Source organism: Podarcis raffonei, chromosome 2 (assembly GCF_027172205.1).
Source record: "Podarcis raffonei isolate rPodRaf1 chromosome 2, rPodRaf1.pri, whole genome shotgun sequence".
Lineage (NCBI taxonomy): Eukaryota > Metazoa > Chordata > Lepidosauria > Squamata > Lacertidae > Podarcis > Podarcis raffonei.
In genome coordinates, this window is record NC_070603.1 from 57,732,776 (window position 1) to 58,309,491 (window position 576,716).

Sequence of the window (576,716 nt, forward strand, 5' to 3'; positions counted from 1 at the left end):
CGCAACCTTAAAAGACGTAACCTGAACCAAACGTAACAAGAAGTATGACTGTATTTAGCAGTCTCAGAGGGTGACTGTCAACCACAACAGAACATTACAGCTCTCTTTTGTCACATGAAATGCCCTGTGCTTGCAGCAGCACCCTGGTGTAAATGCAGCTCCAGTGCAGGAGTGTTAAAGCCTGCCAAAACATTGAGTTCATTGTTTATAAATCTGGCACATGGACCCATCAAAGCCAAGTAGCTTTTTAGTGGGTACTACACTGCTAATAGAGGTAATCAACCCTAGTTTAGCATCAGAGTGGCACGTTGCTGAGAATAGAGCCCAATAAAGCTCTTGTAGTCAAGCAACATAATATTGCTTAGTCCCCTATTTATCTATCACATTGTTGTCTCACCGTTCCTCCAGGGAGGTCAAGGTAGTTTTGTTCTCCCCCAATACATCCTCACAACAATCCTGGAAGGTAGGTCAGGCTGAGAAATGGACCCAATTTCCCCCAGTGGCCATCACAGTACAAGAAGGCAGCGCTCATGTGCCCGTGGCCATTTTTAAACAGCTAAATCACGCCCCCCGCCAGCCGGATTGGCTGGCTAGGGTGCATGATGCGGGCACAGGACTCCAGTGATGCAGGGGCCTGGCCACACCCCCCTGTGAGCGCGGGAAGCAATTCCTGCTCACAGCACCTCCCCTTGGGGAAGAGGAGAGGCTCTAGATGATGATTTGAGACTTTGCCTCCTCAGTCCTATCCTAGCTCTCTACAAACTGCTGCACTGCATTTAAAATACATTCTGAGAGGAGTATTTTGCTCAACAACTCCAGCTAATCTTTAATGATAATAGTTCTTGTAATTTCCCATGGCACTTTTTTATTGGGTTCAGAAACGCTAAATTCATGTCTCCTTTTATCCTGGCAACCTTGTGAAGCAGATAAACATTTGCCCAGGGTGACTTGTCTTGCACATCCAAACCAAACACTGTTGCTTTTGCCACTAGCTTTGTTAACCACTAAAGCTTCCTTAACAGGAAACAAAACAAAACCATCTAGACATTTGAAAACAAAAACAAAAGCAGAACTTTCTGTTAGTTGCCAGAATTTTGTGTTAAAAAGCCAGCCTTTTTGACCATAGGCAATAATTTTATTTAATACCCTTTACAATTAAGATTTAAAATGGATAACAACATTATAAATCATAATACAATATAACACTAAGAAGGATAAAGAAAAACAAAATGGCAACAGACACTGGAATGGTCACATAGAAAACCAAGTACAAAGCAGAGAGGGAGGCATAAGGCAATACATGAAAAGGAGAAATATTGTTGTGCTAACCAGGGTTGAGTGAAACAGGGCATGATTCAGACCAATTAGTCAAACAAAATAATATCATAGGTATTGCCAAATGAAGTCATCCTTCATTGGGATAAGTGGCTTCACATGTTTGTTCATGTGCTTCACAAAAGTCCTCCAAGTGGCAGCAAAGTCCATTGTTTTGGCAGTCCCCTTCAAAAGCTTAAGATGATGGGTTAATTTTTCTGAGACGGCTAAGAACAAAGATTTCTTCTCCCAGCAGTTCACATGAACAACAGAAGCCGACTTCCATCCTTGTGTCACAACAAGTCTAGCTGCAACTAAAAGGAAAATTACCAAAGGTTTTAAAGGGAGGTGAACATTGATTCTGATAAAATAGAAAGATGACACCATTTGGGGTCTAGGACTGGTCTAGGACTGGTAAACAACTCATGATGATTCTGATTTCCTTAAGAATTCGTGCCCATTCGTGGATTTCATTTAGTGCACTTGTTTCTGTTATTTTCCCTCATCAACCTGCGGCAGTGACCAGGCCAGTGGGCCTGTTTATCCTATTCCCACCAGCACTTCTCGCCCAGTCTTTACCAGAGGTAAAGAGTGTAGAACAGGTGAAAGAAACCCATTCCTGTGCAAATCTGGTTGACAGAAACCAGATGAAACCGGTGCTGAGATGGCAGAGAAAGAGATGTGTCTAGAGGCAGAAGAGACTTATATAATCCTACTGACTCCACACACCCCGGCCAGCACTGCTTGGTATTGTATGTAGATGCACATCTACTTGTCCCACCACCACCAAGGGCCAGATGCTATGCAGTCCCACCCCCAAAAATGTTTTTGGTAAAAACACTACAAAATTGTTGTTTAGAAAGAACTAAGTTGTTATTGCGTTGCTTTATATAAAAAACCCCCCTCATCAGCTATTACTTAACTTTGCATTGGAAAACAATATATAAATTAAGCAGCAAATGCAATTTAACTGCCATCAGCATTCATGCAGATAATGATTTTTATGAGTATCATACAGCGTTGAGGCAGGGTAGAACTCTTGCTATTTCCCCCTTGTTTTTGCTTGTTACTTTTATTATTGCTTAGAAAATTTAACCTCTGTGGGCTAATGCAGAGACTTCATGTAGATTTTGAGATGAAAGGAGAAGTTGGGGTGCATTTTCTGAACCCCGACCCCACCTTTGCCTCTTTTTTCCTGCTCTCTGTAACAATCCATAGCATTTGTTTCTGCTGCTACTTTGCATTCACTCCCCCCCCCCACTGGCCCTGGGTGATCCTAGTTAATCAGGCAGCTCTCATAGGCTGTACAATGGTGCAAAAATGGAGACTAACCCAGGCCTATTTTTTAGCACAAAGAGGATTTTCCAAAGGGCCTGCATTTCTGCCTGCCCCCCCATTCCTTGTCAATCTTTTCTTGTTGATATGTCCTCCATAGTAAGGTAAAGTAAAAGGACCCCTGACCATTAGGTCCAGTCGTGGCCGACTCTGGGGTTGCGGCGCTCATCTCGCTTTATTGGCCGAAGGAACCGGCATACAGCTTCCAGGTCATGTGGCCAGCATGACTAAGCCGCTTCTGGCGAACCAGAGCAGCGCATGGAAACGCCGTTTACCTTCCCGCCAGAGTGGTACCTATTTATCTACTTGCACTTTGACGTGCTTTCGAACTGCTAGGTGGGCAGGAGCTGGGACCGAGCAATGGGCGTTCACCCCGTCACGGAGATTCGAACTGCTGGCCTTCTGATCAGCAAGTCCTAGGCTCTGTGGTTTAACCCACAGCACCACCCACGTCCCATGCACCACCCGCGTCCCACATGTCCTCCATACCAAGTACAATACATGTAAGAGCTGCTGGTATCCTAAAGCCATGTGCAGAAGCCTTTTGCAAACACTAACTGTACTGAAATGGGTAGTCTATGATGAGCCACCATTTCTCTCAGTTTTTCATTTTTCCAATTTTAAGTTCAGTTCTCATGTTTCCACATCAGTTTAGGGATTTCTTTTTTTAAAAAAGGTCTCATGAAACTTCACCAGAATTTTAGTGTGAAGTTTTGTCTAACATGCACAGGTTCACAAAACAGTTTCTCTGTATATAATGCATTTTTGCATTATTTTCACCTATATATGTATTTCAGGGCACATTTTATCCTTGTGCATGCCTTTTTGTTCCCATTACTTGACTGGGGATCTGCATTGCAAAATTCAGAGAAGTTGAATCTTGAATGCTAATAACTATTTGCTTATGCTAGTGCTTATTATTTCCCACGTAGACCTTTGAGTTCCCAAGTCAGCATGTAGCAGGTTGCAAATGGCATTTGGAAAGGGAATTTGCAGCATTTTATAGGTAGAATCTTGAAAAAGGAGTGTGGGTCACAGGCAGAAATCAAATTGCAGCACAAATTTCCTGCTGAATGTTTCTTACCCAGCCAACAGATGGAAAAAATGGCACCAAAGCTGAGGTTTCCTCAAGGGGCAATCAAGGCCACTAACATAAAAGGATTCTATCGAAAGAGGGGTCTTAAATTAAAAATAAAAATAGTAATAATTGTTTTGGTAGTGATTCATTGCTGCCATATAAGTAGGCCTGAGAAAGGGAACCTGCAGTGCTGATCTCCTTTACAGTTGATTATTTTGTGTGAATACACGTTTGGACCAAGGTGCCCAAAGATTTATTTATTCTTTTCATAAAATGTATACACCGTTTTATTGTAAAAACTAAACAGAACCTCAAAGCGGTTTACAAGAAGATAAAACAATAAAATCTATTTTAAAATTACAATCGTAGTCTAAAGCAAGCAAAAGTTAAAATGCTAAAACAAATTAAGATTTCCTCAACTTCCTAAGGATCTGGTGAGACTTGTTGGAACAGAAATGTTTTTAGCAGGCACTGAAAAAGAGTACAGTGAAGGTGCCTGGTTAATATCCAAAGGCTGGGAGTTCCAAAGTGTAAGGGCTGCCCCACTAAACAACCGAGTCCTTACAAATGCAGAACGGGTATTTTGTGGCACCTGCAGTAGTGTCAATTCCGCCAATCGAAGTGGTTCAGTGCGAACATGTGGGGTAAGGAGATACCATAGGTAAACTGGTCCCAAGCTGTTAAGGGATTTACATACTAATTAGACCATATTCTGTTACTCTGAATGGTTATATTTTCCTCTGAAGAATTAATTTATAGTCAGTGATCTATAGTGATATGCATGTGCTAGATGCAAAAATGCTGTTTAATAATCCATTTTGGTTTTTAATGCTGCTACAAATAGTGCGTTGTGTGCATCTATTAAAAGATACTGCTTGAATTTGGCTTCTAAAGTACAGCTGCGGAGGCTCCTTCCCCCCCGTATGTTCTTCACAGTGGAAACTGCTTAATGGTTTAATCCATAGATTCCAATGACTTCATTTAAAAGGCTCCTTTTCCGAGGAGGAGTAGAGAGCATGATGATAAATTAAGCAAGGTAAAAGAAAAGAACATTTTTGGATTAATCTAAACACCTTATTTATCTGGATTACCAATGAGCTAAAGAAATCCAGGTTGCTAAAGATGAGAGTGTTGTAAATCCTATTTATATCTACTAAAATTTCCTTATTTTTCCTAACTCCTTCATCTGTGCTCATACATCAAGTCAATGTAGTGTGACTTGCTCTACTAAAGTGGAACCAAAGGTCAAGGTTTTCAATCTCATTGTACTCATGGGGACACCTTTTTTGTGTAACACCTGACTGATTCAAAAATGGAATTCTGGTTACTGAATCCATCAAGACATGGACCAGCCTAATGCTTAGCCTTGGGGGCGGGAAAGGGGGTGAAGCAGTATTGTAGAAGTGAAAAATAAACACATATAGAGTTATATCACAGGTGAATTTGCAGCAGTGTGGTTGTTTTCATTTGTATTTATCACCTTCTGACACTTAATAACGAATGAATACTGAAAGCACTTGCAGTAGAATGGTAGTTATTTATAGTGTAATGCTATACATGTCTACTCAGATATAAACTCCATTGAGTTCCATGGGATTTACTTCTAGGTAAATAGGAGTGCTTCCAGATCAGAACTGTATATCACAAGTAGGCCATTCAGATTTTTTCAGTGTACACGTTTGGTACATTAGCTTCCACACATCTCCCTTTTTTTACTTATAGTATTCATTGCTGTTCTGTTGCTTGTGGCCCATACCAGTGGGCAGACCATGCTGGAATGTATCTGAGCTGTATTTCTATGACCACATTCACACCATAGATACCAGTTTAAACAGTCATGGCTTCCCCTAAAGAATTCCAGGAGCTATAATTTGTTAAGGGCACTGAGAGTTGTTAGGAGATCCCTACCCCCCCCCCAATAGAGCTACAATTTCCAGAGTGGATTAACAATCAATTCCTCTTCACAAGGAGTGCTGAGTCAATCATCTGGACAACATAATTATAAAAATGCATCCTTGGTGTATATATAGTTACAGTACATCTTGTCACAGTCATCTGTTAGATGGGCTAATATATATGAGAGATATGACCTGATACGATTCATTTTGGAAGATATGATCTGACATAATCTATGTATTAAGCAGATTTGAATAAGTTGTGCCTTCTCTTAGTTTACCCACTCATTCATTCAAAACAAAGCTTGAGATGATGTGCTTTATGAAGATGTCCTTCATTCTTCCTTGATTTTTTTATTTTTTAAGGTATTTATGTATCGCTTAATTACCTTTTGGCATCCATCTGTCTTGGGAGGAGTGAGTCTTTGGGGATGAAGTCAAACTGTTGGAAGGTTGAAATGACATGCTATGCTACAAAAAGTGACAGCAACAACATAGAGCAGAAGGGATCGATAAACCAATATGCTTTCATAAAATCCAGCAGCCATTAAAAACAGGGGATGGGAAACCTGTGGCTCTCCAGATGTTGTAGTGTACAGACTTCTATCAGCCCCAGCTAGTATGGTCAAGCATGTTGAGAGTTGTAGTCCAGCAACAGCTGGAGGGGCACAGTTTTAAAACAGTGTATCCCTGGCTCCGTAGATCAGACTTCCTCAACCACAACTCACTACAACCACAGCAAGCATGGCCAAAGGCAAGGGATGACTGGAGTTGTAGCCCAAAACATCAGGAAGGCACCAGGTTGAGGAAGGATGCTTTATACACAAGTATACAAAGTCCTACCCAGGAACAATAGTCTTGACAAAGTATCAACTGACAAAGTATTAACTAGAATTGCCCACACTCGAAATAGTGGAAATTGCCTAGTATGCAGCTCACCATTACCAGCACTGAGTGGCTCTCTAGCCTGCTCTCCTGCTGCCCTCAGACTGCTGTTTTACTGAAGGTATATTCTGCAACATGTACTTGACACAATAATAGTTCATTAGTGGTAGATTTATTCTGTTTTATTGTAGTTATGTGATGTTTCCCCAGTGCTGCCACATTATTGCTGCCCAGGAGAGACAAAAACCATAGCCATAACCATCCCAAAACATTTGCAAATAGTAATGAAAGCAGGACTGTGTATAATTGCCCCGATGGCATCATGAGCACAAATCACCATAAATGTGCAATAAAAAAGGATGTCTGGAGAGGCCAGAGAGATTCAGACAGCGATATTACCCAGCCCTACCTGGAGATTCTGGGCACTGAACCTGAGTCCTTTGCATGCAAACAAAACTCTGGAGTGACGATTTGTATTTACTCCTTAGTAGGTTTCCATGATCCAACACAGTGAAATGCGCTCAAGTCCACTGAAATCAATAGGTTTAACTGTGTGTAACAGCCCTATGAATTAAATAGACAGAGGCAGCTTCTATTGACTGTTTGACCACTATTCATAAGTTTTGGGCAACCATTTTGACAATACATTTTCTTTTACAGTTGCTAGCTGTCACTCGGTCACCTTTCAAATGAACCAAGTTCAGGCACCCAAATGTCAGATGACAAAACCAATTCTGCTCACAGCCCCTGATATCAAAGGGTCAGCAGTTCAGTCATCCTATTTTCCCACGGCAAACAAAAGAACAAATGATCCCCTTTTCCTGCAAAGCAATCACTTTTCTTCCTTCTGAGCTCCACAGGCAGGGAGTTTGGGTATACCTATGATTGGTCCAGACCCACCAGAAAGGATCTGAAAGGTAAAGAAGCTGGAGGGGGATCACACTTGACAAATCAAGTAAAATAATGTATTTCTCCCTTCCTGTTTTTTCTTCACAGTAGCTGAGGATAAATGGTGCATGCATTCATGCTCCTGGTGTGCTGCCTCCCACAGATGTAGTTGTGTTTGAGCTGATGTATTACATTTGCCTGAGTGCCTGGCAATGAAGATTCCTGAAGAACAGTGTCGAGAGAAGCTTGTCTTGGCAGACATGTAGAAAAGCAGAGAAAAATAAGCTTCCATTGGATGTAGCTGAAGGTAAACATATCGGACACAATGTGTGTTGTTGAACAAAAGCTTCCCCTCCCCATCTTTGGATGTGATTTTTAAAGTAAAATATTCTATTTATACTGTGTCATTATAATTCAATAGGTTTCACACCATGAGAGAAAATGCCAGCCAGATATGATTGGGCTACAAAGATAAGAGGTATGGAGAAGGGGGAAACCTCTCTGCTGTACAATAGCAAGCTTTAAAATTTGCAAAACCTGAGTTCCATATCCAAATCTCAGCCATCAATCATTTATAATTATCCGAATTCATACCCAGTACAACACCCAAGGTGTTTTCAGGCAAACTGACTAACACATAAATGTTGCATTGCTGGATGAGAGACAGGGGTGTCCATGCAAGACTCACCCCAATATCCCCATGCACATCACCCCACACACCCAGTCCCTGACCTATTTCACATGTGTTTCTATGTACTATTGTTATAATAATATATTGTGTTCTTATTTCAATCTATTATATTCCTTACCTCTTATGCTGTTTATGGGCCCTATTAAATTTGTCTGTGGATTACTGGTATCCTTATCCTTTATGGATCCTCCTTTAAAGTCATTCAAGTTGCTGGTCATCACTATATCTTGTAAGAGTGAGTTCCATAGTTTAAACACACAGTTTAAGCATGCACATTAATGTCGCTAACTCTCTCTGCATTACCAACATGCACATGTGCACAGATAAAGCACCAGAAAAGGGAATCTTGATGCATCTATTATAGTTGGATCAAGACTATTTAGGGGGTTGTGTTTTACAACAAACAGGAGTACATTTACATATTGATAAAACACAGTGACACAGAGTATGCACACCCCATTCCAGAATTAATTTAAGAAATAAATTTAATTTGTTAAAACCAAAATTCAAGAGGGATGGTACACAGGGTGGGAGCAAACCTTCAGAGAGTTGTGGGAAAATCCACTCACTGTCACATGGCTCATATCTTCTACCTGTTTTGGTGCATTGCCATAGCATGTACAGTTGGTTTTCTAAATGCCAATTAAGTATTCGTTCTTTCTGCCCTCCTAGGGCAATTGGTAGACTGCAAAATAACCAGGGTTTTAATTTAATCAATTACGGTATGACATTTTTTTTTGTCTTCCTAAACATGAGAGTTGCAGAGCACTTTGGGTTTCTTAACAGTACAGTGGTACCTTGGGTTGCATACGCTTCAGGTTACAGACACTTCAGGTTACAGACTCCGCTAACCCAGAAATATTACCTCGGGTTAAGAACTTTGCTTCAGGATGAGAACAGAAATAGTGTGGCGGCAGCAGGAGGCCCTATTAGCTAAAGTGGTGCTTCAGGTTAAGAACAGTTTCAGGTTAAGAACAGACCTCCAGAATGAATTAAGTTCTTAATCCGAGGTACCACTGTATGTTTGTTCAAAATAGTCTGATAGTGTGATTGTGCTATAGTTCATAGTCAGGGATGATCCAGGGATTTGTTCAGTTGATGGAAAGTGATGTCATCAGGAGATTTGCTATTGCTTCTGCTATCCAATGGTTAGGAGGCTACCAACCCATCCTTACATTCATAAGTTCACTGTTGGCAATTCATTAATATCATCTGCTGTTGTATCATCTATACAAGCTCTTGGCCATAATGAAGGTGCAAAAACAAACAAACAAACAAACAAACAAATAAGCCTTTTAGTGTATTTTATTGGATGACTGGATGCAATGTGTTGTCATGCAGACAAAATATACTTTTCGTATATGTTCTGGGTCCCCGTTTATTGAGTCGCCCTTTTTGTGCCTGTTGTGGTGGTGGCTTGCTGAGCTGTGTGCCACCCAGTTGTGCTCATGCCTTACCCAGGGAGCCAATCAACTGTGCCAGCTAGCGTCTTGGGGCGGGGCTTTGCGGGAGGGAGAAACTTCTTTTTTTTATATAAAATTTTTTATTGGTTTTTCAACATATAGTATAAGACAATACAAACAACAAACACTAACAAACAAACATATAAACATGTATAATTTCATAAATTTTTTCATATACCCAATTTCAGCGACTTCCCCATGCCTCCCTTTTCTGCATCCCTGTTTTAAACTTTTTTCAGCAACCCCTGGTCTAAATTACTTATAAATTCCTTTCTATAACCCTTTTCTTTCCTCTTTTCCAATCATATCGCTGCAAATCTGCTATTCTTTACCCATGACATTTTAACACTCAATAATTTTACAAGAATTTTTAAGATAAAGTTTAAATTTCTTCCAATCTTCCTCCACCGTCTCTTTCCCTTGGTCACGGATTCTGCTCGTCATCTCTGCTAGTCCCATATATTCAATCACCTTTGTCTGCCACTCTTCCAACGTGGGTAGTTCTTGTGTCTTCCAATACTTTGCTAGTAAAACTCTTGCTGCTGTTGTAGCATACATAAAGAATGTCCTATCTTTCTTTGACACCAATTGGCCTACTATGCCCAGGAGGAAAGCCTCTGGTTTTTTGTGAAAGGTACACTTAAGCACCTTCTTAATTTCATTATATATCGTTTCCCAGAAGGCCTTAATCCTTGGGCACGTCCACCAAAGGTGATAGAAAGTACCTTCAGTTTCTTTACATTTCCAGCATTTGTTATTGGGCAAATGATAAATTTTTGCAAGCTTGACTGGGGTCATGTACCACCTATAAATCATTTTCATAATATTCTCTCTTAAGGCATTACATGCCGTAAATTTTATACCAGTGGTCCATAACTGTTCCCAGTCAGCAAACATAATGTCATGACCAATGTCCTGTGCCCATTTAATCATAGCTGATTTGACCATTTCATCCTGTGTATTCCATTTCAGCAGCAACTTGTACATTCTAGAAAGATTCTTAATATTGGGTTCTAACAACTCTGTTTCTAGCTTCGACTTCTCCACTTGGAAGCCGATTTAAAAACTTCATTTATCTGGTAATAATGAAGCCAATCTCTTACTTTAAACTTCAATTTCTCATAGCTCTGTAATTTCACATTTCCACCTTCTTGTTCTACAATTTCCCAATATTTTGGCCATTTAGATTCCATATTAAGTTTTTTAACTTCCTTGGCCTCCATTGGTGACAACCACCTAGGGGTTTTATTTTCCAACAGATCTTTATAACGAATCCAAACATTGTATAATGCTTTCCTAACAATATGGTTTTTGAAACTTTTATGAATTTTTACCTTGTCATACCATATATATGCATGCCAACCAAACCTATTATTGAACCCTTCTAAGTCCAAAATGTCTGTGTTCTCTCAAGAAGTAGCCAATCTTTCAGCCAGCAGAAAGCTGCTGCTTCATAATACAGTTTTAAGTCCGGCAGGGCAAACCCCCCTCTTTCTTTTGCATCAGTTAGTATCTTAAATTTTATTCTGGGCTTTTTGCCCTGCCAGACAAATCTCGATATGTCTTTCTGCCACTTCTTAAAACAGTCCATTCTATCCACAATCTGCAATGTTTGAAACAAAAACAGCATTCTTGGCAAAACATTCATCTTAATAACAGCAATTCGGCCTAACAAGGAAAGTCTCAAATTCGACCATATTTCCAAATCTTTCTTAATTTCTGTCCAACATTTCTCATAGTTGTCTTTAAATAAGTTCACATTCTTGGTTGTTAAGTTAACCCCCAGATATTTCACTTTATTTGCTACCATTAATCCAGTTTCACTCTGAAACTTCTCTCTCTCCTCCGCTGATAAATTTTTCCCCAGTACCTTTGTTTTTTGTTTATTTAACTTAAAACCTGCTATTCGACCAAAGTCTTGTATTATCTCCAAAACTCTTTTAGTGCTAGTGTCTGGCTCTTGCAAAGTTAAGACTAAATCATCTGCAAACGCTCTCAGCTTATATTGTTTGGCTCCGACCTGAATCCCTTTTACCAGCTGGTCCCCTCTAATCATATTTAATAACACCTCCAGAACAGATATGAAAAGTAATGGGGATATTGGGCACCCCTGTCGTGTCCCTTTTTCAATAGCAATTTCTTCAGTAACCACATTATTTACAATTAGTTTTGCTTTTTGTTCAGAATAAATTGCACTTATACCATTCTCAAAGCCCTGGCCTACCCCCATTCCTTTGAGATTCTTTTTCATAAAACTCCAAGAGATATTGTCAAAGGCTTTCTCAGCGTCCACAAATATTAATGCTGCCTTCGTATTAATATTATTTTCAAGCAACTCCATAATGTCTATTATATTTCTCACATTATCAGATAAGTGTCTTCCCGGGAGAAAGCCAGCTTGGTCTTTATGAATCTCACCCACCAAAACCCTCTTCAATCTTTTTGCCAAAATGTCTGCAAAAATTTTGTAATCCACATTAAGCAATGATATAGGGCGGTAGTTCTTAATCTGGTTCTTTTCAGTCTCAGATTTTGGTATAAGTGTAATATATGCTTCTTTCCACGATTCAGGTGCCTTTTCCCCCTCTAAAATTTCATTGCAGACTTCCTTAAACGGTTGAATCAACCAGTCTTTCAAGGCTTTATAGTATCTGGAAGTCAAGCCATCTGGTCCTGGAGATTTTCCCAATTTCATGTTTTGAATGGCTCCCTCTATTTCTTGCTCAGTTATTTTCTGGTTCAAGGTCACTTTACTTTGTTCAGATATTTTTTGTAATCCATATTTTTTAAGAAATTCTTCTATCTCTTTTTCGTCCACCGGCCCTTGGGCATAAAGTTTTCTGAAATAACTCCGAAAACAGTTTCTAATCTCATTTGGCCTAAAAATGTTCTTTCCTTCAACCTCTAAGCTTGTAACCATATTCAACTTTTGCCTTTTCTTCAATTGCCATGCCAGAAGTTTCCCACATTTGTCTGCCGATTCAAATGTCTTTTGTTTCATTTGTTTTATTTTCCATTCTATCTCCTGGTTCATCAATTCCATATATTGTCTCTGATAAAACTTTATTTCTCTTAAAATTTCATGAGACTTTGGCTTTGATCTCAATTTCTTTTCCCCTTCTTTTATTCTTTCCAAAATCTTATCTTTCTTTTCATTCTGTCTCTTCTTTTTTAAAGTATTCTGCTGTATCAAGAATCCTCTCATAACGGCTTTACTTGCGCCCCAAATTGTTCTTTTCTCCACCTCTGTTTTCAGATTTATCTCAAAATAGTCCTTGATAGTTTTCTGGGCCTTTCTGTACACCTCTTCATCTCTAAATAGGGAGTCATTCATCCTCCATCTGAAGGAACCAGCTGTTGTTATGTTCATTTCCATCTTTACAGCGTTATGGTCGGAGCAAGTCTTTGGGCAGATTTCCACTTTTTTTATCTTAGGTGCCATCCCACTAGTCACCCAAATTTGGTCGATTCTGGTCCAAGTCACTTTTGCTTCAGAGAAAAAAGTTCCCTCTCTCTCCAGAGGGTTTCTTGTTCTCCAAATGTCGATCAAGTCCATATTATCTGTCATTTCAAAAAAAGTCTCAGGTAGTCTCCCATCCTTAGAAACCACCTGTCTTAGTGCTTTGTCCATATTTGTAGAGACCACTCCATTCATGTCTCCCATCATAATTACATTGTAATCCAAATAGTCCATTAATGTCCCATGTAGTTTCTTGAAAAACTCTGACTTCCCTTCATTTGGAGCGTAAATCCCAATTATCAATAATTTTTCTCCTTGGACTTGTATTTCAATTGCCAGGTATCTTCCTTGTTCATCTTTAAACATCAACTTAGGGGCCAATTTTTCCTTGGCATAAATCACCACTCCTCTTTTTTTCACTTTATCTGATGAAATAAATTCCTGTCCCAATCTTTTATTGACAAGTAATTTTCTATGTATTCTAGTCACGTGGGTTTCTTGCAAACAAATCAAGTCCAATTGTTCTTTTTTTAAAATATGGAAAACCTCACGTCTTTTTCTGGGAAGGTTCAAACCGTTGCAATTCCAACTTAAAAATTGTAGGGCCATATTGTTGTTTACTTGGTTACTCCTCCTCCTCCAACCGCCCCCAGCAGTTGTTCTTCCTTTGTTGGAGTTTGAAGTCCAAATGTCAGGTTCGAAATATCCGCTAAGTCCTTTGCCTCAGTAGTCAGGTCCACCACTCCCTTCACGAGGTCCTCTTGGTTTCTTTCCAAAAACTGTTCTTTATCTTGCACTGTTTTTATTTTAGTTTTTTTCCCTTTGTAGTTAAAAGACAAGCCTTGTGGGTACTCCCATCTGTATATTATGTTATTCTTCATCAACAAGGCGGTCAAGTCCTTATAGTAAGTTCTCGCTTCCAAGATATATTTAGGAATATCCTTATAGATCTGCACAAAGGAATTTTCAATCTCCAGAGATCTTTGATATTGTAAATTTAATATTTTATCTCTCTCCTCCTTAGATCTCAAAGTTATCAGGCAATCCCTTGGATTCTTTTTATTTTGTCTTCTGCCCAGTCTGAAGGCCGTAACTATCTTGAATTCCTCCTCTTTCAAGCTCACTTGCCAAAAATCCGAGAATTCTTTTGTGAGGAACTCTGCCAAATTGTCCTGCTCACTTTCTGGGACAGCTCTCAATCTCAAGTTCCTCTCCTTTCTCTGAAGTTCTATTAAGGACAGGGCCGCCTCATGCTCCTCCAGTTTTTTACAAACAGGTTCTAACTTTACTTGCGTGGATTCTGCTATGATTTTTGCCTCTTCAGCAGTCTTACGGATTACAACATTTTCTTCAATTAATTTATTTATAGTCTCTGTATTAGATGCAACACTTTTAGTATTCAAATCTAGCTTCTCTGATAGCTCTGTTAATTGTTTGGAATTTTCTGTACCTTGCTTGGTCAAAGCTTCTAATGACTCGTTAATTTTTAATAATGCTTGTGTCACTGTTTCCATCCCTTTTTCCTGCCCTTCTACACCTGCAAGGGCTAAGCCTGATATAGAACCTCTTTTCCTTTGTGCAATTTTTGTTTTTGCTCTTGTTTTTATCTCATCTTCTTGGCCACTCATGTCCCAAGGTCGTTCCCACAGGAATTGTTTCCAAATGGAAAACTCCACTGACTTGCTCTTTACACAGTTAAATTTTTCCTCAACCCTCTAGAGGGAGCAGCTCACAGTTCAAGGTACAGGGAAACAAAGAAAAGAAGAAAAAAATGGCTACAGCTCTTCCAGTAACTTTCCACTAAAAGAGCTGTCAATTTGTATCCTCAGCCAAACTCCCAACAATAGCAAATAAAGTCTCAACTTTATATCAAACTTGCAATGCACCAACTTTGTATCTAATCTCAGATGACAGTTTCCAGTCCCGGTGACTTACTCCTTTTTTGAAGCAGTCCTTTCCCAAGGGTTTAAAACAGCGGAGAAATTTTTCCTTTCACCTCTTTCCTGCAGGTAATACTAGTTCAAATTCATCCCCCCCGCTCCTGCTGCTAAGGGGGGAGGTTCAGGTTCAATGTCTGGGTTAAGTGGTAATAGAGTTATCTTCAGTCAAATTGCAGCTTGTATGTCGTTACTTTAGCTGTCATGCAGTCCGGGAAAGGCAGACTTCCTTATTTTAGCTCTTTCCCGTTTTCGGCCGAATTTTTAGCTTTCTTGCTTTAAATCCCGAAAGTTTCCCAATCCTACTCACGGGTAATTTGTAAATCCAAATGCCAGGAAGGAATCGGCGCTCTCCGTTATGGCGACACGGCTTCACTCCACGGGCTGGGTAGCGACTCTCAGCACCACGCTCTCACCCGATGCCGCTCCGGAGCCTTTAAAAAGGCTCCTTCACAGTAACGGGGGGCGCTTCAGGTGCCCACCGAGTCTCCTTGTTCACAGGCTTCCGCGCCTGTGATTTTAGGGGTCCCCGCTTCGCCGTAGCGGTCGGACCCGAACTCGTGGAGACGTCTCCCTGAGCGGAGCTCAGCAGGAGACCGCCATTAAACGCTGGCGCCGACCGGAAGTCCGCTGGCGCTGACCGGAAGTCCGCTGGCGCCGACCGGAAGCCTTTTAGTGTATTTTATTGGATGACTGGATGCAATGTGTTGTCATGCAGACAAAATATACTTTTCGTATATGTTCTGGGTCCCCGTTTATTGAGTCGCCCTTTTTGTGCCTGTTGTGGTGGTGGCTTGCTGAGCTGTGTGCCACCCAGCTGTGCTCATGCCTTACCCAGGGAGCCAATCAACTGTGCCAGCTAGCGTCTTGGGGCGGGGCTTTGCGGGAGGGAGAAACTTCTTCCTCTGGTCCACTTCTGGGCATAAACTGGAGGATGCTTCAGTGGCTTCAATGTTGTCATCAAAAGGATAACTGCACTGTTGGAATGTGACTGCAAGAGCAGATTGAGTCAAAGCACGTGACCATCAGAAATGTTTGCTCCAGAACTGGTATATACGAACTGACATTCCATTTTCCTCCAGGAAGTTAGTTCTATATGCTGTCCAGGGCCCCATTAGATCATGAGTAGTTTCCCTTTTAATGCAGTTACTCATGAGAGTTACTGCTAATTGCAATAAATTGCTTAAATTAATAATGAATGAGAAAGTATCTCATCTTAGTAGTTGAGTTGTGACTAATGCTGGAAAAAGGCTGAATCAATTTTGAAATGGCTGATACGTCTTCTGCGTGTTCACCAGTGTCACTGTCAAAAATGGCACAGACAATACAAGAATGAATGTCTGACTTCTTGGAGTGGTAGAAAAGGAAAAGGTTGAATGTATCACCTTTTCAAAATTTATCTTGACCCAGGTCCCACTCATTTAAAATATATGTGAAATGTAGGAACGTGTATGGCTTAGGCTACTAAACATAAGGAAATCTGACTTCTTACAGAATCGAATAGATCCTGCTGGCAATTCTGATTCCTGAGTAAGACCTACTTCTCAAGTGGTTGGCAGTGACTCACTACAGAATCTGGTAAATGTTTCCTCTAACCCTTCTACTTTCAACTGGGAACATGGAGTATTGATCCCTGAGCTTCTTATGGTCCTATTTCAACTTTTCTTTTTTTAAGGATAATGTCAGGGAACTGCCATCAGGGCCGGAGGGAGAGAGCGGGCTCCATAGGGACTCCAGAGAGCGCCCCGGGATGGAGAGAGGCAGCCCATCTTCTGGGGAAGAGAATCAGCGTAGCACCAGTGGAGAAGGGGGGCAGATGGGGGAAGCGGCGAGGCGGTCCCATGACTCCTTGCCTGGGACCAGAGGGGAGAGTAGGGGTCCTCCGTTGCCCATGCCCTCCTTGCGCAGAAGGCTTTCGCGCAGAGAGAGTAGGAGGAGACTAGGCGTCAAAGAGCTTCTTTGCTGGAAGAAGGTCAAGAAATGCCCACTGACGGATTCTGCCAGCGATTGAGGCAGCCACGGGCGAGTGGCTGTCCGGACAGAAAAGGTTCACTCAGGCAACCTAGCCAGGTGTGGCGCCGGTTTACGCACGAGCAACCCCTAGAACCATTACAGATAAGTATGCAATAGCTAATATCTCCCAGTCATTATCTTCAACCTGCCTTCCAGGAGTATCATGATACTTATTCCAGGAGCCATCTGATCCTTTAATTATGCAATGAGAGCAATGTATGTACACAAGTCCATAGCTGAATGCACTTAGAAGCCTTCCCACAACCTCCATTTTATATATCAGGATTCCTTATAACATGGAAGGTAGAATCCACCTTTGGACCTTCCTCCTCAAAGTGGGCCAAGGACATTTGGGGCAGGGGCAGTGTGCAAAGTCTGCACACATGTATGTTTGTGTGTGTGTGTGTGTATGTGTGTGTGTAAAACCAAACTCTGATCTCTACGGCCGGAATGAAAATTAACTATGCTTTACACCAATATTTTTTGACATCATTCATTTCAGCCTGAACACGTTGACTCAATGCATTATTTCCTCTTGAATGGCTTTACCACCATATGGGAGACAGTGAATACTGAACCATCTGCTTCTACCAGCCTGTCCTTTGACTGTTTCCCTCAAGCTTGCTTGTATGCATTAGAGAAAGCAGCACAGAGGAAGAGGAACTCTAAATGACCAGAACTGGGGTTTACTATTGAGGCTACTATTGGCATGATTTACATGGTCCAAAAAATGCTGTAATTAAGACATTAGGCACATACATTTTTTAAATACTGACAATAGATGCATAAGAACAGCCATTGCAAGACAGCATAACTAGAGGCAAAAAGCCCAATTGAGCACCTAATTCTGTGTTGTGTTGTGGCTAGGAATTTTGGAATCCATCCAGTTTAACTGATTCAAGTGGCCCAAATCCAGACACATAGTGCTTTCTACTTTGGCAGTCTAAGCAAAGAGACTTATTTAGGCATCTCTCAAAGAAAGCAGACCAAACAAAATCAGAGGAAATGCTAAGATGAAACGTACTATTATTCTTGAGAATAAGGCATTAGGTAGCAGGAGCGAAATAAAACCTTTTGTCTGCAGTCCAGCACACTAATTTCTGTGGGCTCAAGGATGCCTAACTCTGTACTGAGTTGTGACACTTGACTATAGTGAAACCAAAGTCACCCGCATTCAAGTACCTGGTGTAGGGATAAGGAACCTTTCACTCTCCCAATGTTTTGGAGCTACAGCTTCCACCATCTTGTTTTATGTACGATTTTAATGCCTTTTACACTGTAAAATGCTTTCTCTCAGTGTGAAAAGGAACAAATAAATAAAAATTAGGAAAAAATATTTTTAGATCATCCCTGACCTTTGGCCATTTTCGCTGGTGCTGATGACAGTTGGACTTCAAGAGCACTTGGAGGGCATCAAGTCCCTCATTTTGTGGTCAAATAATTTGTAGGTTGGGCTGTGCACCTCAGAAACTGAGGAGCAAACAATCTGAGGAGCAAAACAATATTAGCTAAAACCAGTACTATTTTTCTAGAAAAAGAGGTGCTGGAATTTACCATGAACACCTCTTAGAATGGCAGTGGCACCCACCTGAGAGACGCTGGAACTCTTGGAGTTCTGGCTGGAAAAAAGCCCTGGCTAAAACCAAAGGTGTTCACCAGCCTACTTAACCTGTTACGTTGTGTTGAAAGAAAAAGAATGTGGATATAGCTGCTTTGGATCTCTGCTGCCTATTCTGATTACAAGTGGACCCTCCAGATGTCTGCTGCAACAATAGCAATATTGACTTCCATCTACAAACTTGGATATACATAATGAAAGTCAACAAAGTTAGGAAGGATACACTGGGTACTTAAGAAATTCCTCAAAGGCTTCCTGTCCTTTACCATTAAGAGCTGTTGCAAAGCACAACCCTCAGCAACATTTGAAACAGTTAATTCGGTAGACAAGCCAGGATGTCTTTCGCTGCAGCCTTCGTGTCTTAATTAAGTGGAATTTGTTTCAGCAACTAATGCTTGTCACAAGTGCTTTTTTGCCTTAGGATGACTTCAAAGATGTTATTACACATTTAGATCATCAGCCATCTGTGTCTTAGAATTATACCAGCTTCCTGAAGAAGAAAACCCCCGGCCAGACTAATTTCCCCCAGACTGAAGGAATGAAGTTAAAGAACTTATGGAAATGACTCTGTTATTTCCTAAAAAGATCTCTTCTCCCATTGCCTAACTCCCAATATTTGCGGTATTTTCTTTCTGCTTTGGAACCATTAGGATGTCAAATAAACCTCCCAGTAGTGAGTAGGGATTAATGTACAAACAAAGGCTCATGGCAACAGAAGGCATTCATTCTTCTGTTTTTGTAGCTAACATTTTATGCGATAATCCAGCTCCCCTTATCACCCTTTATTGTGGTGTAGAAGGAGATAAGGACACAAACAGTGGCTGACTGACTGATTGAATGAATGGATATTTCACCCCTCAGGTATGTCAGTAACAACAATCTTCAACCTAGATTTGCAGCAGTATTTCTTGAATGCATGATCCTTGGTCTGTTGTGCTTTGACTACCTTTCTTCTTTGTACATGCTACCTTTGAGATCCATTTCCTGACTATTTGTATTGCCCCCTGAAGTTCTTGTTGTTTAGACTTCAAGTTCAGGGCATCCCCCCAAATCTGCTCAGAAGGGTCAGGAGAACACCCATGAACAGGGGGTGGGGGTGGGGAGAGGGGTGAATGACAGAATTATCACCTTGGCATGCTGTTGAATTCCACTGTTAGGGTTGTTGCTGCTTTTTTCTTAAAGAAAGAACTCACCCTTCAGTCAAATGCTTTCAGGGCAGTTTTGGATATTTAAGTCCTCTGATAAAGAAGGACTAACTGAAATGATGGTCATGTTTGGGGGTTTGGGGTCCTCCTCAGTTTGGATTATGTCTGCAGTAGTGGTCTTCCCCAAGGGGGATTGGCTTCTGTTAACTTAGCAGAGTGTTATGACCTAGCAGGACTACGGGGAGGAGGAAGAGGATTCTGGTGAGGGGTGTAGCTGGGACTGGGAAACACCGGGGCAAGCTGCGGAGTGGGGAAAGAGAGGTTGGTGCAGGAAGTACTCACAGGGTGACAGAGGATGATGAGGAGATAGGGCTCAGTGCCTAAGAACCAGAGCAGCAGGACTCATCACCAGAGCCAGAGAGGGACATGTCTCCACAAACTAGGCATAGGGAGTAGCTGGAGGGGCACTCTAGGAGGCTGAGGCAGTCAAGGCCCACAGCCCAGCTCTCTAGCTGGCCAGGTGAGGTTCACTAGCTCTGGGAGGAGGTGTGTGATTCCTTAGCTGGAGTAGGCTCAGAACAGGTGAGGCTCATTTGCCTCATCAAGCCCAGATGCTTCAATCAGCATGCAGAGTACACAAGGGCAGCGGAGCTGAGGTGCTGTGTCTGCTCCAATGCCCATGTTGAGGGACCTCAGTTTGGATTCTCCAGGATCTCTGTGGGACTGTGCTTTGGACTTTGGACATGTGGATTGACCCTGGACTGGGACCTTGACATACTGACTTGCTACCAGGTAGGCCAAGGGTTCAAGCTACAGAATTCCTGCTATAAGCATGTGCTGCCTCTCTTTTTGGGCTGCTTGCTACACTGGGTCACTGCTATGCCGTCATGCAGCTTACCTTCACCCTCTTTTCCAATACAGTTCTGCTCCTCCTTTCCCAGTTTTCTGCCTTGTTATTGATAACTGCTTATACCTGAGAATAATTGGCTGGCAACAGAGCAGCTGGGTGGCACTCAATTTAGAGCAGCCTGTAAGAAGTGGAAGGCTACTTTTGAGCAGGTTGCTGAGTTCTGCCAGAAATTCCTAGGTTAAGTGTCTGTGAAGCTTCCCTTCATTGTGTCATCCCTGACCACTGGTCCTGCTAGCTAGGGATCATGGGAGTTGTAGGCCATAAACATCTGGAGGGCCAAGGTTGAGGAAGCCTGGTATATAGCCTTCCTGATCCCCTCCCCTTGCCTCCACCCCCCCTTTGCTGGGCTGAGAGCAACTGACAGTTTGCCACATCCGTATTATGAGCTTTCAGGTTGTGGAACGGCATCTTTCATTCATATTACATGATCCCGATACCTTATGTAGGCTGGACCATAAGAGTAAATTAATAAATATTCATGGCAGTATATAATTTAACAGTCAAACAAGCAAAAGATCCAACCATTTGGTAAGCTGCACACACACACACACACACACACACACACGACTGTGGGAGCTGGAGAGTAAAATAAGTATTTTCCAGCTGAGTTGGTGAGTAAAATTAGAAGACATACAATTTCATTTTAGGGTTTTTTTTTAATGCAGAGGAGCACATTACAGGTCACACACTCACCACCAGCAAAATAAGGGCAAATCCACTGTACCTTCACCAAGGACTCTGTCCTCATTTCAACTCACAGATTGTGAAGGAATTATAAACAGCTCCCTTTCCAGCCAAGCAGAAGTTATGTTTTGTGTCCAGTGCCACTTCTCACATTTTCTCATTACATGGTGTGCTATTTACTGACTCTAAGATGATTTCATTGTGGGGAGTCTCCTTGATTTGAAAACCCGGGGGGCTCTGAAAGCCTGAGTGCAGATATCTTGTGAGCATAAGGCAGTTTTGTCTAGAAATGTTGATGCCATGAAATATCTGGGGCAGGGAATAAGTTTTATATGCTAAGCTTCTCAGAGTTGGATAATATAAGTGAATGAAAGACCTCTGCCTTAGCAATTAAGGCCGGTGATTATATGGGATAGGGATTAGGGGAGATGCCAAAAGGACTATGGATTGCAGTGAGAAGTCTGGAAAAATGGTAAGGTGAAACTTATAGAATAAAATTTAGTGAAAGATGATGCTTATACAGTAACCTGTTGTTCCTGTTGAGGGAATGCCTCAATGGAAGCCATCCTTTGTAGTCCATTATGCACTGAAAACCTCTTTACTTACTTCCTATGAGGCACATTTCAAGTGCATTTCCTGCTTGGTAAACAAACTGCCCCCTGTTCTTGCCAATATTCCTTTAGCCAAGCAGATATGCAAGCTTTAGCTTCAACTGGAATTGCAAAAAAATCCTGCAAATATTGTTTTATGTTTTACTATTTAAACTGCTAGTGCCAAATAGCTACCCCATCAAAGGAAAGGAAAGATGTGTTTAGCCTGTGCTTCATTGTTTTCCTCATTCTTTGACTTCCATTATGCTAATGCGTCACAAATAAACTTGAAAGCCTTACTCGACTTTCCAGAGCAAGGAAGATCTGTCAGTTATCCTGGCACTCTGGCTCTCGCACTGAAAGAAGTTCCAAATCTGCACTCTCTTGTGCTCCACCTCCACTCTATACCACCATCTATTAGAGCAATGCAAAGTCTGTTTGGCTGGAGAAACCCCCTGAGAAATTTTTAAGGGGAAGAGGTGCTGCAGAATGCAAGCTGACCACTGTGACTTCTGAGAAAGACGCAGATGCCAGTGTGGTATAAGGGAGCTAGCCTGGCGTAGTGGTTAAGATTGTTGGACTAGGACCTGTTAGATCAGGGTTCAAGGCCCCACTTACTGGGTAGTTTTGGTTCGGTGACTGCTTCACAGCCTAATTTACCTCACAGGAGAACCATGGACACCACTTTGAGTTCCTTGGAGCAAAAAGTGGGATGGAAAAGCAAGAAATATAAATGAATGAATGAATGTAATTTGTTTCCTCAACTGTATCTGTCTGATGTATCTGTCTGTATCCTGTCTGATGTCTACTATTAAAAGAGTGAAACTATGAGGGATGTTGTGACGGTTGAAAGAAGCTGCAGTTTGCTTTCTTTGCAGAGGTGGAAGGCTAGTGTTTGGCAGTAGAATTCTGAAATTCTACTGAAGTATGGATGGAAAAGCAAAATGCCCCAATCACTTTCTTGTCATTTATGAAATACCCCTGAAAAACACAATTGCTAGGGGTTGTTTCTGTATTCTTTTACTGTATGCAATGTACAGTTTTAATTCTAACTGAGCAGTACATAAATGTTTTGATATTATTATTATTTTTAATGTATTTAAACCCAGGCTGTCTGAGCTTTTCGAACCACATCAGAGGACCCAGAGAAAGCTTCTAGAATGGCTTAAAGAAACAGCCATCAATGCCCTTAAAAAGAAAGATGCATAAGAAACAACTGTACTCCTGAAGGGCAGGTTGAGTCACATACATCAATGACAAAGGAAAATTGTGGAGGCTGATTTATATTCCATACAGCCCTACCAACCGCAATATAGGTTTGGTTTCAGTGGCTTCAGTGACCAAGGGGCTAATAACAAATGTCTCAAGGATCTTCAAGTTTTGATCTTCAGAAGAAATTCACATCTAGAGCCTCTCTCACAGTTCTGTGTTGGAATGCCTTCCATAGCATACTTATTTGCACAACTTATCACTGAAAGAGAATAGAACAGGCACACACTTTTCCATATCTTTTGGTTACTGAAATTGAACTTGGGTTTCAGCAATAGCTCTTTGAGTTCACACTGAAGATTAAACCCCATGGCGTACTGAGAAGCAAAGGATGCTCGGTGGATGCTGGGGTTGCGAACATGATCCGTGTAGGAAGCATGTCCACAACCCGCAGCGTCCGCAACCCACAGCGCTGTGTCTGCGCACACACGGGTTGTGATCCGGTGCTTCTGTGCATGTGCGACCGCCGAAACCCGGAAGTAACCTGTTCCAATACTTCCGGGTTTCGGTGCATCCGTAACCTGAAAAAATGCAACCTGAAGCGTCTGTAACCTGAGGTATGACTGTAACTCCCTGAGGGCAGGAAGCAGATTTTGTTCACCTATGATCCCATCTATAGTTAAAAGCTGTCAGCAAGATTGACCCTGATGGGTATCACTACTGTTTCCCACAAATAATAGAGAACATGTTAGTTAAGAATACATGTGGCATGTTTGAATATGGATTTATCCTTCTTTCATAATATTAGAATCCGGGGCAAACAAAGAAGCTGAGCGATAGGAGATTCGGGGCAGACAAGAGAAAGTACTTCACACAGTGGATAGTTAAAACTAGGGAATTCACTACCAGAAGATGTGGAGGTGGCCAGCATCCCAGATGACTTTAAAAGGGGATTAGACAAATGAATGCAAGATAAAGCTGAATACAGTTTTAGGATTGTGAGACTGGTGTGGCAGCACTGCAGGGACACCACAAAGATGTTGTAGAATGGAGCATGAGAGATGGGGGTCACCAAATTTCAGCATTGCACAGGGTGCCACCCAAATTTAAGAGCTCAGAGTCTGCTTCTGATAAAGCTATCAGCGGCTAGTAGTCACGATGGCTATGAAGTGCTTCCAGGAGTGGAGGCAGCTTGCCTCTGAATGCCCGTTGCTGGGAAACAACTGCAGGAGAGAGCAAGTATTGTAGGCTTCATATGGGCATTTATCTGGCCACTGTGGGTGGTAGTATGTTGGGTGAAGTAGGCCTCTGGTCTAATTCACCTGGACTCTTTCTGTTGCTGCTGCTGCTGCTGCTGCTGCTGCTGCTCCTCCTCCTCCTCCTCCTGGATTTCTGACCTTAAAGGGTGTTTTGAAATCTCTGGCTGGTTTGAAATCACAGTAGCATGTTGGTTTTATTAGAACTTCACAGAAGAGGCATTTCCCAGGGGAGTCATTTCCAGACCAACAACCTAGGCTATCCATATCCATCTGTTTATGGATAGCTTCCTTAAAATGGATACTTCAAAAGTGGGTGCAGAATATTGACACTGAAACATTGTTCTAGGTACAGTAGTCATGTGTGTCTGTGTGGTGGGGTGTAGTTGCTGTGATTTGGATGGGTTGTGTAGTTGCACCAGTGGAGGCACAACTGCTAATCCACTAGTCCTGCCCATGCACTGACATGGCCCTGACTTTTCTCATATGGCTGAGGTAGCATTTAAATGATCCAACCAAGTCAGTGGGAGATAATGACATGGGTCTACCTGAGCATGGAATCAATCCCTTGCTGGTTTCCTTAGGAGACCCACACAGCTGGCCTCCACAGAAGCAGCTGGGCATTTTAATGTTTTCCTAGCCATGCAAGAACTACTCACAGAAACACACTTCAGGTTCATGCACAGCTTGGGCAATGCTTCAAGGACCCCACTCAGTGCATTTTGTTCCATAGTAGGACGGGCAATGATATTGGATGCAACATTTTAGTGTGTTCATTTTTAAATGTGCATTTAAATGTGCATGAGGGAAATTCTAGGCAAGCACTAAAAATATCACAATGTTATCCTTGGGGGATTTTTTCCCTTTCTTCCTTCACTCTGATTTACAAATGTCCTTTTGTATTCCGTTTGTGACCCTGTCTTCTATTTTTATGTAGTGGAAATGGGGGGGGGGACACAAACATTAATTCTGCCTCTCATCAAATATGGCTTTTGGGGAGCGATTTCTGGTTGTTAGAGGAGAGCCAACCAACTCCTCTGCTTAGATAAGTAATCTATCACTAGCCTTCCTATTCCTCCCTCCCCTGTCGCCTGCTCTTCTGATTCAGGCTCAAGGGCATAATATTTAAAAACAAAGAAATCTGATCTATTGCATCTTCTGAGCCTTTCCCATCTACATTGCATTGCCAGAATTGCTAATAACAATGCATTCAGTGACAAATTGGGCCATTTGAATTATAATGGCTAATAAATATTATTCCTTTGGCTCTTTCATCCAATTTGCTGTGGCAAATTCACAGCAGCAGTTTCACTAGCTCTGAAGTGGGACCTCCCGAGGGAGAAAGAATAATAGACAGGTTGTGTTGCCTAGTGGATAGGGTGCCATGGTTAGCCTCTATCACAAAGCCTGGTATACGGCCTCAGAACATCATTATCTGCCAGTCTAGAACATCTGACAGGATTGTTGTAAGAATAAAATGAGTTACTTTAGTTTATGTCATTGTTAACTCTTTGAAGAAAAGGTGGGATGTGAGCCTGATTATTATTAATAATTTGGGGGTTTGCATTTAGAATCCAATTACGGTACATAAACATAAGACTGTATAGGTCTTATGTAAAAGTCCAGTGCACATGCTGAACACACTTTAGATCAATAGTTATATGTGGATGAAGCAAAAGGGACGTGATAAAGAGTGGATCCTATCAATGCAGGTGAATGAGACATTTATCTCATTTAAACTGGACGCTGGTACTCACATTAACATTTTATCTGAGAAGTATAAGATTCTGTTAATAAGGTCAAAACTGGGACCCACAAAAATAAAAATTACTGATTATTCTGGAACAAATATCCTGGTATTGTGGAGATCTGTTGTTAGTGTCAGGTGCAAAATGTCACATATAAACTTTTGTTCCTTGCTGTAGTCAAATGGAAACTAAGCAACAGGCATCTAAGGATGCTTGGCCTGCAGGGGATGTTTTGTTAGCCTGCTTGAAAAATCTCTAAAGTCTGTTCCCCAGTCTTCCGAGGGGTATATTCTCTTTCTCTTTCTCCCCCCCCCAAATCCCTCTCTGCCTCCTTCTTTGCTTTGCTGCTCCCTTGTCAGGAGGTGCTTCAGAACTGCAGAAATTCATCTGAGAGTAGAAAAGAATTTTTAGCAAACCCTCTGGTTTGACCAGGCAAGAACTTGATCTGTGCTTTCCTATTATCTCTTTCTAAATGCTTGGAGCATAGACAACTGGTTAGGCAAGTGGATGAAATAGAAACCAGAACTAGCAAAATAGTCAACTCCAGAGTTCTGATTCAAGGTTTGCTGGAGGCAGTATGCAGCTCTGAATGCCAGGACTGGGAATCTCAAGTGGGGAGAGTGCTGTTGTGCTCATGTGCTGCTTGCAAGCTTCCCTTAGGCATTTGGTTGGCCAATGAGAACAACTAGATGGGCCTTTAGCATGATCTTTCAGGGCTCTTCTGGGTTTTCTTTATTAAAGGACGCAATAAGATAAAACAGGTAATTCAAATAGGTAAAGGTAAAGGGACCCCTGGTCTAGTCATGGACGACTCTGGGGTTGCGGTGCTCATCTTGCTTTACTGGCCGAGGGAGCTGGCATACAGCTTCCAGCTCATGTGGCCAGCATGACTAAGCTGCTTCTGGTGAACCAGAGCAGCACACCGAAATGCAGGTGGTGCTGTGGGTTAAACCACAGAGCCTAGGGCTTGCTGATCAGAAGGTCAGCGGTTCAAATCCCCGCGACGGGGTGAGCTCCCATTGCTCTGTCCCAGCTCCTGCCAACCTAGCAGTCTGAAAGCACATCAAAGTGCAAGTAGATAAATAGGTACTGCTCCGGCGGGAAGGTAAAATTCAATTACGTTGCATCAAAATAAAAAATAAGAACCAGTTATTTCCTTACACTTGGCATGGCGTCTAAATTTAGTTCCAGTTACTTACATGCTATAATGTAGCATCCATCCACATGTTGACAGCATGCATTTTCTCCTGGGAAGGAACAAGCAGAGCTATTCTAGGCAAAATGAAGTCATGTTCAAAGCCTTCATGTTTACGTTTTGTTCTAAGAGGGGCCAAAACAGATAAAAGGGAAGTAAGGGATGGCTCAGAGAAGATCCTGGCCAATCCAGGTTCCAAATTTACGGCTGGGTGGCAATATGTAGCACATGGTTTAGCTCATGGAAGTAACTTAAAGAGGTATCCTTGAATGACTCCTTTGCCTGCCTGCTAGATGGATTAACCCATGGAAACCCCTAATTTGTGAATTTAGGCAAGGCTTAGGCTGAGAACATACAAATTATTTATGTAGCCACCCCATAATGTGATTCAGTCACATTTCTGTTATGGAAAGATGGAGTCCCTGGTAGATGTAGTGCTTCTTACCAAATAAAAAGAGGGTGTTAGCTTTGGATTCTGTTCAAAACTCTTCTAAATCGTGTCTATCTTTTAATGGCTGGTAAATCTTAGCAGTCATCCGTGAGGCTAATAATTGGTGAAGAGGGAAATTATCCTGAAAGCAAGTAATCAGAATGTACCATACTTTGGGGGATTATAGACTAATTTGTGGCAATTTTCCCATACTGTCTTTGTATGGAGGTCATACTTTTAACGGAATGCACAGTACCCTGGGGCTTTGAAACTATGACCTATTTGTCACATGTAATTGCAGTAGTGGAAATATTACTTGTTTGAAGTGTTTGTGTTAGCATAAGAAGAAATGGGACACTTGCCATCGTCTCACTGCCCAATATTTTAGAATCGCAGGCTTCCTAGTTCCTTAAAGTATGCTCAGGCTAACTCGCAAGGACAACTGGCAAGTCTGTCCTTGAGTTCACCTCACGCACTCTAAATTAAAGTCATGGTCAGGAGGAATCCTTGTCGTTACTTTTCATTTTCATAACTCTGTCGACCGCCGTGACTGCAGCCACTTGAATTTCCCATGGGCTTTCCCCCGATGCTATTTCTAGACTTGTGTTTCATGGCTAACTAATGGACACATTCATGCCCAGGATGAAGAGTGAGTCCTCCTGGGCCAGTGGCAATAAACCTTCAGGATGTTGCTTTGGCAAGCAGTCAAGTGCAGCCCCATTAAAGTGCAAACGAGAGCTCTCAAATTAACCTGGCATCTGCTATCACAGAGACTGAGCCTCAAGCACCGGATCTTGCAGAAAGGCCTACGTGGCTACAGCACAGACCTGGGGCTATAGAATTATGGGGACTCCTGTCTTTAGGTAACACAGCACACATACACTCCCGGGCAAGTACTATACTGTAAACCTGAGCTACTGCCCCAGCTCTTCAGGGTACTTTACAGCATAAGCAAAAAAAGTAATAGTACCTGCCACAGCCTGCCCCTAAGCAGGTTTCAATTTGCAGTTTAACAGTGAGAGAAGTGCTGATCCAAACTGGGAGGTTTCTGAAATGTCTGTGTATCTAGAAAATTGCTTCATCACCCATGTTTGGTGCTAGGGAGGCACTTGAAAGTCTCGAACGTGTCATTTGGGAGTTGGAAGTCTAGTCATTTGTGCCCAGCAACAGGACTTTAAAAGGCTCTTTTAATGGACTTTCTTACATGTGCATTAAAGGGACCCCTGACCGTTAAGTCCAGTTGCGAATGACTCTGGGGTTGCGGTGCTCATCTCGCTTTACTTGCCGAGGGAGCCAACGTTTGTCCGCAGACAGCTTCCGGGTCATGTGGCCAGCACGACTAAGCCACTTTTGGTAAACCAGAGCAGCACACGGAAACGCCGTTTACCTTCCTGCCGGAGTGATACCTATTTATCTACTTGCACTTTGACGTGCTTTTGAACTGCTAGGTTGGCAGGAGCTGGGACTGAGCAATGGGAGCTCACCCCATCACAGGGATTCAAACCGCTGACCTTCCGATCGGCAAGCTCAGTGGTTTAGACCACCTACATGTGCATTACTGTCTTTTAATTCTTCAGCTGTTATTAAAGCTAGCCATTTATGCACATTAGTGCATGGGTGTTGTTTTTTTAAAAGAACCTTTTAGTATTCATCAGCACAAGGACTCATTTCACAGCTTGGTGCTGAAAAGAAGAATGTGGACAATGTAAAAAAATGACACCAATGCAGTAATATATCAAGGGAATAATGGTAGCATACAGGTGCAAGAATGGCAGACTAGCTGAAGGCAGATGTACTGTGGTGGTGGGTCGCTTTGCACCGTTCATAACAGCAATTTTTTGCACTGAGAATAGAACATTACAAAATTCAGTCGAGCACTACAAGAACAGAGGGAAGCAATAGATGAATCCAAGCAGTTTTATGTATTTAGACATCATTGAAGAGGAGTCGGCATCTTCAGGAGTTAAGGTATTCACTGTTGAACACATTTTCTTTTGTGGCTAAAACTGGAATGTGCTAGTACAGCTACAATATAGTGATTTATTGAATTAATGTGCACCACAGATTATTCTGTGCTATGTATGCTGCTGAGGGTCAGAAAGCAATGCAATGGTTGGTAGTCATCATACATAAATTCAGAAGCTGCATTTGAACTGAGCTTAAGCAGGTTTGAAATTGGAAAAGTTGCTCAAGCTTCCTTCCCTGAGTGAAATAATCAAGCATTATCCACACATTGCTATATTTCAGACATTAAGGGCTAGCTACTTGGATTTATAAAAATAAAACTGAGATTCTTGGGATGCTGAATCATTTATCCAGTATTAATTGCTATACTTGCAGAGTGTAGTTGAGGACTATGTGTGTGTCAAATAATGCCAGTTAAGCCTTTGGGGATGGAAAAAGGTGCATCTATAGAGGGCAGCACCACTCCTTGCAGTCTATATCCACCTACATTTCCAGCTGGTTCCATTTGTACAGGTATAGTTACCAATTATGTTTGCAGCTTATGCCTGCAGTTATGTACTGATGCCTTGAATAGCACTGAACCAAAGGACCAGAAATCCAGCTGTTATGCAGATCTTTCACATGACATATTGGAGCACCACAGAATTTCTAAGGATGGGGCATCTCAACAGACAATAGACACAAAACAGGAGATTACTCAGCAATATTATGCCCACATGACAGGCAAATGCCTGATTGCAAGTGCTTTATACTGGGATGACAATCTCACTGCTGCTCCACTGTTGCAATTCAGTTATGCTAATATACCAAGGCACTCGAGAGAATGGTTGGATTTTCATCCCCCAGTGGATGCTTATCCTTTAATACAAGCTAGGGGCCTCGTGCCATAATTTGACTTCGAGTTCCTGGGAAAGAGCTTGGAACGCAGGTGCCTTTCGAACAGATCAGGAAGCATGCCTGTAACAATTCCGGAGAAATTCATTTGACTTGCATTTCTTGAAATGCCAGAGCTCTAAGGGGAAAGGGCATTTAAACTTGCGCTAACCTTTCAAAGCTCTGGAAGGGCTTGTTTGGCTAAGCCTAAGTGCACTTTGTTTTGCTCGCCAAGCACAGGCCAGTTTCCTGTCTGTCATTTTGTATTGACTGACTTTATCTGACTGTCTGACAAGTGTCGAAGACACCATGCAATGCAGAGGGCTCTGCGCTGAAGGACTTAATTAAACAAGCCTTGAAGAAAATGCAAGGCTGTTTGAAGGTGATTCTCCACCCCCCTTAGGCTATGTTGGTACCAGCTGTTTTCCCCAAGATATCGCCCAGGGTGTATGGGAAGCAGATGGTTCAGTCAGCACCTTATTCTGTATCATGTCCCTGCTTTTTAAGAAGCCACTTCGGGGTGGGCCAGTATCTCAGTAAAGAGATACAGTACTTCTTCCATAAAGCACTGTTCCTTCCTACCCCACCCTTGCCTGGCAGATGTGTAAAAGCAATTCACAGTGTGCAAACAGTGCAACAGGACATTCCTTAAAAAGTGGCATCTGTCTAGGACTTCCTTATCCCTAACCAACATGACATCTCTTGTGTAGTTACTCATGTTTTGGAGCATAACTTTAATCACTCAGAAAGGATGGCCTGAATCTGAGATGCAGGCCTCCCATTCTCTGTAATGGCTCATTGCACTGTCTGAATGCATACCAGAGGTGATGGTGGAACAAAACTCTATAGAGTTCTGTGGGATCTGTGCAAGGGTGTTGGCCCCCCCATACACTTTATCTCTAAATTGCACCACAGCAGCTCCATCTTGACTGCTGCAAAGCATGCAACATGATAAATGTTTAAATTGAATTCTGGCCTTGCCTTTTCAGTCAATTTATTATTTTAAAAATCACCCATTGTAATATGGATAATTAGTTTGCATTGTCCTTTATTTCATCTAAGCAGTGCGTAAGCATTGCATTGGATCTCAGGGACTTGATCCTTATCTTAAATGGGTTACTTTGTTCATTGATTTCAGTGTCCATCAAATGGAACTCTCAAGTGATACACGAGCATGTTAGGGTAAGTAATTACATGCTAGTTCAATTTAAATTACTTTCACTTAAGCACTGTGACTATTAATTTCTGGGCAAAGAAATAAATATGAAGTGGTACTTTGCATGTTGTGTGGCAGACCAAATGAATTACATCAGAAAATGCAACCAAATGAGATTTAATATGTTTGAGGGGGAAAAAAGTTTAAAGGAGACAAACATGTTTTACACCTTTTGTGGTACAGATAAATTTGTGATCTTAGTGTGTATAAGGAAAAATGATGCTCAAATGTGCAGCACTTTTTCATATTGGATCAAACATCATTGGAACTGTTCACATGTGATGCATCTATATTAAATATCATCTTCTAAGTAGGACCAAGCCAGTAGGATATTTAGAAAACACATCAACAGACCTTGGGGGCAGAAGAGGAAAGTCATAGGAGCATCTTTGGAAGGTCAAAGTTTGGAGTTAACTCTAGTCCAATGTGTTAAGATAAACAAAAAACAGTGAAGTCTATTACACATCCTTCACATCTTAATTTCAAGAATATTTACCTGAACAGATATTTACAAGCATTTTTTTAAAATATTTTTTTATATAAAAGTAACATTTTTGCTATATCTATTCCACAAAGGTCTTCATTTATGGGAAACTTACCATATCCAGAGTAAAATATTCAAGAAATCATACAAAAGGGACAGTAGAGCAGGGCCCCAATCTGGCAAAACACCTTCCAGAAGAGATGCAATGTATGGATACAATTTTGTTTTACCATTAATGACCACTGCATATTTCTAAATGGAGGCTACATCCAATATTAGGTATCTGGGTTCTAACCTCCTATGGCTCATAGGAAAAATTATGTAGGCTTTAGCAAAAAAATATGTATAGCTTAGCACTGATCAAACTGGGAGGAGAAGGGATAGAGGAGACACAGCCCGCACCTACTCCTGTTAAGAGCTCTCACACCTTTCTGTTGTCTATATGTGCCGGAACACCCTACTTTCTCTGCTATAAGGTTAAGCAGTGGGTTTCTGGCTAACGTCAAGAATTCTGTTCTTTTTTACTTCATTTACTTCTCGTTCTTCAGCATTCAAAGCAACCAGAATGATTTCACTTAACCTACAGACCGTGGTTGATTGTTAAGCTGTACTAGCTTAAAGCTAAGAGCCAAAGATTCATGAGGCCACTGAGAATTCTTGGTTAGCAATCCCTAGCATTCCCACATACACCTACAGTATCCAAGGTACTTGAGGGAAATTCATGAGCACTAAATGGTCCTCACGTGTAGGGCAGACGCAGTCTTGATTAAAATGTCTGGTAGTAGGCATAGACGTGGAAATCACTTGGGAAAAGAATAACCAAGTAGAAGTGTTTATAGTTCAAAAGCCTAATGTCAGATGAATCCTAATTCATCTTAATTGTAGCCACAGTGGGGTTCAGATGATGCCCCAAATGAGGAATGTGTGATCCTGCCCTTCACTTCCCTTGCTCCTAGTATCCATGCTGTTCTGCCATCCACCTATTCAGCATGTGTGAGAAGGGGCTCTATGTGTATATCAACATATGCACAAAGGTCCCCATTAGAAAGATGAACCTGATTGATCCAGGATCTCCATTTGCATGGGGGACCTCTGTGATTGTATGTAATTGGGTGCATAGGGTCCTGCCTAGTCCTTAGGTACACCAAATGTGTTGCTGGTTGGGCGTGTGGCCACTAGGAATGCTGTAGTGGAGGGGAGGAGGCTAACCCAGGCATGAGCAAACTCTGGCCCTCCAGCTGTTTGGGACTACAATTCCCATCATCCCTGACCACTGGTCCTGTTAGCTAGGGATGATGGGAATTGTAGTCCCAAACATCTGGGGGGCCAGAGTTTGCCTTATTATCTTGTGCATTATTTGAATCCCAGCCTCCATATTAAAATGGCTAACTAGTACTCTAAAGATCACCATATGTATTCAGTAATGCCTTTATAATCCCAGCCAACAAACTCATGCCAAACTCTGATCTCTTTTCTTTTTTCTGTGACACCCCCCTCCCCAACTATGATGATGCAACAAACATTGCTGTTGCAAAAAGTTATTTTTTAAATCAACTTGAAAATACCTTTTAAAAATCATTGGATAAGGTTTCATATTTTCACTTCTGATTGCTTGGACTACACTGGGATTGGGTATTATATATCCAATTGCATTTATAACCATCTTGTGTGTTTTCCAACTATGATTAGTTGCAGTGTCCAATGTTAGCAAGATACATATATTTTACATCTCTTTATGGCAAATCTGCTTACAGTTCTCAGTGTCTGCTATTGCATTGTTGGATATATTTTAATTGGTTTTAGATTGGGGGGGGGGGGGAAAGCAGCATAAGTGAATGATAATTGACTATAAATGAGAACACCATGAATGGGAGAAGAAAATGAACAGCAGTAGCATTTTTTTAAAAAAATCCTTTTTTGCAGGCATTTGGATGACAGATGTAAATTAAGTGCCTGATTTATATAAAAGCTAAGTTTTCTGCACAAAAATAGGCTACTGGAAAGGGTACGTTTCAAGACATAGCTATTGTTTTCATGAAGAACCCAATTACTTTGAGTAATGGTAAATTTTTAATGAAGGGGAAGAAATTATTTCTGGAAATGTTTCTCTCTGCACTGGGAACAACACTGCTTATTTTCTTGCCTGCTGAAATAGCAGTTCATCTTGCACACTTAATGATAGCTGCTGCTTAAAAATAAAAACAGATAAAGCTTTCTTTCCTGATTACATAGAAGATATTTGCATATTTGCCCATGTGTTTTCTAGCTTTCAAATCTGCCCCACCTCTTTTATTTAATGTCCTCCTTAGGACTGAAGAGGAGAAACGTTCCTCGCCCATATCAATTTCAGGTGCTTGCTGTGAGACAGAGAAATATACCTGACAGTACAGAATTCCATCATGTTTGGACTCAGAAAGGTGTTGGGTTAGCCTTCCTGAGTTATATTTCCCCGTAAAGAAACAATGTATGTTTCTCTCCTATCTCTTTGCATTCTAAATACTACTTTCAGAGACAATATGCTCTCACACCCTCCCCTCAATCCTTAATTCTAACCTCTTACCTCTTTCCTTTGATGTTAAGGGTGATGTCTTCCATGGAGGCCTGCAGCTATTGGAGGGCATGTAGGGGTATTGCCACCCCATTTGCATTTCGAAGCAACATAAATGAAAATATTGACCAGATATTTCAACTTACCTTCTTAGTCCGATTATTTTTAAAGGTGAGTGGATTTTTCTTTACCTGTCTGAATATTTAAATTTCCTGACTTGATAATATGTGTCATACTGAACAATTATATAAATAACATTTTCATTTTTAAAAAAAGCTTAAAAAAGGACTTTTTGACTGAGATTGCATTTTCAACAAAGTACATAAACGCCTAAAGTTCTCCAGTGTGCCCATCCATGTGAAAATGTCTAAGCTACAGGCCTGACTTCATGCCACACGGCACACACTACAGGCAATGTTATGTTGGACCAATAGAATGAATACTGATGGAACTTAAGAAGTCATCAGCCTTTCAACGCAAAAGTGTTGTTGTACAGAATCACCAAGGAATGTGGCTTATACAATCTCAGTTTTGAGAAATCATTCCTTTTCCTAGTATATGTTCCATAACTCAAGCTGTCACGTCCGACTTCCACACAAATTCCCAGCGTAACCAATTCCTATTAGCAGAGCATACCTTATATTATAAACCTTGCAAGTAGGCCAGTGTTGCACCATGAAGCTTATACAGTTTTTCCCTCAGTGTAAAAATATACAATGCTACTGCATATATATATTTTTTGCAGTTAAAGGTCCAATCAGTCCATTGTTTTATGGCAGTTCTGTTCCTTTTGACTTTTCATACGTCTCCAACCCAAACCACTGTGTTGCCTCTCTTGATACCCGATACCTCGCAGCGTAATGTGTTTTGTCTCCCATTAATTATAAATAGTGACTCCTTTGCTGGTGTTATAAGGTATTGTCCAAATAATCCACTGTCTTGGATAATTCTGTTGTAGTTACTCCAGGGCCAGTCTTTGGATTTGATAGGGTCCTTTAAATTCTTCAATACGTCCATTTTCCCTGTTGACAACTCTACAAAAAGCACATCTGTTTGCAAATGTGAAGTAGCGTATATATAATACTGATTGCCTTCGGTGAAAGAGGGCTGAAATGTCAGATCGGATATGTGCATGGTGGTTTGTAAGTCATAAATCAACTTGATTTCCCCTTGGATTGTTATTGCCTGGACTCTGATCCTCCCGCTCTGTTCATCTGCGCTGACCAAATAGCGTCCATCAGGGGAGATGTAGGGAGTACCTGATATGTCGCTGTTGGGGCCAATAACAGAATCTGTAACACTGTCAATTATAAGCTGTGGAGTTATTGGTACTGACATGTTTGTTTTGCACTGGACGAAGAAGTAGCCACCCAGATGTGTATAGGCCATGGCTAGGGGCAAACAGCTGTAGTTCTTGAAGCTGATCGTCTTGATGTGAGCCACAGTTTCCAGATCAATTTTGTGAACGACAGACTTAGACTTGTTAAAGATGAAACCAAATCTGAAATGGGGAAATAAAAGACAAACAATATATAACTAAACAGATGCCACAAGATGTTATGAGAATAGCAATTCTTTGTGTCACTTGGCCCAAGAGCAGAAATGTTTAGTCTTACGCAACCCTAGGAGGTAGGCCACTATTACGCTGTCATCAATATGTATGTATTTATTTGAAATGTTTATTATTTAATAAACAATAACAGAACAAAATGGAGAATGGACACACCTAATAAATAAAGGAGTTGAGTATTAGAAGTGACCTTATGAAATTAATGTTCTGGAAATGAAAAGGTTTTCAGAGCTCACCAAAATTTCCGAGGCTAGCTGTAACACTTACTGTTTGGGTAAGTTGTTTCAGTATCTGTGGAATGCTTTGTGCACTTAGGCCAAATAAAATTAAATATTGAGTAAGTCCGTTAGACAGAGACACATTTTGTTGCTTAAGGTCACAAAGCAAGTTCATGGCTAAGCTGAGATTTTAACCAGGGGTTTCCCAGCTTATCATATGACTCATGTTAAGTACTATACTATAGCACATAGGCAGACAATATCAAAGACAAGGAGACATATTAAAACTAAAATCCAATGCTAACAGGTGCTATACCCTAGAAAGAGAGGGTTGGATCCAATTCTGACACATTGGGGTTTTCTGGATTTCTCTCCCCTGCAGATACCTGCTTCTCCCAAAAGCTGATCCTGGTTGAAGAAAAATCATACGATAGAGCAGAATGAAATGAACAGGGTGGAGCAAAATGAGACAAGATGAAAGAGTCTTAGGCTGCTGTAGAAGGAAGTGGGAGAGGAGGCTTGGAGAGCAGTGGGAAGACAGGGACCTTCAACTGCTTCATTGGGGCAAGACTTACTGGTAAGAGTTGTGATCACTAGGCCTGTGTTGTTTTGGTTTCTTTGAATAAATAGTTAACTTCACTGACACTGGCTGTTTTATTGCTGGCCTGCCCCTGACAAGGGGGCTGCAATCTACATACATTAAATTAACACCAACCTAAGTCCTCAAGAATATGTAGCATAGAATAGTGATATTTCAAGCCATGAAGGAGATGAGGAAGTCATGGAAACAAAATGTTAATGTCCTATAGACATAAAGTGGTACCTTGTTTTGAGTCCAGGATCCATTCCGGAGCCCCGGATGCTCGATGAAAGGGACGCTCGACAAAGCGCCGCTCTGCGCATGCACAGTTTTGCACTTCTATGCATGCGTGAACCGCGATTTAGCTCTTCTGCACAAGCACAAGCAGCAAACCTGGAAGTAACCCGTTCTGGTACTTCTGGGTTTGCTGTAGACATTCCACGAAATGGATGCTAAATGGGGCGGACTCACAACGAGGTACTACTGTACTTGAAATGATGTAGCAGGTTTTTCTTTGCATAGGTTACAGAATTCTCTTGCACCCATTGAAAGTAGTGTGTTAAGACTTCCCTATCATGCCTTATAGGAAAGTAGTTAAAAAGGGAGTAAGGAAGAAAATATTAAGTGATGTTTGCCCTTGAGTAATTCTCAAAGGGAAAACAATAGAAAATCTGCTCCATTTCACCCGTGTTCCACACACATGTGGCTTATCTGCCTAAAAGACTAGCACATAATGTTTCTTGAGGTCATGCTTTGGAACAATTGTTACACAACCGAATTGTCAGCATTCCATTGTGTGAAAATCATACTTCAGACCTGTGTTTTCACCTATAAAACACAGCTGTCTCCATATAATAGGCTTATATCCCCCTACCTTATTTTTTTTAGCTGAAAGCATCACTGAAGTGTCCAGCCATGGCAATTTACTCCTGAAGAGTAAGCCTGCATAGTGTATGATCACACATGAACACTCCTGGGATTTAGTGTTTCATTCAGTTGCTATACTTACATCCATCAGAAGATGCTGTGTGGGGTGGATGAAATACTGGCAGAGAAAATGAAATGGACAGGCGATTGGAGAGTAATAAGGTGATACCTGCAGCTTTTTTGAATTAAGCCACTTGAAGACTTTAAACAAAACCTTTCAAAAACATTAGATTCTGTACACATTTAACTTGGGAACAGTCCTATTGAACTGAATGGAACTTACTTCTGAGTAGACATATACAGGATTGCACAGCAAATATAGTAAAGCAAACCAGTAGCATGGTATACTTAAAGGGAAAGGACCCTTGACAGCTAAGTCCAGTTGCGAATGACTCTGGGGTTGTGGCGCTCAACTCGCTTTACAGGCCAAGGGAGCCGGCATTTGTCCACAGACAGTTTTTCTGGGTCATGTGGCCAGCATGACTAAGCCACCTCTGGCGCAATGGTACACTGAAACCAGAGCATGGAAACGCCGTTTACCTTCCTGCCAGAGCAGTACCTATTTATCTATTTGCACTTTGACTTACTTTTGAACTGCTAGGTTGGCAGGAGCAGGGACCGAGCAACAGAAGCTCACCCTGTCGCAGGGATTCAAACCGCCGACCTTCCAATCAGCAAGCCCAAAATGCTCAGTGGTTTAGACCACAGCGCCACCCGCGTCCCTATAGCATGGTATACTTACTAATACCCATTTGTGTGTATGAGGACCACTGGTATAATAGAAAGGTGCTATTTAATTAAATAACAGTTAAATGTTTCAAATAAATCATCAAATAAAGAAAGAAATGCTTTTCTGCACCGAAACACATAACAATGAATTGCACTGGGCTAACATGATGATGCTCGACAAACCACAGGCATTCCTGGCATCTGGACACTGCACAACCAACAGGTTGCATAAAAGCTGCAGAGTCACAAAGCTACGTCAGCAGAACATTTGCAAAGGCTCTCAGCTAGGCAGAGAAAAGAGTTGCCGCTGAAATTTTGCATAACCCAGAACTTTGTTTATTGAAAAGTTTTCCATACTGCTATTCAATTCAAAATTTGTGGTTTACAGGAAGTAATGCAAATCTAGCAAAGACACATAAGGGCTTTGCTAAATACAGTTACAGCAGGGAGAAGGGAATATATCCAAAGTTAAAAGCACAGGGGGAAATAAAAAGGGCATTTTTGCTTGGCACCTAATAATCATGCTGCCCATTATTACCCCCATTGATTCTTTGTGTACTTCCCATCTTTCTTATTTCATGTGCTGTTTCTTGTCTCTTAGCTAACATGGAGGCATTTGGAGCAGGTCTTCATGGTTTATATCTTCTAGTGTGGTGGAGCTTTCAGCGATTGCCATGAAAGCAAAGCAAGTAATTATCATGATTATTAATAATTTCATCAGATTAAAAGTACAAACTACTGGGGCCCAGAGGACTCTTACCTGATGTGATTGATAATGAGGTTTGTATGTGGAATAAAATAATCATCCATCCCGTTCAAATGGGTGCGAATGATATGCTGGTTGTCTCCTGTACTTGCTTCTGGTATTACCTACAAGGAATAACCAAAATGCTGAGCAGAAATAGAACAATAGATGAGGCACTGAAATATAAACTCTAGACTACCTAAATCAGGGGTGGGTAACATGTGGCCCTCCAGAAGCTGTTGAACTACAATGCCCATCATCACAGACCATTGGGCTATGCTGGCTGGGGCTGGTGGGAGTTGGAGTCCAAAGCATCTGGAGGGTCATAGCTTATTAACCTCTGACCTATATTCATATGACCCCACCCCCATGTATCCAGCAGCATTCCATAGGGCAAAATGCTGGGTTTCCTGGTTCCTGGAAATAAAGGATGAAATGGCATTTGCGTGTATTATGTGACATTTGCAAGGTAAGAGAACAGTTCTCCATCTGCTTTCAAGCTGTTTATAGCGGAAGACAATGCAATCATGCAGGCATGGGAAGAATGTCCCAGCTCTAACGCTTCCATAATTTTTCTGCACAGCCTGCTATAAACATTGTTTTCAGGTTCACATATATTAATCTCACTTAAATGCACCATGCTAATTCACTGGCTTGAATGACCGACAGCAAAGTCACAGCAGTTAATTATCTCTTTGAAAAGATATCTACAGTGCCAGGGAGTGGGGGAATATATGGAAAGGGGTAGAGTGAGTATTTCTTTTTTTTGAAAAGGTTATTTCTGAGAAGAATGTAAGCTCTTTGCTATAATGAAAAGCTCACTTTGTTATTTCTCCTGTGACTCCAGCAAAATATGGAGATGAGACTTAAAAAAAATAAAAATCAAACCTTAGAATGCTTATATGATGCCTAAGTTCAGTTCATTAGGCGTGTTGACTGTTTCTCTGTGTTAACAGGACATCTTCAGAATTTACAGCTAAGTAGTTCATTACAGAAAGTGCCAGAGCCTTAAAAGATCTGCTGCAATATTTTTGTCAGGCTCTTTTGAGAACCCTGTCATTTCTTGATGAAAGTGCTCTGATGTAATCATGTAGAGTATGGTACATTAGGTTTCCACCATGCCTCTAGTGTTTTTGCGATAGTGAGGCTTCTTCATTAATATTTGTTTGAAATAACTCGTCAGGTGTTAGGGGTTTCCAATTGAGGACTTTCCCAATGGGACTCTAGTGACCTGTTCATTGTGTCATCATGGCAGCTTGCAGATGAGCAATCTGCTGACCTTTGGCACCATCACTGAAGCTAATGCTTCTGCAGGGATCAAAAATGACAAAAGTGGCCAATAGGACTCCACCTGATCCTATGAAGCTTCTGACTTTGGTCTGGTCCTCAGACTGAGCAACTTGTCAGTTACAAACTGAACCACTCTCTAAAGTCCCCATTTGTACAGCGACCATTTTAAAGGTCTGCCTGTTTTCATGCTGGGGTGTGGTAGCTGTTTGCCACCAGTCCTAACATTGCTAGCTAGCTATCTATATGCCCAACTGTTTTGTACAATACTGCACATCTTCTGTCTGTTGCCTATTGGCAGCAACCACTTTATGCAGAAACAGTGTTTCCGTGCGCTGCTCTGGTTCGCCAAAAGCAGCTTAGTCATGCTGGCCACATGACCCGGAAGCTCTACGCCGGCTCCCTCGGCCAGTAAAGTGAGATGAGCACCGCATCTCTGGACGACCCCAGAGTCGTCCACGACTGGACCTAATGGTCAGTGGTCCCATTACCTTTACTCTATGCAGATGTTTAGCAGAGAAACCCTTGGCCTAGCATGATGTCCATTAATAGGTGCACGGGTGTTTTGGATATAAGTTCCTAGTCTCACATTCCCCCAAAATAATTGGTGCTGAATCTATGGCAGAATGCATCATCAAAGACCCAAACTTCATTGTGGGTGTTCATTGTGGATCATTAACAGCTATGCCACCATCTTTTATCTAGTCTGTTGCATCAGTTACCATAACTCTGCCATCTATCAAATAATTTCCCCCTACAAATGTTTTCTCTGTTTATGGCCTACATTGCACTAATGATCTTTGGAATTCTAATTAAACGTGTAATTTAATTATCATAGCCCTACTGAAGCATAAATAACAGTGCTGGAAGGTAAGCTAGTTCAATCCTTTATACTAAGGCAGGATCTTCTGTTCCCGAAACCATTGTCATTTTTGTATACGTTGTTCTATCTTATTCAAATTACTATGACCATGGAGGAGAGACCTAGAATGAGAAAAGTCTTCATACCAGAAGACCCCATGAGGCAAGGAATAAGCATAGCAAAATAGCAATGCATTCAAGTTCATGAAGCTTGCTCCATTTCTACCATAAGACACATTTATTATTCTTAAACCAATTTACCGTATTTTTCGTCCTATAGGGCGCACCGGCCCATAGGACGCACCTCGTTTTTTGGGGGGGAAATGAATAAAAAAAAAATTATTCCCCCCCCCAGCCACGGCTGCAGCCCCAAGCCTTGCGCACACCTGCCCGAAGCACGGGGCGCCCTCCGGAGGCAGATGAAGAATTATTTAGTTTACACTGGGGAGAGGAAACCTGTGGCTGACCAGATAGGAGCAGCTGGTGAGAAGGGGTGGCATTGCTCCTGTGCACCAGGATGGTGAGGGGGTGGGGCAGGATAGCAGAGACCTTGGGGCAATGTGGTCATACCAGCAAAAGTACCTGATTGGCTCTGCTGGAACACCCAAACCTCATTGCTACCCCACCCCTGCCCTCTCAGCCTGTTGGCTGAAATGTTGTTTCACCAACATTTCAGCCAACAGGCCAGTTATGCAGTGCTACTCCTTTCCACTGGGCCATGCTGGCTGGGGTTAATGGGGCTTGGAGTTCAACAATATCTAGAAAGCCACATGTCCCCCATTTTTGGTTTATAAATTTTCCCATCAGCTCTGTTCTTAACCTATAAAAAAGTCTACACAGTTGATTCAAAAGTTGTCTTTGTGCAGGTCTTTGCATTTGCAGCATGTTTGAAACAGTGTTTGAAACAAAAGAAACAGTGATAAGGATGAGGGAGGGAGACAGAGTTGAGGCTCACATTTAAATAAGATTTCTGGTAGGAAATGTTACTCCTAAATTTCCGCTGATAAGAATAATGGCTCTAAAGGAAGATTGTGATTAACTATTGCATTTGTAAGAGGCTTACCTGCAAAACCGGATGAGACTTCTTCATATCGCCCCAGCTAAGTACCCAAATTTGGTCATGTGACTTATCATAATGTAATTTTACAGGTAGAGGGTCAGTGTCCAAAGTCTTCAAAGAAACAAAGAAACAAAAAAAAGTTGCATTAGCTCTTCCTTATGAAAAAGAATGTAAGTTATGCATTTGATTAGGGTCTGTAAGCTATTAAGAAAGCCTTTGTGCACATTTTGCATTTCATGTCCAAGTCAGACACCAAACCACTACATGTCATCGTATGCACCCAGTTTAATACGCTGGCATACTGAGACCTGCTTTGTAAGTTGTTGCCAGCAAAGCAGCTGATGCCATACCATAGCTGCTTCCACACCAGTCCTGTCATCTATACACAATTTACACCCAGATGTATAGCACAGATGGTATGGCACACCAGTATGGTACCTGTGTCTTTTGTTTCTCTGCAGTTTGAACCACATAGCTCTTAGGAGCAGTACTGGCAGTGGCGACACTGTTGCTTACTGAAATGAAGAGGGGTGAGATGGTAGGGAGTTTGGCACTGAGCAGGGACACTGGCGGGGAACTAAATGATCTTCACCCACAAAGGGCCAACTTCCCCAGCGCTTCACCCAGCGGCATAGCTAGCTGCTCGGGTGCCTGGTGCGGCACACGAGTCCTGCACCCGGGGGCAGGGCGAGCTGCCCATGGGGGGTAGGGCGTGCTGTGTGGAGCCTTTCTGCAGCCTCTCCCTCCACTGTAGGGCAGCTGAAGGAGCAGAGGTGGGCAGACGCAAGCTTCACGCTGCTGTTTCAGGCAGCGCCAAGCCTGCAGGTGCTCAAGCCAGCACACCACTCCCAGGAGAGAAGCGTGACTTGGGCATGTTGCAGGCCCCGTGGTAAGTGCTGGCCCCTGCAGTGTGGCGCCCAGTGCCAGCTGCGTTCCGTTGCGTTTGTTGACTGAACTATAAAGTTTCGTCAGCCCAATTATTATTTTTAACTTAGATTTTTGTCATTTTGTCACCCGCCTTCAGTGATGACACCCGAGGTAGCCTGCACCCACCGCACCCCCTTCCTCCACCATTGGCCTCACCCTCTGTCTCCCAGTAAGCAGCAGCAACATCGCTGCCAGGAGATGAGCTGCATTGTGCCACCCCTCCCCTGCCAACCACTCTTTGATTGATTGATTGATTGATTGATTGATTGGCTTTGCTTAAATGCCGCTTTTCCACAATGAGCTGCGCCCAAAGTGGCTTACAGCAAATGTTCAAAACGGAGAACACAGGAAATACAAAATACAGTGTCAGTGTTTGTAAAAAGCAAAAAAAAAAAAAAAAAAAAAGGAAAGGGTTCTGACCTCCCTTTGTCTCCTCAGCCTGGTCCTCAGACCCTTGTCGGCATAAAAGAGTCCACAAGAATATCCTTGCAGAGTTTTATTCTTAAAAGTCTTTGTGCAAAAGCAACTGACCAACTGTACAAACCTACACTACCAGCTTTCACCAACCAACAAACCAACCCCAACCCAGCAACAAACTAACATTTCTCGCTCTATATATACAACCTGCTGCAAACCGCTGACTCATGCTGACCCATTAAAGAAACAGCGGTCATTTTAGCCGTGACATACAGAACATGTTAGTAAATTCAAAGTAGCAAAAACCAACAATTTGGCAAACCAATTTAATATTACAAAAACCACCAATGATCTAGATTTAAGAACAAGAAAAACAAGCAAAAATGAAAGTTAACTGACAATGCATTTTGTGGTACTGGTCTTGCTATACTCCAAGGAGCTTGGCATAAATGCAGTTTTTTGGGGGGGTAGATGACAAACAGCTGGCCCTCACATCTGACTTCCAGAGGAGGCTGACAACACCAAAAGACAAATGTCAGCAATGATACTGAGTCTCTTCCTCAGCCTCCTGGAAGTACCAAGAAGAAGAAGAAGAGTTTGGATTTGATATACTGCTTTATCACTACCCAAAGGAGTGTCAAAGCGGCTAACACTCTCCTTTCCCTTCCTCCTCCACAACAAACACTCTGTGAGGTGAGTGGGGCTGAGAGACTTCAAAGAAGTGTGACTAGCCCAAGGTCACCCAGCAGCTGCATGTGGAGGAGTGGAGACCCGAACCCGGTTCACCAGATTACGAGTCTATCGCTCTTAACCACTACACCACACTGGCTCTCTACCACTACACCCACCAAGGGCTTATGCAGGTCTTCTGAACAGCACTCAGTGAATCCCTTCATCTACATATGCTTCCATTCCATGTGGCCATGTTGTGGCAGCCTTTTGAATAAGAAAGAGGTGTTGTGGACATGACAAGGGCCTAAAATGCCAGCCATAAACTGACTTTAGTATCTGGGTTGCATATTTATTTGAAAGTGTCACAGAGTTCAGTGAATAGAATTACAACCTTACAGAAACTGCAATCCTGTGTTTGCTTTCTCATAAGTAAGTTTCCACTGTGTTCAGTGGGACCTTACTTTCAGGTACATGTGTAGAGGATTGCGGCCTCAGAATATGACAAAGTCTACATATATAGTTATCAGCATTACATATTACAACCTATGTTGTTAACAGAGGATTTCAATTGACAGGCATTATAGTGTCAAAATGTTGTTGTCAAACTATTAGCGACATGATTAGTAACGATCCTCTTTCTAGTAGCCACCTCAGGATGTCGAGCATGGGGTATTACCATACTCCTAACGTGCTGCTAACCCAGCTGCAGATTTGTATTTTTACAAATCTACTAACAAAGTCAATAGCTAGAACCTCCTTTGGGAAGAGGCCAAATTTTTGGCAGTATGAAACCTTTTTGTCCCCCATCCAAAAGCATTCAGTTGCCCCTGGGAAGTTACCTGAATGACTTTCTGAGTCTGGATATCAAGGATCATTATTCTATTCCACTTTGGCTGTGTTACATAAATATATTTGTCTCTGACATTGACAGCGGAAGCCCAGAGGCAGGACTGAATGGCTTCACCTTCAACTCTAGGACAGATTTCTGCCTGAAATAAAATAATGAAAGCAGGTTTAATAAGTTTAGGTTCAGTGCTGTGATCCAGGCAGTCTGCTATATAAGGCCACAGAGGAAAACGATAGAAGGTAAAACAATGAGACCTTGAAGGTAATAGATCTAACCTGTGGTATTGAGCTAGTTCTCTGGCAAACCTTTTGGGGGACCTGTCTTTTGGTCATTTGATGGGCCTGAGGCCAAGTTGAAGAGACTTCCAAAGAGGGAGGTGGAGGTGGTAGTGCTTCAGAGGAATTTTCATTGGCTGGGATTTCTACCTTATTAAATGTGAGGGGGTCTCTCTTGCATTTCAACATTTATAAAGGCCATATGTGTGCTTGCAGTGGCACCAGATTCTCTCTACACAGGATCCCGTATTGCAGGACTCTTTGGAATGCCCACACAATGTCATATAGTCACACACATGTTCTAGGAAACACAGTTGCAATGGAAGCCTGTGCACAGAGAGCCTCACATCACTGCAAGAGCACATGGAGCATTTTTTTAAAAAAGATTTTAAGTGCAGGATGCCCTCATTCTTCAGCTATTAAATTAGTAAAGTAAGAACAACTCCCTGCCCCACAAAACATCTTCAAATTTTTCAAAGTTGTAGAAATTTGTTCCCCAGTTTGCTGTGGGAAGAATGGACGTGCTAAACTGAGGTGCAAAGCCAGCTTTATTTTAAGCCAGGCATAGGCAAACTCAGTTCTCCAGATGTTTTGAGACCACAATTCCCACCATCCCTGACCACTGGTCCTGCTACCTAGGGATGATGGGAGTTCCAAAACATCTGGAGGGCCGAGTTTGCCTACGCCTGTTTTAAGCCATCACAGACTGAAATCTATATTCAAACAATAATATAGCCATTGAATATTTGGGAGAGCCATATTTGAGTTATGGAACTTGTGGTTCACAATACAGGGCCTCAAGTTAGCTAAGGTAGACTCTACCCTGAGGTAAACCATATGTTTTGGCAACAGGAGTTTCTTGATAAATTTCTCAACCTTCAGTTCAATAGAACTTGGGTGGCTAGGAAAATATGCTCCTCACATTGTGGTTTATTTAGATGAATGTATGGAACTGAAGGCCTGTGAAACTCCAGTTCTAAACTTTATAAATTTGGCATAATTACAAGAATTATGGTAGGGATTCACCTCACAAGTCCCACCAGTGGAAGCCCTGTGCAATGATTTCCAATTCTGCGATGGGGCTTCCCTCCCATTCCCTCTGCAGTCCTAAAATTGCCTCAGGAGGTTGAGAGAGCCCCCAGCACATAGGGGAGATGAAGGGGTTGTTCCACCCAGCACGCTGAAAGGCTTGTGCCGATGGTGCGGTCAACATAGCACAACATTGAATTCCTCTTTACATGTACAATATATAAATTTCACAATTTTGCCACAGCAGGCAGTGAGATAAATAATGTAGTTTTTAACAGAATCTGAACTGCGGCAGAAAAGCAGCACTGCCTGCGATAAATACAGGGTGGAAAGGAAAACAAGGACTTCTTACATCCCTGATGCAGGACCAAGATTAATTACCCCAAACTTACATAACTTGAGAAAACTTTCTCATTTGGTTTGATGTGTCTCTGGATCTCACAGTCAGTTGGCTGAATTATTGTGATTCCATCATCAGAAAAGACATAGAACATGTTTCCCACACTGAGCCCTTGAAGAGAAAACAAAAAAGCAAGGGGAAAAACATGTCATAATTTCCTGTCTAAAAACAAAAAAAGTAGGCTAAACCTCAAAAATAAAAATTACTATACAAAACGAAACCAAAAAACCCCTAGAGATTTGGATGCTTTTGGTGCATTCACAAAATTAAAGTTCATGTCACAAGTAGGGCTTCAAGGTGTGAGGAAAGAGGTACAGATAAGCTCAAAAATGTATTGCCTTGGTGGTAACAGTTACAAATGTAAGACAGTATCTTGGGATCATGTGTTTTGCAATCAAATTAATATGCAGGTTTCTTTCCTTTGCATTAGAAGCAGTTTGCTAATACTTTTGCTTTTTCTAGGTAAATGTTTCAAATGCTGGAATGCAACCATGCATTTCACACAATTTGGAATAAGGGGTGTTGCTGACTTGTTGAGGGTAATACTTTTCCCCCAGTGGCCTAGAGAACATTTGGGGGCGGGGGCAAATCCTTATAGCCACCAAAGCAAAAACATTTTTGAAATTTTGCAAACTGTAATTCACAAATGTGGAATCTTTTAGCATTGCAATAGCACTCATCTATCAAAACTGGGGCATTCCAGAAGCTTTAAGGGGAAAAAATAGCCTGTCAGTGAGTTTCTAGTAAAAGAATTGTATTCTACATTTCTGCTTAATCAGAAATGTCCTGAAACATTGCTAGTATACTTCATTTTCCATTACATGCAAATGCAGTAATGAATACCTTGTATGCTTTTCAATCACTCTCATCAGAAATCCTTTCACTACACATGTATATATATATTCTACAGATACGGTATTGTAATGGCTTCTGTCATCCCAAATAAAGTTGATAGTGTACTTATCTGCCAAACTTCCATAGTTTTACTTCTGTAAACTGTTTTGTACAGAAAATGAAAGCTCAGTTTGTCAAAAAAGTTACCTTTGGTGGATGATAGTTGTTTTTAAGCTAATAAACTGTGTATCCTGTTCAGACTTGAAAAGTTACTGGATGACATTAAACACTTCCAAGATTGGAAATCAAGGAATCACAAAGTGCACAATTCAGCCAAAGTGTAACCATTTTCCATTTCCATTTATTTAAAGGGAAATAATTAAGCATTATGTGAGTACTCTCACTGAAATTGGCTCGATTTAGAAGTGCCTAACTTTGGCTAGATTGTGCACTGACAATTTAATCATGAAAATATTGCTTATTTAAAAAATAAGTAACAACCATGCAATATTTGCTTTTTGTTGCTGTTAAATTGATGCAATTCATCATGCTTTTCAGTACAACTGCTCCTGAAGTCACAGATCTTGCAAACAAGTATGCAATAGAAAATGAGTATTTGCAAGATTGAGTCCTCTGGTGTATATTCCATAGCGTCAAAGCACAATGACACTTGCACATTATATAGCTTTTATTATATCCGTTTGGTGTGCTGAGAATTTGATATATGAAGTTTAGCCTTTGAATTATACCACAGAAATACCCCAGTTAAGGCATCAAAGTGGATCTAGGATCAGTGATCCTTAAATGTGATGCTGCAGTGAGGGATCATGCATTTTCTGAACACACGGCTAGCAAATTCCTACGTTATCATCACTGCTGAAGAACTAAAATACCTCAGGCATATCTTAGGCTGACATTTTCAACAAATGTGGACCAAAATCCTTTCTTGCCGCATGCACACAGTTCCTCTTCATTTCAATGAGGACTGAATACACACATTAGAAAGCAGGATTTGGCCCTTGATGCAATGAGTGCACATTTCTGCAGATGTTTAAAGTTGGGACAGTTTAAAACAAATGATAACAATCATGCATTAACTTATGGTAAGTGTGAACTGTGCCTATATTCAGATTCATGCACATTAACCAGCCTGTTCTTCATGATCGTTTGATAAAATGCATGTTCACATTTCAGCTTTCATTTGCCCTGCCGTTAAAGCAGATATTTATGGTAATGCTATGACTCAATTTCATGTTGCTTAAGCATTAGTGGTTTATTATCATAGCCTTGGTGAATTTTCCATGAGGAAAATGCAGTAGTCCATGTTCTAGCCTTCATTAGAACCAGCATTGCATGACTCAGGTTTTCTAAGCCTATGTACACCCTGCCCCAAGTAACCACATTTTAAAGAAGAGAGCCCTTAAAGATAAGAAGTTTCCCTTCAGGACCAAGGAAAGAATCCAAGCAGGAAAGGTCCCTATTCCTTGCATGGAAATGCCATAAGTTTCTGGAGCAGGGACAGAACTCCCTGTCCCTCCTATATGCCAGTTCCAAACATGCTACTTAAAAATAACTTTAAAAATATCAGGCTACTAACTTTTTAGAGTTTATTTAATTTACGTAATCTATATAAGTCCACAAAAGTTCGTAGCCTGAAATTTTCTATATCAGATCTTAAAGATAAACTACCTTTCCCCCATTTATGGCACACTTCTCCTGAATGGGCACACAAGCCTAGAACATCAGAAACAACCACTCTAGTATTCTGTGAAAAAACTGTATTTTGATGGTAGAGCTAAATCCTGCTTCTCTGACTCCAAGGAAAGATTTGATTGATGCAGGATATCATGTTCATGTAAGTGTTCCAGTGCCCTTTCAGCATTGCAGAGGCTTTTTCTAGGAAGAAGAAATAACCCGGTGATCCTATGATACTAAAGGTACTTAATTGGATGGAGTCAACACAGGCCAATTATTTCATCCATTTGTGGAACGTTGAGTTCATCTCAGCTGCCATAGATGCCCAATGAGTGAACCACTAGGACATGCCATCTCATGATCAACATGGCAAAATAAGTTAAACAACCAATTGTTCAACTGTCCCTGACCAGCTTTTGCACATATGGTAGGTATTCATTTGATGTGAAACTCTGGAAAATTTATATTATTTCCTACTGCCCAGCAAATATTTACACTGGCAATTCATTGTACAATTTCCTGTAGACATATCTCAATACTTAGGGCTCCTGCGAGAACTTAAGAGAGTCTTTTTGCAGAATCGTCCCACAGTGCTGCAGTAATGCTCGGAAGGCTAGAATCATGGGGATCTGGCAACTATCACCTTTCCTTCCTGGTTGGGTAGGAAGAACACTTGGCAATTGGCTCCATCATGTGGTCCAGCTTTTTAATATATCGTCATGGTGACATGAGATAAGGCCAAGGAAAACACATCTTGCTCTGCTGTGGTGATATATGAATCAGACCTCAATAAGTAAATCCATTAAGGTTTTAAGGATTATTTTAACCTGCACAGAGACTAGAAGTGTAGGATTCACTATAAATCTGATCAAGCTGAATAAACAATTGTCACTGGAGTAAGCAGTGTTCTACATGGTTGAAGGGAAGGAGAGCAACAGCTTTCCTGATATTTATTTAGCAAAAAATATGGAGCTGAAATATGTGGCCTAGAAAATAAACATCTGTTCAAGTGATGTAAATGAACAAAGAACAGCAGGATTTGTTGGTGTAAATTAGAGTACTTACATTCCACTTAAAGTATAGTAAATTGTGACTTTCATTCTGGTGTTTCTGCTGATGATTACATACTTAAGAATCTGTTTTCAAATGTTGTTAACTTTCTGAATGCCTGTTTAGAAAATCTTTATCATAGAAACTTAAGAGTCTTTTAGAAAAGTTGCATCACTAATATCCTACCAGTTATTTGTTGGGTTTGCCTGCGTGCTAAGCTGAGACCTGCTGACATTGCTAAAGTTAGTGGCAAATCAGTGGAGAATGGTCCATTATGGAATTATTAAAGCAGACAAGCACATTATCACTACAACAAGACAATTTTACTGCAGTACCTTCCTCTCGCCACAGTATGTTTGCAACTGCAGCATCAGAGAAATGGGAGAGCCAGAAAATGATCAAGAAAAGGAAAAAAAAAACATTGTCAAAATTTCATTGCAGCAATTAAAGGAATTTAACATTCTGGTTTTTTAAAATTGTTTTTCCTCTGATAGCTTTACAGTATTAATTCAGACACATGATGTCACTTGAGTAAAGATATGACAAAATAAACTTCACCAAATTCAGTTTTTCTGTTGAAGCATCTATTGCCCCTCCCCCACAGCAAACATCAAAGTTTTTATAGAGAGAAAATTCTCATTAAATTAAGTATTTTTGATTTTTGCCTAAGTAAAGATTACAAAACATGTCTCTTCATGAGCAGACAGTTCTCCTCTTTCCACAATAATGGCCTTTTATCTTGTAGAATCACACAGAAGCTGTAATCACATGAAAGCTTGCTGTAAATGCAATGCATTTTCTAACAGATAATTACAGAAATCATAATGCTAAGCAGACTTTCTTTTCATTAATATTCATTAATGAGCATTTTGATGTTCAAAGTTTTATTTTTTAATTAATTTATTTTTACAGCCTTCTCTTGGCAAAAACAGCCTTGCCATGGAGATTACTATTATTCTTTTCCCTAATATTTATTTACATTTCTTACTTGTGGAACAAATGCCTGGGGCTGATCTTCCATTGTGCGTTGGTGACTGAAGGCACATTTGTTAGGGAGCTGTAGTCAATCCCAGTTGCCTAGGGGTTGTTGTTTTGTGATTATATGCCCATTTGAAAATACATGTTTGTCAAATTCATGCACTAAATTTTTAAATGCAATATCTTGTTGGCGTATCTTAGAAAAGTAATGTGTAAAGCTGGCTGTACACAGTCCTATGCAATGGTTGCCATGATGCTACAAAGGATTGTGAGACCAATCTTGTGTTACGTTTTGAAAACAATAGACAGATAGCTTCAAATATTTTTCTTTTGCAGCAGTGCCTTGTTAGCTTTAAGCATCAAGAAAATGAGAGATACAAATTGACTGCAATTTTAATTAGCATGGCAAGGAATGTAATTCTATGACTGTCAATGAAAAATCTTGCATTCTTCCCTGCTATGCAATCTGAATCTTGTATCATGTTGCACATATTTCTTCAAATCAGCAGACATCCTGCAGATATTTTATAAGCAAGACTTCCATGAGGTTTCATTAGTGGTATGGGTCTGATTTGTGAGCACTTTAAACTCCAAAAGAGGAGCAAAACAGTACCCCTAAACTCTACGCCATAACATAGCCCAGCATAAGGCTAGAGCATGGTGGCCTTGGATAATACTGTGACCCCACAGGTATGGATTTTGCAGCCCCAGCATCAATGATCTCATGGAGGACATCATGGGGATATAAAGATAATCGCAGCAAGCCTGAAGGTTTCTAATCCCTGGTGTGTTCTAGATTATGTCATAACAGGGTCTAGAGATTTATCCATAGCCTATAATGCTCCTGACCTGGATGGAACCATCTGCATAATCCCCAGCCTTGAATGATTTACTAGAAGAGGGAATATGGCAGCAAGTGTTCCAGACAAGCTAAAAGAGGCAGAGTTTGCAGGAAAACCTCTAGGTGCCAATGCATTCTTGCTGCTGTTACACTGTGCTGGATGTTTGCTGAACTAATTGGGGGTGGGGGTTAGGCTTAATTCCAAACCACAGAGAAAGTCTACCCATCACTAAATTTCTCATGTTCCATGCAGAATTTCAGGAGTGAAGATCAAATACGTCTTTGCTTCAGACTCATTATATATTAGAGCAGACTACTAAGGAACAATGTGGAAGTTCTTAACCAGAGTTTGTTAGTTTTAAATAACAACAGTGAATGGAACCACAAAGTCCCTTAGAATTGTGTAATTAATTAGCTACTGTTGGTGATAAATGGGAAGCAGGCAGCTACTTTGAAATTAAGCTTGATCATGTGAATCTTTACTCAGGCAAAACCCAGTTTGGTACCATTCAATTAAATCCACAGTTTTAAAACTCAAACCATAACCTTAGATATAGTAAAGAGCTTAGAAAGTGTGTGTAAAAGTTAAACCTACGAGTCTTTCTAGCTGAATCTTCAATGAAGAGAGAAGAAATATCTTCATCTACTCCCACTTCATTTTTAGCAATGCAAGTATAGGCACCTGTGTCTTCATATCGGACACTACTGATGTGAAGTTCGCTTCCATTTGCTGCAACAAAAAAGATCCACAAAAGCTATAAATTGTAACAAGCTCTGGAAAGTGAGGTTTTTAGGCTGCAGTCTTAAACGCAGTTACTTGACAGAGAGTTCCAGTGAAATCAAATAGGCTCAGAGGGTTTTATCCAACAAAGTAATTCTGTTAGCATAAGGACTTTTTCCTTTCCTTGCACACCTGCCCATCTGTTCTGGAGGACTGGGAAGAGAGAGAGAGAAGAGGAAAGGAAGTTCTATGGTGCAGGAGGAAGTCCTTGTGTTAACAGTAACAGGGCAACTATGTGGGATACAACACAGGGTTTCAGCCTTACTTTTTTATATATATAATAATTTGTATTAACAGGCCAATCACATCACATTATTCAAATCACATTGGTTCCGAATTATACAGCCAAATTTTAAATTTTTTTGAGGGTACCCATATATCAAGCTCCGCACGAGTCCAAAATTCCGGATAAATCCAGACATCACTCATTTTAGTGCATTAATTCAGGGTTTCAGCCTTACAATTATGTTTTTGAACTCATTGTTCCAGAATTGAGATTGCTTATAGTTGAAGAAGTCCAGAAATACTGAGGATGAATGATTGGTTACCATGACATTGGAAAGTCACAAAAGTTTACTTATCTTTCTAAGAATAAGAGAATGTCAGTAGACAATACATTATCAGATGGATAAATCTTTGAACTTCTGATAATATTTTCATTTCTTGTATTTATTCACATATTTCTAGGGCATATTTTAAAGAAAAGCCTTCACAAAGCAGCAAAACCGTCCATAAAATACAATGGCACATTTCGGTAACGCCAACCACTTTAAACAACAGTCTAAAACAGTTCACCGGCCAGTAACTTACCATTAAAAATGAAGTAAAACCACATAAAATCATTTCCATTCAGCGGCATTGTAAAATTATTTGAAAAACATGTGGCCTTCCAGAGTCTGTTTAAAAGCCTGTACATGAATTTTGGGATATTAATTTTGATTATAGCTTTTTTTTACAGGCAGTTTGACACTATGAATATAAGATACTAAAAGTGGCAATTATACAGGAATTGAGAAATTTACTGTAAACTGATGAAAAGAATTGAGAGCTGCTTTAGGGCACAGTCCCTCAGCCAGCATTTGGCTCATGGAGGGGCTTTCTGAGCCGTGTACATACTGCATAAAGGTGAGAGGCCCACTAGTAGGATGGTACTTGTGCTGCCAGAGCACACACACACCCAATATGCCTGCAGAGAACTCCCCAGAAGTAGCTGTTCTGCTAGAGGTGAAGGTTGAAACAGGGTGTTCCAGGAGCACATCCTGGGGTTGTTGCGGCAGAGCCTCTCCTCCTCCAAGAGGGGAGGTGTTGTGGGTGGGACGCGATTTCTGCGACATGCAGGGGGCTTTATGCCCCCTGCCCCACTCACCTGGCTGGTGCACCACGCCCACAGGTAAGCGCCCAACCGGGCGGCTTGGAGGGGGCGTGGTTTGCAGTTTAAGTTACTGCTGCGCCAGTCATTCCGCCTCATTTTCCGCCTTCTCGTCATGAGTTGTGGTCCAATGCCTAGGCCAATGCCTTCTCACTTGCTGTAATCAATAAAGTTGTGGCCTTTTCTTGCCCATTAACCTTATACTCTGTGTCTGTGTGTCTTCATTCCACAAAGCGGGGATCGGGTCCTTGAACCACAATCAAGGATCTACAGGATTCTAGAGCCCCTCATTTCCCCAACACACCCTTGATGGAGCAAAAAACCCTGCTATCCAACAGGGCTTTGGATGTGGTGGTTTCTGTTCCATGGAGTCTCCACACCCACCCATGTGCAACAGGCCTGCTCTGTTAATTCCAGAAAATAATGTTCTGTTCATTCCAATAATACGTATATGAAAAGAGATAGCGTACTGGAGGAATCCAGCGTTGTGCTTTGTTTGTCAGCACAGGCGTTTCAGCTTGTCAGACAAAACGATTCCCCCTCTCCTTACCCCTCACACAGGAGGTATGTGGGATGCATGGGGTGGGGAAAGGGGAGAAAGTCCCATAGTGCCAGCAAAATCTCTTGCATAGGGCATCCACCATTGAGGCTCATTTGGTGAATCATGGAACCAATTATTTTTCATCCCATTTGGTGCATCACAGGGCCAATTATTTTTCATCTCAACCAATACAGCAGCACTTGATCCAGATTTTACCTAAGAAGCCGTAGAAAGTATTGACTGATGTTGAATTTTGCAAAGAGAAAAAGCATAAATTCGGTTCCTTTTGACGTCAGATAAAGCAAACTTTTCTTACCCTTACCTAATAGCATCAGTTGCTTAGACAATTTGGGCATGATACCAATGCCGTTCTTTAGCCAGGAGATTTTGGGATTTGGGATCCCCTCAGCATGACACTTGAGGCTGGCTGATACCCCGGGTTCTTGTGCCTGGGTTTCAGGATACACACGAATCACTGGTGGCACTGTGGAGAGAGAAAAAACAAAACAATGGGTGGCTTTAAACTAAGCTGTTAGGTGTCAGCTCTTACTCATAAACAACATACAACACGGTATTGTTGTGGCAGCTAGGGATATAGAGGACCCAAACATTATGGATCCAAACCATACATTATGTGCTATTTCATGTTTCTTTCTCGTGTGTGTGTGTGTGTTTTAAGGGGCTGTAAACTTTTCCTTTCCTATCATTTATCTGCTCAAGACTGCACTCCAAGTACCTTTCTGCAATGCTGGGAAATTATGTGGTAAGCCTGTATCTTTTCCCTGCAGAAAGAAAAGCACCTTTTGGGTGCATGATTTTGAGTTGACAGCTGGCAGGATGAGAAAGAGTTGGCAACCTTCCACTGGCACTCTTCCGCTTTGGATTGTGTACTCTAAAGTTCACACACACACACACACACACACACACACACACACACACCACATTACACTGCTGCTGAAAGAGTTGCACTGACTACCAATAAGCTACTGTGCTAGGTTTGAAATGCTGGTACTGGTGTGATGGACTATGCGGAGTTAGCCAAACTGACTGTTAAGATCCGGAACCAGGGCGACCAGAAATTCCAAAGAGAATGGAGTAAATATATTGAGTACTTGAAAGATAATTGCAAAAATGTGAAGACACTAGCAGGACTGAAATAAATCTTGTAACATAATGTAAAAATAGTATCTGACCATGGGCAAAAATGGACTTGATATATATATTGAAGGACAGAAACTGGCAGTTAAAATGCGCATACAATTTATTAGAAATTGGAAAACCAATTGAAGGGAAGGAGGGAAGTCACAAGCTCGACGGAGCAAATGTATTTGATATGTATCTGAAAGGCTGTTATATTTTGTGTTTTTTTAAAAAAGAAAAACAACAAAAATTATTTATAAAATAATAATAATGGAATGCTGGTACCAGTGTGTAAACCCTAGACGGGTTGGGACCAAGATACCCAAAGGACTGTGTCATACCCAACCAATCACTGCATTCTGTGGGAGAAAGTATCCTGGAGATGTCATCCTACCAAGAGGCCCATTCTGAATGCTGTCAAGATCTTTAGTGTGGCAGCCCCTATCTTTTAGAACTCCCTCTTATTATACATCAGATCTCTATTCTCTTTGCCTCTTGCTGTGTCTTCTATGGAGATCTTCATCCCAGTTCATATCTGTATTGGATTTGAATGATTTTATGTACATCCTGTTGCGGTTTAAATTGTTTATATGTATTTCAAGAAATGTTTATATATATATGCATTTGTTTTAAGTGTGTAAGTGTGTGTGTGTGTGTGTGTGTGTGTGTGTTTGTATAAAACACTTTGAGGTTTGTAATGGGAAGCAGTTCGCTAATGAAATAATAAATAAATAAACAACACATAATTTATTAAAAGAAACACTGGTCTTTACTGAATTCTAACGTGAGAGATTAATAAGTAATTCTTGGGGGGCAGGTTGTGCTGCAAATTTGACTCTAATCTAATTGTTTATTTACTCCAAGGGCTTTTAAAAATAACCAACGCACGTATTAGAAACTGCTTAATTTTGCCATCAACAGCTCAATCCTACATAGGTGTCAACAACTCAACATTTTAGTAGTCCAGCCTGTAAAACTATGTTTGGTTTAGTGCTGAGATGAAATGGGCAAAATTAGAATTTCAGATTTACACCATCCCAGATGGGATGTACCGTGCTGGTGGTATTTGAAGAGGTGAATTCTGTGCTTGTGGTGTGTACTAACGCTGAACTTAAATATACCCTCTGTCTTTCCCCACTGTTTTTTTCAGGCTGCAAAATTGCTGGTGGAGGGGGGAATTTTATGATTTTATATTTTTATTTATACCTTATCTTTCCCCCTGACAGGACTCAAGGCAAGATATTTCAGAGGTTTGGGCAGGCAAAATATGAGAAGCTCTCATGAAAACTTAGGATCGGTGGTGAATGCAATCCCAGCACTGATGTGAACCTTTTAAAAAAATGCACAAGTTTCTTGAGAGAGCAAGGAGCAACACCCTCATTCTTCATGTTAAAGGCAGGTGATGAAGTGGAATTGGCATGAAAACACGTTAGAATGAGGGCAGTACTCTGTGTCCTCTCCCTGGTGTCTTGTGAGTAAAAATAAATAAAACTGTAAACACCAGCAACAGGGAGCAATTTGGGCTGAATCTTCTCTGTCATAAAATACAAATTAACACCATTAACATCAGTGAGAGTTATATCTATCCTGAAGGAGCATGTTGAAGACATTGCTTTCCTGTCTGAAGGGCATTTCTGAGATGATCACAGTTTGAACATTTCTGCTACCGGAATAGATGCAATAAAAAGTGTTGTTTGAATTCACTTGTCTCTAAAGGATAGATAGAATAAGGCCCCATTTGAGGAAAACACACATTTATCAAATAGCTAGTTTGATATGCAACTGTGTATAGCAGCATTTTGTATTGAAAAAGTAAACTTCACCACTATTGAAAGCTACCTTGATTTTTCTTCTTCTCAGCACCATGACGTGTTTCAGTGAATTTAGGGTAATTTCCTTACGCTGCCTCCCTTCCCCTCAGCCAAGCTAGTTTAGTCACATTGTTATGATGTCACTCACATTTGTGTTTGCCATATGTTTTGTATAGTGAAGGTTTTTCCCCTATAGCATTGTAAAATGGAGGGATGGGTTCTTATGTGTGGATTTTTGAAAATTGCATTTTTTGATTTTGTATGCTGCAAAAAAATGGTGGTGGTGATATGCTCTCTGATCTATGGGCCCCAACCAGCCTCATATATCCAATTTAAAATGGTATTCTGAAATAGTTTTGGTTGGTGTTTAAACAAGAACTGAAGAAAGAAGGGGTTGAATCCTACATTCACTCAGTAGAGTGTGACCCAAATAAGCAAAATAAGCAAAATCTGTTAGAGTGGTGTGAAAGTGTATCTTGGCAGCTCTAGTGGAAAAATAATACACAGACACTAAAATTAGACTGCACATTGGAACCAAATCTTATACAATTTCAAAGATTCAAAAATACTTATTTTTTGTTTACAATCAGCATGCATCAAATCTTTGTGAAATTCATCTTTCGACATGAATTTGTCATTTGCGAGTGGAGGAATCCATGAAAAACTCTTATCATTCATTCCCCCCATTATTTCATCTTGGCACTAATCTGCACACATAGTGAGAGCCCTCCAATCTTCCCAGGTTGCATTTTTTGCAAGAACTTGGCTAGATATTTTTAAAGTGTATCACAGAGGAGCCATATTCACCAAACTGAGCTAGCTCAGTTCATAATATTACCACAATGAAGGTACTTTCAAGAGGATGATGTCGGCTGACAAACTTTAGATGCAAGCACAACGTGCGATTTGTTGTTGTTGTTGTTGTTGTTGTTGTTGTTGTTGTTGTTGTTTATTTGCGTGGTAACTCAGTTTGGAACACCAAAACCCAGAATGAAAACTTGCTAGGAACCCTTCTAATTAATATGTCCCCAGTGCTATTTTCAGAAAGGAAGAACATCTAGCAATTATATTCATCCACAATATCCCTTGAGCTATTTCCTTCCGGTGACTATCCGCAAAAAGATTCCATTATCTTGTACCTACCTACTGATCACTAAAATAGTTCTTAAGTCTATTCACCAGAACTAAAAATAGTTCTGGTGAATACTGTAAACGATATCAGAAAGGGAAGCATGGTTTCAAGTCCTTTTGTTTACAAAGATGTAAAAAAAGACAGCTCAGGTGTAACTGGAACTGAAGTGATTGGAGGCAATTGTGGAGAGAGAAGATAGGAACTGAACCTTGCTTCCATTTTAAATCAGGCATTTGGTTTTACCTTATTTTATCCATAAAACCATCAAGGCACACTGTGCTTTTAGGATATTTTCTGCCATTCATTACAATAAGCTTCACATACCATAAGAGTCTCTAACCAGGCTGACAGTATGCTTTCTGACTTTGCCAAGCCTACTAATCATGAACTGTCTGGAAGAATGCATGCCAGATTTGTTAGAGTCTCTCTCTGAAGGAAAGAGATTTGTGTACTGAGGCTGCTACAAAAGCCAACTTTCTCTTAGTAAATTAACAAGAATGAAAAGTCCAACATATTAATAGCACTATGCTCCTGAGCAATTCTCATTACAGCCATGGGCAAACTAATTTTAGCACGCATTACATCATATCTTTAAATAGGCATGAGAGTAGCATCCTCATTTAATATAACCTGTTTTCAAAGGATATCTATAAAAGGAAATAGGCAAACTCACTGAGGGTTTTGTTAACATGGGCAGATTGATGATATTTAAACAAATCTGTTAATTACCTAATTTCTTTGTCCCTTGAATCTAGGGTAGAACAATGCAAAATTATGTGCAGATGGTAACATACTGAAGTCATATTGCATCTGAGGAAAAAAGCAGGTTGGCTCATTAGGAAAAAATAACAATCAAATTCATAGGAGGTTATGATTCATAGGCAGTTTTGTCTGTATGAAAAGCAAGTAGATGAATGCTGGGCTGTTTTTCTTAAACACTTCTGGTACGAATGCCCATCAATTGTGCTAACCTGACTTTCTTGACTGACTTTCTTTATAGCCTGATTCATCACCAGCCATTTAAGCAAAGAATGTGGCTTGATCCTTGCAAGTGCTTGATAGCATAACGGCAAGAGTATTTCTTTCATTAGTGAATAATGCTAATTAAAGCTAATCAACACAAGCAGAACAAAGATGAAGCTCTATAACTTTACTTAAACAAGCAGTGCTCGAAATGAGCAAAGCAAAAGACCCATTTTTTTTAAAAAAAGTGAGAGTTTAAAACACCCAGCACTTTGATCCTGCTTCAGGTGTTGTTTTTGGAACGAAACTATTGTTCTCCTATGCTGAGAATTGGGCAAGGTAAATATGCCCCTGTTGGACTTCTCAGCAGAATCTTAGCGACTATATGCCTCAGATGGGATTGGGAGGCATCATTTTGAAATGGTTCCAGTTGTTTTTTGGAGTGGGGTAAGGCCCTACTCCAGAAGACTCCATTTCTGGTGGAAATGGCATGTGACACTTCAATGGCATATGGTGACCCATAAGGATCAGCTTTGTTTCCTCATTATATTTATCATCTACTTGAAATCACTGGGACAATTTTTGTGGGGGAGGGGGGAGTTTTGCATCCCAGAAGCAAGACAGCAAGCTGGAAAGCCAGAGAGGCAGTGAAATGGTTGATCTCTGCTGGAATCCAAGGCTGTGGCTATGGGAGAAGCAAGGCCCTTTGGGGGTGTTAATGCTGTGGACCCCTCTACTGCAAGCTCAGGTTGTATATACGTGTAAATAAACCATATATCATAAAGACACCACCATCTCTGCTGTGCCTCATTCCCAAAAGGAAACAAGAGCCCTGGGTAAGCACTTGGAACCCCTGGAATCTGGCACCATTTGGAGTGGCGTGCAACAATATTATATATCACATATTATTATGATTTCTTACCCCCCCTTCATCCTAAGCTCCCGGGGCAGTTTACAACAATTAAAACACAGTATCAGAAATGCTTTAATCGACTTCTCCCTGCCTAAGTCTCAAAGCAGCTTACAGTGATAAGAAATATACAATATATAAAATTTAAATATATAAATTCAGCCTCAGAAATTTAAAGCCTCAGAAATTTGAGATCTCAGGAATTTGAACGAATAACATCAGAATATTTTAAAACGTCAGGAAAGCATTCATGACGCAAGGGCCTTTTGAAAAAAAGTGCTTTAACCAAGTATCTGAAACTCAGCAGGGATGGTGCCTGTCTGACTTCCAGGAGAAGAAGAGGAAGAGGAAGAGGAAGAGGAAGAGGAAGAGGAAGAAGAAGAAGAAGAAGAAGAAGAAGAAGAAGAAGAAGAGTTTGTATTTGATATCCTGCTTTATCACTACCCGAAGGAGTCTCAAAGCGGCTAACAATCTCCTTTCCCTTCCTCCCCCACAACAAACACTCTGTGAGGTGAGTGAGGCTGAGAGACTTCAGAGAAGTGTGACTGGCCCAAGGTCACCCAGAAGCTGCATGTGGAGGAGCCAGGACCCGAACCCGGTTCACCAGATTACGAGACCACCGCTCTTAACCACTACACCACACTGGCTCCCTGCACACAGTAGGAGGGAGTTCCACAGAGATGGCTCCACAACACAGAAGGCATGACTTCTAATACTAATAGTGCTCCCCAGGGCTTTTTTCCAGAGGGAACTCACTGGAACTCAGTTCCAGCATCTCTCGGGTAGGTGCCATTGTCATTCTAAGAGAAAGAGAGAGGTGTTCATGGTGAGTTCCAGCACCTCTTTTTCTAGAAAAATAGCACTGGTGCTTCCCCAGGTGATCTCAGTGATCCACTTGGAATGTACAGGGTAAGATGGTCCTTAGGCTGGTGCTCCTGCTTCACCTGTTCCTCAAAACGTAAGACCTGGCCACAGTAATTCATACAGCTTAGTTACATGCAGGTTGGATTATTGTAGTATGTTCAACATGGAGTTGCCTTGAAGGTGACATTGGTAGGGTTGCCATATTTCAAACAGTGAAAATCTGGACAGAAAAGTTGTTGAGCTAGACATTGGGAAACTTTAAAATGTAGCTGCAAGGCTCATGCTCGTGGGTGCTTGGCCACGGGGTCGTATGTCACCCATTCTACTACAACTGCACTAGTTGCCAATGTGTTTCCAAGCACAAGCCATAGTGTTGGTGGTTATCTTTAAAACCTTAAATGGCTTGGCTCTAAAATACTCAAGGAACCACTTCCTCCTGCAACAGCCTGCCTAATCTCTACGTTCTGGTTTTTGTGTTCTCCTTTCTGCAACCAGCATTATGTAAGACCTTATCCTGGGAGGTTTATTTGGCCTCCTCCCTCACTGCTTTCCATCGATTGGTGAAAACATTTCTGTTCCAGCAAGTTTCTGCCTGGCAGGTGGTGTATTATACCGTGCACTCTGTTCAGGGGGTTTGTATGCTGTGCCTGTTTTAATTTTTTATATTGGCTTGTTTTATATTGTTCTTTTATTATGGGAATCAATAGTTAGCATCTGGACAGCATACTGTATTTTAACCGTCAGCTGCTCTTAGCAGTGCAAAAGCATTCGAAGGGTGAGGTACACATTTCTAAATAAATAATCCATATTTCCTTTATCAACATCCATGCTCCAGTCTAGAGTCAGAAAACTCTCTCTCCTCTCTCTCTCTCTCTCTCTCTCTCTCTCTCTCTCTCTCACACACACACACACACACACACACAGCTTCTTTTATGCTGAAGGGATTATTCATTCACTTCACTAGAGCAGAAAATGTCCCTCTTGGTCATCTTACTTTCTCTTCAGTTGAAACGAATGAAGATGTCTCTTCATGCAATAACTTCTTCACTATCATCATCATTAATGTGCTCATAGAAGTGGTTAGGCTGTGAACAGGGGCTAAGGCTGCAATTCAGGTAAATTCATTTACCTGAGAGCAAGCCCTATGGAACTCAATGAGACTTCCTTCTGAGTAGGCGTGTCAAATTTAAACAACAATAATAATTCCCTCTTCATCTTCCCACACAGTGATTTACCAAGTGAACCTTAAAAGCTTTGCAAAGTAGTCATTGTTGTTAGACCTTTATTATTTATTAATTTAACATCCTTTTTTAAAAGAAAGAATGAACGAAACACTTTCCTAAGGCAACTCACAGCATTAAAATAGCGTAACAGCAACACACCAATTAAATATGTTTGTGGCTGCAACCGCATAACTATATACAAAAGCACTATAAAACACACTTGTAAAAAGCCTTATGGGTTGTTTTGAAATTAAGTTCTCAATGGGCATCTAAAGACAGGAAAAGGGCAGGCTTGATGAGTTTCCCTGGGTAGAAAGTTCTATAGCTGTGCAGATACCATTGAAGGTTGTCTTCTTGGGATCCGCCTGTTCAGTTCTAGCTAGTGTTGGGCCGGAGAATAGGGCTGCAGAAGGCTTGGATAGGATTCTATAGGTGCATGCTTTCAAGGTGGTTGTTCCAATGGCAAAAGTAACAAAGACTTCAGTGCCATATGATCAAGACTTGTCAACTGGAATTAATAAAGGCTGAGGTATCGCCTTATTTCTCTGAGGATCCCAAAGAAGTATGGAACAAAGCTTTCCCATATGTTTCAGCAGCAGCCCTGAATGCACACATTTATCATGTGAAAGGACTGTCACTGGTCACCTACAGTACTGAATCAAAGTTCTCCATTAAAATTGTCTCAAAGTGAAATTACTATGTCACCATTTCAGAAGGATTAGTGGGCACTGCACGTTAGTCTTTCACTTTTCAAAGGAGCATTGGACTTCCAATACACTCCTGATTTCACCCAACCTCTTTTAAATATTTTATTTTTATTCCCTTAAATGGAGGATTCAGAGATGAAATGAGGGTGATGGCAACTGCCAGTTGTGCACTGGTAGCAAGGAATGAATGTATCAATCTATCTGTGACTGAAACCAAGAATAAATGGGTGAGACATAAGTGAGGAGTTGAACTAGGGCCAAATTTTATTTAAGCTAAATCTACAGAGTGGGAACCTAACTTAAGCTCAACCTTGGGTGAGTCAAGCTGCCCATTTCAAAGCTCATGACAAGGCACAGCTCCAAAGCCAGGGCCCCTTCCTGCCCCACCCCATCCAAGGCGCCATAACTCAGGGAAGATGTGGCAGGTGGGTCTCCAGAAAAGGCTAAGGGCTTGTCCACACCAGGCCTAGGAAGCATGGGCCAGAGTGGTTTTCAGCTTGTCCTGTGCTATCTAGACACGGGTCCAAGTGGTTTTGCCTTTGCAAGCAGGCAAAATATTCTACTCAGATTCATATGTAAAGCTCTCAGCTGAAAGAACATTGTGATGTTGCATCAATGATTTACATGGACAGATCGCTCATATGCCGTTTAATTATGATCTAAAACTGGAGGAATTTTTCTACCTTTCTGTTTTTCTTCTAAATGCCAGATTGCCACACATTACATTGTTCCAAATGGCTGTCTATTACTAGGGAGCTCTCTTGGATGATCTCTGAAATTGGATTGAGGAGCCAACCACCTTTGGTAGCCATTTTCATGGAAGACGTTACGATGATTTATGTCAACTTATTCTACGGAGCAGCAACCAAGGAAAATGATTCCTGGCACTCAGGGGTCTTTTGGTTTGCAAACTATCCATTTTCATAGCAGATTACTGTTTTATGAGGCTCTTTATCCCCCAAAAAAGCTTTCTGTTAGAAATGATAAATGGCTTTTCTTTCGCTAAACTTGATGTATAAAATACAAAACTCTAATGTGATATGAGCACATATAAGGGGAGAAAGCATATTACCAGCATACCTACGTTTCTTTATGACCCCTATTAACTATTCACAGGCACAGAGTGCATTGAACCAGATTCATTCCATCTTCTTGAAAGAAATGTTGTGAAAGAGAGCAGAACTTAGAGAAACATCGGTAGTTTTACTTTTCACAAAATGGTGCTGTTTCAAACTATCCTATTCAAAATGTCCCATATTTTACTTCATGCTCCTCTTTTACACTCTTTCAATGGATTGGGAAGCTCTGTGTCATGTGTCTTTCCCACACAACTTTGGTAATGTCCGAATTCCCTGCTGGCATACAAGGTCCCCACACAATGCAGCTTTTTCCCACATGAGAATTTATCAGTGGTGGCTGGTGCCTATTGGTTGAATGGAAGGGTGGGAGACCAACAATAGGTGGAGCCAGAACCAAAGAGAGGCAGATCCAACTAATACTAGTTATTTCCCATCCTTCCCGCTGAGTTCTTTAAGGGGCAACATTGAGACTAAGGAGTACAAATCTGACAGACAGTGTCACCCCTTGGACTGATTGTAAGAAAGAAGACAGACAGGTGGGGACTGGCTGAGGGCAGACAGAGGTTGATGGGGCAGTGCCCCATTTGCCTTAATGGATCAGCCTCCACAGGGACTGATCCAGTTCCTGTTAGATATAAGGCTGACAAGGGAAGGAGTCCCTTCTCTGATTCCTCCCACATGACTTGGCCTTTTTGACTGCTGGAGCAGTCTTGGAAAGACACCTGCATCATCTCCCATGCTGCTCAGATAATGCTAGGTCCACACACTTGTTCTTACAGATTATGCACAGGTTCTAAGGGCAGACATATGAAACTTCTGTGCCATATGCATATTCCTTAGGATAGTGTCTGTGCTATCCTAGTGTTACAGCTGCTGGATAATCTTCCTTTTGTATAGCAGATGAGTAGCTAATGGGCAAGGATAGCTGTCTGATGCTTTCTCGATGAAAATAATTCTTAAGAAATAGTTAGTGATGTCTCTAGAGAGATTTGAATGGGAGAATGATTGGAACTAAGAAGGTGAGTGACATCGCCATCTTCTTCAGTTGATATGGGAAGCTGATGTAAGGAGAGAGTGCACAAAAGAACAAAATATGCTTTACAGGATGAGAGAGAAAGGGAGGGAGGTTGAGCCTCCCCCACCTGCAAAGTGTCAGTCCCCAAACTGGAAGATACATAATGAAAAAGAACACACTTCTCTTCAACAACAGAAGGAATGCGAACTGGGCACCATGTTCATGGAATTGGTCACAGATGTGCTAAATGGGTGCAATATTCAGTGCAAAGTGAAAGTGCACAAACAAACTATTGGTGTTCATCAACATAATCCTTAAGTATTTGTGGGTCACATTTTGTGGTAGGGAAAAAAGAGGTTTGCACCAGCATTTACTAAGATCTACAGACTTGCCCCACGGGGTGCCTTTGCTTTGAGATAAGGAAAAGGAATAGGCCTAAATATTTAGTTACTGTTAGCGTATTTGTGTGAACATTGGGAGCATGTATGGCAGAGCTTCTGCTTTGTATGCAGAATGTCCTAGGTCCTGTTGCTGGCATCTTAAAGTAGGGCTGGAAATGTCTGAAACCCTGGAAAGCTGCTGTGGGCAGTACTGAGCGAGATGAACCAATGGCCCAATTTGTTATAATAAGGCAGCTTCTTACAATCTGAATTACTGGTCCAGGTTCTTTTGTGAAATAGGTATTATGGTATGGCTCATAATGGCAGCACCAAACTAGAGCATTATTTTCCCGAATGCTGATTCTCTATGCATTTAAAATATATTATCATATGCTATTATATTATCTGTCATTTTCTGCTAAGTTCACTTTGTTTATATATTAGTCTAATTGCATGTTCCTTGCCTTTGTTAGTATTCTGCCTTTCAGTCCAAGGAAAAGGCTCAAACCTTGTCCCTGGACTGCAAAACCATGAAATGCAAGCAATCCCTGAAGAAGAACCCATCTTGAAATGCTAGCACTGCCTTCTGTAGGTCAAACGGCATTGTTTTGCTATCCCTTTTTGATCCACTGCCCCAACATCAGTTGCCAGAACATGTAATCACTGGAGTGAAAAAGAAGAGTTGTGCAATGGGGGTGAAGTACATTAAGAGCTGCAACAAGGCACTTTAGGGAGAAATCTCAAGAGGTAGCACAAGAGCCTTCTACACTGCATCAGACAAATCTTTCTCACAGGCTCTGGCATCACTCTGCAGTGTTGCATAAGACTCCAACACCACTCTGTCGAAACTGATGTCCGCACACTTGACATGTTTGCTAGCACTTGGCTGTTTGGGTGTATTGCAAGGCAAACAAGGAAGAACATTTGTAATGAGAAGGATGCCCTTTGAGGAGAGGATGCCTCACAGGGTTTTACAGATATATATAAAAGCAAACATGAAACTCACTTCCCTGTGCTTTCATCTACAAAGAACACATACCCCCCTCTCAACTTGTTGTATCTGAAAAGACAGGTTGGAGGAAGCCTTGGATTTGATCTACTGTCTACAATGTCCCACTCTGTGCAATCATCTTTTGAAGTTTCAAAGCCTTCTGGGGCTTGGATTCTCAGGGATGGCAACAAATCTACATTGCTGCCTGACACCAGTAACATTCCAGAATATCTGAAAAGATACAGAGGAGCAAGCTGTTTGGCTTACGTATCTATTAACATTTTAACCCTGCCCTTCCTCCCAGAGTTGCCTAAGGTGGAAAACAAGGAAGAAAATACAAAAAATAAAATATACATTTAAAATGTTTTCCCCCCACCCCCACCCCATCCAGCATTTATCAGAAATTATCAGCAGCAGGCCACTTGGTATCATGGAGCTGCAGCAACAGACACTCCTGGAAGAGGTATTACTGCTGCATACCAGGAGGGGTGTGTGTGTGTTTGTAGTGCAGGAAGGTTGGGTCCACAGGGGCACACCAGCAGGAGTGCTGGATTGGCTCTATCTGTCTGCCTGCACAGCCCTGATTTTGCTGCCTCAGACTTCCTGGTAAAAGCAACAATGGTGTTCCTGCCAGGAGGTATTGAATCATAGAATCATAGAGTTGGAAGAGACCACAAGGGCCATCGAGTTCAACCCCCTGCCAAGCAGGAAACACCATCAGAGCACTCCTGACATATGGTTGTCAAGCCTCTGCTTAAAGACCTCCAAAGAAGGAGACTCCACCACACTGCTGCTACTCTGCCCTGCTGGGTAAACCACTCCTCATTATCACACAAAGAACATTTTGAGAAGGGATTTCTTTTCCTCCCTGAAACATGCACAGGCCACCTAGCTGCATATATATGAACGCACATACAAAATGTAAGTATTCCCATAAGTCAAACCAAATTGTTGCACCCAGCCACAATGGATTAACCACACACTGTTCCTTAAGCAGAGCCCATCCTGCAAGCTCATCTCTCCTTTTCGTCAGCTGGCCTAAAAACAACAACCCTGCTTCAGGCTTGTGTTTGGAGCCCTGTCTGGAAGCTGCATATAGCCCTATTCATAAAATTGCAGCTAAAAATTGCCAGTGACCAAGGAAAGAAAACTTTACCCCAAGGAAACAGTTGTCGGCCCACGAGATTGATGATAACCGACAAAGGCCTGGGAAACATTCATAACCGCTATACTGATAAATTGTATTAACTGTAGATCAAGGGTAGGCAGACTTCAGGACTGATGGATCTGCTTTGTTTTTGAGAACGCTATGAACCAAGCCAGGAGTGAGACACAGGGCCTTATCCAGTACTGTTTATGCAGGAGTGAAATACTCATGCAATTGATTTCACTTTCCTTTCCTGCACACCCTCAAAATCTGCTTCAGGTGATATGGGGACCTTTCCAGAGCAGATTTCTGGGTATACATGGGGCTCTATGAAGTGGAGGAGATAAAAGTGAAGGCCTGTTGCACAATCAGAAGGAAAGGTGCCTTTTTGCTGTTGCCATTTGGAGTCAGAAAGCCTTACGACTGCAAATCAGCCAGAGATCTCCCAGTAGCTCCCAATCCACTTTTCACCCATCACTGCTATAGATTAAAAAAAATTAACAAATATTTTGTATATCTCTTCGGTTGATCTCTCTATCGCTGCTTTCTTTTCCCTTGCCGTTTCTCAATGTGTAAATTAAGAATATAACAGGTTTCTTTCCCCTTCTGTGGGTAGCAGTGAAAAGATGTGGTATGCTTTTGTTTTGTTGCTTTTGTGAGAACAATATTAACATTCAGCATTGCTCACAGGAACATTTCAGCGAATTGTCACATGTGCCATTTACTAACCATTCACCTGAAGAATGTGGGTCTGATACAGTTCTTCATAGCCATAGGCATGACACGTGTAATTGCCCATGTGAATAGTTGTTACCTTGGTGATGTAGAGAGAATCATCTTCTCCAAAATCCTGTAAGTAACAAAAGACAAGGGAGGGGAAAAGACCTATCATTTAGCAATTTTGTTTTAAATGCTGCAAGTGGCTACGCTAACACTTTGCGTGTTTTGACAGTTGCTTAGCTTTCAACAGGGCTTACATTTTCAACATGGTATTTTTACATACACAGATTTGTAAGATGGAACGAATAAGAGATAACCTGCCAATACATAAATGGGAGAAACTAAAACTAACTCATCTGAAAAGCTTTTGGTTTCTAAAAAAAATAAATGGGACTCTTATATAAAATGATGATAATCCAGCCTGACAATTGAATACTTGACAAATTACAAGGCAAACTGTTTTTGGGATGTGGTTTTAGTTTATGGATATGGTTAATGAAAGCACTGCCTATTAAATGAAGCACTGAAACAGGCTTTCAATTATTTGCAAGAGCATTGTGTGTCAATGATTTCTGCTATTGTTTAATAAACCTAGTTACGAGTTAAGAAGAAGAAAGGGCATTTCCTTTTTAAAAATCCTTTTGATTTTTAATTGGCTAAAATGTGCTTTATTTTTTGCTTGAAAAAAGGAGAAGAACTCTGCTCTGTACTTCTAGTTCTTACGGTGTAATTTAGAATTATAATTATGTTAGAAAAGCTGAAATATCTGCTAGGTTTCAAAATGTGGCTCTGTTGGCCTTGCGTTCTGCTTATCGGTTTACTGCAAATGATGCTTCATAAGCCTATATATCGAGGAATAAACACAGGCTGCAGCTTTTCTTCTGCTTTCATTAGCATGCAGGATTTTGCTGAAGTGCTGATACTTTTATACAAAACCCAAAAATACACATTTAAAAACCATACTTAATTAAGTTAAAGAATGATTTCCCCCTCCCTTAATTAGTTTAATGTATGACACGTGCTAAATAAAATCCTTTACGTGCAGAGCCTTAGTGCCTTATATACCTCCAATTATGCAATAAGGCTAATAAAACATCAGGCAGAAAATAATCATGAATGCAAGGGCAAAGAGTTTAACTCTTCAGACCCAATAAAAGACTTCAGAACTCTGAGAACTGAGACATAACAGGTGGGGAACCTGCAGCCCTCCACATGCTGTTAGGCTACACCTCCCGTCTTCCCTTACCATTGGGCATGCTAGCTGGTGCTGATGGAAGATGGAGTCCAAAAACATCTGGAGGGCCAAGTAGGAAAGTGCTAAATAGGAAAGAAATCAATATGCAGGTCCAGCAGTGGCGAATGAGGAGGAGGAGGAAGGCAGTGCTGTGTTTACTGGGATGGGGCAGGGTGACATGGCAGTGAGCTTGAGGAAGCTCTGGATTTGTAACATGTAGCTTCCTTGACCTCACACTGCCTTGCCCTGCACCATCCATGTCTGGCAAGAGGCAATGGAACCAGTGTCAGAAGGTGGTTGTTCTGCCCCTTCGTGTACCACTGCTGCTAAGTATGTAGTCTGCATTTTCAAACATGCGTGGTGTGTTTCCATGGCCCAAGCCACAAGGGCACTCAGTTAGTTCTAGGTTTTAAAAAGCAAACACTGTGTGAAGATTGTGAGTTGTTAACTGTTCTCACACATGTGGTACCTCATATTCGAACCAAAGTTCAAGAGCATATGAGAGCAAGCTTCTGAGCTGCACCAGTTCCGAAAGCAGACTTTGATGGAAGTACTAGTGTTATCAGGCATTGTTATGCTTGAAATATTATAGTCTAGATTGAATTTAAATCAATAAAAACTAGATGGCTACTTTTATGAGATGATTTATAAAAGAGCTGAAGAAAAACAAAGCAATAAAAATCCTCTGTCATTCATGTGTTGCTTCCTAATAGACATCTCTGATTAATGTTATGAACACTTGGTTGGTGCTCTAAAATTGTCTTTTTATGGATGATCTATTTTACTCTGATGCATAGTATGAGCAAATACATTTTTCAAAGTTGTAAAGTCCTATTTTATTATTTCATTCCCATATACCAAAGAGAAGCTTTTGCCTAAAGACATAATTTATGATGCTTAAACTCTATTTTTGATTCTTTGCAATTAATGCAGGCTATATATTTGCAGTGCTTATAGTAAATTATGCCTGCAGAATAAATATCCTCTCTTTTATATGTGAGTATTACTGGGAACTTCCAGTGTGGTACCAAAAGAGAAAGGCTCATATCCAGGAGATCCCAGAAGATTAGGTGCCCACTGAAGAAATGTGTGAAGTCCTACAGAGGAAATTTGGAAGGAGACCCTCTTATCTTTTAGACAGCTGTGGCTCTCCTCCAAAATTCCAAAGACTGACATTTCTCCAGATGTTATTAAAATACTTTTAAAAGGATGGTTGACCCTCCCTCGCACCCTTATCAAATGGACACAAATTCGTTAACCAAAGGGCAGTGAAGGGATCACTCAGAATCCTTGCCTTATTGCTAATAAATTATATCACACTTGTTATTGGCTTCTCAAGTATCATATTCAAAATGGCCCCGCTGTCCAGTGTTCACCAAGGTGTGCATGCCAGGTCTACAAGGCAACTCCAGGATCCGCCACCCAAGCCAAAGGCTGCAGAAGGTGAATCGAGACTGCTGCCAACCCCCATAATGCCTCAGACTGCCTGTCTACTAAATTCTTAAATTCCCTTACCGTCCTGCTCTGAGTCCAAAGCAGACCAAGTAAGTACACATATCAAGAGCAAATCAAAGGATCCTGCATTGGGTGAAGAAGGAATTCCATGGGTCAATCAGGCACTCCCCTAAAAATTATTACTCAGGCCTAGCAAAAAAACTAGAAAGAGTGGGTGCTGCAAAATAGAAGGTTAAGGGCTGGGTGGCAGGCTTAAATAGCAGCCTGATCGCTCTCCTCCTGCCCAGGTAATTCCCAAGGAAGAGACCAATTTCCCTCATCTCCCAAGAAGGCATGTGTGGCAAATTCATCCTTGCTAAAAAGCAGGAGTGGCATTGTGAAATTGCTCGTGGCTTTAACCGAAAGTTTCCTTTCCATAAGCTCACGCTCCTATATTCTTTTCAGTGACATATTCACATAGTAGCAAACTGCTTCCTTCTTGGTTTGCCTCACTTTCCCCCCTTTGAAATAAAAGTCTGTATCCTCTAGTGGGTTTCTTTTACATTTTACAAATACCCTTGGAAAAGAATATTGCTTAAATGATCCCAGTACACTTTCAAGCTTTGTTAGTTTAAAAACCAGCATTCTGGATTGATCTCGGCTTGCTTTTATATTCAATAATCCTTTAAAAGCTACTACGGTGCACAGACAATTTAAAAAACAAAACAATGTCTGGCCAACTGTCAGGTACCTTTCTTTAAACTCCTTTCTAGTACTGCTCCAATGTTGTAGTTTCTTATCAGAACTATTTTCTATTCCTTCACCAACCTTTCTTTCTTTTCCATTTCATTTCATTATTTATTTTTGCAGAGCTGAACTTGCAGAAATTTGGCAGGTGAAATATCTCCCCATTGCACAATTGTTAATGACATACAGCTCTGGAATGATGGAAACCCAACAGAATGATGTGGAACCAACTACACGAGTTACTCTTACACAGTAGGTTTTTCTGCCTCTGCTGATGTCCCCATTGGAAGTGGACTGCAGTTGCAGGAACCCCTTCTCAGAGGGTTTGTTGTGCTTCATGATAGGGCTGGCAGGTCCTGCTATGGTGTGGTGGTAGCTGTCTGTGAGGCATATACCCACTGACTCATTTTCCTTTGGCCTCCTCCTAACATCAGCACCAGCACTTTATAAATACCTGCTTAAAGGGTGACATGTGAGGCCTTGTCATATTAGTTTGATGATCAAGTGCTTCTATTGCCAGTAATTACCAACAGCTGTCAAAAGGTGGATGTCAATCTCCGTTTAATGATATCGGCTTAGCTTTTTAACCCGTCAAAATTAATGTGATATGAAGTATCTCACACAAACGAAGAAGAACAAGGTAATCGGTTTTGTTGGGTGGCAAGATCTGTGTCACAGATAAGGTGTGATCATTTTCTCGTATTGTCATAGACAATCTTACAGATCATACACTCAGAAAACTGTTCTTTTTTTCTTAAAACGGGGAGAAGGAAAATGATGCAGAAGGAATAATATTTTAAAGAACACTTCCACAAAGGTTAAAATATCACAAAGAAACCCATTGAACCCTCCCAATCTTATTTCATGAACTCAATATACAGACAATTATACTTAAGGCAGAACTGTTGCCAACCTTTCAAATTGGGAAAGAAAGGGAGAAACCTTGTTTTTCAGGTATCACAATTTAATTATGAACAAAGAAAATACTAGCTGTTCCAACTTTTGATAATAGGTCGAAGACAATTGCTAATAAGCTGTACGCTGGGTGTGAACAGTAATAGAAACAGATTATCCATCAGGAGTCATTCCCCCTGGATGCTAATCTTAAAATAAGAGGTATTGATGGGTGAAATGGAAGCACCAAAGAGAATGGGAGATTCTCCTTCCTCCATCCCAGTTCCCTTAAGGGGTTTGCTTCATTCATGAAAAGGTTGGTCTTGCAGGAGAGTACTCTTATATAGGACATGTAGTTGTATAAAGAACAGATTGAAGCACTTTAAGGTATCAGTAGTTCCACCTGAGGAGCCCAGCATGTCTTTTCCATGCAGATATGGAATCCAAGGCAATTCTTTGCCTAAATAGGGACTTATTTAACAGGGAAATCAGAGAGATGGAAAAGATCCAATAGGTAATGCAGTCCTCTTGTCAGCTTACCTTGCTGGATATGGAGTGATAGGATGTCAGGTCAATGTTTTAATTACCCAAACTATGTTCTGCTTTTCGTCACAAATGCTGCCACCCCCAAAACCCTTATTTTGACTTTAGATGGGCAATAAAAGGGCAGGATGATTCCCCCCCAGAAGCTGCTTCTGGCCCCTAACATTACAACCACTGGCTATAACACTGGACATTCCATACTTCAAAGCATCCCCAAAATACAGCTGACAAAAGAGTTATGCATAGCCTCATATGATTCTCTTCAGTGCTATAACTCTGGCTCATATTTATTATTGTTGTTGTTGGTGGTGGTGTTAATTGCACTCAACAGAGCACCTGTTTTATTTAATGGAGAAGGACTTATAAATGATAGCTTTTACCAGTTTTGTTCTGAAAATATTGCTTATTCTTCACAATATCAGAAACATTATTGTAATGATGCTCACAGGATTGTAAAACACAAACCACCCTAGCATCTAATGAGATCTGTCTCTTGCAAAATCTCCAGCGTCTATCACTTTGAAAATTACTTTCTCCATACTAATCAAATTGTCCCTAATCTTAATTCTTACAATAGACTCAAGAGTGATTAATGTAAACACAACCAATAAACATCTAAATTAGTTATGGACACCTAAATCATTTTCTTTGGCCCTCTTAATAATTCATTTCCAGAGACAAGCTGGGAATGTACGTTTCATTAGCATTGTTTGCTCTTGGTCTTACTCCGTGCTGATCAATTCTGTAATTTAAGGAAAGCAAATATGTAGATTTCTTCCCCTCAGGTGAAACTTCCAAATAGTTTCTAGGAAAAACATAAGAGGCATGGAACTTCTCAGGGAGATATCTATTCTGGGAGGGTTTGCACTCCCTCTGAAGGAATGAGCTATAAAGCTAAATCATATGTGGGGTGGCCTAGCCATCACTCAGCAGATTGTTTTATTCCCGAGTCCTTTGGGTTCAAGGTGACATCCCCACACTGTATCTAGTCTGCATCGTGAGGTCTCTGCACCATATCCAGTTTGTTGTTTTGGGCCTATCCTATTTAATTTCATGAAACAATATGGATGCTCCTTTGCTTTTGGTATGTGAGGTACAATTTTGGGTAAACTGGAGTTGAGGAAGCTACTGAGCTTCTTTGGTTTTCAAACTTTAAACTTTCAGGGAAGTTTTTCCACATTGACTCTTCTGCCAGCAAGAAGCAGAGGGCTTTGAAGTTCTTGAAGATGGGTGCCAAGCACATTTGAATGCCCTTGCCAGGCCTCTTCAACCTCATAGCTGCCCTGAAGGAATGAATAGTGTGCCCTACAACAAACCCCAGTAGGTGATCGCAGCAGTAGTGAGCAAGGTGCCTTTTAGGGAAGCTTGTCTGCTATTACTATTAATTCTACTGAGAAATTCCAGATAAGTTTCAAAGGAATCCCAGGATTCTGAAGAGTACAAATTGTAAATCATTTTCTACTTCTTTATTTTAACATTTATTAAGCATTTGACTTTAAAAGGTTGCATATTTGACATCAGGTTCTTGGCCTAGGCAGTAAAGCCCTGCAGTGTTAACGTCCACTGTTAGCATCTTGGATCTGGCAGAGAGAACACCCTTTGCACGCTTGACATATAAAGCTGCTTAACACTCTATGAAGCAATGGCGGTTGCTACGGTGTTCCCCACAGTGAAAATCTTGAAGGTGAAGGGTAGACGCACATTCCTAAAAGGTCAGGGAAGCCCAGCAGATGTCCACTCTATGCTTCTGCAAGTGCCCTTCACAATTCACATGAGAAAACACCAGGATAACTGTGGCAAATGAATTTATGTGTGAAGTATCTTCTATGTTTGACATTTATTAGGTTTTTTTAAAAAAAAATATTCTCTTTGATCCTTATCAGAACTCCATGAAGTAGGTTAGATTCAGACAGAGAATTGCCCAAAGCCAGTCAGCTTCATGGCTGGGCGTGCCTCCTTTATGTCCCCTCAGGTTGGGTGTCCTGTCCCAAGTCCAACACTATTCTGGCACCCTGAGCCACTGATTTTTCTCCTTTAACTTTGAACATGTATTCCTTACAAGTACCTCCAGCCATACTGTATCTGTCACAGGTAGTGGTACACACAAGCAACGGTAATAAACAAATTGCATGCTGCAGTTTGTTAACTCCTGGGAGCATGGCATTGAAGGGGAACTATTGATTTTTCATCAAAGGTGTGGGAAGATAAGCTATAAACTAGTTTCTAAGAACATTTGCCTCCCTGCATTAAATTCCCTGATGTGTCCTATGCAAACCCCCCCCAAAGGCAATTGCTTCCTTGCAGATGACTTTAAATCAAATCTCGAGACAGGAAATAACTTTCAGTATCTGTGAGAACAGTGGGGGAGAATGATAGGTGATGAAAACTATATTTTGGGAGTAATGACTAAATGTGGATTTGTGGTAAGTTGTCCTGTGCAATGAATAGCAAAGGGTAATCTTACTGATATAATGATCAGCCAGCTAGGCTGCATAGGGCAAATTTACAGGCATAGTTATTCCGAGTTCTCAAGTGTACTTGCCGTGGACAAATCCATCCACCTGAGTTTCTAAAATCTGTATATGAAGAAGGGCATTCACAGCAGTTTCAACCATGGGTGTAAGAATTAACATCAGAAAGATGGTAACCACAACCTGTGGTTTCTTTGTGGCAGTACTCATGAATATAGAGCACAGTCATCTCTTCTCTTGTTGCCTATGACTGCCATTTTGTTCAGACACTCATTATTTCTTTTTAAAAAACAAGAAGATACAACTATTGGCACTTTACTTCCTCCACAAAAAGAGTGCAGGCAATTTTAAATGTGCCTCTGTAGTAGGCTGTAGATGTGTTGCCCAATTCCGTGTTGTACAAACGCTGCCCCTAGTATACTGCATAGTATAATAATTAAGCTACTGGAAGCCTTTTAGGGAAGTGAAAACTGTTGTAAATCAACATCTCTACAAGGCAGGACATTACCAGGATATTGATCACTTAATGCAATATGAACCATGTCATCTATTCCCCTCACCGCACCCCATATGTAGTATTGACAATTGAAGGATAAATGATAGTTAGCAATCATTATTCTCATATTTGAAGTTCCTAACTTTTGTGAGTAAATGGAACTAGCTTCTTTGAAATGCATCCCAAGCAGCAGGAGTATTCATTACTATCAAACATTATTATTTTTTCAATCTAGGCAATCTGGAGTGTTTTCCTGACAATCTGGCATAAATAGACTTAATTACATGTGCCACCAGGACAACATTTTTGTAAGAAAGTTGTGCGATGAAACTGTTAAGGTCTTGGCTGATAAGGGAAATTATTGTGCTGGTTATGAAAACTTCTCATTAAATGAACAGGAAAAAATAATTAATTTTAGTGTCAATCAAAACATCACATAAAGGAAACAGAAAAACAGAGCAAGGATGTTTTAGTCTCCTGTTTTTAATTTATGTGGACATTCAGGATGAGCTACTCCTTTGTTGTCATATGCTATCAGTTTCTGTTTTGAAACCTTATGGGGTCTTGTTGATATCAGATTCTGTGCTGCAATCCGGGTTCTTATTTTGATATCATTTTCTGGATCGCTGTTAGCTTTTAGAAGAACAATAGCTTAATTGAAATACAATATGTGGATTTCTACACACACCCAAGTGCCTGAAAATTCTCCAAGCCTGTAAGTTATTTTGACTGTGCCAGAAGCAGGCAGGGTTTCCTTGAAGTTAAAAGGTACAATTAATCTCCTGTTGCACTTCCAATTAACTAAATTGCTAACCTTATTGTGAAAAGTAGAAATGCAATTGAGTTGCTGCTTGAGGCATGCTAAAAGGGTGGGGAATGAAGTAATTTAATTAACTGACTTCAAGTACATTAAGAAGTATAGTGCCTTTCCCTCCCTCCCTTTCCCCCTCAGTACCTTTAAATAGATCATTGAATAATGCAGATTTTTTTTTACCACAAGAGAGATAATGCACTGTGTTCAATTTTCAAATTGTCTAACGAAACCTTGGTCCTACCAGAGCATAATGATTTGGAAGAGTTAATGCCAAGAAAACTACCCCTTTCTGACTGGCAAATATCCCAAATGTGCCATAAATGCTCACAGACGTCATTCCAAAATGTTCTGGACTGGAATGCCAAACAGAAGCACTCCACACTGCAACACTTTGTTGCAGACCCCCATTTGTTATATCTGTCGGCGAATACTTACATTAATATCTTCCAGATCTAAAAAGTTCAACACAACCCCGTTGCGTTTCCAGATGATTGGAGGCCGCAGAGGTCCATGGATAGCACAGTTCAATACAGTGCTCAGCCCAACAGTTACTGTGGTAACGCTGACCTTCTGCTCTTCAGAAAGTGTGAGTTGGACCACCTCTGTGAAAGTAATGGAACAAAAATAATAATTATTATTATTATCCATGAAATAAATCTGGCCTTTTCACTGATTGATTGGGGTGGTTTCAGCAATAGCAAAGGTATGAACTGCTAAAAAGGTCAACGTTAGAACAACAACATGAAATGGGATATACCTCAATAAACCTAGATTACAATGTAATCCTTTATTTCATGCTTCCTTGGTTGTCAGATAGCCTTCCAGCTATGTAGGGAAAAAAGACAGTATTGTCTTCCATTCTCATTTGTACCCTGCAGAAATCGAATTTAGATTAAATAGACTGTAGAGCAAACTATAATAATATTTACATCTCCTTCCTCAAACTGACAAGCATGAATATAAGCAGAGTTCTGAAGTTTCTAATATGTACTCCTAAAACCACCTGTGGAATGTCCATGCTAGTACCTTTTCTAGGATCAGAGAGATACGTAATGTACACATGACCTTACACATCTGAAATCACCTTGTGTATGTACATCATGGGACGCAGGTGGCGCTGGGGGTTAAACCACAGAGCCCAGGGCTTGCCGATCAGAAGGTCGGCGGTTCGAATCCCTGCAATGGAGTGAGCTCCCGTTGCTCGGTCCCTGCTCCTGCCAACCGAGCAGTTCGAAAGCACGTCAAAGTGCAAGTAGATAAATAGGTACCGCTCTGGCGGGAAGGTAAACAGCGTTTCCGTGTGCTGCTCTGGTTCGCCAGAAGCAGCTTAGTCATGCTGGCCATATGACCTGGAAGCTGTACGCCGGCTCCCTCGGCCAATAAAGCGAGATGAGTGCCGCAACCCCAGAGTCAGCCACGACTGGACCTAATGGTCAGGGGTCCCTTTAGGTACCGGTACATCATAGTATGGTGTTTTCCCTCCTCCTGTAGGAAAGGGGATACTTTTGCAGGAGAATCAGCAATATATATTCTGCCCTGGTTGATACTGACTGGCAGTGGATGTTCAAGGTTTCAGATGGAGTCTTTCCCAGCCACAACTGGAGATGCTGAGAGCTGATCCTGGTTCTTATTGGCATGCAAAGCATGTGCTCTGCTACTCAGCCATGGTCCTTCAGTGAGGCTTAGATTCTGTACAATTATCTTTGTACAGATTATGATACCATACAGGAAAACTAAGATTGCCAACATTCTAACAGAAGGTTTCCTAATGCCTTTAACAGTTGCATGGCATGCAGAAAATTAAACTGGAGAAGTTCCCTCCACCAAGCACGGAGATGCAACGATAGAAGGAGGTTACATTTTAACCTGAAAACGAGCTGCTATAAAGGCAGAGGAGACCTGCCAGGAAAAGGGGGCAACTTTGTGTGGGATACTTAGTGGAATGTCATCCAAATTCCCTGTTACAGTGGTACCTCGGGTTACAGACGCTTCAGGTTACAGACTCCGCTAACCAAGAAATAGTACCTCAGGTTAAGAACTTTGCTTCAGGATGAGAACAGAAATTGTGCCGCCGCCCCGCGGTGACAGCGGGAGGCCCCATTAGGTAAAGTGGTACCTCAGGTTAAGAACAGTTTCAGGTTAAGAATGGTCCTCCAGAACGAATTAAGTTCTTAACCCGAGGTACCACTGTACTTAGAGGAAACGAATTTGCTCTTCTTTCTTCAGCAGGGGGCAGGGAACCATGTTAAATCGCTTTGTGTGAATTGATTCTTAGCGTTCCAATTTTTTCTCCTTCCCTTAACATTACATTTTGATTAACACCTGCCCAGTGATAATAACACCAATCAGGATCCCGACATCTGTTCATTTGCCTGCTCAAAAAACAATGGCAGCATTGTGATTTGCACAGCCAGCTGTTATAAAATATGACAACAAGCACTTTGTTGGGTGTGCCCAGCTTTGCAGACAGGTAAGACACTTGATGGTGGAATTACTGTCAGTAGCAGAGAGCTGTTATTAAGCATTTCAACTAGAGACAGGGAGGCAGGGCTGAGCAATCAAAGTGCTTTGTCAAAACTGTAACGTTTACAGTTTTACCATTCCCTGGTGCATCTTCTTGGCTCAGCATCTGAGGCACTGGCAAAAAAAAGGAAGGCCTTGGAGCTGCACCACACATTTATAAAATGCTCCAAACTGAGCTTTCAAGTTAATAGTCCATTGAGATTGTTGCGTCGTTGTTGTTTTTCAATGGAGCAGTGGATTCAACACCTCTTTTGGTGCTATGCTGGTCCAATCTATATCTGCCCGAGAAACATGACAGTAAGAGCATTGATTCCAGGAGGCATGACATCGCTGGAATTCATGTTAACGTTGTGCCTGTAGATTTCTGTTGTTTTGCTGACTGCTGGATAGATTTTGCAACAGCCACAAGGAAAGCAGTAAAACAAGGTGCCCCCCCTTTTGTTAAAAGAAAAAAGAGAAATAATAAAGCTTGACATCACTGAAATAAAAGCTTGATGGGAACTTCCAGGACCCTCGTTGTGATGAAGTAACAAGAGTAATCAAACCTGGGATTGAGCAGTTTCCCAACAAAGCTCACATTTTTCTAGAGGCAATATTTTTGCCACATGGAAAGATTTAAGTACTTTTTCTCACTTTAACAGCTTTAAGAAAAGCTGCTAAAGTGGCTAAACCAAACAGGAAACACAGGCTTTAAGTAAGCAGTGGGCTAAAGAATCATTAAATGCGTACACATGCGGCAGGGCTACACACACAGAGTTGTGCAACAACACAATCCTTAGGTTCAGACAGCCTTGGATTTGTAGGGAAGGCAACGGCAAGGCAACCTAGTTCCTCTTTATAAGTGTCAAGGCTGATTTGCCTTTAAAAGAAACTTTGATTAGGAATTGAATCACTGGGCAATCTGATCACATACCCTTTGGTGCCTCACAGTTACTTCTCTTTATTTATGTCCAGATAAATTAAGTAGCCACAATGAAGTACAGATAAGGGCATCTGACATATCCTAGGGGTCCTTTAGGGGCAAAGTACCTTGAGCAGCGCTCCAGATGATACAAGAAAAGATAGGCCAAATTATTGACCCTCTCTGTTGCAAATGGTAGTGGCATGTTGTTAGCTTCTCAATGCATTCGCCTTTTCACATCATGGAAAGGGCTTCTTATTGCTAAGGTTTTATAGGTTGGGTGCATTTAACAGAACACACTCAAATAGAAATTACAGTGAGCTGATGGTATCAACAAATTTAGCCAAGTTGGAAAAGCATTCCTGGACACATAAAAGGTTCTCAGACGTCATTAGGGGGTGATGGTGTCACCATGTAATTAACCAAAATGGATAAATAAATACATCACCTGAAATTGATTTTTTTTAAAAAAATACAATTTCTTCAGTGAGAAGTGTCAGGATGTTTTCTTTCAGTTATTATGTCTTATGCTTTAGAGCTATTACTTCTAATGATCACAGATGACTAAGAGATCATTTTGCTTGGTGAAGGAAAAGTACTCTGCACACACCGAAACCCTCCTCTGTTTTCATTAAGTCTCGTTATGGAGAGGCACTGAAATGCTACCACTTGGGGTTTGTGAGGGGAGGGAGCCCTGATTCAGAGTAAGTTCTGAAATTCAAAAATGTAAATTCCACTTAATAGGAAGATCAGAAGCTGGGAGCCTCAGGCCTGGGGGCCTTGGAACCCCAGCCTGCACCCTGTTTTCCTAGGCCACACCTCTCACCAGCCCTCTCTGCACCCTCTTCAAATGCTTTTGCCTAGTTTGAATGTGCCCTGGAAATGTTTGACTGGGGGGAAAAAAGATCTGGGGTGTGTCTATGCAAAAACATTCAATACAGTGGTACTTCAGGTTACATATGCTTCAGGTTACATACGCTTCAGGTTACAGACTCCGCTAACCCAGAAATAGTGCTTCAGGTTAAGAACTTTGCTTCAGGATGAGAACAGAAATCGTGCTCTGGGGGCACAGTGGCAGCAGGAGGCCCCATTAGCTAAAGTGGTGCTTCAGGTTAAGAATAGTTTCAGGTTAAGTACGGACCTCTGGAAAGAATTAAGTACTTAACCTGAGGTACCACTGTATTTCTCTAGTCTACTGTACAAAAGTAGAAATGGCATCCATTGCTCTATCCACTTTTTCGCTTTCTTTATTTTTCTCAAAGACATGCAGAAGTTTGCCTGTGGGAATGTGGCCCTTGGGCTGAACAATTGCCCCGTACTAGATGATACTCAAATATCTTGATACTCAAATATCTTGTTTTCCATGGCACCTGAGCATGTCACAGGATAGAGGTTATCAAGTAACGCTTTGTCTGGGTCCTATTACATGACAGAGTACGACCTCAGTTGCCAGGCCACATGCACATTTGACTCTGAAGAGGGCACTCTGTGAAGAGGTCCATGTCAATATATTTGTTGTGCTTTCTGCAGACATTACTGAGCAAGTAAAACAAGAATTGTGCATGCCCTTGGAGCAAGCCATTCAGAAACAAGGTCACATTTACTGAAAACAAGTACCTTTCATTAATGGACTCTAAAGTGGAGGGCACCGGAGGGCAGATTTTCATAGTGCACTAATAGATATATGACTCTATGCAAAATGTTGCCCTGGAAGCCAGTGTTCCCTCTGTAAATTGAGATAAATTCTGTATCATTTGGATTGCTGGTCAAAATTGCCTCTCTGCACCTTCTATCTTTAGTCAACGATATTATGGCTTGATAATTGCAGCTTCTGACATCCCGTTGTGATCATTTCTTCAGTTTGTGCTGTCATATGCATCACTGGTTATATGTGCAACAAAAGTAGGCATTTGGTGCCCAAACACACTTTTTAATGAAAACACTGCTATATTTGGAATGTACTGGATAGGAAAAAGAACTAGTAATTAGCATAACACGTAACATTTAGTGGCTTTAATGAGGGTTGCTTGCTTTTGAAGAGGTATAATAAAGTAAGGGTACACTCATTGGATTTTATGTCTTTTAATAAGGTTTCCTTAATCCTGTTTCTCACAAATGACTTGGACTCCATGAAAGACTTCTAAAATCTATCAGCAGGCTCTTTATGAACACACTTTTGAGCGCTCCGTTCTCGTGAAATTGGGGGTGGAAGGATCTGTCACTACCACTTTTCTCTGTTTCTCATTTTTCCAATCTTAAATTCAGTTCTCAACATTTCTGCAGCAATTTGGGGTTGTGGGTTTTTTTTTGGGAGGGGAGGGGGAAGGGTTTAAGATCTTCATGTGACTTGCACATTTTGAGATTGAAGTCAACTCACTTCAGAGAGACCTTGACTCCACAGTTGTAGCAACTCCAGTCTAAGTGTCCAAAGTCACAGTCTGTGATGTGTTGTAGAATTATTATTATTATTATTAATAATAATAATAATTTTATTATTCATACCCCGTGCATCTGGCTGGGTTTCCCCAGCCACTCTGGATGGCTCCTAACAGAAATAAATAATAAAATAATAATAATAATAATAATAATAATGTGATAAAACATCAGACCTAAAAAACTTCCCTAAACAGGGCTGAGTGGTTGTGTCCAGACCATTGCTAGTTATGCAGCATTTAAGAAATTAAAGATTGTGTCCAGTGCGGTTGGTCTGCTAGCACAATAGCCCTTTTGCTAGTGGAGGTGCCTTTCATAATGTTGTACAATGGAGGAAACCAATGCAACAGGTCCACTGGTGGGATCATTGTGCAAGAACGTAACCAGCAGCAAAGGCAAAAACTGGATACAAACAGCCCCATGTGATTCTAAAATCCAATGCCTTGTTTAAGTTTTCAGTATACTGTATATTAAACTCCAGAAACCCTTGCATATTCCCCCTATATTTTCTTCCTTTTTTGAAATTAGAGCATCTTTAACAGAAAGGAACTGCACTGACTTCAGTAGCAACCTCTGCATGCTAATTGAGTCAGGTATTACTAGTTGTGCTATTTTATCACAGAAATCTTTTCTCTGCTGTCATCTGCAGCCCACCAACGGCAATCATAATTTCACAATGAAGACATGTATAATTGAGGTCATTACTGAGAGCAACCTGGAATTGAGCATCTACAGAACAAAACTCATTGATTTAGCATGGCTTAGAGATAATTTACATAGCAAATGTTGGTCATAGGCTTTACTTTTCTTATGCTATCGTAGTACACCAAGAACTCAATTTTCGTTTTGAAAATGCTTTTTGTATCTTTAATTAGATCTTTTCTGCTTAAACTCCGGACATATCATTTTGCAGTGGATTGTTACTAATTTTTAATTATTCTTGCATTTGCTCATAGATGCCTTTCAGTGCTTGAAATAGTGAAAATAGTTTATTGTGTGTATCGGGCATGAATCTTCTTAAAGGATTATTTACTAAGATTATTGTCTGAGCTCAGAATAAATACTGCCCGGAGTTAGTGGAGGTAGAATTTGTTCATTAAAAAGCCAGAATATTTTGTCTCAAAAAATTAGCTACTGCACTTTGTTGTGGGTTAGGAAGGAAATATTGTAGCCCCTTCTAAAAATCAGCCTTTGACTTTAGAATCTTAAAATAAAATTGCCTCTAATGAGGGGGCCAGTTTTTAAGTTATTTATCAGATTTATGGTGCAAAACAATCAATGGGTGTTACATCCCATTGATTTTAAAAGGAGATTTAATTATGTGCCAACTTTTCTGCAACAATTTGCAATTTTCAAAAATACAATAACTCATATGAAATTTCATCAATATTTTAGCACAAATTTCTCCTAATATGTACATTTTTGTATGCATTTTTGACTAACAGAAATCTTTTTGCAAGCAATTTTCCCTAATAGAATGCACGTTTGCATGTTATTTTCAACTAATTTATGCATTTACATGCACACATTTTCCCCTAGTATATGCATTTTTGTACACACTGCTTTGCAGGAGACCCTCAGTACAAAGTTTGGAGCGGTGCAAATGCTTAAAGATGACTGTGTTTTGGTTTGATAAGTGTGAATTAGATAGTGTCTCATTAATATGCAAAGTAAATCAAATTCTCCCTGCCCCTAGTGGCAGGATAGAAAGTTGCTCCAATTAACAATGTTCTAAAAGTAAAAGATAGTCCGTTTGGACCACCTTGTACAATGTAAATATGGAAGGGATATCAGGTTTGGGTGCATACTTTGTTTTTCAAAATCTCAATTTACAGATGGGTTTTACTGTCTTGTTATTTGAGCAGAGCTTCTCCAGTGCTTGGACTTATGTGAGAGAAAAAGAACCGGATGAGTGAACATGTATAATAAAATTATTTCTAAAATCCTAGTACAAATGTGCTAATCTCAGCTATATTTTGTAATTGCCATAATTCAAAGTATTAATGTAATGTATATATACTGCCTATCATAGGTATGCTGCTTCAAAGTGTTTTACAGTAAATTCTCCACTAAATTAGTAATGGTGTTTTCTGAGGCATTAAAAAATGCATAACAGTGAGATGGTACTTAGCAGCTTAAACCTTGCCTGCCTATCCTTTACTTGTGAAGTCCACAGGCTATGACTCTTTGAGCTGTGCTTCATCTTATGCTAAAAGTGTAAAATTTATTCTGTCAATCTTTTCCTCAGAAAAAAACAACCTCCAATTCAGTCTTTCCTTCCTCCCCACATCTATCCAGAAGCCGAATCCTTCAAAAAATAAGGACAGATTTGTAGTTATGGCAGGTGGAATTTACCCCATCTTTTGTGCTGAGGCTCACATGCCCACAGTTGTAATCTCTTAACTGGAAGTGGTAGAGGCCAGAGTTGGGAGCGAATGGGTCTGACACCAAAATTGGGTATTCCAGAAGTGTTGGACCCACTTCTTTTCTATCTTTCACTCATGCCCTTCTCCCTCTAACACTCCCTTCTCTCCCCGCTTGCTTAACCATTTTTTCTTTCATTCGTTCTTGCTTTTCTTCCTCCAGAAAAATTGCCTGCACAACAATTTAGGTTTAGTAAAGATAAATCTCAGTGGTGCCCATAAGATCCCTTCAGGGCCAGATTTAGGTTTGAGGAGGCCCTAAGCTACTGAAGGTAATGGGGCCCATTATACGTCCAGCTGTCCTTTGTCAACTACAAATTGTTGCTGTTTTTTTGTTTTGAATATATGCTATATGGTAATTTATGGACCTAATATCTAACCAGTGATATTTTAGAGAGCAGGCTAGCAGGTGGGGCCCATTACTTGCATCACAGGAGCCTACATAACACAAAACACTGTTGCTGTATGTAGGTTTTATTTTATTTGTTTTTTATCTTATATTTTGGAAATGTACTTCCAGTTTTTTTCCTTTAATTTTTTGGGGGGCCCCCAAGCGAGTGGGACCCTAAGCTATAGCTTGTTTAGCTGATACATAAATCCAGCACTGGATCCCTCCCTTCCCCAAACCCAATGAGGGTTAGGGGAGAGAGATGGGTTCTTATCCGCAGTCCAGTGCAAGAAGGAGGGAGGGTTAACCCTTCATTGCCCAGCTGCCACTCCAAGGAAAATCACCTGATATGTGGCAATAAGGTTTCCCATCCTTTTCTTTCTATCAGCATTGCATATTGTGGGGACAGGATAGTTAATTTCTGCAGGTACTGCAGTGATGAAAACTGCCCCAATGCAGTGCCACAACGGGGGGCGGGGGGGGAAGGCTCTCATTGTTCAGCTGAAAGAACTACCAATTCCATTCTGAGCAAGTCTGAAAGAACATAGAAAATAATTCATGCTGGGTGGAGCGCATTCAAAACAGAATCAGGATAAATAATTCATCCAAAGACTTAACTTTAACGGGCAAGTGGACATGTGTTAAAACTGATAGTAAAGAGGTCAATTGAATCCTACAAGATAAGAAAAGGGAAAAAGGTTTGACTAGAACTAAGGCAAATCAGCTGCACCTTTTCAACATATAGATGCACTTTTCAGGCGATGTTTGCACATTCAGTGAACACTGGTAGCAGGGAGCAGAATTGCGGTGAAAAGTCCTGACCTCCCAAAGGTGTTTACTAACAGCTTCCATATTTTGAGAAGCACATTGATTTATTATTTTATTTATTCATATTCTGCCATTATCCCTGTGCAGGACCCAAGGCAGCTCACAACGTAAATTAAAACAAATACAACACACAATGATACAAATATTTATAAGTAACCATATTGAAAACAGCACTGAAAACCCTGAAAACAATTTAAAAGTACCCATATACACGTATCCTACCACCACTACCAACAGAAGCCATCCTCAACAGACCCTGTCACAGCAGTTATAAGTGGCCTAAGGCGTATCTGAACAAAAAAAAGTGTTTACCCATGAAAGGAAAGCTGAGTGTGTGCCAGCCTAGCCTCCCAGTTTCAGAATCTAGGAGCAGCCACCAAGAAGGCCCTGTCCAAGAAGCCATCCACTTAAAAAAACAAAACCAGCCTAGTTGCCCTTCTACCTTTGATTCCATTTCTTTCTCGGAGCCTTGGGGAACCATAAGCCCAAGGTGTAGTAACTGGATACCAGCATGAAGGAAATTTAAAGTGTTTTTGCATGTTACGTTAAACCAGGGCTATTTGTGATGGAAGCAAACTAAGAAGCTGTGATCAAATTTGGCTTCCTGTGACATCTGTCCTTGAGATTGTGCTTCATAAGCCAACAACAAACTGTTTTAAGCCTGGCTAGCTGCTTGCTCACACTGTGCTAAGCAATTCAAGACTTTTTCAAGTATTTGGGATTGATACTTTGTTCATTTCCCTTTGACTATATATGTGGAGGTGTGGGGGATGCTCTCAGCTAAAGCAGGATCTGGTCCCAGGCCTCCTTTCACTCATTACTAGTTTGGATCTCTGAAAAGCCCTCTTGACAGAAGCATTTCTTTGGGTCAGGTAGACAGCACCCTTGGGAATATAACTATTAACTTTACCATAGGTGCTTAGTGATTGCTGGGAGCCAGTCAGGATCCTACAGTTGGAATACATGTTTTTTGTTTTTTATTGCAGAGTGAGTGCTTTCAGGTGGTAAAAAGACAGTGGCATGCTGGACAGATTTGGCTGTTGGAATAGGGATGCATTTAGCAAGTGTTGCTACACAATGCTGCATAATTTCTTGATCTTCAGCTCTGGCCCTTTATGCTGAGCCCACAACTCCCCTCCCATTCTGCCTTCCATCTTTATCCAATATCACAGCCTAGGGCTCAACGGCTATGTTTTGGCTGTTGTTATGGCAACACAACTGTCTCTCTTGAATATGAAACCTCCATAAACCTCCTCAGTTTGATCATATCCACACATTATCAATTTTTACTAACACTGTAAAATTGCTAATGGCCAAACAGAACAGCCACTGTAGATTAAATATGCCTTCTTGTTCTTCTGTGCTCAGTAAGTGGATATAAAGCTATTTGCTGTCGGCAGGAGAACAACACATAGGAAAGAGCAGCAAGGAATAATGCTGTATGCAAACAGCAACATGAGGCTCAAAGGCTATAATATCAAAAAAGCAGGGATGGAAATCTAGGTCACATTTGGTTATTTCAGTTATCACTGATATATGTATCAAACATGCAGCTGCTTTCACAGTGACTGGTCTTAGGGCCAGAGGAATATGCATAGAGAAATATTGTCTCTGCTGAACAGAGCCTCCTGACCTCACCTACCCAAAAAGATTCCCACAAAGCTTTTTCATTTGGGTTACTGCAGTGGACTGTGGCTTTGTTCTAAATATGATATAATAACTCACTTGATCAAAGTGGGAATGGAAGGAAGGAAGAGGCAGGAGAAAGCCACAGCATATCCTGTAGTACACCAAGCCCTAAATGGCCTCGGCCCAGTATACCTGATGGAGTGTCTCCACCCCCATCGTTCTGCCTGGATGCTGAGGTCCAGCGCCGAGGGCCTTCTGGCGGTTCCCTCATTGCAAGGAGCCAAGTTACAGGGAACCAGGCAGAGGGCCTTTTCGGTAGTGGCACCAGCCCTGTGGAATGCCCTCCCATCAAATGTCAAAGAGATAAACAACTATCTGACATTTAGAAGACATCTGAAGGCAGCCCTGTTCAGGAAAGTTATTAATGTGTGACATTTTAATGTATTTTTCATCTTTGTTGGAAGCCATCCAGAGTGGCTGGGGAAACCCAGCCAGTTGGGCGGGGTAGAAATAAACAATTATTTTATTATTATTATTATTATTAATCAAGCAAACAATTTTAGAAGTCCTTGTCCAATGTCTTTTGAGATACTCCTAATTTTAAATTAGGTGATGTTGTGTTTTATTTTATTAAAACATGCATGTCCTACCCCCCTTTCTGGTACATATAGTGGCTTACAACATTTAAAATTATAATTTCATAAAAAAGCAAAATGTAACAACCAAGCAGTTAAAATCAAATATAGAAATATCGCCTGCCACATACAACTAAAGCCTATGGAACAAAAATAGTTCTCAATAACCAACAAATAACAACTGTGGAGGGTTCAACCATACATCATGGGACAAGGTGTTCCATACTTATGATACAGCCAGTGAGAAGGTCCTTTCTGTTTTCCCATTCAGACGTGCTTCCACTCCAGGTGGGACACAGAAAAGGGCTTTTCCTTCTGATCTTGGGGAGTGAGCAAAATGGTAAGAAAGGAGGTGTTTCCTGAGCTATGACCCCATTACTGGCACTCTGTATTATTAAAGAGAACTCAAGAGTCCTGTGGCAACTTAAAAACTAACGGATTTAATGTGGATTAAGTTTGTGTGGACTACAGTCTAGAAAGACTGAGACATTCATGAAGTCTTTCTGAAACAACTATAATAACATTTTGTATTCCTATATGTTATAACCAACCAATTCGATTAATTTATATTTTGTCTAAGATGATGGTGTTGGTCTTCAAGTGTCAATTGGTGTTAATGTTTATAACTATTCCATAAGCTCCTAGAGTTTATAATGAAAATACTAAACTATACTATCGAAACATCTGCTTTGGAAGTAGAGAAATAAACCATCCATAGAGAGTTTGAGGAGAGAAGCAGAGAGGAAATATTAGAGTAGTGTAAAGCTACTTAGATCCAACAAACACTTCAATCAAATACTACCCTTTGAGAGCTATGCTTCGTTCTTTGAAGGGTATCATTTGATAATGTGAAAATTGATAATGAAATCTAGTAATCAACTCAGTTTGAGAGGCATAATACAAGTATTAAGAATAAAGGTTACTAATAAGCAACAAATGCTTCTAAACCATCATTCTTTACCTCTTTTTTCTAGAAATATTGTTAAAAGCATTCACCACGTTAATCAAGAATGTGATGGACCCTACTCTCAGCAGCCAGAAACATCATAGCCAGACACTGGAGAGACCTGTCAGGAGTAAGCATGGACTAATGGTACCAAATAGTATGGGAAACAGCCTTATTAGAAAAACTAACCAATAAACTGAAACTGACACGAGGACAAATGGAAGAAGACGCCTTCACCCCGGTATGGCTCCCTTTTATCACATACACAGTCTAACAACAACAAGAATCCGCCAACAGCATACAAATCAATATGGCTAATCTGATTCAAAAACACCTACCCACCTCACTCACACCTGAAAACAAAGTTGACCACAGCCAATCACCAACAAACAACCACACCCTAGGCCAGGCATGGCCAAACTTGGCCCTCCAGCTGTTTTGGGACTATAATTCCCATTATCCCTAGCTAACAAGACCAGTGGTCAGGGATGATGGGAATTGTAGTCCCAAAACAGCTGGAGGGCCAAGTTTGGCCATGTTTGCCCTAGGCCAACCCCAACCTCTCTCACTACCAAAGGAACACAAATGAATAGTAAAGAGAACCTGCACAAGAGACGCTGACACAAAACCCTACACATACATTAAGTAAAATAGAAACATCGCCACCCGACCCCACCCCTACTCACCATGGCCCCCTATACTTCTTCCCCCCCTTTTCCCTAATGTAACACTAATGTCTCAACAAATGAAACTGATCTGTAGAAAATGTAACTTGAAAACAGACATTGCACATATTTTTGTAAACCAAGAAATCTTTAATAAAAAAGTTTTTTTTAAAAAAAAGAATGTGATGCACATCTTTAATTGCCATTCTATGATAAGATAAGTTGCCACATGACAAAAGCACAGTTTCCTTTATTTTTTCATGAAACATTTATTTATACTTCATAGTAGAGCAATTTTTGTGTGGCATAAATGCAGCCCATTTAGGTTAAGTTTAGTTATCTAAGCCTGCAAGATTTTATCATCTTCCCACCCTCCTTTTCACACATTATGAATATTTCACCAAGATTTTCCTCAGGCTCACAATATTTTCTTGAAGACACTCAGTGACACCTGCCCGTTGCCCCCTCAGAAATCTGTAGAATATTTTAATCTTCAATGTAATAACCAGGCAATGCTATCATTGCTATTCTAATAAGTATGTAGCATACTTTATAAACATATTGATGAAAATTACAGAGTTCATGCAATGGTAGATATCTACCACACAGTGCTCTACACACACACACACACACACACACACACACACACTCACACACACAGACACACACACACACACACACACACACAGAGCGCTTATTAACAGTGGCAATGGAAAAATGGCAGAAGTACAACAGGAACATTTTATTACAGTTGTAGACCAGCATAAATGGGAAAAGTAAGTAAACACAGCAGTACAAAGAAATGTGTTAGTATTAAAGAGGAAACCCTAAAGCACAGAGGGCAAGAGAAACAAGAGATGAAAGCACAGGAATTCCCAAAGAAATCCATAGGATTCATTTTATCAGGACATCTATTGTTGCAACTAGGTTTTGCTGCTATTAAGTCTTTTAAAGTTGGAACCCCTGAAGTTAAGAGCCTTTGACATTACTGCATAAAGTGAGGAGGTAATTCATCAGACTTCATATTTGATTCTTGGCAGGCTCCCAGGGCTTTTAACAAAATTTTGAATCAGCATTTCAAAGACATCATAGTTTGGTGTTTCAGTGGATTTAGTCTCCACAGGGAATTATGGATTTCAAAACAAACCACTCAGAGAAGACTAGCAAATTAGGGAAAGGTTTAAGAAGACAGTCTGCCCTAGTGGAAAGGAAACATCTGTAGAAATTCTAAGGGGGTACTGAGAATTTGGCAGTGGGAAGGAAAGAATATTTCAATGGTTTGGCAGTGTATATTGAGGACCAGCCCTACAGTTAGTTGCCTCATTCTGTGAGATGGGGAGGAGAAGCATCATTAAGGTGTTGGAGGCCAGAGCTGTGTGTACCATGTTAGGATAGGAGAATCTCCTCCTACTACTACAGTCCCATAAAAATTAATCAGCATTTTACTGTGAATTTATCCTGATATACACATTTGTATAGATTTTGGCTAATATACACATTTTTTGCAAAAAAAATTTCCCCTAATTAATGCATTTTTGTGTTACCTTCATTACTGTATTTTCATGGGACACTGGTGGTGCTGTGGTCTAAACCACTGTGTCACAGTCAGGGTCGTAGGCAGCAACAGTCCAGACCTTACATGCCGGAACCAGGGTATGGATGGTAACAATGGAGGACAGAAACTTGATAAGGCTGGAATGGAGGAACAGAAACTGGAACAAGGACAAGCATGCTGGATCAGGAACTGGCAACAGCAGGATATAAACCACGTTGCTGTGGTAAAGAACCATGGTGAAAAGCTGGCCTTATATACTCCTCCTGGGCTTCCCTCCAGGTGCTGCACATCTCCTGATCTGGCCACACCTGCCAGGCCACTCCCCCAATACAAACACAGCAAGGGCCTGGTTCTGCAACTCCTCACTGTGCTCAGGGCCTGCCCCCTGCAAATATCATGGTACTCCTTACACACTGAGCCTCTTGGGCTTGCTGATCGTAAGGTCAGCAGTTCAAATCCGCCCGGCAGGGTGAACTCCCGTTGCTTTGTCCCAGCTCCTGCCAACCTAGCAGTTCAAAAGCATATCATTGCAAATAGATAAATAGGTACCACTGGGGTGGGAAGATAAATGGTGTTTCTGTGCGTTCTGGCACTCATCACGATGCTCTGTGCACCAGAAGTGATTTAGCCATGCCGGAAAAACTGTCTGCAGACAAACAGTGGCCCCCTTGTCCTGAAAGTGGAGATGAGCTCCGTACCCCATGGTCAAATTTGACTGGACTTAACCATCCAGGGGTCCTTTACCTTACCTTTTACCTTACTATATTATGTACACTTTATCCCAGTATATGCATTTTTGTAGACATTACTTGGCTGGAGAACTACACCCCAAAATTCAGAAAAGTTCAAAAGGGTGCTTATGTTTCAGTTCGTGAATTGTTTTGGAATAGGTTTGCCTTTAAATGCATATATTGGAACAAGTGCAGTGGAAGATGTTGTCCATTTGCAAGTGTTTGAAAAAGATTCAGTTGCTTATTCGGCCTTGCCATCTTGTCCTTTGCCACAGGCAGCTAAACGTATTAGGCCAACTCTGTGCATGATATGTCAATTGTCTTCTCTAATTAAATTGTAAATGTGTATTGTTGTGCTGTGGTATACTAAACAGGTCAGTTGGTGATCAAGTAGCCTGTAACTTAGAGAATGCAGCATGTTATATATGACCTGCAGAAGAGTTATATGCAAAGAAGAGCTTGGGATCTGAATCCAGCAAAAGGTTATGTACAAATACGAATAAGCATTACATATGATATAGCCACTGAAGGGTGGACCCTTCAGGGGTAATTCAGTCTTCATTCCCGCAGCCAAACAAAAAAGGCTCTAATATGATGAAGTACGAAGGCAGCATAACTCACTGAGAACTATAATTGCTCCTGCCTTCCAGTATTCTGCTAATTAGAGCAATAGCATATTTTGATAACCAAGAAAAACTGGACCCTTATTTGTAACTTGGATTTTCTTTTCTTTTCTTTTTTGAAAAAGATTAAGTCCGTGGGATTCATTTATCAGTACATCTAATTGTTGCAACTAGCTTCTGCTGCTATTATGTGTTTTGAAGTTGGAGTCTGCAATATTTGGAAACTTCAGCAATAATTAATACAATGAAACCACATCAAATGTGTTAAGCTGCTTGTGGGTAGGCTCTGTCTGTTCTGCATTGATTTCTCCAACACCATGTATCCTTCCATTTAGCTGCAGGTAGGGATGGAACGATCTGTCAGTCTTGGTTTTCTCGATTTCTCATTTATCCAGTCCTAAATTAAGTTCTCCACATTCTACAGGGTATTGAGACATGTAGCTGGGGACGAGGGAGAAATTTGATTTTAGCATCCATTTAAAGCCCAATCTGTAAAAAGTTTTTACCTTCAGAAACAATATATGCATGGTTACGATTTCAGTAGCTATGCCTCTATGGCTGCTATATGAAAAGGGCCAGAAAAGCTGCAAGAGACCCGACATCTCATAGAGAGAACAGACTGCCAAGACATTACGCTCACAATAGAAGCAGAACCCATCATATGAGAGCTCTGCTTCCACATCCTCATGTGAGGATGTCTTTTCCTGAGACAGACAGGAAAAGATGGATGGAATCATTGGCAAACACCCAGCGAATTAGGGGCCACTCGCTACTTTCTCCCTTCATTAAGTGCTTCTGTTTATTTCTCTGCCTAGCCTTTTCTTTCTTTCTAGGAGTTGGGAAGGGAGGAGCAGGAAAGAGCCAGTGTGGTGAAGCGGTTAGAGTGCCGGACTATGACCTGGGAGATGAGGGTTCAAATCCCAACTCCACAAAGCACACTGGGAAATTTGGGCCAGTCACTGCCTCTCAAGTGACAAGGAAACACATGGAAAAGTGTGGGATGAAAGGTCAATGAGAATATGTGTAAACATCCTGAAAGCCAATCAGGATGAATGCTCATTATTATATAAAAACCCTGCAAACAAATCAGAATAAGTAATAAATGCTGGACATAGTCTAACCTTCAAATGAGGTTGAATGCTCAATAAATATGTCCTCTGGTGGAGTCTTCAGTAAGAAGAAAGATAAGGGAAGAAATTCTCCAATTCTCCTGCGTGTAAACCGCAGTGAGGCAACAAGCCTTAGACTATCTCGAGGGTTCAATGAGCAGAAGTACTTCTGAAGGGACTCGCTGCTATAATGAAATATTTGAACAATTTGGAAAATAGAAAAGGAACCTAACTTTTAGTCACTCCCCTGGAGAACCCCAGGAATGAAAATGGGAAAGAATGTGTTTTCATGAAGGTGTACAGGAATGAAGAGCACCCAAGGGAAGTGTTCACTTCAGATTCTAAAGCTGCAATCAACTCCATGCACACTTACCAAAAAGTAAGCCCTATTGAACCTAGTGGGGCTTACATCTGCGTAAGCATGCATACTATTCCACTGGCTTGGTTTCACAAGTGCTTTACTGCTCACTGATAACTTAGGCCAAATCATATGCTGCGATAACAGTGTTTAAGGAAGAGAACATCCACTGACTTATGATTCATTTTCCTACATGAAGACTACTCCTGTTCAGTTGAAAATGACATCTGTTGATGATGTCAAAGGGGGAGGAGGATGGAAGGGAAAGGATTGCACACGCTGGCTCTCTGCCTGACCTCTGTGTATTCATCTAACCTTAGCAACATAAGGAGAGTCTTCTGGATCAGGCCAGTGGCCAGATACTTGTGGGAGACTCACAAGCAGGGAAGAGTACTCTTCCCTCCTACATGCAAGCCTATGTGTGCATAACTTGTATGTAAGGCAGCAGAAGGTCAGCTGAACTTGAGGAGGTTGTCAGAACAGGGCACATATATTCCCCAGTTACTGGAAATACTGAACTTTTACAATTTACCCTGTATTTATTGTCAGCATCAAACACAGAACTAAATGCCCAAAGTTTCAAAGACGTGCTTAATATAACAAGATGTTCATTACCATGGAAAGTGTTCTTTCAAGCCTGAGTAGAACAAAAAGGCTGAAGAGATTATATGCCTACTATTTATGAAGTGTTCAAGTCCTAAGGTCACAATTTTATTAGTTCTAGCTATATTTTACTCCCCAACAGCAGCCGGTGAAATGTTGCAATATATTTCTGGTCTAGTTGGTTTTTGCTCTGGAAATTGAAGGCAATAGCCAACAAGCTGTTCTGAGGGAGTAACCCACTTCTTATGGAGTTATACACAGCTGTCAAGGTTACAGTTTGTAGTGGCTACACATTATAGGCCATCTATTGTCAACAAGGCAAGGTGAAGGAAGGATGAAAAAGAGGACAAAAGACGATAAGGCAAGGAACCAAAACACTCAGGTGAGTTCTTCTATGAATTCCAACCCCACAAGACAAAAACCAAAACCATTTTGTTTTCATAATTTGAGTATGGGCACTTGCAGAATTTATTAATTATGAATTCCAAGGGAAGTAAGCCCAGGGAGAGCTCACAAATGAGAAGAATCCAAACCCTCCTATACTAGGAGCCAGAAGCTCATCAAGGCCTAGAGTAATTGTGATGTTTTGGGGCTCTGAAAGCACTCAGAATTTGGTTGCTGTCATCTGGTGGAGATTGCAAAACAAGAAGCATGCTATAGTATATTAATCACTCCATTAAAAAAAATGGAACTTGGAAGAAAATAGTGTTCAATATCCACCAAGCATTACATAATTCATATTATGAATTGGGTAAAAATTATTTTTGGCATTGTGTAAAGTGTCACAAATGTACCTCCAGTCTAAACAAATCTGCAAGTTTACATAACAATTAAAGCCTTACAGGAAACGGCAATTTTGAACAATATATAATGACCCAATTGCAATGATTATAGTGGCAAAATAATCTCTGTGAGCAGGGAAAACCAACAGTGATAATTTTAGAACAATCTTTAATGCATTTGAAAGCTTTAGGCTATTAATGGGAGCATTGGTTGGTTTGTTATTCCTAAACTATATGATGTGTTACTTAAACCATAACTTTCCTAATGAAGTGTTATTCACAAACATAACATGGTTTTCAATGAGACATAATACAGTACCTACCCAAAGGGCATTTAATGAAATGCTTTCTGAAGCATTTTAATTTATGTAGTTCCTAATAATATCAAATCATTCGACATATAATTGAATCTATCTCATAATAATAAAAAATCAGAGAATGCTACCTTAGTTATTATACGGTCTGCTAAAGTAGTGGAGTAAAAATAAAAGTGCCCCAAAGTAAGGCAATTTTGTCATAACAAGCACCTGCTAAACCTTGGGAAATCAAAAGGCTGTAAGTACAAAAGCCTCACCTCCACCTTTTTGGCTTCAAAACCTGTCGTTCCCTGGGTCTCATTTTTCAAATTCTGCATTAATCAGATGGGCGAGAAAGGTTTTTCCACTAGCCAGACAGCTGCTAATTGCCCCACATACGACTACCCTCAAAAAACTTCATTTTATTGTATCAGTCCTGGACCACCACCCTGCCATGCAATGCACACATGTCTAAATGAGGCCCTAAGTTCTGCTGCATCCCTGCTTCTGGGGAGAACTTCATGTTCCCTACATCCCTGTAGATTTTATGAATTCTGAGCATATCTCAATATAGTTCCATGATCACCTAATATGATGCAAAATTTCCATTCCTTTATACCAATAAATTGTCTGTAAATATTTTTAAAATGCTTGCTTTTTGCATTAGCTTTTATTGCAAATGATCAGATATGAGCACATTTTCTGATTTGAAAACATACAGTTTTAATACTCTGTGATCTTAATTAATCTTGATCATCTGAGCCCATGCTTTCATCAGAAGATAGGCCTGTTCTCCATATTTATTGCATAAAAGGAAACAATAACCTTGCAAACTGCACTTGAACTGACCTTGGTAGAACAAGTTCTTCAACTCATGAGGCAACAGGTATCTGTCTTCTGTAATGTAATTTAAGGACGAGCTAGCAGGCTTATGGCAGTTTGGATTTTATTGCTATTAGTTTAGTGTGTACTCTATATTGTAAAACTGATCGAGTGGAGAAATGTCTCCACTAGATATCAAATATGATGGACCTGGTAGCTAACCAGAAGCAACGCTTAGTATTTTATTGTTGTTGTTTTTAATGCTTCATATTCAGGATAACCTAAAACAATGGACTGTGGAACCAATAAAACATGCTTGGTATAATTCTATCATTTATGTGTGGATACAGTTCATTACACCTATAATTTGACATGGGTGTTTGAAAAGGAGAACCTGGGCATATTCCAAATGATTTAACTGGGTGCTTTAATGGTATGTTGAAAATTACCACCAGCCCTGTCCCTATAATTGGTGCTAAACTGGCACTTTTTAAAGGGTTCCAGCCTTTTCATTATGAATTATGATCCCTCATAAATCTCCAATGTGTCATTTTATGAGACAAATACACTAAAGGAACAGAGCTTTGAAATGTTGCCCAGGGAATAAAATAAGATTGAAAGTGGTGCATGTGTATTTTGAAATATTTTGTGTTGCACTATTATTTCTCAAATTATGAGATGGACCTTATCGTACAATGGTATGAACTTGGTGTGTACTTTGGCTGAAGATGCAGTGTTCTGGCATAGCCCCTTTAAAGCAATAGGTGGAAAGAAACATGGACAACTGTGTGTTTTCCTCTGAACACAACATCCATGCTATATCCTGTATCTTGAGATGAATGGAGAAGTCCATTTTTTTCCTACAGACTTTTGGGTCAGGTCAAAGCCTGCCTCTAAGATCTCAAAATTGCAGCAAGCCGTTGAATTTTCTTGCTTTGCAGGGGGTTGGACTAGATGACCCTCAGAATCCCTTCCAACTCTGTAGTTCTTTGATTCTATGAAAGTGTGAGAAACTGCACTGAAGATACTTTAGGTGACCTCTTAATGGAAGAAGACTACGCTATGGTTAGGTTGGTAGACCTTCAAACATAGACAGACATTCTTATCTAGATCTTGATCTGTTATTTGCTTAGTTCTGCATTCCATACTTGATAGGACATTGATTTCCCTCAATCCAACATGATTACTTGGTTAGTGAAAGCAGTAAAGATTCTCATTGAATTGTGCTTACCTGGGCTTCATGAAATTCAGGTTTATTTTTATCTCCTTTCTACCTCAGACCATTTCACACAGTGATTATGTTGGATAACACTAAACAAGAAGTTCCAACCACTTATATCCAGCATAATAACCATTAAACTGAGCAGAAGTTGTTTTTTAAGGGCATTAAGTCTTTTGAAACCATAACATGGCAATATATGGGGGGGGGGAGCCCTGAAGGCCCCAACCTGCCAAAATTTTGAAACAGTCTTTAGGGCTTATGTGAGAAATGTAACAACATTATATTTAAAGTTTAATTACTTTTAATGATTTCCAGGAGAGGCATAGTTTGGTACCAATAAACGAGAAATCTTTCTGATGTTGCCATTTGCTAAATTTAACAAAATTATTTTGTTGTTGTTGTCACAGTGAAACCTTCGGGCATAACATTTTTACCTACTGAAGATACCAACATGACTAATTGAAATAAATAATAATTAAAGTATTTAATAAAGCCAGAACATTAATGAATGAAACTGTTCTTTTAACAATTTTCAGATGGAATAGTATACGCCTGACATTTTGAAAGGCACCTAAAGGAAAGTGGGTGCCTAATCCTATTCTGTTTTAATGGTGAAAATAATTGGTTTCAAATCCCTTGGGTAGCTTTCCAAATTCTGGAGATGCTTCCCATTTATGGTGAGGATAAAAATGCTGGCAATAAAGGGTTGGGGCTTTTGTCTTAGTAAAAGTTTAATACTGCTCAGCACCATTACTGCTCAGCACACAGCTGAGAAAAGAATTACCTCCGGAGAAATATTTTAGAGAGTATTAAAATCTGTTTGTTGCTACTGTATTTTGCTGCTTCTGCCAATTAGCCAGAATCTTGTAGTATCACAAGTTCATCTCTTTTGGTTTCAGAAGGAAGCATATGTTAGGTATTTGTTTAGGTTCCTCTAAAATTGGCTCTGTGTAAAAGCATCCTTCAAATATTACACATGGACACACCAGAACTCAGACTGTTTTCTTCTGAGATTTATTTGTTTGTTTGTTTGCATATGTACAGTTACTGCTATCTAAATTATAAGCTATTTTGCTGTATATCTGTGTATACCTGGATAGAAAGTCATATATCCTGAACTTCAGTTGTAACACTGAGTGGGCAAAATCCACCTTAAAGATAGAAATATTTTAGTTGGCTGTTTTGTTTTTAACAATAGTAGAGGGGAGAATAGGTAAGGAAATGTAATAGTGAGAAACTGGTAAATCTAAATCAGTAGTTTCACCTAAATCTGTAGTTACTAAATTTGTCACATTACTCTGTGCTGATATCTAAGCATACTCAGCCTGCTTCTATGTAGAGTTTGACAGAGTTTGACAATGAAATCAATGGACTTAGGTCTGCCTATGATCAGGCTTCATATATATACAGTTAGATATTTCATTCCTGTCTCTATAGAACTATAGGGTTTTTTCCCCTTCTCACAATACTATTTACCTCACTGAAATGTAGAGAGCATTTGTTTCCATTCTTTTTTCAGGCTAAGTCCCTACAAAGGTAGAAAGTAAGCCCCACACCCCAATGTGGAAGGCCAACTCTCCCTCCCTCCCTCCCTCCCTCTCTCTCTCTCTCTCTCTCCTGTGATAGTCCAGTTTCTTTTCCATTCTTCTTTCTTTGACCATCATTCAGTTCTTGTGATGGCAATGGAATCTGCTACTTTTTCTGGATTCTTTCCAACCCTTTCCTATCTTTCCAACCCTTTCCTATCACAGTCCTTCAAAAACAACATTTTGGTTGGAATTGAGAATTACTGCTACAAATGGGCTCAAAGCAGGCAGTATTCTGGCCAATTAATCAACAACATGCTGCTTCAATTTCTTATATTGCCCAATACACATGAAGTACAAGACAGCTGAGATTTGATCCTTACAATTATCTTTGGCTGCACTATCAAGTTAGCACAACGCTTTCACTGATTTCAATAAAAAGAGATGATGCCTTTCCATGGCCTTTTTTACCCTAACTTTCATGCTGGGTGTCACAATAATGTTTCCTTTAGTGCAACGATTGAAAACCTGGCACCCTCTAGATGTTGTCAGATTCCAACTCCCATCAGCTTTAGCCAGCATAGCTGATGGATGGGGCTGATGGCAGTTGTAGCTCAACAACATCTGGAGGACACCAGGTTCCTGGCCCTTGCTTTAGTCCCCTAGACATTGCTGAAAGCATGAAAAATGCATTTCTAGATCAAAGCTGGAGAAATGAATTCTAGATCAAATTCTAACTGAATTATGGGGTGAGGGGGATGGATGTCAGAAATTCAGGATACAATTCTCTCTATTTAGGATTCTGCCCCAACACCAAGCAAGATCAACATCCAGGATAGTTACAGTAAGTATCTAATGATTGTTCATCCCTCTATTTGGCCCACCAACTGAACTCTGAATGTGGGCCAAAACTGGCCTATTTCACGGGTAGAAGAGATCTGGTATCTGGGAAAGTGCATAAGACAAGAGCCTTCTATCTCCTTCCTTAACTTCACACAGAGGTTACCCTTTCAATGCCCCCCCCCCTTCTCCTTGTGACATTGCACATCAGCTAGCCCCTTTGTGAGTTGCAGCTATACAAAATCTATTTTGCATACAACAATGCCTACCAATTTTATTTCCGTTATTGTTCCCAGAAGGCTACCAACAAAGAAAAGAAAAGATTACTGCATGAGTTCATAGCCACTGACCGGAAGAGGGAGCAAAGCTCTCTGAAATTTTTGGATAGATCTGTGGTTCTATTTTCCCATAATTCCTTCTAAGAACATACATTCCTCCCAGGCATTTGGGGATTCTGTAGGATGGGTGCTGTGAAGGGAGGGAAGTATTGCAGCAACTAAAGGTAAATACTCTATAGGTGAATGAGTGTGAGAATCCAGAGTAGATTTCTTGTGACTACAGATATTGTAATATAAGATGTCAGATCTGATTTGATGTTAATACATACTGGATGTGTTAGCAATATTAATTTTCACTGCAGCTGTCCGTTCTGAGGAGGTAGCAAAGAAAACATGTGTTTTGTTTAACTGTATTGGCCACCCACATTTTATGTGAGCAATCCTATAATTTATTATTATTTATGTCATCAGAAGTTAGTTACCAGAAGAGAACACAAAGAATTATATGTTGGGTGGGTGATTGAAGGAATGCATTGTCAGAATGCAGCTAGTAACCCACATCTGCTGAAATCTATACCAGATTGGCAGTCTTCATACCTGTACCCGTTATATGGTTAATTGTTTAATTTCCCTAGGGTTTTAAATATATTTTCATCATTCTTACGTGCCTACTAGTATTACAATATATTATTGGATACTGCAGCTCAGTGTGATTAAGAATTGCCATACAGAAGACAATTTATGACATGCTCATCCTTCCACAAATATTGCAGAGCTGATGGCATTTCCATGTTATAATATCACTGGTTTTATTACTGGAGGAGTGACAAAGTTATATTTTTAATACTGCTCCAGGCCTCAGTGCAGGAGAAGGATGCAACATACAAGAATTTATATGTTAATGGCATAAACATCAAAGCCAAAACAGAGGAACTGGAGTGCCTGATACTAAAAGAGAATATAAATACTATGAGCACGTTAGAAGCTGGTGCCCAGAATCTCATTACTTATGTGTTGTTGATCCACTCAGCAACAGTGACCATGCTGCTATCATATTTAGAATTTGAGAGCAGGAGGGAGTGGTGAGGCTGGCAGGGATAAGTGGGTGAAACCAAACATTCTTTTCCAGCTTGGATTTTGACCCCAAATGGGGATGAATTTAGGGGCTCCCGTGGCTCGAATTCAAGCCTGGCTCAGGAGTACTTCTGTTGCCTCTCTAGTATGATAACAGATCTGCAGATAGAAGAAAATGGACAGATTGAAGGTCATGCCAGGGTATGCAAACTCATGCAATTTGGAGAAATATTTTTGATCTCCTGAGTCCCCACAATGTACTTTAGATTTCACCACTCAAAGTAATTTGGTGTCATCAACAAATAAGGCTACATCACTACTCACTCCAACTCCAGGCAGCACTGAAAAGAAATCCTTGCAAAACCAATTGCATACTTTCTTTCATCATGAAAACTACCATTTTTTCCTATCCTCCGCTTCTTGTTCTTTAAGGAGTAACTGATCCATAAGAAGACCTGCTCTTTGTTCTGCCTGCTAAATTTATTCAAGAGCCTTAGAGATGCCAATTTCTTTCTTTCTTTCTTTGGATTTGAAAGTCTATAGTGTCTGTTGACTATACAAGTCCAGACGCAGTATTATCTCTGTATCCCAGATTCTGTAGACAAAGAACTTGAGGGTTGTGGACTTTGGGCTCTGTTTGTAGGTTTCCCAGAAATTTCTGGCTGGCCAGTGTTAGAAGAGGATACAGCTCCAAGCCGGACTTTGGTAGAGATGAGCAAGACTGTCCCACTTGCCTATGAATACATTTGGCAAGTCACTCTTCACATCTCTATAGATTATAAATTAGGTTATTACAATTCCCAAAGTAGCTCTGAGGATGAGCAAGAGAAGCGCCAGTGAAACATGAATAAAGATTCCCACATGCTCCTGTATGCATGTATGGCTTTATAAAACCGCTAGGATCTCTAACAACATTGCTGCTATCTGCTAATGCCAAAGCCTTTGTCCTTCCTTCTGTGCATGGATATTATTACTGCTGAGGCATCTCCTGAAGAAACAAAGTGCTTTGACATCAAGCCAAACTGCTCTTAAAATACATCTCTCTGTGCATGCATGCTACTACAATGAGTTTACCACAAGACACTCTTGCAGTGAGAACTGCACACAACCCCAGGATGTCCTGGTAATATTAATATTCTCACAACAAACACACCAACATTTCGCTCCCATCTGCATAATAAATAGGCTTGTTGACATGCATTAGCAAAAGGGAACAACACATATTAGGGGGTTGGGAGGTAGAAGCTGTGCTGAAAGATGCTTTTACATGAGCACAACAGTGCTCAAATGACTGCTGCAGGCCAATTCAGATGTTTTGCAATCCCCAGTCAAAGCATAATTTCTGCAAGTGATTCCTGTGTTCTCATTCCAGTGAAAAGTAATGTGTGATATTGTAAGGCATGCAACTTCATACCTTACTAACCACATATCAGATTTTCCAAGTTCAACCTTTTTTGATGAGATCATTAATGTATATATGTGAATGGTGAGGCCCATGGGAAGGTAGCCCATCTAGGAGAAGGAAAACGCTGATCCTAAACCTCCATTGCCTTACTATTCATGAGAAAGGCTTTGGGAGTAAACCCAGGTGGGAAATCCGTACTCACTGCCTTATGGGACATCTTCAGGAGAAGAAAAGGCTAAGGAGTATACTCTACACAAATCCAGAATGGAGTCCCTAAGACAGTTACATGGCATCTCGCAGGGTCACCAGCTGGGGATCAGAGGGAAATTGCCCCCCCCCAAAAAAAAATTCAAGGAGGCAGCCTGGGCCCCCCAATATCCTGTGGTGATGTGCACAGGCCATGCACACAGGCCATGAGACATGCTCACGACAATAATAATAATGTGTTGCTGGTGGCAACACATTATTATATGGAAGCTTGTTGGAGTGTGGTTGGCTACATCCTAGTTTTCTATCTTCAGGGATTTTCATTTTTTTGTATGGATGTTCTGCCATTACAGTTGGAAGTTGTATTGCCCAGAGGCAAGTTCTTTGCTTCGGAAAGAACTACATCAGTTGTGCATTGATGATGCCTATCTGCCCTGCATCCTGACTTTGATCTACACAGAGGGAGTTCTAAGCGGCATTCCTGAGTGATGAGTCACATGGACTGCTACTGTCATATGCCACCTGTACATGGGTCAAATTTTCACCCCCTATCTTCATTTTAAATAAGAGCTTTCTTGCAGCCTTTCTGTCCTTTTGAAGCATAAGCAGCTGGAGACACAGATGTACCTAGATGACATTTCAGAAACATCAGAGCAGGCCACACCAATTAGCATGCTCAGTGGCAAATACTCAGCCGACCATGTGTCATGACCACAATCCATAAATCTCTCTGGACCTGGCCAGACTGAAACCTCCTCCTTAGGCTGCACATGCTCATCAACTCATAAAAGTTTACCAAAACAGAATGTGTGGAATGCACAGATCCTTAGCTTTATTTTGCAATGTGAAGTTGTCTCCACGGTTTCAGTCACAAGACGTGCCTGCTTAAATATTTTAATCAATAAACCTGTTTATGATGACATTTGGTCCAAGGATAATCCCCCCGATCCTGTTTTAATCACTTTTCTTTATCTGGCACCTTGCAGCTGTCAGGAGAATAGCAGACGGTTTTATTACAAAAGCATTTTTTTTGCTGTTGGTGTTTTGGACAAAAGGTTAACTAGCTACTTTCAATGTTCTTCCATCTTACGGCTGATAGATTTCCTGCCTCTTTTCTAATTTGAGGGAGATAATCACTGTGGCAGTGATAAATGTTATTGCACATAATAAATTTAATATTCCAAATATTATAGCCTTATTTTACAGCAATGTCAAAGCTCCTTGCAATGAGCCTAGTGCTCTGATTAGAAAGACAGGCCTTTTAAGAGTGTCCCTGCAAAAGCCCTTTCAAAACCCAGACAAGGTTATTTCAAGGCTCACAGATCTAATTAGCAAACTCCTGCAAAGAAACAGCCCAAAGTCCAAATGCTTCTCATTATTCTGGAAGTCTGCTCCACAGCACTGCATCAGCACAAACCCAACTGAAATGAAGGAGAAGCAGTTCAAGGACTGCAACTATCCATGGTATCCTTGTTTGGAGGCTCAGTAAGGGCAATTTGACACATGGCTGAAATAGTAGAATGGCTGAAGTAGTAGTAGAAGTGAAGTAGACTCCACTTCAAACTTCAGAGAGGGCTATATTATGGCTTTGAGCTGAAGCTGTAGGAAGTGGGGAGGTTCTGTGTGAAGGACTTTTTGTGTGAGAGAGCATTGCAAACAAATATCCCACTTCCAGTTTAAAATTATACAATCTAGAATTCTTCTACCCTTAGGCTGGTATAGGCTTATTAGGCACATAGCTTTGCTTGAAAAACAGACATGCCATCTGGCTTGCTATGGACTATGTCAAACCTGGTGCCTTTGCTACAACTTGGTTCCCCTTTCTCTTCTTCATCAGTAACTTTGAAGAGGGGCTGCTTCCACCATCATCTCAAATGAACTTCTGGAAAGACTTATGCAGCAAGGAACTATTGTACTATCCTCCTCCTGTTCACCCTCTCCTTTCTTCCCCTCAAACAACTTTCAACTGTGAAATTGACCTATGGTTTTTATTTTCTTCCTCTCTCTATTCTTTGTGGATTTTTAAATTTTTTCTCAAGGTTTCCCTATCCTGTCATATTATGACTGCATTGCACTCAAAATGTTTTAATAATTTAGTTTTTTTATTAATTCTTTTTTAAAAAGAAGTTCAAAGAACAAGTGTGCCCAAGTGCTGCGAATTAGATCGTGATGATAGCAAACGGCACATGGTTAAATTTGCACCTCTCTGGGGTAATAATATTGAAAAGCAGGGTTTACAACTGCTGCCTTAATGAAGGGACATACAGAGTTTGTTTTTTCCTCCTTGTTGATCCATTTAGTTTGCATGAATTCAGAGAGCAACACTGGGCATTTTAATGCAAAGTAAATACATGGGTCTTCTTTTGTTGTCACCATGCAATAATAAACAAGAGAGGGCTTTATAGTAGAAATGAATGCATAATTTCATAACATTACAGAATAAGAAAGATAGCATTGATAGAAAGGATAGGCATTTCACTCACAATGGGGAAGTGGATTAGCACAGCAATATAACCACTGGCATCTAATTATGTTAAGATGATTACTTGTGTATGCTGTTATTATTGCTTATTTCGCTATTATTAAATTTATACAAAAATATAAAAAGACAGATTACCATAACAAATTATGCTGTTCACCAAGCTTCCAATTCTTCTGCTTTCCCAAGAATCTAATTGGGAAAGCAGAAGAACTGGAAGCTTGGTGAACAGCATAATTTGTTATGGTAATCTGTCTATTATGGCTAAAACCATAATAAGAAAATCTTGGTACTACATGTGTTTGGATGTTGGCAGCTCTCTCCTTCCACCCAGGCAAAAGTTTGCCACCATCTTTGTCAGAGACTGCTTGCTCATGACTGGCTGTGGTTGACTTGATACCCAATGTGTTTCTGTACATAGCACTTTGGACTTGGACTCGTTGTTCTTCTCAGCCACAGAACTTATTACTTCTCCATTTCAATTCCCCATATATATATATTGTTATTTGTAGACTGCCATGTATTCAGTGGGATTGCAGGGCAGAAAACTAGGAAGGAATAAAAGAATAAAACAGTAACGTTAAAACAGTCAAGCCATGCCATTAAACCTACAGAGCAATTCAGCAGCAAATGACAAAATAGCTGTCCCATGGATTCGTAGAATTGTATAATTGGAAGGGATCCAAAGGGTCAGCTGGCCCAACCCCCTGAAATGCAGGGATCACAGCTAAATAATCCCTGATGGGTGGCCATCCGCCTCTGTTTAAAAACCTCCAAGGAAGCCAGGTCCCCCACCTTCTGACACGTTCCACCGTCGAACAGAAAGTTCCTCCTGGCGTTTAGTTGGAATTTCCTTTCTTGTGATTTAATTCCATTGGTTCAGGGCAGCAGTGGCACATGAGCAGAGCAGAGCCAAACACAGTGCAACATTGCAGCCTGAAGGCAACCTTGTGAGGCAGATTAGGATGAGAGATGATGAATCGCCAAAGCAGAGTCAGGCAGCCAACTCAAGTGGCAGACTCTGGGGCAGTACAGTGTTGGAGGACAGACCTATGTGTGTTGTGCCCCGCTTCCCCTTAAGTAGCCAGTTGCCCTAGGTGGAGTGGAGCATGCTATTCCATCACTGGTTTAATGACTTAGTCAGCTTCTCCATGTGGGATGCCAGACATGAAGTGGAGGTGGTGGAGATGGAGATGGGAGAAGCATCATGTCCTTCGCTTCAGGCAGGCAAATGCCATGGATTTGGCCCAGATTTTCATGTATGACACTACAAAGAAGCCAATTTGATTTGAGTCTCTCTAATATTTCAAATTAGGGATACGGGTGGCACTGTGGTTTAAAACACTGAGCCTCTTGGGCTTGCCGATCAGAAGGTCAGTGGTTTGAATCCCCAGGACAGGGTGAGCTCCTGTTGCTTGGTCCCAGCTCCTGCCAACCTAGCAGTTTGAAAGCACGCCAAAAAAAGTGCAAGTAGATAAATAGGTACTGCTCTGTCGTGTGCTGCTCTAGTTTCGGTGTTCCGTTGTGCCAGAAGAGGCTTAGTCATGCTGGCCACATGACCCAGAAGCTGTGGACAAACGCTGGCTCCCTCGGCCTGTAAAGCGAGATGAGCGCTGCAACCCCAGAGTTGTCAGTGACTGGACTTAACTGTCAGGGGTCCTTTACCTTTACCTTTTTTTTAATCTTTCAAATCAGAACCACCAGCAGTATTTTTCTAAGTAAATATACACCATTTGAGATGGCAGCATAGTTCTCTCTACAGGTCCTCATTCAAATGTAAAGAGCTTAATTGTTATTTGGATAAAAAGCCTAATTTAGTGTTTCTGGGCTAAAGCTTGCACTTTACAGGCACTTCATTAGGAAAATGGTGAAATTATACCAGAGTGATGATCAGAGGACTAATTTCTCGTTTTACGCAGGACAAAGGTCGTGTATTAGTCCCCTGAGAAGACAGAGGAAAGTTTGTTCAGTTTCCCTTTCGATGTTACAGCCGCTAAATGCAATTTCGATTTCATAGAACTTTGAGCAGTTAATTTCCTGTATCCATGGCTCCCATCTGTGTTAGCAGCAGCCTCTTGAAAATGTCTAATGAAGGATTAATAGAAAAACCACATAAAACCTTAATGCTAATTTCCTTTCTCACTGGAGTTATATTATGAATGTCACACTTATTGGGGAGGAGAGGGGGGGAAACCTTTGCGTCTTTAGTGGACAAGTAATAAAATAATGAAATTGAATTTGCAAAGAAGTATTAGGCTCTGAAATATTAAAATATCATGTTTTAGATAATCTTCTCATTTAAGGCACATCGTTTTATCAAACATTTAAGACTAAAACAGCACCCCATGTCACATTTAAGAAATAAACAAGATTTCAAAAGCTATCGCTTAATATCAAATTAATTCATAATTACAAAACATGTGTAATGCATGTAGCATACAGTTGTGGAAGCAAAAATTACAATTGCAAAAGCAAGTACAACTGCGACAGAAAATGGAAAGGGCATTGTGCAAATACTGTGCCTCTGGAGATTAGATTGCTTCAGCTTGTGTAAATACACATTCTGCTTCTAATCAGAGTTTTTCTAATACACCCCAGTGGCAGAATAAATACAATTACTTTTAAAACGTATGTTGTACAGTTTTTATTAAGCACTACACAGATAGAAGTGCATGTAATTAGAAATGTGCTCCTTGTATTTCCTTTGATCTTATTTTAGAGTCTGCGTGATGGCCAAGACTGCAGCCCTAAACATACGAGATGGTAAGCCCTTTTGGAGAAAGTGGGATTTTCCTTTGAATAATCATGTGCAAGATAGCACTATAAAAAGGTCCAAAATTACAGTAGCTGAAATATACTCGGAGTCCAGAGTGGATTTCATGCTCTTTATTCAGCTTCTCATCCTTCAGGCCACCGACGAGGAGGCCACGAAGCATGTTCTCCAGCTCTGAGAAGTTGCAGAACCGGGCGGCTTGGCGGAGAGAGGTCACAAACTCAGTTATGGTTTCCCCAGAGGCTTGCTGCTTTGCGTAGAAGGCATTCCGACGAGCCACCACTGAGGGCTGCGGCGAAAAGTGCCCCTTCAGCTGTTCCATTATTGTTTTGTATGGAACGGTAGCGAAGTCTTCAGGCGCAAGGAGAGCCCGGGTGATTTCAAACGTCTCCTCTCCGCAGACGCTGAAGACTATCGCCCTCCTCTTGGCGTCTTCTTCATCGGTGACCCCTTTGGCTTCTAGGAGGAAGGTGAAACGGGAGGCATACGCTTCCCAGTCTCCGGATGCTGGGTTGAACAGCGAGAAGCTGCTGTTGGTTGCCATTCTGAGTTCCTTGGGTCCCGGAGCTGAAGCCTGCGGTGCTGTGTGTGGCGGTCAGCTCATCGGGATCCCATCCTCGTCGCCAGTGAAATATACTCGGAGTCCAGAGTGGATTTCATGCTCTTTATTCAGCTCATAGTGGTGAGGAGGGAATGAAAGTTTCCCCACAGTATCTGCTTTATATACATTATTTACACAATGGGCTGCACGTGATTGGCTAATTCAGGAATTCTCCTGTAGGCCAAAGAGGTTGCGGATTCACTTCCACCTGGAGCTGGATTGGGTGGTTCCTGCAGACAAATCATACTGCTGCATTGTTCTAGGACCAATCAGACTGCTGCATTCCGAATCCTATTGTTCTAGGACCAATCAGACTGCTGCATTTTGGATCCTATTCAACTCAGTACATTACAGTAGCCAGAATGCCTAGATGCCTCAGATGTACTAAAGTTTCCTTATAGCTGATGCTCAGAAAGGAAATTGTTCTTATTGCAACCACAGCAATGTGTGTATGTGTGTACTTAGGCAGGAAGGTAGGTAGGTAGATAGACAGACAGACAGACAGACAGACAGACACAAAAACACACGTCAAAAAAGCCTCTCCTCTTGCAAAGAGGGGAGGGGTTGTGGGCGGGACGCGATGTCTGCCTCATGCAGGGGGCGTTATGCCCCCTGCCTCCCACTCACCTGGCTGGCGCACCACGCCCACAGGTAAGCGCCCAACCAGGCAGCTTGGAGGGGGTGTGGTTCGCAGTTTAACTTACTGCTGTGCCAGCCATGCGGCCTCATTTTCCGCCTTCCCGAGTCAAGAGGTCGTTGTCGCTACGCTCACAGAAGACAGGGAAGTACTTTGCCGCGAGACTTGGAGGGGGGGGTATTGCGTTCTCTTGCTACTGGCCGGCTTAATCTGAGCTCATTCAGTGTTAAATCCACCTGTTTTTCCCCTCTCCTGGTGCCTGAGTGATCGCCAGCCCCCTTTAAAGCCACCTGTTTTAAAAACCACCCTTTAAATCCACCAATTTTTTCTCTCTCCTGGTGCCTGAGCGATCGCTAGCCCTTTAGTGATCGCGGGGTTCCCTGCTAGCTGAGCGGTGCGACTTTGAGACTGCTATTGTGTGTGCTGTGTGTGTGTGTTTGCCTGTTCCTTTGTTCTGCTTCTCAGCTCCGTGGGCTTTTGGAAGCCAGCCCCCCCCCCCCCCGTTTGTGAGCTCCTTTCAGCTCCTTTCAGCTCCCTTCCCTCCTCCTTTCTTTGATTGCTTCAACCCATGTGGCCGCTTTGGGCTCGGGTGGCGGTTAGGCATTGGAATATGTTGGTGGTGCGTGGAAGGGCTAGGTGTGGCCATCGCCTACCCCTTCATTTTTGGGTATTCCGTTAAAGGAATCCAGCGGTCGTGGATCCTGTCCGATGCCTGTGTGGTGGGGGGCCATGGCACAACCCTCGGGGACATCAGGGGAGAGCTTATAGTTGTATTAGCATCAACAGGCTCTACCTACTGGTGAATAAACCCCCCTTTTTAGGCTCACTCCTCTCCGAGTGGGTGGAGTCAATCTATCGTGGTCCAATGCCTAAGCCAATACCTTCTCACTTGCTGTAATCAATAAAGTTGTGGCCTTTTCTTGCCCATTAACCTTATATTCCGTGTGTCTTCATTCCACAAAGCGGGGATTGGGTCCTTGAACCACAACAAAGAATCATAGAATAATAGAACTGCAGAGGATTAGGTAGGATGGTCCAATCTGTGTGCCTTGCATTTGAGCACCTTTCCTTTTGATCCAGATCCCTTACCCCACTAAAACAAGTTCAGATCATTCTGGTACAACTTCCTTGTGCTAATGACTGACACTCCAACATTCTTCAGAAAATGAAATTACTTCATTGGGTACCACTCCTGGGTCAGTTGATAACTTAAAACTTCATTATTTGCCAAGAACAAATTCCTCCAAAATCTCATGCTACCATTGCTCTTCCAAAACTGCAGGAAACAGATGGACAAGAGTATAAAGTTGTTTACTTGCTTCATTTTTAAGTAGGGTTAGTGACACAGATTGCTTGCATGTCACTGTAGTCGCTGGTCAGCTCACCTTATCTAACTTTTATTATGGACAGGCACAAATTTCCTCAATTAGTAGTTTCTTTCCAGATTTTCCCTCTGGTCATTCTGTCTATTGTGACAGGCATAGCTGCAAAAGTACATGTTTGCTTCTTTTCACCGGATCATTTTGAAGAGGCAACCAACGAGTGCTAGCAGGCACAGGTGGAGTCTTCTTTCAGGTGTCATAAAACCAAAGGTATGTCTGAATAAGGGAGGCTATTATAAAAGTTGTAGAGCTGTTATGTGTGTGAGTGTCTCCTAAGCATATATGTGTATGAAATACATGGATATAAGGCTGGAGGAGATCTGATGACATGTGTTGGACACTTCCACCAATGCATTTGCTGGGCCTTAAACTCAGCTGAATTCTCCAGAATGAGACGTATTTGGCCTATAATTTCCAAAAATTATATCAAGACGTGTTCAAGGACCTCATAAACCTTATGAGATCCATGTCAGATCAAAAACTGTTTTTGAAAACTCTTCTCATATTTATCTCTATGCTAAATGGAGAGGGGGGGCAGTGTTGTTCAGGGAGCACATGGGTAGGTATCCTGGGGCACAGGGACCCAGTAAAATGGCTCTTTGTATTCTGGCCAAAGTATTTTCTGGCTGCCTTTTCATTTTCCACAGCAGCATCTTTACATTTTCCTCTGCTGAATTCCCTTTCATGCCATTAATGGAGGTGACCTTTCCACTGCGTTCATTTTAGTCTTATTTACTTATTCTCCCTAGAACAATAAAAACACTATTTCATGGTTATCTGTACAGCCACCCTTATGAAATCAATAGCACTTAGAAATGAATTAAGTGATGCAACCTGTAACAATGAGCACAATCTAAACTTGCCAGAGACCACTCATAACTATTAGAATTACAATTTGCATTTAAAGAGGTAGCAAATTTCCCTATTAAATTATGCACATATAAAACACACTATGGTTACACCTCAGGTGCTGAACACAGTCAGTGCAAACACAGCCACATAGCTTTCACTTCACATCTGCAAATAAATTATGTGCCAAGAAACCTAATATAATTAAAATAATATAAAATGCTGCACAGAATTAATATTTTATGCATGCGCTGCTCTGTGCTCTGGTGGAAATGATATTTTTGTCAAGGTCCAAGTGGCAGGAATATTGCAAATATGCCAGAATACATAGGCATGGTGTTTCATTAATGGTATAATGCAGAAATATTGTTCCTGGACTGTTAATAGTGTTGAAACAATCTAAACACATTATTAACATTTGTATTCCATTAAAAACTTTCAGAGTGGATTAATTATTTTCAGCCCTCCACAACTTTTTTTTGCTTTTTTTTAGCCACTGACCTGGTGACAGCAAAAGAGGGGGCGGGGGGGAGCGAACAACAATTAACAACAACAGATTCAAGTACAGAGATGACCTAAGGGAGAGTTCATTTGAGATTACATTTTTCAAGTGCCAAGGCAAAATGCAGGAAACTGAATTGAAGGTTGCAAATCCACCCAGCTTCTCCTTGACCTCCCTACCAGGCCCTTTCACCTTTCCCAAGGGGGAAAAGGGGCTTATTTTGAAGAAGGGGTCAATGTAGTAGCTAGTGAAGAATTTCTTTCAACACAGGAGATGCCAAACCCACAAGGCTTCTCTCTTGACTGTACATGATGTGTGAAGAGTAATTTCGTAATGGGGTTTATGGGGCTTACTGTCAAGGCTCATGAACTCCAGTGGGAAAAGGCACTCTCTTGTGTTGATGGCAGCTTTCTGCTTCCTGCTCTCCTTGTCCAATGTTTTTAATTCTTATTCTTATTGTTATCACTAGCTTAGTGAAGTTGGGGTTTGCAAGTGCCTGGTGGAAAATCTGAGAAGCCTCTCAGGAAGGTCCCCTAGTATAGTATCAGGAAGAGACAGAACAGGGAGGAGGAGGAGGAGGAGGAGGAGGAGGAGGAGGAGGAGAAGAAGAAGAAGAAGAAGAAGAAGAAGAAGAAGAAGAAGAAGAAGAGGAAGAGTAGTTTGGATTTGATATCCCACTTTATCACTACCCTAAGGAGTCTCAAAGCGGCTCACAATCTCCTTTCCCTTTCTCTCCTGCAACAAACACTCTGTGAGGTGAATGGGGCTGAGAGACTTCAGAGAAGTGTGACTAGCCCAAGGAGCCCAGCAGCTGCATGTGGAGGAGCGGAGACGCGAACCCAGTTCCCCAGATTATGAGTCTACCGCTCTTAACCACTACACCACACTGGCTCTGTTTGAAAAATTAACATGACATTTTGACATTAACATGTTGAGATTTCAGAAATATTAAGGCCATTCATGCAAGCTCCCTTTGTTGATGTTCACTATTAAGACCAGTTCTGTACCTCCTGTGCCAAAGAATCCCACACCTTAAACAACAAGTGGCACCTGAAACCCAAAGCTGCAGTGTATTTCTAGTCCCTAAAATGAGCATCCCTTTTCAGAGACCCAGGAGGCATTAAATGGGAGCCTTGCCAGGGGTGGGCAGTTTCAAGAGAGTGGAATTTCAGGAGGAGGAACAACTTTCTCTCTTCTCTGCCCTGAAATGGTTCCTGAATATGGTATATAATGCTGAAGGGCTTCCACATGAAAACTGAACATTGCATAATTATACGGCAGAGGATTATTCCTGAAACATCCTTGTAAATTACAACTGATCAGCTCTTTTCACCTCATGGCATTTGTCCCTCCAACCCTAGTTCCTCCTCCTCCTGCAGGATACTTACTATAAAGTTTTATAAGTTTGAGCAGGTTAACCCCCCCCCACTTCCATTTCTACCCCAGTCCCTCAAATGACACCCTAGCACTGCATGTTTCAGTTGTACTCAACCATAGACTTAACCATAGCCCATGTTTGTATTAGAGAGAATAATATCCAATCAGATCTTAAACAATGCTGAGACAGACCCAACTGTAACAACAGAACGTGAAGATTGGTGTAATCACTTTGAGGGGTCTATTACTCAGTTCAGCTATTGCTTTTATGAAGCATAAACATACACATTCTTTTCTGGTTGCCATATAATTTTAAGTTGATGTACAGCAATGAATATAGAGATGAAGTGAAAATGATTTCAAGTTGTACAGTGAGCTTTAAGAAGATGCTAAACATCTGAAGATTAGGGTTTTTTTCCAGAAGGAAGCAAAAAAACAAAAAAAACCCACCACTGATGCTCATACTCAGGGTTCAGCTTAGCAAAAAGAATTGCTTCCAAGTTCCAGAATGTTCTACAAGCTGAAGAGAACAAATGGTTCCTTTTTAATCTTTAGAAACCTGATCATTAGAACTGACAGACTATTTTGATATCTTTGAGTGTTTAAGTCAAGATGAATAGAAGTCCAATGAAGCATAAAAGGGAGTAGTCAGCCACATGGAAGAGAAATCATTACTAATCCTATTGTTTGGAATAAAGTCTTATATGTGCTTACAGTGACAACTCTACAATGACTGGTCTGGGTGAGCGTGATGTCTAACAACCATAATTGGTGTTAGCAGTAGATTCATAGCACTATGTGCCCACTGTGCCCTCTAGGTGCAGTCCTCTAGACATTGCTTGATGACTACTTCTATCATCCTAATCTATTTGCTATAGTGGCTGGAGGTGTTGGGACCTGGAGCCCAACCTGTGAACTGTGGGATGCTGAGACTAAGGCTGTAATGTTAAATCCACTTACTTGGGATAAATCCAATAGAACATGGCTACTTTTCAGTAGGCAGACATAAGACTGTTCTGCAAGAGACAGTGATTTCCTTAAATTCATCCAGTGAACTCATGGCATTTAGAAGGGGAATGAGGCAATTTATCCCCTGTGTAACAGACCAAATACAATTAATCCTCAAGCCTTAGTCAGGCATTCACTTACACATAATTAACATCACATGAGCCAGGCATCACTTAACATCACTGCTCACCCCGCTTCCTCCCATCACATTGACTGACTGTCCCCGTCACTGTAGCTCATTCATGCTTGGCTGCTAATATGGACACACCCTCACAAACAAGTGAGCAACACTGGGGAAAAGCCAGTGCAAGTTGTGAAAGTGGGGCCAGGAAGAACATGTGCAAATACCCCACTCTCCTGGCTCACACAATATTAGCTGTGGGAAACTGAACAGCCAAATAGAATGTCATATACACCTTCTTCTTTAGATAACTCACTGTTTTCCCAAACTAAGCATCTACTATGTTCGGTTCAGTAGGCCTACATAGTACATACTATGCCAAGAGCACAATTGCCGTTGCTTCAGGCATATCTTCTTGCCTCAAAAAACCAAACAAAAACCCCAAAACTGAGATTATTGTTTCACCTGTGATGAAATAACTGCTTTAATAGTTATAAAGCATTAAAGAAAGTATAGGGGCATCAACCATTGGGAACTCTCTACATATCAGATGAGTACCATCCCTATTGGCTTATCAGCAGCTACTGAAGACCTTCATTTTCAATAAGTATTCTAAGTGGAAGTAACCATCCCTGTTAGTCTCTGTATTATTATTATTAAAATTTGTATAGAACCACAAGGTGGTTCACAACATTAAAACCCAAAACGGGAACACAAAATACATAATAAAACAAAAACATCTGGGTGACTGTTTCCACCACCAAGAAGATGTGAATTGGAGTGCCATCACTACTGGAGAAGTCCATCAAGGACCCCCTCAAGCCTGGAGCTAGTCCTGGCCATACTAGTTGCAAATTGAGTCCTAGCACTATGCATGTAGGAGATGGAAATAAAGTCTGTGCACCATTGGTATGCTGTGGAAAGGGCAGCTGTAGTTCTGTGAAGCAGAGACCATGTCATGGGCCCCTCAGATGCCTCAGGATCAGGCCTGGTTGGCAGCCCCAGATGCAAGAGGAGGAGGAAGAAGGAGAAGGATCAAATGAGGGCTGGAAGGCAGGTACCCAGAGATACAGGAAGGAGGTTATTCCCTTGTGACAGTAGATCAGGCATAGGCAAACTTGGCCTTCCAGATGTTTTGGGACTACAACTCCCATCATCCCTGACCACTGGTCCTGTTAGCTACGGATGATGGTGTTGGGTTTTCTTAATATTGATGTGGTCAATGGTTCTACTCAGAGGTGTGTGTAATTATAACCTGCATGGCAGCACATCTGTGAGCTCCTGACAATTCAGAACACCTGTGGTATCTTAACAATTTAACTAATTAGAGGGGGAGTTTACCTGCTGCACTGAATGCAGCTATGTGATAGAGTAATTGAATATTTGAAAACTGTATTTAAGTTAACCAAATGTTTTGTATGGTGGTGTAGTGTGAACTGTTGAGGAATGGTGGTGAGAAGGGGTGTTTTGCAGCTGTTGATTTATTATATATTTGGAAATAAAAAGTAAGCAAAGATATTGCGGGCAAGTTTTTATTCCATTGCCCCAGTCGCTGCGCACACTCGGTTGGCGCAGATGGTCAACAGATGGGAGTTGTAGTCCCAAACATCTGGAGGGCCGAGTTTGCCTATGCCTGCTCTAGATGTCAGAGAAGAGAAGCAGATCTGCCTGCACTGTCTCCTGTTCCTCCTTTGGAGTGCAGAGCCTCATCAGGTAGAGGGCAGACTCTGACCAGCCAGATGGAAGGGTTGAACAGGAGAAGGTTGTAGTGGAACTGGAGGCAGTCCTTTCACCAAGAACCAGTTGCTGCTTTCATATGTGGGATCAGATGCAACCACACTAGTTAACCAAGCACATTCATAGGCAGAGAGTGTCTTGTGAATGAACTTGCCTTGCCTCATCTTTAAAAGCTTGGTGAGAGGGGCATCAACTATTGGGCTATCTTCTGTAGCTTCTGTTCAGTTGTGAAACTCTTGCCTTGCTCATGAACCTTGGAATCTTGACTACTGTACCTTGTGCTTTTGCTGCTGCTAGCCTGAATAAAGATCTTTTCCTTGTTTTCAATTAAGCTTTGCTGTCATTGTGTTTTGGGATGGGAGCTTGACAGTCAAGAATGAGGTAGAAGTGACCTTGACGCTTCGCCGTCTGTCTCTCTCCTCTGCTAGCCACGTCTGGCTTTCAAACTAGCATTTAAATAATTATATTTGATTGGTTAGACTGATGTCACTTTTGGAACAAAACAGGCATCCATTTTTTGTCTGCTCTTAGCTTCAAAGTAAAAAGAATCCCAAAGAAGCCAAGTCAGCCCCTTTTTTCATTTTTATTGTTGCAGATTGAAAGCTCTGCCAATGACTTACTCTGGCAGCTCAATTATTGGCATTATAAATCTCCTATAAATTTTACCCAAACATTTACACATGATGCCCATGGATCTCTTGACTGGCTATTCTCTTTTAAAGGACTTAATGGAGAAATGGACTAAATCAACATGCCTACATATTTAAGGTATAACTGCCAGTTATCCTGTTCAATGAAAAAACAACAAACTTTATAAATTAAAAAATATTTTGTTATAAATGAATTTATTAAAAATACTTATTGCAAAACAGTTGAGAGCAGTTAAAGTGCAAGAACAGAAACCAGGTGAGATAAATTATGTGGAACTATGTTGCTTTGGTTTTCCTCCTTCTTTATGTTTGCAAGAGTATTTGGAATAAACTATGTGCCCACTAGTTTCTGTTTGATCTCCTTAGTGCCTAAATCAATAAATAAAAAGATAGGAGGACTTAACTTTCATGAGTTGAGCAGGATTTTCTGATTGTACAATAGAGACACTTCAAAGTCTCTTTTGTTTGCAGAATAAAACCTTTGAACATAGAGATTTGCATTCAAAGGCAAAATGACACATTATTGCACATACTTGACAACAGTATCAGTGTTGCATCTGAAAATTCCAAGGTTTGTATTTTTCAGAACAGCTTTTGTTTTCTAATTTGGACAAATAAACAACTGTTTTAATTGACTCATAAATGCCCCCTCCCCAAGTTGCCCATACCAATATTAATATTCCTGTGCACAAAATGGTCTGGTGCCTATCTAAGATGTACTGGGAGTTCAATGAGGTGGTTCAAAAATATATGAATATATGGGTGCATTTGTGTGCAATAAGTAAGAGTACTAGGAAAGAGGTGCTTAGGTCAGCTAATTTTTTTTATTTGCTCAAAGTATCACGGGGGTGTTTTTGTTGTAATCCCAAAATCTCATGTTGCCCTCCTCTGCACCTCTCATGAATGGGGCACACAAAGAAGGATCTCAGGTTATTATTGCACATTCTGGGTCAGTTCATATGGGGAGAGGTGGTCTTTGAGGTATTGTGGTCCTGAGCTGTTTAAGGTTTATAGCTCAAAACCAGCACTTTGAATTGGGCCCAGAAACTAACTGTTTTCCGAACCATCTTCAGAGGCAGCCCCATGTACAATGCATAGCTGTAATCTAACCTAGAGGTTACCAGAGCATAGACACCAGAAGTTAGGCATGTCCTGTCCACATAGCATAGCTGGGTCACAAGATGAAGCTCATGGAACGCACTCTGCTCCACTGAGGCCACCTGAGCTTCTAGTGACAGTAATAGATCCAGAAAACCCCCAAGCTACAAACTCGCTCCTTCAGAGGGAATGTAACTCCATCAAGAGTAGGCAATCTTAAAAGCTGGCACTACAGAATTGCTTGTTCGATCATCTCTCCTTGCACTTCCCTCAACCTGATATTGACAATGGTTAAGTCTTCAAGGAGATAGGGTGGGGTATGTGTGCACGGAACGAAGTCCACTTGCAGAATGAGACCCCCCCTCTAAGGGCTGCACACTCTCTAAACCTGCTCTGGGGTTTCTCCCAACTCTCTGTAGCAGATTTAGGGGGGAGAACATGTGGAGGGAGAAGAGGAGGGGAAGTCCTGTTGGGCAAGCAGAGCTCATTTAGTGTATGCAACAAGCAACTATTTACCAAGTGGTAAATTAGGATTACATAATAAATATTAAGATGAAGGCTGAAAAAGAAATCTCATGCATTAAAAAATAATATTTTCTTCTTGAATTTAACATTATTTTTTGAGGGGAATCAATTAAAACATAATAAACTACATTAAAACTGTCTCCCCATGTTCTTTAAACTTTGATATGTAGAACCAATGCAGAAAAAATGCCTAATTGGATTAGGCTAAATTAACAATGTGGGGAAAGTAGCAAAAGAACGGTTTTTTGCAATGTTGTGCATATGGACAGTAATGAAAGCGACGGGATATTATAAATTGCCCAGAGCTTTGCTAAGTTCCATATGCTCCATCAGTAATTATACCAACCCTAACAAAATTTATTGTGCTAGCAGATTATCAGAGTTCGCATGGTATCTGTTAGCATGCAGCTGCAAGAAAGCACACTTCTCTTCATTCTGTTCATCAGAAGGCTGGTAATGATCTAGGCCACCACTCAAAACTAGTGATGGGTAGAGTAATTTTTCTAAACCAGTTTTTTAATGGGTCAGAGCTTTCCTGAGCTATTTTTCGAGAATTGCCCTCCTTTGCCTCGAGGGGCTTGGTGCAATATTTCATCAGCAGAAGAACTTTGTGATGTGTGTTAGGCTGAGCGGTAATAGTCACAAGCCTTTCCTTCTCCTACACCTTTCTATTGTAGGAGGGAAAAATGACAACTGAGAGGATTTCCAAAAAGCCAAGAACTCTCTGTTTCCTTAGCCTTTACTGTCATTTTCCTACCTTGGTAAATTTATGAAAGGGGGTGGAAAGACTAGAAGACCGGGGGGGGGGGGCTGGTGTGTGCCAGTGTGCATTACACAGGTCAATTCTGTGGACAAATTTGAGTACATGGTAAAGCTGATCACCCCAGAAACTGTGGAGTGAAAAGGAAGCAAATTTTGGTCAAGAAGACTCTAAGCAAACCTGAATGCCTCCCTCAAGGGCAGAAGTGTCTGTCTGCCTGGACCCTGCTTCTGGAACACTGGCAAGCCTTTGGAGAAGCTCAGACCATGTACCAGGATGAAGGAGGCATATTAGCAGCTCTGACTGAAATTCATGGAACTCCTTGTAATCTGAAAAGGCTTGAAAGTATGTCACTCCCCAAAATAATGATTTTAAATTAAAATAAAGTACCTGTTTTGCAGGAGTCTTCTCCTGGCATCATTTACTAACACCAAACTGGATTTTAGTGAGAAAAGGTGAGGCGAGATAAAAGGATGAATCAGAAGACAGGAATATTTGGAGGTGTAAAGGAATGAAAAAGAGAGCGCACCTCAACGTTGAGCTCACTTCTTTACTTTCTTTTGTGTTTGCTTAGCTCCAAGTTTTTATAATACGATTTTTGTTTGTTCTGAGGCCTTTGGAGCCAAGTTTGCCTTTTTGCCTTCTGTTTCAGAGAAGAGATGTCTTGCTTTGAGCATGTCCCTCCTTCAGTTCTGAAGCTGCTCTTGGCTATTTTCTCCGAGCCAGCTTTTTCAGGTCTGCATATTTGCCTCATAAACAGTTTTGAATACATGCAGTTTTAATAGTTTTCTTTTACGTTCTGTTTATTCCCTGGTGAGGTTCAGACTTTGCTCTTTCAATTTTAGATATTTTCCTCTACTTTTTCACCTGAACTTACTTTCTATTCTGAACATTCTGTAACTAGTACACTAAATGTTCCCTGTGAGTTGACAGAAGCTAGCTTCTTGGATCCCTGCTTGGATTGGTAGCTATAATCACCCCCCACTTTAGTTCAAATGAGTGAGATTTAAGAACCTAATTTTGATATGTACTGTGAATAGAGCCACAATGGCTTCTCTCTGCCAGGCGTACTAGTAGAGAACCATATTCTGTAAAGATCCATGAGGAAAGCTGTTTTGTGAAAGTATCTAAGATGATGATTTTAATGGCTGTACATCCAACAAGAAATTAAAATGTGACAGAATCTAGTGACTATTTTTTTTATATTTCCACCCACCTATCTGGATCTTCTTACCAGGAGATCCAGTCTCCTTTCTGATTGCAAAAACAGTCTTTCAATAGGGTGATTTCATGTAAAAATCCACGCTGTATCTGAGTTAGAAAAGTAATATATGGTATGAAAGAAACCATAAGATGTTGGACCTTCTCTTAATTATGCCAAAACTAATATATTGCCATTAGTACATGTAGTATGAGAATGATAAATTGTGTTAGGCAATGATTTTGAAACATAGGGTTGTATTCAATGTTAGTCATAATCAGAGTAGATTCATGGAAATTAATAGACGTGACTAACTTAGGTTCATTAATTTAATTGTGTGTTCTTTAATTTGGGCTTAGCTGGATACAGTCCAAAAGCAGAAACAACCACTGCCACTCAAATACCCATACTTTGGTAAATATCGACCTGCCTATAGGTTTTAATGATGGAAGAAAAATGGTTCCGTTCTTAATATTTTGGGGTCAGGTTTGGAGTCTCATAAGTCAAATGAGTTCTTTGGGTGCCATAAGTGGGTGCTAAGGACAATGACAAAGTGAAACTATGGAAGATGCACATTTGTTCCTGTGATCTAGGACGACCACTATAGGTATCAAACAAAAACATCACATCGTTGAAAGCCTGCTTAGTAATAGCATTGAAACCACTAGTGAAAGTGTCCAATCTAAGAAATTGTTGCCTAGGTTAAGGAACAGCCTACTACAGAAAATACATAGCAAAACAAAGTAAACTGCAACATAGAAATTAAAGCTGTTTAAAAAGTTTGGACGACACTGCGAGAGGAAAGTCCACTGAGACATTTCTGAACAAATTAAAATGGCTTACATTGTAATAATTCAAAATAATTCATTTCACATGTTTGAATAAAGAAATCAAGAAGTGGATCCTGTTTTTCTGGGTGAGTGCCAGCTAGCATTTTAGCTCTCTGCAATTTCATTTAACATTCATGGAATACCTAATTGGAAAACAAGTTGAAATACGTAATTGGAAAACAACTTGAAATGAGTTTTAAGCCCATAGCAGTAGAACACTTTCCCCAAATTGTTGCATTGCATCTCCTAAGAGATAACAGAAATACACAGGATTCCGTACCATATGCGCTATCCCAGGATGAATATTCAGTAACAAAGAAATGTTTTATACTTCCAAATGAGGAAACTTGCAGGGCAAGGAAAAATATATTTGGACCGGCAGTTTATATGTGATCAATACATGGAAACATTGTGGCATTTTATATTTCTTAACTACACAGAATTATTTCAAGATGCAATAAAATCTGGATTTAATCCTGCTTCAAAATTTGTTTTGAGTTGTTAATCTAGTTACTCTGTGTCCCCTGTGTACTTGCCCAAGAAAACTCTGTTAACATCCCTCTTAAAAAGGACCACATTATATTACTTTGGCAACTGCAACACACTCACTGTGAAGCTACTTTTTAAAGACTGCTTGAAAAATTCAGTTGGTTCAGAATGCTGCTTTCAGACTGTTCAATGGGGGGCCATTATTCAAAGCATGCAACTCTATTGCTATTGAATTTGCATTAGTTTCCAGTATGTTTCCAAGGACAATTCAAAGTGCTAGTTGTTGCCTTAAAAGGAGGTCTAATTGCAAGAAAAGGGTTACTACAAAGGAAGGTGGAAGCCAGAGACAGCAATATAGTCTACTGAAGAAAGGCAAGAGTTGCATTCATTGCTCCAACCACTTTTGGATTTGATCTCACTCACCACTGGAATCCATCCCATAACATCTTTGCACCAAGCTAGTACACCTATCGGGCTATAATCTTGCCCTCTGTGGCTTGGATCTGGGATATATATGAAGGACACACCCAGATCTACCAAGCAGTGGCAGATCAGACCAGAGTCATATTCTAGAAAAGCAGGCCAGAAAACAGAAGCCAGGACAGGTTCCAATATGTGTGACAAGATGCAACAAAGCAAGGGTAGGAAGTGTGGTCAGCAATCAGGCATGATGGGAGTTGTAGTAACTTAGTTATTTTTCCCTTAACAATTTATTTCATTGTTAGAGTTTTATTACGTTTGTGAGATGATTGCTTGGTGGGCCCAAAAGTGTGTGTCAATATTACTCTATATAAATTCAATAAATAAATAAGATGAATGAATGAATGAATAAATAAATAAATATGTAAATAGTGTCATTTTACAAATGGGTGAGGGACACAAGAAAACGTGTGGCTAAGTGCCTGAGGTTTCTGCACTTTCAGTTTTAAGCACCTTGGTTTTAGTGCCTAGGTTGTTGACAAGTTACACCAGGCTTAATATTCTGTGAAGGGATACAAAAGCGTCCATCTTGGCTACTGGTACCCTCCTTTTCAACGCCAGCATCTTTTGCATATGTGAGTCTTTCTCTAGCTACTGGGGAGTGTGGTAACTGGTGGACCAGCAACACATATATCAGTGCTTTTTTTTCTAGAAAAATAGGTGCCAGTACTCACCATGAAGTTGTTACCTGAAGTGCCACACTTTTTAACAACAACAAAAAGAGGTGTCAGTACCCTTGAGTTCCCCCTGAAAAAAAGCACTGACATGTATGTGTTACAGTAATGGAAAGTGTTATATATATATCAGTGATACAAGGTCATGGGAGCACACAGCAAATTCACCTGAATATACCACACACCATCTTCATATGCATCATGTTCATCACCACATGTCACAAGGTCACCCACCTTTCTTGTGAGCGTCCGATTCCAGGAACCTCATTAAAACTGTCAGGTTTTACATTTGAGTATTTACTATTAAACAAATGCAGGTCTGTTACAGAAAAGGTAGCACCACTTTGCCAGCAGAGAAATCAAGATAACAGTACATGAATATTCATGCTGTAAATTATTTAAGGATGACTGATTGTTTTAATTATTTGTTTTTTCTTGTTTTGCACACAGTTCTATAATTACGCTTGGAGCATTTGTCCTGCTGACCTGTATATTTGCTTCTGTTATGACTTACGGCCAAGGAAATGCATGATTTGAGATTCCAAATCAACACATTTCTATGCATATGGTACAGTAAATGATGACATAAAATAAAAAAACCTTTGGGGATTATTTGGGGTATCCGGTAGCTTAAACAGACACAAATTGCTTAATAAGACTCATGTTTTTGTTTACAACAAACCCTCACAGTTTTACCTTCTTGATGAGGTATGTGTTTTCTATCCATTGCAACAAAGGCCTCTCTGTAGCAATTAGTGAGGGACCCCAACATCATCCAAGCATAGCTCAGAATATCTAATCAAGGCAGCCTCAATATGAAACAAATGCTATGATCTCTAAAGTTCTTTTCCAGCTCACATTTAAAGCTGAATCAGAGAGGAACTGAAGCTTTCTCACCCTCCCTTCCTCACACTCATCCGTGGACAATTTGCTCCTAAGCCCTGTCCCATCATGTTTTAGAGGGGTAAGCGAGGATGCTATCTCTCTGCTCTCTTTTCATCGCAAACATCTGAGATAGTTCTATTGTTATTTGCCAGTCAAGCTCGGAACTACGCCAGTGCTGGATATGGAGTGGTGCGGGTGGTTGCCCCACACAGGGTGCTGAACCGAGAGGGTGCAAAGTTGAGAAGATCCATAATTGAGAAGCTCCATTGGGGGGGGTGTGTGTGCAAATTTTGCAATCTCACAAGGCGCCATATAGTGGTACCTCGGGTTAAGTACTTAATTCGTTCCGGAGGTCCGTTCTTAAACTGAAACTGTTCTTAACCTGAAGCACCACTTTAGCTAATGGGGCCGCCAGCTGCTGCCGCGCCGCCGGAGCACGATTTCAGTTCTCATCCTGAAGCAAAGTTCTTAAACCGAGGTACTATTTCTGGGTTAGCAGAGTCTGTAACCTGAAGCGAATGTAACCCGAGGCACCACTGTATAATGAAAGATTACCAAAGTCCACCCCTGACTACATTTTCCAGTGTTCCCTGTGCACGCAGCTGTACCAGTGTACTAGACATCAGGATGGGTGGGGGAGAAAGATACAATGCCCCCCCCCCACAATGCAGACAGAGAGATAAGTAAGAAAGGGGACCTTGGATTCCCACTGAGGGTAGACGAGGAAGGCCATGTACATAAAAAACCCCAAACCAAACTGGTCTGTGTGTTTGGGGGAGATAATTTTTGTTTGTTTTTTGAAAAAGCTATTTTTGCCAAATTGGGGAAATCATCCATTACTAGCTGCAATCAGAAAAATATGTACCTTATCAAATAGGTAAAACTGTCTGGCATTGTTAGAGATATTTCAGACTTTTAATCCACGGGGTGTGTGTGGGGGTGCTGTGTTCTCTTGTCCATCGATAACCTCAATCCCTCAGTCCAAACTTTCTGTGTTGAACATCTTGCCTGCTCTTCAGACTTCTCATGATTTCTCATGCACTACAGTCCTGCCAGAGACATCCCATGGCAGTGGCTGGGAAATGCATTGGTGACCATTAGACTAAGTGTGGTCTGCACATAAGTGTCAGCTGCTCCTCTTGGCAAATTCCTTCCAGAGTATTGCCAGTATGCTGATAGCCAGCTGTATCTAAAAGCCCAAGTTAAGCATGCAGCCGGCTGTAGAACTGGGTGGTGATGGAAAAGTGCTGCATTATGTGGATTCAATGTATTTTCAATCCTCCCTTTCTCTTGAAATTCTTATTTTGTATCCTGGTTTTCAGGTTAATGATGAAATGAGTGCTTCAGGTGTAGTTGTCTAGGGAGGAAATGAATCCTTAGCATACCCCAAATGTTTCTTATACTTTCCATTACCTTTAAAAAGAGAGTCCTTTCAGTCCAAGAGACACATTCTCTCATGAACAACCTTCTGAGGAAGGCTGGGTCAGAGAGGAAAAGTTTGCAAGGCAACAGATGTGTTCTTACAGTAGGCTGCATTCCAGGCACACAAATGCCAAGAGCTTTCCAAACCCAGACATCTCTCCAACCTCCCTCCAGGCAAACAAGAGGCATTACCATCATTGAAAGACATGTTCTATGTCAGCCCAAAGCACTCAAGAATATGAGGACCAAGCAGGGCCACCAAGGACCATGACTTAGGTACAAAGGGTGTGGCCTGGGATGGAGCAGGACCTGTGAAGAGTCCTGAGGGCCAGACAGAGAAACCTGAAGGTCAAATACACCCCCTGCTCTAAAAGATGAGGGACCTTCCAAGATAGGCTAGCAATGTGCTTCTCCAGGAATGTATTAGCAGTCTTTCAGTAGTTCAACCACAAGCAGCATGCTAGACTAAGCAAAACTGACAGTGGCTACTACTGAATATAATGGTGGAACGCCAACAGTAGAAAGAGCCAGAACCAACGGCAGGCAGAGACATCTAGTTTGGTCTCAATCCTTTTCCTTGTTGAGTTCTACAAAGGCAAGACTGACAGAGAGGAAGGTAGCAGGCAGAGCCACTACCTTACCTGGTTGTAAGTCGGAAGGCAGGCAGGTGGGGGCTGAAGACAGGCTGAGGTTCATAGAGCAGTGCCCCATTTGTCCTAATTGACCAGCCTCCAATGTTTAAATGGCAGTAAAGGGGAGGGAGACAAGTTGCTACTCTTGCTTTTCGGTGCAAAATATTATGGTGGAGGTGGGAGATGATGGAGATGCAGGTTGCCATTGCTGGCATGGGGGCAAGTAGATTGTTTTCTGAGTGGATATGTCTTCCAGTACAGGCACCGGCTGCTGAAGTCAGCAGGAACAGCACTATCCACACAGCAATTGAGCACTTGCAAAGGTGCTGCTGCTGCAGCATCGCTCCCACTTCACCCTCCTGGGAATGAAAGGTATTGGAGAGAACACAGCAGCACTTGAGGTTTCTGTCTAGTAAGCTACCCCACTGGCAACAAATGAGTAAAGGGGACGGAAAATGCATGTGGCAACTTTAGAAGCAGGTGGTGATTCCCAAAGAGAGTAAGAGAGACTGGGTAATCTTCCAAACCTGGGGACTGGGAGAAGACAGGAATGGAAACAGTTTGGCCCGAGATCCCTGTTGTCTTTGCAATTTCAAAAGAGCTGACCTCTTCACTGTAGAATTATTTCCCCACAGGGTTTAGCCCCTTGTAATAGTGTTCATCAGTTAAGAGAAGGCTGCTGGAATTCAACTGCCTATACAGATTTGAAGGTCATTTCCATCATATGTTTAAGATTTTCAGTAGATTGAAGTTGCCTGGAAATACAGTGGTACCTCGGTTTACGAACTTATCCGGAAGTCCGTTCTTAAACTAAAACCGTACTTAAACCGAGGCACGCTTTCCTTAATGAGGCCTCCCACCACCGGTGTCCTTCCACCATTTGGATTCCGTCCTTAGACCAAGTTAAAGTTCTCAAACCAAGACACTATTTCCGGTTTTGCAGAGTTTGTAAACCAAATTGTTCTTAAACCAGACTGTTCTTAAACAGTAATAAGTAATAATAAATAATAAAGAGCGTAACTATTGCCTTGAAACTGTAATAAAGAGCGTAACTGTAATAATAGCTCAACTCGAGGTATAAGTCTTTCAGATTAGCGGAGTTTGTAACCTGAAGTGTTTGTAACCTTAGGCGTTTGTAACTCGAGGTACCACTGTACTTCTCATTGGTATTCGGTTGGCCCACTGTAAGACCAAGAAGCTGAACCAGATGCGACATAAGATATGTTCCCATGCTGAGCCATATGGTGAACATTTGTAAACATTATGGGGGGGGGGAGTGAGAGACCAACAAAGAAAATTCATTTCTTGATCACGCCCACATGGCAATGCAATGCATTCTCCTGCTACTGGAGACTTCCATGCCTTGGAATCTGCTTTTATCCAGCCAGTCAACAAAATACATTAATAGTTCCCACTGAAAGGTGGATCATTTCCTTTGAAACAAACAACAAGGCTACATGTGGTGTTCATTTAACAGCCAGGGTGTAATTTTTCTCTCTCATTACATTGAAAGAAATCTATTGCACTTGGGGCATTTGCAAAAGTTGTGGTTTTTCTGCTTTTCAAAGGGAGGACAGTTGACACCCATCAAACAGTGTGAAATAATTAAGTAACCATTGTGTTTGGATTACTTGCTACAGGGCTGGTGGAGACATATCACCTTTGAAGTTCACAGGTTCAAAAAAAAAGAAAGAGGGACAGGAATTGTCCCCTGTCATGTGAACATGAATCACTGTTTTCTCAACAGATGGAGTGAGAAAATCACCTATTTACTTATTATCTCTCAGGCAATTTCTCATCAATTACATGAGCTCCGAATTCCAGCTAACACATTTCCCCCTTAGCTGCTGCTTCCTACAAAACAATATTACAGAAGCACTGACATCATTTGGACAGCTAAGAAGCCCCTATGATATTTTATTTTTGTGCTTGCTTTAATTCAATGAGCACTTTTCTCTGGATTATAAATGCAAAATTAAATCAGCACTTGTGGGCATAGTAGTGGTTTTTCTTTTTCTTTCCTTCTTAAATATTTGACTGCGAAAGTCAAAAGATTGCAACAATCTCAGTGTAAAGCAAAATGGTATACTTAGACAAAAATCTCCCTAACATTTCCCCACATTTCTCTCCATCTTTTTTTTTTAATGAAGCTTAATAGATTCCACTGCAAATCAAGCTACCTTTTTGGCAATGAACCCTGATGGAAGCACTTGAGGACACAGGGGCTTGCCTTTCTGCTGCTTTCCCCCTGAAACTATTGCCATTTCAAAGCTTAAACCTATCTCATCAATGAATGTTAAAGAAAGATTAGCTGACACTTTCAACTGAACATTAAGACTTTGCCAGCTTAACTTCTTTCTGTGCCAGCAGCTGGGCTTGTGCCCAGTCTCCAGTCATCAAGAAGGATTACCACAATCAATAGAGGATATTGTGGCTGGAAGAAGGAAGATATCAGTTTGGTAATGAACCAGCAACAACCTCCTACAGGGCTAAGCTGCTTCCATGAAAGTACTCCCCCTATTCTCCAAAATGTAGGGAGAATTATACACGTCTACTAATTCAAGATGCGGGTGGTGCTGTGGGTTAAACCACAGAGCCTGGGGCTTGCCGATCAGGTCGGCAGTTCGTATCCCCGCGACGAGGTGAGCTCTCGTTGCTTGGTCCCTGCTCCTGCCAACCTAACAGTTTGAAAGCATGTCAAAGTGCAAGTAGATAAATAGGTACCGCTCTGGCGGGAAGGTAAATGGAGTTTCCGTGCGCTGCTCTGGTTCGCAAGAAGTGGCTTAGTCATGCTGGCCACATGACCCGGAAGCTGTACGCCGGCTCCATTGGCCAGTAAAGCGAGATGAGCACTGCAACCCCAAAATCGTCTGCAACTGGAACTACCGGTATTTGTCAGGGGTCCCTTTACCTTTTACTAATTCAAGAACAAGCAAATATATGAATCTTTTTTCACAATATCACCTTTGCCACCAGAATGCATAGCAGCAATGTTCTCATGAATGAAAGCATTTACCCAGGCAGTGGCCCTCAATGAATGGAGTTTGGGTTGTTCTCCTTGTCTGACAGCTCGTCCACGTGGGAGTTAAATGTATACTTGAAGCTGCATGCATCTAAGTTTGGGGGATGCTGTCCACATGTCTTGCAGACCACAATTTCTCCATAGCAAACTTGGATTTTTTTCCAATTCAGAGTAAATCTGATAAGGAAAGTAAATCCAATGTAAAATTGCTTAACTGACTGTGGATGCCCTGCATTGTGTGGGAGCATTCTAGGGAGTTTGTTTTCAATTGCATAGTGCTTTATTAAACTTAAAACATCTCAGTTACTATATATACTGGTAATCTTAATACATTCTTTCTCCTTTATATTTTCTTTACAGGTTTTTTTTTTAAATGACTATGTTGTTGTTGTTTAGTCATTTAGTCGTGTCCGACTCTTCGTGACCCCATGGACCAGAGCACGCCAGGCACTTCTGTCTTCCACTGCCTCCCGCAGTTTGGTCAAACTCATGTTGGTAGCTTCAAGAACAATGTCCAACCATCTCATCCTCTGTCATCCCCTTCTCCTTGTGCCCTCCATCTTTCCCAACATCAGGGTCTTTTCCAGGGAGTCTTCTCTTCTCATGAGGTGGCCAAAGTATTGGAGCCTCAGCTTCACGATCTGTCCTTCCAGTGAGCACTCAGGGCTGATTTCCTTAAGAATGGATAGGTTTGATCTTCTTGCAGTCCATGGGACTCTCTCTCTCTTTTTTAAAATAATATTTATTAAAAGTTTAAAGATTACAGAAAGAAGGAAAAAAAGAGAAAGATTAAACAAAACAAAACAAATCAATACATTACAATACATAAAAAAACACAAAAAACAATACATCAAAAGCAAAAACAATTAAAAAACACATCCAATATTTCCATACCTTTGTCTTTCATTTACTTGTTTCATCGACCTCCTCACACCTCCCTTTTTTGTATTCTAGTTATTAATTATTTCAGCAAATCCTTTCCATCTTTCTCTGTTTTCTGTCATATAATTATCTTAATTTATTTTAACCTTATCTTACCTTTAATACCATAAAACTTATTTGTACTTAACTCCTTATAACATTTCTACTAAAGCCATGTAATTTCATTCCAACATTTTTCTAACACTCATTAATTTTACAATATTTCTATAAATAAATTTTAAATTTTTTTCCAATCTTCTTCCACCGTCTCTTCTCCCTAGTCTCGGATTCTGCCAGTCCTTTCTATCAATTCCATATGGTCCATCAACCTGGTGATCTTCTGTCTGAGGCTCTTAACTCTTTTCCATGTCCCTTCTGCAGATCTTCTTCATATTTATAAATACATTTTACTTTCTCTTCTGCTGATCTTGTTCTTAATTTCCTTCCTTTGGCGCTGAGGAGTAGATCTCGGGGAAGCTCCAACCTAACAATGTCTTTATTCCTTCTCGACAGGTCAGCCCATTCTCCGTAGTCAAAACTAAAGTCCAAAAGATATTTCAGGACGTGTTTCAAAATCCCTCCAAAACTGAAGGCCCCCACAACTCCAATCTCCTCCTGACCTAAATCCAGGTCCCAAAAGCCAGAACATCCCTGCATAAGGGGATCTGTCCAACTTTCCTTCTCCAATCCAAAGGGGGCTCCAGTCCTCAAAATCTGACTTTCTCTAAATCCCCGTGAGTAGGGGAGGCGCAAAAGGTGCCAGCCGAATCCCACGTTCACAGGCTTCTCCCACCTGTGATTTTTATGGGTCCCCACCTTCGCCGTGGCGGCCAGACCCTAATTTCCAAGCAACGAATTCCTCCCGATCAGAGGAATTCCGCCATTGTCCGGAGGTGCCAACCCGGAAGTCCGCAGTCCATGGGACTCTCGAGTCTCCTCCAGCACCAGAATTCAAAAGCATCAATTCTTCAGCGATCAGCCTTCTTTATGGTCAAGCTCTCACTTCCATACATCACTACTGGGAAAACCATAGCTTTAACTATATGGACCTTTGTTGGCAAGGTGATGTCTCTGCTTTTGAAGATGCTGTCTAGGCGTTTACCTTCTAAATATGGGTTGCATTGAATATTTTGCATTTTCAGTTTGGGGACCAAAACAGATGTTTCTTGTTGAGGTAGAAGCAGCCACAGGAACAGTAGCACCCAAACTTCCTTGTGTGAACATTTTCCTTTTTGTAGTGCTCTAATGTCCTGTGACATTTCATGATTTGGTGGCATGAAGATGTCATTGAGGACTATTGTGAGGGAGAGAATGGGATAGCATCTATATAACTAGTTGCATTTTGCTGAATTATGAAATTCTTTAAGGAAGACATGAACAACTGAGAAGTGAAGTAATTTCCCCCTGGCAGTGTCAAAAATAAGGTAAGGTATTTGACCTCTGCCATTCAATGGATATGGCTTTCATTGCTTTCTTCTCTGGAATCCCAGAGGTACCTGGGCAAGGATACTTAAGAACTCAACTCAGAACAAAGGCACTTTTGTTTGTGACACGCTGATGAGTTGGTTACTTTTCCTTTGTGTCTTACTATGTCACTGAATTGCCTTCAGTTGGAGAAAGGGCTATACACCAGTTGTGGAGCACCTTTTGAATGCAGAAGGTCTCTGTTCAATCCCTAACTTCTCCAGGTACAGCCAGGAGAGATCCCTGTGTGAAATCCTGGAGAGCTGTTGCCAGTCAGTGTAGACAGTGTAGCCAATGCTGAGCTAGATGGACCATTGTTCTGACTTGATGTAAGGCTTCTTCCTATGTTCTAGACATGTTGAATTGGAGAGGATATATATCTGATACATAAGCAAGTACAAAACACGATACTCTTGCTACAGTGACAGTTTAAGAGTCTTCTGATAATTAATTGTTTCTATGGGATTGAGATTAATGCCAGTGCAAATTCTTTGTGATTGTATTTACTGTCCTGTTTCATTTGTTTTAATCATGTCCCATTTTCAGCTCTAGCCTTCTGGTTCTAATTCAAAATACACATTTGACTTATACTGGTCAAAACTTTGTCTTTAATTGTGGCATTTTACAAGTCATGTCTTTTCTTTGGTCCCATTCTGACTTCCTTATAAGAGTGAAATCTTCGCTCAAGCTATTCAAGTTAAAAGTGGTGTAAAACATTTGAGCACAAGGGAAGAATTTGGCTCCCACTTTGGTAGAAAAGCACTGACCTTTGATACCATGGGGAGATTCAGCCAAGTGTAGGGCAAAGCGTACAGCAGAGAAGCAACGAACAGATTGGCCTTTTAGATCTTGTAAGACAATGCGGCTGACTCAAGAGGGCAAATAGCAAAGGTTAATACAAGACAGCAAAAGGAGAAGGCTCTGTTCTTTCTTGTAAATGAAATGTAGGCTCTGTGGGCAGCATGAAACTCAAGAAGTGCTTGGATCCATTGTTTTCCTTAATATACTCCATTAAAAGAGGGGCGGGGGGGGGGTCTATCTGCCAGAAGCTATCTGGACTTTAAGACTAAATCATTTACATGAATAAAGCAACAACATACTTTCTATGGTGAAAAGAGATCTCATGGGGTTTTATTGTATTTATACCCTGCACCTTCCTCCAGAAGAGCCCTGGGCCTACATTTAAATTTCTCTTCAGTTAAGGCAAGGATCATTGCAGCTGGCAGCTGCCAGTCATGTGAGTCTTGGAAGACTTGCAGGCCTTTTCCCACCTGGTTTGGGAGGGTGAAGCCCTAATTGACTTCAGCTACAAAAGCTGAGGCTACTGAAGAGGCCAAAGACCATCTTGGTTGTCTCTTAATGCAGACCTAGGTCATAGAGCTTCCACGGCCACATGAACCATCACTGGCAGGGTTGATAGCAACAGCAGCAGACACGTTCTGTGCTTACGATAATATTTTATTCTCTTGCTAATTATGCTGTTTTAAATATGCATTTTATGTTTGACTTCCTTTAGCAATGTTTTATTTTGAAATCTTTAAGATAACATTTTAGTTTCCTGTTATAGTTAAATAATTGACCCCACACATTCACGCAAGGAGGAGATGCAGAAACAAGTCATGACCACCTGTGACATTTATGCCTTCCTGCCTCTGAAGCACACAAAGGGCAAGGTAAAAGGCATGAAGCAATGATATGTGCTATTGGATAACCTAATCTTACAGTTTATGTTCAATGCCAGGCTTAGTTCCCACTTGCAACATTCTTGTATGAAAGGAGAAAGATTTTTAAAAGCCCAGAGAGTTGTCTAACTCTGAAGAATTATACTGATATCACCCGCAATACCAAGGGAGAGGAGAGTGCTCTTGTGTTCAGGTTTCCCATGGGCATCTAGATGGCCACTGTTAGAAAAGGATGCTGGACTATTAATCATAGAATCATAGAACTGTAGAAGAAGAAGAAGAGTTTGGATTTGATATCCTGCTTTATCACTACCCGAAGGAGTCTCAAAGCGGCTAACATTCTCCTTTCCCTTCCTCCCCCACAACAAACACTCTGTGAGGTGAGTGGGGCTGAGAGACTTCAGAGAAGTGTGACTGGCCCATGGTTACCCAGCAGCTGCATGTGGAGGAGCGAGGAATCGAACCCGGTTCCCCAGATTATGAGTCCACCACTCTTAACCACTAAACCACACTGGGACCCTGTGGGTCCTACAATGCTAGAATGTCAACTAAAGCATCCATGTCCTCAGGGCTTTTTTCCAGCTGGAACTCTGGAACTCCGTTCCGGAACCTCTCAGGTGGATGCCACTGCCATTATAAGAGAACAAGGGAGGCATTCATGGTGAGTTCAAGCACCTCTTTTTCTGGAAAAATAGCACTGCATGACAGATGGCCACCCAAGCTCTGCTTAAAAACCACCAACGAAGAGAGTCCACCACCTTCCATGGGAGTCTAGTCCACTGTTGAACACCACAATTAATACCACAGATGAGTAGGGTGATTTCCACATGACCCATTTAGTAAGCATTTGTCCTGTTTTATTTGCACTAAGTTTGTGGGGATGTTAAATCAAGTTGTCCGTTTCTTGAACGCTCATTCTAATTAGTTTACAGGGCAATTATACAATTTCATGCCAAGTGATTTTTTTGCCCACACCATTTCTGCATTTTCTTGTCACTTTCCTTTCCAAGAAAGAAAGGACCATTTTTAAAAAAACAGTGTAAGAGCACCAAACCTACTTTAATTACACTACTGAATTTGCTGTTATGTGAGCCCCACCTGCAGGAGAGCAACCGTCTCAAAGTTGCCTGGGTTTCAAGTCTGGTTCATGGGCATTGGTGGCTCCCACACAAGCACCATAGAATCATGTGTGGCAGCCATGCTCACCCCTTGGTAAAGGTGCTGTGTGCCAAAGCTGGTGCCTCCGTGTTGACACCATGATTTACACAACTGCAGCAAGCCCCTCTGTAAAAAATCACAATGCAGTCTAGTGAAAAGTCTCCACCACAAGGCACTGGTTCTCACCAATTGCACCCTGGATGCTCTCATTATGAGGACTTCTACTAAGTCCATAAATAAAGGCCCAGTCCAAACTGTCTCTAGAAGCACTAATCATAAATGCTATGTGAATGAACTACTTTCAAACAAGTATTGTTTTGTTTTTTAATGTGGGTTCACTTCCCTGATAAATCCAGCTTTATATTACAAAAGAATCTGTGTTTGAGAGGAGGAAGAGATTTTTTTCTTCTGACGAGATGTATGGTGATGGCCTTAGCCACATGTACCAGTAGTTATTAGAAATCTGTTAGCTTAGCCCTTATCGGGGGAAGAAAATAAATCATGATATGGCATAATTCCAGTCCCTGCAATTATGTTTTGTACACCTAAATGGGCTGGCTTCCAGTGCTTTATACATCTACATAGGCAAACATATCATCTTTAATTTTAACAGAAATACAATGAAAACAAAGTCTGCCATCTCAAGTATGTATGTGAACAAAGCCACTTTAAAATATTATTTCGCAAATGTATTACCATTTTTTTACTTCTTAAAGTTATATGACCACATCCATTATTGCAACGTCCCATTTTTTATTTTTGCAAATGAAGAGCTGAAAGCCTAATAAATTCTTATTACAGCACAGGCACCAAACCAAATAGGGAAAGAAGGTATGGCATATAAATGAATATGTATGGACAACATGTTGCTGGAAATGGGTTTAAACATTCATTTGTTCATTTATTCCATTTATATCCTGCCCTTCCTTCCAAGGGAGACCAGGGCATCAAACACAAAAGAGATAAAACAATACAATTAAATATGAAATTAAAAACATATTTAAAACAGCTGGAAACATTTAAAGACATCTAAAACCACGGAGGAGTGGGGCATCATGCAGAATAACAGTGGATTTACAAAACCAAAATGAAAACTGTAGCTAAAGCTAAAGAGAAATGCTCCCATTTTTATTATCATTTATCCTGATCATCCAAGAGAGCTGTTTCAGTGCTTTCACTAGCAATACTAATGCCAATGCCATCAGGTGCACAAACAGAATGGAGATCAGCAACTCTGTAGATGAAGAGCACAATTGATTTGTCCATAACCATATCACAGGATTCATCTAAGGAATCCCATAAGCTGAAGGCCGTGCAAGGAATGGTGTTCTCCGCTTCTTTCCCCATGTGCCGCACACCCTCCAAACTTGGTTAAAGGGGCAGGCAAACCACCAGATCAATGCATGGGGTGAGGAGAGGGAGGATCGTTCTATTTGACAAACAGAAAAGCTTACACTAAGATTTTGTCCCACGTAGCGTGACATTGAATTTCCCCCCTCATGTATTAGCAGCAAATAAAATAAAATTGTAGGCCACTTCCCAAATTAACTGACAATGGGTGACAATCTGACATGAACCTGCCTATCCATTACAGTCATCATCAGAGGCCCTCCTCTCTCAAAAGACATGTAGCTAATGAAACTGGGCATTTTCATTGGTAGCTCCCCAAGAGTGGTTTGAGTGGCCCCGTCAGTGATGGTTTCAAGCTGAGCAATCAAAAACATTTTTATTTCACCAGTTTTCTAATGGGTTCTAGTGGTATGTCAACTTTGCTGGCTATTGTTTTGATGGCGCTTGCTTTTATAGTGATTTTACTGCTTTCCATGTTTATTGCATCAGCATTGTGTTTTCATTGTTGTCAGCTTCCTTGAGGGCCCTTATGGGAGTTGACAGGTCATAGATAAATGTTTCCATAAAAATAAACAGAGAACATAACAAAGGCCCACAGAAATATGCTCATGGGATACAATCAGGCAAACTCTTAAAGAAGGCTACAAACCTATATCCATATACCTGGGAATAGGCCTCTTTGAATTAAATTGCAATTACTTCTGAGCAGATATGGAAGGGCTGTGTTGTTAGACAACCAGATAAGCAAGACAAAGCTCTCGTGTATCTATAATTTTGGAAGGCTACTGTGTGTTTTGGAGAGTTGAAATCTACCCTGCCTTCTGCTGTATTCTTTCTAAAGCCTAGCTGATTTTCAAAGCAAACACCTACAAACTCCCGAGAAGGCTTTATTGGCAGGGAAAGCTCTTAGGAAAAAGATACTGAATTATGTTTCTTTTAAAATGACTACTAAACCAAGATTTGTATGACAGATAAATATATACAGAGTGCCAGAAGTGATACCGATTAAAGTAAAATTCAGAGGGCTACTTAGTTGCAGCAAAGTATCTTATGGCATCTTAAATACTTAGTCTGATGAAGAAGCCTCAAGCTATGCCACAACAAATAAGTTCATCTTCCCTTTAATATGCCAGAAGAGGGGATTTGGGTGGGGGTGGGGTGGGAGTGCATTCTTTCAAGTTACCTTGAATAGATTAAAAATGAAATAGCACTGACAGAAATTGAGTGTTAGTTATACTTGGTACAATTATCTCAACACTCTAAACTAAATTCTTGCATCTCCTTTTCTCTCGATATTATAAATGGAGATTAAAAACAGATAGCAAGTCAATGAATAAGCCTGTAACTAAGCCTAGATTTCTTAGCTCAGAAACTTGCTCCTTGGTCCATGCTAGAAGCATTTCAGCTTATGTAAGAAGGTAGCACATCCCTAAGACCAATAGTCGTTGGCAGGGTGAGGAAGGGGCCATGCTGCTTACCTGACTTCACAAAGCTGAGGTTGCTGCCTGTTACTGAGAGAGGAAGGGGTGAGGTGGCGGCCAGTTTGGTACAGGGTGGGAACAGTAGTGAAGTCAATGTGCCGCTTGGCCCGTACCACACCGACCTGCTCTCTCCCTTCCCCTTCCCCTTCTCAGAAACATGCAGCAACCCTGGCACTGGGAAGTGAGGCAAACAGCCTAGCCCAACTCTGCCCTCCTGACTGCCACTGCCTAACACATACACTCTGCTCTCATTGAAGAACAGAAAAAAAATTATTGTAGCCAAGAAGCCTATTGATTGAAAAGACTGCCAACTTCAAAAAAAATACTGTATCCCATCTTCTTCCAGACAGGGAAATAACATTCTCTGTAAACCACAGAGCCTAGGGCTTGCCGATCAGAAGGTCAGCGGTTCGAATCCCCGCGATGGGGTGAGCTCCCGTTGCTCAGTCCCTGCTCCTGCCAACCTAGCAGTTCGAAAGCATGTCAAAGTGCAAGTAGATAAATAGGTACCGCTCCAGCAGGAAGGTAAATGGCGTTTCCGTGCGCTGCTCTGGTTCGCCAGAAGTGGCTTAGTCATGCTGGCCACATGACCTGGAAGCTGTACGCCAGCTCCCTCGACCAGTAAAGCGAGATGAGCGCCACAACCCCAGAGTCCGTCACGACTGGACCTAATAATCAGGGGTCCCTTTACCTTTTTACAGGTACTGTAGTACAGTGGTACCTTGGGTTACATACGCTTCAGGTTACATACACTTCAGGTTACAGACTCCGCTAACCCAGAAATGTTACCTGGGGTTAATAACTTTGCTTCAGGATGAGAACAGAAATCATGCAGTGGTGGTGCAGTGGCAGCAGGAAGCCCCATTAGCTAAAGTGGTGCTTCAGGTTAAGAACAGTTTCAGGTTAAGAACAGCCCTCCAGAATGAATTAAGTTCTTAACTGAAGGTACCACTGTATTGATAAAGAAACTACTGAATAAGGAAATCCCAACAAAAGAACAGTGGCAAGAGAAATTGATGGATTACGCAGAATTGGCGAAATTGACATACAAACTGCGAGACAAGGACAACTGTGACTTTAAAGAAGAATGGGAACTTTTTACAAATTACTTTAAAAAACAACAAAATGAATTGTACTCCTTGGCAGGCTTTGAATAAATATACACAAATTTATTGATTGTTAACATAATAGATAATTTAAGAATCTTTACAATTTTACAATATGCAGAGAAAAGCATGTGTTGAAAAATCAGAGAGAGGAGCTGAGGGGAGTCCCAGGGGGTTATGGGGAGGGGGGAAATTGGGGGGGGATTGAGGATGATATGTTTTGATAATATGTTATGTTGAAATTCTTAATAAAAATATTTTTTTAAAAAGAAACTACCATGAATGTTTTAATTATAAGGTGGGCTTAAAAAACCCAAACCCACGCAGGTAACAAAACTTGTGGTTCTAATGAAATCCACCCACCCCACATTGTTAATCACAAGTATTCATTGCTTCACAAAGAAAGGCATTGTATAGTATGTTCCTGAAAGCTGATGCTAAATCTGGAGGGCCAAAGGCTCCTCACTCCCAGCTTAAGACCTTGGGAGAGAAAGGTCTTAGGATTCTATTCTGACGGGCTTTGGAAATTTGCTTGGAACTATGAAAGAGGAAGAGTTGTTGCTCAGCTCTCTCTTCTCTCATTACTAGCAAAGGGAACATGTTGCAGACTTTGTTAAAAAGTGGGTGGGCAATGGTGTACTTGAGCTTTTGTGGGTTGAAAGGAAGCACACACAAAAGACTTTGTCTGGTTCCTACCAGATTCACAATGATACCCTTTTTCTTAAACCGATTCTGCTGCTTCTTTCCAGCCTTGCACAAACCTTAATACATCCAGCAACTTCTAACAATGCCTTACATTTCCACTGGCCATTTGTGGGCACATGCATGTGCCTTCAGTAGAGGCTTGGCTTCAGCACTATGCGTCGACAGCACCATCAACGTGTTTTGTAGAAGTACTTTCCATCATGCAACTAACAATGAAAAGCTTTCAATGGAAAGCAAACCTACTGCATGAATGACAGCAGATTTGAAAAGACTAGCTGAAAACTAACAAAGAATTCAGTGCTGTTCAGGTTAAGTTCAGGTAGCACGTGGAGACGTACTGCAAAAGCACATGGGATTCTTTTCCTAGCCAATACATTTTTGAGGAACAAAAATAGAGTTGCCGGGTTGAAACATGAAATTTTCTTTGTCATTCATCTTACCATTGGATCAGGAAATGAATCAGTTGCAGTGTCTCTTTTTGGCGTCCCATTTTATCTGCCCTTTTCTGCCATCTCCTCTAGCGTGTATGTTAGGGCCAGGCAGTGGACAGCAGTCTCAGGCGGAGCCATGAGACAAGTCAGTGGCCAGAGCCAACAAGCAATTAGGATCAGAGGAAATAAAAGAAGGCAGGACTAATAGAACAAACCAAGAACAAAAGCAATGCTAGAAACAACAACACACACTAGAGCTCAGGTAGACTGTGTTGCTTTAGGAAGACCACTGGAAAAGCAGGATAGGAAGAATATATTGGTAGGTATCACAGGTTAGGCTCACTTTGACCCAGAGTCTTGCCCATCCCAACAACTTGCAGTTGAGTTTTCACTACCATCTCCACACGCTCTCTTTTCTTAGGCAAAATGCAAGGTGTGTTTGTTTTTGAAGCGATAGAATTTACTTTTTACATAGGTATGTGTAGGTTAGAAACAAACCGATCACAAATATGGATTCTGCTATGGGAGTTGGGAGTGGGAGAGCTTGATTTGATGCAGCAGCAAGTATAATTCTGCAAACAAACACAGGAAGGACTAATTTTCACAATTGCATTTGTATTCAAGAGTAGCAAAAATAACTTTCACCATCCTTTCCTAATGCACTGTCACTTGCCTGAATATGCACAAACACAAAAAGCTTTTCATTCTTCAAAGAAGAAAAGGGGAGGGGGAAATGAAAAAGTCAAAATGAAAAATGAGTGCTCTGAACAAATCTTCAGCAGTCAATTTGTTAAGCAACCATGCAACTTTCTTGTGCTTGAAGCAACGAGATTTGTATATACCACAAAAGCCGTCTGTGGATTAATTATTTGATATTACTCTGTGTGAATGTGAATGTGGTAAATGAATGAAACACAGTTTTATCTAGGCAGTTGGCCAGAGAAGAAGCTTGTTGAGCCTATTTACTGCTGCAAATGAACACTGAGTTATAGACTAATCTATCAAACTGCTTCTGGCCTTTCCCATACAGCAATTTAACCTCTTCCAAGCTGAAGCCTGGATGATAAGCCAAACAAGAATAAATGGTTTAGAGTGGAATCACGAAGCAATCCACATAGTTCTTTCTTAGGGCGAGTGAACTGTATGCATTACAAATGTTTCCTAAATGGAATACAAACAAAAGTTTCAACCAAACTAAATAAATCGATTCCGCACACATCCGGCACCTCATTTTTAAAGTATTGTTCACAGACAATGTACCATATCAAAGACCAAAATACAATAGATTCTCACATTGATTTCAAAAAGGAATGAGTCTCTTCAAGTTTTGCAATTGTCTCAAAAGTGTAAGACTGTGTACACATTATGGGTGGAATTCAAACGAGGTCTAAGGAGATTGCTTCATCAGGGAAACAGATATGCTTGCACTGATGGAGCAATTTCCCTTCTCCTTCTCTTTGCACGTTGTTCTGGGGTTCTGCTGACCCCCAGAGCCATTTGGAGGAAGAAGAGGGAAAGTCCCATTGCACTAGCAGGACACATTGTGCTGGGGACAAAGCAAGGTCATCAGATCTCCCTCCTTCACTCGCACATCACATAGTGGCAGGGCAGATTGTCACCCAAAGATCCACTTGGCTCCTCATCAACTGTCTCAGTAGCCTCATCCCAATCCTCCTCCTATTCTGACCAGTCCTGTGACCTTTCATAGGCTGCCTCCTTTTGTCAGTGGGACATGGCAGGCTAAATTGGTGACAGTGGTAGGCAGCAGCAGGCAGTAACAGTCCTCCAAGCAGTGTTCTGTAGCTGAGTCCAGCTGTCATTATAATTTCCCAATATGCCTCAGAGTAACACAACACTGGGGGCACTGCAGGGGCTGAGCAAGGCAGCTGTCAGTGGTAGGCCTCACACTTTCCCAAGGATGCTGAATCTGACTGGTTTGACAAAGGTGGGTCTTCCTTTTTATGGTTTCATGGATAGCATGATTGAACTAAGTTGTTGCATGAGGTCCACTCACACAATGGGACTTGTCCCTCATCTGCTCAATCTGCTTTTGAGGGTTGGGAGAAGTCCCAGAACAGGTTGAGGTGGACCGTCCTTGGTGCCACACTTAATTCAACCCAGTATCATTATTATTTTGCAAGACTCTGCAGCAGTATTATCATTTCTTTTTTTTAGCTCAATATCCTATCAGAGAGAATAAAAGAAGGGTAGAAAGCATAATAGTGACAGGCCATCTCTGAAATGAACATTTGTGCTACTCAGCCCACACTTCTGCTATCGGCGTAACCTTAAGTCTAGACAAGAAGATAAGATGGCCAAGTGGCGTGACCTTTATAGATATATGTATGTGTTTGGCTGCTCATTGAAGAACACCACAAAGGCCAGCAGGATAATGCAGGGAGCCGAGTAATGGAGCAAAGGATACAGGAAAGGCCAAGCTGTGAAAAGCAGTCAAATATTAGCATGTTTCCCAGAAGGTCTTCCCCTCGCTCTGAAATGTACTAACAAGCAATTAAAAGAATCCATTTTCCAAACCATAACCATGATCAAATGGTTGCAACTAGCACATGATTGTTTACAGGGGTTGACTCATGGTGGCTTGCATGTTCCATGTGCAAGTAGCAGCCATCACAGAGGACATCAAAAATCTGCCCTCTTGTTTTGTAATACATTCCATCACCATTAGCTGCTAATCAATCTGCACCTTTACTGCCAGTAACAGAATGAGAACCTCCCACTGCAATTGCTAAATTTCACAGAAAGAAAAAGTGTGGAAGCCAGTTATTGGTTTTGGGGAAGATAAAATGGGGGAGTAACCACTTATTGAGCCCCATCCTAGAAGGCACTTGTGATGCTCTTGCAGATACACCAGCAAAGGCAGACATCTGATTTCTTCAGCATAATGTTAGAATAACAGAATCGTAGAATTGTAGAATTGGAAGGGATACTGATGGCCATCTAGTCCAACCCCCTGCAAACTCAACTAAAACAACCAAGACAGATGGCTATCCAACCTCTCCTTAGAAACCTCCAAGGAAGGAGAGTCCACCACCTTCTGAGGAAGTCTATTCCACTGTCAAACAGCTCTTACTGTCAAAAAGTTCTTCCTGATGTTTAATCAAAATCTCCTTTCTCATAACTTGAAGCCATGGGTTTGGGTTCTACCCTCCAGAGCAGGAGAAAACAAGCTTGTTCCCTCTTCCACGTGACAGCCTTAGATATATTTGAAGATGGCTATCATATTTCCTCTCAGTCTCCTCTTTACGAAGCTAAACATACCTAGCTCCCTCAACCATTCCTCATAAGGCTTGGTTTTCAGACCCTTCACCATCTTGGTCACCCTCCCCTGTTGCTTCATTTATTTTATAATCATAAGGAAGGTTTTGTATTTACCTTTTGATGACCCTACACTGTGCTAGCTGACACTCAAACAACTCCCACCTGCAGTCTCAATCTCAGTCTTTCTTTCTTTCTTTCTTTCTTTCTTTCTTTCTTTCTTTCTTTCCTTCCCTCTGGCTGAGGCGCCACATAAACCTCCCAGAGGATTTCACTCCAAAACATAACAAGCCTCTTAAAGAGGTATCCCCACAGCATTGCCATCATCACAATGAACAACCAAACATGACCATCTTGATGAAAATATTAACTGACTTGGCTAATTACCACTAAGCAATGTGTCGCTACTGTTGTGAATAAAAGAGCTCTGCTATCTTAGCTGGGCACTTCTTTTATGAGCCCTTGAGCCATCTGAAACTACAAAAGAGAAGTGTTGTTTGTCAGTAAATTCTAAAAGCAAGGGCTAAATGCTCTCAATTCATTCAGATATAGGGAAGAGAGGGAAACCTATGAATACAAAGTGACCAGTATTTTTATTGGCAGTAGAACAGAATATTGCAAAGCATAATTTAAAGCAAGTTGAACAATAAATCATAAATGATAGAAGAAGGAGGGGGGAACCCTGGGGGGAAAAATGGCCTTGGGAGCATCTGCTACTCTGAATCTTCCCAGAAAAGCTGATTTAGCCATACGCTTCATTCATAAGTGAATCCTAGCAGTCATATCCAGAGAATTTTCATGTCACTCAAATTTAACTAGAAAATAAATGCATAGGTGTTGCAAATGTATGGCAGTCTGGTCAAGGGCCTATTATTTAATTCATACAAACTCTTTATTTTATAAAATGTGGAGCATTTTCTTATCCTACTTCAGTATTATTTCAGACCCTTTGTTGGCTTCCATTAGGAGTGATGTTTGGTTGGCGTATATATGAAAATCATAGAAAAGAGAACTGAAGCTTGTCTTTACTAATAGGGTGGCACAACTCGCACCTCTGTATTTCCATTTTTCAATACTACCCGGCTAATTACTTACACCCTCTTCACTGTTGAGGAAGGAAAGCTAATCATGCATCTCTACATGATTGCAGAAGCTGCCACTGTTAGCTTGTGGGAAAGTCCTGAACTGAGTTGCTGCAAAGTGGAGGCTGGGGAGTCCGGCATGCCAGTTCCCTGAGGGGCCCAATCCTCAGCCCCACCTTATTTGAACACCCAAGAAATCCTTCCCCCTCCAAAGACACACTTTCAACCCTGATCAGAGTTTGGGATGTGGCAGGAGATCCACCACTCTACTCCACAACTGCCCCAGCAGGTTGTGGTTGCCCTAAAATATTGGCCACTGTGGGATTAAGCATCACATTTTGCGTTGTTGGTAAATATCATTTGGGGGTGGGGTGGGAGAGCCACTGCTGTTGCCAAATATTCTTGCTTCATCAACAACTTTTATCTTCAGTTTCACTTACTCTGGCACTGCCATTAGAAATGGAATCTGGTCTTCTACACCCAATAAAAAATGGGACAAGACACAATAGCAACAAAGCTCTCCTGCATTCATTAACCATAAGAAGCTCCTTGAGTTTGGCGGGTTAGTTTACTCTTTCCTTCTACAATCATGAGAGTTAGAAATCAACATTTTACACCACGAAGCAAAGATTGCTATCCTTAACAGAAACTAGCAGGCAATAACCAGCCTGTTGTTCTATTTCTGGGTAAAATGTTCAAACAAATTCTTTTGAGAAATATATTGACCCCTCTTTCCTTTATGAAATATGCATCTGCTAAATCATTTTGATCAATGGCTGATTGCTGTGGAGACTTACGAGGACTCCGGCCTCAGGGAAAGTCGTAAAAGCTTCAGCCACTGAGCCACTTTTAGTATTCCACAGTTTCAAAAAATATGATGTTTATAGCAGAGGCAATCTGTTCCCTCAAGGTTTCTTTCAAATTGTTCTGATAAGGGAAGAATCCAGTAGTTCATTATTTCTAAATGTTGAGCATCCTCCAGACATAATTGTATTAGCACTTAGTTACAAGGCTTGAAATGCAGCACTCATGCACTGCTTTATTATTTCCTGAGATCATGTTTATTATGCTAGATACAAACCTTGTTACTCATTCCCATCATTTCATGCATTAGACTCAACAGCCAATTATTACCAATGCATCAGGGAAGCAACTCTATGCATGTTTACTTGGAAGAAAGCCTCGGGTGTGTTTTCATGCAGATGTTTTAAAGATTTGTATACTACTCCTCAGTGTAAATATTGCCAGGAAGGCTAACTAAATAATGGGGGTGGGGGAGTAATGAAAACAAAGCATCAAAACAGTAACATCAATTAAAAATACAAATGGCAAACAGCAGGTATGAACAGGTAAGGATGTTAGTGGTCCCATCAGTAGGAGAAGCATAGAGAACAGACAACCAATACAGGGCCCTTTCAGTGGCAGCCCCCATTATGGAACCTCCTCTTAAGGGAAATCAGGCATTTAAGAAACATGTCCGGATTCCTCACCCCCCAATTTGCCCAGGCTTTGGGACAGTGGTTTTATGAACTTTTTACACTGTCACTTTTAACAGCTCTCTCTGCAATATTTATCATTATCATTATTGTTATTTCCTTGCAGTAGCACATGAAAGCTCTTACCAATAATGAACGTGGTCTCTAAGGTGCTACTGGAAGGGGGGGAATTGTTTCAACTACGGCAGACCAACATGGCTACTTACCTGTAACTAGAATTCTTGTTATTGTTATTATTCTCTTTCCGTCACCATGTGGTTCCAGGTCAGGTTTCATCTAAAAATGATAATACGATACACAACAACCCCACCTTACGTAGCGTATTTTCAATTATTTTGATGTAATTTTACTACAGTGAGCCACCTTGGGTTTCTTTTGGCGAGAAAGGGCGGTTTATAAATTTAAAGTAGTACAGCAATAATAACAATTCTGATGCACATTGCACCCAATGCTTTATAATCAGACTTTTGCTTGCACAATGGGACATCACCTTCCTCTCCTGCCTCCTGCAGCTCCCTATGGACCCCAAAACTTAGCTTCAAAGGGTCCCTAATCAGCTGCACCAGCAAGATCCAGTTCCCCAGCCCTGCTATAATAACACTACTGCATCAGGATGAGTAATCGCAAAACAAGACATTGGATCATTTATTTCTTATTCTTGCCTGAGAATAAGTATGTGTCACCATCAAAAGACTCAAAATTAGCTGATGACCGCGGATTTCTTCCTTTTGAAAGGGCGGCTTAAGCACAACTTCCTTTTGTATCAATCCTATCTTTGTTTCTGAAGCATATTGACTGTTCTGATTATTGAGAAAGATGGCATTTCCTTAGATGATTTGAACTAATTAGTTGTCTTTTTAGTGGTCTTTTTTAAATATAAAAAACAAAGTTTCCTGTTGCAGCTTCAAAGCCTTTCTACTGAAGCTCAACCAGACCTGCCACCATGAAATTCTTGGCAATGGAAAAAGGACCTCTGTTTACGTTTTATTTCTAAGGCCATTTTTCTTTAGAAATCCTCACATCAGTAAAAGCACGAATGCATGCTGAGCCCAGGGTAACTTGCTAGCATTTCTCAGTTCTGTGTGAAATCAGCTTGATATCTCAATGTGTTCATTAGAGTCCAGTGTATCTGTCTATCATAAAAGAGCAAAGCATTCAATAAACATCAATTAATGGCTGGAATCTTTCCATACATCTAACTTGGTGAATTGAAAGATGGGTAAATGGACCCAAACACACACAGAGAGAGTGTGTGTTTAAGAAAGACCTATTTATTTTTTTTAAAAAAATGTGTTTGAGAGATAACACCACTCTTCCATGATAAATTTATAGGGAGGTACCTTTTGTAATTTAAGAAGTACATAGTTGGTAGACTCTATACAGAACATAACTTTGGTACAAAAAAACCCTTATCATATAGTTGGGACTGACTCCAGGAAGCATGAAGCCAACAGCCATGACATACTAATGAAGTATGGAGATGTCTGATGTGATCAGTCCCAAATGCATGGTAAATTGTTTACAAACTTCATGACTTCTGCATGAGGCATTTCAATGTGCAAGTAGGAATGCCTGAACAACAAATTTACTGGTGCTCAGCCACAGATCCAACCCATTTTGTGTCGAGTTTTAAAAAGGAGGCACAGTAAGCCCTCGTATAAATTCTACACATTTTACATGCACTTTTTACATATAATGCACACTTTCCCACGTACTCATGCATATACTGTACATTTTCCACGCATCTTTCATGTAAAACACAAGCTTTTGTGCACATGTTTTGCACACTGAAAATGTGTTGCAAAATCTGGAGAAATCTGACCAGATATCTGCAAGAAAGTTCAGATCAGATCTGAAAGTTCAGATCAGAGCATCAGAAAGTTCAGATTGAAAAGTGGACTGAACTAATCCTCGCCCCACCCCCATCCATATATAGATGCCGTTTTCAGTAGCTGTGTCATCTGTTTGAATGGAGCCTTTGATTCAGTCAGACAGCAGCCCCCCCCCCACAGTGCCAATTGCAAGATTTAGCTGCGACTGAAGATTTATAATTTGTAATTCCCTGTGAGGATGATATTCTTACTAATTCTTTTCTCATCATGGAAAAATTATACCGAGCACAACTTTAACCACCACACTCTATTCTCTTAGGCATGATTCTATCTTTTACAGTTTATTTGGGGAGCACAGAGATTAACAGGTATATTCTGAGCCTGTAGCAAGAACTGAGCAGGCAGTGTGGGCTTGGTTCATTGTTAACAAGAGCTACAATCCCCAAATACCACACTGAACATGAACTGTAAAGGACGATAATTGAAGAAGTGATTTTATCTTCTTTTCATCATTAGCACAAAGGAAACTTTGGCAGCTCAGATGAGTAAAACAATTGTTCTGGCACACTCAACATTGCCTTATGCCCAGGATCACGATGCCTACAGTTTCTGTACTCTATTACACTCTACAGTGGTACCTCGGGTTAAGTACTTAATTCGTTTCAGAGGTCCGTACTTAACCTGAAACTGTTCTTAACCTGAAGCACCATTTTAGCTAATGGGGCCTCCCGTTGCTGCCGCGCAGCCGGAGCACGATTTCTATTCTCATCCTGAAGCAAAGTTCTTAACCTGAAGCACTATTTCTGGGTTAGCGGAGTCTGTAACCTGAAGCGTATGTAACCTGAAGCGTATGTAACCTGAGGTACCACTGTATTCAGGCTTTCCAAAGTGCATGGGAGCCTCCACAAATCACCCTTGAACACACAAAGTGCAATGCAGATGGGTTGGAGCTACGATGCTCAAGCACGCGCCCCTTTTCCTCATGGCTCTGAATCATTTTTGTACATATTCATTTCACAGCACCTTTGTTTTCCTTTGGATGCTTAAAACACTTACCAAGATCGTTTTTCATTAAGACCCTACAATTCTTTCAGAAAGGGATGGCTCTACAAAATAAGTAGGTTGAGGCTACAGTTTACCTCTGGTGTGCTCACAGCACTGCTGAAAGGTCTCTGCTTTGTCACTGCACTATTGTCTTCAAATAATAAAGTGTCTGTCAGTAGCTGCAACCGTCCTTTTCTTAAGTGTCAATACAGAAGTCACTTTAAACACACACACACACACACACACACACAACCTATTTAAATCCAGTCTTTTCAAGACCTAAGTGACAGAACAAAGTAAATACCTGCAGGACCACATCCAAGGGTTCATGTTCCGGCATAATGCCATCTACTTACCCATCTTCCAGTGGTGGTGAAAGAACAAATATACACATGCTTGCTAGGGATGTTTTTCGTAAAAGGTGTCTAGAATGATTGAATCGCCTTGAGCTCATGCACTTTGAAAAAAAGGAAAGTTGCCTACCTTGCCAATTTATGAGGTTTCCAGACACAAAGGCCTGAATTCAACTAACCTGCCACACCGGTAGAAGCCAGCGCAAGAGCTCCAGCTAGCACAATGGGGCGTCTCCCCAAATCCACTCTGGAAGGTCAGGAGAATTTCCAGAACACAGCACAGAGGGAGGACAGGAGGGATTGTTCCATCTGGCACTGATGGAATGATTGGAAGATCACAGCCTTAAACTCCTTTCTACTTTGTTAAATTTTTCCTTGGAATTATTTTGGATGCAGCATGGGCTATGCTGAAGTCACTGGCCAAATCAGGATGAGGAGTATCTGTCAAAATAGCTGGTAGTCATAATAAATTTTGTTCATCTTTCAGGTGCTATAAGATTCTTTGTCGTTTTTATCTGAAAAGGAGCTGGAATGCCTATAGGCTTAACGAAGTTTTTCCCCTTTGTGGGCCATTTATAGTCCATAACCGAACATCCGGGAACTGAGGCAAAGGAGAACCATGAAGGCTCTTTGTATCATCCTTGAATAAAAGGAACTATTAGTCCTTCTTTCTGTCTCACTCTGACAGGGCAATCTCATACATGTTTACTCAGCAGAGAATTCAATTACTCCCAGTTTAGTGTGTGCAGCAAGGGTGGGGGTTGATGGGGGGGTTGTGGTCTAGCAACAGTTGGAGAGCCACAAGTTACACTTACACACACACACACACACACACACACACACACACACGCTGTGCAGTGTTATGCTCTGAGGCAATGTGTACCATTCCTGTAAGTTCACACCACAGTCTTGCATACCATTTTTATATCTCTGTTTAAAAAATAATAACTGATTGGATCTTCCTTTTTGAAAACACTCCCGTATAGCTTTGAAAAAACAACACTATATGCATCCTCATTCTTTCAATCAGTCAGTAGAGTATCATTTACAAAAGGGGGGGGAAATGTGCATTTTGGCTTGTGTGTATGTTTGCCTGTGTCTGTGAAGGGGATAGTGCCAGCACTGGGAAAATATGCAGCAAGCAGATCATTATTTGTAGATCAGGGTAAGTAGAAGTAAGGACACGCCATCAACCAGAGAGAGAACAAGAACTGCAGGTGTTCCCATAGGCAAAGACCATTATCATTGTGCCACTGCCCAGCTAAACAACCAGCTGCTCAGATGGATGCTCAATTACCAGAACTCAATGTGCAATTACATTGTACTTGCATCCAGAACAATGCTCACAAATGAGTGTATAAATTTCTCAGGAGCTGACCTTGGTTTCCCCCCCAGAATGTTAGCCTTATTAGACACCATTGGGCTCCAAGAACAGCAACACAAATGCTCTCCTTTATATCACATAAACACTTTTCTTTCAGCCAATCTCAATTTTTGCAGTAATAGAGATAAAATAGGCAACCAGAGTTATAAGAGCAGTTGAGAAGATGGGTTTTCTACATATCAAGTTGCTAAAGGCATTAGTGCACCAAATCTAGATTGTCGCAGGAAGGGAACAATGGTGCCGCCACCCACACTCCTGCCCCCCAATAAGGCAAATAGGCTTTTTGATCAATAGATTCAAAAAACTAAGTAAAACACTTAAACCTTACCGTACTAGCAAATAATGTTACAAAGCTACAATTCAGTTTATAGGACAGAAACCTGGTGAATGTTGACATTTACCAGTACACTTAACATTTTAAGAGACCAGTGGGAAATGCCAGAAAACTCTGACATTTACTATTAAATATGAAGGATCATTATGCATCTTTGCCTAATGACCAATTTCCTTCCTAATTTTTATTGCTCACCTGTAAGTGTCAACATTTTCCCACACGAATATCTAAAAATGAGCATCTGGAGGAAATACTTCATTGTATCTCCTTGATGATATTTAGGCCCACCTGTTTCAATGCTCTGGGTGTTTTAATTTATGAGATGGTTGGTTTGGGGTTGTTTAACTATATTGTTTATGCTTGCTATCTTTGTTGACTGTGTAAGCTGCCTTGAGTGGGTGGGAGAAAGGCAGACAGGTGGGCTAGGGTAACATTAATGATAGGTAAAGGTAAAGGTACCCCTGCCTGTACGGGCCAGTCTTGCCAGACTCTAGGGTTGTGCGCTCATCTCACTCTAGAGGCCGGGAGCCAGCGCTGTCCGCAGACACTTCCGGGTCACGTGGCCAGCATGACAAGCTGCATCTGGTGAGCCAGCGCAGCACACGGAACGCCGTTTACCTTCCCACTGGTAAGCGGTCCCTATTTATCTACTTGCACCCGGAGGTGCTTTCGAACTGCTAGGTTGGCAGGCGCTGGGACCGAACGACGGGAGCTCACCCCGCCGCGGGGATTCGAACCGCCGACCATGTGATCGGCAAGTCCTAGGCGCTGAGGTTTTACCCACAGCGCCACCCGCGTCCCAACATTAATGATATTTACTAGTAAACTTCAATAATCTCAAATATTGCAGTCCTAGGCTGTCAGAAATCTGTGGGTCATATCCACGTTAGAAGTAAAGATATGTCCATATCCTCATTTTCAGAGATATGCCCATGGAATACAATGAGAATGCCTCCTCAGTAAACTTAAAATTCTATACTTTACCTGGGAGGTGGAACCATTCAACCCTGTAGGACTTACTTCTGAATAGAAATGTAGAGGACTGCATTGTGGCAGAGAAATCCTATTGTGATCATGGGGAGAATCCATGGTGTGGCTCTCACTGTTTCCTATGCCCTCTTGACTGGAGGTGGAAGCAGGTGGCATGAGGAGAAATAAGTATATGCCAGTTCTAGGAATAAGAGAATCATAGAACTGTAGAGTTGGAAGGGACCACGAGGGTCATCCAGTCCAACCCACTGAAATGCAGGAATCTTTTTGCCCAACGTGGCACTTGAACCCACAACCTTGCCAACAAAAAGTGGACAAAAATGCCATAAAGACAGCACCAGGCAAGGTATCACTGGAGAGGCTATTTCATAGCTGGGGTGCCATAGCTGAGAAGGCCCTATCCCATTCCCCAAACACCCCTCCCAACAAGGTGACTGCCTACAGTGGGGAGCATCTTGTATCCAACCCTGGAAAATTAGGGATCTAAAATGTGTGTGGAGCCTCTGAAGATATAGGAGGCTTCCTGCTCTAGTTGCCTTCTAACTCATGGAAGGCAACAAAAAAAGGGGGCAGCCAGAACTTGTGCGTTCATCCAAACTCCCCTCCAGTGTGGTAACTTACCCATTTAAAGAACATTGGAACAGAAATCCTATAATAATGCAGTAATGTACAGAGAAAGAAGAAGAAAATGTTTAAGCTTCTGTGATCTTATTTTATCTCTTCCTAGTGTGTTGTCATAGCTGTTATACATTTCTATGCACTTAGTACAATTTCCCCAATTGTTAGGATTTATTTTTTTATCTTGGGAGTTCCCTTCTCTGCTCCTTTTTACACCAAGCTGCTTCTTTCTTCCATTTAGATTCTTTAATGCTTCTTGATGAAAGTACTTCATACTCATGCAATACTTGTGACTAATTAGGACACTGATCTCATGCTTGTCATCATTTATGAAAGTGAATAAGCCCCTTTCTAACAAATTATTATTTGAGCTGGCATGGCAAAGTGAATGACAACCAGAGAGAGAGAGAGAGAGAGAGAGAGAGAGAGAGATGGGTGGGTGGTTTTTTGTTTTGTTTTTTGTCATCTGTGAACAACTCATTTCAAGCCTGCAAGTTGCTGTACCATTTCCCCCCGCCAAAGAGGGAGAAAAATAACAATTCTTCAAATAGCAAGCTTATACTAATGTTGCATGGATATGTCAGTCTCTTTCAGTGCAGCAAAAGACACAAAATCAGACTTTGGCTTAAAATATCAGTCTCTTTATGACTGCATTTGTCAGGCTGCCTGAACATAAGAGATACACAATTCATGCATTCAGATGGAAAATATGCTGGCTAAAATTGAAGAATTGGCTTTGGAAATATGGCATCATATGCTAGAAGCAGATTGGCAGATGGTCATTTTTTCCAGTTGCTTCTCGTTTCCCATTTCATGTCATGTCTAGTCAATAACATCCCCCTCCCACTCTAAAAAAAGACATAGCATTAGAGACATTTTAGAATGTCTCCATTTTTAGTTTGTAAGTTAGCACAAGACATACAAAGTAGCAAAAACTATATAAAATTAGGCCATCATTTACTGATGTAGGACTTTCAAGACTTCTTTCAAGGGATTCTTTCCACAATGAACTTTCCCATGCTAACATCTAATGCACAATGTGCAGTGGTGTGGTTTTTTTGTTTTGGTAGGCAGGAATAGTCACGCATGTGACCTGTAGTACAGGAAGGGGAAACAATAGGCCAAGGGGCTGAATACAACCCTCTGGGTGACTTTACTTAGCCCTTGGGAGTCTCCTGAGACACATTTATTTTTCCAGGCTGAATCCCTCAGTAATCCTGCTCTGTGGCCTTCTCAAGTGTTTTTGTCTGGTTAGAATACATCATTGAACTCTGATAACACCCCTTGCAGGCTCGGCCGTCGTGAGCTCCGCCACCCATTGAATGCCATGTATGCAGGAACAGAAAAGACCTCAGTACCACTTGTTTTTGGTTCAATCAGGCCACAACTTTATTGACTACAGGTGTAAGTGAGTCTGACTAATGCATTGGTTATCTCCTGCATCAACCAGCCTTCTGGAAGGTTTTCCTGGGGTCGAGGACATGATGTCTCCCACCAGCCATTGGGCATCCTCTGAGGGCTACGGCAATGGCAGCAGGGGCGTGCCTCAACTGCCATGCCATGGACAAGGTGAGCAGACTTGCTGGGTGGGGGGGGGAGTGTGTGGAGAGTATGTAGCCTACCACTGCTTTTTCCTCTGGTATGTGGCCCTGGAATGTTGCTGAGAAGGGAAGGTTGCCTTTGACCTGAAAGAGGTTCTTCCCTCCAGTTGTAGTGGTACAGTCCAGGCACAGCTGGTAGAGCCTCACAAGAACTAGACCTTTATAAGTTTACCTTGCAATGTGTTCATCGCAACTGGTAACTTCTGAAAGCAAAAGTATTTTTGTCCACGTATAAACGATACACAGATAACAGCATTGGGTTTTAAGGGAAATAATACTCCTCTTCCATATAATTAAACTGTCAGGGGAATTTGATATTTTGATCTATTTCTGTCTATAAAACTCAATGAATAATAAAAAAACCAACTCTTGCAAATGTAAACACTGAAGAGAATTCTGTTATAACAATTATTTGATGAAACTCTTTTGGTCTCCCAAATACCACACGTTGAAGCTAATCCCAGTAAGCTGCAATAATCTTTCAGTGTTTGCTCTGAGCCCATCAGCTCAGAATTTTGACGATCAGTCCAACTTCATTTCTCAATTTAATGGCTTAGAAGGTTATTTGGGTTATTCAGGCAGTGATATGCTGGAAGTTTTCGCATATATTCATAATGTACCCACATAATGTACCCATAATGTACCCACATGGATTACCAGTACTGGGTAATACAGAACTCATTGAGTTTAGGGCACTTTTCGCTGGGAAACAATGGAAATGAGCCACCAGAAGAGCTGTAACTTAGTGGTAGAGCATCACCTTTGCAGGCAAAAGTTCTCATGGCATCTTCCCTGGCATCTCCAAGTAGGACTGGGAATGTCCCCAGCATGAAACTCCAGAGAGCAGCTGCCAGTCAGTGTTGACGATACTGACCTACCGGTATATGTATTCATGGTCTGCATCAGAATATAACAGGTTTCTATGTTCTCGTTTACAGAGCTGCAATCCTGGATGACGCAACCATAGTGATTTGAATCGAATTTCTATCTGCTATAGATAATCGGTCTTGTACTCAGCTCAGATGTCTCTCTAATAGCTACAACCCTAACTCTGTGCATCACCCAGAAAGAGGACAAAAATAGCACATATTTGCATGGCGTTTGCACAAAATGTGAACATGCTGATTTATATGTGTAGTTGCTAATTTATAAGTAATTGCTGCAAAAGAAATAAAAGTACAATGTGGAAGACTGTGACTAGGTGACCTGTGTGCCTATTCTGCCTGAGGTCCAGACACTAGCTGCTGGTGAGCAGCAACAAGGCTCCAGTTTGCCTTTCTTATGGTTCTTTATCTTTAAACTGGACTTGAACCAGACAGCGGCCTTTCAAACTGAGAACAGCCACCCTAAATTCAATGCACCACTAACTGTGTTAAGCCCATCATTTGCAATGCAAACTAACTGTGCACAACATTCATTAGTTTACACTCATTGTCTGTCTCAGACAGGAAGGCCTCTTCATTCCTTCTCAATAGCCAAACTAAGTGTGTGGGGGGGGTAGCATTTGGGGCTGCAGTCTTCACCATACTTATACTAGGAAAGAAGTTTCATTGACACAGTTGGATTTGTTTCTGAGTAAACATCCACAGGATTGTGCTGCTATATAGGCAAGATCTGGAAAGAGCTGTTATGCTATCCCAGATGACTTGTTACTTTTTTTCTCATGCAAAAAGAGCTCTCATAAAGCACTTCTGAGCTGCTTTAGCTGCAAGATGTAGACTAATGTTACATTGCAACATTATTTCCCCCCATCCAGTGTAAAATGTTTCCCATTGTCAGACGCAGGAAAACACCCCCCCACCCCCGGTCTTCTTTAAAATGCAACAAAATAACCAATAATGACAAATGTGTTTCACAAAAATTCCACAATCCCATAGGTACAGCAGATTTCCTGGGCGTTGATTAATATTGGGTCTAGATGATAAATGAGATCTCCTGCTACTTCACAATTGCTAGTGGAAAGGAAGAAATTTCTATTCATGGATCAAAGCTGCAAAATTATAGAGCATGAAAGGACCTGGGTTAACTAATCCAGTCCCTTGTGCCGTGCAGATTCACTGGAACTAAATCATCCCAGACAGAAGTTCACCTGGGCTCTGCTACAAAACCTCCAGAGAAGGATATTCTTCACAATATTAGTGTGTGCGGCACAAATGTTTTTGTTTTAAAAAATAAACATTCTGCCAGAATGCATATTTGACTGCTTCCTTAGTCCACACCATAATGGGAAACAAAAAGCCTCTTCTGCAGGGCAATCACAGGGGTATTGACCTGTGATATTGGGGCCCATGCACAGAGATAAGATGAAACTGCATCGACAATACTGGGGAATGCAGCTCCAGTAATTGTTTTGCTTCCTTCTTCCTCTTATTTTTGAAAAATCTTAAACATGCATGCATGTGCTCAGTCATCATGCAAAGTTTGCTCTTAGGCCTCCATGCTCTGTCGGGGATTATACGTGGAGAATGCACCAAATTAGCAAAATATCAAAGTATGGTTTCCAAAGGCACTGGACCCAATCATATTTGAAGCAATTTGCGAGGCTCCTGTACATTGAAGTTTGTTGGATTGTTCCCCCCCCATATCCCCCGCTTGGCCACAACAAGGCTATCACACTGAATTGCTTATAATTCATTCTTGTGGGAGGCATCAAATAAATAGGCTGTTTAATAATATTGTTGCAGAGTATATTTTTGAGGCACGCATGGCTCAAAGGCAATCGTTTCAGTCACTTTGAAGGAAACTTCATTTCTTCCCTGAGGAGGCTTAAGTATCATCTTTCAACATTGCCTCCGTCTGATGTGGGACGAGAGAAAGTCCCTTGCTTCCTATGGCATCTTTGAAGTGTGGCTACGGCATAGCTTACAGGAGAAACAAATCAATGTTGGTAAACTAATGAATTATTTCCTACTTTGGCACCAAAAACCTGCAGGGACACGAAAGGAGACCACAGACTGAAGTAACTAAGACTGGTGGGTAAAGTATAGCATCCAACTGGCTGATATTTTTGGACCATGGTAGTTTTGTCCTGTGGATTTCAGAGCTAGGCTGCAATCCTAGACACACGTACCGGGGAGTAAAGCTTATTGAATTCAGTGGGATTTACTTCTGAGAAGACGCACATGAGACTGTGTTGTGAGAACATCAGTGAACATCAGTGCATTGCTTGCTGCTGTCTTGGACTGCACAATAAAGCATTCAGCAGATGGGCTGCACATTCACAGTTGTGTGTTGGACCAGTCTCCTCCTCCTTGTCCCTCTTCATTGTCTCCCATCACCAAGGCTCTGAGCCTTCTTCCCTTAGGATCCCCAGCAGGGCTTCCCTCTGTGACATATTCTGTGGGCCCGTGACTACTGAAATGATTTCAAGGGAACACAAGGCAGCAACAGGGGAATGAAGGCTGAGAAAGGCCCTTTCTGATTGCAATAATTTAGTCGCAGTTCTTAGGATCCAAACCTACATACAGTGGTACCTTGGTTCTCAAACTTAATGCATTCGGTCCCTCTGTTCCAAAACCAAAGCGTTCCAAAACCAAGGCATGCTTTCCCATAGAAAGTAATGCAAAATGGATTAATCCGTTCCAGACTTTTACAAACAACCCCTAAAATAGCAATTTAACATGAATTTTACTATCTAACGAGACCACTGATCCATAAAATGAAAGCAATAATCAATGTACTGTACTATAAAATAAATAAGACAGTATTGTAGATTATAAAAATTAAAATTTATTTTTTCTTCTTCCCTGCACTGATGATAGTCATTGTTTGGATGGGGGGGCTTTTACTTTTATCTATTTTTACAGTCACACAATCAGTCAGTCAGTCAGTCAATCAATCAGTAGCTGAACTGGGTTCCACACAGTCACAAAAACAAATTAATCAAAAAAGCCTCAAAAACAAAAATGGAAATTAAATAGCAAAAACAAAAGCGCCAAGCTTAATCCGTTCTGGAAGTCCAAAATGTTCAAAAACCAAGCCGCATCAGATGTTTGGCTTCCAGAACACTTACTTCCGGGTTTTCGGAGTTTGAGAACCAAAGCATTTGAGAACCAAGGTACCACTTTATATGGAGAAGCAACCAAAGGCTTATGACTCTTACACAACAACTGCTCTTTCTTAACACCTCTGCAGGACTGATTCTGCAGCAAGGCAACAAACAAATGCTGGCCTGCCCAGGAGCTGTAATTTATTTCTTAAAATAGCAGTACATGCACATTGCCTTGCCTGTAATTGAAAACCCCAGTGACAAAAGACACACACAGACTGCTATGCAACAACAAGTATTACTGGAAAGCGCAACATGTGAGCATCCAGAGATGCAATTTGAGAACACCCAAAAGGAAAGAATAGGGAAGGCTTTGTGAGCTTTGTGAGAGCTAGACGAGATTCGGAAAGTACCCGATGCCATTATTTGTGGATTGGCCTGCCAACAGGGCCATGCTGTTGTTAGCAGCCCCAATAAAACGATTTCCCCCCATAACTGGGCTGTAGTGTAGCAGACAACACAAGATGGCTTTGCTTCTGAAACCACAGTGTACTTCTGTCTTATTATATAATGTTTGGAAGCTGAGCCAAGCCACCATGAATTAATGTCATTCTGGAGAACTCTAGTGAGCATTAAGTTTATAATATACAGAGACTTTAACTTCAGTGTTAATTGCATGTTATTAATTCACACTGTGTTGACAAGACAGAATCATTGCGATTGAATACATGTTGTCCTTCCCTTTGACACACTTGTATTGCTAATTGACCTGCCCACATTGATTATATTACGCAGCGCTAGGAGATGGCATTATTCCACCCCCAACCAGAACATCACACCTGCCAACTTTGCTCCCCTCTTTGTCTCTTTAGGGAATGACATAAAGGTGAAGCTAGAAGGGACTTGCCTAATTTTAATGACCTCCAGTCAAATTTCATTCCAAAAGATCTATCCACAAGCAGTCATCTGAGCATATTGAAAGTCCTACTCAGCTGGGCTCTAAGCTTTCCAAATTGCCAGATTGTTTCCATGCCAATTAATTGGGATCATGCTATGCTGCAGCTCATAGCTGCTCTTATTCCTGTTTATTTATTTTTGGTAGGTCATTGTATGTTGAAAATAGGCAGGTTAGGAACTTACTAGCGCATCTCCAATGGCTGGTTCACACATGCATGTTCATCAGTTGATGAACACATGACCAAGTGATAACTTACATGTAGGATACAGTCGCCACAGAGCAAACAGCATGGATCAAAATCCCACAGACATTGCTTTCATATGACTGCACATCACTAAAAACTTATTTTTGTTTAGGCACACCTATCCATGGATTTCCTTTTATTCTGTATGTTTGCTTTTAAAACTGTTGAATGTTTTACCATTTCTATTGTTTTTAAAAGCCATTTTATTGCCACTATTGATAAATATTTCTTTCATTCCATTTTATGAAAGCTGTTTAGAGATTTTTTTTGATGCAGTGGAATATAAATCTTGCTTGGCAAATAATATAAATAATTATTTCAATCTAAATAGTTACCTGAGGGAGCAGCTTACATATTTGATGGTAAGTAATCTTTTTTTAAAAAAACAAGCAAACAAAACAGGATTTATATATCATTTAATTATCAAAACCTCCCCATGGCTTACCTAAAATATAAATTAAAATAAGCAATAAAATCCTATGTTAAAAATAAGCTGAGAGATATATTAAAAATATGTTATATTTACATGTCTGGGCAGGTTTGCCTAAACTAGAAAGTTTTCAGTAGATGCCAAAAAGAGTACAGCGAAGGCACATGCCTAATCTATTCCCCTGGAGGGAATTCTTATTTGCTACAGGTGAATTTGCAAATGGCTGTTTTGCTAGCCTGATTAAAATAAACTTCTGGTCAGCTGAACACTGAAGGCACTAGAAATACTACATATAGGTTCACAAAGCTTGTCTAGCATTCATAATCACAACTTTGTGGTAGTTTGTACCCAAATGGCAAAATGGATTCATTTATGGGAAGATCAGAAAGTCTGGGGCACAGTCTGGCAATCCTGCAGTCCCAGTTGCACACAGGAAAGCCATAAAGTTTTAAAAACCTAAGGGTAGCCATAAAACTAGACAGCATAGCTCATCAAATCCGCAAGGTTACACTTCCTTTAAACTGCTGCCAGACACAACAACAACAATAATAATTTTTTATTTACATCCTGCCCATCAGGCTGAGTTTCTCCAGCCATTCTGGGTGGCTCCCAATAGAATATTAAAAACACAATAAATACACCAAACTTTAAAAACTTCCCTAAAGAGGGCTGCCTTCAGATGTTTTCTAAAAGTCAGGTAGTTGTTTATTTCCTTGACATCTGATAGGAGGGCATTCCACAGGGCAGGTGTCACTACCAAGAAGGCCCTTTGGAACAAGTCTGATACAACTTTGGGGAGAGTACATTAGATTTGGATTTAGTGATGTCACTGAGCTAAGATATTTATTAGGTTGCAAAGCATGCTCAACAATTTTAATTTCAAAAGCCTGCCAACATCCCCAAAGGAAGGCCAGCTTAATCTTGTACAGATCAGAAGACTGATGGTGCTATATTGGTATAAGCCTGCCATAGACATGTTGTGTACATTGCTACCCCGTAGCAGAACTGGCAGTGGATAAAGTCCCATTCATAAGATGAACAAGTGCAGAGCAAATCTAGCTGAATACTGCATTTTGGGGTTCAACCAAATGAAGTAGATTAAAAAAGAAGTAGCTGCTTAATAAGGAGTTCTTTGACTATGTTAATTGAAGTTACAAAGTACGTAAAAGAAGAAGAAACCAAATTCCTAATGCACTCTGTTAAATCATGTTGCATAAAAGCATAGTTCCTTGAAAGGCATCCATCAAATAACAAATCTGGAATTTTGCTGTAAATCATTACTCAGGAAAAAACTGGTTCCTTGAAAAGTCATTCATTAAATCAAGCCACAAGCACACATTTTTGAGTACAACAAACTGAATTAGCAGATAACTTTATTAAATAAATATGAGTTTAAATATGAGTTTCTGTGTTGCTAAATAAAAATAACATTAATAATATTAATCATTATGATTAATAGTAATAACCTTCTTGTCACTCTAGGAAATAATTAGAGTGGTGAACTCTTATGTGTTATGTTATGTGTGGTAAGCATTTTTTCAGATCTTGCTTTCTTTTCACATTTCATGTATTGGTGGAACTTGCAAATATGTGACTTGGGAGCTGATACTTGTTGCCATAAACACAGAATTATGATCCCTGAATTCTTCTCCAACTTGGATTTTACTCCAAGCTGGAGAATTGCTCTTTTATCTACGTCCATCAAATATGCCCCCACTCAACTCCCTAAAAAAAACAAACTCACAAAAAGCCCTTGGGAAACCACAATTCCAGTCTGTGGCATTTACTATTGACACTTTGCTACACTGTGCAGCATCACATCAGGTTGTCAGGGATTAGTTGTGATTCCTGCATTGTAGGAAGTTGGACTAGATGACACTTTGGGTCCCTTCCAACTGTACAATTTGATGGTTCTAGGTGGCAGAGAGGTCTTCCTGCCCTCCTACCTATTGCTCAGAACTGTTGAAGTGCCAGCCCATGAAGTCAAGTGAGAGCTTGTGGGGAGATTATGTGGGAGAGGAAAGGAATAAATTTGTTGAAGGGAGAGATGAGGACTCATAAGGTTGGAGTTAACTGAATTTACATTGATTCTGAAATAACCCATTTCCTTGATTACTTTGGGCTGAGGAAAGATTCCCCGCCGGTTCTTACTTATAACCTTAACAGAAAGACAGACCTTTGTTCTATGATAGCTGATGCAATTCTATTGTTTCTGGACACACTCTGGTCATCTGCTTGACATTAGGAATAGCCACTCAAACGGCCAAGAAACTGTTCAGATGCAGCTCTCCAGTGGTTATGCTAGAATATAGCTCATTTTGCCTTGACAGTTGGCTACAATTTGGTGTACGTTTAACTGCCCTATAATTTCGAACACATCTTACTAATTTTGGTCTTTCGGTAATGGTTTGCACCTGTCTTGGGTTTCATTGCCTATTTAAAAATCAATGAACCACAAATACTTGAGGCCTGCTGAAACTAACCATATTTCCTGTGACTTTGAAAAACTATTGATCCAAATATGCTCCCCAGTAACTGCATGTCAAGTCTTTATAGCAAGGTTAATTCACTTTATAGTCTTCTTAACACAGGAGGGTTTATGCTTTATTACATATCCAGTACTCCAGATAGGATGCAATGAATTTTAAAGTATCCACAGTGCAAGGCAGATCCAGTGTGTTAACCAAGCTCAGCATTTCCCCTCCAACCTTCTTGAAAAGATTTTTTTATTTATTTCAAATGGGAACACAAAAACAGAAGCTTGCACTTATTTTTGTTTGCATTTAAGAAGGGCAGAGAGTCACCAGAAAAGGTCAAATGCTATTTCTGTAGTTTTTTTTTAGTTTTTTTGCAGGGTCCGTCTGACAAACATGGGACAGAAAAGCATTCATGAAGCAAAATGCCATTGCTTCTGTAAGCCTTGGTGTAAAAATAAAATTCTGAAGTTCTGAATATTAGAGAAAGAATAATGTCCCAAGTCTTACGACTTCTGAACTCCTAAAAGGCAGATTATTGTTATGCAAAGTAGTCTTCCTTCAAAACTTAAGTTTAAAAGTTACATTGGATATGCTTCTGGTCCCATTGTCAACTTCCTCTAGGGTCTAATTCCTGGCAAAAGGCACATAGGAGTTAGCAAAGAGTGAGCTTCCCCTGGCTCACCTCATAGTTTCACCCTGTGAATTTTCTCAAAGAACTATCAGAAGAAAGTGAGGTCTTTCCAAGGATTCAACCAAGCTTCGGAAGGAAGCCCCTTCCATGCTAGATCTTCCCTTTCCCTTTCCCTTAACAACAGTCGAGAGAGTGAGTAAAGTCGATAGGTTTGAAACAGCTGGCATCGTATAGGCCTCTGGCTTCTGATCTCAGGTGCATCCTTAGACACTTGTGTGCATGAAATCCACTTTAATTGACTTGGGATGCACTAGGTCCTAAAATCCCCTTCAACCGCAACTGTGCGCATGCTTGGAAGCATCAAAATCTTAACCACGAGGCTTCTCAGGCCTCTAATGTCCCCTGTTATACCTGTAGATTTCCTGTCCTTTTCAAGGATGGTTAGTTTGCTTGGGAAAGGAGGGGTCTGATGGGAAGGGCTGTCAAGTGGGGGGCCTAATATAACCTGGCTAATCCTACTCAGAGACATTGAAGTTAGTAGATATGACTGACTAAGGTTCATTAACCCTGCCCTGGGGTCCCTTTTTTCTTAAAGCATTAGTACCGTATTTTTCACTCTATAGGACGCACTTTTCCCCCTTCAAAAATGAAGGGGAAATGGGTGTGCGTCCTATGGAGCGAAGACGCCATAGCCCTGTGACCCTCTCCCGGCTGGAGAGGTAACGCGGGGCTATGGCAGGAGCCTCTATAGCCGCGTGTCACCTCTCCAGCCGGGAGAGCGCGCGCAGGGCTAAAGCAGCCCCCCGCGACCCTCTCCCAGCTGGAGAGGTGACGCGCACCTATGGCAGGAGCCTCCATAGGCGCGCGTCACCTCTCCAGCCAGGAGAGAGCGCGCGGGGCTAAAGAAGCCCCCCGCGACCCTCTCCCGGCTGCAGAGGTGACGTGCGCCTATGGCAGGAGCCTCTCTGCTGCGCCTTTCCGCTGCTCCCTGACCTGCTCTTTGGGGCTGGTGGTGGGCTTCCCCCCCCCCGCCAGCCCCAAAGAGCAGGTCGAAAGGAACCTGAAGCCTGGAGAGCGAGAGGGGTCGGTGCGCACCGACCCCTCTCGCTCTCCAGGCTTCCAAGGTAGCCGCCTGAACGCACCTTAAACGGCACCTTGTTTTAGAGCGGGAAAACAAGAGGGGGAAAATTCTCCCACTCTCTGCGCAGCGCCTCCTGCCGCTTCACTGAAGGGGCGCTGGGCAGAGAGCGGAAGAATTTTTTTCCCTTGTTCTCCCCCCTCTAAAACAAGGTGCGTCCTATTGTCCGGTGCGTCCTATGGTGCGAAAAATACGGTAATTGCTGAAGGGGGCATTGGGGAGTGGGTTTGTTGCAGAGAATGACTTGCTCAATCATTTCTACCTCTTTCATTTTTCTGCCCCAAATGAGCCCCACAAGCCTGGTGACACCTCATGGTATCCTGGGATGGTGTCAGGGCTCCAGCATCCTAGCAGGGTTCCCTTCTGACATTTCTTGTGGGCTACCCTTTAAATCATGCATCCCCTCCCGCCATTTCTTAGTACCGGTGACTGAGCGAATGCCATTTTTATTCAAACCGTTTATATACTGCCTACATTGAAACAAAACTCTTAAGTGGTAATTTTGCCCAATGCCCATAATACAGCATCCCTCTGGGGCACTGAACTGCTCACCACAATCACAGGTTAATCCCACTGAAGAGCACTAGAATAGGAGGGCGCCCAGTGCTAAGGGTCCCTTTCAAGCTTGAAGTTGGTCCTCTGTTGACTCTGCTTGCTCCCTCATGGAGTTCTAAATGCATGTTTACAAAGGTGTTGAACATGTATCTATTGCACGTCTGCTCCAAATTATCCATCCCCATCCCAGAAAAAACTGTCGTTCTTTTCAAAAAGTTGCTGGGAGAATCATACATGATTACTTTTGTATACACTCTCTAGTGTGGACCTTTGCTACGAAAGGTAAATAAGAGAAAGATGGGTGCTTTATTTGTACAGTGGTACCTTGGGTTAATAACTTAATTCATTCTGGAGGTCCGTTCTTAACCTGAAACTGATCTTAACCTGAGGTACTACTTTAACTAATGGGGCCTCCCGCTGCCACCGCACAATTTCTGTTCTCATCCTGAAGCAAAGTTCTTAACCTGAGGTACTATTTCTGGGTTAGCGGAGTCTGTAACCTGAAGTGTCTGTAACCCGAAGCATCTGTAACCCAAGGTACCACTGTATTCAGTCAGCGGCTTCAAATATTGATAAGCCTATTATTTACACTGATTAGTCTACTGTGGATCAGAAATAGATAACCAGTATATTGTATCTTAAAGACACATAATGTAGCAGTTGTCATGCTTTATTCTGCTGAAGGATGAACCCCAGCTTGATACAAAATGAGACCATCTCAAAAGAATTCAGAGTTAATACATACAATCTAGACTCTATTCTGAGCTCATCGCCCCAGACACTTTCTCATACCTGGTGCAGGGAAAGTTTATGGATGGGCCTCTATCAGGATCGCATTAAGCCTAGACAAGGAACTATGGAAATTTAAGAAAGGAAGGAGCTAGGGGAAAGGAAGGAACAGTGATAATGGCAAGAGGAAGGGCTTACAGTCCTGCTTTCTTAAAGAGTTCGGAGGATTTGAATTACAATGGGCTTGGGGATGAAGTGAGATTGTCATCAGAAGCTGCTGTCCAACAACAGGCATTATCATTAATCTCAGCCACACATTGCCATTACTGGAGAATCAAATGTTTAGATATGGCCCTAGAGAGGGACAATCCTTTCAAAGTTGTTGCTTATTCTCAGGTGACAGCAAGAAAACAGAGAAGAAAAATAACTTCACATAGCAATATTTGAACTCCACACTTTTATGAAAAGAATTTGTTTTGTTGCTAAACACAAACTGGAGTTCCATTACCTGCTGACAACACACAGAGGGAAAAAGTCAAGTCCATGTAGAAATCACCTTGTATACATTAAAACAAAATGCATAAGCTACAATGGCAAATTCTCAGTCCTCTCAGTGCTAAAACAAACCAACTATGATCAAGATTACACACATCAACTCCCCATTGATATATAAAGGGGAATTACAAATGATCGCTGATAAACTGTTTCTTGTGGGCTGCAAGAAATATCATGCATAATCCTCCCACTAAGAATGAAACACCACAACAATGCAGCCATCAAAGTCATCACTAAAGCAATCTTCTTCTGACATCTGTTCCATAAATTACTATTAACAACCGATGGAAGGGAGGAACCCCTATATGCTTTCAACATTTTCATGAGCATCACTCCCACATCTCCACACTAGGCACAAGAAGATAGATATTTGCCTACTAGCAAACAAAACCCTATCACAGCACTGAAATCTAATGGAAATGAAAACGTGTTTTCACCTCTAATTCTTGAAGAATTATATCTAACAAGGTATGTTTTAAAAACAACAGCACAGATCATAGAATCACAGAGCTGGACAGCACCCCCTGCAACACTACACAGTCCCCCATCAGATTTGAAACCATACCGGACCCTGCTTAGTTTTTGCAAATGTGCTAGCAGTTTTATTACTCCATTTTGACAATGCAAAGGTAAGAGTAAAAGAAGTGTGGGGACCACATGTAGTTTGTGTAAGAAATACCTGCCCATAATTTCTTGCAGGAGAGGGTGCACCTTCCTTCATACCTAGTTTCCTTTCCCTTGCAGAATCACTTAACAATGAGATGAGCTTGAGAGTGCTCACCTTCCACAGAATTATTACCCCCCCAAAAAAAACCTAATTTCATTCAGGCTTTGTGCCACTTTTGTCATCTGCTGCTTGGTAACAGAATGAAGAACAAATGCATTAAACTTTGCCTGGAGAAGATCCAGCTGGTTCAAGGGGCAAAAAGGTCCTTTAGGCACCCGGCAAGATGAGAGGACCATTTCTTGTCCTACGTTTGTTCTGCACATCCATATGCAGAGGATTCACTTTAGAAGTATAGATAGCAATAAAGTCACTTACGGAATGCAGTATACAGTTCTTGCAGAGTTAAGGAACCATCGTTGTTGTAATCATCAAATCGGAGAAGATCCTCTGGTGTACAATCTGAGAAAACTTCTTCCAGGTCGTCCCTTTTCATCAACTGTTGAGATCAGGAAAAGAGGTGGAATCATTAGAATTACTTAACCAAATTTAATTGAATATACTTTTAATTGCATGGAAAAACTGAACACTGGGATATTGTGGGGTGGGGAAATAGGCCATAGAAAGTACATAAGCTTGGTATGTTTAGACAAAAATTGCATTTTCTTAGGAATGTTGAGCTCTTCCTGATGTTTTCCATTGTTGCTTGAAGGTTTCTACAGCTACCTTGTATGAGATCAAGTGGTTGGAAGGCAGGAGTCGCCAATAAATCACCAGGAGTCATCAATCACCAATGTGATTGTTTTATGTTGCAAAATTTGTTGCAATATATAGAAATATTATACATCAAAACTCAGCTATACATGGCCATACTACATGCATGTTGTAATAGAAAAGCCAAGTTAACCTCAACAGCAGCAGCAGCAGCAGCAACAACAACTTTGTATGAAGTAGGCAAAAATGTCTCAAAAGCCTATCAGGAATCATTCAGAAAGTTCCTATTTAACACCTAAACTGGCTAATCCCCTACTTCCAAAAACATTGGGAAGGCAGAATGCAGCATCAGCCTACATTCAGACCCGCATAAATGTGTGACAATGCAATACAAGGAATCTCATGATACCATTTCAAAGATGGGGTGGGGGCAAACATGAGAATGCAGAAGGCCAAGATTCAAGTCACCAAGGATATGGTCAAAGAGTGCCTCATGTTCTTCATGATATCAGATGTGGCTCATTTCACTGGTGACAATGTCAAGTAATAATGCTACAAACATGACCCTTCATCCACCATGTAAAATAGTCAATAAAAGTGAAATCAACCACAACTTCCAGGGTCTACCTTTTAAAGATAGAAATTTCCCTTTGTCTGCTTTTGTATTGAAAATTGATTAAGTTTTCACAATACTGACAAGCTCCTTTGATTTAATGCCAGGAAAGAAATCACTTTAGCAGTTATGAATTTAGCAGATTTATGAATGTGACCCTACAGACACAGCTTTAAATGAAAATAATATTTCAATTACCATAGCTGTTAATGGGCTTGTATACTCAGAAGTTTATCTGATATTTCACAAGAATAAGGCTGATGTGTGTGTGGTGGATTTCAATCAAATGTTTTTAGTGGCTAAGACTGAATTTGTATCATGAATTAAAAGAACAAAAAATGACCTTCTACTTATTTATTGCTAGGGGCACTTTTCTCTCTGAAAAGAATTATTTGACATTAATTGAAGCAAATAAGTTGGCAATTCTCCAAAGGCTAAATTCCACTTTCCCTTAACTTTCCCTCTTTTTTTTAACCAGTTCAATACTGGGTAGGGAGAAAGATTTGGCAGATGTGTTGCAACAAAAATATGGTCTACATTAAAAACAACAACAACCTATCCTTCCTTTCAACCAAGTTAACTAAACTAACAGAAGCAATTATCATGTTCCTACATTAATTTTTGATGAATCCTGTATAATTGTTATGGCTTCTCATTTAATATCATTGTTATAGCTTCTCATTTATTTATCAGTATACAATATACAAGAACACTGACAGTGTATACTGACAGTATATCCTCTGCCCAGACTGTCATCTTATACAAAGCCCTTCTACATGCAACAGTTACATGCCAAATTTGACATATGTAAGAGAGCCTAGGAAGTGATACATCATATATAACTACATGCCATATGAGAATAACTATGATGTGGAAGTCAGTATGGGCTATGAAAACAAAGCAGAGGCCTCCTGCCAAATCCTCTGCAAACTTGGAACATAAGAATATAGGAATCTGTCTTGCGCTGAGTCAGAGCATTGCTCCATCTAGCTTGGTATTGTCTATAGTTACTGGAAGCACCTCTCCAGGATTTCAGGCAGGGACTTCTCCCAGTCCTACCTGGGGATGCCAGGGATGCCACAATGCAAGGCAGATGCTCTACCACTGAGCTATGCCCTTTCCCTAACTGGACACAGCAGAAAGAAGGCTGCATTTGTTCCCCTGATCCAAAGGTTGAATAAACATGGGTAAACATCCCATGGGTAAATAGCCTATGAAGATAGTGTCCCTTCCATCTCTTTACTTTCTCTTGTGTGACTTACTGGCTGCCATTTGCTCCTGTAAAATTTTGCACTTTGCAACATCACTGCAGCATATGGGGAAATGGCCAGCCATACCTTCCTCTGGCTTGTCTGGATTCCACTGCCAGGGAACGCATACAAGGGTGCAATGCTTCAGGGACTGAAATATAATAGGTTCCTGAAACAAAGGAGTCCTCCCTCCACTTCCCTTCATAAAAACAATAGGTCTCTCTCTCTCTCTTCCTCCTTAAGCCAGATCATGTTACACTTTTGAATGACCAAAGAGAGAGCCCTAGATTTACGTAGTTGTGCAGATATGAGCATATTTTACTCTAAGTGAAAGGCACTGCAAGTATCACAGAACAGGTATGCCCCATGCCTCAGAGGTGTTCCTGAGTGAATGTCCTTATTTTTCTCCTTACAAACAAATGGTTTTTGTTTAGCCCTAAGGGAGAGAAGTAAAGTGCTCACTACTCGGCCCAGCTGAAATTCAAGGCATATGAGAACACAGCTCATGTCTCTGTGCTCAGGAGCCTTGGCAATATCCAAGCCCTCCCTCCAAACAAATAAATCTGCTAAAATGATGGGAATTCTGCTCGCAAGATAATGAAAACCACTTCTTTCATTCCATTGTAACATGCATCATATATAGTAGCTACTCCTAATGCCTGATTACATTTGCATTTCGCTTTGTCAGTGCATCACACACACACACAAAATGACATTTTTCAGTTTTTTCAAGCCTGAAAAATATCACATTTCTGCTCAACCAATTAGTGCTCATTCATGAATTTAGCAGACATTGGATGTTATATGGTCTTTCCTTCTTTGATCTATCATAACAACTCAGCCAAAGAGGTGATTTCACAAAACTTCTCATTCAAACCATCTCAACATGCCATGTTATTGTGACAATTAAGTTGTGCAGCTATTTAATCCTTTCAAGGTGGGACTTACTAGGAGTACATTCCAGCACATAAACAAACAAAACAGATGGAGAAAGAAATATTGTGTAAGGGCTAATCAACATTTCAGTTAGGATGCTTATTAGCCAAATCCATTATGTGGTTCCCACCCTCCCCTCTCCTTCCTTAGTTCAGGGAACTTAGGGATGGGGCAATATTTGCCTTTTTCTGGTCTTTTGCAGAAGGTAAAGCAGCATCTTGCTGACTCCTGAAAACTCTCAAAAAAATATAGCCCAGCAGAGCTCATTCCATTGAAAATTCACTCCTGAAAATTTGCAGAGGAAAAGGAGAGAAACTACCCAGCAAATCTCCTAAGAACATTAGAAGAGCTTGTTGGATCAGGCCAATAGCTCATCTTGCCCAGTCAGATGCCTGTAGGAAACCAACGATCAGAACATGAGAACAAGAGCCTCTCCCCTCTTGTGGTTTTGAGCAACTGTGTCATCTTACAAGAACAAATGGAATCCTCCTTAATGAGGGTCCTGGTTGCACGCGGGCCCCTAAGGCACGGCCGCTAGGAGAGTTGTTTCCGGGCGTGGCCCAAGCCTTAACCGTTGGGCCCCAGGATCACACCAGGCTGTTTGGGCCAATTGGGCCAGTTGGTGTGAAGTTTTTTTCAGGGGAAGGGCTCGGGGGCCTTGAAGCACGAATGAACATGCTGGATCAGATCAAGGGTCCATCCTTCTTCCTGGTTAGCTGGATCTTTCTCAAAAATGCATAATCAGGGCATGATGGGAATAACCTTCCACAACATGATGATAAAGACAATTTCACTTTGTATGTGTGTGTGTGTATGTGTGTGTGTGTGTCTCACCACCATATATCTAAACTGATCTATTGTCAATCAACACTTCTGCCGCTACAAAAGGATATTGTACATGTGGGACAGAAACTGTTGTTAATGAAATTTTTAGTATTAGAGCATCTCAGAGGAAGAAGGGAGAATCTATGCTGATTTTCATATTTAAATATTTTTCAATGCAAATAAAATCTGATATCTGTCAGTGAGCAGGGCATGTTTAAAAAAGATGATTGCAGACGCAAACCTATATTTGCCAGAGAGCTAAGGAGGAAAAAAAAACGTGGCATAGAAAATTCTTATTTTGCAAAATATCCTTAACAATATAAAATAATGCCACCGCTTCCTGAGGCAGATGGGAGAAAAGTCAGCTATGGCAAGATATTTCATAGTCTAATTTTCAGCAGAGTTTTACAAACAGCTAGTCTCTTGAGGATTCCACTGTGGTTACACTCAATTTACACTTTGAATGGGAAATGCAGTCCACTTCATAATTTGATTTTCATTGAACAACAAACCCACCTGAGCCAATTCAGAGCTGCTGAGGTGCCCATCACCATTTATATCCAAGTGGTTAAACATATCTTCAACTAAGAAGCGCTTCTGGATTCTCTCATCTCCTGGGTGATTTTGCTGCCTCTGCTGGTGAGATTGAAGGTCCAGCAGGATACCCTTCAGTTGACGGTAGTCTGCCATTGTACACGTGTCACCTGAAAGATAAAATAAGATTATGTGACTGCATGCCTCTCCCTGCTTGATCTGCTAAAAGACTGCACTTCTACGGAGCCAGAAAAGGTGCTGCCCAAAGGGAGATGCCCTGCACCTACTGAGGTTTTCAAAAGCAATGCTTTAAGATGATCCTAATGAGATGCCCTTTCATAAAGACAAGGTTTTTCCCCTCCCTAAATCCTACCTCCAAGAAACTTCATCAGTATCTCACTTTACAGATTATACGGCTTCACTCAGCAGACAACCGTGTAAAATGTAATATCTGCTGAATGCATTAAATGTCCTCTAGATGCTTTTTTTAAAGTATCCTTATTTGCCCCCACATAGTCGCAGTTTATGCACCACTGCGTTTCCACAGTGCAGTCCGGTTTTTCTAATATATAAGGAGAAGATTAGAGTGGCTTTGAAGTGGTGATCATAACTAACTGAGTCTCAAGGCGTGAACTGCTGATTATCAGACGGAAGTGCTGCGGTATCATTTGCACACTGTAAATATGCCATTTACAAGCTGAAACTCAAATTACCAAACTCGAAAACCATTAGTTCTGCGGCTGTGTTATATTACAAAAGTTTCAAAAGGTGTTTTTTTAAAAAAATAAACAAATAAATAAAAATAAAAGCAGCAATGTACTTGGTAACATCTGCAAAAAGAACTCCCTACTGTAGAAGGGAGCACAACTAGCCTAATCAAAGACTTGAAGTCAGCTGGCCAGGTACATAGCACTGTAAAGCACAGAGGATGGAGGGCAACTCCAAATCTTCCCAGACGTTTGCCTCGGATATAAGATATCCTGATTTCCATTGGACTGACTCCTGATAATGAGTTCAAGATTAGGATGATAGGATATGAAACCAAAATGGGGCTTCTGCTGGTTTGCCGCTGCTCTTTTCCCCTTTCTGTCAGTGGAGGTTGGGACAGGGACCAGTGTAGTGTGTAGGGGACCACTAATGTTCAGAATAAAAAGATCCCATAAGTAAGTCTGACTGGGGAAACAGTGGACAGATATGGAGTAACACTGAAGCAGAGTATGTATTAGTGGAGGAGCCAACATTTTGTTACAACCAGAGGCGTAGGAAGGGGGTGCGGGGGGTGCGGGGAGTGCAGACCAGACCAGGTGTCATCGCTGAGGGGGGTGACGACTCCTAAGCCTACCCCGAACCGTTGATGTGGGGGGGGGGTGACAAAAAAATTTCCACACTGGGTACCACCTGACCTTGCTACGTCTCTGGGTACAATTGTATCCTTTCAAGAACAACTATGTTCTAAAGAGTGTTTTTATGTGCATTTTGTTGAACACGTTTAGAAACCTCCCTGGTAAAACAGAGTTTCTGGTTGTGGTAAGGTTTCTAAGACTGTTAAACAGAACATGCTCCTAAACTCTCTATACTTTTCACATGAAATGCATGAAGGTCCCAAAAAAGATTCTGCATGCCTGTGGGAATGCTGGGAGGCAGATCGTTTTAGCTCTTGGGTCTTTGGGTGAATCGTGCTTTAATGGAAACTCAAATCATGGAAGAAGAAGAACACCAAGAGAACAGAAACTCTTCCTTTTAAAACCCCACTCCCACAATAAGTAGAGCTGCACACTGTAATTGGTATATTAATCAACTAAAGCTTTAGGCAATTAATCAAAGGATGCCACTTTTAATCAGTAAGTGCAGATTTTCATCAGTGGGGCTGTGAGTTAATAGCACAGTTGTTATGTAACCATTTTAGCTCTGGTTTATCTATTTGAGAGGAATGGGGGGGGGAATGCTAAAAGTGGCCTTTCCCTTTGCCCATCAGCACTGGATTTTGTTTATGGGGTTGTAAATTATTATACACTTCCTTCACTGTCTCAGTATACATTGTGGTGATGGGCAATTCAGCAAATGTAATTTAATCAATGTAAATTTAATTGACTAATGAACACAGTAATTGGTGACATGCCATTTAATTAATCAAAAAAACATTATTTAGGCTGCAGTCCTAAGCACCCTTACTAGGCAGCAAGGCCTACAGATTTCAAAGAATGGCAATGTTTTGGTTTGTACAGGCAGTGCTTCTGATATGTGTTCGTTTGAGCACATATGTCATAGACCGAATGGAGCAAACAGCACGCAGACCTAGTGGTGGGAGGAAAAAATCCTTAAATAAGAGACACGGGGGAATGATTAATGGACTTCAATGTCTGTACACTAATGCGCAAAGTATGGGAAATAAACAAGATGAGCTTGAGCTCTTGGTACAGCAAACTAAATATGACATAATAGGCATCACTGAAACCTGGTGGGATAAGTCCCACGATTGGAATGTAATAATGGAGGGATACAATCTATTTCAGAGAAACAGACCAGACAAGAAAGGAGGAGGAGTGGCGTTATATGTCAGGGATGTGTATACCTGTGAAGAGATCCAAGATTTAGAACCTCAAAGCCAAAGTGAGAGCATTTGGGTCAAAATTAAGGGAGAGAAGAATAACAGTGACCTCATTGTGGGAGTTTACTATAGATCCCCAAGCCAAACGGAGGACATAGATGATGCCTTCCTGGAACAGATGGCCAAGCATGCAAAAGGAAGGGAGATAGTAGTAATGGGGGACTTCAATTACCCGGATATTTGTTGGATGTCAAACTCAGCCAAGAGCATAAGGTCAAACAGATTCCTCACTGGCCTTGCAGACAACTTCATTGTCCAGAAAGTGGGAGAAGCTACAAGAGGAACAGCCATTTTAGATCTGGTCCTAACCAATGTTGATGACCTGGTTAGTGGGGTAGAAGTGGAAGGATCATTAGGCGCGAGTGATCATGCTCTTCTGAAGTTTACTATACAGCGGAAAGGAGCAGCCAAGCATACTAGGACTCAATTTCTCGACTTTAAGAAAGCCGACTTCATAAAACTTAGGGAAGTGCTGGGTGAGATCCCATGGACAGTAATACTAAAAGGAAAGGGAGTTCATGATGGCTGGGAGTTTGTTAAGAGGGAGATAGTAAAAGCACAACTTCAGGCAATACCAATGAGACGGAAACATGGAAGGTGCCTAAAGAAGCCAGGGTGGCTATCTAAAGAACTTTTAACTGAGTTAAGATTAAAAAAGGATGTGTACAAAAAATGGAAAAGGGGGGAAACCACCAAAGAGGAATTCAAACAAATAGCCAGCACGTGTAGACACAAAGTCAGAAAAGCTAAAGCACAGAATGAACTCAGGCTTGCTAGAGAGGTTAAAAGCAACAAAAAAGGCTTTTATGGGTATGTTCGTAGCAAAAGGAAGAACAAAGAAACAGTGGGGTCACTCAGAGGAGAAGATGGTGAAATGCAAACAGGGGACACAGAAAGGGCTGAACTCCTCAATGCCTTCTTTGCCTCAGTCTTCTCCGATAAAGAAAACAATGCCCGACCTGAAGAATTTGGAGCAAATGATTCAGCAGAGGAAACACAGCCCAGAATAACTAAGGAGATAGTACAAGAATACTTGGCTAGTCTAGATGTATTCAAGTCTACAGGGCCAGATGAACTGCATCCAAGAGTATTAAAAGAACTGGCAGATGTGATTTCAGAACCACTGGCAGTCATCTTTGAGAATTCCTGGAGAACAGGCGAAGTCCCGGCAGACTGGAGGAGGGCAAATGTTGTCCCTATTTTCAAAAAGGGGAAAAGAGAGGACCCAAATAATTACCGCCCAGTCAGTCTGACATCAATACCAGGGAAGATTCTGGAGCAGATCATTAAGCAAACAGTCTGTGAGCACCTGGAAAGGAATGCTGTGATCACCAATAGTCAGCATGGATTTCTGAAAAATAAGTCATGTCAGACTAACCTGATCTCGTTTTTTGACAGAATTACAAGCCTGGTAGATGAAGGGAACGCAGTGGATGTAGCCTACCTTGATTTCAGCAAGGCATTTGACAAGGTGCCCCATGATATTCTTGTAAAGAAGCTGGTAAAATGCGGTCTTGACTATGCTACCACTCAGTGGATTTGTAACTGGTTGACTGACCGAACCCAAAGGGTGCTCATCAATGGTTCCTCTTCATCCTGGAGAAGAGTGACTAGTGGGGTGCCACAGGGTTCTGTCTTGGGCCCGGTCTTATTCAACATCTTTATCAATGACTTGGATGATGGACTCAAGGGCATCCTGATCAAATTTGCAGATGACACCAAACTGGGAGGGGTGGCTAACACCCCAGAGGACAGGAACACACTTCAAAACGACCTTGACAGATTAGAGAACTGGGCCAAAACAAACAAGATGAATTTTAACAGGGAGAAATGTAAAGTATTGCACTTGGGCAAAAAAAATGAGAGGCACAAATACAAGATGGGTGACACCTGGCTTGAGAGCAGTACATGTGAAAAGGATCTAGGAGTCTTGGTTGACCACAAACTTGACATGAGCCAACAGTGTGACGCGGCAGCTAAAAAAGCCAATGCAATTCTGGGCTGCATCAATAGGAGTATAGCATCTAGATCAAGGGAAGTAATAGTGCCACTGTATTCTGCTCTGGTCAGACCTCACCTGGAGTACTGTGTCCAGTTCTGGGCACCACAGTTCAAGAAGGACATTGACAAACTGGAACGTGTCCAGAGGAGGGCAACCAAAATGGTCAAAGGCCTGGAAACGATGCCTTATGAGGAACGGCTAAGGGAGCTGGGCATGTTTAGCCTGGAGAAGAGGAGGTTAAGGGGTGATATGATAGCCATGTTCAAATATATAAAAGGATGTCACATAGAGGAGGGAGAAAGGTTGTTTTCTGCTGCTCCAGAGAAGCGGACACGGAGCAATGGATACAAACTACAAGAAAGAAGATTCCACCTAAACATTAGGAAGAACTTCCTGACAGTAAGAGCTGTTCGACAGTGGAATTTGCTGCCAAGGAGTGTGGTGGAGTCTCCTTCTTTGGAGGTCTTTAAGCAGAGGCTTGACAACCATATGTCAGGAGTGCTCTGATGGTGTTTCCTGCTTGGCAGGGGGTTGGACTCGATGGCCCTTGTGGTCTCTTCCAACTCTATGATTCTATGATTCTATGATTCTATGATCTCACCAAACCTGGAAGTGACCTGAAAACATCACAAAAAAGGGGTGGAATGGGCCAGGGTGGGGGGGTGGAACGGGGTGTTTACAGAATTTTTTAAGGGTGTTTCAAATATATATGATTTCAGAAAAATGTGTGGTAGCATGGAATGTAACCCCCACGTAAATTGGGAGTTGCCTGTATATTGTTTTGGGAAGTGTGAATTGAGTAGCTTCACTTTTAACTGTGAACTGAACCAAACTCATCTCCCACCCCCAGTAGGCATAGCATGATCCCACCCAAGCATAGCATAAGACCTGTCTACCTTCTATCATATGAATCTGTCCAATAACGCCTCCAGAGAGAAGCTCATCTGGATCCATTTTCGATCTCTTCCCAGTGCAAAAGTGACTGGAAATTTTATTTGCCCAGTTTTTCCAGTATCTTGTATATCTGGTTTTAGCAGTTGTTTTATACATAGTCTGGCTTTCATTGATTTCCATGCTTTGTACTATTTTTATTGCTGTATTTTCTTGTGCTTTTTTACTCTGTGTGTAAGTTGTATTGAAAGTTTACGCTGCAGCATAGCTGGCAATTTAGTCAATACATAGTGTGGGATTCAACTAAGTTGTTGCATGCATGGAACAAGGTCCATTTGCACAACATGACCATCTCCTTGCCCTATGCATCTTTGGTGTCCCTTAAATCTGCTTTGGGGAGTTGGACGAACCCTCTGAACAAAATTAGGTGGTCACATGGAGAGGACCTCGTTCCCCATATGCATACCATACTCAGCACTACATTCAATTTTACCCATGCGGTTGTATTCCATTGAGACCTACTCAAGGTAAACCCACTAGAATTAAAGTACCTAAGTTAGTCATGTGCATTAATATCAATGGGTCTATTCTATGTATCCAGTGGCCAGGAGTGCCTTCCATCAGCTTCGGCTGGTGGCCCAGCTACACCCCCATCTGGACAGGGATTGCCTAACTACTGTTGTCTATGCTCTGGTAACCTCAAGGTTAGATTACTGCAATGCATTATACGTAGGGCTGCCTCTGAAGACGGTTCGGAAACTTCAGCTAGTGTAGAATTCAGTGGCCAGGCAGTACGGTTTGAGCATATTACGCTGATCTTGGTCCGACTGCACTGGCTACCAATTAGTTTCTGGGCCCAATTCAAAGTGCTGGTTTTGATCTATAAAGCATTAAACAGCTCAGGACCACAATACCACAAGGACTGCCTCTTTCCATGTGAACCTACCCGGACCCTGAGATCATCTTCTGAGGCCCTTCTTTGTGTGCTTCCTTCTCGAGAGGTCCAGAGGGTGGCAACATGAGAATGGGCCTTCTCTGCAGTGGCTCTCCATCCATGGAATGCTCTCTCCATGGAAGTTCACCTGATGCCTTCATTATACACCTTTAGGCACCAGGCAAACACGTTCCTTTTTAACCAGGCCTTTGGTTGATCTGATTTACATCCTATGCCCTTTTAAAATGTGTTTTTTGTGGGGGAGGGGGGCTATTGGGTTGTTGTTTTTATTTTTATTATGTATCTTGTGGTTTTATATCTTGATTTTATTCTGTGAACTGCCCTGAGGCCCCCAGGTATAGGGCGGTATGTTAACAACAAAAACAACAAGAAGTAGTAGGAATAATATTGGCTATAACCCTTAATGTACATATAAATATCTCAAACATAAGACGGTGGTGTCTTCCTCACCTAAAGAGAGCGAAGTCCCCATATTTAAAACGACATTGAAAAAGGATTCAAATGACCGGTTCAAGACAGAGCTAGCACTTGATAAGCTACTCATGTTTCAGTTTGTCTTTTATGAATAGGTGTCTCTTTTTATATGAATGGCTAATCACAGGGAGCATTTCTACTCAGCCAATTTATCCTTTAATATCATCCTGTGAGACGCATGGCTACCCCTCCGCCTGCATAGATAAAAATCACTGCTTGACACCTCTAGCACATCAGAGCATCACTTAAGTCCTATTCAGGCACCCCCCCCAGCCACAATTAAAAGCACACAAGGAAAGGGGAGGGGGTAGGCTGGCAATCTCTGCCCCTTCAGCGTTGAAGGGTAGCTTGAGCTCAGGTTCTTTAGGGCTTTAGAACTAAAACTTTAAATCTGACCCAGCCCCATATTGGCAGCCATTGCAACTCCTTTAATGGTGCTATAATGTGTACATACTGTAGCAAGATGTCCTACTCAGCAACCTAGCTGCCACATCCTGTACTGGCTGCAGCAACTTCTGTACTCATGGAGGCTCCTTGCGCAACTCAGAACTCACAGTTTAGAAGCTGCCTTGGTTGGTACACCAGCTATGACCATTCCTGGTCCAGGTCAGCTTCAGCTCTGGGGTTCATGCATTGGTAACTTGAAGACTAGACTGCTGTAATGCTCTCTATGTGGGGCTGCCCTTAAGGTTGGTCCAGAAGCTGCACAGGTTTCTGGTAGAAGGGCTCAGTAAGAATACCAACCATCTAGCTTTTATCCCTGTCCCTACTTTTGCCTCAGGTTTGCTATCAGATATTGTGTTTAATAAGTATCATTGCATTTAATACATCAAGCAGAGAGAGAGAGAGGAGTGAGTTAAAAGCTTTCTTTTCCCCAAGGGACACTTAATGGAACAGTTAACACAGAGACCATTTCTATTCAATATTATCGTTCTTTTTACCACACACATTAAATGAAAATTAAAAATTACATATGCAAAAGAGAAAAAGAAATGGATTGGATCCAGAGTGGCCTTTGAGGGAAGGGGAGGGCTATGATCCAGTGGATGTGCCTTCTGGAAGAGGAAGAAGGGTGATTTTCACCAAAGCCCACTTTCGCCTGCCATGCCACCACCCGCTCTGTTTCAAATAGGGGTGGGAGTTGGTGGGATTTGATTGAGTTCACATTGAAAGGCAAACCTACCTAATTCACACACTTTCCAAAACAATGCATGAACTGAATATCCTTTAAAATCTGCACTTCTTTGAATTTTGCAGCGCAGTTCTCCAGACACGAAAGTGCATAAAATGCATGCATTTGTGAAAATAACGAACAAAAACATTATATATGGGGAACTGGTTTTGCAAAGGAGGATTTTGTACTAAAATGCAGATGAATTTCCCTGAGGACTTTTTTAAACCAACCAACCAACCAACCAACCAACCCACAAATAGTTATAGAATGCAGAAAACTGCAGATTGGAAAAATGAAAAACAGAGAGAAAGCAAAACTGAGAGATTCGGCCACCCCTGATGCCTCTGTGTTCTCTTCCAATGCTGCAAGGGAGTTTCTGCATCTTCAGCAAGCAACCTTCTAGGAGAGGAAAGGAGCATTTGTGATGGAAGAGTTCCTCCTGTGTGGCTGATGCGAATTCTAAGAAGTAGAATTCCTGGCGCCACTTTCTTCAAAAGCTTTACCCAAACTCCTGAAAGTGGCTTCCCTCCCTGCACTGTTCAACTGGATGGCTTTATTTTTTTAAAAAAAATCCTGTAACTCCCTTACCTTCTCCACAAAAGGGTTCTTAAAATCCTATTTGAGATGTTTGTATAGGGCTTAGCAAGGGCAGTGGCTACTCTCTGCTTATCATTTCCCTTTACCCTCTCGCTGCTGTCAATGACACTTGTAATCTTCTTACGCTGTGCTTGGAATCCACTAGCTTTATCTACTAAATACTCTCACTTCTTAGGTTTCATTTGGCAGCACCAGTGGCTCATACAAATGTGTCCCCTTTCCGGCACTATAACTGTTGCTGCTAAGACAGATAGAATAATGAAACGCCATTTTTTTTTATTAAAAAAATGTGCTCTCACAAATGTGTTCTTTCCTCTGCTTTGTTAAGTGCCCTCCAGCAGTTTCCTTTCCTTCACAACACGAATTCATTATTAGCAATTTATCTCATTTCAGAATATCCTCATTGGTGAGTCTTTTTAATAGGTAGCTCACAGCTGGGTTGCCTTGTTAGCAACTCCCAAGGACTCCTGATTCTTTCATAAATTGAACCTATATTCTATGTGCTACATTAGCTGGTTTTATGTCTTTTGAGGTACACCTTTGAGTCTGACCACCTGGTGTCCAAACCAGAAACATGGGTGTCAGTTTTCATCCATTTCCCCATCCCAAGGCAGGTTTTGAGAGACACAGCCACTTTGAAGACATTAAAGCTTTAGAAACATTTCACTGGAGCGTTCACAGAATGCAAGTAGTGAGGCAATCAGGCGGTGTTAAAATGACTGGATACAAGTTTCTTGCCCTCTGGGTTGAAAATATCTCTGATAACTTCTGCTCTCAAAGGCTCAGGGTGGAATTCAACTTTGCACTAAGGAAATTCTTCCATCAGCATAAGTATTTCTGATTGCTAGATGGAACAATCTCCCCTCCCCCTGCAACGTGTTCTGGGAGCTCTTCCAACCCCCCAGACCAGATTTTAGGGGGGTCATGGATGGGGAAGGGGGAAATCCTGTTTGCTTTTATTTGCCCCTTTCATGAGCTCCTTCATGGGTAGCTTAGATGCATGGGTGGATGGGGGAGAAGGACTGCCCCTCTCCTGACACCCACAGGTTTTGCAGGTTTTTGCAAAGGGGTGTCTGTGCACGTACAGCTGTACTCATGCTGGTGTTGCTTGAGATCAGAAACTCTGGACCATCAGAGGCCAGGGCCAGCAGGGTGTGGCAATGCCAAGCGAAGGGCCAGTGTGTGCATTCAACCTTTGGCAGGAAGGCTGGTGACTAAGCATTTCAGCGCTGTTTATAATAGCTATAAATAATATCTAATCAGTGTGGCTACACCAACTGAAGAAACACTGCAGTGTGACACACTACTCATTTGCAGAGTCTGTTGGGGATAGTGGCTCTCACTGTTTTTAATGTTTCCCTGCCCAACATTTTGCTTTTCATTACAACCTGGGGCAGAAAAGCCCTGAATTTCATGGTCTTTCCAAATCTCATTTCATGACCTATAATTCAGGGGCTGCTTAAAGTTTCATTGGATCTGTATGGAAATTATGTTGAAAAATCCATCCCTTGTTTTCCAGGTCTCTTTATAATTGGATTTATTTATTTATTTTAAGTCTTTAACACAACCTAATTACATGTGTTTGTACTTTCAAAGTTATCTGTCTCACCTCTAATCATCAGGACTCACCAAATATATATCATGTAGCCACTCAATTAACAATCAATTGTAACAGCACTCTGGAGCCTTTTTTTAGCAAAATTCCTGTCCCTTTCCCCTTCTAGAATATGATTGATGCTAGTGGGGGTCAACACATCTCCCACTCTGAAGTGCCACTTCTGTTTCTTCAGATCTTTTTGATGATATACAAATATTACACATAAGATACATCCACTGCAATGATTTCAATACATTTCCCTAGCAGAGGTCTTCACTGTGAGCATAATAGCATGTACTGAAACTACATTCAAAAATCATGCTTCCACTCCAATGGGCAGATTTTCCCCATTTTTCTTATTTCATTCCTTGATTTCAAAATTAGGCATGCATGCACGCTGTATAAAATTAAGGAGGAGTGGAAGCTTCCTGTTTTCCTATATTCCAGTTTTCATAGGCATGCGTATTTGTGTTTTGTGTGTGTTTCATGGAACAATTCAGGATTCCTGTTGGATTGGTTCCACTTCAGAAATAAGATGGGGTAATTTAGATCTCCAAAATCCAGAGGGAAATTCAGAAAAGGAAAACTTCAGAAGCATTGCTTCCAATGGAGCCAAGAACCCAAGCCTTATTCATGGTATATATATATATATATGGCTCCTCCCAGAGGAACTGGGGTCCTCATATGTAGGCCTACATCAGATTGATGCTCTTCACACATCAGTCAGGGACGGTAGCCAGCACACATGTTGGCATCGGGGGAACATTCTGAATAGCCCTTTCACGTGTTCAGTCTCCATGTGTCTTAAGAACTTCAATAGGGTTCTTAGTGAGCACAAAGCAACAGTACCTTCATATACTGCCAGAGGTGCTCTCTGAAGACACTTAAAAAAAGAAAAAGAATCTGTTTACATGTTTTATAATCTCCCAATATTCATGCGGTTTCAAAAAATGAAAAACACAGACTTTCAGGCTCTTGATTGCAAAAAGGCTCCGTAAATATTAATGTCCATCAAATTTACATGCTCTGTTCACAGAGGCCTATTCCCCCCTCTTTTTTTGTCTTCTCTTACACAGCAGCCACACAAATCATTCTGTTTAGCACTTCTGCATGCTTTGGCAGATAAAATATTGATCAGCCTGCCAAGAATCATAGAGCGTGGTCCTGTTTTTATGTCAGGACTTGGCAATGAACTACATTTATCAAGCCCATCCTCCCAGAGAATGGTAAGTGGTAAGTGATGACATCTCATTAATCCAGCTCCCTCAGTAATTGGCCCACTTTTGAAAATCCTACCCGGGGTTTCTGTGAAATGAAACAGATTATTACTGTGGGAGCTAAACACCAACCCACAGTTCACTGACTTTTGTGAAGTCAAATCTGCAAAACAACAAGAGTGTCAATCGGGTGTCAGGAAGGGGGTTAACTGAATGTTCTTCAAGCAGATGCAATTAACAAGAACTGGATGAACATGGCAGCAGCTCTGAGCAGTGAAAACTTGGGTATTCTTGAACATGCTACTGTGAAAGACAGCCTGACATACAACAGGGGCTAGGAACTCTGGCGGCTGCCTTGCTGTTGTGTTGGGATAGCAGGAAAAACAAATCAGGAAGGTGCAGGCCTTTCAAACACAACTGTCCTTTATTACAGCATATCATTAAAGGAATAAGAACTAGTGTATTCCTTCTAGCACTGAGTATTTCCTCCTCCATTTCCTAGAAGGCACACTTTTTAGCTATTCCAAATTCATTGTTTCATCATGCCACACAAGCGTCATACTATAATACCAGCATTTTCAAATGTTAACCAAGCAGCATGGGGCTGCCACAGCTCTACATTCACAGAAGGCATCTGCTACTTTTATGTGTTGCACATAGAAACAGGAATTTAATTGGAGGCAGTTTTTTCCTTGTCACAGCACTGCAGAGATGAGAGAAGCCACAGCTTGTGGCATTTTCATTTTCATTACTACTCTTAAAGGGGCAGGGGCCTCTCAGATAAAGGATACGGCAGCACCATACATTAATGATGTTAGCCACACAACCTTACACAAGTCTGCGCAGAATTAAGTTGCACTGCATTCAGTGGAGCTTACACCCAGGTACGTGGGTATAGGATTGAAGCCTAAGAGACCAGCTATCACAATAAGATGAATGATGAGCAAACTAAACAATATTAGAAACAATAAATGGTAGTTTCCCTCATGCAAGGAATAGATTGGGGGCGTATCATTAGGGCTATAATGTCTCTTTCCTTTATTACCTTGATCACACCCACCATACTCACTATTTTTTTTCAACCAGAAGAAGAACAACGGAATGGGGGAAGCACACAATTCTCATATTATCTAGTTTGGCACTTGGAATTTTTGTGCTGAATTCTCCATAACTGTATTATATAGTAATCTACATAATGTGGCTTCCTCCAAAAAAATCAATGGTGCATGAATCTAGATTTCCTTGTTGAGATGTGTTCCAGGGATTTCTGACATTTCCAATTTTTTAAGCTCACAGTGTCACTCAATGTAGTCAGCTGCCAAAAATATGGTGTCAATAAGTTTTCATCTCTGTAAATGAAGAGAATCACTTACTGAAAGTGAAAACCATTTGTTCAGCAAAAGAAATGCATTGAGTTTTCACTAAATCTTTGTCTGGGCTGCATTTCAGGCTGCAAGGTGAGGCTCACATGATGGAATGCACAAAAATGAAACAAAATACATACCCTCAAAAGTAGAAAGCTGGATGTCAAGGACAAGGGTTCACACTTCAAACCAACCAAGCCTTGTCTGGAATATTCTAGTTTTCTGTGTGGTGGAGCATACAGTCGCATGAGCTCCTATCTGCAGTCTAAAGTGCTACAGGCCAGACATAGGTTTGCCACTTCAGTGAGAACAAGGCCAGTTAATTCATCTAGAATATTAATTCTGTCTGGATAAGTTTCTAATACTTATGCCCATCAGTTTTGGGTTGCATTTGAATATAGTACTCAGGAGTGGTTTGCACAGTGGGGCAGAGCCACATTAATAGCCTCTCAGCAGTGGAGCCATTGCCACTTACTGGGAGAAGTGATGCATCACTGAGGTTGGGGCTGTGTGGGCACACCAGTGAGTGTTGGATTGGCTCCACCTCATTCTAAGCACCAGTGATTGCACTGCTGGGAGGCTACCAATGTACTCTGCTCCACCAGGTGAGCCACTCTTGACAGAACATTGGATACTGCCTTATCCCAAGTGAGACCCCTGGTCCATCAACTCAGTATTGTCTACCCTGCCTAGGACTGGCCTGCTTCTTTGGATGTTAGACAGGAGTCATTCCCAGCCCTACATGATGATGCCAGGGACTAAACTTGGGATATTTTGCATGCAGATAAAGTGTTTTATTATCAGCTGCAGCCTCAACTACTTGATGATTAACAACTAACCACTGTCTTTGGGTAGAATTTTGGATTGCAACAGAAGTTGTGTGATTTGTGTTTGGTTTCCACGCAATCCTCTCCCTGTTGACAGGATTGCATGGAGAAATATTTTTTTGCGCGTGTGCAAGAAATGCATTCATGCTGCCACAATTCCCATGCTCACACAGCGGCTCCCCAAAGTGTCCCAGGAATTTCAGAAATCAAAACACACAATGAGCACTCATACAACTGATGCAATCTCTCAGTGTGAACCTGCATCCCAGAACTGCATGACAAAACTGTCTTTAAAAAAACACACCAAGACCCATAGAAATTGATTCAAAGCTAAAATAGTCAACACTGCAACACGATTTCCATTTTGAAATTTATTTCCCTACCATCACAGGTTTTTAAAAGACATAAATATGCACCACCTGCTTCAGTGGAATATGAGCAGCGCACACTTCAAAACAGCATTGCCTAAACACCCATCCTCCTCTCCTTGAACAATATAGCAATCTCCCTTTACATATCTGCAGTTTGGTAACTCAGCAAATTTTCTTATTCTTCATCGCTGCCTGAAATTGGTGAGTTAGGATGTCATGATTGGGAATTACATTGGGAGCTGTCAACCTCCAGCCTGCATGCTGAATTACACATGATTATCTATCCGCATGCTCAGCTGTAAAGCAACTGAGAGTGCTGTACCCGACACTATCACAGAGAGAAATTGGTCCTTAGCTGTGGGATTGTCACAGGAAGAGAGAACTCTCCAGCCTCAGCTATTCCAGTGGGTGAAGCATCACACTGCAAGACAGGGACACATCACCAAAGGTAAAACTCAAGTGGGACTAATTCTCAGAGTGACTCTTTACCACACCAGATGTGGCATTAAAGAGGTTATTTGCAACAGCGTGAAGCTTGTCATTTTTTAAATGTCATTCCTTGTCAGCATGCAGTAACTACTTTAGTTTCTATACCACACCTGCTGATCTAGTGTTTTTGACAGCATTGCCTAGTTCAGGAAACAAAGCTGGCCAAACCAGTGATGGAAATAGCTTTCTGTTGTTTTTAAAACATTTATTTATTTATTAATAAGTTAGTTATTATATTTATATCCTGCCCTTCTTCCCAAAGAAGCCCAGCATGGCAAATAACAAGCAATAAAATAACAACAATAAAAAAATCTTAGAAACTTGGAGAACATCTTTCAAACAATTCAAATACATACACACACACAGAGAGCGAGCAAGGATGAGTTTGCTAGCTTTGCCCACTCCTTTGTCACCATCCCCACTGGATCTCCCAATGACTTGGATCAAGAGGGAGCTGGCCACATTTCTTAATAGAGAAATTATAGCCTATTCTGGATTATGATGGCATTGCTCCTACACTTAAATATTGTGCATCAACAGGGTCTGCAGTTTCATTTCAGTTCAAAGCTGAATATTTGAATCAAGTTTGCTCTTCTTCTTTGCACTGTCTCCATACAAAATCTTTTTGGCAAGAGTAAAACACTTCATTTGGGCATCTGAAATCTGCAAGTGAGGCATTCTGCATAAACAAGGAGAGCTGGAATTCTATCTCCTTGCTTCAGCAAATCACATGTAATTAGTTTAAGGAAGCCCTACTGTGTAAAACTGACATCTCTATTAAGCATGATGCTCTCTATCTTTGGCTTAATCTTCCGTCCCAGACATCTTGTGCTCTTGTGGATTGTACCTTGTATTTATGTTTAAAACATTATCGTGTTGTTTGCACAGGAACATCTCTGCCCACTTTGTACTCAGAAACAGATTGCTTCAAATTCACTGAGATTGAATTAACCCAAACCTTGGTTATCTTGGTTTGCTGCATGCTGCTCACATTTGACAGACAGGGCAGCACCAAAATGTAGACTGTTTGTCTGTATTTATTAAGCTGCCTGTGTTAGCGACACTTTCTTCCCTGGGAGCCCCTCAGGTGAGTGGTTCTCAGCCATGGTTTAAATTGATCAAAGAAAGAGCAAATCCCAAGGTCTTTGTTGCTCCGTTGTTGCTGATGAATACACAGAAATTAGAGGTGTCAAATATATTAGCCTTTTGGCTTTGGGTTTACATCCAATTACGTAACTGAAGCAAGAGCTCTATTTGTCTCAAATACTGCCTAGATGCTGCCTTCAGAGCTTGTATCTCAGAATGGACTGCATGTGCTAGGCACATGCAGAGATGTTGGGGTAGGTTTATGAAGTAACTACAAATATATGTTCCATTCTGGTCCTGGCAATTTAGTGCTTGTTTAGGGATATCAGAAAGCTCTGGAAAGACCTGTTTCTGTACAGATAATAATTCTGCTCTTTTTCTTCCTCCAAACCTTTATTAGGCATTACAGATATAGACCATCTTAAAACATCCATATACAAAAAAATTAAAACACAGTGGTACCTCGGGTTAAGAACTTAATTCGTTCTGGAGGTCTGTTCTTAACCTGAAACTGTTCTTAACCTGAGGTACCACTTTAGCTAATGGGGCCTCCCGCTGCTGCTGTGCCGCCGTCACACGATTTCTGTTCTCATGCTGAAGCAAAGTTTTTAACCCAAGGTACTATTTCTGGGTTAGTGGAGTCTGTAACCTGAAGCATCTGTAACCTGAAGCACCTGTAACCCGAGGTACCACTGTATATACAAATAAATATCCTAAGACATATAGTAACAGAAATTTTCTTTGGAGTGTCTTCCTGTGAAACGGTGCCATTCACCACTCTAACAGATACTAGGGCAAAAACTCAGCCACCTTTGCCGTTACTTCCAGGTTAATATCAGACAGGTAGAATCTGATGTTTTCATTGTGCTGTGATGGAAAACTACCCAAAAAGGGGGGATAGCACACGTTTATGTATCTGGTTGTACAGTGGACAGCAGAAAAGAATATGTTCTACAGTGTCAGGCACATTCAAATAACATCTGCAGTGTCTATCATTTCTAGGGATGTTTAAATATTTGCCCTTAACAAAAGCTGAGGGGGAGACGTTCAGACGGGCAAACATAAATGCCCTGTGTTGTGCTGGAATTATTAACTTTGAGATATAAGTGATCCTGTTATCGGCTGTAAACCATAGTACTTGGGGGAGCAGGTTTAATTTCCAGCTGACTCAATGTTTTGTTTTTCAATATCCCTTAATCTATATTGGATATTGTGATAAATATATTGCTCACTAGAATTTTACAATAATTCCAAGTCAATACAAATAGATCTAATTTTGCTGTGTGTGAGTTGGAGCCATTTGGATTTACAGGAGCCCTTAAGTAAATCGGAAAGCAGACTGAAAGGTTGGAAACGAAAATGGCAACACAACCAGTATTTATAGTGCTGGTCCACGCCCAATATTCCATAATGTGTATACCTAATCTGCACACATCGTTTCATACTTGATTGAATTTGGGAGCCTGAGGATCCCAAAAAGTAGCTGGGACAACAATTTAGCTTGAAAAATCTGAATGGAGTTGATATAAATTGGTTACCTTTCTGAAAAGAAAGTGAGCTACTGCTGAGGAAGTACACTTTGCCTGTTTTACAGCATTCTTTTACCATGTTGCAGTCATGGCATTGTTCATATCACATGACGGTGTATGTTTTCATTCCACATTATGGGAAGTGACAGAGAAAGGATGTTTGGATTACTGTGTTTCCGTGATGTAGGACATTTGTCCTTTTGTCCTTTCTCTTTGCTGTCTGATGCTGAAGAGGAAGGAGCTAAGTTATGATCTCCAAGTGTGTATATGTAAATAAATGTAGTTTAGCCAAAAAGCTGCGCTACTGAGTCTGAACACTGACTACCTATATACTCTGCTGATCCTGAACTGTGCAGATGCCTGAAGAAGAAGAAGAAGAAGAAGAAGAAGAAGAAGAAGAAGAAGAAGAAGAAGAGGAGGAGGAGGAGGAGGAGTTTGGATTTGATATCCCGCTTTATCACTACCCTAAGGAGTCTCAAAGCAGCTAACATTCTCCTTTCCCTTCCTCCCCCACAACAAACACTCTGTGAGGTGAGTGGGGCTGAGAGACTTCAGAGAAGTGTGACTAGCCCAAGGTCACCCAGTAGCTGCATGTGGAGGAGTGGAGACGTGAACCCGGTTCACCAGATTATGAGTCCACCGCTCTTAACCACTACACTACACTGGCTCTTGGTATCAGTTGCTGTGATGTTTGGGCTGGAGAAAGCTTTTGAATCTCCCGAACGACCAGGAAGAAGAGAACATGCCAGTTGGGCATGTGTCTCTGCTGGACTCCTACTTGTGTGTAGGACCTCCTGACAGTGCAATGGTTTCACCAGCCTGAGTTACTCTGGAATAAAATTCCGAGATATCTATGCATCTTTACTTGCTGGATTTCTTGTCCTCTTATTTTCCATTTCTCTAGTTTCCATGAATTAGAGAAGACCAGAATTTTTGTCCTCTCATAATTTATAGAGAGTTTGTTAATTTTGCAGTAAGAAACCAAGGAGAGTAAAAGATGATTCAAACCTGTCCTCGTCAGTGATAATAAGGTCGCATCATCTGCATACAGTAAAAGTGGGACCTTGTTTTGGTTGATTTTGGGGGCATGTGATTTTATTTTTTGGATGTGCTCCAGAAGATCTGATAAAAATAAATTAAAGAGAAAAGGAGCAAGAATACACTCTTGTTTTACACCTTTCGTGTTAAGGATATCAGGGGAGAGGTGACCTTTGATATTGAGTTTGATTTGGGAGACCTTAAAAGAATATAAATTCTGTATTAAGATCAACAATCAATTCCTAACTCTGAAAGCTTCTTCCACAATATCACACAATCAACTGAATCAAAGGCACCATGGAAATCTATGAATGCTGCATAAGTCTTGGATTGATTTTGAAATCTGCATTTTTCAACCAAATGCGTATGTATGAGACAATGGTCTAAAATGGAGCAGCCTTTGGAAAAACCTATTTGTTCTTTCCCTGGTACGTTTAGATTTTTCATCCAGGTAAGCAATTTAAGTAAAAGGTGCGTAGCATAGATTTCCCCTATAAGTTACAGTGCACTTATCAGTCTGCAGTTCTTTGGTCCACCTGGATCACCTTTTTTTAAAGACTGGAATAATTATTGATCTGAGCCATATTTCGGAGATGATTCCATATTTATCAATAGGAGTAAATAATTTACTCCTAGTGGTTCTGCCCACCAATCTATGAAAGTCTTAAATAATTCTATTGGTAGACCATCTGGCCCTGGCGACTTGCACAGTTTAAAACTATTAACTATCTTTCTAATCTCCTCCTCTTTCACCCTTGGCCACTACTCTATTTTTTTTTTTTAATAAAATTTTTATTAGTTTTTCAACATATAATATAAGACAATACAAACAACAAACACTAACAAACAAACATATAAACATGTATAATTTCATAAATTTTTTCGTATACCCAATTTCAACGACTTCCCCATGCCTCCCTTTTCTGCATCCCTGTTTTAAACTTTTTTCAGCAACCCCTGGTCTGAATTACTTATAAATTCCTTTCTATAACCCTTTTCTTTCCTCTTATCCAATCATATCTCTGCAAATCTGCTATACTTTACCCATGACATTTTAACACTCAGTAATTTTGCAAGAATTTTTAAGATATAATTTAAATTTCTTCCAATCTTCCTCCACCGTCTCTTTCCCTTGGTCACGGATTCTGCTCGTCATCTCTGCTAGTCCCATATATTCAATCACCTTCGTCTGCCACTCTTCCAGCGTGGGTAGTTCTTGTATCTTCCAATACTTTGCTAGTAGAACTCTTGCTGCTGTTGTAGCATACATAAAGAACGTCCTGTCTTTCTTTGACACCAATTGGCCTACTATGCCCAGGAGGAAAGCCTCTGATTTTTTGTGAAAGGTACACCTAAGCACCTTCTTAATTTCATTATATATCGTTTCCCAGAAGACCTTAATCCTTGGGCACGTCCACCAAAGGTGGTAGAAAGTACCTTCAGTTTCATTACATTTCCAACATTTGTTATTGGGCAAATGGTAAATTTTTGCAAGCTTGACTGGGGTCATGTACCACCTATAAATCATTTTCATAATATTCTCTCTTAAGGCATTGCATCACCCTTGGCCACTACTCTAGTCTGTCCAGTTTGTTATCACTGGTCTCTTTTCCATTCAATTCACTGTGCATGTCATTAAATATGGATATGATATACTGGGTCCATTTGGATTCTGCAGTTGGTGGAACAACTAAATGGTCACCAGCTTTCAGGGCTCCATACACTAACAGCCAAAACACTTTGTTGTTTTCGTTTTGGATGGAGTCAAGTAATTGGGACCATTTTGGGGAGGCATATTCTACTCTCAAAACATTTGGGGAAAAAGAAGTTACAGAATCACAAATAGCTGGTCACCGTGTGGCTATTTAAAAAAGCCTTTCTGCTACTTGCAATAATAGCGCACAAGGAGGCTCAGGAGAGCATTATTAGTCCCTCTACGTTACCACTAGTTAACTGACTACCCTTGATTGCAGTACAATGGACAGCAAATTGAAGCCTCCAGGTAGATGGGCAATTAGCAGATGGACTGAAAAGTCAAAAAACAAAACCTGCTGGGTTTAGTGAAATTATGTTTGATACTCAAGGACAAAAGGAGAACAAAAACCAAATGGAAGGGAAACGTAAATCAGCAAAACAGTTTCTAATTGGAATGTTTCTCAGAGCTGTCCTCCAGGCATCTGCTGTACTTCAACATCTGTTGTCCAAGCACCTGTTCTCCTTGCTCTTTAATTTTAAGAGAAGGGTTGCTTTTTTTTGTGGGGGAAGTTATGTTTCCTAGCACTCTTAACAAATGTGATTTAAAACTTTGTGAGTTCCTGCTCACACAACCTACTGCCGCAGAGCTGCAAAATGGCAGACACATTCTTGGAGCCAAAGCAAATCATAATCATTGGGGCTCAGCTATCATAGGTTACTGGGCTGACAGTGGGAAAACATTTCACAGAATCACAGAATTGCAGAATTGGAAGGGACCATGAGGGCCATGTAGTCCAACCCCTGGCAATGCTGCAATCTTTTGCCCAATGTCTAATAACAATTACCATTTTTATTGGTGTTTATAAGAACCTACTGAAAGCAACTAAAATTCCAAGAAAGTATGGGATAATCATGTTATGGGTCAATTTTGATTTCCCCCAGGAAATCTGTAAGCTCCTTATGCAGCCACACCAGTTTCTTTAGATGCCTACCACTTTTCTTTATTGTTGAAATCATCTGCATTTGGGCCTTCAATATTTTACATTTAAGAAATTCCCAGGCCTCTATACATTTTTTTTTGCAAAGCAACCTTCTGTCATATAATACATTTTAAATGCTATTTTCACTAATATGCATACAAATGCATATGCTTATCTTAGTATATCTTAGTATAAGCATCCTTAGAGAACTGCACTGCAAAATTTGGATAAGTGCAAATTTTGAAGGATGTCTGTATTTCAGTTTGTGTATTTAGGTGATTTTGCCTCTAAATATGAACTGAATCAAATTTCTTCCCAATCCACAGTTCCAAAACATCCATTTGATCACTGTTTTAAGCCTATTATCACAGCTCAGATTTGCAAACCAGGAAAGGCCATTTAAACAGATAAATGGAATATTTGCTTGGTACATTAGCCTATATTTATGCTGTTACACTGTATGCTATTTGACATTTGCAATGCTCTACTTTATTCCTGCCACAGAAAGCAAAATTGGCTGGATTCCTCAGAGAGCTATCCATGGTGGGTTTTTAATTATTATAGAGGACCCTTTAATAAATGTTAAAACCCCTCTACCATTAAGATACACTTTTAACCAATATTATTTCACTTTCAGTAGGAAATATATAAACTTTTCAATTTTTCATCAAGCTGCTTTTCTTATTATACAGATACATGATTGGACAGAGGGATGATTCAATTTGCATCCAATAGCCATCAATTTGAATGTTTCTTTTCAGAGCTCGCTGAAATCAATATTGGACATGACCCAAGGGAAGTTTGTTGTTGTTGTTGTTTAGTCGTTTAGTCGTGTCCGACTCTTCGTGACCCCATGGACCAGAGCACGCCAGGCACTTCTGTCTTCCACTGCCTACCGCACTTTGGTCAAACCCATGCTGGTAGCTTTGAGAACACTATCCAACCATCTCATCCTCTGTCGTCCCCTTCTCCTTGTGCCCTCCATCTTTCCCAACATCAGGGTCTTTTCCAGGGAGTCTTCTCTTCTCATGAGGTGGCCAAAGTATTGGAGCCTCAGCTTCACGATCTGTCCTTCCAGTTAGCACTCAGGGCTGATTTCCTTAAGAATGGATGCGTTTGATCTTCTTGCAGTCCATGGGACTCTCAAGAGTCTCCTCCAGCACCATAATTCAAAAGCATCAATTCTTCGGCGATCAGCCTTCTTTATGATCCAGCTCTCACTTCCATACATCACTACTGGGGAAACCATAGCTTTTACTATACAGACCTTTGTTGGCAAGGTAATGTCTCTACTAAACAGAAGTTTAGCATCCCTATATTCCAGGACATTCCTCCAATCTAGGTTCTCACCATTCAGCTCCCCACCTCCCATTTCTTCCTCCTTCATCAGAACCTGCCATCCCAAGCTGAACAACACTTCAGGCCTTAGGAAAGTGTGGCTTTCTGGACTGAGGCTAGCCATTTTAGTCATTTTGTATGGAGGGACTGCTATATATTTTTAAATAAAAATCACCCCTAAAACAACAACAACAACAACAAAAACTCCTCACACTGTCAGATGAAACATCAATCCAGACAATAGAGCAAACCAGAAAAGATAACCTTTGTACTGGTTTCAGTGAAACAGTCAATCATGCAATTGAAAAACCATTCATTATATCAGTCTGTCGGTCAATCAACATACAATTCTTGGACTCCATCCTTTCTAATCCAGATTCTAGAATTCTAATAAATGCTTTAAGTACCAAGAGTGACATTTGGGGTTGATGCTGAAGGGATGCTATGTACGAATAAGGTGGTACGCATCAAAACATAGCATAATTACAGATGAATGTAATCCTATTGATTTGAATGGGAATTTAAAATGTGCTTCAATCTCCTCCTTAGAAACCAGTAGGAATCAAAAGTTTGTGACTGGATGTGGTAACTGAATAGATGAATGCTAACAAATTAAAGCTTAATCGGGATAGACAGATGTGATCTTGGTGACAAAGGAGACAGACTCTGGAATAGAGGAGCAAGGAGATTAGTCAGCATGCATCTATGGAAACATGTTACACCTATGCCGCTATGTCTGCACTCAGTGCCAGTTTGTTTCCATGTACAATTCAAAGTGTTGCTGACCACTTAAAAGCCCTAGAGTTCAGGATGCCTGAGGAATCACCAGGTCAAGTACTATCCTTCCCTCCCCATAAGATCAGAGGGAGAGGCCCTTCTCTGTGTCTCACCTGGGGTGGAGCCAAGGCTGAAGGGAACAGGAGATGGGGCCGTCTCGGTGGTTGCACCAATATTATGGAACACTTCACCCCATTAAGGGTGCATGCCTCCCTCTCTCATTGTTGAATGCTGGTTGGCAAATGCATTTTTTATAATGACAGGCTTTTGCCTGCTGATTAACTGCTGTAGTGGCTATTTATCCCAATCTATGATTCTTTGCCCTTGTATTTTTAATAATGTATTTTATTGTTGTATGTTTATTGCATTTTTAATGTATTTTATGGTATTTGATGACACTGTTATATTAAACTGTACTAAGCTGCCCTGGGTAGTGTGTAGACACCAAAAGAGTGGGATAGATCACTCTGCGTAAAAATTGACTACAGTGATAAAATGGCACAATCAAAATTTTATCTCTCCAGTAAGTAATGCACAAACCTATGAGTTGCTGCACCGATATATAACTGTGTAGGATTAAGTCCAAGGAGCACTGCATACCACAGTAGCGTCATTTCTCCATGCAGGTGGCTGAATCAGGAACATGCACCTGTGACACAGAATTAGAAGGTATAGAGAGAAAGCACGTACAGAGAGGTATAGACAGGAGACAGGGAGAGACTCACAGGCTCATGAATACCATGTAGCTATTACTGACTTGATTATTCCTTTTCGTTCTCACATTCAGGCCATTGAATCTGTCACTTCACCCTTTTCCACATTCATAGAATAGAATCATAGAATCATAGAGTTGGAAGAGACCACAAGGGCCATCGAGTCCAACCCCCTGCCAAGCAGGAAACACCATCAGAGCACTCCTGACATATGGTTGTCAAGCCTCTGCTTAAGACCTCCAAAGAAGGAGACTCCACCACACTCCTTGGCAGCAAATTCCACTGTCAAACAGCTCTTACTGTCAGGATGTTCTCCCTAATGTTTAGGTGGAATCTTCTTTCTTGTAGTTTGGATCCATTGCTCCGTGTCCGCTTCTCTGGAGCAGCAGAAAACAACCTTTCTCCCTCCTCTATGTGACATCCTTTTATATATTTGAACATGGCTATCATATCACCCCTTAGCCTCCTCTTCTCCAGGCTAAACATGCCCAGCTCCCTTAGCCGTTCCTCATAAGGCATCGTTTCCAGGCCTTTGACCATTTTGGTTGCCCTCCTCTGGACACGTTCCAGTTTGTCAGTGTCCTTCTTGAACTGTGGTGCCCAGAACTGGACACAGTACTCCAGGTGAGGTCTGACCAGAGCAGAATACAGTGGCACTATTACTTCCCTTGATCTAGATGCTATACTCCTATTGATGCAGCCCAGAATTGCATTGGCTTTTTTAGCTGCCGCGTCACACTGTTGGCTCATGTCAAGTTTGTGGTCAACCAAGACTCCTAGATCCTTTTCACATGTACTGCTCTCAAGCCAGGTGTCACCCATCTTACAAAAATATGGCCCTTCTTCTGTGCATCCTTGACAACAAACTCTGGTTCACATCTCTCATTGTGACTATTGCAGCCCGCGCCTCTCCAGTCTCCGGCTGCCTCTTCTTGGTTCTCTCACCCACCTGCAGCACATAATGCTGACATAGTGTTGCTCTGACCACATGACACTACACCTGAAATCCTTACACTGCCTTCCTGAACAGTCCCATAGTCGGCACAAGCTACATACTAATCAATGGCCGTGGCTTCCTTTATTTATCAAACCCATGAGTTTTGCTCCTCCAGTTCTACCACCCTCAGACATCTCATGTTTTCCCGCTACCTCAGAGAATACCTACCTTTCTCCCCTGCCATTTCCTAGGCGTCGAACTGAATCAGAGAACACCTGTGACCTTGCACCCTGGTACCTTCTTCCAAGTCCATCCTCAAAAGCTACCTTGTCCATGAAGCTTTTGCCTTCCTATATCCTACTGCAACTAAACCTGTCAAGATGGAGGTTGTGAACTTACATTAGTTTCCTATGTGTCAGTGGGGGCTGGTCCATTAGGGCAACTGGAGTGCTGCCCGACCAATCTCAGTGTGCCCCCAACACGCACCCACCTGCCAGTCACCTTACAACCAATCAGGAGGTGAATCTGCCTCTCCTTAGCTCTGGATTCACCTGCTGTTGGTCTCCCTGCCTTCCAACCTACCAGTCCCAATGGGCACCACTGCTAGGAGCAAGCCTCATTTGGCTTATTTTCATTATTTATCCAATTACTTTATATAAAATCGTTTTTATTCTACTTTTTGGCCCCTAACAAAAGGCACCAAACTGTTTACATAAAAGACTATAACAAAGCAAATTAGACAAAAACCTTTAAAGCACAAGGAACAGAGTTAAAACCTTCAACCAGATGTTAAAAAATCACTGAAAGGCACCTCCCAACACTACAATTTTATGATCTGTGTTTTCATTGGCCACTAAATCAGGTTTGCTGTCTATACTTTAAAAAAAAAAAGTTCTAGTTTTCAGTTTCAGGAAATAGTTATAACAAATAATCCCCCATAACCTGATTTCCCCAAGAAATCTATATAGAAAAAGCTCTGCATAGTTGCTCATGTGTCAGTCCTGTTCAGCCTGCACAGATTCTATAGCAGAATGAGCCCCTGAAGGATTCTGACATTTCCATTCTTGCGTGGGAGCCAACCACACAGAAAGGATTCACAGGCTGCAAGGCTACGGTAAGACTCGTTGAAAAATAAAGGCAAACAAAAATTATTTTTGCCAGTCAAGAATGGACTCCGTTGATTCCACTGTTCAAGGGAAAAAAAATTTCCTTTATCACTAATACCAGCAACAAAAAGAATGAATTTGGAGATGCAAAGAAAATGGTAAGTTTATAAATTCAATCCATGTCTGAGAATAATTCTCAGAGGAAATATTCTTTTCCATTTTTGGTGTTTGTTTCTCGTATGTTGTGCAATGATAGATGATGAATGGTATAGTCAGCTGAACACTAGCTGCTCTTTTTTCTTTTTTTGGCTGCTGACAAGGCAAATAACCTTTTTATGACTCAGGGTACCAATTCTGAGGTAGATCGGCTTGAGGACTGTCAAGATAGCAATATCCCTAACCTGAGAAGTTGGCTGTGGGGTTTTCATTATATGCCATTAAAGTACAAAGTAAAGCTTCTTACCAAAGTAATAAGAGGATGGGAACAGATGCTTTTTTCTTAAGCCTTTCAGTGCCAAGACTGGCAGTTAAATGGGAGCAAAGCGTAAATGAAAATCTGATGCTGCAAACCTGATTCACAGGCCTGCCAAACTGATGGCATGGAGGAGGGGAGAGCATCACTTGTGCAGCTTGCAAAAAGATATAAGCCCCAGGCAGGTAATCCTCTCCCCACAGGATAAGGGAGAGTGGGAAACATACTAGCCATCTCTGCTCCACTCATAAAGTGGGGTGAAGCAGCCTCTCAGGCAGCCGAAAATCAAGATGTGGCAGCCCCATGGGTGGCCCACCCACCTGCCCCACTGCTGCTGAAGTGAAAAAAGAGGCCTGTAATTGAAAATTTCATATGTGCAAAACATGTGTGTGGTGTAGTGGACAGTGTTTGACCAGAATCTGGGAGGTCATGGTTCAATTTTGCACTCGGCAATGAAGCTCACTGGGTGAACTTGGCCCAGTCACTACCTCTCAGCCTAACCTACCTCACGGGGTTGTTGTGGGGATTAAAGGTGGAATGAGGAGAATCAGGTATGCCATAGTGAGCACCTGGAGAAAAAGGTGGGATATAAATGCAAGAATGAATAATTAAAATAAATCAATATGAAAGGAAAAACCCACAACAAAGCTTATTAACAGAAGTTTTAGTTTGGGATAGGCCACAACTATTGCAAGAATTCAATAAATTCTTCCTGACAATGATACCACTCCAGCTTATCTGGATGGGCATGTAGTGTGGCCAGGGCTATGTGGAAGCAATGCTGGAACTAATCTGGTACTCCTGGTGGCGCCTCCCCAGAATCCCATCCTCACTGCTGCCTTATCCCCAGGCTTACTGATGTAAACTGCAATGAGGGCGACTCCACCCTACCATGAGCCACTACTGACACCAGACCACAATTTCTGCCACCAACGGCTTGTTACTGAAACGTGCTGAAAGCTCTTTATGCAATGTAGATTTCCATGTGGTTTTCCCAGAGCTAAGAGCCACACACCTAAGATGCTCCTAGAGTTTTAAAAAAATCACTACAGACTTAAAGAAACTAGTTACACTGAAGTTAACCTTTCATGTGAACATCATCATACTTTTTCACTTACTCCATTTTTTCTTGAAATGGTACTGAAAGCAACACACACAAAAACCCTGTTTATTGAAAAGAGTATGCTTTGACTCATTTCATAAATACTTTTAAAGGCTGCAATCCTATCCCTATTAATTTGGGAGTAAATTCCATTGAACTCAATGGGACTTACTTCTGAGTATCAAATTGTGCTCTTGCATTATCTGGAAACACGTGAAATATAACCAAACTGTGTGGATATAATGTGTTGCACACCATCTTTTTTCGGTAGAAACAGTATTAGGACCTTCTAGATATGTTTGTGGAGATTTTTTTACTCTGATTATAAGCATTTCTACTGAGGATGCCATCTTAATTAACTACACTACCATCTAAATGGCGCATATTATTATTTTTGTCATGCTGGCATAAGTGATGATATGGTAAACTCCTTTCTAGATTGCTTTGTAATGGCACAACAGATTCCAGGACAGTGCTCTTGAGCTCATTTATAATCTAGGTGGTCGTGCATCATAATGAACCACTGAAAGTAGAAAACTCTGCATTTCATAATACTTAGAATTCAATCTTGCACAAAGGGATGATGCTAAACTCCGTACTGATTTCATTGGGGTTCGCTCAAGTAGAAGCATTTGTGCTGGCAATCAGGTGTAAAAGGTTTTATGTAAGTACATTGTATTTTTTTATTAACTTCGAAGCAATAAATATATGGATTCCACTCTACATCTAAATGTCTCACAGTGACAGAAAAGCATCCTTCCTATGTGCTTTACAGTCCTGCTTGAGCCACTGAAAAAGAGGAGGCGTACATTCACTGAGTGGAAATGTTCTGTTGATTAAGTTCCAGCCTCGTATTTTAATAAATTGTAAACTAGACACCTCTGGTCAAATCTGAACTTATGAATGTGCTTAAAGGAATCTTGATTTCATCGTCAGACAACATCAAGATTCCCTTTTGTGCTGTGATAGAATCAAAAGATGTGATCTGTGGCAAATTGCAACTGCACCAATCCCAGAACTAATTGGAATTTTTTTCCCCAAGTTAAACTAGGAGTGAGAGAGAGAGAGATCATATGCAGAATGGGGGCAAAATGAACAATAACAGAATGATTTGGAGTGAGGGGGGGTCCATTCTCAGGAACAGATGGACCCCCCAAACCAGACACTTGTACTTATTTTTAAAAACTTTTCTTAGCTGTTTTTATATGTTTGTAAATCACCTTGACACACATGTCAATTTTAATTTTATTAATTAATTTAACAAAAACTGTACACCAAAAGGTAAAGCATTATGGGATGAATTCAAAGTTGTGATATTACCATTATTCCATCAGTGTTTCAGCTTCTTCTCTCTCACACAGTTCTGAGGTTTTTCCTGCCATCACCACCAGATCTAATTCGGAGTACAGGGGCATGAGTTTGCGGGTGGGGTGGGGTGCAAACCTCATTACACTTGCTTCTGCTATCACAACTGCATAGTTGAATCCATGTGCTCTACCACTAAGCCTTGGGACACTCTACCTTACCTCACAGTTTAGAAAGTGATATCTAGAAAGTGATATCCAGAAAGGGGTGGTGTATCTATATCTCCCGCAATTTAAAACTATTCCTCTCTTTGTTGGCAAAAAACAGTGTGGACAAACCTTTTGCCATATCTTGATTAAATTTCAGAAGGGCACCTGAGAGCCAGGTAAAATTATTTGGTGGGTGGGGGCATTGACAGCCAACCAGAGACTCATATCTTTGCACAATCCAAATATATATTAACTTTTTCAGCCCCCAAAGATGATGATTTAAAATACTGTTATTTCACTGCCGTCAGCAAAGAATTTATAGCATATTTTAAGGCATCAGTATGAAAGGGGAAAGGGGGGGGGATCAATTAACTGCAATTTTTTAGGTGATAGCTATTCTGTGAAAGAGAATGGCAAGTCATGTTTCTATAGCCCATTTCCTAAGATAAATTTATTTATTTATTTATTTAGCATATAAATATCCTGCACTCCTTCCTTCAAAGGCATCCAAAACAGCTAAAGATAAACCTTAGTCAAGCAAGGAAAATATCCTCTAGATGTCTTTTTAATAGTATTATACTCTTCAAACATCTGAGAAGTTTAAAAAGTGCTAATATATATGTTATGCTTCATGTGATAGATTTTGTAATATCATACAATGTTTTGAGCTACAGTCAGTCAAGTAGAAAATGCATCTATGGCTGTCAGATGCATTTATTTCATGCCATGGAAAAGAAATCATATCACTACCTAATGGAATAAAATGCCTGTCATCTCCAAACTACACCAACCATCTCCTATTAGTTTAATTCAGATCTGAGACTTTGAAAGTGACCCATAAGCAAACAATGGGAATTTGAATAGCAGTTGCATGCATGACTTAGATTTATGACAAGTGTCAAAACACTGCATTCTTTTTCTTTTTAAAAAAGATAAGTTAAGATGATACAGTCAGATAACTTCTCTAGGCATAGAATCCTGGGAGTAGTCAAACCATAAAGTGTAGAAATTTGTGTACGGGAAAATACAGTACATATTCTGCTACATAAGTAAACGGTGAGTCACTAAAACAGATATATGGCACTGATATAATCCTTACTTGTTATTAATTTTTATTTCGTTTGTTCAACTGTGATTTAAAACATACAGAAGGTTGCAACTGCAAGAAAACAGATGGAAGCAAACTAAAACTTCTGCCATTTATAACATCGTCCATCCAATTCTATATGAGTAGGCAGAATTGAGAAAATGCATGCAGTTCAGCTGTTGACTGCCACATGTAAAGCTCTAGAGAAGATATAGGTTTTCCCAATATAAGGTTTCTTAACCGTGGTAAAGTGATCAGAAATATCTTGCAGACTTTCTCACTTCTCTTTTCAGCCCTAAACATAGTATAGCACAACCAAGGTTTTTGCTCAGTTAACCAGGGTAAACTGCTTTCAAAGTCTGGTTAATGTTGATTGTACTGTAGATGTAATGTTACACATGGTTAAAGCTGGAATAAGAAGGGAAAGAAGAAATTTACCATGGAGAGAGAAAGGTGGACAGTAGAACAGGATGGGGATATGAAAGCCAGTGAGGTACTCCTGATGTCTTAACCAGGGTCAAGAGATTGGGAAACATATAATATGCCATATATATTGCGTCACCTCTCACTAACCTTTTCTCTAAACTAAAAACTCCCAAAGGCTGAAACTTTTCCTCATAGAGGAGTTGCACCATCCCCTTGCTCTTTGCTGAACCCTTTTCCAACCCTACAGTATCCTTTTTGAGATGAGGTGACCAGAACAGTACTCCAAATGTGGTTGCACCACAGATTTGTATAACAGCATTATGATATCAGCAGTTTTATTTTTCACTTCCTTTTCTAATGATCCCTAGCGTGGAATTTGCAGTTTTCACAGCTGCTGCAACCAGGGTGGACATGTGCTCTACACTAACATCTTCATTACGGTAAGTTGACATCTTCATTAAGTTATCCACTACAACCCCATGGTCTCATTCCTGGTCACTCACCACTAGTGACCCCCTGAGTGCATACATGGGGGAAAATTGTTTTTGCCCTGATGTGAATCACATTACACTTGTTTACATTGAACTGCAATTGCCATTTTATTGCCAGTTCACTCGGTTTGGAGAAGGCCATTTTCAACTCTTCACAATCCTTTGTTTGTTTTACAGTGATACCTCGGGTTAAGAACTTGATTCGTTCTGAAGGTCCATTCTTAACCTGAAACTGTTCTTAACCTGAGGTACCATTGTAGCTAATGGGGCCTCCCGCTGCCACCGCACCGCCACCGCGTGATTTCTGTTCTCATCCTGAAGTAAAGTTCTTAACCCGAGGTACCACTGTATTTCTGGGTTAGTGGAGTCTGTAACCCGAAGCATCTGTAACCCGAGGTACACTAACTTAGTGTCACTGGCAAACATGGCCACCTCACTGCTCACCCCTAACTCTGCCTCATTTATGAACAAGTTAAGAGGCACATCCCAATTCTGATCTTTGGGGACTCCACTCTCTGCATCCCTCTATTGGAAGAACTGTCCATTTCCTCTTTAGGTAGCTTGCTGCTACCTAAACCACTTCCCAAGCCACAGAAGGACCTCACCTCTTTTAACAATCCTACTAGGATGTTTGTTGTGAGGGAGGGAAGAGAACTGCACCTGAAAAGTGCCAGGTTTTAAAAAACCTATAACTCAAAAAATGAAGACAGATTAAGGACTCCTGTCCTTGTGAATGTTTAATGGCTAAGGTTTTCCCACAGAAGCAGAGCTGACTCAGCAGCTTAAAGTGGTGAGGGAAAGGGTGATAAAATTCATGCCCATCAAGGACAAATAGCAGCAATCCTTTCAAACCTAGCCCAGTAATACAAGGAGATGTTTATTCAAGCAGAATGGTGCTCTATTGAAACAGCCAGGCAATGGTGCAGGTCAGAAAGGTGTATAAATAAATGCAGATGTGGGGATGTGGAATCTGAGGAAACTAAAAACCATTGGTGGAGATCCCTTGGCAACTCTTCTAGAAAGTTCCTTCTTTGTGAATACCACTGAGTCAGAAATGCTTCAAGCTTTGACAGCTGGTTACGATCTGCTTTCAGCTAGCCTGAGACATGGGAAAAGGTGCAATTTCTGCTAGAAATGTAAAAGGCTGTCTTAAAGTGAGGCCAGACCTTGCTTCAGTCAAAGGTAACTTTCTAGAGTTTAGCTCTGCGGTATAGTTCAACAATGTTGAAACATCCGACCTTATCCTGAACCCTTTTTTAATGACTTTTCCTATCTAGTCCACTTTGCATCAGAATGAATAAATAAATTGGCAGCTGGATATACAAGCTTGGAAGTCAGGCGAGAAATAGAGGTTGAGAACTTACATATAAATGTCTAATTCCATATTATCATCAGTATAGCTGAAGGAGCGTCTCCACCCCATCGTTCTGCCCGGGTGCTGAGGTCCAGCGCCGAGGGCCTCATTGCAAGAAGCAAAGCTACAGGGAACCAGGCAGAGGGCCTTCACAGTAGTGGCATCCCTGTGGAATGCCCTCCCATTAGATGTCAAAGAGATAAACAACTACCTGACATTTAGAAGACATCTGAAGGCAGCCCTGTTCAGGGAAGTTTTTAATGTGTGACATTTTAATGTATTTTTAATCTTTGTTGAAAGCTGCCCAGAGTGGCTGGGGAAACCCAGCCAGATGGGCGGGGTACAAATAATAAATTATTATTATTATTATTACTACTACTACTACTACAATAATCCTTCGGATTGCTGACTGGCCCCAGAACCCCTGGGCAAGCATGATGGCCAAGTAAGGAGTTTAAGCCTAGTCTCACAGGTCCTAGTCAAACACTGTAACCACTCTGCCTCTCATGTGCAACTATGTGCAAAACTAAAATTGGATGGGGGCATATGTAGGCATACCATCAAGCAAAGACTCTGCTCAGTTCTCAAACTGTGTATGTGCTCACACATCAAGACAACGGGATGGAATGGAAATTGCAACACAAGAAAAACATTGTACATGTATACCTGCAAATAAAATGTTGACAAACATGCATTGGTCCACTGCTATGAGGTACATCAATTTGCCCAACTGCTTTTTAAATGGAAAAAATAACCCCCCGTGTGCCAGAAGTCATTCAAAAACCCCCAAGGATATTTGACAGAGACATTTGTGGACTTTTTGTGGATATCTGAAAGTGAGAAGAAGCAAATTGGGAAGCTGTAGAAATTAGAACTGGGGCAATAATTATTTGGGATGGGGGCAGGCTGGAGAGACAGAAAATTAATTTTGGATCCTGAACAGCTGGGAGAGGGAAATCTGGAGTAACTGATCAGGTTTAGAAGGAGTGACAGGGTCTTTAAGAGCAAAAAGCAGAAGAACTTTCCACTCTCCTTAACAGAATTTAACTTTTTTTAAAAAAACTTTTTTAAAAAAAGTTAAGGTAAAATTCTTGTGTGAGCTATATACACATAAAAACAAAATGAAAATATCTCATAAGACAATATGTACACTGCAGAAAGATACATCCCTAACTCCCAGCCAATTGAGGTGGCTGCCTTACCATGCTGGATGGTCAGCCCTCACCATCAAAGAATCATATTCCATCCTAATTCTGCAGGTAGTCTAAAACAATTCATTTTACATTAACTCCTTTCCGGAAATGGCATTGGGGCAGGAGTGCCACCTAATTTCCATGCAATCAGTTTTCATTAATTATTATTAATTAAAATTCAATACTGCCTCCCAAACTGCTAGTTAAATTAGACAGAAATTAATGGCAAATATGTGTTTTTGTTGTAGTTTGGTTGTATTTATGTCACACTTATGGAAATTCATGCCTGCCTACTCAAATGACTGTGACTGTGACTCTTAAATGACTTAATAATGCTAATGGATAACAAGGGCTGCAATAAAGTGAAAATTAAATATACATTTTAGCGTTTTATTGGCTAGACAAGCAGACTGCCAGATGGTGTGTGTGTGTGTGTGTGTGTGTGTGTATATGCCATCCACTTTCAGGTCTCAGCATTCAGCAACAACCTATGTCATATACCATTCCGTAAAATGCTCTGAGACCTGTGGGTATAGGGCAGTATATAAATTCAATTAATAATAATAAGAAGAAAAATAATATATCAACTGATGAAACTGAAAACTATTGATATTAATCCTAAGTGTAGATGAAGTGTAGGTCTGGTTGTTTAGACATTTTGCTGTAATCAGCTCACTAACATTAAACCCAGTTCTTAATAGCTTTTTACAAGCATTTTATTCTTAAATATCAACATTTATTTACACAGCCCATAACATTAAAATCCTGTTCTTGAGACCTTTTACTAGTGTTTCCTTATCAGGTACTGAAATATATTTACACAGCCTTCAACACCCACGAGAAAAGAGATCCTATTAAAACTATTACAGACAATGGAGTTAAGGTTTTTGCTTTTTAATTATATTCAGTGAGGCAGAGTGTGTGTGTGTGTGTGCGCACACACGCTAAAGTATAAACCTTTGTGTTTTACTTAAGGAAACCCTGAAATGCATTCCCCAAAAAATCTCAATTATGAGGAAAGGCTTAGGGTCTGAAAGAATCTACAAAGCCAGTCGCCAAGCTACAGAGATCTCTGATTAAGGTTTCCTCGCCATGTTCCACAGTAGATTGGAGGTGGTTATAATCTGCAGATACATTAATAACACAGCTTTGCTATCAAAAGACAATGCAGATAATAATTCAATTTTACAGTTAAATGGGAGGCACAGCATCTACCCCAAGGGTGACTTACATGACAGAAATGAATGCAACTTAATGCTTTTAGAGCTGCAGTTTCAAACTCTGAAGAACAAAGCTATAGCCCATAAGCTTTCTGCTATCCAGGACAAGCCTGTTAGCAACCTCTAGCTGATAAGAAGGCTTAGCAAGGAGATCTTCACTTCATTTCTGATTTGTGCCTCTGCTTTAACAGTGGGGTAAAGCAGCCTCCCTGTGATAGGCTCTTTTAATTGGAGATTGGAAAGTGAACTTTAAAAAAAACACACGAATGAACAAAACAATAATGAATGGATGCCTAAGCTGATATGCCAAAGTCAGGCATTTTGCTAAAGAGGTGTCAGGAGTTCCCATGGACATGATTTACTGTCTAATGGGAGCCCTCCTCTACAGACACACAGAAGACAGCAAATGTGGCACGGGCGCAAGAACAGAATCCAAAATGGGTTGTCAGAGGAGATGGCCTCTCCAATTTCTCCTCACTAATGACTGCACAAAACCACCACCTCCTTCTTATTTCAATATATGTTTAGTTTATTGGTTGCTTTCTACACACCCAGAGTCTCAAAACACCCCGCATAGCAGAATGATTCATCTAGGACAATTCAAACAAACCTAACATTGGAATAAAATCTGACAGTAGAATCAGTTATGGACCTTCCTGAAAGACTATGTTAGGCACACTGGCCTGCTCGGTTCCCAGAAGAAAAAGGCTGTGCCTAAGGGCACACATTCTTAATTTCAAACTTGGATATAACATTTTCATGTGATAATTCATGTGTGAGTGCCAGGCTGTTTTTCCCCAGCAGGAACTCACTGGAACTCCGTTCTGGCACCTCTCTGGTGGGTGCCATTGCCATTATAAGAGAACAAGGGAGGTGTTCATGGTGACTCCCAGCACCTCCTTTTCTAGAAAAACAGCACTGGTGTATGCCATCATGTGTGATGAATTTAAACTAAGTCTATTTTGCTTCATATACAAGCTACAACTGGTGGCAGGTTCCCATTGTGTCTTCATCTGGCAAAACTGGGGTGGGGGGGAATGAATCAATCTATTTCTGGGGTCCCACTAAATTACACCCCCCCAAAAAAGGAAAGTGTAGCATATTTGCACCATGGTATTTATGGATTTGTAAATAGCAGTTAACATGAACACAGTTGTCTTGCTGGCAGTGATTGCTGTCAACTTGGTTACTACTCACTGCATAGGCTTAGATTTGACACTTGTAGCTGTAGATAGCAAGAAGATAAAAGAGGCAGTATGCTGTTTCTGAAATGTTGAAATATAGTGTCAAATAGTCATTAGCATATGCGTAGCAGGAAACTGGAAAGTAAAAGGATGCACCATCACTGTAACAGCACCACCTACACACACAAATACACAGTTCACCAATATTCTGCAAAAAAAGTTAAGCACCACTTAGGTAATGCAGTTTGTTTGAGTACAATGTCCCCATAGCACTGGAGTCCCCAGCATGGTGTGGGCACCAAGGCACCCTTGGATACTCTCTTCATTTTTAATGATCTTTTCAGATGAATAGTGGGGTAAGAATGCTTTAAATAATCAATTCTTTATATGCTTGTTAAAGAGGTGCTATCAAGTTAAGTAGGATGGGGGATGCTTTCTTTTAATTTCTTTCCTGGAAATAAATGGGTCTTCACAGCCACCCTAGGAGGAGGCTCCTGTCTATCAGCAACAACAATTGCCAATAACCTACACTGGGAAAGGTGCTACAGACAAGGGAGGGCTGGATAGGAGCTAAGTTCTTAACATTTCCACCACCACCACCACTTCCATTCCTCGGTAGCGTGTGTGTGTGTGTTACTCATGATGCGTTACAGGGCTGATTTTTACCTGTGACTTGAATTCATGCCAACTTCTATACCGTATAAGCCACAGACCGCCAGCAAAGGCATATTATAACATATGTCATTTGTCATCCATCTGCTGTGCTACAAAGTAAATGCAAGCTGCTGGCATGAGTATTTGATCTATTTTTACCTCCTCATTGCTCAGTTTGGAATATATTCAGTGCACACATCATCACATAATGCTTCTTGCGTATCTTTCAGGAAAAACATGCATTTTACAGAAATTCAAGGTGTGAAGCCAAATAATTTGCTAGATTTCAATGAAAGCTATCTCCAAGTGTAAGGCGTTGTTTGCTTAGCTCACACATAAAGCCATTAATATCTGAGGTGGTTTCTAGTGCATGGCAAGAGGGGGAAAACAAAGCCAAACCCTTAGAAACCCAACTACCTTTTAGATCCTTTCCTTTTCACTGCTTATCCAAGCTGTGTGGTGGAAGAACAGTTTCACTCATCATAATCAGGGGTGAAGTTCAAAGGTGTAAATTCCGAATACCAGGTTCGAAACACTTTGCCCCCGATATGGGATTATCCCAGACTGTTCAAAATGAAGTTCTGGGCTTGATTTGTCTTTTATTGAGATTCAGCCCCTCCTTCCCAGTCACATGCACAGAGCTGAAAACTAACTCTGGGGACCAATATCATTCCTTTATACTCTTAATATTGTTCCTTTATATTTTAAAAGTCCTGCTAGCTCTTACCTGATATTTGGTGTGGTGTCGTGTCACCACATTATATGCTGAGGAAAAAGCACTGTTCTGATGTGAAATGACTCAAGAGCCAAGCAAATTAATAAATGACAACTTCACTTTATTTGAGGACAGAACTTCAGCTTAAAGTTACTGGTCTGTGGAAACAAGGAAGAGCTGATGACAGCAGAGAAGCAATTTCACAGTCATTAGTTTGTTCTCCTGTTTGAGCTAAGGAAGCTTCCAAAATGTGAAAATAGCTTCTCAATTTTCAACTTCATGAACATGATGTTATAAATTGTTTACCTGCCTCTGGCAGCGGCAAAAAGAGTTCTAATGACAACTGGTTTTCAAAGAGGGGAAATACCTAGTACTAGGGTAGGGTTACTCTGTGATTAATTGTCATGGTTTCCTCCAGGGACTCTTAGCCACTGTGGGGTTGGAAAAGGACTGAGCAGCCTTTGTGGCAGAAAGTGAGGATTCCATGACAGTAAATGCTGTGGTGGTAGGGGCAGAGGTGCCCTCCCCATGGTAGCACTGCACTTATCAGGCAGCAAAGTTGGGGAGCCCCAGGTTTGTGGTGGTGGCCCCACAGGTACACACATATTTGCAGGACTACTGCCCCAGAGCTCCCCTGCCCTTGGTGACTCACCCAGTTCCATCGCTGTCCTGACTAGCACAATACTGCAACTGCTAGTAGGAGACCACTGCCTCTGCTCTCCTCAAGAGCCACCGCTGAGTAAAACTAAAAGGAGGACATCAGAGGCAGGCGAGTTGAGGGGTAAATTGTGCTGCTTTAGTGAACAGAGGCAGATGTAACATGTGGTTTGGTAGTGATGGTGGGGAATGAAAAATACAGTGGTACCTCGGGTTACATACTCTTCAGGTTACATACGCTTCAGGTTACAGACTCCGCTAAGCCAGAAATAGTACCTCGGGTTAAGAACTTTGCTTCAGGATGAGAACAGAAATTGTGCTCTGGCGGCACGGTGGCAGCAGCAGGAGGCCCTATTAGCTAAAGTGGTGCTTCAGGTTAAGAATAGTTTCAGGTTAAGAACGGACCTCCGGAATGAATTAAGTACTTAACCCAAGGTACTACTGTATTTCAAGAGGATCTGATCACTGCATTTCCCTTTCCTCAGTCACCCAAAGTGCTCCCTTTCCCCTCTGGCCCTTTTTCTGTGCAGCTGCTGAGCTGCTTATATGAGCCTTGGAAAGCACAGAGAGATAAGAGATGACATGGGAAAGGGTACAACTCTTTAAAGCTTCATGCTTCAACTCTATGCACCTCCCTTGCAACTTCATGATGAAGAAGCTTCATGAACTCCAGAGGAAGTCCTCAAGGAGACCATTGCACCCATGACAGCCACACTGGTGACCCCAGACAAAGATTAATTAGAATGCTCTTCTGCAAATCTTTATAATTATTTCCTCTCAGAAGGAGTTGCCTTTATAGAATGCATGAGACACCTAACTGGTTTTTGATTTGCACCCACTCCTTCACACAGCTCTACAATCTCTCTGTGTTCTTTGAGCATTCTAGGCCACAGTGTCTGCTGTTTGCAGCACTGAACAGAAATGTAAGCTAGGAATAAAGGTGCTAGTGCAGCACAATGACTAATAAGGCAGATGTCTTGCCATATTTGAGTCCTTTCAAAATCTCATTTTAGATAAGGAGCAGATGTTTCCCCATGGAATCGCAGACATTTATTTTCAGGGGGGGAAAGCTTAACTCATTGGTTTGTAAACAGAAGTAGCTATACAGGAAGGTCTTCAGAAGACAAACCAATAGTCTATCCTGCTCTGTACTACTTTCCCTGCCGGGCAGAAGCCCTTTGTGACCTCTTGGAAAGAGTATTTATGATACTTTAGCTAGAGATAAAGCCTACATCAAACCATTAGGCTATGCAAAGTGGTTTTTGTTTGTGTCCCCAAATGTTAAATGACTGGCCTGATCCATTTGCTTTCACCATTTGGACCCAGCACCCATATGCATGGGATTGTTCTGTGGAAAGCTAAAGCAACACCTGATGGTCACCTACACCTGATGTGGTGATTGAGGGCTTGTCTGCACTACCGCTTGTCCTGTGCTTAGAAAGCACTGGTCTGAGTAGTTTTCTGCTTCTCTCTCACTTTTTAGGCATGGGCCTGAGTTGTTTTTCCTCTGCCACACCACTTACCCCACTCTTTAGTGCTAAACCATGGATTTCCCTGGGGGAAAGCAGTGGGGCAAGCTAGGACACAGCAGCCTCTTGCTCTCAACCAAGTATGATATGTTAAAATGCTTTGTCTTGAATGCTATGCTGCTGTGGCTTGTTTCACTGCATTATGGATTCCTTCTCATTATACAGGTTCATGAACTTCTTAAGGACATGAAATTGGCTACTTTTCCAAAGACTGCAAGGAGGAGATTGGCAAGTGGAAATGAGAGCCAGCCATGGATTTTATGAATGGCTTTCTGGGAACATCATATTCCAGCTCTCAAATTAGCTCTGTATTTTAAAGTCTCCACAGCTGAGCAACTCACTGAAGTCATAATTTGCAGCTACAACTTCATGTGGCATAATTTTCTTGAAGTTAAAGCTGATTTAAACATAATGGCACTCCCATGCAGAGGCTGTCAGTGTTTTAGTCCTCTAACATGTTTTGTACACTGTGGTCGCATGCTTAAGTGCTTTTTAATAAAAGGCTTTGCATTTCAGTAGCTCTAGATTATCACTGATAAAAAAGACATACCGAATGAAATGATTGGGGGTTCTGCATAAGTTTAAGAATATTACCTCCATTCAGCTCTGTCTTCTGATTTAATATGGAAGTTTCCAAAAACATATTTTCTTTTTGGCTCTGATCTCCAGACATGCACACATGAACCTCTGCACCCTAATGAAAAATAGCGCAAAAAGGAATCTTTGTATGCTCACGCCAGTAAATCTTTTTGCACTCTATTGCACCAATATGCACAAGTCCTTGTAACCTGGATCAAAGATCAAAACAACTGCAAAAAGGAGGATGTGGACAAACACAAAAAAACCTGAAAAAGCCTGGACATCAAAATGGAAGGATAACAGATTGCTAGTATATTGATGCCATTGGCGAGTTTGGAACCCCAATACCCAGGGAGAAAATTAGGAAGGATGTTATAATTAAGCATCCCTGGTTCTGTACATTATTTCTTGCACCAAATCTAGTTTTCCATAGAGTACTGCTCTAACAACAGCACTCCAGGCAGAAGTTGTAGTGTTTATAAACTTGCCACCATGTGGTTCAGTTAGGTAAGGCAACAAAATGTGCAATGGAAAGATTCAGAACCTAGAAACATGAGAAATTATAGAAAGGTAGCTGTGTTGGTCTGCCATAGTCAAAACAAAACAAATTTTTTCCTTCCAGTAGCACCTTAAAGACCAACTAAGTTAGTTCTTGGTATACCAAGAACTAACTTAGTTGGTCTTTAAGGTGCTACTGGAAGGAAATTTTTTTTTTTTTGTTATGAGAAATTATGTTAGTTTTGGGAAAGAAGGAATGACTATCAAGGATTTTTTGCAATCCTCACAGCAATCCTGTGTGGTGGGTTAGGCTGAGAAGTAGTGACTAGTTTAGGGACAATGTAGACTAGATGAAATATATAACACTAGATCTCTGCCTTCATTTATTGTCAGTGCTAACCAATGCATGTTTATTCAGAGGTAAGCCCCATTGTGTGTTTAGGATTTCATACTACATTAATCATCATTCATTTATTTGTTCTAGTTCTTGGTTTTCGTTGCAATAAGTTAATGTATGAGGGCACCATGGGTGATACAAGATGGGTGCTTATTATGGTATCAATGCTCCTCACACATGCAATTTTTTTTTTTTTGCAGCTTCTGACCCACATGACTGCCACCAAAATGCCAGTTTGTCTTTCCTGCCTCGTTTAATTCAGATTTACCCTTTCCAGGAAAGTAAAAAAACAAAAAACAAAAACAATACCCTGTTGCCAATGATCCATTTGAGATATCTCAGTGACTCATTTGCAAGTTAAGCCCACATACGGGAGTACCCTGTCTTTGGGGTATGATAGCATATTGCTGTCCGCACTATCACTAACCTGCACTTTGAATGGAAAGTGTACAAGGGAAGAATGAGTAATTAGGTTAATTAACTGAGGCTTATTAGGCATATTATGCAGTTAAAATGCTCTGCTCATTATGACCTCTTCAGAACCATTGGTTGAATAAAGTGTGCATGTACACAGAGAGGAAGATGAGAATGGTGTTACTGCCCTTCAAGAAGCCCAGAATAAAATTTAAAATATTAACCGATGCAAAGGAAAGAGGTGGATTTGCCCTGCCAGACCTTAAACTTTATTATGAATCAGCAGCATTTTGCTTGTTGAAAGAATGGCTGCTTCTTGAGAACACAGACATTTTGGACTTAGAAGGTTTAATAACGTTTTTGGGTGGCATGCATATTTGTGGTACGACAAGGTTAAAGCACATAAAGCATTTAAAAACCATATTGTCAGGAAAGCATTGTTTAATGTCTGGATAAGATATAAAGACTTACTTGAAAATAAAACCCCAAGGTGGTTATCACCGATGGAAGCAAAGGCTCAGAAAAAGCTCAATATGGAGGCCAAGTGGCCGAAATATTGGGAAATTTTGGAGCAAGAAGGAGACAAATTGAAATTGCAGAGTTTTGAGAAATTAAAAGACAAAGTGCGAGACTGGCTTCACTATTATCAAATAAGAGAGGCTTATAATTCGGACAAAAAGATTGGCTTCCAGGTGGAAAAATCAAAATTGGAATCAGAACTGTTAGATCCCAAAACTAAGATACTTTCAAGAATGTATAACTTGCTGTTAAAATGGAATACGCAGGATGAAACGGTTAAATCTGCTATGATTAAATGGGCACAAGATGTTGGACACAACATTATGTTTGCTGACTGGGAACAGTTGTGGACCACTGGTATGAAATTTACGGCATGTAATGCCTTAAGAGAGAATATTATGAAAATGATATACAGGTGGTACATGACACCAGTCAAGCTTGCAAAAATATACCATCTGCCCGATAATAAATGTTGGAAATGTAAAGAAAATGAAGGTACATTCTTTCACCTTTGGTGGACGTGCCCAAAGATTAAGGCTTTCTGGGAGATGATCTATAATGAAATGAAAAAGGTATTTAAATATACCTTCCTGAAGAAACCAGAGGCCTTTCTCCTGGGCATAGTCGGCCAAGTGGTGCTAAAGAAGGATAGAACTTTCTTTATGTATGCAACAACAGCAGCAAGAATACTTATTGCAAAGTATTGGAAGACACAAGATTTACCCACCCTGGAAGAGTGGCAGATGAAGGTGATGGACTATACGGAACTGGCGGAAATGACTGGCAGAATCCGAGACCAGGGAGAAGAGTTGGTGGAAGAAGACTGGAAGAAATTTAAAGACTATCTGCAGAAACACTGTAAAATTAACGAATGTTAAAATGATGTTGGATTGAAATTAAGAGGCATTAGCAACAAGGTCAATAAGAATATGTAAAAATGGACTGATAATGGATGAAAATATTCAGTTATAATATGTTAAGATATAGAGTGAGGATAAATGAAAGAGGGTAAGGATTTGCTGAACTGACTATGTGAACGGGAATACATAAAAGGGAGGTGTGAGGAGGTCAAGGAAACAAGCAAATGAGCTTAAGATATCAAAAAATGGATCTGTTTTTTAAGTTTTTCCTAGCTATTTGTTTTTTGTATTTTGTATTTTCTTTTTTTTATGTACTTTTGTATTTTTTGTATTCTTCCTTATTTCTTCTTTTTTTCGTTTTCCTTTTATTCTGTAAATCTCTGTTTTTTGTAAAACCTTAATACATATTTTATATATATAAAAAAGAGAATGGTGTTACTGCCCTTATTGTCCGATCTCATGGGGTGAGTGATGATGCCCGTGCAGCCAAAACAGTACCTTTCACATATGAGGGGGGGTATTATCTAGGGATGGGGAAATGTGTTCAAGTTCTCTGTTTCTCATATTTCCACTCTTCACTTCCTACATATCTACATCAGATTGTTATTTTTTCTAAAAAGAAGTCCTCATGAAAACTCACCAGCAAATTTCTGAGTATATTTTTGCATGCAATTCTACCTAAGATACACATTTTTAAAAAACAATTTCCCCTAATACAATGCATTTTATATGCTATTTTCATGAATAAATGCATTGATATGCAGATTGCTAGTGCATTATCCCAGTATATGTAGTTTTGTGCATGTTACTTGGTTGAAAAAAAATCATAGAAAGGCTGACTGTTTTGATACATATTTTGTTTCAGAAACTGTGACTTAGGTAGCTTTGCCTTTAAATGAAAACTGAATCAAAATTTCCACCAATCCACATCCCTAGTATCTGTGGACTCAGTGGAACCCTGTGAATTTGCAAAAGAGTTGGTCTTGTTGGTGGGTGCCCTCAGATGGTGGAACTCCTAAATTAGCCACCTCACTGCTTTCCTTTCAACATCCAGCAAAGACTTTTGGCTCAGACAGGCCTTTGACCACTCACTGGCTGTTGTGAGTGGGTTCTGTACTTTCTCTTTTGTGTGTGTGCTTTGAAATGAGTTAAAGTGTTTTCAGTGCTGCTTTTGATTGGGTTACTTAACTCTCTCTCTCTCTCGCTCTCTCTCTCTCTCTCTGTGTGTGTGTGTGTTTGTATGTGTGTGTGTATAGTGTTTGCGTTTGTTTTAGCTGTATTTTAATTCATGTTGTGAGCTGCCTTGAGGTGCGATATGAAATAAATAAAATACAAAAATTTGGAAAATAATCAAAAGGTGGGACACAAGACTGGACAGGGGAGGGGGTGCTACAGCAACAGGGATGGGAACAAGATTTTCTGGGGACCAAACACCCCATTCACTAAAGAGTGCATAGATTTTTGGGATAAAATGTCTATGCCTATACACACACACACACACACTGGTACCTGAGGTACCACTTTAGCTAATGGGGCCTCCTGCTGCCGCCGGTGCGCGATTTCTGTTCTCATCCTGAAGCAAAATTCTTAACCCGAGGTACTATTTTTGGGTTAGTGGAGTCTGTAACCTGAAGCGTCTGTAACCCGAGGTACCACTGTTAATGCAAATTATTATATTTATCAAATTATTGCCCACTGAAATGTATCAAGATCCCCAAAGTGGGGTGCAATATTCAAGTGGCCAATCAAAAGCACATTAAAATAGCACATCTCCCAAAGAGCTGCTCCTAGGGAAGAAAATGAAACGAGCCCATGGTGCTGCCTTCTGAAGAGGGGTGTGCGCTTTGATTTCATGTGCTTCCCATTGCCACAGCCTGTCACAGAGAGTAATGAAATTTTTTTGGCAGGGCAAAGCAAAACAGATGTAATAACAAATGTAGCCGTTATTAAACCCTTACTCCCTAATGATGCCGGAGGAGAGCTGACAGCATGTAATACTGCCAACTATGACCCTATTTTCGGTGAAGCACTCTCAGAGCAACTTTCAAGTGTGTGTCAGAGCTCACAAGCGGGGAATATATATACGGAGACTTATGACCCTCATATTATAAAGGAGAAAAAGAGAGAGGGTTTCCTCGTTGCCAGGACAAAGGTTATACACATAGCAAGAGTCATTATCATTAGAGGGTGCAGGACAGTCAACCTCAGGGCTGAAGGTGTCACAACTAATAGCTGCCTCATTGATGCTGTATCTCACCCCATGTATTAGCATTGCTCCCTGGCTAACCTATTCATGCTGAGGCTTGCCCTGGCACCTGTGTTGATGTGCCAAAATTACAAACGATAGCCCATGAGTGACTGCAGAAAGAGCAGTGCTTTTAACTGCAAGGTGCAGAGGGCTCGAGTCTTCCCTCACAGTAGTGGGTGCGCGTGTTAATGACTTCCGTAATTCCACGAGCAGAAGTGGATTGTTATTCTCTTTTTGCAGCAATGTAGAAATGAGAGAGGACCAGAAAACCTGAATTAGAGCCAAGCCTACTATTTCTAGGCAAATTAAACTGCCCATTTGGATTCTGCAAAGTCAGAGGGCTCAGCGACAAAGCCAGATGCAATTGTAGCAAGCATGACAAGCACATTTGTGTGGGTGATTATCGGATAAAATGGCCAGAGCTGCCCAACTTTTGTTTAGCTCACGAAACAGCTAAACAAAGCAACCAAAACCGTAACACTGAAATCTATAGTAAACCATCTGATTACAAAGTTATTTGTTATGCAGGATCAGTGCCTCTTAGTCAAAGCTATGTGGAGAGTGTGTTCTCCATTGTGGGTATTATCTGACAAATGGCCAAAATCAACTTCACATAGTAAAGCTAGCGAGTTGCATTGTTACAATTTAAATTTGGACACAAACCAAAGCTAATAAGGCAGATTATTGAAACAGAATATGTATATAAATGCATTTTTTAAGAAAGCATTTGTCATCTGTGGCGCTCCCAGCCCTGACACTACTTATAAACCTCAGGCTCCGGGCAGCCAGATCGCAGCATGAAGGAGAAGTGGCAGAAGCAGCTTCCTTCTCTTCCTTTCCAATATGTACAGCTTCATTTTCAACTTCCCCTCTATGTAAGATGGGGATAGAACCTATATCATGCCTAGTTGGGTTTTTTTTAAAGTGGATGTCCATGAAAGCTTGAAACCAAAAGCAGCCACCCTAAAAACAGGGAAGGACAAGCCATGCAGAACCAACCAAAGACATACAATATACATCCTTTAGATTTAAAAACTGCTGCTATTAGATGTAAACTAAATTGGCTCTGCTTACTTCAGCTGTCTAGGATATACAGTCAAGAGGACTCATAAGCTTTCTCATTTGATATTTGAAATGTGACATCCATTTCTGCTTGTGCTCCGCAGTTCACCTGAGAATCAGTTTCTGAATATAATCAACCAACATGGAATCCATCAATTTGATGGGCTTATTTTTCCTCACCGCCGTCAATCAAGCAGTGGTGGAAGATTGACAATGTCATTAGGTTGAACATGAGAAGGTGGACAAGGTGGACCTTGCCCTGAAGATGCTGTGCTCCCCACTCCCACCCCTTTCCCGGTTCTGAAGTGGCTCAGACTCATCACGGCTCTGAGCCAGCCACAGCTGTACTGCATATGGGGGAGAATCATGCCTTTATTTGCCTCTCTGATTCCAGGACAGACTACTTAGCCATCCCATGCCAAAGAGAATCCCTCTTTTCCCTTATGAACACTGTCCTGAGCTTGGCTGTGCAACTTGGACTACACGGGAGAAAGAAGCCACTGTCTAATACCACACACAACGTGGCTGTCCTCACACAAACAGGAAAAAACCTTCTGGGCTCCTTCCAGAGATGACACACTATTTGTTTTTAAATTATAAATGTAACAAACAAATGCTCTAAAGTGTGCATTGGTGTAGACTTGAGCTATTATCCTAGAGAATGGAGATAGTGAACATGTCAGTTTTGGTTTCTCTCAGTCTCTAATTTTTCAGTTCGTAAGTAAGGTCTCATCAGCCTGCAGAGTTTCTCATGAAAAATCATCAGCATTTTAGTGTGAATTTTCTTCAACACACACTTTTTTGCAAAGCACATTCCCCTAATATAATGAATTTTCATATATGCATATTTGGTTGGAGAAGTGCAATTTTTGAAGGAAAGCTATGTTTCAGGTCATGTATTGTTTTGGAAAGTGCAAAATAGTCAGAATGGCATTTAAATGTGAAATTATAATTTTTAAAAAACCCAACCCCTTAGGTTAACTCACTTGTACAGATGATGAATAAATGCTACTCACTTATAACTCACTCCAAGGGCACCACTTTAAACCAACACAGCCATATCAATTAGATGAACACAATCTGCTAATTTAGTCAATTGGGGCCATACTGGGTGCATGAAGCAAGAAACTGATAATGGTAACATTTCAAAAACTGGATTACTGTTCCTTTGGGGTGTTGTACTGCTAAGGGAACAGCATAGGCAATGAGATGCTTCCACACGTTTGGTGCCTTTGTTTAAGGTTGCTGTCTCAATCATCTCCATTTCTTTGTGTAAATACTAAAATTGCAAAGAAAGTAGTCTGCATTCAGTTGGGTGGGAGGAGCGTGCTACTGTACTTGGAGAAGTTCAATATACCTTAGAGAAGCCAACTATGACAATGCTGGAGAACAAAATTCCTGCAGTCTTTGTTGTTGGTTGAGTATCTAGATCAGGCTTTCTTAACCTGTGGGTCCCCAGATGTTGTTGAACTACAACTCCCATCACCCCTAGCTAGCAAGGCCAGAGCTCAGGGATGATGGGAGTTGTAGTCCAACAACATCTGGGGACCCACAGGTTGAGAACCACTGATCTAGATTCTCTAAGCCAGGCATGGCCAAACTTGGCCCTCCAGATGTTTTGGGACCACAACTCCCATCATCCCTAGCTAACAGGACCAGTGGTCAGGGATGATGGAAATTGTAGTCCCAAAACATCTGAAGGGCCACGTTTTGCCATGCCTGAGTCTAAGCAAAACATTCAACCAGGAGTGTAGATCCAGCCATAGACAAGTCATCATGAGAATTCCTAAGAAATGATGCCTGTAGGACAAGGCAGCATAAGGACAAAGCCAAAACGTCTAGCATATGAGTGTGATTTATGAGTGTTCTTTGTGTCTGTGTTGCCCACAGTGCATTATACTTTCACCTATGCCCTTTGAAAAAGACATGGCATATTAGCTGTGACCCCAGGGTCAACGTGCATGATTCACGCAGGCAGTGCCGTGGAATGAACGCTCTTGAGCCAAACTCAATTGGGCTTCTTTTGTGCTGAGTCACTGCACTCTGCAGAACGTCTGAGATCAGCATTTCCGAGGCTGGAATTTAAAGTAGTTCCATGCTGAGTTCACAAGCTGTCATGCTGAGCAAGGCTTAATCACTGGAAGTCTCAAACCTGCACAGTCAAAGACGGACAGCGGTGCCAACATCCAGGAGAGTATCTGTGGAAAATTAAACTTTTGTAAAGGAAATGTACTTGCTTGGAGGGGCGGGAAACAGAAAATCCCCTGGGCTAGAGAAACACAAAATTTAACAGCTTGGTAGTATGACTGTACAGCATACTCCTCCAAGTTCTAAAATGCAAGGTCTCATGCTTTTAAGCTAATAACAGACATCTTTTTAAGAAAGTATATTCTATGAAAAGATTTGGCAAAAACATCAGTTCCATACTGATTGAAAGTACATTAGTCTGGATCTGGAAATGGTAGCCAAGACCATGTTTTCTGCTGAAAGCCATGCATATTATGGAAGGATATACACTTTATAAAACCAATATATCAAGCAGCTAACTTTCATTGACTTGTGCTATACATTTTCAGTAATCTGCCCCTCTCGTCTCATCAGTCTAGACATGGTAATAAAAAATAAATAAATTACACGGTGGCAAATGTATAATACATCAGCTTCAATGTAGGTAAAAGACAACAATCCTGTGCCTGACCCATCTTGATGTCACGGTGCTTTAGTTATTACATCATATTATGTATTTATTTTATTTATTTTTACCTAACAGAGTTTGGGTTCTACCAAACCGCGAAGCAGACTAAGTAGCTAACACATAGACAAAAACACAATGTTAAAGTTATTGCTAAAAGTCAGCTGTAAACATTTTCAAAATATAAATAAAATCAGCAGTTAACAACATACATTATAAGACAAAATTGTATATGAAAATACATGTCAGATTTACATATCTGGAAAGGCTTGACCAAACTAAATTAATAAATGACAAAAAATCCTCTGTGTTACACTTCCTACAATGCAATGCCGAATGGGGCAATCAGTAGGGGAGATTCCTGTATTGGGATCTCTTCCAACTCTACAATTCTATTATTCTAAGGCTCAGCCAGTGGGCCCTGCTGGGACCCATAGGCTCGCGTACGCCTGGTGACCACCATAATTCAGACATATACATGGACGTTCTATTTTTTTAAAAAAACCATGCTTATATTAATTAGCAGGAATGCTCATACTGGAAAACAGATCTAGAGAACATAATGTAGAATCAAAATAGGAGAGGAGATCTGCATCTTTCCGGCTATTGTTGAAATGCAACTCCCATCATCACTGACCAATGGCCATGCTGGCTGGGCTGATGGAAGTTGGACTCCAGGTTCCCCATTGCTGCTACTGCTGTGGAAGTTTGCATGCACGTTATACAGTTGTTGAAACATTCTAAGAATATTTGTGCCGTATGACTTAGGGCCATATCCAGTGCCGCAGAAAAAGGAGAAGCCTCTGAAGAGGAGGTGTTGCTAATAGGTCTGGGAATTATCAGAAGGGCTTAAGCTTCATGAACTGCTCTTTCATGCTTCCTTAGCAGCTTCCTTTACGTTCTCAGATGAGTGACAATGCACACAATCATGCTGTGTTTCTGTGACTATGAGATGCAGCAGTCATGGACAGGATCACCAGCAAGCCTGTGAGGAGCTTGATTTCAAATCACCAAGGACCAATTCACATGCTAAACTTCCCAGGCCCATTTGGCATGATTATACATCAGCCTCCTCTTGCACCAACAAGCAGTTGGTGACGCACATCACGAGAGGAGGCTCAGAAGCCACATGCTTGAAAATGTCCACTGCCCCTTTGTGAAGCACTGACTAACTTTATATGGAGTCATACTTCCACATGGCTCAGTATATCCATTTGTATTGCAGGGATGGTGAAGGTTTGGCCCTCCAGGTGTTGCTGGGCTGTGTCTGCCATCATCCCTGACTGTTGGCCATGCTGGTTAGGGTGATGGGAATTGGAATCCAACAACTTTTGGAGGGCCACAGATTCCCCATGTCTGCCACACTGGAAGAGATTTTGATCACAGTTCTTCTGGAGCTTCTGCTACCTAAAACATACAAATTTATAAACTCAAGGTCAGAGATGGGGAAACTAGTGACCCTCCAAAACTACAATGCCCATCATCTCTGACCATTGGCCATGCTGGTGGGGGCTGATAAGATTTGGAGTCCAACAATATCTGAAGGGAAACATGCTCCCTATTCCTCATCTAAGCTAAAGCTGGTGCTCTACCACTAAACTGTTGCCTCTGCATCCTTGCGTAACCATTGTCTAGTCCACTGTCTATTCCATTAGAATCTGCGTGGAAATAGCTACGGGAGATCTGCAGGAATAAAACGTAACAGCTGGTTGGAAATAGGTGCTCACACCACCCACCCAGCTGATAGATCTCTATGGCCGAGAACATGACTTGGATTTGAATTCCACATTGGCTTCATTGGTTATGCTGGTTTTTTCCAAGAGGCTAGATGAGGTGACAGATTGAGACAGCAGAATCTGACATAACTAAAAAGGAGAGATTAGGAGCAATTGAGTGGAACAGGGAGAAAGGGCATTAAGAGAAAATATAATGCCAGGCCCTCAGCTGCATTAAATTGTCAGAGTTGCATTGATTTCAACATCCAATGTTCTTTGTCTTCAATGGCAATATGCCACTTATTCTAACTCGGCATCTGCTTTGATTATATGAAGAAAAATGGCAGATGAAAATGAGAGATGAAAGGGGGGAAAGAGAGGAAAAGGAGGAGAGGATTGGACCAGGCAGAAAATCAGCCACACATCCCCCCTCCCCTCATTTCTGCTTCCTTTTAGAACAAGCAGATTCTACTTTATGACCCTTCTTATTGCCTGTAATTAGTTCATCCTCAAATATATGAAATCCATAGACCGCTGTCCTGAAGTGAGTTTGTGCAATTCATTTATACAGGGTTTAATTATAAATGCACCCCTTGCCCAAGGTAGAGAATCCCAAGCAGCTAATCAAATTCAACCAAACTCATTCACTTTCCTGTTGGGTATCAAAACTCTTCAAATGATCAGGTGTTTCAGCAGCCAACCAGCCTGTTATCTTGTTACCACATTCTTCACACTTCAGCATTCTCAGTAAAGAAATTGGAGGGGGTTGGATGGAAAGAGAAACACCACTGCTTGTTGATCTGCCATTCCAGAGACAAGCATTCAGCTAAAATATGCAGGAGTAAAGAAAACAAGCACAGCTTGTCTAAACTGACTGAGATCCTAACATACATTGACGTGCTTCATTGAAAAGGTTTATAATCACCGAGTGCTTTAACCACAGCACAAAAATGGTAGATAAAAGTCTTAGATCATTTACAGAGGTAGCTTTATGTATCAAGGTAAGTCGGTTAGTCTACTTAGCCCAAGGCACATTTCTAGTCACTCAGTGAAGCAAGTTTGAATTTATTCATCCTACATCTTGAAAACACTGCTAGAATGGAACCATCTAAGGCAGAGCTTTCCAAACTGTGTGTTCCAATACGTTAGTGTGTCGGCTGCAGTGTGTAAGTGTGTCACATGAAAGCTATTATAAGGGGTTAGTTTAACCTCTGGTTTTCTAGTAAAACTGAATTACTGTGTTGCAAAACGATGCATGTCTAAAAAGTGTGCCGCCTACATGAAAAGTTTGGAAAGTTCTGATCAAAGGAGCTTGGATGGACACGGAGGCCAGAACAAGGGCATGGGGATTTGTTGCACCTGCCTTCCAATTTCCTATCAAAGATGGAAGGGGAGCAGAAGTAAAAATGGAAACATCCTTCCTAGACAAGCCAATTTAAACTGGGAGAGAGGCAAGGGTGAGGGGGCAAGAAATATGCCCCCAACCCAGCTAGAGAATCCCACTAAGACGACTCAGGCATCTTTTCTTTGGACTTGCTCTTACAGTTTTGTGCTGACTTCCTTCCACCCCATCTTGTTTGTTAGACACAGAGTCTGGCAAGTGTCTTTGCGACCTCCAATACATGGTGGGACCCAAAAGGATCAGCTTTCACCATCAAAACCCAAGAATCCCTCTGTGGGCTCCTTCCGTCTCTCTGTGGACTGAGGCCAAGACTCTTGGTACTACTATACTGCAATATAAGAAATTCAGTTGTTTTGAAAGGCCCTTTCTGATTTGGCATGTTTTCAGACGTCTCATTTACATTTATTGAATAGCATTGCTGAGCATTCACAGAGTGATTATTTACCAACAAAATGAGTGGGTGATTCAATGAAATTAATGAGAGGATGTGCATCAAACGACTCTGAAGTATGGATTTTAAGTCCTTGGAACCATCACATGATAAGGCCGAGAAAGGTCACATCAGACTTGCCAAGAAAACCCTGAACATTCCAGCTGAGACAAACAAATCAAGGAGGCATTCAAGAATTCTGCCTCTACAAAAGTGATCATTGTTTAAAAAGTGGGAAAATATTTGCATAAAAGCCCTGCTCATTGCAATCGTGACAGAAATATCCCTTCATTTTTCAATAATGAATTAATGCAGCAGTTTGAAGTATACTTTTATCAGCCATTCTCATTCGTTAAGGGCATTGACAGAGAAATTAACTCTAGTGGCACAATTACTTGTGATAGGCCTGTAGCTGTCAGAACATCTATTCATTTTATGTGTACCAAAATATCTGCAGAATTATCATTGCCACATTTTGCTTCTCCCCATCCCCAAAAGGCGAAATAATTCATTGGTGACAATTAGCCACTTGAGTTCAACAGCTGCATGCCAGCATTTGTAAGTGGGCAAGGTTGCCACTCTTGCACTAATGAATGTCCATGCTTATTTCATAAGCTCTAAAAAGAGAGTGACATCTGCCCTTAGGCAAGGGATGTACAAAAGGGCAGCCAAGCTGCTTTTGCATGCCTTGCTAGACTACTGCTTGCATTCAGCCAGTCTGAACCAGTTAGCCAAAATTTGAGTGTTTAAACTATTGACATACACAGACATGTTTCTTCATCCATATTACCTTGGAACATGTCTGTGCTAAAACACTAAGAAAGCATGCCAGGTATTTGTATATTTTGTTTAGTAGTGTGTGTGTTTGTGTGTGTGTGTGTGTGTGTGTGTTAAAGAATTATAAACAAGGAGTGTCTATCCCCACCCCTTCGCCAACCAAAATACAGTGGTACCTCTGGTTACAAACTTAATTCATTCCAGAGGACCGTTCTTAACCTGAGGTACCACTTTGGCTAATGGGGCCTCCTGCTGCCGCTGCGTGATTTCTGTTTTCATCCTGAGGTAAAGTTCTTAACCCGAGGTACTACTTATGGGTTAGCGGAGTCTGTAACCCGAAGTGTTTGTAACCTGAGGTACCACTGTATATCTATCACAGGGATGAAACATTGTTGCACTTTCATAGCAGCACCCCACAATACTTGAGAAGGCAATGGAAGTTTGAGGATAACAAAGAGAGTTCCAGAGTCACACGCATATATCCATAACTAAGTGGGGGAGCAAGTACTTGTTGTTTTTTCAAAAAAGACAGATGGATTCACTAAACAGGTCAAACATAAAAAGGTGGTCACACTGGCGGAGGAAGAGGAGTGTGGGGGGAGAGCACCGCCCCCAGCAGCGCGATCCTGGTGGGGTGCCATTGCAGCTGTCCCCAGGATGCATGCCAGCCACGCCCCCACCTGCTCTCCGTCCCCCTGTGCCGGAGCATGAAGCTCTGCCACTGGGTCGTCAACATGTAGGAAACTGTACATCCATTTATTTGTTTTTGGCAACCCACTCCATGCTCATATCATCTAATTGCATTTTAGCATGTGTAACTGAAGATTATATATGCAGGCAATTGACCTCAAATGAACTATATACAGTACAGGAATGTCACTGGGATGAAATTTGCTCTTTTTTCTGCACAAGATTAGAGCATGAGAGAATTCCTCATGACTAGAGACAAATTCTCTTTCCCTTAAGCAATTAACTTGCTTTGTGGAAAAGGAACAAACCCTTGTTGAAAGGGGCATTATTCTCCAGCTGTTGGGAGCCATGCTGCTTATCTGTATACGTGCATAAATCTGCAAAGCACTTATTTCAACAAAGACACATTTATTTATTTAAAATTGTGTGTGTGTTATTTTAACCACCTTTCACCCCGTTTGCTCCCTGGGTGGTTTACAAAATAAATTTGGGGAAAGTGCAAAATGCAACAAGCCATAATAAGAGTAAGTTAACTGTAAAATAAACAGCTGTGCACAAGAATGCTCAGAGGGCAATCCTGACTGACTTCTCTGTGTAGGGATTTCCATAATTAGGGCACCAAAGTAGGGAAAAGGCCTTTCCCCTAGTTATCATCCATTTTACCCCCAGCAAGAGAAGCATACAGAGGTCACTGGAAGATGTGCTAAGTTTGCAGGCAGGGTGGTTCGTTATTGTTTTCCCTTTTACACTTTTAGTTTCATTTCTTATAATGTCCAGTACCATATAGGCTAGGGTGGTGCTGTGGTCTCTAAACCACTGAGCCTAGGGCTTGCCGATCAGAAGGTCAGTGGTTCGAATCCCAGCGGTGGGGTGAGCTCCCGTTGTTGAGTCCCAGCTCCTGCCCACCTAGCAGTTACCTTTACCATATAGGCTAGCACTGTCCTATCTAAAGGCCAGTAGTAACTTCATTAGAGCTGGCCCATAAAAGTATGAAGATAAACTCTGGGAACTGAGCTGAGAGATAATGAGCTGAGAAATAATGACTTGCCTAGGGCTACTTTGTGTGTCTATGGCTGAGCAGAGGAAGTCAAAGATCCCAAGCCAGAAGCAAATATAACTGTCTGGAATTTGAAACCTGCAGGGCCCTTTGTCGTTTCCCTGGCCTAATGGATGTTTTATTAGTCACAACATTTAAACTTTACCTACCTGGAATCTACCTGGAAATCTGTTTAGCTCCTTAAAGAAATTGCTGACTAACTAGCCGCCATTAGCTAGTCAATACTGGTGGTTGTGGTTTATAGACCATATTGCTTTCTCCCAATCTTAATTGTAAGCTAGTTAAAAAGAGAACAAAATGATTTTACTGACACTCAAAAGTGAGTAGTACTAAAGGACCATCCTAAGAAATGAAAATTGATAGAATAAAACCACTGCTTCATTTTTGCTTCTGCTGTTTATTTTTCTTTTCAAATCCATTAAAAAAAAGATCTGTTAACGGCACATGCCGGTGCTGATTACCTAAATTATTTGGATGGTAGAGGAAAATGTTGACAGCTAGTGCAAATAAGAAAATAAATAAATTTCAAGTCACAAAGGGGAAAGGAGATGCAATAAATAAATTTCAAGTCACAAAGGGGAAAGGAGATGCAGTTATTTTAGGGTGGAAATGGGAAGGCACCCAATAGTTTAATCTTAACTTAACCTACCAGGCTATTTCAGTAAGGAAAACAACAACAATCAATTCAAGAAATGTTATTGTTTATATGCAGCATTAACTTTAGATGTAGCCTGATCACACCCTAACACTTCTAGAGTAATTGCCTTTAAAAATAGCTGTAATCTAGCAGTTTGTCATTTTATATTACTAGTGCATTGTTATAAGAAAAAAACTTGCTCCCATTCCCTTATGGGTTACCCAAGAGCCCATATAGAGTCCTTATGTAGGTTCTCTATCGGTAGGAGAAAATAACAGAAGCCAACCAGAGAATATTGAGAAGCAAAGCAGCTAGTAAGCCTGATCTTTATTAAACTGTTGCAACAGGGTCTCCCCCCTCACCAGGAGAGAGGAGGACCCCGAATATTGGTGTGCAAGCCCTTATATAGACTTTTGAAATTGCCCACTCTGGAGCCCAAGACCACCCCCTAAAACATCATACATACATCACAGAAGGAGGTGGTCAACAGCAGAGGAGGCGGTCTACAGCAGAAATCCTGTTTGCCAGGGTACCTGATAATGGTCACTGATTGCATTATCTGAGCAGTCTGGCCATTCTTTTGTGATGGTAAATACACAGTTCCTGAATCCAGGTCACAGGCTCACCCTATTCATACACAGATGTGCCCTTAAGACAGGATTTGTGAGCAAAGAGACAATGGGGAGGGTTCCCCATTTCCTTCCTCCTTGCAGAGACATATTTGAGGTCAATTAGGGAGAGTCAAAATGGCTTCAGGATTATTTTCCTGTACTGTTTCAGACATGTGGTTTATATATTTATGTATATGTTTGCTTGGTACATTTATGAACATCTATTCTATATCTTATACCTCATAATTCTCATAACATGCATCTTTTCTGTGGAATTGCAGTGGGGATGTGTTCCAGTATTGCATTTTCCTTATTTTATTACAATATTTTGCTTTCAGCAAGTATTTAAAATTCATAGATTTTGGTGTGGTGGTCATATTTGCACATTTGCCAACTTTTCTACTAAGATGGACAACCTGGTTAATATTAGGGCTGTGCATGGACTCTAAGATGTGGCTCCCAGGTTGGGCAGATTTCTCCTGTACTACCCTGGGAGTCACTCACCCCATGTGGATCACCACCTGAACTTGAAGAAGTTGTGGGGCAGGTAGGGAGCTAGGAGTTTTTAGAGGGGCTTTTAAATATAAAGTTAAAATGGTGCTTAAAAGGGAAAAAAAAACCAGGGGTGTGCGCTGGCACTGCAGGGGGACCTGATCCTACGTGGTGCTGCTTCACAAGCAGCTTTCCTGCAGGAAAGCTGGTTGCAAAGCTGCACCTTCAACCCCAGAGGGCCAAAGCATCAGGCATAGAATCATAGAATTGCAGAGCTGGAAGGGAGCCTGAGGATCATCTAGTCCAACCCCCTGCAATGCAGCAATATGCAGCTGTCCCATACGGGGCTCAAACCTGCAACCTTGGTGTTATGAAGATGGGACTAGCTTGGGAAGAAGTTCAGGACTAGCCAGAAGCAATTAAGGTGTCCCAACAGTTTCCATACCCCACCCACCAATATTTTAAAGGAGGTGTGATGTGCTCACTTGTGAGACTTACTTTGAAATCATGTCTGGTTTGCAAATCCTGCCAACCTAGCAGTTCTAAAGCACGTCAAAGTGCAAGTAGGTAAATAGGTACCGCTCCGGCGGGAAGGTAAATGGCGTTTCCGTGCGCTGTTCTGGTTCGCCAGAAGCGGCTTAGTCATGCTGGCCACATGACCCGGAAGCTGTATGCCGGCTCCCTCGGCCAATAAAGCAAGATGAGTGCCATAACCCCAGATGGTCAGGGGTCCCTTTACCTTTACCTGGTTTGCACATGAATGCTCCTCAGTTGCTCTACGCCACGGTTGGCAAGGTTTACCTCACCTAGGCTGGTTCACTCCAGCAGAGATCCCTCTGTGGGCCAGATTTTGAGCGCCCGCATCCACGATTTCCAGCGTCTGCACAGATGCAATTCCCAGTGTCTGCATCTACACACACACGATTTTCACCCCCATGGAAGCGAGTCCCCGCACCGCACTGTGCCGGTTTGGCACAGCATGCAGGGACTCACCAAGTGGGCAGCTCAGTTCGGGGGCGGCTTGTGGACCAGTTAAATGACCCCCGTGAGCCGCTTGTGGCCCATGGGCCTTAGGTTGCCTACCCCTGCTCTATGCCTATCCGCAAAGACAGTACAGTGGTACCTCGGGTTACAGATGCTTCAGGTTACAGACACTTCAGGTTACAGACTCCGCTAACCCAGAAATAGTGCTTTAGGTTAAGAACTTTGCTTCAGGATGAGAAAAGAAATCGTGCAGCGGCGGCGCAGTGGCAGCAGGAGGACCCATTAGCTAAAATGGTACCTCAGGTTAGGAATAGTTTCAGGTTAAGAACGGACCTCCAGAACAAATTAAGTTCTTAACCTGAGCTACCATTGTACCTAGTTCTAGGCAACAATAATGCACCTTCCTGTTCAGGCTCCTGATCTCCCGCCTCCTGAGTTGCCTCCCCCCTGAGCTGCCCATAGCCTTCCCCAACCTCCACTGATACTTTCTGCTCTGCCAGGAAGTTGGGAGGAGCAGCTGGCAACCTTGCTCTCCCTCCTGAAGAGACACACCAGGAAAAGCCCATCTCCTCCAGCCTCTGTTCCCACCAATCAGGTCCCCCTCATTTTTCTCCCCTCCTCTTATTCCTCCTGCGTTGGGATCTGCCACTCTAAGTCTGATCATGATAGAACTGTGGGGCTGGTGCTACATTATAAATTAGGATCTTGCTTTTTCTCCCTGGTGCTCAAGTCTGCGTACACATTGCCCTCCTCTTTTTAACTTTGCAACAACCCTGTGAGGCTGAGTTAGCATAAGCAGCAGTTATTTCAAATACACCACAGGGAGGACAATGCAGGGGGTCCAATCCTGGGTCCAGTAAATATTCCTGACTCCCCTGTGTTCATTCATGGGGGAGTGGGGGACACTGATCAATGATCACCCTAATTTTATTGCTTATTAAGTGAACCTCAGAAGTAAGGAAGAGAAGAATGCAGCGGTTCAAATGCAGCATTACATAAGTATAGTTATGTAAAAGAAAAAAGTATAGTTAGACATTAGGATAAGTAATCATTTTGAAGGCTCACTGGGAAGCTGTCATCTTTGTCTTGAAATGCTGATTGATTCTCCTGGAATTAGTGTTAATGGAATTTGTGTGTATGCTTTCACAGGAGAACTGAGCAGAGACAGAAAGGTGTTAACAACCCTTCTTCAAGGAAGATGTGCTGATTTGCAGCAAGTAAACCAGCCAAACAACCTTCCCTTCTTAAAGGCACACTATCTGGGGCTGTATTCCCAACAACCTGAATCCTTTCCAGTTCATTCATTCTTTAATCCCAGCATGGGCTCTGCATGGTGATTGAACACTTGCTTCACTCAGGGATCCTCCATAACCAACTGAGCTATTAGTATGCACAGGCCATAACAGCTATTCTTTACCAAAGCATGCACTTTTAGATTGAAATTCTACACATTTAACTTTCCGGTTCCAAAGGTATCAGTTAAAAGGTAGGCTTCTAATAGCTGAAACTCAAAGCGCTCATTAGTTCCATATGTCAAGCTTTAATGTGCCAGGTGAAGTTTCAACACAGAAAAGAGGAAGTACTCTGACAGATAACCTTAAACATGAGTGGTTAATGTACCTCCAAGTAAAATGCAGGTTCAATACAATATGCAAAATAGCAACCTCAGAATTGCATTGGATTCTTATCAGCTTATCAAGCTGCAGGTATGGCTCTCAGACAGCTCCTATAGGAACTTTCCCTCTGAATGTGCATTAGCCAAAAAACAAAAGGAAAAAAAGTTTGTTAAATCACACATCTATGAAGCTGGGGATTAAATGAACTCAAACAGGAGATGTACAGTCTGTTTCTAAGCCACTTAATTGAATCTGCAGCACTGAGGCTTTTAGTATTCCCCAGCATTTAGAATTTCAATTTGCTCCACAGATTCTTACACTGCACGCCCAGTGAAAATTAGCATTTGTGCTGAATAGCTTTTAATCAGCTCTTCTTTTATCTTTAAAGTATTTTTTTTAAAAAAAGAAAAATCCTGCCCACTACATGCCCACTTAATTCTGAGATTCAATCCACACTTTCAGTTTTCCTTCATTCAGCTTCCATTGTCCTCAATCATGCACTAATCACATTAATCTATTCATCTTATCCCTGTCATTAGTTTCAGGTTTCTTTTTTTAAAGCAAACTCCCCCGTGTTCCTTGGGGTTCATTAATCTATTAAGATTTCCTGCTGCATCCATTCCATAGTTCAAAACAGTGTTGTATAGAGCTACCATTCAATGAGTGTTAGCTTAGAACATGGAAGGATAATTGCTTGGTCGATTATTACATTAATTATTTCACCTTTCAGCTATTTGCAATTCCTACAATTGCCAAATCATTGAACTGTTTTCAGTTTCAGAAGTAGTTTCAAACACTAATTAGTACTTCTCACTCACTTCTAGGAACAACAAATGCAACAGTGGAGGGACACAAATTACCACTTTTACTCTGCATCAGGGAGGGAGGGGGATTTAATATTTAATATTATTCATTAATAGTCGATAAAGACAAGTTCTTAGGAGAACACGAAGAAGATCTACAGAAAGAGACGTTTCCAGGGCAAGGGCATCCTTCACTAGACACGAATACGGAACCACCGACAAACGAGGAACAAAAATTGGGAGCTGTAGGAGGAAAGAGTAAATAACCCCATCATGGCTCTGCAACTTCTAACTTGGAATTGTAACGGTTTGAACATCCCCAGAAAAAGGAAAAATATATTTCATGCTTTAAAGAAAGACCAATTGGACTTGATTTGTTTACAAGAGACCCATGTAACAAGAGCACATAGAAAGTTATTAATAAATAAAAGACTGGGCCAAGAATTTATATCTTCAGACAGAGTAAAAAAGAGAGGAGTAGTGATTTATGCAAAGGAAAAGCTGCAACCGAAACAAATTTTTAAAGACGACCAAGGAAGATATTTGGCAATTGAAATTCAATTTCAAGGAGAAAAGTATTTGATAGTGGGAATCTATGCACCAAATGAAGGGAAAGCTGAATTTTTTAAGAAGTTGCATGAGACTTTGATGGACTATATGGACTATAATCTAATCATGATGGGAGACATGAATGGAGTAGTTTCAACAAATATGGATAAAGCACAAAGACAGGTAGTAACAAAAGATGGAAGACTACCAAAGACTTTTTTTGAAATGACTGACAATATGGACTTGATTGACATCTGGAGAACGAAACACCCATTAGAAAGAGAGGGAACCTTCTTTTCTGAGGCCAAAATGACATGGACACGGATTGACCAAATTTGGGTGACTAGCAGTATGGCGCAGAATATAAAGAGAGTGGAAATCTGCCCAAAAACTTTCTCCGACCACAATGCAGTAAAGATGGTGATGAAGCAAACAACAACTGGCTCCTTTAGATGGAGAATGAATGACATCTTACTTAGAGATGAGGAGATTTGCAAGAAGGCCCAAAAAACTTTGAAAGACTACTTTGAAATTAACCTAAGGACTAAAGTAGAAAAAAGAATAGTATGGGACGCAAGTAAAGCCGTGATGAGAGGGTTTCTGATACAACAAAATACATTAAAGAAAAGAAAACAAAATGAGAGGAAGGAAAAAATTCTGGAAAAGATAAAAGAAGGGGAAAAGAAACTAAGATTGAAGCCAAAATCACAAGAGATCTTAAGAGAAATTAAACTTTATCAAACACAATATATGGAACTGACGAATCAAGAATTAGAGTGGAAAATTAAGCAAATGAGACAAAAGACTTTTGAATCCGCTGACAAATGTGGTAAGTTATTGGCTTGGCAAATAAAGAAGAGACAAAAACTCAACACGGTAACAAATATAGAAGTGGAAGGAAAGAATATAAGTAACCCAGCGGAAATTAGGAACTGCTTCCAGAACTACTTTAGACAACTCTACACACAAGGGCCGCAGAAGGAAATGGATATACAACAATTCCTCGAGGAAAATGGGCTGAAAAAGGTCTCGCAGGAAAGTAAGATGATTTTGAACCAGGAGATATCAGCACAAGAAATAGAAGATGCCATTCAAGGTATGGAGTTGGGCAAATCCCCAGGACCGGATGGACTGACTTCCAAATACTACAAGGTTCTGAAGGAAGGGTTGATACAACCTTTGAAGGAAGTCTGTAACGAGATTATGGAGGGGAAAAGGGCACCTGACACGTGGAGAGAGGCTTATATTACGCTTATACCAAAGACAGAGACTGAAAAGACCCAACTTAAAAACTACCGACCCATCTCGCTATTGAATGTGGACTATAAAATCTTTGCTGACATTTTAGCAAAGAGACTGAAAAGAGTTTTGATGGAGGAGATTCATGGGGACCAAGCAGGCTTTCTCCCGAAAAGGCATTTGTCGGACAATGTAAGGAATATAATTGACATTTTGGAAAAGTTGGAAGTGAATATAAACACTAAGGCTGTTTTGATATTTGTGGACGCCGAGAAAGCCTTTGACAACATTTCTTGGAGTTTTATGTTGAAGAACCTCCGGGGGATGGGGGTAGGCCAAGGGTTTGAAAATGGTATAGGTGCAATATATTCTGAACAGAAAGCAAAATTAATTGTAAATAATGTAGTTACAGAAGAGTTCAAGATCGAAAAAGGGACACGACAGGGGTGCCCTATCTCCCCATTACTTTTTATATCGGTCCTGGAGGTTTTGCTTAATATGATTAGGAGGGACCAGTTGGTTAAAGGGGTTCAGGTCGGAGTTAAACAATACAAACTGAGAGCATTTGCAGATGACCTAGTACTTACATTGCAAGAGCCAGAAGCTAGTACGAAAAGAGTTTTGGAAATAATCCAAGAGTTTGGTCAACTGGCAGGATTCAAATTGAATAAGTTAAAGACAAAGGTATTGGAGAAAAACTTAACACAGGTTGAAAAAGAAAGGTTTCAGAATGAGACAGGGTTGACTGTGGTTAAAAAAGTGAAATACTTGGGTATAAATATGACAGCTAAGAATGTGAACTTATTTAAAGATAATTATGAAAAAACTTGGACAGAAGTGAAAAAAGATTTAGAGATTTGGTCAAATTTGAAGCTTTCCTTGTTAGGCCGAATTGCAGTTATAAAGATGAATGTATTGCCAAGAATGTTGTTTTTGTTTCAAGCGTTACAAATAATGGATAAAATGGACTGTTTCAAGAAGTGGCAGAAAGACATATCTAAATTTGTCTGGCAGGGCAAAAAGCCCAGAATTAAATTTAAGATTTTAACGGATTCAAAGGAAAGAGGGGGGTTTGCCCTGCCAGACTTTAAACTGTACTATGAAGCGGCAGCGTTCTGCTGGCTAAAAGATTGGCTGCTTCTTGAAAACACAGACATTTTGGATTTGGAAGGTTTTAACAATATCTTTGGGTGGCATGCATATTTGTGGTATGACAAGGTTAAAGCACATAAAAGTTTTAAAAACCATATTGTCAGAAAAGCACTATTAAATGTCTGGGTCAGATATAAAGATTTGCTGGAAAACAAAACCCCAAGGTGGTTGTCGCCAATGGAAGCTAAGGCAGTTAAAAAGTTAAATATGGAGCCGAAGTGGCCAAGATATTGGGAAATTTTGGAAAAGGAAGGGGATAAACTGAGACTGCAGAGTTTTGAGAAACTAAAAGACAAGGTGAGAGATTGGTTGCACTATCATCAAATAAATGAAGTGTTTAAATTGGACAGTAAAATTGGCTTCCAGGTGGAAAAATCAAAATTGGAGACTGAATTGTTAGAACCCAGTACTAAGAATTTGTCAAAAATGTATAATCTTCTGCTGAAATGGAATACACAGGATGAAACGGTTAAATCAGCTATGATTAAATGGGCTCAGGACATTGGTCATAATATTTTGTTTGCTGATTGGGAAAAGTTGTGGACCACCGGGATGAAGTTTACGGCATGTAATGCCTTAAGAGAGAATATTATGAAAATGATCTATAGGTGGTACATAACCCCAGTCAAGCTTGCAAAGATTTACCATTTGCCTGACAACAAATGTTGGAAATGTAAGGAAAAGGAAGGTACATTTTTTCACCTCTGGTGGACGTGCCCGAAGATTAAGGCATTCTGGGAAATGATCTACAATGAACTGAAAAAGGTATTTAAATATACTTTTCCCAAGAAACCAGAGGCCTTTCTCTTGGGTATTGTCGGCCAGGGGGTGTCAAAGATAGATATAACTTTCTTTATGTACGCCACAACAGCAGCTAGAATACTCATTGCGAAGTACTGGAAGACACAAGATTTACCCACACTGGAAGAATGGCAGATGAAGGTGATAGACTACATGGGCTTGGCAGAAATGATGAGCAGAATCCGAAACCAGGGAAGAGAAGCAGCGCAAGAAGAATGGAAAAAGTTCAAGGACTATTTAAAGAAATATTATAAAATTAATGAAAGTTAGAATGATGTTGGACTGGAAAGCAAATGGTTACTATTAGCAATGGTTAAGACAAGGAGAATAAGGAAAATTAATTCAAATTTTAATTAAAATAAGGGAAGATTTGCTGAGTAATTGATAAGAACTTGGAATACAGAAAAGGGAGGCATGAGGAAGTCGGGGAAGTAAGGTATAAGAAACTAAGATACGAAATGGTACATGTTTTTTGTTCTGTTTTTGTTTTTGTTTTTTTGTTTGGTTATGTATTTGTTATATGTTTGTGCTGTTATAAAAATCTGTAATAAAAATTATTTTAAAAAAAAAATTAATAGTCAAACACCTGATTGAGGTCAAAAAGTATTAGATTTCCTCGATGCTGTCATAGAAATGCCAAAATATGTATCACATATTTCCCTCTATTTGCATCTCTGTTCTTAAAGTCCCACTGTGTTCAACAGTGTTTATTATCAGGAAACAGGTATAGGAATTTTGCTATTGAGCTCACAGGGACCTATGAGTCAACATGTTTATGACTGCTTTGTTCCCTGTGCACAAGCTCACAAAGATGGCAAACCTCATTATGAGGTTCTAGGACATTTTCAAGTAAGAATCTGCATTCTCCAGTCTTGCTTAACTTCTTGAAAGCAGGGAACTTCCTTCTTTCTGTATCTTTCATTTGATGTATTATTTCTGGGTGCGGGCTGATCATCCTTTGTTAAGCTAATTGCTGGGGAGTCCAGAATTTTATAAAAAGTATAATGAATGTATTTTAATGGCTAAAGACACCTTTTCTGGTTTTGGAAGGTGACACCCTTCAGCTAGTGCAAGGGGGTGCAGGAAACATTTGGAGCCAAGAGACACAGGAATAAGGACCCAAGGATCCATCTAGTTCAGCATCCTGTTCTCATAGTAGCCAGCCTGATGCCTATAGGAAACCTGCAAGCAGGACATTATTGCAGCAGCCATCATTCTTCCCTCTTGTGATCCTGAACAACTGGTTGCGTGCTGAGGTCCCCCAAAACACCCCTACCCCAATAACTCACACATCACTCATAATTTTTGTTTAAGGTTTTTGGCATAATTTTGGCCACAACTTTATTGAACATACAAATTGTGAGTGGTTGCTTAGGCATTGGTTATGACTATCTGTCCCGCCCACACACCCCCACCCCCCGCCTTGGGGACAGCACTGACTCCCAGACTCCAGCGAAAGCCAGTGTGGAGGAACAAGATCAGGGATAACTGGAGCTGCGGCACAGACCCTCAGCTTCTCCCCGCATGCTCCCAGGGGCTTACGCAGCCCAAACCCGATTCCAGGGGTTTGGACGAAAGAATGGTAAGCCCCTGAATTCCTTTAACGGAATTCCCGTGCAGCAGCAGCAGCATTGGAGGGGCAGGCACAGCCAATCCATACCCCTCCACCAACCAATTTAAACCAATGCCAAACCGCCAACCTTACAAGTTGTGACGATTTGCTACGCAGTAGGCAAAAACCAAATGGCACACACTAATCAGCCAAATGGAAAAAGTCCTACCAGGCCCCTGCACCAAGGCAGACGACCCCATGACAGGCATAGCAAGGTCAAAGCACAAGCCCAAAACAAGGGAGGGCGGGCGGATGATCCGGTGCCCACAGCAAAAGAGAAAGCAGATTGCTGTGAGCATTGCTTAAATGACCTCTGTTCGCACCTCCAAATTGGCAACATCAATTTCACCCCAGCAACACCATCCACCAATCCAAGCCGGGCCCCTTCAACCTATCCTGCCTGGCAACTACGGGGTGTCTTGCCTGGCCCCATCCTCAACACGCGCTCTCCTTTAATTGAGAACACGCTTATTCAGATGAACTGCAGAGTTCACTCAACCTCCTTCGAGCTGAGTCACTGCCAAATACTAGGATGGAGAGAGGGAGTGGTGTGTGAGGTTGGTGTGGTGCAGTCGTGCTGGCAGAATCAATCTGGTGCTCCTGCTAGTGCATTTGCACTTAACTGACCTCACTGTTGCCTCACTTCTACAGCAGTGATTCAGCTGGAAGGAAGTCAAGTGAGCAATGCAGCTACATCACACCATCAGCTACTGTTAAGAGGCAGAATATAGCCATCATGACTAGCAGCCATTGATAGGCTTATCTTCCATTATGTAATCCTCTTTGAAAGCCATCCAAGGTAGCAGTTGTGGTTGTGGGGATGGAGGACAAAATTTGATTCAGTTTGTATTTAAAGGCAAATTTACGTAATTCACACTTTCCAATACAAGATGCAAACGGAAGCACTTTGAAATTTACATTTCTCTGAATTCAGCAATGCAGATCTCAGGCCAAGTTTTGTGTGTGTGTGTGTGTGTGTGTGTGTGTGTGTGTGTCTACCTAAGTAGAAAATTTGAATATTTTGACAATGTCAGCACTTTAATCTGGGCAAGACTGAAGAGCCATACTAGATGTGATTCGGGACTCTGATGCACCAGTAGAAAACTAGATCAATTTTTTAAAAAGTCCCTTCTTAAAGAGCACAATCAATATCACAAGAAAGTGATGCTATTTTAAAGAAAACTGCTTAGTGGAGGCAGTAATATGCTTGGTACTTTCGAAAGAAGGAAATAAATTCATAGCCTTGATAGCAACCAGCCTGAGGACCCCCAAATGTATTGGCTCTTCTTGTGATGAATCTTGTCACTTGTACAGAACACGATAAGAGCATCTCTATTTTTGGTGCTTGGACTACTCTTTGTGACAAGATGTGGATATCAGAACTTCCATGCTGGATAATTTGAGGTAATTGAAGTCTGATATGCTCCCTTGACCTTTTCAGTAGATTGCAGTTACACTAGTGGGATCATTTTTCATTTTTCACCCCAAATTGTTTTCCACCGCATGGAGAATGCCAAGTAATCAGAACACATAGAAATTGTTTCATTCATTGTATATACAAATAACACAGCTTATGCATTTGCCAGAATGGTTTTTCAGGCAATCCTGCTAAAGAAAGGCTCCCCCAGACTTCCAAATATATTGTCTTGATTGATGCTGAACCCCAAATATGTTAAGGGAATGAGTGTAGACAGAATATGAATAGTGGTGCACATATAAATATTATACTGTGCGCTCTAGCTTCAAGCCACTTGCTAAAAGTAGTCACATTTGTGGGGGGACAAAAAGGCAAGTACAGTGGTACCTCTGGTTATGAACTTAATTTGTTCTGGAGGTCCATTCTTAACCTGAAACCATTATTAACCTGATGTACCACTTTAGCTAATGGGGCCTCCCACTGCCGCCGCACTATTTCTGTTCTCATCCTGGGGCAAAGTTCTTAACCTGAGGTACTACTTCTGGGTTAGCGGAGTCTGTAACCTGAAGTGTTTGTAACCCGAGGTACCACTGTATTACAGACCCTATAGCTTATACATTATTTGGAACATCATCCAAGCCAACCCCCCAAGAGGAAGAGAGAATGTTTCAAAGTCAGGGTGCCATTGCTGAGAAGGCCCTCCTATGTGTAACAGAGCTATGAACCTTCAGTTAGATGAGTCCTAAGCCATTATAAGGACTTTATACATCAAGACTAATTGGGCCCAGTGGCTGACCTGTGTAAACAGTTAAATGTATTTTAAATGCTGCAACATGGCCTTGTGCAGTCAGCCCCATTGAGGCACTGCTTCAGCATATTGTGCTAGTTGCAGTCCCTGGGCGGGGAGGGGGAGCTGTCACTTCCTATCAAGTACATAAATAAAAATACTTAACTGATCAATCAAGTAGCTTAGTTCTGCCCCCCAAACATAAAGCCTGTCACCCAATACCTGTAAATGAAGAATTGGAACTCAGGGTCATCTTGCTCTCTTTGCTCACCTGGTTCAAGCTAAAGACAACATCCACTAACAAGCTTTAGGCTGAAGTAGTGTAGTTTCAGGTATGAAGGGAGAAACTATCTAAAATATATTCTAGAAGAAATCAGATTGAAAAGATACCTTAGGCACATTCAACCATATAGCTGATAATGCCGATTGCAATCAGAATCCAAGGGATTTCACTTTCAGGCACTGAATAAATATTAAATTTAGTGTAGATAATCCATCCCTCAGGCAGCTGTTGCAAGCATCCTCCTAAAAATTAACTTTCACTTTCTGATGCAATCTCATATCATTTGGAAATGTACCTGCTTGGCATTTTCCAAACAACATGTCCACAACATACAGAAGCAATCCTTCTCAATGCCAAAGTCATCAAGTGATTAGAGCTACCTTGGGGGAATTATCCATCAACTATTCCTCTGAGTAACAGGCCTTACGGATGCTTCTAACCTGATCAGTTAATTCTGTCACCAGCTGACATTTTACAGACAGACCATTTCTTTCCACTGACTTGGAGATACTAGCATTTACTACATATATGTGGGTTCCATACTGTTTGCTGAAGAGAGCTGCTTGTTCAGTTGAGACCTTTCCAAAGTCAATTTCGCACCAGGTTAAAGGAGATCTATTAAAGTGATAGTGAAATAATAAGCACTGTGCCACATCAATGCCTATTTATAGCTCCTGTTTGACAGACCCAACAGCACACCCATAATAATCATGGTGGGTTGTTTTCCAAATAACCTACACGTTTCAGTTAGTAGGATCTGACTTGATGTCTTAGGTAAAATATTAAAATTGAGAGGCCCTTTCCACATTGCTTCTGTGAACTGTACAGCTATGAGCCTTTCTGCCACGTATACAACTTGGAGTTCTCTTCACTTATCTTACCAGAAGGAATTTGAACTTGCATCTTTCCTGATGTGTCTTTTAAGTCCCCTTGGACTTGATTTGCTGCTTCTACTTAGCCACTCATTTTCTCCCTACCCAATAGCCAAATGAAGTCCAGCGTCATAGGAATACCATGCTTCTTGCCTTTCTCTTTCGTTTCATCATGTAGCATCACTTTCCTCAGCCGTGGAGATCTGAACAGTAACCTTCATCAGAGCAACAATTGGAAAATGCATTTCCCTTGACCAACTGCTGCAGAAAAAAATGCTCCCTTGATAGATTTTGAAACACAAGAGGGCATCCCAATATTGGAAGACATTCAAAAGGATAAGATTTCAAAACAATCGGCACAAAGCCAGGATGCTGCAGCAACAGTATTATAGATAAGAAATATCAAGAAATAAGGGCTGCCTGTGCCTCTCTGCAACACACACAGGGAGGATATTTTTTGTAAACAGCTTAAAGGTTTTCTTCTTTCCATCAAGTGGTATATAATTTTTGTTAACTAGATGTATAAAATATATACTTCCTTCTATAGAGATCTTGATAAGAGCCTCCTGAAAACCCTGGGAACACATGGAACAAAGCCTGGAAGTAGTCAGTCTAGGTTTATGCCTGCTTTTATGCAGAACTTGCTGTGTCAGAAACTATTAGAGGTACTTGGAATGCATCCAGATGCAGTAGAGCAAGATTGCAGAATGACTCTTAACATTGAAGAGCACACAGGCAAAGTTTGGAATCCTCTTTTCAGGACATTTTCACTCACCCTGTAAGGCCAATCCTTTCTTCTCTAAAAGCAGGGTGTGTGTGTTAGGGATCCACATAGAAGGTGTTTCTCAGCGGCCAGATGTAACGTGCAGCCCTGGTTTACCATATGAAAACTCCCCAAAGTATTCAGAGTTTCAGGATTCATGATGGACACCTCTAAGAACATTTGGTGCTGGCATGAAAACTCCCTGCATTTCAGGAATAAAGAAATGGCTTGCCCACATTCTGGGTTTGCTCCAAAGTAGAAAAGCACTTTCATTTTTTATATTACACCAAAATATGCATCCGACATTTGGTAGGACTTCAACAGCTGCATGTATTTTTTTTCTATGGGGTGTAGTAATTTATAAAAGAATCTGAGCAGTTGTCCCTCTTCCTTTGTGTGTACACAAAGAGACCAAGCACTATATTAAAAATCACGAAAGGGTTTTTTCTTCAAACACTAATAAAATTAAATGGTGCCTTGTGTGTTCTTCTTGTCTCAAGTTCACATATTTTGAACCCTATTTTTGTTGGATTGTTCCACAGTGAGTACTAATAATGTGCTGCATAAAGAACTATATAATCAGCAGAGCTTTGTAAAATCACAACTATAGCAGATCTAAACACCTGGGAGTTTTTAGAAGAGATGTTATAAGTGGGCTGACCACACAAGCATTCTGTCACAGCCCTGACCTATATACATCAACTTCTCCATATGGAGCATTTGAAGGCTGGGGGCTAAACAATTTCTGTGGTGAGTCTCCTAAGCAAGTTTCCTTGATTCAATCTTGATTCCAGGTCAAAGTCAGTAGACCCCCAAACAAAGATTGAATCTTAGCGATTGGATCTTTAGTTTCTCATGAGTCAGCGTGTGACATATAAGGCAAGTGCTACAGTCTGTGAGGGATGCTCAAGTCTTGATGCAATAAGAATTGTGCCTTTTCTGGTCATTGCTTTCTGTGTATCTGCAGCATCCCATTTTCTGCTTGGAAACACATGATTTGCATACTGATGCTCTTTGCTATCTATCATTCTATCACTTCCTGCTTTTTGACTGTAAATCCACGTGAGTCCATTCACAGAAGCAAATCAACAAGATAGTAGTTGCAAGAAAAGTGATTGAAAAGACTTTGAAAACTGACACCAGTGAGAAAGGTTGAAATATACCTGAGAAGCCCACAATAATTTTATGAGGACAGCATATTTATTGAGGGGAAAATGCCTGTTTGAGAGGATACCTATTGCAGCTAAACGATGAACACAACAAACGTTCAGCTCACCTATCAAAAACACCTATAATTGCTGATTGGTTTAAAATACTGGACAGAAAAGTAATTATTATGATTCTGCAAATGTTTTTTTTTTTCATTCCAGTGTCTTTTACTCAGCTTTACAATCAAGCAATTATACTCATTGATTTGTCACTGTGGAAAATTTGTATTCCTTGAAGGCTTGCCATACGACATTATGGCTGGCTTAATGCAGCTCTTGTAATATAATTTGATGGCAAATATTGAAATGTATGCAAAAGAATAAAATAATGAAAAATTGTATAGGCTTTGGGTGTTGTAAAAATGCTCAGTGAGCAATTGCCATGGGAATAACAAAATGAAGGAAGATGAGGGCAATCCATTTTTCAGCTAAGGACAAAACAAGTCTAGGACAGAGGCATGTTTTTAGTGATCCCTCTGTTTCCACATGTGGATGGTCCTTCTGCTATCTCAGAAACTTAATTCAAAATACAGGCTTTTACAGTGGTACCTCAGGTTACATATGCTTCAGGTTACATACGCTTCAGGTTACAGACTCCGCTAACCCAGAAATAATACCTCGGGTTGAGAACTTTGCTTCAGAATGAGAACAGAAATTGTGTTCCGGTGGTGCGGCGGCAGCAGGAAGCCCCATTAGCTAAAGTGATGCTTCAGGTTAAGAACAGTTTCAGGTTAAGCACGGACCTCTGGAACGAATTAAGTACTTAACCCGAGGTACCACTGTAGATTATAGAATGAGACCAAACAATACAATGTTAATTTCATATATAATGTGTTGCTTCCCACAGCATAGTAAGTGAATGAAAGGGCTCCTATGATGGGAATGGCTGTATTGTTGTGACTAATATGCAACTTGATAAAACATCAGGTTATGTACACCATGCTCATAATTATTAACAGGAATGTCATTCTGAAAAGTCGTTGAACACAAAAGCTAGCCGCAATTGCATTGCTCCTAATCTAATGAAGAGAGACAAAAACCTCCTGTTTTTGAAAGCCTGCTTCACTAGATATTGCACTTTTGTCACTACCAATATATTCCACATGAAAGGCTCAGGCTTCTGGTTATTGGTCACAAATAATTTGAAACTCACTGGATTGCAGCAGTTTATAATTTCTTTTCAAAATAGCAGTCATTAAAAGGAAACATGACTTTGTTCATTTTTTTTTAAAGAGGATTAGGTGATGTTAACCTCAAGAGTTTCAGGAAGGTTTCTTCATGCAAACAGATTAACGGGATATTAGTGCTTGAAAACATGGATCTTTTAAAAACTCACTTTCAAAATCACAAGGGAAAGTCCTGTGCAAATTGTCACCTACAAAACTGAAATTAGCTCAGCAGCTCAGTTGCTGGAAAACTCTATGGTTTTTGCAGTGGCAGGCAACAAAAAAAGAAAGCATATAAAGCTCTGGTGGGCTACCATGTACTGCTACTTTTGGCTTCATGGGTCATCAAAGTTATGTTGTGGAGTGCCTGTCCCCATGCTGTTTAACACCTATATGAAATTCATTAGGGGATCTGGAGTTCATTAGTATGTCAATGACACCCAGATCCACCTCTTCATGTCATCAGATCCAGGTGCTAGACTGCTTTCTTAACACCATGATGTGTTGGATGAGAGCAAGTACACTGAGACTAAATCCAATTAAGGTAGAGGATCTCTGGATTGCTGATTTCCAGTTTTGAGAATTAGGTAAGCCAACGTTTTAGATGAGGTTGCAATTTCCCTGAAGGAACAGGTTGCAGACTGGGAGTACTCTGAGACAGGGGTGTAGGAAGGGGGGGTGCAGGGGCTGCGGTCCGCCCCGGGTGTCATCCTTGAGGGGGTGACCAAATGGCACACCGTGGGGGCAGCACTTACCGAGGGGCCTGGCCTGCATCGTGCCCGGGCCCCACGTCTTTCCTGGGAGTGACGTGGTGGCTCGGGGCCCCGTGCTGCCTGAAATGGCAGCATGGGACTTGTGTCTGCCAGGCGCACTCTGTGGGCAGCTCACCATGGCACCCCCTGGGTGGATCGCCGTGGCGCCCCCATGGACAGCTCACCCCGCCCCCGCTGCTCCAGGTGCCGGAGCAGCTAGCTACGCCCCTGCTCTGAAATCCAACTTTGCTGGAGACTTAGTTGTACAGAATGTTTTCAACTATCTTTGGCTGGCCCACCAGCTATGACCATTTCTGGACATGGATGATGAGCCCACACTATTACACGATCCTCTAATCTCTCAACTGGAATTCTGCAATGTACTCTACATTGCATAAAGTGCGCTGTTAGAATGTTGCCCATCTCTAAAAACTACAGTCTATGTACCTCATGAGAGTGTTATATAGTAAAACAAGTATTTTCAAAGAAACCGTGATTGGTAAGAGTGGTAAGGTAAGGTTAAAAAAAACAACCTAGATGCTGAAGTATAGTCAAAGGCGACTATGGGGTGTGATGCTCATCTCGCTTCAGGCTGAGGGAGCCGGCTTTTGTGAGCTTCCACCTCGCCATGCATCTTTCATTTTCATTTTCCCACTTCCTACATTGCAAGTTGCACTTCCAATTCAAGTGTTAATGCACTGTATGAATAAATTATTCATTATCACTTTGACATTTTCCCTTAAATAAAATTAATAGTGAGTTCGAGACTTTCAAAAAACAAATTTCTGAGTTGAGTGAGTTTGTGCTACCATAAAGATAAAGAATTAACTCCATTCATTCTGAGCAACAATTTAGCAAGCACATTAGAATGTTAAAATGTGAATAATCTCATTCTTTTGGTACTCCATTTATAGGTTTGCCTGTTCCTTTCATATTGAAATGGGCTCTTCAAAATGGATCTCTGTTGTTTAAGGGATAATATAAATGAATACAACACATGAGTCAACTGCTAATTGCTTCCTGCTTGGTTTACTGAGAAGCAATCTGACAAGCTGCAGGTATAAATGTTAACTAGTAGTGATCAACAATGACAAAAGTTATAAAGAGACAAGAGCTACTCTGGGGCCAAAGCAGAAGTGGCACCAAATGTGCATTTGCAGTTAATATGAAGGTGTTGTTGTTTTTAAATGCAAATTGCTTCAGTGGAGTCAGGGTGATAATTAGAGCATAAATGGTGGGGAATTTAATTATTTCCATTCACTCCTCTTTTTTTTAAAAAAATCCCTCCTCTGAATTTAGTTTGGGCTAAGAACAAGTAGATAAATCACAAGTAGATAGGCACCGCTCTGGTGGGAAGGTAAACGGTGTTTCCGTGCGCTGCTCTGGTTCGCCAGAAGTGGCTTAGTCATGCTGGCTACATGACCTGGAAGCTGTACGCCGGCTCCCTCGGCCAATAAAGCGAGATGAGCGCCGCAACCCCAGAGTTGGCCACGACTGGACCTAATGGTCAGGGGTCCCTTTACCTCTAAGAACATTGGAAGCAATGGAGAATTTCCTCCCAATGCAAATAGTAGTTTCAGAAGGGGAATTTTCCTCAGGACCAAAGCAATCAAGGAAAAGCTTAAAGACATCCATGTAGTTGGCCTTCAGCAAACCTGAGGAGTTTACGTTGACAGGGACCATTGGCCAGCAATTCATTTTCAACAATAAATCTGTATCTTCCTGGGGAAAAGGGCTGAAGGGGCACCAAAATAATCTCTGTTCACTGGCTCACAGATAGCCTCTCTCTCTCTCTCTCTCTCTCTCTCTCTCTCTCTCTCTCTGTGTGTGTGTGTGTGAGAGAGAGAGAGAGAGAGAGAGAGAGAGAGAGAGAAGAATGAACAAACAGGGTTTCAAAGAGCCCCTGAAATGCAAGATTCCTTCAAGTGAAGGCCTGATCTTTGAAAGCCCTTCAAAAAGAGGAGTGTTCTACTTTATAGAGGACACATGGTCACTCCAATCTCATATTTGTGCCTTGGCTCATGTAGAAGATACTGGTAGCCAGACCGAGTCCCAGCATAGCAATTCCCTACCTTCCCACAGGCCTTGCTTTGGTGACAAGTCTTAATTGGCTCAGTCAGGATATATTAGCAACCATGTATTCCAAGGCTTAGTGTTCATTCCAAGAATTCATTCAGTCTTTTCCATTTCCAGTGCCCCTCTTAGAAATACTGTGGCCATTATGACCATTTTAAAATGGTTATTAGATAAGATTCATAGATGTGCAGAAATTAGATGAGATGTAAGAAGTGAAATCTAATAGATTCTCAGAATTAGGTCTGTAGACGTTTGTCAAGTGCAATTTTATACATGGGCTTACACAATTATTACTCTTGCAAATGCATATTTATGACAAACTGCTTAACCAGAGAAGGTGTAGGAACAGGGTGAGATTTCATTCCACAGATTAAAATTCAATTACTTCTTTCTGTCCCACGTTGTTGTAAATTATTATTGCTACAGTTCTGAAAGCACTTATTCTGATGGGTTCTCAGTGACTAACTGTTATTTGGTTTACAAAATTTATGCACCACTTGATTGTATAAAAAAACCCCCAAAACCCTCAAAGCTAATGCAGTTAACGGTGGGGGTGTCTATTTTAAATATATGACAGCCCTGCCTCTCATATCAGTTGAAGGTGAGAAGGAAAGTTCAATGGATGTAGTTCAGTGCTAGTGCATTTGCTTTGGTTTAATCCCTGACATCTCCAGTTGGGAGTGTCTCCTGTATGAAACCCTGGAGATCTTCTGGCACCGTGAGCAATACTGAGCTAGATTGACCAGTGGTCTGACTCTGAATAAAGGAGCTTTCTGTATTCTTCAGTAAAATGATTTGTATTTTCCTCCCTGTGTTTGCTGTGCACAGATTAAATTTCAGGTGGTCTAAATGCCCACTGATCTAACAAAAAAAATCAAAAAATAAAATTATCACTGAAGTCCATATCAAAGATTTCCTTCAGCAGCAGATGGTATATATTGAATATTTGATTGGAAGTTTCAGGAGCTTTTCCAGTATAATTGTGCCTAACAGCAGTAAGTTTCACAGTATTTGATAATGCCCTTTGATTCCAGTTCTCTTTCTGCAGGGTCGTTGCTCCTATAGAAATTGATGCTCTCAAACAAAATTGTAAAAGTGCATGCTGTACTCTAATCACTTGCTTTTGTTCTTTTCCCATTTATCTTTGTTAGTCTAATTTGTGTGTGGTGTGACTCTGTGGGGAATTTTAGCTGTTTTTCATTATCTTTCATTCAATATTTTTTTTTAAAAAAACTTTGAGTGAGTTATTTTTACTTCTCAGTGACCCTGAACCAACAGACAATGTATACAACTAGGTCACACAACTTGTAGGCTGTGGAGGCAAAGATCTGCAACTTCAGGTCATTCTGCAGCCTACAGTGAGAAGATCCTAATTGTCAAAAATAGCTCTCCAGTTGGGGTGGAGCTACTACACTAACTTCCCAGGAGCTGCATCACTGTTGCTTACCGGGAGGAATGAGGCAACAGGGAGGTTGGCACAGTGCCAACACACTGGCAGGTGTGCCAGACTGGCTCTGCTAGTGTGTTCACACCACACTGACCTCCCTGCCACTTCAGCAGTGACCCACCTGCCAGGAAGCCAGCATAGCAGCTCTGCCCCATCTGGTGAGTTCTGCTAACTCTGTTAATGAAATTCAGTCATAAGAGCATAATAAGGGCCCTGTTAGACTCAGCCAAAGGCCCACCTTGTACATGCATCCAGTGCTAGCCAGACAGTTATTTATTGATAGTCACAAGCAGGGCACAATGGCAAAAGCCTTCCTTTCTTTCAGAAGCTTGCATTTGGTTGTATTCAGAAGCTGGTGGTTCCATACAGCTGTTTAGTTAGTTAATTTCTATTCCATTCTCCCTCCCAAAGAGCTTGGGGTAGCAACAAAGCAGCACAACAATACAATTAAAATGCTCCACACGTTTAAAACATTTAAAACCAGCCACATATTCCCATAGCAAATAATTTAAAGGTTGCCAGAAACAGTGATCACAGCTAATAACCACTGAGAGGCATATCCACTATGAATCTGTCTAATTCCTTTTTACTAGCAATTGAAACCAATGGCCCTCACCACATCTCATGGCAGTAAAACTAATTATGTATTATGTGACAAAGTACTTTTCTTTCTTTTATCCATCTTGAATCTACTGCCCATCAATTACACTGGTTGACTTCAAGATCTAATGTGTTGTGTGTGAGAGAGAGAAATTCTATAGCCACTTTTTCAATAGCATACATAATTTCATGTTCCTTTATCATGTCTCCCCTTAGTCATCATTTTTTTGTCTTCTAAAATAAAAAAGTTCCAAAGTCAAGGAGATGGCTAGGCTCAAATCTTTCTCCCTGAGCTTATTTTCTATGTACAATGAATGTTTTTCTATAAAAGGGTGTGTGTTACTTCCCGTATTTTTCGCTCTATAAGACGCACCAGACCATAAGACGCACCTAGTTTTTGGAGGAGGAAAACAAGAAAAAAAATATTCTGAATCTCAGAAGCCAGAACAGCAAGAGGGATCGCTGCGCAGTGAAAGCAGTGATCCCTCTTGCTGTTCTGGCTTCTGGGATAGCTGCGCAGCCTGCATTCGCTCCATAAGACGCACACACATTTCCCCTTACTTTTTAGGAGGGAAAAAGTGAGTCTTATAGAGCAAAAAATACGGTATTTTGAATTCTTATATGTTGCTTTACATCCCTGAAAGGTTCTCAAAGTGGCCTACAGAATATTCTGAAAAATAAAATTACATTCAAATCTAGTTCTTCCAGGGTGGGAATCCTGTGGGTCTCTGTATGCTGTTGGTTATAACTTCCATCTTCCTTTGGCCATGCTCTCTGGTGCTGATGGGAGATGGAGTCTGACAACTTGCGGAGGGACACAGTACAGACACAGAAAGTACTTTGTGTCCATATGGAACCAGGAGTATCCAGGCAGGGTTTTTTTTCTTTTTGTTTGCTTTGGTCCTCATTCTTCCCTGGTGCCCTGCTGGGCAGAAGTTCCCTTGAAAATTCACTGAGGCAAGGGAGTGGGACTGAGCAGCTGAATCTGTCCCCACTCCAGTAAAAACACTCTTCCCTTGCTGGAAGAGTTGTCATGTCAGGGCACAATTCTAATTCCCCATTTCCACTGATGCAGCTTTGTAGATTGGCAGGACCACTACCACATCCACAGCCCTGCTTCTCATAGCAGCCATGGCAGAAGTAAGGGGCAGGATAAAGATAAAGGGACCCCTGACCATTAGGTCCAGTCGTGACCAACTCCGGGGTTGCGGCGCTCATCTCGCTTTATTGGCTGAGGTCATGTGGCCAGCATGACTAAGCTGCTTCTGGCGAACCAGAGCAGTGCACGGAAACGCCGTTTACCTTCCCACTGGAGCGGTATCTATTTGTCTACTTGCATTTTGATGTGCTTTTGAACTGCTAGGTTGGCAGGAGCTGGGACAGAGCAACAGGAGCTCACCCCATCACGGGGATTCGAACCACCGACCTTCTGATTGGCAAGTCCTAGGGTCTGTGGTTTAACCCACAGCGCCACCCGCGTCCCTTTAAGGGACAGGATAGTTGGGACCAAACTGGGTCCATTGTTGTCCCACAACAACACTGAGCCTGGCTCAGGATTCAACAGATCCTGGGGCATCCCATCTCCACTATCCACCTTCAGAAAGCTCAATTTGGGGGCCTTTCACTGCCTGCCAATGGTATGCAGTCTACCAACGGCATTCCTGCCCATGGCCCACCCATTTGTTCTGCAAGTAGAAGTAGGAGGGGCCATACCAATGGAATGACAGTTGGGCTATTCCATTGACAATGGTAGACAGGAGGCTGACTCAACCAGGAGAGTTGGGTGAAGAGACACATTTGCCTCATTCAACCCCTCAGCCACCCAGTGTAAGGGGGGTTTGGATTGCTCTGCCCATCTCCAAGTCTTGACACAACTTCTGCTGGTGAAAACTAGGCCTGAAACAAACTGCACAACTGCAAACTGCATATCCTTTCCCAAAAACCTCCACACATAATATTTTGAGCATCCAACCTAAGAAAGAGTTCTTGTAACTTTGAAAGTTCTCTGCCACACAACTGGTCCCAGTAAAGGCATTATTTGACTGACCCGGTCAATACAAATAGCTGGTTCTACAAGCATGACTAATGTCAAGCAGAATTTTATATGTGACTCTATATGTTTCACATATAAGATAATGTTTGATGTGAAAAATGATAGGAAACAAAGCAGGCAAACTTGTGCTGGATGGGGAATGCTCTTAGAGAAGTAAAGGTAAGGTAAAAGTAAAGGACCCCTGGATGGTTAAGTCCAGTCAAAGGCGACTATGGGGTGTGGCACTCATTCACTTCAGGCCAAGGGAACCAGCGTTTGTCCACAGACAGCTTGCTGGGTCATGTGGCCAGTATGACTAAACCGCTTCTGGTGCAACAGAATACCGTGATGGAAGCCAGAGCACATGGAAACACCATTTACCTTCTGCTAGAGTGGTACCTATTTATCTACTTGCACTGGTGTGCTTTCGAACTGCTAGGTTGGCAGAAGCTGGGAGAGAGTAACTGGAGCTCACCCCATCATGCGTATTCAAAGTGGCTGCTGCCAAACCCCACCTCCACATGGTTTGCTGTGGGAATGTTTTGATCAGCTTCCCATGTGGACTGGCAGGAAATAAGTGGCAGCTCCCATGCAGCACCCCTTGCACAAGAGCGTTTGAAAAAGCCCTGTGACACAACTCATGGAAAAGAGCCATCCCAGCCACTGGGCAAAGTGAGCCAGTTTGTTCAGGCAGCACATCACAGGATCGGCTTGTTGCATGCTGTGCAAAGTGTTAAGGCCATCAGAGGATACAGGCAAAGGAAGCAGTGGTTGCTATGGCCACTGTGAAATGCTGCTGCTGACAGCCTTTGTTTTTGTATAAATTTGTTTGTTTGTTTGTTTATTAATATTATATTGATGTTCCCACTTTTCAGCTTACTTCGTTTTTTCACTTTACAATGCTTTCTGTCTGCCTACCTCTTTCTTTTCCTTCTCTTTCTTGCTTCTGATTTCTCCCTCTGCCATTTCATCTTCCTTTTACCTTTTCCACTATTCTTCTGCCCTCCCCTCCATCCTTTTGGCTTCCCTTCATTGTCCTTTTCATTCTTCTCCTTTCCTCCTTCTCCTTCCCCTTCCCTTCCAGTCCAAACTCCTAGGGCTCCTCTCCCCTAAGTATAGCAAAGGGTTTCTGTGTGTGTTGAGAAAGATGGGCAGGCTGATGGGCAGGCAGAAGGAAAAAGGATATACAGAAAAATCCTTTGTTGGACTACTCAAAAGTAGACCCCACTGAGTTAAATAGGACTTACTCCCAGGTAAGCATGCATAGGATTTCAGCCTTAGAAAGGAGTGGGTAGATGAAACAGGAGTTTAATTAGCAACAAGACTTTTTAAAGTGTTGATCCTGGGGCTTTGCCTCAGGCAGCACAATGTAATCGAGGTAATACGTATGTTAACATTGATCATGGATTTCCATGAAATCCACCCCAAGCTGTTCTGCATTTGATGCCATGTTAAATTTAATCGTGACCCTCTGTATAATTTGGACAAAGCACCACGGCATTTGCAGCTCCTTATCATGAAGCAGTCCTTAATGTAATGCAGGAACAGTTCCAGGCTGAGGATAGGAAATAGAACCAAGTGTGCTGTATGCTGAGCCAGTTGAAAGAATGGAGGCTCTGTACTTGCTTTTTAACCAGGGTTCTGTGCAGCTCCCTGAAGAACGCTGTAGGTTGCTGTGCAAAGGGTAGAGCTGGCCAGGATGTTGGATTGTAATGAAGGCATAGTAGCTACAGTGGTACCTCGGGTTAAGTACTTAATTCGTTCCAGAGGTCCGTTCTTAACCTGAAACTGTTCTTTCTTATTCTTATTCAAACCTTTATTAGGCATTATACAAATAAAACGATAAAAGAGAAAGAAACATATAAAAGCCTTGAGATATAAACAGAAAGGCAGCAGTTGGCTACATACATATATATATATATACATATAAAATCAGTGGTTTTCCTTGTTAACCTGCTCCTTGGAGGACTGCTACCAAAAACTCGGCTACCCCCGCCGTTACCCTTTGGTCAACGTCGGATAGGCAGAATCCCACACATTCACCTTGTTGGGGCTCCAGACCACCCAGAAGAGGGGACAGCACGCGTTGACGGAGCGTACTGTACAATGGGCACTGAAAGAGAATGTGCTCTACCGTGTCCGGGACATTCATAGAACATCTGCAGAATCTCTTATTTCTAGGGATGTTTTGATATCTTCCCCTGACAAATGCTGAGGGAAAAACATTCAAACGGGCCAGCATAAAAGCCCTACGTTGGGCTGGAATTATTAATTTGGTGACGTAATTGGCTCTGCTATCTAAGATATTTAAATCATAGAATATGGGCGAACAAATTTTGTTTACAGCTGCCATAATATTTTGCCTCTCGACATCCTTTAGTCTAGTTAGGATATTATGGAAAATGTATTGCTCATTAGAATTGTACAGGGGCTCCAGCTCGATGCCTAAAGATTCAATCTTTTTTTCGAGGTACTGATACCATCTTGATTTGTAGGAGTCTTTGAGCAAATCAGCGAGCAGACTTGATGGAGGGCAGCGAAAATGGCAGCGTAACCAGTACTTTATTGAGGTGGACCAGGCCCAATATTCCATTGTGTGTATGCCTATTTCTGCACACATTGTTTCATATTTGATCACAGCTGGGAGTCCAAGAATACGTCTCAGAAAGCTGGAGTGAATCTTTTTTAGATCACTATTATATGCTTGGACCCATAGCGGGATTCCATAGAGTATCTGGGATTGCACTTTTGTTTGGAATATCTGATTGGCCGCAGGAATAAATTGATTGCCTTTCTGATAATAAAAACGGGCAACAGCTGATGAGGTGCACTTTGCCTGTTTTATGGCATTTGTGCAATGATTTGCCCACCCTAAATTGCTCTGGAATAAGATTCCCAGATACCTATAGATTTTCACTTGTTGAATTTCCTGCCCTCTTATTTTCCATTTCTCTAATTTCCAACCATTCGAGAAGACCAAAATTTTTGTCTTCTCGTAATTTATAGAGAGCTTGTTACATTCGCAGTAAAGGATCAGAGAAGATATAAGGCGTTTCAGACCCAAGCTCGTTAATGATAGTAGAACAGCATCGTCTGCGTATAATAATAGAGAAACTGGTTTCTGATTAAGTTTAGGGGCATGTGATTCTATTTTTTGAAGGTGATCTGGCAAATCTGATAAAAATAAATTAAATAGGAAGGGGGCAAGAATACACCCTTGTTTTACCCCTTTCGAGTTTGGGATGTCTGATGAAAGGTGACCTTTGGTGTTAAGTTTGACTTGACAGATATTGGAAGAGTATAGATTTTTTATTAGGATCAATAAGCGCTGATCAATTTTTAATTCTGCGAGTTTCCTCCACAGCTTTGGGCGGTCAATTGAGTCAAATGCACCACGAAAATCTACAAAAGCAGCATATATCTTAGATTGCCTTTGAGATCTGTATTTTTCAACCAAATGCATAAGTATAAGGCAATGGTCTAATGTAGAGCAACCTTTGGAGAAACCTATTTGTTCTTTCCCTGGTAAATTTAGATTTTTCATCCAGGTAAGGAGTTTAGATAAAAGGTGCTTAGCGTAGATTTTCCCTATCACTGATAATAGGCTTATCGGTCTATAATTCCTTGGTTCTTTTGGGTCGCCATTTTTAAAGATTGGGATAATTATTGATCTTAACCATATCTCAGGTATGATCCCATATTTATCTATGAGAGTAAACAATTGAGCTAAGGGTTCTGCCCACCAATCTATATAGGTCTTAAATAATTCTATTGGTAGACCGTCTGGCCCAGGAGATTTCCCCGATTTGAAATTTTTAACTATCTCTCTAATTTCCTCTTCTTCTACCCTTGGCCACTCCTGGAGTTTATTGATTTTATTTTTAGTGGTTTCATTTCCTTTAAGTTCACTGTGTAGATTGTTAAATACCGATGTAAAATATTGGGACCATTTGGATTCTGCAATTGGTGGTAGAGTTAGTTGATTTTCGGGTTTCAATCCTCCGTACACTAGGTTCCAGAACGCTTTGTTATTTTTACTCTGAATTGAGTCGAGTAATTGTAGCCATTTTTGGGTTGCATATTTCTGTTTCTTTTCGGCCAGAATGTAATGATATTTTCTTTTTTCATCAAGATAAGAGGGCTCTAGTTTAGTGCGATTATTTTTAAATGTTTGGCGCAGTTTTCTTTTTAGCTGGAAACATTCATCGTCAAACCAAGGGCTAGCGCTATGTTTAAGTACCCAAACTTTAGGTGGAGTACTAAGTTCTACGAACATTTGGAAGATCTCATTATAAATTTTCGGAATATCGCTGTAGGAATTAGTGGTCTTTAAGTTGGATAATACTTGTTTTCTCAGGTTGGCTGTAAGTTTTTGCCCCACTACTGCACTCATTTCCTGGGACCATTTTAATTGGGTCATTTGTTTGTATTGAGAGGGTTCTATAATATTGTGCTTAGTTATCTTGGTTTCATCCTTTAAGTTAATAGACAACAATAATGGCTGATGGTCGCTTTCAGTACGCGTTCCAATTTTGAGGTCCATGATCGAATTTATAATATTATAAGGGACAAGAATATAGTCGATGACACTGCATCCTCGGGGGGAGAAGTATGTAAACTCCCCGCTTCTATCGCCTTTTGTTGAACCGTTCACAATCTGCAAATTAAAGTTGTTACATAATTCAAGTAGGCGTAAGCCTTCGTTGTTTACAACCCTATCTCTGGAGAATCGTCCTATTTTCAAGGCATGTGCGATATCATTATCAGTATTCCAATTTAGTTTGCTACATAGTTGTTCATTGTTGGTTCCCACTCTGGCATTAAAATCACCTGCTATTATCAATGAGGCATTTGGGTATTTATCGGTCAAATTTTCTATATAAAAGGTTAGTTGTGACCAATTTTCACTGTTGCTGTTGTTTTTGGATGGGGGGATATAGACATTTACAAGTAGCAAAGTATCGTCTTTTTGGGTTAAAAGTAGGGCTTGTGCAAGTGGCAAGCATTTTTCTAACTGCTTGATTTCAAACCCTAAGTTGTCTTTGATCATACAACAGAACCCTGCTTTCGGCCGGCCCTTCGTGTTTATTTTCAATGCGGGTTTCGTATAGGAGGAGAATCCATTGATTTTAATATCTCTAGTTGACCATGTTTCTTGTAGAAACCTGAAGCACCACTTTAGCTAATGGGGCCTCCTGCTGCCGCCGCACCGCCGGAGCACGATTTCTGTTCTCATCCTGAAGCAAAGTTCTTAACCTGAAGCACTATTTCGATCCTGAATCCAAATAATCAAATCAGGAATCAGAATCCTCACATAGACTTACGAAAATGACCTTTTTTTTTACATAGGCCGTCAAGAGGAGATTGACTCATAGATATATAAAATAGTTTTAAAAACAAACATGCCCGCCAGCATCTACTAGAAACAATTCCTACATGAAGAAACTGAATACAGTATGTGTTGTGCCTACTTCTCACATTATGCAGCAGCAAACTCCAGTTTGCTAAGCATGTAACCCACAGGAACCATGAGTCAATCCCAACTAGTTTTGAGGATGATCTACACATGCCTGCAAACACACTTGTCACATTCATGCTTTATGTGCATAACATATAAAAGGTAGATAACTTAATTTTAGAAGCAGCCACAAATCTGGGTCAGGTCTCAAAGAAAGGAAAAACAACAACACAGGTGAGCACATTAACAAACACATAAGAATGAGTTTTTCCAATATCTGACTTTTCTAGGAAGTAACAAAATTCAAGCTGGAATTTGCTTGCAACAGAAAACTATAAGAAGGGATATGTATCAAACTGATTTTTTTTTTAAATGCTCACAAGATTGCAATGGTCTCTCTTGACATTTACATCCAGTGCAATCCTAAGCATGTCTTCTCAAAAGTAAGCACCACTGAGTGTAACAGGGTTTATGCCCAAGTAAAAGTGTATAGGATTGTAGCCTTAATGGATTTATTCCATATTACTCCAGGATGGAAATCTCACATATGAACTTCTTAACATTGGTCATTCTCCTTTTTGGAGAGGGGTATTATATACTTGTCAAAAGAGCAACAAACAATTCACCAACAATTGCAAATATGCTGCTGATGCCCTTGTATTTAAAGTGTGTGGCTAGAATACAAAGAAGAACCAAACCACACAGATTTCTCTAGTGTGCAGCATTGTTTTGTGTTGTGCACAGAATACAGACACTTCCCCGGGTTCACACCACTTCATCTGTCTATGGTTTCTGATAAAACCATCCTCAATTATTTCCGATAAAACTTCCCACAAGTTCCCACTCCACCACCAAACCCAAAAACATGCAGGAAAGTATTATAAAAACCGAGATGGTGGGCCCCAGCTTTGGCGTCACTCATTAGGTGCCTCTGGCACACTATCAATGTTCTTGACCTCTAGTTATGTGCAAAGGGCATGAGATTTGTCACTTGGATATGGATTAACTGTGTCGGAAAAGGAATTCAATTTGCAGGGGTGTCAGTCAGATCATGTTCCATAGGGAATTTCATCTGCACTGAAGAAGTCAAAGGGCAAAAGGCCCACAAAGAGACCCCCATCTGATTAATCTTACACAAACAGTCATAGATTGTAGTCTGGTTAATACATGCACTAAGAAAACAAAACAGGCATTCTACACCCAACATTAAGAACTTTTCAATCTAATCAATTTCAGTGGGAGTGAAGAGATACTCATTCATTTAACAATGCTTTTAAAAAGTGCTTAAGATCTTTTCTTAGATCATGTCTTGTATGACAAATCGTACAACTGGCAAATGCCATTTATGTAAAAATATGTTTTGGAGGGCTTTTTTAAAAAGGTGACGGAGCATGCTGCTGAATTGATTTTAAGCTTCTTGGTGCTAGTAAGACACAACCTCTGCCTAAAGACAGTTTGGATAATATTTCAGTTATGGGGTATCAGCAATGCTTTTCCCCCTAAAAAATGTTTAGGAGTACTTTCGTGTGGTGTAGTGGTTAAGAGTGGTGGACTCGTAATCTGGTGAACCGGGTTTGATTCCCCGCTCCTCCACATGCAGCTGCTGGGTGACCTTGGGCTAGTCACACTTCTTTGAAGTCTCTCAGCCCCACTCACCTCACAGAGTGTTTGTTGGGGGGGGAGGGAAAGGAGAATGGTAGCCGCTTTGAGACTCCTTAGGGTAGTGATAAAGCGGGATATCAAATCCAAACTCCTCCTCCTCCTCTTCTTCCTACTCATATTCAAATACTGCCCCTCAATGAGGCCAAACTTAGATTTACAAAATGTTTCGGGGTATACGTACTCCTGCTTCCCCCCAGAAAAAAAGCACTGGGTATAAGCATACCCTCCAAGTGTCCCTATTTTTCAATGTTTTATTATGTTTTTATATGTGTTGGAAGCTGCCCAGAGTGCTGGGGCAACCCAGTAAGATGTGTGGGGTATAAACAGTAATATTATCATAATGGAATAGGACGTCCCTATTTTCATTGGAGAAATGTTGGCGGGTATGCATAAGTGGGCTATTTAATATCACCTTGTAAGTTTCAAAGCAGGCCACGATCCCCTGACCTGCAGCTATGTTGCCTAGCCACAAAGCAGGCCATTCTTCTACTCTTATCATTACTTGTGAAGTGCATATAATAAAGTATTTGATTATTTTTTAAAATAAATAAATAAATAAATAAATACATTTTAGTGAATATTGCTACTTTTGCCACTGAGACTTAGTGTGGTCAGACTCAAGTAAACACTTTCAGAATTAACACTAAATACATTACTTCTGGTAAATGAGCCTCCCTTGCTGCTAGACAGTCGTGAAAATTTGAGTCCTGGGCTTTTTAGACTCGTCTACCCATGTACTAAGGGACACGGGTGGTGCTATGGGTTAAACCACAGAGCCTAGGACTTGCCAATCGGAAGGTCGGCAATTCGAATCCCCGTGACGGGGTGAGCTCCCGTTGCTCAGTCCCAGCTCCTGCCAACCTATCAGTTCAAAAGCACGTCAAAGTGCAAGTAGATAAATAGGTACCACTCCGGCGGGAAGGTAAACGGCGTTTCCGTGCGCTGCTCTGGTTCGCCAGAAGTGGCTTCGTCATGCTGGCCACATGACCCGGAAGCTGTACGCCGGCTCCCTCGGCCAATAAAGCGAGATGAGCGCCGCAACCCCAGAGTCGCCCGCGACTGGACCTAATGGTCAGGGGTCCCTTTACCTTTACCTTTTACCCATGTACTATCTGAAACCAAAGAAGAGCATGGATTGCTAGATGTGAATATTTTTTCCAACCCCACTACTGAGACTGCAGCTCTTATCATCTCTGGCCATTGGCCATGCTAGCTGGAAATTGGCCATGATGGAAATTTGAATGCAACACCATGTGATGAATCACAGGTTCCCGGTCCCTGGTTTAATCTGTAGAAATTTCCTTTCCTTAGATGGCTAGAAAGCAATACAGATAAATCACAGAGGATGTAAGTCTCTGGAGGAAGAAAATTCCTTTTGGCAGAGATCTGTTCTTGTTATCCTCAGTTGCTCTCATTGATTCTAGTTGGATGAAGGGCTTGTTCCTAGTCAAATTCAAGTTGGCGCAAAGAACTAATAGAACGTGAATCTGTTCTGTCTATTCATAATCACAGGTGTCTGTAGCTTTGGGCTGAAGAAGCACATCTGGCCACCATAATAAAGAAGAATGGTAAAGAATAGGCATATACAAGTACACTAACATGTCCCAACAAGAGCCCTGTTTATGCTTTCTGTTCTCCAGAACCATGCCAAAAGGGCATGTCTCTCAGCAATGATTGCTGGCATACTAAAAGTATAAATGAGGGTGGGAACAGCACACAGTAAAAAAAAAAGCCATTTTAAATAATATGGCTGACCGTTTTAGGGTGTCTTACTGTGTCCTGCTTCTCATGTAAGTCAGCTCTTAGTGTGACTGTATAAGGACTTATATCATCTTATTTTCCTTTTGCTCGGAACACTTTTCCTTGAAAAATGTTTGTAGAGTTCAAAAGCTTGTAACATTATTGGGAGGGGGGGGGAGATACATTTACATATTCTCTACCTTTAGGGACAACACAATTATACTTCTCTGATCTATGCAGAAAAAAATCCTAACAGTACTTGGCACTGACCACCACTTTTTCCAGCTATTAAGCACGAATTATATTTTCATCCAACTGTTTTCTTTTTAAGTTTCATAGATTAACAAAACAGCAAATGATTGCTTAATTGGAAACTTGCTTGATATGCTTAATATACAGTATATGCAAATAACTCAGTTGTCTACTAGTTCATAGATCAATTCCTTTTTAATAACGGTTTGTGGACTTGCGTGCTGAGGTCCCCCAAAACACCCCTACCCCAATAACTCACACATCACTCATAAATTTTTGTTTAAGGTTTTTGGCATAATTTTGGCCACAAATTTATTAAACATACAAATTGTGAGTGGTTGCTTAGGCATTGGTTATGACTATCTGTCCCCCCGCCTTGGGGGACAGCACTGAATCCCGGATTCCAGCGAAAGCCAGTGTGGAGGAACAAGATCAGGGATAACTGGAGCTGCGACACAGACCCTCAGCTTCTCCCCGCATGCTCCCAGGGGCTTAAGCGGCCCGCACCCGATTCCAGGGGTTTGGACAAAAGAATGGTAAGCCCCTGAATTCCTTTAACGGAATTCCCGTGCAGCAGCAGCATTGGAGGGGCAGGCACAGCCAATCCATACCCCTCCTCCAACCAATTTAAACCAATGCCAAACCGCCAACCTTACAAGTTGTGACGATTTGCTACGCAGTAGGCAAAAACCAAATGGCACACACTAATCAGCCAAATGGAAAAATTCCTACCAGGCCTCCACACCAAGGCGGACGACCCCATGACAGGCATAGCAAGGTCAAAGCACAAGCCCACAAGGGAGGGTGGGCGGGTGATCCCGTTCCCACATTGAAAGAGAAAGCAGCTTGCTGTGAACCTTGTTTAAATAACCTGTTCCCACCCCCAAATTGGCAACATCAATTTTATCCCAGCAACTCAAACAGCCAATCCTTGCCAGGCCCCTCTATCTTATCCTGCCTGGCAACTACGGGGTGTCTTGCTAGGCCCCATCTGCAACACGTGCTCTACTTTAGTGAGAACACGCTTTATCTGTTTGATGTAATCCTTTGCATTTGCATTTTCTATAGAATTAAACAGTGCATCATCTGACAAGGGAAAGTAGGTGACATGTATTCTCCAGATTTGGTTTATCATGCAGAAAGTCCTACCTTTGAAGAAGCAGTCTTTGCTGTGAATAATGTAGATTTTCTTCCTTTGCAAGCAGGATGCTCGATGAAGTTCACAGTGATTCTCATAGAATTTGCCATCAGATCCACACACCGGCATATAACTGGGCTTGCAGTCATCTATGCATCTACATTCGGGCTTATCGGTCTCCTTGTTCACAACGCACTTGCTTCCCCGGCCACAGTACTTCTTTTCACATGATGCATGGAGGCCATCTTGCCCATAAAGCACTGGAAAAGGAGAACAGCGGGGTGGGGAGAAAGAAAAGTTTTGGTGTTAACAACTACAAACTGAGTAACAAGGGAACACTTCTTTTGCCGCAGCATACTTCAATAGCCAAAATACTTTTCCAAAGCTGTCTCAGACAAATATCACAGAGACTGTGCCACCATTTTCACCCACTGTGCTCCACATATTCACTGAGCACGTAATGGAAGGCTTCATTCATTGGCACCACCCCAATGCCAACCTGCCCAACAGTCCCAACCTATGACCGACATGGGTTCAGTGAAGATCTGATCAGATAGCCTATGTGCTGACAGAGAACATGTGGAGAGAACATGCTGACAGAGAACTGTGTGAAAGGAGCCTCTTGCATTCAGCCTGCCAAGTCTTTGGTTGGTTGGTGCCTATATATTATTTACTTGCTGATTTTAAAAGCTGAATTCATTAGCCATATGCATAGACCACCTTTCTAGTAGATCTCTTTGCTAGACATCTCTTTGACTTAGAAGTTAGGTTCCACTTTCATCTCTTGAACTATTGTGGGCCAAGAATCACCATTAACAGTGACAGACAAGCTCCTTTGTCATTCCCCCATCAGCATGCTTAATAGTTCTTCAGCATTTCAGTCATTAAAACATTTCTGACATTTAAAGGCTGCAATGTCAGCATATTTACTAGGGATTCAATTTCACTGAGTGGTATCTAACTACCGTGTCCCATCAGTGTAAGGATTTCTGCCTCCGCAACAGGACTCCCTCCCCCTTCCACTGTGCATGCCAAATCTGCTCCAGAGGGTTGGGAGAACCCCTAGAACAGATGTAGGGGGGCAGGAGGAGAAGAGGATAATGTTCTGTTGTGCGTGCAGAAAACCTTGCACTGATAGAATGAGAGTGCTATGTTGGATTCCTGCTGTTGAACCTACCCCAGGACTTCTGAAGGAACATGTGCATGATCATGTTGCACGTCTTTTTGAAAAGACACAGAATTAGGTTTGTACTTAATACATTGAGCTGGTCTAGAGGCTGCAAACTGGTGCAAAATACTGAGACTAGGCTGCTGAAGAGGACAGATTATTGCTCAAATTAATCTGAGTCCAGAATATCTCAAAAACCACCTGAGATCTTCAGGGCATTCACTGTACAGTATTGGACCTCCCATTGCTAGTATAAGTAGCTTATATCCACCAGGAGCTGTGTGTTCAGTATTGTGGACCCAATTTTATGGAACTCTTTCCCACTTGAGGTCAGAAGGGCCTCCCTGTTGAACATCTGGCATCTACTGAATACTTTATTCCTTCCCTTGAGCATTTTAACTGATTTCTGATTTTATATTTTAAACTGATTTTTTATATTTACTGTACTCCATTACTTCTACACTGCTTAGAGACTATTGGGTGGAATTCAACATAATGCTAAGTAGGGCATGCACGTAGAGAATGAGATCTGCTTGCAAAACCACACTTCTGCCCAGCACTCTAGAACAGATTTAAGGGGTATAGGATGGATGAGAGGGGCAGAAGTCCTATTGTCTGAGTGGGCAATGCATTCTATGCATGCCGGCAACTGAGCTGAATCCCATCTGCTGTAATTAAGTGGTAGATAAATTGTTAAAATAAATAATGAATAAACAGGTGGCTAAGCCATGTGACAAACTAAAGCCTCAGTGATTAAATAATTACAACATAGCAACCTCGTTGTTGGACCACAACTCCCATCAGGCCCACTAGCATGTCTGATAAGGGATGATGGGAATTGTAGTCCAACAACATCTGGACTGCACTCCATTGTATACACCTGCTTTAATGTAATGAAGACTAATTAGAAGGCATTCAGCCGACAATGGGCACACTCTGTTGTTGGATGAGTTTCCAAGGATGAAAATTTAGGTTGGATACACATAGCAGCTTGAAGACATTTGACTGTGACATGAGAGCCATACATACATATTGTTTATTTTGGCATTCTCTTGTTACTGATCAAATGGTTTCTGAAGCATTTCTAACACTCACAAAACTCGTTTGACTAGAGATTAAGGCTGAACAAAATAAGCTGTATGCAGACAGCACTGACTGGCTCTATCATATCACCTTAAGAGTTTGGGAAAAGATTGCCTCCAACCTTATTTGTCCAGGAGATATTGACCAGGTTTAGACATGTTGACATGTATATCATGCAGGTTCTCATGTTCATATTTATAGCAGGGTTTATACACAGGTTCAAATTTATGCCATTTGATTCCCATATCTTTCAGGTAGTGCCACAAAAAGATTGGATGACACTGAAATCCTAACCAAAAAAAAATGTTAGTCTCTAATAATGTGGGACCTGATGTTTCAGAGAGCAGAAGGCTTACAGCTATTAGTAGAAATGGATACAGAAAAGGATTTCCCAATGAAGGTACTGTTCAAAAATTAATAACTAGCATTTTACTCAATTATCCAAGTTTTTCGAAATTAGAAGATTACTGTGCAACGTTAATTGTAATAAGCATAATGTAGAGAATTACAAAAGCATGTTGCAAAAGGACTAATCAAAACAGAAAGGTTAGTTTGCAATTTGCTGCAAGCTTTAATCCTTCTGTTGTTACTGCATTATCATCTTTTCCACCATTATAATGTAGTGCAAAAATGCTTCCATGCCAAAGGTAGGGGCTCCAAAGCCCCTGCTGCCTGAAGTGAGTTATAATATGGAAATGCAACATCAGTCAACAGCTTTATATGTAAAAAATGAAAACAAAATCCCACGTTTCCTCCAGCTGTAGTTAAAGCTTAATTTTCAACACTGTAGATTCAAAGGCAAGGAATCTGTTATTGGAGGATTAACTTCTCTACTCAATAGCTTATTAAAATTCCCACCAACCTTGGCAGGCTGAGAAATATTGACATTTTTTCTTGAATCATAATAAACTAGAAGGTCAAAGTGTCTCCAAGTGGCATAAAAATTACAGTCCCTAAGTGGCATATCTGAATATCCTTTATTCACTTTACTAATTGTTCAGCATGCCCCTGCAACAATATCCATGGGACTGCTAATACTGTAACCTGTGCGTGGCTTGACTGCAAAGGTCATTTACAATTACAGTGTATACTGTACATTTGTCAGAACACATTGTCCCAGTGCTAAAGCACAAAAGCCCTGCAGAAAAAAAAATCAGCAAAGCTAACAGTCATATAAAGGACTCTATTTTAAAAGAGAACTGTGGGCACTCAAACTTGATTTTGGTTGGGTTGTAGACTTGGGACATTCTGCCCATGGCAGTCTCACACTCTGACTTAAAAAAAATCATCCAAAAAAGCTCCCAGGACATATTTGGACCCTCGCTCCCTTCCTCCCTATTCTCTCTGATAACTGTACCCTCTGCTTCCCTGGATTTCATTTACCTGCACTATTCCATACAGTGTACTTGATGGTGCTACGTCATCATTGGTATAATGAGGATGATGATAGAAGCAAACTCCTAACATGATTCATCACATGTTGGCATGACCAAGAAGAAGAACCCAGAAGGAAGCTATGCTGTTAGGAACAACGTTGACTCTCGGTGGTTAGTGCTATCAGGAAGCAGGCTGAGCCACTACCCAAATAGTGGCTCAAGTGCATGCAGTTTTCACTTGCCCTACCCCATGAGTGAATGACTGCTATTCACCCCAACTGGGAAACTCAAGCTACACTAAAGCACTGCATTAGGAAGACCACTGTGGTAAGGACAAAGCTTCCTTTCACCTGATTGACATGGAAGCGCCCCTCACGTAGGAAGGAGGAGCAGAGCCACACCACTGCCCCTGATGTCATGTGCCTCCATCTGACCCTGTTTGCTCATGACCACATACTGAGCATAGATGTCTGAGGAGATGCCGTGTCCTGTAATTCCAGTTCCTGATGAAGGCTATGCCTGTAGTGGGCCATTTGGCACATATGTGCACAGTGAGGTCATGTGGCCTCAGGGACAGGGCAAGCAGCACAACTCCACTGTCTCTTTCTGTGTGCAGACTTCACAAGTACAGTGGTACCTCAGGTTAAGAACTTAATTCATTCTGGAGGTCCTTTCTTAACCTGAAACGGTTCTTAACCTGAGGTACCACTTTAGCTAATGGGGCCTCCTGCTGCCGCCATGCCGCCGGAGCACGATTTCTGTTCTCATCCTGAAGCAAAGTTCTTAACCTGAAGCGTCTGTAACTTGAAGTGTCTGTAACCCGAGGTACCACTGTAATTTGTGAATGGAGTTGGAGCTCTGCATCTCTCTGCACACCCCTCACCCACTGAACTGGTGAATTAACCACTAGGTAACAAAATGGCATTGTATCCAGATAGAGAGATGCTAATTTTCAGCCTGGTAAGGACTAGCAATTTGCAGAACGCGGCAATACTCACTTAAGAATAAAAATCAATAGAGGGGCATGCTTTGCTGAGGAGGGGTGGATCATGGGGATTTATATCCACACGGTCAAAATTGCAAATATCAAAATCTGACCTTGGAATTCAACATGTAAGCACTTAAGTCTGAGTTCCTGCTGCATAAGGAACAGCTAGCCCCAATGCTCAGAGGCATTATTCAACCCATGTTTCCCTGAGCTCTTTGGCAAGGACATGCTAGAGAGGATTATTAGACTTCGGCAAATTAATATTTGTATAGTCCTTTGAAGAGCTAAAGCACCACACAAGAATTATCAGTCAATGTTCAGTTCAGGCAAGAGAAACAATAGACAGGCTTCAGCTGCGAATGAGTCAATACGAGAAAAGCCCCAAGGCATTTCCCATTTAGAAACACAGCTCTCGCTTCCCATTAATATAATTTGATATTTTTACTAATACACGGGATGTCACTGAATGCCATTCAAAGTTACAGAAAAGGATTCCTCACAGTGGCAAATAGCAGCCGCAGTCGGTTTGGCACAAAGCCATGTCTGCTGTCCAGTAGTGTAATTACTTGGGACTTGCTGCAGTGTTAATTATCTGGAATGTTTGGTTGTAGGAATATAAAGAATTGTGCCAATGAGTAACTGTTTGCAGGGGCTAAGCCTTATTTATCTGCGCCAGTGGGCAGATTCACGGTGGGGCTCTAAATAAAGCAATAAACCAAATCTGTTGTAGTGCTAGTCTGATAGTATTTTAGCACATGCTTTGGTTATGTACATTTGGCAAAAGCTAAGCTCCAGGTTCCTCAGCCTAGTGAAAGGCATCAAACCATCTATTTGTAACAGAGTGCTTGTGATTAAGAAGGCTGTCACTCAGAGGGCATCTAGAGGCACTGTTGTTCTTCACCAAATCCATTTAATTTGTGCCCTGGTGATTTAAAATAATGCTTCTAATGCTGCAATTCTATGTACACTTAAGGGGATTTAATCAGTAGCAAGCCACACATAGGAAACGCTGTCAAACATAGTGGGATTTGCTTCTGAATAAATAGTGCTAGGACTGAGCTCTTAGAGGCAAACTAGACAGCATTAATTGGGCAAATGGAACGCAATTCTCACATACTGTTTGTTATGTAAAGAGCAGCTGCAGGCAAGCTGGAGCAATGTCCTGGTCCTGGTTTTGGCCCTGGGGGGCGGGTGGAGAAATCAGTTCTCCACAGTTGCTATTTGCATTTCTAGGGAAGCCTCCGCAATGGCAACTTTGGACATGAATCTTCTGCAGGTACATTAGCAGAGAAAGAAAGAGTTAACTTCCCTGCCCCACAATCCTGAGAGGCTTCCCTGTGGCTGTTACATCCCGGATTACCCAGGGTTCCAGTATCTGGGCAGCCTGTGCATGAAATGATAAATGTGTGAATGATTCCCCACCTTTGACAGCCATTGTAGTGAATGGACTGGAGAGGTAGCTCTGGGCGGACCTGTCCCCCATGGGCTCAGGGCTAAAACCATGGACCAGAAGCCCCCCTTTATACTCACTTTCCCTCTCTCTTTGAACAATATTATCTAGGGGTCTGTAGAATATCACAGGGATGGGGGACCTGTCCCCTTCTATGTTGGACTCCCATCAGGCCCAGCCAGCATGATCAGCGGGGTCAGGGAGGGTGGAACTTCATTGCGCAATAGCATCTTGTTTCCCTCACCCCAGCCTGAACCATGCATTGCTCCTCCAATCAAAGCTGCCTTCCTGGTATGCTACTTGATATTTGCTACTCTTCTCATCTGATCCCATCCTGTCCTGCAAGCCTACTCAGGCTTAGCAGCATGCATCAACTCCCATGATCCTTATTCAGTGTTCATGCCATGGGTGAAATTGTAAAACAGACAATAGCTGAGGTAGAGAAGAATGGGAAAATAGCGCATAGCATGTTGCCTACAAGCTGGCTTTGTTTTGAGTTGTTCTTTAGCCAAATAGGTCCCCCCCCCCTCTTTTCAAATAAAGGATCCACACAAATAAGCTATTTTGGAGCGAAATACTGCTTGGCATTCCCAACATGGCAAACCACACTACAAAGAACAGCCTCATAAGAGGACTTCTCAAAAGCACTCTTAATTAACACACAGGTGAGTAATAGCTTCCGACTAAACATTTGACCTGGGTCATCTGGTACATTAAGCAAAGTAGCTCCAAAGGCATGTTCTTTCATGTGATTGCTATTTACAACAATGCCTGTCTGTTAAAAGCATATGGCTGTCCAAAGAAGACTTGACTGCCTAAAAAGAAATTTCTAAGGCTCATCAGCCAAGGCGAACTGAAGGATCTCTCAGGTCACTTCTCAGCTTCTGAGACGACGACAAAATTCAGGATGTAGTTCACTAATTAAACAAGCCGCTCATCAACATTTCTCTCGTGTTATTAAAGCTGAATGAATTCCCCACTCTGGCAAGGAGTATAAAAAACAGTAATGGAAAAGGTAATCAAGTGAAACTACTAGCTAACTGCTTGGAGGATTTATGAGCCCACCATGCTGCATAAAAAAGATATAATTCGTTTAATTTATTAGTCATAAAGAAAGTAATTTACTTTGGTTAAAAACTGATCATCTTACAAAACAAGCCACTTTTTGACACTAATTAAATTTACCAAATATGGCCGAAGACTGGAGGTACTATATTATATTAACATTAGTTTGACAGGAGAAGAAGTCTATTTGTATCCCTTGTGAACTGCTCCTGGTGATCACATGAATTCAGGTTAGAAATAAGTGATGTATAGACATTAGTAGAAAGAAGTCTGTGAAGCCATGGTTTTCCTTGATATTAAATTCAATGGACATGATCTAGCCAAAGCTACACCATACTCAGCTCTGGTAGATTTCAATTGGTTAGTTAAGTGCACATTCCTGTTTCCCCACTGAAATCAATGAGATTTCAAAGTGGCTTTTGATCATGCACATCTCATCAGTATCCTTTAATACACAAAACACAGTACACTGCTAAACTCAGTTTCCAATATTTTCAAAGGTTTTATGTTTTTTATAACCGTACTATGGTATACATTGTCACCTCTCTTAAAAAAATCTATTCTCTACTGCAGTTTCAATGCAAAATTTCCGATTGGCTGAACTTCCAGTAAGTTTAATGGGAGTTAAACCTCCTGCAGAATTTACTAGCAGGTTTTGTTTTTAAATGCATCTCCACGATCATGAGAACTATAAATTTCCTTTTAAAGACGCAGATAGCTCAGATAGCTGAGCTTAGGAATGTGAATTCTGCATCAGACATCTTACCGAGTACAGAACCTTTCATATGCAGAATCATAGGACACTAACAGTTCAGATTATAATGGTTAGGGTACATTCTGCAGTTTCTCTAGCTGTGAGTGTCTCTAGCTGTATATTCAGTAAATATGCAGGTTACAATCCATTCCAATAAAAAATATATGAATGCTATGGCACTGATTTCAGTGTTTTATGGCTTGCATAGATCACATCTAGGCCATCAAAATGCTATCAAGCATGAATTACACATTAATTACCTGTGAAGAATAGTAAGTAAATTTAAATATCCTGCGTGCCCCCATCGTATTGAGCAAGTATAATTTACTTTGCTTGTAAGGATAATAAACTAGCAGATCTGATAAGGGAGCTTCCTCCTTCCCTTAGCAATGCATATTTATGATCTATTCCTCAGGTAAATTTATACTTTGAAGCAATATAAATTTAGTCATATGCTAATTCAGCTCCGTTGCTCTTCAGCTAGCAAACCAAAGTATGCATTTTTGTCACTGCAATATGACGGGTTTGGCATAATTTCTAAGGGGTGCTTAAGTCCAACTCAGCAGGCAAACGGTGCTGATTTCTCATATTTGTTGTACATGAGAGCAAGGATTTGGAGACGGTATCTCCCCCGTCCTCTTTTTCTTGCAACAAGAATCCCTTGTTTAGAAGAAAATTTTCTTTCTGTTTTATATTGCATAAGCTTACAACAAGTTTGCCTCTGCATAAACGTCTTGTACTCCTGGAAAGACTAATGGGTTCTTTTAAAACAACAACAATAACAAGCAACCAAGTGCAGCCCACTCTTTTAGCTGATGAAGTCTGGAGGTCAGGCACATTTTTTAGGCACATTATCTAAAGAGGATATAGAGGAGGACACCAAGGTGTCAGAATTCCACTGGAAAGAGATAACAGGAGATAACACTCTAAATGACAGAGTGTTATTGGCCCCCATATTAATTTTAGGACACTCTGGGAATTGGAATAGGAGGACACCATGCCTGATTTATAACCAGGGAATACAGCTTGAAAAACTGGGTGAGATTAAGCTAGAAAGATTTTAGTCATAGTGCAGAAGTTTATGCATAAAAATCTGCTAAGCAGATACATTCATCTACGATGGGCTGACATAACAGATTGTCTAGATCAGTGGCTCCAAAACATTTCCCCTCACAGACCACTCAAAAATTGCTGAAGGTCTGACAGACCACGTAAGGATTTTCTTTTGCCTGTTGTAGCAAATGTAATGCACAGTGCTGGATGCAGAATTATTTTTAATTGTATTTTTTAGTGCTTCTTTTTATTTCCTATGTTTTGTATTTTGTTGTATCACAATTTGAATTCTATGGAATTCTAATACAATAAAATACAATGTTAAGGAATAAAAGTAATAAACATACAATTAAAAATTAATATGACTATTTAATGCTATCAGTGTGCCGTCTTCCATCTTTAATCACAAATCTGCAGGTATGTCGTGGACCACCTGAATGACGCTCATGGACCACTGGTGGCCCAGAGACCATAGTTGGGGAATTGAGGTTGGAGTGAAAGGAAGGTAGAATGAATGTTTGACAGGCAGACAAAGCTTATGGGAGGGAGAGCAGAACTGGATAACGTCATAGTGGTAACACAGATAAGGCAATAACATTAATTCACATGATATTCATGGAAGATAAAGGCTGTCAGTGGCTACTAAAATAAAAAATCTTATTGTTTTAATTTTTTAAATTGTTTTTAATGTTTTATATATGTTTTTTATTTGATATTTTATTGTTCCTTTTCTTGGATGTGTGCTTCCTCAGGCTCCCTTAGGGATAGAAATTTAAGAAATAAATAAGTAGATAAAGGCAGAGCTACAACTACCTTCTCATGTGAATATTGAGGTGATATATGGTAACTGAATTGTCATCTGTGGGAAGGACACTCTTAGAACTTAATTTTAATGCTAGGCACCTAAATTTAAAGCTTAGTTGACCACCCAATGAGCCCATTAAGTAATCTAATATCTGTATATTTTTCTTAGTTAGGCCTTGTCAGGACATTGGAGGACATTGCAAGAAATGAAGAAATGCCTAGTTATCTGTGCTTTAGGGTATGGATCACAGTGAAGTTGGGAATTGAGCGATTAGAACTAAAGATCTCTAAATGCTTCTAAAAGCATGATATGAAATCCCTGTAGGCGATTGCTCAAAGCTGGGCTTGTTGAATCTCATTTCTTTCATTACCTCTTTCCAGCAGCCCCAGGCTTTGCCTCTTAATCCCAAGGCCATCCTTCTTTCTCTCTTCTTCTTCTGTTGCCTTTTACCCTTTGACCACTGCAGTGAATGCTTACACTCTGAGGCCTATTCTAAAAGATGAGTGAGATCAATAGTTCAGCGTCACACATCCATTGCTTCAGTGAGATTCCTTTAGCAGAGGCCGTGCACAAAATTTGTGGTGCAATGATGAAATAAATGTCCAAATAACATATCAGTTATCATGGCCATTCTTTAAACGCCGAGTCCAGTGGAAATAGTCAGATGTCATCTGAGATATCTTAATTTTTAAAAATCTATTTCTCTATTAATATCTGCATCTACTTCCTAACCTTGAAAATTAACTACTGCAAGATAGATATATGTAACACCCACTTACATTGTAGCCTAACTCCCCACCGCCGCTGCCCCCGCAAGCACAATATTTTTGAGGGATCAATGATTCCTCCATTTCTTTTATATTTCTCAGAGGGAATTTTGTCTCTCTCAATTTTTTTCTGAACTTGTGGAATGTGGTGACTGAAGACTGTGAGGTGGGTTGCCTAGGGTCTGGACCAGGGGTAGGCAACCTAAGGCCCGGGGGCTGGATGTGACCCAATCCCCTTCTCAATCCAGCCTGCGGATGGTCCAGAAATCAGCGTGTTTTTATATGAGTAGAATAAGTGCTTTTATTTAAAATGCACCTCTGGGTTATTTGTGGGGCATAGGAATTCATTCATTAATTTTTTTCAAAATATAGTCTGACCCACCACATGGTCTGAGGGACGGTGGACTGGCCCACGGCTGAAAAAGGGTGCTGGCCCCTGGTCTGGACATTGGTCAAACATTACATAGGAACTCTACACAAATTATGATTGCTGCGCAGGAACTCTCTAAGGCAAGAGTCTTTAAGGCAACCCTAAAACATGCCCCTCTTTGCTTATTTGGGACTGAACCATCATTACTGCCCTGAACATGATAACACAGGAAAACTGCATAAACTATTATATAGAAGCAGTGTACAGTGGTACCTCGGGTTACATATGCTTCAGGTTACATACACTTCAGGTTACAGACTCCGCTAACCTAGAAATAGTGCTTCAGGTTAAGAACTTTGCTTCAGGATGATAACAGAAATTGTGCTCCGGCGGTGCAGCGGCAGCTGGAGGCCCCATTAGCTAAAGTGGTGCTTCAGGTTAAGAACAGTTTCAGGTTAAGAACAGACCTCTGGAACGAATTAAGTACTTAACCCGAGGTACCACTGTACTTGTATGCTTCAGTCCCAACTAGCCACACCAACTAGGGTTGAAGGAGGCTCATGTGATTCACTATGTCTCTCAAAATCTGGGTGTGTGGACCAGGTAAGCTGCAAAATGGTTCCTTTTCCTGCTCATGTGTCCCAAAGCTCTGAAAGTTTTGGAAATTGAGGGCAAGTCTAGGAATCCCCCATCCTGCTGCCTCTGGCTCAGCACCCAGAGGCCCAATGGCTTTCCATAGTGGCCCATGCAGAGCTTGTCTGAGGTCTGGGGCAGGAGTCTTGTTAGAATAAGTTTATAAACTCAAACAAAAAGGCAGCTGGTCCCTGGTGGGAGTCCCCAGCCAACTTAGCCCTCCAAGGACTGGGCATGATGCCATGAAATGGCAGGACAGCAGGGATGAGGAAGAGGATAGCGGCGAGGGGTGTAGCCATGACACCGGGGCAAGCTGGGGGTGGAGGAGGAGAGGTTGGTGTAGAAAGTACTCACAGCGTGTCGAAGGATGGTGAGGGGATGGGGGGTTCAGTGCACAGGAACCAGAGCAGCAGGACCCATCTCCCTGTCCATGAACACGGCAGGTTCTGAGGCATAGGGAGAAGAAAGCAGGGTACTCTAGGAAGCTGAGACAGTCAAGGCCCACAGCCCTGCTCTCTAGCTGGCCAGGTGGGGCTCGCTAGCTCCGACGGGAGGCATGTGATTCCTTAGCTGGAGTAGACTTGGAACAGGTGAGGCTCACTTGCCTCATCAAGCCCAGATGCTGCAATCAGCATGCAGAGTACACAAGGGAAGCAGAGCTGAGGTGCTGTGTCTGCTCAACTTCCAGGGAGCTCTTTGGGACTGTGTTTGTGTACAACTGACCTTCAGGTGCTCTGAGCTCTGGATTGGCTGCAAGGCAGGAACTGGGCCTGACTGAACTTTGGGCCTGTGGGCCTGTGTGCTAGTATCTGCCTTGGGATTGTGTACCCCAGCAGGACTTGCACATCTACTGAACTATCATGGCTCCCTACATCGGGTTGCCATGTGTCCTCTTTTTCCAGGACATGTCCTCTTTTTCATGGGTAGAGTCGTCATAGCAATTTATAGTTAAAAGTAGAAGTTGGCAAATGTGTCCTCTTTTTTGCTCTTCAAAATATGGTAACTGTTATGTACTGAGTTGAATAGGATCCAAACTGCAGCAGTCTGATTGGTCCTAGAACAATAGGATCCAAAAGGCAGCAGTCTGATTGGTCCTAGAACAATAGGATTCAGAATGCAGCAGTCTGATTGGTCCTAGAACAATGCAGCAGTTTGATTGGTTGGCAGGAACTACCCAATCATGCTCCAGATAGAAGTGAATCCACAACCTGATTGGCTTACAGTAGAATTCCGGAATTAGCCAATCATGTGCAGCCCATTGTGTAAATAATGTATATAAAGCAGATACTTTGAGGGGACATTCATTCATTCCTCCTCACCACTATGAGCTGAATAAAGAGCATGAAATCACTTCGCGACTCTGAGTATATTTCACTGGCGACGAAGGTGGGATCCCGCTGAGCTGACTGCCACACACAGCACCGCAGCACCGCCACCTGCCGCACCGCTGCCTCGCACCGTGTATCCAGGCTTCAGCTCCGGGACACAAGGAACTCAGAATGGCAACCGACAACAGCTTCTCGCCATTCAACCCAGCATCTGGAGACTGGGAAGCGTACGCTTCCCGTTTCACCTTCCTCCTAGAAGCCAAAGGGGTCACCGACGAAGAAGACGCCAAGAAGAGGGCGATATTCTTCAGCGTCTGCGGAGAGGAGACGTTTGAAATCGCCCAGGCTCTCCTTGCGCCTGAAGACATCGCTACTGTTCCATACAAAACAATAATGGAACAGCTGAAGGGGCACTTTTCGCCGCAGCCCTCAGTGGTGGCTCGTCGAAATGCCTTCTACGCAAAGCGGCAAGCCCCTGGGGAAACCATAACTGGGTTTGTGACCTCTCTCCGCCGAGCCGCCCGGTTCTGCAACTTCTCAGAGCTGGAGAACATGCTTCGTGACCGCCTCGTCGGTGGCCTGAAGGATGAGAAGCTGCAACGACGCAGGCCCAGCATGGGTACCCGCCACAGTCACCAGGGTCACTGGCCCCGTGTCGTACGAGGTGCTAACAGATGGGGGGCAATGCTGGCGCCGCCACTGCGACCAGATACGGCGACGATTCCCGGGAGAAAACCAGGAGGAGGATAGGTCAGAGGAGTCCCAAGGGAACAGAGGGGCAGTGAGGCCCATAGAGCACGAGGGGCCAGCAGGAGAGGCAGAATCAGTAAATACAGAGAGGACCTGCGAGGCCGAAAGGACACCGGAACCGGAACCACGACTGAGCGAGCCGGTTGCGCCAGACCAAATAGCCCCATCACAGCCAGCATCCTTGGAACACGAGCCAGAACCTGAACCCCGGACCAGGGAACACCCCAGGCCGCAACGCACACGTAGGCCGCCAGCGTACCTCGAGGACTATGAATGCGACCTCCCGGGCAGGACTGGAACTTAGAGGGGAGGGGTGTTATGTACTGAGTTGAATAGGATCCAAACTGCAGCAGTCTGATTGGTCCTAGAACAATAGGATCCAAAAGGCAGCAGTCTGATTGGTCCTAGAACAATAGGATTCAGAATGCAGCAGTCTGATTGGTCCTAGAACAATGCAGCAGTTTGATTGGTTGGCAGGAACTACCCAATCATGCTCCAGATAGAAGTGAATCCACAACCTGATTGGCTTACAGTAGAATTCCGGAATTAGCCAATCATGTGCAGCCCATTGTGTAAATAATGTATATAAAGCAGATACTTTGAGGGGACATTCATTCATTCCTCCTCACCACTATGAGCTGAATAAAGAGCATGAAATCACTTCGCGACTCTGAGTATATTTCAGTAACCCTAACTAAGCGCCATTTAACCCAGCTACTAGGCAAAGTAGGCAAATAAAAAACTCCTCTTCTCATGTTCTGTCTGATCAATAGACAATTCTTACCTGGCCCCTCAGTGACCAGATAACTTGCTTTGAAGCACAGGGAGCTTGGGGTGGATGCTGAAACCAGGATTTAAGAAGCAGGTGAAGGGATTTCTAAGCCCTTTCTGGCTCTGTCCCACTCCAACAGCATGTGGATGCAACATCTTTTCTGTGGTGGCCCCTCCATTTGCGGAATGCTCTTCCCCAGGGAGGCTCACCTGACATCTTCATTACATATCTTTAGGCACCAGGCAAAAACTTTCTAATTCTCCCAGGCCTTTGGCTAATTAAACTATCTATGGCATTTTAAACTTTTGGGGTATTGTTTTGTTTGTTATTATGTTATGAATCTTTGTGGTTTTATACTGTAAACCACCCTATGGATGAAGGGCAGTGTATTAATTTAATAAATAATAATGTGTATTCAGTCCCTTGAGAACAATGTGCTTTCCAGGCAGTGGATGCTTGTTCAAACTATTATCACATTTAGAGTGAATGGTATGGCTATCTTCACCCTGTCATACCCAAATGGGATGGAAAATTGGAAGAGTTTTTTTCTGCCAAACAAGCAAAGTGCATAAATAAGCACAGATCATAGCCATGGTCAGAATAATGTAAATAGAGTTTAGGCCCTCTCTCTCCCAGATAGTTTTGCCTAGCCTAGGTGAAATTATTGCTGACCAAATAAAAACAAAAGCTTCCTAAAACTGAAGACTTCAAAGCTGATTCCTGCTTTTGTAAATGCTTTTTGAAATTCACTGTAGGGATTGTGCTAAGACATTGTGCTGAATCACCACCACCATTCAGATTGCTATAAACATGGGAGCCAGGGGAGCAGTTACTTCACTGACGAAGCCCAGCATAATACTCTAGATGTGAGTGCTACATCACGTTCTAATATATGTTGCCACCTACAAAGATTATCTGGCTTTTACTGAATTTATAAATCATGAATGCTCTTTTGACCTTTCTTTCTCCCTTCGTTTCTCCGCTCTGGACCACACGTTGCATTTACCAAAGAAATACTACACAAAATGGCCTCTCCATGGCAAGTGATCCCAATATCAGCATTGAGGACTAGAATGATATACAACATGGATCGCTGCTTTAATATCACGAGTCTCTGCACTCCTGCCAGTGACCTCCAGGAAAGTAGAGCCTTTGTTTGGAAAGATACATCATGCCTCAGAATATCAGTTGCTAGTGAACAAATACCATCTGCCATGGCACAAAGTTGCATGTGGGGTGGCATTGTGTACCACCCTGAGAGCCACATGGCATGAGTGCCAGATGTAATGGAAAGAAGAGCATGTTATGGCACTGTGTAAATTCTGCTCCCTTCTCAGTCTATTTATTCTGCTCCTCACTTGCCCTAAAAGGTGACAAAATAGAAAAGAGTGGGATTTTTTTAAAATGAGTGGACCTGAGTGGTTTTGAAACAGTATCCTCTCACCACCGCCACCCCCCTCAACTATTTCATAATCCACACATAGTGTCAGTTTAAATACATGGTCATGATGGGCAGTGAAGTGAAATAAAAGTAGAGAGGTACCCTGATACAAATTTATAGTGATTGAGGATCACATAAATCACCCCTCTTGATTACAGAACCTGTGAAGTAGGGAAAGGATCTTCACTATGGCTTGTGGATTGTGCCCACAGAACAGGAACGCATAAAAAGCCCTGCTCCAAGTTGTTGTGGAATGTGCTGCTGATATTTTTGGAACCTGAAGGATAAATTCTCCTGGGGTGGATCTACACAGAGGGGGGAAACCGGCTATAAACAAGTCAGAGATTAGATCGTTATAACAAAAGGGGGAGGGGAAACCCTATGGAAAATAGTGTATAAAATTTTCCTGCTTTCTGGCGCCATCTGGTGTTGCATGTTTATACTGCATCCAAATCGTTGTTTCTTCACTAATGTAGCTGAGTCCTAAGTCTCTCAAGTAATGTGATCCTGTTCTGTATATGTTAGTACCACCTCAAACTTGGCCTGGTGGCAGATTGGCTGCCAGTGCTAATCCCACAAGCAACGTGTTTTTATGTTAGCAGTAAGTTTACTGCCACAAGTGACCTAGCCACAATGCTATGTATAGTGTTAAGTATTTAAAGTTAGATGGTGGGGATTATGTAACAAAAGAGGGGAGGGGAGTAGAGAGATGGAAGAGGGTCGAGTAACAAGGGCTCATATCTCTCAAGGAACATGGAACAGGGGCCTGGGCTTCACCTCCCTCAGGATGTTAGAGCAGCAATCCTGAGACAAATGTAATTTGTGCCTTAGCTTTGTTGAATATTTGTCAAGAACCCAGTTGCCACCATGCTTAAAAAGAGGTTGGATGGTTTTCCCCATTTTAAGACAATTGAAACAGCTAATAAATATGGCACCCAAGTTAATGAGTTTTAAAGAGGCAACAAGGCACAATAATTTACATATTGCTGTAAGTGGATTAACAATGTAAATAGGAGACAGCAGGAAAAATTGGAAGGCTGTTGTTTTTAAAGGACTATTCACAATGCTCTGAAAGGAAAGGGATTACGCAAGCTGTAAATTCTTATTTCAATTTTGGCCAGCGTGAGGGAACTCTGGATACTCCATTTTGAGAGCAGGCCAACATATTGTCAACTGAAAACAATAAAGCAAACACTTTTGAATGCTTGTTTTTGATTTCCCTGTTATCTTTAGCTAAGCTATTTTCTTGGCTCAGAGATAACATTTTCACAAACAATACCATCTTTTTCGGTTGCTCTAAATGGCTTTGTAGCTATATTAACAAATTCCCAAAGCTTTGTTTTACATTGGCAGTTGCCAGTGGTGAGACCAAGTGGTCTACTACAAAGCCTGATTAATTTGACATTTGCACCTGAATTCTGAGATAAACTCTGGTATCCATGGGTGGCAAGTTCTTGCTTCTCAGTTCCCTGAAACCCAGTCAGTGTCACATGAAGCTTCTTTTGCCTATGTCCTGGATACCACTGAGCACCATTGTTTTCAAAATGGCTGTCAGTCATTACCCCCCACAACCACCACCCCAACCTATGCAAGCCATCCCTTAACGCAAAGAGAAACCCATGGTCCTTCAGATGTTTTTGAACTGCACTTAGTTCCACCCAGCATGGCCAATGGTCAGGGATGATGGGAGTGGTGATGGAAATCCAACAACATCTGGAAGGCCACAAGTTCCTCATCCCTGATTTAATAGAGTGTGTCATCACTGAGTGATGATCATACACATGTGAATTCCCCTTATTTTCAATATATGAGATGGCAATTAGACCCCAAAGACAAGGGGCATACATCAAACTGGATAGGAAGGAGAATATAACAGTGGGAAAGAGACAATAAAAGAGCTCAGCTGGGGAATAAAGTTAGGCCAAAGGTTTTGCAGAAGTGTTCTGAACTGTGGTTTGAAGAAAGAGGCACCAATGTGGGTGTGCTGGAAGTAAGTTCCAGTAGTGCCTGGTGTAGTGTGGCAGAGCCACTGAGCTGACCTTCCTTACCTTACCTGAATGGCACTGGGGGAGGCTGGTGGCAAGGTCAGGGCTGTACAGATGCACCAGTATACCTGAAGGAGTGTCTCCACCCCCATCGTTCGGCCCAGACACTGAGGTCCAGCTCCGGGGGCCTTCTGGCAGTTCCCTCACTGCGAGAAGTGAAGCTACAGGGAACCAGGCAGAGGGCCTTCTCGGTAGTGGTGCCCGTCTTGTGGAATGCCCTCCCATCAGATGTCAAGGAAAGAAACAACTACCCGACTTTTAGAAGACATCTGAAGGCAACCCTGTATTGGAAAATTTTTAATGTCTAATGTTTTTAAAAAAATTATGTGCTGTAAGAGACACCTAGAGTGGCTGGGGAAACCCAGCCAGATGTGCAGGGCATAAATAATAAATTATTATTATTATTATTATTATTATTATTATTATTATTACCAGTAGTGGGACTAGACTGACTCCAATCTAGTTCACAACCCTGACTTTGCTGCTGCCCTAACCCAGCATTGTCCCAGTAAGGTTTTGGGAGGGTAACTCTGTCCCACCACACCACCCAATCCCGACACAAGGGCAGTGAGGGATAAACAATGGGTGAAGCAAGGAAGAGTCTCCTCTCTTTTAGAAGAGCAGGTTGCCTTTCGCAAGCCTTTCTCAAGCTCAAAGTGGTAGAGCTGGAGGTCAGATCTGAGTAATATATTGGGATATGAGAGCAGAAAGATAGAAAGGTGAGGCTGTGGAATCCTTTAAAGGTAAGAACAAGGAGTTTGCGCTAGGCATGGGAAGAGGGTAAGATAAAATGCAGATAGGATGTGAGGGATAATCAGGCCCCTTGCTAAAGTACTACACCCCAGAGATGGAATTAACCTTTCACGGAGGATATTTCAAAGGTAATACTTAATGAGCCTCACAACTCTAAATCTAATTACAAGGCTTCTGTTCCAGTTGTTGAAGTTCAAAACTAGGATTCAAGTATTGCTCTCCACCACACACTCATGGAAAGGTAAAGAGTTGATGGCTCAGAACTGACAAAGAGCAGCTATGTTTTCTAAATCATTCAGGAGCATAGGCAGCAGCCATACCTCAGACCGTTGGTTCATATAGCTCAATTTTTGTCTTCACTGATTGACAGCATCTCTCCAGAGTTTTAGACAGAAGGTTTTTTTCCCAACCCGACATGAAGATGTTATGGATTCAACCTGGGACCTTTTGCATGCAAAGGACTCTAGGTATTTTCAGAGGGAGTGGGGATTGTCTCTTGCTCTTTTTCATCTTAAAATAATCAAGAGGTATCTGAATGGTGTGCATTCTTCCTTTCACATAACGGAAAACATGAGCTGGAGTTGTTTTCCTGATGCTTGTTTGTGTTGGGAAGAGACCTACTGTAACAAGCATGACAGCATGAGGCTGTCCTTAAAACGGCCTGTGGAATGCCAAAGAACTATGGATAATTTTTCTTTCCAAGCAGAACAGTAGATATTTTTAAAAGGAGTGAAATTAAGCTTTTGCCTTTTTTTTTAAAAAAAGAAAATCTTCCTAAAACCTATGACACAAACAATTTCTTCCTGGGGCAGCAATGGCTTGTAGCATAGGCTGATTGAATCAGATATGATGGAGAGAGAAAGAAGTTGATAAAAATGACAGAGCTGAAGTTTCATAGGTTAGATTTTTACCCACAGCTGCAAAAGCCCTTTTGATGAAAGATAATGGCCTGCTGAAAACTATGACACACAAACCCTCAGCAAAAAAGAAAAGAAAAGAAGAAAAAAGAAATTGATGTTCAAACATGTGCCCCACCTTGATACATAATATTCCAGGTGAATATGGGTGAAAAGCCTTGTTTATTGGGATGGATGGGTAGCACAGGAGCCTGAGTTGCCATCGGCAACAGCTTCCTACCATTGATTTTGTTTTCAGCAATGAGTTCCAAATAATATTACAGCAGCTCAGTGCAGCCAATGGAATACCATGTAAGAAACGGAATGATGCTGTGTGATGATGCGTGAGGTGCTTATATCACTAAGGCTACCGAGCCTTAATGCACAGAGTAGGAAGCAAATACCACTGAACACAACTGAATTTACTTTTGAGTAAACATGCATAGGATATTGCTACATAAAGTCATATGCTGCAAGAAAGCAAATAATAAAAGATGCTGGGGAAATGTGCTGGAAGGTGAATGAATATGTAATAATTGCATGACAATGTCACTTTGTTCAGTGACAGTGAAAACCTGCACAAAACAAATCCAGATGGATACGAATGAACATTTTGAGTGAGCTGAAAGCTGGATGAAAAGTCAACTTTTCATGTAAAATGAAAATAAGGAGTGGGGTATTGTTTCGGCAACCCTAGCGGTAAGCAGTATAATAAAAAGGGCAGTACTTTGGGCAGAAGTAGTAAGACACTTTGGAACTACGGATTTGGATAATGTTTGCAAATGGCAGTTTCATTATTTTCACTACTCAGAGTCCCCTGTTTTTGGCATCATTAACCTGAAATTCTAACTCAATAAAAAGATCCATTTGAGCTGATATCACAGTGATGCACCTTCACAGTCAGTAGTCAAATCATGGATGCAATTGCTGGGTGAATGCTTCGAACCTGATTATTTTAACAAATCATTCACTCAAATTATTTTAATAAATCATTCACAGCTGCGCTTTAGCCCATTCTCAGTTTCTTGGTTTCTTTCTTTCTTTCTTTCTTCTATTTTTCTGCTGAGGGTTTGTGTGTCACAGTTTTCTGCAGGCCATTATCTTTCATCAAAAGGGCTTTTGCAGCTGTGGGTGAAAATCTACTTGGTGAGTGCTTCCCAGTTGTAATCTGAAATGCCATGTTACCAAGTTCTGCTGATCACCCCGCCAGCCTGATGTCACCACCTTGTACTATAAATCCATTTTATTCCAAGAGACCTTCATTCTAAAACTTCTCTCCAGTCTCCCTAAGGGCCATCAGATATGCTAAGAAGCAACTCATGTAGTACCTTTGCACTCAGTCAACAGTAAACACATTTTGAGCAGCCAGTTCTGGATTTGCACCATTATGTGGTTGTTGTCTTTTGCAAGCCTGACCTCAGTCCTACAATCAGGATAAATTGGTCCCCAAGTGGCAATTCCCAAGTTTAGATCATTGGGCTATGGAATGGAGATAAGAGAAGGAAGCCAGTATACAGAAGTGTTTTAACAAAATCCAAGAGCATAATGGCAAAGTCTAACAATCAATGTAGGTCAACAGTCCTTGTAAAACACTTTTGTTGAATGCAGGTAGAAAAACTACTGCATATTAATTTGGAAGCAAAGTAGGCTACATCTCCAGTAATTCTAAAGATAATATAAATGGTATATGTGCAGAGCTCCTTTCTTCAAAACACTAGACCTATCTTCTGAATAATTTTAGCTTCCCTCAAAATGCTCCAGCTGTTTCACCTAAGGAGCTGCCATGTTCTCTTTCAGTTCAGCTTTACATGAAATTTCAGTGGCACTTCCAACAGAAAACCTGAGCCTAAAAAACTACCATATAAATATGGTAGAAAGAAATAAGAACCCCCTGGAAAATACTCTGACAGACATAGTTGTGGGGGGCCAGAATCCTCTGGACGCCTGCTTTATTTCCTTCCTTACATCTGTGTTCGCCATATGAGTTAGGGATAAAATGAGAGGCTAGACTCCAAATGTCACGAGCTTTGTCAATTTTTGCTTTGTTCTTAATGTGCTTTAAGCACAGCCTTTGTGTCCTTTAGTCTACTTCATATGTAACCTACAGAGAAAAGGGTGAGATTAGTACAACCTGCCGGTAAATGTTTTTGGCAGAAGCTTGTCTTGTAAAACCAAACAAAAAGATTTATAGCCTAGCTCCACAGTGAGTGCAAATTACTTTAATGGATTTATAGGAGTTGAGTTATGGTCCAATTTAATATTTGGTGACAAGAGTTTTGTGAGCTCAGGTTGCCACAGGAGAGTTTGCTGGAATAAATAATGCATTACGCTGCCCACTTCTGACATCAAAGAGAAGAAAAGTAAAGATCATGATTCTAGCCAAAACTATGTGGAGTGTAAAAGTTCCCTCTGGGGATGAACGTGGGTTGGATATTGGGGACTGACATCCACTGGGAAGGAATGATGCCATCCACGTATTCATTATTCCATATTTTTCTGAGTGCAACTGGATCGTAGGAAAGTGTCTGCTACACCACTCCAGTAATGGTGCATCCATGGTTATATTTTGTCCATTAATTAGAAGCGATGAGTGGAAAATAGTATAAATCCTCAGGAAATATAGGAAGGGTGGGGTAAATTCACCATCATGCCTCCACCAGAAAGGACCACATTACTCCTAAGGTTGCTGGTGGGGTGTGGACTTCGGCCCAGTGCCGGATTTACGTATAAGTTAAACAAGCTATAGCTTAGGCCCCACTCTCTTGGGCCCGCCCCCCAATATTCTTAGGTCCATAAATTACCATATAGTATATATTCAACACAAAAAACAGCGACAAAGTGTTGTTGACAAAGGGTATTTTGTTATGTGCAAATGGCTTTAGATACCTATTTGGTCCATAAATTACTGTATAGCATATATTCAACACAAAAAACAGCGACAACTTGTTGTTGACAAAGGACAGCTGGACACATAAAGGGCCCCATTACCTTCAGGAGCTTAGGGCCTCATCAAACCTAAATCCGGCCCTGCTTCTGCCTCCCACCATGGATTTGGGGGCAACAGCCTTTCTCCCCTTGAGAGAGATCTGTTTCCATTGGTTTGCATGAGCGCAGCAGCACTCTGCCCATCTGTAATATGGTATTTGGTATTCCTGGCTATTTACATTCTTGCTTCACTCCAAATTCTTTGGATCCTTTGCCCATGGAAAAAAATTATTAATATTTTATTATTTATTAAACACTCCAATGAAGCTTAGACATTTATAAGCAGTATGGATAGATAGATAGATAGATAGATAGATGATAGATAGATAGATAGATAGATATAGATAGATAGATAGATGATAGATAGATAGATAGATGATAGATAGAAGATAGATAGATAGATAGATAGATGATAGATGATAGATGATAGATGATAGATGATAGATGATAGATAGATATAGAGGCTTAAAACATGCATGCTTTTGCTGACTAATTTGAATTTCTTTGTGAAAATGTTATGCAGGAGTGATGGATGTGTCTCTGCTGTGATCATATTTGACACACTGACACGGAGAAGAAAAAAGAAACAGTCATTATGCAAAGGGGCAAATGATCTGCCTTAAAACAAATATGCACCTTTCAAGAAATACACATTTCTAGCCCAAAATCTGCCTGTCTCCTGTCCTGACAGAACAATTCTTGTCTTTTCAGGTGGGTAAGTCAAGTGACAAGAGACTATGCACCCATCAAGGCTGGGGGAGAAAGGTTATAGAAAGGCAAGGTGCTGCTGATAAACTTGTATTGCCTGGTCCAGAGGGAGTGTGTAGGCAAGTTCATTCCAGGGACAAAAGAGAATGCATTAATTCTCAATTAGATCATAGTACACAACAAAGCACAGGGCATTAGCATCAGATGTGTTCATTCAAGGATTAAGTGGCTGACTCCACTTCACAGAAACCTAAACTCACGAAATGTCATGGGGACTGCAAGCCTCTTTCCTCCACACTTGCCTGTCTGCACTGATTTAGCACGGCATACTGTGCTACTTGTTTTGACCTGCTTGCGTTGTTTCTTTAGATGTGACTGAACTTTGATTGTCCTCTAACCGATTTTTTCTTTTTTTAGGTACAATAAACAATTATGTCAATGTACTTATACCCTCCAGAAACTGATGATCCATTAGATCACTGTCACTGCTACTTTGTCATGCAGCTGAATGGATTTAAATTTTTTTAAAAGTCTGGTAGAGGAAATGGGAAGCTTAAGGAGACCTTTCAAGGCAAGATACCAGATATGCATACTCAAAACTTTGTATGGTCTCTAACTTTATTCAAAAGAAGAAATGTGAATATAGTGTAGTGCCATATACTGGAAAAAATGGTGGATTTGGAGCAGGGCAACCAGGATTTGAATCCCCAGTCAACCATGAATCTTGTTGGGTGACCTTGAGTAAAAATGGCTGACAAATTCTGTCTTTGCAAATTCTAATACAAACTGTCCTGATCTGCCCTTTTGGGGAAAATGTGTCGAGAATGTAGTTATCAGTTGGGTTTCACCATGGAGCCCACCCAACACTCCTGTTTGCATGTTTGCACCACACTGACCTTTCTACAGCCCCCTCCTTTCTTCTTTCTCTAGAGAAGCAACAGCGACCCACCTCCTGGGAAGCTAGTGTAGCAGCCTCTAGCCCAGGGGTCAGCAAACTTTTTCAGCAGGGGGCTGGTCCACTGTCCCTCAGACCTTGTGGGGGGCTGGACTATTTTTTTTGGGGGGGGGAATGAACAAATTCCTATGCCCCACAAATAACCCAGAGAAGCATATTAAATAAAAGGACACATTCTACTCATGTAAAAACATGCTGATTCCTGGACTGTCCGCGGGCCGGATTGAGAAGGCGATTGGGCCGGATCCAGCCCCCGGGCCAGAGTGTGCCTACCCATGCTCTAGCCAATGAACTGCTTTTGGTAATAAGACAGGTTCCTATGTTCCTAACTTGGCTTGTGGAAAGCGTTTTTCTAGAATCTGGAAAGAGAAGACATAACAACCTATCTGGAATCTGTGAAGAAAAGGCGTTGCTTGCTTCCCACAGGCATCTGGTTGGCCACAGTGAGAACAGGGGACCTGACAAACCATTGGCCTGATCCTGCAGGCTCTTCTTCAATTTATAAACTTTACAAAGTTAATGGATAGCTTAATTCCCTAGGTAATCTTTAAGGGATAAATTTACTTGGCTAGTAACTGGAAGCACAATATTTTGAAATATCATTGAAGAAAGAAAAATGCCTTCCTATTTGTATTATGGCATATCTTTTTAGCAATAACCTTTATGAGTGTGACCGAGAGAGGCAATGCACCTTTTGAGCTAGATGAAACAACTCGGTTTCATTTATCCACTAATTAATCTCAGCAGCACACATTATTTTGCATGATACAAGATGCTTGGGATTTTATCACAATAATGGATTCCCAACACGCATTTACAATCTAGTATACTGGAGTCAGAATGCATTATATTACCCTGAATACACTGTCTGTGTAACAAGCAGATTGATGCGTAGAGGGGAACAGAGCCAACTATGCCACTGGAGGAAATGAAGGCTGTAATGCCCTATGTCTCATATAAGAGATACTCAACCTTTGTTTAAGAGCTACATTGGATTCTACCTGCTGAATGTTTCTCAGTCCATCCGGATTTTTCATTGCACAAAGGAATGCCCCCCTCCACTGTACTCACCCTGCACACCCCTTAAATCCATTCTAGGGGTTCCCCCAATCCTCCAAAACAGATTTGGGAGGGCATGGAGAAAGGAGAGGAGGGGGAAAGCCCCATTGCACAAGTGGGAATTCTTTCACAGAATGGAGTAGTTGAATACCTTCCGGTCATTCCAGTCCAGTCATTTGGTCTGGATATCCACCGGAAGACTTTGGGCAAGGTACCATTTTCCATCTTTCACTTGCACCTTCGTCTGAGATTTGGAATGTTTTAAGCAGCAGTTAAAAATTAGATTTTTGACATTCAAGAATCAAGAAATGGTATACATTTAGCATTTTAATACCCAAGGATCTGATTGTATTTAGCCATCCGTGAACATGAAAGCAACAAATAACTATCTAAGCAAAGTATTGGGATAATTCAAAGAACAGGCAAATACAAACTGAGGCTTACAAGCTATCCCCGTCTGGGTACCATGGAAATGCAATTAAATGCAATTAAACCTACCAGCATCATCCCCAACATGGCTTTGCAGTCTCAGTTTTACTTGAACAATACAGTATCTGGGATGGTTAAACAGATTTAATTTGCTGAATTACAGATGGGGGGAAATGAAAAAAAGTTTCTCATAGAAAATGGGAGGCTTTATTGGAAATAATAAAGTATATATAATATTCCAAAACTAGCAGCAGTCACTCTGATTGCATTTTCCTTTCTTTCATCATTCTATACCTGTTTTACTTTATTCAGTATATGTTATTTATGAAGTTTGTTAAAAACTATACAGGAATATATTATTTTTGTTAGGCTGCAATTCACTAACTGGGATTCAGCTTTATAAATGACACTATTCTGAGTAGATATTTGTAGGATTATAGGACTATACTGTTGTAATTTCATTCATTTGTTTAGAATTTAATGCCATTTTGGCTATTTACATTTTTATGTGAATTATTTTAATATATGTTTTTTCCAAATATAAACTAGCAATGTTGGGGTGCTCTGCCTATAGATATACTCACTGCACACACTAAAATTCGAATATGGAAACATTTTTATGAAACTATAGCAGAAGTTCATAACATTTCTTCTTGTAGGCTAATTCAAATGTCTATAAAAACAATAATCTGAGAATAAGTCTGCAAATGCATGCATGTTTCTCATCACTTGGTGTTTGCCCCATCAAGTAACAACTTTGCACCATCAAATGACAACTTGCATGTGTAAAAACACTACAAAATAATGCTCATGTCATCTGATTTCATTCAAAAGCCCCTTCAAACTTTACTTAAGCAGCCCTATCCATCTGAACAACTGCTCAAACAAGTGATTTATGTGTGGTGTAATATTGGAAGAGGCAAGTCACAGAAGATCATTTCTCCTCCATGATTAGAAAATGGGGGGGGGGGAACAATATCAATTTTTCCAAGCCAGCCTGAGGACTTGGAAAGTGTAACCACCAGTCTCTGCCACCTTCCCCTGAATCTCTGGGCCTTGGGGCAATGGAATGGTGGTACAGAATGGGAACATAGAGGTTGTACCCTCCACTGCTCCTACTGCCAGTTCTTCACTAGATTGGATTTTGATCTGAGTCACAGAAGAATGCAGGGATTTTAAGGTTCACTTGCCATTACAGGTGATTTTTTATGAGTGCACCCAAGTTTATTTCTGAGCCAGCATGGAAAAACTTACCCACATAAATAATTAGGGATGCTAATGAAGTGAGGTGTAGTAACATCTGCATTCACTGTCAAATATAATAGTTTTCAAAAGGGACAGCTGACACATTGAGCTGCTAGTTGTTGAATGATGAGACATCAAATGACGTACATGCATATGTCAACAAACTCTAAATTAGGGGAAGCCATTACGCTTCCACACAGCTAATGAGGGCAGAGGAAAGACACGACAGTTCAGGTAGATTGAAAATATGTGAAATAGCAGAGTGCTGGTTCAACTGGATGCTAGCACTAGCCATCAACAGTAAGGGACAGCCAGCCTAGGCTGCTTTCTTTTCAGTTCAGTGTGCTAGGAAGTAGATTGTGAAGGGATAGATAAGGAGCAGAAGCAGCTCACCAGATGGGGCAGAGGAAAAGTGTAGTAGAAAGTAGCTCTGCCTTTGATGCAGTGTCATATATCCTCCCCACAAAGAAATCAGAATGAATGCTCGTTAATAAGCCAACATTGTTTAATCTCCTTGAAAACAAATTGGGACAAATGCTCAATAAACAGGAGATTTGGAAGCACCCCAAATGTTACTTCTGGGCTCACAATATCATTCACACAAATGATGATTCTGCATGCATGTTGTTGCTTGAGAACTCTAATTTCCCGCGCTAGCCATTTCTGTGAGCCACCTGGAAATTCAATTAACCTGTCCCATCAATGAAGTTAATTATTCCCAGTACCTGGTGTTCCCCTGTCATCTGTAATATTGTCTCCTGCCTCCTCAGGATCTAAAGTGCTCCTGGTCAGGTTCACGAGGCTCTTAGAAAATACATTCTTGCCAACCACTGTGAAACGCAACCCATCTCTTGCCAGAAGCTGCCTTATAATGAGTGCTCTATCTAACTCAGCATTGTCCACACTGATTGACAGCGGGTGTCCAGGGTTGCAGATGGGACATTCACACCCTTACTCAAAGATGTCAGGGATTCAACCTGAGACCTTCAGTATGCAAAGCGGATGCTCCACCTATAGCCTCCCCCTCATTTTACAATCTGATCTGGGGAAGAATCCTTGTGATCTGAACCAGAACTTGCATTTTGAACTTTAGTGGTAACAGTTCAAAGTCACAAACTTGTCAGACTGGGTAATCTGTTCTTATTCTGCTTAATGGAATCCTACTGGATTCCAGTTTGTCCTTTAAAACATGTCTCTCCTCACCACCCCTCAAATCATAAAGTGCTATAACTGTCTTTCAAAAGGAACCTGATACTGGAAAAACCATCTCCCCTCTCCTCCATAAAGAGGTTGTGCAAAGTAATAACTGTGACTTGAGAATTAATGACAGCTTAAGAATATCAAGAGTTTGCCAAGAAGGCCACTATTGAAAAGAATGTTTGTCTTAGTATGGAGTGCATGGAGCTTTTAAAAGATCTATTCTGTTTCCAATAGGGTATTGCCTCCATTATAGGCCAATTGTCACTACACTCAGAAATGGATATTTTGAGGACGATATGTAGAGTTCATGTGCTGGCATATTGCTGCCCTTAATTCTAGCTGAAGGAGTTTTGTGCAAAACCATGACCACAACGTATTTCCTTCTGAACAACATAAGCATATACTACCCCAAAACAGCTTGTCAATTTTGAGATGTAAAAGCTCCCTTAATGGTTAGAATACACGTTATATGGCCACAGCCCACACAATTTTATGCATCCCCTGACTGAACACACTGAGATTATGACTGTTCACTGCACTCCGAGCACATATGGTCACTTGGGAATGCTAAAAGCAAGCTCTGGCCCTGTCGATCATCCATAATTCACGAGAAATCAGGGTTAGAAAAAGTGCATGAGCAATCGACATAATTTATATGCTGCAAGTGGGAGAGTTGGCAGTCTCTCACATCATAAAGTTTAAATAACGGTAGTTTAACACCAGATGTACCCACAGCTGTCCTGAGTGTAACACCATTAGCTCCATTACTGCATGAAGTAATCCTTCCCCGAGTTCAGCATCCCCAGGAAAACATCACACCTGTCAGCTTGACTTCACAAACAACTGACTTAATGTAGGGTTTCACCAGAAACTTTTCAAAACTGATCAGTCAAATGGAGCCACAATGCCATACCTATCAGGGAAAAGCAAGCTCTAAAATTTGTTCAGAGCAATTGGTTAGAGAAGATGTTGCATGCAAACTGCACCCCATGCAACATCCCTCCCCCCCTTTGCCCCTTTTTTCTTCCCAACCTTATAGTGCATGCAGCACTAATGTCTCACAACAAATGTAACCGATCTGTAGAAAACGCAACCAGAAAAGGAGACAGTGCACGTATTTTTGTAAACTGAGAAATCTTTAATATTTTTTTAAAAAAAGAAAAGGAGAAAATGAAAACTGAAACCATTTGGTGAAAAGTAGGAGCAACGTATCCATTGGAATTCTGTTTGAACCACTGGATAGAAAAATTCCATTTATATCACTTCTCCCATTCCCACCCCCTAACATGACATCTCCTCTTCCACTTCTCACTCACAGTCAAATTGATTTCATTTCACATTGCCCCAACTGAAGACATACAAGTCCTTTCAGAAATCACATCACCACACAGTGGAAGGCCAGATGAGTTCAAGCAGAAAGAAAAACAAAGGGGAATGTTGATTTGTCTGATGTAAAATTTATATACTGGTAGATGAACGTTTCACCCTGGCTTCATCTTCTAAACCCACAGACTCTTTAGAAAGTCCTTGCTTATTATTTTGCAATTTCCAGTCCATAACTTCTCATTCACAAAAGCAAAATGGTAATTCAAAATGGAAAATTGTGTGTGTAGGGGAGATCATCCCAAGCTGCAACACTGAGGATACATAATACCTGCAGAGAATGGTAACAGAAGGCAGCTGGGCATGGCCCCATCACATAGAGTTTAAATGGGGGGGGGGTAAGATTTTTTCCCGTCCCCACAGAAAACCACACTGTTTTCTGTTCCCTGCACACTTTATTTCCTTCCAGCTTCACACTTCCGTTCAATGCAAGCCTTCATCCTTCTCCTTTATCACAAATCTAGATAAAGTTTGTTTTTTAAAAGTGTCATGTTGCAGGTTAAAGATGTGTTATGAGCATGAAGGGTCTGATCAATGGCCTAATCCTAAAGTACCAAACAACACCATCTTGACTTCCTTGAAGATGCTCCAAAACGTAGCAGATGTTCTATTGGTCTTCATAACTGAGCACAAAGTTCTAATGCAGACAAACCATCTGAAAAGCTCAACCTAATACAGGTGTGGGGAACCTCTAGATGTTACTGGACTGCATCTCACATCATCCCTCACCCCTGACCATGTTTCCTAGGGCTGATGGGAATTGTAGTTCAGAAACATCTAGAAGGCCAAAAGTTCCCTACCCCTGACCTATTAAGCTCACAGACATGCTTTTTCAAAAAAACTTCTTTAAAAGTTCACTTGTAGTAGAAAAGGGGGCCATTTGAAATATGGTTGTGTGAATCCTTTTAAACATAACCACATAAGCTGTCACTGCCGAAATGCTTCAGGAGAAATTTACAACAAACATTTTTCTATTGTACTGGAGTGGGATGGTGGAAATCAGCAAAAAGAAAAGGAATATAATTTAACTTCGCCCATGATTTATCTGTTCTCTTCCAGTAGTTGGAGAGGAATCTAAATCATGACTGTGTGTCACTAGCCTGCACACCTGAAGCCAAACATATAAAAAGAGGTCAGCAAAAAAACTTTGTGAACTTAGCCAATCCCTTTGGGGACAGACATAGTCTATGAAAATTTTTCTTTGTGGGCATGCTATGTTGACATTTCATTAAAAACCAATTGCCCATCAGGACCTACTATACCAATTTTGCAGCTGCTTCAAAGATGATCAGTTGCAAAACATTGCCTTTTCAGCTGTCAGATATATGTGAAACTCTGGGTAGTGGTGAAATAGGTGATGCAAAATGAACATTAAAAAAAAGGAATGGGACAGTCGATGATATCCCCCCTTTCTAGCAGTATCTCTCTGTTATTAATCTGTCTTTCACTCCTGTCAGAGACTATAGAGACAAGTTAGTTGAGATTAGCAGTCTATCAAAAGATGTGAACAATTTGATAGAAAAGAAACTTAATGCAGAAGAGTTTCCATTTCAGTTCATTAAAAAAGTAAGACCAGAAGGGTTAGGCTATCTTATACACCAACCCTCTCCAACCTGGTGCCCTCCAGATGTTCTACACTATAACTCCCATAATGGCTGGCAGCAATGGGAGTTATGATCCAAAATATCTGGAGGGTATTAGGTTTGGGGAAACTTTTGTAGACTAACAAATAGCCCAATCCTATGCAAGTCTCCTTGGAAGAAAAGCTCATTGAGATCAGCACTCAAGGAAGTGTGTTTAGGATTACCATCTGTTAATGTGGCATGCTCCTTCATATGGTGTAATGGTTGGAGTACTGGAAGGGAAACCAGGGTTCAATTTTCCACAAAGTCATTAAGCCCACAGGGTGACCTTGAACCAGTCATTATCTCTCAGCCTAACCTACCTCACATGGTTGTAGGGGGTGTGTGTGTGTGTGTGTATTAGGAGAAACTTTGCATGACATGCATATATTTTGGGGGAAAGCATACAGAACTCTGTATTTGGGGAAATAGTTGCAAACATCACTATATTAGTCAAAATTGGGTATAAAAAGGGTTATGTCAGGAAAAACGTGTACTAAAAAGTTTTTTTAATGCATATGTGACAAATTGAATTAAAGATCAGGAGACTGAGAAACAGGCTGAACCTAAAACTGACAGATTTGTCAATTCCTAGTCTTAACCATTGTTTAGGGAAACAATAAACCATGGTTACTAATCCTGGTTTATTTCCCCAGATATTGTTAGAGTTCAACTCCCTTCAGCCCTAGCTATCAAGGCCAATGGTTAAAAACGATGGGAACTTTTGGTGGCATCTGTTTGTCTCAAGAGACAGTGGAGTGTGAAGTCAAACCGCTGCAGAATCACAGCTCCTGCTGTGGCTGCAGAGACTGGTAACTCATTACTGCTGCCTCCTGCTTTGCTTTTGCTGCATTAGCAGCATCGAAATGACCTCTCCAGGACACAAATCTTGGGAGTGTGTATGGAGGTCCTAGGCTGCCCAGATAACAAGACCCCACTCTCAGCCTTGCTGATGTGGTCCAAAAGAAAGCAGAGGAATATATTTGGCAGAAGCTTGACTGTAGGAGTTGTCGGAAGGAGGTGTACAAGACACCATCCAACCATCTTAGGGACTTCATTCTGAATTTGTGCAGAGTTCCTTAACCTACTATTCTTTTGAAGATGTCCTGCAAGGCAGCAGGTATGGATTTTTCCTCAGTGTTTACTCTTGAAGCAGCATATAGCAACAAAGCAGCATATAGCCACAAAACAGAGGAGGTTTAGGATCAGAGTTTTGCCTCTTCTAGATGGGCTGCCTATCCAGGTTGATGATCCCCATCTGCCAGTTGGAACTGTAGTCCAACAATATCTGGAGAGCCATCCATCCCCAAACCAGTGATGGCCAAACTTGGCCCTCCAGCTGTTTTGGGACTACAATTCCCATCATCCCTGACCACTGGTCCTGCTAGCTAGGGATGATAGTCCTAAAACAGCTGGAGGGCCATGTTTGGCCATCACTGCCCTAAACCATAAACCCTAAACCAAATTAGTTGCAGTTCTATGTTTTGACATATCAAAACATAGTGAAAACTTCCAGTTTCCTCCTTATGGCTGCACCAAAAGAAGAGGGTGGGTCTCACAAGCATGAGGCTCTTTCACATAGCTATGCTAAACCACTGCCTTAGCAACAACCTAGAAAGAGTACGGGGAGACTTCTCCCTGCCTCTGAAATAAAAAAGATTCTTCCTGAAGCATTTTAATTTCCCTGTAATGTCTGCTCTCAGAATACCGACTGCTCTCAACCTTGCTTAGCTTATTAGATCCGACAAGATCACAGCCCAAGGTGGTATAGCTGTAGGAATTCCTCTAGCAAGACTGTCTGGGAGGATAAGTCACACACTGCAAAACTTGTCCTAGGTTTATTTCAGTCTTTTGGCCTGTTTGAAGGAAGACAGAAAGGACTGAAAGAGAACAAAGAATGAGCTCAGCTAATTCTTCCCACGGTCAGCTTTCCATTTCACCAAATGACACATGCATCCCTCATTACACATAGAAATCTTTATACACTTTATACATGTCTATAAAATGTATGCAACACTTCATCAATACAGTCTCCAAAAATTTTTACACATCACTTGGAAAGACAGGTGAACTAATATCAGTGTACTGGAAGAAGCAAAGATCACCAGTGTTGAAGCAATGATTCTTCAACATCACCTTCGTTGGACTGGTCATGTTGTGCGGATGCCTGATTATCGTCTTCCAAAGCAACTACTCTATTCCGGACTTAAAAATGGAAAGTGTAATGCTGGTGGTCAACAATTGGGAAACACTTGCCTGCTAGTGCTCCAATTGGAGAACAGCCTTTACCAATGGTGTCATGGGCTTTGAAGACACTCGAACTCAGGACATAAGGGAGAAACATGTTAAGAGGAAGGAACACTTGGCAAATCCACACCATGATCAACTCCCGCCCGGAAACCAATGTCCCCACTGTGGAAGGAAGTGTGGATCCAGAATTGGCCTCCACAGTCACTTACAAACTCATTGTTAAAACCGTGCTTATGGAAGACAATCTTACTTGGCTATGAGTGATCACCAAAGACCTTGGAAGTCAAACGGAATCCATTCCACAAGTCCATTCAACTTCCAAAACATTTGGAAACCGAATTGTGGCTTCTGATTGGCTGCAGGAAGCTCCTGCAGCCAATCAGAAGCCGCGGAAGCCCCGCCGGATGTTTGGCTTCCAAAAATAGTTTGCAGACCGGAACAGTCACTTCTGGATTTGTAGCGTTCAGGAGCCAAAACATTTGAGAACTAAGCTGTTCAGAAACCAAGGTATGAATGTATATGTTTGTAGATTAAACCAAGTCAATCTTCAAAGAGAGAGAGATGCAGAGAGGCTGGTAAAGACCACCTTATGGCCTGTCCCAGATGCCCAGATGGAGGATAATTATCTCTCCACCACCACACAGTGTCTAGCTAGAAGGCTTACAGGAGAGAGAGAGTGGCAAGATCACCTCAGGGTTTGCTCCAGCTGAACTACCCTCTGCCCCCAGCCACTGGTCTTCTACCATACACTCTGGTCTGGTTGGAAGGCATACAAGAGAGGCAAATATCACCTCAGGGACTGTTCCAGTTGGATGACAGGTGTACTCCATCCTGCAAATGGCCCCCTCAGAGTCTGCTAGATTATCCCATCCCAACCCACTCTCCACAATGCATCATGGGTAGAAATAGCCACAATAATGATAGGAAGTGCTATAGGACACTGGTAGTGATAAGCAGAACCCTCCCTCCAGGCTAAGACGACAACATCGCTTGGAAAAATTAAACTATTCCCCATCAAACTTGGAAAATAGGTAAGCTTACTGAAAGCCCAATTATGAGTCTGACTGGATCCTGTTTTGCTCCCTTTGAGATAATCAGAAGATTCTACCTTCATCTGAACAGTCACAACTCAAAAGCATTCATTACCTGCTTTCTAGCTGAAAATGTTGTCATTTGAAGTTGTTCACCCTTCACAAATTATAATGCAGCCCAATCATGTGAGAGGTCCACCTTCTTGCTAATGCAAAATGCATTAGGATTTCAGTGAAGCACAAAAAGGGTGGAATGAGGCCCTCTGGTAATGTCATATTTATGTTATGTGACCTATGGCACTTTTAAAAGCTTAAACAATAACCACAAAACTACTTTCCAGCATCTAATTGTTCTCGCTAGAAAGTTTTATCTCAGCAAGTTTGCTCTTTTTAAAACCTTCAATTTCTCCCTAATTTGAGAGTAAGTCTTGCTGGATACAATGGAACTTGCTTCCCATTGGAAAGACACACAGGATTGTGCTGTCAACCACCTGTCCATCCTCTCAAGCAAGCTAGTAAGTACTATTAACACATTTTGGAAAGTGCTGTGTGTCTGCAGTTCCATAGGTTTGGACAAGGTTCCAATTCAGCTAGAACTGAGTGTTCAGAAGTCTACCTAGACTGAGGTTTCCCAGAGCCCCAACCAACTTTTTTGTATGTTATTCAATGGCATCATTTTCAATCAACCACAGAATCAAAATACAGTATATTTATATTACACTCTGATATTCAGAGGTAAGCATTTTCTAAGCAGAGGGGTTTTTTTTTATTACAGCTGTCTCCCATTATTCTATGAATAATGCACACAGCAGAATTTCATTAAGAAAGTCTATATTTCCCGAAGTGATGAGAAAGAGAGTGATAAGCCCCAGGAATCATATTGGAGAGCAGGCTAATAATTAAAACATTGCATTAAAGTTCCTTGCACAATTTTCTCGCCACTCAATGAGGAATCAAAATGATTGATTTTCATGGCTATTTTTAAGACAGCTAAGCCACTGAACAAGACTGAGATCCGTTACAACTTGAATACAATTGTCAGTTTAATGCAACCTAATAGAACTGCAAGCAGCCATCCGTTTTTGCTCTGTAAATACCCAGAATAGTTATTTATGTGGATTTTGTCTGTTTGATCCTAGGTGACACTTTTGATGCTGTTGACAGGAGACACTGCAAAATCCAGTGCTGGGGAAACACACTGAATTGCTCTTGCCATTTTCTTCTGTGTAATCATAAGGAAATGTCACTAGTTAAGACTAAATATAGAAATTCCCTATTGCTCTTTGCTTTTATAAATGTCTGAATGATGCCTCCGCTTATGAAAACTGACATTGACTTTTTTTCTGAAGAGCTAAAATAAGGTTGACTATATATAGATAATTGTGGTTTAAGATTTAAAAAATCTTCAATATAATTAGTCCATGAGCTATGACATTTAAACTGACATAAGGAGGTCTCCTTTCCTTATCTTTTAAATTCCCTTTACACTGTCTACTGCATCCAGTTTTACTTCCTACAAGAATTTAGCAACAGTTAACTGCAGAAGCCTATCACACTAGGCATGAGAAAATGCAACAAAATGAAAAGTGTATGCAGGTAGTCAAGAGTAGATACAAGCTATACAATTTACAACATGGTATGAACAGCAAATGCTGTGAGATGCCCAAGTTCCCTTTTATGATATGATGACATTCAGAAAGCTGAAATGCAACTGGTCTTGCCCATCTCCTTTTCAGTGTGTACTGCATAGTACAAAATTACCCTAATCCCAGGACTTTATATTGCTACTGATTTTACTTTATTGGAATTATGGTGCTACATAAGATGTGGCAATACTCTTGGCTGACATCTTCAGACACTTGTCACATTCATTGTAGCTTGAGTACTATTAAAAAGGACTATTGCTTTATTTTACTATTCCATACAGGAATGTTAAATCCATAGGGACCCAATTAATACGGATTGAGTTTGGCAAGATCAAAATCAACAAACGATAAAAGAGAAAAAACACATTTAAAACATCTTAAAAACAATTCCAATGCATATGCATACTGGGAAAGACCTCAGCTTAAAAAGCTTGTTGAAAGAGAAAGGTCTTCAGTACGTACAAGAAAGACAACAGAGAGAGTGCCTCTCTAATATTCAACTCCAAAGGGTAAATTGCAAATAATGTTGGGAGGTAAGTGAGAGAAGCTGCTGTAAAATTCTGTACAATCCTATGCATGTTTTCGCAGAAGTATATCCCACTATGTTCCATGGGATTTGCCCCCAAGTGTGTGTGCATAAGATTGCAGGCATAAAATACAATCCTAAACACTTCTACCTGGAAGAAGATCTCATTGAATTCATAATGTCTTTACTTCCCTATTTCTCTGATTGTAATACCCATGAATAACCTGAAACACTACCTGGGGTTTAACCAATAATGAATAATCCAATACCGTGGAATTTTATGGGGCTTAGTTCTGATTATGCTTAGCACACTGCATTATTAAATGTTTCAGATGCCATCAAGGTGTTTCAGAGTGACTCTCTAGTTCAAAGTTGCAGGGAACTCTTCTTTTTTTAAAAAATCTATAGAAATGAATTCACTCATTTTATCAGCTGAGAGATTAATTGTGTCAGCCTAGCTTTATTGAAACTATGGTTGTGGTTTGAAAGTCTACTGCAAGGGGGGGGGGGAATCAGTGCTTCATCGTTCAAGATATACAGTTGTGAAATATACTTCAAAATGTGTCATCAGTCCTTTTCATTACTTGTTCATTAGGACAGCTTTGCTCCATTTCTTGGCAGTGTTGATCACAGATTCATGGCATTAATAGATACCGAACTGTCTCCTCAGTTATGAATATTACAAACACATGGCTGCAACCCTGAAACAGTATTTGCTTGTTACATATCCTAATTGCTGGCTCTCTCACCTATTGAGTGCCTTGAGATGGGGAACTTGTGTCATTCCACATGTTGTTGGACTCCACGGTCCATCATCCCTGACCATGCTAGCTGGGGATGATGGGAACTGGAGCCCAACAACAGCTGGATGGCCACAGGTTCATGACTCCTGGTCTATACCAATGCTTCCCTTATATTGGCTGGAGGCCCACATCATGTTAAGAACATGGAACGCTTGCACACAGGAAGAAAGCATTTTCTAAGCACATGAATACTTCAGACACAATGTTCATACCAGTACAGTAGTACCTCAGGTTAAGTACTTAATTTGTTCTGGAGATCCGTTCTTAACCTGAAACTGTTCTTAACCTGAAGCACCACTTTAGCTAATGGAGCCTCCTGCTGCCGCCACGCCGCTGGAGCACGATTTCTGTTCTCATCCTGAAGCAAAGTTCTTAACCCGAGGTAATATTTCTGGGTTAGCGGAGTCTGTAACCTGAAGTGTATGTAACCTGAGGTACCACTATAATGAATTTAAAAGGCAATGGGGTCAAATTCTGCTAGGCTAATCACTCTCTCACACATCATAGACTACAGCAGCAAGTCACAACAGCTTCAGCACATATTATGAGCCTGCAGCAGGATTCCTACTCATCTGGATGCGAAACTCATGCTGTTTTCCTTGTTTTGCTTTCTGATTTATCTGATTAAAAACAAGTCAGAAAGCCTGGTATATTTAAAAACTAAGCTGTAGAAGAAGTGTTTCTTAACATGGCTCTGTTCCTTGATGATTGAGGTAGCAGTCCAATTCTATCTATAATGTTGTTGTTTAGTCGTTTAGTCGTGTCCGACTCTTCGTGACCCCATGGACCAGAGCACGCCAGGCACTCCTGTCTTCCACTGCCTCCCGCAGTTTGTTCACACTCATGCTGGTAGCTTCGAGAACACTATCCAACCATCTCACCCTCTGTCGTCCCCTTCTCCTTGTGCCCTCCATCTTTCCCAGCATCAGGGTCTTTTCCAGGGAGTCTTCTCTTCTCATAAGGTGGCCAAAGTCTTGGAGCCTCAGCTTCAGGATCTGTCCTTCCAGTGAGCACTCAGGGCTGATTTCCTTCAGAATGGATAGGTTTGATCTTCTTGCAGTCCATGGGACTTTCAAGAGTCTCCTCCAGCACCATAATTCAAAAGCATCAATTCTTCAGCGATCAGCCTTCTTTATGGTCCAGCTCTCACTTCCATTCCATCTATAATACTTGAGCATAATTTCATCCAGATCCCTGGGAAATTTTGTTGAGGATTCTCATGAATTTTCCTTTCTGGATAAATCCAAGCACATTAGAAAATTAATGATCTGTTTCATTCTGCCACAGTAGGGTTACCCTTTGCAGAATCAAAGAAGACTGCTCCACACAGGTACCTGACTTGACAATTTACCAGCTTGAAGGATCCCTCTATGGAATATCGGCTGTTCCAAAAGCAACAGCAGTAGCATTAATGCTGCCCATAAATAGGCAGAACTTAATGTGAACAATTGGAGCTTTAGTTTTAATCACTACATTCTTTGTAATGCAACACTGTGAGCTGTCTGCAGACTCACTTTCAAAGCCCCATGCAAGGGACACAGTTGCATTACAAACTTATACTGGCTTTATACCTGTTGGACTGTCATCATTTCCACCACATATAATCCTGGAATTTTTCATTTGAAAATGGTATGTGACAGAGAGAACTACAACTCACAGGGTTCCATCCAGCTCAGCAGATATACCTAAATGCAGCCTTGTGTCTTAAAGACATTTGGAAGCTTTTTCAAAGAGGCCCTGTTTATTCCTCTGCAATTGGCTAATTCTCTCTTTTGTCTGCTATGGTTCTGTATCAAAAGGAAAAAATGGCTAGAAAATACTAAGTCATTTTACCTGCTCTTTTTACAACTGAACCCCCTGACCTCATAAATGCAGAGAATGGAATTGATTTTTGCTGGTTGAGTGCATTCTCCAGAGATTCCAGCAGGCTGAAATGTAGGCAGGGAGGGAATGTTACTTTTCAGTGTTAACCTGATTATACTTATAAAACAACTCACAGTCAAACCTGAATTAAATTAATGCAGCTTGTTCCTATGCATGTTAGCTCCAAAGTAAGCCCCCCCCCCCTGGATTCAACAGGACTTTCTCCTGAATAAAGCAGGATTGCAGCTCTGCCTTCCCAACTCTAAAACACTGTGCTGGTAGTAGGGCACAATGATCACAACGTCACCCTTCATCCACTTTTGTTGACGAAGATGGCTTTAAGATTGGATTGCTAGCACATAAAGATGTCTACAGAGATTGGGAGACAAGTGGCCTTCCAGATATTATTGGACTACAACTCCTATAATTCCTGACTATTGGCAAGGCTTGAGAGATAGTCAACTAGGTCATATTCAGAGTAGACCCATTCCAATCCATGGTCTTAAGTTACAGATCACTCATTCTGAGGTAGCAAAGGACATCACTGGAAGGAAATTCCAAAATTCCAAAGGACTTAGGTTAAATAAGGGGCCATAAAAGCCCAAATTTCAAGTCAAAAATTCCTTAGAAGATATAAAAACATTACATTGTTTCATTTTCAGTGTAAAATCCCCCAGAACTGTTCTGTAGATTCTACAGTCATATCATTCCTTAAACCTAAGTTATTTTAATTTTATGTATACATTTAGAGAATCTTGACAGCTCTTTGCACTCACCATGCTCCCAAACACACAATATATTCACCAAAGCAGCCAAAACGCAGGAGTTAGTTTAGTTGAAATTCCATTCAAATGTCCGGTTAACAGCTGAAGTGACCATATCGCTTCAGATAAGTGCAGGTCAGTTCACCTACTACTATCTCAAAAATTGCACTGGGATCCTTTTAAGGGGCAGTTCACAGGCATAACAAGGGATGAGCTCTCTCATCAGTATATCCCAAACACAAAGCTAGCATTTATAACCTTGTGTGATCACATTGCAGTGATGCATTGGGATTGTCAAACACAGCAATGGAACAGCTTTATGTAACTCTTTTTCCTATACTAATTAGCTATTTTTAACAGCACAGCATGAATTGAGTTTTTCTCACTATTTGAACCAATGGCTGCACATTAATTGATGTGTCATGGCCTATTAGCCATTTTTAAAGAAAACTGATGATTTTACATAGGTGTTTTTAATACATCGTTGAAATTCAATTACTAAAAATCAATTGCTTTAAAAAACAGAAGCATTCTTTTTCTGTGCCCTTCAGCATGGGTTTTAGCAACCTAAACTGGGTTCAGGGACTGTGTTCTTGGAAATTCACCTCAATCTGTAAAATTTTCATACAGCTTTATAATATCAACACCTGATATCTCCAAGGCAAGCAACAAAAACAACAAAATTATCACATGGAAACTTGGAAGTTTGGCTGTATTATTCAGAACATTCACTCACCATCCAGATAAAATAAAAGAATTTTCAGAGAGTAATTAGGAATTACTTCAAGGTATCTCCATTGGCATTATTCCATGAGATTAGCTCCATTGACATATGTAAAACTAAACCTCTAACTGTAATTTAAACGGATTTGTGAATTAAAACACTGCTAACAGTACTACTCACACATATGGGGGCTGGGAAAAACTATATACTCTTGGAAGCAACTCAGGAAAGTACTAAGCAAGTGTCTGGGTGTTTTGTTTTCCAACTATTCAAGTAATCTGAGATCATTGGTTAGACGCTGACACCATAAGTCAACTACTGCCATTTTCCAGATATGTAATACGAGAATCATAGAATTGTAGAGTTGGAAGGGATCATAACCCTATAGGACAATATAATACACTATTATATGGGGCAACAATATTTTGCTTTCTAATTACATTCTGCCTTGCCACTGATCCAGAGGTTTGCACCCCTTGTGTTGCTGAAAATGCCTAATGGCCAAACAGAGGGCTATTGCTGTCAGTTTTGACAGAGCTAGTCATCTTTTAAGAGGTCTGTGGTTGCTGAATACAGGCTTCTCCATCTCCTGGCAAAAGCTGCTGGTAGGCTCTGGGGTTGTGTGGCAATAAACCATGATTCTATGAGTTGTTTATGTGCAGACTAGAAGATCCTTGTGGTTCCTTCCAACTGTACAGTTCTATAATTCTATGCCCCTGTGCACATGCACGCACTTCTCTGTAATGGCAGGGCCATGCCTACTGGAACTTCCCCCTTCCCCCCTAGCATCTACATCAGGGGTCGGCAAACTACGGTCCCTGGGCCAGATCATGCCCACCTGAGTCCTAAATCTGGCCCATGCCGCAAAGCTGGAACCGCCACAAAGCCTAGACTCTCGGCAATGGTGATGGGAGGAGGGGGCTGAGCAGTGGCGACTCTGCCAATCAAACGCTGCACCTGGTTTACCTCAGTGGTGTTTGATTTGCAGAGATGTCCCCGCGCTGCGCTGAGGTAAACCAGCGAATTTGATTGGCAGAGCCACAGCCGCTTAGCCTCTTCCTCCCACCACCACCACCACCCTGGTGCTCCTGTGGGCCAGAGAGTGGAGCGGATGAGGTCACTCTGCCTACCCACTTCACGAGAAGCAGCAGCGGTGGTGGTGGCGGCAGCCCCTGGGAAGGTAAGCACAGTGCCTTCTTTCTCTAGGCGGGAAGGAAGCCTGTTTCGCGCCACCACCGCCAGCCCTTTGGCAAATGAGGCAGGTGGCAAACTGAGAAGGCAGCTGGGGCTGGGGTGGGGAGGAGGACTACTTACCCCCTCACAGTGTGCATAGGAATTCATGGTTTTTTGTTTTTATATATTAGTCCAGCCCTCCACAAGGTCTGAGGGACAGTGGACCAGCCCCCTGCGGAAGAAGTCTGCTGACCCCTGATCTACATAGAGAAGGTGGCCATACCTCAGCAGTAGAGCACATACAGAAGACCCCCATTTTGATCCTCCATGGTATATTCAGGTGAAAGAATCAGGTAGACATGGTGGTGCCCTCTGCCAGAAATGCTGGAAAGCTGCTGCCAGTCAAAACAGATAACACTGGGCTAGGTGGACAAATAATTAAACTTCATGTAAGACATTCCTACACTCTCTTTCTACTGCATTGGAAGGTATTTGGGTAGTGGTCTGTCAAATGGCACTGAGGACTTCCATGACAACAAGGGGACTAAGAAAATCCCTGATGCGTATGGAGTCCTTTGGATCAGGATAATTTCACGTTGTGTCTTTATATGGTTTTCCACATAACCACTTATGAGGTTTGAGGTTGCTGAATGCAGGTTTTTCCTTCTCCTGGCAACCTTGCGATACACTTATTGAGTATGTATGCAGGAACAGAAGTCAGCCTACAGTAATGCCTGAGCTACAGAAACTGAAAGCTGGATGTCAAACAATGCATCTCCTATTCCTTTATAATAATAGAAACCAGCTCGTTTTACTTTCAAAGGAAAGTAAGTCTCTTGCAAAACTGACACACTGCACAACACACACTCCCACAAAAAGTTGGTAAGATACATGCCTCTTTTCTCAACAAGATCCCAAACGGTTTTCATGCTGCCTATTTTGCCTTCAGTATGATTCAGACTAATAACTTATTACCATGAAAGTGACAACGCAAGTCAACACAGGCTTAGATGTCTGTCCCCCAATCTTTCTCCAAAAGGCAATTTTCTTTCATATTGCTGAGAAACTCTTTGCAGCGAGTCATAGGGAGGAAAAAACTTGATGTTCCCTTGAATGTATGAGAAATGCCTGAACTCTTTAAAAACAGAAACCAGTGTATCTTTTAAAAGTACAATTAGCATAGTACTTTGCAGGGAGAGCTGTAACACAGTAGCAGAGCACCAGTTTTGCATGAAAAAGGTCCTAAGTTAAATCACCAGCATCTATAGGCAGGGTGGGAAAAGGACCCCTGTGTGAAATCTTGGACAGCTGCTGCACCCCACTATAGACAACACTGAGCTAGATGGCCCGAAGCCCTGATGGAGTTTATGAGGCCATTTCCTATGTTCCTCTCACAGGATTACATGCACTGATTCATATTTTTGGAGCTGATCTAAACCTGAAGGCAGTTTTTAGCTTTGAACCACAACAACTGCTTTCTTTTGACGAAATTGTTTTTATATGTGCATGGCTTCCAAGATACTCAAACCTGGGCAGGATTAAATTGTGAGCTGGAAGCATGGGGACCTCATTATTGGAGGCAGTATACATCTGTTGCTGGAAATCACAAGTGAGGACAGCAGCAGGGTACTCAGGTCGGGCTTTGCAGGATCCCCATAGAAATCTGGTTGACCACTGTGAGAACAGCATGTGAGATTAGTTGGGCCTTTGGTCTGACACACACAAAAATTCATCTTATGTTCTTATGCCCAGAAACATAACAAATTTTTGTTGCCTGCTACTCAACTCTGCCTTCTCTTTATAAAGAGGGGTTCCAAGCCTTGTGTGACCCAAGTTGGGTTTTAATAACCATCTGAGTCTCACTTAGGTCAACTTACAGAAAACATATAAGGTTGTCACTGGTTGCTTTGTTTGTTTGTTTTTTAAATCTATATCATAATGAGTATGGAAATAAATTGTGCATATTCAGGAGCTTATTGCATTCACTTTCAACAGTTGGGTTGTCATTTCAGCCTTTGAAAAATGTAATAATAATCTGTCCCATTGTGTTCCAAGATATTGTTTCTATACCCTTAGACAAATGTTTAAATTGCACAATCTACAATCCATTTTTTATCAACAAGCAATGAATTCATGCATTACATTGTTTTATCATTCACTTTCACAACTTGGAGTCAGGTTTAGCTTTCCTGCAAAGTGTAACTTATTACATGGGTAGTTAACTTGGGTAAGTTTTACAAATATTCTAGTGCTGTGTGTACATAGCAAGAAACGATCAGCCTTTTAGGGTTTTCACTCAAGGGCAACTTTAATGTCACAACAAAGCTGGGGAAGAGGAGGCAGCAATGAATTGAGACTCTAGTGTCACTTATGACAAGGAAATAGGTGAAAATGAGAAGGTAAAAAATGTAAATGTTATATATGCACTTTACCCCAAGGTGCATTTTTATCAAAATTACTTGCCTAGAGAACTGCACTACAAAATTTGGAGGTGTGAATTTCAAAGGATGGCTGGGTTTCAGTTTGTTTATCATTTCAAAAAGTCTGAATTAGGGAGTTTTGCCTTTAAATGTGAAGTGAACCCAATTTCTACCCTCTCCAAACTCCACACAGCTTTTCCTGCCATGGCCTCGTTGGATGTGAGGGAACATATTCTGCACATGGTGATTTCAAGTTCAGTTTAGAACCCTGGGCTACCAGGGAAGCTCCCACCCATGTCCCACCATCAGACGTTATGTCTCAACTTGGTGGCAGCAGGAGCAGATCTTGACATGTTAATACAGGAGTGCAGTTAAACACTAGAGCCCTTTTCACCACACTTGCCTTATTTGCATAAAATAACACCTAAAAGGGGTTCACATCTGCTGCTTGTGTGGTACTAATAGAACTTCTGCTGCTTGGTATCCTTTGACCTGTTCTGCTCTGCTCTTATATTTATATAAAAAAACCTATCATTATAACCATACATTATGTTGCATGTTATTGTTTAATTGTAAACCTCGCCTTTGGAAAGAGGCAATATTAATTTAAATAATAAATAAATAATCCAAGCATTGGTTGTGTGATTATTGCAAGAGCACTATCACCACCACATGACCTCCTAAATTCCCATGGGATTGGTTCTTTGGGCTCAAGAAGTGAATGTCACTCTTGTGATACTGCCGGCAGAAGGTGTGCGGGTGAATCCAGTGTGGCTTTGTCTGGTTTTGTAAAAGTTGCCCACTGATTCTGCCTTGCTAAAAACAAAAACAACAACAACTCATCAAAACTGGCTTAGTTCTACTTTTTACATCAGTGTTCTGCAAAAAAGGAAACCTCCAATATATTGCAAGGAAGCCGCCGCCTGAAGATAGACATATGGCATTGCTCTGTTAAAAATTATTCAGACACAACGAATATATAGCAATATAGCATATGTGTTTCCTATTCCGATTCCTGGTAGTGTGGAGAATGAGAACAGATGGTTGAATAAGCAGCTTACCCTTGAGTGCTGAATGTTGCGGCAGGATCCCTCAAGGCAAAACAACTTTAAGGCAAGTGCGTGTGAGACAGACATGGAGAGAAAAGCAAAAGGTGCATCTAGGGAAGTGAATTAGATCACTGTACCCTTGATCTGATTACTACTAAGCGGTGTGGGGGGGGGGAGACAACAAAAAGGCAAAGTATATATTTTCTGTACCTGAAGATAGATGCGTCGGGCTGACTGCAATGCTGTAGCTCCACTCATGCAGCAGACTTCCACTTCTACAATGGAAATTCAACCTTTTCTTCTCTTCCCTACAGCCCATAGGCACCCCCCAAAATCTTCACAGCAAAGTTGGGAGACCCTTTGGAGCAGATCTAGGCAGTGCACAGGGAGAGGAGAGGAAAGGGAACACCTGTTGCAGGAGTGGAACTCCAACCATATGGCATTGAATGCAACCCAATGCAGGGAAACCAAAATGCTTGTTTACAAAGCTATTGTACTACCAACTTTACTGCATGCTTGTGAAACATGGACCACTCATAAAGGCCATCTCCAACTCCTCGAAAGATTCCATCAACGGTGTCTCCAAAATTTTTTACACATCACTTGGGAAGACAGGCAATCTAATGCCAGTGCAAAGAATAAGTGCTGGAATAAGCAAAGTGCAAAGTGCCGGAATAAGCAAAGATCACCAGTGTCAAAGCAATGATTCTTCAAAATCAACTTCATTGGACTAGTTATGTTGTTCGGATGCCTGATCATCGTCTTCGAAAGCAACTACTCTATTTCCCAACTTAAGAATGGAAAGTGAAATACCGATGGACAACAAAAGAGGTTTAAAGACGCTCTCAAGGTGTTATGTACTGAGTTGAATAGGATCCAAACTGCAGCAGTCTGATTGGTCCTAGAACAATAGGATCCAAAAGGCAGCAGTCTGATTGGTCCTAGAACAATAGGATTCAGAATGCAGCAGTCTGATTGGTCCTAGAACAATGCAGCAGTATGATTGGTTGGCAGGAACCACCCAATCATGCTCCAGATAGAAGTGAATCCACAACCTGATTGGCTTACAGTAGAATTCTGGAATTAGCCAATCATGTGCAGCCCATTGTGTAAATAATGTATATAAAGCAGATACCTTGAGGGGACATTCATTCATTCCTCCTCACCACTATGAGCTGAATAAAGAGCATGAAATCACTTTGCGACTCTGAGTATATTTCACAAGGCTAACAAAAAAAAAGTAGTATAAGCACCAATAATGGGGAAATACTAGCCTGTGAGCGCTCCAGTTGGAGAACAGCCTTTACTAAAGGTGTCATGGCTGAAGAAGCCTGAACTCAGGGCAAAAAGGAGAAATGAGATAAGAGGAGGGCATGTTTGGCAAACTATCACTGTGATCAACTAGTGCCCGGAAACCTATGTCCCTACTGTGGAAGGATGTGTTGATCCAGAATTGGCCTCCACAGTCATGGACTCACTGTTAAGACCCTGTTCATGGAAGACAATCTTACTCGGCTATGAGTGATTGCCAAAGAAGAAAGTAAGGGGGAGGATGGGGATGCAAGGGACAGCTTTCATCCAAGCTGAATGAGGTTTCCCTTGAAGTCATGGTGGTGGATTCCTATTGCTCTGATACAATGACAGAAAGATGGGAAGGAGAGCTAATTACAAGGGGCACATGACAATAAATGTTGGGGGATTCCTGGTTTTAAAATTATGTATACATAAAGGAATTGGATGTGCACTGAAGGTCAGAGCAGGTACTTCTGAAGTCTACTCCCATGGTATAAGATAGATAACAGTTGCAGATAACTTTATAGCCATTGTGATTTTATCATTGAAGAATATGAGTTCTATAAACTACAAACATAGCTGCAGCATCTCCCCCACTTCTGGTTAGAATAGGTAAGTAATTCAGGTAGTAATATGCATGATGGGGAGAAAATGGATAGTGATAATGTTGTTTCTCTCCCTCTCTCATGATATTAGGGAGCTGTCCAATGAAACTGATGGCCAGTAGATTCTGTACAAGTGGTCTGGTTTTTTTTAAAAAAGAGTGCTACTCCACACAATACATAATCGATGTATACATTCATGTATACATAAGATTCAGTGATGGTCAATAGCTTAGATGGCTTTAAAATGATATTAGGCATTAAGCACACGACAGACTGGAAGTCGCTCTCCAGGATTTCAGACTGGGTTCTATTTTGGGCCTACCTGGAGACACTGGAGATTGAACCTGAGACATTCTGCATGCAGAGCAGATGCTCTAAGCTACATAGATCAGCCTTTCTCAACCTGTGCGTCCCCAGATGTTGTTGAACTACAACTCCCATCACTCCTAGCTAGCAAGGCCAGAGCTCAGTGATGATGGGAGTTGTAGTCCAGCAACATCTGGGGACCCAGAGGTTGAGAACTGCTGACATAGATGTACTTTGAGAAGCTGAAGAAGCTTCTCAGTGGTTTGAGATGCAAGGAGCAAATGGCGATGAACAAATATTTTAAAGGGTGGGGAAAATACAAGGCACACAGTATACTTTTTAAAATAGGTAGCATGACATTTGAACTTCATTGATGTTAATTAAAACATTAGAAGTAGTCCAAAGAAAAAGCTTAGCATGTGACTCAAGCAATTACGGTGAACTTTGTGACAATAAATATATTAAAAGATGTTTGTTTCAACTTTTATTAAACCAGGAAACATTTTTTTCTACTTTAATTTCTGAAATAAATTGTGTTTTTTTAAGAAAGAAAGGAAATTATCCAAATTTTTGTTCAGCTAAAGGTGTCAATATTTGGCACTTAGTTATCACTTCTCTCTCACGGCTCTTAAAACCACTCTGCTACAAGTGCATTTATTTCCAGAGTGGATTTTTAATAATAAAAAAGTAATCTTTTTCAACCAAATGAATGTTGTTGGCTTTTTTTGGCTAGAATGATATGACTAGATTTAATTACTGCTTTACTGTGCAAGAAGACTCATTAAAATCTATCATATCACATTCCCCAGTGTCATATAATGAAATATGCATTTGTCCCACACCTAGAAGTTGTTTATCTGAAGAATATTTGACATCTGTGACAATGCAGTCATCAATCTTCCAAATGCAAATTCCATTTTCAGTTAACAAGTATTGCTTGTGGTCACTGATTTTATATTTATGAAATATATTCCGCACTGTTGATGTTTTCCTTGTAAATGAAATGTATTGCTATCTTGACGGAGAGGTTGGAAAAAGAGACCACGGTGCTCAAAATGCCCTTGAATCAATTCAAAAGACCTCACAGAGGTACTGAGGCATTTGTCATGAAGACATCATTTCAGGTACATTTGAGACTTCAGACTGTGATGGGTGCCCCCAGTACATAGCTTTTAATTTCCATTCATAATGCTGTGGTGGTTACAGCATCTCACACACTATTTAATTAACTATGTCCCACTCTCATTATTCCACTCACTCCTTATTCGGAGATTAGTAGTACACAGCTCACTGTAAATTGGTGAGCCTAGTTATTTATGACAGTGCCAAGTTTCAGTACAACCTCATTTCAGAAGATGTTTTACGGACTTATGTCTCACGAATGATTGAGCATAACTGTTATCATATTCAAGCAAATAAACTTTACAGTTCAATTTAGTTGTGATCACTTTATTAGCTCCCGTTCTCAATGTTCTAATCAAAGCATTCCATGCAAGAAGAAGAAAAAGCTTTTAAAAGGGTGGTGGGAGGGAAACCTTCTTAAACATTTAGGCATCTTCTTGAAAACCTGATTAATACACTTAATATTATGCAGACCTCATTTCTGTGAACAGTGTCATCTTATGGGTGTTATATGGACGACGCTGGACATGCTAAGCCAGCAAATAAATACTCCAAATGGGTCATGGTGATTACTGTGCTGGGTCAATGCCATAAATCACAAGGCACTGCAGGCAAGAATGCCAGCTAATATGTGACTATCAGTGTGACAGTTAAAGAATTAACCAGGGGAAAATTGTAGTTATTCAATATATGGCAGTGCAGCACAGAGTGAGGCACAAATTACTACTTTTCACCATGTAGTTTGCAGGCCAATTATACCCTCCCCCAATACACTATGGTGCATTTAAACTGTGTATTCAGAACCTTATACTGTTCCCACACTGCATTTTCCAACCTGAGGATCTTGTCCATTCTGAATTACCTAACTGATGGCTCACAACTCTTTGGAAACAATTCAATCATTCACACAATCCCTTCTAGGGTTTTATTCTTTTTGACAATTCAGTTGCCCGACATATTTTCTGCACCTGCTAATGGAATGCAAGAGAAAGAATGAGAACAGCACTAGAATGTTTTATCTCCTTTGAGGATAGTGCTGTTTTATGGCTCGATTAAGACATTGATATACTCCCATCTCTTGACTCTATAAGGCGTTAAAAGATAGTTCAAATTCAAGGATGTTCTGAAATTATATAACTGGAGTACTTTGCATGTAGCACAACTTTGCATGCAGACTATTCCAGAGAAAAGGTGTTATGACAAACCTTCAGTGTCAAGCATGAGAGGCTTCAAAAAAAATTCATTAATTGAAATGGTCCATACCTTCAGAAAAAGGAAATTGTCGAAAATTATGGCTCTGAGACCAAATCAAGGCAATAAAAAGTCCACTGTTGTGGTCAGATTGCAACCCCATATAGATCTGAGCCGCAATATTGAGCCTGTAGCAATTGTAACTGACAAAGATAATCTGATGTTTGACTTGTTTAGGGAAGTTTTTAATGTGTGATGTTTTGTCTTATTTTTACTATTCTGCTGGGAGCTGCCAAGAGTGGCTGGGGCAACCCAGTCAGATAGGCAGCATATTATTATTATTATTATTATTATTATTATTATTATTATTATTATTATTATCATCCTTTTCAACTATCCTATTCACAGGTCTTCAAGGACATAGCCCGTGTCTCCTGTAAATCCTTGGTGATGTGATCAGTAACATTCCTTTTATTCTCTTAACAAATGAAACTAGGGCTTTATGGTCAGTGGAAGTGGTCAGTTTCCACCAATATACATACTCCCAAAATTTCTGAACTTCAAATGTAACAGTTTGCCCTTCATGAGCCAGTTATGGATGAAAGTATTCAGTAGTTCAGCAAGGTTCATGACACAAATTCTACTGGTTCCTATGATCTATGCTCCCCTCCAGTGGGCCAATAGCACTGCTCTAATCTCATAAGAAACATCACATGTCAAAAACAACTCTTAATATCAGATTGATAGTGCACCAGAATCTCCGAGGTCTGTAACAAACAATTGCTTGGCATCCTCAAATGCTTCATTTTCTTTATAAACTCTCCAGTGCAACTTGCCATTTTTCTTGAGGAAGTTACACCAAGGCTACAGAAGCATTAACTGGTTAGGCAAAACCTTGCTGTTAGTGATTTCACAAACCAAGGTGGGCTTCAGCAAAAAGACATTCTGTTGCAGAGGTGCTTTCCAAATTGCTTTTATTTCATCCATCACAGAGTGTAGTTTCTCAAACACATCACTTCTGATGCCCCAGAAAGAGCTGCTGTTTGTTTCTTTAATAATAGTCCAGCCACCTTCAGTCTGTTTACAAACTCAGCTAAATATTGATTGAGTCTATATTTTGGGGGCCCTCTGATTTCTCTCTATAATACCACCTGAAGAATTGGTCCTTTGAAAGACAGCAAGTGCAAAAAATAAAACAAAACTGTGAAAAGTAAATGATTAAATTTTAAAAGTCCCTTCCATATGTGATGTAACATACTACTTAGAATTATCACATGAGCCATTTAAACGTCAATTTCTCCATCACTGTGAGCAACACTCCCATTACTAATATTGCAAGATCCTACATTTCTGAGATAGAATATTGTTCCTTCCATTATACCCTATTTATGAACAACTTCTATTCAGCACATATGCACATATCATTATCTTCTCTATAGGAATAAATGAGTACTACTCATTCCCAAAACTTAATGGTTTCAAAAAGCGGTCTTTTTTTCAGTCCTTTTTAAATTAATTTCTAATTAATTAAAATTAATCTAGGTTTGAAATAATGACCTGGACTACTGGTTTTAGCATACAATAGTGTCCTGGCTGAAGACTACATGGCACCTCTGTGAAAATATCCTGATATTTGTTTAATATGTCAAGAGGTCATTTTCATACCATTTTTGAAGTGATATATATTTTTCCTACAAACTAAGCTAAGTATCCCCTGTCAAATAAATTACCAACTGCCACAATCTCAAATCATTGCCAGTGGGAATTATCTCACACTGTTATTATATGATGTAAAGTGTTTGGTACCTGGTTTCTTAAAGAACTTCTCCTAGGTGTGCAAATTCATTTTACTGCTTTTCGGTAAAAATGAAAACGTCTCTTCATATTTCCAACTTCCATAAGGCCACGTTTAATGCTTGGCTCATAAGCGTCATTTGCCCAGTCCAAATAGTACCATCAACAGGAATAAGTTCCCATCCAGTAGAATTTGAAAAGTGCCCACATTAAACAGATTTTTCATTCAGTTACAATTCACGGTATTTCATCACCTATACTCCCCAAACAATGTAATTCATTTAATACAGCTTCTGTGTGTCTTAAATTGCCCCTCAACTGCACAAGGCTTTGTAAAGCTTCACCTTTTTCTTTTACTCCACATAGTCTTCTAATGTGACCTGCCAGACCACAAATGTGGAATATTTTATTTTTAAATTCACAGGCCTTTGCTGCCTACTTTCACCCATAGTGTTAACAACTTTCCTGAGGCATCTTCATTACTTTTCAGGCACTTCTATATATTTTAAAATATTTCCTTGCATCTCCTGTGTGCTGTTTTTCTTCCTTCCCAGTCCCCACCGGTTGTTCTGTCTAAATCCTGAGCATTTTTATTTGATAGTTCCAAAGCCAGACCAGATTTAAAGCTAACTGTGGTTCAGACAATAGACTTTTCTGTATTTTTCATCAATATTGCACCACAGAAAAAGAGCCCTGATGCATCATTATAACCATTATGACCAAGGACAATTAATAACTTTATCTAGCAGGACACCTCCAATACTCCATAGTTCATGAAGGGTGAGGCTATCAACAGCAACTGGTCACAATGGCTATGTTCTACCTCCACTGGCAGAGGCAGTATGTCTCTGAATACCAGTTGCTGGGAATCTCAGGTAGGCAGAGTGTTGTTGCGGCCATGTTCAGCTTGCAAGCTGTCCACAGACATCTGGTTAGCATTAGCCACTGTGAGAACAGGATGCTGGACTAGATGGGCCATTGGCCTCATTCAGTAAGGCTATTCTTATGTTCTTAGGTCTACCTACGGGCATGCGCCCATGACCGTGATGGTGTCTTGCACCTGCACAATGTTTTCAGCTGGGTGACATGACATACCATCTCATAGATGACGCTGTCATGGAGGTGTGAGTTTATGGTTTGAATAGGGTAGCCAATTATACATCACCAGAAAGGAAGACAAAGGAGGACCCCAGCTGCCTAAGATTTGCACATGGTGATTTATATGAATAGACAAAAAATTAAAATTGTGAGTCGTATTCAACATAATACTAAGTAGTTGCATTGAACCTCTACTGAACCTCTACTACTGAACCTCCCCCATCTCTTCCTCCTTGCATACCCACTAAATCTGTTCCCCCAGCCCCTCAGAGCACAAGGCAGAGGTTTGTATCCAGTGTTAGGCCTACTCAGAGTAGCCCCATTGAAATTAATGGACATGAACTAGGGTAAGTTTATTCATTTCAATGGAAGAGAACTAGTATTGGATACAACACAGTTACAGAAATACATCTCGCCACAGTAGACATCAGGTGCCTTCTCATACCAGGTGCTGATTGATGAGCAACTTCCAGGCCCCTCCCCCTCTCCCTTTTTGCGGTCCCTGATCTTTACACTAGTCTTGGACTGGGCAGTTCTCGTATAAAGGATATCTTCAAATTCAGAAATGACCTCTGACAGCTCTTCCAAATAGAAGACTGTCCTCTGTAAAGGAAGAGAGATCTGGGGAGGTCCAGAGCTGATCGTGCAGTCCACCAGTCTGCTTATTCATTTCTACAAATTTGGCAAGGCAGTGTCATGTTTCTTGTGACCAGTTTCAAAGCATTGGGCCATATGCAATCTCACACCTGCCCATAGTGCACAGTGCCACACACAAAACATTCTGAATCTTGTATCCCTTCCTCCCACTGATCATGCTACCTGGCAAGACTTGCCCTGGATAAGATTTCTGCTAATTGTGGTTACAAACAAAACTGCATGATTGCTATCGGTCTACCTCCTATTTTCCATCTCTTGAGATGTAGATGCTACTGAAAATCACATGGAGCATCATTCATCCCGTATAGTAAGAACATTGTCCCAGTTCATTGACAATTTAAACTTATCACCGTTATCTCTTGGCAGCCATTTTCACACATGTGCTGTGTAATGAAGCACATCCACCACTCTTACCATTTTGAGACAAGTTTCCTCAGTTGTGCCACAAACTCTCTTGTCTCCCTGGAGTTCAGTGGTCATTGATTAAATGTAAATCGCTCTACTATTTCACTGGAAGCTGAGTTAAACTGGGTCTTGGATAGATTTACCCACCTCTACAGTTCTGTCTTCTGCCTGGCTTTCCAGGACTTAACAGGCTTCTCATTAATTGGTAGGTGGGAGTCCCACAGCTCTGGGCAAAATGGCTTTATCTGTTATATCATTAGTAATGAAAAAGGAAGCCTGTAGCTCACCACAGTCTTCCCAGGTTTGCTGCTGTTAATTAAACTGTGAAAAGGAGTCCCCAAACTGGCAGCCATTTTTTTTGTCAGCAGCTAAAGGTAGGCACAGGTTAGAACAACTTCCCTTCCTTGTGCATTTCTCTGAAAAAGCTTGTGGGTTCAGTTCTACCTTGTTGATATACGTTACATCACAGACCCAAAAGCATTTCCAGGGTTACTAGTGTTAATATTTTAAATAAAAAGTAAAAGTAACAAAGTATATTCAATCAACTTGGGGTGGATTAACAGGAGGCAAGTTATTACCCCTGAAATTCAATACAGTGCTGTTCATTTCCAAAGCAATCAACTAGAAATAAAAGCTACCTCCCACCCATGTCTAGTTCCATATCCCTCTCTCCTACCATACCTAAACCACTAAAACCTTCCCTTTAAATTTAACTAGAGCTAATAGAAAGATGTAGGGAATAAAGTGCGGGAAAGAGGCTAAATCTTTGATGGGGAAACATCTCCAGAGTGGATCCTTATGACAAGAGCATCTTTGGAAGTGTCCTTCATGGCAATGTTTTACTCTACCAAAGTTGTACAGCGGCTGGTTCCCCTTATGCAGTTCAACTATTGTGGGTTTAAAGCTTTTCCATAGCTAATTACCTGTACAGCATCGGGCCATGCAGAAGTGGCTCCCATACTGCAGTGAGCATGGATGAATCTGCTCTTGATCTATGGCAGCAAAGAAGAAGAAGAAGAGTGCTGTGATGATTCTTCAAATTGTTGAAGAATTACCTTTCATAGGGAAGGGTACATAATGAAATGATTTTAGAATGTTGTATTATTTTATTGTTGTTAGCCGCCCTGAGCCTGGCTTCGGCTGGGGACGGCGGGATATAAATAAAAAATTATTATTATTATTATTATTATTATTATTATTATTATTATTATTACATACCATCAAGTGTATAAAATTAAAATGTGTGTGTTGAACATTCAGTTGAACATTCAGGTGCATAGGTGGTCATGTGCCTGGATTGCATAGGGTAAGGGAAAAAGACTACATCCCCGAAAACCCCTGAAAACCACCCTTCACAAGATTTTATTGCCTCAAGAGTTATGTATGTGTGCCTGTGGAAGTATCTCCCCTGCCTGTGGTTTTCAGAGCTGCAATCCCTTTACCTGCCCACCTTCCCTCTTTTTGTGACTGATCGATATCACCAGCCAACCCAGGTAGGATGGAATCAAAGGAAAGGGTAGAGTTTAGGGACTGGTGTGAGAGGAAAGGCATTTTTTTAGGACCCAATGGGAGAGGCATGGTACACAACAAATTCTTCTCCGGCTCACGTTTTAATCCAATATGGAGAAGAATTCAGGCTCCTAATGCTCTTTTCTTCTTTGAGACGAATGTTGCAAGTCCCCAAAGCCCATATCTAGGCCAGAGTCCAGTGGGCTTTGCTAGCATGTGCAAAACACAGGAGAGACAAACTCAGACTTGCAAAGTGGAAACATACCCTCGTGGCTGCTAGTACATTACAACAAACAGGTTGCTTGCAAATATGCTACTATTTTCCATGCTACTGCAAACTTTCCAAACTGGACTGAGCTGAGATGTGCATTATGGTGACTCATGGGAAATGATTCAGAGAACACTAAAACACGGTACAACTCACAGTATAGGAATCAAGTATTACATGTGAGCAATCATATCAAAATAATAGTTAAGAGGAAATACATAATGTTCCAAAGAGTCCGTTTTTCACAAGCATGATTGTGGGATAAAAGCAATGAACCATATGATAGGATGGGAGTACAATCAACCCCAGAGAGTGGCAGTGAACCTAAGGGGGTCCCTTCATTTGTTGTTGGACTACAATTCCCATCAGCCCCAGTGTTCAGGAATTATTGAAGTTGTAATCCAACAACATTTGGATGGCCACAGGTTCCCCAACCATGTTCTGAAGACTGTTGGCCAGGCATATCTTGCCAAATTTATCCCAGAATGAATTCAGGATTCAAAAGTTAGGCAAATTATGCTACTCTTGTCTGCCCATTTTTTTTGGGGGGGTGGCCCTCTCAACCTATTACTCTTTTGATACCTCATCCAAAATTCATCGAGAATATTCTAAACCTTTGCCTTTCTGCATTCTATAAAATGAGTTCAGGAAAATGAGCAATAACTGTAAAGATAAGAATGTAACAGGAAACACTGGAGAGGAGGTGTTTAACTGTTTAGCAAAATATCGTAAGCTAAGCTGATACCTAGATATTTCAGTTCCCTTGCAATCTATTTCAATACCATGGCATAATGTTATAGGAACTAGCCCAGGGTTGTTCAAAGCACATTCCTTTTCTCCTGCCTGCAGCCCATGGAAAGACTTAAAGGAGAGAAGACTAAGCTAAAGAAAGTGTAACTGCAGGCGCTATTTAATTTCTGCAATATATTCCCCCCACCACTCCTTCCATCAGACATTCAGTAAAAGAACAGTATTGTGAGTATTGATTTTTTCCCCTCGTAGTTCTCAACTGAGGTGCTTAAAAGACGGGGGTGGGGATACACATAACAGAAATGTCTGTTGGGCTTAAAATCATTGCCACAGTAGCAAAAAGAACCCTTGCAAAGTTTCTTATTTTGTTTTAAACTCTTTATAATAAAAAAACATACTCAGCTTGAGAATTATTTGAGTATTTGGTAGGGCTATGAAAGATGAGTAGGGTTACCAAACTTCCAAGTCTAATCTGGAGTCTCAAGGTTTGCCTCACCCCCTCCAGATAACAGGTGGTGACCTTGAACCTCTGGGTGTGTGAGCTTGCTAATCCCACCAGGAATCAGATAATAATAATAATTTTTTTTTCTTTATATCCCTCCCTCCCCAGCCAAAGCCGGGCTCAGGGTGGCTAACAACAATTATAGCCTAAACGCTCTGTAATATCTGAGCTGCTCCCCTCCTCTCTCCCAGTTAACCTCTTTCTCTCTCCAATGCCTACTTCAATGCCATCCCTAGGTTTCAGGTTTGGGTCCTGAAATCCCAGGATATGGGATGATCTTGGCCTGGCAACCCTAAATACGAGATCTGTGTGCAGCATAAGTCTATAGGCTATGAGCTTTGAGTTGGAGTAGGGGAAATCTATTAGATCTGCTGCTCTTGTTGTGCTTAGACTTCTCTGCACTAGTGCTCCTGTTGTTGTCATTATTTTCCACTTGGGGAATCAACATGGCTGAAATAAGACCAGACCGCTCTGCAGTTGCAGAGACTTGGCACTGTTCACACCTGACCATACTACTCATGAGATGTGTGTGGCCCTTCAGTGTACCAAATCTAAAACATCTTTTTTTCTGTTTATCTCTACTTTATATTCAAAGGTAATGAATAGTTTTCTGGGCAAAACTAGCATGGGCTTCTATAAAGAGGAGCTACAGAAGCCATCTAGAATACCCAAATGACTGAGGTTTCTTAGCATGTAGTTTGGTTTACATTTTGTTTAACAGCCAGGCAATCAATTATCAAATATTTAATCAGCTGACAGGTCTAATTCTATATTGTTTAGTTATGTGCAGGGTTTTTTGCTGGTGAAGCCTCCATGATGTGCTAGACTCACCGTGCTCTTCTCATTGGTGCGTGGCTGATAGATCATGTGATGAACTCAACCCCAGCCCTTAGCAGCTTTTGTTTCAAAGGAAGACCTCATTTATCTGTATGATGTGCACCTTCCATGTGCATGCCTCACATGCCTCAGCATATGCCAACTTCTTATGCTGCACTGCCTACCCATTGGCAGCTTCATGACACTGTTATAAACCAATTATTTTCCAATAGCCATCAGATAACCATCCTATTTTGATAGCACATAAACTGAGTTATATGTGCTTGCACCATGGAACAATTCACATTAGTTAATCCCAATTTATATCTGGGGGGAGGGGGACGTTTAGGTGTTGAACAAAAAGTCCAAAGGGTATTTTGGAAGCTAGGGAGAGGAAGGAGTTTGTGTCAAAACAACAGCTGCATAATTCTAGAGGAAGAAGCTCTGTTCAAGGGACACCTGTCAAAAATAAGAACACAATCCATATGCATAATGTGATTCTAGGTTATTATGCAGTGATGTGATTTAAATATGCTTGGCCAGTCACATCTTATGAATTGTAACTGAGTTGGTTGAGGTGTTTGTTTTGGTGGCTCTACCAGCTACGGCTTCTGAATTCAAAGCCTGTTGCTAGTTACAAATACAGGTGGGTAGATCAACTTACAAGTGTGTGTGTGTGTGTGTGTGCGCGCGCACACACACACACACACACACACACTTCTCACAAGCTTTTAACTTTGTTCTGATATGAACCTTAAACTTAGGGCCTTTCTGCACTTAACATTGTTAGTGGGAATAATTGGCTGTTTGATCTGATGTTTTTAAGAGCAAATTTGTAGCTTTCTCCACCTTTGGTCACATGTTGCTAATAACAGAGTGTGAGGGTGAAGTTTTCCTTTCCACACGAATGGTGGGTTGTGCCTGAGGGCTTATCCTACATGCTTTCCAGGCACAATCCATGTTTTAAAGCTCCATGTCTGAGCCTTCTCTTCTCTTCTCTTCTACTTTTTTACTCCAGAGATTTCCCCATGAAACTTGACTCTTTAAAGTTGAATTGGAGCAAACAGCAATCTGCAGAAAACCCCAACTGTTGTTTGTTGTGCTTCAGCTCTAAACAATGGGTTTTCGTGGGGGATGCAGGTGGGGGAGAGCACTCAGACACAGAACTTTAAAGTACAAACTTGTGCCTGGAAAGAGTGGGGCAAAATATAAATGTGGATAAGCCCTGAACTGAGATAATTTATTTGGCTGTAGTAGTCACACCCCATCAAGTTCTTCCAGCCAGTTAATATTGGAGTTATGAACATGTGCACATGGATAGCCCTTTCACAGCTTTTAAAAAAAATATTAAATGTCTAGTATTCTGGAATACTTGGAGTATAGGAGATTAGAAGAGGAACTATGTGTCTGCATGAGCTATGGCAAACCTGGTTATTGTGGTAAAATTTTGTCTGCAGCTAATGATTGCTGTCACAGGCAGTACTTTGACTCAGTACCATTCTCTCTATCTGCCATATGTTTTTTTCTGAGCTCACATACCCCCAACTTGCACCAGTCAGAGGGATGCAGCATGAAACAAACATCTCCCAAACCATGCCCACCAACTCCCACCAATCAAAAAGCAGGATGATACTTGCATTAGTACTATCATTATCATCATCATCATCCTGCCTTTTCTCTAGATGACTCAAGATGACTTATACAAATTAAAACATCTTGCCACACATGTACACATGCCAGACAACTGAATATACTGAAGAAGATTTTGTTGCGGTAGAAGACAAAGTGGGTTTTTTCCAGTACATTTTTCTGGAATACCAGCAGAATTCATCACGTGGCAACATAACAAAAATCAAAAAATGAAACAGCAAGTCCAGCAACTATTCCACTATAAATGGTAAGTTTAGAAAGGCCCGTGCATAGATAGATCTCCATGCATTTTGTTCTGCATTTCAGTTCTAGTCAATTCTAAAAGCATTTATTTGCAGCTGCTGAAAATGCGAGTTGTGCTCATCTGTCATCTATGGAAAACCCGTCTACTACCTGGGATGGAGCCAGTTATGAAGGGAAGGAACAAGTTTATTGTTTCACCCCCAAATCTCAGCCTTAATTGTACAATTGCTAAGTCTCTATCCTGTTGGTAAACTCTAGCTTTGATGCCTGTAATCCTTTGTATGAGGTGGGTTTGGGATTCCCAGTTTTAAGTCTTGAATTTGGACACCAAAGTTTCTAATCCTACTTGCCTGACTGCACACCCTGGGAGAGATACTGGCAGTCATGTTTATTTTTATTTCAGAAGCTGCAAAAACACAGGCAAGATAAAAGTGGGAGAAAAATAAGAAGGGAGTATTTTTATTTTTAAAAAAGGTGGTAAAGTAAGGAATAAGTACTTTAACTGCTTGAAATGTTTTAAAGCAGCAGGATCTTGCAGGCAAGGAGCCAGAACCTGAGAGAATCTGCAAAAAGCACTCGATAGGTTTTGTGTTAGTTTTCTTTTTAACTAGGCTTCAAGCCTAAATATTGCTTGTGGTGAGAGTTTTTCCCTTAAGTTGTTTTATGTTCCAGTGAATGTTGACTATCCCAGATGAACAACTAGGAGAAGTACCACAGCATCAGAAGCCTATGGAGTGCCTGATGATGTCACCAGTGCATGCCAGGACTTTGAAATCCCCGGAGGTCCTTTTGGTTACTGAATACACAAATGACATTTCGTAAAATTAAGCTGAACATCTTGGGGGGTATGCTGAAACATGATGTACACAAACTCTAAATATGGCCAGTTAGCAGTAACTAGTGTTCCTGTTTTGGGACGCGGGTGGTGCTGTGGTCTAAACCACAGAGCCTAGGGCTTGCCGATCAGAAGGTCAGCGGTTCGAATCCCCACAACGGGGTGAGCTCCCGTTGTTCGGTCCCAGATCCTGCCCACCTAGCAGTTTGAAATCACATCAAATGCAAGTAGATCAATAGGTACCGCTCTGGTGGAAAGGTAAATGGCATTTCTGTGCGCTGCTCTGGTTCACCAGAAGTGGCTTAGTCATGCTGGCCACATGACCCGGAAGCTGTCTGCAGACAAACGCCGGTTCCCTCGGCCTATGGATGAGCGACCAACCCCAGAGTCATCCATGACTGGACCTAACAGTCAGGGTACCTTTACCTTGTGTTCCTGTTTACTGGTACTTCCAGTTTAATTGAGACTGCACACACACCATACATTTAAAACACATTCACAGCACATTTCTACTCCCAAAGAATCCTGAGAATTGTGCTTATCATAGAGCAATAATTGTCAGCATCCTTTACAGTTCCCAGGATCCTTTTGGGGGAGAGTATGCTTTTAATACATGATGTGTATGCTGCTCAATTTGTTTGGATCCCTTATAAGCCAATGCAGGGGGGCAGGAGTACTAAGTTTGTATCAAACCTTGATTTGTGAAGTTGTAAGTACAGTGGTATCTCTGGATGCAAACGGGATCCATTCTGGAGCCATGTTCGCATCCTGAAGCGAACGCAACCCGTGTCTGCGCGTGCGCAGGTCGCGATTCACCGCTTCTGCGCATGCGCATGACATCATTTTAAGCGTCTGCGCATGCATAAGTGGCGAAACCCAGAAGTAACCCGCTCCATTACTTCCATGTCACCGCGGAACGCAACCCAAAAATCCTCAACCTGAAGCAACTTTAACCCGAAGTATGACTCAAAGTAGTGTAAAAATAGTTTTAATAGCTATTTTTAATGTATCTTATTATTCTGGTTTAGAATTCTGTCATAATTTACTCAAACAATCTATCATTTATCAATAGGTTTCAGTGTCATTCACTAATTAACTATTTGACCTAGTACTTTGATAAAGTACCTTGCATTAATAACTGATAAATGAACAACATATTCCTTTCTTTAAACATTTCTCAAAAATTATTATGTATGCAAAAAACTTTCTAATTGCTATTAAAATGTTGCATAAGCAGCCATCCAAAGGTTGAAGAGCAGTGCCACAGTGAAGCATTGCAAAACAAAATGTTGCCAAATAAATTATGAGAGTAAGTAATTAAATACGTGTTTATGGAAACAGGGAACAGGAGAATTGGTTACAACAGCTACTAATCCTCCAGCCCCTGAGAGGGTAGAAGATTTTCACTCTTTAGAACACAGTAATTGGAAGGCAGGTCCCACACGGTTTGCCAGATGAAATGATCCCGTTCAAAAGTTTATAATTATATATGTTAAATGGTCCAGTCCACTTTCAAGATTCCTGATAATCTTCGATTTTTCAATAGAGCCTTTCATTTTCAAGGGTGTGTGTGTGTGTGTGTGTGTGTGTGTGTGTGTGTGTGTGTGTGTGTGTAAATGTCTGTATCAACACAGTTCACTGCATCAACCTGTTGGCTACAGAGAAAAAAATGTGCAAATTACTCATCAATACAGTGAACCGAAGGAGGAGAGCGTTCCTGAATTTCAAAAAGAAAGTTAAACCTCAAGAAACATCAGTTCACTCCACCTTTTAGGATATACATATCCTTGCAAAGGTGGCTTGCATATACAATATCAAAACATAAAACATTTAATTTTTGTATTAAACATAACATTAAAATAACAGCTGCAGCTAAATATTTGCCAATGGAAAGCTTCATAAAATATTATCCCAGAGCATTGCAGTTTGCTTGTATTCAGTTGAGAGCACACCTGGGAAACCACATGATACCATTATTTACTTCAGGGAGTTGGGGAAAAAATTAATGGAAGATCACAGGAAATCTTTCAATCTTATCTCTAGCTTCACCTAAAGGGCTGTCTTCCCAAGAGACACACTGAAAGAAACGATTAGGCAGAATCATATATCACTGTGAGTCACAGAGCAAAGTCAATGGTGGCTGGCGCATACACAGAACATATTGGGAAGTCACATTGCTGTGGAGTGTAGCACCCTTCGTTAAAATCTGGTGCCTTTCCCCATATGGCTTCCAGATGCTGTACCGTTGATCGTTCCTCATTCTTTTAAAAAATGTTTTATCACCTTGATGCTGTGAGATAAAGTAGGCCTCTGAAAATGTAAGACATGGTCCTCTTATCTTTTTCTGCAGTTTTAGATGTGGCAGCTGTTATGCCAGGCCCCCTGTGGCAGCCATTTTGTGACATTCATGTGTCCTTGGCAATTTCCAAATGTGCCCATTAGCCCTCAAAGGTTGGTAACTTACAGAGTGTCATGGGAAATTGAAATGTCCCCCTGCTGACAGATGAATACAGTCGTACCTTGGATCCCAAACGCCTTGAGAGTCGAACATTTTGGCTCCTGAACACCGCAAACCCGGAAGTGAGTGTTCCGGTTTGCAAACGTTCTTTGGAACCTGAATGTCTGACGCAGCTTCCATGGCTTCTGACTGGCTGCAGAAGCTTCCTGTAGCCAATCGGAAGCCGCTCTTTAGTTTCCGAACATTTTGGAAGTTGAATGGACTTCGGGAAAGGATTCCGTTTGACTTCCGAGATACCACTGTATTGTCATTTCTGATGTCAGATTTGTGCCCACTTATTTTTATTTTTCATAGAAACTAGACTGTTTCCCAGTGTTGAATACAGAACGCCATTGCTGAAACACATTGGAAGTTGAATGAGACCCTAATGTTGTGAATGACATTATTGGGCCATGACTAGACATGAGAGCAGGCTTGGCATTTGGATCTGCTCCATAGGCTGGCCCCTGTGCCCATAGGTACACAATGCAGCCCTATAAAGAGTTATTTTTTTTCTGCAGTTGACTTACACAGCTACCCTTCTGAAAATTCCACTGTGGAATACACAGGCCTAAGGGACCTGCAGGAAGATTTACGCACATTAATTCTCCACACTTCTGGGATTGCTGCAAATAATTGGCTTGTCAGAGTCGTTGAAAGTAGAGTGTGCAGTTGACTTACTGGTGGGAGATGGGTGCTGTTCTGCACCCCCCCATGCTAATATGTGGGTAAAGGAAAGAAGAAGCTCTAAGCGTGTCATCAATATTAGCCAATGAGGTAGTGAACACTTCAAGTAGAACAAGCGTTATCTGTGGTTTTATGTATTAAAAATTTATTCTGCTGTTTCGTTTCATTTAGAAATGATAAATAAAGCATTGTCATTAAAACAAAGGGGAAACTGGGGTGGGTGGGGGAGCAGGGAGATAACCAAATGCCCTAACTTAAGAACTAAGTTAGGATTTGAATAACAATTTTACACATTTTCAAACAAGCACATACAGGAGGCTGGAGCAAATGTGTGCCTTCCTTGCATCATTGAACAATTACTGATCATTTACTGCCAGATTTATGTATAAGCTAAACAAGCTATAGCTTAGGGCCCCACTCTCTTGGGGTCCCCCCAAAAACATTAAAGAAAAAAACTGGATGTACATTTTCAAAATATAAGATAAAAAACAAATAAAATAAAACCTACATACAGCAACAGTGGCAAATGGCTTTAGATACCTGTTAGGTCCATAAATTACCATATAGCATATATTCAACACAAAAAACAGCAACCATTTGTTGTTGACAGAGGACAGCTGGACATATAAAGGGCCCCATCACCTTCAGTAGCTTAGGGCCTCATCAAACCTAAATCCGGCCCTGATCGTTTATTACAAAATCAAGAGAGCAGTGTGAGGACAGGATGATAAGAACATCAGGAGATCCCTGCTGGACCATTTAGGCCAAAGGCTCCCTTAGCACCCTGCTAGCACAGTCACTTTGATTCCTGCTTTAAAAGCCTAGGCTGGTTGTCTGAAAGATTGACAATTAGGCAAGCTGTGGACACAACTTTCAGTCATGAATGTGGTGTTGCCTTTTTGGTTGTGTGCCTGAACAGCACTGAGAACCATCCTGGCTTTCCCACCTCTACAACTTGTATGGAGTCAGTGTCATGGGGGGTGGTGCTAAACCCAGAAAGAGAATGCCATTTTTTGTGTGATGCTGGAACAGATCCTTGTTTTTTAATTAATCTGACTCAATCTACACCAACATGCATGCTCAAGGAATCCAGTATACCAAGTGCCCTCCTCTGTGCCTTACTACGCACTTGCTATTGGCAAGGTCAGGTCACAAAATTCTTTATTAATGAAACCTAATAAATGAAATCTTACTTTATCATCCATGTGCCTGTGTCTGGATTCTTAAATCCCACAAGCACCTAATTTATCATCCTGCCCTTGGATGACTTGTTACAAAATTTTCCTCTCTCTTTCTCCACCCCTTCCACAAAATACAGTGTAAGAATTTGGTTAGTTCAGAATCAGGGGGAGAATAAAATAAGAGCAACACATAGCACTATTTCCCAGTAAACGTTTAGTCTTTTAGACAGGAGAGTAAAAACTGCAAAGCCTCAGGAGGATTTCTTTCTATAGCGCTGTGGCTTCTGGTTGCAAATTGACACTACATATGGCTAATGTAAGAAGGTAGATCAACATCTGTTCTCTTGAATGTCAATTGTTTTTTTTTTTTACATTATCAGCATTCAGACTTGCCCTTCTGGGTTCATCCATACAAATGCAAGGTGTTTGGTATTCAGGGTTCTTCATTACAAACACTTTCAGCAGCACTAGCAGTGCATATAAAACAAGGAGTGGAAAAAAGGCAGACCAGTCACAATGGGGGAATAACTTTTCATCTCAAAATTAATTGGCATGCTATAGGATACCCAGGACGTCTAGGTGAGTTGTTGGTGATTCACCAGCATGGACAAACTTCCTTGCCCTTTAAATAAAAATGAGATAGACCACAGGGCTGTAAGGAAGGAGTTCTTGGACAAGCATACAAAGCTGGATATACAAGTGTGAATTATCAAAATTCACATTAGCCAGATTAAACCAAGTTTGTCTGCTGAGCATTAATGCTGCCTTTGTAGTCTGTAAAGTAGGTATGAAGCTGATGATGCTCATCCCACTACTTTGATGGCGCTGTCCTGTGCATGTTGCTTCAGAAATAAGTCCACTGAATACATCAGGACTTCCAGGTGATGGGGAATCTGTGGTCCTGCAGATGTTGCTGGACTCCATCTTTTATTAGCTGCACCCAGCATGGCCAGCAGTCAAGGATAATGAGAGTTGTATTTCAGAAACATCTAGAGCAGCACAGTTCCTCAGCCCCATTGCATAGGATTGCAACTGGAATCACTTTGAAGCAGAACAGCATCCCATCCCATCATGTGTTTGGTCATTTTGGGTTGTATCCAGTGCTGCAGTTCTGCTAGCGCAGCAGACTTCTGTTGTACAATAGAACTTTTCCCTCCCCTCCCCTCCAGCCCCCTTAAAATGTGCTCTAGAGGGTCGCAGGATGCTCCAGACAGGGAGCTGAGGGAGCCGGCGTACAGCTTCCGGGTCATGTGGCCATCATGACTAAGCTGCTTCTGGCGAACCAGAGCAGCGCAAGGAAACGTCGTTTACCTTCCCGCCGGTGCAGTACCTATTTATCTACTTGCACTTTGACGTGCTTTCAAACTGCTAGGTTGGCAGGAGCAGGGACCGAGCAACAGGAGCTCACCCCGTTGCCGGGATTCGAACCGCCGACCTTCTGATCAGCAAGCCCTAGGCTCTGTGGTTTAACCCACAGTGGAACCCGCATCCCAAGTAGTAGTAGTAGTAGCATTTTACAAATGTAATCCAACTGCCCCCCCATTCCCAAAATTACTTCATTAAATACACACACACACACGTTTCTCCTTAGCTCTGTCTAGATACTGGTGTTCTCTTTGCTTTATCTGAAAACATTAAAGAAATATTCAGCAATATGCACATTTGTAACTGAAATAAAAATCCCCTGGTGACATTTTAAAGGTAATCTTCTCAGATGAACTTGTATAGTATTGAGATCCAGTTAAATGTGTTAATAGATTCTATTGCTTGAACAAGCAAACAGTGCTAGCTAGACACAGCTGTGCAGAGGAATCCATGCAGATTTCAAAGGGATTGTTGTTTCACAGAAGAAAAGAGGGAGATGAATGAGGATTATTGGGAAGGTGTGAAAACGCCGTGCAAGCAAATCAGGATGCATGCTCATTGTCATCACTGCTCCATAAACAAATCAGAACAAATGTTCAGTGCAGACCAGTCATAGTCTAACTACAGTGTAAGCACCGTGCAAGCAAATCAGGATGAATGCTCAATAAACTGGTTATCTGAAAGAGCTCACAAAGTAACTATATACTAAAGGACAGAAAAATATTGACCAAAACTTTAGATATAGCAGAAAGGGAGAAATCCTGCATCAAAGTTTACCAGAACATTATTTGAGAGGAATTAAATCATACACTTTCTTGATGAATGAACACCATTACAAGCAAACAAATAAAGCCTGAAGCAGGAATTAATACTTCATTAGTAGAGACAGAAAAAGGAAGAGTGTGGGTGAAAATATCTTTCCATATCAATTATATCCTACACAAGGAAATGAAGAATTATTTCTATAAAGAAAGTTTATTATTGCCCTGAGAAAAAAACATACTATACATCTTATGGCAGAAGGGGAATTGGGACATGGAGTAATTTAATGCATAGTGTCTAGAAGAGCTAGTGTTCGCAATAGCAAACTCATCTGCTGATAAAGAGATAGTCATCAGAAACACTGCTTCTTAGGATGGAGCTTGGAACAGTCCAATATTTATGTAAGATCTAAAATGGTATTCAACTTATTGCACCTGTCATAGCAAATAATGCCAGATTTATTACGTAAACCAACACTGAATCATGTGTCAATTATTCTTCCAGCATGTTTTACATATGCTCGTATTATATGAAAGGGAAAGCACAGGTATGTATCAATAGGAAAAATTATTTAGAACTCTTCTGACTCTCAGTTTTGTGTACAAACAAACTTCATTGCTGATGCAAGAAAATCTTCTCCCTCCTCGTGTGAGAGGGAGAGACATTTTGCATAAGCCTGTCATACAAGAATCTTTGGAGACAACCCATTGTTTTTCATGAATTAGCATTTTATTCTTTGAGCAAAGCATTCACTGCTCTTTATTGCGATACCAGCACAAGGTGTTGAAAGAACATGTGGCCACCTGGGATTGGGCCAAGGTACTCCATCACATGGAAGATGCTTATACATGAATACACAGGGGGAGCCCCTTCACAAGCTGGTCAAACATGTGGTTGATGTATTTCATACAATCCCCTCCCTACTAAATACAATATTGTTGGAATAAAAGGCAACCTGGGTTGAGGAAGAGTGATGGCTCATTGATAGAGCATGCAGAAAGTCTCAGGTTCATTTCCTAAGATCTTTCCATGCCTGAAATCTTGAAGAGTTGCTTAGAATCATAGAATTGTAGAGCTGGAAGGAACCCCAGGGATCATCTAGTCCAACTCCCTGCAAAGCAGGAATCTCAACTAGAGCATACACGACAGATGGACATCCAACCTCTGCTTTAAAAAACCTCCAAGGGAGACCTCTCATGGGAGTGTGTTCCACTGTCAAACAGCTCTCACGTCAAACAGCTCTCAAGTCCTTCCTGATGTTCAGTGATCTTTTAGTCACTGAGCTAGATGAACCAATGGGGCCACAGCCTGCAATGCATGGGCTTTCTCCCCATGCTGCCCCACCCCAGAATCTCCTGCTAACCAGAAGTTTCCTGTTCAGCAATTATGGCCACTTAAGGAGTCTTATTTTCATTGGAACCACAGAGCCCTCCCCTACCCTCTGTGTCATGGTCTCAGGAATGTTCATTCCTCACAGCCCACGCCAACTGCCATTAAAGGAACTAAATCAGTAATGTTAATGCTTTTATATACAGGTTACAGGTGCTTCAGGTTACAGGCGGTTTAGGTTACAGACTCCGCTAACCCAGAAATAGTACCTCGGGTTAAGAACTTTGCTTCAGGGTGAGAACAGAAATCGCGCAGCGGCAGCAGCGGGAGGCCCCATTAGCTAAAATGGTACCTCACGTTAAGAACAGTTTCAGGTTAAGAATGGACCTCCAGAACGAATTAAGTTCTAAACTTGAGGTACCATTGTAGTTAACATCTCTCTCTCTCAGCTCATTTAAAAGATACCACTGTATGCATTACAGGCCTTCTTTTCACATCACAAAAGAGCTGGAGCAATATTGAGATAGTTTGAAAACCAGCTTCAAAATCATGGAACTTGAGACTCATAGCAGGTTTAATAACCATTGCTTAGGAAGAAGACAGAAATAAGCTTCTCATTTTTGCACTGCCTCACTTTTCATCAGGCTTTGTTGCATTGAGCAGTATGTGGAAAGTGAGAAGATGAAAGGGTTGCTTCCTAGTGCCAAACTCCTCCCTTTCACATGCACAGTGGACTGGTGTATAAAGGTAAAGGTAAAGGGACCCCTAACCATTAGGTCCAGTCGTGACCGATTCTGGAGTTGCGGCCCTCATCTCTTTATTGGCCAGTCATGTGGCCAGCATGACTAAGCCGCTTCTGGTGAACCAGAGCAGTGCACGGAAACACTGTTTACCTTCCCGCCAGAGTGGTACCTATTTATCTACTTGCACTTTGACGTGCAAGTTTCGAACTGCTAGGTGGGCAGGAGCAGGGACCGAGCAATGGGAGCTCACCCCATTGCGGGGATTCGAACCACCGACCTTCTGATCGGCAAGTCCTAGGCTCTGTGTTTTAACCCACAGCGCCACCTGCGTATACCTGTGTATTAACTGCTCTATAGATCTGGAAAGCCTGCAGTTGTTTGCATGGCTGTAGTTGTTCTTTCCCCGACATCTGTGATGGCAGAAAGGACGGCTGGCTCTCCACCTGCTCTGTCAATTTATGCTAGTCTCTCTTGACTTGGTGGTGCCATGTATGCAAGCGCGTGGAAGCATTTGGCAGTGGGAACCGGCCTTAGGCTTTTCTTATTATGGCAGATACACAGCAGATTGCATTGGCAGTGGGTGGGGGTGGGGAGGGATAAATCAATGGGTGACATTCATCAGGCTTATCTAATTTGATGCACAAATCAGATATTAGCTCTCACTAATGAACATTCAAATTCAATTTAGCATTGTGCAAGTAAAAATGCATGAACTTCAACACTGTCGTTTTTCATTAGTCCCTACGTTAAACAAGCTAAAGTTCAGTTTGTTGCTGGATGTTCTTGAGTTAGATTGTGCTGGCATCCCCTTCCCTGGTCCTGGCTCCAAACATCTCCACACTTCAATTTTGCAAGAGGAGAAAGATTGTTCTAAAATAGGAAGAAGTGAAATACCGTATTTTTCGCTGTATAAGACGCACCAGACCACAAGGCGCACCTAGTTTTTGGAGGAGGAAAACAAGAAAAAAAATATTCTGAATCTCAGAAGCCAGAACAGCAAGAGGGATAGCTGCGCAGCCTGCATTCGCTCCATAAGACGCACACACATGTCCACTTACTTTTTAGGAGGGAAAAAGTGAGTCTTGTAGAGCAAAAAATACAGTACTTTTGCAAGGTGCCAAGGAAAGAAAGAAGGTGGCAACATAAGATCAAGCAGATATATGTTTGGAGATCTTAAATAACTCATTTTATCATCATCATAGCCAAAACCACCAGTTGCCAGTCGGGTAGCTATTTCTGTCATAAGTGGCAGGCAATCACGCATCTAATTTATTCCTACAAAGGTACTAGACTTTGTAGCTTTGTATTCTATCCAGTCTTCCTTTTCAGTAAAAAGATTCTTCAGTACTGTAAATGTATAACAGAGAGCACTCCAGAGAATTTATATGCCCAGAGAGCAGGTCAGCTTTGATAATAATAAAACAATTAGGGTTATTTTGTTTAATGTTGAAATTCCAGAGTATTCAGAGTAGCTTTTAAGTAAGCACATTTTGTCTGAGGACCAGCTGTAATAACTGCAGTTCCCAAACCTCCCCCCCCCCAAACCACTTGAAAATTGCTGAGGGTCTTGGAGGACTGCTTAATGATTTTTTTTGCCTATTGTAGCAATTGTAACACACCGAGTTAGATGCTTTACGACTTTTAATTCTATTTTTATTCCTTACTTTATTCCTCATATATTGTATTTTATTGTATTACCGTTTTAATCCCACAGACTTCATATTGCAATACAATAAAATACAATATATGAAAACTAAAAGAAGCAATTTTAAAAACAATTAAAATGCATATTAAAATTAATGTGCCATCTCCCATTTTCAACCACAAAATCCATAGGTATGCATCAGACGAATGAAGCTGATGGTCCACTGATGGTCTGTGGACCACAGTTTGGAAACCCTTGGATCATACAATGCTGTCTTGCCTTGTTGACTGGGAGGATGTTTTCCAACCTAGCATTATATTGAGAGTAAAGAGTCAGGTTTTAAAGGCCATGCTAGTCTGCCCTTTGTTATAAGAACATAGGAGAAATGTGGCTGGATCAGGCCAAAGGCCCATATAAGGTAGGCATCATTCCATATTCATGGAATGAATATGAAGCTTGGATATTGCTTTGAGGAATGGGCTAGCAATATGTTCTTCTCACTGACTGTATTTTAGCCATCAAATAAGCTAAAGTGCTATAATGGTTTCTAAAAATAAAAAAGTAGGAAAGGACTTTTCTAAGGTTTTCTTCCTGTATTCCAAAGGACATAATGGTTGATTGTGTGCTGCCATGACCCTTTGTAACTCTTTAAACATATTATTATTTGTGTCAGTGTTTATACAAAATGACACAAGGAAAGATTGTATTTTTAAGCTCCTGTTGAAGCTTAGAGAAGGGCCATGAACTGTGGAGAAGGGCATCTTCTACTTCTACTTTCAAGCTAGTCCATTCCACATTTGAACGACTCTTACCATCAGTAAATTCTTCCTAATGTTTAGTTGGAATCTCCTTTCCTGTAACTTGAAGCAACTGGTTGGGGTCCTACTCTCCAGAGAAGCAGAAAACAAGCTTTCTCCATCTTCCCTGTGACTGCCCTTCAGATATTTGAAGATGGCTATCTTATTTCCTCTCAGTCTCTCCTAGTTAGGTGAAGGTTATGTGTGAAATGCCCTTAAGGAAAATTACTAGAAAGTGACCACAATGGACTGTACAGGACTCCCAAGATCATAATAGTTTCTACAGGAAAATATGGAGGAGTTATAATGATGAATAAAATTATATCCGTTTGCAGAAGTAACCGGATGTTAATTGTATTTCTCAAAACTCTGTACAGTTAACAAATGTAAGAAAACTTTGTCTAAAAACAAAACAAAACCACCCATCTATTGCCACATCCCTCACACACCACACAATTGGTTGCTGGTACAATTTCCATTGGCGAGTATTGGGACTAGTATTGGGAACACACTCTGAAGGCAGCTTATTAGGAAAGATCTAAAGACATCAAAGTAAAATAAATTCAGAAAGGAAAGTGTATCATTATCGCACCCAGCTAACTATCAGTTCGGTACATGAAATGCTACAAAGTAAATTGCATGCTATTAACACTCTTTGTTGTAGTCCTTTGTCAAATGAACAAAAATGCATTTCAATTAGCTTTTTTGTAACATTCATCACAAGCCTACCTGATGGAGAAATAATCTTTCCCCATCTCCTAAAATGATAAAAAGTAGCAATGGTTTCTAAAAGGTAACAGAATATCTATTAAGTATTATTATAAATTACCAGTGGGACCTGCAACAAAATGTTGCAGTGGATTCCCAACCATATTAGTGGCATTGTGCAGGATTACACATGGTCAGCCCTGACCTTCTGTGGGAGAAATAAGTCTGCAATGGGCTCAAGTAGGCCATTCCACTTATACCCCAGCACCACCTTTTCCTTTTTCTTTCCCAACTGACACCTAACATTCAATGGCTACTGAGTATATTTACTTCTCATTTGGCTGTTGCTACTTTTAAAAACTGGCCCATCTCTCTCTCTCTCTCTCTCTCTCTCTCTCTCTCTCTCTCTCTCTGTGTGTGTGTGTGTGTGTATGTGTATGTATCTATATCTATATCTATATCTATATCTATAATGGAGGGTACTGCTTGGGGTTTCCCAAAGCTGATACTCTGCCTTGCTTTTCAGGGAGCCCATTATGCCTTCAGTTCTATCTGTACTCACCACAGGAGTTTACTATTAGAAGGAATCATTATCCCTATGTTTTCCTGATGAGGACATTGCCTGGGAGATGAGCCACTAGAAGAACAAAAGGAAGGTGATGAGCCATTTAGAAAGCCAAAGAGAGGGAGCTCTGTGCCAGGGAGCAAATGGGAGAGGCCCCTTCTTCAACTCAGAGTGAGTTAGAAAACAAAGGCAAGTCTGAAGTTGAGTTTTGGAGTTGGTCAGGATGTGACCTAGAGGGAAAATAGGCAGAAAGATGGAGAGAGGATTGGAGCACAATGGCTGGTTTCTGTTTGGACCCAAGGCTGCAGCTTTGTGAGAAACAATACCTTTTTGGGGTGATAATGTGTAAATAAACCATATATCATAAAGACTCCACAGTCCCCACTGTGCCTCATTCCCAAAAGGAAACATGGACCTTTGGTAAGTGCCTGGAACCCCTAGAATCTTGCACCATTCAGAGATTGGGGTGGAGTGCAACAATACATATTATACATATACATCATAAAGCAGTAACACACCCTTAGCCCTCAACCTAGTTTGAGAAGCCCAGTATTTTTTTAAAAAAGAACACCCAGCTCCAGTTTAGTTGCCAGGAAAGCCTTCATGTTGTATTTGATCAGATCATTTAGCTCTTTCCACCTGCCGTTTATCTCACAGGGCACATAATGAGGAGACAATGAAGCTTGCTGCCAAGCTCTGCAAGCAAGTGGCTTCATCTGCAATTCAAGCCAAAGCGATTTGGCTACTTCTCTGGGAGCTGGTTGAAAACCCACTGCCTTTTCCTCCAGGCAGCTGAATTATCCCATTTGAAAAAGTTGTCTTCCAGCTCTGCAAGGGCTCTTTTGGTATGATCCTTAAAGTGTTGTTAAAGCGGGTAATTAGTTCTTGCTGAGGCATAAGACGAGAAGTGGAGGTTTCATCATTGCATTTAATGTTCACAATTGATGGAGCACCAGGCAGTCTTCTGTTGAGCATGCTGGGCCCATGCTGTCAGCTTCCTTTCTCACTCTGTGATGACTATGTATCTACTCTGCAGTGCATCTGTTGTAATTGCAGAATCTCTCCAATTCCTATCAACTGCTGCCTTTCGCTCTCTTTCTCACCCCTCCCCCCCCCCGGTATCTTTCTGGCACAAAAGTATCCCTCATTTTGCACCGATGCCAACATAGACTTGGAGATACCTGGAACGCAGAAGGTACACAATGCAGAATCCAACTTGTAGCATCATCACTGCTGCTCTTCCTGGGGTCTATCATTTCACACTGCTTTGCTCTAACAGGTTAGTATGAAATAATAGAAAACAACTGTAATGATTTCAAGAAATTAGAGTGGCTCATCACAGTAGGAAAAAGAGCAAAGCAATGAATTTTAAGTGAAAATAAGAGAGGCAGAATACATATGGAGTCATGTGGTGGTGGAATAAGAATGGAACATACACATAAGAGAATAAATTTGTAGGTTTGTCAAAGGAAGTACAAGGGGTTTAAAAACATGCTTGAGATGCCAATGAAATGCATATTCAATAAATTAGGGAGAAGATGTCTTCATCCACCCCTTCCACTCATGAGATTTCTTTCAGACCAGTGTCTGAGGAAAGTGTTTAGTGCCAGATGACAGGCACAGTGCAAAGTTCCCCACGCTTCCCTGAAGGAATTATATGAAGCAGTGGAACCACTGCCACATCTGTGGAAGATGGGGTGGAAGGTGGGGGGCAGTAACATGACTATGCCAGCTGGCACAGCAATTGCACCCAATGTCATTGTGGGATGGCAGCGAGTGAGCTCAGTCTGGCCCCTCCTTAACTCTGTAGCACCTTGTTTTGGGGCCTTCTGTTGGTTACCACCAACATCCCATGGATGGCAACAGGACCTTGCAGTGCTTGTTTGAGGCCTGGGATGGATGGAAGGCAAGGAGCATTCTTGGCATAAGCCTGGGGCTCCCCTCCAGCTTAGCCTTCCGAGGCCTGGGGCAAGTGTACCCAGCTGCCCACACCTGCCCATCATCTGTGTTATGTGATGCTGATTTGAAAGCCATGCATGCTAGTTTTTAATGCAACCCATTTTAAACAATCGTATTTATTCTTTTAATAAGTCATAGAACTCAAGGCAGTGCATATGAGATTCCCAGGTAGTCACCCACCCTGGTAATGATAAAGACCATAAACCTGCTTAGCTTCAGCAAGGTGGTAGCATAAGCAATATTGAGAATATTGGTTGAAATGCAGGGGACATTAAACAATGCATGTATAAACTCAGGATATACCCAAAAAGATGGAGGAAACAAGGAAATGTTTAATGTTTGAATCAATTGTTTGGAGATGGAGATACTTTCGGTAGATGGAATGGGCCTCTCTTGGGTTTTGCAGTGCTTTTATTTATTTAACAGACGAAAATAGCTTATTCGGATTTATTTTGGTCTACTAAGTGCAGTAAATATGTATTTAGGCACACAATAAAAAAAAATCTTCTAGAAATATATTTGAAAAAGTAATTACATTACCATACATGCTGCAAATTTTTCATTCCTTAACTCAAAAAAACAACTGGACCATTTTACAGACTCAACTTATTAAAAATACATACACAAACACAGGCATTAATTACCGAGCTGGGACCCTGTTTGCAGTAATATAGCCTGAAGTGAACATTTACAGAGGAAATAGAAATCTCTGAACAAATAAGGGGAACAAAAGGTCCTACTGAGTCCCGTCTAAAGAAGCATAAATACATTGTTATTATGGTGCATTTGTTAAAGCAGTTATTTTATTGTGGGGGTATTGGGCTCTACATTCAGCATGGAGGTGTGGCTTTCTCTGTATAGTATAACAGAACCTGTTCACTGAAGATAACAATCAAATGTAACTAAGTGGGCTATTAGATAGCTGCAATAAGAAGAAAGCCATAAATCTGTTTCTTCCCCTACATTAGTGAGAGACAGTTCATCCATTATGTGGCAGCCTGAGTTCCCTGGAATTTGCTTCAGGGATGAGGTTATGTGTATGAGGCTCTAAGAGGAACCTCAGGCAAATTTGTCTGATGTACCGCACCCATGCCTCTCCTCCTGGTCCACAGACCACAATCCCTCTCCATAGGTCTGTTTCAAAGCCTTCTTGAATGCTTTTGCCTGGCTGGAATGTGTCCCTGACAATATTACTTGTTGGCCCAGATGGAGGACAGAGTGGTGTGTGAGTCTGCACAGAAACCAGTCAACTGTACAGTGGTCAGATCCACTGCTCCACCCACTTCTGCCTCAGAACACAGTCGCCATTGGCTTCTGATCCCCAGCAAGCTGCCCAGAAGGGAATGCAGCCCTTGGGCTGACAAAGTTTCTCCACTCCTGCACCAAAGTGAGTCTCCTTCCCGTACTACACAGTTCATGTAAGAATAAGCCCTGGGCCATGTGAGAGGAGTCTTCCTGTAAATGTGGTATGGGAAAATTCCAGAATGTTGAATCTTCAGTTGATGTTGCTCAATAAAGAAGTCCAGATTCAAGCCATTTAGGTAACTTCAGAAGAGCCTCCCCAGAAAAATATATATCCTAAAACACTTAAAGAACACTCGAGTATGCGCAGGATGATGAGACATTGCATGTGAGTGGACATTTGACCCCTTGGACTCTACCACAGTAAACACCAAGGAAACATTGGTGTACAAAAAGAGTTTCAAAACAAAATGTTTTCTAAATACATTTACATTGTTGTTGTTGTTTAGTCGTGTCCGACTCTTCGTGACCCCATGGACCAGAGAACGCCAGGCACTTCTGTCTTCCACTGCCTCCCGCAGTTTGGTCAGACTCATGTTGGTGGCTTCAAGAACACTGTCCAAACATCTCGTCCTCTGTCGTCCCCTTCTCCTTGTGCCCTCCATCTTTCCCAACATCAGGGTCTTTTCCAGGGAGTCTTCTCTTCTCATGAGGTGGCCAAAGTATTGGAATCTCAGCTTCAGGATCTGTCCTTCCAGTGAGCACTCAGGGCTGATTTCCTTAAGAATGGATAGGTTGGATCTTCTTGCAGTCCATGGGACTCTCAAGAGTCTCCTCCAGCACCATAATGCAAAAGCATCAATTCTTCGGCGATCAGCCTTCTTTATGGTCCAGCTCTCACTTCCATGGATCACTGCCTTGCTGTGGCGAAGGGGCTTGAATAACTCAAGAGAAGCTATGAACTATGCCGAGCAGGGCACCCAAGATGGATAGGTCATAGTGGAGAGTTTTGACCAAACATGATCCACCTGGAGGAGGAACCGGCAAGCCACTCCAGTATCCCTGCCAAGAAAACTCCATGGACAAAGACAACAGACATTTACATTAACCCGTACCAATGGCTTCAAGTTACAAGAAAGGAGATTGCGACTGAAAATCAGAAGAACTTTCTGACAGTAAGAGCTGTTTGACAGCGGAAGGGACTCCCTTGGGAGGTGGTGGATTCTCCCTCCTTGGAGGTTTTTAAACAGAGTTTGGATGGTCATCTGTCATGTATGCACATAAACATAAAGCATAAGGCAAAAAACAGTTGTTGATAATACTGCTACACTATTATGTAAAGGATATAAAAGATCAGTGTAGGAAAGTTGACAATTACCGTTTCCCCCCCCCACCATAACACTCACTTTTTTCCTCCTAGAAAGTAAGGGGAAATGTCTGTGTGTGTTATGGAGCAAATGCCTGCGGGTGGCGGGGGGGATCTGCTGCAGTCGTGAGCAGAGGATCCATGGTTCCCCTTCCTTCCCTCCTCCGTGGTTACAAAGCATGGATCCACATGGATCCTCAGGATTTTTGCATTGGGCTACTCCAAACTCACTGTCAGATCACATGTCTGTGGCCACAGCATGAACCACAAAAATCATATATCCACTATTTTGTTTTGAATATTTTTTTTCTTGTTTTCCTCCTCTAAAAACTACGTGCGTGTTATGGTCTGGTGCGTGTTATAGAGCGAAAAATACGGTAAGCATTTGAGGGTCAAACAAGTAGAAGGATTTCTTCTGACCAAGGTAAACTTAGAGCAAGTTACTTGTTACTTGTTTTTAACAAAGTCTGAAAATTCCCATTAGACTGGCATAAAGGAAGCTAGTTTTGCCTTTCAATTTAGGAATCTGACTTGCCATATAAGTTTTTCCTGAAGAGCAAAGCTCCAAAAGTTATTCCATCAGTTTGTTATAATGAAATCACGAAGTGTCTTCCAGCCTTGAGTTATAGACAGCTGTGAGAATCAGAAGGTAAGCACTTGGATTTAATGCCCTAAATTATTGCTTCAAATATCAATGTCCTCATTTTTTCCTTTACATGCCAAAAGTAAAGCAAGTTTTGGAGAGAAGTGAATATTGACTTTAAAAAGGTAAGGGAAAGGGACTTCCGGGTTGGCGCCATCGTCTAATGGCGGATTCCCTCCGAGCTCCGGAGGGAATCTGCTCAACAGGGGTCGGGTTCTGCCGCGGCGGCGACGCGGGGACCCTTAGAAACCACAGGCGCTGAAGCCTGTGGACCTGGTGACTCGGTGGGCACCATTTGCGCGCCCCCCCCCAACCCGCAAAGAAGCCTTTTTAAAGGCTTCGGAACGGGGGACGGAGGGAGGTGTGGTGCTGAGAGTTCGACTGCTTCCCCTGCTGAGTGAAGCCGCATGCCATGAACGGAGAGCGTTAACTTCTTCTTTTGAACTTTTGGATCAAAGTAACGACCCGTGAGTAACACGGTAATTGGACTTAAAAGGGAAAATTATTTCTGGGAATTCGGCAAGATCGGGTAAGGTGCTAAAAAGGAAGTCAACCTGCCCGCCTTGTAAGCATCGTAAAGCAAGGATTTTATTACTAAGGTTGTGTGAATGTCTTTTGTTTCTTGTGGAAAAGCGCAATTAACTTTATATTGGGCCAATTTAAGTGACTGTGCTGGAGGATAAGAGAACGGAATTCACCCCTCCCCCAAAACCCAGGAGCGATCGGGCAGAGAGCCTGTGGAAGAGGTTTATAGACTTTGACAGCTGTCAAATTAGCTGTCAAAGCTGGAAAAAAAAAGGAGAACTGTGTCTTTGCTGGTTACATTTGATACAATTTGGTAACAAATTTGTTAAAAACAAAGAAGAAAAGGTTAATTTGTCATTAAGTAACTAGAATCCCTCTAGAGGGGGTTCAGGACATTACAAAAATGGCTGTAAGTGGAAAAATACTGGCTGAACTGGAAAAGACCTTTCGTCTTTTGGGAAATCTACAGAAGCAGACAGATGTTTTGACTATGAGTGTAATAACAATGAAGGGAACAGTAAACAAAATTGCTGAACCTGGAAAGGATATGATTCAAGCTCCTGCAGATGAACAGGGAAGTGTTGTTGCTGATACAAAAATCCTTATAGCCAAACAGGAGAAAGAGTCTGAGTCATTTGAGATGCCATTTAAAGAATATGAGAAAGAAGGAGGCGCTGGGATGTTGCAGATGGCTAAAGAGAGCCAGAGACCTGTTAAGTTGGAAACAATTGAAAATAAGAACATGACAATGAAAGTTTGGCTGGAAGTGAAGAATGGAATCTGGAGAGATCTCCTTTTATGGGGATCTGAAGACATATGGAATATAAATATGGACAGTACAGAGTTTGGAGTCTTTGGGACATTTGAACTTATGAGAAGCAAGAAACAAGATTTTGGCTCCATTGTTAAATATGGAGGTCTGGCTGGAAGAAATATGGACTTTACTGGAACAGAGCCTCTTCGAGATTCGGAATTTAAAATAAAGGACTATCAAGAAAACCGGCAGAGAGAAATTGAGAGAGGGTTAAGTGCCTCGGATGTGAGATCGCCAGGCTGATTTTGGATGGACTGATGGACTTTGGTTGGGGATCGAAACCGGGAAAGGGGGTGGGAGGGCTTCGGGAATTTAAAGGGTGTAAAAATATGATTCTGTTTTAATTAAGTTGGCTTTTGCCACTAACATAAAAATGGGGAATTTGGGGAGAGATTTGGGGCCGACCTTAGCAAAAGATTATAAAAAATAAGTGTTTCGTGTATAAAGATTGGGATTTTTAAGTTTAAATAGGTTAATTAAATTGATGGAGGAATTTAGGGAAAATATGTTAAGAATAAGTTTTGAAATATAAAGATAGAGGTTTAGAAGTTAAATTTGTTTAAGATAATTGAATTAGAGGAAATAAGGTAAAGTGGGGGGGATAAAAATTGCTGAGCTAAAAATTGGAATTGGAATACAAGAAGGGTAGGGGTGGGGAAGTCAAGGAAATTGGGTATGGAATATAATTATGGTAAACTTTTTAAATTGCTGTTTTTCTTTTTTCTTTTTTTCTTTTTCTCTTTTCTGTCTTCCTTTGTATTCTTTTTTGAAAATTTTAATAAACATAATTAAAAAAATAAATAAATAAAAAGGTAAGGGAAAGGACCCCTGACAGTTAAGTCCAGTCACGAACAACTCTGGGGTTGCGGCGCTCATCTCACTTTACAGGCCAACGTTTGTCCGCAGACAGTTTTTCAGGGTCATGTGACCAGCATGACTAAGCCGCTTCTGGCAAAACCAGAGCAGCACACAGAAACGCTGTTTACCTTCCCGCCAGAGTGGTACCTATTTATCTACTTGCACTTTGGCGTGCTTTTGAACTGCTAGGTTGGCAGGAGTAAAAAATTTCTGCAGAAACCATTTTTGTTCAACGTTTGGACATTCTCACCACATATAAAAATAAAAAGATGCTATTTGTGTAGATTTAGCTGTGTTTGCTTTAATCTTATTGAATTCTTTATCCAGAACTGTCCACCTAGCCTGATATCCTCTCTGCTTCTAATTCTTTATTAACACCACTTGTTATGGCCATTTGCTCTGTGTTTCCAGATACTTTGCCTTAAAGTAACTTTAAATACTGAAAGCTTCAGAAACATGTCAGCCCTTTTTTTTATACCATCACTTTACAAACAGGCTTTCTTTATACTATAAAACAAGTTAATTTCAGTTGGTTGCATAGATGTCCCCCCAAAAAAGGTTGCACACAAAAATTAGGGAAATCATGACTAGCTTTGCTGGCTATATTACCTTCACTGTGAGAGTAATCCTAGCTGCTGGGGAACAATAGTGGGAGAGAGCCATTGTTCTCATATCCTGCCCATGGACTTCCCATAGACACCTGGACTGCCATTGTGAAAACAGGATGCTGGACCTGACATCAATAGGACTTTTTAGTGTTCTCATCTGGGTACGCACGCACACACACACACACACACACACACACACACATATTCCCCTCCACTATGATGGTTTTAAAAAGGCATCTTACATAAACATACTTATCACTGTTGTGTAATAGATTTCAAAACAATGTACTGACAGTAATCATTGTAGAAAGTAATTTCTGCAAGTTAACTTAACCTCTACTTAACCACAATTACTGAATTCGTCACAGATTTGTGCCGAGATCAAATGAAAGAAAGTACAATTTCCTATGGGGAATTAACAGATTATCCTAAAATCATATTGTGGGCCAGGTGCTAACCACAGGAAACCGTTTGATCATCTCTGTTGGAAAATCTGAGTAGCTAAACAGATTTCGTTAAGTGACTAAAATAGTTTCTCTGAAAAAAAGAAACCTGCAAGCACTGATTATTTTGATTCAAAGCAACTTTGGAACAAACAGTTCCTTCATTGCCTCCTTCAGAGACACAAAATTGCTTATCAATGGCAGGAGACAAAACTATAATTGTTTCAGAGAGGTGAAATAATTTTGAAAGCATATCACGGCTTGTGGTGTCCATACTCTTCTCACTTTTCTCTCTGGCAAAGTTTGTGCAATTTAATTTTAAAAAGAAATCCCTCAGAAACCAGGGCAGGGGGGGAGAAATATATATTGTTGCACACAACCCCAATCTCTGAGCAGTGTGAGATTCCAAGGGTTTCAGACATGCTTTACCCCAGGGTTTGTTTCTCCTTTTGGGACTGTGACACAGCGGAGACTAAGACATATGTTTTATTTACACATATATACAAACTGAGCCTACAATGGAGGGGTTCACAGCATTAACAGTCCAAGAGAGTCTTGCTGGATCGAAATAGCCATCAGCCATTGTGCTCTGCCTGCTGCTTTGTGTCTCAGTCTCATAACTCCTAACTCTAGATCCCATCACAGCAAACCTAACTCTAATTTCTCTAAATGCTGGCTTCTATCTGTTGAAGGAGGGAGAGGCCCCATCCACTTGCCATCTCTGACAGTCTCTCATGATCCTTTGTTCTTCTTAATGGCCATCCCCAGGCTATCACCTCACTAGGATGTTAGCCTGGCTTAACAACCTTTTAGCACTTGGCTTAATTAAAGGATTAGCAGTGTCTAGTACACAGCTTCATACACTTGGGTCTGGTTTGATACAAACAGGTTTGGCATCTAGTCTTAACCCCTTAATTAAATTCTATCTCCTATTAGTCCCAAGAATTTAGGTGTTTTGAGCAACCACAAATTCATTACAATATTTACACCGCAAATAAAAAAAAACCCTCATGCATATACACCAAGAATGGGGGACTTTTGGTCCTCCATATGTCGCTGAATTACAACTCCCATCATTCTCAGCAATCATGGCGACTGATCTGGAAATACACTATGGGAAGCAATGACTCTCTCAACCCAGTTTATCTCTGTCCAGACCAATTGCTGGCCTCCAGACAGTGTCATTAGGATGCAGATTAGCCCACCCCTCAGCTGTCTCCTAGTGGCAGCCATTCCAACAACCCTGATCTTTTCCCATCCCAGCTGATCATTATAAAAACTAACTTTGAGAACTGGTGCCTGAGGTTGCTTCCCTCCCTCCTCACCTCTTTTCCTTTTATTAATCTCTCTAAATGCTGGCTTCTATCTGTTGAAGGAGGGAGAGGCCCCATCCACTTGCCATCTCTGATGTTAGCCACCCTGAGCCCGGCTGGGGAGGGCGGGAAATAAATAAATTTATGATGATGATGATGATGTCTTTTTTATTGTAAACCTGATGGCAACCTGACTACCTCATTTTATATCATCTGTAAGCTTCCCTGGGAGCCTTCTTGACTGAATAACAGGGCAATGAGGCTAATAAAAAGTATAGTCCTAAGAGAAGCAACATGGGAAAGGAAGAGCCATTTCCCTGAACATTAAACTAAATCTCAGCACCAGTTTCCCAACGAAAATCCTGGGGCGGGTAGTCTCTGTCCTTTTCCTGGCAGAAAAAGAGGCTCTACAAGGTTGGAAGGGTGCTCCACTGCCACTGATTTCCCTGCTCCTGCTCCAGTGTAAGTGACTGAACCTTAGGAGTGAGGAGTAGGGACATTAGATTTAAGCCCTTGCAAAGCCTTGCCCCATTTGAAAGCAAGTGGCAGGATGGTCGCACATCTCTGGTGAGAGCTAAACCTCTCCATTTGTTGCCCATAATTTCTGATAATTTAGTCTACTTGAAAAGAAATGAATGTGACTGTAGGAAAGGCAGCAAGGTCAAAGACCTGGAAGGGACTGACAATCAGCTGGGCAAGGGAGGGGACCTAGGAGACTATGCAGACCAGGACTGTGCTCAAAAGGCAGCTCAGATTTATCTACCATAAGTGGACAGAGAAAATGGTGGGAGGGAAAGGGAGACCATTTCAGCAAGTATTTCTAGAGGACAAAAATACTTTCATTTTTCCAAAGGATTTGTTTTTCTGCTGTTTTTCTGGCACCAGCAGCAATTCTGTTGGCAGCCTTGCTTTCTCCACAATGCTTTGACCCTAGTCTCTCTTTCTCTTTCTCTTTCTCTGAAAAGAGGTATTGTAAATTTTGTCAGAAAGATGTCTTCTGAGAAATCACAGTTCAGTTCTAAGACATTAGTGCAGCTCACTGGAATTCTTACCCTAGAAATCTCATCCACATCCCTGAGCTACAATTCCCAGCAATTCCTCGGAAAAATAGACTATTCAAACAGACTAACTATGTAGTGTATATTAATCCTCAGTGTTTACACCAGGGTAGGAAACCGTTTGGGGGCAGAGGGTCACTTTACCCTGGAGGCAGCTTGGGGGTGGACGGACATACTCCAGTCATAGAAAGGCCAGACCCCAATGTGAGCAAGCCTGGAAAGGACATAATCACAGATCCTTTCTGTGCATTCACACACACATGAGTCCTGTCTGGGTGTTCAGTGAAGTCATTAAAAGAATTACACAAGGGGGAATATGAAGGCACACTGCCAAGTCCTGCTCTCTCCAAGGCATCATCATTTTCCTATTTTCAGATGTCCATGAGCTTAAGGGAAGAGATCTGAAGTGAGAAGCCTCCTGGATGCTGCCTGTTCTATTCAGAACCTTGACTGTGTAGGGTTCGTGGCATTTTTATTCTATGTACTGAGAAAGGGAAGCTCTTCCATGCAGGAAATCTTCCCTCTCAGCACACACAGAGAAAAACATATCACCCAGCCAGACACTTCCCTTCTGGTGGAGGTGGTATGTGCCACTCAGCAGAGTGCACCATAAATTGCAGCCTCATGTATAGCTAGATTATACGGATAAAGGATAAAGGACACATCATAACACACTGTTAAAACAAACAAATTCCATCAACCTAGCCAAAAAAAGAAGAAGTTATTTTCTTAACTGGAACGTGAGGAAAAACTTCACAACGATATATTGCAAACCTAAAGTTCATCTCAAATATTCAGTTCTGTGCCAACATTTTAGTGCCAAGAACTCTATGAAGTTGTCTTTAACAAGATATTACAGATTGGTCCCACTGTGCTAATCAGAATGTTCTGGTTAAGTTATTGCTGTTTCTGGCACCAGTTAATGAACTGATAGCTTTATTCCCTTCTCTCTCTCTCTCTGTTTCTCTCTCCCACAAGCAGTTTTCACTTTAGGCCAAGACATGTCAAACTGATAATTAAGTCTCCCCTCCGACAGGTCCGTAATAAAATAATTAACGTCACCATCTTTAGAGAACTAGTCTCCAAATGGAGAATGTGCATAACTGATGGGATAATAAGTTTGATTTCATGAAGGGTACATATTTATGTCTGACAAGCTGCCAGATTTTTTCCTTTAAATTTGTAATTTTCTGTTGTTTCAATCTACTCCAGAGGTGCAAAGATTAATTATCAGTTGTATTTCATCTTTGGTGGATGGGGACAATGGGCATTTTTACGTACATTCTTCACAGAGTAATCCTAACATCATCATTATATTTAACATAATGTTTTCATCTGTCCAAAGCATTGCACATGCAGCATGGAGTCCATTTCGAGGATTTCAACTTGAACCTCTCTATAAAGCAGCTCAGTATTATTACCACCACCCAATATTGCAGGTGAGGAGCCTGAGCTTGGGAGAGACTGGCTTGCTCAAAGTCACCCGGGGAGAGGCAAAATTTGAATCCCTAAAAATTATTTGGGATGAGGAAATGTTTTTTGGCTTTTGTGTCTCTTGGGCATGGGCACAGCCCTTCTCTTCCCTGGCATAAAACTGAGCATTCCTCACGACTGTGTCAACTCACAGCCAACACTCCTAGGTATTAAAACTTCCTTCTTGTAATTTTGGTTAATGCAGTCCACCTGTGATCCAGTTCATGAGGACTTCTGTAGTCCTTACTAGTTAAATTAAGGCAGCTCTTTTTCTAACAACTGTAACACAGTGTTTTCTGGGGGCAGCCATCTCTCTCTCTCTCTCTCTCTCTCTCTCTCTCTCTCTCTCTCTCTCCAGTGTTTTTTTTTCCAAAAAATTTTTTAGGGGTACTCTCATTTTGACTCAAGAAAATCACCATTTTATAGTTCAAATCGGGGAAAATAAATGCAACAAATGGATAAAGTACAAAGATTCAAAAAATGTTTAGGGGTATGCGTACCCCTGTGTCCCCCCAGGGGGAAAAAAGCACTCTCTCTCTCTAGTTTCTGGAGGGGGGGTGTATGGAAAATACCTCTTCTTGAAACTCTAATTTAGAGAACTTCTGACATTTCTAGATAAGTAAACTCTTAAGGTTGAGACAAAGAGGTCTAATTTCATGTTTGTGCTTACCTCATTTGGGGAATTAGCACGAGTCACTCCTTCATGCCAGGAGAGCAGCTCTCTGCTTCCTTCTCCAGTCTCTTTACACACAGCTCCCCAGTCAGAGTATCTGTTAGGTGTGGCAGGTGGTCACATGACTCTCCATGTTGACAACCAGCCACAAAAGCTCCTTCTGGGAGCTTTCTCTGTGCTTGGGACAATGGCAACTCCGGCTAGCCCTTGTGTTGTCAGTCTCCCTCCTTCCACCAGTGTTTCTTTTACAGAAAGCTCTGAGGGCCTGTGAAGGTCAGCAGCTGTGTTTGGCCCCAGGTGTTTTCTATCTGACCAGTCATGCCACCTATTGGAAGGGGAAACTGCAAGTCTTCTGTGCTTACAAACTCTCCTTCTAGCCATTCCTTACCACAGACATGTGGAACCTTTGGCCCTCCAGATGCTGCTGAAGTAAAACTCTGATCAGCTTCGTTGGCTTTGGCTGATGGGAGTTGTAGTTTGGCTATGCCTGGGGGGCCAAAGGCTCCCCACACTGGCCCTGTTGGGAAGCCTTGTTGACTGTGGCCCTGATCCTGCATCTAAGCAGGTAGGAAACAGAGGATGCAGCAGAGCAGTCCCTAGAAGTCCATCACAGTGACATTTGTTGTGTGTGGTGTTTTGCATTTTTCAACACCATTAACTAATCACAAGTCTTTAATGGAAGCTGTAAACGAGGCAGGATAAAATTGTCAATAGTGTCACGTGCTAAAATAGTACAAGTTACACATTCATACCCTATGTTGTCCTAGTCAAATATTCCTCTTTGGGCACTAAACTTTCACGGCAATGCTGAGGGGAAAATAGAAAATCAAAGAACATGTATATAAAATGACAACAGCTGCAGAAAGAGTGAAATGAGTTCTCAGTTGCAGCAACTATCCACATGAGAATAGTTGCTAAAATGGGCAAAATAAATAATGTGGAAAGCAATTGCTTTCCCTCCTGATAAAGCTGTCTACATTGGGTAATGTGTGTTACCAAACTTGTGGCAAGAATGATTAATGTATTAATTATTATATGGCACAGATTTGTGTTACTACTATTTGTCTTGCTAAATGCTTTAACATTTTGGTTCTTTCATTTGAGAGGATGATGCTGCATCCAGTATGAAGCAACTGCCCTCGGATCCATTAGTTTGACAATGATCTGTCAGTTGAAAATGAAAGTTACTATACAATTAGAAGTGCCCCCTGAGAATCAGTCTCTAGGTTACACTGCCTATAGCACACTGGCCCACAACTTAATATACATGGGTCTAGCCAATGTGGTGCCCTCCAGATACAGTGGACTACAACTCCCATCATTCCCAACCATTAACCATGCTGGCTGGGGTTGTTGGGATTTGTAGTCCAAAAGATATAGAGGGCACCACATTGGCTGCCTCTAGCCTATAGGAACAGCACCCTTGTGGTTTTCTCCAAGTTAGTTGCATAGTTTTCTGCACATTCCCATGCAGGGTCTGACCATCATACTGGAGAATAGGCAGAAAATTCACAGTCCGTGACATTCACTGGTGAGGAAAGGAAAAATTCACAATACAATGGTCCCAACACATGCAGCACTAAATGATATGCCCAAGGAAATGTCCCTCTCCAAGGCAAGTAAAATATGGGTCAGTTCTGCAAGGGGAAACGAATGAACCCTGTGAAATGTCTGTCAAATTGTATCATTTCAGAGTGCATGTGAGAGAATGAAACACAACGTCCTCTTTCCGCAAACATATGTTTTGCATATTAGAGCTGCAATCCAACATCCATGTTCCTGGAAATAAGCCCCATTGTATTCAATGGGACTTATTTTTGAACGGGCATATATAGGAAATATTGTATGTGGGAGAAACATTCACAAATTTCATCACTTACTGGCCATTCTTTGTCTCTGCATTGTCACAAGAAGCCACTATAGTTGAACAGAGTGATTCAAAAGGCAGCTGGTACCACGTTTCAACAGGTGCTGCTTGCCAAAGATTCGTTGTAATTACTATGACCACAATCAAATAAACTTAAATGCAACTTGTGTAACAATTGACCAGTTCAATGCACATTTCTCCCAATAATTTGTGTGCAAGTGTATAATGGATATTGTTGCATGCCAGCCCAATCTCTGAGTGGTGTGGGATTTCAGGGGTTCCAGGCGCTAGGAACTCCTTGGATACAAACAGATGTCAAACATTGTGCTCTGTGTGCTGCTTTGCATCTTGGTCACCTAACTCCTAACTCTACCCTAAACTCTGGCTTTACTGGTTGAGGGAAAGGGACCCCAACCATTTGCCATCTGACGCCCAATTCCTCTGATCCATCACCTCACATTGGAAGCTTAGTCTGACTTAATTCCAGGGGATTAGAAGTGTCTAGTGTACAACTTAATATATATGGGTCTGGCCCCAGTTTTAACACTCTGAGCCTTCATTAATAAGAAGAATAAGAATAAGAATAAGAATAATTTATTAATTATACCCCACTAATCTGGCTGGGCTTCCCCAGCCACTCTGGGCAGCTTCCAACCAAATATTAAAATACAGTAATACATCAAACATTAAAAGCTTCCCTAAACAGGGCTGCCTTCAGATGTCTTCTATTAAATTCTAACACTTACTGTTCCAGGAATTTAGAAGTGTCTAGCACCCACAGATTCATGATAATTTCACTGCCATTTGATGTGGAAAAGAACCCGGAGTTCCTATAAGATCTATAGATGATTCACTGAAGTGACTTGGCACAAGTTTTAAAGTCGCAATTTCAACAGAAGCTATGACCCTTTTGGTAAATGAATAATCATTGGTTCCAGAGGGATGAGGTCTCTTTGGGACTAGATTAAGGTTACCAGACATCCCCATTTCCCAGGGACAGTCCCCAGATTTACAAATCAGTCTCCATACAAAATCCATTGAAGTTGAAAAGTGTCCCCGGATTCATTGAAATAAATATGGTAACCTTAGACTAGATGGGAAGTTCCACAGAGGACTAGAAGAAAGAGGATATTCTTGCAAAAACTATCTCTTCTCCTGTAATGCTTATGGAAGCTTCTGCTGGATCAAGACTCCCATTAGTGGAGGGACGAAACCCTATAAATATTTGTCTTCCTGAAGCTGAAATAACATTGAAGCAAATAAATAAAGAATATGCAAAGTTCTTATTCATTCTGATTAAAAAGAATACAGCCTTGCTACCACTTATCTGCAGTACTAGATGAAATGTACATTATTTAAATGTTTAAACTGAAATAAGTTAAATCATGGCATTGTAAAACAAATGCATACTTGCACCTGAGCATTTCTGGATTTAATGCATTTTTTTAAAAAGGGGGTTTTAAAGCTATCTACTACAACAACCTGCAGCACAGTTCTGTCTTATTCATCTGCTGATAACCCTCAAGATACATGTCATTTGTTAAAGTTAGACAGATGAGCGGAGAGGGAAAAATTGGTTCGATCATTTCTTGGCTGGCTGACTTAAAAAACGCCATCATTTGACACCAATTTCTTGAATAGATGGCTGCAAGCAAAATATAAACAAATGAATAATTATGGCTGGAGTCTCCAAGCCAGATTGAATAGCTTCATCAACAAACAGGGGATAGGAGGGAGAAAGCTATTGCAATTTGCCCTGGCCGAGAATCCAGGTCTCTTAAGCTTAGTACAATTACTCACTCAGGCATGTGTATGGTTCTTTAAAAAAATATTATTAAGAAGGGACTCATCCTTCATGGATATCAGAAGCAAAGAAGGGCAATTCAGGCCCTTCTGCATATTTCCTAGAACCTTGCAAGAATGGGCCTTAACAGTGTGGAACAAGTCATTAATGGTATAATAATCAATTAACCGGTTGAATGGCACATGACAGGACAAAGTTTCCTGAGTTTCATATGTGAATTGTGCCTTAAGAATCAGCTCTAAACCATATGCTTTATGTAGCACTATGTACAGGAAAACTGAAACATTCACATTTAGTGGGGGGTCATAGAGGCGTTTAGCTCTCCTAAAATACCATCCTCTTCAACAGTTCCCAAAGGAAAACAGAAACACTTGTGCATAAAAAGGTGGGACTGCAGCAGAGCTGTGGGGGAGACCTCAGGCCTGGGGGACTCTCCTTGGAGCTTGGATGGCCATCTGCCACGGCTGCTTTAGTTGAGATGCCTGCATTGCAGGGGGCTGGACTAGATGACCCCAGAGTCTCTTCCAGTTCAACAGTTCTATGATTCTATGGATGGAGACAGGTGGGTGTAGAATCCTTTCACTTTTGTGTAGCTGCAGTGCAGCCTACTGTACAAAGTTAAGGGTCACATCCACAGCATTGTCCAGGTCTGCTTCTGGCCATCCCAGCATTTGCCTCTAGCCCAGGGGTGGGCAACCTAAGGCCCAGGGGCTGGATGCGGCCCAATCGCCTTCTCAATCTGGCCCACGGACGGTCCAGGAATCAGCATGTTTGAGTAGAATGTGTGCTTTTATTTAAAATGCATCTCTGGATTATTTGTGGAGCATAGGAATTCGTTCATTTTTTTCTCTCTTCAGAATATAGTCCGGCCCACCACATGGTCTGAGGGACGGTGGACTGGCCCACGGCTGAAAAAGGTTGCTGACCCCTGCTCTGGCCCCATCTATGGCCCTTGGAAGGATACCGGTGAGGTAATGCAGCCCTAGAGATGAAATACTATGGAGTTTGGGAACCCAGCAGCATATGCTGGGGGAACAAACCCAGTCTCAGACACAGATGTTCTCACAGAAAGTGAGAATTAGAAGCATGCGCAAGCAGCTGCCTCACTGCTTTTGTTATCTGGGGGCAAGTCAAACACTACATAAGCACACACACTGTATTGTGTGTAGGTGACCCTTGGGGTCCCTTCCAACTTTACAATTGTATGATTTCACAAATATTTCATGTAGAACATATTAATCCACTTTTGCAGACCTGGAACAGTAATAAGCTACTAGCACGATTCATTTTTCATTTTAAGATAGCAACATAGAGCTTTTTTCTATATAGAAGTTAGGATAAAATGATAGGAAGTTAGGAATTGCAGCCTCCTCCCCCATAGGAGCAGAAACTTACAGTAATGAGCATCTTAAGCAGGCTCTTCATATGGCAATTAATGGAATACATATTCATCCGTAATCTTTGTGCTGTGTGTGAACAGGAAGAAATAAAGGGCAGGAATTCCGTAAAGCAAACCTTGAAGTATTTTTTAAAAATATATTTTATTGATTTTGTTAAGAAGTGCAAATATAGCAAAAAGTAAGAAAATTAAGACTCAAAGATGTAAACCATAAAACATCACAGCCTAGAAGGACAAAAGTACAAAAATACAGTAGAATAATAAAGTATATAAAGTTTCCCTTTACAAATAACAAAGATATATTGAAATAAAAGTATTCTTCACCCATGAGTTCCATCATTATTCAGAACAAAGGTTCTATGAAATTTCTTAGATGAGCCAGATGAGCATATACTGGTGACACTGAGCAATTGTGTGCCTTAATAATACACAATAAAATCATGCCATATAACAAAAAAATAAAAAGGAAAAGAAAAGAAAATGATCATTCAAGTTCTGCCCTTTAGTTAGTTTTAGTTTATGTAATATCTTTCAAGGAGGGAAGATAGAAGGAGTTTTTGAAGAATGAAACTCACTTTTCAGTAAACATTATGGGGTAGAATCCAATCGATACTTGTGCACTTGTTCCAGCCAGACATCCACCAATGGAAGAGAAGGTGTCTCTCTTCCCAATTTCCTTTCCCTGCCTTCTGAAAATCTGTTCTGAAAGGTGGGGAGGCTCACTGCAGAAGAGACTTTTTGGGAACACTGGGAGCTGCAGCAGGAATTGGCATGGGGGGGGGATACCCTCCTCTCCTCCTTCATGGGCATCTCCCACTAGACCAAAAGTCTTTGCTCTTTGGTATAAAGGGGCACCCATTTTGTACAACTGTATAGAAGGTTGTTGGCCATGGGGAAGAGCATTGCTGAAAGATAGCAGTGCACCATGTGACGTGCTATGTGGAAATATAGCTTTAATTCAGCTTCCAGCTTATTTTGGAGGGGCACTGCTTTCAGAAGCTCTGTGCTGAAGTAACCATTGTGAATTGAGGACCAGTGGAGGCTGCTCAGTTTGAATGAATGGGGCATTGCCCCTCCTAGTTCAGGCTGTCCTCAGCTACCCACCACCTACCTGCTTTCTTACTTACAACCAACCCAGGGGATGGTGCTGCCTATCTGCTTCCTCTGCCTATCTGCTTTGTGCCTTAGGGTAGAACTCAGCAGCGGGGAGGAGAACGGGCATAGCAATAGATTTAGTTGGCTTGACTTGTCATTGGCTCTGGCTCCACTTATCCCTTGGCTCCTTGCCTTCCTCCCTACTAGTCCTAATGGACTCCATCTGCCTGTGCTGGTCCCGAGGGTTAACCTTGCGGCAAGGTCTGAGTCCAGTCCAAGGTCGAGGGTGCAGTATGGAGGCTGTCCATCAAAGCTGAAGTGGGGTCCAAGGCAGGGAGTCGGGTGAGGTCAGGAACTCTGGCAGAAGAGCAGGACAGGGTGCAGGCAGGAACAGGCTATCAACAGTGTTGCTCCCGCAACCTGGGGCTGGGGCTGGCTGGCTTTTACCTGCCCTGAGGCATAGGGCGGCTCCGGTCCACAGGTGACTCGCCTCTCCTGGCCTGGAGGCAAGCACTCCTCCTGTAGGAACTTAGTTCCCTCCGCCTCTCTGCCCTGAGCCTCTGCAGCTCAGGAGAGGCTGGAGGGCTACCGGACCCAGAGGTAACCTCAGCTTCCCCTGATGGGGCTGAGAGTGGAGCACCTGCAGGCAATGAGTCCTCCATCACCTCAGGAGCCAGAGCAGACTCAGCTGGTGCCTGCACCTGAGGACCCAGCACAGGTGAGGACCCTTCAGGCTCAAGCCCCAGCCCCGGCTCAGCTGGTTCTGGAGGCGGGGACTCCTGTGCAGGCTGGGATTCCTCAGGTTCAGCCTCCAAGTCTGAATCCCAGGCCATCACACTGCCACTGCTGAGGACCGCTTCTTTGCCTCTTACAACAACTTTGAGCCCCAAGTCCAGAGCTTCCATCAAAACTTTGCTATGTGCCTTAGACATATCCAGATGAACACACTCTGTTCCAAAAGATCACCAACCTAGCTATCCTGTTTTCTTACGCATTTTGTCATCTTGCTGTTACACAACATTTAATAATCACTTGATTTATCTATGTATCTTATTTCTAAGTGCTGTGCATTATGTTTAGGACTTTTTTGTTATGGGAGAAGATCAGGGCAGACGGGCAAGTGCTTCAGTATCCGCCAATATGAAGAGAAGAAAAAAAAATCCCACACCAGTTTAGCTAATCCCTTCTGATATTTTCTGTGACCAGCCAGCCATATATTTATCAGGCTGAGTAACATTCTGCTGTTGACTTCCTTGCCACTGCTTGTAAATCTCCAAACACACTTTGATTACAGATAGGCAGAGTTCAGGCTGGCACTGAAGAATCTCTTCACATCCGACTGTTTGTGCTGCTGTCTACAATTCAAGGGAGCTTGCTTTGACAGATGGTATTGGAAAAAGTGTTTGATGAAAGCAAACACAATGTCACAAAATATGACTACAACTGCAAAGGCTGAGGTGGGGAGGGAGAGAAGGAGCAATCCTTCTCTGTTCCTTCCACAGCTATTTATACCATTCAAATTCAATGTAAAAATGACAGTATTATAACCTCTCACACAAACCCCACTATCCCTTCATCTCTCTGGAAGGTGTAGATAACTAGGGAAAAAAATAATAATTGGCATAGGAGCATAGGAAATTGCCTTATTCCGAGTCAGACAGTTGGTTCATCTAGCTCAGGAGATGCTGAGGATTGAATCAAAGGACTGAACCTCCTTCCGCATGCAAAGGAGATGATCTACCACTGAGCTACATCCCTTCCCAAAATATGTTTGGAGGGAGGAGTTAGAACAAAAAATACTCAATAGCTCCTTGAGCAACCTCTGTATCCAGTTCCCAATGAGTCACAGTTCTTGTTTCTTCAAAAATGTATATATACCACCTTTGCCAAAAAGGTCTCAGGGCAGTTTATAAGAATGAATAAGAGAAGGGATGCAGGGCCACTCCATCTGTACAGCTGACAAGCAACTGTTGGTGCCTCCTGTTCTTGATTTTTTTCTATCCTAGTTGGTCTTTAGAACAACTTAAACCAGAGTTTGTCTATTTCCTCTTCTCTCCCAGTCCATTCCCCTGTTGGATCTTGTAGATTGTAAACCTGGGGTCAGGGACGGCCTTTTCTGTGATATGAAAGCCACTCTAGGAGCCCTTTTTTTTTGGCACAAAGATCCAAAGGGAGATTGAGGCAAGTAATGCTAACAGCCTGTTTGATAGCTTGCTTATTCATGCCGTCTTAGTGAGGATATAGTCCTCACTAAATCAGCTTGGGACTATTGGTTTATTCAGAATTGGCCATGCGCTGGTATGCAGTCAATGATAGTGGGCAATAGCAGCAAGGGATAGCACTACACCAAAGAGCTGCAAGATGGCAGACATTAACACATCCCACATATTAGCTGAGGGATTGCCTTCTAAAGGGGGAAAGGGGGGAAGTAAGGCTTAGACTTAGACTTGCTGGCATCTCACAATATTGCCATGCCCCAGTCACAGCTGCAGAGTGGCTATACTTCCAAGTTTATGGCCTGCGATACTCATTCAAGTCCTGCATTGCCTATTGAGGAGATTCAAAATGAAAGCAAGATTCAGGAAAAATGGGTGTCATTTCAGTCTTTCAAGGAAAGACATCTCATAGTTCTTAGGTACCCATTTATTGGAACATTTGTAGCAAAGCATCATAAGACTCAGAGTTCTTGGAGTTCAATAAAGGCCTATTCAATTATAGTTACAGCTGCTTGCCTCCCCCTCCCCCCCCCCCGTTTGTTTGAAACTCTTGCAAGTATGGACAAGAGCAGGTGCCCATGTGGTGCCCTTCAGTTACAAGAAAATTTGTACGCTGATGTTTTACAGCCTGATCTAAAACACAGTGCAGACAAAACAGGGAATTATAGTCATCTGTTTATTGGAGAACTGTTTCCCACTTCACATTTCTACAGAGATATATTAGGCATTCCAGAAACATCTGTTAAACAAAACTGAAAAGTTAACAGTAAATAGAGTGGAGCTCTTTGATAGCCATTTTTCAGCCAGCTGTCCATTGTCTGTGTTAATAAAGAACAGCTTGAGACAGCTTCCAATTAATAAGAAAACATGGAAATCTGAAGGTATTTGTTCACCCCTTATATACTGCTGTCCCAGTTTTGCACATTATGTTATCTGTGCCAACTAGGGAAAGGGGGTGGGGATTCATTTCAGATTGCATTGTAATGTGAAGCCACCTAATTCACACTTCCCAAAGCATGATGTGAACTGAAACACATCTATGATTTGGAATTTGAGTATCTCCAAATTTTGTAAACAGTTCACTACCTCACTTCTCCAAAACACATATATTAGAGGACCGTGTGCATGGAAATCTGTACATCAGTTAAAGCGGTGTGCAAAAATGCATTGTATTGAAATAAATGGCTTACAAAAATGTGTAAATTAGAGAAAATATATACAAAAATATGTATTTGGGTAGAAATGTGCACAAAAGTTCATACTGATTTTTATGTAGATTTTATTTAAAATGCAAACTGATGCAGAAATAGGCAAACCGAATTTAAGATTCGAAAAATGAAAAAAAAATGAGAAAAACCAATAATTGAGCAATTCATACGCTCCTAATGTCAACACACCCTAGAATCCATTATTGTTTCCAGTTTCCCCTCTCTCAACATTTCCCCCCTCCTATGACCACAGAATCTCAGCCCACTGGCTGCAACCTTGTGCTCGCAGGGCAGGAATGCATTTGGCTGCTGCTGTTAGTCAGCGCTTCATGACTCTTTCCATGTCCTTAGACAGCCATCAATCACAATGCAATCACACAACTGTCTGAGACGTTTTGCCGATAACCTTTTGGTTTTAACTTGAGAGGCAGTTGACAAGAGCTGAATTAAAACAGCTGCTTACTACACTTGTTGTGCTTGCTCTCCCTCTCTCCACTGAAAGGTGAAGCGAAGCGAAGTGAATGGTTGTTCAAGGCAACTGGGTACAGATGGACACGGGCGATGATTACAACACACAGGGGACTCAAACATTTTAGCCTCTGCATTTTATCAAGTTATACGCACTGACCAAAGATGGATTGCTGTAGAGCAACAATGAAGGCCATCAATCCATACAACTGCAACACGCTTTGCTTCCAGTACTAATCCATCTAGAAAACTAGCCTCATCTATAACCAAGTAACCTCCAAATGAACGTTTACAAACAGCCTTTCCCAGACATAAAGCAAACAGTTTTTCCACAACACCAGCCTAGTGCAATTCTGTGAAACCCCCTTCAATTAAAACTATGAAACCATGGGGCAGTTTGGTGTTTCGCTGTATACTTTGATTCCTTTGTACATAACCACATTGTACAACAAGCATATTACCACAATTTTTCAAGTTAAAACAGAGTAGCATTTTTTCTTAGCTGTTTGTGCTCTTTGTTATTTGCTACACATGCTATAGTTTGATAAAGTGAATTAATATACCAGTGTATCAGAACAGGATGCTATGTAGAAATATTCACCAAACGGACACTATTTATGTCTACGGGTTTTGAACTATCAATCTCCTTTATAGGCAGCTTCTTTTTGTTCCCTTTTGTGAAATGAATTTTCACAGAACATCAAATAGAGTTTATCATATAAAGTTCCAAGACATTTATGGCTGTGAAGTTGAATCAAAACAGTTGTTTGTTACAATTAAGAGACAGTGAAAAGTTTCATACACTGAAATCAGTTCTCAATATTGAGCATATTATATTGATAAGATTTTGCTCCAGAGCATCATTTGGGGATGATAATTTTTTAAAAAATGCTATGTAACCAGTAAGCATTTAAAATGTAAAAAAAGATGCCTATTTTAAATCTGAATGATTACATTTTCCAGAAAAAATATTAAAAATAAAAATCTAATTGCTTACCCTTTCTTCTTGTGCCTTCAAAGCTTCTGAATTCCTGCAAAGAAAAATATATTTATTTTTCACTCTGCTTACATTTACTTTTCAGAAGATCACATTTACATTAAATCAGATGGTTAATACTAATTTAATGATTCCATTAAAAATAAAAATGTTTTCATTCACAAAAGTGACATATACAAAGATACTGAGAGCCAGAGAAAGCAACAGCCTGATTATAATCATGTTTATCTTAAGATATGCTCCATTTTTAAAAAAAACTTGCTTCCAATTAAACATTTTTCAGACAGTCGCCTACAGGGGAAAATATAGGCCCACCTCTTATGTCACAGAACGCCACAGTGAATGGTTTGTGTCTGATCTGTGCTGCTTTGTTCTTCTCCTCTGATCATGGTTTATTTTGCTCCAAACCACAATAGGTAGTCAAGAATTTTCATTGGTTTACAGACTGTGGTTTGTTTCAGTGAGTGAAACAAACGACCAAGCCTGGTTTGAGGCACAATGCTAAGCCAGGGATTATGTTATGTTTCTTCTCTGTGCTACTGGGGAGGAACAACATAGGCCACATCAGCCTGGGACAGCTCAGTTGGTAACATAGGTGCCAACTCCCTGGGGCCCTGGGTGCCTGAGCACCCACAAAATTCTCCATGAAGGGACAGGGCACCCACATATTTCAATACCAGGGCCATGCACACTGCATGGCACCATGGCCCCGGACACCCACGGTTGGTAAAGCATGAGACTCTTAATCTCAGAGTCGTGGGTTTGACTCCCACATTGAGCAAAGTATCCTGCACTGAAGGGGGTTAGACTAGATGGCCCACATGGTCCCTTCCAACTCTACAATTCTATGATTCTATGTTCACAGTAAACCATAAACTATTATTTACCGCGGCACGCAAACAAGATCATGAAGATATCATAGAATCATAGAATCATAGAATCATAGAGTTGGAAGAGACCACAAGGGCCATCGAGTCCAACCCCCTGCCAAGCAGGAAACACCATCAGAGCACTCCTGACATATGGTTGTCAAGCCTCTGCTTAAAGACCTCCAAAGAAGGAGACTCCACCACACTCCTTGGCAGCAAATTCCACTGTCGAACAGCTCTTACTGTCAGGAAGTTCTTCCTAATGTTTAGGTGGAATCTTCTTTCTTGTAGTTTGGATCCATTGCTCCGTGTCCGCTTCTCTGGAGCAGCAGAAAACAACCTTTCTCCCTCCTCTATGTGACATCCTTTTATATATTTGAACATGGCTATCATATCACCCCTTAACCTCCTCTTCTCCAGGCTAAACATGCCCAGCTCCCTTAGCCGTTCCTCATAAGGCATCGTTTCCAGGCCTTTGACCATTTTGGTTGCCCTCCTCTGGACACGTTCCAGTTTGTCAATGTCCTTCTTGAACTGTGGTGCCCAGAACTGGACACAGTACTCCAGGTGAGGTCTGACCAGAGCAGAATACAGTGGCACTATTACTTCCCTTGATCTAGATGCTATACTCCTATTGATGCAGCCCAGAATTGCATTGGCTTTTTTAGCTGCCGCGTCACACTGTTGGCTCATGTCAAGTTTGTGGTCAACCAAGACTCCTAGATCCTTTTCACATGTACTGCTCTCAAGCCAGGTGTCACCCATCTTGTATTTGTGCCTCTCATTTTTTTTGCCCAAGTGCAATACTTTACATTTCTCCCTGTTAAAATTCATCTTGTTTGTTTTGGCCCAGTTCTCTAATCTGTCAAGGTCGTTTTGAAGTGTGTTCCTGTCCTCTGGGGTGTTAGCCACCCCTCCCAGTTTGGTGTCATCTGCAAATTTGATCAGGATGCCCTTGAGTCCATCATCCAAGTCGTTGATAAAGATGTTGAATAAGACCGGGCCCAAGACAGAACCCTGTGGCACCCCACTAGTCACTCTTCTCCAGGATGAAGAGGAACCATTGATGAGCACCCTTTGGGTTCGGTCAGTCAGCCAGTTACAAATCCACTGAGTGGTAGCATAGTCAAGACCGCATTTTACCAGCTTCTTTACAAGAATATCATGGGGCACCTTGTCAAATGCCTTGCTGAAATCAAGGTAGGCTACATCCACTGCGTTCCCTTCATCTACCAGGCTTGTAATTCTGTCAAAAAACGAGATCAGGTTAGTCTGACATGACTTATTTTTCAGAAATCCATGCTGACTATTGGTGATCACAGCATTCCTTTCCAGGTGCTCACAGACTGTTTGCTTAATGATCTGCTCCAGAATCTTCCCTGGTATTGATGTCAGACTGACTGGGCGGTAATTATTTGGGTCCTCTCTTTTCCCCTTTTTGAAAATAGGGACAACATTTGCCCTCCTCCAGTCTGCCGGGACTTCGCCTGTTCTCCAGGAATTCTCAAAGATGACTGCCAGTGGTTCTGAAATCACATCTGCCAGTTCTTTTAATACTCTTGGATGCAGTTCATCTGGCCCTGGAGACTTGAATACATCTAGACTAGCCAAGTATTCTTGTACTATCTCCTTAGTTATTCTGGGCTGTGTTTCCTCTGCTGAATCATTTGCTCCAAATTCTTCAGGTCGGGCATTGTTTCCTTTATCGGAGAAGACTGAGGCAAAGAAGGCATTGAGGAGTTCAGCCCTTTCTGTGTCCCCTGTTTGCATTTCACCATCTTCTCCTCTGAGTGACCCCACTGTTTCTTTGTTCTTCCTTTTGCTACGAACATACCCATAAAAGCCTTTTTTGTTGCTTTTAACCTCTCTAGCAAGCCTGAGTTCATTCTGTGCTTTAGCTTTTCTGACTTTGTGTCTACACGTGCTGGCTATTTGTTTGAATTCCTCTTTGGTGGTTTCCCCCCTTTTCCATTTTTTGTACACATCCTTTTTTAATCTTAACTCAGTTAAAAGTTCTTTAGATAGCCACCCTGGCTTCTTTAGGCACCTTCCATGTTTCCGTCTCATTGGTATTGCCTGAAGTTGTGCTTTTACTATCTCCCTCTTAACAAACTCCCAGCCATCATGAACTCCCTTTCCTTTTAGTATTACTGTCCATGGGATCTCACCCAGCACTTCCCTAAGTTGCAGGTGGAAATAAAATTCTACTGAAATCAGTGGGTCTCATTTCTGGTAAACATGATTATATCATAGTACAGTAGCAGAGTGAAGCTAAGGAAACACCATCATGAGGTGACAGTGCTTGGCCATTTTCCTGCAGTTAATTCTTCTCAATGTCCTTGCATATGTTGAAGTAGATACTTAAGTATCAGGCTACAATGGATGTTACAGTAGCCTCACAGACCTCATCTCCCATTCAGTTTTCGTTTCAATTGTAAAAGAAATTGAAAATGGGAATGAGCACATTGATCATATGCTTACATACTTACACTCTAATTCAAGTTGTCTTATTATTGACACCAACACTGACAATTTTTGTGTACAAGTACAGGCAGGAACATGCTCTCAAAGAGGAATTTACAGTCAATAGAGACATTTCTAGATAGAAACACCAACACCTTATTAGCAAGATCAGTGTCAAGCTTCAAAGTGATTTATGAACCCTTAGCAAAATGTGAATTCCTACATTTGAAAGGCAGTTGGTGAACCACTTCAAAATATATATTTACCAACACAACAGAACTCATCTGAATATATTTCAAACTATAAATTATTGCTATACGTCTAACTTCTACAATATTTGTAGACGTTGTATTTACTATTAATCCAACATATAGCTTTATCCAGCGCAGAGCTGCCGTAACATGAAGGCACACCTGTTGAATTCCTGGCCATCACACAGCTGTTCAAAGCTCAAAGTCTTTGTCAAGGAAAAACAGTGGATAGCAGTGTGCTAGGAGAGGCCACAATCTCGATGTGGGCCTGTGTAAGCTCAAGTGACTCTGAGCCAAGTTCCTAGATTTTTGCCTGATACAAGAAGCTTGCTTTACTCTCCCATATAGTCACCATGTATTGCTCAGAATGGCACAGACTAAGGGGGAATTAAACATAAAGTACCTAAAATTGATGTAAAACGTCAAGTGGACAGAGCAACACATGCAAAATTTATGTTTGTACAGTAGGCTGCTTTCTACACAAATAAGCACATACCCCTCTAAATTCTTCATTCACAAGCAAGGGAATGTAGTCACCATGTATTGCTCAGAATGGCACAGACTAAGGGGGAATTAAACATAAAGTACCTAAAATTGATGTAAAACGTCAAGTGGACAGAGCAACACATGCAAAATTTATGTTTGTACAGTAGGCTGCTTTCTACACAAATAAGCACATACCCCTCTAAATTCTTCATTCACAAGCAAGGGACATTATCCAAGCTTGAAGATACATTCCAGCCAAGCAAAAACATGTGGTGCAAAGCAATGAGGGGTGTGGCCTAGGAAGAGTTCAAAGGACCAGAGATATATTTAGTAAACATCAATTAAGTCATAATATAGATAGAGAGAACTAGAGGACCCTGTTTCGTCCCCAGGTCCAAGATTCTCTACCACAGCTTTAAGAGCTGTAGTGTGTGCACTCTGTGTTTCTCACAATCATTTCAAGACATACACAGATATAAAAATAAGGCAATGCATTTTTTTCTAAAAAAATGTTTAGGGGTACTCTCATTTTGACTCAAGAAAATCACCATTTTATAGTTCAAATTGGGGGAAATAAATACAGTAAATGGACAAAAGTACAAAGATTCACAAAATGTTTAGGGGTATGCATACCCCTGCGTACCCCCCAGAATAAAAGCACAAAGGTAATTTAATATTCAAGTGTTTCTTAATGTGTGTGTGTGGGGGGGAGTGTTCCCACTTATCTTAAATCCTTCACATTTCTCCTAAATATATTTGATTACATACAAATCCAGGGCCAAATGGTTTGAAAGAAATGATAGTGAAATATCTTGCCTCAGGAAGAGTAATATTGCACCAAAGTTTTGAAATGGAGGCTTATAAATGGGGTTTATTTCCTGGCATCATTTTAAGACAGCACATAATGAGAGCTAAAAATCTAATTTTGCAATGGCACAGGTCATATGTTTTGATGTGTCGTCTTGGTTTCAGGACATTAATTTGCTTTGCCAAACCGTTTCATGAACAAGATTCTGCAAATCCTTTTGAATGCCGTTTAGCACGCACCACACTTTCTCTTCAGACTTCACTTTCGGAATCTATTATTCCCCACCCCCATGAATGCAATATAAATGAATTTAAAATACATAATTATTGTTTATGCCAAAGTCACTGTCGCCTGCTCTTTTGAGGAGCATTGTTTGCAAGATATTCACTGCTGTGCAAACTGCACTTCCAAAAGGAGGTTGCGGTAGCATTATCAGGTATGAATTGCCATCATTTTAAAAATGCTTTTCTATATGACAATGCTATCTTATGAAGCAAGTGCATAGCCTTATTGCACCTGAACTGAAGCACTTCAAGACACCTGGGTGAACCTTGATACAATTTGACAACATCTCGGCACAAATAGCTTTTCTACTGTTATGAAAGACTGCCTCCAGCTGTCAAGCTGAAAAAACAATGACCACTTTGTGTTACCAGCTCTTGATTAATGCTGAAGTATGGTTCCTGCTGATAAGGAAAGTATTATTAAAACACAGTGTCAGATTTTTTTGGGGGGGGAGAGAAGAGGGTCCCCACCTATCCATTCCCCCCCCCCCTTGACAGTATGGATTACTATACTGTCACATATTATTTAGCAGGAATATTTATAACACAAACTCTCATTCACCTAATGGATTAAAACAACAAAAACACTCCCATCATGTTTCAAAGCACTTCCTGGATGTTGTTTCTGGAATGCTTACAACAACTCTGTAAAGTAGGCCAGGACTAAGAGAAGGGTATATACCTCAGATGGGTGAGGTATTATTATTATTATTAATATTAATATTATTATTATTTACTACTGTTCTTAAAGAGCTGGTACAGATTGTTCTGTCTCTGGATAGAAAGCCTGAAACTTAATTATACAAATCCAAGGGGTAGAACAGCTCTTCAATGGCTGTCAAACTAAAGACTAAACATCTGGAAGTAGGGCCATCTCAGCAATGTTTACTCAGAAGTCAGTTGTATAGTGGTACCTCTGGTTATGAATTTAATTCGTTCTGGAGGTCCGTACTTAACCTGAAACTGTTCTTAACCTGAGGAACCACTTTAGCTAATGGGGCTTCCTGCTGCTGCTGGTGCACAATTTCTGTTCTCATCCTGAGGTAAAGTTCTTAACCCGAGGTACTATTTCCAGTACCTGAAGTATACCTGAAGGAGCGTCTCTACCCCCATCGTTCTGCCCGGACGCTGAGGTCCAGCGCCGAGGGCCTTCTGGCGGTTCCCTCATTGCGAGAAGCAAAGCTACAGGGAACCAGGCAGAGGGCCTTCTCGGTAGTGGCGCCCGCCCTGTGGAACGCCCTCCCATCAGATGTCAAAGCGATAAACTACTACCTGACATTCAGAAGACATCTTAAAGCAGCCCTGTTCAGGGAAGTTTTTAATGTATGATATTTTAGTGTATTTTTGGTTTCTATGAAAGCCGCCCAGAGTGGCTGGGGAAACCCAGCCAGATGGGCGGGGTACAAATAATAAATTGTTGTTGTTGTTGTTGTTGTTGTTGTTGTTGTTGTTGTTGTTGTTGTTATTCTTCCAGGTTAGCGGAGTCTGTAACCTGAAGTGTTTGTAACCCGAGGTGTTTGTAACCTGAGGTACCACTGTATTGAATTCAATGGGGCCTGTTGTAGATAATTGGGCTTAGGGTTGAAGCCTTTGATGCAATGGTTTCAATAATGCAGCTACAATACGTTTTCACTTCTGGATCAACTAACCATGGTTTGTTGTTATGTCTGAACCCAGAACTGTGGTTAAACTGAACTGTGGGATTAAAGCCCTGTTTATGAGCTCTGTTTAAAGTTATAACTGCTTTAAATGTGTAGTGAAGATGTGACCTAAACAGAAAGCTAAGAAATATTTAAGGTAGCTCCATTTCTGTACTGGACTCTAATGTGTTTTGTGTGGTGTTATGTATGGGTGCTTTTTTCAGCTCTTCCTACCAGCACAATCTCCTAAAATCCCCTCCATAAAGTCAGAGGGCACGGGGCTTTTGTCAGATAAAAAAAGAGAAGCCTACCAGGCAGGGGTGTAGCAAGGGAGGTGTGGTAGCTGTAGGCCGCCCTGGGTGCCCCACTGAGGGGGGGGTGACAAAATGGCAGGCAGTGGCACTCACCGCTGGGCCTGCAGCGCATCTGAGCCACACATCTCAAACACCCACAGGTCCCACTCTGTCCGCCTGCTGCCTCCCCCCAGCTGTAGGGTGGCTGAGGCCCCGCAATGCGTCCTGTCTCTATGGGTGCCACACGCCCCGTCCCTATGGGTGCTGCCCACCCCACCCCTCCCTGCCCCTCCCTAATGGTGCCACACGCCCCATCCCACCCCCATGGGTGCCATGCACTCCATCCCTATGGGTGCTGTGCACCCTGTCCCTATGGGCAGTTCGTTCCGCCCCTATGGGCAGTTTGCCCCGTTTACCCCACCCCTAAGGGCGGTTCGCCCTGTCCCTGGGCGTGCCACCCCAGGTGCCAGAGAGGCTTCCTCCGCCGCTGCTACCAGGATAGCTCAGTCAGTAGAGCATGAGACTTTTAATCTCAGGATTATGGGTTTGAGCCCCACATTGGGCAAAAGATTCCTGCATTGCAGGGGGTTGGACTAGATGACCCTCGTGGTCCCTTCCAACTCTACAATTCTAGAATTTTAAGTTCCACGGGATACATTATGATGGTTCACAGGCATGCACAAACCTGTCTCTATTCCAGCCTCGATGTGCAACCAATCCACTGATGGTATTTCCAGCAAGTCCTTCTGTTAAGAGACACCCAAAGTCTTCTTAATGAAATGATTACCTGATAGTTTTAAAGCAGGCCAATGACTTACTGTGCAGTGGATATATATTTTTAAGTCCTTTCCCTTTGTTGTTACACTTGTAGGATAGTCACCAATTGTTGAGTCTTATAAAACAGGGTAGTCTTTCATGAGGTGCCATGTTCTTGGAGAAATGATTCTGGAAAATCTGACCATCTCTGTCGGGAAGTGTTTGGAACTAGAAAAGTGTTGTATGTGGTTAAACCGTCACAGCTTCCGTTCTGCCAGAACTCTCCAAAGTACACAAAAGGACAATTCTGACAGGTATTTGAACATAAGAGTGCATTGGTTGCTAAGGAAATAAGTCTTGCTCCACAGGTAGGCCCTGATTGTACTTCTGTGACTGAAAGGTATTCATGTTGAAAAGCAGCAATGTTGAATATAACTTTGTAGTTCAGGAGAACACTTGTCAGACTATAGGCAATGTTGAAGTACTAATATTTTTGGCAGACTGTTGTCCTCGTTGACCTTGCATGTTGAATCTTAAAATCATGCTCTTCTAACTACCTTTTTGTTTCCCTAGGTTTTTAAACCTCCAGCCATATGCTGCAATTTTATCTTTCGTTCTTACTCTTGTATATGCCACGTGGTGTTTCATGTGGTATCTATACATTTCTATGCTTTAAATATTGTTAAGCCACCTAGGATATACCTTGAATTGAAGGGCAGGGTGCAAATGTTCAAAGGAAAGAAAACAACAAAATGTTGTTGTTTTTCCTTTCTGGATCTAATATTGCAGTCCTATATATACATTGGGCTTAAGGGCCATTGAAATTAGGGGTGTATACTAAACATGAGTCTTGGGAGAAAAGCAATGACAAACCTAGACAGCATCTTAAAAAGCAGAGACATCACCTTGCCAACAAAGGTCCGTATAGTAAAAGCTATGGTTTTCCCAGTAGTGATGTATGGAAGTGAGAGCTGGACCATAAAGAAGACCGATCACCGAAAAATTGATGCTTTTGAATTATGGTGCTGGAGGAGACTCTTGAGAGTTCCATGGACTGCAAGAAGATCCAACCTATCCATTCTGAAGGAAATCAGCCCTGAGTGCTCACTGGAAGGACAGATCCTGAAGCTGAGATTCCAATACTTTGGCCACCTCATGAGAAGAGAAGACTCCCTGGAAAAGACCCTGATGTTGGGAAAGATGGAGGGCACAAGGAGAAGGGGACGACAGAGGATGAGATGGTTGGATGGTGTTCTTGAAGCTACCAGCATGAGTTTGATCAAACTGCGGGAGGCAGTGGAAGACAGAAGTGCCTGGCGTGCTCTGGTCCATGGGGTCACGAAGAGTCAGACACGACTAAACGACTAAACAACAGCAACAACAACACTAAACATGAGATTTAGTTTGCATCCCTATTCACTGTTTTGGAGAACATCCTGTTTCGGTTCAGAGTGATTTGGAGACTACCTCGATACAATATTCAAAAATGACTTTCCGAATTTTATTCCATGTGGTTAGAAAGTTCCAATCAGAGTATAACCATGGACCTAAATTAGTATTGCCATTAATTTACAACCCAAAGAGACTAGCAGATAGCTTTTAACTTCCTTGTCGCTATATAGAAGGGAAGAAATGTAAGCTAATTTAAATATTGTCGTCTGTTTATGAACATGAGGACCAGAATATTTGTTCAACCTTGATTTGTAAATTTTGCATAAACACAGAGGACTTATGTTGTTTGTATTTAGGAACATATTGCATTTTATAAAAGGTGTTGATGAATCAAAATATTATTCAAAGCAAAGAACAGAATTATTACTATTGGGTAGGAAGCTCAGTTTCACCATCAGATGTTGGCAGTTTAAATTTGTCCTGTTATAAAACAATGTGATACACAAATGAGATGCACTGGTAGCCCAACTCAGACTATCATCTGCTCATCCATACGGTAGCTAATTGAGATAATTTCTGTGCCTGTCATTTTTCTCACTTCTATTTCAAGCCCAGGTAAAGCTCACTCGAAGTTGCCATTCTCATGCCAGAGCTCATGAGAAAATTAATTTTTAGAACAGTGAAAAGCAGCAGCATCTTGTTGGGTGGGGTGGATCTTAGGTTTGCCATACGTCTGGGCTTTCCTGGACTCTTGAACAACAGCAGAGAACTGCTGAATCAGAATAAATGGCTATTTTGAGTTGTAGGGATCTTGACTCAAGTCCCCACTCAGCCATGAAGTTTATTGTGTAGTCTGGGGCAAGTCAACATCTCTCTGGGAAAAGTCAACACCTCCCATGTTTGTAGTTGAAGTTAAATGGAAAACCACATATAGGATATATATAGTTCTATAGAGGAAAGTTGGGATATCAATCTGATTAGTAAAGTTGTGTTGTTGTTTTTAAAGCAGAACATGGAAACTGACATTGTGCCATTAAATCATACTACCACCTGTATAGTATAGACTATTCACATTCTGAATATATAATAATATATATAATATAATAATAATCTGAGTATCAGGAAAGGATGTATAGCAACGTAGAGAAGAACAGAGAAGTAATGCCATTGTAAAGCAAGGAAAAGTTAGACCATACCTCATGTGTTAGCCTCCCAGTATCAGAATAAAATTGCTTGCTCCCATTGGATTCCATCCATCCCCAAGCAGTTGATGGGAAAACCTCAAGTAATATGAGGAATGACCAGAAGCTTATTGATTTCATTGCTGTATGTCTGAGAAGAAGAAAAACAACAACAGTATCAACCAGAGTCAATAGCTACATTCAGTGCGGACTAGGTTCACATTTTAACACTATTTATGGAGTTTATCATATAATTTGAGTAGCTTGTAAAGATTCCTATACCAAAGCAAATAATATTTGCATTGATGAAGCAGTAAGACTTATCACACCAATCACAGTTTTAATGCACCTGCATCTTACCAGCTGACGTCCAAACTGAGTTTCAGCATGGAGTGAGGTTAACAGAACTTTCATTTGGCTGTGCAGTCAGATGACCACGTTGCCTGTTGTGATGCCCAGTATGATATCCTGGATATCTACCCTGGACAAATTTGTAGATCTGTAACTTTGCACAGGTGTAGGGAGCCTTTGGCCCCACAGGTGTTGCTGTACTACAGCTCTCATCAGCTCCAGCAAGCATGGCAAAGTGATAAGAATTGTACTTCAGAAACAGCTTGAAGGTCAAGGGTTCTCCATCCCTATTTTAAAGGGTTTAGGTATGTGTGGTGGGTGTTTACGTTAGGAAGGACTGCATTTTTGGTTTGTGGGAGTGAAGAGTGGTGTGTATAACTGCACTTTCACCTGGATGGACAGATATTCATTCTGTTTCATAAGCATGCTGTAGAAAAGGGGAGTTCACATTCATTGCTCCACCCACTTTTTCCTCTGGTCCCACTCAAAAGGTGCTAGGTAAAGTGGAAAAGTGGAACCTTGGTTCTCTTACGGCTTAGTTGATGAACAAATTGGATCCCGAATGCTGAAAACCCGGACGTAAGGGTTCCAATTTTTAAACATTTTTCAGAAGCCTAACATCTGATGTGGCTGTCAGCTATTGTTTCTGGGGCACCTGCACCAGTCGGAAGTTGTGCCTTGGTTTTCAAATGTTTCAGAATTCGAATGGACTTCTGGAATGGATTACGTTCGAGAACCAAGGTACCACTGCATAAGCAACCTTGCATGTCTCCAGTCAGTAGAGGGCAGTGCTGAGACTAACAGATAGGGAAAATATACCTTGTGGTTTCCCACTAAATGTATATGTTCTGTCACTTCCTTCTGCTCTCTCCCTCAGCTCTTCTCTTGTACAAGGCAGCCATGAAACTATTGCTCACGGTGTAGACATAGAATCCAAAGCCATCATTGTGAACATGAAGGAACTGTAAGTGAATAACCTTTTTTTCTTTTACCAGTGGTACTCCTGTGTATTTTATTTTGCTTTTTTAAGCTATGCTAGTGGTCTGTGATTGAAACTATGGGGGAAGGTTTGGCTCCAGCTTCCAAGCTGTTTTAACTCTGCTAAATAGTTATATACTATATAATATATGCCTATCAATTTTATTTTTTTAGATCTGTCAAAGGGAATGTGGCCCTTGGGCTGAATTGGATTCCCTACTCTGTTAAAGTATAAGAAACGTTATGCTTAAATTAACAGAACACCAGCATTAAGGATCAGAAGACAATAGGGATATGAATAGAGTGACAGGCAAATTAATACCTCAGATGGGATGTATTAACCATGTCATCAGCACAGTATCATAAAATCATCTTTTCACAGAAAAAATCTGCCAGACAAAGCAGCTCATGTGTGAACAGATGTCTTACTAGTGCATAGCGCCGCCAAAAACATTTCTAAGAGTGCATTAGTTTTAGTTGCTAAAAGAGGAAGACATTTTCCTGCCTTAACCATGTTCAGGGATTGAAAGATTTGTGCAGTGCAGCCTTATATGCATGCTTGCTGAGAAGCAAGTCCTTCTGAATTCAAGGGGGCTTTTTCTGAAAAAGTGTGGACAGGATGGCAGCCATAGATTAGATGTCTATCAACTTCTTATAAACTTTATGGAGATTTCAGGAAAAAAGAGTCATGTGAAGACGCACAAGGTCAAGACTCTAGGATCCAGTTTGCTGCATCAGCACACATTGCTAGATTTTTATTTTATTCCTATTTGGGGTGGGTAGGGAGGGAAGAGTAGAATGAAATGAACCACCATTACACCAAAATCCTCCAGCTATATTTCTCTTACATAGCATATCTGGTAGCTTACAGGAAGACAATGACCTATTGCATCTCCCTGTCATTATTTCTTGTTTTGAATTTAAGGGTGTGAGTCTGCAAGCCGTAATCTATTTACTTTTATCTCTGGATGCATCCAGCACTTTAGGCCCCTTTAAAAATATTGATGATGATAGCACAACAATGGTCACTATGGTAAATCCCGGCTTCCTCTCTTATACTAGGCCTTTACAGTGTGAGCATTCTTGTTAGGGTGGGGGACAAGTACCTGGTTATGTGGCACAATCTACTTGTAAGGGAATATCTGAACCAGAAAGTCTAAAAGGCTGGCATGAATAAAAGGCAAGGACATTGGGGCTGAGCATGCTGCCCCCCCCCCACAATCCAGTTTAATTTTCACAAGTTAATACTGTATCTCATTTGAGTAAAAAGTGCTTTTATTGGATGCAGCTCCACTGGGAAATTTGCATTATTTTGACTGAAATGGATTGCATACACAGAGAGAGAGCTGCACACCAGTGAACAGAGTCAGTGCAAGACCTACAGTGCAACCATGTGCATATCTACTCAGAAATAAATCACTTTGGGTTCATTGGGATTTACTCCCGAATGTGTGTGTATAGGACTGCTGCTACAATATGATCATTTCCAAAAGCAACTGTGAAACATAAAGACTAACAAAATTCGGATCTGGTTTCATAAGGATACATACATAGTTTTCTGAATCTCCATCGATTTCAAAGAAATATGCATAACTTTGGATGGATTGGATCCTTAGCATTTATACAATATTTTAATTGCAACTCTTTCTACCACTTAATCTAAATTATCTCATTAATCTTTGCGACAACCCCATTAAATGGGTCACTTTAAATATCCTCATGTAATAGGTGAGGCAGTGGGCTGGCTCACACAAATCCATAGCCAAATAGAAAATTAAGTGCAGCTCATAAAGGTAAAGGTAAAGGGACCCCTGACCATTAGGTCCAGTCGTGGCCGACTCTGGGGTTGCGGTGCTCATCTCGCTTTATTGGCCGAGGGAGCCGGCGTACAGCTTCCGGGTCATGTGGCCAGCAGGACTAAGCCGCTTCTGGTGAACCAGAGCAGTGCACGGAAATGCCGTTTACCTTCCCGCCGGAACGGTACCTATTGATCTACTTGCACTTCGTGCTTTCGAACTGCTAGGTTGGCAGGAGCAGGGACTGAGCAACGAGAGCTCACCCCATCACGGGGATTCGAACCGCCGACCTTCTGATCGGCAAGTCCTAGGCTCTGTGGTTTAACCCACAGCACCACCATGCTCTGATGTATTTTCTCTTGAAGCCTGATGTTCAGAAGAAAGTAATTAAATCCAAATAATTAATTGCTTTTTAAAAAGTGGGGAAACGAACTAATTATGCTGAACTCTGTCTCCACTACCACCATTTTGCAACCAACAAAGTCATTGCATCACCATTTTGTGGTTTACAGAGGCTGTAATTTTAAGTCGTTTCAAGTGGGCCCCAGGGTAGAAAGTTGGGGAACACCATTCTTAGAAGCTTTGGCAGTAAGGTTTCTGCTTCTAACATCTTGATGTCAAACCAGCAGATGTCTCTTTCATTAGAACTCAGAATCTTCAATCTTAAGTTTGAAGTATGAAATAAGCCCTCCAGAGCTGACTTCCAAATCCACCTGCCTGAGGGTTAGGCTGTAAATAGGGAAATGTTGGGTCATTTTGGGTGGAAGGAGGGTGAAAAAGGTTGCATGCATTAATAGGGAATGAATTTATACATTAGAGTTCAAGCCAAGATTGAACAGACTCCTTAAACAGATTGTGCTTAGAGAGTACAAGACAAAGAAGCCTGTTCTACTCTCTGCACCCAGACTGTTTAATATTTCCCAACGCGCATGCCAGGAGAGCAGTTTCCTCATCATGCTTTAGAGTGCTTTCCCTGCCTGAAATCAGATTTGCTGTCAAGCAATTACCAAGTTGGTGATAAAATTTGTGCAGAGTGAGTTTTAACATACTTTGATTTAAATTACTGGGGTTAAATGCAATCAAACCCATATGCATATTTATGAGCACCTCATCTTGGGTTAGATTCTGCTTAAGAAGTGCAACTTTTTGTGTGCAGTAGAGAAGGGTGGCAGAAATCTGACCCAATACCAAATGCAATCTAGGATAATTATAAGAAACACAGAGGGTATATTCCAACATGGGGAATGTTGCATTAGTTTTCCTGATTATAATGCTAGTGTTTCTGCCCCCATTTTCTAACATTCCTTTCACATGCCTGTAACTGTTGTGTTATGGAACGGTGGCTTTTTAACCGATATTGGACAACATCGCTACTCCCTCACACTTTGTACATGTGTGGACTTCTGTTCTCACATGATTCGCCCATGAAAATGGCAGGAAAGAATGGTATGCCAGCATGCCTTAAAATTCATCACTTTACTCCCACAATTTTCTGGGTTAATGCGTATGCAAACCAATTAGCACAGAAATGAGCACTAAACTTCCGCAACACTCCACTAAATTTCCAGAAGTGGCTTTTGCACCATGTGAAAGGTCATATATTACATGGAAATTAACAATTAGGGAAATGTCAGGGAAACAGAATAACTGCTATATGTGGATGCGGCCTGACACCCTTACCAGTCTAAAATACTTGTAGCATATTCTGTGTCTTGTGTGTGTCTGCAACAGTAGTCTTCTTAAGACATTACTTAAACTGCTTTAAAAAGTCAGGGTTCTAAAATGTGTGAGGAGCCTCCATGAGTACAGAAGGCCCCTCTCGGCCCAGTCCCCCTGATTACAGTGCTCAGGTAAAGAATGTCTGAAGCAAGCTAGTACCCTTCACACAGTTTCACATTACATACCAAAATCTTGAACCTTAACCACCCAACCCAATAAATGATTACACATTCAAGTAAGGACACATCCTCGTGGGTCTATCCCATGTGGGCATTGAATACCATCATTTGGGAAAGGGTGAAGTGTTTTCTTGCAGTAGGTAAAAAACCTGTGCTCACGAAAGTAGCTGAGCATGCCTGTAGAGGTAGCCATGTGGTTTGGATTCCCAGTAGTGGTCACCCTGCAGATTTTGGCTCCGAAAAAGAAGAAATCTCTCTCTCTCTCTCTCTCTCTCTCTCTCTCTCTCTCTCTCTCTCTCTTCAAGTAACATTTTTACAGATCAGTTTCATTTGTTGAGACATTAGGAAGAAAAGGGGGAAAGATGAGTGGGGTTGGGGTTGGGTGGCAATGTTTCTATTTTACTTAATATATGTGGGGTTTTGTGTCAGCATCGCTTGTGCAGCTTCTCTGCTATTCACTTGTGTTTCTTTGGTGGTGAGAGAGGTTATATCTAAGCACATTTTTTAAAAAAGCATGTTTTAAGAGAAATTTGTTTTCAGTGCATTTAAATGCAGATTTCATAAAGGATTGTTAAAGGCCAGATCAATGAGGAAATAATAAAGGCCAGAATTATGGGTAAACACATTTTAAAGTGGCACAGAGCAAATATGGAGTGATCTATCCATACAACCTTGTTCTCCAGCTATAGCTAGACTTTGTTTTTCTTCATATGGGTGCTGATGTCACAAGCATCCACTTGTATATTCCTAAGGGGAACTAAGGAGAGGTGTGTTTATTACTGATTTATCTATTATTTACTTAAAATATTACCTCATCCCTACATACCCAACCAATCACGGCACCCTACATGAGAGGGTATCCTGCAGAAAGCACCTTATAAGGAGGTCTGCTCCCTCCACAGTGTTGGAATCGGGTCTTCAGTGTGGTGGGACCTACCCTTTGAAAGTCCCTCCCATTGCATGTCAGACAGGTGCCTTCTCTGCTGACTCTTTGACATTGGGTTGATTGTATCCCAGCCAGGTTCTGTATTGAATATGAAACTGTTTTATTACAGATGCTTTTACTGCCCTTATTCTTTATTGTGAAACCCCTGTGAGATGTTCATAGTAAGGGAATAATAAGTGAAGTGAAATGAAATAATAAATATGTCTACATACACATTTATATCTAACCACTCTTGTGCCTAGGGACTATTCTATGGCTTCCTGAAAAGGCCCTTGTGACATCTGAATAATATCAAATGCATGTAGTAAAGCACTCCCCATATTAAATGGAAAACATGTGCAAACAGAAGAAGAAGAACTAGAAGTAATAGAAGAAGAGGAGGAGGAGGAGGAGTTTGGACTTGACACCCCGCCTTTCACTCCCCTTAAGGAGTCTCAAAGCGGCTAACAATCTCCTTTCCCTTCCTCCCCAATAACAAACACTCTGTGAGGTGAGTGAGGCTGAGAGACTTCAGAGAAGTGTGACTAGCCCAAGGTCACCCAGCAGCTGCATGTGGAGGAGCGGAGACGCGAACCCAGTTCACCAGATTACGAGCCCACCGCTCTTAACCACTACACCACACTGGCTCATAACAGAATGGGGGAAGCACTAAAACAATTGCACTTATAAAAAATGCTGCTGCTGTTAGGGTAAATAGGTCCTGACACTGTCAGGATTGGTCCCCTTGTACCCATGCTCCAGGGCTGCATTCTTATGCCCAGCAGTGTGAGCTGCCCTCAGTGTGTAAGTCATGGAATGAGTTGCGAAACGAAGGCCCTCAGTCTAAAAGTTAAAACTACATTCAACAGTCTTGACTGTCTCACTGCACGATGGCTCCCAAAAAAGGAGAAAAGCTCAATACTTCTTGTAATTCCACAAGCAGCACTTCTCAGTGGCAGACAGCGCACAATATGCCATCAAATCTGCCCACAAGCTAACAACACTTGCCTTTCCTCCCTCATCCACGGATTCCTTTGTGTTTGAAATAAAGAACACAACTACATCACCAGTTCGGAAGAAACCATTCCGACTACCAAGACCATCAAGCTGTCTCAGAGAGTGCCACCCATAAAAGTAAGACAATGGGGTAGTTCACAATGAACAAGGAAACTAGAGTGCAAAATACAACAACAGAGCAGGTGAACCACTATTCTAAAAATAGCTTAAAACAAGCCATGCACACTTAGAAGATCATATGTTTGTATGTCTAGATGTGCGCGCGCACACACACACTTATATCACATGTTTGATAATGCAATTTCCAGAATACTTCCAGTATAGAGCTATTAGAAAAAGTAGCGCTATGGAATAGTTTGCCAAAGAACGGCCACTGAAAGTTAGCCACAAAAAGAAGGACAAATCAAACCTTTCAGGCATTGTCAGTTCAGCTGCTTTATTAGTTTGAGCGCACGGAAAGAAATACAATCAGCTTCCAAAACAAATCTGGGCTTCACTTCCTCAAAGTTGCTAATTTGTTGCAGCAGCTGCATAGCTGTGAGGCTTGGAAAATAATTTTACTGCCCATCAGTTTTATAAAATGCTGCTAATCCTAGGAAAATTAATAGCACAATTCTATACTAACCCTTTCAGCAAACCATCATGAAGTTAAATTACAGTTCCAATTAATTATCTACACCATCTCGGATTAATCTCTTAGGCTTTGATGAATGAGATGCCTAAATGGCACCAAGTATAATGTGTTACATTTTGCCAGGCATTCCATTTGAGACAAAGAGCATTTGTAAAAATTTACACAGCAGAAAACTTAGCACAGGGCTTTCATTTTGCCCCCTGTGTCTGTCTCACAAAGTAACCAAGTATTGAGTTTCCCTTCTTGTCAATGCTGGGATGATCAGGAAATAAACAAAGCAGCTAAGCTAAAACACTATCACTATCAGCTCTGTTTCAGGACTGCACAAACTTTCTGCATCACACAGCTATTTTGGAGGAATATGTAAGTACAGTGGAGATTTGATTCATATGAACACTCTGCATTTCAGCCAGGATTACTCTGAGGACGTGGTGAGTTGGTAATATTCTGAGGAACTTGTAAGAAGCACAGAGGATGATGATGATGTAAATTGGATAGCTCAGGTGAGTCTGGTGCTGATAGTGCCAAAGTTGAAGGTTCAACCCCCATATGGGATGGCTGCAAATTCCTGCATTGCAGGGGGTTGGACTAGATGATCCTGAGGGTCCCTTTGAACTCTACAATTCTATTATTCCATGAAGATGATTTTGCTTGTCTGGTGCAGCAATAAAACTGCTACCACATTTGGAAAGCTAAGCAGGGTCTGGTCTGGTTTCAAATTGGAGGGGGAACCACGTGCTGAGTTTCCTGCATTGCAGGGGGCTGGACTAAATGACCCACAAAGTTCCTTCCGACTCTACAGTTCTATGATTCTATGACACACATTAGGGACATTTGTGAAGATGTATAGAAGAAACAACAGTTCAAGCCCATAAGAAATATTTTAGATTATCTGTATCCACAGATATATTGTACAAACCAGGCTGAAAGATAGAAACTCAATCATAGACAGAGTAGAATTGATCCTTGGTTTGAATATCTTGGAAACAGCTGATAAAAATGAAGCATGCAACAAAAACATTCTGTACCAATGTTGAGGAGATGTACTATTTTATCTTTGATGCAGCTGTGTAAACCTTATGATACACAAAATATCACATATGGATCCAGTATTCTTATATCTGTCTGAAGGAGAAGTCATTTTGCATGGACCAAATAAAAGGTTTCATCTAATTTACTCTGGCTACATCCCCCAATAGCCTGGTATGTTAATAGAAGCTGCAGTCACTTGTCTCGTTTCATTGCTTTTGGATTTGGGCTAGTTCCATTATATCAAACATTTCAAAACATTCCATGTTTTGGATCAGATCATTTCCCCACACTTGTGCAATCTGCTAGCGATTAGGAACAGGAAACCAATTAACCACCCATGCACTGCATTGCATTGTAACTATTTTTAAAATCAGTATTTTTCAGTGCAAACTAGAGCATGCATGACATTCTCCCAGCTTGCTGTTGTTGAAGTCAAGCAGACATTTCTGACTTAAAGAAGTGGTTCCTACACCAGAACATCAGCATTATGCATGTCACCTTGTCATTCTGTATTATTAATGTGACCTTGAAAAAATGTACAAGCAGCAAAAGCTTCTTTAGAGTTTTATTTACTGGATACATTTTCTATATTTTGCATGAATCAATGTATGTAAGTATGTGTAACATTGTCCCCATTTTGACCCTCACCTTATATTTGGTGTGCTATAGCTACTTTTCTACACAAATCAAACGAAAACTGACTTGTTAAGAAAAATTGAGTGAATTCATGTTAAAAGCTCAAGCAGACGCACTTGTACTTAATGGAACTTGCAGTTCCGTCTGATTGGGACTTTCTGTTGAACATTTGGGGCAGAAGACATAATGTCTATTGTAATCAGAGCTGTGCTTGAACTATTTCATGATTTGAAATTGCTAGAAAATTATCAGCTATTATTGGCAAGAGCTGCTTACAGAGTTGTGGAAGAAATTAGTAGTTAAAAAATTATGAAAGCTAAAATACTATAAAAAAGTTTTCTCAACATTATAGGCCATAAGGTTAGTGGAGTAGACCACCAGATATTCTTATAATGAAAATAGAATTTGAGGCATTTCAAACTCAATACGTGGAACAGAAAAGTAAAGCTTTAAAGATCGTATGAGTATCAACTTAATAAAGAAGAGAAAAGCTGTGAATGGGTATGGTGCTTTTCTGTGCTGCTTTGAGATCTATCAACAGAGCCAGCCTGGTCATTGGGTAGGTGGCAGAAGTTCCCCAGGCAGCATGTCCATGGGTACATCATCACCTTTGCCAGTGGCGGAGAAGTGCTGCCACCATCAGTGCTGATTTTGGGCAAGATTGAGTCCATTTGGGGTGAGAGATTGCCCAAAATTGGTGTGATTGTGGTTCTGTTTCTCTGCCAGTGGTGGATGCAGTGGGGCATGTGGCAGCGGCAGAACAGGCAGTGGCAGCAGGAGCAGGCAGGTGGTGGTGGGAGTGGCAGGAGTGGCGAGGCAATGCAGCACTTCCTATTTTGCCTCAAGTGGCGAAACAAGATACACTGCCCCTGCCTATCAAGGATGTTACAAAACAGCAAGGAAATGCCATTCATCTTGATTTTAAAAGGGTTGTGTGCCCTTGAAAGATCACTTGCATAATGTGTGGATGCTGATTGATCAAACTTTGTTGCTGCAAACTTAGTTAGCCTCCATGACAATGTAGTTCCTTCCACCAGCATATGCATTAGTTGCAACTCCTCACAGTCTAAAATAGCCTGGCAAGTTATCTATTCACTTAAAGGTAAAGGTAAAGGGACCCCTGACCATTAGGTCCAGTCACAGACGACTCTGGGGTTGTGGCGCTCATCTCGCTTTATTGGCCGAGGGAGCCAGCGTATAGCTTCCAGGTCATGCGGCCAGCATGACTAAGCCACTTCTGGTGAACCAGAGCAGCACACGGAAACGCCGTTTACCTTCCTGCCAGAGTGGTACCTATTTATCTACTTGCACTTTGATGTGCTTTTGAACTGCTAGGTTGGCAGGAGCAGGGACCAAGTAATGGGAGCTCACCCCGTCGCGGGGATTGGAACTGCTGACCTTCTGATCGGCAAGCCCTAGGCTCGTGGTTTAGACCACAGCATCACCTGCATCCCTATCCATTCACTTGGGAAACTCTAAAACAGATCTTGGCAATTTTGTTATACATGGAGCTTCCTTTGAAGACTTCCTGGAAACTTCAGTTTGCAGTCTAGCTGCTGTGTGCTGAGTTCATGCAGACTGGTCCCAGAAGACTATATCACACCAATAATAATAATAATAACAGTAGTAGTAGTAGTAGTAATACAATGCTGGCTCATTTATGAGCACAATTCAAAGTGCTAGTGCTTACTTTAAAAGCACAATATGCTTTAGTACTTGGGTAACTCAGGGACCACTCTGTACAACATATACCTGTCTAAGTATTGAGATTATTATTGCTGGGTGCCTTCTCTGGGTGACCTTGCCCTCTGAATTGCGGGGATGATGATCAGTAAGAGGGCCTTGTCAATTGTAGCACCCTGCCTGTGAAATGATTTCCCTAAAGAGGTTTGCCTAACACCCACCTTGATATCTTTTGGTGTGAAAATCTCTTCCCCCCCCCCCTTCCCAGGCCTTTCTGGTTAGTTTTATTCTGCCATGATGCTTATGTTTTCTTTATCTCAGGTGCTTTAATGTGATATTCTAATTATGCTGCTGCTCTCAGTCTTCTTTGTTTTTATGGTTTGTTAGCCACCCAGACAAGATACGTGAACAGAGCACTTTTAAAGGTAAAAAGGTACAGTGGTAGTTTAAAGATGATTTCAGAAAGTAACACTGATTTGTACTTTTAAGAGCATAAGCTCACTTTCAACTGAATGCCATTTCACATGAATGATAGCACTATTAAGAAGAAATGGACATGAGTCTATGAATGATGGGTTAAATACATGCAGTCAGTTGTAACCTATAATCATTGTTAAATATATCCTTCCAAAGTATGCATTAAAAAACAAGGAATGCTACTTCTCTGAAATGAAATAGTATCAGTTTCCTCTCCTGAATGTCACGGAAAATCTATTACATTTAGCTGTTTAACCAGGACACAGCAATTACTGAGGGCAAAGCATACCTAGGTTTTCAGGGCTGTGCAGGAAAAGACACTAGGGGAAGGAAGCTAGCATGAACATCAGAAGACATCTATCTGCCCTACTGAACTTTGGATTTTCCCTGTTTTCCCCCTTTCCTTTCCTTTTTTTAACAAACAACACATCATTCTTTTTAGAGATTTAAATCCAGTGTAGCAGCAGAGGCGACACCTAGGGGCAAAACAAGGAGAAAAAGCACAAGTGCAACTCTAAGGCAGAATTTCAGAACCACAGCTCATGGACAACTGCTGTATGTAACCCAGTTGAGGGCTATCCCATACAAATACCAGTATCCTTGTTGAAGTACCAGATGGCTGATCCATAATATTACGGTGCGTTAAAGGACAATGCATCAAATATCTGCCAGGATTTTCCATAAAGACAGGAGCATACAGCAACTAACAAATGAGGACCCAAGGTATTTAAAATGCTAGAATTTCAGCATAATTAAAAGGAAAGTGTAATTTTGGATTAGAGGAAGAGTTGGATAAGAAGAAACCTGCCTCTGAAACTTTTCAAGTTATTTCTGGACCAAAACACAAATCCTGAAGATATTCTGGAGCATTTTAGCATCTTGTCAGAGAATATAAATCCTGTACTCTTAAATTAAAGCATAAGAAGTATACAGTGTGCAGTCCTGTGCCCATTTACCTAGCATTGTCCCATTGGATCCCATGGGGCAGCCCTCCAAGTAAATATTTATATGAATGGATCCTAGAGGATCTATCAGTCATTTGTAGATTGTCTTTGCCTTTCCATGGAAGACAGTCATGGAATCATATAATCTTAGAGTTGGAAGGGACCCCAAGGGTCATCTAGTCCAACCCCCTGCAATGCAGGAATCTCAGCTAAAGCATCCATGACAGATGGCCATGTCTCTAACACATCACTTGTTTTAAATAATGTTAAGAGTGCTTGTCTCTGCATCAGTGTGGTTCAGTGTAAGTCTGTTGTGATAAAGCTATTGGAAACAGCATACAGTGAATGTCTAACTACATGGCTACTGTTACACCACAGCCTGATCTTTCCAATATTGCCCATTTCTTTTTCTAGCTGTGGTGTAAACATCCAACTATCTTCCCATTTTAGAGAACTCTCAAGGCTTCAGCTTTAGTCAGTTTCTATTGTGCAGCAAAAAGGATAAGATTAGCAAAGCACAAAATGTTTAGTTTTACATGCCTTTGAAGATGGTTGCAAATATTTATTCCATATGCTCCATTGGACTATGCAGAATACCCACAGTTGTATTTCCACAGCTTCTATAGAGAGGAGGTGCTGCAAAACTTTTGATTATGCAAAAACAAAAATGAATAAATAGTTGGTTGCCTAGTACCCCAGTTGTAAGACCCTGCCTGCAGTCTTGCATACTATGAGTCAGCGCCATCGAACCCAGTGGGACTAAACTTCTTAGTAAACATTGATAGGATTGGACTGCAACCTACTTCTTAAGTTAAGTAGTACACTTAGTGTGCAATTTAAATAGAAGTATGAAGAAGAAAAATGGTGCGTGTGTTTGTAGGACAAGGAAAGATACTTGGATATTTTAATTTAATGCACCATTATATTTTAATTTGTGAATGTTTTTGCCATTCTCTAGAGAGGGCCAACAAGTCCACAGCACAATTTACCTAGGTGTTGATATGAATAAGTCCCTAGATGGCTTGCAACATGCAAAACAAATGAGGGACTTCGTGCTATTTCTTTCTTAAGTTAAGGACTGTAAAAGATTTGGCCAGGAGTTCTGCATCTCTCACATGGCTCTCTGCCCCACTGCAGGACAACCTGGATTCTAGCATATTGAGCTCTGAAAAAGTATTCACACCGCTGAACTAAGGAATATTGAAAAGAAAGCCGCCCCCCCCGCAAAAAAAATCCCCAACTCCCCGAGCTCTGTCACGAGCAGAGCGGAACTGGAAAGGAAGAGGAACCCGAGGTCCTCTGGCCAAGAGGACAGAGCGAACCCGGTCGGATTCGCGGAGCATCTTTCTCGGTCCATCCGACACTCGCAAACGCTGCAACTGAGGCAAGGCAGATATAGAGGAAACTTGAAACCATCAGCCCTCACCGGCAAGAAAAGGGGTGTCCGGAGAAGAAGCGAATTTCGCAAAGGTGAGCTGCCCCAGAACGGCCATTCACTCTCCGCGCCGGGCTGAATTCTCTCAGCCATTCAGCACCACGGAGGTGGACAGTTCCCTTCAGAAAGAGCCGGGGATGGCACCAGCCCCGTCCTCCCCAGCAATCCTTCTCCGCCCTGACGTTACCGCACCGCCTCCACCCCGAATACCATTCATACTGCACCGGGGAGCAGGAATCGCTGCGCGCCCCGCCGGCTTCTCTGCCGACGACGTTCACCGGCGTGTAAACTCTCGCTCGCTCTTTAGAGACTCCGCAGAGAACCCAGAAGGGAACATGGGATCCTTTGGGGGAGTCACCTCCACTTGGATGATCCATGAACCTTGTTGAGAATCGGGGCTGCTAGGGAGGAAAAGAAAGGAAACGACTGCTCGGCTACCGGCTCGCCCATCCTTCGTCCACCTGGCCGAGGAGATCAAAGGCTTACCTGTAGCGGTCTTCCAAGCGCGGCAGACGGAGCCTCGGGATGCTGAGCGCCGCAGCAGCAGCGCCAACAGCTACTGGAAGAGGAGACGTCAGAGTTTGGGGGGCTTTCTTGAAACACGCAAGATCTTCTCCAGGAAAGGTGGATGGGGTGGGGGTGGGATGAAGTCTGCAGGAACGTTTGGAAGGGCGAAGCGGGAGGATACGCGAAAGGCTGGCCGCGAGCGGGAGAGGGAAGGGATAGGCAGCAGGGGAAGGGAGAAAAGCGAGCTGGAACGGAACAAAAACAGACGAAGGGGGCCGGAGGAGGAGCCGCTTCGGTCGCAATCCAGGCGCGAAGAGGTGCCAATGCTGCTTTGCTGAATTCCTGCCCTATTTCTGCTGTCTGGACCGGCGCTGCATGACGTCACCGGCGCATTTGCATATCCCACCCAATAGCTGACACCTGTGCTGGAGGGGGGGGGGAGCAGAGGCGGCAGTCCCAGACGCGAAAGGAGGGAAGGCAGCCGGAGATGTTGGTCAGCTGGCGAAGGGCAATGGAGGCTGCGGGGCGCCCAGGTGTCCCGCTAGGGGTTTCCTGGGCTCCAACTCTCATCAGCCCCAATCAACCTGCCGGAGGGAGCGGGGCTCGGGTGATGGGCGCCTGGAGTCTCTGAGTTACGGCCTGCCAGTGAAGTGAGAATTGCTTTTTCCCTCTGCTCAAGTTTGGCCCATTATGAGGCGCACCGAGGCTGCCACTGGCTGCCTCTGTGTCATGCTTGACCAAAGACAGCCTCAGGGACGGCACTGAAAGTGGGGTAGGGTGGCAAGCGCAGCCCAGAGAACCCTCAGTTTCACTTTTCTTCCCAGCTCTCCTTCCCTGAGCAATCTTTTCCTCCTGGACATAGGAGGAAGCTCTGTAGAGTCTACACTGGTTGGCAGCGTCCCTCCAGTGTCTCCCATTCCTACCTGGAGATGCTGGGAGCTGAACCTGGAATCTTCTGAAGCAGTTGTTCTACCACTGAGCTGCATCCCCTGGAGAGCTGCTGCCAGTCAGTGCCAACAATACTGATATAGACAGAAGAGTACAAGCTGACCGTTAGGAAGCGTTCTGAGTTCCAAAACACCTTATCAGTGTGTCTAATCCCAACCACTGGGAGAAGCTTCTCAGAGAGCCTTAGGTCATCCCACCACATCTTTGCCTCCAGTGGTGGCCAGGGATGGAAAGAATCTCTTCTCCTCAGACTCAGAGAGAAGGAAAGGCAAGTGCATTTGCACAGCCACCAAAATGGGCAAACAAGGGGCAGATGCTTCTTTGCTTGCTTTCTCCCTGGGTGGTGGTGGAATGGGCCCAGCACTGCCACTTTGAGTGAGCAAGAGGCCATTGGAGGTGCATGCTCCATGTGTCTTCCCCCTCATCTGCTCAATTACCACTTATCCTTCACTGCTCAACTGCCTACTTCCAACAGAAGGCTTCTGGGACTGGACCTGCTGAGACCCATCTTGCCGCCCAGCAAAAGAGAGGGCAGCTGAGCAAGGTGCTGTTCTTTGCTGCCTCACCTCCATCCTGTCTCTGGGTAACGTATCTGTGTGGATTCATCCATCCTTTGGAGCTTCCTCCCTAGCAAGTGTGCACAGGGCTAGGAACCTGGCACTCTGTGGTATACCATGTCAGACCGTTGATCCATCTAGCTCAGTATTGCTTGCACAGGCTGACAGTATCTCCCCAGGGTTTCAAGCAGGGGATGTTTCCAACCTTACTTGGGAACTTTTGCTTTTAAGCATGTGTTCTGCCACTGAGCCATGGCACTTCCCGTATGTCCCATCCAATTTAAGAAATCTAAACCAACACATGTTGCTTCAACCTAGAGAGCATTGAGCAAAACAAATTCTAATGCTTTACAGCCAATTCCTATGCTCAGTTCTGTTGCAGCAGAAGAGCCAGTTTGAGGCTATAGAAGACTCTTGGCAACAGTACCTTTGATGGGCTCCTAGCCTCCCCACTCACCAGCAGGCCTAATTCTCCTTGTTGCACTGTCCAGATGCCTCTCATTTGTTCATTTGTGCGCTCTCTCTCTCTCTCTCTCTCTCTCTCTCTCTCTCTCTCATGGTGGTGGTGAGGATGTCTAATCTTTGCAGCTGTGCTGCTGAAAGGGAGAATGCAAGTGAGTGACCAGAGATAGCTGCTGCAGCTGCAAGTTACACAGCTCTCTGTGTGTTGGCTAGTGCTCATTGGGACTGGTAGGGCTGAAGGCAGAAAGGCTAACAGTAGGTGGAGCCAGAGCCAATGATAGGCAGAGCTTATTCATTCTAGTTCTGTCCCTATCGTCTTTCCTGCTGACTTCTACATGGGCAATGTCAATATGGCATATGAAACAGGCTCTCCTGCAATCACTTGTTTGGGCTGAACACCAAAGGGAGCCTTCAGTTCTGTATTAGGCATAAAATGCAAAATGGGACAATTTAAGGAGTAAGACGTGTGGGGAATGGAATCAAGTCAGCTGGAATCATGTCCCATCCAATTTCATAAATCTCAACCAGCCCAGGTTACTTTAAGCTGGAGAGCCTTCAGTGAAACAGATCTTAATCCTTTGCAGCCCAGTCGTTTGCATACTGACTCAGAGGTTGCTCAGGGTGCAATATAAACCTGCTGTTTCTCCATTGTTTCCCTGACAAAACAGGGTGATTGTTTCTCTCCATTAAGTTACATTTAAGACATGGTCTCAAGCTGCATCACCTTTAGGATGCCTTCCAATTTTGGGGGGAAACCCTTGGAAGTGTGAACTTGACCAGGAAATAATAAATTATGATTTTCACAGATACTACTGTATATTTCCAAAATCTATCTTGGAGCAATACCTTTATTAAAGCAACCAAGATAGTGTGCAAGCTTATGAGTTCTCCAGAAGGCTAGATGGTAAATAGAGAAACAGGGAGTGGAATGATGGGCAGCTAGTTTGTGGTGAAGGTCATGGAGTTTGCATCCGGCCACCATCTTAAGATGTAATGTGTGAGGAAGCAGCAGACATTCAGATGTGGCTCTGCCAGGTGCTATGCAGGTTACTTGAGCATGTGCATCATGCTAACGTTCTTGTTTACAGTGCAAACGTCTACCAAGAGGTAAGATCCATTGAGCTCAATGACACTTATTCCTAGGTAAGTGTATATAGAGGACTGCAGTCATTCGTAAGATTTACATCCATGGCTTGAACTTCTGAGAGACTGGAAAAAAGGATTCATGATTGTTGTCCTTCCCGACATTTCTCTTCTGTTGACAGCGTCCTCTGGAGGAAAGCTCAGGGAGACCGCTTAAAATAATCTAGGCTGGTGATCTGTCTTTAAGCCAGGCTACTTAGAGTGCAATAAAACTAGCAGCTGGAACTTCATTGTCTGTTAACTTTCTTTTTGCTCTGTACTTAAGTATTTGAGACTAGTTTTTGTTGTTGTTGTTATATTGAATTTGTCCTATGTTTGCTAAATTGACTGTTGATAAGGAATGGGTGTTTGTTGTAAGCCCCTTTGGCCATAGTTTACTGTGGAAAGGTGGCATATATAAATAAACAAGAGCAAATCAAATACATCCACTTACCTGGGAATATCTCCCCTGAATCCGAGAGAAATTCCCCTTGAACTCTATGGGACTTCCATCCGAATAATAATGTATAAGCTAACACTGTCAGTGTGCGTGTGATTGTACCCATGGTCTAATGTTCTTCCATTAATTTATATCTGCAGCTGACAATTGCAACTTATGGACAATGCATTGCAGCTACCAGCCAAATGCTCCATTTTGTTAAGATCCCTTGGCATTTGTTTTTATTTAATTAGAAGACTAGAAAAACAAATATGAAAAAGAACAAAGTTAGAAATATTGTGCTTTTAATTTTTTTAAAAAAAATATATTTTTATTAAAGATTTCTTAGTTTACAAAAATGTGTGCATTGTCTCTTTTTTCAATTTGTTTTCTAAAACTCAGTTTCATTTGTTGTGAGACATTAGTGTTGCATGCAGTGTTAGGTTAGGAAGAAAAGAGGGGGAGGGGTGAATGGTGAGTGGGGTGGGGGTCAGACCCTGCTAACATGTTTGAAAAGTGGGATCTAAATCTCAAGAATAACAAAAAATTCTGGTAAATTATACTGATAGCCATTGTCTTGAAATAATTTATATATCTATCATTCCAACACAATGTACATAAAGCCACCTTTTTCACAAGTTGATTTCCATACTTTCAGTAAAGAAATATTCAGACGCAAATCCTATTAATATCAATGAAACTGAGTCACTAGCAAGTGTGTTCAGGATTGCATTCTTAATTAGGAAATATGACTCTTTTAGATGTCTAACTGAATTTGAAGAATTAATATTTGTTGCTAATCAAGATGGGCTATATACCAGTATTTGCACACACACACTTTACAAAAGGTTTCCGAAAGAAGCAGGGGCAGGATAGAAAACGGAAGGTTGGAGACTTCCCCTTCCTCTCATCTCCCCCCACACCCACATAAACTGTTCTGGGCCAGATTCTAAGGGTGAAGCGGGGCTCCAAGACAGAGGATAAGATGGGAAACTTCTTTTGTACTAGTGGAACATCTGTTTTGTATATGAACTTTATCTAAAGATGTGTAGAACAGGCTGTAGGGAGTTCCAAAAATGTTTATCTTTTTTCTTTAGTCTCTCCCCCACCCCTAGTTAGGCTCTGCATGACCAGAAATTCATTATGGAATACTCATTGTCATCTACTCACTTGATAATGAGATAATGAGTTGGATCCAGTCCTGGTCATGCTTAAAGCAGAACTATCGGAATCAGTTAGTCATCATGACTAATTTAATTCCCAACGTTTTTGATGGGTCTGTTATAAGCATAGGTCTGGGTACAAACATGACTGCTTGCAATCATTATTATTTAATTATTATTTATTTAGCTGTACTGTTCAGGCTAAGATGCATCTAAACTTTAAATAAAATGTGTTGTTAGAATGTCAGTGCCAATATACAGTCTGGCACCATGTTTCTGTAAGGCTCTAGGACAATTTTAGGGATGCGGGTGGTGCTGTGGGTTAAACCACAGAGCCTAGGACTTGCTGATCAGAAGGTTGGCAGTTCACATCCCCGTGACGGGATGAGCTCCCGTTGCTCAGTCCCTGCTCCTGCCAACCTAGCAGTTCGAAAGCACGTCAAGGTGCAAGTAGATAAATAGGTACCATTCCGGCAGGAAGGTAAATGGTGTTTCTGGTTTGCCAGAAGCGGCTTAGTCATGTTGGCCACATGACCTGGAAGCTGTACGCCAGCTCCCTCAGCCAATAAAGCAAGATGAGCGCCACAACCCCAGAGTCAGACATGACTGGACCTAATGGTCAGGGGTCCCTTTACCTTTAGGACAATTTTGGAAGCAAATATTGATGTGCATCGAAGAAATGATGCAAAAACTTTTGCATTTGCTATTCAAATTTTAACTTTTGGAACTCTGGTTTTGGCTAAATAACTTTGGAGTTTGCTTAATTGGATTTGGCAACTCCCAACTAAAACAGGAACATGCACTTTCTTTTCATTCCTCTGATTGATGTGACATTGTTAACCAACCTCAAGTTACATGAACCAGTGATAGAATCATGCCAGCCCAAAGCTAAACAAGAACAATCTCAACGAATCACTTTAGTGATAAGAACGCGATAGACCATTTAAAAAATTCATGCCATGCAGATTCCTGAAATATCATTAAACCTTTACTTCCACTCTAATTATACTTGGACTGCAAACTTTGCCCCCAAATAGTTCCAATGCACTCAATCACATTTCTCCAGCGTGATTGGACGAAGGAGGGGGCTGTTTTTGTAAAGCCATTCTCTCCTTTCATGACCTTTATCGTTATTATGTGTGTAGTTCTGCCAAGATCTACTGCAGGAGCTGCAATGAAAAGAACACCATACTTCTGCTATAAATCACCAGAGTAAATCATTCCTCTACTCTCTGAGCTGGTTTATTGGATAGGGCCCAATTCACCATCATTCTGCCCACCACCCGTAAAGCCATTTACCGCAATATAACTCTGTTAAAGTGAGGGCTTGCTTGCACCAGTAGAAAAAAACAAACAAACCCAGAAGTACAGCATGATTATGACAGAAGTGAATCAGGTTAGATGAGTCAGCAAGAGGCTTCATTTTAGTTGTTGTTGCTGAGAGAGCATTCAGGACAACAGCACAGGGAAAGATGAGCTGAGCTGAGCTTGTTTGTTACAGGCTTTTAGTGGCGCCTCTCATATTCTGTTACAGGGAAGGATGCGAAGCAGGATGGTTGGGTCAACTAGAGCTGGAATGATTGTTGTGAGGATAAATGAAAGCTGAATGAAGGAGATTCATTGTTCTAACAAAGTAGTGCAGAGGAATAAAATGCATTCCAAGACTGTCCTGTCTGCTGAACTTTCATGGTCAAAGCTGCCATTAGTCATCATGCAAGGCCCAACCAAAGGGTGATCTCAGGTCATGACTTCTGTCCTGCAGAGTCTTTTGTGGCTATGGTACCAAAGTTGTAATAATTCTTTTCTGTCACTTGGCAAGTTAGCCCCATGGCTGCAAATGCAAAATAAAAAAAAGAAGGTTTTCACATTCTCCTGTGTAGATATAGCAATATCACCTTCCTGGGATCGAAAAGGCCGGTGGTTGCATTGTTTAATGAGGAATCCTGGGACTCCCTGAAAGAAAACGTTCTTTGGGGAAAGTGTGAGAAAGTAATAAAAATTGTTGTTTGGTGGCTGTTCCTCTTGAGAGGATGCCGAAACCTGAAATGGATTATTGGGCTGTGTGAAACCGTCAATAACAAGTTAGGGGACACAAAATAGTTATGTTATCCACCGGAAAACCTGCAAAAATACAGTGTTCCCTCGACTGCATTAGTAAAAGCTATTGAGGCTGGGAATAATCTTCTCTCCTCTTCCCCCAATCTGCAACATCTCCATGGGGGAAGACATTTTGAAGATGTGCTCTGCAGCTTTGGATTCTTGGACATAAAATGTGTGACATTTACACACTTTAAAGTTCCTGAATTCTAACATTAATATAAAAAGCCCCTTGATTTTTCTTTGCCATTTGCTGCTTACATGGGTGTAAGCATTTGTGTGTGTTTGTGTCTGCTTCTGACATAAGAGAGAACTTTCTTGCTGGTGTCCCCCATTTCTGAAACTCCACCCCAGGGAGGATCAGGCAGTTCTTTTCTCTGCCCATGTTCTGCCAGAATCTGAAGATATTTTGATTTTGCGCAGGGTTTTTGAAGGGGGTTGCATACATTCAGGTACTATAATTTTTATACATGTTATTTTAATTTTTGAATATTGGTTATGGTTTATTCGGATTTTATGTTTGCGAGCCACCCTGGACATCCTTTGGGGTGGGTGGAAGAACTGGATATATGAATGAATAAATGTTGCTGCACACTTGTGTATGAAGTGCTGCATGTATGTGCCAGTGTTTGTATGTGATATGCAGGCTCATTTCCCCACATGTTTGTGCTGGAAGTGCTGCTACAAGTGCTACAACATAATTGCATGTGAAGTGTTGTGGCACGTGTTTGCACATGCCTGCATGTGTCACTGTTCCTTCGCATGATCTGCAGACTTTGGCTCAGCTCATTTTCCTTTGTGATTTCTTCTACATTTCTTTTGAGATCTCTGTCACATTCATGTGATTTGCGGTTTGATAACCGAGGAGTACATTCCAGGGTTTTCATAAGCCATTCTGCTTCAATTTCTCACCCTAGATTTTACAGTAATATGGGAATGAAAACAATGTGCTATATCATATGCATAGTACACTCTTTTTTAAACCGATTGAACTAAGAATATAATAAAAACTTGGATATGTGTGTGTTAACACCGTCTTACAAGATCATCTGTCAGCATTGCAGGGGGTTGCACTAAAATAAATGTCCCTCAAGGTCTCTTCCCACTCTACACTTCTATTATTCTATGAGAGTTTATGTAAATCTGTGATGCTGCTGGATTACAACTCCCATAATCACTGACTAGTGGCCATGCTTTCTAGGGCTGATGGCAGTTGAAGTCCAACAAAATCTGGGGAGTTACAGATATCCCATCTCTGATGAAAGATTTCCGATCTAATATATGCCAAGTGCTTTTAGCAGTATAAATCCCAAGTATTTATTTTTGAGTCATAGCAAAGTTAAATGTTGCCATTTAAATGTGCCCTCCACCCCCAGGCTCATGCAATTCAGTGGATTTTCTTTCTGGAGCACAAGCAAAATCCTAGGATCAAAAAAAGCTTAAGTCTAGGAGATGGCACTTACAAATGTACTCATGTGCCAAAAAGCATGGAAATCGTAAGTTAATATGCCTGTCTTGTCTTCCACACTATGGTAAGCCAAAAGCATGTTTTACAACGATATCCTCAGCACTTCCCATTGATCATTCAGCCCCAGTTCTCTTCCTCTGTAGACTGGGGGAACCCTAATACACAAAATACTATGGGGCCAATGGACATCTTGCTGCATACTGACTCTCTTCTTTCCCCATACATTTTGTTATTGTTATTTTAAGCTTTTAAAATTAGAAATGCAAGCAATCTTTCAAATAAATATTGTCTTTTTTATATTTTTAAATATATTTATTAACAACAGGGAGCTATTTGTTCCCTATATATTTGCATTTGGGTTAAACAGAATGGCATACAGGGTAGTGATGAGCTGTAACTGCAAGTGGCAATGAGATTAACTCTTCTTTTAAACACTAGCTATTGACATGGAAAGGCACCAGCGCTTAGCTGGCCTCCTATCACTGCTGTTGCTGTGCCTTACCAGGAAGAACGGGTAGAGGAGTGAGGCAAGTAGTGGCCCATGCAGCAGTGTAGATGAGGCACCTCTGCTCTCCTAGCTTCAAAACACAGCGTGGTCTGGTGTGCCCTAGAGGAGTAGGGGCAAGGAATAGGGCTGTGTAGTGCAAGATCCCCATGCCTCACACCTCCCTCTCTACCTCCAGTAAGCACCAGAGATGTTCCATGTTTGGAAGCTGGGGGAGCAGTGGTGCCCCACCTACATCTCCACATACCAGTAGGCCACTACTGGGTAAGGCGATGGGGAATTCATTAGCACAGTGCTAATGCACTGGTGGAAGCAAGATGCTGCTCCTGTCAGTGCATTTGCACTGCACCAACCTCCCTATCACCATTCCCCTCCTGCTCTCCTGCCCAGTAAGGCTAAGCAATGACAGTGATGGGAGGTCAGGCAAGCACTACTTTCGCTCTGTGGCAGCTGCTACTGCTTTTAAACTGAAGGGGTTTTCATCCTAGAATACGCAGTCATGAAGCTAGTTCACATCTGAATTCCTTTGATTTGCAAGAGAAGGGAATGACAGATGATGATGATGATGATGATGATGATGATGATGATGGCGATTATACCATACCTTCCAACATTTTTCTGATGAAAATAGGAACGTTCTTGTGATGGCCTGGGAATCCGATTCAGAGGCTGAACCAGAGGAATCCCAGCCTGCACAGGAGTCCCCGCCTCCAGGGCTGGCTGAACTGGGGCAGGGCCTTGATTCTGAAGTGCCTACACCTGTGCCGGATCCTCAGGAGCAGGCACCAGGTGAATCCACTCTGGCTCCGGAGGTGGTTGAGGACTCAGTGCCTACAGGTGAGTCTCCCCCTGGGTCCAGTAACCCTTCAGCCTCTCCTGAACTGCAGAGGCTCAGGGCAGAGAGGCGAAGGGAACTGGTTTCTCCCAGGAGGAGTGCTCGCCTTAAGGCCAGGAGAGGCGGGTCTCCTGGGGGCCGGGACCGCCCCTGGCCTCAGAGAAGATAAAGGCCAGTCAGCCCAGTCCCAGGTTGCGGGAGCAATGTCGTCAAAGAGCTGTTTCGGCCAGCATCCAGTCCTGTTCCCCCAGAGTTCCTGTCCTTGCCCAGCTTCTCGCTGTGGACCCCGCTTCGCCCGTGGAGGACTGTCTGCCAACCCTCAACTCAGGTCCTGGACCTCGCCCCACGGTAACCTCCCCCCTGGACCAGCACAGTTCTATTCCATTATTGTTGTTGTTGTTGTATTTATACCCCACCCATCTGACTGGGTTGCCTCAGCCACTCTGGGAGGCTTCCAACATATATTAAAAGACAGTGGTACCTCGGGTTACAGATGCTTCAGGTTACAGACTCCGCTAACCCAGAAATAGTACCTCAGGTTAAGAACTTTGCTTCAGGGTGAGAACAGAAATTGTGCGGCGGCAGTGGGAGGTCCCATTAGCTAAAGTGGTACCTCAGGTTTAGAACAGTTTCAGGTTAAGAACGGACCCCCAGAACAAATTAAGTTCTTAACCCGAGGTACCACTGTATAATAAAACATTTACATGAAAAAAAGTTCCCTATACAGGGCTGCCTTCAGATGCTTTGGGGGTTGGTTAACTCCATACCCACCAGCATTTTTCTGATGCAAATAGGGACGTCCTACCATACCCTCCAACATTTCTGCAATGAAAATAGGGATGTCCTAAGGAAAAGTGGGACATTCCGGGATCAAATAAGAAATGGGGATGACTTCTGTAAATCCACCCTATACGTATAAATTACCCTGATTGGTGCTGCATTTATAATTCAATAGTAAGCTATCTTTCTCTGAAATGTCTGGACATCAACCCTCAGCCCATTTTGTGTGTATTCATTTTACATAATGAAAACATCCCAAACCCAAAGCTTTTGCAATAGACAAGAAACAATACTTTTTGCTGTATTCAATAAAAATTCAGATATTCTTCTGTATCTCCCCTAGGCAAAAGGAAAGAAAAGAAAGAAAATAATAAAGAAACAGTGACTATAAAGAATTATTTACTATTTGTTGAGGTTTAAAAAAACTTTGCCAGTTATAATATTTACTTATTCTCTGAGTTATCAAAATGTTCAATTTGAAATGAGTAATGTATTTATTAAAATACAGCTTCATAGCTGCACACAGTGAAGGCAGTATTTATTTCCTCACACATCTTGTGTTGAATGTTTTAGTGGTATAACTGGCAAGGTATATGTAAGCTGTACCGTTTTTATAGTCTGTGCTTGTATTTTTATGGGTTTACACAACAGTTACCACAAAACATTTGTAAAAGCAAGATGCGCATGGGCGTATTCATGGAGGTCATGAGAGAAACAAGCAGCCTCCCAACCCCTCAAGTTGTCCTATCAGACTGTGTCACTCACATTGTCAGTCAGGCACTCTGGAAAACTTCCCTCTTACTTTGTCACTCACAATGTCAGTTACTTCAGTGAGATGAATATGGGGAAAGAAAGAAACTACCCACCTTTTCACTGTTGAATGCTGATCAGTACTGATAGTTTAAAGTGAGTGCTTTACCCCATTTCTACACATTAGATCAGTGGCTGCCAACCTTTTGGAGCCTGTAAGCATGTTTGTAAATGGGAAAATGTGTTGTGGGCATCACACCCACACCACAACCCAGCACACCCCACAGCCTATTCTATTGGCTACAACAGAATGCTTCTTCAAAACCTAATTTCAGTGCAGAGGGAAAAGATCCCCTGCAGGCCCCAGGAAAAGCTCTATGGGCATTTGTGAGTGCCACTCTAGTAACTCCCTTTGACATCTAATGGCCTCCTCAGACATCCCTCCAAAAATAGTTTCTAACTATACAGTAGTACCTCAGGTTACATACACTTCAGGTTACAGACTCCACTAACCCAGAAATAGTACCTCGGGTTAAGAACTTTGCTTCAGGATGAGAACAGAAATCGTGCACAGGCGGCAGGGGGAGGCCATATTAGCTAAAGTGATGCTTCAGGTTAAGAACAGTTTCAGGTTAAGAACGGACCTCCAGAATGAATTAAGTTCTTAACCCGAGGTACCACTGTACAACTCATTAGTTTTTCCATTTGTTTTGGGGTTGCTTTGTTGATAAACCTAGGAACTGGGGTACACATCTACTTTTGAAGGAACACTGGTACCTTGGTTTCCGAACGGCTTGGTTCCCGAACAAATTGGCTCCTGGACATCGCAAACCCGGAAGTAAGTGTTGGCTGTAGGCACTGTTTCTGGGGCCAAACAGCCAATCAGAAGCTGCGTCTTGCTTTGCGAACATTTTGGAAGTTGATCGGACTTCCAGAACGGATTGAGTTCGGGAACCAAGGTACAACTGTATATATTTTAATATGAACGGTTTAGCAAACCACGCATTTGTTTTGGTTTTCAGTATAAGGCCCTTTTTAAGTTTATGGGGCAGCCTCTCACTGTCATCCTCACCCGACAAGTGTGACTAGTGGGTCACTAGTTCCAGAGCAGAGAAAATAATTCTGTTCCTCAGTCCCTGTTGATGGAATACTTAATTTTATTTTATTTTCTGTTTGCTCACTAGGGAAGTGAACCAACCCAATTCACATAACTGAAACTACAACATGGGTTAGAATGTTAATTATCCTACAGATTTCACATTTCTCTAATGTTTCCACTGTAGTTCTCACACACACAAAAATGTGAAAAAGATGTATTTTATTTAAATATATACTTAAATATGAATTTTATACATTTTTTTAAAAAAAAGATTCACAAATTCATAGGATAGGTTGGATTTGTGAATTATTGTTTAGTCGTGTCCGACTCTTCGTGAACCCATGGACCAGAGCACGCCAGGCACTCCTGTCTTCCACTGCCTCCCGCAGTTTGGTCAGACTCATGTTTGTAGCTTCGAGAACAGTGTCCAACCATCTCGTCCTCTGTCGTCCCCTTCTCCTTGTGCCCTCAATCTTTCCCAACATCAGGGTCTTCTCCAGGGAGTCTTCTCTTCTCATGAGGTGGCCAAAGTATTGGAGCCTCAGCTTCACAATCTGTTCTTCCAGTGAGCACTCAGGGCTGATTTCCTTCAGAATGGATACGTTTGATCTTCTTGCAGTCCATGGGACTCTCAAGAGTCTCCTCCAGCACCATAATCCAAAAGTATCAATTCTTCGGCGATCAGCCTTCTTTATGGTCCAGCTTTCACTTCCATACATCACTACAGGGAAAACCATAGCTTTAACTATACGAACCTTTGTTGGCAAGGTGATGTCTCTACTTCTCAAGATGCTGTCTAGGCCTGTCATTGCCCTTCTCCCAAGAAGCAGGCGTCTTTTAATTTCGTGACTGCTGTCACCATCTGCAGTGATCATGGAGCCCAAGAAAGTAAAATCTCTCATTGCCTCCATTTCTTCCCCTTCTATTTGCCAGGAGGTGATGGGACCAGTGGCCATGATCTTCGTTTTTTTGATGTTGAGCTTCAGACCATATTTTGCGCTCTCCTCTTTCACCCTCATTAAAAGGTTCTTTAATTCCTCCTCACTTTCTGCCATCAAGGTTGTGTCATCTGCATATCCGAGGTTGTTGAAATTTCTTCCGGCAATCTTAATTCCGGCTTGGGATTCATCCAGCCCAGCCTTTTGCATGATGAATTCTGCATATAAGTTAAATAAGCAGGGAGACAATATACAGCCTTGCCGTACTCCTTTCCCAATTTTGAACCAATCAGTTGTTCCATATCCAGTTCTAACTGTAGCTTCTTGTCCCACATAGAGATTTCTCAGGAGACAGATGAGGTGATCAGGCACTCCCATTTCTTTAAGAACTTGCCATAGTTTGCTGTGGTTGACACAGTCAAAGGCTTTTGCATAGTCAATGAAGCAGAAGTAGATGTCTTTCTGGAACTCTCTAGGTTTCTCCATAATCCAGCGCATGTTTGCAATTTGGTCTCTGGTTCCTCTGCCTCTTCTAAATCCAGCTTGCACTTCTGGGAGTTCTCGGTCCACATACTGCTTAAGCTTGCCTTGTAGAATTTTAAGCATAAGCTTGCTAGCATGTGAAATGAGTGCAATTGTGCGGTAGTTTGAGCATTCTTTGGCACTGCCCTTCTTTGGGATTGGGATGTAGACTGATCTTCTCCAATCCTCTGGCCACTGCTGAGTTTTCCGGATTTGTGAATGGACACCTGCAAAACCGGCACTAGCTGGAAGGAGACCAATTTATTCATCCCTATTGTGCACAGCATCTTTAATAAGACATGTTGCAGTCACTTTGAATTCTATCAATTTCTGGGATTCATTTATACCAGGCTTGCGTCTGCTGTGTTTCCTTCTGAGGTATGGAACCAATTGCATAGGTTTTGAGAAAGATTGTTAAGGAACTGAGGAGGAGATGGGAAGCTTGGGGGATAATGATGACCAATTCATGTCTGCACATGGGGAAGCCCTGTAGCTAAAGAATGAAACCCACTGCACAGAGACCAGATGCAAATAAATTTTAAATGATGTGTCTCAAAAATAGCGGTGAACACCTGCAGGGTGGGTGGGTCATTGACACCCTTATTTGCCACTCTTGTTGTGTCCCTTTCCCTCATGAGTACTCATTCCATTCCCTTTCTTAAAAAGATTACACCTTCCCTTTATTTTTTTAAAAAAACATTAAGAACATGAATCCCCAGTTAGGCAAGCATGAAAAAAGGATTTGTCTAACCATCATTACACTGTTATCATTCAGACTATGATAGGCTGCAAGCTTCAATTTGCTGGGCTATAGAAAGCTAGGGGAAGGAGCATTTTTCAAAGAATGCAACAATGAATAGCTTGCTTTTGCACCATTAAGAACCAGAGGAGCTTTTTGTGGTCTGCAATTGCTGTTCAGACTTGACATCGGCGTAAACAGGTACTTGATACTGTAAGAAACAAAGCAGTTTATTTGTGGAAGAAGGAGAGAGTGCATTATAAACACACAAGGACTGGACATTTCCTTGAGCAGAGAAAAACCAAAGCGAAATTCTACAAATCCTTATTAGAGCTGAAATAGCTTGGATAGAAATCAGTTTTCAGTGAAGATGAAAATAAGCATTTCTGCCTGAAAGTGGTTTAGAAGGGAGTGTGACAAATAAATGAAAATTCTGACAGACTGAAGCTGCAGCACCCATTCCAGTAAATATGGATACATTGAGCAAAAGAGCCTTATGTGGACCACACAGCATCACACAATGCCTTTTTGGATTGGTTTCCAGCTTCTTTCATAAGATTTACAGAATATGACATGCTGCATTTCTATGTGCACTTACTAGGAAGTATAGTCAGTGGGAATTACTTCTGAGTAAACATGCATAGGACTGTACTGTTCCTTGCCATCGTTCTCGGAAGTGTAAGGATAGTACTGTAAAAGACATGACAAAACATCAGACAAACAAATGCAATATAACATTTATATTAATCAGACCCTCATTTATTTGTAACAATTGTTATGGAGCATGATCTTTATTTTATTTAAAAATGTGTAAAGAACGGTGGTTGCAATAAGCATTTCTCATGACAGGGCCCAGGAACCTTAAATGCTGTAAATTAGAAGGAAATCTTAGTCATAGAAAAATGAAAGATGGCATACAAGAGTGACAGCATTATTTGCATTGTCCAACTTTTAATGATTTGCTTATTAAGATGGCAGTCTGCATGAATTGCACTGAGCCTCTTGATGGTTGTCAATGGACTTCTGATAGTCATGACCATTGATTTCAGTGGGGTTGTAGACCTTAACTGGTGACAACCCAGTGTATCTGCAATATACTAACACAGGTTCCTGCCTCAAGGAAATTTCAATGTAAAATATGACACAGCCGAAACAACAAATCAAAAGGGGGGGGAGAGGAGAGATTTGGGGTTGAACTCCGCAGTGTTGTGTATATCAATGGCACCATACAAGCAAACAAGCACAGCCTGAGAAGCACTTGAATTCAGCAGAGCAGTTATCAAAGCAACATTCAAAACAAACAAAGCATCAAAGGCAGATAAATCCAACTAGCCTTAAAAACAAAGCAGGCAAGTGAATAATATTTATGTTTCCAAACCTCTTGATTGATACACATGAGATAGTCTTTGATTTAATTTGATTTAATTAAATTCACTTGGCCTTGATCCAGCTGATAGTTAACGCCAGGTGACATATGCTGCACGATCTGAATGAGTGGTAGAACAAGCCTACGTCCTTTCTTTTCCAACAGGGACAAAGGTCTAGAGTCCCCCCTGCCATGTTGTACTCTCAAACTGGATCAAAGAATCTAGTTCCAAACTGGACCCATGGCTGTTAGTTACGTAAAAAAAACCCCACAAATCAAATCATTTTGTGTGAAGTGGCCTTCCCTGTAGAAAGCCAAGGGTCCAAAATTAGACTAATAATACCTGAGCATGGCGAAATGTTTATCCATATGCAGAAATTGGGGGTAAATTTCATCCACTTTGCAGTTAAAGGGAAATCTAAAGGGCAATCTACCATATGGACACTTTCCAAAACCATAGGCAGTCATCTTTCAAAATTTTCACTTCTTTGAATTTTGAGAGTTACACGTTGAAAAGGTTTAGACACAAGCGTGGATTTCCTCCAGCTTAATACATTTTACTATAATTTTTGTACAATCACCAATATTGTACATACAAAAAGCCAACATACGAGTCCAATTGTCTTGATTTTTTCTTGTTGTTGTTGTTGTTTAGTCGTTTAGTCGTGTCCAACTCTTCGTGACCCCATGGACCAGAGAACGCCAGGCACCTCTGTCCTCCACTGCCTCCCGCAGTTTGGTCAAACTCATGCTGGTAACCTCGAAAACACTATCCAACCATCTCGTCCTCTGTCGTCCCCTTCTCCTTGTGCCCTCCATCTTTCCCAACATCAGGGTATTCTCCAGGGAGTCTTCTCTTCTCATGAGGTGGCCAAAGTACTGGAGCCTCAGCTTCACGATCTGTCCTTCCAGTGAGCACTCAGGGCTGATTTCCTTCAGAATGGATACGTTTGATCTTCTTGCAGTCCATGGGACTCTCAAGAGTCTCCTCCAGCACCATAATCCAAAAGTATCAATTCTTCGGCGATCAGCCTTCTTTATGGTCCAGCTTTCACTTCCATACATCACTACTGGGAAAACCATAGCTTTAACTATACGAACCTTTGTTGGCAAGGTGATGTCTCTACTTCTCAAGATGCTGTCTAGGCCTGTCATTGCCCTTCTCCCAAGAAGCAGGCGTCTTTTAATTTCGTGGCTGCTGTCACCATCTGCAGTGATCATGGAGCCCAAGAAAGTAAAATCTCTCACTGCCTCCATTTCTTCCCCTTCTATTTGCCAGGAGGTGATGGGACCAGTGGCCATGATCTTCGTTTTTTGATGTTGAGCTTCAGACCATATTTTGCGCTCTCCTCTTTCACCCTCATTAAAAGGTTCTTTAATTCCTCCTCACTTTCTGCCATCAAGGTTGTGTCATCTGCATATCTGAGGTTGTTGATATTTCTTCCGGCAATCTTAATTCCGGCTAGGGATTCATCCAGCCCAGCCTTTTGCATGATGAATTCTGCATATAAGTTAAATAAGCAGGGAGACAAAATACAGCCTTGTCGTACTCCTTTCCCAATTTTGAACCAATCAGTTGTTCCATATCCAGTTCTAACTGTAGCTTCTTGTCCCACATAGAGATTTCTCAGGAGACAGATGAGGTGATCAGGCACTCCCATTTCTTTAAGAACTTGCCATAGTTTGCCGTGGTCGACACAGTCAAAGGCTTTTGCATAGTCAATGAAGCAGAAGTAGTTGCATAGTCAGTGAAGCAGAAGTGGAACTCTCTAGCTTTCTCCATAATCCAGCGCATGTTTGCAATTTGGTCTCTGGTTCCTCTGCCTCTTCTAAATCCAGCTTGCACTTCTGGGAGTTCTCGGTCCACATACTGCTTGAGCCTTCCTTGTAGAATTTTAAGCATAACCTTGCTAGCGTGTGAAATGAGTGCAATTGTGCGGTAGTTTGAGCATTCTTTGCCACTGCCCTTCTTTGAGATTGGGATGTAGACTGATCTTCTCCAATCTTCTGGCCACTGCTGAGTTTTCCAAACTTGCTGGCATATTGAGTGTAGCACCTTAACAGCATCATCTTTTAAAATTTTAAATAGTTCAGCTGGAATACCATCACTTCCACTGGCCTTGTTATTTGCAGTCCTTTCTAAGGCCCATTTGACTTCACTCTCCAGGATGTCTGGCTCAAGGTCAGCAACCACACTACCTGGGGCATACGAGACATCTATATCTTTCTGGTATAATTCCTCTGTGTATTCTTGCCACCTCTTCTTGATGTCTTCTGCTTCTGTTAGGTTCTTACCACTTTTGTCCTTTATTATGGTAATCTTTGTACGAAATGTTCCTTTCATATCTCCAATTTTCTTGAACAGATCTCTGGTTCTTCCCATTCTGTTGCTTTCCTCTATTTCTTTGCATTGCTCGTTTAAGAAGGCCTTCTTGTCTCTCCTTGCTATTCTTTGGAAATCTGCATTCAGTTTCCTGTATCTTTCACTATCTCCCTTGCATTTTGCTTGCCTTCTCTCCCCCGCTATTTGTAAGGCCTCGTTGGACAGCCACTTTGCTTTCTTGCATTTCCTTTTCATTGGGATGGTTTTCGTTGCTGCCTCCTGTATAATGTTGCGAGCCTCCATCCATAGTTCTTCAGGCACTCTGTCCAGCAAATCTAAATCCTTAAACCTGTTCCTCACTTCCACTGTGTATTCATAAGGGATTTGATTTAGATTGTATCTTACCGGCCCAGTGGTTTTTCCTACGTTCTTCAGTTTAAGCTTGAATTTTGCTATAAGAAGCTGATGATCTGAGCCACAGTCAGCTCCAGGTCTTGTTTTTGCTGACTGTATAGCTGACTGTTGGAAAAGCGTGCTTGTGATGACCAGCTTGTTCTCTTGACAGAACTCTATTAGCCTTTGCCCTGCTTCATTTTGATCACCAAGGGCAAACTTGCCAGTTGTTCCTTTTATCTCTTGACTCCCTACTTTAGCATTCCAATCCCCTATAATGAGAAGAACATCCTTCTTTGGTGTCACTTCTATAAGGTGTTGTAAGTCTTCATAGAATTGGTCAATTTCAGTTTCTTCAGCACCAGTAGTTGGTGCATAAACTTGGATTACTGTGATGTTAAAAGGTCTGCCTTGGATTCGTATTGAGATCATTCTATCATTTTTGAGATTGCATCCCAGTACAGCTTTCACCACTCTTTTGTTGACTATGAGGGCCACTCCATTTCTTTTACGGGTTTCTTGCCCACAGTAGTAGATATGATGGTCATCCGAACTGAATTCACCCATTCCCGTCCATTTTAGTTCACTGATGCCCAGGATGTCAATATTTATTCTTGCCATCTCATTTTTGACCACCTCCAACTTACCCAGGTTCATGGTTCTTACATTCCAGGTTCCTATGCAATATTTTTCTTTACAGCATTGGACTTTCCTTTCACTTCCAGGCATATCCACAACTGAGCGTCCTTTCGGCTTTGGCCCAGCCGCTTCATCAGCTCTGGATCTACTTATACTTGCCCTCCGCTCTTCCCCAGTAGCATGTTGGACGCCTTCCGACCTGAGGAGCTCATCTTCCAGCATCATAACTTTTATATGCTTGTTGTCTTTGTCCATGGAGTTTTCTTGGCAGGGATACTGGAGTGGCTTGCCGGTTCCTCCTCCAGGTGGATCACGTTTGGTCAAAACTCTCCACTATGACCTGTTCATCTTGGGTGCCCTGCTCAGCATAGTTCATAGCTTATTTGAGTTCTTCAAGCCCCTTCGCCACGGCAAGGCAGTGATCCATGATTTTTTTTTAGTTTTGTTTAATTATGTTAATTATGTCAACCTTCATATCCCTTGAACCACATGTTTGAGAACTCCCATGTGTTTGCTACAATTGAAATCTGATTATTTCAGAAATGCATCCGTAGATTTGGTACTATTGCAATCTGGCTGGGTTCCACAGCACAGCCAACAAGGGTCTGTAATTACAGAAATGCATTCTTGTCTTGATAACTGTAAGCCCCCCAAATATGTCTTTTATTCCCAAGGAAATACTAAATGTGGAAACAGTGGCTTGATTCATTTCACAGCTGTAGTCTTTTCTGATTTGTTCGTAATTTTCTACACTACTGCTTCCAATTTGATACTGTCTGGGCCTAGGATGACAATAAGAATGGGATAACAGATGATGAGCTCAAAATACTGAACACAATCATACTCGCCCTACATGTACCTACAATCAATATGTCACTTTGAGGAAGAAACCATCAGCCACTGGGCAAAGTTTGGAATATAAAATGTCAGAGAACTCAAGATACATTTCTTATATATTTAGAGGTTGTCAGTACAGCTAGCTTGGTGATACAGAGGGCACACTGGCTCAACGGTTCATAACAGATAGCTTTTAATACCTGAATTAACACTGATGCTTCCCCAACGATTCCCGAAGGCATCTACAACAAAACATATGCCATCAGACTAATCCCAGCAGTAAACAGGTGATAATCCTGCCTTCTTCAGTGGAAAATGATGCCTACTTTTATTAAGTTTGGACACCAGTGTGCAACTCTTCCTTGAGTGATACTGCAGGCCAAATTGTGATGATAGGGAGCTATTTACAAGATTAGGCTGCAATCCTAAACCCCATTACCAGTGAATTCAATGACATTTGTGTTTGTGTAGACATGGCTGACCTAGTTGACCTAGAAGTTGTTCTAACTGGCTTATCAGTTCAAGAGCATACAGTTGCACTTAATATCCCACACGGTTCTTGTGTGAAGTGGGGAGATGTGCCTGTCTCCCTTTGCACAATTGTTAAACACATAGAAGAATAATGCACATGGATCTCATCCTTCCTTTCACACTGCTTCTTCAGAATGTGTGACATCAAGAAGCCTCCAGCTGTGTGTCCAGTTGTCCCCCCCCCCACGTATCCTTTAAAGTTATTAGAACATGTGCAGAGCTTAAAATGGTCAAGCAAAATGATGCAAGAGGAGCAGCCTAGAATTTCACACCCACGCATTCTTGGTATGCCAACTGCAGGAAAACAAACCTGGGATAAAAGGTAAAAGGGACCTCTGACCATTAGGTCCAATTATGACCGACTCTGGGGTTGCGACGCTCATCTCGCTTTATTGGCCGAGGGAGCCGGCGTACAGCTTCCAGGTCATGTGGCCAGCATGACTAAGCCACTTCTGGCTAACCAGAGCAGTGCACGGAAACGCTGTTTACCTTTCTGCCGGAGAGGTACCTATTTATCTACTTGCACTTTGATGTGCTTTTGAGCTGCTAGGTTGGCAGGAGCAGGGACTGAGCAATGGGAGCTCACCCCATCACGGGGATTCGAACCGTGACCTTCTGATCAGCAAGTCCTAGGCTCTGTGCTTTAATCCACAGTGCCACCTGCGTCCCTGGGATAGCAACATCCAAAATTTATTCTGTGTAGCTCAACAGATAAACCTCAACAGAAGTCCAGGTGCCCAACAGATAAACTCTGTTAGACTTTTATAACCTGTTAGTGCATTACCAGTTAAACTTGGGCCCACCATCTGCTGTTGATAGCACACCACACTTTGGCCAGTGTGGTGTCAGCAGAACATATACAGCTCCAGCAGAGTCTTCCAGCAGAACATTAGAGTTTTCCAGCTTTCCAGTAGTCAGCATTTTCTAGAGTTCCCAGGTAAGAAAACTCTTTGCCCATTCAGTCCAGTTTAAAGTATTTATTCAGTTCAGTTCAGTGTTTATTGTCTCATGACACAAGACACAAGACAAGCATAAACTAGCTACAGTAACTCTAAGAGATGCTGGTACACGTAGGAGCCAACTCCTAGGGGCTGAGGTCCTTTCGCCCCCCACCCAATAAAATATTTGAGGAAACTGTGCCCTCCCCCAAGTTGATGGGCATTGCCATTTATTGTGTGTGTGTGTGTGTGTGTGTGTGTGTGTGTGTGTGTGTGTGATTCATTATGCAGAGTGGAGCCTACCTGGTCCCCCCCCCCATATTTTATTCAAGTTGCACCCATGCCATTACATCATGAACTACTCTACTACAACACAGTTATCAGACTTAAAAAAGTAAAGATTGTAAAAATCCAAGTTTACAGAGAGATCCACTAGCACTTTACCATGCCAGCTCACAATACTAGAACCCATCAAAGTCCTCATTTGGCTTCTAAAAAGGAAACAACTTGTGCCCAACTTGTGAAAAGGAAGGAAGTTTTTTTTAAAAAAACAAAACACCTTAGTAAGCATGGCTTATTTTAGAGACACCCTAAGCCAAATTGGACTTGGGTGCTTGGTCCTTTAGAAGTCAAATGTCTCAGCTCTTGCAAGCTGAAGCACAAAATTGGAATACTTTCAGATTTTGAGCATACTGTTGGCTTACTACTCATGTGCAAACATAGTTCTGCTTTTTACCAACGGTGAAGGTGACCACAAGGTTTGTGTTCTTACAATCCTGTGAAACAATCTCACACACAGCCTAAAATATGTTTACGCCAAAAGAAACAGCATTTAGAAAAACTGTTTAACATGCCCAAAATTGAACATTAGTGCTACTCTGGTATACATTTATAAAACATAACAGCAAGGACAAAGCACCTTAGCCCACAAAGAGATCAAATGATTTAGTGCATTTGCCATTTTTAAAGGTGAGGGGTGTAATTTCTGTAATACCTCAAAATTAAAGGGTCAGCTATTCTATCTTTGAAATGATGGCTCCTCTAAAAGCTAACTCGTTGTCAGTCCATTAGCAGCCAGCCAGAACACATCCAGATGAAAATAATTGGCTATTGATATACAGTAATGCTGAGAAGTTATTCTTATTTTTGTTCATTGCTACAGAAAGATTTCCCTTTTAACATTTTAAGGTATTAAAAAACAACATCCCAAAAACCTTACAGTTTTAGAATTCAAATATATTTTAGAAATAAATTCAGCTTTCAATAATGCAGCAAGACAAAACCAACTATACTGTATACTCTATACTTTATATACTCTTAATAATATCTTCTTCTACTTGAGCCTTTTCATGGGCTAGCACACCAAGACTCTGTTCTTTTAGCCAGTTCTCTGTTTACCATGATCATTCAGCTTCCCATAGAGTGAAACTCCTCCTCCTCCTCCTCCTCCTCCTCCTTCTCCCCTTCCTCCTCCTCTTCTTCTCCTTCTCCCCCACCCTCCTCCTCCTCCCCACCATTAAGGAAGGGCCACCTGTTCTTGATTTGTGGTTATCAGTGCCACCACAATGTTGATGACAACCACTTCTACCTCTCTAATCCAGAACCACCAGCCCCTCTGTACAATTCCACATTTCCAGCTGCCTATTTGACATTTCCTCATGATTGCCAACTCAACATAGCTTCTCCAAGACAGAGTTTCTCCTGTGATCCCCCCTGCTGAACAGAAACAAAGCCTTGACTTTTTCTTTGACTCTTCTCTCTTTTGGGTAACCATATTGAATCCATTGCCAAATCATACAGCTTCCCTTTGTATAGCATTGCAAAAATGCTGACCCTTCCTCTCCTCTGCTCCTTGGTGAAAACTCCGGTTCATGCTCTAATCCAGGGGTCAGCAAACTTTTTCAGCAGGGGGCCGGTCCACTGTCCCTCAGACCTTGTGGGGGGCTGACTATATTTATGGGGGGGAGATGAACAAATTCCTATGCCCCACAAATAACCCAGAGATGCATTTTAAATATAAGCACACATTCTACTCATGTAAAAACACACTGATTCCCAGACTGTCCGCTGGCCGGATTGAGAAGGCAATAGGGCCTTAGTTTGCCTACCCATGCTCTAATCTTTTCACATCTTGACTATCACATCCTTCTCTTTGGCCTTCTAAGGTGACACCTCAACCCTTTCATCTCCATGCAAACTCCTTGGTCAAAATGATTCACCTCTCATGACTCTGTCTGTACCTAAAATGCCTTACAACTCACACCTGGATCTCCAGTACCAACACCATGACCTTGTCTTGCCTTATTTATCTACCCTCATATCCTAATATACCTCTTCTCAGTATCTTCATTCTTGTTTCCTTTTACTTTTTAAACATTGTGTGTTTCTTCCTTTATAAAAGGGTATGGTCTAGGACTAGGTTAATAACTATGGCTCAGATAAAACTAATCCAGTGTGCTAGTGGAAGTTTCCCCTTTCTTCTCTGCCCCTCATGTGCCCCTCCCCACCACCACCACAAACAGTGTGCCAGTGTATCAGGAGAGTGCAATGTTGAATTTATCCCCCCATTTTCTAATAAAATTGAAACAACCAATATTATTTAAATACTCTGCCTCCCCCCAATTTATTCTTAAATGAATTCAACTATGGGTTTAAACTGTGTGGAATGATGTCACTTGTACACACTGAAATCTTTCCGACATTCTGAAATCTAAAATGGTAGCACTGCAGACTGCATGTCTGCATGTACATAACCACATGTGCTTTCATTTCATTAGCCTTATTAGGAACTTAGTACCCATGAGTACCAAATGCATAAATGAACCAATTCCCTGCCAATGCCACTGTGCGGCATGGCAACATCCCAAAGCCCAGTAGCTCAGTCTGAAAGGAGCATCTTCCATGTGCCTGTGATTTCCTCCATGGGAACCCTGATTGGTTATGCATTTTGTGCATATAGAAACAAATGCATGACTAGTGGTATTGAGAATACATGATATGTACAAATGTCCTTTCTGACCTCTTAGTCCTTTTGCAGATGATGCACTCAAGATATTTCCTGACTTGGGTGAGTGCTTGTTTGACAAATAAATTGTGCATCTAGCAACATAGATCACATTTATTCTAATGGTCCAGGGACATCCCAGATATTCACATAATCAATCATTTGTAATAAGTCCCAAGAAAGTGCCTCAAAAAATAATAATCCTGCGTTTCTATTTCTAAATGCTTATACAGCCACATCTTTCTGTGAGTGCGTTACTTTGTGGAGCTTATCTCTTGCACGAATAAAAAGGGCAGAAATGGCTCCTTCTTAAAAAATAATCTCTCTTGCTCTCATCACCATAACTTCTTATCTTTTCTGTCATCCATTCAAAATCAATTTATTTTCTACTGAAAGGGAGAGAGCATACCTCTTTCTTAACCCTCTAAAATAACTCCTGGACATGAGAGAGAAACTACCTTCAATATTTAACATTAAATCACTTCCCTGCCAATTCATCCTAATCAAATCCTCCACAAAGTCAATAGCAATTACATTTTTCAAGGTGTTGTATTGCTTTGATCTTTGAGGTCTGCAATGGGAGACTGAAGTTAGGCAAGGAAACTAAGGAAAAGCAATGACTCAGGCCCACCTCAAACTTTGGAGGAGAACTGTGGCTGAAGTTCTGCAGTTTGCACATCCCACAGAGGCCAATTGGGTCTCCTGTGACAAAGCAGTGTGTTCTTCTGATCCTTTTTATCACTGTTCAGATTGAGTGTATTGGTCCATCAGCAGATCCCGACCCTTGGAAAAAGCTTCACAAACTTAATGTCTAGATGTTGGGCTAAGGACCTGAAAAAAATTGTATTCCTAGCTGATGCCTCTAAATGTTGCCGTGTACCAGTGATATATTTGGTGTACACTGGTGTCTAGATCTCTGCAAAAAGACATACAGTCTATATCTAGGCAGAACGTACCATAGATAATGGTGAACTAGTGTCTTCTCATTGCATTCCACTTGACCAGAAATCCACAATCCAACTCAGATTGGAATTTGACAGCAATCCTTAATACGGTTTGCCCTAGAGATGCAAGCAAAAAGTAGCCAAAGGCTGTGCCACTTCACCTTTTCCATCCTCCTTTCATAGATACTAGATAAACAAAGTTTGCCAAGAAGTAGCCATGTTAGTCTGTTGCAGCAAAAATAACAAAGAGTCTGGAGGCACCTTAAATGCTAGGGATGGAATTCAATGCCCCGTGTATTTGACTGCATATAACATTATTGTTGATGCTTTGTGTAAGTCACTAGACTAACATTAGGGGCTGTATTAGAGGAAAGATTGCTTAGAAAAGATACTGAGAAAACACCTCTTCCAAATGTCTCTTACTCTTTTGCATTGGAGTATTTTAATACAAATCTTGAATGAAAAGTATAGAGTTGATTAAAGAGCTTTACACTTACCATCTCCCCACCAGTTGGCTACTTGGTTACTAGAAGGTCGCTGACACATATAGAAGAGTTTGGATTTGATATCCCACTTTATCACTACCCGAAGGAGTCTCAAAGCGGCTCACAATCTCCTTTCCCTTCCTCCCCCACAACAAAAACTCTGTGATGTGAGTGGGGCTGAGAGACTTCAAGGAAGTGTCACTAGCCCAAGGTCACCCAGCAGCTGCATGTGGAGGAGCAGGGACACGAACCCGGTTCCCCAGATTACGAGTCTACCGCTCGTACCACACTGGCTCTTTCCTTTAAAGTCCAGATGGGGAACCGGTGCCCACCCCCCAAATGCTGCTGAATGACAACTCCTGTCATTTCTTTTTTAAAAAAAGATATTTATTGAGATTTTACAAACAAAGAAAATTACAATATAAGAAAAGAAAAATAAGAAAACAAAGAAAAAGGATACAGAAATACAGAAAAAAATACAAAATATGTAAAAAAATTAAAAAAAACAATTAAAAACAAATCAAACTTTTCATGTCTTATATTTCAATTACTCGTTTCCTGACCTCCTCACACCTCCCTTTTTTGTATTCCAGTTCACATAGTTAATTCAGCAAATCCTTTCCCTCTTTGTTTTTATCCTAATTATAAATCTTGACATGTTAAACATCATATTTTCATCTAATTATCAACCCTTTTTTGCATATTCTTTTAATTTTGTTACTAAAACCATCTCATTTCAATCCTGCATCATTTTAACATCCTGCATAATTTTACAGTGTTTCTGCAGATAGTCTTTAAATTTCTTCCAATTTTCTTCCACCAACTCTTCTCCCTGGTCGCGGATTCTGCCAGTCATTTCCGCCAATTCCATATAGTCTATCACTTTCATCTGCCATTCTTCCAAGGTGGGTAGATCTTGTGTCTTCCAATACTTCGCGATGAGTATTCTTGCTGCTGTTGTAGCATACATAAAAAAAAGTTCTGTCCTTCTTTGGCACCCATTGGCTGACCATGCCCAGGAGAAAGGCCTCTGGTTTCTTCAGAAAGGTATATTTAAATACCTTTTTCATTTCATTGTATATCATTTCCCAGAAAGCCTTAATCTTTGGGCACGTCCACCAAAGGTGAAAGAATGTACCTTCATTTTCCTTACATTTCCAACACTTATTATCGGGCAAGTGATATATTTTTGCAAGCTTGACTGGTTATCATTTTCATAATATTCTCTCTTAGGGCATTACATGCCATAAATTTCATACCGGTGGTCCACAACTGTTCCCAGTCAGCAAACATAATGTTATGTCCAACGTCTTGTGCCCATTTAATCATAGCAGATTTAACCGTTTCATCCTGTGTATTCCATTTCAACAGCAAGTTATACATTCTTGATAGTATCTTAGTTTTGGGATCTAACAGTTCTGTTTCCAATTTTGATTTTTCCACCTGGAAACCAATTTTTTTATCCATATTATAAGCCTCCCTTATTTGATAATAATGAAGCCAATCTCACACTTTATCTTTTAGTTTCTCAAAACTCTGCAATTTCAATTTGTCGCCTTCTTGTTCCAAAATCTCCCAATATTTTGGCCATTTGGCCTCCATATTGAGCTTTTTCTGAGCCTTCGCTTCCATCGGTGATAACCACCTTGGGGTTTTATTTTCAAGTAAGTCTTTATATCTTGTCCAGACATTAAACAATGCTCTTCTGACAATATGGTTTTTAAATGCTTTGTGAGCTTTAACCTTGTCATACCACAGATATGCATGCCACCCAAAAACATTATTGAAACCTTCTAGATCCAAAATGTCTGTGTTCTCAAGAAGCAGCCATTCTTTCAACCAGCAAAATGCTGCTGATTCATAGTAAAGTTTAAGGTGTGGCAGGGCAAATCCACCTCTATCCTTAGCATCAGTTAATATTTTAAATTTTATTCTGGGCTTCTTGCCCTGCCAGACAAATCTAGAAATCTCTTTCTGCCACTTCTTGAAACAATCCATTTTGTCCAAAATTTGCAATGATTGAAATAAAAATAACATTCTTTGCAATACATTCATCTTTATAACAGCAATTCGACCAAACAAGGAAAGCTTTAGATTTGACCATATTTCAAGATCCTTTTTTACTTCTGACCAACATTTCTCGTAATTATCTTTAAACAAATTTAGGTTCTTAGCAGTCATGTTAACCCCCAGGTATTTTACTTTCTTTACCAATGTTAATCCCGTCTCCTTCTGAAACCTCTCTTTCTCGATCGGTGTTAAATTTTTCTCAAGAACCTTAGTCTTTAACTTGTTCAACTTAAATCCTGCAACTTGACCAAATTCCTGAATCAATTCTAATACTCTTTTAGTACTAGATTCTGGCTCCTGTAATGTCAATACTAAGTCATCTGCAAACGCTTTAAGTTTGTACTGTTTAGCTGTTCTTAAAAATTGGTCTATATCGGTCTCTTTCTGTGGCCCTTGTGTATATAGTTGTTTGAAATATCTCTGGAAGCACTTTCTAATCTCCACTGGATTCTGTATATTCTTTCCTTCCACTTCCAAATTTGTAATGGTATTCAGTTTTTGCCTTTTTTTCATCTGCCAAGCCAGCAGTTTCCCACATTTATTAGCCGATTCAAATGTCTTTTGTCTCATCTGCTTAATTTTCCATTCTATTTCCTGATTTATCATTTTCATATATTGTACTTGATACAGCTTTATTTCTCTCAGAATCTCTTGCGACTTTGGTTTCACTCTTAGTTTCTTCTCTCCTTCTTTTATTTTCTCCAAAATTTTGTCTTTTTTCTCATTTTGAGTTCTCTTCTTTATTACGTTCTGTTGAATCAGAAACCCTCTCATAACCGCTTTGCTTGCATCCCAGATTACTCTTTTTTCAACCGTAGTATTCAAATTTATCTCGAAATAGTCTTTCAAAGTTTTTTGGGCCTTCTTGGTGACCTCTGGATCTCTAAACAGGGTGTCATTCATTCTCCATCTAAAGGAACCAATTGGTGTTAATTTCATCTCCATTCTCACAGCATTATGGTCGGAGCAGGTTTTAGGACAAATTTTCGCTTTTCGAATTTTGGGAGCCAGTCCTCTAGTTATCCAAATTTGGTCAATTCTTGTCCATGTCATTTTGGCTTCAGAAAAGAAAGTTCCCTCCCTACCCAGGGGGTTCTTAGTTCTCCAGGTGTCAATTAAGTCCATGTTGTCAGTCATGTCAAAAAAGGTTTTCGGTAGTCTGCCGTCTTTAGTAATTACCTGTCTTTGCGACTTGTCCATATTTGTAGACCCCACTCCGTTCATATCCCCCATCATGATGATATTATAGTCCATGTAGTCCAACAATGTCTCATGCAAATTCAGATTTCCCCTCATTTGGTGCATAAACTCCTATTATCAAAAGTTTCTCTCCTTGAATTTGAATTTCGATTGCCACATATCTTCCTTGGTCATCTTTGAAGATAAATTTCGGTGATAAGCTCTCTTTGGCGTAAATTACAACTCCTCTCTTTTTAACCTTGTCCGATGAAATAAATTCTTGACCCAATCTTTTATTAATCAATACTTTTCTATGTAGCCTTATCACATGAGTTTCCTGTAAGCAAATCAAGTCTAATTGCTCCTTTTTCAATAAATGAAAATTTTTCCTCCTTTTTTCCGGGGAGTTAAAACCATGAATGTTCCAACTTAATAATTGCAGAGACATGGTGTAATTATTTTACTTTCCTCCAACTGCTCCAAGTAGTTCTTCTTCTTCTGTCGGTGGTGTCTCTTTCTCTGGTTTGTCCAGCCCCAAAAGTGGTGGTCCTAAATCTAATATTCCTGGTTTTAGTGCTCTTGGCTCCTTCTTCGGCTTCTTTTTGAAGGTTTTCTTCGTGATCTCTCAAAAAAATTTCCTTGTCTTCCACTGATCTTATTTTGATTTTTTTCCCTTTAAAGGTGAAAGAGAGTCAGAATATATTAGCATTTGGAGTTATTCATGAAGCTGATAGTTCTAGGCTACAATCCTTTGCGCACATACCTGTGGAATAAGCCACCTGGCAAACACTGATGAGAAAACATGTAGAGGTTTGTATACTATGGTGAGAAATGTGCGTGGCTGGGCTTCACTTTTCAGTAGAAGTGGATGTGAAAGCAATTGAACTGTACTCTGCAGCAGTGGTCCCGGGAGAGTAAATCACTGACAAAGTCCCAGTCAATGCTGACCCCTGTGCTTCTGTTGTCACAAACATTGACATTTTAGAACTAAGTGTTAAATACCAGCTTCAGTTCTCTGCTTTCTTTTTTATTCTCTCAGACACTAAAAAAACAAACCAGCCAAAGTCATTAAGGGCACAATCCTATACTGAAGATTCCCCCCGGCGGAGGGCCTGCAGGATTCAAAAGAAGCCCCACTATGCTGGCAAATCTTCAGCATAGGGTTGTGCCCTTAATTACTTTTGCTTGTTTAGTGTCTGAAAGAATGAGGGGAATGGAAAATACAGGACTGAAGTGGATAGGTGCTGCTGCCAGAGTGTTTGAGGCTGTCATTTGGAAAGGGATGTGGAGAGGGAAGGCTGAGAATAAGGGCAGGGAGCATGAACATCCCAGTAGACCAGATTCCCAAATGCAAGGGGTATCTCAAGCTGGGCATGCAGAGGAAGGTTCTTTGCATCTCTGGCTTCAGTTCAAAATGGCCTTATCTTGGGCCATTTTGTAGCTTCCTGTAAGTGCCTATCAGATATTGAGATCAGAGAAGCTATGAAGTTCCTTAAGCAGAATTCTGTAGTAAACCTGATTGCTTCATGCTTCCTGTAAGTGCCAAATGACTGTTTGGTACTTATAGGAAGCCTGCTAGGATCAGCTGCACTCCGACATTCCCAGTGTAGAATTCTGTAGCATAGCTGCTGGCTGCAGGCTTGCTTTCGCTGCCTGTCAGTTGTCCCAAGTCATTCATTGGCACAACATTTTCATTTGCCCCATGCTTGATGTCATATATGGATGTGACATCAGAGGTGGCCATGGTGGGACCCATTCCAGGTTTAAGTAGGTTCCCTACCAGTGGAGTAGGATGATTATGGTTAGAAGGTGCATGAGTAGTTAGCTATTTTGGAATGTTCTTCAGCAGCGCTGGCCTATCAGGCAACATAGAAGGAGGGGTGGTTATGTGGTTTGCTAGAAGGATGGTGTACATCAAAAGTGCTGGTTGGCTCATGAAAGATCTGGGAGGGTGGTCCATGCACCACATCTTCTGATTGGCTCAAATGTGCTTGGGAGGCCCTCCCCGCTTTCCTAGGATCAGGTTGTACCCTGGATTCAAAGTAGGAACCTCCAACATATAAAACTAAGTTGTCCAACCCACCTAGAGCTTGGCTGCTTCATGAAAGAGCCTTTCTCTTACATAATGGGACATAAACTCCTTTCCCTTGATGGTGAAGAGTGCTCTTTGCAGGCATCCCGTCCAGGGAACTACATGGAAGCTGTGTGGAGGGTCTTCTCCTTTCTCACCCTAATGTATTGTGCTTTTGAAACAACAATATTGTGAACAGCATAAGGTCATTCAAAGCCCTGGCTAAAAGGATGCCTCTGGAGTAGCAGTAGAAGGGTCATTGCTGGTTGTCCCAATAGTAACAACACACACAACGTAACAGGCTGTTTTTGACTACTTAAGATTAAAAAGGATATCTACATGTGCCATACCTTCAAGTTTTCCATCTGATCCAATATCTACATACAAGGAACGTTAGAATCCTCAAAGCAGCGATACGTGGAACATCATAAGATAAGCATACCATATTGTGGTTATTGCCAATATGCCAATTTAGGAACCGAATGGACTTTATCTCCTGACCATCCATTGGACTTTAATTTCTCTTGATATGTTCTGTCTGCATGATGTGTTTGTCTATGGAATTACATTTTGTGAGATATTGTCAGGGACACTCCCAGCAGAGAGGAATCTCCAGAGGAAGAGGAATTGGCTGTACCTGAGTCGCCAAGAAGTAGGAGGAGGAGCAAGCGATTAGAGCAGAGGCGGGCCAGCAGGAGGCGGGGGAGGACGTGGCATATATCTGGCCTTGGGAGGGGTCAGAAGCCAGTCGAGTCAATAAACCTCAGCTACTTATACTGCCAGAGTTCCGTGTCATGTGTGGGAGAAGCGCTAAACCTGACAGATATTATATGTTGAATTGTGTTTGAAATAGAAGTTACATAGTCAAAAACAGCCTGTTGTTACCTTCTGTGTGTTATTACCAGGATTGTATTTATGTAACCTAAGGTTTAGTAGTGTTTTGCATTTGGTTGTCCCAATGGGGCTGATAGAGCAGAATGCTGTGACATTATCTTGCATGAAGTGTGTAGGAGGATGGATAGATGGAATGTGCTGTGGGTGGTGGTGTTCCCCATCAGCCTGAGTTCATTAGCTGCCTCTGTGCACAGCTCATATATGGGTGTCATTGCCAACACAGTCCTTCGTTGGTGGGCCATGGTATTGTTTCCAGGGCCATTGTTACTTTATGCCATTCTTCTGATTATTATTATTATTATTATTTTAGTTGTGTATGTATTTCCCTTCCTGTCCCAGACTGGGCATGCACTGGATATGGGGACCATTCAGCTGGTGTAGTGGCCAACATACATCCAGTCTTGGCATCACTGTAGTATAGAATCGCTCTGTCAGTAATTCATGTGCAGTGATGGTGTTGTGATAATAAAGGCTTAAGAAGTAAGAGTGGTCGAAGTAATTTTATGCAGGAACAACACACACTCTTGTGGCACCTTTTAAGACTAACAAAATTATTACAGCATAGGCTGTCTTGGGCCAGCCCTGGTATGATCCTGCCAAGTGACACATTTTTTAAAAAAAATTAATTCAATTCAATTCAATGGAGAGCTTTAAGCTCGTGTTTAACTCTTGCAGTCAGATCAATGTAACCCTAAATATTCTGCACATAGTCAGCCTTGAGTGTGAATTTCTGAATGCGAATTTCTGAAATACCACAACACAAGCTGTTAGAAGGAAGAGTTTGAGCTGTTTGTGAACATTTAGCCGAACTTTCTGTTTACATTGGATTAAGATTCAATGGGACCCTTTTGAAAACAGCCATTAATCCTGTGAAAGATTTCACAATGAACTTCACAAATCATGGCCAAAGGCTACTTACTCCAAAACACAATCGATTCACCTTTTCTTTTCTTTTTACAAACTAATGACACTATCAGCTGGCAGAGCAAACGTCCTCCTTTAAGAATGCATCTGTCCCTGACTGAAACTATCCCAGAAGAAATCACCTGATGGCCTTGAGATTTATGGTCCCCTCTGATCTGCTAATTATCACTGCTGCACATAGAGATGAAGATTGTGTAGTCAGGGGACATGCTGGAATCTAGCATTCCCCTTGTCAAACTACCAAGCAGAGTGCACATCAATCAGTATGCCAGATCCACCTAATGGATGTTTCCATGATCCTGTTGGGGGGGGGGATCACCAGTCACCAGCATCCTTATCCTCCTCTTTCAATTGGCTTCTGAAAAGGCTAATGCCCAATTCATAATTTACTAAAATTGGAGCTGCTGTGGAGTGTTTTCTTACATATCAATTGGACCATTTTTTAAAGAAGCTGATGAAATGGGATAGCCCAGCAAGATAGACATTTTTAGCACTAGGGCTGGTAGTCTGAGCAGGCTCAGCCATTCTCTTGTCCCATTTCAAGCACTGTGATGCCACTTGAAACAGCCATGGATTTCCCCAAAGAATCCTGGGAATTGTAGTTTGTTAAGGGTGCTGAGAGTTGCTAGGAGACCTCTTGCTCCCCTCCCAAAGCTACAAGGTCTGGGCCTGGTCACTTTTTAGGTGGGCGAATTATATATAATTTGCCTTGAATTCTATGATGGGATGTAAATGCACTAAACAAATTACTTCCCAAAGATGTCTTCTTGTTCATGAGAAAATGTCTGATTATAGTTCCTCACCACCAGCTGCACAACATACCTTCTGATGCATCTACTTCTGGTGGTTCAAAAAAATGAAGTCTATTCTCATTGTCCTCTTCTTCAAATCTTCTCTCTCCATGATCCACCAGCTGCTGTTGATGGCCTCTGTCCATTAAATCTTCATTTCCCCTAATGTGATACAGTGTGTCCACACAATTTGCATTCTTAGCTGATGTACCTAATTGATTATTCTGCAGGTTAAATGATCTCAGTCATCCATTCTGAGTGTGGGAATGATACAGTATGACAGGCCACTTTTCAGGCTCTTGGAATAAACAATTGTACCAGGTCTAATTGAAAGTCTGAAACATTGCAAGAAATCACACAAACTAGGCTGAGATTATGATTAATATACAATTGTAGTAACTGGCATTGTGTTCAAAATTATTTATAAACAGAAAATGACATTTACAGTTAACATTATTCACAATGAATAAAAACAACTGGGTTTGTGACATCTCGTCGATTCATGCGAGAAAATATATATATGTGGTAGCTCAAGAGAATGAAATATTCAATCACTCCTCCAGATATGTATGTATTATATATCCCATAATACTTTATAGCCATATTACAGAAAATGTACCCTCTCAGGGACTGAATCTTTCCTCACTAATATCATTTAGAGCTCAGCTTGCATATATAATAGATTTTCTCTGTTTGATAAACAGCCTCACTAGTTGAGTTGCAAATGAATCCATTCTTTAAAGAATACTTATTGTCATTTCCTTCTCTGAGCAAGCAATGCCCACGAGTTCCTGGGCTGCTTTCACTTCCTTCGCAAACATATTCAGTCTAGGATTTCAGTCTCTGTTTAAAAGAACACCCTTATAGTGCTTACAGCTCTCACCCAGAAATATGGAGCATAGTAACTGTCGTTATTTTTTATTAACACAGATAGATCTTTCAGGTTAGAAAGGTCTTTCATAACCTTGGATAGCATTGAATTAGAGCTGATTTGGATGAAGAAACACCAAGCGTGCCAACATTCTATCTTATCCATGATCTCTGCCTAGTGGTAGGCTGTGAGATACATATATCAAAAGTAGGGATGTTATCAACTGAGTTTCTAGGTATCTTCCTTCAATGGTAGTATGTTTGTGCCTGCATCTGGAAGAGAGGTGGGATGCTTGGGTCACAGCCACATCATACATTTAAAGCACATTGCTCCCCCCAAAGAATCCTGGGAAGTGTGGTTTATTAAGCGTACTGGGAGGTGTAGCTCTGTGAGTGGCAAACTACAGTTCCCAGAATTCTTTGGGGGCAAATAATGGGCTTTGAATGTGTTTTCAAGGAATGGTGCCTATGCAACCAATAAAACAGCTCAAGCCTATAAAGCAACAACAACAACAACAAAAGAAGCAGCTCAAATTACAATGAAACAGTTTATGAATTTCATTCATTAAAGAATGAGCAGGTTTTTAAAATGTCAGTATAACAATGAGACACTGGAAGCTTGATGGAACAAAAAGACCTTAGCTGCTCATGTAAAGTTTAAAAGAGAGGGCCCCTAAAATGTCTCAGGGGGTTCTAAAATATTGATGCCAAATGCCTCATTTTCCAACAGCTTGGGCTTCTGAATGTGGTGCGACAATTAGCAGAGCCCTCAGTGTTAAATACAGTGGGTTGACAGGAGTGTATGAAATGCCCTCAAATAACCTACTCCCAAACCACATGGGGCTTACAAGGAAGAACCAGCATTTCAGATTGCATCTGGAAATGATGTGGAAATCAAATGACGTTTCAGAATGGCTTTTAGAGGCAGCCTCACACAGAGTGCATTTCAGTAATTCAGTGGATTGGGGATGCGTCACAGTTGACCAGGTCTGCTTTATTCAGAGTAGGGTGCAACTGTGCCAAAGCACTCCAAGCCTGTCTGCCATTGGGAGTGGAACTCGGACCAGAAGCAAGCTACAGACCTGATTGGTCTTTCAAGGGGAATACAACCCAGCCTGCTGACCAACAGCACCACTGCCTTGAACGATTAAGCCCTTACCTTCGCACTTAGACTTGCCTTTATTTGTTTTACTATGACGGGGTTACTATACCTCATGTTCCAAAATGTCCTATGCTGGCCCAGCCCCACAATTAATCAAAGGCTAGTGACTGGCCTATGAACTGCAGATATGCACTGAGATGTCAAAAAAGAAGAAGCAAAACGTGAGATACAATGTCACGCTGGAACTGTGCTTTTTGTAAGCCGGCACATGAATCTTAATCATGTGCTAAGTACACATTTGAAGCCAGCTTTAATTATCTTTGTTACTTTCATTTGCATCCAATGTAAAATCCACTTCATAAGCAATTAGTTATACTACTCTATGTACAATTCCTTGTCTAGTGAGTTCAGTGTGTGATGAGGCAAGTATACTCGAGGTTTGACCATGTGTGCTTGAGTTACAAGGTGCATAAAGGAGGCTACCCTCATTTACCTTATTGGTTTAGGTTTTTTTAATTTGTCCCCCCCCTTATGTATTCTGTGATCTCATTCGGTATTTTTATGTTGTGAACCTCCCTGTGATCTTCGACTAAAGGGTGGTATACTAATTTAATTAATCAATAACCTTTTGTGATAGCTCCTTTGCTGCCATGTTTAGAAGGTTCTGAAAGCCATCATTTGACAATGGTCTTGTGCATTTAATTCAGAGACCCCGACGTTTCCTCCCATAATTGTGCCCACTATGTGCCAAGATGATGAGTTCTAAGGCTTGTTTCCGCCCCATTTAATTAGTACATTTTGAAAAGCTGCGCTGTAGTGAATTGAGAATCAACATGACTTTGTCATTCTGGACTTCAATCACCATTTTAGGAGGACTGAAATCCACTTAACGCCTTCCGGCTGCCGTCCACTCCCTTCTGGCATCAGACCAGTGCCCTGATGGATTCTCATGTTTCAATGTCCCATTATAACCTGTGATGTTTTTTAAGGAATCTAAGGAGCATTAGGCATTCTGCATTGTTGCATGGATGCTATTTCCTTTACTAGGATCTGCAGGCATCCCAGTCATATGCAAATCTGTTGAGTCCAATCAGAAGCATGTTTGATTTCTTTTTATATATATCCATAATAGAGTCCTAAAACCCTTAGCAATTTTTCTTCAACTTTTTTTAAAAAATCAGTTTCAAAACCAAAGCTGTTTTGCTTTCATATCTCAAGACATTTAGTTCCTTGAATGCAGAAGAGCTGCCTTTATGTTCATCATAATTTCCTAGCATTCACTGAAACAACCTTAATGCTTGCACGTAATTCGAGACTTACTTCTTTACTAATTAATGGCTATGTCCATTTTCTTTGCCTCAGTGAATATATATATATTTAGCAAACCTCTCACCATCACAAACATCCTGAACCTCTCAGTCTGCCTCACTTAGGCACAATACACACAAGTGAAGTGGAATATATATGCCTGAGACCTTTACATAAACCAGGTTTCTGTCCTTCACACTGAGACCAAACTACACTTGATGTTAAAAAACTGTATTTTAATGCAAACTGTACCAACATGGGGGTGGGGGGGCGTGAAAACAAAAGCAGAAGTGTAATCTAACCCTTTTCTTCCCTGCTTGACTCCTGAGGAAAAACCCTCTTCTTCCTTTTGGAGGAAATCCCTCATTGACACCAAAACAAATACTAATTTCATATGAGAGATTTTCCGTAGGCCTATAGCCAAGGAGGGAAGGGTTAAATTTTATCTCCATGCCTGCTCCAATCCTATTAATTATCAACCCTGCTGCTGATGCAATTTGAATTAAAAATAAAATAAAATCCTCCATTTGAAACACAAAAACACATTTAATGTCACGTCTAGTTTTGCCCCAATAAACCAGGGTGACAAAAATCTTTCTGGACGTAGACATCATCCTGTTTTCCCTTTCCCAAATTGCCCTGGAAAAGTGTACGTTTTTGTCAGTAATCCCCACAGTTTTCATCCTACTGGTTCCTATGACCCTATTGAAGGAATAAGGGTTTTCCCATTTATTTTGTTAAATTGTTTATTTATAGGGTTGGCATGTCAAATAAAAATCACAAGATGGCAGGAGTGGCCTAAAGACATTTTGCTCCTTGAGGTAGAGCAGCTTTGAGGATATGCAGCTAACTTTTGCTACTTTTGATTTTCGAAATACCCATTTGATCCTATTTCAAATGCAGAAATGAGATGAACGGACAAGCAAGAAACCGAAATTGACAGATTCACCCATCTCTAACCTGATATACTAACACTGCACATCCCAGCAAAGCAATTGGGCTTAAATGAGACATCAAGCAAGTGAAAAAGTTTTTCTTCCTTCCCTGGCACCATATTAAATCAGACAAAAGTGATGGTGGGCAGGGAGGATTAGGGGATGAAGACTTCAGTGGCTGCACAAATGATTTTAACTGTTTCATTCATTACTCTTGCACATTTCTCTCTTTTTGATTTGATCTTCAAGCAGTTTGTCACTAAGTATTTCATCTAGAGATTCTTGAAGTTGTGTCTCATTGTTTAGCTCAGATGCATGAATCATGGAGCATGGGTTTGGTTTCTTATATAAAATTGCTCCTAATAGAACAATGGTTGCAATCAGCACACAGTTCATAATGAATGAAATGAATGTATAAGAGCAAAATACTTTTTCTACAACTCTCTTGCAGTATTTTAAATCTATCTCATTTCCCTTCTCTTTCCCAACTATAGCCTGGCATGCAATCAGTATGAACAAGGAAGCAGCTAACGAATTTATGCACTCTTTCAACTTAGTAAACCTATCAGTTAGCAAAAATAATTGTCTGTTTCAAAGTAGAGGGGAAGAAGAATCAGTCCTTTTCCTTTCTGATAAAAGGGTCCCCATAGTTCAAACAAGTCTTTTATTAATTAGTTTGCTTCTTCAGTTTCATTCTTCTAGTGGAGACTTTTCTGCACTATCAAAGCAGCTTAGCAATCTACCAGTTTCAAATTACAACACATTCCCAAATCCATAAAGTACTTCATTTTGCTTAAGCACTGGGAACAAAAAAGATATTTGAATTGGATGCAAACCATGATGCCTTTACAAGCTGAAATGTTCAAAGGAGATATTAGCTGGATAACCTTTCAAGTTCAGACTTAAAAGACAAACTTATTAAACGCTTGAATCAATTCGGAAATTTTCATGTAAGTGAAGTCGGGCTAAGAGTACTGCTTGATACTTTGCTCAGTCCTCATTAATAAAGATTCTGATTTAGAAGAAAGCAGCGTTCGTCTATCAAAGATCAATTGTTCCTCCCTTTTCAGAACATTGTTTCCCTCTTATAATGGGTTGTTTATTTAGCCCTTTATTCCCTTTTATGATGTATTAAAATATTATCTGGCAGCACCAAACATAAGAGGGACATTATATAATGCTCAAAGCACTGAAAGCATCTGTAGCCAATGGGCAACTCCGGATGGAGCAGTTTATTGACACTGATGGTGGCACCGTAACTGGTGGGGGTCAATAAAGGCATGCTCTCTGGAAACATGCTGGAAAGGGGGGCGGGAATGGACATTGGAGACTGTGGAATATAGTGACCTATATTACAATAATGTTTAAGTCTGAAAAGTCTTCTTTTCATTGAGGATGGACTCATGCTATCATTAAAAATTGTACACTGTTTGATTGGAAACAAAACAAAAGCCACCTCAGAGTGGTTTACAATTAGCATAGGAACACATTGGGATAGCTCAGTCAGTAGAGCATGGTTGTGAGTTTGAATCCCTCATCGGGCAAGATTCCGGCATCGCAGGGGGTTGGGCCATATGACCCCCACGGTCGCTCTCAACTCTACAGCTCTATGAGTCTATGTGATGTTTGTCCAGTAATTTTGTGTTGTGTAGGAGATTTTGTTATAAAAATGGCCAACACAGATGGGGGGGCAGAAGAACAAGCCATGCTGGATCAGGCCAGTGACCCATCTAGTTCAGCATCCTGTTCTCAGAGTGGCCAACCAGTTGTATCAGGGAAGCTCACAAGCAAGACCTGAGTCTCCCCCCTGCAGTTTGCAGCAAGCGATATTCTGAATGTTGTTGTATGGGATAATTATTGCAGAAGATTATTGTGAGTTCAAGGAGATAATGATCAGACATAGTCAACTCTTCTGTCTCTGGACTTTTCCTGACTCTGCTTATCTATGTTTTATTGCTTTCCCTAACCTGGTCAGTTAAAGCCTTTGATGTATGGCCTGGCATTTTTGTCTTTTGATGTAGAGTAGCTCTGGTTGAGCCAGTATTAGCCCAACAGGACACAGGTCTATAAAATATCTAGTTTTGGGGCATGTCAGTCAGGAGCTCTGCATAGACTGTTGGCCGCGGTGCTATGCATCAAGACTATCTGGGGGTTACTTTGCCGCTTCTTCAGGGCTCCTCAGAGGCAGATTGAAGCACCACTGTGGTGTATATTTTGCTTGCTGTTCGGAATAAAATCTGTAACCCTCTCACCCACTTGCGTTTGTATTGCTTCTGAATCTAATTTTAAAAGACCCATCTTGCATTTGGCAAAACAGTTGTTGCTTCTGACAGTGGAGGGAAAGCCAAGCCACCAAAACCAGTAACCGCTGTTAACTTTTGATAGTTAAAGTGAGGCTATAGATTGGGGAGAAAACCCTAATCATTTGCTCCACCCTTTGATCCCAAGTGGAATGATCTCTTCCATGCCTGCTGCCCACACGGAAAGGAAACAACAGCCTTCTTTGTGTTAGATATGGCAAACACACAGCAGCAGTGAGTTGGGGTGGGGGGATGTATGATCAGGACCATAGTACAGTTCCTGTAGTGGTTCTTATCCAGCCCCTACTTCCTATGTCATGTCTGGTTTGTTCCACAGAAAAGCACATTTAACCACTGTAGAAGCAGCGGGGAAAGCAGTAATATGTGACACTCGACAAGCAGAAGTAGAACTCTTCACCATCTCTTGGGGCAAGCCAAGGGAGACCCAAGGCCAATGATGAATAAAGATGAAAAGCTGCAAATAGCAGTGTCATGGAGTGCCTTCTCAATGTTACTGTTGCTTATCTGGACTGCACGGAGGCAGGGTGGTAGCCAGAGAAGCAATCCAACACTCCCACCATTATGTCCATGCAGTCCCAACCTTCCCAGCACTACGCCCCATCCCAGCACTGCCCAGATGGGCTGGAGGAAGTTAGGAAGGAAGTTCTGTAGCACTTCTTTATCTCACTGACTGCTACTGGCTGCAACAGGTATTTCTTGCACCTAGATGCTCAGTACTGAAAACAACGCTCCAGCTAAGGAGTTGCACTAGATCTCTCACCTCAGTTTCTGTTTGGAGTCCTTCTGACTCTATCTCTAGAACCATTGACTACGCCGGAATAGATCACCAGTGCTGGCACCTCCAGGGTCCACTAGCACAGAGGGACTTGACTGGAGTCCTGTCCAGTCTGTATTAATGGGTGCAAGGATTGTGCTCTGTGAGTTTTTAAGATTCTTTGAAAACATGAATTATCTTCCCATGTATACTTCTGAGTTTTCCTTTGCTCCCAGGAAAAGAATCTGCCTTCCCTTTTGTTCAAAGATGCTTGCTGAACTGCAGGTTGCTTCCACTTGGTTTGAAAATCATGCAAGCATCTTCTGGAAAATGAATCAAACACTTTGTTAGAGGGAAGTCAAGACCTTTTCATCGTTCCAGATGGCATATGTATAATTAAGGACTGTCAGAACAGAGAACAAGATTTAAAGATTAAATGTTTCTGCAACATTTGATTTTTCAATGAATAATATCCTTCTACCTGCTTGCGGTTCATCTTCACCAGTGGAGACCTGTTTACAAGGAGGGATGATGGGGATGCTTTGAGTGAATCTGAATGTTACCTTGAGTACAGTATTTCTGCAACCTGTTTTCTTGACCCCTTTCAGAACCTTTGGCAGCTGGTGAATCTTGATATTTGTTGCTTTCCCCACCATTCTACAGAAAAATGGAGCAAAAGAAGTGGGAAGGGCAACGGTTATCGGCTGTGATGTAACTGCAAAAATAAACACAGTTTAATTCCTGCGTTAACATACGATCTGAAAAAGAAATGAAAAGTATGTGTTTATATTTTGGGAGAGCAACATTAACGAAGACAAACAGGATGTTCTGATGGCATTTTAATATAGCTAAATTAATATTATGGGTTGCTTTATTTTAATTAGAAATCAAATTGGCAACCGAAAAGGATAAATCAAATGGAAAAAGTAATGTGCTAGAAAGAGCTGTGCATTTTACATTACATGCTCCACTGAATAACACTTTCCCCAAGAAGAATTCATGACTATAGCCACCCATGATCTACACAGAGCTATTCATCAATGGTATTAATTTCCAGACTATCCTTCTGTGTATGATTGTCTTTAAACATTCATTTGAATGGGCAGAGTTCAGAGCTACACTTTCAATTTATAAGCTGCACTTAAAGTGAGCCTACTCTGAGCTTGAACTGGACTATGTCTAAACTTGGTGTTTGTAAACTGCAAAGTTATTACTGCATCCTCAAAATGCCAACAGGTAGAATTGTACTACTTTATTCAGAGCAAAATCATGAATGTAAACAGGTCTACCCTGAGTAACACTTAGTTGAATGGCACCTATTATAATTCAGTTGGTACTTTATATCTCTGCAGGGTTTTTTTGCACAGCTTAAATCTTCATTCTCAAGGGCAGCTATATGGATCGTGTCATTATGTGGTTTAGTCACTAGGCGACACTGCACTTAGTTGTATGTTAGGAAGTTTCTGCTTTGATAAGGGCTTATTCAGGCCGCTTTCTTGTCCTCTTGTCTGGCCACTTTCCCACAGGGAAACCTGATCGTTACTGCTGAATCGGATTAAACTTTAATCATTTTTTCTATGGGTTGACATTTGCTCCGATTCAGTGCCAAAGAACGAGTTTTCCCAGGGAAAGCAGTGGGGCAAACAGAAAACCGCTTGGACCTGTGCCTAGAAAGCATGGGACAAGCGGAAAACTGCTCGGACCCATGCTTTCTAGGTGCGGGACAGGCAGAAATGTGGGCAAGCCCCAAGAGAGACAAAGTTCTTGTGTCACTTCCTGGCTGGTATACTTCCTAGCATACCAGCTTTTTTATAATAGCAGCTTCACACACAGGGCCGGATTTAGGTTTGATGAGGCCCTAAGCTACTGAAGGTAATGGGGCCCTTTATACGTCCAGCTGTCCTTTGTCAACAACAAATTGTCTCTGTTTTTTGTGTTGAATATATGCTATATGGTAATTTATGGACCTAATAGGTATCTAAAGCCATTTGCACATAACAAAATATGTATTTTATCATAGTAATTGTTGAAGTGAAATACAATTAAGAAGAAGTATATTCAGGTAGGTAGCCATGTTGATCTGACGCAGTCAAAATAAAATAAAAATACGGTAAATAAAAAATTGTCCAGTAGCACCTTATAGATCAACTAAGTTTGTTTAGATACCAGATATCTGAAGAAGTGTGCATGCACACAAAAGCTTATAGCAGAACAAACTTAGTTGGTCTATAAGGTGCTACTGGACAATTAAAAAGTATATTAATAGTGAATTTTTTTGGGAGGGGGTCCAAGAGAGTGGGGCCCTAAGCTATAGCCTGTTTAGCTTATACAGTGGTACCTCGGGTTACATACGCTTCAGGTTACATACGGTTCAGGTTACAGACTCCGCTAACCCAGAAATAGTGCTTCAGGTTAAGAACTTTGCTTCAGGATGAGAACAGAAATCGTGCTCCAGTGGTGCAGCAGCAGGAGGAGGCCCCATTAGTTAAAGTGGTGCTTCAGGTTAAGAACAGTTTCAGGTTAAGTACGGACCTCCGGAATGAATTAAGTACTTAACCCAAGGTACCACTGTACTTCTTAGTGGGAGGAAAAGCTCCAAATCTTCCCTGGATTAATGGAATAGGAATGTAATGTTGACAGATGCTCTTTACGGGTGTTTTTCAATTTCAAACATGCATTTTTCACATTTAACATTAGTTTTAAAAGTTCTTCTCAAATGTAAACTACAGCTGTAGCAGTTCTTTGTAGAAATAAACATTTTGGAAATAAATAAATTTCTCCGGATGAACTATGGAAGGATGAAAAAAGAGGTCATAATTTTCTATAGATTTCTGCTGTACTTATTGCTTTTACTGAATATTAACAATACATGAAAACAAACCAGCTTTTGAAAAGAAACATCAAAAATTTTCAGTCCTGGAGGTCATAAATGAAATTCTTTCAGTCTCATTGAGGAAGGGAGCATCTGAATATTTTGATTCAAGTATGTGACACAACAGATGGTTCATGATATCAAAGGCAGTTCAAAAAATCAATTTCAGAGCAACTTAAATTCTTCTATATAATCTTGTACAAATAATTTACAAGCAGAAGTTGGAGTTCTGCAAGAAGAAAGAAAAACTAGCCGTTCATCTTGAAGGACTATGTTGAAGGTAAGGTAGCATTAATTCATCTAATTGTTTACCAGCTTAATATAATAATCTGATATAATTGTAATATAATAATCTAATATAATAATCTGATTTGATTAGCTTTCTATTTCATGCTGGGTGAATATAAAGTTTCACTGTGCCTTTTGGTTAATTTGTGAACCATGCCCCAAAGTCTATTTTAATCACATGTTTAATGCTTCAAGGCTGAAGGGACACAGCAGATAGCTAGAAGAAATCAAACTGTACTGATATTAAAAAGGATCATTAAGCTTAGCGTGAGAGAAAGGTCTTGTTTCAGGTTACACTCGGCTATCTTGATTAAAAGTGAAATGTAAGCAAAAGGTATCCAGGAGAAATACTCAAATGCAAAACCGCATTTTGTATATGAAGCATGACAACTCCTTATTTTCTCTGTGTTTTAAGAATCCCTGATTTATGTACCTTCCCCCTTCCCTCGGTTAAGGCTGAATACTTCATTGATTCATGATAACATTTTAAAGGGGCTGTAACAAGGGACCATTGTTAGTTTTTCATCACATAAGAGTCTGGGATTTATTGCAATAGACTGCCTCGTTCCCAAGGGCATAGAAATGATATAGTTGTGTGCCTGCTTATTTTACCACCTCAGGGTCAACAACTGTCTGCAAGAGAAAAATAAATAAATATATAGTGATCAAAGGAATAAAGATGTAATGCAACCTTATGCCACAAGGTATATTCCTCCATGCATCAGTCCATATAGTATCATAGAGTTGGAAGGGACTCTGAGGGTCATCTGGTCCAACCCCCTACAGCAATCCCATACAGGGATCAAACCTGCAACCTTGGTGTTATCAGCACCACATTGTGGTGGTCATTATCGATCCTAGTTACAGGTAGGTAGCTATGTTGGTCTGTCATAGTCGAAACAAAATAAAAAAATTCCTTCCAGTAGCACCTTAGAGACCAACTAAGTTTGTTATTGGAAGAAGTGTGCATGCACATGAAAGCTCATACCAATAACAAACTTAGTTGGTCTCTAAGGTGCTGCTGGAAGGAATTTTTTTATTTTATTATCGATCCCGATTGCATAGCTTTACAAAGATAGGAAGCTGCCTTGTACTGAATCAGACTATTGGTCCATCTAGCTCAGCTGACATCATGAGTGGGGAACCTGTGGTCCTCCAGCTCTTGCTGAACTACACCTTCCCTACCCAGCTTGGCCAATGATCAGGGACGATGGATGTTGTAGTCTGGAAACATCTGTATGGCTAAAGTTTACCCACCTCTGGTTTATATTGAGTGGCAGAGGCTCTCCTGGGTTTCAGATCGGGGGCACTGTACTTCTTCTTAGCTGGAGATGCCAAGGACTGAACCTGGGATGGTACGAGACTGATATAATAATTTTTAAAGGGTTTCCCTTGTGTCTAAACTCCAGCAGGCTTGTGGCTTTGCCTTCCTCTTGGGGAATATAGTTCTCAGTGCTCAAATTACGGGAGAAAAAAATAGGAGACCTTGATGAGATTCTAAAGCCTGACTCTGATTTCTTCCAAATCAAGATTCCATTTTAAGCTTTCTAAAACACTAGTTTAGGAGTTCAGCATGAAGCATATGGATTTCCCCCTAGTCTCCTTTAATTCAAGCACAGATATTCCTCAGTTCAGGTACAGAGACAGAGAAGTGGCGGCACATAGTTAAACTATGGACCTTGCTACCCCAAGAGGCAATGATGGCTACCATCCTTGGAGGCTTTAAATTCGTGGACAAGAAGACTATGCATGGCTATTATACTTGATGGCTGCAATGTTTCCAAATACCAGTTGCTGGAAAGCACAGAAGTGGAGAGTGCTCTGGTGCTCAAGTCCTGCTGGACTAAATGGGTCATAGCTCTTACTCAGACACCCATTGATTTAGCATCTTAGAAAGATGACACTTGAAACAACGTCCCCAGATGTCCTAACAGATTAAATCTATATAGGGGGAGGCATTTCTGCTGGTATACTTTGGCCGTATTGCATTCCTAAACAGGGATGTTAAAGGTAAAGGGACCCGTGGCCATTAGGTCCAGTCATGGCCGACTCTGGGGTTGCGGTGCTCATCTCGCTTTATTGGCCGAGGGAGCCAGCGTACAGCTTCCGGGTCATGTGGCCAGCATGACTAAGCCGCTTCTGGCGAACCAGAGCAGCGCACGGAAACGCCGTTTACCTTCCCACCAGAGCGGTACCTATTTATCTACTTGCACTTTGACGTGGTTTCAAACTGCTAGGATGGCAGGAGCAGGGACCGAGCAACGGGAGCTCACCCCGTCACGGGGATTCAAACCGCCGACCTTCTGATCGGCAAGTCCTAGGCTCTGGTTTAACCCACAGCGCCACCTGTGTCCCTCAAAACAGGGATGTTAAATAATAATAAATGGGTCAAAATCAATTTAAATGCTTGCTTTGGGGAACTGGGCATTTCCCTCTGCATTAACAGAACCACTGAACACTGTAAGCCAGGCATCTCCAAACTCGGCCCTCCAGCTGTTTTAGGACTACAACTCCCATCATCCCTAGCTAACAGGACCAGTGATCAGGGATGATAGGAATTGTAGTCCCAAAACAGCTGGAGGGCCGAGTTTGGGGATGCCTGCTGTAAGCACTATTTGACCATCATTGATTTAATCATAAATTAGTAGGAAGGAACAGACTCACCTTGAACAGCTAATAGAGGCTCCTGGGACATTGCTGGAAAAACACTTGGGTTGGGGCAACTGGCTAAAATGTTTAAAATGTTTAAAATGGTTCTAATTTTGGTTCTTGTTTTTGTCAGGTTGGTGTTGGTTTACTCGGGGTTGGTGGTTATTTTAATTCGGCTATAACTGCAAATTTTTGTTACAATTGTTATTGTTTTTTGTTATTATTGGTTTCTATTGATTTATTGGGTTGTTTGTTGCTTGTATAGGATATTTTGTTTAATGTCTGATGTTTCGTTCTGTTTTTATATATGTTGTAAGATGCCCAGAGTGGCTGGGGAAACCTGGCCAGATGGGCGGGATATAAATGAAAAAAATTATTATCATTATTATTATCAGTGATCCTTTAATGGCAGTGGAATAGGTGGAACAAACATTCATGTCATACAGGCATTGTGCCAGTTAATACTAGTTTGCTAACATTAATTGTTCACACATTCTAACTACATTTTGAATATTTGTATTTTAGGGGGTTCATTTGAAAGGCTCTAAATAACGGAAATTAAAAGCCTATTTTAATCAAGGCTTTTTATTCTGATAAAATTAAAGACTATAAATAACATGTTATTAGGTAGGATGTTGTCCCAATAAGAATAGCTGCCTGGTAATTGCATTAGTCTACCATTCAGCTTTGGTTCTGTATCTTAATTTACTGCATACTCACTAGCCTGTGAATTACAGGAGGTGTCATGTGGCTATTCTGTTCAGAGGCGTCCCATATCATAATTTGGAGGGTGGGGAATGATTCCTAAATTGCAAGGAAATTAAACTATGAATGAGGCACAGTTGGCTGACTTCCCCAGTTTTGGAAACTAGGGAAAAACTACACAGATCCATCTATTAAGGCATCAAAGTTTTATTTTATTTGTTTATTGTTTAAGAAATTTCTAAACCACCCTTCACCTAAAATGATCACAGGACAGTTTACAAAAAACAACAACAACTAATATAGGGACACATTACATAATAATCAAAACAGTAAAATACCAGTAATTATAATAAATTACACACATAGCACAATTTAAAACACCAAAAAATGACTTAACACATCAGCCACTAAAAGCACAGAAAAATGCATTTTCCTTTTTTCCTTTCTTATGTAGCATCTGAAAGAAAACAAAGGCATATTTCACAGACAAAGACACACATGTGCACACACAAATATGCTACAATATTATGAGTGGTACTGTTTCAAGGCTGAGTTCATAGGAGCCAACTCCTAGGGGCCGTGGGGGCTTTGGCTCCTACGATAAAATATTTGAGGGGACTGGGCATCCCCATTCAAATGTTGTGTGTGCACTGCGTCATGTGATCAGTTATGCAGGGTGGGGCTTACCTGGGCCCCCACAATATTTTATTCAAGTTAGCATCCCTGGCTGGGTTTACGACTGGGACTCCATGTCAGCCTCCACAAACCTGTCACCCTCCAAATGTTTTGAACCACAACTCCTATCCTCCCCAATCAGCATGAAGTGTGCAAACAGAAAATGTTTCCAGTGTAATCATCATCATCATCATCATCATCATCATTCCTTGCCCATCTGACTGGGTTGCCCCAGCCACACAGTGTGGCTTCCAAGAAAATATAAAAACCTGAAACTGTTCTTAACCTGAAGCACCACTTTAGCTAATGGGGCCTCCTGCTACTGCCGCGCTGGCGGAGCACGATTTCTGTTCTCATCCTGAAGCAAAGTTCTTAACCTGTGGTACTATTTCTGAGTTAGCGGAGTCTGTAACCTGAAGCATATGTAACCCGAGGTACCACTGTAAACAGAAGATTACAAAGAAAAGAGAGTATTTGCTGCATGTGATTCCACCCTCTGTAATTAAATATTGCTGCGGGTTCTGGCTAATTCATGCAGAGAAGCTCCTTATTGACATGAAACAGTTTCCCCAAACTCAATCTGGTTAACCATATGATATCAAACAAGAATCATGCCTGCCAAGATTTCTAGGGCAATTTCTTACATCCTGATCCTCAGACTGGACTCAGGGACTTCCAATATGCCTTTGGAGCATATTATGTGTTTCGGTGTGTGGGGAAAGGTATCTAAGAAAAATTAGGAACTAGAAAGTTCATGAGCCTCTTATGGGCTGCTTCACACACATACCCATTAGTCCAGGCACAGGCAAACTCAGCCCTCCAGATGTTTTGGGACTACAACTCCCATCATCCCTGACCACTGGTCATGTTAGGTAGGGATGCTGGGAGTTGTAGTCTGAAAATATCTGGAGGGCCGAGTTTGCCTATGCCTGCATTAGTCACTTGATGGCCACCATATTGTCAAGTGCAGGTCTGAAAGTGTGAATGAATGAGAACCAACATTGGTCAAATGCTTGCGGAAGTTCTGCAAGGCAGAACTTGCATAGTACCCTGAATCACCTGAGCCTTATTGTTTTCCAATGGAGCCAATTCGCATGTTTAGCTGGAACTCATTAAGCATTAACCAATCAAATAATGAGATTTCAAGTGATATACATCTAAGTATGAGCTAATCCTCTGAGGCCTCTTGCTGGAGATGGGACCATTCCTTTCTCACTCAGTCATGTGAGTGGCTCAGATATTTCAACAACAGTCTTTCAAAGGTAATTCTAATAGAAAATCAAACCACATACATTTTCAATGTGTTTACTCAGCAGCATACAGAGGGAACATAAAGATTTCTTTAAAAATCAGCTCATTGCCATTTTCCTCACAGTTTGCCTTGCTTGTTTTCCTATAAGCCTCCAATCCCGGTGCAATTGATAACAGCTGAATTACTGCTTGTAACTGAGTGCATGGTAATGCATGTCTATAGAAGCCGACTGCCAAGGCTAGGGAATCAGGCTTCTCAGTTGTACAGGGAACTTAGCATGCAGAGAGCAGGCTCCCTTCTTCAAGAGCTTATGCCCAACATGGCGACTGTGACACCAGAAAGAGACTGACAAATTGTGGCTGGGAAGGGGGCTGGATGCTGTTCCTGCCTGAAGATGGCTAAAGTTACACCAAATTTCACCTGGCACAAAATTTGAGGTGGCTCCAAAGGGTTCTGCTTGAGCCAAACCTCCAAGGAATTTCAAGGGAAGTTTACAGTATTTTGAGAAAAATAGAGTGGAATTTCTTGGGGGGCTGCCATAAATCCTTTTCTGCATTTGTCTTACCCATACTGTGTAGGCTACACCTTTTGCATTCAGGCAAATGCATTGAGACAGTCACACTGAAGCACTTCAACCCTGTGCAGGTCATATAGAACCTTGTGCAGGTTACCATATTTATTTTAATTTATTTTAGGTATTTATATGCCACCCTATAACAACCAAGTCCTCAGGGAGGCTTGTGACCAGGATAAGAGCTTTTGATGACCAAAAAATGAAAACAAACAAAATCCAGGTTTACCATGCAGATAAATATAAAGTGGTACCTCAGGTTACAGACGCTTCAGGTTACAGACACTTCAGGTTACAGACTCCGCTAACCCAGAAATAGTACCTCGGATTAAGAACTTTGCTACAGGATGAGAACAGAAATTGCACAGCAGCAGCAGGAGGAGGCCCCATTAGTTAAAGTGGTACCTCAGGTTAAGAACAGTTTCAAGTTAAGAATGGACCTCCAGAACGAATTAAGTTCTTAACCAGAGGTATCACTGTATTGCAAAATGTTCAATGACACCCAGGTATGTCCAATAACAGAGGGATTATAGAGAGATTGCACAATGTAGTTTTGCCTCTCATGTAGAGATGAATTCATTTTTATTGATTTCCACTGATGCCTATTATGTGTCTGCTTCCTACACTCCTTTTGTATTTGTCCACATCACAGAGGTAGAACATGTGTTTTCCACACAGAAGGACTCAGGTTCAATTCCATCCCTCTTCACCTAAAAGGATCTCTGGCAGGACCAAAAAAAGACTTCCACCTGTGGCCTTGGAAAGTTGCTTTCCAAAAGAGAGCATTTGAGGTGACCCAAAAGCTTTGTCTCTGTTTTGGTTTGTAATGGATACCTGGTGAAAACACTGTCAGGAGCTGACATGTAACCTGCAAAGTTACACTATTCCATGGGTCCATTTTGCCTTGCATTATGCTCCTGCTTAAGCAGTGTGAATCTTGTGATAGTCATGAGGCCAGATACCACTGGACTTAGTTGTATCTGTGTGGACTCAGGGGTTTCCTATTGTTATTCTGCTCTTGTTTTAAAAGGAGCAATAAAGTTCTTTTCTAGCTTCCTGGTATTTGTGCCTTCAGAGTCTCCCATGACAGCAAGGAAAGTTATCTAAAACTCTGGAAGGATAATTTTGCTGCAGTTTTCAATTCGTATAGTTTGTTCAATTCTTCCTACCACCAACAACCATATATTACCAATGCAAGCATGTGCATTGATAAAACACTGCAAAAGAAAAAAGAACACCAATGAGATTGAGGTATAATTGTACTGACATTCTTTCTTTGCTGTGTATTACTGGTGTGAACACCCATTTTGTTATTAAAACACAATTCAAAGAGGATCTTGATAGAACTGTACATGCAATCACATGACAACTGCTTTTTACAATGTTTTGTCAATGTGCATGTGGTATCAAGAATGTGGGGAGGGCAGAATGAATGCAAGGAACTAAAATTTGTTACAAACCACAAATGCTCAAGACTCCCTCTGTTCAAAAATTAGGAAAGAGAGAGTATGTGAAATGTAGGATTTCTAATGCATTTGTTCCACATTGAAATACCAGCTTCTGCTTCCAAACTATAATCCTTAGACAAATTTATTGGGGGTGGGATTCAGAAACATTCCAAGTCCTGTATGAAGCTACTGATTTTACTTCAAGTACAGCTGCACAAATTTTGAGGAATCTTTGTAAAGCTAACAGTATTTACATTTGGTACCAGTTGTAAAACCCCATGTTTTCTCAAGTTAAGTTATATACCACTGCAGCATAGTTTTGAAACTGGTAGGTCTGAGTAGGGTAAAGATCAACTGGTGAAGGGATCTGGTAAATTTCTGTCCCATTGGAAATGTTCAGAGGAGTAAATTCTGCAATAGAAACTAGGTTGAAGCATCATGGAATCATAAAGCTGGATGGGACCAAATTGATAGCTAGTTGAAATGCCTGAAGATGCAAAATATCAGTTGCTACTGTATCCCTGATACATCGTCAATAAATCTCTAGTTTAAAAATTCTAATGAAGGAGAGTTTGCCACCTTCTAAGGCAATCTGGTCATATTCAGTGGAAGGTCTTTCCAATGTTTAGTCTAAAACCCTATTGTACCGTATTTTTCACCCTATAGGGCGCACCGGCCCATAGGGCGCACCTAGTTTTTTGGGGGGGACCCCAGCCCCCAGAACAGGCTGCTATCCACAAGCCTTGGGAGCCCGGCGGGAAGTCCCGCCTGGCTTCCAAGGCTTGCAGAGAGCTGCCCAAAGCCCGGGGTGCGCCCCGCTGCGCTCCCCGGGTTTTGGGCTGCAGGCTGCTGTCTGCAAGCCTTGGGAGCCCGGCGGGAAGTCGCGCCGGGCTCCCAAGGCTTGCGGAGAGCTTCCTGAAGCCTGGAGAGCGCACCAACCCCTCTCGCTCTCCAGGCTTCAGCGAAAGCCTGCATTCGCCCCATAGGACGCACACACATTTCCCCTTCATTTTTGGAGGGGGAAAAGTGCGTCCTATAGGGCAAAAAATACGGTAATTAATAATAATATAAATCTTTATTGCAGTCCAAAGACCCATAGAACAATTTCAGAATTTGTAATTTGAATCTATTAGTTCAGGTCTTACCCTCTGGAGGAACCGAAAACATTTCCCCTGATCATCTATGCCAGTAGCAGAGAATGAGCCGCCCTTCAAATGTTGCTGGACTACAGTTCCCATCCCTGACCATTACCCATGCTGGCTGCAGCTGATGAGAGTTGGAGTTTAGTTCTCTATTCCAGAGCTATGTGGCAGTCCTTCAAAAAATTGAAGATGGCTATCATATTGCCTCTTAACCATCTTTTCCAGGCTAAACATATCCTATTTCTAGTTCTTCATATCCTATTTCTAGACTTTCACATATCCTATTTCTAGACTTGGCCTCTAGAGCCCTCATCTTCTCTATCTCCTTCCTCTGGGCACATTCTGGAGCTTGTGTAATCTCTATAAGGGATATCTGGGGTATTTATTTCCATGCACACACAACCTACTTGCATCAAAGAAGTTCAGAGCCTCCTCCTCCTCAAGTTTCAACACTAACACCCACCCCCTGCAATTATCACATCTCACATACCTTCCAGCTCTTTGACATTAACACAGGAACCGAAGATGGTTGTTAAGTAAAGTTTAACAGGGGAAAAGGTTCAAAATTATAATTTAAAATGTGTGCAACTGGCATTTTGAAAACAGAAGGTTCCCTACTATAGCCTGGTAATACTGAGTCTGTGTTCTTTGAAATATGACAATTAATGGGACTACATTCACAAATGCCTCTACCCCTCCCCATAAGAGTCCCCAGGATTGTCATGAAAATGAACCAATTTTGAGCTATTTTCTGCTCACATTTGAAACCTTCAGCATAAAAATCAGACACTGACCTGGCACTCTGTTCACGGTCATGTGAATTATACTACCCTTCCATCCTACACTGACCTTTTCCCAGCTGTATAATTTGATGGGGTGGTGGCTACTCCTCCTGCCTCTTTTATAGCTTCTTCATACCAAGGGTATAGAGTGGGCAAAGGAGGGGGTCAGCCGGTTGCAACAGAGAACACAGGAATAAAGCTTTCAGTCTCCAACATTTCAAAGCCAACTCTGCATTAGATGAGGAACAATCCTTTTTTCTCAAAAAGATAAGGGTCTGTTCCTTCATTTCTCTGGTTGCATTACTAATTTGTAGCAAATCAGGGGCCCAACAGGTAGGCTGCATTGGGCATGCAGATTTTGTACTGAATACAAGGGAGACACACTATGCTGCCACTACGGTTCTTTGGCAGCCATGAGGGAGAGAAGCCCTTGCTCTGGTTGGTGGAGATATTTTTTCATTTGGACTGGCTTTTGTTTCATAAACTCAGTGGCATAGGAAGGGGGGTGCAGGCCGCACCAGGTGTCATCACTGAGGGGGGTGACAAAATGGCAAAAATATGTGTTTTTAAAATAAAATAAAATAGGGCTCATGGCACTTTTTTTGAAAAAATAATATTATTTAAAACGAGTTTAATAACTTCGTCTGACAATTAATTAACCTCAGCAAGTCAACATAATACGTATTGGAACTTTTTAGTTCAGTCAACAAACGCAATGAAACGCGGCTGAACCCTAGCTGTCAATGTTTCCCCTTTTTTCTGGAAATTCCCTTATTCCGAATAGGATTCCTCGCAAGAAAAGGGAAAAGTTGACAGCTATGGGCTGAACTCAGCGCTGTGTAGTGGAGAGCGTATGGATAAGGAAGGGAAAGGGGTGTTTCTTTCCACTGATTCGCCGAAGTCTGTCTCTGCGGTTTGTACTCGAGCAAGATGTAAACAACCAGTGACTCATCATCACTCAACCCACAACCAATCCTATCCGCTGCCGTGCCGGTTAGTCACCCCACGTCATTCTGTTGAGTTAGTTGTGCTGAATTTATTTTTGTTACATTTTTTATTTCATTTATTCATTGTGATCATCCTCTTCTCTATGAAATTGAGTTTGGTAAGTAACGTAAACATTATGTGCATGATATTTGTTTGTATTTGTACATTAAGCCAAAGCTGCAAAATTCAGTAAAAAAAATTCATTCATAAGAAATTCACATCGCGAAAAAAGGTTTTAAGTGCTTATGCTCTCAGTGTTAAGTAAATAAACCAGAAAATAACACTTGCAACTGTATCTTGTTTTTCCTTCTTTAAATAATTTCAATTGGGGGGGTTGACAAGAAATTTTTCGCACCGGGTACCACCTGACCTTGCTACGCCACTGCATAAGATCACTTGTAAATATACTGTCATTTGTTTTAGCTAATTGTTTTTATCCATTTTATTGGCACCTTACCTGTCTGTGTTTATGTTTGTATCTTTTTTTTTACTCCATATTGTATTATGTAATTGCTGTTAACTGCCATGAACATCATTTGAAAGGTACACAGTAGGGCATAAGGTAAAGGTAAACGGACCCCTGACCATTAGGTCCAGTCATGGCCGACTCTGGGGTTGCGGCGCTCAGCTCGCTTTATTGGCCGAGGGAGCAGGTGTACAGCTTCCGGGTCATGTGGCCAGCATGACTAAGTGCTTCTGGCGAACCAGAGCAGCGCACGGAAACACCATTTACCTTCCTGCCGGAGCGGTACCTATTTATCTACTTGCACTTTGACGTGCTTTCGAACTGCTAGGTTGGCAGGAGAGGGCTGTGCTTAGTCCCCTCAAATTGCCCTGTGGCTCCAATTGTGGGGGTGGGGTGGGTTCAGGTTAACATTGGGACTACCATCCCACCTCACACCAGATCAGCTGCTTGATAGGTTCAGTGCCCTCAGAAGTGTGTCAGAGAGGAGATTTTCTGTGGCAGCCCTTAAGTTGTGGGATTTATTCCCCACAGATAGGTGCCTAACACTTTCATTATGTAATTTTCATCATATGCCAAAAACAACCTCTTGCCTTTGACACCAGAGATATATATTTTAGGACCCATCCTATTACCTTGACTGAATCTTTTAAAACTGCTTTTAATATTTAAATTGTTGCAACCTATCCTGAGATCTCATGGTGAAAGGGAGGGAAGAAATGAACTAAATAGTAGTAGTAAGTGGCATGCAGCCAGTAGTGAGTGGAATGGGATCCACTGGATCCTGAGCTGGTTCCACTGTATTAGGCCCCATCTATGCGGGTGGCGCTGTGGGTTAAACCACAGAGCCTAGGACTTGCCGATCAGAAGGTCGGCGGTTCGAATCCCCGCGACGGGGTGAGCTCCCATTGTTCGGTCCCTGCTCCTGCCAACCTAGCAGTCTGAAAGCACGTCCAAGTGCAAGTAGATAAATAGGTACCGCTCCAGCGGGAAGGTAAACAGTGTTTCTGTGCACTGCTCTGGTTCGCCAGAAGCGGCTTAGTCATGCTGGCCACATGACCCAGAAGCTGTACGCTGGCTCCCTCGGCCAATAAAGCGAGATGAGCGCCGCAATCCCAGAGTCGGTCACGACTGGACCTAATGGTCAGGGGTCCCCTTTACCTTTACCTTTAGGCCTGATAAGCTCCATACTAGCTCCATACTGGCGCAGAGATCATCCTGCTCATCCAACTTGCACCCTGGCCAGCAAAGTCTGCATTTATCTCATTCAGAAGACTTACCTATGATTAACAATTGGTTACCATGGAAACACATCACCTGAATATCCCAGGCTATTAACACTCCTTTGTCAAGTCCAAGATTTCTGCCTAGGCTTTGCCTTAAGCCAGGCATAGGCAAACTTCGGTCCTCCAGATGTTTTGGCCTACAACTCCCATGATCCCTAGCTAACAGTACCAGTGGTCAGGGATGATGGGAATTGCAGTCCAAAACAGCTGGAGGGCCAAAGCTTGCCTTAAGCTTTCCCTCAGTCATAGTCCTATTCACAGAACATTATAAAATTGATTAAATATTCTACTCCCCTCCACACCCAAGAAACAATCATTTAGTCTTCACTGAGGTAAAAGCGAGACTATCCTAACCTTGGGATCTTTATATGCCATCAAGTCCTTCATTTAAGGCTTTGAGCACTCCTCTGATCCAAAGCATAAGAAAAATGAATAAATGCATTATTTAGTTGTCATTCGTTTCTGTGTTCTAGTGCTTAGTGTTGACATTTACCTTTGTGTTTTCCTTCCCCACCCCCATTTCCAGCCTGGCATAATTTTCCTGGGCAAATTGCACACTTGTCAGATCACCTGATTAAGAGCTCCGTTTTCATTACTATAAAAACCAACATGCTTGCCGAATCATTAAGGAGCAGATTGGTCAGTAATAATAATCAGTATCCTGCTATAAATACAGCTCAGTATGTTTAATGAGGTAGCCTACTCAAATACTAAAGATTTTAATACAGGCATTACTGGAGCTGTATTAGCTTGAGCAAGTAATGCCATTATGCCCCTTTAAAGGGTTTAATTTCAACTGTTAACTCATTGTCAGGAAACCTGAGTTAAAACCTCACAGAATCCCTGGTTTCCAGCACTTTAAGTGAAATTATCAAAAGGATTTCTCTATAGTAATAGGCTTGAGATCTTTTCAACTGCCTTGTGTCTTTAAATCAGGTGTGTCCATCTTGTGACATACCAAGGCAAATATATTGAGTTCCCTCAATATGTGTTGTGGTTTCTCAGGTGCTTGATAGTCCCATAGATTTCCTTTTGTGTTAGCAATCCCAGGCAGACAGTAGTAATAATGATGCTGATGATAACCCACAATGTTTATCAAGTCCTGGATAGATTTCCAGTTCAGGTCCATTTTAGCAGGTCTCAAGTCTTTTAGGCCTGTTTCCTTCCCATTCCTCCCCCCCCCCCAAAACCAACTAATGTATGTTGATAGCTTAATCTAAAATGAAGGCAGGCTGCTCAGTTATTGAACAAGGTTTGCATTTAGGAATTATTCTAACTGGATTTTCTGTTTCTTTTTGGCCATTTTGATAACAAAAACAACAGTCATGGGCCAATTATTCTATGATGTGATGGGAAGTTGTAACAGTGTTGGCAACAGAGAATATGTCTTTTTGTGCATTTCAGGTATTCTTGGGCTCTGTAGTGCCACTTGGCACCCATGGATGTCCCTGCTGTTTCTGGATATTTTAAAAAAAGTTTTCTTCAATACCCCTCTTTCTCTTTAACTCTACCTCAAATGGCACTGGGCTACCTGGAAAATGAAATGCAGACTTCTAGCTGTGCCACTCTCTTCCTTTTCCAAGAATATCTCTGAGTCCCATAGACATTTCACTCAGGAAAGGAAAGGAGGAGGAGGCAGCTGGATGCTGGTGCTTGGTCTTCCAGGTGCCTGCTAAAGCTGACTCGACTGCTGTCTGGTAAGTGTGGAAGATGGAGGACTAGAGTAATATAGGTGGGGGTGACTTTAGGTGGTATTTTACCTGATATTCTGGGGTCCTACTTTAAGTGTTTGTATGCTTCTGCATTGCCCATTTTTAAGAAGTGGTGTAGGTGGTTTTTGTCTTTGGGGTGATGTTTTGCATGTTTCTTGGAGTATATGCATTACTGGCTTTGGGGTGTGTGTGGATGGTTTTAATTTTCATGACTTTTTGGACTTTTTGTGTTCCTCTGAGCATCTACAGTTTTCCTTCTGTGAAATGTGTTTTCCTGTTGTGTTTTGTGAGGGTAAATGTGTGACTTGGTACTCAGTGTTCAATTCTGACTTTTGTACTCAGTTTCTTGGGAGGTTATTTGGCCTTGGTGCTGAGGAAGTTCCCCTAGGCAGCCATTTTGTGACCAGGAAGACTTTTCTATGGCAGCCAATGTGCAGTGATGCCACAAGTTTCTCAGATTTCCAGACCCAGAAACTTTGAGGGATGGGGGCTTTTCTGTTTAGTCAAATGTTAAGCCACCTAGTTAAAGCATCTTTTTTCTTTTTATAAAAGAGAATTGCTTTTATTCCAGATTACCTGTAGTTATAATAATTTATACTTCCTTTTCTTTCATAGGGTTTTCCTGTAGCACTCCAATTCCTTAAAGTGGTCTTGGTGAGCCTTTAAGAGCAATCCTGTGCATGGTTACTCCAAATTAAGTCCTGCTGACAGGAATTCAAAGTCAAGGCAAACAATTCACCTTACTTAATCCCTATGCTGACTTCCCAAATGACGCTTCCTTCTCAGAACCTGTTTGCTTCTTTCATATATTATGTTACAGCCAGTTGGGCAGGGTATAAATAGAACAACAACAATTACAAGTGATGTGCCACTATGTGTCCTCACCTTCATTTGAAAGATATGAAGTGCAACTACGCAACTCTTCACACAGAGATGTGGTGCTTGTTGCCTTCTAGATGTTGTTGGACTCCTCCAGCTCCCATCATTCTTCACCCTTAGCCATGCTGGCTGGGGCTGATGGGAATTGGAGTCTAACAACATCTGGATGGCCACGGGTCCCCCCCCCCATCATTGATTTAACACACTGAGAACAAACAGCGCATACCTCTCAGCTGTGCTGAACATTCTCCTGGAATGTGAAGTACTTTAACAGTAACACTATGAAACCCATGATGCAATTGGATTTTGATCGCACAATGGTTACAGTGTGATGGAGAGCAGCACAAATGGACTCAGACATCCGGCTCATTAAAAGGAAATCGGAATTGACAACTGTGATGGAGGACAACAGAAATGGCATCAGGTACAATCCAGCAGGACAAATGAATTTTCAGTAGTAATCCATGGTTCTGAGTCATTTGAATAGACTACAGACCAAATTCCTCTCTAGTATTGCACATCTCCAATGAAAAACCCATAATAGAAAGCCCCTGAATAAAGAGCTGCAGCTTTGAAAAAAAGCAAATGCTGAAAGGCCCTGGAGTGCTGTTGGAAGACCCTATTATAGAGAAGGAAGTGCAAAGACTAATCGTAACTCTTGTCACTTTCATAGGATTGGTCAAATATGATACAGAGGAGCTCAGCAAAGCAATTGAGAAGTGACTGTCCAAATGACACTATAAGAAGTGTTGGTTCAAATGACCTTGTCACTTTCTCTGAGCATCTTTTGCTCTTCTTATATATTGCTGCGTAAGAGAGAGATAGCAATGAGCTCTCATCCTTATTTGAAGGGGTATAAAGTATTTTTGACTCTTAACACTGAAGTATATAGACCATAATAGGGATGGACGAGCCTGTCAATTCTGGTTGTCTTTGTTTCTCATGTTTCCAATCTTAAGTCAGCTCTCTACATTTTTGCAATGATGAAAATTCATCAACATTTTAGAGCATTTTCCCCCTAAATTCATTTCTGCAGGGCTTTTTTTCTGGGGGTACGCATAGCCATAAACATTTTGTGAATCTAAGTTTGGTCTCATTGAGGGGTAGTATTTCAATATTAATAGGAAAATGAGAGTACCCCTAAACATTTTTAGAAAAAAGTGCTGCATTTTTGCCCTATATACAAATATTTGTAAGCATTTCCCCCTAATATAATGCATTTCCGTATGTTATTTTTCTGATATATGCATTCATATGGACACTTTGCACTACTAAATGCATTTTTGGTACACTTGTCTTGACTAAAGAACTGCATTGCAAAATTTGGAGAAGTGCTGTAGTCCAAGGTTTATCTTGTGTCCACTTAGACCAGGACCATTAGTGTGGTGACACCTGCCCTTCGAAACAGACCCCGAAACAACATCAAGCAGACATCTAGAATATTGACATTTAGGCAGCTGTTCACCCGGGTTTTCCCTAAGGAGTGATCCAACTATGCTTATGCATTAATTTGATCTACTGATTTGTGATGTATTTTCTATTGATCACTATAATTTTACTGTTGATTTTATCTTGTTCACCACCATGTTGGCAGTGCAGGGGGGTTTTTCCCCACCCAAAATAAATATGCAGGGAAGGCTAAGCTTTCATCCAGTGACATGCAGTGATTTTTTTTTTTTGTAGGGGAACAATTAGGACCACAATTAGGGCCACAGGTGCTAACTTGTGATGGTGGTTTTGTGGGGGGGTAGCATCTTGATGTCCTGATGTTGTGTGTGAGAGTGTTGTGCCTTCCTCGCTAAGCTGTGCAGAAACTCACTGGGCTTTGGGAATGGGGCGCCAGGGCTCTGACAGGATGCTGGAGCCCTGCTGCCTCCTTCCCAAAGCCAGGCGGGTGGTGGGAGGGCTCTTGGACCCATTGAAGCATCACACATCTCCCTCCTGACAGACTGCATACCACTGCTTTCAACATCCCTGGTCATTGCCATGTTGACTGGGGCTGTATCCAGACAGTCACAGGTTAGATACCCCTGCCACAGAATTGTCTGGCATAGGAAAATCAAAGGAAAGTATAGGGAGCTCTGTGTAGAATTGTTTTCAAGAAATGATGCTTATGAAAATTCACACACACACACACACACACACACACAGCCTTATAAATGTGGAACAGGGGGGGAAAGATTGGTTACCACTGATGAAAAGATACGTCCCGAGATGCGTTAAAATACTGCTTAGCAACTGGAACATTAGATTTGAACAAATTTGCTAGTTAAACATGCATATTCAAGGGTGGTTTTTGATAGCTGTAGGTACTGCCTAATGCCAGCAAGCCATATAGCTGCTTTAGAGAAATCCCTGGTACCCTTGTGATTTAGAATAGTGATAGAAATAAGAGATAAAGACTTAGCTTTGATATACAAGCCTATTTAAATCTCTGAGGTGAGACACTGAGATAAGGCCTAGCCATCCAAAACTGCTTGAACAGGACCATTAAGCAGAAGCCGTAATAGCTTAGAATAGGCTCTTGTACTATCCAAGGAAATTGTAGTGGGTGTGCCTGAAAGATCGGCTCAGTTATTTTGAGGCATAGGCACAATATGGGACAGAGAAAGCATTTTATGAAAGTTTGCCGAACTTGCTAAGTTTGGCAACAAGAAAAGGTCTGAGAGGGGAGAGATGCCCAGGTACCCAATCCTACTAGGTATGTGCTGGTGAGCCCCTCATCAGATACAAATGATTAATCTGCAAGGGTGAAGAACTTTCCCCATATTATTCAACATAGCACTTGTTCCATCAGTGCAAGCATTTCAGCTTGCCAGATGGAATGATCCATCTCTCCTCCTGTTCTGGGGATTCTTGTGATACCTCTCCCCCACAGAGCCAATTTTGAGGGTTTCAATGAGGAGGGGGACCCAATTGTGCTAGTGGAAGTCTATGTGTGGGCATCCACTAGCGAAATTCCTTAGTTGAATCCAGATCCTTGCATCCTGCTGCCAGGCTTCGCAGATACATCTAGCTGGCCACTGAGGGGAATAGGATGCTGGACTAGAAAGGCCTTTCGCCTGTTCCAGCAGGACTCTTCTACTGTTCTTTACATTCTTAACTCTTGGGGAAAAACATGAGGTCTCTCCCAATTCCAAATTGAGCCAAGGTAAGATTCCCCACCAAAATGACATAACAGGGTGGACTGAGGTGCCCAGATGTACGTCTAATCCTCTTCACAACTTCGATGAGAAACACCTTCAAAAGCCACCCTCACTCTGCTGAGAACCAGTCTCCACAACATTCACTTCCTAATAAAGAGCCCTTTGTGAAAGCCCTTAAGCGTATTATATTGCTAGATCTTACTTTTTTTTCTTCTTTCTGGCATTGACAATTACCTTGCAGTAAGCAACTTTATTCCTTTGGCTTACTAACTATATTTCTGAAATCAAGAAGCAGCGATAAATTGCCAATAAAACGTACAATTCTGCCTTAAGAAGAAAACCACAAACAAGCCAATACTACACTGCAGCATATTTTGCAGCCCAGTGCATCAGGTTTCTTATTGTCAAGCGAATGTTCCCTGTTATAGATTGCAGCACTATAGTTCTTTCCCAGCACATTCTAAAACTTCTTTAAGCTGATGCGCCTTAAAACACTTCCAGTCCTTGGTGGGATTTATGTGGAAGATAAAGTTTGTTGGTTTTATGCAGAGGTACTTTTAACTTGCTTTGCCATGCTGGAAGTGCATTCAGACTTTGCCCTAGAATGTCTATCTAGAAAAAGCAGAGGCCTACAAAGCCTTTAAGCATTCCCCAGACAATCCTATGCCTCATATGTGGATACAGGGCAGTGTGCAAATTAAGTCCTGTGGATCCATGCAGACCCAGAGTTCATAATGACACCAGCCTCAGGCTCCATTCATATATATTATTTTATTCAGACCTTTCATAATACAGTGGTACCTTAGGTTACAGATGCTTCAGGTTACAAACGCCGCTAATCCAGAAATAGTACCTCAGGTTAAGAACTTTGCTTCAGGATGAGAACAGAAATCGCATGGCGGTAGCGGGAGGCCCCATTAACTAAAGTGGTACCTCAGGTTAAGAACAGTTTCAGGTTAAGAACGAACCTCCAGAACGAATTAAGTTCTTAACCCGAGGTACCACTGTATGTTACAAAAGCAAAACAAACTAATCTGAACAACCACAAAAACAAAGAAGAAAAAAGAAGGATATGAAGTCCTCTTTCACAGGTAAATCTTAAGTTGTCCCATGCAAAGAGAGCTGAACCCTCCCAGGTCTTACCTGGGAGCTTCCCTTTCTTCTCCCACCCTGGAAGATCTTCTCTTCCCTGCATCTCATACAAGGTCCTTCATCAATTATCTGTCATCTTCATCCCTCAGGCTGCATTCTCAGACTCTCCAAGTGTCCCTATTTTGCAGGGACGTTCCTGATTTAGAGAAGCTGTCCCAATTTATGATTTGATCCCAGAATGTCTCACTTTCCCTTAGGATGTCCCTATTTTCAATGGAGAAATGTTGGAAGGTATAGAGACCGCGGAACCATCTGAAGGCAATCCTGTATAGGGAAGTTTTTTATGTGTAATGTTTTATTATGTTTTTATATATGTTGGAAGCTGTCCAGAGTGCTGGGGCAACCTAGTAAGAAGTGTGGGATATAAATAGTAAAATTATCATTATGGAATGGGATGAGAAATGAGAAATGTTCGAAGGTATGCATTCTAGAACTTTGGGTTTGCAGTTTGGATTTCTCTTGTTTTCATGAGCCGATCCTGTTGTCTGCTTCTTCCTTCAGCTTTTCTCCCTGCCTTTGTTCCAAGAATTGCTAAACTCCAGCATATTCCTGCCCCTCGATTGATTCCTAAGCCATGATGCATTGACATTCCTACTCCATCAGCTTCACCCAGACAAGCAATGCTCGGTGGACTTTTCTCCAAACTCAGCATCCTATTTCTAGAGCCCTGGTCTTGTTTCTATTCCCATAAATCCCAGACTTAGGAAGAAGTTGCCAGCAGTCCCAGCTTAAAGGAGGGCTGTGTTTCTTTCTACTTATAGCTCATACTTGATTCTTTTCTTTTTAAGTGCTTTCAGGCTCTGCCTGCTGCAAATGAAGTGGCTGCATATTGAGAGAATAAATTGTCTCTTCAGACACCACAATTATTTCATGTGTAAAAAGGAAATGGGTTCTTTTTCTGCAAATGTCTGCAGTGTTGACAGCAATGTTCCAACCACCCATTCAGTATCAAAAAAGCAGAATGGTAAGGACAAACTCTCCTTAGGCATGTTCGCACTGCAAGTTTTAAACTGACCAGGTAACAATCAGGAACTCATTTTATGATGATAAGTACTTATAATGGGAAAACACAAACAAGAACTATTGTAGTTATCCCAGAATGGCATTTTCATCTCACCATATTTCTATCCATATATTTTCCTTTTGTGATTCTGCTGCCAGCTTCTCTTTTTAGTCACTATCTTAATAAAAAGTAGAAGTAGAAAATGACAAAATTGTCCTTTTCCTTTGTGGGACAAATTTATTTTACTGTTTTCTCTGACACTCTGTGAAACAAGGAACTAGGATTAGTGTTTTAAATTTCACTGTCTTGGTGCTCTTTTCCTTATTTAGCCAGCACACGAACCATATTTTTGAACAACAACAATGATGATAATATTTTCTTATCTGCCCTTCACCAGCAGGTCCCAGGACAGGTGACAACAGTTTCAAAATCAACCCTGAAAATAGTAAATATGAATCACAGTCATTCTTCAGGCATTAAACCCAAATAAAACCACTAACAGGTATTAAGGCTGCAATCCAATACACACTTATATCAACACAAGCATAGCTGTTTGCCAGGCTGACTAATTCTGGGACAATTGTGGTATAATAAGCTATGGAGAAGCTGAGCAACTATTGAAAGTTTATGTAACAGAATCCTGCAGAATCATAGTCAAATAAAAATATACTTGCTTTTGTACCTTTGGAATTTTACAAGATGTTTGAAGGCCTTTCACATAAGAGATAAATGGAAACTGTGGTTGAAAGTATGGTGGAGTTGGTTTCTGAAATATTACCACCTATGGAGCATTCTGGACCTCAGTGATCAGAGAAATAATTCAATCCATCCTCCCTTGGTTAGCCATTAATTTCTTCTCCGGAAAGGCTAACCTTTTATGGTGGCTTTAAACCTAGTATTTCTTTACAAGGAGATAGATAATCAGAAGTAGTTTTCATCTCAATGCTGCTTTTGGTGCACTGTAGTTCAGTATAATTTCTCAGCACCTGGAAGACACAATAATGCATGAATAAGCAAACTAAGGCCCAGGGGCCGGATCCGGCCCAATCGCCTTCTCGGTTGCTCTGGGAATCAGCATGTTTTTACATGAATAGAATGTGTCCTTTTATTTAAAATGCATCTCTGGATTATTTGTGGGGCCTGCCTGGTGTTTTTACATGAGTAGAATGTGTGCCTTTATTTAAAAATGCATCTCTGGGTTATTTGTGGGGCAGAGGAATCTGTTCATTATTATTATTTTTCAAATTATAGTCTGGTCCCCACAAGGTCTGATGGACAGTGGACTGGCCCCCTGCTGAAAATGTTTGCTGACCCCTGCAATAATGCACATTACAGACAACTCCACAGCATTTACTTGACTACTATGCACATGTATTTATGGAGAAGATGCTTTCCACTACATATAGTGACTTCTTTGTTTAGGTTAGGGTGGAGTGTTCAGCTGAGGAAAAAGCTGCATTCCTGAATCATGTTGAGAGTCCTATTGAGGTGCCATGGTTGGGGTGCTGGACTGTGACCTGGGAAACCTTGTGCCATTCACTGCCTCTCAGACTAACCTACCACACAGGGTTGTTGTGAGGATAACATGGGGAGCAGGGCTGCCACCTTAAACTCCTTCGAGGAAGAGTGGGATATAAATAAATACAAAATAAAATAATAGGCTAAATAGAGCTCTCTGAAGAGAAGTAAAGGCAATGGTAATATTTTTAATAAATCAAAATGAGAGAGAAAATATGGGCTCATGCATACTCTGTCAGAAGTTGCCACTAAGGCTACAGAAAGACAGGGGCTGCATTTGAGAAGAAGCTCCTGCAACCTTTTGTGCTCCGTGAAGTTTTTTGCATATAAAATATGAAATAAGATAATTTTTCATGTTGCTTATTTTCAAAAAAATTGTATTTGTTGTATGATGTTTTCTTCGGAGGGAAAATTTGGTTGCAAATAAATTGGCTGAATGAATGAAATTATGTGGACCCCTCCTTTTGCTTGATCTCCATCATATTTTTGATGTGAAGGAATTGCACAAATTGAGCATCTGCATGTATCTGACCCTTTCAGACATTGCCCCTGTTGTTGATGACATTATCTGCATGGCAGAAGGGATTATGTGCAAGGGATTATTTACCATACAAAGACTGAAACTACCTTTGGCAATTACCACCTGAAACAGATCAGAAATATCCCAGCTTCCAATTTCACTTAGATGGAGATGGATAACGTTGGTAGCAACATCAAAGACAATCATGGACACCTTTTGATAATATGATCTAATAACATGTCGTTCACTGCAATATGCCATGACTCCAGTTTGGTATGTTGTCATTACACAGCTGTAGACAGAAATTCAACAAAGCACACAGAGCTCTGAAAGAAAAAGTGAAGAAATCCTCAAGGGCAAGAAGATGCCACTGAAGCTAGCTTAAATCAAATGAATGATAACTCTGTTGGGATAACAGGAGGCATTCATCATCAATGCATGCTTGCTTAATATCCTCCCTTTTGGAATATTTTTGCTGCTGGCTACCATCTGAAGCTAGGAAGAGGAACAAAATGAACTTTAAGTTGCATTCACATGGCAGTTTATTCCAATTTCACGTTTCCCCAAAAGTTAATTTCCTCATTATATTTGGGCTTTCAAATTATGTAAAAAAACCACACACACACTTCTGGAACTATAGTGAAATATAGATATAGCAAAGCTATAGTGGAATATAGCACAGATTTAGCACTCATTTCTATACTATTTGCAAACAGATTCCCACCCCTTCACCCCACCCCACCCCCAGAATATATGAAATGAACACTAAACTATAGTTCCAGAAGTGGATTTTACATCATGTGAAAGCTCAAATGTAATGTGCAACTTAAAAGTTAGGGGAAAGTTATGAAAACATAATAAACTGCCGTGTGAATGCAGCCTGTAGTGGACTAATGCTACAGACCATTGAAAACACTCTCTAACAAGATATTCAGCAAGCATCTAAGCCTAATTTATCACCCATACATATATATGAATGGTTTTACTAAACATGTGGATTAACAGCAATTGTGACTTCAGAATAATTCTATGGTTAACAATGGCTCAATGTAAGTATTAGTAATCTAGAGACACAACATGGGAGCTGGGACAAGCATGGCGGCCTGATCCCTCTGCAATCATTGCCCTCAATGTGTTGAATGTGTTGACTTTGTATAGTAGGGAGCCTACTTAGAATCCTGTTGGCTTCCTGGACAATATATGACCCTGGAAAAATCAGGTCTCTGGCTGCAGCCACCTTCCAGCCTATTGGGGAGCAGAACCAGCATGCTTATTTCTGGGCCTGTGCTTTGTTTTACACATTCCTATACTGCCCAAATTGGGCTGATGCTGACATCAGAACTACTTCTGACAAAAAGAAAATCTTGTTCAAATGATGTTTCAGTATTTGTTTTATTTTTATGATTGGTTTTATTGGTTTCTCCCCTTTTAAAAAATCACACAAAAACGTCCACACAAAAATATATCTATATGAAAAAGAAAAGTGAATGTATTTGATGCAGTAAATAATGCATTATTCATAATTAATAATTAGTCATAGAAACTCTTATTTATCTTACCGTTATGAGTTTGCAGGGTGGGAGGTAGGAAGCAAGCAGGCTGTATGTGAGACCCCTCTGATCCCTGGATCTAGTAAGTGTTAAAACATAAGCCAGGCTAAATTCCTCATAAGGTGATTGCCTGGGTGATGGGCCATTAAGAGAACAAAGGAAAGGGGGTCACAGTTAGGAGGACAAATCCAGAGCATGAAGTAGAGTTTTGGGGCTGTGATGTGAGCTAGAGAAAAAGCAGCAAACGTAAGAGACAGTCGGAGTATGATGTTTGATTTCTGTTCATGTCTGTGGCTATAGGAGAAACCAGACCCTTTGGGGATGTTAATACTGTGAACTCCCTCCATGTAGGCTCAGGTTGTATATATGTATAAATAAACCATATATAAGACACCACAATCTCTGCTATGCCTCATTTCCAAAAGGAAATACAAACTCTGGATAAGTGCCTGAAACCCCTTGAAGCTCACAACGTTCAGAGATTGGGGTGGTGCAAGACAATACATACAAAATGAAAAGAGGATAAGGTAAATAAGTATAATACTGAAAACATAAGACAACTCATAATAAGCATTTAGATTGTACTTTTAAACTCTCTAAAGTTGGGAGCAAATAGGGAGGAAAACTGTTTAATGATCTGATCCTTTCTTGCAAAGCATGTGACATAATTGCATCCTGCACCTTTTTGTTGCGGAAGTGAATAAACAAGCTGCATTTCTGTATAATCAAGTAACTTCATTGGTTTCCCTCTCTTGCTCTTATCATATTGGCAAGTTTGGCCATATTTGAAAATTGGTATCCTTAAATACTTATTCGTCAGTGTTCGTAAGGGTAGATTAATATCCCCCCCGCCGCCGCCGCCATTTATAATCAACAGCTAACCAGAACACTGCCAATAAAAGGTATAGTCATTAAACGTTTAATCATCTGGAAGTATTGCATCTTTCAGACATCCTAGGACATTATTAAGCTACTCATAGGTAACTCATAACCACTAATATTTTTAATCTCATTTGATATTGAAGTCTGATAGTTTTTAATTTGGGAGCAAGTCCCAAAAGTATGAAACAAATAAGAATAATCTACACTGAATCTTCAGTATTTTTCTGTCATATTGGTATATATTCAACTCAGTCTCTGTGCTGTTAAATACCACCTGAACATTCACTTAAACTTTTTATTTGAGATTCATGCAGACTGTGCTTTAACATACCATTCCATTTCCCTTGTGAGATAATTGTAAGCAGCACATCTTCCCATTTACGCTGATAAGAATATATTATCTAGATCTTCTAGAATTTTATATAACTGACTCAGACTTCCTTTAAGTAGCTTCTTAATTAATATCATTTCAAAGTTTGTGAAATCACAGAATGAACTGTACTTAGCAATGATAGAACTCACTACATGGGTACTGAAATAAAGGGAAGCAAGTGTTTCCTGTCTCTTCAATGATTTCCCTATAGCTATGTCCTGAGGCCCCTGGAATATTTAACAAGTAAAGTTTTTTATGACTATAAATAAGTTCAGACACTTACCTAGGGGGGGCACCAGTATTTGTGTGGATGTGTGCCCTATCCTATCAATCATGCAGCTACTGAACTGCTGTAGGTGCAAGGTGGGAAAGAAAAGAGACTCAACACAATTTTTACCTTAGTGATTGGTTGTATGAGGCTTGAGGAAGGCTCTTGGTTGTAGCTTTGTATGTTTTTCGTTTAGTATATTGTATATGTAGTTAGCTAGCTGTATGTTTTCAAACTAATAAAATACATTGTTAAAAATGCAATATAAGAAACGAAAGAAGCTTGAGAAATCATACAGCATCTATGCAATTGCTCTGGCAGACAGAAAAGTGATCTGCCAAGGCTCAGAAACCTTCAAGTGGTCCATGGGAAGGACCTAATACACACAAAGCCTGATTTTGTGTGATGTTTTTATGAAAGAAGAAGAATTGCATGAGTTGGGTGACCACATGTATAGACCCCTATGTGGAGAATCTGTCTCACATTGCTTGCAGCCTGCTCAATCTTCCACTTTTAACTTCTTCCTCCCTTCCTTGACATGCTAGTTTTTAACAATCTTCGATTTCTTTTTAGCTCTGTCCTAAGTTATCTAAATTGCATGGTTGCCTCTTAAGGCTCATTCACCCTTTATTTTTAGAGAGAACTGGAGTGCAAAAGCTACTCTAGTTTAAATAACAAACTATGACATAACTTGGTCTGTGGGGGAATGTTCTTCCCAATAAGTTCCTCATCATATCTACATAAATGTGAACATAGAAATTGTGTGCACTTCTAATTTTAAAGAGGTGCTAAAACAGGCTGGGCACATAGCTTAGTCAGCTGTTATAAAAAAGGGGAAAATATTTGGGTCAATTAAAAAAGATGTATGTCTGCAAATGATGCAGTGCACAAAAAGACCTATCAGCATATGTGAATTACCCAGCCAGGAATCAAACCCATACATTTAATTCAGTGTCCCATATTGACTTTGGAAATGTAAACCCAGTTTGGTATATGTAGAATGAAAGCTATTAATGCAATCTACAGAAGTCATTAATGCTTACCTTTACTTTGTGCCCTGTTGTGTGTGTGTTTACAACCTATTTTTTCCAACCACCTACTTCCCCTTTCACTGGAGTTTCAAAACCCTTGTGTGAAAGCTCTTAGCCCTATAAATTTATCACGATACTATGTGCTATGTTTCTAGGGCCGTAGGGGCATTCATCCAGTTTCTCTTGTCCTTCTTCTGAAAGGAGAGTGCTATGGTTTAGATCCTAACTTTTATTTTGCAAATAGAGCAGAAGTCACAGAACAGAATGGAGCTTTGCTGCCTCCTTCCCTTTTGTATCCTATTCCTCCCACAGAAATATCTGCTCTTGGGAATCGTGAGGGAGAAGTCTTCACAATGTTGTGGGGTATGGTGGAGGAGTGCAGTGGGAAGTTGGCAGATATTGCTCTGTTCTTCACAAAAATGAAGGAACATCTGAAAGATTCAAGTCTATTTCTGTATGCCTTATATCATAGTCACTGTGGTATTTTATAGTATTCATTTATAGTATTTGTTGACTGTATGAGAAATGCCTTTTATATCTTAAATTGTATTTTGTTTTAATTTTGTACATTGGTATGGTACTGCTAAAAGCTTACTGGTCTATAACTGTTCCAGTAATGATAAAACAAAATATGAATAAATAATTGTGTTGGAGGGCAGGAGTCATGTGTAGACTAGCACATCCACTAAGTTTATCAAAACAGCCATGAAATTGTAAACTCCTGAATAACGTGTTTTAAAATAATAATAATGAAGCAGAATTCCTTTTAACACTGAAGAGTTGTGCACTAGGATTGTCATGTTGTTGTGCTGTTGTTTTCTCTTCAGATTTCTGTTATTGTTAAACAACTTGTTTTGGGACCTTGGCAGGAACTAAAACTCTTTTTGATCACAACAAGCAGAACGAACAGCTTTGATGTTTAATCATATTGCACTACCAAGCATGACAGTATCTGGAGTCTGCTCAAGCCTGGTTGGTCCCCAAAACACAGTTAATTTAGTGAGTTGACTCGAGGGAGCCAGGGCATCATCACTTTCAGGTTTTTAGGGTCACAGAAGTTCAGAGTTTGTCAGCTGAAAACTGCTTGTGTTAGACATAAGTCTGGTTCCTGTGTCAGATATTTTTAAAACTTTGGCTAACTTAAAGCTCAAATCCCTACTAAACATGAGTGCTGCAGCTTTTGTTGAGATGTTTCACTTCAGACTGGAAGAATGTATTTGTTAACATAGTGAATTTAAGGACTGGTTGCCATATTTCAGAAGAATGAATGAAACCATGCCCCACCCAATACAGTCGCTGGCAAAATTAAAAACCTCTGTAGCTTGGTGAGCTTCTTTTTTGATGCAGGATCTCCATAGATTATTATTTTTCTGTTGGATGGGCTGTCTTGTTTCTTTCTTGTTCAAAGGTTCTTCAAGAAACATAGCAGATACTGTATCTGACTTGAAGATCAATCAGTTAACGATTCCTGAGCTTAAGTACAGTATTTGTCAATAGAATCTCTGTGTGGTTACAGGTCTTTCTTAAAAACTGGTCTTGGAAACTGGTCTTTCTTAGAAACTGGTTTTTCAATATTCCAGTATTGAACTAGTGTTTGTTGGGTGGTTTGTTGGAGTCCATAAATCCACTCCCTTGTGGCATTTCAGCAGTCAATGGAACTAATATTGAATAAGCAGTTTTACTGTAGGGTGCATTTTTCTGCAAACAGGGGTTTGTTTGTTTGTTTTTTAAAAATCAACCATTAATAAATTAATTTCCTTCCTTTCAGGAATAGACTTGATCATTTGAGCTGGATCATTGTGGACTGGCAGGCAATGAAAACACCAGCCCAATGTGATAAGACAGAAAGAATTGATTTAAGTGCCTGAACATTTTCCTGGCTTTTCTTCTTCCCTCATCATTCAGAGTTAGAGCAATGGCTGTCTTGACATCATCAGGTAATCAGATGATGATGTTACAGATAGGTAGCCGTGTTGGTCTGCCATAGTCGAAACAAAAATTTTTTTTCCTTCCAGTAGCACCTTAAAGACCAACTAAGTTAGTTCTTGGTATGAGCTTTCGTGTGCATGCACACTTCTTCAGATACACACTTCAGATGATGATGGTGATGATGATGATGATGATGATTTAAATTTGTATACCACCCACCAGCCAAAGATCACCAGGCCATTCACAACATAAAAGTACAAAATGAGAACACAAAATGCACAATGAAACAAAAACAAACCAATAATCTCCCCTCCCAAACATATTTTAAAAAGCCATAGATTGTTTAATCAGCCAAAGGCCTAGTTCTGAGAAACATTTTCACCTAAAGATAAGTAACAAAGATAAAGATGAAAGCTGTAGTGGTGCTGAACTACGCAGAACAGAATGTAGTGCATGTTTTAAGATACAGAAATGGTTGTATCTTACCTCAGCCACTTTGGCTGGCTTCCAACAAAGTATTAAAAGACAAAAAACCTCAAACATTAAAAAAACCTCCCCATACAGGACTGCCTTCCGATGTCTTTTAAAAGTCAGATAGTTGTTTATTTCCTTGACATCTGAGGGAAAGGCGTTCCACAAGGCAGGTGCCACTACTGAAAATGCCATCTGCCTGGTTCCCTGCAACCTCACATCTCGCAGTGAGGGAACCTCCAGAAGGCTCTTGGAGCTGAAACATTTCTAGGGGAATTTTTTTTAATGATTATATAGTAGGCTATGCCACAATATGCTATGCAGAGTAGACACAATTTGGAAGCAGCAAAGGGAAGATGGAGGGAGAGATTGGATGAACAGTGTTGGGGATATTCATACTGAATGGTCAGAGATATGAGGAACATAAAGTAAATATAGCCTTAGAAGGCTCAGTCAGTAGAGCATGAGACTCTTAATCTCAGGATTGTGGGTTTAAGCAAAAAGATTCCTGCATTGCATGCAGAATGTGTTACGAAAAAGGAGCAATGCAGAAGCGAGCTCCAGGTGGCTGGAATGGTAAACAGGATGTGGATGTTATGGGACTATGCCGTGGGAACCAGGCACAGTCTATTCAGTGCCCTGAGCACCGGATGTTAGCTCAGAGTGTCACATGACCCTGTACTGGAAGTACATGGGTGGAGTTTTTCTCACTCTGCAGTTGTGATGAGAGAGTACAGACATGTTTTCTCTGTACTGCTGGAAAGACAGGAATAAAAGTATGTAAATATATTTCTGTCTGTCTCTTTCCCCTCCCTGGGAGAGGAGGGGGAGGAATGGTGTGTTCTTCTTCACGTTGGGAAGAATCGCCGAGGGAGACCTTCCTTGATCCTGCCGGGAGTCGCTGGCAGGGGAGGTCAACAAGGATTCAAGCCGGGCACCTGGAGGGTGGCCAAATTCCTTGGAGCTTCGCTGGCTCTGCTGGCTTGAATTCGACAGAATGACCCCCTAGATTACCACCATAATCCCTTCAGATACTATGATTCTATGTTTATAGTTTTGCTCTAGGAGTTGGGGGGGGCTTCCATTTTCATCCATACACTTACAAAGACACTTTATGCAGGTATCATACCATGAGGGGAGCAGCTAACAACAAAGTGCCATGAGACCATTGGATAATTTTGGCAATAACAGGGAATAGAATGTTCTTGCATAAGGAGAGAAAGAGGGGTAATAAAAAGGGAGGAGAAAAACTGGAAGGTAATTGAATAAGAACATTGAACACAATGAGCTGCAGCTGCAGACAAGGTTTTAAAGAAGAACTCACTGGATGTTTCTTAGGGAGTTTGCAGGATGGTCTGTCTGTTCCTTTGGTGAAGCCTTGCCTTGGGCTAACTGGAAAAGATCCAGGACTTCCTTTGCTGAAGGCATACCTACAGTTGCAGTAAGCCATCTTTGAATAGTAATCAGATCCCCTGTTGTAGTTGAAGCCTTGTGGAATTTTTTTCAGTTGTTCTAAGGAAGCCTCGTGGGAATTTTCTTTCTTTTTTCTTACTATATAAAAAAGGTGTGAGACTGTTGTCATGCTGCGGTTTCACATGGCCACTGATAGGTGATCTGCATCATGACAATAGAACAGTAGGCAGGTGGGCAAGTGGTCCAGGTGAGCTGCAAAGGAACAGCCAGGATAGGCCAAGCCAGCTCAGTGGCAACCGCCCTGCTCTGCTGCTGCTGTGCACCTCATATGTTCTTGAACTCTGATAATGCCTTTTGCTTGTCTGGATGGAGACCAGAGAGGGGCGTGTATATGTAAAAAGTAGCCTTCTTTACAAAGGGGCAATTTACATTGAAAGCTCTGCCCACTTTTGGTTTTGGCCCTGCCCATCACTAGCCCTTGGAAGGATGACCAGAAGGCCTCAAAAAAGTCCCCCACTCCTGATTTAGAGAATGGAAAAGTATGAGCAATCACCATTACCTTTTCTTGGAAAAGCAAATGCTAGCCATGGAGGAATAATAGATGCAGAGGCAGCAGCAAAATTGACCATCTTAGGAAGTATGTGATGAGACTCAATAAATCAATAAAAATCTGTTCCTGGGGACATATAGTGCCCCTGATGCTGGGCTGTTCTCAGAGTGCACAGCAGTACTGCCTTCTCCCCAATCTCTGGGTTTTGGCATAGAATTGTAATGGATACCAGGGATGTTATGTACTGAAGTTCTAACCCTGGGCCAGCAGGGGGATACTGTAGATAGTTATGCAAATGAAGGATCGAAAGTGACGTTCAGTAATTGGATAGTTTGTATGCAAATGAAGGATCAAAAATGACGTTCAATGATTGGATAGTTTGTATGCAAATGAAGGATCGAAAGTGACGTTCAGTGATTGGCTAGTTACAGAAAATGGTTACTGTTGCATTCTAGTGGAGCTCTATATAAGCAGGCTGACTGAGCTCCTCAGTTCAGTTCTGTTCCAGCTTATAAATAAAGAGCTGCTTTGGAAGAATTGCTGTGTCGTCTAATATGTTCACCCACAACTTAACAAGGGAAAATGGCTTTAAGAGGCACAATGAAGCAAGCTAGCTGATGCCATATAGAAGATGTCTTCCAATTCTACCAATGCCCTTTGAGGAATATCTTTTTTCCCATTTTGTCCATGTTGTCCTTGTAGCTTTGTCCTGCAGCTCTCCAGCGGTTTGACTTTACCCCCCGATGGCACACTCTTCCATTGTCTCTTGAGACAGAGGGATGCCAACCACCTGCGCTCCTTATGCTAGCATACAGGGCTTGTGCCATTTCTGTAGCTCACACAGAGTTTGAGAGGTCATGATGTCAAACCCAAGCCCTCCTGCTAATGCTCCACACATGGGAGATTTATGCCCATCCTTGATGGCTGACCTCTTGCTAGTAGAAGCAGCAGGAGATGGGTTTGCTGCACAGCTAGAGCCTAAGGAAGCCTATTTAAGACAATGAGCACACACGCATATTAAGAAGACTTAATGTGAGCTGTCTTAACTTATTAACAAGAGATTGATAATATCTGACAAATGACGGAAGATAAATTGTTAAGCAAAATGCAAATATGCCAGGAGCAGAAATGGAAAATTACAATAAAAGCTTTTATGACTGCAGGAAAATCCAAAGCTAATTTGTCCATTCAACTAAATCTTCATTCCTACTGTTGGCTTTGTCAGAATGCTACATCAGTTAGTGTTCTAATTAGATCACCACAGAGAGGGGTACATTGTAGATAGATATTATTTCTGATAGGAGAAAGTGATTGTGTGCAGGTTGGAAACTCAGCTTTAACTTGAGGGCACAGATTTAGACTTTTATTCCCACTGCATACAAGTGCCCTTATTAATATTAATATGAAGAAATTCTTCAATGCTAACACAATACCCAGAATTATCTTCATTTTGTTTATCATACAAGCTACCTCTGGCCACATCAAAATTTTATCCTTTGAAAGTTCGGCTTGTACCCAAGACACTAAACACTAAGTATGTACAAGGATTTCCACTTGCACAACGGGACTTCCTGCCTTCCCCCACCCACTGTATGCTCTCTAAATCTGTTCTGAGAGCAGTTTTGGGGACAGTGTGGAGAGGGAGAAAAGTCCATTATAAAAATGGAAATCTATGCACCGATCATATGGAGGAATTAGACACCACCCTCTAATACAAATATTTCTGCCCCTCTGTATTGTGCCAACCAGGGATGAGTAACTTCCCCCAGACTCACATTGGATTGGCTCAGAAAACCAGGGAGAAATGTGTAAAGGACAGAAATAGTGGCACCTGCAAATAAAACTGACTTCTGCCCTGGAAAAAAAAGGGGGGGGAGAGAAAACAAGATAAGATACTTCCTTCCTCCCCCCTCCCCCAACATATGGCAAATGACATATTTTGGGAGCCCATTAAAACTTACCAACAAAGTCCTTCATCCTGCAAGTGATCTCTTCCCCATCTCTTGAAACCCTGTGTACCCAGCTGATCTAATGACAGTGGGGGAAACAGAGGCATTAAGAGTTTTCCAAGAGGAGATAAAGGAAGATACACAATAAGCCTTGTTTTTTGTTTATGGTTTTTAAGGAGAAGGGAGGACTGAACACAGAGCAGCAAAGCCCCAGCAAAGTGATTCTGGATTAATTATCCCCGACTGAAAGTTGAGTCGGTTAATGATTTGTGGGTTATTCAAATCTTTATTTATACTTAATGTTTGAAATCTCTGGCACTGACCAGGCTATTCCACAAACTAATAGTTTGCTCCAAGAGGCAGCCTTAATGCATGTTAGAAAGAATGCTTCACTAAAGTTGGTTCTGGCAAAATAAGTTGACTTAAGCAATGTCGATGTGCAGTCAGCATGTCTCTTAATAAACCTAGGGATATGTGAAAAGTACCAGGATAAGTGGCAGATTGACACTTATCACTGCATACATCTAGTGGCGTGCTAATAATGTGAGAAAACACTCAATCTCATTTCAGTGCAGCAAGCAATTTTTCTTTTCTTTTCTTTTTTGTTGTTTTCAAGCTAAACTATTATGTCTCAAACTAAGCAAAACACCCCAATTTGTAGAAGCAACGAAACTCATTGGAGGGAGAGTGGAAGTGGCCCCTGTGACATAATGTTTAGAGAGTTGAAGTAGGACTGGAGAGAACCAAGTTCCAACCTTCACTCGGTCATGAATTTCACCTGGGAATAGTCATTTTTCTCAGCCTAACCTACCTCAGAGTTGTTTTAAGGATAAAATGGGGGAGTGGGAGGAAAGAGAAGACCATGTATGCTGCCCTAAAATGTTGGGAAACTGCTTAAGACGCCTATACTAATAGAAAAGAGAAGCAGCTATTCTTGGTTCTCCCCTTTCCCTCCCGCCTTTTTTTCTGGGGAGGGATTATTTTAATCCCTTGTTAAGTATTTATATAATTTTCAAAAACAGGGCAGTCTGAGGCAAAGGCAGGAGGGAGAACGGATATAGATATGGGAACGTGCTGTAAAAGGGTATTCTTGTTCTTGCTATGTTGTTGGAAAATCATTTGGAAGCCTCAATAAAACATAAACTAGGCAATTACAAACAAAGAAGGAAACCTCACGGCTGATACAAAAAGCAGTAGCTTTGGAGTTTAGCATTCCCCTAATGTGATGCACAGCAGGCACATCGACTGGCCTCTTATACTTTTTGCCTGTTGCTGGGGGGAGAACCTGGGGGCAGAGGAGATGCCATTCCATCTCTTTGCCCACCTTGCTCCTGGTTGTCCTACAACCCTGGGGTGCTCTTGCTGCCTCTGGAGGAGGAGGAGGAGAGTGGAAATAGCTGCACCTAAGAAATTTGCACCCCAGCCCACAGACTAGGAAGTGGTGTGACTGAAGTCACCACAAGGGCACTACCCATTTTAAATTTGTACTGCTGAATGTATTAGCCAGTGGGAGAAAGTGTGTGGTGCATTATTGGGTAGTAACTGGAATTGTGTTTTTGGCTGCCCTGAGTGAGAGTCTGGGTTGTAATGTTTTCATGACTTTCAAAGTCTTTTGAATGTCACTCTGTGTGGGGTAGCTCAGTTGGTAGAGCATGAGGCTCTTAATCTCAGAGTCAGGGGTTCAAGCCCCACATTGGGCAAAAGATTCCTGCATCACAGGGGGTTGAACTAGATGAACCTTGTAGTCCCTTCCAACTGTGATTCTGTGACTGAACAGATACAGAGTAAGGCCCTGCCTGAATGGGAGATGGGAAAGGAGCGGTTGTGTTGCTGTTTTCCCCTAAATGGAGGTGGGAGGATGTGCGGGTTGAAAATTATGCCAGGTATTTTTGGAAAACCAGACGTCCCCTTTGCGACAAATGGCTGGCTGCAGATGAGCTGTGCTGTCTGTCTGGCTTGTGGGAATACTTGAGAGTGAGGCTCATGTGTGGGAAATTGCAAAGGATGTGTTTGGGAGAAGTTATTGTGGGGGAGAGGGAAGTATAGATGCAGCTTCTATTTCAGTTGTTTTATTTAGCTGTTAAAGATGCTGTTTTGTGGTATTTTGGGATCTGCAATGTTTAAGGGAACATTTTGTTTTCCTGTTAATTATGCTGCTTTAAATGTGTGCTTTGTATTTGACCTTCATCTGTCATCTTTTATTTTTATATTTTGTAGTGTTCTGTTCAATGCTCTAGGTTGTAAACCACATTGAGAGCTTTAGAAGAATGTCTATAAAGCAGTATGGCAATGATTTAAGTCAATAAATCAATCTTGCTTGACATGATGACACTCTTTCCCTTTCCCTGTACCACAGGGATGTGGAGATGCTCTACACCAGCCTTTCCCAACCTGGTGCTTTCCAGATGTTTTGGGCCATAGTTTGCATCATCCCTGACCATGCTGGCTAGGCCTCATGAGAGTCATTGTGCACAACATAAGGAGGTTAAGGAAGACACTTCTCCCAAGAGGTTAGGGGTGTGGAGCAGAGAATTCCACATGGACTTGCTGCTTTTGGTAGCAACAGTGCATTTTCACAATGTTTACTTCAAGGGTTGATGACCTCTGACCTCTGACCAGGCCATATCCGCCAAGACACCCACTGCCCTGCACTTGACTTGTGTGGGGCTGGTAAACACCTGGCTCAGCCAAAAGGGCACCACAGACCAGCTGGTCTACTGGACATAACCAATTCTCCATGCATGGTCTGACTCCACAGAGTAGTATTGTTCCACACTGGAGCAAGAACACAACTGGCTACTCTATACTAGGAGTAAGGCCTGAGCCTTGGTGTGTCAACATCTGTTGGTATAACTGTACAAAATGCTTCCATGTGTTGCTGTGTGGTGAGAAGGTAAAAAAATTCTAATATGGAGTGGCTCGCACGTGAAACACTATGAGTCATCAGAGCCACATCGTGGCCCCTCTGATGCTTTTATTTTCTGATCCACTCAGCTGCTTTTAAGGATTTAGATGGCAAAAGATAACCACTGGACATCTCTTTCTTCTCAAGAAGCACAAGGTACTGTTAGCATTCCAGTAATTAAAGATAGCATTTTAAGCATATCCTGTAACATTGCATATACAGTGGTACCTCGGGTTACAAACACTTCAAGTTACAGACTCCACTAGCCCAGAAGTAGTACCTCAGGTTAAGAACTTTACCTCAGGATGAGAACAGAAATCACGTGCTGGCGGTGTGGCAGCAGTGGGAGGCCCCATCAGCTAAAGTGGTACCTCAGGTTAAGAACTGTTTCAGGTTAAGAACAGACCTCCGGAACGAATTAAGTTTGTAATCAGAGGTACCAATGTATTGCATATATCCTGTAACATTGCATATATGTATATAGGCACAACTCCCACATATTCCTTCATGGCTGAGGAGTAGCATTGCAGCTGGGATGGCATACTGTCTGTTATGCAGGTGTTGGACAAAGGAAGGGTGATTCTCTTTAGCAGGAGTTCATACTTGGGTTTTATACTGTGGCAATTAGTCTATGAGATAATGCTTCATTGGCAGTGCAGTTAATAAAGCACCACACAGTTCAATCCACTCGCTCATATTCACAAATCACAGACAGTATTCCATTATGACTGTCAGGTGTACAGAAAGTGCTCAAACACACAGCGAGCCTCACCTCCAAGTTGTCTGTCTCTCAGCTTTCTTTACATCAGGGAAGCAACTTCAAATCTTCTCTGCACTGCAGACAAATGGATTAGACTCCTGTTACAATTCCATCCATCTTCAGATGTCCTTGTGACTGAAGCCCACTAAGGGTGCACTTGGGTCTTCTGAAAGAAATACAAGAAGCTGCCTGCAGTTTAACTGATCTCTGGAGGCATTTGAATAAAGTTGAGGTAAAAGACAAATGCTGAATTAATTCTTTCCTATATAACTTTTCTAAGAGTGGGAAGATTACATGCAAACACATCAAAACTGTACAGATCATTCTCTCTGAGTCTGGCTGCGTTCCTTCCTTGAGAGCAAGCAGTGGTTCAATTTATTGTTTTAGACTCTGGATATAATAATGATCTTACAGGGTTTAGATAGTAATGTGCAGGGCCAGCTGCAGGTTTTTGAGACAACAGAGTATTATTGGGCTGTCTTTGCCCTGTCCATTCCACTGAGCATTTGCCATTTTAATGCCCATTTCCCTAATTTGGAGGTATCCTTCTACAACTCTTCACTGTCCATCTTTATTTTCATCACCTAGTTTTTTTCATGCCATCAATACACTTGGCCACCCCGCTTCTCACCTCTAACTCCAGATAATATATGAACAAGCTAAAAAGCACCAGTCATAATGCAGTTCCATTAAGGGACCTCATTGTGTACATCTCTCCATTCTGAAAATTATGCATTCTCTGCTTCATTTACTTTAACCAGCGAGCCACTTCTGCTTAACAATTCTCTCTTATAGTTTAGGTAGCAAAGTGATTCCCCACCTTCTTATATTTGCGCCTTTGTCCTTTTGTCAACCACCCAACAAAAGTAACCCGTATTAGTTCTGCTATGAAGAAATTTCCAGAGAAATCAAAGAATGCCTCATAATCTATGAAGCGTTCTGCATGTTATCAACAACAGCACTTTGCCTTCCAGGATCATTTTTTCTGATGCACTTTTCTAAAATCTCTCATTTTACCTGCAGCAGGAATGTGGATGGAAGAAATGAGAGAGCCAATGAAACAGAGCTGGGTGAATAGTACATCACAACTTTAGCAGCCATACAAAAGTTGGGTGTATGAAGCATTTACTTTCCATTATCTTGGCCTGACTACTGGTAGAGATCAGTCCAGTCTGACTATCTGGGAACATCTAGAGGTGGTGAACTGATGCATGTGAGTCTCTATGCCTTTGGCCACCCTTCTGAGGATGTGGCAGACCCAGCTGAGGTATCCGTCTTAGATACTCATAGTCCCAACACCTTCTAAGGTAACGCCACCTAAGGATTACTGTGGGTTGCTACTTATCCTGTCTAAAGCAAAGCACCAGCTGTGATAGCAAAATGTTACTGGAGGTCATGAGTGGAAGAGTATTGTGGCACTCATATCCTGCTTGTGGGCTGCCCATAGGCATCTGGTTGGCCACTCTGAGAAGAGGATGCTTGATCCAATCCAGCAGGGTTCCCCCTTATGTTCTTAAGTAAGTGCTATAATACAGATTTGTCAGAATTCTATATTCAAGCTAAGGAATGGCACAATACTTCAGAAGCTGTCGGCCTACATCAGAAGAGGGCCAGGCTAACCTTCACCAAAGAGTAAAGACTAGAAGAAAACAATAAGTGTGTCATCTCCCATAGAAAGTACTTCTACAGGAATTGTGGATTTATTTAGCCACACTGAGCCAAATCTCTAAAAAGAATTGTTTAGTAATTTAAAGATAAAGATTATGGATGGCTATCACTTGTATGAATGTTCATAGAAGATAAATTGAATGGGATGTGAGCACAGAGGAGATTTACGGGTGAGATTACTATGCCATTATTCTTTAAATGAATGCTTGGAATATTTTCCAGTCCTCACACAGCTGCACTTTCCTTTGAATGAAGCTGTGATTCACCACCAGAACTGCTTTGCAAAATACAAATATCCCTAACTTGGGATCTCTTAACTTGGTTAACAGCGCTATGCCATATTGAATGCTGAATCAAAACTGATGTGGACTTTTCAAGACACAATTCCATGATTATATACTTTTGTTTGTTTCAAAACCTCACAATAGTATTGCTGCATTGATGCAAACAATCTACACCTTTGGTAAAATATCCTGATACTCTGTAAACTGGGCTAAATCAGAATTAATGCTATTAGGCAAAAATTTATTTACTTATACAGTGGTACCTCTGGTTACGTACTTAATTTGTTCCAGATGTCCGTTCTGAACCTGAAACTGTTCTTAACCTGAAGCACCACTTTCGCTAATGGGGCCTCCCGCTGCTGTCGCGCTGCCAGAGCACGATTTCTGTTCTCATCCTGAAGCAAAGTTCTTAACCCGAGGTACTATTTCTGGGTTAGCAGAGTTTGTAACCTGAACCGTATGTAATCCGAGGTACCACTGTACACTAAACTGACGGTGGGGAAACTCTACTCTAAAAATTGGGGGAGTAGTATGGAAGGATTAAATGTATGCAGGTATATTGACTCTGGACCAATTGATATATGAATGAGATTAATTCTATGCATATGCTGTGTTAAAAGATAAATGGCACTTATTGGAGATGGCCCAATGGCAATATTTGCAATTGAAACATTTCTTAATAACCCTGTTTGGACCAGCAGCTTTTACAGTATCTAAGACACCAGAGATACGAGAACAATTGTTTAAATCCTTTGAGACCCAAAGGTGGTGACTATTTTTTTATAGATAATTGGTATCAATAAATCAATTTGATATGCAGACTCTGAGAAATGAATGGAATAAAGAATTAGAGGCTCCTATATTACCTAGACAGTGCGAGCTTCTGTAACAAAGGTGTTGATGAGTTTTAAATTATGTCTTATAAAACAAAAAATAATATTTTTTGAACTCTGTTATGTTTGTATAGAAAGGGACTGTCTACAAGATGTAACAAGAATAATACTTCTTTGAAACATATGTTTATGCAATGTCCTACACTTATGAAGTTTTGGAAGAATGGACTAGATTGTATAAATATGACTTGGTGGGGGAGCTAGTTTTGTCAGAGTGTAATACTGCTGTTCAGCAATAGACACTGCTCAAAGGTTCTCTGTTCAAGGAACTGCTCAAAGGTTCTCTGTTCATTGGGAAAGTTCCTCCCCTTTCTCTGCAAACAGAGATAAAATGTAGGGATCCACTTGGATTCCTATCAGTGCATTGAGAAAGGGCTCTTGAGGGTGGAATTCAGTTGGACTTACCTCTGATTAGACAGGGTTAGGATTAGGATTGCACTGTTACATATCATCGACAGGTTCCACCTCTGTACCCCTGTTGGCTTGCAACAGTCTTGAGATCTGCAATGCCATTTTCTGGGATATGCAGCAATACCAGCTACTCCTTTGGCTCCCACAGTAGTATGGTCACCAGAAAGTGAGAGGCACAGGCGGAAGATTCACCCAGGCACCCTGGAAACTTCCTCCCAAGGGGCATGTGAACACGCTTTCCCTTCTTTTGTTGCTGGGAAGGAAAATAGATTTTAGAAAGAATAGACAGCACACAAAAACCTTGCCTCCCATTATTTGTGTGCTGAGGATTTGTGGAGAAATGATTGCCATGTGCTTTGGCAGAAAGAATTCTCACTTTTTCAATGCAGTCAGTATTCTCCTGTCTAAAATCAAGAGAGAGCCACATGCTTGCCACTCTTAATGAAGAGCTGCCACGCCACTGTGCTTTCTGTTTGTTGCCATTCTCTTTGGGTGAGCCATTCCTTCACATCGCAGCCAAGCCTGTGCGCTTTTGCAGAAAGTGAAAAGAAAAATCTGGTGGTGTTCCTTATATTCTTCCTTTCAAAAAGCAACAACAATGTGTGGTTCTTGCATTCAAGTCAGCTAGGGAAATCCGAGCCACTGCCCAATCAAGGCTTTGCATCAATTAGGTTAACAGCAGGGCTAGTGCATTTCTTAATTATAACTACAAACACTTTGTGGGTTTCCTAGGGCTAGAAGCTCATCCCATCCCATCAGGTTAAATCATTTCTGAGTTTTCTTGATGAACTAAGTAAGCTTTAATGGGATGTCAGCAGCACCTCATGCTGCCTTATATAAGAGGCAATTTTAGCTGAGTGTTTCGGGCTCAAGGTTTCTGTGCTGTTAGTGGATCAGCATAATGCACACAGGCAAAGAGTTAATGCCCCAGGGCAGATTAGCAATAGTGGTGCTCTCTTGTAGAGCTTATCCCTTGTTCTGTTTAATAGCCGATACCAGTTTCAGGACAACTGCTTGTCAGGCTCTTCCAGCCTCGGGCAACGGTGATGGGTTTACAGTTATATTGTTGGGGAGGTGGAGAGAAAGAGGGGTCAAGCAGGCAAAGAAGTAAAAGACAGGGAGAAAATACTGAGGTGCCGGCCTACAACTAATAATCAGCATACAACCTGGGGCCATGAGAGCCTGAACACAGGTATGATTTATTGGAAATCATCCTGACTCCATCTGAACTATTAAAACTATATGAAAGATGTAATGCGCTTGGGATCCTTCTCGCACAGAAACAACACTTCCATAGCCTTTCATAAAAAATGGATGCCAGCTTTTTCAACACACCAGGCTTACCTTAATACTTGCTCATCCTTCCGTAGAGGTGGAATGGTGGTGGTCAGTTGCAAGGACATAATATGATTCCAGGTTGTGAATCCTGGCTTGATCACAGGCAGTGTAGCCGCAAAATAAGAATAGAGTAATTAAGCAGGTGGACAGATTCGACTATCAATTGTTTTAAGAAGGCTTAATTTACTTGATATTCCTTGGCATCCCCTCCAGGAAATTTCCCTTAAAATTTTCTTTCAGTGGCATTGGACTCCCACAAGCCTTGCAAAGATCAAGCCTTCAAGCTCACCATTATGTTGGAAAGACTGTGGAGAACAAGTTTTTGCTGTGGTCCACACCTTTTGGCAAAAAAGTTTTTCATCTGACCTCCAAAATTACCAAAAAATATATCCCACCTAATTCAGCACTTGCTTTATTATCACTCCACCCTTAAATCTAAAGAATTAACTTCCTTCCTGTTCACAGCAGCTAGACTAGTTATTGCCCAGAGATGGAAGGAAACCTCTAATGTACCAATAGAGGCTTGGGTTAAAATAATATATGGAGTATTGCCCTATCAGAACGCCTCACATAGCATCGGTGACCAATAAAGGTCTACACAGTAAAATCTACTTAATAAAGTGTTTGAGGTGGGAGAGAGAACATTGCGAGGTCAGCGTGATGGAAGTGAATCAAGATGCAGTGAATCAGACTGCATGCATATTACTATTACCAATGTTCGCAAATATGATTCCAGAATGAGCAAAATCTATTCAACGACAACTGGATAGCTATTTGTGCATTTTTGGTATTTTGAGTACTCCTGTGGGATCTTCCAATACCTTGCCCATAGGAAGAAAAGAAGCTTTTCTACGTGCTATACTAACAGAAAATAAAAGAGAAGATATCAAACTTAAAGGCCTAAATCTACCACAGGGCTAGACACATGTGTAAGCCCATTGAAACCAACATGTCTAACTTTGTGATGGATTTAGCCTCAAATTTCTAGTCCTCTTGAGGCAAGGAAAACAAAGAAGCGCACATTTCAATGTGTACCCTATTTCTTAAATGCAGCCACCATAGGTGTAACACAGGAGCAGGTACATTAAACACATCTAAGTGAGAATATTTCTCTATCAACTATGAATGCCCTACATCCATTTTTTGAAATTGTGTGGAAGCACAAGAGTTGCCAGCATTGGGGGGGGGGGAGGAATGAGAAGAAAAGTAGCAGGCACAAGTAGGGGTGTTTTCCCTCAAATTCAGATGGGTTCCATCACCAGTTTGGGGATTCACTGCTGAGAGCTGCAGGTAGAGTAAATGCTTAAAAACTTCGGCACTGTAGAGGCAGGCACCGTTGAATCCTGCTGCCCCCTGCATTGCCCCAGGCAGCATTAGCCAAGAACCATGCTATTGTGCTATTTTTCATTAAAATATATATATTGTCCTTCTTTACTCCCAACCCTTTTTCAAAAAGATGATTTCCCCAAAGTCTTATTGGTCTGATGTATTTGGCACAGTATTCACACATCCCAGTTTTATTGGTTGCAAAGTATTTCTTGTGATGGGACTAAGCTCCGCTTGACTGATATCAGTATGCTAGAATAAAGCTAGACAGCGAGAGATTAGAAAATGTCTCCTATATCTAGGCTGAAAACGTTTGAGGTTTTTGTTAAAAAAAAGAAAAAGAAAAAGAAATATTCTATGAACATATATATTCAGGTTCAGAATTCAGACAAGACATTCCTTACAATGAGCTAAAGGCATAATGCAATTGATGTCTCCTTGGAACTAAGTTCCTTTGACTTTGATTGTACTTACTCCCTGGTATTGGGTTGCAGTTTATATGTCCTGCTGTGTCCTGTCAGTGCAGGCCCTGTGTGAGGATTTCCACTTGTGCTATGGGGACTTCCCCTCCTCTTCTCCTTTACATTCCTCCAGCAGCAGCACCCCGAAATTGGCTCTGGGGTTGTTGGGTGAACCCTCAGAACAGCACTTGGGGGGAGGAGAGGGACCAATGCTTGAAAGAAAGAATGAATGAATCTTTATATGCGTTAGCCATCAGCCATAGCAATAAAACAACAATACGATACACAAAGAATAGAAATAAAAAGTCAATTATATAAAATACATTTTAGGGTTTTGAATCAGTAGTCAAATAGTGGATCTTATTCTGATTGCCCCAGCTAAAAACCTTGCAACCTTTGCTGTCACCTGCTCATCTTGATCTGCCAAGAGAAAGGACACTGTGGCAGTGGTTGGGCGACCCGGAATGGACAATAAAAGAGGGGTGATAATCTCATTCCTCAAGTCTTTATAAAGAGGGCAAGCCAGAAGGGGATGTGTCACCGATTCAGTACTACCATCTCCACAGGGACATAAGCGTTTTTCATGTAGAATCTGTTGGAGTTGTCCCTCAAGTACATCCGAGGGCAATACATTCAATCTTGCGAGAGTAAAAGCATGGGACCAATGCGTGTGCTGGCATGACATTCACCATAACATGATGTTGAATTCTACCCTACAAGTCTACCTCCTGAGTACAACTTTCAATCTCTACCACCAATATCATGAGTGAACCATACATGCAATTCTTATAGTATATGGGGGGGCAGACGTAATTTCAGGGCTAAAAATGTAGATAAATGTAGTCACTTAGATTATCTTTAATAGAAAAGGAGGGTATCAATATTGACTAACCTAAAGAAAATAAAAGTAAATGCTCTCACACTTGCATTGCAATCACACATTTTTATGGTGAAAACTCATTAATATTACCATTGAAGGCAAGGCACCAGGGTAGCCTGGGACTCACTTGCTATATATGACTTGACATTTACACCTTTATCTTCATCCTGAGAGAGCACCTCTTGTATTTTGTTAATGACGCAGGAACTAGTCCTGTGTATCTCATCTGCGAAATAGGGAAGCAATTGGGGGTTGTTGTTTTTTTGCCTTATCTTATTGGGGTGGGTTATCTGTTAACCTGACCTCCCCTTGCCCCCCCTGCCCCCAGTAAGAATAAACCGTGAAAAAGAGACTGTTGTCATCACTTTAATTGGAGTCACTGGATAAAATATGCAGATCAGGTAAGTCTGAACTAAATTTAGAAAGAGTGAATTCCTCAAGCATTCCTATTTGTGAGTTAATCCATCAGGTGTATGACCAAGCTCTTGGTTTTGCTACCTGTCAGATAATGTAATGTGAAGACAGTAAAGTAAACCACATGACATTCCATGATACATGAATCCTGGGCTTGATTCACCATGCTGGGTCATAGGTGGGGATGGAGGGGAAATTTGGTTCAGTCTGAATTTAAAGACTAATTTTCCATTACAAGATGCAAAACAGAAATACAGATGTCCTTTGAAATTCACAATTTTCATAATATTGCCCTTTTGTTCCTCAGCCAAGCAATGTTTACAAAAGATGTACATATTAATGTCAAGTGTGCACACGAATGCATGTTTTAGTGAAAGTAACATGACATATATTAGGGGACGTTGCATGCAGAAAATATATATTTGTCAAAACTGCATACTGAAAAATGTGTTTTAGGAGAAATTCACACTACAATGCTGAAGAATTTTCATTTTTAAAAAAATCACAAATTGCTGCAGAAATGTGCAGAACTGATTTAAGATGGGAAAACTGAGAAACAGAAAGAACTAAAACTGATGGATTTGTACTTCTCTAGTCACAAGTTTTGCGGATCTGATGTTTACCACTTGATATGATGTCAGCACCATACTAAATAAATATTTACACTCATGAAGGTTGTGAAAAGAAAGAAAAAGTCCTCTTATACTCTGCAAATTACAAATGGCCCATCTCCTACTTCCTTCAAAAAGAAAAAAGAAATCAAGGGGCACTGTGGTTTTTTAAGTCATCAGTTATTCAACAGTGGGTTGACAGCCATATTGTGTTTACTTTGCCATGGATAATCCATCAGAGTGAATCAATGTGTTTCATCCCCTACAGTAGTAGCAGAAGTTGCAATGGATGGCCCAGTGAGCAAGAGATGTTGCTTGGGTGATGGCAGAGGCAGGCAAAGCCATTTGTGATCTAATTGGGGTTGGGAAGTTGATTGAAGTGGAATTTCTTCATACATTATCCAGCAAATGCTTAGGGTTAAATGGTAGGTTGATAGAAATCAAGACTGATAGAAATCAAAGCTAGTTTGCAAATTATTCTTGAATCTAAAAATGCTCTTCATAATAATGCTTTCTAGACTATGGAGAGTTCGTGCAGGTTAGACAGCTACAAACCAGTTATGTTGTTAGTACAAGAAACTGATTGCACCAGCCAGGCTGATGGTGTGAGTACAAATGGACATGTAGTTGTTAGCATAACCTTTTCCTCATTCTGTAATCCTGCCCTAGTTTGCAAGAGAGAAGGCCTCCTAGAAATATTAATTTGGCTATTGAATTTTGGCTCATTATCACACATTGCCAGCAGATGTCATTGCTGAGAAGCACAGTGTTTATCTAACACGAGATCACGGACGGAGGCATCTGGATGGGCCTATTGCAGTATCTCACCAAGTAGTGGCATCAGCACAGACACATAAAATATTATTTCACACCATGTTGAAACTTAATTATCATTAAGCTTGAGATACTGTGCATACTCCATAGACTGGCTTGTGGGGGATTTTTTAAAGTAACAAATTCTCAGTGATAGTACTTGTGTACAATGTCCATATGTATAAACTGGCAGACAACCTTAAATATTCTGCAAGGTTATTCATCCAAGAGCCCATATGCTAATTTCAAAAGGTGCTGCCTAAGTGAGCACCCATCGTTTTGTTAAATTGAGTGGTATTTTTGATGCCATTATCTACGGCTGAAACTAGCTTTTTATGTATGCATTTATGGAGCATTTTTATGTATAACACTCTTTACAGATTTAATCTCACCTGTTTACAAGGTTCAAAAAAAGTCAGGCAATATTAAAAGCAGCCCAACTGGTCTGCACACTGCAAAAATCAAGACACCTCAAAAAGTCAGTCATTTTAAAAGCTTGTCCACTTTCTGGTTTTGCTAATAGTACTCTGTACCAAGCAATTGTGTTAACCTTCTGGTTGTTAACTTCTGACTAAAAATCATAATCAAAACCAGGCTACTGGAGAAAGTGCTTGATCATAGAGAAGGAGCAGGTGGATTTATTTGTTACAGGAAGAAAATAAATTATTTATTAAACTCTCATGGTTCACAAATCACATTTTCGTGCAGCTATTCTTATTTCTCTAATTAAATAATGAAGGGAACATTTAAGACACTTTGGTAGCAATGTGTTGCATTGCTATATGTTTCCTATTGCACCTTCCTTCCTTCCTTCCTTTCTTTCTTTCTTTCTTTCTTCCTTCCTTCCTAGTTCACCAGACTCTGCTTGGCCTCAGAAATGTGGTACAGTCCTAACTCTGGCACAGCAGATCCTGACCCAGTAACAGGGCCACTGGCACAGCCTTTCTAAGCATGCCACAAAGGGCAGAAGCAGGAAGGGGAGGAGGCAGATCGCTGCACCAGCCTATTTCCATGGATTTATAGAGGACATCCCAACGCCAGAACAATTGGGTCTTTTATTCATTAAGCTACACAGGATCTAGTTAAGATGCAGATGTGAGGAAGCAAAACAGCGACATTATTTTGAGACAAATAAAAAATGAGTTCTACTCCAAATCATTGAATGTTCTAGCAGGAAGGGCTGCTAATGGGCTGCGATTAGTTTGTATTCATTACACTGCACCACTGGTTTTCTTTGTTTCTAAATAGAAACAAAATACCTAGTAAGGGCAAGAATACAGAGCAGACCTATGTATTTCTCACAGGTCACAGAGGTTCCCAACCCACAAGCACATCCATCCAGAATTATGTAATAAGAGATTGCTACAGCCGGGCAAATGGGTGGGAGCCCTAAAAGCAATACTGTCTCTTCTCACATCCATCAATCATGAGTAACAGAAATCAAAACCTAGGCTTGATTCCCTTCTCCTACCTCTTTCTATTACTGTAACTTCCACTCTCTGCCTGCTTTACATCCAATGTTTCCCAGGAATGACTAGCTTTAAATATCACTTATACCCGTAGGCAGAGGGAGAACAATAATAAAAGCGGAAGAAACTAGGTCATTTAAATGACCTAATAAAACTGGTAGGGACACCGCATTAAATGGCAGCCTGTCTAAAACTGGAACAGCACACTGTCCTCTTGGCTCGCACATAGCTGCCTGTCTATTCTGCTTTTTACCAGCAGTCTATAAAGCAAAGAAGAAATAAATGGGCACAAGATGTTGGACATAACATTATGTTTGCTGACTGGGAACAGTTGTGGACCACAGGTATGAAATTTACGGCATGTAATGCCTTAAGAGAGAATATTATGAAAATGATATACATGACACCAGTCAAGCTTGCAAAAATCTATCATTTGCCCGATAATAAATGTTGGAAATGTAAAGAAAATGAAGGTACATTCTTTCACCTTTGGTGGACGTGCCCAAAGATTAAGGCTTTCTGGGAGATGATCTATAATGAAATGAAAAAGGTATTTAAATATACCTTCCTGAAGAAACCAGAGGCCTTCCTCCTGGGCATAGTCGGCCAATTGGTGCCAAAGAAGGATAGAACCTTCTTTATGTACGCTACAACAGCAGCAAGAATACTTATTGCAAAGTATTGGAAGACACAAGATTTACCCACCCTGGAAGAGTGGCAGATGAAGGTGATGGACTATATGGAACTGGCGGAAATGACTGGCAGAATCCGAGACCAGGGAGAAGAGTCGGTGGAAGAAGATTGGAAGAAATTCAAAGACTATTTGCAGAAACATTGTAAAATTAATGAATGTTAAAATGTTGTTGGATTGAAATTGAGTGGCCTTAGCAACAAGATCAATAAGAATATGTAAAAATGGATTGATAACGGATGAAAATATACAGTTATAATACGTTGAGATATAGAGTTAAGATAAATGAAAGAGGGTAAGGATTTGCTGAACTAACCATGTGAATGGGAATACAAAAAAGGGAGGTGTGAGGAGGTCAGGGAAATAAGCAAATGAAATTTAAGATATGAAAAAATTGGTTTGTTTTTAATTTTTTCTATCTATTTTTTTCTGTATTTTGCATTTTTTCTATGTTTTTTTGTATTTTTTGTATTTTTCTCTTTTTCTCTTTTGTTTTCTTTTTATTCTGTAATTTTCTTCTTTTGTAAAATTTCAATAAATATATTTTTTTAAAAAATAAAGCAAAGAAGAAATGGGCTGAACTGTTTTGTAACTTCACGAATCAACTGGGATTTTCAGATCAAGGCTCAGTATGTTCTTCTTTCCCAGCCCATGATCTTGACCCAATTTCTTCACTAATTTTGGCAGAGTAGTTGAAAGGAGCAGGATGGTTTAGTGTCAAATGCTAGGGTCAGAATGGACAGAATGACAGCTCCCAAGGCCAGGTTGGAAAAGACTGGATCCTAAGATCTCACGAGGAGAGATCGGATCACAGAAAGGGCACTCCAGCTGCTCGCTAATGGTAAGGAACTTTTTTTATTGATTTCCTCTCCTCCTGCATTCCACAAATCTGATCCAGAGGATTGTGGCACAGTCTGGAACAGCATGAGAAGGATGCTGGAACAAGGAACTAGAAAAGCATAGTAGTAGTAGTAGTAGTAGTAGTAACAACAACAACAACAACAACAACAACAACAACAACAACAACAACAACAACTTATTTATATCCCGCCCTCCCCAGCCGAAGCCGGGCTCGGAGCGGCTAACAACAGTCTCCCTTCTCTCCATCTGTTGGCAGGAGCCTCATCTGGATCAAAGGCCCTTCCACAAATGGAGGGACTCCATTCACAGCAGGGTCCAAACCATAGTATATAAATAAAAGAATGAGTAAAAGGTAAAGGTAAAGGGACCCCTGACCACTAGGTCCAGTCGCGGACGACTCTGGGGTTGCGGCGCTCATCTCACTTTATTGGCCGAGGGAGCCGGCATACAGCTTCCAGGTCATGTGGCCAGCATGACTAAGCCGCTTCTGGCAAACCAGAGCAGCACACGGAAACGCCGTTTACCTTCCCGCCGGAGCAGTACCTATTTATCTACTTGCACTTCATGCATTCGAACTGCTAGGTTGGCAGGAGCTGGGACTGAGCAATGGGAGGTCACCCCATCGCAGGGATTCGAACCGCCGACCTTCCAATCGGCAAGCCCAAGAGGATCTGTGGTTTAACCCACAGCGCCACCCACGTCCCAAAAGAATGAGTAGAGTAGATTTTAAAAGCATTGTGTTAAATTTATCCAGGGTATACATTTTCATAAATTAATATGTGTAAGTATTAACACTGCTATAAATATTTGTACCTGATTTCAAATAAGCAAGTTCTCTCCTCAAGCTAACATATTCATACATTCAGTGAAATGGATTAGCATTAGCTAAGTATAATCTAGTCATTTTTGAATGTTATAAAACTGTGCATCATTTCTAAATGGGCTAGATTAACTGCATTGACCACATGGTGCTGTTCTATGCTTTGCTTTGCCTTTCCTTGTGAGTTCAATATTTTTTGAGTCACCAAGGGAGTCTGCTAGAGAGAACAAAGGAGAGACAGCAGTTGTCATACATGTGATTGTCAATGATCCTTGGAAATGTAACTGAGAAGTCCTGAATGCCAAATTTGTTAGGTTGGAGGTTGAAATCCAAGGCCCCCCAGGTAACATTTTCAGAAATGCTGCTTGTTCCAGAAGCAGAACCAAATAGACTGGAAGAGCTGTGAGATCTCAACGCATGGATTAAGATTTCTTAGGCTCTGAAAAGTTGTAAATTTTCTGATTTGTTCCAGGATCTCAAATCTTATATTCACCTTCCTCACCTACTCATCTCCTGCACACACCAATCCTGACAAGACAGGAGTACTGTTTTGGGGGGACAGGGGGCGGGCAGGTGTGGGGGACTCCCTGCTCCTGAATGGGGAACTGATGTCAAGGAAATAAACAACTATCTGACTTTTAGAAGATATCTGAAGGCAGTCCTGTTTAGGGAAGTTTTTAATGTTTGAAGTTTTATTCTGTTTTTAATGTTCTGTTGAAAGCCACCCAGAGTGGCTGGGGAAACCCAGCCAGGTGGGTAGAGTAGAAAGAAAGAAAGAAAGAAAGAAAGAAAGAAAGAAAGAAAGAAAGAATAAATAAATAATAATATACCATGCTACCTCCCCCCTCCCAGTTCTTCCATATAAACTCTTCCTATGCCATTTCATCTCCAGCTGGACTCTGTGACATCTTGTGGTGATGTGCGTTTGACCATTCAAGTCTCTTGACTCTTTGCACACCTCTTAAGGGATAAAACTCTCAAAACTGTCTTTCCTCCATGCATTTTGTATGGGGGAAACTCTACGTTACACATTTCTATTTCATGCTTTCTCTTCTTCAGAGCACTTTGTATGCTCAGTTATAGTCATTATCAGATGATTGTATGTAACTAACATGGTGCCCTCCAGATGTTGTTGGACTACAGTTCCCATCATTCCTGACAATAGGTCATGCTGGCTATGGCTAATGGGATTTGTAGTCCAACAACATCTGGAGAGCACCATATTGCCTACCCCAATATAGTGGCTTTGTCCCCTGGAACCTCTGAGGTTAGACAACTTATTCTCTGGAAGCACGCTCCTAGAATTTTAGGGCACACAACAGTTCGTCAATATTTTAGTATTGATTTTATGTCATAATTTGGTGGAGAACAGCACAGGCTTTGCATTCAGTAGATATGCAGCTAATGACACCAGTTAAAGCAGATCCTGCAAGCTTGAATCTCACAGGAATCCACAGAAAGACCCTTGCTGAACAAATAGTGTTGCTGATAAAATAAAAATAATCCCAGAGAAACCCAATGACTGGAAAACATCACAGTCAAATGATGGGCCTTAAATTACTATTTTGCATAATAAATGTATATTAAGGCACCATAGGGACGCGGGTGGCGCTGTAGGTTAAACCACAGAGCCTAGGATTTGCCATCAGAAGGTCGACGGTTCGAATCCCCAAGACGGGGAGAGCTCCCGTTGCTCGGTCCCTGCTCCAGCCAACCTAGCAGTTCAAAAGCACCTCAAAGTGCAAGTAGGTAAATAGGTACCACTCCGGCGGGAAGGTAAACGATGTTTCCAAGCGCTGCTCTGGTTCGCCAGAAGCGGCTTAGTCATGCTGGCCACATGACTCGGAAGCTGTACGCCGGCTCCCTCGGCCAATAAAGCGAGATGAGTGCCGCAACCCCAGAGTCGGTCATGACTGGACCTAATGGTCAGGGGTCCCTTTACCTTTACCTAAGGCACCATAGTTAAGGTAAGTCAGTATTTTCATGATGACTTGCATGTGGAAGATCCCCGGTTCAATTCCTAGCATCTCCAGACAGGGCTAGGAAAGATACCTGTAGTGTAGACAAAACTGACTTAGATGGATCAATGGCCTGACTTGGTAGAAGGCAGCTTCCTATGTTACTAAACAGATGCATAACCCCCTTGACCACCTGCCCCCAGTCTGGCATCCCTCACTGCATCCACAGCCTCTTTTTCCACATATGCCATTCTCCCCAGTCCAAATGAAATGTATAAGGAAAGCACAGGGTCAGTGTGCCAGAGACGCCATGGTGTCGTGAGCTTTAGTGTTCCCCAGCCTGCGAAGGAAGAGGGTTGGAGCTGAAAGATCGGGGGGGGGGGGGATGTGGATACATGGAGGCTAAGTTGTAAATGAGCTCAATGGAACTGTAGGGCATGTTTGCTGCTTGCATGATAAATGCAAGTGCCTTAACTTACAACTTCCACGGTATCTGAGGCAGGAGTGCATTTGTAAGCACTTTTACTCTTCTTTTAAACCAAAGGTGTGTTGTTGTTTTTTAAATCCTAGATTTAAAAAGTGTGGATGCAACCACAGCAGTCAGCATGTGACTAGAGAAACTGTTATTTTTCTCAATCCTTTAGAAATATTTAATTTGGGGAATTTCTGTGCTTGGCATATTTTCCAGCTAAGGGGATTTGCTATGTGCAGGTGCAGCTGATTACAGTGGAACTTTTTTTATATAAAAAAAGACACCTTGTCAAAGTTTAGCAGAATGGCTGCATACATCAACCTGGTCTTAAAACCGCAAATGAGAAAATAATGTGAGCAGATAATGTGTTCAGCTATTTAAGCCTCGTTTTCTGCTTTTAAATAGTTTGGAGCTGATCACTTGCTATACAAATTTATGAGGGTGTTGTTGTTTTTTCAATTTGACCACAATTAGATCAGTATGAAAATGCAGAACATGCTAGTCAAGAATGAGCTTAGTTAATCTTACGCTGATGTTGTGCTTGCTGTTGTGAAGCCTCACTATTAAAGTGTAATTCATTCTGTGCAGCCAGTTAATAATTAGGTGATTACATAGCAGAACGAGCAGGAACCACTCATTTCTACATAACAGGGTGCAGGAACTGATCCATTCATTACTTGGACCTGCTTCTTTTTAATTCTCAAATAAAGGGCTTTGTAGCACACAAAATATCAAGAAAAGAATTTATAGAGAAACAGTAACTAGATTTTGAAAACTGAAAACCTCACAATTGGGGGGGCAAGGCTTTTAAACAGACGCACACACACCCCAAAGTGATACATTTCAAAAGTAAATCAATCTTCAACTATCAAAGTAGTTTTAATATTTTCCACTAAAAATCAAAAACTGCTAAACTAAAATAGAGAGAATCTGAGACATCCCTAATAACTCCCTGCAACTTATAAATCATTAATTTAATTATTATAGAACAATGAATATGAGATTCCTGGATTTTAATCATTTTCTCATCAGGCTCTCCAATCAAGTCTTCTTAGATCCTAAATAATTCATAAAGAATTAAGTCCCTGGCCTCAGTGGAGGCAATAACAATGTTCCCTCATGTTTCATTCGGACCTCTGACTCCATCCATCCGCTGATATTTTGTGCAAAGGAATGACACGAACACCTTAGTCATTATATGTCCGTTAACATTTGTAGTAAGGTAGCATTAGGAGTCACTTACTAGTGTACTGTAGAGGGGTCAGAAATCATTCCCAACATTGTTTTCCTTTGTTGCGAACTATATTTCAAATCAGTTGTGTGTTTTTTGCAATAATGTTTTCATGTTTTGAACATTTGGGATGGGAAACACTAGCAACTAAGGATGTCTGTTATCTAGGCAGCTTGACATTTTAATAAATGGGTACTTTTTTTGATCAATATCAAATATTTCTTTGGAAAAATAATAATAATGGTCAGGATAAAAAATATACATGTGAGTTTCTGTTTTGTTTGCTTCTTAGGGCCAGATCATTAAACCTTTTTGTATTTGTGGGCCAGAAAATGTGAATCTGCCTTATGCTGTGTTTATCCATCCAGCTATTGGTCCATCTAACTCAGTATTGACCACCTTGACTACCTGAGTTTCAGGTGAGAATTTCTCACAGTCCTACCTGGAGATGCCAGGGATTGAACCTGAGACCTTCTGCATCCAAAGCATTTGCTGTGCCCCTAAACTACAGCCTCCCCTTCCCCCGCCATCTTTGGCATGCACTCTATGAACTGGGCGGCCATGGCTATTGTCAGCAACACATCCTCTTCATAGCCAAACAGAAACCCTTTTGGTTAAGATATATTGCTTACATTTTCACTAATCTATGCATTTATATGCACATTGCTTGGCCTTGCAAAATCTGGAAAACAGCAAATTTTGAAGGATGGCTGTGTTTTGGTTTGCATTTCTTTTTCTTCTGACAGTGCAGATTTGGGAATTTTATTTCTCCCTCAATTCCTACAAGTAAGTTTACACTGCTTGCATAAAGCACACCTGAATCTGTCCTCATACACTGTGCAAAATGAGGTAGTAGGCTACTAGACCGAAGAATGCTAAACTGTGCTACCAGATGTGCGTTGCCTTGTTTTTCCTTGCTCTCCCCCTTACAAAATACCTTTAAACTATCCCTCTCCTTGATGAGCTACCTGCATGGGCATTTTTATGCAGAGGAGCATTCAGACGTGTGACACTCCATCTGCGGTATGAAGTGGCACAGTCTGAAATTCGATTAAAGCAGCCATCCTGTGCAATCCTAATGGCTCTCAGCTATCGTTAATAATTACAAAGGTATGTACAACAATGCACCTTGGTGCAAGAGGGACCAATAAAGGTGGCCTTTTGAAGGGAAAAAAGGCTCTTCTTTTCTTAAGCTCCTGAAAAGCTATTTATGTGCTTCCGAGAATCAGATTTACACAGTCACATATTGGCATGTGGGTGGCAAGCCGATAAAACAGAAAAGGAAAACAAATATGAATAGCTGCTCATATTGATGTGTGGTTTGGGGTTTTTTTTTGCAAAGACTATTCATTAAAAATGAATAACAGCTTGTCTTTGTATGAGAGATCTTGCAGCAGTTTCAAAAGCACATGGCAGGGTTTTTTGTATGTGAATTTCAAGGCAAACACCATGATAAACTCATATTTGGTTTGTAGCATTGGGCACCCAAGGTTATGGAAATGTGATTTTGTTTAAATGGGGCATCCCAACTCTGAAGAATTTAACCTTACCTATTATTTTTTGTGCCAGCACAGAGAGATTTAAAAGCTGCAAAACAATAAGTTGATGCTGCAAGAGAATCCTGTAGAAAAGAACTGAACAGAAGCCCTGAGATTATGTAGTGAATAGATAACATGCAATGGAAAGTGGAACTGACAATCTGTTCATATTGCCAGGATAGGACTATCGATTGCCGGGGGGGGGGGGAGTTCAAGCACATAACGAAGCCTGCATTTATTTATTTTCTATTAAAAGAGGAAATGGGTCACACATTCAATTATCTATGACTGTTTATGAATCACAGCATTACAGGCAAGTATTTTACATGTTTCCCAATGTTGAGGTGTAAAGGCTATGTGGAGACCAACTTCTTCCCTTCTATCTTTTGACATAGAAACTCTTCCCTGTGGCCACATATTTAAGTTCATCTTCAAAGTCCTGTGGTGTGTCTATGATGCTTTACACTAGTTGATTGTTTACTATATTCCTGGTTATCACTTGACGCATGGGTAGGCAAACTAAGGCCCGGGGGCCGGATCCGGCCCAATCACCTTCTAAATCCGGCCCACAGACAGTCCAGGAATCAGTGTGTTTTTACATGAGTAGAATATGTCCCTTTATTTAAAATGCATCTCTGGGTTATTTGTGGGGCATAGGAATTCGTTCATTTCCCCCCACAAAATATAGTCCGGCCCCCCACAAGGTCTGAGGGACAGTGGACCGGCCCCCTGCTGAAAACGTTTGCTGCCCCTGACTTGGAGGATGATCAAGGGTTCCTCAATAAGAATGTTAGCAATGATGAACAGGTGTCCTTGAAAGACAGCTTCATTATTGCTAATGTTCTTCAAAGATGAACAAAGCATGCCCATCTTCATTTCAAATGTTCAAGACACTTCCAACCCTCTTTCCAATATTATTGTGGAAAGTACAGGCTGTTCCTACAGGGTTGGGCAAAGCTAGGAAAGGCCCACGTGTATGGGGGGGAGCTCTTGCACTATCACCATACCTCTCAACTCCTACTGTCCCTCCTAAATTCTTCAAAACTTACAAGTTGTAGCAGGGGGTGGGAGAAGGCTCTTTTAAAAGCCCATTGTTCTTCATTGTTTAAAGCTCTCTGCAATGAAGATTTCTAAGCATGCTTAAATCCTCCGTTGGCCACAGAACTCTGGTGAACTCATCCCAATAAATGAATAAGGAGGAATAAATAACTTTTCTAAAAGAAAATGGAGTCCTGCTCAGAACTTCTCTTTCTAGCATCAATAATGCAATCTTCAAACATACTCAGAAGTCTTCAGAGTAAGGGAAGAAATAGTTTAGAGGAGGACAAGCTCATGGCTTAAGTCTGGCAACTGTTCTTCATTTCTTAATTCCTCCAGGAATCAATAAGAAGGATTTAAAATTTAAAAAACCTCAATGGCTACAGGATTTACAAACTGAAAAGTTATTATTTCAACCCTCCTTCCACCCAAATTCTGAAGTAGTTCTCAGTTTCTCTTCTTCCTCCATAAAGTATGGCCACAGGCAGTGATGGGCTTGTTATACAGTCCAATTCCAGTCAGTGTAGGTGAAGCTCTACAGACCTGGTCACTGTCCTATGTGTAACTGAGTCCCCTGCATGGTGGAACAAGATGCAGGGTCAATGTTGTGACATGACAGTCCATGGAGAGGTTTCTCCCAAGTGCTAAGCTTGAATATTACTCATTGCTCTATACTAGCTAACCATGCCAACGTCATTGTAATGTAGCTCTGGTGGTTGCAGTATCCACCTTTTATGTAAAATTCCCTTGCCAAATTTTAAACAGCCTTTCCCCTAATTTCTGTACCTTAGCAAGCCTGTTCATACATTATGGCTGTCCTGATTTGCATATTCACTTTCTTCACAGGACAGCAGCCCCTGCTCTGTACAAAATGCAGAAACCACTTTAAATACATTTGTATTTCATTTTAGTCCATATTTTTTATCCATGGAGCCTGATTCCATCCTGTGCATGCTTTCTCAGAAGCAAGTCTCACTAGGTTCAATTGTAAGTTATTAGGATTGCAGTCAGAGAACCCATTATTATACATAATTACCTGGAAATAATCCTGCCGAGTTTAAAATGGGTTTCCTCTCATGTAACTGTGTAAATGATTTTAGTCTTACAGAGGCAAAATCGTTCAACTTTAGATCCATGGTAGACAGCCAGAGAGAGAGAGAGAGAGAATAAAATTGATTCCGATATTAGGTCGCATGCCTGGTTAAGAGAAATCACCAGTCTTCCAGAATATGCTATTTATGAATCACACATACTTCGGGTACTAAATGCCAAGGCAGCAGCATAAATCTTTGCCACTGCTGACACTCAACTCACATGACCATGTAGTATTACATCAATTTACCTCAGCAAAGGTGATGGAGGAGACAAGTAGCTGCAAATCTGTAGTCAAATTTTTCTAGGCTCATCATTTCAAATGATCTCCTTTCTAACATTTCAGAATTGACAAAAATCTCTTGGGTGGTGTCCCCCCCCCCCCGTTGCTTCGGAATGTCCTCCCTCTCCTTGTGAAATAATTACTTTCACTATAAACAACTAGGATGTTACAAACAGTGGTACATGATGACGACTTCAGCACTGTGAAGGAGAGTGAATGGCAAGCGAAACAGAAATGCTGTTTACAAGAAGTGCCAGTGACATGCAGAAGAGACAGACATAGGCTCTAATTTAACAGTCAGAAAGTCCATTGCATTACAAAGGAACAAAAAACATTCTCCATTCATTTCTAGGAAAGAAATTGGCATGTGGCACATACGGCATTGTGGTTCAATTAGCAAGGGGCTACTTGACAGGTAGAACCATCTGGCATGCAAGTGTTTGATTTTGCATTTGCTAGTTTGCAACCAGTAGGCAGATACTCTCAGTAGTAATTGTAATAGCCAAGCAGAGAAATCATTTTATCTTTTTTGTTGTTGTTGTTGCTTCTGCCAGGAACCATGGATTTCACATCATGATTTTAGTTGCTTCTGTGCAGTGGTGCCCATGGGACTCAGCTTGATTTTACCCGCACCAGGGACAGGGCGGTTTTCTGATGTAACCACTGAACATTGAAAGGGAGAAGTATGCATTTCTCAGGCTAGGTAGGAGGGAAGATGCAAGAAAAAGAGGTATAGCCAGATAGGAAGCTATAGGACAGTGGTGGGAACCACATCAGCAATGTCCTGTTTTCCCAGTAAAATTAAGTTTGGATTTTCTTCTGGTGTCTTTGAATGTTGCTCTTCTCCCAAATATTCCCAATGCTACTCCATATTTTTAAGGTCTGAAATGTGTAAAGTACGCTTGATGAAGAATAAATATATTGTTTTAACTGAATCCATCTGTCTAAAGTCATCATTGTTATTACAGTGGTACCTTGGTTTTTGAACTTAATCCATTCCAGAAGTCTGTCCAAATTCCAAAATGTTTGAAAACTAAAAGTGGAAGCCTCAAAATGGAAGCCTCAATATGAAAAACTCAAAACAGAAGCCACATTTCCTGTTTGACTTCTGAGGTGCGTTTGAAAACCAAGGCATTTACTTTCGGGTTTTCGGCATTTGAGTTCCAAAACGTTCAACTACGGAGGCGTTTGGAAACTGAGGTACCACTGTATTAGATATTGAAACTATTGTAATATGCACTAAGAAAGTACAACACTTATAAAGAACATAAGTTGCTATCACACAGTTAGAGAAAACCAACAATTATTTGCTGGTATTCATTATGCCACCTTGTCTGTCACTGTACAGGAAATTTAGGATCCCTTACCACTGAAGCAAAACCTACATACCTCAAAGGCATTTTGGCAAATCCAGCTTTTGCAGATACAAACTCTTTTAGAAAAAATTCTGTGTAAGGTTCTATCAAGCCATATATTTCAGATCAAAAGAAGGAGTGTCTCCACCCCCATCGTTCAGCCCACACACTGAGGTCCTCCTTCGAGGGTCTTCTGCTGCTTCCCTCACAGCAAGAAGCGAAATTACAAGGAATCAGGCAGAGGGCCTTCTCAGTAGTGGTGCCCTCCCTGTAGAACACCTTCCCTTCAGATATCGAGATAATGGCCAGGTATAAAAGCACAATGTTTCTGAATAGGGTTCTAGTTGGAATATGGAAAGCACATAAACATTTTCTCTGTTATTGAATAGGATTGATGGGTTCAGGGTAGTATCTTCTTTCATTCTCAAGGGGTGCAAATGTCAACTGAATTATGTGAATTAACAGTTGTATAAAATAAGAATATTAGAAAGCCAATCAGATGCCTATGGGAAGCTCACAAAGAGGACCTGAGCACAACAGCACTCTAGTATTCAGAAGCCTATAGTTTCTGACAGTGGAGGTAATGGAGTGACTGGCTTTGCTTAAATATCATTCTGAAGTAGCCTTCATTTATGTACAAGAGTCATAGACACATGTTCCTTCAATTCTTGACACAGCTATTTGTGTTATGCCTAACCACTTCCTCCCACTTAGTACACAGGATTGTAACAAAAATATTTTTATTATCCAAAAAGAACATATTAACATAAAATTCTGCATGCATATTAGCACTGACATTCCCTCCCTCCCCCAGGCTGTTGGCAACCCAACTTGTGACATTTCGTTTTCCTTGGTGAAGGCTCACAAACTTGACTTATCGAAATAAGAACTGATTTAGAATGCCCAAGCTTCTTTCTGTCTTAACACATTTACCTTCAAAGTTTAACTTGGTGAGATAGATTCAGGTCTGTTGGTACATAACACCCATATTGAGTCTGCCATCTCTAGGTTAACAATAGCTGAAGGGCAACGAAACTATAGTTATATTCTGGGTAAAGCACAGCAGTTGAGAGTATACAGGAATTTAACGGGACATTTTGGAGTTCACTCGGGGGGGGGGCATGTTTGAAAGGTCTACCAGCCATGCTTAACTTTGCTGCATATTTTCTGATTCTAAATCTCTGCTGGGGTTCTCTCACTAAACAGTCCTTGCCCCAAACTTGGATCTTGGCATTCAGAGAATTCTGCTTCTATATATATACCGAAAAGGGGAGAATAAACATATTGTTGTGTGCTGAGGAGGGGAGAGAGAAGGCAATGTTGCAGAGAAAACTGTCCATTACCTCCTCTGTCCCACCCGCTCACCACCCAAACCCTAACTGAACACTAGAGTTTGGGACCCAGATTGGGTCAGGCCATGCACAGAGTGAACTGAAAATGAATCAAGGGCTGATCAAGATGGCCAACTCAGGCCCCAAACCAATCAGAGGCACCTTGCACTTTATTATCCCAATCTACACTACTTTGTATTTAATTTAGTATAATTAGGTCTTTAACGTCCCTTGAAGCACAGCCAAATTTAAATAACAGTTTGACACACAGCTGTGAGGCATTTGCGAGCTTTTTTGCGGAGAAGGTCCTGTTGCTCCGCCATGACCTCCCTGCCAATTTGGATACAATAAAGGAACTGGAGGCCCCTCGACTGTCCTCGGGTCCAGTATTGGACCACTTTGACCGGATATCCCCAGCTGATGTGGACAGACTCCTCCGAGCTGGAAAGCCCACCACCTGTCCTCTTGACCCGTGCCCATCTTGGCTGATTAGAGCGTGTCCAGATGAGGTGCGGGCCCCCCTGGGTGATATCATCAATTTGTCCCTTGGCACCGAGATATTCCCAGGGGAACTGAAGGAGGCAGTGGTGCATCCGCTCTTAAAGAAAACATCATTAGATCCCTTAGATCTATCCAATTACTGCCCGGTTTCGAATCTTCCATTCCTGGGTAAGGTGATTGAGAGAGCGGTTGCTGAACAGCTTGGTAGGTTTCTGGATGAAACATCGGCTCTCGATCCATTCCAGTCCGGCTTCCGCGCTGGTCATGGGACCGAGACGGCTCTGGTCGCCCTAACAGATGATCTCCGCAGGCAGCTGGATCGAGGCGGGTCGGGGCTGCTGATTCTTCTAGACCTGTCAGCAGCCTTCGACATGGTCAATCACGAACTCCTAGACCACCGCCTTGCCGACGTGGGGATCCAGGGCACAGTCCTCCAATGGCTGTGCTCATTTCTCTCTGGTCGGGGACAGAGGGTGGCGCTTGGGGGGGAATTGTCATCGTGCCACTCCTTGGTGTGTGGAGTGCCTCAGGGTGCGATTCTCTCCCCGATGCTTTTTAACATCTTTATGCGCCCCCTCGCCCAGCTTGTCCGGAGTTTTGGGCTGGGTTGCCATCAGTATGCCGATGACACCCAACTCTATCTGTTGATGGATGGCCATCCTGACTCGGCCCCAGACACACTGACCAGATGTCTGGAAGCTGTGGCTGGATGGTTACGTGGGAGCCGGTTGAAGTTAAATCCTTCGAAGACAGAGGTCCTCTGGCTGGGACGGAGCGATATGGGATTGAGGGGGCAACTCCCATCTCTTGCGGGGGTGCAATTAGTGCCAGCATCGTCCGTTAAGAGTTTGGGTGTAATCTTCGATACCTCCCTTTCTATGGAGGCGCAGATTACAGCTATAACAAAGGCGGCATTTTTTCATCTCCGCCAAGCTAAGCAGTTGCCTCCTTATTTCTCTCGCCCTGACCTAGCCACTGTGATCCACGCGACGGTCACCTCCAGACTGGATTATTGTAACTCGCTCTACATGGGGCTGCCCTTGAGACTGACCCAGAAACTCCAGCGGGTGCAGAATGCCGCGGCGACACTCTATATGGGGTCTTCGCTGCGAGATCATATTCATCCGGTACTATACCAGCTGCACTGGCTCCCGGTGGAGTACAGGATCAGGTTTAAGGTGCTGGTTTTAACCTTTAAAGCCCTATACAGCCTAGGACCCTCGTACCTACGGGACCGCCTCTCCTGGTATGTCCCACAGAGAAATTTACGGTCTGCAAATAAAAACATCTTTTTAAAAAAATAATATTTTTATTAAGTTTAACAATAGAAAAATAAGACAATAAAAACACAGAAAAACAATATAAAACACAACAGTACAAATTTTCACAATACATAAAATACAAACATTTAACATGAGAAGAAAAAAAACCAATCAACACACAAAAAATAAAATAAGAAAAAACACAAATCACTCATTTCTAATTATTTATCTTCAATTAACTTATTTTCCTGACTTCCTCACGCCTCCCTTTTTTATATCCCTTTTTAACAATTAATTCAGCAAATTCATATCCTACTACTTTGTCCTTATATATTTTACCTCCCAATTTTCAAATTTTTATCTCTTATAACTAGAACCCCTTCATTTTATTTCAATGTCATCAGCATTCATACATTTTACAATACTTCTGTAAATAAATTTTAAATTTCCTCCAATCTTCTTCCACCAACTCTTCTCCCTGGTCTCGGATTCTGCCAGTCATCTCAGCCATTTCCATGTAGTCGATTACTTGCATCTGCCATTCTTCCAAGGTGGGTAGTTCTTGTGTCTTCCAATACTTTGCGATGAGTATTCTTGCTGCTGCTGTAGCGTACATAAAAAAAGTTCTATCCTTCTTTGGCACCAATTGGCCGACTATGCCCAGGAGAAAGGCCTCTGGTTTCTTCACAAAAGTATACTTAAATACCTTTTTTATTTCATTATAAATCATCTCCCAGAAAGCCTTAATCCTCGGACACGTCCACCAAAGGTGAAAGAATGTGCCTTCAATTTCTTTACATTTCCAGCATTTATTATCAGGCAGATGGTATATTTTTGCAAGCTTGACTGGGGTCATGTACCACCTGCAAATAAAAACATCTTGAAGATCCCAGGCCACAGAGAGGTTATGCTGGCCTCAACTAGAGCCAGGGCTTTCTCGGCCACGGCTCCAATCTGGTGGAACGCTCTGTCACAAGAGACTAGGGCCCTGCGGGACCTGACATCTTTCCGCAGGGCCTGCAAGACAGAGCTGTTCCACCAGGCCTTTGGTCAGGGCGCAGCCTGACCCCCTCCTCTGGCAATCTGCACAGAATTTTGCTTAATGGTTGCCATCAATTTGATTTTAATTTGATTTTAATTAATTTTATAATGAATGTTTTTAGAATGTTGGATTATTTTGATTGTTGTTAGCCGCCCTGAGCCCAGATTCGGCTGGGGAGGGCAGGATATAAATAAAATTATTATTATTATTATTATTATTATTATTATTATTATTATTTTGCATAGCAATTTTCTCCTTTTTGTATGCTATTCCCCCTGTATTTTCATGCATAGTTTACCCTACTAGATACATACCATATATGCCACATTGCATGGCTAGAAAAATGCATCGCAAAATTTGTAGAAGTGTGAATTCAAAAGGACGGCTGTCTTTATGTATTATTTTGGAAAATGTGAATTGTATAAATGAGAACTGGGCCAAATTTCCCCTCCACCTCTAATTAAAATCAACTTACATCTCCATAAAATTTGAAACAGGAGCTGAGGGTCTCAGTGTGCTTGGACAAAATGATGGCAGGTGAACAGCTACAGATCTAAATTGGACCAAAATATCAACACCTCAAAACGAGAGTGCTTTGGGAAATCGTGTGAAACATGCAACATTCCAGTTTCTCATTAACAAAAAGTGAATTTCTGCAGGGGTAATTCTGGAATTACTGTTGAGAGCTGCAAGTTGGATGCTTAGGACTGACCATATGATTCAGTTCAATGCCACTCCATCAGTTCAGAAATTCATAATTTGTGAAAAATAAATAGGCAAAGAGACCAAACCCATAATATATATGTGGCTCTCTTTTCATATAAATTATGCATCATTTGACTTCTTATTTAATAATTAATATTGATGTTTCCTGAGCCCTTAACAGCCTGTACAACATGTTGATTTAGAGCTATTTGATTTTTAATTTAAAAGAAGAAAAGACAATACTCTGGAACTAATTCAGAAAGCCTGTACGGGGGGGGGGGGGAGTCTTATTAGATTATCCCTGGCCCAGCAGTCAGGGACACAGAGACGTAAAAGGGCTTACATGACACATTTTTATAATGACTTATTGCTCGGTTATCTGAAAAAATAGTTCCGAGTTATAATTAGCCAGGCATTTCGCTGCTTTAAGAGGCAAAGATTCCTATCAGTAATACACCTGAACATTTGCATTTTAATGGGCCAAAGATGTATATCAGCAAAAGCACTGACTAATGCTCTCTTATCACTAGCAATAATGCAAAAATATAGCTTAGGAAGGTAACCTATCTGCCGTGCACCCGGACTGATCAATAAAGGACAGACATCGGGCACAACAAGCCAGACCTAAATGTCATCATATTGACATGTTTACAAATAACTCTACAATGCTTTCGGTGCAGGTTAAGGCCAAAACATATTGATGCAGTGAACATGTAAAATAAAATAAAAAAGATCAGTTAATTGCAGTAGATTATGGGCTCCAGATCCATTCTTCCTATGCCGTTGAGCAGGAGAAAGAAAGAAAATGTGTTCTGTAGAACTGTGCAGACTATATACAACTTGATATACAAGGCAAAACATTTAAATCCTTTGATAGATTAAAAAAAACCTTGCTCAGACCAAATCTTGCACTGCTTCGTACTGCATATACGGCCAATAAATCAGTTGGCATTACCTTTTTGTTTCTTGTTGGTACAATCGTAATCTGTGTAAAACAAAGCCTCTGAGTACCAGAAATCATTTTTTAAGTACGTGCACTACTGCAAAAGCCTGAGATTGTTCCACATTTCCTAAGGAAAGTTCCTTCCATCATAGCAGCACAGAAGTGTTAGTGTGCTTTCAGGTACCATCCGTGTGATAGATAAAACATTATGCGGAATAAAAGGAGTAAAGAAAATCTGTGTATTTTATCTACTTGTTTAGTTCAGAGCTCCATTGTGTTAGTAGACATATAGCCAGGAGCTGCTGAATCAAAACAGAAGACCTGCAAAGTCCACAGGCGGTAGAGGCCTCAATTCTTCATTCAGGAATGCAGATTATCTGGTCGTGGGATATGTCTCACCCCTAATCTGACCCAGGCTACTTGACTCAATCAGTCTATCCTAGCTGCAAGTGGAAGTACCGATACTGAAGAAATGAACCTATGCTGCCAATTCTCATAGTAGACCAGTATAAAGTAAGCAGCACATAAGTGGCACACAAAACACTACCAAACCATTCTACATTCTAAAACTTATGTTAATAATCCAAAAATTGAGAGAGCAATGTACAAGATCTACTACAGAAGCCACAAACAGAAAACTCATTCAAATTGTGTCCTTTTTTTGATGTGAGATCATGGTGGCCATTTTGGGTACCGCGCTCTTGCGCTGTGATCTCACCCCCCAAAAAATGCACTTTGGGGGTACTGCAATCTCATGTGGCACCCAAAAATGTGAGAGTGCACCACCAAAACTTTTTTCAGAGTGTGATCTTTTTGCAGGTCACATGACTCACCTGGGAGCACATCCTGGTTTTTTTATCTGAAAAAGTTGGATGGTATGCCTGAAGACCTAATCATGGCATCACTGATGGGCAAGACCCTTAGGTCAGTAGCATAAGAAAGGGCCTTTTTTGCTTGGTTCCCCATTTATGGAACTGCCACTCGGGATTAGCTTAGCACCCCCAATTGATGGTATTTTAGGTGCCACCTGAAATTATTCTTATTTCAACTGCTGAAATTGTTTGTTGCTGTTGTGTTAAAGTTGGGATGAATGTGTCATAATGTGAATGGATATATCTGTATGATTTTATGCTTCAGTTACTTTGGGCTCTAGTTAGGAGGTCAGGTATAAGAACAATTATAAGCAACAAGAATGATAAATAAAATCCCAACCCTTGTATTTTCACCATTTAATCAGGATCAAATTGGACAAGGGGTGAGAGGAGGACCTTTATCAAAAACCTGTTTGCAATATCTCAAAGACTCATATTCAGTATTAACTGCCCATTAAACCCTGTCAATCCACATTAGTTTGCCTTAGCACAACTTAAGCGTGTCTAAATCTAAACATTTCTCTTTAACTGGCTTTAGGATCAGGTTATTAGGATATAACTTTTTTATTTAAAAATGATGCAGACATAATATTAGCATACATGTCCTTCAGATCCCTTTCTGCCATGTGATTTATAGACAAATAAAAATTGTCCGCTCTTTCACAAAACTCAAGTCTTCATCTTTCATAGGCTATACAAGTGCTCGGGGACAGTAATCACAAGTACAGTGATTGAGTTACCTGTAGCTATTTCATAGCCACATTATTTGATGATGATAAACTGGTCTTCCTGGAAGACACTGGGTGGTAACTATTGTACGACTGGCATTTACATATTTCGAAAACCATAGGTTCACATGAAAAGTGATGTCTTCATTAGATTATTGCAGTGAAGTGTGTATGGGGTTGCTTTTGAAGACTTGCTTTGAATGAAAATCTCAGTTAATGCAAAACATGGGAGCTAGTTTACTGACTTGTATCAGATGGAGGGAAAACATCTCACTGGTGTATGAAAATCACTGCCCTCGTTATGTTTCCAGGCAGGCAGGGTCAACATTCTAAGTATGATATTTTTAAAAAGCTTGAGACCACTTGAGTTTCTGAAGGACCATCTGCTCCTACGCAAATCTGCTCAGGCACTCACATCTTTCTGAGGGGTTTCTACCTTTATGATTTTATCTGCTGAGAATGTTTATAGTTGGTGTGGCTAGCCTGTAGCCTGGATCCAACTCCCAGGAAAGCTTTTTGTACAGCCAAGACACCTGACTCAACAGGCTTGTGTAGCTGGATCTGTCTCATGAAGGACAGAGTGCTCAGATCTGCTCCTAGACGGGGGAAGAAAATAGAAAGACTGGAAGCTGGGAGGAGGGAGGAAGAGCACTAGAACAGAGGGGAGAGCAAATCTAATTCTCAAGGGGAAGAGGGAAAAGAAAATTGCTAGCTGGGAAGCAGCAGTCTAAAGCATCCTTCCAACACTATCTGTGGATCTTGGGTTAGAGAAGTGGACAGGAAAGGGCATGGAGAGAAGCAAGGAGGGGAGCGCTGATTGTGCATTGGGCAGGCAAGAAGACTGCTTAGCTAGCCTGTTTTAACTGTCTGCCTTCCTAAAATGAAGTCTCAGCTCTCTCTCTTTCTCCTCCTTCCAGTGTTTCCACACAATTTAATTGACTCAGATTTAGATATTAGGGGGGAGAGAAATTGGAGACTGAAATGCTCTTTAGCCCTGTGGAAAGAAAGAAAGAAAGAAAGAAAGAAAGAAAGAAAGATAGAAAGAAAGACCCAGAACTGCTCTTCAGATCTTTGTCTGAAGTGGGTTTTTAACTGAATGCATTTCAAACACAGAGAGACACCACTTCCCTATAATGGGAACTCTCACTTATCAGGATTTCAAGTGGAGGACAGAGTTTCTAAGTGATGCCAACCAAAGATGCTTAAAACCCCTCTTTAGATCTTGTAAATAATAATCATCATCATCATCCAGGGCAATAAATTCATTTTTATTCATGTTTGAAAAATAATTTGGGTTAATCATCTGATTAATAAAAAATTCTGATTTTGGATTTAGCTACAGTCAGACTTTGGACAAACCCACTTTCACTCTTTCATTAGATAAAATAATAATTATTAAATGGATGGTTATTGAATGCATGAAATGCATAATTTTTTTCAAAAATACATTATAAATAAATATAGATATTTGAACCTGTTTTTCCATTTATTTTATATACATGCTTCTTTGAGAATTTTTCTTAAACTGGAAAAGTGCATACCCATCAACTGGCCTGGAAAACCAGGGACATCCCATTCCCCCCCCTCCAAGAGCACGATGGCCATTTTGGGTGTCTTGTTCTCTTGTGATTTTGGGCTGAGATCCACCCCCCAAAAAGCACTTTTTCTGGGTCCACGATCTTGTGTGGGTCACATGACTCATGCGGGATTTCAGACCTGGAAGATGGTGTCTCGGATTTGGGCCATGTCGTGTTTGATGGTATGAAAGTGGGGTATAAATCCTTAAACATAAAAATTTAAAAATACTTTCATTTTGATGAAAAACTATCATGATACCTGTGTCATAACAGAGGACAGCCGTGTCATCTAATGTGAGCTTACCTAGTTTGTCTTAAAGGGAGTTGTTCATTCCTGGCCTGCCATAAGATTAAATAGTTTTACAGTGATGGAAGGAAGGGACAAAAATAAAGTGGTGTAATAATGGGCACTATAGGATTTCTGCCTCATCAGGAGACTTAATTCTGGCATGATATATTCTCCTGAAAAAGAATTAGTGAAAATGACACTTTTACTCCTCTAAGCATCAAAAGGAATATTTCATTTAGGATCATTGGACTGCGTTCAGTAGTAAAACTGTCACTGTATGAATAAGAGGAAACTTGAGAAAAGAAGCGTTTCCATTCTTCCTTGATTTTCAAAAATGCTCCTCTAGTTTTACAGGAACTAGTTTCAGCATAGGAAAAGCATAGCAATTGCCCTCTTCCCTGTGCCTTGAGCAGATTTCTTCCCTCCTGTTCAACCACACCCCTTCCTTTTTCTCTTGTAGGCAGGGAAATCACCAAAGGGGGTCATGTGCACAGCCTCCTTTTTCATGTGCAGGACCTGATCCAGAAAGGGATTTCTGCAACAGCAGGCAGAATTTAGAATCGCTCCCTTGATATGCTGAGTAGAGAGGTATAGGATTGGCAAGATAAGCCCCGACTGAAAAATGAAAATAACTGGGCCAACTGCAGTGCTGAACCCTATTCTCTCATTTTATTACAAGTGGGGGAGGGGGAAATCCTCTGTTTGCACGTACTGAACCTGGCAATTAGGAGAACAAAAAAGGGAGAGGAAAGCACTCTGTTCCCGTAACCGAGCTACACTCAATGTGTATTCACACTGAAACTGTCTTAGGTTGTAATGCTTTACCCACATAGATAGGAGTAAGCCCAAGTTTCAATTTCAGTGAGGCTTACCGAATAAATATGTATAGAAGTGCACTGCCAGTGAAACTAGGCAGTGTACACAACATACATTTAAAGCACCCCCCAAAAAAATCCCAAGAACAGAACTACAATGGTACCTTGGGTTAAGTACTTAATTCATTCTGGAGGGCCGTTCTTAACCTGAAACTGTTCTTAACCTGAAGCACCACTTTAGCTAATGGGGCCTCCCACTGCCGCTGTGCCGCCGGAGCACAATTTCTGTTCTCATCCTGAAGCAAAGTTCTTAACCTGAGGTACTATTTCTGGGTTAGCAGAGTCTGTAACCTGAAGCGTATGTAACCTGAGGTACCACAGTACTATAGTGTCCATAGCTGCAGCAATCTAAAACAAGTCCAGCACTTAGCTTTGAAATGCTCTCAGTTTCCACTTGACTTTCTTCTTGACGGTGAACATGACTGTTAACACCTTCAAGTACATTTACTTAGCCACTTCAAGTAGGAGGAAAGTCAATATCTCATCCTCCCCTTTTCCCCTTCAAAAAAGATAATTTTAAGAGAAAGAAGGGGAAAGGTTCTCCGTGCCCCCAATTCAGTGCTGGAGTAGGATGGGTGTCAGGTTTAAGAGAGAGATTTGACGTGGGCAACAGAAGCAATGTCTGTGAGCATCTCCATGAATTGCCAGATTGGAATACCAATTCATGTCTTGGATTTGGGAGATCAGGACTCCAAGCCACCCCTCAACCATGAAGATCACTGGATGACCTTGGGCCAGTCACCATCTCTCAGGCTAACCTACCTTACAGGGTTATTGTGAGGATAAAATGAGGTGGTGAACTGTGTATGCCATCTTGAGCCCATTGCAGGATATAAATGTAAATCAATCAATCAATATTAAGTTAGAAATAACAGATGTTAGGGACTAAAAAGGAAGATCTCTCCATTATGCCACACTTGTGAGTTTTCTAGAGGCACTGAGTGACTGCTGGATCAAATGGTCCTTTGATATGATCCAGCAATGTAATTCTTAATGTTCTTAGTGGCTTTTCAAATATTTACAAACCCAGCTTCAGAAGCAAAATGTTACCAGATGTCAGGGAATGGTCTGGATCAGAGGATTGGGGAATGCATTCTGAGGCAGATCAGCTCCTCTCCAAAGAGGAAGAGGAGGGGAAAGATTTGTCCCCCTTGTTTCCCACGTTTTCAGAAGCAGAGAGAGACACTGAGCAGTTTGCACAGGAGTTGCCTAGTTACGAGATCAGGGAAGGAGAGAGAGAAGGGAGGGAGCAGCTAGCAGAGATGTCATTAGAGAGCGTGGGGGGGACCCTCCCTCTCCAATAACTAGGAGGTTCGTCCGTATTTGAGAACAGAGAATGCAGAGAGGAGGAACTTTCCGTTGGTACCCAGGAGGTTGCTGGAAGAGGAAGAGGAATGATTCATAGTAGCCAACTGCTCTCCTTGTGGAGAGATGTGGGTTTTTGCTTGCAACCAGATAACTGATTAAAAAGAACTATAAAATATAAACTGCTCATTATTCTCTTCTACGAAGTGACTGAGGAGGAGGAGAGGATTCTCCATGCCTGACAGCACTCTTGCTCAGGAAGCATGTTTCTATTCTCTTTGGAAAACTACCATTCCACATTACAGGAATCAGCTGTAACACAAAATTGACCTCCAGTGCTAGGGAGACCTTGACCCTCTGTAGAGTTGGCTATGTTTTGTCAAAGGAAGCTCTGCTGTAAGTCTGGTGCTGTTGATTCAGAAACTCACACATTTACCAATATACACAAGAGCGCCTTAGGAACATGAGTTTAGGCAGGAGTGTACTCGGGAGGGAGCGCAGAGATGAGATCAGAGCCATTCCAGAAAATGAGCTTTTATTAAGAAAGTAAAACAAAAGACAGTTTTAATTAGATAAGTCTTAGATAGAAGGAACAAGCTTTCATAGGCTATAAGGCAGCTTTACTTTGCAAAGATTGCTGGAGTGGAGGGTGGAGTGGGGAATAAAGACCAACACCCAGAACCCAAGAGTTGAGGAGTCAATCTGACCAGGTTTATCCCACCAAGAATTTATGCCACTAATGGGATCTCACAGAGACTCAAAAGAGAGCTAGGTTGAGTTCACCCTGCCTGCTGAAGTCACACAGTTTTCAGGACCTACTAGCAATTATGGTCTTAGAAACCAAACCATACAGAAGACTAGGGTGGAAGGATGATTTTCAGGTGCCTGAGGGGAGGGCTTTGACCACTTTTCTTCAGGTGGATGTGTTGCAATGTTCCTTGAGAAGTTGCTCAGAAACACAGGGCTCTCAATAACCAATTAACAATTGGTGCATGATGGAATCCACCTGTATCTGCATAGGCTAAAAGTGGGCAGAGAGCCGGGGGGGCGTACACACACACAGCTTGCCTCTAGCATTCCCACACATGCCAACTACTTTACCACTTTGCCTTGATTTAATGAGTCAACAGAGGAGATTAAGCTTAAGGGAGTCCAAGAGTTCCCAAGCATATGCATAGATTTTTGGGATACTGGTTGTTGTTTTTCAGTACACGGTGCCATTGGGAACTATAGATAAAGTCTGTCCTAACTTACCAGCTGAACTTTCCAGACAAAATGAAGCCTTTTTTATAGCATGGAGACTATCAAAATGAAGATGAGCCACCAATCTCTGGCATCAAAAAAGGTCAAGGTTTTGGGGGATGCTCAGTAAGTAGAGCACATGTGTTGCAGGCAAAAGGTTTAATCTCCATTATCTCCAGGCAGGGCTTGGAATATACCTTCTCTGCAAGCTTGGAGAACCACTGCTGGTCATTGTTGATCATACTAGATGAGCCAATGGTCTGCCTCGATACAAGGCAGCTTCTTATATTATTAAGTGTTCTGTATTCCTGAATGAGAGTAAAGTGCATTGTGCGGTAGCCATGTAGCAACAAGGTTATCACAGGTAAACTTACAGGTGCCACTCGCTTGAAAAAGTCATGCCATCTATAGCATGTTTTGTTGTTTAGTCATTTAGTCGTGTCTGACCAGAGCACGCCAGGCACTTCTGTCTTCCACTGCCTCCCGCAGTTTGGTCAAACTCATGCTGGTAGCTTCGAGAACACTGTCCAACCATCTCGTCCCTGCCGTCCCCTTCTCCTTGTGCCCTCCATCTTTCCCAACATCAGGGTCTTTTCCAGGGAGTCTTCTCTTCTCATGAGGTGGCCAAAGTATTGGAGCCTCAGCTTCAGGATCTGTCCTTCCAATGAGCACTCAGGGCTGATTTCCTTAAGAATGGATAGGTTTGATCTTCTTGGAGTCCATGGGACTCTCAAGAGTCTCCTCCAGCACCATAATTCAAAAGCATCAATTCTTCGGCGATCAGCCATCTTTATGGCATACCATCCAACTTTTTCAGACACAAAACCAGGATGCGCATCTTCCAGGACATGCTCCTGGGCGAATCATGTGACCCACGCCTCACTCTCGGCCTGAAAAGGTGCTTTGGGGGGGGGGGGAGCACAGGATGTGAGATTGTGGCACCCAAAATGGCTGCCGGCATCTCATGCAAAAAAAGGGGGAATGTCCCTTTTTCTGGGCATGTGGAAGGTATGCTATAGGTTTCAAATTCTGTTTGTTTGTTTATGGCATAGAGTGCTATAGTTAGTGTTGGTTAAAAAATAAGCCTGAATTTATTCAGATGTGAAACATGACAACGCCTGGAAAATTTAAGTTAGTCAGCATCTTCCCTCCAAGCAATGATTCATCCGCTGCTGTTCTCGTTGTCATCACAAGGCCAATAAGAAAGATCAGATATGATTACCTAAAAGACAAACAAAAATCCCCCCCCCACTGCCCACTTTCTTTGCACAGACCAATCTGCCTTTCCAGTTGTGCTACGGTATGTTTATCAGTTTATAGTGATTGCAGTAATGCAATTAAGTAATATGGAAAATCTATATCACACCATGCCATCTGCTTTTGACAGACAACCTTATGTGCTTTCTAGTGATCAATAAGCAAAGGGTAGAATGGCTGTTTAATTGCTTTTGTAATTCCCCATCAAAGCTTTAAAGTGGAGAAAAGAATGACCTTGCTTTTAAATTTTTTCGGTAACTTCATGCCCAAATGAAGTTTCGTATTTTCTACTAAATACAAAGAGATTTTGGGTGTGTGTGTCAGGGCCAAAGAGAAATTCCTTCATGGGAAACTTCCATTAAATGACAGGCTTAACCCCTTCCCTGCTGGTGGCTTTCCCACTGCAGCAGTTCTTGACATGTTTGCAAGGGCAGCAGAATGTGGGGTGCACAGACTGGCACTCTTATAGCAGTGACTCTGGGTTCACCAGGACAGGGGTGGGATAGGCAAGAGGTGGCGGCAGCTAGAGAGGAGGTTCACAGTAATGTACCCACTCATTTTTCCTCTCACTGTATCCCTTTATAAACTCAGTTTGCTTTGGTCCACTGCTCGCAAAATGCAAAATGCAAAATGCTCGGTTTATTCTTGCTTTTTAAAAAAAATGTCATCACTTACTTTGATTCTCCAGGCTGTGTTGTGAGAACTCACTGGACAATGGATTACACTATTTATGGTTCTGCCAGCTGCTGATCATTGCCAACCGCCACCAAGCACCCCTTTGCATGCTTCCCAAAGTGTTGTAATTTGCTTCTCTTGCACTGTGTCTTTGTTCTGGTCTTTGTGCAAGGTCAACAGAGCATTTAAATCACTCCCTTTGATTTAAATAATCCCTTTTGAATCACACCTGTTGTTTTTCTTTCTTAATTTGATCCCCACACAAGGGACTCCTGGTTTATTTCAAGGGAAATAAAATCAAACTGAGGGTTCAGTGGGGTCCCTTGCACTCCTTAAGCCACTCCTACTAGAATTTATTGTTTAAGAACTTTTTTCTTACCCCTGAGACAGAGCTGGTTGTGATTGCTTGTGCTATCCAGAAATGACTGGGCAGCACAGGAGATTGACAGAATGAAGTCCAGAGTGGTTCTAAATGTGAAATAATGTATTTGATATGAATGTAAGAGAATGGATATGGGGAATTGGAGGTTTGGGGTGGACAGTACCCCACTTGTATTAAGTGAGGAGCCTACATTGGGACTTTCTTCTGTAAATTAGGGCACATGGCCATCCCAGGACATGTTCTCAAATTACTGTTTCCATAATAGTATTGACTATTGTCTTCTGTAAGTGAATGATTCTGAATTCTGAATTTTGCATTCCCACTCAATCCTTATCTCACTCATCTTGATCTCTGTGTTGCTGCTTTCTTACGTATATTATATTTAGTGTGTTCTCTCTATAGCAATATTGTGGCATCATTTAAAGATGCACAATCATTATCAAGTTAGGGGATATTTGCCCAACACATTAATTTGGTCCTGTGAATTGGTCTTTAACTGTTACATGTTGTTCAGGTGAGAAAAGATAGATCGTTTGCCAGAAATCCCTCTTTAATAGGATTGTCTGAATTGCAAGGGGAGATTTGCGAGAAACTGATCTGCTATTAAATATCTCTACACCCCTTCCGCTCTCACTTTTAAAAGCAATTAAAGCTCGCAGGCTGAACCTCTTGTGACGATGACTCGTTACAAAAGGAGGAAGATTATTTAATTAGATGACCCATAGAATAAACTGTGCATAAGGTTAAGCGTAATGGGTTGTTTTCCATATTTAAAAATAATGCTGGTTTAATGGATTTCAGACTGGTACATGCTATATGTATTTATCTTCATCCTTAATGAGCCTTAGCTCAATCTGGAAAAGGACAAAATAAACACAGGCAACCAAATATTAACCTGCTTCCAGTCAACTATCAGAGACAGCTCTGTTGAGTGAGCAAAGCCTCATTAATTGCTTAGGAGGCAGAGACTGCAGTGCTCCTAATAGAAAGGGTGATAGTACACAAAAGGCTTTAGAGAGAGAAAAAGGATATTTGTGCAGCATAAGAAAGTGCTATCAGCAGGAGTCCTCATTTCAAGTAGCCACTTCCTTGTGACTTGAACAGACCGGCTGCTCACTGAGTTATGGCGATAGGGTGCTTTATTATTTTCGTATAAGTTGCTACCAAATATCAATCCTAAACAGCTAGAGCTTACATTTGATTTTTAAATGATGTTATGTAAGAGATTGCAGGTATGACTCTTGTAGCATAAGGTGTAAATCAAACTGGCTCAGGATATTGGTATGGAAATTATAGGACTGCTGAGCTATATCAGGGTGAGCATCGGTTACAGAGATTTGGTGGTGTTCTGTTCTTTGAAGGGAAAGAAAGGAGTGTAGAACGTTGAAACAATCCATTTGTGTGGAAGGGAAAAGGAACCAATCCTGTCCTCTTTTCCTTTCAACTTTTTGTAGATCAAGGCCAGGAGACCGGGCATCAGATGCTCACCTTGCTAGACTGAGCATCGGGGAAATTGTTCCACACTTTCCATAACTCTTTGTTTACTTACAATCTAATAACAGGACAAGAAATTCAGCTTTCATAAGGGCACAACTATAGGATCTGCGATCAAAGAATCAAAGAGGAAGGTCTCCTGTTATCCTAGAACCAGGCAATGCCTTCTACATCTCTTATTGAACTGGGTGCATATGTCTCTTGATGGTGACGTGCAGCCGTATTCGCGACTTGCTGGTTGTTACATGGATCATATTTGTGTGTGATTCAGATTAAGGCCATCATTTTCAAAATAACTATGCAAAACAAAGGCAGAGTTTTGTTCATACCAGAAAACAGCCTTCCCTAACCTGGTGCTCTCCAGATGTTGGAGTGTCTAGTCAGCATGGCCAATGGTCTGAGATAATGGGAGAGTTACAGTTCAGACATATGGATGGAAGGTCGCCATACAACATACAATATACAAGTTTCAACTATATATCCATCTTGATACTTTTATATTTAGAGCACAATTTCTGAGAACCCATGTATTCCAAGGCAGAGCAGTAGTGCCATCGAGTCTGGGGCTCTGGACCTGCCTGGGAACGAATATCCTTGATTGTACCTCCACTCTACTTTCCCAGTTTTTTCCACCAGCACAACTGCTCTGAACTGACCAAGTACCATTAAGAAGGTGAAGCCATCCTCTCTATGTATATAGATAAGAAGCCAGCTTCCACTGATCTCAAAATGTCAATAAAGAAGTCCCAGTTTGTGTTCTCTGTTTGAGACAAATCCAGTGACCATAGACCCCCTTGAAAGAGACTTCCAGGCAATCTTTTCTACCCAAAATTCTGCACACTTGGTGAATTGTATATTCACTCACTTTTTGGAGGCATTACTGAAGGCTGTTCTTGCCACCTTCCCAAATGTGTTTGGTACATTGCAGCACTCTTGGATTTTCTCACTTTGGTAGAGAAAGCCAGGGACACTCTTTAACCAGTTGACCTTTGGGTTAACCATGTGTAAATGCAATGGATGCAAGTCTTTCATTAGTACAGCTAGACCCTTGAAGGAAGTGGAGCATTTTTCAACTTGGAATATTGTTGTGGTTTTGACTATGCTGTTGTTGCTGTTATTATCAGTTCATTTAGATAAATATTGTTGCTTCCTCGTATCTCAGCTGTGTACGTGTGTTGGGAGGAACAACTGCACAGGCTTCCTAACTGGAGTCTCATGTATTTCTGGGGTGAGGGGTCCAAACAAGACCCAGATAGAAATGAAAGAACATAACACCTAGGCACTGAAACAGGACCAGGATGGGGTTACATAAGCAATATGGCTTCTTTTTTACATGCATCATCATATTAGGTTACTGTATTTAATAGCAGTTACAAACCTCTGTCAATTTCTCTGTGCTTGCACACATGAAATACACTTCAGTCACCCCATCAGTCAAAGATACAGCACAAACACACACACACACTATGGGATTACATCTCTGCAATTCATACACTACTATGCTTGAATAATAGCATTTGTCTTTTTGTAGCTTTGTTACTTGCTTTTTTTAATCTGCATATGTTTTCTTTGGAAGGTAACAATAGCATTTTTGTCACTATCCATAAAAATGCTAAGAGACAAGAATTTTTCGAACTGCATAGTCGTTAAATTGAAGTGCGGAGAGCATCTTGTATGACAAAAATGAAATCCAGACATACTGAATAAAATAGAAGAGATTAGCAACTGGAAAAAAAGGGAACAGATGGTTAAAAGCTTGATTCGGGGAGTTGTAGCCAATGGCTCAAATTTTAGCAGCATATGGGAAAGTTTTCAGGAAAGCACAGAATACAGAAACAAATTGTCTTAACTATGTGGGAATAATTGGTTTAAAAAAAGCAATAAAGCTCTTTCCCCTATAAAAGAACTGTGATTAAAGAAAGGGATAATGGTGATGCGTTTGCTAAGGGTTCAAACTGTGATGTGCCATTTTCTCTAGGACACTCACTTATCTTTTTTTGGGAGGAATACCTTCCAGTTTGTGCAGCCTGATAATGTAGACAAGGTGATCCTTGGAAAGGTGAAACATTCTATGCCCATCCCTACTTGAAAGTGCTGGGGAGCAAGACAGGCCTACTGAATAAGAGAAGTGCTTAGAACGTTCTCTCCTGCTTTGAAGGAGGCTATGGTAAGACCATTCCTAAAATGAAATAGTATAGAGCATGTGCAGGGGGTTTCAGTGCCAACAACTGAATTTCACTTTTCCGCCTAATCCTCAGAACGCAGTGGAGCCGATGAACCCGTGTCTGAACAGAAGAACATAGAAAGTTCCCTTATGCAGAGTCAGATCATTTGCTCAATTTCAAAAGTAGGGGGCCCATGGCTTGACTTTTGAAAAACAAAGGGTCCACATTACTTTTCAGTGCTATTTCTGATATGTTTGGGGTAGTTTAAGTACAGTTTTTGTTGCAATGACTGTGCACCTCCCATCTCAGTCATTTCAAGAGTTCTGTGCTAGTGTTGGCTAGCTTTCACATATTTGAATGGTTACATTTTAATTTCAAGAAATGGTAGTTGGTGTTATCTATTAGTTGGTTATAATGCAATTTTTGATTTATAGCTTGTGATTGGCTTTGTTAATATGAAGCTGTTTAAGTGTGATTAGATGGAGAGGAGGTGTTAATTGCACTGTGATCTGTTAGTGTTCAGTTGTCCCTTGACCACACTGAACATTAAAAATAACAAGTGACTATAATGAACTAAGAAAAGGTCCATAAAACCAAAATCAAGCCTGACACTTGATTTCACATTGTCACATTACATTCAGTTTGATCCAGTTCAAGAGAGTTCAGATTTCCAGGGTTTGGAAAGGGCCAAAGCAAAAGAGAAAAGCAGCTTAGGATACTTTCCTTATGATGTTGTAGCTGTCTCACTAACACTATTTCAGGGATAGAACAGCATGTAAAGAAGGCAGGATTCTTTTATCTTGCTCCTCAAAATGCAAGAATTACATCCCCCCAAAAAGCAATCATGAGGTATGCTTCTGTGACCAAGGTTATGTTTGTTCTGGCTGCAGCCTTCTATATGATCTGTTCTCAGTGTCTCAATTTTCTTTTCTTGTTTCAAATTCCCTTTCTCATCATTTCCTTTCTGTACTGAGATTGCTCTGTGTAAATCTCTACTGATCTCTTCTATACTTAGCCACAAGGATTCTCTTCCATGATCATTCTCCTTGATCTCTCTTGAGGTTTTGGTACCCTTGTTCACTTTCTGCTTCTTAGCTCTCTTCGTTCTCTGAAATTTGGTGGACTGTTGTTGATTGGTTTCATGCACATCACACAAATCACTCTTTTGATGTCTACGCCAAGTGCTCTCCGCCATCTTCACTGTGCTTTAAAGCTAGAACTGCCAATCCAAACAAAAAGAGCTTCCCCACTCCCATCTCCTCTCCCTCTCAAGCTCTGGGTCAACTTACTTATGTTTTTTCAGGAAGACAGCCAAGACCACAGAGCTACCTGGATGCTTCAGGAGTCCCCAGTCCAATTTGAGGTACCTTGTTAATGGTGATTTCCAACTTGGAAATGTGGGAACCTTTCTTGAATCACAGCATTTTGCCTTGTAATTCATGGTGCACCCAGAGCTGATGTCCTCCTCGAATAGAAAGCTTTCATCACTAGTAGCCATTAATGGCCCTGTTGTCCAATAACTTGTGTAATCACCTTTTAAATCCATCTAAGATGGTCACCATCACTGCATCCTGTGGCAGAAAACTCCGTAGCTGTGTGAATAAGTACTTCCTTTTCTCCATCCTGAATTTGCTACCATTGTTTCATTGGATGACGCTGGCTTCTGGTAATATGAGAGAGGGAGAAAAAAATAACTCTCTGCCCACTTTTTCCACACACCATGCATAATATTATACACCTCTGTCATGCCCTCCCCATACTCTATATCATTTCAAAATGTGTAGCGTTCCCATTTCTTCATGCTTTGGCCTCTGCTTATTCATCTTCATTGCTTTCTCTCTGTTCTCTTTATTCCCTTCATTCATCAAATGCTAATCTCCTTACTAAACTGCTGGTCCCTCGTGCAATTTCTCATCTGCGTGCTTTCTCTCTCGCTGCTTATGCCTGGAACTCCTCTTTGTTCCAGCTTGAAGAAATTATGAATGACACACCTTTTTTCTTCCCTTTCCGTTTGACTTCTTTGACTCTCCTTCGACTTACAGGTCAATTATTATCTAGGTTTTGCTTAACTCTTTTGGCTTCATTTGTGTCCCATTCAGCCAGTTCCTCGCTCTCCTTTTGTCTCATGCTTTTTGGAGCATGAGCCTGCTGGCTGGGACCTGCACTGTATATCCATGCATGGCGCTGGGTATATTTTGGATGATTTTATAAATAATACATTATGAGATTATGATATTTTAATCTGTGCTGGGGAAATAATGATTTTCCCAGAGGTAGTTAAGAAATGTGTTGCTGTTCACATAGCCATAGCCCCGGCAGATTAGGAAAAACAGATAATTTGGCTGCTTACTTAACAACTTGGGCCACTTCACACATGCATGTTTATAATTCATTGACTATAGCATCATGAGATGGCTTCCATGTATAAATGAGCTATCACAGATTAATAGACACAGAGGGGATTTTTACAGCACCTGGTGTCACCTCAGATGAAATAAGTGTCTGTAGAGACCTATCATACAGTCAGCTGAGAGTAATAAGTAATCAAGTCAATAAGTGTAGGCTCGTGTGAAACAGCCGTTCTGAATACTTTTCAGGGTTTTTGCCCCACTGTTATTGTCCCATATATTGCAAGTTGCTAACTCTAACACTTTCATTAGAACTGTAACAACTTTTAGGAGTTCAGTCAAAGCAACAGCTGCTGAAATCTTCAGTAGCTCAGCTTTATTTTATTTTATTTTACAGTATACTAACCCAAAAGACCTCGAGCCACAAGGAAAGCTGTTTGTGAGAAATGACTTGATTTTTGAACATTTGGAGGAGATGGCACCCTTAACATTTTTACGACCCCTTCAAAACCTATTAGCATGAACAGAATACCTCCCTCTGTTGATTTTACAAGCCTTTTTTAAAAAAAATAGGCATAATGCTGCAGGTAATTGTGTAGAAAAATATGCATATTAAATATTATGTTTACTGGCATATGTTACGGCATACGATAAGCATTCTCGTTCGGTAAGCAATTTTACAGGGGCCTCAAGAATAAAACAGGAAATTAAAGGCAAACCACACTATAACCCACATTTTCAGTCTGTGGGGATTTTAATGGGACTGATTCCAAAGCTAACTAATGAGAAAATGAATTTCCGAGCACTCTGAAGAAGCATCCTGGACTCATGTGGCTGAATGGGAAACAATGTTCAACCTGGGAATTTAACCTATGCAGGGTTTCCTTGTCATTCACAGTGTATATTTTATTCAGTCAGCTTTGGAAATGTGCACACAGTCAGTGAGAATATTAAACACAGCATTTCCATGCAAGGTAACAGCATCCCACAAAGTGCATTAGCAAACCCAAGCAGATGAACAAGAACAAGCTTTCCTTCCATTAGGTTTGTCACACTGACAGTATTAAGCCATCCTGAGACCTCCTCGTAGTCTTGGGGATCAGCAATTGTTTTCTTTCCTGTAGGAACGTTTGCTGGTCTCTTACCATACTTGAATTATGGGGAATGAGATAGGGAGGCCTCAGCAAACTCCGCAAGTCCACTGCCCCTCCAAGTATAGCTAAAACAAGGGGCCCCAGCCCCAGTCCCTAAGCAGTACCAGAGAATTCAAGTGGTTTGGCCCTCCTTTGGCCTCTTTAATAGTCAAGCATTCATCTAATAGGAGTTGTTCTTAAGAACATCTGATAGCTAGTATTGTATCTTTGGTGGAAACTGGTATTCATTATAAGATGCCATTCTAGATTACTGCGATCCCAAGGATTTCAGCTATCATTTTGTCGTTAATAACCATCTAGATAAAGTGCTGAAGAGCAGAAAAAAGGTCTAGTTTCTACAGTATACCTTTGTTCACAGATCCTGGTCTTTTTCAGGCACACATTTGCATGGACAAAGATGCTCCCCTTGACATGCATCTTTAGCTCTATGGATTGCTCATTGTTTTAATTTATTTCACAAATTTTTATTCTGCCCTTCAACACTCCTATTTTCAGGGTGAATTAACAATTGCAGACAACAATAAAGAATTATACGGCAATAAAGGAAAACGAACACAAAGAAAAACAGCACGTACAATTGCAGCATAAAAATCAGCATCACCAGAGATGAGATTCAAAGGCCGAAGCAAATAAGTGGCTCCTGAAAAGATATAGGATTGGGTTGAGGCAAACATTTCTGGGTTCCACAGTTGTAGCCCAAGAGGTTTTCTGAAAGGTTGGGTATTGCTTTTGTGGTATCTGAACATGGCTTTGGACCAACTATTTGAGAGAAAGAGCTTCTTTGCATCTATTTGAGAGCTGTTGTGGAGGCACCTACACCATTACAGGTTTGTGTTAAGAAGGTCTGCAGTGTGTGAGCTGGGAAATCATAGATCTAGAAGGTGACAGTATAGTTGCATAATTGTAGCAGGGCATCTTCCAGATGACACCGTTATGGGAACTGTTGTGATCTCTTGCTTCTCAGGAAAGATGGAAGTTAACCATCAGCAAGCACTGTTGTGCAAGTCACTAGGAAGCTCTGCATACATTCCTAATATGTGTTCTAAATATGAACATGACATCCACATTTCTTGTGCGGCATGTTGTGTATGTTTAAATATGTCTTTACTATTCTTCTCCCAACTTCTGTACTAACACCTCACTTGGGTCGTTGTTGCTCCTCATATGTCAGTTGGCCATGAGTCAAGAAATTGCTTTTGCCTCTTTGGTTTCTGGATCACATCTTCTAAACCAGCTCCCTGTCCTAGTCATATAATCTTGCTTTATGCCCCAACAGCGGGTGCTGTTACTCCTTCTGCTTTATTTCGACTAATAAAACATGCCACTCTCAGGGCTTAGCAGAGTCTTTCTTCTCCAGGTACTCCCCTTTTTAACAAAGCAATCTTGCATCGTCAACTCTGCACGTTCACTGCAGCTGGAAGCAGAAGCGTAAGCAACACTTTCGCCTGCCAACCGCACCTTTGTTCTTATAGCCTTGTGCTTCTCTTACATTAGGCAAAACATGGGAATTACCCTTTTCTTCTTGATTTATGCAATTTGTTTATTTTCTAAAAAATAGAAATCCAAATTCCTACATAAACACCTATGCTTGCAAGCCTCTTGAATGCACAACTGCATGCCAAATGGCAGCCTATATTAGTAAAAAGAATAAGTTATTACTGTGTCTTAATAGACACAATGTGCCAGGTACATATGCTAAAGACAAGAACAAATATTGGTGCTAGTTGGGGCAGCACACTTGCACAGCAGCTACTGTGATGCAGTGATTAGGGTGCTGGACTAGGAAGACAGGGTTCAAATCTCTGGTGGCCCATAACCTTGGACCAGTCATCAACTTCCAACATATCCTACCTTACAAGGTTGTTGTGAGGCTGATACAGAGAGAGAGAGAGAGTCGTGTGCACCACCTGAAGCTCTTTGGAAGAGAAGTGGAATATAAATGCAATAATAAATAAATGAAATGATCCAAACTGGAGCCCTGTTGTTAGTGCAGCACAACGACAGAATCCAATGGGTGCCTTGCATTTGTAGAATATGTTATGCAACCGTCCAGTGCAACTATTCAGGGACACTTAAGCTTTGTGCCCTGCTTCTCGTACAGCTACTTCAGCAACAATGTCAGCAGCCACATTTCTTATGGTATTGTTACGTTGGATCTCTCCCTGTGAAGACTGGCTTCACAGAAGCACTTTTCTTGGCTTGCCTTCTGTGCCTTGATGAGTAACTTCATGACAGAACAAAATTCAACGGGATGTGGTTTCCCAGAGCTGCACTTGCATTTGTGGAACTGTTGCAGCTGTTGTTGTATTCTGCCTGCTGGAACCCTGCCAGCAGTCTCTACCCTCATGTTGTTGGCAAGGTCTTAGGCAAGGCCTATGAAGTTCATATAGGGGTTATTTGACATTTGAGAAACTGGTCTACTTCAGCCTATGGCCTGCCCCAAAGAGGGGGGACATAGTGATGTGATAGTTCTACCCTAGGTATTTTGGATCCTATGTTGAAAGATTGAAAGTTTGAAAGATTACCTCTCTGCATTCCAATTTGTCACAGGCTGTCATAGCAACTAGTTCACACAGTGATATTTACTCTATAGGTCAGGAGAGCATTCAGAACACCAAGTCATTATTAGCATGATCTTCTCTGTGAAAATAGGGAGTAATTTTTTTAAAAAAAAATTAAGGCAACATGATACCGGATCATTTGTGTGCAATATCAAATACATTTAAGCCACTGTCTTATAGTCGGACTAAGGATTGCTTTGAAAACAGAAGGGTAGCATGACTAGCAGAGACCATCTTGCCGTCTCTGGAGCAGATTGCGTTTTACACTAAAGACCCTCTTTGTACTTTACTTCTGTCAACTGCAGCAAAAACAGTGACCAGCCTATCCACTCTTTGTATGAAACATGTAGTAGTTCACTTATTGGTTTTAACTGGTTGCCATTACTTTGATATTTAACCCCTCTAGTCCTGAAAATATAAGGTGGGGATAGGGAACTTTGGCCTTCCAAGTGTTGTTGGACTCCAACTTCCAGCAACCCCAGTTAGCAAGGCCAACAGTCAGGGATGGTGGGAGTCCAACCACATCTAGAAGGCAACAGGTTTCCCACACCTGGTTTAAATTGTCTTATAATGTATAACACCAAAGCAGGAGGGAAGAAAAAACCCAAACAAAAAACACTGGAATGGGGTCATAAAAGAGGGAAGGAAATGGGAGATAATCCTACAAATGCCAACTTTTCAAGAAATGACCAAACAGTCTGGGGCCTGACATTGTTATTAAAAATACAGGGAGGAAAACAATTTATAGCTTATAATGGACTCTATAAACTGACTTAACTAAAAGACCTCCAATTTAAATTGCTAATCTTGAATTGATAGCAAATGCATTAGCAATAGTGTGGACAATGATTGCTTCCAGTAAAAAGAATCATCAAATGTCTATCAAAATAGACTCTGAAATGAACTTGAAATAGTTAAATTGACCTATATGGGAAAAACACAGAAGGGCACATTCTTTTTATGTGAAATGGGTTATCTTTGTTAAGTACATGAATCAGTTCCTTAAATGCCAAGATGTTTCTTTGAGATCTTTCTCTATCTAAAAAAAAAAGCATTACAGTATTCCATCAACCTAATTCAATTTTTAAAATAAAAGAAATAACAAAATGCTATTTTGCTGTCATCAGAAAGCTGCTATTGTGACAGCATTCAGATGCACAAGTTCCAGTGAAAAGCTGAGTGTGCAGGCTCCAACACTTTCATTAAAAATTGCTAATGTTTTTAGAAGGTTGTTCTACATTCCATGCAAGGACAACTAGGTTTTTCTATTTTATAGCTTAATCTGGAGGCCCTCAGAGATAGGTTTGGTAGTTTTTGCACATGGAATCTGCCGACTTGTGCTACCAAATCATATGGTTATGCAAACCTCTCATGTAATACTTTTGTTCCCTGCCTTCCCACTGGCCTAGATACCTAAGCATTGTGGGTATTACAGAGGTGTACTGAGGTTTTATTTTCTAATAACTGGGCATCAATATTAGATGAACCTACACAACAAAGATGATTTTTGTTCCTTTTTTTTAAGAAAAAAGGAAAACACCAACATTTCCTGGAAATTATTCAGACCTCAGGCCATGAGAAGGTGCCAACACAGAGCTCCGTGACCCAAAAGAAAATCATTTAACCTTACTGTGTTTGGTGAACTTTGGAGACTGCATCATTCCCAAAAGATGGAAGCAAAGCTCTGTGCTGCCTTAACCCTCATCAAGTTAGTTCCTTTAATTAGCATCTCTTGCAGTGGCTCCAGGTGGGTCAAGGACAAAATGGCAGGACTTCAAGATTTGAGATTCATGCTGTGTAAACAGTAAAAGGTGCTGCTGAGACTGCATAAGAAACGTGGGATTTCTCTACAGAACGGAGGGGTTACTACCCTGGAACAAATGAAAATGAAGCATTGTAATATAGGAAGTTTTCATTAGAACAGATTAGCGAAAACAATCCGTTTTATTTTCTTAAAATTGAATGGATTGGTTCACATTTTGCAATGGCACAAACACATCAAAACGAAAAGGACAACTGGGCCTCAGGCTAAGCTTTGTTGCTGAATTTGACAATATGGTATAGCTATGTGTGTTAAAATAGTCCAACAATAAATAGGTTTTCATTTCCACCTTCACTTTCATTTCCACCTTCACTTTCCACCTTCGTTTGCAACATTAGGCAGCCAAGATGCTATCAGACTTCAGGGGAGGCACATGCCAAGCATTTATTGCAGCTGGCACAACATGGTATCTCTGCCACACTGAAGTCCTATTGAGTTTAATGGAGCTCCAGGATGCATTCAGAGATGGAGTTTATTGCATTAGCTTCATTGGCTGTAGTGCTAACACTTCTTTCCTGGTTTCTTATGTTCCTTTTAAACTGCATTACATGCTGCATTGTGAAACACCGAGTTTTTGATCAATACACCACCATGTCATGATGTGACACAATAGCATATGTCATTAGATCATAGCTGTCAACTTTTCCCTTTTCTTACGAGGAATCCTATTCGGAATAAGGGAATTTCCCTTAAAAAAAGGAAAATGTTGACAGCTATGTATTGGATATGTCACCACTCTTTGTGCACATGCATGATTTTGTTCTCATGAAAATGGCTCAAAGAACTGTATGCCAGAATACCACCCCTTGGCACAGAAGAGGCTTGTGGGCAGAAGGGCTAGTTAGAGTTGAAGCTTGTGGGAGCCACTACATAACTCTGCTTTCCATGGGGGTAAGACAAGGTCAGTGGTGAAACTTTCCACTGAGTTTAGGGAAGTGATCACACATTTGTCTGAATTGTGGTCTCTCTTTTGAAAAATCTGCAAAAGGCTGGCCTGCTCTCCTTGCACAATAGACAAAGGCATCAGTGTGTCCTAAGGCCAGTGGAGAGATTGAAATTGACCTGAAATTTGGCCATGGTAATTTGTCTATAATTAACATAGCATGATGCAGCAGCTGGGTTTGGCAGAGTCTATCACTGTGTGTGCGCTCACACTAGCCGGAGCTAGTCAAAAATTACAAAGTAATTAACACTGCATAATAAGGCACATCCCTGGGTAAACACAGAGTGGACAGTTACAGTTCTGTTCCATTTTAGAATACCCAATTTGCATAATTTTGTCATGCACTCTTTGTTTGATTATGTTCATTGTGACACAGTTTCAATTTTTCATTGGGAAACCATCTCAGCTGTGGAAAATACGGATTGGAATGGGCTTAGAGCTCACATTTCCTAGGTCATGATGATTACATTTGCGGGGGAGAATGAGGATGAATGTGTGTTCTAATAGAATCCCGCTGCATCACCCAATTTGTGTAAAGATGTAAAACAAAGGAGGGAATTGCCAACTCAGTGCACATTGCCACATGGCCTGTTGCCTCTTCTCCTCAGCCCCACCTCTTCCCTCTTGGCCCCACGGCGTATTACTCACTGCCTTCTCCCCACTGCCCCACAATCTGCCTGCTGCCGCCTTGAAGTTTCCCAACTTCCAAAGCTTTCCCCATCTTTCATGACATATGAAAGGAAGTGCTTCTTCATTCAGTGCATTGTGAACGCTGTGCAACTCGCTTCCACAAGAGACAGTGATGGTCATTGTATTTATCTGAAGTCACATGAAAGGACACGAACGCTCTGACTTTCCAGGATGCTTGATCTACAACAGATGTTTTGCACATGCTTGCCGATCATCACTTGATGTTACCAGGAGCTGCGGAGTGGTGCCATGTTGCATCTTTCCTGACAGTGCTGTCACTGCTGCTTACCAGGGCAGGGCAGCAGTGAGGCTGGAGCGGTGTGGGTGCACCAGCAGGAATGCTGGATTGGTTTTGCTGGCGCACTGCAACAGCCTTGCTGCCACCCCAGCTCATTCCTTGTAAAGCGAATGATGTCACTGTTCAGGGGGGCTCATTTTACCCTGACAGATGCTCCTAGATGGTAGAGTTCTCAAGTGATGAACATACATCACTTGTGACTTCATCTGCAGTATGGTGAGAGCAATAGTGTAATAATAATAATAATAATAATAATAATAATAATAATAATACCCCACCCTCCCCAGCCAAGGCCAGGCTCAGGGTGGCTAACAAGTAATAATAAAAACAAGTTGAATGAATACAACTTAAAAACAAGATTAAAATACAACATTAAAATACTGAAACATTAAAATATTAAAATGCAGCCTAATCACAGGAGGAGAAAGGAAAAAGAAAAAAGGAAAAGCCAAAGGCCAGGTGGAACAACTCTGTCTTACAGGCCCTGCGGAAAGAAATCAGATCCTGCAGGGCCCTGGTCTCATGAGGCAGAGCGTTCCACCAGGCCGGAGCCAGAGTTGAAAAGGCCCTGGCTTTGGTTGAAGCTAATCTAACTTCCTTAGGGCCCGGGACCACTAGGGTGTTGTTATTTATGGACCTTGAGGCTCTCCATGGGGCATACTGGGAGAGGCGGTCCTGTAGGTACGAGGGTCCTAGGCCGTGTAGACATTTCTCTTGGAATATGCAAGAACCTACTCCTCACCTATTTCATGTTGCCTTTTGGCTAGTCAGTGCCCATTGTTGAGTTCTCCAGCTTGATCCTTCCATGGGACTCAAAAAGCCCTGGCATCTGGTTCCGGATACATCCCAGTTGTTTACCCAGACCCGCTGGACTGGGCAAACAGTGTCATCCACCCCTTGTCATAATATGCAACATGCAGATAAATTAGATAGCAGAAATACTGATGTTAACATAAAACTATGTATCCTAACTAAGCCTCTGAAATGCCTCAGTTTAATGCTGAAAAGCAAACCTCCTTTTCAAGGCATATTTATTTGAACACATCTAGAATCATTAGCAAACTTAACAAAGGGGCCCTGTGATTTTGCAACTGGGAGTATAGTTAACATTTTCTCCTACCACTTTTTCATCCTGTCCCTTCTAACAAGTCATTAAATTTATTAAGCGACTCCTTCAGTAGACTCTTTTCACTTCTAAAAATGACCAGATCATCAGGATAGAACATATATCTAGGTTCAGTCCCTCTTTCCTTATCTCTCCTGACAAACCACTCTCCTTCACAGTTTTATCTCTATAATTGATGAACTGCGTATGACATAATTTACAATCCTGTCAAGCCACCTTCAAAACCGCACACCAGCTCTTGCCAGACAGACTTTCCTCTGAGCTCGGCTTGCTCAAAGCCCCAATTTCATCCCCATCAGCACTATTCCCACCCCACACACACACCCCACACACATGCAAGGCAAACACAATCATTTTGGGAATCTCATTTCAAAAGAGATAGAAAAACTAAATTAAATTTCTGTGCCATTCCTCCATCACCTGAAATATTAATAATCTGGGGCTAGCTGATTCTTTTCACCCAAAACACATGGATATATCAGTTCACAGACTTCAATGTGAAAGTCCAGAACCAAGATGTGGCAGCTGTTTGAAGACTAGAAGAGTCAAACTTGGGGGGCAGGGGGATTCTACAGCCACAATAAATCTTTCTTTCCTGACACTGAGTTTACAGACAATCTCAAAGACTTAAGGGGAATAGGGGTGGAGGAGACACAGAAGGGACAGCATTGAATGGGCACAAATGGGCATAGTTATTGTCTGTGTCATCCCATCATAAAGACAGATAATCAGTAGGTTGACCCTTTGCAGCCTAAGCCTAAGAATGTAGTGAGAAAGCTAATAGGGTCATACTTCCTGCTGGAGCAAAGCCAAAGGAAGAGGAGAAGCAGAAAGCAGCAGCACTGTGCTCTTAGCCACAGCCAGCAGCAGGTCTCAATATAGTTATTTACACATGCACCGGAGGAACATTTCCTATTTCACTGAGAAATGATGCTAATACTTGATTTCTTCTTCTGCAAGTTTCAAAAAAGGGATCTGGGCAAATTCCGTCATAATTCCAACATTATGTCTATTTCCTTGGGTCCTATTTTGGGCTTTTGGCATGCTTTTATGGTTTGTTTGGGGACTCACTCTGAGTGTCTGAAGAGCCTTCATTTTTTGCACAAGCAGTATTCCTTGACCTGACTTAAACTGAACTCTCAAAGGTTTTGTATGCCTTTCAATTTCATTCAGATCATTCCTATTAAGATTATTTTTCTCCTACAGTAGGCAATATCTTGGGACGAAGGGACAGATATTCTTTTAATTATTGCATATCTTGCAGCTTGGGAGAAGATTTTCAGCAGGACAGTACCATGACCTGCAGGCATGAAGCGAGTGCTACTGTTCTGTCTGTCAAAGCACAGAAAATCTACCCTGCCATGTCTGTGAGCCTTAAAAGACAAAAGCTTGTCAGCATGGGCTAAAAGGGAGCATATCTCATAGGAGATGGCATGGTTCTATTTTGATTAAACGCAGGGATGGGTGGGCAGAAACCTTTATATATGTTTCAAAGAGCATCTAATTGTCAAAAATGTCATTTTGCAGCATCCTATAGTCTCATCTTCTCTGTGCTTCTCCCTGTATCCAATGCCATTAAAATGAGCAAAGAAAAGCCGGAATATAATTGCCTTTTTTAACATTTGAACTTCCTTGCCTATTGCTTTTGAAGTCAGCAGGTCCATGAACATTGCTAAAAATAGGATGTCCAAAAAAACCCAAAAAACAATTATATAGGCATCGTATTGAACATTTACTGTTCTTGAGTAAATTGGACATTGCTTATAACTTTAATAGGATTGTGTTAAATGCATGAAAAGTGCATCACTTTGCCAGCTACTAAGTCCACATAAAGACATGACTTGAAAACATAACTGGACTGCCAATATACTAAATGACAAGCTATATGAGACTGAACAAAGACGATCAGAAAGGGCTGGGTGAAGTCCTTCACAGTTTTGTAACAGGCATTGCTTCCTCTGATAGTTATATTTGCATCCAGCATGAACACAGCTCTTATTAGAGGTAGCTTATGGAGGAAGTATGCCTGTTCTGCATGGAACTGGGTCCTGTAGAGATTCCCCCAGCCTTGTTCCTGAGAGGTTCTGAGCTGGGCTTAGTAGTCTCTTTCAAGTGAATTGAGAAGTCTTTTGTTGAGGACTTTGTGTCTGCTTCTATGCTGAAGTTCAAATGACTCTAAAAGGAAGGAGCACTCTGGCCTTAGTGCATACACTATGATGATGGTGGTGATGATGGCTTGTCTTCTGGTCCATTAGTTGTCAAAAAGATGCAGAGATGAGGTGCACGTAGAGCAGGATTCACGCCTATCAAAGAACACAATTCACAGGCATCAATGATGCCTAAATGGTTGGGAATCTACCTTGTCTTTGGCAGGTTTTTCCCTGTGCCTGCACTCCAGAAAGTAATACCCTTTCCCTTGGTTTCCCCCATCTCTTCCTCAGCTACAGAGCTTCCATGTCCTGACCAGGCTGAGCCCACAAAGGAGTTTGGAGGAAGCAGGTCTGGGAAAAGCTACTAGAACAGAAAATGGACAGCCAAGGACTATTTATCTTCTCAAAGGTGAGGACTGTAATTAAAGGTCAGAGGCAGGTCCTCCAGGACCCTGGTCAGATCCCAGGGAACAGACAGCTTGTTATAGCCCCCTTGCTGGGGAATTGAGAACCTTCAACATGGTCCTCTGACTTGTTGACCTCATTACCTCTTCATTATCTGTTGCTGGGTATGCTGGCTGCCAGCCAGGGTTAATGGTCTTTGTGCAAGGGCCTTGGAGATAATGAAGTTTGGGTAGTTTGCTCAGGGGCTGAAGTCAGCAGGGGTTTCAGCTCAGGAGGCCCTTCATTTATGGATCTGGGACCTTACTGTCTTACTGCCTTTGTGCTTTGCACAACTGCCTCCCCATCCCCTCCTTTCAGCTGGCCCCTTTCCCTACGATTTAGTTTTCAAGTCACTGCTGGTAAACTAAGATGACACCAAAGAAAAGAGAACTTTGGTTATGTTACCTCCTGGACACCTTGTGGCACCCATCTCTGCCACTCCAGATTCAGGGTTCTGGCTAATTTGACACCATGGACCAGATTTTAACAATATTTTTCATGTAAATCCTGCAACCTGTAATCATCTCTCTCTCTCTCTCTCTCTCTCTCTCTCTCTCTCTCTCTCTCTCTCTCAGGAAAGACATCCCGTGCACTTTGCAATATAAGCCAAAATAAGCACCTTGAGACACAAGTCAGTAATAATTTTATTCGCTTAAAGAATCATTGCCTTGTTTTCTCTTATGTTCAAGTGGAGTCTTCAGACCAGAGTTCAGATTTAATTTGTGCTGTTCCCAGTCCCGTATGGTGTTGCTCCTGGTGTGTAAAATTGCACTTTAGTGTGACCCAATCAACACTGCTGTCAATAAGAAGGCAGCAACTAATGAACACTCAATGAATCACTAAAGGAAAGCATTTATTCATTTCAATATATTGTTTGTTACATTTATTGAGGAGGCAAGTATGACAATCCCTATGCAGCTCAAGAACATTAATCTCATTTTTCTGTCAGAGACATTTAAGTTTGAATGCATTTGCACTCCAGATTCTAAGGTCTAGGGTTAAAATTCTCAAAAGAAGAGGAAGGAAATACACTCAAGTCAAGCCAGTGAAAAATCTAACCTGTTCTACTCATTTATCTGATGCAGGCATAGGCAAACTCGGCCCTCCAGATGTTTTGGGACTGCAACTCCCATCATCCCTAGCTAACAGGACCAGTGGTCAAGGATGATGGGAATTGTAGTCTCAAAACATCAGGAGGGCCAAGTTTGCCTATGCCTGATCTGATGTATGATAAACATTGCAAAATTCAGCTAATTATGGGGAACGGGGCATTCTCCTAGTGTCCTCTTTGGTTGAATATCAAACATTCTCCATGACTGCTTCATAAATCATGAAATCATTTATTGCAAACTTCCCATATCATGGCCAAGTAGTGACATATATGCTTATGTGTAATCATTTTTTCTTTCCCTTTAGACTGATTGGAATCCTAGATTTTTTTAAACCCTTGGCCAAATGACTGCATCAGTATAGGGGAAAAATGAGTTTGCAACAAGTTGTGCTTGCAAGGAATAGTAGGTAACATGTACAGTTGCTTCCCCAGGAACTGTGAGGTGGGTCGCAAAACTGAAGGGACACCTGGCCTTCAGAAGACTCACTCTTGGACTCGTGGGTTAATACACATCAGGAAAGAAGGCCATAGTTTGCATGTGTTAAAGGAAACAATTTTACAACAAATATATACAAATATGTATGCAGGCACATAAACCACAAAACAAATGAGTTAGCCTTAAATTTATGAATGACTGGTATCTTTGGAAATTAGCCCTTTTCACACATTATGCTCCATCATGTACTCGCTGAATGCCTGAACAGAGCCTCCTGGGACCCTGGCATATGAAGACTCTGTTCAGGTGTTCACTGAATGTGCATACAGCAGAAGTTTGTTTGTTTCAGGTATAGATAGATAGATAGATAGATAGATAGATAAATTGATAGTGCTTTTTTCTAAAAAAAAAATGTTTAGGGGTACTCTCATTTTCCTACTCACATTGAAATACTGCCCCTTAATGAGGCCAAACTTAGATTCACAAAATGTTCAGGGGTATGCGTAACTCTGCGTCCCCCCAGAAATATATGGATATAGATATATCTAATTTCTATATTGCCCTTCATCTGAGGATCACAAGGCAGTTTACAACATGCAGTTTAAGCAACGTACATAAAAAATAATGGAATAAAATCAATTCTAACAAGTGATAAGAAACAGAAAACTTCCTAAAAATGCTTGCTGTAATAAAAGGAATAGAAGGTCAAACACCTGAACTTCAACAGGGAGGGGGCCCTGCCTGATGTTACCCAGGAGGGAGTTCCACAGAATCAGGCTCGCAATAGTGAATGCATGGCTTCTGGTAGATGGGAACCCTGCGTTTGAGCCATGGCGGGACCATTAACAGAGTTTCCCCATAAGATCTCAATGATGGGCAGGGATATAAGGTATCAGACTGTCTTTAAGCTATCCTTGACCCAAGTTGTTAAATACTTTCTAAATGAGCACCCAAACCTTGAACTTGGCCCAGTAACATATGGGCAGCCAGTGCAAGCTTTTAAGAACTGGCTTAAATCCTGACTTACATAGTAATGCAAGTTATTGTGTGCTAGAAGAAAGCAGGCAACCCCATAGACCAAGATGAATGGATATCTATGGCTGTGACATAAAGACTGAAAGATACCCAAGTTGGGTGGGCATGCTAGTCTGTTACAACAAACACAAAAAAAGTCTTGTGACACCTTAAAGACTTGCACATTTATTATAGCATAAACTTTCATGGGTTAGAGTACAATTTATCAGATAAATGAAGGATTCTTCTCTGACTGAGAATCTCATTTGGCAGGCAGATATATACATGGGTATAAAAGGGGGGGTCCAGTGGGACCAAAAGGCCATGAAATACAAGAGGTACAGTCTGTGACTTTCTATGGCAAGATCAAATGTGCACAAGATAAACACTTGGCAGTGACACTCTCTTCCTAGGTTTGCTATGCTAGCAAGCACATGAAGTGATGGAGAAAACGCCGGCCTTGCTTGAGACCTAAACAAACTGAATCAAACCTGCAGATAAATTCCAGCTCAGAAATTTCATAACGTTTTTGAAGATCGGGGATAAAAAGGAGGCAAATCAATGGAAGATGCAACCAATGAAACGAGATTAAACAGCTTAACATGTGACGCTGCATTTGTGTGGATAATATAAAGAAAATAAAACTGTAAGAGGAAGGACTTGCATACCATATGAAGGACAGAGACAAGGAAAAGCTTCAAAGGATTAAAGCCAATTAGTAGGCTAATAAAGAAACAGTCACTTAAAAACCATTATAAGATTATAAGGAGTAAGTGAGATATAGAAACTGCTTGAGAGGCTATAAAACAACTGAATTCAAATAAGACTGCAAATCAGAGAGTGTTTGGTTGACATACGTGCCATTGAAATCCATGGGTTTTACAGTGCAGGTCTATGCCTGTTTACTCAGAGGTAAGGCTAATTGAGTTAAATGGGCAAGAGTGCATAGTGTTAAGCTTTTTACAGAGCAATCCTTCCCACCTGAGGTTCTAGAAATCCATGGTGGACCCACTGCCATATTCAGAGCCCTGAGGGCTCACCATAAGTAGGGCAGAAGGCAGTGTTTTCCTTTCCACTCCAGTGTTGGAGGCAGTATGCCCCTAAATACCAGTTGCTGGGATTCTCAAGTGGACAGAGTGTTCTTCTACTCATATCCTGCTTTTGGGCTTCCCAAAGGCATCTGGTTGGCCACTGTGAGGACAGGAAGCTGGACTAGATGAACCATTGGCCTGATGCAACACAGCTTTTTGTATGTTCTTAGGAAACAATGTACACAATGTATACATTGCACATGGGATTATAGGTGGTACTCAGTACCTTCAAGACCAGTAATCCATGTACTTCTCATTTTCTCCTTCAAGGAGAACAAAGTTAAACACAAGGCTTTCTACCAAATTGGCCATATATTTATTTTGGCAGGTTTGAGAATTTTATGTTTCCTATCGTTTGAATAGCAATATAAGAGAAAAGAAATTCTTGGAGATGCACTTACTAAAGTTATCACAAAGCTCCAGGATCAAGTCAAATCAAACCAAGACTGGGGTTAGCCAAAAAATGATCCTTAGAGAACAAGCTTGAATCTCTGGTTGTTCAAATTGCAGTATGTAATTGTAAAAAATTGGTTCTCCCCCACCCCCTTTTGGCTAGTGTATTTTCAGGATAATATCCTATTATAAAACATCCCCTGTTGTGACCCTTGGAAGCTGTCTCATACCTGGTCAGACTTCCCATCTCAGTCGGAGATCTTTCTGATCATCTCCTACCTGATCATATGTACTGGTGATGCTATAGATCAGCGGTTCTCAACCTGTGGGTCCCCAGATGTTGTTGGACTACAACTCCCATCATCCCTAGCTAGCAAGGCCAGAGCTTAGGGATGATGGGAGTTGTAGTCCAACAACATCTGGGGACCCACAGATTGAGAACCGCTGCTATAGATTAAAGCTGAATTTCCTGTCTGCAAGTGCCCTGCCCTTGAACTAATGCTTAATAAGGTATGCAGCAATCAGGCGGTTAACCCAATGGAGGCACTCATTAGGTATGGAAACCCCCAGCAATGATTCTTAAGTGTAAGTGTACAAACTTAACACCTCACATGAAAAGGAGCCCAAAACTCCTATCACACCTGCTAGACAACTCTCTTGGGGGACGTTATCCATTAACTCCTAGTGCTGAATTTCTTTCTCCAGCAGGGGAGCTCCTCTCTCAGCTTTCCTAGTTCTCAATCTGCCTTTACTTGTGCCATGATTCACCACATTCTAATGTCTGAGGTCATGTGTACTTACTCCAAGTTCTGTTCAGGAAAGCTCCCCAAGCTCTCACTGTCAATCTTAGAACACACTGTCCTGCAAAACTCATTATCCTGTGCTACAGGTTACTTCATAACCTTGCTCTCTAAAGCTTTCTCTTTCTTGCTTTCTGCTTCATATACTCTTTTGATCATATGACCCAGCCTTCTAAAAGTTTTTTGGGGGGGATTTCATATTTTACCTTCCATGTTCACCCTGTCCCTCAAAATTCACTCCTACTTGGACCTTGATCCTGCTGTCTTGGCTACATTTTCCAGCAGTCCCCATCATCTGCTTGACCTTGTGGATAAATTGTCATCTCAGTGTGACCCTCTGTTTCTGATAGACTACTTAGAACACCAAGTATACCCAAGGTACCACTAATAGCACGCTCCAAAACATCTGCTCCCCATCATGATTTGCTAGATTCAGTGACCTGATTCTGAAGATACAGTTGATGGGTCAGTTGCTGACAAAAGTTGATTCATATGATGCCAAAGAAACTTCCAAGTTCTTTCAAAAACCCTCCAGTAGTCTTGGGTTGGTAAATATAAGGCTTGGGTGGCATTCCTGGCAATCAATACTATTCGTGGCACAAGAATCATAAGCTGTGGTTTATGTTTATTTTACTTCTTGCCTATTCAGAGTAAAATCGGATAAATATTTTATCATGAACATCATATAGTAGTGGACACCAGATTTCTATAATTAGAAATAAGCTTCGGAATAGATTAAGAGGCAAATTGCTTCTCACTCTGCTTCTCAGTATCTTTTGCAATACAACATCAGTTTTATTGGTATGGTGAAATCCTATTTCTTCATTACAACTTATATTGCTTTCATATCAATTTTATAGCTTCCTGCAAAGAATCCTAGGAAATTTAGTTTGGTAAAGTGTTGCAGATACCCAATTAAGGATACTATATTCCTAGGGCAACCCTGGAAAAGAATAATGGTGTGTGAGTTTGTGTGTCCTACTGTGGAATAGAGGAATAGTAAATATCTGTGATTAGTCTCTCTCCCTGTCATTAAAAGCCAGAAAAGGCAGCAGAACTAAATCCAAGTAGCTTCATAATTCTATTTGCTAAGATATCAAATACCACCAAAAAAGATTAGCTAGTTAAACAGAATAGCCTCTTCCCCAGAATATTCATTGTTCCTTGAGATCACAGACACATACATGCTTCAGAACCATAGCCCATCTCTGTAGACAGTATTGCGCTAGAGTAGCCAATAGCCTGATTCAGTTTAAGCAGCTTCCTGTGTTCCTCTTTGCACACATGGTGGGGACCTGGCAGCTGGGGAAGAAGCAGCATATAAAAACCAAGGTATGGAAGAGAGCTATCTATGGAAATTCCAGGGAAATATACACATTATAGAAAAAAGTTTTTTGTGAGGATCATTTGTTTTAGTTATTTATTCCCCCCCCCCTCTGTCTTCCCTTCTTTCACCCACCCACTCACCCCATTCAGACTTTCCTGTCTGTTTGTTTGTTTATCTCTTGCTTTGTTGTGTCCATCAAGGTACGAAAGGTGACAGAAGGGGTAAAAGATAGCAAAAATAACAATCCCTATTTGGTGTTTGGAAGGAACTTGTACAGAAGGTTTAAAACTGCAATCACTATCACACTCATTTCAGTCTCCTAAACAGGACAGTATCCAACAAAATAGTTGTGCTAGCACAATGACGTTTAGATGTGCATTGTAACTTCCTTGCCCTCTCCTCTTCCTGGGCACCCCCATGCCACCTGAATCTTTTCCAGTGGGTTTGGAGAGCTCCAGGCATGGATTTAGAGGAGGAATGGAAGGACACAGAGAGAGGAAAGACCTTGCATAGCGGAAAGCCATTTCACTGACACAACTATTTAGTTGAACGCACTCCAATAGCCTTGTTTAAATGTTCAACAACATAGAGTTGTGCATTTCTGAGCACAATTCAAAGTGTTGGTGCTGACCTTTAAAGCCCTAAACAGCCTCGGCCCAGTATACCTGAAGGAGCGTTTCCACCCCCATCGTTCAGCCCAGACACTGAGGTCCCGTGCCAAGGGCCTTCTGGCGGTTCCCTCACTACAAGAAGTGAGGTTACAGGGAACCAGGAAGAGGGCCTTCTCAGTAGTGGCACCCACCCTGTGAAATGCCCTCCCATCAGATGTCAAGGAAATAAACAACTATCTGACTTTTAGGAGACATCTGAAGGCAGCCCTGTTTAGGGAAGCTTTTAATGTTTGGTGTTTTAGCGTGTATTTAATATTCTGTTGGGAGCCTCTCAGAGTGCCTGGGGTAACCCAGCCAGATGGGTGGGGTATAAATAACAAATTATTATTATTATTGTAGAGTTGGAAGGGGTCCTGAGGATCATTTAGTCCAACCCCCTGCAATGTAGTAATATGCAGTTCCCCCATACTGGGATCAAACCTGTAACCTCGGCATTATCAATTGCTCTAACCAACTGAGCTAGCCATGCGACTGTAATGAGAGAAAACATGGCTGTGACCACTGACTCCATTCTGCCATAGCATCCCCACTGTCTAACTGCTGGGAGCAAATATCTGCAGCAGGGAGCTTGCTCTCTGCACAGATTGCACAGGGTTCTTCATCACAGGGGGAGGCAATCTGCTGAGAGTGCCTACTATAGCTACTTAAAATTATTTACATGGGTTGACAAGTATGTGCTAAAATTAATAAAATGCACAGTTTAAAAGTGGGTTTTATATTTCATTCCCCACCAGAACTAGCCGAGCTGTTTTGTTCCAGCCTTTGCATGCAAGGCTTGTTTGAGAAGGAAAAGGAGAAGAAAGGGGAGGAATGGGGAAGCCGTCAAAAAGAAGCATTAGGCTTACACATTCAGTGTGCAGCCTGTGGCCGGCCTTGCGCACGAGCACACACAAGCACATGTGCATGTGCACACAATCATCTTGCATTTAGGTGAAAATGATTTTTCCAAAATAAAGGATAAAATACACTCATGGATTAGTATATTCTGAACCTATTTTCATCAAAAGTAAATGAAAAACAAATGCTTAATTTGTGAGATATGAAAGTCCTGCTTGTTTCAACTCCATGCCTGACCTTGAGGAGGCAAGGATTATAGTCATCTCTCTATCTCTCTCTCCTTTTGTACTGATGGGGAATGAAACTGTGTTGCAGCATAGACACCCAGAGGACAGAAGCCACAACTACCACTCTATCTCAACAAGGGAAACGGTTCTTGTAATAGATCATTTGTACGCTTAACATGTTTTATGCACAAACCCAGAAATGTAACATAGGACTATGATAAATATGCATTTTCTAATGCACATATCATGCAGGTATGTTCATCTGGGAACTGTGACTATATTGCATCTTTCTCTTGAATGCACAGTTGATGATGCATAGTGTGTGAAATAGTCGGAAATAAACAGATTTGTGCACCCTTGTGTGTCACTTTGCAACATAGGAGCATTCATATTCATTATGAAGCTTTCTGTAAAAAAAATTATGGAATTCAAAATCAGATTGGCAGGATTTGACATTCAGATCAAAACTGTGAACAGCAGAATGACATGAGCCTGCTTCCATCAAAATTAGAGGAAATTCCTGACAGATCCGAGAACACTAATTAAATCCCATTGATGAATAGACCAAAAAAAACTCTAACCATGTAGTTGTTCACAAAGGATCTCACAGATCAATCTACATGTCATGTTAAGTCTCCAGGTGACTGCAACAGCTGGTGGACTGCAGTCATTCAGCCTCTTACCCACCTTCCCTGTGGCTTTTTCTTGGACTCAGAGAAATGCTAGAAAGTTGGAATTGCTAGCTGCTGCAGTCATCCAAAGGCTTTTTAAAATAGCATATGGATTCATTTTTGGGTTGCCAATAACATGTTTGGGGTAAAAGACACATTTGAACAAATAATCATTAAATAATTTGCCTTCATTTCCAAGATTTATTTAGTCAGTTTTTGTTCTTGTTCTTAAAACTACCATCCTTCTTTTTCAGACCCCAGGGCGGGTTGCAGCAATAGAGCACTTGAAAGAACCAACATAAAACACAGTATGATGTTGTTTTTCCAGAAGTGGGGATGAATCTGTGCGTACATCTAAGAGTACTGACTGCTGCATTCACAAAGACAAAGATTGTGCCACACACACACACCCCGGTGGGTGGTGGGTGGGATGACACAGAATCTTTTCAAGAGAGTGAAATATTGCTCAGCCTTTCAGTTGTGGAAGCAACACGTCCCCTCAGCCTCTTTCCCAAATGTGCACTGGATTAGCATGAATCTTCTGACATGCTAACTTCGGTCAAGATAAAACACCCCATGCAATTAGCCCCATGCACTCAAAGGGACCAGGGTTTCTCAAACAGCATTCAGTATAGCGTGCCATATATCGTTATTTATGCCTTAGCATTTCAGAATCTTTGTTTTTTCCCCCAAATGGCTTGGGTGCTGCAAATATTATGCTAGGCATGTGGAAATTCCTGGATGCACTTAAAGTAGTGCTTTGGATCACATCATCATCACATGTATATTCTGCATGTCCTCTGTGGAGATCAATACAGTCATACCTTGGATCTCAAATGCCTTGGCTCCTGAACAAATCGGCTCCAGAACGATCAAAACCCGGAAATGAGTGTTCCAGTTTTTGAACAATTTTTGGAAGCCAAATGTCTGGCATGGCTCCCGCGGCTTCCGATTGGCTGCTGGATGTTCCTGCAGCCAATCAGAAGCCACACCTTGGTTTTTAAATGGTTCTGGGAATCAAACAAACTCCCGGAACACATTCTGTTCAAGAACCAAGGTACGACTGTATAGCCTATATGGGCTTCTCCCATTTGATCCCTGTGATGTAATTGAGGTTGAGGGAGACTGACTGGCCCAAGGTCATCCAGTGAGTTGTATAGGTGAACAAGGATTCAAGCCGAAGTCTTGCCAGTCTGCTCCTTTTTCTTCATAACATTCTTCCTTCTTCTGCTACTGCTGCTCTCTCTCATTCACACACACACACACACACACACACACACACACAGGAAGTGCTTGTAAGCTTTACAATTAGTGGTGCAATGGGTCAGTCCATCTGGCTATTAACCACTGGCGGTTGTGGGCAGGGACGACTGTGGGCAGGATTCCTGCAATGTATTGGTTAGATTACATGACCCTCTGGGTCTCTTCTAAATTCTGTGATTCTGTGATCCAAATTAACAATATATGATAATTTGTTACCGCCAAATTATAGCTCTACATGAAGGCACTGAAGAAAAGGAGAACCACTCGTCGGAAGCCCACCAGGGTCCCAAAAACAAACTGGAAGGGAAATTTATGTGGTAAGCCTCTGGCTCTTATGGCAGTGGAATCTTTCACAGTGCTCTGAAGACCATTTGGGATAATTTTATCTGTAAATCTAAAGCCATAAAACATAGTTTAGTTCTATAAAAGTGATTTGTTCACTTAAATAAAGAGAACAGCAAAAGCCATCAACTGAACATGAAATGTTTTCTGGAATGAATCAATACAGTTTCTCAAACAGTGAGAAATGTATTGTGTGAGGCATACCAGTATTGTGAATGTTCAGAGCACAACACAATGTTGTAATCATAAATTAATTTAGGGTGTACAATTCTAAAAAGAAAAAGAAAGCTGATGATGCAAACACCTCTTCCATTATATTAAACAGGCTTACCTTCCTCCAGTCACATTCAAGTTAATGTTGGATTTGTTTATCCAACTGAAAACTTCATATCATTATAATCAAGTCATTATGGGAGCAATTCAACACAATGCTAAGGAGATTGCTCCATGAGCACAAACATTTCTTCTTGCCTCATGGAATGATCTCCCCTCTCCTCCCCCTGTGCCCTGTTCTGGGGATTCTCCTACCCCCACCCGCCCATTTGGATGGCATGAGGGCATGCAGGGAACAAGAGAAGGAGAACCCATTGTGCTAGTGGAAATGTTTGTGCAGGGCTCAGCTAGCAGGACGTGTTAGTTGATTCCAGCCCTATATTGCTAAGTCCTCCTCACTTCTCTGAAGTGAGGAGCAGGTAGTTTCTACCCATGTTAGTTTCCTGTAGCAGGAGGTCAGTGGAGACTTGTGGGGTCTTGTAATATTTCAGTTTATTTACATTTCTACAGATTGCTCATATGTAGAGATAAGGGCAGATTAACCCTACAGCAGCCAACCAAACCCTCTGTGTCACATCGCTTCTCCAGTAAGAGACACCCATTATGTTCTTAAATAATTCTTTAAAACTCAGCTCTCTCATGTCTCTTCCTCTGTGTCCCACTCTACAAAAAGATGTATCTGACTATTATTAAGGGTGTTTCAACAGTCCTTTTGTCCCCATTAACTCACTAGTGTTCAAATTTCAATCTTATTTTGAGAGATACCAAGGCTATGAATGCCAATTAGATCTCTAAATTGGCCAAGCCTGCCACAAACTGCCATACCTTTATGGATGGGATGCCAAAGGCAGCTTACTGAAGGATCCAGGAAGTTGGATTCAATTTCCAAGCATTTTAAATTCCATTTTCAATTAAAGGTCATGTGGTGTAGCAGAGTGATGGTACAGATACAAGGTATTAGAAATGGTATATTTCTCAATGTCCAACACAAGTGCCCCTCAGTAGTTCTCCCTGGGCCATGTTTATGGTGCCAACACGACAACCTCCAGGCTGAAGAGGGAGGAATCAGTAGGCTTCAGCGATTTGTAGAACTACAAAAAAATAATAATAATATTGAGAGGCAAAAACACTAAAAGGAATAAAACTCAGGAAGGACAAGGTGTGGCCCCAGGGGCCCCAGAATGCTGACTGAAGAAATGGGATAAACAGAAAACTGGGTAAGAGAAAACATGAAACGGACTATCGTGGAAGAAGGCACGAACTGGAACAATGAATAGGAGCACTCCACACTACAAGAATTTGTTGCAGGTCCCACTTATCACTACTGGTTTCACTGTCTCTAAAGCCACTTCAAAGGATTTGAATGCTGAGCATCTAAGCAGACATCCATGTGTATAATTAATCCTTTCACCCATAATAAACTGAAGTATTTATAAACTAAATTTACTTTGCTTTGTAGAAAACTTATTTTTTTATTTGCTTCTTCTCTATGGTGTCATATGTAATTATGTCTTACAGCCAGGAAGAAAGACATTCCTGGGTCATTCAGGTACATTTTTTATTATGAACTAACCAGAATTTAGGTCTCAAATAAGAGGCTGCCTTCTATAGGAAGGTGTTTATAGACATGCTTATTATATAAATTATCACGTGTCAAATCTAAATAGTCTTAAATCTTATTAAAATAAGCATGCAATGTGGCAAAGTAAATTATAGCCCAGATGGATTGTGCTGTCAGTTTAATGTCAGTGTCATTAGAATGCATCAGTGTTTGATATATTTTCTGAACTTTTAATAACTATATTTGTAATCAACTTGTGGCAGTCCACAGCAAAATATAATGTCCCAAAAAAGAAAAGGAAAGAAAAGAAATAGCAGCCACAACACAAGTACATGCAGGTATTTCTTCTTATGGAGAAATAGTGAGAAGTTTATATGTACATGAGTGTCTGGAATGCAGATCATGAACACATGTGCAAACTTTCATTTACATTGAAGTGATAAGGGCAACTCTGCGTTAAAGTTCAAGTAGGTAGTCGTGTTGGTCTGACACAGTTGAAATGTGTGTGTGTGTGTGTGTGTGTGTGTGTGTGTGTGTGTGTGTGTCCAGTAGCACCTTAGAGACCAACTAAGTTTGTTCTTGGTATAAACTTTCATGTGCATGTATCTGAAGAAGTGTGCATGCACACGAAAGCTTATACCAAGAACAAACTTAGTTGGTCTCTAAGGTGCTACTGGACTATTTTTTAATTTTTATATATCTATTTCATCTGCATTAAATTGTTCTCAGTACAAATGCATTTCCCAGTCAGCATTTTGTTTTACAGGAATAATGATACTGGTGAAACACACTGAGCTCAAGATGAGATACAACATTCAGGGGTCCATTATGCTTCCCTCAAAGAAGATGTGAACATTAGAAACCTAGAGATTCAAGTGTTCTGCTTTGAGTCAGGTTGAAATCTGAGCCCCAAAATAACTCCCGTTTTACAGGTGAAACCACACAAACAAAACTGGAGAGCTTATGTTATAAGGGAGGAGTGGAGAACCTCTGGCCTCCAGAGTTCTTTGTCTGGCCCCTGAGACTTTCCATAGGCCTCCCCTCCTCCCCATGCCACACCCCTGCTCCACACCCTTCTCCAGTTTTCTGCATGGCTGAAATGCGTCCCTAAAGTGTGATAAAGCGTGTTCTCCCTATCAGAGAGCACGTGTTGCGGTGGGGGCCTGCAGGCCACCCCACTGTTGCTGGGAAGATACATTTGAATGGCAACGAGCTATGATTGGGCAAGGTGTTGCTAATTGGTGGGAGGGGTCAGAGGTTTTAAATACTGGCCACACAGCTTTGGGCGTTCTCTTGGGCTGCGTGCACCGGATCACCCGCCCACCCTCCCTGAAAAGGGGGGGATCTTTGTGCTCTGACCTTGCTATGCCTGTCATGGGGTCGTCTGCTTTGGGGGCAGGGGCCTGGTAGGAATTTTTGTCCATCTGGCTGATTGGCTGGTGCCATTTGGTTTTTTGCCTACTGCATAGCAAATCGTCACAACTTGTAAGGTTTGCGGTTAGGGATTGGTTAAAATTGGTTGGTGGAGGGGTAAGTGCCTACCCCTCCAATGGTGGTGCTGCAAGGGAATTCCGTTAAAGGAATCCAGGGGCTTGCTATCCTTTTGCCCTAGTCCCTGGCATCGGACTTGGGCCATACAAGCCCCCGGGGGCATGAGGGTGAGAAATGAGGGACTGATGCCCAGCTTCTTTTCTCCCCAATATTGTTTTCCCTGACTGGCTTCCACTGGAAGCCGGAAGTCAGTTCTGTCCCTGGGGTAAGGACAGATAGTCGTAACCAATGCCTAAGCAACCACTCATGTATGTGTATTTAAATAAACTTGTGGCCAAATTCATGCCAAAAACCTTAAACAAAATTGATGTGTGAGGTGTGAGTTATTTGGGGTGGCTTGGGGACCTCGATGTGCAATGCCTTTTACTTGGCTTGATGGAGACATGTATATTCAGAGACCTCTGGCTATTTGGCAGCTGGACTCTTTGGTAGTCTACTCAACAGAGAGAAGGGAGGCACAGCTTCCAGGCATGTGGCCCCTGAGATTCCCCACCCCACTCCTATTGTAAGGTGACCAAAGTCACCAAACCCCCACCCTTTTTTCTTTAAATCCTGTTTTAACTAGCTAGGCTGGAAGCAGGTCATCTCAAGGAGATGGAAGGGGAGGAAGTAAAAAGTTTGCAAACCTCCCTGCCAAGAAACCTAAGAAAACAATTCAACCCCAGTAGTAAACCCAATAAACCCTTGGGGCAGCAGAGCCCTTGATACTGTTGAGCACCCCCTCCCCCCCCCCCGAGTCAGGAGGTTTTTATGGCTGCGGCCTCTTTCTTTCCTCTTGTGCCTTCCAATGAAGACAAAATACCACCCTATACTAAAAGGGCTCTGTACTAAAATCTGATTGCTTCTCCAATAGGGCAATTACACCTGCTGTATGTCATCCAGCCTGGTGAGAGGACCCCTCCCCTCTGAATTGTATTTAAGTCAGGTTCCTTGTAGTGCAGGAAAAAGAAGTACTAGAAACTTTATGGTGGAAAAGCAGCATATAACTAAAGAAAACTCAATCAACTCAAGTTTGTTCCTTGACTATCAAATACAGATGACATCTGGATTCTATATTATGCCAACTGGTTTCAGAAATCAACGGAGACATTCCACTACTGTACTAATTTAAATATTTTCCTTTTAGCTTGAAATGTTTTCCACTCATCAAAATGTCAAGAAAGCGAATTTTGGCAAAAAGCTCCTTAGATATTTCACATGTAGCACACAAATGGCTCAACAATTAGAGTCACAGGCTGGGACCATCTCTCTTTTAAAAGTATATTTTTGTTTAGATATTGTTTCATCCATTGCATCAGTAACATCAGAAGAAAGGGAATGTGATACAGGAAAGAAAGCAATTGTCCTTTTTTTCTTGAGGGTTGTATAAAATTTGCCTCTGGCAGAGACAGTGATATGAATCCTTTCCTCATCTAATTGAACTTTGTGCAATTAGGAGTCCTCTTATCCCTTTTATGCTTAGTAACATGCGCAGACACATGCAAATCACATAAAAGTAACAATTCTAAAAATAACGAGTTCAACAGTTGCTAATTGGTTCATTGATTCACACTTATTCAACAAGATAAATGAAGTCTGACAGGCCATGATGGGGGGAAGGCCTTTTTTTTACTAGCTAACCTTAAGAAAGTGGTGTAGGAAGCTTGTAGCAATGCTAACCAACCATTAAGTCAAAGCACCTTCAAGCGTCTCCACAGGGAAATCCCCATTAATCCTTTGCTCAGTGAATTCTTTTTAGATTAAAGGCTTCGGAAAGGAAGCTTGAACTCAGCTGAAACCTAGGAGGCAAGTTAGTTTAACCAGACCAATGGATACAAGACTACCAATAAGTTTAGATCTGCAATTCTTTTTTAAAAAAGGAACAATATTATTCAGTGCTATTTTTCTAGAAAAAGAGGTTCGGGAACTCACCACAAATGCCTCCCTTGTTCTCTTATAATGGCAATGGAGCCCACCTGAGAAGTGCCTGAACTCAGTTCCTGTGAATTCTGGCTGGGGGGGGGGGACCCTGATATTATTCATTAGATTTTTAGTAAAGAATATAGTTGTCATTGTAGTTATTGCAGCTATCATCATCACCATCATTTCTTCATCACTTTGTAGGCTCAAACAGATGAACAAAACATTGAGGTACAAAACAACATTTCCTTTGATAGTTGACCATCACTCTCTAGATTACCACATAGGGTTTAAGAGAGGACATGAAAAGTGTCTTCTGCTGATACTGAACATGTTACTTCTGATGAAATAAATAAATAAAATTAAAAAATTCTCCAGTTGCACCTTAGAGACCAACTAAGTTAGTTCTGGGTATAAGCTTTTGTGTGCATGCACACTTCTTCAGATACACTTCAGATACACTGTTACTTCTGAATTACTATTGTTCCAAAAAATATTAACAATGGTTCCCCCACCACCACCTTTTTTTAGCAGAAGAGTGGTCCATACTCAAATGTACCAGTTCTGCCTCTATCACTGGTTAGTCCTTGAATCTTTAGTGGAAGTAGACAGCAACAATGTGTAACATTTGAAACATTTCTTCTCAGCTGCTCTATAGTGCTGTCACCAATGGAAAAAACTGACTGCCATATCTGTTTTTTAAAATTACTATGATCGCTTAAATTATTGGAAATGCTGAGATGCACATTGCCTGGAATTATCAAAGTAAGCTATGAAAGTGCTTAAAAGGTTGAAGGGGATTTAGCAGTCACATCTTAGGAGTTTGCACATCTTTTTATGATCCAAACCGGCAGCATTTTAGACATCAGAGACTGATTTAAAAAAACACACACACACACACACAAGATGAAGGTGACCAGTAGATTAAAGGTTCAAATCTTTATAAAACTGTGAATCTGTGTGTGGCAGGAATGTATGATTGGTACACCCAATTTCCCCCCAATATACTACTTACATGATCCCTGTCTGAACACATAGGACACTGTGCACACATTTTGACCAGATCATCCATCTCAAAGGAGAAGGCTCTGTTGGCACAACCATGCGTCTTCTCCATGCTTATAGTGTTGCCTATGCCAATGTGGTGCCCTCTGGAAGTTTTGGACTACAACTCTCATCAGCCCCAGCCAGTGCCAATGCTGGGTTTGATGTTAGTTGGCGTACAACACAGTGGGAGGGCACCACATTGGCAAAAGCACCTATAGTTAATATCTGGAAAGATCTCAAGTTGTGAATTGCTGGATATTTCAGTGTAATTGTTTTATGGAATGTCATATTTCTTTTGAGCCTTATGAGCAGCAGATATGTTTTATTTTAATAGCTACCGTCAAAGTTTTCACAGTCTATAACGAAGCCCAGTGTTCTTTATAATAATTATTTAAACTCCTCCATGATTTATAGCCCTTGTGCATTTTTCATGGTCCAATTTAGCCGCCTCCTCCTAAAATATTTCGTTAAATTTGTGTGCCATTTATAATGATATATACACCCCATTATTAAAAACAAACCCATTACGTTGCTGCTAAAAAAAAGTGTTTTATGTGTGTAAACTAAGACACACTATGCAATGTCAAAATCACTTTCAAGCACTCATTGATATATGGGGACCTAATGGAGTTCTATGCATAATGTCAAAAAAGGGGAATGCAGTTGGAATTTAATGGCATCCTGGCAGTGAACTCTTTTGGAGAGAAGCAAATTTGGGCAAAGTTCACCAGCAGGAAAAAGAGCCTTAATTCAAACCAGCACAAGAAGCAGAAATGGAACAAGCAAAAATAAAAATGGAATTTTATATATTACCTTGTCTGAAACACTAAAAGCCTTCATGAATAGTGCATACACTATGTCTAAAGACAACAGAGAATGGGAAAACAAAAGTTTTGCAGTTTAAGGATGTAGCATAAAGAAGAAAGAGGTTCACTAAAAGCAACCACATTGACAAGGTTGAACATGTAAATCAGTTCCTGTAAATCTTTTTCACAGTATTTGAATTCATTGGTCCCATTCATGAACTTTTCACAACCGAAACAATGAACGTGACAAGAATCAGGATTTGGAAAATGCGTCAATCATTAAATTAAGCAATGCCCTGCAGGATGAGATGCAGACAGTCAATCATAATAATAATAATAATTTATTATTTATACCCCGCCCATCTGGCTGGGCCTCCCCAGCCACTCTGGGCGGCTTCCATAAAAACCAAAAATACAGTAAAATATCACACGTTAAAAACTTCCCTGAACAGGGCTGCCTTAAGATGTCTTCTGAATGTCAGGTAGTTGTTTATCTCTTTGACATCTGCTGGAAGGGCGTTCCACAGGGAGGGCGCCACTACCGAGAAGGCCCTCTGCCTGGTTCCCTGTAGCTTTGCTTCTCGCAATGAGGGAACCGCCAGAAGGCCCTCGGCGCTGGACCTCAGCGTCCGGGCAGAATGATCGGGGTGGAGACGCTCCTTCAGGTATACTGGACCGAGGCCGTTTAGGGCTTTAAAGGTCAGCACCAACACTTTGAATTGTGCTCGGAAACGTACTGGGAGCCAATGTAGGTCTTTCAAGACCGGTGTTATATGGTCTCGGCGGCCGCCCCAGTCACCAGTCTAGCTGCCGCATTCTGGATTAGTTGTAGTTTCCGAGTCACCTTCAAAGGTAGCCCCATGTAGAGTGCATTGCAGTAGTCCAAGCGGGAGATAACCAGAGCATGCACCACTCTGGTTAGACAATCCGCAGGCAGATAGGGTCTCAGCCTACGTACCAGATGGAGCTGGTAAACAGCTGCCCTGGACACAGATTTGACCTGCGCCTCCATGGACAGCTATGAGTCCAAAATGACTCCCAGGCTGCGCACCTGGTCCTTCAGGGGCACAGTTACCTCATTCAGAACCAGGGAATCATAACTTGTGCATTATCAAATAATCACATTCAAAACCTTATTTTTTGACATCATTTGAGATAGTTAATATGGTTTTCCTCTGAAGGTTGTCTGATTTTTTGGAATTCTAAAAAAAGATCACATCCTGGTTAGTCAGGAGCATTTAAGCCACTGTTTACTACTTTGGACATTGCAGAAAATTGTGGTTTAACACATCACAATTCTTATTCAAAACCTGGAAAGAAGAAGAGGAGTGATGGGGAGAGCTGAGGAGGAAATGTGTGGGTTCAAATTTCATACTCAGACTGCTAAAAATTTATCAGACTGAGATAGTTACCTCTGAATTGGGCCATTGTTTATGAACATATTGTTCTATGTCATCAGGTTCTTCAGTAACTAACAACATTTGTTTCATTTTTCATGACTCTGACAATCATTCCAATTTCCCAAAAGAGAATTTGATTTTTTTTTTAATACTGTGCATGCATGTTACTTTCTCAACACTACAGAGTAGCCAAGCCTTGAATTATCCTGGAGCTTCTTGCTGCAACTTAAAATTCATATTTTTACAAATAGGTGTTTTTTTAAAAATAGAATCGCTATATTAGTCAAAACATATATGGAGCTTGACATATCAGGATAATAATCCATTTTAAGTGGGTGCCATCCCCCTGCCCAGTCTATTTGGGATTTGATCCTGAGGAGTTTTTCCTGGCATATCCCATTCCCAAAATTGCTGATGAATGTAAGGAAGACTCCAGGGAAGCCTTTCATAGGGTCTCAGAGCTAGAATACTGCTGCACTTACTTGTACCAGCATACAGGGATGCTGGCGATCATGAACTACTTTGCTGCAAAGCTCACAGGAGCAGCCCTCTGCCCCATCTCCATAAGTTAAGCAAATAAGGAAGGTTCCTACCTGGCTCAAACAACAGATGCTATGTGGAGTATGGCAAATCTCAAGAGTAGTGGAGAGATGTTAGATCAGGATCTCTGAGTGATTTACAGCAGATCAGAAAGAGTTTCTTATTCCCAATTGTTTAACTCAAACAAAAGGGCTTCCCCTCTACAAAAGGAAAAGGAAAGAAAGATGAAAAAAAGAAAGTGGTAGGAAATCAGGAGTGGATTTTTGTGTGAAAGGTCTACACAGAAAACAAGCTCTTGGGTTGCGCATATGTTCAGACATACCATGTTCCTTAATAAATGTTCATTTATTTAAAAAGAACATGATTACGTTAATATCCTATTATTAATTCCATGATTACCCTGTTAAAAGGGACATCTGGATCAAATCCCAGAGGTATGATTCACTACTGCCTAGAGAATCCTGGCTCTGGGATAAAATCCATTTGTAATAAGGTAACTTATGCCCAAGATCAAACAGGAATATATTCCAAATAGACAGGTAAGAGTGCAACATTACTTTGCAGCTCAGCTGCCTCCCATTGCTGAAGTTATACATTCCAGGATTCTGGTTTCCTTTAAGATGAAACATTTCCCATTCAAAATGCATCTTGAGTTTTCTATGGTTACCAAAACCACGAATACTTATTGCTTCTGATAAAATCCGCTTGTCCTTCCCACTGCAGATAGAGAGTGTGGCTCATAATGTCTTGCCTTTTAAGTCCATTCTATTGAAAGCTGTAGTGCAAATAAAGATGAATGCTATCTCTTTCAAAGACAGCACAAAACCAGTACTCACTCCTTCACGGAACTGAACAATACTTATCACTACAGCCTGGAATCCTATTTAAGCTTACATAAATTTTCATTTATGATTTTCTCTTCTTAAACCCTGTCTCTAGAACTTTTGCCATTTTAAAACTTGCTTATCAGCATAAGATTTGTATCTGTAACAGAAGAATGACCACTACTAGATTGGCAGATCCAATATCAATTTTCAGGAGCTAGGAAACAGCTTTCCGTATTTATATATAGGCAAAAGGTTTGGGATTTGGTCAGTGGGGGGAGAAAAATTTCAGCCACTGAAAATTACCAAAGGTTTAAGGTCATTGCCTTTTGAAGTATCCAACAACAGCTTCCTACATAGGTTTTCATTCTTCCTCATACCCATTTCATTCTACTAAATATAAAAATAACAGTTTTACCCCTTAGGTCACTAAGCAATTCTGGCTTCTACCAGAAGCAAATTGGTTGTCACCTTTACTGCAATTTGAGAGGCCTACTATATTAAATATCTGTTGTCACCATTAATTGGCTGGTCCTGTACAACAGGAGGGGAAAACTGGTGGTTCAAGGGTCTGATAGGGCCCCACAAAGTCTTCTCTGGTGGGCCCCCAGCCCCCTGACCAGATAGATGAGCAGTAGGAGGACAGAGAAGCAATGTATCTGTGTCTCTGTTTCTCTGCATGTATGCAATGTCTAATTTTAATTTATTTGAATTAATTTTGGGATGCATTTTAATCGTTTGTTTTTATGTATATTGTGTTTTATATGATGTTAGCCACTCTGAGCCCAGCTCCAGCAGGGGAGGGCAGGATACAAATAAAAATTATTATTATTATTATTATTATTATTATTATTATTATTATTATTACTATTATTATTTGGTGTGCAAGGACATACCAGCTGTGGAGTTGCAATGCCCACTTTGTGGACATGCATGGAGCTCTGCAAGGGTATCATGACAACCTTGGGCCTGAAAAGTACAAACTTCTAGGGTCATCATTTTCGCTTGCCACAATATCCCAAATAACATAAAATGTCCTAACTATCCAGATAGAACAGTATTTGAACTGAGATAACAGGTGTTTTAACTGTACAGCCGTTTGGTTCACTAAAGCTTTATGTCGTCAATTGATCCACCAAATGTGACTGATCCACTGAGTGGGATCAAGGGAAATGATACATTTTTTAAAATACACAGGATGGGACATGTGCCCCTCACCCCTAGACAACTGATTGGGTCCAGAGGCACTTGTGGTGGAGGAGCTATGTACATCAGCAGACAGCTGTTTCTGATGAAAGAAGCTCTTCTAGATACAACCCTATGTCCACTGCCTTTTCAAAAATCCCAGTCTCTTTTAAACTTTTGTTATTTAACACCTCCCAGTTGAAAGAATGATAAGGGCCATCTCATTTAGGAGTTAAACTAATTTCCATTTTTATTCATATCTTTCGAATCAAAACCCCATCACAAGGAAAATGTTCTTAAAAGAAAGATTCATGAATTATGTTAAATTAGATGGGGTCATAACTGAACCGTTCTGAAAGTTCCAGCAGCCCTAGCTAGCTATTTTCTTTTATTTGCTCATAAACATTAATGGGGGAAAGTCTGTGGAATAAAAAGAGGAAGAAAAGAAAATGCCACTTGAAAGAGAAAGGCATTATAAAATGTAGCTCTGAGGGGTTTGGGGTTTTTAAAAAAAGAAAATGCTTTCAGGAAATAATGTTCAGTACAATCTTCCAATAGAGGTTGCCCTCAGTCTGGCTTTAGCCAGCCCCCTTTAGTCAGCTTTAGCCAGCGGCCTAAACAGTCAGCTTCTTCCACCTCCTTACTCTCAGAATTGCCTTTAGGAGGAAGGGGGATGGAGCACAACAGTAGCATTACTTGCCACTGTCTTTCATTGACTCTGTTTCCCCCTACTGTTGACCTCCCTGCCTTCTGCCCTACCAGCTCCAGTGCGCACCAGCCGCCATTTGCAATCTTATAATAATAATAATAATAATAATAATTTATTATTTATACCCCGCCCATCTGGCTGAGTTTCCCCAGCCACTCTGGGCGGCTCCCAATCAGTGTTAAAAACAGTACAGCGTTACATATTAAAAACTTCCCTGAACAGGGCTGCCTTAAGATGTCTTCTGAATGTCAGGTAATTATTTATCTCTTTGACATCTGATGGGAGGGCGTTCCACAGGGCGGGCGCCACTACCGAGAAGGCCCTCTGTCTGGTTCCCTGTAGCCTCACTTCTCGCAATGAGGGAACCGCCAGAAGGCCCTCGGCGCTGGATCTCAGTGTCCGGGCTGAACGATGGGGGTGGAGACGCTCCTTCAGGTATACAGGACCGAGGCCGTTTAGGGCTTTAAAGGTCAGCACCAACACTTTGAATCGTGCTCGGAAACGTACTGGGAGCCAATGCAGATCTCTCAGAACCGGTGTTATGTGGTCCCGGCGGCCACTCCCAGTCACCAGTCTAGCTGCCGCATTCTGGATTAATTGCAGTTTCCGGGTCACCTTCAAAGGTAGCCCCACGTAGAGCGCGTTGCAGTAGTCCAAGCGTGAGATAACTAGAGCTTGCACCACTCTGGCGAGACAGTTCGCGGGCAGGTAGGGTCTTAGCCTGCGTACCAGGTGGAGCTGGTAGACAGCTGCCCTGGACACAGAGTTAACCTGCGCCTCCATGGACAGCTGTGAGTCCAAAATGACTCCCAGGCTGCGTACCTGGTCCTTCAGGGGCACAGTTACCCCATTCAAGACCAGGGAATCCCCCACACCAACCCGCTCCCTGTCCCCCAAAAACAGTACTTCTGTCTTGTCAGGATTCAACCTCAATCTGTTAGCCGCCATCCATCCTCCAACCGCCTCCAGGCACTCACACAGGACCTTCACCGCCTTCACTGGTTCTGATTTAAAGGAGAGGTAGAGCTGGGTGTCATCTGCATACTGATGAACACCCAGTCCAAACCCCCTGATGATCTCTCCCAGCGGCTTCATATAGATATTAAAAAGCATGGGGGAGAGGACAGAACCCTGAGGCACCCCACAAGTGAGAGCCCAGGGGTCTGAACACTCATCCCCCACCACCACTTTCTGGACACGGCCCAGGAGGAAGGAGCGGAACCACTGTATGACAGTGCCCCCAGCTCCCAGCCCCTCTAGACGGTCCAGAAGGATGTTATGGTCGATGGTGTCAAAGGCCGCTGAGAGATCCAGCAGAACTAGGAAACAGCTCTCACCTTTGTCCCTAGCCCGCCGGAGATCATCAACCAGCGCGACCAAGGCAGTTTCAGTCCCATGGTGAGGCCTGAATCCTGATTGGAAGGGATCCAAATGGTCCGTTTCCTCCAGGCGTGCTTGGAGTTGTTCAGCAACCACCCGCTCAATCACCTTGCCCAAGAATGGCAGATTTGAGACTGGGCGATAGTTGGCCAAATTGGCCGGGTCTAAAGATGTTTTTTTAAGAAGCGGTTTAATGACCGCCTCTTTCAGCGGGTCTGGGAAGGCTCCCTCACAGAGGGAAGCATTCACCACCCCGCAGAGCCCATCGCCCAGCCCTTCCCGGCTTGCTTTTATCAGCCAGGATGGGCAAGGATCAAGGAGACAGGTGGTCGGTTTCACTTGTCCAAGCAGCCTGTCCACATCCTCGGAGGTAACAGATTGGAATTCATCCCATGTAACAGGACCAGACAGAACTCTAGCACTCTCCCGCCCTGGCCCTGCTCCCACGGTGGAGTCTACCTCCTTCTGAATCTGAGCGATTTTATCTGCAAAAAACTTTGCAAAAGCATTGCAGGAGATCTTGGGGTCCCTACCAGGCCCCGGTGGTACAGGTGGTTCCGATAGATTGCGAACCACCTGAAAAAGTCTCCTGCTGCTGTTTTCTGCAGATGCAATGGAGGCGGCGAAGAAGGCCCTCTTCGCCATCGCCATTGCCACTTGGTAGGCTCGACGTTGAGCTCTAACCCGTGTCCGGTCTGATTCAGAATGAGTTTTCCGCCACCGGCGCTCTAGCCGTCTCAACGATTGTTTCATCACCCTCAGCTCCGGGGAAAACCACGGGGCTATCCGGGCTCCATGCAATCGGAGAGGGCGCTTCGGAGCCAGACAGTCAATAGCCCTGGTTAACTCCGCATTCCAGTGTGCCACCAGGGAATCAGCTGAAAGGCCATCAACTTGGGATAAAGCATCCCCTACCACTCTCTGGAAGCCAATTGGATCCATTAAGTGGCGGGGGCGGACCATCCGAATCGGTCCCACCTCCCTGCAGAGGGGAAGGGTTGCGGAGAAGTCCAGTTGCACCAGGAAGTGATCTGACCATGGCACTTCTTTTGTTTCGCTTTTAGTTAGTGTCAGATCACCACCATCCATAGAGGTGAACACCAAGTCTAAGGCATGTCCACGGCTATGAGTTGGGCCAAACTTATTCAGGGACAGCCCCATGGAGGCCATGCTTTCCACGAAGTCCCGAGCGGCCCCTTGTAAGGTCGTGTCGGCATGGATGTTAAAATCCCCCAGGACAACCAAGCTAGGTGTCTCCAGGAGCATATCCGCCACGACCTGAAGCAGCTCGGGCAGGGAATCCTTGGTGCAGCGGGGAGGTCGGTACACCAGTAGGAATCCTGTACTGCCCCTATTGCCCAACTTCCAGAACATGCACTCAGAAAACTGGGTCTTCCCAATAGGACGCCTGGTGCAGACTAATGACTTCCTAAAAATCACTGCAACCCCCCCTCCCCGCCCACATGACCTGGGTTGCTGTGCGTAAGAGAAACCTGGTGGGCAAGCAGCGGCAAGGACAGGCCCATCTGCTTCATCCAACCAGGTCTCTGTCACACATGCCAGGTCAAATCCTCCATCCACAATCAGGTCGTGGATGGCAGTGGTTTTATTCATCATTGACCTGGCATTGCACAGCAACACTTTCAGGTCATGTGGGTTCCCCTTGCTGATTACTGTATCCTTCCGGTCAGGACCAGACCTGGAGGCAGGGATAGTCCTCAAACAACGACTAAACCAGCCTCCTCGGTAATGACATGGTCTGGTCTTAGCATAACTCCTCCTCCTGCCCGTGATCACTGAGATCGGGTGTCCCAATACATCCCCCCCTGTGGAACCTGCCCCACCCAATCTATTGGCTGAGGCCCACTCCCAGGCAGCCATGACCCTTCCCCTTAAAAAGCAAAATACAAACTATATAATAATTTAACAGAATAATAATAAAACAAAACAGAACAAAACAAAACAAAACAAGAAACAATAGTGCTGACTAAATGCTTATCCCACCCCAAGCAAAAATAAAATAATGAAACAATCTTAATTGTTATTTATACCCTGCCCATCTGGCTGGCTTTCTCCAACCACACTAAGTGGCTTCCAGCACATATAAAAACATGCTAAACCTCAAACATTTAAAACTACTTGATATAGGGCTGCCTTCAGATGTCTTCTAAAAGTTGTGTAGTTCTTTATCTCCTTGGCATAGGTGAGGAATCCAGGATTGAAACTCTGATGAAATGAAGAATTATCAAAAGAATCAAATATAGAAACAATTTGTACACAGTACTTTCCAAATGACCTAGGTCAGAGTCAAGTCATCTCTTGATGTGAATCAGTGTCACTTCTTGACTTTGTCCCAGCTGAAGGATTTTTGTCTCTCCCAGTTCCAGTGAAATGCCAGTCAGATCAATGAGTCCCTTCATCAGTGGATATTTGGATATTATTGAGTTAACCACTTGTTGCAGAATCCACCTGTAAAATAAAATGGCAGCCTAGAGGGGGCTCAGATATATACAATAATTGTTATGTAATTGTGCTCTCATCCTAAAATTTAAAGTGGCTTTCCAGCCTATGTTAGTTATTCATTCTTTATGTACTGTTGATAATTTAAAGTTGCTACCTATCAAGTGTTTTCCAGAAGGATTATATTCACCAACTCTCACCATGGATAATTTATGTATCACCCTACCACCTTGACCCGCAGTGCACAGCCGGCTTGTCATAATATAATAAAATGCTTTCAGGATTCAAGATGCTTTACATAATACAATAAATTCACCAAAAAATTCAATTAAAAGGGTTTAAACAGAGGAAAGGGGGATGGGGAGGCAATATATAGCAAAAGTACACAAAAGTGGATCTCCTGAATAAAAAGATCTGCAGGTACTTTGTCAAATATCTGGATGGTAAAGGGCCACTACTTAGACGTAGAAGATACGATACGATAATCTTTATTGTCATTGTCCCATACAGAACAACGAAATTGAAAAAATCTACATCAGACATTCAAAAACCAACAAGTCTGCTATCCCAGCTATCCCAGCCTGGTTAACCCCCTAAAAACTCTTATACCCCATAATTAAATACAATATACTCCCACAGAGACTACCTTACACTGCATTTAAAACCAAAATTGTATTTGGATAAACACTGTTTCTCAGGCGGCTAGTCCTAGTCTTTATAACCCTGTACCTTCTTCCAGAAGGCAGAAGCTGAAAGAGATCATTTCCAGGGTGCGTACTCTCCTGCACTATTTCTGCAAGATGGTCCTAGTTTCAATCCCCAGATTTGGTGGGGAGAGAGACCCCTGTCTGAAAACCTGGAAAGCCTCTGACAGTCAGCATAGATAATATTGAGATAAATGGAATGAGGATCTGACTCGGTCTAAGGCACTTCCCTATGTTCGTATGGTGGAATACAAATATCCGTGAAGAGTAAAATCCATTCTGATGAACCCCCTATAGTAAAAAAAAAAACAAGCAGTTACCAGGCACCTGGCAGGACACCTTCAGGAGAAGAAAAGGTAAACTCTACACAAATCTGGAGTGGAGAACCTAAGACGGTTGGGTGATGCCTTGTATGCCTCCTTCCAGCAACTCCTGCAGCCAAGCTAGTGCCAAATGTATTGCTCTGCTTTCCTTTGGACCACATCAGTGAGGCCTAGAAGAGAGTCTTGTCATCTGGGCAGCCTACGACCTCCATACACACTGCCCAGGCTTGCACCCCAGGAAGGTCACTTTGGTGCTCAGCAAAAACAACACGGGAGGCAGCAGTTGTGAGTTACCAGTCTCTGCAGCCAAAACAGGTGCTGTGATTCACCAGTGATTTGGCTTCACCCCCAGAAGCGCTCTCCGTTGTGTCTCGAAACAGACAGATGCAAACAAAAACAATACTGGGTAGCTTATGTGACCAAATAACACATGGTGATTAAAAAAAATGACATAATAGTCATAGAATCTATGAGCTTGGCCCTAGGTGTTTTGTACTTAGGACATCCTTTAGCAAGTGGCTAAACTCAAATGTATCCTTTTTCTATCTAATAACTTCTACTACAGTAATCTAATTGCTGGGTGATGATTATATGATGATGATGATGATGATGATGATGATAATAATAATAATAATAATAATAATAATAATAATAATAATAATAATATTGGGCGGCTTCCACAGAAACCAAAAATACACTAAAATATCACACATTAAAAACTTCCCTGAACAGGGCTGCCTTAAGATGTCTTCTGAATGTCAGGTAGTTGTTTATCGCTTTGACATCTGATGGGAGGGCGTTCCACAGGGCGGGTGCCACTACCGAGAAGGCCCTCTGCCTGGTTCCCTGTAGCTTTGCTTCTCGCAATGAGGGAACCGCCAGAAGGCCCTCGGCGCTGGACCTCAGCATCCGGGCAGAAAGATGGGGGTGGAGACACTCCTTCAGGTATACTGGGCCAATGGGTGGATGGGTGGGTGGGTGGATGGATGGATAAATAAATAAAATAAATGCTGGCTCCAGGATGGGGTAGGCAGACATTGCACCACTCAAAGGACCCACCTCAACTGGAAGAAGCAGGGCATGAAAACAGAGATACAGTATTCTAGAATGAAATGGAAAGCATAGCACTGTCTTCAGGCCTTGGCACATGCCCACTCATCCCACCCTCTAAGAACCACATGGACAGACAGACAGACAGACAGACAGAGGAATAGTTGTCTATCATGTAGCCATGATATAGCATAGTGGAATTAATCAATCATCATAGAATTAGCTGGTGTTCGGGGAGGGGTAGCACCTTTGGTAGGCAACACACTATGCTCCTTCTCAGGTAGTTTGTCCACCTTTGGTTCCCACCCTGTAGCCCAGGACTTCCACACACACTGCACAGGCTTGTGCCCTGGGGAGGCCACTTTGGTGCTGCTAATGCAGCAGTTTGACTTCACCCCTGGAGGTGCACTCCATTCTCTATCAAAACAGATGAATGCCAACTATAGAATTAGGTAGTGTCCCATTTTGTTTAACAAAAATTTGTAATATGTCAGCTTATATGCATATCCGTAGTGACAGAAGTTTATCCAAGAGCAAAGTTTCCACATGATTTGGTATTATCTTTATTAACAGCACAGCAAGAGCTTTTTCTCTTCAGTACTATCAAATTTATCCACAGTTATTTGCAAGGCAGCCCTGATGTTTTGAACATCCAAGGGACTGCTATTTACATAGCATTCCACCAAACTCCCCGGGTTATATTTTGTGGTTCTAAAAGTTGAGATTTTCACTACTACCAAGTTGTGGTATAAAATTAAAACAACACACATGCCAAATTCATATTCATTATTCTTTGCCATTGAACTGTTAATCATCTGTCCTGCTGTAAGAATGCCAGTGGTATAAGCATTTAACTGTATAAGCATTTCATTTAAAATTCTTCAGTTCTGCTGTTCCTGCTTAATAAATTCAAACACTGTCCTGAGTCGTTTCTCCGCCACAACTGTCTCCCACTGCTTATCTAACTCACTCCTGAAAGAGCAACTTCCCTTGTGGTATTTTTTTGAAACATTACCTTTCAGGCAGGAGAAGCCACAAGGGAACATTGTAAAAATTTGCGTGGGTGAAGGGTGAATGAGCTGACAGCTGCAATGTAAAACAATAATTGAATTTTAAAAGCTAAGTACTTCAGCAATGCATGATAATAAAATATACTTTTAAATGCTTCTACAGTCTAAATTTTACCTAATATAGTTTGGTTTCAATTGCCATTCAAGAGAAACTTAATGTTGTTCAGAATAAGCAACATTTTGAACAGAATCATTTGTATAGTTCTGTAATGAGATAGACAGACATTTAGATAGCACTCCCTTCAGAATATATACCACAGGAGACAGAAATAAAGCTTTCTTGCCCACCAATCATGCAAGGATTATTCTAGAAGGAAATGGTACATAGGCTTTCAGACATAATTATTTTATGACAAAGGGCTTGCTCACGCATTGCAATGAACACAGATACAAGCATTCTGTACACATGAACAAACATTTATGAGAAAGACTTTATACTCATTGAATTGTACAGCTCAGCTTTTCATGCACACAGGTACACAGATTGTACACTCATTGAATGTAATATGTGAATATCTCTTTTTTTTTTAATTATGTTTATTAAAATTTTCAAAAAAGAATACAAAGGAAAACAGAAAAGAGAAAAAGAAAAAAAGAAAAAAGAAGAGAAAAAGAAAAACAGCAGTTTAAAAAGTTTACCGTAATTACATTCCATACCCAATTTCCTTGACTTCCCCACACCTGCCCTTCTTATATTCCAATTCCAATTTTTAGCTCAGCAATTTTTATCCCCCCCACTTTACCTTATTTCCTCTAATTCAATTATCTTAAACAAATTTTAACTTCTAAACCTCTATCTTTATATTTCAAAACTTATTCTTAACATACTTTCCCTAAATTCCTCCATCAATTTAATTAACCTATTTAAACTTAAAAATCCCAATCTTTATACATGAAACACTTATTTTTGATAATCTTTTGCTAAGGTCGGCCCCAAATCTCTCCCCAAATTCCCCATTTTTATGTTAGTGGCAAAAGCCAACTTAATTAAAACAGAATCATATTTTTACACCCTTTAAATTCCCGAAGCCCTCCCACCCCCTTTCCCGGTTTCAATCCCCAACCAAAGTCCATCAGTCCATCCAAAATCAGCCTGGCGATCTCACATCCGAGGCACTTAACCCTCTCTCAATTTCTCTCTGCCGGTTTTCTTGATAGTCCTTTATTTTAAATTCCGAATCTCGAAGAGGCTCTGTTCCAGTAAAATCCATATTTCTTCCAGCCAGACCTCCATATTTAACAATGGAGCCAAAATCTTGTTTCTTGCTTCTCATAAGTTCAAATGTCCCAAAGGCTCCAAACTCTGTACTGTCCATATTTATATTCCATATGTCTTCAGATCCCCATAAGAGGAGATCTCTCCAGATTCCATTCTTCACTTCCAGCCAAACTTTCATTGTCATGTTCTTATTTTCAATTGTTTCCAACTTAACAGGCCTCTGGCTCTCTTTAGCCATCTGCAACATCCCAGCGCCTCCTTCTTTCTCATATTCTTTAAATGGCATCTCAAATGACTCAGACTCTTTCTCCTGTTTGGCTATAAGGATTTTTGTATCAGCAACAACACTTCCCTGTTCATCTGCAGGAGCTTGAATCATATCCTTTCCAGGTTCAGCAATTTTGTTTACTGTTCCCTTCATTGTTATTACACTCATAGTCAAAACATTTGTCTGCTTCTGTAGATTTCCCAAAAGACGGAAGGTCTTTTCCAGTTCAGCCAGTATTTTTCCACTTACAGCCATTTTTGTAATGTCCTGAACCCCCTCTAGAGGGATTCTAGTTACTTAATGACAAATTAACCTTTTCTTCTTTGTTTTTAACAATTTGTTACCAAATTGTATCAGATGTAACCAGCAAAGACAGCAAAGACACAGTTCTCCTTTTTTTTTCCAACTTTGACAGCTAATTTGACAGCTGTCAAAATCTATAAACCTCTTCCACAGGCTCTCTCCCCGATCGCTCCCGGGTTTTGGGGGAGGGGTGAATTCCGTTCTCTTATCCTCCAGCACAGTCACTTAAATTGGCCCAATATAAAGTTAATTGCACTTTTCCACACACAAAAAAGACATTCACACAACCTTAGTAATAAAATTCTTGCTTTACGATGTTTACAAGGCGGGCAGGTTGACTTCCTTTTTAGCACCTTACCCGATCTTGCCGAATTCCCAGAAATAATTTTCCCTTTTAAGTCCAATTACCGTGTTACTCACGGGTCGTTACTTTTGATCCAAAAGTTCAAAACAAGAAGTTAACGCTCTCCGTCCATGGCATGCGGCTTCACTCAGCAGGGGAAGCAGTCGAACTCTCAGCACCACACCTCCCTCCGTCCCCCGTTCCGAAGCCTTTAAAAAGGCTTCTTTGCGGGTCGGGGGGGCGCGCAAATGGTGCCCACCGAGTCACCAGGTGTCTAAGGGTCCCCGCGTCGCCGCCGCGGCAGAACCCGACCCCTGTTGAGCAGATTCCCTCCGGAGCTCGGAGGGAATCCGCCATTAGACGATGGCGCCAACCCGGAAGTCTCGTAATATGTGAATATCTCTAAAACCTCAGAAAAGTACAAGGAGTTGAATCTAGCCCTCTGAAACAAATGTTGAGGGTGCATGGGGGGAGAGCAAAGAAGGGGGAAGCTCCATTCTGCAACCAGATGTCTGTTGCATAAGCAGAATGTCAACACTGAATAAACCCCATGTCCAACTTACCTTTATCGTGGCTGTAATTTCCTGGTTATTATGGAAGACTTCTCATAGATAACGCCACTGGAGAGATCCAAATGAAACATGCCTCTCCATGTTTGTAAGAATCTTTGGGTCGCTTTGCCTTTGCCTACATCGGAACGCCTGAATACTGCAATTCCTGCTTGTTCTGATATTCCTGAGGTCAAGTTGGTATGGATTTCCACATTCTTGTTGGCAGGCCCCACCCCTTCCCTCTCATTGGTTCTTGGGTAGTAGAGAATAAAAGGCTAGAGCCCAAATCAACACAGAACAGGTCAAGTGTTGCCAGCATCTAATCAGCAGTTTCCTAAGCTCCCTAGCTAGGTAAGGGTTGCCAACTGACTCCTCATCAGGATTCACCCCTCTCAAGTGTGGAGAGGACTCATCCCCACATTAAGACTCTGTCAGAAGCTGAGACATCCCCCTGCATCCGGGATATAGTTTCTCCTGGAAAGTGAGAGGTGGCTTCCAAATATCCAGATTCAAAATCTATCTTCACAGAGCACAGAGTATTGCCCATACAAATAAATACAGGGTCTGCCTCCTTGTTTCAGCCTTTTTAAATACAAAGAAGGCTTCTTCCAGCAGCTCCTGCAGTCAAGCTGATGCCAAATGTATTGTTCTGCTTTCCTTTGGACCACACCAGTGAGGCTGAGAGTGGAGTCTTGTCGTCTGGATAGCCAAAAACCTCCATACACACTGCCCAGGCTTGCACCCTGGGAAGGTCACTTGGGTGCTGCTAATGTAGCAGTTTGACTTCACCCCCAGAGGTGCACTCTGTTGCCTCTTGAGACAAACAGATGCCAACAAGATATTAATAAAGTAGAATGCATTAAAAAATATTCAAAAGTAAAGTGGATTTAAAAAGGCAGCAGTCCTTATAATTCATTTCCCTCCTCTTATTCCCAATCATAACATTAAAGCAAGTAAACAAGACTACAGACACAAGAGAATGATGGTGGGAGGGTTTCTTCCCAGCACAGTCTCTATATCAACTCTTCTCTCCCTCCCCACTCCTTGGGGTTCTAGCCTGTGGGTACTATCACAGTTCAGAATTTCAAACCAGGCTGCCTAATCTCACAGGAATAATTTAGATGGATACCTGCATAGTTTGCTTAATAACTTTCTCTCTACAACATCTAGAGACTCACTTCTTTAGAAAAAAGAAAAGAAATCTGGGAGCATGGCGCTTCTGTTGGCTGTGAGTCCTCATTGTATTAGCCAAATTACAGTCCTAGATTTTTGAAAATGAAGTCAAATGATAAAATATATGCAGATATTTACAGAATGCCCACTGTATGCTGATTTATGCCTTGTCGGAAGTTTAAAAGCAACACTGTACATTTCCGACACACAGACTCAATGCCACAGCACAATGCTGATGCCTCTACATTCATCATAAAGCAAGGCTTGCTTATGACTGTGGCAACACTTCAGCCTATAAACATTTTACACACTGCTATAAAATGCCACAAAAATAGCTTTGAGAATGAGAGCATTCTCGAAGCAAGAAGCAGATACTTTTTCAGCTCATGTCTTTGGAAGCTAAATCATTTCTACCTCTAGCCAATTTCTGCCCTCAGATAGTCAGATAAACTTGAAAGTATAGGTGCAAACTTTGTGTCTATCTACTTCATTTACCAATTCAACACACAGCTGAAGTTCTGGTCTCCTGGATCATACTACAGAAGCACTGTCTGGTACTGGCCCTCTCATTATGCAGTGCAGGGTATGTGAAAATAGTTAAACCTACATTGGCTTCAAGAACAATTTTAGCAGACTTGCATTGGCCACAGTTAGTCAGTTGCAGCAATTACAATAAATAGTCTTTTGGAGTCTTAAAATTGTTATGGTATAAGCTTTGAGTGGAAGTCTATTGCAGTGCAGTCAACATGGTGCCCTCTAGATGATGATGGACTACAACTCCCATCATTCTCAACCATTGGTCATTGGGTGTTGTAGTCCAAAATACTTTGAGAGCGCCAATTTGACTATCCCTGGCTTCTGCCATAATAGAATTGTTAGTCTTTAAGATGCCATCAGACTCTTCCTTGTTTTCATTTGCTCTCCTCTAACACAAGAAAGGGACGCGGGTGGCGCTGTGGTCTAAACCACAGAGCCTAGGACTTGCCGATCAGAAGGTTGGCAGTTCAAATCCCCGCGACGGGGTGAGCTCCCGTTGCTCGGTCCCTGCTCCTGCCAACCTAGCAGTTAGAAAGCACATCAAAGTGCAAGTAGATAAATAGGTACCGCTCCAGCGGGAAAGTAAACGGTGTTTCCGTGCACTGCTCTGGTTTGCCTGAAGCGGCTTAGTCATGCTGGCCACATGACCCGGAAGCTGTACGCCGGCTCCCTCGGCCAGCAAAGCGAGATGAGCGCCGCAACCCCAGAGTTGGCCACGACTGGGTCTAATGGTCAGGGGTCCCTTTACCTAACACACGAAAAATGGGGCAATAATGTAACAAATAATATTGTCCCTCAAAGAAGTAGAGAACTTTTACTCAGAAATGCTTTTAAGGGGTTGGCTTCCAAAGGCACAAAGGCTGCACTGAAAAGGCATCTTCCCAACTCAGAATTGGATGAATTCACTTTATCAAAAAGGTAAGGATTGTTTGGTACTCAGTCGCCTGGTACATCATTGCATAGTACATTGCTGAATAATGCTTTGCAGAGTGTTATTGTTGAGCCTCCAGTTACTAGGTGATGTACAGTACATAAGAGGCACACACAAAAGAGGCACACCTCAACTTAAAAAGGTAAAGGTAAAGGTACCCCTGCCCATACGGGCCAGTCGTGTCCGACTCTAGGGTTGTGCGCTCATCTCACTCTATAGGCCGGGAGCCAGTGCTGTCCGCAGACACTTCCGGGTCACGTGGCCAGCGTGACGAAGCTACCCTGGCGAGGCAGAGCCGCACACGGAAACGCCGTTTACCTTCCCGCTAGTAAGCGTTCCCTATTTATCTACTTGCACCCGGGGGTGCTTTCGAACTGCTAGGTTGGCAGGAGCTGGGACCGTGCAACAGGAGCGCACCCCGCCGCGGGGATTCGAATCGCCGACCATGCGATCGGCAAGTCCTAGGAGCTGAGGTTTTACCCACAGCGCCACCTCAACTTAGGTGGCTTTAAAAGATTAGACAAATTCGTGGAGGACAAAGCTATCAATGGCTATGTTCTATACCTCCACAGTCATCTACATATCCCAAGATAAGCCTGTAATGCAGGGTGGGGGGCCTATGGGCCAGACTTGGCCCACCAGGCCTCCCCAGTTGGCCCACAAAGCCATTTATAGGCAGCAAAATTCATACTCCCTACACCTGTCATACATGGTGTGGGTGTGGAACTACAAGTGTAAAGCTACAAAGCAAGAATCCTGAATTTAAAGTGGGTTCCTTTACTAGGACAAGGTCCTTTGCCAGCTGCCTATCAGCTGGTGGGTGGTAGGAGCAGGCCCTGCTCCCTCTCAGCACTTCTTCCTCCCACCACTATGTTCTGAAGCCCCCAATTGTCAGGATTTAAAAGCACAGCACAAAGTTTTCAAACTGCCATCATGATGCTCCTTCAAACCTATGATAAAGTCTAATGGATCCTTGCTCCATCCCTAAACAGAAGGGGTAGTTAGGATCCAAGCCATGGTACTAAATTATAATATTGTGTCATTCTCTGTACTACTTTCTCTGCCTTCTTTTTTAAATGGTACAACACTTGCTATTTTATTTTCTCTTTTTTGGAGTCCCTAGTTTGCTGATTGGCTAATCATTGTCAAATTAGGAAGGCAAAACTAAAATTAGCTTACAATCTGAACAACAAAAGGTTCAAGCTTTACGAGGCAACATACTTGGATTAAGATACTTCTCTCCAACCTCCCCCAAAATGCATACATACCGTATTGGAGATATGAGCACAAAATGTCAAATTTCTTTTAGTTATTCAAGTGGCCCATTTGCAGAAGCTGGGGGACAGCAAGTCAATATGGTAAGAAATCAGGCTCTCATGTTCTGAGAAATGCAGTCAGGTGCCACAAATGTTTGGCCATTCTGTATACATACATACCTAAAGCACAAAAAGAAATAAAAGCAGATTGGGAACATTTATATAAGGATGCTGAAACTGACAGTTTTATTATTCCTGTTGAGAGCCATGCTAAGTTTCAATGTGATGTTTCACCCAGTTTCTTTATGGGGAAGATTTATGTTCTCTATAGCTTTCAGCTCCCAGAATTTTCTGATAGGCTAAGAGCATTCACTGCTACACCAAAAAATACTACAGATAATACCTGAGCAAACAAATAATTTATTACACACAAACCTTTGGCTCACGAAGGTCACTTCTTCAGGTACAAGCCGAAGCCCTCCATATTATCAGAATTTATCTAGCTTGTCTTTTCCATCTAGAAGGCATGAATACAAATGCAAAGGGGAGAAAGATCATGACCCAGGGGGGCTTCAGAGTTTAATAAGGACTATTGTTCTAAGAGCTGTTGACAACTCACTGCAAATTTGTCAAATGCTGTTTCTGTAGTGAAGAAACAAGGGGAATATGGCAGGGAGAAATGCAGTGCAGGTTCACTGAGAGAACATGGGGCCTATGCAGAAGCAGAATGAATGGAAACCTACTCTCTCCTACTCCCACTGCATCAGTTCACCACCTCTAGTATGCGGAACTATATTAACTTCTGCGCTTGAGTTTGATCTTGCTCTGAACAGGGTTGTGCTTTCCAGCATCTCCATAATCCATTCTTAAGTGCCATGCAGTTAGTTGGGAAGGAGGAAGAAGAATTCTGGACAAACTGTAGGGACCTTCCTTGCTTTGTGTCAGTTGTAACAGTTCTTGGTCATTGCAAAGCGTTTCCACTGCTGCTTCTTCTCCCAGTCCAGCAGGTTGATTCATACGTCTGCCATAGATGTATGGAAAAAAGAACCACATGCTTCATCACATGCTGGGGATAGCTCAGTTGGTAGAGCATAAGACTCCCAATCTCAGGGTCATGGGTTTGGGCCCCACATTGGGCAAAAGATTCCTACATTGCAGGCAGTTGGACTAGATGACCCTCATGGTCCCTTCCAACTCAACAATTCTATGATTTTATGCTTATGGTTCCTTCACATTGACATTACTGGAATGTAAAGTGAAGTATGAATGTAAGGTAAGATCAGCCACCCAGAAATTCTTCCCATAATCTCAATGACTGAGAAGTGTGCCACTCTAATTGCAGAAAATGTGGGGACACTCCAGCATCATACTCAAAGGTCCCAAACCATAGACCATGCAGCACACATTAATGTGTATCATGAGAGGCTTGAGAAATAATTGCATGGATGATTATGGCGAGTCTGTGAACTGGTCATCTCTACCACTAAAATATCATGTGGGAAAAAGCTGCTCAATAGTTTTCCTTGTCTATTAATCACATTATCCTGAATACTTGCACTATAATTTATTTCTCGTTCAATTTTTTGTCTTCTTAACTTTGTTTCCTTTTCTTTTATTATTTTGACAAAACCTTACCTACTCATAACATTTAGGTTGCACTTCTATACACGTTCACCTAGGAATAAGCTTCATTGAGATCAATGGGACATCCCTGTGAGCAGACATTATAGGTTTGTGCTGTTAGATTCCCTATACACTCTCAGTGCATTGGACAATCAGAAAAGAGGCCTCATAATAGATAGATAGATAGATAGATAGATTCTTTATTGTCATTACACACGTGCAACATTGCACAAGTGCAACGAAATTGGATGCCATCCCTTAAAAACAACAAAAGCAAAACAACAACAACAACCAACAAACCACATTCCAGCCACACCCACACCCATCAATCTCCCAGGTCACACTATCGAGTTACAGCATTCAAAAGGGCCACAGCTCTCGGGTAAAAACTGTTTTTCAGTCTATTTGTCCTTGACTTGATGTTTCTATATCTCCTGCCAGAAGGCAGTAGTGCAAACAGACTGTATCCCGGGTGAGATGAATCCTGCAGGATGTTGTTTGCTTTCCTAAGACAACGGGAACCATACAATTCTTCCAAAGATGGGAGAGGTTGACCAATAATCCTTTGTGCTGTGGTTATGACCTTCTGGAGCACCTTCCTCTCCCTAGCTGTACAACTGGAGAACCAAGCACAAATACAGTATGTAAGAATGCTCTCTATGGAGCCTCGGTAGAAGGACACCAGCAGTCTCTCACTCAGATTGTTCTTCTTTAAAAGTCTGAGGAAATAAATTCTCTGCTGGGCCTTCTTCACCAGAGCAGTGGTATTTGCGCTCCATAATATGGAGCATTGGTCAATGTTCAATGGTCAGGGATGGTGGAGATGTAGCCAATGTTATCTGGAGAGAACCACATTGCCTATCCTGGTTTATGGGACAGAGAAAAAGAAACTCAACTCTACTGGCATGCATTACAGCTTTCTTTTCCTTGTTTAGAGTCGGTACAAGTGTTGCTGCCCCAAGTTAGTCACTATAACTGATTATTCATGCAAGTGAGCTGTATAAAATCTCAAGTGATGAGCTACCAAGCACTCCCTGGTGTTTCAATGACTAGAAACACTGCAAAATGCTTTCCCACCCTCCTGTTGAGAGAAGCAGCCAGTGTGACTATTCATGTGTCTCTTTTTCAGATGCAAATTCATACACAGAAAGCCAAGTGGAAAATCTTTCCAAATATCAGCACCTGCTCTTAAGATAGGCACAGAACACATGGTGGTGCTTCAGAACACTTCCATTCTTCTTCAGTGCAGCATTATGTCTGCATCCAGATGGCTGGACTGTGTGTCACTTCTGTAAAACTGCTTGAGAGGTGACCAAAGTAAACCAAGGACATATGAAGGCCCATCGAGTCCAGCATCCTGTTCTGATAGCGACCAACCAGATGCCTGTGGGAAACCCACAAGCAGAACCTGAGTGCAACAACACTCCTATGATTCCTTCCTGCCTTCTGATTCCTACAATCTGTGGTGTGCAACTGGGACCAGAAGCTATATAAAGGAGACAAAGGTTAAACAGCTGCTTTTCATTACTACAAAATCGCATTGATCTCCATTGACAGTTCGGTTCATTAGGCCTCCAGAAGCTCTTTTATTATAACGACAATGCTGAAATCAATCCTTGAACATGACCCAGCTGCACTCACCTGACATAAAATCACATTCTTAATCAGGATCCCAAGAGGCACAATTACTTACCTCAAGACTACTCCCATGCATAAGCCAAACAGAATTCAAAACAGAAACAAATATTTCCTATGAGGTATTAGGGCTTCCCTCACTCTGTGCTCTATAATATTGAACAAGGAATTTATCTATCCATAGAACTCCATGATATGACTTTAAGAAATCACAATACAGGCAAGGTTGGTAGCGTTTCGTGATATTGCTTGCATGGAATTTCACACACGATGTGAAATTCTTATGCACCCTTAGGCAACTCGTGCATTAACCTGAGAAACAGCAAAAGAGCCATTTTTAAAAAAAAATAATGCAAAGGGCTGTAGACAATGTGAGTCTTAGTCGGAGAAGACCCATTAAAAGTAATAGGCATGGCTAACTTAGAACAATTGATTTCAATGCGTCTACTTTGAGTAGATGTTAGTTGGCTAACTTCGTAATAATACACTTGAAAACAGTCATTTACTGGGAAGCATTCAATTGAATATCAGTGGATGGGCTCCCACCAGCACAATGGGACTTTCTCTCCCCGCCATATCCCCCTGTGCCTCCCCAAAATTCAGGCTAGAACAGCACATGGCCATAAGACATGAGGAATCATCCATCTGCTGAGCAGGAGTTCTGATGAAACAATCAGTGGAGTGCAACACACCTATTACAAATGTCTTCCGAATTTGAGTTGACTTGACTTTCTGACTTGAGTTGAAAGGATTTTTAAAAAAAGAATATCTAAATTGAGTAAAGCGTAACAAAACAGGGGAGGGGAGATTATATGAACTCATGGCTGTCTTAAGTATATCTGGGGCCGTGGTGCAGAGATCCCTCTGGTGCCCCCCCCCCATTTCCCAGAGTTGCCAACCTTTTTACGGCACTGCCAGCAGCTTCGCGGGGCTGGAGGAGGCAGGCAGCGGTGCTGCTTCAGCGAGGCGGGCGAGGGCAGCAAACTGATGCAGGGAGGCGCCATGCCATGCCCAGCCTCCACCTCTTCCCTGGCGCCCCGTGCCACTTGCTTCTATGGGCAAGACACCCCTGTATGATCTGCCTGGTGCTTCATAAGGTGTCAGGAAGTTCCCAGTACTTCAGGTTTGTTATGCTGTGATTCAAGCCGCATTTGAGAGAAAGCCCTGTTAAGTAGAACTCATCTATGCTCATGTCCCAATTTAGTGGAAAACACTACCCATTCCCTTAAACCGGTCCAACAAAGAGATTGGATATAACATATTGAGAAATTAGCTGTGAGAGAGAGTTACATCTGCTTGTGTTAATGGATTTTTACGCCTGGAGCCATGTTGCTACCCTCTTAGGAAAATTGCTGAACAAAAGCATATTTTTGTTATTAAAACTGAAGAAAAAAGTTTGGACTTGCTTTTGTTTTTAATATATCCTAGTTTGATTCAGACCAGGTATACCAAAAGTCTTCAAGAGATGTTCATTAAATTTTGGTGCAGGGTTTATTTATTTTTCACAAAATGTGCATAATCTTCAGTATAGTGCAGGATGCAGAAGGAATTTTTTTTATCATAATAGAGAAGTTTGAAATTTGCCCTGTGAATATTGTATAACTTGTTCATTCTCTTAGCATTTCTCCCAATTCCTTCAAATGATTATTCTAAGCACAGACACGGAAATTTTGCTCCCAAATTTCACAGTGGCCGAAATTTAGTGAGGACTTAGAGATGCACAAAACCTCTATGTGCAATGTTGTTAAATTTACTAAAAAAAAAAATTATTTTTTGTATTGTTTGTTTGTACCCCGCCCATCTGGCTGGGTTGTCCCAGCCACTCTGGGCAGCTTCTAGCATATATAAAAACAGAATAAAACATTAAACCTCAAATAGCTTCACTATTCAGGGCTGTCTTCAGATGTTTCCTGAATGTTATATAATTACTTTCCTTTCCATGGTTCTAAGCAGGACCCTCCAAATTCACTTTAAATTTAACATAAGGAGCTATTTGTTGTGGGATGGGGACTCTAATTCAGAGCAATGGGAGTGGAAATCCAAATAAAATATGTATCCAATGATGTACAACCATACAGTGATTCTCTCCCAAGCAGTGGCTTGCAATCTACTAATTAGCAGTTGTTGTTGTTTAGTTGTTTAGTCGTGTCCAACTCTTTGTGACCCCATGGACCAGAGCACGCCAGGCACTCCTGTCTTCCACTGCCTCCCACAGTTTGTTCAAACTCATGCTGGTAGCTTCGAGAACACTGTCCAACCATCTCGTCCTCTGTCGTCCCCTTCTCCTTCTGCCCTCAATCTTTCCCAACATCAGGGTCTTTTCCAGAGAGTCTTCTCTTCTCATGAGGTGGCCAAAGTATTGGAGCCTCAGCTTCAGGATCTGTCCTTCCAGTGAGCACTCAGGGCTGATTTCCTTAAGAATGGATAGGTTTGATTAGCAGTAGAAAAACCTATTCAGGTAAGGTCTTGAGGATGCTGAACAAAGAAGCAGAAAAGACTAATGGGTTAGGTCTGTTAATGCTTAGATTTGCTGCTAATACAGCTAACATCAAGTGCTGAGCCATTATTGCATGTTGTTTGAGGATTTTCTAGCCCAGTGGCTAGATTTGTTGGATTTGAATGCTGATGAAGGAGTGGAGGGACCAGGATCAGATTCCTGCTCAGTCATGAGTAAGTCACTGGCTCTCAGCCTAACATACCCATACTGTGCTGAATTCTGTGAAGGGAAAATGGAATGTAAATGTATGGGGGGGTTGTTTTTTTAAGGCTGGGGGGGCAGCTAGCAGTTATCATCAGCACAATAACAGTGGCATGGGTTGTATGATATGAAAAATGCAGGTTATTTTATGTTAAAATCACTGAAAGAGGGGGTTGCTTTGGAACATGACATTGGGGAGAGAGAGCCTTGATCATTCCTTCAGTGATAAGAAGAAGAAGAAGAAGAAGAAGAAGAAGAAGAAGAAGAAGAAGAAGAAGAAGAAGAAGAAGAAGAACTACTTCAAGCTTCTGTGCTCCTTGGGGGGCCGGAGGAACATGAAGGTACAATACTTAAGAAAAATGTGTAGTCATGCTTTAAGTTTAGGAGCGGAACAATTTGTTCCTATAATGACCATGAAATAACTTGTGAAAGTGGTGTCAGACCATTTGTTCAGTCTAAAATGGTGGTGGTAATGCAGGCTCTTGGGTCTCTTGAAACTAAAGCACCTTGTGTTTTCAGTGCTCCAGGCTCTTGGGTTTTGGATGTGAGGGCGATCTGGCTGCGACATCTGTCACCCCATTGATCACCAGGGTTGATTTGGCTGATCTGGCTGGCTAGGCGGGTGTCCCCTCCCTCCCTCACCGCTCCATGTGCATCCCTCCCGAAGCTGCGCGCTCGGTGGAAGAGGACAACCAGCCCAGATAGAAGGAGTGTACTGTTCTTCGGTCAAGGGTATACGATAGCTGTGCTCTCCTGCTAGAACCTCCAAACAGCTGTGCTCTTGGGTCTTTCCCAAGCCATTTTATTTGAGGTCCTAGCAGCTGAGCCTGGGTCCTTATACATGATCCTCAAGGTCCAGGGACCTGCCCAATGCTCTGGTTTCTACTGCATATTTTTGCTTGCGCTCCTCCACTTATTCAAACACACCAATGTTCTTTTTGACCTTCTCCCTTGGTTCATATTTTCTTTATCATCTTTCCTTTTTAAAAAATTATTTTTCCCTACTGTGGAACAGTAGGAAAATCTGGCCCAAGAGGAACAAGCATTTGCACCCATGAAATTAATTAGCCATTGTTAGGCTTTTTTGCAGAGAAGTCCTTGGAGCACACTTGTTACATTAATTGCTCTCCACACTGGCAAAACTCGTGTAATCTGATTTTTCTATTATTTCCCAGGTGTGCCACATTGTCAGAGAGCTCTCAGCAACAAAATATGTAGAAATCGCTTGAAGTAATTCTAAAGGACAGCAGTGCAAGAGAAAAACACTGAAGACAAATGTGCCATTGTTTGTTATCTTAGGTATGAATGTACAGTTTCAAACCAACAATACCAAAGGACAGCATCTGTTTAACATTCAGAGGAAGGTTATTGGAATGATTCCTATGAGTGTATAAGTTGAAAGGGTTTTATCAGAATAAAAGGACCATCCAAGCACAATAGTAGATAATCCTGCACTCCACAACTGTGAAGGAATCCGGCCTGAACTCACAGGAATCTCCTTCTAGATAGACTCTATCATCAAGTAGCATGAATGACTTGGTATAGTTTTGGATGTGTTCACTGCTAGGGAACCTGTGGCCCTCTAGAAGTTATTGGACTACAACTTCCATCATCCATGAACAGGATGGCTGGGCATGATGGGAGTTGGAGTCCAACAACACCTGGAGAGCCACAAGTTCCTCAGTCCTGATTTAACAGGCTGCACAAGGACTGGCTTGCATGGTGGTACTTGCCACACATTCAGCTGAAGAACTGAGTTGAATGCTTACAGTTACTGAACTGCTATAAGGCATCTCTCATTCTGGTGAAATGTAATGTGCATGTAACCCACAGAAACCATTTCAAAAGCCAAAGTAGGAGAAGTGGTACTTGAACTTGGTTTCTTCACAGGAAAACAGCCTCTGCACATAGTGTGTACTTTAGTACAGCTCTTGGAGATGTACGCTGAGGAGATTCTCCTCCACTCTACTTACATCCACACACTTCCCTTTGTTTGTACTGCATGGTTTTCCATTTCCCCCAGGGGAATAAGAATGGGCAGCTGCCATTGAGATGCTGTCTCCCTGATGCAGCAGCGAGGCGCAGTGAGGCACAAATGGGTCCATCTTGGTCTTTGGAATAGGAATGGGACAGACCTTGGTAATATGCTACCCTGTGCAAGGCCAACATTTGATGTCCTTCCTCCAGCCCTCGTGTATTGTAGGTTGTCATGTTGTTTGCAAAAATATGTCTATTAGGCAAAATTGCATACAAATTCTGCCTATTAGAAGAAATACAAACTAAAACATTGATTTTTAAAAATTGCAAGCTGATGTGCAAATGTGGCAAGCTGGACAAGACTGGAAAAATTAGAAATTGATAGAAACTAAAAATTGGCAGATTCATCCATTCTTAAGTCTGCCTCATGAGGATGATTAGGCAACTCCAGTTCTCTCTTACATCCTATAACCCACTGGCTATGAATTGAGAATAGAGAAAGCTTTGTTTGATATATCAGACTGGTGTGCAGCTGTTTCCTTTTTTGCTGCAGGCCCCTTAAGGCAAAAGGCTAACAGTGATCCACGGACATCTGGTGCGGGTGGGTGTACACACACATATATAGGAATAAATAATTCCTTAAGCAATAAATTCATATCCTGTTACTGGTTTATTCAATGGGGAGCATGTAGTGAGTATTTAGATATATTTTATAGTGTGTAATTGCCTCAAAACCACATAGGTGTTTGTGTTAGTTTCCAAGACAGTATCTATCAATATTAATGTGAAGTTTGCATTTGATTCCCACATTATAACATTTGCTTCATCCTCCATTTTAAAAAGTGCTCTCCAGAACCACTTTCCTTCAGCCATGCTGTGTAGAACAATTGTGGGATTGTAATTTTGGGGGGGATCTTTCAGGAACCCCCTTAAATGTGTAGCTACACCTGTGTGAGAATTTGCTCCTTAATGGAGAATAATTGGGAGGCGAGCACATCGGTCCACCTGTCAAAACATTAGTTCCTTAGGACATACATTACTGAACATGACACATTTGATCTAAGTAAAAAAGACTTGAGATAGGAACAGGCTCCATTCTATCATGAAGTAGGTATGACTTAATTTCTAGCTGCACAGAGCTAGAGCACAAGGGCACACCTAGGCAAGTTACATGTTAAAACATCCTGCACTGGGCAAGGTCTCCCTTATGGTCTCCTAAGTGGAAATGCTAGGAATTTCAAGGAATTTGAACATAATTCTTTACCTTACAAGAGGGGAGGTGGTGGGTTTGTTTTTTTCCATGCAGGGAATTGAAGCCTTTTGTGTATGTTCTACTAGTCAGAACAAATTAACTGTAAACAGGCGTGATTGCTGTCATCTTGTCATGGAGACAATTCAGGTTCAGCAGCGAGCAGCGGAGAGTGGGGAGCAAGGTGAAAGCCTTACAGCTGGAGCCCCAGATGTTAAGGGACCAGAGTGGGAGCAGCCCTGGTTAAAACCAAAGCACGTTTCTTTAAAAAGTTAAAATACATCCTAGCAAGTTGAACACTTCAAGATGACTTTGCAAATACTCAACTCAAGATGGCATGAAGGCTTCTTACCACAGAATAACTCTCACCCAGCAATGAGAGTAAATGGTCTGTTTTCCTAATGGAAGGGAATAAGATGTGGAGATTCCTATTCAGCTTGATCATGGATGGTCAAATTTGCGGGCAACACCAACTTTTGTGTTGTGGAAAACACCACATGACCCACAGGATCACGGAGCCCAGAAGAGGCACTTTGTTTGTTTTGGAGCACCACACAAGAAATTGCCTAAGATCATGGTACCCACACCCACCCAGAGAGAGGGGGGGTATAAATAGGCAATTAATATTCTTACTTTTTCATCCTCCTTCCTTTGGCCTAATCACAACCACACCATACTTTTAAAGCATATGGGTTCCCCCAAAGGATCCTGGGAAGTGTAGTTTGTTAAGGGTGCTGTAGCTAAGTGAGGGTTAAGCTACATTTCTCAGGATTTTTTAGGGTGAGCCAGGTGCTTTAAATGTGTTTTAAATATATGGTGTGGATGTGACCAGTTGATGAAAATGCACATGAATTCGGTTGTTTTTAATTTGTTTGTAGACACATCATTTGAAGGCTCGGGCATTGTGTCTGCTTTGGAATAAGTGATTAAATAGGTTGAGATTTTATGTGGTAACAGAAGAAATCTGTTATTTTAATGCCACCAGCAATTTTGTTTGTTGGTTTTGTTTAAAAAGGAAGAAAGCAAGCACAGCTCATTGACGCAGAAGTATAGAGGTAAAGGTCACTGCAAATACAAAACAGACATGTCTCTTAATAGCATTTGATGTGGAAGAAAAATACCGGTACAACTTTGGCATGGTTTGTGTTTGAAATCATGTTCAGATCTGAAGCCCAGTGTCTAACTCCAAAATTAACAAATACAAAGCAGGAGGGGGGGAGAGACAGATGACAATAAACCGTCTGGAGCACAAAGACATTGCCATGCATATTTGGTATCCAGTAGGATTGTTTAAACTCCCCCGCACCCCAACCATCCAATAACAAGTGCCAAAACAATTCCATGGACACATGCCGACAAAGAGAAAGAGAAAGGTAGAACGATTGATGGGATCTGTCATTCCTACAAAAGTGAAAATGTGATGGTGAGGTGTGATGACAATTCTGGGTTGCAAGAAGCAATTGCTTGCTTTAAGCCTTTCTTGTTACCGATAAGCTCAGAAATGCCTTAAGAAAGTATCCGTAAACAGGGAAATAAACAGGAGTGCTAAAGAAGCATGAAAAGGAAACTCAGGTTAAAATGTGATTTGGGTAAGACAAGTATGTTTTAGACACTGTTTATAAATATTAATTTCTCTTGGAGTTACCTCCATATACAAACCACTTCTAGGTTCTGCACATTTGTCGTTGTGTGTCCCCAAAATGAACTGCTTAAATGGGGGAAACAATGAAGTTTTTGCAGTTTGACGTGCACAACTGTGGTTGTGCAGATCTAAGCTTTCCTGGCACTCAGAGTCCACTGTTTAATAAGAAAGTGGGTGCCATGGGTTTTCAACAGAATTTTCCACGTTACTGCTTCATTCCATTTTCCCTTCCTGCTTGCTTTTCACTTCCAAAGAGAACAAACACTCTTAAGCAAGGAGTGTCAGGGTTGCACATAAGAACTAGCACAAGTCCGTTCTTTGCACCAATTTCAGCTTCACTCAGGCAACTCTTATAAGTGCTATATAAACCTGCGTACAATGAGCATAGATTTGCAGAGCTGGAAGGGTTCACAAGGGTCATCCCGTCCAATCCCCTGTAATTCAGGAATCCCAGTTTGAAACCAAACTAGACCCTGCTTAGCTTTGCAAATGTGCTAGCAGTTTTATTGCTGCACCATTAGACGTAAACACGTGTTTTGTGGCATCTTCTTAGTGGACTGTTTCTGGAAATATTCTGATGAACTAGCTACGCAGGCAGAAACGACTTGCATTAGATAAAATGTGATGGCCTTGAGGGTCTTGCACAAAGCTGATAGCCTCCCTTTATATTGTATGCAATTAATTCTTTTGGCTACAAACATGTACACCAAGAGCGATTCTTCACAGGAGTGTGCACCTGAACAATCATCTGCCCTGCTAGACTGCTTTGAGCTTTATCTCCCTCCTGCCATTAGAAAGGATTAATATCAGCCTGATTACAAGACCCACTAATGGCTCTTTCTTTTCCGCTGTGGAGGCTGTTAGATGTTAGCCTCTGGGTACATTAATGTAAAATACCGTTTCCCTCAAGGAAATCAAAACAACCTTGAATAATAATAAAGCAGTGTCTCGTAACTAGATGCAGTGAAACATTTCCCGCCCCCATCCAAATATTCTTATATGAAAAACTTTTCAATAGAACAATAGCAGACAATGTCCATAGCACATGAAGCTCATGTAAGTCAGCCAAGCCACTCATTACTGGCAAAAGCAAAATATGATGATGAACCTATTCCAGGAGTTAATTCTTTCCTGACTTTACTTATTGCAAACACAAAAGCAGTACTCATGGGCGTCATGTCACTGAAAATAATTTTGATCGGAGTCCAAGTCCAGGATATCTAACATCATGTGTAGGATAGTGCCAGTTTCTGATGCCAGCCCTGCCCCAAGGAATTTTGCTGCCTGAAGTGGAGCCCAAACGGCGCCTTCCTCCTTTACCAGTTCCAAAATTTCATGGAGCATCAATCAAACACCAATTCCTGCCTTCCCCTGTCCTTCCTTCATGGTACCACCTAAAGCAGGCCCTTGTACTATGCTGGGTGGGTGCGGGGGAACTTCACCGGGCCATAGTTTAAAATAAAACAATAACATTAATAATCACTGAAGTACCTGGAAAAGATACTTTTCCTAGCCATAGTCAAAAACACACAATACATTTAAAGCTTTCTTACACTACCGTAACAGTCGTGGATAATCTTGCAAAGAGTGCTGGGAACTGTAGCTCTGTGTGGTCAGCACAAACTATAGTTCCCAGGATTCCCTTTGTCTCTTGAAATGGTATAAGAGTGCTTTAAGTGTATGGTGTGGATGTGACCATATCTAAGCCACAGTCTTGAAGCTAGAGGGGCTATTGCCAAACTTCATTCCTCTACAAGTCCAATTCCCATTTTAAAAGCAAACAAATGTGGTATCACACATTGCTTGCCTGGGACAAATACAGCTGCTCCCTGGTTATGTCTGGAGTGCAAGCTGTCATCCCTCTGTCTTTACAATAGACAGAGAAGCCCTGCTCATAATGGGGGGGCACAGAGAATCTAAAGAATCTACCCAGCCTCCCTCCCTCCTAGAGGATTTATTTCAAACATGCCTCTTTCCTAAGCGGTTAGGATGATGCTCCTTTACCCTTTAAGAGCAGTCTTCTCCATGGGTCCCCACATAGCTTTTAAGCCATCAGAAAGCATGCCCCCTCTGCTAGAGCCAAAATGGCCTCACCCCGCTCCATTTCGAACCTGACCATATTTACTTCCAGTTCTATCAACAGAGAGGGGAGGCTCCCCCCCCCCTCTGCTTCTACATAGCTTGCCACTTCAGGTGTGGGAGCTGCCGCAGGGAGTTTGTCAAATAAAGCATTGTCAAAGAAAGCCAATATCCATTTTATTACTCTGGATTACTGCCCAACAATCTTTAGTTTTTGGTCTTTTGCAAAAGAAAACCACCTTTTAATTTAAGACGAGGTCAAGCCTTCGAGACACCAGAGTTTCTGCTTGTCAATGAACATTCGATGTTTTCTTTTGTTCTGCGGCTCTGCCCTGTAGCATCAAAGTCACACATGGTTTGTCAAATCTTGTTAGTTCGCAGGGTTTATTAATACAGTCATTCAAACTGGCTAATTGTAGGGTGTCAAAGTTAATTACAATCAATTGAATTTGTATATTTTTCTGCCAATATGGTAAAAGAGTTATGAAGAGATTTCAGCAGTTTGTGATGTAGGGACATAGACACATAAGATTAGCTGCCACAAACCAAACCAGAGCATTGGTTCATGTAGTTCAGTGTTGTCTACACTGGCTGGTAGCAGCTCTCCAGGGTTTCAGCTGGAAGTCTTTTCCAGCCCTACCTGGAGAGACACCAGGGCTTCAATCTGGGACCTTCTGCACCCAAAGCAGGTGGTCCACTGTTGAGCTATGGCCCTTTTCCTCAGAAGTCACACTTATCTTCAAGTACGGTTCATTTCACCTGGGATTAAGGAGAATGTGCAAGCACTGGCTCAAAACATTGGCAGCTGTCCCCAACTTAGTTCTCACTGAAATAGTAGACTAGTGCCTTCAGACTGCAGGCGGGGGAATCACATAACAGAATCTTCTTCCAAACAATGAAGAAAACCCTGCACATAGAAGACTAGCATATCAGAGAGACATCTAGGCTAGATCTATTCATCTAGCTTGCTATGCGGAGGGAGATGTTTATGTGGGGAAACATTGACCTAGGTGAGCCACCAATTGCGTACTAAAACAGCACACCTCATGTGCAGGTCCCCCACCTCTATGAGAACAAGGCCTAGGCACAACCTCCATCCTGACATTTCCATGCTAGGTTTCCTCCCACCACCATATTGCTTAGGGGACCATGTTGTCATATCACATTCAATTAAGGAATCCTGTGAGTTTCCATTCCTGTGATCCCTTTCAATGGTGGCCAATGACAGTGATGGAGATAAACACTGCAAGGTGGACATGAGTCACATGGCGAGTTCTACTTAATGCTGTATTGTTTTTAACACTCGATTGGGAGCCGCCCAGAGTGGCTGGGGAAACCCAGCCAGATGGGCGGGGTATAAATAATAAATTATTATTATTATTATTACTTCAATCTATATATATCAGGAGTTGGAAACATGTTATCTCAATCCACATGGTGGATTCACAATCCCAGAGTGGCCTTGAGAGGCATGCAATAGAAATGGGTCAGGGTGAAGATGACAAGCTCTATTTGCTTGCTTAAACTGCAGAATTGAAAGGGGTGCTGAGGAAGGAAAGAGTTAGTGCAGCAGTGATCAGGGAACATGCCTTTCTTCTTGAAAGAGTCCCCTTGCAGCAATACATTGTGGATGGCAACTCCTGAGCAGTTATGCAGAATGCTGGTGCCAGACTCTGTCCCTCTCTGAATCAAAGTTTTCATCTCATTTTGGTCTTGCATAAAATATATTTTGAAAGGGTCTTGATTTGAAGCTAGCACTAAACATACCAAGTTCAATATATGCTCAAAATATCCAGCAATACCATTCAGTTTAAAATCGATGTGTTCCCATGAGGCAGCAAGGCAATTGAGTGCCTTCCTAGGAGAATGAGCTCAATTCTGTTTTTAGCTGATAAGCTTTACTATTGCCATGTTTGAAGAAATTAATGCATAGAAGCCAATGAAATTAATGGTGATTCAAGGGTGCAGAATCCGGACAATAGTTCCATGGTGGATAGAGGAAAAAGAGCCACATTATACACTTCTTGATATCTTGAACAAAATGGAAGAGCTATACCTTGGGGGTCAACCAAAAAGTTCGAAAGCTATTGCTATTTAACACATATTATCAAAGTGAATTTCTATCCACATGAATCTTACTGGAAACTGTTTTCAAAATTGCAAAACTTCATCTCTAAGATGGGACAAAGTTTCAAAGCTGAGAGCATGGGGTTAGGTAACACAAATCCACATGTTTCCTCCTAAATTAGGAGAGCTATATCAAGAGAACCCTGAGTATTTTATCAGAAAGAGCTGATGGATGTTCAGTGCTTTTGAAAAATCAGGACATGTACTTAAGAAACTCAAATATGGATTTGGGGGCTTAGCTTTCAGTTCCTTAAAAAAAAATGACCTAGACTGCTTCTGCCCATTACTAAGTTAAATAAAATGAGCCTTGCTTCTTTCAGAAGTCATTTTCTTTGGCAAAATCCAAAATTTAACTAAATATAGGGCTGCCATACATCCAGAGTTTCCCAAATATTACTGGAATTTCAAAGCTGAACAATTTTTGGGGTGTCCTGGTTTTTACTTTTTTGAAATATGGCAACCCTAACTTACTATTCGATCAGGTTATTCGCAGTATCAAAAACAATTATACATTTGTGCATCTGAATGGAATGAGACTAGAGTTATTATTGTGCTGTAGAGTTTCTGCTTTCCTGTCTCATTCCAAAAGTTCTTGCGTGTCAAGGTCCCCAGGGCCACCCCAATAACTCACACATCACACCAAAATTTTTGTTTAAGGTTTTTGGCATAATTTTGGCCACAACTTTATTAAAATACAAGCATGTGAGTCGTTGCTTAGGCATTGGTTGCGACTATCTGTCCCCACCGTGGGGGACAGACTGACATTCTGCATGCCTGCGAAAGTCAGAAAAGGGGAATACACTTTGGGCTAGCGACGGAGCAGGGAACCTGCCCTCAGCCCACCCCAAATGCAGCCAGGAGCTCTTGCAGTGGCCCGAGCCCCCTTGACAGAGTGGACAAGCAATAGTTAGCCCCTGATTCCTTTAACGGAATCCCTTGCAGCAGCAGCATTAGAGGGGCAGGCACAGCCAATCCACGCCCCTCAACCAACCAAACCATAAACCAATGCCTAACCGCAACCTTACAAGTTGTGACGATTTACTACGCAGTAGGCAAAAACCAAATGGCCCCAGCCAATCAGCCAGGTGGACAAAATTCCTACCGGGCCCCTGCCCCAAGAGCAGACGACCTCATGACAGGCATAGCAAGGTCAAAGCGAACAACCCTATTCTAGGGAAGGGGGGGATGGCCAATCTGATGCACGGGTGAAAAGAGGAAGCCCTAGCCTTGTGCAAGGAGTTTTAGCATTTCTGGCTGTCAATCAACAAATGGCAACATTAACTTCTTCCCAACAACAAGGGAAGCCAACGGTCAATTGGCCCACCCCCAACTTTGGAGTGTCCTGGCGGCCCCCACCGCAACATGTGCTCTCCATGAAGGAGAACACGCTTTCTTGGACTTGGACTTGGATTTTAATGTAAGGCTGCATACACACTATAACTTCAAAGCACATACAAAACACATTCTTTCCCTCAAAGAATTTACCCCTCAGAGACTTACAGTTCCCAGCAACCCCTAACAAACTCCAGTGCCAAGAATTATTTGGGTGGGAAAATGTACTTCAAATATGTTTTAAAGGCATAGCCTTAGATGGAGGACTTAAGTCTACCGTCCATGCCTTTGTCAAACGCACCATCCATCTTCCTCCACCCTCTCAGCTTCCCAGCCACTTATCTTCTTTACAGCACCAGGCGTGGGCCACATGCCAGGAGCACTGGGGAATTCACAATCCATTTCCAAGCCAAATTGTGGGGGGATGCATTTGTCCCATCACTACCTGGATTTTGTTGGACATTTTTTTCTAACCCTCCCAAAATCATATTTTCTTAGTCAACACCCCCCCCCAAAAAAAAGTTGTCTGAATGCTTGCTCTTTTCTCTCAGCCTTACAGTGAACCATTTCTCATTTTCCTAACTCAGGATTCTGAATACCATCCCATTAAGCGGGGCTGCCACCTTGAGGGCTTCTGGCACCTGAGGCAGCTGCTTCAGCCTGCCTAATGGCTGCACCGGCTCTGCTTATATATGTCCTGGGTGTGCTGCCAAAAATAGTTTTCTTTCATTGAGTTCTCCTCCATTCCCTTTGTGCCATATTGTTCTCTCTTCCTCCAAGTGGCCATGCCATTGGATGGTGAGGTTTCCCACCCTCATTCCACAATGTTGGGTGTAGTTGGCAAAGACTCAGAGCTTGATGATGTCATGAAACAGACTGGATGATCTTAAATGTTACAGGAGAAAAGGAGAATGAAATATGAGGATATCTGTTCCGGAGTCAGTCCCATGTTCTGCATCACATTTTATTTCAGTGTTTCATGTTATTTTCTACTTTGGAATAAGAAGGTTCTTCGTATATTTTCCAAGTGCTGGTATGATAGTGGCATCCTTGCCCATCACATGCACATCACCTCTGATCACAGGATCTGCAAGGTTCTTGCAATGATTCAACAACCTGTGAAACCTGTTTGACCAAGGATAACAATAATAATTATAATATCGAGTGTTAAAAACAATACAGCATTAAATATTAAAAACTTCCTTAAACAGGGCTGCCTTCAGATGTCTTTTAAAAATAGGATAGCTGCTTATTTCCTTGACATCTGATGGGAGGGCGTTCCACAGGGCGGGCGCCACTACCAAGAAGGCCCTCTGCCTGGTTCCCCATAACCTTACTTCTCGCAATGAGGAAACTGCCAGAAGGCCCTCAGCACTGGTTCTCAGTGTCCGGGCTGAACAATGGGGGTGGTGATGCTCCTTCAGGTATACAGGACCAAGGCCGTTTAGGGCTTTAAAGGATGACTCTAGAACAACAGAGGGCATGTTCGATATGGGCAACTATGTTTATCCTACCACCTTTAATCCTCTTAAAAATCATCACCTCTTTCCAGTCTTTGAAACAACTACAAAGAGGTGTGTAAATGGAAATGCTGACAGCCTCTTTACACAAGCGCTATGAATAGTGCTGCTATAATGATGGAAAACTATTGATTGCTGCTACTGTCCTCTTCAATTGACCAGGTCCTGCAAATCTCTGATAACACTCTTGTCATTAGTTGTCAGTATGGTGCACTTTGAGAGAATATAAATGAATGCAGCGTGACTATCATCTGTTTTGATTGTCTGATAGAACAAGTGTCGGGGATCTTTCCTATTGATTTGTAGATAATATTTTGTGTATCTGGAAAACTGTCAGTAAAATTCTTTGGGTGCAGAAAGCAGCATTGGGACTTTAGCATTAGGCCATTTTACTAATTAGTTTACAAACACAGAAAGTAGAAAAAGGCCAAGGAGGCTGAGCAGATTATTGTGCCAACTTTTCGTTAATTGGAGAATAATAAGGTACCCAAAGTATTGAAGCTTTGCTCAGGCCACCAAATTATTCCTTGCCTTTAGGCAGCTCTGCTGTAATACAGCATATTCACTTGTGCCAAGGCATTTTGTCACCCAAACTGCAGGGCAAAAGGTGGAGCCTCCCTCTGCAATGCCGCAAGGAATGCCAGCACACAGTACTCAGTTCACACACAAGTTCGACATCGGCAGAGATTGTAGAATGCATCTTGTTAAAGCTGAAGGTAGAGGGAGTGTGGCTTTCTCATTAGGTTGAGAGGTCCCTCAGCAGAGCTCCCTCTAGTGTACATCTTCAGTGATCTCCTCAGCAAACTGGTGCACCCGCAGCACTCCTGCACCCAAAAATGGCATTTCCAACATAGCACAACAATCCTACACATAGTTACATCAAAACCTTTAATGAAGGGCATCTACTTTGTTTTTTAACCCAATAGACCCTTACAATCCTTAAAAAACATTTTTAAAGTCCTAACTTTAAAACTGGGGTTGCAAGCATAGCACCTCTGGGCACAATGGTTCCCTTGAGGACTTCCTCTGCCACCCACAAAACCTTTGGGCACCTACCCTTACTGCACCTTTCTTCAGGAGTTGGTGATGAGGATTATCTTTTATTTCCTTGGAAGGTGCATTGGGACAAAGGAGAAAGTTGGAGGAGATTCAATCCTACTGCTGGATATATATTTTTTAGAATTTAACCATCTCTGATGTAATGTATGCTACTCACAGACAATCTTAAAACTGACCACATACTATTTTCAAACTGAAGTGTAATGTTGAACTACAAGATTTCCCAGCTGGATCATAGATGTTGAGTTCTCTTCATGGATCCAGGTCTGGAAGCATTGCATGGATGACTAATTCCATGTAGCTTTTCTTCCTTTCTTTTCCACAAAGAGCTGCTCAAACAATTGCTCTAAAAAAAGTCTGTTCCGAGTTAAAAACATTTTTGTCAGGAGCAGTTCTAAGTCATTTGCCCTGAGAGTTTTCAAACTTTGATGAAATAAATGGACATTGGTGCATAATCACTGCGGTAGATCAGAAGGAAAATGAAATATCATTTTCCATGACATTCCCAAGAAGTCATTTTACATGCGGCCCTTCATAGCTAAACCTAGCATGCTCAATGATATTTCAGCTGTCAGACCGCATTTCCCTCATAGTTACTTCTTTACTCTTGACCTGAGTTTCACCAACAATGCTGCTTTAAATTAGATCCCTTGAGAAACATCAGAGTAAATTCCTGGTTCCATGATATTTATAGAAGTTGCCAGAGCTTGTACATCATTATAGCCATGTTCTCAGTATGGAGATAACAGAGTCCTTTTGGTAGTTTACTTGACAACCGCACAAGAAACATAAAGGGCAAACCTAGAGCTAGCATGTTAAATAAATCCCACATTTACCTCAACAGATTGACACTTAGTCTGACACCAGCTGTAAAATAAAACTGCATTGGGTGAGGAAAGTATGAGGTCATTAAATATTTGTCTTGACTTTCTATTTTCGTTGCACAAGCTTTATGACATGGCAATTCTCTAATACACCTGAAACAGCCACTAAGGTACTCACTTGTGTGATGAGAGGAAATGCTTTTACTTTCCAATTATACTTGTTTTGGCCCCAGGAAAAAGCAGGGATGGTGGTATACCTCATTCCCTCAGCAGCTCCTCCTGACCAAGAGAGGGCTCTAGTTCAGCTCTCTTCAGGGTTATTCTTAATACTGTTCATAGATTTTATAATAGGCTCTCCCCTCCCCTTGATCTCTGTAAGCAATGTTTTGAAAGTCTTGTTGTTGTTGTTGTTGTTGTTGTTGTTGTTGTTGTTGTTGTTGTTGAGAGGATTTAGATCCTGCCTGTCACATAAACTTCAAGACAGCTGACAAAAAACATATATTAAAAAACAATTATTAATAAAGTGGCAGATTTGTGAACCAACATCCATAAAACAGCGTTCAAGTCATTAAAAAGAGAATCCTGTTGTCATAAGATTCACCTAGTATCATTAAGAACCTGTGACAACAATGGACTTCACATGGTCATGCCTAAAGAAGTGTTAAGAACATGCCAGGTGAACATACTCCCAACGTATGGGAGCCACCAAAGAAAAAGCCCTCTTTCCAGTAGCCACTTTTTCCACCTCTGAAGGTAAAAGTATCCAAAAAATTGGCCTCCAAAGAAAATCTTAATTGATAAGCAGACTCTTGTAGGAAAAGGCAGGCCTTCAGATGTCTTGGTGACAAGTTTTCTAGGGCTTTAGAGTACAAGGCCAGCATACTAAATTATGACATAGGAAGCTGTATTTCCATGGGCCACACCACTGGTCCATCTCAGACCTCCCAATTGCCTCCCCCAAACGGGTCATCCTGTTTGGGTGATGCACACTGCGCTCTCACGCTACACTTGTGCTTTTCAGGATGAGAGTGAGGCATGGGCCATGTGATGCACATTCCAGCTTGGAGCTTGAAAAAGTTGGGCGGTATGCCCTCTAGCTGATTACGGTCCACTCAAGTTGCTATGCTCTTTGCGGCCATAGCTTCAGGGGGAGAGGGAGTTCCTTCAGAAAATGGCATGGGGTTTAAATACCCCCGCTTCATAGCTTCTATTACTTTAAAAAATAAAATAAAATAAATAAAATAATAGATGAAAACACATTCATGCATTTAATGTATTGTCCAGTTTGGCCCTGGGTGTTCATTAGCAAAGTATCCCAAAGTAAGGCGCACACACTTGCCTTCCAAATTACACATGGGGATGTCACACAAGATTCCTTTACTAGCTGTAAAGTCTACTAAAGCCATGGCTTCTCAGCAGTTTGGAACCGAGAAAAATTGACGTCATACAGATTTAAGACTTCGGAGGAACGGAGACGTGGAAGCGAAAAAGAAATATCATATAAACTGAACATTTGAAATTTAAAAGCAAGTCACTCACACTGAAACTTCAGATATTTGCCATGCCTCCTAATATATTGAGAGACCAGGCAGATTCCAATTTTCACAACTGTCAAAGTAGCACCTTCAGAAGTGTGCCAGCATCAAAGAGCTGTCATTTTATTGATAGAAGCAGGGTGTTCTGATAATGGAGCCTGTGGTATGAGTGCCATTCAATGCATTAAAAAAAGTTATCTCCTACCCAATGTGAATTCTATTCATCTAAATCCGCTTTTACATGGCAAGATGCTCACCAAGTGAACTAGCTGGGGGGGGGGGGAGGGGGAACGGATGAAGAGAGAGCATCAAAGAGAGCCAGGCAGTATCATGGCAAAGACACAAATGTTCCTTCTTTTTTGAAATAAAGAGACATGTATTAGTGGCACTTGTCTTCGCATACAATTCTCTGGTAAGTCAAAGATGCTGGGCAGTTTCCTAATGTTCCATGCAAGGCAATGTAGCACATGACACCCCATGATGTTGTCTTTTCTCAACACCATTTTCCCAATGGAAATTGTCTGCAGAAGCTGCTATGTGCCCTAGAAGGAGAACGGCTCTTTGTGGATACAACTTCAGAAGGGCTTCAGGAAAGGCAAATGATGCCATGGAGAGATTTTTAATACAGAGAATGGAATAGGGGAGAACTTAGCATTTGCTGTTGTCGAGTGGCCTGCACAGCAGCCACTGCCCCCATCACTAGTCTCCTGATGGTTACAGGTAATGCAAGAAATCCAGCCACACCCCTCAACTGACCTGCAGGGGTGGCCAGTAATCAGCAGCAAGCTGCTTTACTGGCCACAGCTGGCCCGTAATGTGACAGGAAACAGGGCATAAAATGAGCCCTGACGGATCAGACCAAAGCCCTCTCAAGACCAGCACTCTGTTCCTACAGTGGCCAACTGGATAGCTATGGGAAATTCACAAGTAGAACTTGAGTGCAACTCGCCTGCTGCTGGGATTCACACAAACTGGAACTCAGAGGAATCCTGTCTCTGATATTAGCAGTAAAATAATCACTGTATTAGCCAGTGTTCTCCTGATCCACCATGAATTTGTCTCAGCCAAGTTGTTCCACTCATCCCATTGAGAGACCCAGATCTCCCTGATCTATTTGTTCTTCCACATTAGCCCTCTGTTGGCCACATGGCATAGGACCAGATGGCCTGCACTGTGTCTCTTTCTCTCTCTCTCCTGTGCAAAATCTTCCCATCTTATTGGTATGCTCATAGGTCTAGTAACAGAGAGCAATTCCCCCGCTCCTGGGAACCAAGATATTTTTTGCTAATACATAAGCTGGGCCAGTACACATGCTTGGGAATTTTAAAAAACCATGTGCATTATGGAGAACTGAGCTTTTATTTCCCCTTCCAAACATGGTAATTTGCACACACCTTAAAACAACCATTTAAGAGAAAAAATTATCTGCTGACACAGGTGGGACTCTCACTAACCATGGAAAGAACGCTGGAGCTTTCAAGGATGGCTCACCAGTGTTTCTTAAGTATCTTTCTTACATGCTGGTAGGATGTTTAGTTCAGGGTTCCCATTATTGAAGCCATAATTCAAGCTACAAGCTCCTGAAAGCAAAGACCCATTATGGTGGTGTGATGTTTTTTTTAAAAAAGGTAGAGCTCCAAGCCTACCTATGGCACTATATAAATAATGAATCTATCTAATTAAATTCAGCATCTCACTGACTTTGGCACTGTGGCTTTGTGGACAGGGTGGCAGTTTTTCCCCTATGTTACATCGTTGCAGGTTGTACTCACCTCTGGCATGGCCTAATCCTTGGGGTATAGAATCTCATCATCTTAGCAGTGTCGTTTTAGCACCACCTGGAGCAGCGCAGCCTGTGGCATTTGCTGAAATATTCTGGTATGATTCATAAAGCACTGTCAACCACACAAAGGTGTCGTTCCATTAAAGGCTCCACACTGCACAAAAGGGGCAGATGTTTGGCACGAAAGCTTGATCCTGTTAGAAGCAGGGTGAGTTAGCAGTTCTATTTTTTTACTAGCTGAATTGTGTTCCTTCTTTAAAAATATATTGTACAATATAAAAATATTAACATCTATTAATAAAGGGGGGAACTGTGACAAACACCTTTTAATTGTGAAAAATGCACATATGAATTCAGTTAGAGCCAAGATTAGACTGCTGCAAAGTGTTGCATAAGACACTGCCTTTGAAAATGACTTTTTGCAGCCACCAGGGGGATGATTGACTTGTCTGCATAAGAGTGTGGGGCACCAGTCCTTAACTATGTGCACTGGTTAATGTTAACTATGTGCACTTGCTTGTTGCTACTGAGCCCAAAACAAAGGGCTGTTTTTTCACCTCTGAAACCCAAAGTGGCTAAGGACCAAGCCATCTGAAGGAACAACTCTTCCTGCTCATGATTTGATATCCACCAAGAAGGCTCTTTCGGTTATACTCTCTCCAAATAAAGCCCAGGATATCAGGACTACTAATAAGGCCTTTTCAGTGTGGCTCCCCGGTTGCAGAACCCCCTGGGGTTAGGTTGGTGCCAACATTGGCTGGTTTTGAGTACCAGTGAAAAACATTCCTCTTCTGCCAGGCTTTCTGAGTTAGTAGTGTTGTCCTATTCCT

The 576,716-nt window shown here is 41.4% G+C and overlaps 1 protein-coding gene and 1 long non-coding RNA gene across 4 annotated transcripts; one reads left to right on the top strand and one right to left on the bottom strand.

Moving 5' to 3' along the window:
- Positions 1-7,506: 7,506 nt before the first annotated feature.
- Positions 7,507-31,765, top strand: LOC128407864 (uncharacterized). The gene is made up of 3 exons (XR_008328921.1): positions 7,507-7,702; positions 7,817-7,873; positions 31,721-31,765. It is a non-coding gene; the product is annotated as an uncharacterized LOC128407864 (long non-coding RNA).
- Positions 31,766-34,993: 3,228 nt separating this feature from the next.
- FSTL4 (follistatin like 4) lies at positions 34,994-383,349 on the bottom strand. Of its 3 annotated transcripts, none has more exons than XM_053376793.1 (16): positions 382,915-383,349; positions 368,638-368,773; positions 358,200-358,233; positions 261,527-261,775; positions 172,646-172,833; positions 168,170-168,290; positions 78,614-78,780; positions 69,555-69,675; positions 55,786-55,947; positions 53,368-53,502; positions 51,289-51,315; positions 47,363-47,485; positions 45,663-45,808; positions 42,811-42,918; positions 39,615-39,724; positions 34,994-36,331 (listed from the first exon to the last, which is right to left on the bottom strand). In XM_053376793.1, exons 2-16 carry the CDS (start codon positions 368,761-368,763, stop codon positions 35,629-35,631), a joined length of 2,520 nt encoding a protein of 839 aa, XP_053232768.1. In that variant the 5' UTR covers positions 368,764-368,773; positions 382,915-383,349; the 3' UTR covers positions 34,994-35,628. The 3 variants fall into 3 exon arrangements, with proteins under 3 accessions (XP_053232768.1, XP_053232767.1, XP_053232769.1); XM_053376792.1 differs by having other exon boundaries at positions 45,663-45,812; positions 47,367-47,485; positions 382,915-383,347; XM_053376794.1 differs by lacking the exon at positions 51,289-51,315 and having other exon boundaries at positions 45,663-45,812; positions 47,367-47,485; positions 382,915-383,344.
- Positions 383,350-576,716: the final 193,367 nt, after the last annotated feature.

What these genes read in the sequence shown, in the direction of transcription:
- FSTL4 (XM_053376793.1), bottom strand. Translation starts at nt 368,763, where the DNA reads ATGAAATCAATAAGCTTCTGGTCATTCCTCATATTACTTGAGGTTTTC. An exon ending in CTGGGAGGCTAACACATGAG is followed by an intron (nt 358,234 to 368,637) that starts GTATGGTCTAAC and finishes TTTTCTTTGCAG; the next exon opens with GAATTCAGAAGCTTTGAAGG. An exon ending in GCAGCTCTGAATTGGCTCAG is followed by an intron (nt 168,291 to 172,645) that starts GTGGGTTTGTTG and finishes TGATCTCAACAG; the next exon opens with TTGATGAAAAGGGACGACCT.